The 576,716-nt window shown below is 38.6% G+C and overlaps 20 protein-coding genes across 42 annotated transcripts; 11 read left to right on the top strand and 9 right to left on the bottom strand.

Moving 5' to 3' along the window:
* The first annotated feature begins 2,120 nt into the window (after positions 1 to 2,120).
* Positions 2,121 to 32,151, top strand: PLPPR4 (phospholipid phosphatase related 4). The gene is made up of 7 exons (XM_064719575.1): positions 2,121 to 2,289; positions 14,424 to 14,609; positions 18,830 to 18,959; positions 20,629 to 20,824; positions 23,961 to 24,018; positions 25,288 to 25,461; positions 27,368 to 32,151. The coding sequence occupies exons 1-7, from the start codon at positions 2,212 to 2,214 to the stop codon at positions 28,703 to 28,705; spliced, it is 2,160 nt and encodes a 719-aa protein (XP_064575645.1). The 5' UTR covers positions 2,121 to 2,211; the 3' UTR covers positions 28,706 to 32,151.
* A 68,099-nt stretch (positions 32,152 to 100,250) lies between these two features.
* Positions 100,251 to 124,440, top strand: PALMD (palmdelphin). The gene is made up of 8 exons (XM_064720320.1): positions 100,251 to 100,537; positions 105,710 to 105,790; positions 110,778 to 110,908; positions 116,072 to 116,186; positions 117,071 to 117,104; positions 117,198 to 117,308; positions 118,004 to 119,101; positions 122,835 to 124,440. Exons 1-8 carry the CDS (start codon positions 100,493 to 100,495, stop codon positions 122,876 to 122,878), a joined length of 1,659 nt encoding a protein of 552 aa, XP_064576390.1. The 5' UTR covers positions 100,251 to 100,492; the 3' UTR covers positions 122,879 to 124,440.
* Positions 124,441 to 126,333: 1,893 nt separating this feature from the next.
* FRRS1 (ferric chelate reductase 1) lies at positions 126,334 to 150,309 on the bottom strand. 5 transcript variants are annotated; one of them, XM_064720488.1, is made up of 17 exons: positions 150,154 to 150,309; positions 149,945 to 150,031; positions 137,851 to 138,046; positions 137,491 to 137,627; positions 137,016 to 137,110; positions 136,168 to 136,375; positions 135,164 to 135,343; positions 134,255 to 134,353; positions 133,586 to 133,733; positions 133,065 to 133,181; positions 132,173 to 132,288; positions 131,853 to 131,939; positions 130,919 to 131,016; positions 130,705 to 130,763; positions 129,957 to 130,100; positions 128,808 to 128,869; positions 126,334 to 128,707 (listed from the first exon to the last, which is right to left on the bottom strand). In XM_064720488.1, exons 3-17 carry the CDS (start codon positions 138,044 to 138,046, stop codon positions 128,615 to 128,617), a joined length of 1,839 nt encoding a protein of 612 aa, XP_064576558.1. In that variant the 5' UTR covers positions 149,945 to 150,031; positions 150,154 to 150,309; the 3' UTR covers positions 126,334 to 128,614. The 5 variants fall into 5 exon arrangements, with proteins under 5 accessions (XP_064576558.1, XP_064576555.1, XP_064576557.1 ...); XM_064720485.1 differs by lacking the exons at positions 149,945 to 150,031; positions 150,154 to 150,309 and adding an exon at positions 141,565 to 141,808; XM_064720487.1 differs by lacking the exons at positions 149,945 to 150,031; positions 150,154 to 150,309 and adding an exon at positions 141,565 to 141,802 and having other exon boundaries at positions 136,168 to 136,318.
* A 27-nt stretch (positions 150,310 to 150,336) lies between these two features.
* Positions 150,337 to 185,346, top strand: AGL (amylo-alpha-1, 6-glucosidase, 4-alpha-glucanotransferase). Of its 3 annotated transcripts, none has more exons than XM_064720483.1 (34): positions 150,337 to 150,435; positions 151,684 to 151,824; positions 154,714 to 154,924; positions 155,790 to 155,956; positions 156,398 to 156,601; positions 160,462 to 160,643; positions 160,856 to 160,967; positions 161,260 to 161,380; positions 161,561 to 161,663; positions 161,749 to 161,846; positions 162,424 to 162,563; positions 164,281 to 164,468; positions 166,044 to 166,167; positions 166,722 to 166,885; positions 167,417 to 167,518; positions 167,753 to 167,905; positions 167,986 to 168,136; positions 169,330 to 169,454; positions 169,566 to 169,678; positions 169,792 to 169,926; positions 170,427 to 170,557; positions 171,121 to 171,257; positions 171,500 to 171,633; positions 172,762 to 172,937; positions 174,592 to 174,694; positions 175,910 to 176,135; positions 176,549 to 176,660; positions 177,039 to 177,174; positions 178,361 to 178,473; positions 179,190 to 179,401; positions 179,946 to 180,043; positions 180,591 to 180,678; positions 180,769 to 180,902; positions 182,291 to 185,346. In XM_064720483.1, exons 2-34 carry the CDS (start codon positions 151,743 to 151,745, stop codon positions 182,406 to 182,408), a joined length of 4,593 nt encoding a protein of 1,530 aa, XP_064576553.1. In that variant the 5' UTR covers positions 150,337 to 150,435; positions 151,684 to 151,742; the 3' UTR covers positions 182,409 to 185,346. The 3 variants fall into 3 exon arrangements, with proteins under 3 accessions (XP_064576553.1, XP_064576554.1, XP_064576552.1); XM_064720484.1 differs by lacking the exons at positions 150,337 to 150,435; positions 166,044 to 166,167 and adding exons at positions 151,001 to 151,261; positions 165,560 to 165,683; XM_064720482.1 differs by lacking the exon at positions 150,337 to 150,435 and adding an exon at positions 151,002 to 151,261.
* Positions 185,347 to 234,926: 49,580 nt separating this feature from the next.
* On the top strand, positions 234,927 to 258,757 carry LOC135451270 (keratin, type I cytoskeletal 9-like). Its single transcript, XM_064720317.1, has 40 exons — positions 234,927 to 235,119; positions 235,768 to 235,809; positions 236,015 to 236,056; positions 236,936 to 236,974; positions 237,501 to 237,542; positions 239,870 to 239,911; positions 240,014 to 240,052; positions 240,450 to 240,491; positions 240,591 to 240,629; positions 240,968 to 241,009; positions 241,112 to 241,150; positions 241,542 to 241,583; positions 241,683 to 241,724; positions 241,850 to 241,894; positions 242,363 to 242,404; positions 243,074 to 243,112; positions 244,120 to 244,158; positions 244,834 to 244,872; positions 245,121 to 245,159; positions 245,438 to 245,476; positions 245,739 to 245,777; positions 246,514 to 246,543; positions 247,950 to 247,991; positions 248,387 to 248,425; positions 249,188 to 249,226; positions 249,485 to 249,523; positions 249,889 to 249,927; positions 250,291 to 250,329; positions 250,900 to 250,938; positions 251,436 to 251,474; positions 251,827 to 251,862; positions 252,592 to 252,621; positions 253,593 to 253,628; positions 254,096 to 254,131; positions 255,133 to 255,171; positions 255,590 to 255,628; positions 256,810 to 256,848; positions 257,381 to 257,419; positions 257,660 to 257,689; positions 258,057 to 258,757. Exons 3-40 carry the CDS (start codon positions 236,051 to 236,053, stop codon positions 258,153 to 258,155), a joined length of 1,503 nt encoding a protein of 500 aa, XP_064576387.1. The 5' UTR covers positions 234,927 to 235,119; positions 235,768 to 235,809; positions 236,015 to 236,050; the 3' UTR covers positions 258,156 to 258,757.
* Positions 258,758 to 259,754: 997 nt separating this feature from the next.
* SLC35A3 (solute carrier family 35 member A3) lies at positions 259,755 to 279,251 on the top strand. The gene is made up of 8 exons (XM_064720177.1): positions 259,755 to 259,834; positions 269,651 to 269,855; positions 270,706 to 270,860; positions 270,961 to 271,083; positions 272,207 to 272,378; positions 274,405 to 274,523; positions 275,032 to 275,165; positions 277,259 to 279,251. Exons 2-8 carry the CDS (start codon positions 269,669 to 269,671, stop codon positions 277,347 to 277,349), a joined length of 981 nt encoding a protein of 326 aa, XP_064576247.1. The 5' UTR covers positions 259,755 to 259,834; positions 269,651 to 269,668; the 3' UTR covers positions 277,350 to 279,251.
* A 5,079-nt stretch (positions 279,252 to 284,330) lies between these two features.
* On the top strand, positions 284,331 to 298,758 carry MFSD14A (major facilitator superfamily domain containing 14A). 2 transcript variants are annotated; one of them, XM_064720448.1, is made up of 12 exons: positions 284,331 to 284,350; positions 290,143 to 290,238; positions 291,235 to 291,297; positions 291,863 to 291,990; positions 293,007 to 293,121; positions 294,221 to 294,439; positions 294,732 to 294,845; positions 295,305 to 295,376; positions 295,827 to 295,939; positions 296,077 to 296,174; positions 296,688 to 296,851; positions 297,435 to 298,758. In XM_064720448.1, exons 3-12 carry the CDS (start codon positions 291,271 to 291,273, stop codon positions 297,639 to 297,641), a joined length of 1,257 nt encoding a protein of 418 aa, XP_064576518.1. In that variant the 5' UTR covers positions 284,331 to 284,350; positions 290,143 to 290,238; positions 291,235 to 291,270; the 3' UTR covers positions 297,642 to 298,758. The 2 variants fall into 2 exon arrangements, with proteins under 2 accessions (XP_064576518.1, XP_064576517.1); XM_064720447.1 differs by lacking the exon at positions 284,331 to 284,350 and adding an exon at positions 284,778 to 284,978.
* A 528-nt stretch (positions 298,759 to 299,286) lies between these two features.
* SASS6 (SAS-6 centriolar assembly protein) lies at positions 299,287 to 311,509 on the bottom strand. Of its 2 annotated transcripts, XM_064720451.1 has the most exons (17): positions 311,405 to 311,509; positions 310,386 to 310,446; positions 308,731 to 308,810; positions 307,502 to 307,606; positions 307,036 to 307,207; positions 306,053 to 306,130; positions 304,970 to 305,089; positions 304,690 to 304,881; positions 304,290 to 304,484; positions 303,868 to 303,957; positions 303,596 to 303,775; positions 302,914 to 302,995; positions 302,461 to 302,570; positions 301,526 to 301,648; positions 301,086 to 301,174; positions 300,564 to 300,655; positions 299,287 to 300,474 (listed from the first exon to the last, which is right to left on the bottom strand). In XM_064720451.1, the coding sequence occupies exons 1-17, from the start codon at positions 311,470 to 311,472 to the stop codon at positions 300,386 to 300,388; spliced, it is 1,926 nt and encodes a 641-aa protein (XP_064576521.1). In that variant the 5' UTR covers positions 311,473 to 311,509; the 3' UTR covers positions 299,287 to 300,385. The 2 variants fall into 2 exon arrangements, with proteins under 2 accessions (XP_064576521.1, XP_064576523.1); XM_064720453.1 differs by lacking the exon at positions 310,386 to 310,446 and having other exon boundaries at positions 311,405 to 311,471.
* TRMT13 (tRNA methyltransferase 13 homolog) lies at positions 311,232 to 317,314 on the top strand. 3 transcript variants are annotated; one of them, XR_010441282.1, is made up of 12 exons: positions 311,406 to 311,695; positions 311,994 to 312,040; positions 312,119 to 312,185; positions 312,985 to 313,047; positions 313,183 to 313,252; positions 313,677 to 313,783; positions 314,081 to 314,248; positions 314,537 to 314,609; positions 315,278 to 315,352; positions 316,198 to 316,317; positions 316,467 to 316,612; positions 316,903 to 317,039. XR_010441282.1 is itself a non-coding variant. In XM_064720450.1 (11 exons), exons 1-11 carry the CDS (start codon positions 311,504 to 311,506, stop codon positions 317,096 to 317,098), a joined length of 1,473 nt encoding a protein of 490 aa, XP_064576520.1. In that variant the 5' UTR covers positions 311,232 to 311,503; the 3' UTR covers positions 317,099 to 317,314. The 3 variants fall into 3 exon arrangements, 2 of the variants coding, with proteins under 2 accessions (XP_064576520.1, XP_064576519.1); XM_064720450.1 differs by having other exon boundaries at positions 311,232 to 311,695; positions 316,198 to 316,612; positions 316,903 to 317,314; XM_064720449.1 differs by having other exon boundaries at positions 311,406 to 311,671; positions 316,198 to 316,612; positions 316,903 to 317,314.
* On the bottom strand, positions 317,154 to 325,016 carry LRRC39 (leucine rich repeat containing 39). Its single transcript, XM_064720454.1, has 8 exons — positions 324,749 to 325,016; positions 323,791 to 323,896; positions 322,424 to 322,580; positions 321,731 to 321,867; positions 320,148 to 320,293; positions 319,625 to 319,777; positions 318,451 to 318,590; positions 317,154 to 317,436 (listed from the first exon to the last, which is right to left on the bottom strand). Exons 1-8 carry the CDS (start codon positions 324,871 to 324,873, stop codon positions 317,381 to 317,383), a joined length of 1,020 nt encoding a protein of 339 aa, XP_064576524.1. The 5' UTR covers positions 324,874 to 325,016; the 3' UTR covers positions 317,154 to 317,380.
* A 4,119-nt stretch (positions 325,017 to 329,135) lies between these two features.
* DBT (dihydrolipoamide branched chain transacylase E2) lies at positions 329,136 to 340,089 on the bottom strand. Of its 2 annotated transcripts, none has more exons than XM_064719480.1 (11): positions 336,980 to 337,044; positions 335,921 to 336,044; positions 335,673 to 335,748; positions 334,599 to 334,780; positions 334,133 to 334,260; positions 333,539 to 333,782; positions 332,615 to 332,781; positions 332,071 to 332,148; positions 330,851 to 331,042; positions 330,632 to 330,703; positions 329,136 to 329,774 (listed from the first exon to the last, which is right to left on the bottom strand). In XM_064719480.1, exons 5-11 carry the CDS (start codon positions 334,220 to 334,222, stop codon positions 329,607 to 329,609), a joined length of 1,011 nt encoding a protein of 336 aa, XP_064575550.1. In that variant the 5' UTR covers positions 334,223 to 334,260; positions 334,599 to 334,780; positions 335,673 to 335,748; positions 335,921 to 336,044; positions 336,980 to 337,044; the 3' UTR covers positions 329,136 to 329,606. The 2 variants fall into 2 exon arrangements, with proteins under 2 accessions (XP_064575550.1, XP_064575549.1); XM_064719479.1 differs by lacking the exon at positions 336,980 to 337,044 and adding an exon at positions 339,998 to 340,089 and having other exon boundaries at positions 329,137 to 329,774.
* Positions 340,090 to 340,916: 827 nt separating this feature from the next.
* RTCA (RNA 3'-terminal phosphate cyclase) lies at positions 340,917 to 348,670 on the top strand. The gene is made up of 11 exons (XM_064719481.1): positions 340,917 to 341,143; positions 341,250 to 341,350; positions 342,214 to 342,357; positions 343,119 to 343,242; positions 343,720 to 343,778; positions 344,295 to 344,436; positions 345,548 to 345,672; positions 345,806 to 345,864; positions 346,431 to 346,525; positions 347,631 to 347,735; positions 348,086 to 348,670. Exons 1-11 carry the CDS (start codon positions 341,099 to 341,101, stop codon positions 348,188 to 348,190), a joined length of 1,104 nt encoding a protein of 367 aa, XP_064575551.1. The 5' UTR covers positions 340,917 to 341,098; the 3' UTR covers positions 348,191 to 348,670.
* A 14,044-nt stretch (positions 348,671 to 362,714) lies between these two features.
* Positions 362,715 to 408,959, bottom strand: VCAM1 (vascular cell adhesion molecule 1). Of its 6 annotated transcripts, none has more exons than XM_064719258.1 (10): positions 406,207 to 408,959; positions 382,517 to 382,598; positions 380,824 to 380,914; positions 375,711 to 375,789; positions 374,720 to 374,998; positions 373,727 to 374,044; positions 373,237 to 373,509; positions 372,344 to 372,607; positions 371,668 to 371,931; positions 362,715 to 369,181 (listed from the first exon to the last, which is right to left on the bottom strand). In XM_064719258.1, exons 3-10 carry the CDS (start codon positions 380,851 to 380,853, stop codon positions 369,021 to 369,023), a joined length of 1,668 nt encoding a protein of 555 aa, XP_064575328.1. In that variant the 5' UTR covers positions 380,854 to 380,914; positions 382,517 to 382,598; positions 406,207 to 408,959; the 3' UTR covers positions 362,715 to 369,020. The 6 variants fall into 6 exon arrangements, with proteins under 6 accessions (XP_064575328.1, XP_064575327.1, XP_064575330.1 ...); XM_064719257.1 differs by lacking the exon at positions 406,207 to 408,959 and adding an exon at positions 403,251 to 403,268; XM_064719260.1 differs by having other exon boundaries at positions 375,711 to 376,011; positions 380,824 to 382,598.
* A 224-nt stretch (positions 408,960 to 409,183) lies between these two features.
* GPR88 (G protein-coupled receptor 88) lies at positions 409,184 to 410,798 on the bottom strand. The gene has a single exon (XM_064719263.1). The coding sequence runs from the start codon at positions 410,385 to 410,387 to the stop codon at positions 409,317 to 409,319; it is 1,071 nt and encodes a 356-aa protein (XP_064575333.1). The 5' UTR covers positions 410,388 to 410,798; the 3' UTR covers positions 409,184 to 409,316.
* Positions 410,799 to 413,485: 2,687 nt separating this feature from the next.
* On the bottom strand, positions 413,486 to 462,891 carry CDC14A (cell division cycle 14A). 3 transcript variants are annotated; one of them, XM_064720032.1, is made up of 16 exons: positions 462,174 to 462,885; positions 461,660 to 461,750; positions 452,638 to 452,713; positions 446,036 to 446,128; positions 443,992 to 444,071; positions 437,830 to 437,896; positions 435,649 to 435,711; positions 432,961 to 433,048; positions 431,123 to 431,353; positions 428,876 to 429,014; positions 427,429 to 427,597; positions 426,735 to 426,847; positions 426,106 to 426,153; positions 424,945 to 425,073; positions 423,685 to 424,003; positions 413,486 to 415,282 (listed from the first exon to the last, which is right to left on the bottom strand). In XM_064720032.1, exons 1-16 carry the CDS (start codon positions 462,277 to 462,279, stop codon positions 415,253 to 415,255), a joined length of 1,842 nt encoding a protein of 613 aa, XP_064576102.1. In that variant the 5' UTR covers positions 462,280 to 462,885; the 3' UTR covers positions 413,486 to 415,252. The 3 variants fall into 3 exon arrangements, with proteins under 3 accessions (XP_064576102.1, XP_064576104.1, XP_064576103.1); XM_064720034.1 differs by lacking the exon at positions 423,685 to 424,003 and having other exon boundaries at positions 462,174 to 462,891; XM_064720033.1 differs by lacking the exon at positions 435,649 to 435,711.
* A 2,203-nt stretch (positions 462,892 to 465,094) lies between these two features.
* On the bottom strand, positions 465,095 to 474,178 carry EXTL2 (exostosin like glycosyltransferase 2). 4 transcript variants are annotated; one of them, XR_010441264.1, is made up of 6 exons: positions 473,684 to 474,178; positions 471,983 to 472,051; positions 469,612 to 470,039; positions 468,967 to 469,067; positions 468,216 to 468,286; positions 467,589 to 467,635 (listed from the first exon to the last, which is right to left on the bottom strand). XR_010441264.1 is itself a non-coding variant. In XM_064720345.1 (5 exons), the coding sequence occupies exons 2-5, from the start codon at positions 471,985 to 471,987 to the stop codon at positions 467,144 to 467,146; spliced, it is 996 nt and encodes a 331-aa protein (XP_064576415.1). In that variant the 5' UTR covers positions 471,988 to 472,054; positions 473,684 to 474,178; the 3' UTR covers positions 465,095 to 467,143. The 4 variants fall into 4 exon arrangements, 3 of the variants coding, with proteins under 3 accessions (XP_064576415.1, XP_064576414.1, XP_064576416.1); XM_064720345.1 differs by lacking the exon at positions 468,967 to 469,067 and having other exon boundaries at positions 465,095 to 467,635; positions 471,983 to 472,054; XM_064720344.1 differs by lacking the exon at positions 468,967 to 469,067 and having other exon boundaries at positions 465,095 to 467,635.
* Positions 474,179 to 474,230: 52 nt separating this feature from the next.
* On the top strand, positions 474,231 to 499,293 carry SLC30A7 (solute carrier family 30 member 7). Of its 2 annotated transcripts, none has more exons than XM_064720343.1 (11): positions 474,231 to 474,395; positions 474,567 to 474,668; positions 478,731 to 478,839; positions 480,271 to 480,358; positions 481,181 to 481,307; positions 482,300 to 482,449; positions 483,989 to 484,039; positions 485,860 to 485,995; positions 492,302 to 492,392; positions 493,350 to 493,499; positions 494,304 to 499,293. In XM_064720343.1, the coding sequence occupies exons 1-11, from the start codon at positions 474,341 to 474,343 to the stop codon at positions 494,349 to 494,351; spliced, it is 1,107 nt and encodes a 368-aa protein (XP_064576413.1). In that variant the 5' UTR covers positions 474,231 to 474,340; the 3' UTR covers positions 494,352 to 499,293. The 2 variants fall into 2 exon arrangements, with proteins under 2 accessions (XP_064576413.1, XP_064576412.1); XM_064720342.1 differs by having other exon boundaries at positions 478,726 to 478,839.
* A 751-nt stretch (positions 499,294 to 500,044) lies between these two features.
* On the bottom strand, positions 500,045 to 519,477 carry DPH5 (diphthamide biosynthesis 5). The gene is given in 10 exon segments (XM_064720340.1): positions 500,045 to 500,288; positions 501,157 to 501,260; positions 502,329 to 502,368; positions 503,282 to 503,402; positions 512,713 to 512,821; positions 515,754 to 515,878; positions 519,004 to 519,182; positions 519,185 to 519,261; positions 519,263 to 519,394; positions 519,396 to 519,477. Coding segments are annotated over 10 exon segments (1,179 nt in total). The 5' UTR covers positions 519,464 to 519,477; the 3' UTR covers positions 500,045 to 500,064.
* A 430-nt stretch (positions 519,478 to 519,907) lies between these two features.
* On the top strand, positions 519,908 to 564,114 carry LOC135451287 (uncharacterized oxidoreductase ZK1290.5-like). The gene is made up of 8 exons (XM_064720347.1): positions 519,908 to 520,018; positions 532,424 to 532,672; positions 539,107 to 539,208; positions 551,092 to 551,183; positions 556,243 to 556,425; positions 556,965 to 557,024; positions 559,151 to 559,252; positions 563,911 to 564,114. The coding sequence occupies exons 1-7, from the start codon at positions 519,988 to 519,990 to the stop codon at positions 559,244 to 559,246; spliced, it is 813 nt and encodes a 270-aa protein (XP_064576417.1). The 5' UTR covers positions 519,908 to 519,987; the 3' UTR covers positions 559,247 to 559,252; positions 563,911 to 564,114.
* A 4,033-nt stretch (positions 564,115 to 568,147) lies between these two features.
* On the top strand, positions 568,148 to 572,272 carry S1PR1 (sphingosine-1-phosphate receptor 1). Its single transcript, XM_064720175.1, has 2 exons — positions 568,148 to 568,261; positions 569,468 to 572,272. The coding sequence occupies exon 2, from the start codon at positions 569,600 to 569,602 to the stop codon at positions 570,737 to 570,739; it is 1,140 nt and encodes a 379-aa protein (XP_064576245.1). The 5' UTR covers positions 568,148 to 568,261; positions 569,468 to 569,599; the 3' UTR covers positions 570,740 to 572,272.
* Positions 572,273 to 576,716: the final 4,444 nt, after the last annotated feature.

Below are 576,716 nucleotides of genomic sequence, written 5' to 3'. Positions count from 1 at the left end.
GGACAATGCCCTTGGGCACATGGTGTGACTCTTGGACATGGTCCAGGGCCAGGAGTTGGTCTTGATGATCCTTGTGGGTCCCTTACAACTCAACATGTTCTGTGATTCTGTGGCAAGCTATGTCACTGACAAAAAGCAACCGCTTCAGCTAAATCATATGTAACCCCACTCCTAGCTCTATCAGAATCAAACACAGAGGATGAACACAACTCTTCCTGCCCTTACAGCAGCCACACAGCTTGCATGGTATCCTTCCCATCAGAAACATATTTATAGCGAGTTTGTAGAATAGAGGCTGGCTACTACCTTTGTTTCACTGTACCTATCATAAAAGCACTCTTAGCAGGCCTTTAGGCAGTCCAATGATAAAATATAACTTAGAGGAGGAATTTTTCCAGTTTCTAAAGTTACATCATAATGTGAGCTTGTTCGTTCATTTTACCAGAGAAGAACCTGATCCTCCTGATTCTCCCAGAATAGAGCAATTTTGTGTGAAACAGAAAAAGTACTCTTGAATAATTTTTATTAGAGTATGCTGATTATTTTCAAGCCAGATTAATGATTTCACAAAAATTGAGGCTGATACAGTAAAGGCCATTAAGTGGTATCACTCATTACCCACTCTCCTCAATAATAACATATTTGGCAAGAACAAAATCTTACAACAGCTCCTCAACTCTTGCTGTTTTACTTGGGATAAACCACCAGGAAAGTTAACAAAAAGTGACTACTTCTATTTAAAGGCTAGACTTGTACTGATGGGTATGAACCACTACTGGACATCCCCACAGCACTCTAGTAATTTCCTGGAATTCAGTGCTGATAGACAGGAACAAATCTCCTCTGCTCTCAGATCTTCTGTTCCCAGTAACCCCCCGGCTACCTCCACCACCTAGAGGCCCCTGACCTGCCTTTTACAAGGCTACCAACAATTGCCCTGACTCCTGAGCCAGCAGAAACCCTTTAAATCTTTCCTAACAGGGTTAAGACAAGAATATATGTTGGTATGGCAACGTGTGCTGCAGCTCTGAAAAGTCTTTTTCAATGATTTGGAGTCAGACTACAGATTTGCCTTCCACACCTGCCTGCAGGCATGAAGTACATTTTTGATTTTACCCTCTCATGAAGCTTGTCTACTCAGTGCAGAGCATGGATTGGCATATCCACTCTGGATAAATGGAAAGAGAAGAGCTAGAAAAGGGGCTGATGAGAATCTTCACTTCCATTGCCATAGCAGCCAAAATACTAGCAACCATCTGAACAAAAACAGCAGGTAATTTCCCATTTTCCCTCAAAAGGAGAAAGACAGGAAATAAACAATGACTGCTTGAGTCACACTTCTCTCCTTGTACATTAAAGCTGAACATCATAATGCAGGAATGAGCTTATAGGCACAAGACAACTTTTGCAGACCTTATTAATGTGCTACAAAGAATGTAAATGCTGTCTTTCACAGAGTATTCCTGCAGGCCTTATCCAGGGTACCTCTCACTGACATCAACAGGATCTTGCTGAGAAAAGGCTGCAAACTTTGATCCATAAATAGGATCTTAGCACATTTCACCATGGAAACAATTGCTCGGGTTAATTCTTTTCTCTTCAAGACTGTAGCAGGAACTGCACCAGATACTTGACAGATCAGAGAAATCACATGCCTCAATATTGCACATGGGGTTGAAGAGCTCAGTTTGGCTCAGTCCCAGCCACACTACTCCCCCTGACTGGCACTAAGACTGAGGTGAGCTGTCATTAACGTCTTGATTTCAAAAAGAGTACACCTGCAAGAAAAGAACATTGGTTGTATAGGAATGCTATTCCCCGGAACGTTCTACTGCTCTGTTTCAGAAAAAATATTTCCCAGAAACAAGATAAACGCCGCAGACTCCCCAAGGAGCACACCGAACACCCTGATGCCCTCAGGGATCTCTCGACCCCGTACGTGTGCGCCCAAATCTCCCGCCGCAGCCAGAGCATCCCCGCGGTGCGGGCGCACCGCCCGCGGCTCCCCGCTCCCGCCCGGCCGGCGCGAAGGAGTTAAGCTGCCGGGACCCCCGCCCGCCGAGCCGGCTCCTGACGTCAGCCCCGCGCACGGCGCAGCGCTCGGCACGGCGGCGGTGGAGGCGGTGGAGGAGGAAAGCCGCGGCGGGCGGGCGGCTGCGAGCGGCCGGGGCAGCGCTTGGCCGCGGCGCCGCCGCCCGCAGCCCCGCCAGCATGTCCGCGAAGGAGCGGCAGAAGGGCAAAGTGACCAAGGACAGCGTCACTCTCCTGCCCTGCTTCTACTTCGTGGAGGTGAGTGGCCGCTACGCCGAGCGGGCTGGCCGGGGGCTGGCGGCGGGCGCGGGGAGCGGCGCGGAGCCGATCCGCGGGGAGCGGGCTCGCCTCGGTGCTCTCTCCGCACCGTCTGATGCAAAACCCTTACGTGATTCTTTGTCGCGCCGGAATCAGCATCGAAGCTCCCCATAAGGAGCAGGGATAAATTAATCTCATCTTTCGAGCCTTTTGGAGCAGGAATTATTTCTAAGAATTACTCAGAACATGAAAGGGTTTCTCAAATAAATCGGACTATGTGCACAGGAACCTCTCGGGAGGAAGACATGTTTCAAGAAGGGTTGGCTTCGAGGCAAACGCCGCTTGCATTGCTTTGATAGAATAAAAATCACGTTCATAAGGGAATGCTTAGAAAAATAGAAATGTTCTTAAATTGGTAATCATTGATATATTTTTGCTGACCCCCGAAGTGTATGTTTCCTCTATCAGAGCTAAAAATGTCTGCTTGGAAAACAGAACAAGGTTCTCAGCACATCTTCTAGGGCAAAACCTGCTATGGCTGCTCAGCTGGTAGCAGGTGGAGCTGCAGAGACGCTGGCTGCTTGGTGTGTCACTTGGAGACACTTAGCCTCTGGAAGCTACAGTCACTTAGGTACTTCTGGAAGATCATGAGTAGACACAGTTTAAGCTTAAAGAAACAGTTGTGACGTGGATTAGTTTAATGGCACAGCAGAAAGAGGAAGGTACAAATGTTTTATGGGTTGAGCAAAGTGTTTCATGTGACCCTACTCACGGGGAAGAGAGCCTGAGGCACTTTGAGGTGCCTTTGAGGAAACAGATTGTGAAAATATTGTGAAGAACTTAATGGTAAAATGTGGTGTAAGTTAACTATACCTAGCATACTTGATATATAAAAATATAAACATAGGGTGAAATACAAAATAAAATATATTTTCTCTCAAATACACCTGAAGAGCTTTGGAGGTTCTCTAGAAGGTAGAAGGGGGTTGGGTTCAGACGGAATTTTAGGTAACAGTGGTGTGTTTCTGTTCTGTAAGCACCTGGATACGGTCAGCAGCTAACACTAAGCTGCACCAACTGGAAAGCTTAACAGGGTCTGGTTATATGGACACACCAAGTTCATCCTGTCCATGTGATTAGGCCTGCTCAAGAAGAGCCCTTTGATGGAAGGCACTTGCTGTGCCATATATCTTATATTGGCTTTGCACAGGAGGCAGAGGTCAAGCTTGGAGGGGCCCCTAAGAAAAGGTAATTCTTCACTCTGTGCTCTCTGCTGCTTTGGGAATGCAGACAGGAAGGGAGGTTGCTGTACCTCAGCCTGAGGAGGACTCTAATGCTGGAAATGGTGTAGAGGTCCTGCAAGACACAACAGAACTTGTGCTGTGCTTTGGCCTGCAGCAACATGGGATGAAATGCAGGGCAACACAAAGTGTGTGCTTGCTGCTCTTAAGAGTTGCCTTATGTAATACTGATTGCATGCATATACTTTCTCTAGAAGCTCCCTGCAGCTGTTACAAGGAATAAGGTAAAGGATTCTGTGAGCAGCTCTGCTTACAGCTCCCACATGAGGCAGGCAAGTTCTCCACTCAGGTCTAGACTGTTAGGTCCCTCAGCAAGATTCCAAGATTCATTTAAAAACAGGTAGAGATCTTTTCAACACCCAGTTGCTCTGAGGGAGTCAAAGCCTTCAATTAACAGAAAGGTCTCCTAATGAACCTTTAGGACTCCTATGTTATTCAGTCACAGGAGCAGTCAAGAGCCTGTGTGAGCCCTTCCCCACCAGGAGTAATTTCTAATTACTGAACTGCAGACTTACAGCCCTTCTTGAACTAAAAAGTAAAAGCAACATCAAGAGGAAAAACTGACTGCAATACATCCGAACCTAAATGTTGATTAGGAAACTTTTTTGTGAGTTATCAGCCCTGTCCAATTACATAGCATGAGAATTTGAAACAATTTCCCCCTTTCAGCTGAGGACTCAAATCACTTGGGTGAAAGGGTAACACCAATTCATGTGATTTTTGAAAGGAGCATGTAGCCTGGTTCCCTGTGAACGCCCACTCGGCGTTTGACGCATGCGCACCAATTTTAATCAGACTAACGAGAATGCCTTTCTGAAGCTTTGGAGCACAGCAAATTGCCAGCACTTCAGCAGCATCAGGGAAAGGACATGACTTAAAATCTGCCATTGTGATTGGCTCAAACAGAACCAGATTGAGTTGTACTCCATAAAGAGGGATTTATTCAGTGATCATTTAATTGCAATGAGAAGTTTGCAAGTGTAAGGGATAGAGGAGTCACCCAGTGTGGTTGACAGGCATTACCATGTAATAAGGATTTCCTTTGTAAGCAGGAGGTAAGGTCCTAATGTAATCCAACAACAGCCAACTACTTAGGCCCAAAACTTACCTACTTTAAATAAGGCCTTTCTGAATTTTAAAGCTTTTACTTTAATAAATGGATGGTAAGAAACAGGCTTTCAACCTCTTGTCTTTGAATGCTGTCAATTCTTTTATGGTTTTTTTTTTCTTTTGGCACTCATCCACTTCTGTCTTCCCTCTCCTGTTCATAGAAGACAGTGCCTTCCCACTCTGAATTGCAACAAAAAAACCCCATAGCCCATTAAGTTTCCATCTTCAAACAAGAAAAGTAGGGCTTGCTGACATCCACTTTCCAGCAAGACCTATTTAGGAGGTCTAGGCCCAGGGAAAGCCACATTTTTTATAAAATACATTTCTAAAAATATGCTTGTTTTTTTCCTCTTGAATGCTAAACAAAAGCATAGACTTGGAAAAAAAAAAGATGTTGAGTTGAAAGTTAAATTTTTTTCAACATGGTAGGAAAGGGATATATTCATGTTATACAAGTGAAATATATTTTAAAGACTGAAATGAGTTAAATAATAAATGTAACAACCAATATAATGCAGGTATGCTGAACTTAGAAACAGCAACACGCAAACACAGTTCTGACACTAAGGGGTTTCAACTGTTAAGATCCTTAAGAATGTGTTATGAATGAGTTTAACTCCAGTAAACAAATTTGTTTAGTGGCAGTGACTATCAGGCTTAGATAAAAATACGATTACACAGAATGTAGGCAGGCCAGCTGACCTGGAGAAAAGGAGACTGAGATGAGACCCCAGCTGTCTACAGCTTCCTGACAAGGGAAAAGATGAGGGGCAGGTAACAATCTCTCCTCTCTGGTGACAAGCAACGGGACTCAAGAGAATGACAGGAAATTGTGTCAGGGGAGGTTTAGGTTGGACATTACACCAAGATTCTTCACCCTGAGAGTGGCTGAGCACTGGAACAGCCCCTCAGGGCAGCGGTCACAGCACAAGCCTGACAGAGTTCAAGAAGTATTTGGACAACACATCAAGCACATGGTGTGACTCTAGGGGATGGTCCTGTCCAGGGCGAGGAGCTGGACTGCAGTGGTCCTTGTGTGTCCCTTCCAACTCATATTCTATGAACTGGTGGATAATTCAAACCAGCAGGTGTTTCCAACAAAAGAGTTAAAACATAAAACGAACATGCTCCTCTTAAGATCATTAGAGCTATTCTTCATTTACACAGGAAAGCAAAAGGAGAATCAAGGTAGAGCTTTGAAAGACAGGGAAATGGAAAGAAAATGAAGAGACAGCTTCCAAAAAATGTGGATGGGTCATTCTCTAAAAGCATTAGAGGCAAATAAACATTATGAAGTAAATCTCAACACATTTTCAGTTACATGTTATCAAGTTTCATGATTCATAAAATAAAGCAACTTGATGACTTATCCTAGGTCTTGTAGGAACATTGTAGAGGTTATTTTAAAGGACTGGTAATAGTTCTGCTTAGCAGAACCTCTGATTAGCACACACTCCTGAGAGCTGAATAATTTTAGACTGCCTTATGCACACTTACCTGAAGGGCATGGTAATCATCATCACCATCAGGCAGTTAGGCCTCTTTTATTTCTGATTGTGCTTAAAGCATTTTAGGGTTCTGTAGACTGACTCTTCTATGGGTTATCTGAATTTCATTTGCATAGCTGAGAAAGACAAAGATTTCTTTGAAAATTCATAGTCCCTCTGGCCTAGTGGGAATTACTTTTCATGGTAAAAAGTCTACATACCTCTGGGAGATCTTGAAAATTAGTATTCCTGGAATAAGTTTTGGGTTTCATTAACTGACTTTGTTTTCAGCATATTCAGAGAATACCATTATTGTATTAACTTAGAGAAAAAATATTGATGTCTTGAATTTTAATATCAATCTGAAAAATTTCCAGAGTTACGTAGTTTCTATTCCTGGCAGAGTGGTCACACTTTGGAGTCAGGACAGATAGATTTCTCTCAGTGAAGGGAATAGACTGTCTTTAGTCATGCTCTCCCATTTCAAAAGCTCCTGGTTTAAATCCTGCTCTCATGGAAGTTGCATAAATTTTGCCTTTGACTTCAGTGGTATTACTGCTTCATCCAGTGCCTAATATGTGGAAATGCAAAAGGTCAAGGTGTTGTCAATCTGCATAACTCGATGCATTTATTCTCCAGCTAAATTGTGTTGCTGTAGCACAGCCTTCATCTGCTGGTTGTGTAATTTCCAGGGACTAAAATTGGACATATTTTAGACACTGTCCCTTGTGCAGTAGAATTTTCTTCCTTATGTTGTCTTCTAGACTTTGTGTTATGAATGCATATGGATACATATATCTACATTTTCCAGAGCTCAGCCAGGTCTTAGTTTGGAAACACTTCTTCCAATGGTAGAAGACCACTTATTTTCCTTGTTCCCCAAAGGAGCTGGAATTCTCACCAGCAGAAAGCACAAAGATCTGTTATCATTGTAGAACTGCAGGCTGCAGAACTCAGGAGGTCACGAGACCCCTTGAAATAAGTGCATGAAGGGAATGGCTGCGGTGTCTCTGTAACAGGTGCTTTACTTCCTTTTTTTTTCTAACATACGCTGAGAGAGCTGGGCTTGAAACATCATTTGAAACTCAGTAGCACTTCTTAGTCACATCTGGAATGCTTTTCAGCTGTTCAGCCATGCACAACCCACAATATTTAAATTACAATGACCCACAAGTCATGTATAGGTGTGACTGCAAAAGACAAAAAAAAAATCAGTGGAGTGCAGTGTTTGGAATAAGAGAGAGAATAGGCTGTAGGAATAAATCTTTCTTCCTAAGAATAGGATGTTTGGATCTAATGTAAAAATTAAACTGTAATACTGTGCCTTGGAGACACAGTGTAGTCCTCTCTAGACTGGTTTTCTGTTAAACTTAAAGTAACTGGGGGCTGCACCCAACAAAGATCCCCAGTGGCAGAAGATGAAATTATCCCTTTGTTACTGTCAAAGAAGCATAGTATTTTCCAAACACATCTTTTTCTTTCAAAAGATTCAACCATGTGTGAGAGAAGGAGAAGGAGAAATATACTTAGTTCTCTGCTCATTGAGCTGACCTAGTCATGTGGCTAACTCTCAGAAGAGAGATGTCACATGTGTTTATAAATCCGCATTACAGACCAATATCCCCAAAATATCAGGGAGCTATCCAAGACCTGAGGAGGCTGCTATGCATTCACAACAGCTGTATAATTCACTGGCCAAGTCATCAATGTTGCATTCTCCCTATCACTTCTGTGCTTGTAGAAAAGTTGTACAGCCTAAACAACACCAGTTTTAGCAGGAGATGCCCATAAAAGAGGAATGAAAAGGGAGGTGTCACACTGCTGCCAAGGCTGTCTTTGGGAAACACATGCAAATGCCACAAGGCAGACATCCCTTCTGGTTTTGGCTATGTGCTTGGGTGCTGTCATCTCACTGCAGGGCTTCCATACTGTTGTCTCCTTATCACAAAAGTTCCATGCCTTCTTGGTGTTTCTCGTGGGCAGCTCCTCAGAGCACTGACTCCTTCACAAAGCAGCCAGCTGACTCCAGTTCCCTTCTCAGCCAGCCACCTCACTCTTTATAGCATCTTCTTCTCATTGCTTACAGCTGTGGCCTGTTAGAGTCAGGCCTGTTCCTAATCTTTGATAATTGGCCCAGCTGCAACTCCTTAGGGGTGAGATTACTTGCTACACAATCTTTATTTTCTTATATTCCATCCTCCTACACTTGGCAAGTGTAGAGTTTGAGTCGTTCTCAGTGAAAGAAGGCCTTGCTTCCTTTTCAGTCCAGCAACATCCTCTTGACCTAATACTTCCAGTAGCAAAAAAAGGCCTGAATATGTTAGAAATTAATGGAGATACATTTTTCCAAATTACTACCTCTTCCAAAAATTTATAATTCTACCATCTGTGATCTTCTTTTATAGTTGTTAAAAATCTATTACTGTGAAGCCAAAGTTAATCAAAGCCAGCATATTGTGGAACCTTAACGTGCCCAGGAGCTGAGCTATTACAAACATGGTATCTTGTCTGATGTCCTGTAACTTAAAAGTTTAGTTTGTAGGGAGTTCAGAAGTGGCTAAACAGCACGGGAGGAAGCCACTGGAGAAGGGCACCTACAGGAATAATTTTTTTTTTTTGTATGTAGGGAAATCAGCATGCTTTAGAGAGTGCATTAAATTGTAGCATTGTGTAGGGACTGGCAGCTTTGTCCCTTAGACATGGGGTTTTTGAAGAAACTTCTAGCTGAAATTTGGTGCCTGAAAACAACTGCCTTTTGTTGAAGTACTGCTGTTCTTGATTTACCATAACATTGCAGCAGAAGCATAAATTTTGCAATCAACAGTATGTGTAATATCCTAAATCTCATTGTCTATAGTTATTAATTGATTATAACAATTATTCATTTATTTTAATTATAATTGATGTAATGAAACAATAATAATTAAGATAAGGAGTCATCAATTATGTTTGAAGTCACACTGAAAAGAAATGCATTACTGGTGGTTTTGTGTTTTGAATTTCTGCCTGAAAATTTACTTTAAACACATATCTTTAATAGAATATATACAAATATATAATGTAGAAATTTTGTAAAATATTTATAGACTCCCCAAAAATATTTTTGTTGAAGAATTTTTATTTTGTTTGTTTTTCCCTGTATAATTGCTTCTTCACATATATTTCTTAAAAAAAGATAAAAAGAAAAAAGCACTTTTAGGGTTACTGTGCATTCAGCATGATTGAGATTTCTGAAATAAGTAGAAATTGTATCACTAATATATCAGGTCTGTTTTAGGTCTTACGCATACTGAGACTTTTCTTTCAAGATCTGGTAAAAGATCAGGATAATTTGAAGTTACATGAAGATAGCTGTTGTATTTCCAAAGCTAGTCTGTAATTGGCAGTCACAAAACAATTAAGTTGAATTCTAAAACCAATGCTGGAAATATATATAACTTAATTTTCCAAAATGATAATTATAATAGATTTCAAAGACATCTGGGATTTGAAATTCAACTTTAAGTTGAAATTAAATCAAATAGCATTAAGTCTATGAGAAGAAAGACCTTTATATCATGTATCTGTACACAACTTCCACAAAAATTAGACAGGGGTGAGGCACAGGTAGTTTAGAGAAAAGACTAATTCCTTCTAGCTTTGGGCCAGGAAATTTGCATCCAGAAAAGGGACAAGGAGCAGCAGAAAGTCAAGTTCAGGCAGAAAAGCAAAAAAGCATTTGTACAGATGGAAGCCTTAAATTTCTGAAAAGACAGAATGCCTTCTTTTATAAGCCTGCAACATTTCAGAATTAAGTTTAGAGCATAAAAATAAATCAAAAAATCTCACTTTTCTGTCAAGCCAGTCCCCTGCTCTATAGGCATCCCATGCTTAGTGCTCTCTCTTCAGAGAGTCATGGGTTCTCAAAAATGAGAAAATGACAGAATTTGGCTGATGCCATTTCTTAATAGTGACCTATTCTGGAAGGTGTTCAATCACAGTAATGAGCTCAGTATTCATCCCTGTCAGGATAAGAGAAACCTCTATCCTCTTTCCATTCTCTGCTCCTGTCCATTGTGAATCTTGCAGCAAGGTACCACAGGACAGCAGCCAGGGTGGCTGAAAGCTGCAGGAGTTGGCTGTTAGGAGTTGGCTAAGGAACACCTTGTCTCCTCCAACCCACTACAGCCCTCTTTCTTGTCTCATCCATCTGTTGTGCCTTGTCATTTAGACCATGAATTCCTTGGCACAAGGATCGACATTTATGATAAATTTAATAGAATCTTCCACAATGCACAGCCTTGTCATGGGAACTAAACACAGTTATTAATTAGACCATCCTTCTCTGAAAGACTTGGCTGATATTTTTTTCATGCTGGGAAACCAGGGGCATTCATTTATTATCTCTTTGAGGCAATCCTGTTTATTTACTTGATTGCTTACAAAGATTTCCAATTCCCAGAAAACAAGAGAAACATCAGGAGGCAGTTCCCATACTCAGGAGCCTGTTACTTGCTGTGGAAGCATTGCAGAACAAGCTAAGAATCTGAGAAGTTCCTGTCCATCCAAGTCTAAAAATTATTTACAAGATACAAAATATCCAGACAGTGTATCAAGCATTCCATAATCCTTTCTTTCAACAGCTGGTCTAGTCATACCATCTTTAGTTTGCATCTGGCAGATGTCTTGACTCTCTGAAAGCTACATCCATGCTGCTTCTCTCTTTTCTGCCTACCTTTTATACAGGCAGCATCACCGTGGGATCTGGGTATGAGTTCATGGTAAGAGAGAACCCCCAGACAGTGCAATTTAGCAAAGCACAAGTCACATAACTGCAACCTACAAAACAAGTTCAGACATCTGAGTACGTGACATTCCAAAGCTGAATCCTCACGAAGCCATGAATTTCAAGATGCTATTTTCCTGAAGATAAATAGGGACTTTTTGTTTTGTTAAGTACTGATGAATATGAGAGTAAAATATAAAACTAGCAGCATACAATTTTAGAGAATTTATAGAAGCCAGGGATTGCCAGGTTCTATCCACTCCAATAGGACTTCCATCCTAAACCTTGATCTTCCACTTTTCATTCACACTTCTGTGATCTATCATTGTGGTGGCTGTCCTGTGGCTCTTGGCCAGAAGGAAGATTTGTTACATGCCCCATCAGTTCAGAGAAGTTGTGCTGCTGAATGCTGCTTTGGTTTGTCCTGCACTATGTAATACAGGAAGTTTTCTCTTTACAACATCTCTGGGTATTTGCATCCTTGTTGAACTCTTGGGAACAGAGAACATCTTTTCTGATGCTTGAACTATTCCTCACTCAATACAGTAAAAGCTTTTAAAATATTAATAACGTTAATTATTATTAATAGTAAAGTTCTGGGGTTTAATGAAGGCTTTTAACTTACAGTTTAAGAAAACAGCAAGGAGGCAAAAGACAGAAAACCTCTTTCTAAAAAATAAATAGACTACAAATCAAACTTTTTCAATAGCTATGCTGATTATCCTTGTGACTTTAAGGCTCTTAGCTGAACAGGGTTTGACCATTTGGGTTAAACTTTAAATTTACAGGTCTAAATTAAAAGCTAAACAGGGATCTTTCTCCATTATCCATCCAAGGAAGTAAGAGTATAAAGACTTATTAGTCAGGATTAGTCAAGAATTGACGTTGGGGGTTTTATTATTCTAATTAGGCACAGGAAAATTCCTATTCCATTTTGTAATTAAAACAATACACATTCTACCACCTAATTATATTTGACATTTTCAAGGTGTTGGGCGCCGAAGTCTATAATTACAGAAATGCTGCTGCCTTAAGCAGAACACTCCATAAATATTCATATATTAAATAGTCAGTTATACTGTTTAGAAGACTTTAGAAACATTTGCCTTTTCCTTTTTATAAATGTGAGACTTGTAGAAGACATATTTTATGTCTGTATTTTTAAAAATATGGGAAGAAAAATGTTCTTTGGGATATGACATACTGTATATAGCAAATTGACTACAGACTTAATCATTAGTATTGTAAGCAGTTATGTCAGAGGTTCATAATCCTTTAGAAGTATATATTTTCTTTAGCAGAACAGATAATTACAGTCAGAAATAATACAGGAGTCCTGTACTGAAGTCATAAGACAGTAAAATGCAATTCCTTAAATTCCTTGATTTTTAAATTAATAATAGAGTCACAGCTTACATACAGTAGTTTAAAGAAAAAGTTATTCACTACCTTTTATTTTAGTGTTCCACAATAAAATACCACTTCAAATATTGCCTATTTTTGATAGTTGAATACTGGACTTCTTCCTGTGATAGGCAAGAAGCAGAACTTAATTTAGTGACATTGTCTGTAATTACTCCATGCATATATACATATTTCTGTCAGATTATACAATAGTTATATATTATGTATTCACATCATATGCATTACATATTATGTATGTTATATGCTGTACATAGTATGTATGTATGGTATACTGTGTAAGTGCAAATATGGATGTGGTTGGGTGAGTGCAAATATGGACGTGGTTGGGTTATACATATATATATACACATACATACATATGCACACTATTTACTGAAGCAAACTTCCTAGATGCCTGATCTTATTACTGTAATGCTCACAGCACTTAAGAATGCCAATCCATATTTCTTCCCTTTGTACACAATCACAGCCTCTATACTATGTGATAGTACAAGGCAGCCAAGGTGAACACAGATATAACCAGACAAGCAACATTCTTCCATTCACCACCCTCTTCAGATTTTGCTTGTAAACTTTGAAGACAAAACTCACCCTTTTCAAATCAGAAAATCAAAGATAATCTGTTCTTTTTAAAAAAAAACTCATATTAAAAGATGTTTCGATTAAATTTAGCTGGAACCCTCCTTCTTTAATCACCCAGAATTACATTTTATGCACAAAGAGCCTGAATTTTATAAGCGCAATGCTTAAAAAACTGAAAATTGCATGTTAATGCAAGAAACCATTGTCCCTCTGCCATGTAGAGCAGATTTTATTCATAATTTTCTCCAAATGCATATGGGTCCCATTTTACCTCTGCTTCCATATTGCATTGTAGAATGGGATGAATGACAATGATTTTAAACAATCGGTTGTATTTGTAAATTTGAACTGGGCATTGCAAAAATAATACAATTTAAGTATGTTCAAAATTCTTTTAGGATAATTGCTTTTTCTCCTAATCTCAGGTGCTGTTAACCACAGGTACCTTCATTGCAGTACAGACACCAGAAGGACTCCTTGCATCTCAGTGGCAGAGCAGGAAGTTGTTCTAATATTGCCTTGTTCGTGAAGGACTCTGGAAAACAATAAACAAAAAGTGTTTCTGAGTGTTTACTAAGGAGGATGCAGAGAATAATCACATCCTGCTGGTCACCTCTGAATGCCCATCTGCCAGGGCAGCAAGGCTGTTCTCTTTGTTCACTTATAAACCAACAGCTTTAAAATGCCTTTTTGCTATATCTTCTGTTAAATTACTTCCTTCCACAGACATTTAGTGGTTGATCCTGTGCTTTAAGGAGCTCATGGTGAGCAGTGGTGAATTTGGGCTCCAAGAAGGGCCAACTCTGCTCTTAATAAATTAGTGGAAGTAATTGCAAAGGGTTAGATAACTAAATAGCTAGAGGATAAAAGAATTGTGAACTATAGTCATCAAGGTTCTAAACAGACTGAATCTTGCCAAAGTTAATTGCTTTTTTGGTAGAATTGTGAAATAGATGTGCATTATCACATATTTAGATTCTAGGGAAGGACTGGATACTGGTTTTCATTAACTATTACTTTGAAACTTAATGCAAAGTGGCTTTGATGTGAAGACTGTCATACATGACAGAGAGTTGCTAAAGGACCAAAAAGGGTGATTGATGAACAGCAGAGTGCTGAGGCCCCCACATGGGAGACTGCAGTCCTGATACTTTCCTAAAAAAAAAAAAATTAAATCAAAGTTTTTCTATTAATGATTCATAGATGAAAAGGCTAAATTATATGTGCCAAAGATTGGGCTGGGTGTTTTGACTAGCTTGGTAGACAGCAGGGTTATTGATATCAACTGAACAGTACCATATCTCCCGAGAATTAATTATTTAGAGATAGTGAAAGAGGCATGACAAGGAGCAGTGAGCTATAAACAACAAACATCAAAGAGATTTATTAACAGACTATGTTGTCTTTGCAAAAGCATTGCTATTCCCTTTCCAAATAGTAATTTGTTGCTTTCTTCTCTTCTAGTTGCCCATACTGGCATCTTCTGTTGTTAGCCTCTATTTTCTTGAACTTACTGATGTCTTCAAGCCAGTTCACTCTGGATTTAATTGCTATGACAAGAGTCTGAGTATGCCATACATTGAACCTACACAAGAATCTGTTCCCTTCTTGATGTTGCTTAGTCTGGTTTTTGCTGGACCATCAATTACGGTAAGTTTGAAGTGCTAATGTCACTTAATAAAGATTTTGAACAGAGTTTAAGTTGGCATAAAGAAAATAACTCCTTTGGTTTCAGTTAGGCTGTAGAGTGTCATGCAGGTTAGTCTCCTTAGGATTTTAAATTCATGTTTCATTCTTCTGTAATAACAGGAGATACATTCCTTATAACAGTCCCTGTAGCACTTCATCTACTCTCACTGTCTTGATGGTGGGCTTTAATGTTAAGAAACAGCATCTACAGTTGGATGAAAATTGCTTGAATCATTCTGTTATGCTGTACAAATATTTGAACTTTTACAGACAGGACATCTCCATAATCTCAGATATAGCAAAAATCATAAAAAATGCAAGACTTTTTTTTTTTTTGAATGCAAGCCTTCCACAGCCCTGAACTTGCCACTTTTGTTAGAACTAGCTTTATTCAGAGAGAAGGTATATCAATCTTGTCAGTGAACTCAATTACATTTTCCAAAAAAGCACTGAAACACCTCTAAATTATAAGTTAGTCATTAAGAGCAGGCAAAAGTGGGCTGGTTTAATCATTCACCCAGAGGGAAGAGATGATTTCAACAGAACCGAAATATCCTGTCAGAATGAGCAGCTGGGTCAGTATTTTACATAAAAGAAAAGTAGAAATTGTCTTTATATTTATAAATTCATTTTGTCTGTTTTTAGTAGTTCAGATAGGAGCCTTATTTCTCACGCCACTCCTGTCTGGCAAATGGAGAGACAAATTCACCTTGAGTGGGTGATTCTCTGCACCTAAAGAACAGGATCAACCTTTTGAAAGGATCTCTTCTTCCCCCTGACAGCAATGACTATGCATCTCTGTTAGGCACTTCTCGAAGGCCAGCTGCAAATATAACTCTGCTTCTAGCTCCTCTTAATTTCCTTAACTTCAATCAGTTAATTCTTTTTATTATACTATCCAGTTTACAGCTACAAAATCTATAAAATGTGATGCCTGTATAAAAATTATCAAGTGCTGTTCTCTCTTTGCTTTCCAAAATGTTCTTTCTTTATTTGTCTCTTTTTTTTTTAACTGAACAGTTCTTACTGCATTTGATTTCCGTTGCTTTAGAAACCATTTTTGAAGGATTTTGCACAACCAGCTGGCTAAAAATGGTACATTTAGGAATTGGGAGCTAAGACTCTAAGTGATTCTGGTGCAGATGATTTTTGTACCGAATACTATGATAAAAGCAAAACATTAGTACTGGGGTTTGGCTGGGTATCTTAAGTGTTTCTGCTGAGAACAAACTGGACTTTTCTGAAACACCTATAGAAGAAATGTATCTAGGCTTACTTGGGCCCGAGTAGGTGGGAAAACCTGGCTTTTACTTGAGAGAGTTTCTGCTAAGCCTAGGTAATATCAAACACCTTAAGTCAGGATAAAATATGCCTTTTTAATTATATATTATTTGTTAAGGGCTTTGATTATAATTCAATTCTTTCATCATTGCATGGAATTTTGCAATAGAAAATGTTATTCTTGCTTGAATCGTTCTATCAGCAGTACAGAAAATTAATCAGAAGTATACCATGTGAAGAACTCAAACCCATACTTGAGCATGCCTATGAAAAAGAAAGTTTGATAAAGAAAGTAAATCTCAAAGCTTCGAAGTACAACTGGCTAAAAGCTGCAAGCCTTAGGAAGATGTACTTCTTTTGTGTTGGTGTAAGCATGAATGTGATGCCTGTGTTAGTTAGAGGCTGAGCAGTGACAGTGCAAAATACACAACCTCCTTCAGTTGCACCAAAGGCATTGACTTCTTATTATTTGATACAATTTTGGAATGAAGGAACTAGGAGACATTTCTGTCCAATCCTTTACTTTTCTTTGGAAACATAGGCCAGTAAAGCTCAGTGATTACAATTATGCCATTGTCATATTGTAGAGTTTAGCATTTTGTAAGATAGTTTTCATAAGTATTTAAATTGATTATACACTTTATAAAACCTCTAAAAGATAGAAAAGAAAGCATGAGCTGTGTGAGGAACTGAGGATCTCCAGTAATGTTGCATATCTTGGCCTCTGTCCACACTTCAGGGATTTACTGCAGTATGAGACAGAAGGTCATCAAGACTCAATAAAATACAGGTGTGATTAGCCACATTTTAAATATTATCAAACAGTGTGTATATAAGAAAAAAAAAGGAAAAAAAGTGTGCATGGGGAGCAAGACAAGCAAATTTCAGTGTCAATCCCTCTTTAAAACCTTATATAAATATTAGAATAGGATTTTTTCTATGTTATTTTTGTTGATATAATACTTTTCCCAAGACTGGAGAACATATATAAATCTATTCACTTTAAAGTAAGTTTTTATACAAAAAAAAAAAGATGTAACATTTTGTGACTTCTTTTCCCAAGCCACTATTACACAAGGCTTGTGTTTGGCTTTGGGACTTTGCATTTTTGCAGTTTTCTCTTTGAGCTTTTTTTCTCATTATTAGGAAGTAGAAAATGCATTTTAAAAGGTCTGTTCTGTAGCCCTGAAGGGTTACAGAAAACAACTACCTGTATTTTTGACATATGTCTTACAGCTTGTGACAGAGATGAAATTTTGTGTATGTATTCAAAAACTGCAGGAGACTTCAGTGTGGAACACCTGACCTGGACTTGAAGAAATTACCAAGATAGATATTTTATGTCTGGACCATAGATACACCTGGATTGCAGCATGATTTCAATATGCTTCAAAGAACTCTGAATCTGATCCTCTGATAGATTTTCTCTCTAGTTACCCATTCAGAAATGTTAGGACCAGTTATTTAATCATATCAGTAAAGGTTCACACTCTTATCAGCCACTGACTAAAAACCTGTTTAGAAGTAACAATGTCCTTTCCAACAGATTTGGGAAATCAGTTCTCAAGGAGAGAAATTCACTGCTGGCAGTTTCACTCCTACTGCCCATTCTGCTCTGGGAGGTTTTTCCTCTGGAAATGCCAGCCTCTGAATTTTCCTTGACATGGGCCTTGTTGTTTTTTTGCTCTATCACACGAGCTAATCCATCTGTCTGGTGTTTTCCCTGTACCAGACCATTCCCTAGAACTTGGCTAAAAACTATTATAGTTTTTCTGAGTTTTAAGTTTGGAATACTACTGGTTTCTCTGGGAAGCTTCAGACATAACTTGATCAAATATAGACAGATAATAGTGGCCATAGTTCTCAGCTAATTAGAATTCCTTTACGCTGGTTTTTCTATGTTGTAGGAGAACCTTCACAACTTCGATCTTCCTGGTCAAGAAATTTCAATTTATTAAAACTTAAACTACTAAAGAGTTAGACTAAGCTTTTCCACTTTACCTGCCCTTTCCTAGTGTGGAGGAGTTACTATAGACAAATACCACCAGCAATTACAGCAGATTCAGCATAATTCAGATGCCTTGGCATCTCATTGCATGGATTAGTATTCAATGCAGCTGTGGATAGGCAAAGTGACTCTGCTTTTGCTGGTGAGAGCTGCCTCAATTAATTGCAATATTTCAATCCAACCCTTACTCTGAACTCTGTACAAATCCTGCACAGAATTCAAAATAGTCGCACTACTGAACAAGGAAAACAATAAAATCTGAGGCTGAAAATGTTTAAATGTGTCTGGATTTTCCAGCAAGTGACACCATCTTTTATTTATATTCTTCCTTTTAGAAACTCTTGTTTAGGGTTTTGGTCATAATCTGTTTTGCTTGGTCTGTTGCAAGGGACCATAAGGACAGAACTTTTTCTGCTGCTGTGGATCAGGTTAAAACCCAAGCCAAATTAAACAAATACAGAAGAACAGGCTGTCACATAATTAGAAGCTGCTCAGGATTGCTAGGCCTGTAGCCAAGACTGAATGCTAAAACCACTTCAGGAGCACTAAGATATTGCAGTGGCTCTGAATTATTTTAGAGGTGATATTTTATAATTACTGCTTTTTTATTGTGGAAGCATCTAGTTTCAGCTGTAGATCAAGGCCTGGTTACCACTGAGCACTATATACTGTATGCCATTTGCATTTAATTTCAGGGCCATCTTCTTGTCTGCCCTCATTCAGGCTAAGTTGCATTACTTTATGTTTACATATTGATATAAATCTTTTAAGGTTGAGTGCATGTCAGTGGATGACATTGGTTTTGTTACAGTTATGTTACAGCCTTTTAAATTCAATCAGGATCTTCTGAGTAAGTGCTACATTCAATTTAATGGCTCCTTTGTCATTGCAGATAATGATAGGAGAAGGAATTCTCTACTGTTGCCTGTCCAAAAGAAGAAATGGGATTGGAACAGAGGCCAATATTAATGCAGGAGGATGCAACTTCAATTCTTTTCTTAGAAGAGCTGTCAGATTTGTTGGTGGGTTTCAATTGTTACTCCCAAAAAAGAACTTTCCACATACATTCAGTTTTCACCATGCAGGTTTGCTTCTCTGAAACAGCCTTTCAGAAAAGTGCAGAGCTGTCACTAGCACAGATCTTCTGCTAGAAAACATGGGAAGAAACTCAGACTGCAACAGAGCAGCCCCATACTCAGTAATGCAGCATCTACACTTTCCATTTCCCCTTTCCTCTCCTGTACTACTGTCAGTATTTCTAAAAGAGTAATTTTTTTCCTTCCCTGCCCACCTTGAGCTGGCTGCTTTTTAATTATTTCAGTGTATAGCTTCCCCTGCCTGTCTTCAGTGCATCATAAGGATTCAACCCACCTGTCACAGTATTCAGCATGACAGTGAAAACTTGTCAGAAACTCTCAGTAGGTTTGACATTCTTTTTCTGGAATGTGTATATCTGCCTCTCAAAAAGGGCTAGAATCTGGCAACTTAAATGATGGAGAAACATGTCAAATTCTTTCATTTTACTTTAATTGTCATTTATAAAAACCTCCACTTTGAAAGGCAACTGGACTTTGATCCCCTTCTTACAGTTACTTTCCTCTCCCAATGAGTGGTTAAAGAAAAGGTTTCCTCTGTTTCAGGAATCTTTCACTAGAGAAGGCAGCCTAGGCAAAGACAACCAGCAGAACAGCAGACTGAAAATCTGGTAGAACAACTGTTCCCTGGGTTTTGGTAGTCTGGCAAACAGGGAGGTAGTGGCAAGTGAGGTAGTGCAATCTATGACCAGCAAAGCTTCATAAAAGCAGCAGTGAGGAAGAAAGCAGAGGCTTTGTGGATTACACCATGAGCAAGGAGGACTGTAAACATACCCCACATCCACTTCTCCTGTTTGGTATCACCAAGCAAACAAAGACACATGAATTTCATCCCAAATTCCCACTCTGATTTTGAAGTTTTTTTCATATTTTAATGGCTTTAACATTCTTTCAATTTTAGGATGAAAAGTAAATTTATCTCTATGAATAAAAGTAAGGAATTATAGATAAATCTTTAGGAGAAGAGCAGTTGAAAATGTTCAGTAAAGCAATTACATTACTTCAATTCTCTTGTGAATTATTAATCAGTCTGAAGCATTGATCCCTTCTGAAATAGACTTAAATATTTGGATTAGTGACAAGGACACAATACTCAAGAAACATCAGAGGTGTGAAGGTAGCCAAAGTTATCACCAGCTGGTGATTCTGTTGTAGCAAAAAGAGAACAGGTCTTCAGAGCAATGATCTAATGGGCAGTTGTCCATACTCCTAAAAACCTCTCTTCCAGTGGGAAACTCCAAGGACTGGATAAGGACATATGCTCTCCTCAAATAGTTGGCTACTCTTTAGTCAATTCAGAAAAATTCTTTCCAAACTGAAGCAGCTCCAGTGTAGCACTCTTTGATGAAAAGATGTTGGAGGACATCAGGACATTAAAACAAAATTTTAAGTATCAACAGGAAGGAAACAAGCATAAACAATTCTAATTTTTATATTAAAGAATTCAACTTTGCAATAAGCTTTTGTTCTGCATTTAAATTCTCTCCAAATCCAATAACAAAAGCCATCAGAGCTTTGTTGAATGTAGTTTATACTATTAATCAACCTAATTAATGCATACAATATAATTAACAAGCTCTGTTGATTTCTTTCCTAGGTGTTCATGTATTTGGTCTTTGTGCAACTGCTCTTGTTACTGATATTATACAGCTATCAACAGGATATCAGGCCCCATATTTCCTGACTGTTTGCAAGCCTAACTATACATCCTTAAACGTATCTTGCTCAGAGAATTCATATGTTGTGGAAGATATTTGCTCAGGAGCTGACCTCAATATTATCAACGCTGGAAGGTTGGTTCTATTCTTCAGTGTATACATTTTTAAGTATTCATTTTATTTTCTGTCTCAGTTTCAAGATTTTTTTTCTATCTAGTTAAAGTCTCTGATTTAAAGCTGAATGCATAAATGTCTTTTTAGTGATGTTCAATTTTCTCCATATAGTTATTTGCCTAGCAGTGGGCTTTGGAAGACCTTGTCAGGTTCCAAAGCACATTCATAAGCAGCTGTTCTACCCCCTCAGAGGAGGCACTTTGCTATAAATTTGTCACTCGGTATAGCTTCTACTGCTTTTGAAGCAGTATAAGAACAGAGTAAGTTCCCTGTAACAGGCAGGGGAAGAAGTCTCCCAAATGTTTGGTCTGAGACCTCTGTATAACATACATTACAGCTTGGGTGTTTGGGAGTTGTTGGATAAGTTTGTTTTCTGTTTCTCTAATTATTTTTTTTTATAAACCGCATTGAAAAAATATCTTTTTTTAAAGGAAATACCACAATAGTACAAAGCTGTGTGTTCCCAAACCAATCTTTTCTTGCGTGGTATTTCTAACTGTTTTTTTCTCTCTTTCCCCATAACCATTTGCTGATACTGGGATATTGCCAGTGAAGCCTGATGCTTGCAAGCAGTGTCTTGCAACTGCATGGTGTCCCAGGGAAATCAGGACATGATTACATAGGAGCAGGCAGAAAATTTTTCACAATTACATCTCATTCATTTCATTATCTCAAATATGACGTCTACTGCTTTGAATTGACTGCCTGTAACAACATTCCAAAATCACCAATCACTCCTAAGTTTAAATACCATCACTTCTAAGAAACCGGTGAAATTAGCTGAAACATATTAAGACTAAGCAATCCAGTTTTGGGAGATTCTGTTTCCCTAGAAAAACAACCATGTGTTGATACCTCAAAGTTATTCCCATCATAGAGGATACATTTGGCTATCTCTAATATTCTGGCACCACCCACAATTTCTCCTTAATTCAATTTTATTGCATTTTTTCTTTATTATTTTGTTATTTCCTTATGCCAGTCTCAACTTTACCAGAGCAAGTGCTACTGGTTCTTCAGTAGCACTTGCTACTTCCTTCAGTCACCTATGTAGAAACTGTGGTATAACTTCTACAATTCAGGAGGTTAATTTGACTTCAATAATTTCAGTATGGAAGGAACTTGTTCTGAGTTTGCTAATGGCCTTCATTTTTGATTTGTACTTCCCAAAAACTTTGGCTCCAGAAATTTGCCTCTGGACTGCTGTATGAAAAGCATAGAGAGCAGCACATAATTATCCAGCTGATTACATCAAATCATTTTTCTGCAACATCCCAAAATATCCAATGGTTTCTTTTGTCCATATTTTCCTCTATTATCTTCACAGAGCATTTTCAATCACTTTTGTTCAGCTCTCTAGTGAGGACTCTGTCCTCTGTCATCTCTGATGTTCTGACTCAGTGTGACTCTCTCTCTCTCTCAGTAGGACTCTCATTGTTGTTCCCCCACTACACATCCTCATGCATGAGCATTTAGAGTGATACATTGTCATCCAAGTTCAGGACACGTTTTCTTTGAGACCTTTGTTCACCTTTTCAATACAGAGCCATACAAAAAGGCTACATATTTTTAGCTGGAGTTATTTTAATTTGAGATTAAAAGATAACAAATAGAGGAACAAAAGCAGTGACACCATTAGAGAGTACTGAGAGTGCATTTAGTCTGTTTGCCCTGAAAGCATGTGAATAGAAAAGAGAATAAAGAGAAAATTGACTGTGCCATTGTGACACACCTTATATACTATTAAAATGCCATCAAATTAAGGTTAAGTGCTAGGACAGTTCATAGGACTCAAATATACACATTAGCTCCACAGAGACGCTAAATAGATTTCTATTTCATTAAAGCTTGCAAAGGTAAAGGAGTTGATTAGCTATTATAAACATTTACCTTATTTTTTTTTCATGTCTTTATTCCCCACTCCTCAAACCTGAGCTTGTTCTGCAGGATTACTGTTTGTGAAAGATTTGTTCAGGGAGTTTAAAAATAAAATAAAATGAAGAGAATTTATATCTGTCTTTAGAAATGCAAAAGGAGCCATTCAGATTTCATCTTCGCCAGAGTCATGAATCTGCTGGAGCCATAGGCTCAAATTCAGGTCAGCAGAGTGACATTCACACTGAACTACATGCACATTTTTAACTGCCAATTAATTATGTAGAACAGACAAGGCAAAATGCATAGGAAAGAAATTTAGAAAGCAGACTCTGCTGCTTTGCAGAACAAATGTCTGTCTAAAGTTAAAGAACTGTGTTTCAGTCTCTGCTATTTTAAACTAGCTCACTCAGGAGTTGCTAGGAAATTGACTGTACTGCAGCCCAGTTAGGGTGGCAAGATCCCCATCTGTGAAGCCAAATTATAGCTGAAGTATTTATCCCAAGCTGAGCTTTCTCAGGTGAAAGTTTCTGTTGTGACTACAAGGTAGACATGTTCGTCTTCACCAAGACATGCAGCATGTTACATTACATATCTATACCATTGTAAAGAGAGAAATCTTCACTGTCTCTGACTCATTCCTAGAGCTCAGAGGTCATTGACTTTTTTTAGGGCTTCTGTGATCTAGATGTCCACTGCAGAATAGGAATTACTGAATTCAAACCCAGCTTTTTTCTCTCTCTACTATGTAAAAACCTCCTTCACATTCACATCACTTTTCTTTAGTTGTTTTTAGAGAATTGAAATGGTCCAGTCCACATCATTCAAGTATCCAGGTATTCACTGGGAGCAGAAGGCCCTCAGCAATATCAAGAGCAGACCTGATATTGTCTACTGTCTCAAGAGTTTGGACATGTTTTCATTTATTCTCTTTCTCTAGCCATCAAGAAGGGGCCCAGTAATTCTTAAAATACCCTCCCTGTGCTGTTGTTCTCCATTAGATTCTGTCATGATGTAAAGTGCTGATTTTTTTTTTAATAAACCTATAGACATAGCAAACAAAGATGTAGTTTGCCTCTCTCTGAGAAAAATGTCACCCAATGACAAATGTTACCAATAGATCACATATTGCTTAGGAAGTATAAGATGGCTGTGCTGCTCAGTGGTTTTTTTCAATGAGCATTTGAACTGAGAAGTATAATTTGATGTCCTTCCTTGGCAGAAAATCATTCCCTTCTCAACATGCCACCTTGGCAGCCTTTGCAGCAGTGTACATTTCGGTGAGTAACCAACTCTGTTCAGTTTCATTTATACAAGACAAAAGTCGGAAAGTAATTTGCTGTACATTGTAAAATTATGTGTTGCCTGGATATCTTAGATGGATGGATGGATGGATGGATGCATGGATGTTTTTATCCTACTAATCTGAAAGCAAAATAAAACTACTAATAAAGCTGATTTTATTGTAGCTATTAAAGAATAAGGAAAAGATTCAACTGCTTCATATTCTTTTTTAAGAAGAAAACAAAAGTGTTATGTTAAAGTATGTTTGATGCCTCATATTATTCTCATACAAAAAGCAGTGTTTATCTGTCTCACAGAGTGATACTTTAACTTACCAGTCAAATTAACTGTTATGTATGTTGCCTTTTCTTTGTTGTGCTGCTTTTAAACTTGAGGCATTAAGGGCAATACGTTGATGTGATGTAGTTTGATTTCACCTCCAGAGATTTGCAGCATGGATGAAATGGCACAATCACTCCCAGAGGCCTTCAAGGTGTTACTGCAAAGAAAGTGAATAAAACCCATCAGTCACTAGCAGAGGATTGTGGGACATGCTGCAGCAATCACAGATGATTTTGCACTCCTGAGCAGTAACATTTCTTCAGTATGACCCACAATGTCTGTACTATAGACAATTTACTTGAAGTTTAAAAAGTAATTCCATCACCTACCTTGTGCTGTAAAAGTCAGAGGAAAAGAACAGTAATGACCAATTAATGACATTAGATAATAGTATTCTGCATGTACTGAGAGCTTGTGAGTATTTATTCTGCCCAGAGAAAGGCCAGAATTGGGAATAACACTGATGAACCACCTCCACTTAATTTTTGTAACCTCCCTGATATTATGGCACTCAGTTGAGAAATGGCTCTCTAAAGCATCTGGTGGCAGCTTTTGTTGGAACAGGTTACTGCGTTCATCTGGCACAACATCTGGCTTCTGTATTTCACAAGTGGTGACTCCTTAGTCACATTTATAGAACATTTAGGTGCTGATTGGGAACAGTACTGAGGCATAAAATACTTATCCTAATTGATGTTAATTAGCAACACTGCCTATGTTTCTGAAAATCTATTCCTTGTGATTTCAGATCTTTCTGCAGAAAGTGAGCAAATTTTAACAGGGCTGTAAAGTAAAATTAAATGGATCACTTGTAATACTACTGTGTACTAGTGATCTATATATAAAAGAAACACTGAACATTAGAATCCTCTTAGGTATATTTAAGTTTCTTCAACTGCTTCTTTATTTCTTTCTTTTTCAAGATGTACTTCAATTCTACATTAACGGACTCCTCAAAACTTCTTAAACCACTCTTGGTCTTTGCCTTTATCATCTGTGGAATTATATGTGGCCTGACTCGTATCACCCAGTATAAGAATCATCCAGTTGATGTTTACTGTGGCTTTCTCATAGGAGGAGGAATTGCTCTCTATTTGGTAAATATAATAGTTATGGTTAAGTTTAAAAAAATTAAACTTATAAGGCTGGAATAAGAGTACTGGTTATTTTTATGAAAAATTACCATCATGCTCACATGCCATAAGTATAAATAAAGTCAATTTGTGTTGAAAATTATGAATTAGGGATAAAGACTTTAAAAGCAAACAGGAGAAAGCAAACAAGTATTTCAATGTAAGGTTCCATAACAGTGCATAAAGTGTAATATAATCATCTGGCATTGTATACAGAAATGTTTCTAACTTTATGGGCTTTATTAAATACTTAAAAATACTCATCTCTTCTAATCCACACTTAAAAGCATAACACAAGAAAAATATTTGATTAATTGGTATTTGTTGCTGATCTGAGTTGATATTGACAGTGTCTGCTTTATGATCTCAAAAAATTATTGAATTAGTATGAGCAACTCATCTGAGTGAATTGCTGAATCTGCAGGAAATTAAAGGCAATATTATACACTTGTCATTCTTTGGAGTTCTCAGAGAAACCGTGCAGGGGAAAAAGGATGGTCAAATCAGGTTATTCCTATGCTTTTCCTCTGTACTGTGTCAAAAGAGATGGAGCACCTTGGAAGGAAGCATGTAGGTCACACCTGTCAGTAGGATGCTCATCAAGCACTTGCTTTTGCTTGCTGCCTCAGTATGTCTCCAGCAGCAATTTGCTGCCCTGGCTGCTCAGAGAGCAACACAGGTGCCTGGGAGCAATCAGTAGCTTCTGCTGACACCACTGCTTGAGTGTAGGCAGGCAAACAGAAGAGTCTTAACAGGCAGTGGGAGGGTTTTACCCCCAAGAAGTCAATGATGAATTTTACTATAATACTAAAATAAGTTCATTTCCTGACCCCCTTTTTCCTATGATAACGTAAGCTGACATACCTGCAGATGGTCTGCAGGTCTGCAAAGCTGACCAGGGAAAAATGGCTTTCACAGTGGCAAAAGAAACAGCAGTCAGAATAATAACAGAAACCCCATGAGCTACTAAAGTCAGCCTCTATGATTGCACTGTGAGTAGAAAGGCACTCTGTTGAGAATATTATTTCAAATGATTCTCTGTTGAAGATCTACCTAAATAGAGCTGCTATCCCCAGGTTTGAAATATACAAACATGTATACTTTATTGTGTGAGATCATAGAGCAGAGAGTATGTTTTCCTGGATACCCAGTGCTCAGTAAATCTGCCCTCAAAACTAGGAGGATGGGGAGGAGAAATAATGTGAAACTACAAATAATTCTGAAAGGAATATAAAGAACGAGTAACTCAAGTGATTGAGTCAGATATTTGACCCTCTCACAGAATACCCTCAGTGGAGTCTTTTTAAAATGACAGCACTTTACAATGAGTCTACTGATTAGGAAAATGTTTTAGAAGTAAATCTTATTAAAGTTCTGCACAGCTTGGAAAGCAATTGATTTAAATTTGATAAAATTTTCTATGATGTAGGCATTGTATTACATGGTTATTGTACAGTAAAAATAATCTGCAGATGGCAGAGATCAACTCAAGCTGTAACAAGATTCAGCAAATCAGGGTAAACAGTTGTAAAATAGCTTTGCCTAAGAGACCACAAACATCTATTTTACTATTTTTCTAGCAAAACATTATTTCTGTATCTGTTCCTTGATAAGAAGAAAGCTTGTGGAGGCTAAATCCTTACCTCAACTATACATGTACCTAGAGGTACCAGTCTGAGGATAGAGTCTGGGCTAAGGCTATACTAGTGAGGAAATAAACTAGTAGGCTTACTTGCATACCTGTCAGTTTAGCTGGAGTAATTATGTCACTGAATTCTATTGAAAAGCTAAAGAATGCAATTACAGTACCTTAAAACATGTCCTTTTTAACTTTCTTAACCGACTGTTGATGCTTCTGTCCAAATATCAGGGCATCTATGCTGTGGGGAACTTCTTACCAAGTGACGAGAATGTGTTTCACCCAAATTTTCACAGAGAACCTCTAAGGTCATTGACAGACCTCAGTCAAGATGCCAACAGAATCCTGCCAGGTAAAAATGGCAGCAGCAGCGATGGCATTGTCTCTCACCGTACAGAAAGTATCCTGAATAGAAACCACAGAGATTCAGGCTCTCTGACCAATCTCAAGAGAGCAAATGCTGATGTAGAAATAATAACACCACGAAGCCCAATGGGAAAGGAGAACATGGTTACTTTCAGCAACACTCTGCCAAGAGTCAACACACCATCCTTGGAAGATCCAGCAAGACGCAATGCAACAATACACGCATCAATGGATTCTGCCCGTTCCAAACAGCTGCTGTCCCAGTGGAAGAACAAGAATGAAAGTCGAAAGTTGTCCCTGCAAGTGATAGAGACTGAATCTGGCCAGTCACCACCAAGGGCTATCGAAATGAGGTCAAGCTCAGAACCCTCCAGAGTGGGTGTAAATGGTGATCATCATGGCCCACCTAGCCAATACCTGAAAATCCAACCTGGCAATGTTCCAGGTTGTAACAACTCAGGTCTTACTGGCGGGCCAAGGGTCTCTATTCAGTCCCGTCCTGGCTCATCCCAGCTAGTACACATTCCTGAAGAGACTCAGGAGAACGTGAACACATCACCCAAAACTAGTTCAGCTAGAGCTAAATGGCTGAAAGCTGCTGAGAAGAGTGTTGCATGCAGGAGCAATAGCCAGCCAAGAATCATGCAAGTAATAGCCATGTCTAAGCAGCAAGGAGTGCTTCAGGGCAGTCCAAAGAGTTCAGAGGGAAGCACAGTGACCTGTACAGGAGCCATCAGATACAAAACCTTGACAGACCATGAGCCAAGTAGCATTGTTAGAGTTGAGGCCCATCCAGAAAATAACAGACCTGTAATTCAGATGCCATCAGAAGGTGAAGGAAGTGGGTCTTGGAAATGGAAAGGTCCTGAAAAAGTCACTCTTCGTCAAACATATGAGCTAAATGATCTTAACAGAGACTCTGAGAGCTGTGACTCCTTAAAAGACAGTTATGGGTCAGGTGACAGGAAAAGAAGCAACATAGATAACACTGAGCATCACCATCATGGAATCACTACAATAAGAGTCACTCCAGTGGAGGGAAGTGAGATTGGCTCAGAGACTCTGTCCATTTCTTCTAGCCGGGACTCAACACTTCGAAGAAAAGGTAACATCATTTTAATTCCTGAGAGAGGGAGCAGTCCAGAGAACACCAGAAACATCTTCTATAAAGGCACATCCCCCACACGAGCGTACAAGGACTGACAGGAGACATATCAGCTGGTCCATGCTGCCACAAAGTAAACATGTCTTGACACAGGTTCTGCTCCCTTTATTTTGAGCCGACATTTACCTTTATGTGCCAAATTATTGACCAGCAGCCCTGCATTGCTGATGTGCAATGGGCACGAGCCTGTGAAAAGCATGTGGTGAGGGGAAAAGCACAATGCCAGAACTAATGTGAAACATTTTCATGCAACTCGTTTCTTCAGATTCAAAACATTTATCTGAGGGTGATGATGTCAATTAAAAGAATGGTCTTAAACACAGACACTGTATTTCCTGAATGTGCCAACTTTTTATTTTATATTTGTGTCCAAAATTGACTGACTTTTTCACAGCAAAGGCTGTTATCAGTGGTATATATTCACCTTTGCAGAATTTGCACCAAATCTTTAATACAGAGTGGTGCTGATGATAACTTTACATGTTTTGAAAAATTGCATAATTATTAGACTCTGCAAACATGACATATTGATGTGCAGTTACTTTACAAGTAATATTGCTAATACTATGATGATGCTGGCTGCATTCATTTAGCGTAGGAAATATTTACAGCTTTGTTATAGTGGATCTGTCACATTCAAAGGTTGCAAAGGTTTTGTGTAGTTCTTTAAGATGTCTACTGCAACAAAAAATGTGTGGGTGACTTTCCATTAGAATGGAATTACTATCTATTTTGAATAGTTTTGCTGCTACTGCTCAACTTTTGTTTAAGAACAGGTGCTACTAATGAAGAGGCTGCTTCTTAGTGGGCTAACTTGTAGAATTGTTTTAAATTACATTTTTAAGGGGTCTTATCAAGTACTACAAGTGATTCAGATTTTACATTTTTAAACTTCTTATTCTGTCCTTCAGCAACCCTTCCATTTTTCTATTAGTTTTTAAACAGATAATGCAGGACGCCAATAACTGCAAGATGTGCAAACGTGAAAGGCGAGCCATGAGTAAATAAAAATAGATGGCAACTTTTCCTGACCAGCTTCCAAGGAGACAGGAATTAATATCATAGCTCACACTTAGAAGCAGTCATCCACCTCACTTGCTTAGTATGCCACAAGAACAATCACAAGTTTCACCCCAATCACCATCACACAGGGGATTTGTGCTTCGCTTTAAAGAATGGAATGCCTTGGTATTGCAGAATCACTGAACAAGTGTTGCATTGTGCCACTACTACAGTTCACGTCCCTTGAGACACCCTCCAGAGCCTTCTTAAGCATGGTATTTTTCCTACCACTGCCACTTAAGAATATAAAAGGTCTCTTCACCTGAGAAAACATAAATTATTTTAGTAAATTGAGCTTTGGATATAATGAAAAAACTTGCCTGCTAAAAATCTCCATTGCCAAAAATTGTTGAAAGGATAATCTCTGAAGGGAATAAGCTTGGCATGTCCCAGAATGGGCCTGCTAGAAGAAATGCCTCATTTCATTTGGCTCTGACTTAAACCCTGAAGGAAGCCAGGGGCAATGCTCACCCACTGCAGCTCTTCATTCTCTCCTAATACTACCTGAAAGAGAGCTACTCTCAGACACCTGGCAGCTCCCCTGCTAGCAGGGGAAGGGAATGGCTTAGCAGTCCTCTCACTGAAGAAGATCAGGTCTGTTCTCTGGCTTCGTGAGAGAAGTGTTTTGGTCTAAGGCCTCTTCTCATTTAGGGCATCAGAGAACAAGATACATTCTCTATAGTCAGAACCTGTCTACAGACCCTACCCCACAGAACTCTAAGGAAAAGCCCACCCTACCCCAGGCAAGTAGGAGGGAGAAGGAAGAATCATCCTGTTCAACAAGATAAACAGCACAACACAAACATAGACCAAAAAAAACCAAAAAAAAACCCAACAACATAAAACCAAACAACAAAACAAAAACCCAAAAAAAAGACCTCCAAACCAAAACAAAATCCCAAACCCAACCCCAAACCTAAGTAATTTCACAAGTATGAGGATGGTGTTTGTGAGTCAATGGAAAGCTTTATGTGTACTTCCCAGTTTTACAGGTGCTCCAGGCTTAGCTGAATGCTTGCTGTCAAGCCAACTGTGCCAAGCTATGCTTCCCTCACCTGCCCATCACCCAGTGCTGTGGAAGAGTGTCAGTCCTTAAAGAAATTACCACACTCTTTCTGTTATTGATACAAGATGACCCCATCACACTTAGGATGATTGGGAGAAATTATTCTGCAGGTTGCATGTAAGAAGCTACCCAGTAGGGTTGCAGCATATTGTGTATGTTAAAGGCACTGTATGTTGAAGACACACTTTAAGGCACATCAGCTGGGAAAAATAATCATAGATACCAGGAGAAAAAGAAAAAAAAAAGTAATTTTTTTAGAAATAGGTTCTCAGATGCTAGTATTTACAAGTCAGGATTTGTTTTTTTCTTTTCAAGAGGATGTATCTTTAGTCCTTGGTATTTAATATGAAATTTTGTACAAGATTCCTAGGAATTAAAAACACTTGGACTGTCATGGACAAAACCCTTTGGCTTTAGTTCAGTCTAGGTACAGGGTAAAGGAGGTAGGATTAGCTTTAAAGGAAAGGGTGAGACACAAACACTGTTGGCCTATCAGTGCAGGGAAATAAGATGCAATCATTTGTTAGTTTGTAAGTGCAGGGGGAAAGAACATAAGTAGATGAACCTGGAAATAAAGGAAAATTGAAATGGAGAATAATGGCAATAAAGCAAAGATTAGAAAACGGTCCCTCTGGCAATTTAGCTGTTTTGGAAACAGCAGGATTCCTGGTGGGAGTGTTTGTTCTTTATTCCTTGGTTTTAGTCAGATATATATTGGCATATATGTTGCTTTTATTACTCTAAAACTTACTGCACTATTTCAAGTGCAGTGTGATATTTTTCCTAAAGTTTCCTATTTCTTAAGAAAAGATTTTAAAGCTCTTGTGTAATCATTGAAATTATGTTCTATACATAAATATTGATATATTCTTTTTTACTCAAAGTGCCAAAGGCTACTGTTTTTAATAATGGCTTATCAAATTATATTACGTTAGAGAGCAGAAATGTAATAATATATACATTGGAACTCAGACCTCTGCATGTATATTTGATAAGGAGCCTTTTGTAAAATTACTCTTTGTTTACATTCCACTGGTACCTTAATTTAAAATTAATCAAATAAATCGACAGGTGACATCTTCTTAGTGTTCTGATTTTCTTACTTGCTAACAGGCACGATTTTCTTTGTTAGGCTGTGCTTTACTGAGAAAAGAAAATACTTAAAAATAAAATATGTTTTTAAATGAGAATTCTCTATATAAAGTATTGTGTTTAATAAAATGTTATGCCATGTTTTCAAATGGAAAATAATTTGTAAATTGCTATAAATGTATTTTGTTAAATAAGTACAGATCAATGCTACTGTGTGAGTTTATTGTGCTAACATCATGAAATAAAGATAAAATTCCTCATTGATGCTTGTTTATCTCTGTGGTGAAGCAGAGTCTCACTCCCCCCTAATGAATTAATTACCTTTTCATTAGGTATCTCATGATGTGTAAAAGTGGTCATTAGTGAGAAACCTTGAGGCCTTGCACAGTGGTAAGAATTTATAAAAAACAGTGTCCAAACAATCTTTTCTCTAACCTAAAAACATTTTACAAAAAAAAACTCCAAGTGAATTGGGATCTTCAAGCCATGCGAGGATGTGCCTGCTCAATCAATCTGCAGCACCTGTTGCATTGCTAAGCCCCTAATGCCCCTAAGGCACCTTGCTAGTTTTGGGTTGAGCTGCCAGACATGGTGAGGCCAGCCTTGGATTTGTGAATGAGAACAGGGTAGATGTCAGAGGCAAACCTGAGAGGACAGGCTCTCCTCAGTGGAAGAAGTTAGGATGCAGGAGTCAGCAGGTGGCATACACCCTCAGCTGGCAACAATGAAAGCACACTCTGGCAAGCAGTCTTACCTAGAAGGCAAACAAGGTAGTGTGGTAAGCACACACAAAGACTGTCTGCACGCCTGTCTTGAGACACCCCGAAATAGCAATAGCAGGGCCCAGGTGCCCGGGGTGGAAGACACAGCTGTAGCTGAGACATGCACTGACATTGCTAATGGCCTAATGAAGGACCACAGGGAGTAGCATGCAATGCATGGCAGCACAGCAAACTGACTCTGAGAAGCTTTCCCAAGTGAGCCTGGGCCTTTGTGCAAGTTGAAGATGCTATACAAAAAGGAAGAGTAAGCAGCACTGAAAGAATAAAATCATATTTTTTAAATTTGCATGTGATTTTTATCAAGCAGTTTAGGCAGCTAATTAGTACAATCAGTGCTTTTTTAATTCCTCTTTAGTTATTCTTCAAATAAATGAAGACTGGGACACTGTAACACAATTAACTTCCTGCATATTAAGATACAAAATGTGCCCAGTTTATGAAGTCCTGAGCTCTTGTCATTGAGAAGAGTGAGGGACCAAAGGAACTGGTGAGAGTATATCTTAACCTGTGAAGTGATACAGAAACTACATGGATACTCTATGATATTCAAGATCAAAATTTTTGAAGATTACAACAAGAGTAGCTAATCTAGCACTTGACATGCAGCTAACACAACCAAAATACTTCAGAACCTCTGAAGGAGCATATCACCAGTGAAGCTCACCGAGTGGAGTTTCAGCAAGGCTGGTGAGTTGGACAGCATCATCTGTATGCCATAAAGCCATGTTAGACTGCATAAACAGTCTGTTGTTATAAAGGAAAACATGTAGAGAGACACAGCAAGAGATCTGCTGCCATAGAAACAGAAGTAGCTGCTAGATGTGCTGCATGATTGCTACACTGAGGAAAAACCATGGATCAGCAGTATACCACAGACTGCATCTAACTTGCTTTGTTCAATCAGAATTTAAAACCTGAAACAGATAAATGATGATCAGTTATTTTTTATAACATAATGTAGCTGCAAAGGCTTAGAATAGTTTCTATCAGGACTTAATAACTAATGGAAAACTGGAAATGAAAAACTGAAAAATTAAGGAATAAATATAATTCAGAAGCTTTAATGTGATGTTCATAGTGCTTTGCATTCTCAGAAAAATGAAAAAAGCTATAGCGCCTGATCATTCATTTCTTATCCAGACTTTGCTCCTACAGCAGTTAGAGTGCTTTACTTTGCAGTGTTTGTTCCTATTTGCTAACAAATGAAGCTGAAAGTCCATATTCCTAATCCATCTCTCCTATTCCAGTTCATGATACTTTCTTTTTCATAAGGAATCCAACTGCCAGAACCATCCACTACAAGAGTGCCCATTCCATCTTCTATTACACCCAGTCTTGCTCCAGTCTTGTACAGACTTAACCAGCCTGTTTCACCTACAGTGCAACTGCTTTATGTGGAATCGGTGAACATTTTTAACAAATAAAAATAAGCTGCTGTCTAAATCACTGCAGAAACAGGATTTTAAAGTTTACTTTTAGAAAAATGTATAATGACAACAGGTGAAATGTGTTTCTCTGTAGTCAGTATCTCATTATTCATAATTCTCTTGAAAAGTGAGAATGAATTTCTGTTTTTAAATTATAGCAACATGGAGCTTTGGATTATCCAAAGAGAGTTTAGCACTGATAAACAGCTGATAAATTGAATTCTGAGTCCACCTGATTCTCACTTCTTAAATGGGACTACATAAAACAAGGTAGTTGTATAATAAATTACAGGCAGAGATATAATATCTGCTATGTGTATTACATTTAGGGCACAAGGATGACATTCGGTAGATGCCGTAATCTCCTGCAACTGTATTAATCTTTAGTGAGTGCTGCCAGTTCCTGGTTGAATTGTGATGTTATAATCTAAATAGGAAAAAAAAAATTGTATGTTGGAAATTTATTCAGATTTTCTCTCTTCCATGAGACAAAAATAAAGTGCTCCATTTAAATGCACTCCTACATGGTTTTCACTGCATAATGGTGCTCTGTGGCAGCAGCTTGCACAGTAATGCTGCTTTCTACTAAAAAGTATGAATTGACCTTATGCAAACTGCAGTAATTGTATCCTGCATTAATGAAAAGATCCTTCCTTTTTCCAGAAGAGGAAATTCAATTGAATTGAGGTACTGTGAATCCAGAAATTCAGATATTTGCAATATTTATGTCTCTGGTGCCAATACCATAGAGAAACCTATGAAAGCAGAAGCTTCTGGATATGAATGTCACAGATCTCTCACTTAAGCAATAAAGTGCTTTTATGTCTTTTTAGCATATACTTTCCAAATATGGATTTTTAGAAGTTTCACTGAGCATCTAGTTGATTATGTTGTCCCTACTAAATACAAAATTCAAATCTATGTCCTCTACTACCAAGTGCCTGAAAGAAGTCTTAAGAAAAAAACACTTCCATTCAGGTTGGCCTTGTTTTATTTCCTTGAGAGTTCTTAGTATCTATCAGAGTAATGAGTGCTTACTAAGAAGATGAGACAAAAGGACAGAAGATTTGCATATTGTTTCTTTTCAAACTGGGATGTACATCACCTTAAAAAAATTAAAATGTAGTGGTTCTTGGGATAGTGAAGAGTCAGTTACAATAAACAAGATCCTTTTGTGTTGCCATCTTATTGCAAAGGTTCCATATCTTCTCAGTGATTTCTCATGTGCAGCACCTCACACCACTGACTCCTTCTTCTCAGCACAACCAACAAACTCCAACTCTCCTTTCAACCACCTAACCCACTCTAATGTAGCACTCGTCTTCTTATTGGACACAGCTGCGGCCTGTTAAGGGCAGGCCTGTTCCTAATCTTTGGTGATTAGTACAGCTGCAGCTCCTCAGGTGTGCGATTCCCTTCTGCACTATTTTCTTAAATTCTGTCCCTCCACACTTTAGCTGTCATAATGAATGTAAAAAATTTCTGGAACTCTGTGTGTTAGCTACCATAATCACTCAGTCTTTTCAGCATCTGAAGTCCACTGGAACCAAATCAATCTTGAAGAAATGTAAACTGTCAAGATTAAATAACCTTGTATGTTTCAAAACTAGCAGGAAATCTTCTAGCTGTTGCTACAACTTACAGCTCTGCCCAGATAAGCAATTTTAATGTCAAAATATGGCTTACACATGGACACATTGATAGGCAGATTAAATTAATTTCTAAACAATTTTTTAAAATAGAAAGAAATATTCCCTTGAAATTGCTAGAATTACTTGATAACTGCCAGTAATAAACCCATTGCACTATCTGTATTATGATTGTGTAGAATTCTTGTTGCAGAATGTGGATTCAAATTGGCTGAGTGCAGCCCTGTCTGTCCTTGGTCCAGCATAAGTAGCCTGTGTGAGGCTTTGGGTTTTGAAAATTGTTAGCAGTAAGAGGCTGGGAAATGATAAAGCTGGAGGAGCAGGAGCAGCAGGGTCAGTGATTCACCAGCATGGACAAGAATATGGACAGAATATGAACAAGAGAGGAAGACAATGAGTTATGGTACTGTGTATGCTTCCAATTCCCACACCATCACACTTAGCATTCAAAACAGGAATGTCTTCCAAAACAGATCAAATAATCAGCAATAACAAAGCCATCAAATCAAGCAGTGGCTAATTATTAACGCACACCAACAAACAAAAGCAGCAGCATTTCCGCTCTCTCCTTAGTGTAAAAATTCAAAGCTGTGAAATGAGAAATGTTCTAGCTGGAACCTCACAAATGTCCTAACCCTATTTCTCACCAATCTGTCTTTCCTGCCTATCAAATTCGATTGACTGACAGGCAATTTTTATGAGCCTTTGGACTATGCAAGCTCCAGTAATTCCTTCTTTAAAAAGCCTTTCACTCCTGCTCACTGCAAGAGGTGAAAAAATGTGTCTGTGGGAAGAAAACAAGCAAATTTGGCAGAAAGGAATCCATCAACTGCCATTAGCACTACCCTTAGGTATGGCAGCTGGGATGAGCCAAAGGCCATAACTGGCAACTTTGTCATTGTTTTACCTCATCTCTCAAGAGATACGGACGAGATCTTATTGGCCCAATTAACATCTAAGTCCTGTCAGACTATTTTAGATCAGATTGTCAAGACTGTTTGGACAGATGAAGATACAGAGCTAAAAATACTGAGAATGACACACTTTATTACATGAATTGGCCATTCTTTTAAGGAAGAGAAGGATGATTTCTCTCTCCCCTTTTCCCTAGCAACCATGAAAATTTTGGGTTCTTTTTCATTTCTAGAACAGCCCTGATTTCAGGATTGCCAGAAAATAGAGGCATCTGCTTGCAGCCAAGGCATCTTCTGAATGGCACAGGACATTCAGATAAAGCTTTTTAGACCCTTTGTCTTATTATGGAAATTATTCCAGCTAAAAGAGAATTACAAAGCCTGAAGTATGGGAAGATTTTCATCACTCCATGAAATGTTCATATTATAATCCATCCCTAGCAGAGAACTTGCTTGACAAATACTATAAATGGGAGCCTCTATAAGAGGATATATAATTATTTATCTGCGGATAAATTCTCACAGATCATCTTTCCTATGCAGCTTGAGTAAAAGACATAATCAGGAAGTCCTTGATCTGTTAATGGGCTAATAGCACTCTAAATCCAAACTACCACAAAAAACACTGACAGTTTTAAAATACTATTTTACTTTTTTTTTCTTTTCCAGTGAAGTAGTATCACTGAACTCTATGCATCATATTGATATTGCACTGAGGGTGTTGTAGTTTGTTTGTGTGGTTTTAATAATTTTTCAGTCAATTTATTTTTAGCAGAGTTATTTTCATTCCCACTAAATTCAGTCTAAGTTCTCAAGCAATGCTTTATGTCAAGGTGGTTGCCCAGTGTCTCAGGGTTAAGAGGAATAAACATTAGTTACTTAAATGAGTATACAAAATTTCTTACCAACTGCTACATTTGTTCTTTAAGTCAGAGTCATTTTGTGTCAAAAGGATAAGCAAGTAACACTGAAGGAAAAAGGAAAAAAGAACCCTGAAACCTGCAACTATAATCCCATTATACAATCATTGCTGGAGACTCCAAACCAAGAATGTCAGCCAGTCACATTCCTAACAGAGATTGAAGAAATTTCTAGGCAAGGCACTTGGGTGACTATACAAGTACATGTCATTAAACAGAACCTAGAAGTGGAAACAGATACAATCTCCACAGCTTCTTTACTTCTGTCCAGACAATTTCAGAGAGAGGAGCTGACTAGTGCTGAAGAGGAATGAGAGAAGTATTCCTCCTTTTCAGCCAGACCAATTACTTTATAATCACTGTGCTGCTGAGAGTTTGGGGCCTGCTGTGGTTGTAGATCTGAAAAATCAGAATAACACATCTCTAGTGCAGAAAGGGGTAATGATTTTCAAAAGATTTAAAAATGCATAAATGTCTAACAACCTGCATCCTGAAAATCTTCCATGGAATCCATGGGGGGAGGTAGCTGCAAAGTGATAAAAATTTTAACCATATAAGTTGGTCACATTTTTTTTATATTTATAGACATTTTGTGGAACAGACTAGGGTTTAGAGGCTTTACCATTTTGCCATGAAATGAAAAATATAAAATAAAATTAAAATGAACCCTCCACGACAGATCTCTGAAGCATAATGATGCTAAAAATAAAATGTTACCAAGGAAACTGAATGGAGCTGAAATTAGTGATACGGCCTGATCTAAAGCCACTGAAATAAAATGAGAACAGGACCAAATTACACTGAAGAAAATAAATCAAAAGTAAAACAGTCCTTCAACAGCAAAAGCTTTACTCTGATATTATCTCTGATTAAACCAAAACCAATATAAGACTCCTAGAATGGTTTTTTCAATGGTCTGATTGTCCTCATGCAAGGCTCTGCATGTGTGTGTGTGTGCAAAACAACAACTGAGCACCAGCAGCCTAGAAGGAGTCTGCAGCCTGCACTGCAATGATTCCTTCCTCAGCATAAGAGCTCGTAACTTGAGTCAGCTTTACACAACTAAAACTTCATTTGTTCTACCACGTCAGCAACTCTTCCAACTTATGTTTTTAAACTCTTACAAGAGAAAGTTAAAAGGTGGAAAATTATTCAAGATACATTTCATTAAGAGTCTAGATACTCTAATTTCAGTAGACATACGCATTTGTAAGGAGCATAGAGTCACCTACCACTCCAAACTTCACTATTTCTGAAAATGTTAGCCTACTGCTATAAAATGGCCAAATAGTTATTTTCAGACAGAAGACATTACTTCAGGACTAAATTATTTACAGAGAAGTACAATGACTCCAGACTTGACATCTCCATCCTACATTTGTTAATTTTATCACCAAACCTGAGTTTATTTCCTCACTTCACCCACAATTTCACAGTGGTATTGGTATAATATATCTCTGCCACAATATCCATTCTTACCCAGTGATGGCAGGAAGGCTCCCTGTTTGTATTATTGCTCCTCAACTAAAAAATCTTAATCATTACCTCCTCCTTCAAAAGAGCAAAAGATTAATTCTCACCAAAGCAACTACCTGGCAGCTGAGCATTATTTTATCTAAAATATTATTAATGGGGTTTTTTTCTGAAATGGGACAAGCTCACAAAATAGGTGATAATCAGTGATTTTTAATGGCTATTCATTTTACTCATTTTTGGTTCTTGGTTCAGATTTCAGCTGATCAACATAGGTCCACCACACTACCTTTCTTTCACATGACTTCTGTCCTTTTAGTTATATGCTGAAGCCAAAGAAAGAGTGGCCTTGATGGCAGACACCAAGGTCTGCCATTGTCACAAGGAAAGTTAATATGCCATGTTCACTTCAAGGCATATTAAAAAAGAAAATGCACACCTTTGGTTTTGATGGTTTTTGACATGTAAATGAGTATAGCACTGACACTTCTATGTTTTATTTATAAGACATAAACAGAATTAATCTTGAGAGTTATTCTGAAGCATTTTGTTGAAGTAGGCGGTCTACTATCATGCTGTAGAGCACAGAATAGCAACATTTACCTTAAAAAGTTCACTTGGAATGGCATCAGGACTAAAATAGCAAACCTCTGGCTCGTATGATTCCATTAACAGCTCATTTGTTGCTTCAGTATGAACTGAGTTAATTTCTCTAGTAAAAACTTCTTAGAAGAACAATGGTCAGAGAAGAAGAATTGATTCAAAATACATACATTCCCAGTTGTAGTTTAGAGTTCACATGTTTGCTATCTTTCTTGTTACTCATTCATTATTATTATTTTAGGTATTATTTTATGTATATAATCTGCATTATTTCAAACCTGAGCTCAGTTTAAATGATGTTCAAGCATCTTGCAGACTTTTACTACCCTAAATGCAAGTGCAGCTGCTGAATATGTCAGTGAAGCCAAATGGTAGCAGCTGTCCAGATTCCACTCTGGAATGGTGGCTTATCAGAAAAAGGAGAAAATCCCATGATACCCAGGTTTTATTCTCCAAATGGTTTTTTAAAATCCTACAGTGCAGTATAGTGGCAAAAGAGGGCTTACTGAACCTGATAAAAGCAGATTTCTGGCTGAGATCAAAGCAGAAGTACAGTCAGAGTTGGAGTAGCTTTGCCTCTGCCAAGGAGCTCACCTGATGATGAAAATATCTCTTGTATTTTCACAAAATCTGAGGAAAAAGAGCTGATTTCTAAATCAGACTGGACAGTTTGAGAAGGCATTGGTTTCTCACTGAAAAATGCTTTCTAGGTAGCACTGTAGCAGCAACCTGGCTGGTGGCAGGATAGACAGATGGCTGCACATCCACCTGCAAACTGAAATAATTGTATCGCCAAGGATTTCTGAGTCACAAACAACAGCACAACACAAAAACAGCAAATAAAATGTACCCTCCTACAATTGTACCAACATTTTTTTCTGGATGCTTTGATTGCAATGTAAGCCTGGCAACAAAGCACCCCCAGTGATTGTGATTACCAGCTGGCTCTTACCAGAGACAGACACAACTCAGCATTCCTGTAAATCCAGGACTCACCACCACTCCTCAGCATTCTCAGTCTTGTAACTCAGTAAAACAATGCCTATGAAACTCTTTTCTTTGCCATCAGCTATGGCTGGTACATTCCACACACATCTAATGTATCATATTCAGATTCCCTGACATCCCTCAAGCTCTTTGATAATAATTTAGTTTAAATAATCCTGTGTGCTTGTGTATCTTGTAATCAGGACTGACTGGAGCTTCAAAGAGAAAATAAAAAGTGCTACAAGAATCAGTACTAGAATGGCTTGATGGAGAAAAATATTTCAGGATATGGAAGACCAAGAAGAAATATCAATACAATGATGTAAGAAAAATCTCAATTGCTTGACATTTCATGGTTCAGAGGGCTCTCAAACAACACCTTTGTGGCCTGTTGCAAACTGGGTTTAAGTGCAGCCGTGTTAAAGGACTGTGATTACCTTAACCAGATACTTCAACAAGTATCGTATCTGATTTGAATTCTCACAAAAACATTTACTCTGCAAATTTCTTACATTTTTTATGCAATTTATTATCATCTACAATTTGGTCACGGATAAAACCTTTCTTCTTCAAAGCATACAGCTCTGCTGCTCATCCATTCTTGCTGTTCTCTTCTAAGAAAACTGCAGCTGCCACTATGAATACATTGAGGCTTCATAAAACAGCTGTCCTTAAATGTCTCATCACACCTCTCCATAGACAAGTATGGCATAAAGCCATATTTCTGGTTTTGTTCTTTACATCCATGTCAGTTCCAGATTCACAAATTCCTACAGACATTTTTTGATAAATCTGATGAATCTTGTTACTCTTGCAATAACTTCTACTTCCAAGTGCCATTGCAAGGCACCCAAAAGAGAGAAACTAGGAAAAGTAGCAAAGCAGACATTATATTTCTGCTTGTTTTCCAATGGCTAAAAATGCAGACTCCTTTAGGTTTGCATCAAAACACTAATGTTAGCTTCCCTTTTATATTTCCAGATGAGACCTTGTTTACAGATTCTCCTGCAGAAAGCCTCTAAAAGGCAAGTTGGGAAGCACAAAACACTGAAAGACTGACTTTTATGACTCATTTGAAGCAGCAACACAATGTTAAAAGAAGCTGAGTGCCTGAAAAATTAAGGATTTATAAGAAAATTACTTCAACCAGTTACTGTTTAAAAGGCAAAGAGTGATCAAAGCATAAACTAGATTAAAAGCAAATATAATCTGTGAATTTCTATAATTGCTAACATATAAAACATACATATTGAAGAAACAGAGCAAGTTTTGCTACAAAAACAAAACAAATCTTTCTAAATCTTGTCTAGTATTTCCCTATTAGGGATTTTTTTTCCAAATTTGATAGATTTTACAGGAACCATTCAGTTCTATTAGGAAAACATTAATGTGCCTGAAAATATCAAAGAGAAACTATCCTAATCACAAATTTATAGCACATGTCACTTGTTCCAAACATCCTTCTAAAATAAACCAACTAATAACTTCATTGTTCATGACAATGTTTCAACAAAATTACACTTAATAACAGAGAATAACACAGACTGCACTGTGGGGGAAAGCACGTGACTTCACCATCAGGAGGATGTGGTGCATGCCCACCACAGGCCTTATCCCAACCACAATGTAGGACAACCTACAGATTCAGCTATAACCTTTCTAATGAACATTCCTAATGAAGTAAACCTAGAAACAAGGGGAGGGGACAGAAAAGGAAAATGGGGTTTGGGGGTTACCCACAGATCCTTAAAATTGGATAGAAGGTAGGGAAGGTAATGAACCCAAAATCCTCCAGTCTGCTGCTCAGATCCAGTACTTAGACTGCTAAAAGCAGGAATTTCCAAATGTATTTGCAGCAACCCTGTAGGCCTATATCTTTGTATAAAGAAAAGGAAACAAACAAAACAAACAAACAAAAGAGTTACAAAGAGAACATACAAAGATATGCTGATTTAATGTTCTTACAGAAGTAACCTTCTAGTAACCTTCTACCTTGCTCTATCTGACATAATCACTATTAGCTATTGTCAGTGCAGAATACTGATTTAATGTGGATAACATGTCCTGCACCAATGTTATTTATGAGCTCCTTCTTCCTTTTAATTTTTTGAAGATGTTTCAGAATTGATGGCACATGGAAACAATTTAATGAGACACTTAGAATTTTCATCATAGGTTTGTACCTTAAAGTCACATCTGTCATAGGATTAATTTCTGCTGTTATAACTATAAAACTCAACATTTATCATCTTTTAACTGATCTTATTTATGATTTAAATGGTTTCGAACTGTAATTAGATAACAATAAAAATACTTTATGTGTTTTCACAAGGGATTGATTGAAATCACATTTGCTTTGTCCTCCACATAGCAGAAAAACCAAAGTAAGACATCAGTCACATACAACTGCTGAAAAGGTTTCTGTCCTGGACTTTTTCTTCTCTGTCCATCTATTCCATCTTCATGGCCACCAGGTTCATCCTAACACCTTGATTATGCTGGTAATGCTGATTACACGAGTCAGAACCATAATTTCCAGAACACTGTTTTCAGATTGGTTGTCATTCAAGACAAGGAACCAGCCATGATTTAGACTTCCCACTTCCTAGCAAAATATTCCCACACTATAATGTGAGAATAAAGAATTCTGTCTCTTTGTCTTCAGTATATTACATTTCTTCTAGCTTTCCAACAGTTAATGTCACACTCAATTCACACAAAACTTCAGAAAACACTATTCTAAACACTTTTTTTTTTGCAAAATATTTAATAAATTTTAACTCATGCTGGTCACCTACATTATGTATTACAAAAAACTCCCAAGACAACAATTTTAATATATTGCAGGTGGGGAAGAGATGGGGAGGTTCACCAAAAAATTTTTTTATCATTTTCTTGGGGTAATTTCTTGTGTTCCTCCTTTACAGTTAGAATAATATGTATTCAGTTTAGTTCTAAATAAAACATGCAGTAAGGTGAGATATTTCTTTGGCAGACCAGACGGCTAATTTATGCATGAAATGCAATTTATAAAGCTGTTTAAGCACTCCCAGAAGCTCACATAGATTCCATAAAATGGAATTCTCAACCATGAAGGACAGGCTAGGGCCCACATACAGGTATAAACAGGATACTGTGAAATGATATACAGAGGTAGTCAGGCATAAATCAGAAAATGATTCATAGATAGAATTTTATTCCATCAGTAGTAAAACTCTGAGTAGCTTCAGTTAAAGCAGCATGTCTGGAAAATCAGGACCAGAAGAGTATTGCACATCATTTAGACACATCTCCCTGCTGATTTTTGCCTTGCAAAATGAAAGTGCAGGTCTGATTTCAGCATTTTGAACTGCTGTAGTCTGTTGTCCACTCTCCTTTGTCAGAGCATGAGAGTTAATCACATGTGGTCATTAATCTACAGCATGCCACCTAAAATTAAGAATTTATACAATTGACAAGAAACCATAGTGCCCAAGATGTAGGTGCTGATAACCAACATTCAGCTGTAAGGTGATTTACATTTTAAAAAAATCCAATTATAACTTTCTATGCTCCGTGCATTGCCAAAATGAGGAAGTAATAATAATTACAATACACAGACTCTAAACTGCTATGAAAGTGTTTCTCCTTTTTCCTACACTTTGTACAGGTCCTTTAACTGGCTTTTGTGGCTTTCACAAAAGTCACCGTCACTAACACAGATTTTGTATAAAATTTTCACAAATGACTGCAAAAATTACATGTTAGAAAACCAGATACAAAGTCTGTGGGAACATCAAAACTTTCAGTACTTTGATTTCCTCTCCAAAAATTAGCATTCAAAATTGTGTCCAGTACTTCATGCATGCAGTTATTTAGTACCCTGTCATATGAAACCTGAGCTTTGCTGACAGAGATCTTTAATACCTTCTCTTCAGCCTTCCATGGTAGGAGCTCACTTACAACTGCAGTCTTTCCTGCAAACAATCATCTAAAAGCACAAGGCTGACAGCTCAGTAAGAGTAGGTGCCTGTCAGGCAATGACAGATAGTCATCCATCCATCCATCTATAATGACAGAGCCTAAAATTATTATTTTTTAAAATCATTTGGTGTTGTAAAAATGTCTTACCAAAAAGGAAACATAATTTTAAGAAACCGTTAATGTTTAGAGCCAATTAAAACAGAATTCTTTACAGTACACAACTTTTCTCAAATTCATTTGAAAAGCAAGAACTCCAAGAAAACAGACATTTTCTCTTCTGCTTTTGTGAGCCTGAAATGTGTTTTTCCTTCTCCATAACCACAGGAGTGATCAGACCTAAAGTAATATTTTATGAGGTTGGCCTGTATAAAGAACCTTGATTATTTCCATCAAAGTCACTGTGAAAAGGTGCATGTAATTAACAGCCAAGCTATTCAACATCAGCATTAAGCTACAGTGGTTTTGCTCTGATTCTTTGCCCATAAAAGAACTAAGAGGAGGCCTCCAGCATGAGCCAAAGGGCACAGGATCATCCTTATAAAATAAAAATATTTCTAAACTAAGCAGGTGTGCTGTCTTCAGTCTAGTTGTCACAGACAAAGTATCTGATCCTAAAATATAATTGTGTTGGGGATGTGTAACACTCTCTTTAACACAATGGATGGAGCAACTCCAAAATTCTCTCTGTGAAGGGAATAAAAATTCTGATTGTGATTTTAATAATATTTCTTTTAAGAAGAAGTAGGAGCATTAACAGAATGAATAAGATAAGCCCAGTCTTAGGAGCAAGGTTGAAGAGGAGAGTACTTGGGCACTTAAAAGCCAAAGTTTTAATCTCAGTTCTCTAGGAAAAAAATACTGCCCTAAAGAGCCACCAATCTACCAATGATTTCACTTGCCACTGCTATATTTCAACAGTTTCACCAGCTATATATGTAAAGAATGTTATAAGTAATATAAGTAAAAAATGGAGAGGGCAATTTAGATATATCAGAAAGATGAAAATCCACAACATTTAAGCCAGCTAAAAGTCCTGAAGCCTTATTTTTCATTAACAGATACATCTAATACATACTAGGATCCATAAGCTAATACAGAATGCTGATTTTGATCAGAATAAAAGAAAAACCATTACTATATTTTAGTCTATAATTAAAAATAAAATTTGAGGCTTCTGCAAATACTAGCAAATGCTCTGTGTGCGTGTGTGTGGGTGTGTGTGGGTGTACATTACCCTTGGTGCCTTAAGTCAGGAATAAATGCACATTTAAACTAACCATAAATGGCATTGTAGCAATGACACTCCTATTTCAGTGTACTACCTTGCCTTAAGATGGCCACGACTATACTACATTTCTCTGTGTGGTAGAATGATAATATTCTTTTACATTTCAGGATCATTAATGCTGTTTTAATACTGATACAACTTTGTACCAAAGCTCTGATAACATAGTTAAATATCTGGAAGTGGGCTTCTAAGCTGAGTCTAGTTTCCCAGCAAAGAACACTCTCCACATTTTCAGACCCAGGTTTTTGTCTGCGAGGCCAAAATTGTAAAGCACAAATGCCACACAGACACCCAGCCTCTATTTAAATATCCAGCTTGGATTCATGGTGCAACTAAAGGTATTACATTTTAGCTACCAATTCTCATGAAGCATAATTTAATTTTCAAGAGCACTGGTTGCTTACATCTTCTATTGAATTTTATGAAAGCATTGAATAATACTTAGTTATTTTTTAGATACCTGAATTTGCATTAATTTCAATAATAAAGAACATCAACTAAGAACAACAAAAAAAGGATTATATAGTTGGGAAAGATCAAACAAAGAAAGATTAGAATTATTTTACAAGATTTAAGTATTAAAGCACCTTCCTAGTGCTTAGCAAATGCACAATGATTCTAATTCCCTGCTCAAGGAACCACATAGCCTAAAGTCATGGCAGATTTGCTTTTCACAGTCGGCTGTCCCAACAAGTTCTGATGAATTAAGAAAATCTCTCTGTGCTGTTTCTTAGAAGAAGGTACCTATGGGGCAGCTGTGAGGGTCCAGGGAACTGGGACTGAGAGATTTATGCTAATAAAAACTCACTTTAATCTTTAACACCCTTAAGTGAGGATTTACATGAAATCCTCTCCTTAATGTTCTAATTCTAAGCCAGGAGGAACAATTTCTGATCCATGGTGTCCATGACACAAATTTAATCCACTTGGAGATCAGGATGCATCATACCTACAAAACATTAACCATGCTATGGTGTGAAACAGCAAAACTTTCATTAAATAGCATTCTTTGGCAGAAAATTTGACATCAGTCTGCCTGTCTGAGATCCTTTAAGGTCTTATACTAGTTTAGTCTATTTTGAAGATACCCTATTGAAAGTACAGCCAATGGAGCCTGATGAATTGCTGATCTAGAATAACTTCTGTTATTCCACAAAGACAAAAAAGCACTTCTTGAAGAAATCATCTCCTTGTCACAGCCAATGCAGCATTAGCATGGCATAGTGCCCAAGGGAGCTGTGAGAAATGAGTCTGGAGGAGACTGCCAGAACTCAGCATTGCCACATAAACTGAGCACTGAACCTCAGAAACATAAAAAATTTCTGAAGCAAAACACATTTGGTATATTTGTCGCTTTCTTGTCCTACTTGACACAACCAATCCCCTATAAAATGTTTAAGTGCTCAAGTCAATGCTTAAGCAAGAGTTGGAAGCTTCACTTTTCTTAGAAGTACCATAATTTGAAAACAAGTGATGAAAAAAATCATGACAGCTGATGAACTTTATGAATTAAACTAGCAGAGACTTTAGAGCTGATTTGTGGATGGCCTTCCATAAGTAGGTGAGTTGCAGGCCACAGTATCTAGCATGCAATACACACAAAGAATACATTTATAATTCTGGCTCTTTTGTTTCTACTTGGAAGGATCTAAAAACTAAACTAGCAATTCCAGCAGCTACCTAGAAGAAAACACTGCAGGCAGTATCATGAGAAAAAGGGTTGCCTCATGGTACATGTCAAAGGTCTCCAGGACCCAGTCTGTGCCTCAGATAAGAGATACAGCAGTAGTTCATCTAGCAAATAGCTACAGCAAAAGCCTTGAGGAACTGCTCCTGTACTGCCCAAGCTGCCTGCTGAGTGCAGTCAGCTTGTGAGCATGGGACTGCCACATGGCCCTGCTCTCCTGTGGCCTGCTGACAAGGCCCCCAGGGCTCTCAGTCCGTCGGGGTCTCCTGCTGCAGGATGCTTGCTAATCCATAGAGGTATATCTCACCTTTGGGATCCTATCTCTACCAGATCACCCTACACTTTCTCAGCTGACAGGAAAATGCAAGTTTTTACAGTGGGGAATTCTCAGCCCCCGAGCCCCTGCCTAAAACTTGATAGATGGGAGATTGTCCTTCTCCCTTTGAACAATGTCAGAAGTCTGTGGAGATCCAAGAGCCCAGCCAGAATTCCATTAGGTGACATCCCCTTGTTGCTCAGCCCGTTTGCTGGTGTGTCTGATGAGGTGCACTGATCATGGATGTTGTTGACCTGGAGACACTTCTGGCATTACAACTGAAGCGCCTCAGTAGTTATTTTAGAGGACATTTACTCAGATGAGCAAAATCATGGCATGTAGGGCCACCCCTGCTGTCTGCTGAAGAGAATATTACCTATCATCTGTATATTACTTTGAATATGTCAAGTGGTTTTTCTATTCAGCATAGATACAATCTGTCCAAGACAGTTCAGCACTGTGTCAATGCAAAAGCTTTGACAGAAGTTTTCATAATCATATTTTGGTGACTAAACTGCTGCAAAGATCAATAAAATAGTGGGTCTGCTCAGATTTATGAAATAATTCAAGATACGGTAAAAGTGCTGCATTGTCTCTTTTTTTTTAAATTAAACTGCAGTAAACAAATCTAGTATTGATTGGCTCAGAAATAGATATAAGAGTGAAGTCTGTAGTGCAGGAAGATGAGAAGAGTTTGACTAGATATTTTCAATTAAAAATATGGCATTTTCAGAGCTATAACATTTTGTGACACAGAAACACTAACTGATTTCTTGATTAAGTGGAAAAATATCTATGGGTATCCAAATAGTTTATGCTACTTTTTCAAAACACAGAAAATACTATTTTTGGTTAGAATTTCTTTTTTATGTCTGTACATATAAACTTAGCATATAAAATGAGGATAAGAAATAAATTCAGTATTTCAAAGTCATTTCAATTAGATGTTTCAAGGTCCCTGACTGCATTTTTCCACAATATAAGTTCATTAATGCTTTAAAGGGTCCATATTTCATTATGGGAAAGAAGATATTTAAATAGTGAATATTTATAGGGATAGAAAAAACAATTTCCTGCCCTGTTGCAAAGAAGCAGTTTTTATTAAAAATTGCTTGGCTTTTTTAAACCATATACAAAATTATGCTTTTATTCATTCTAATTAATTAGAGTGAATAAAATAGATAAGAACTCTATCTCCACAATCATGACTTTTGTGACATAAATGTTATATGCAGGGAAGAAAATTGTCGCACAAAATCACTTCATTTCCAGCAAGTAAGTTGCCTGTTGAGTATCTTATACACAAAAAGCCTTTTAAATTGCTTGTCTTTTGTACTTCTGTAAAATGCACAATCACTGGGGAAAAAAAAAAAGCAAGCTGAGAGAGATAATGACAGGCAGCCTTAGTATACAGTAACTGGCAGGAAAATTTCTTTTCCAAGTCCAACATATTTGGCAGGCAGGTCTATGGAACACACATATTAGCTGGCATTTATGTTGGAAATCAGAAGAATGTTCTGGTAACAAGTACAATCTTTTACATTCTGTCAGACTCATATTTATTTTGTTCAGCCCAATCATCCATTTCTCACTTTCTGTTATTATATCCTGAGCCCCAGCTAGAGAGCCAGCTGGTAGACATAGCAACATTAAAGCCAGGTAAAAACACTAATGAAAGAGCTGAAAATGACAACAGCATCCAAAAACATGGAGGTTCATTACTGAAGAAAAAGCATGGCTGAATTTTTAAATCCTTCCTGGTTCATTGACTAGCATGAGAAATATAGATTTTAGAAATAAAAGCCAAATCCCTGCTATACATAGGTTAATACTTAACCAGCCCAAAGTTCTCAGCAGGAATTTTCCCACATGATGGTAATGAGCTCTATTAAAAACTTGGTGGATTAACTACATGATTTTTAATCATGTCATATCTGTCCAAATCCATACAGTAATTTAATTTGTGTCCAACATGATATTTTCTCCCTCCAAATCAAGCCTTTTTTCTCCAAATAATTTTTCTTTGATCTTTTCACCATTTAAAAAAGACTCCCATACTGGAGTCTCCCACCACTGTCTGCACTTGACAGTGTGCCACCCACACAGTTTTGTGCAAGTGTTAAGCCTACAGTATTCATAAGTTCTCTAAACTGTGATTCAGAATATTTTCTACAGCAGATGTTTTTCCTTGCTTCTGCTTTCATATTTAGTAAGATTTAAAAAAAATTAAAAATCAGCATATATTAAAAATAAAGATGATAGAAATATAATTGTCGCCAGCTGAAGACTGGAAGGAAAACCTCAATTCAAGGACATCTAAACAATCAGCATCCAGGTCTAAGCCCATCTGCTAAGAAGTGAGATCATCTTTCAGCCCCCATTTTTACTTCCACTGAAATGATTTAGAGGGTGAGGGCTGTTTGACACACATCTTCTTTGTTTGCATTGCTCCAGTCTTTTGGTGTGTGTATACAATGAGTGAACTTCTGTATACAAATCAAATAATCAAAGATAGCCCAGCTTGTTCTGCGTGTTCAGTTAAACACATGAACATTTGAATTACTAGATGGGGACAGTGGGGCACCTGCTGTGCCCTTGTGTGAAAATAATTTGTTCATCATTTTTAAATGTTGAACTTTAGGGTTTTAGGGTTTTTCCATTGAACTCACAAATATTCAAAGACTATTGCACTTACTGCACACACTTCAGCATTCTTGAGTAAACATGGTCACAGCGCATGTATCACTTTGGTAGGGGAGAAGGTTTTGAGCAAATCAGCCAGATTCTGCTGCAGGGTAAGCTTAAAATCTAAGACTCAAATCCACATTAAAATGTATCACAGTAGGGTGTATATATGTCACTATTTTACTTTCCCACAGTTTCATATCTTCATTTAGTTAACGTTAAGCTATTTACTGAACTCATGCAACAGATACAGAATTTACTAGATAAATTCAAAAACTCATGATATCACACCCAGTGCTGATATAAACAGTTGCAATTCATTAATAACAGATGTAGGAAGTCAGCCACTGGTGTGTGACATAAAATAATTTCTCTCACTCTGCTTTCACTATCACTCTTTATAAACAAAGATATAAAAACTTCAACACTGGCATTAGTGTTATTCCTTATTTGACTGTGTATTTTTTACTGAGGCATAAACAGATCTAGAGAGTTAAAATGTAAATAACTAAAGAACAATCCTGACTTTACTCTACTTGAAATCCTAATTTTAAAGTCACCCTTATATTCAGGTACACCCAATGCGAAGCAGAAACATTAAAACTTCATTGGTTGTGAACACAATACCTCTGTTAGGAGAAGCATTTCACCAACATCCTGTCATGCACACTTCACATCCAGACTGAATGTTAGTGTGAATGGAATTACAAATCCAAGAAAAATAAAAACTTACCTTTTAACTTTTGATTTTGTTTTGGTTCTGTTCAGTTTTGTTTGTTTGTTGTGGTTTGGGGTTTTTCCCTATTTCTTTCTCATTTCTTTCACACACACTCAGGAACTTGGAAGAAAAAAAATTAATGCATGCTTATTCCTACCATAAAATCTGAGTTTATTAAAGCTTGAGATTTAAGAATAAAAAATGCTCAGAGATGTTGCAATGCATGTTGTTCAACGTAAATGCTGTTTCACATCCTATTATGTAACATTCAGGAGAGACACAGGTGAAATAAACAAATGGTGCCTCAAACATCTTCCAGTTCCCTGGCAAACTGGCAGGGCCAGCAAGCAGCTCCTGGAGGAGGCAGAGCCAGGACTTTTACACTGGTGCATAGCAGGAGAGTGTGAGGTGATGGGGATAAACTGAAACAAGGGAGGTTCAGGTTGGTTGTGCAGAGAAGCTTTCCCTCTGTGAAGCCATCAGGTAATAAAGCAGGTACCCCAGGGATTCTGTGCCATCTCCCTCCATGGAAGTTTTCAAGACTGAACAAAGCCCTGAGCAACCTGGTCTGAGCTGATATCTAACCAGGCTTTGAGGTTTGAGTAGATATGCCTGTAACTTAATCATTGCAATAAGATGCTACAATGGCAAGGGCCTTCCTTTGCAGTTGTAAAGATGTGATCAGTTTTCTTCTCCACACACAATTCAGTCTGTTAAGAGAGGCCATTCTCCAACTGTATTTAGCTTTACAATCTCACCTGGAGTTCTGTGTGCAGCTCTGGGTTCCACCATTTCAGGAGGATGTGAAGATGCTCAAATACATCCAGAGGAGGGCAACAAAGGGAAAGGCAGAACGTTCTATGGGAGCAGCAAAGGATTTTGGGTTTGTCTAGTTAGGAGCAAAGGAGGCTGAGGGGTGACCTCATTGCCCTATATGGCTTCCTGAGGAGGGGAAGTGAAGGGGAAGGTGCTGAGCCCTTCTCCTTGGTGTTCAGTGATAGAACACATGGCAATGGTTCCAACTTCACCCAAAGGAATGCTTCCATTTAGCATCACAGCTGGTCACTTTTGCCATCCAGCCCAAATAACTATTTACCAGACATCTATTTGCAGATAGCTCATGGCAAACAGTCCCTAGCACAAGTTCAGAGTGAAGTTTGAGTCATAACAAGAAAAATTAATCATTCTGCTTCAAATACTTCCACATGCAATTACTATTACAGACCTGAGATGAAGGCAGTTATATAATTTATCCAGAATTTCTCTCCCATGCCTTCAGTGACAGACTTAAATAACAGAATCCAAGAGGAACTGATTGCATTTGATTTCAACAGCAAACATGCCCTGTTTTGAGACTGACCAAGTCCATTCATGTCAGGGAGCTGCATAATTATCCTGGAACGGTAACAGAAAATTTAAGCTTTGTGCGCCAATTGGACCACAGGCAACTGACACATCCATGTAACTGCATACCCTGTGGTCTCTTTGGATTACACCAGGTGCTCTTCCTCTCAGACACACCTTTCTGCAAAGACACCTGAATATTTATTTGCCTAGAATTATTCAGAGTGTACACGATAAATCATCTTGCTCATGTGTACAAGCTGCTGAACAGATACTTTAAAATCCTATAGAGACAAAAAAAAAAAAAAGAAAATAATTATGATAGAAACAAGTATTCCTCACAAGTGCAGTAACCAGTAGAAAAATTATAATTTCTTCTCATTCATGCTCATGTGAATTGGCTATGCAAACACAGGAGTAGATATTTATTCAAAATGGTTCTGCACAAGCTGCTGTGAAATAAGCTCTAGAGAAAGAGTAGTGAAGTGCTACATGAAAATCTCATATACAGTATATTTTATGTCTCAGTAGAGATACCACACAGTAATGACTGGCAGAGAACTTCACAGAGCAACAAATCTCTCCTGAATATTTCATCAGGGACGTCCATCTTAGAGTTCTTAACAAATTTGGGACAACTGTGTTAAATTAATTTATAAAGTAATCTCTGTTAGATGTATTTCAGAACACTCACTCTGCCTGCTTGCCTAAATAAAAAATAATTTTTAAAAAGGGCAGCAGTGCACAAAACTAAGTCTAGAAGCATTAATGGGTAGTATTTTGCTTAGCTGATAAGAACATGTCTAGCCATTGGGTGAAAAGAAACTGTTTACCCTACTTTTTTGTACATATTTCAGTTTAGTGAAATATAATAAAGATATTAATCTGATGCAATGGAAAATAAAAGCTAAGAAAGTTGTTTAGACTAGTAAAATTTTCTGAAGTGAGTATAGGTCTCTGTCAGAGTTTGCACTAATCACTGTCAGTCTGGTCTTTTTTACTGCTAAGCTTCAATTAGCACCTCAGAGAGAAAAAAAACCAAACCAAAACCAATTCATTGCAAATTTCTCATCAGAGAAGACTTGCCCTTCTCACTTACTGTGCAGCTAAGCAGTGTACTCATGTTAGCAGGCAATTTCTCTCAGCCCCAACAAAGAGCAGACAATGGCTACTAAACCAAGACACCTGTTTGTGAACCAATTACCAATTAAAAACTACTCCCTAGCAAAGTGTAAGATAAATAAGATGTACTATGGCAAAACATTATCCTGACAATGGAGGTGAAACCATTCAGCTTTACCACAGTATTATTACACGTAAACACAAATACAGTTGCTATACAATTGAAAGAATAGGGATCCCATCAAAATTATAAGTATCTCATAGGGTTAAAATATTGCTTCATTCCTATGAAATGATATTTTAGAGCTCCAGTGAGATATACTCTAGGTTCTGATTGCATATATTCAGAATATTTGTAGACCAAAAAAATAAGCAAGAAATTAGGAAACTACTACTGCAACTATACACACGGGAATTTGAGGGCAAAACACAGACAAAAATAATATTTCTCTATTTCCCTTTAGAAAAGAAAATAAAGGCTTTTTACAGTGCTGGAAAAGGCTATATAACGACCTGCAGCAAAACCAACACTGTTGATTAATGCTCTGTAAAAAAATTATTTTTCAGAAGGCTGTCATTGTCTTAATCCTTCCCTTACCAAAAAGGAGCTTCAACACACAATGAGAAAAAGTAACAAAGGAACATGTCTCAAAGAGTGAAGGAGTCCATCTTGCTCATTGTGGTGAAAAATAAAGACAATTTAAATAGCTATGCAGAAGGATCAGTATGGATCTAAGCAGGCTACTGCATGTCAAGAGGGAGTATTGTGATGCCTAAGTGTGCCCTGCTCAGGCAGCTGATGGTGTATCAGTGCTTTAGCTCACAGCAGTTATTTCCACCAATGTAAAAGTAAGTCTCTGAAAGTTAAGTATTCTACATCTCCATAACACCACCATAGGTAAAAACAAATGATCAGCTGCTGAATTTCTGACCACAACTAGAGAGATAAAGGCTGGCATTCAGTCTGTAACATTATGTCCTAGAAGCAGATACAGATTTACTCTCCTCAGTAGTACAGAATGTGATTCAGTACTCAATCTTCCTTTTGCCATGCAAGTTAGGGAAGGTTCACAACTCCTATTGCTCTCTGCACCCCATCCAAGCCTGTAGGAATGGACCACAATGGATCACAATGCATGGGATTGCTCCTGCATATATAAGGTATTTTTTCCCATACCTACTCCACTGTGGGAATCTGAACACGTTTTACACAGGAAGGGACCATATGGGCTGGGTTTGTTTTGCTCTTTTTTTTTCCCCCAGAGCATCTCCTAGGGACAACAGCTTTGTGCCTACTGCTGTTCAGAAGAGTCCATCCCAACAAGAAAAATGACACCAAGGAAGAATTGTTTACTGTTATATAGAAGAGATTTGAAATTGAGCTGCTTTAATGAAAGCATTTTTAATAAACATCAGCCAAGATATCTAAACCGACAAAAGCACGGCTACAAAATTACTGAATTTAACAACACATTTTCCTGAGATAAAAAGCAATTGGCAGATGCCAGAGGGGGGAAAAAGTGGTGTCACATATTGCAACTTTTTATGACAGATGGTTTCAAATGGATTAATGAGGTGAGTGCTGAATTTCTAGGTTGTGGTTAATATTTAACCTCCAGTCGGCAGAAACTGCTAAGATTTTTACACCTGAGTGGTCAGGTGGCCTACCTAACTGACCTGTTAGAAACACTGTGTGCTAATTTAAAGAGTATCTACCAAATCAAAAGAACGTTAACCAACATTGCAGAGTGGGGAGGGGATTAGAGAGACCTTGTCACAACACTGATATAGAAACCAAACTTTAATCCATTCTTTTCCTTCTGAGGAGCTGAGGAGAGACATACAAACTGCACTGAGCTCATATTATGCTGAGATAGTCAGGAGGAGCATTGCCCCAGGGAGATGATCCTGCCCCACTACTCAGCCCCAGTGAGGCACATCTGGACAGCTGTGACCAGTTCTGGGCTCCTCAGTACAAAACAGACAGGGAGCTCCTGGAGCTCTGCCTGGGTCTGGCAGAGGTTGACAAAGGCAAAAAAGGGACTGGAGCCTTTCACCAGGAAAGGCTGAGGGAGCTGGGGCTGTTCAGGCAGGAAGAGATGACTGAGAGGGGACCTCATCACGACAATGTCTATCAGCAGGGAGGCATCAGAGGATAGACCAGGCTCTGCTCGGTGGTGCAGAGCAGCAGGACAAGAGGCCATGGGCAGGAACTGCTGCACAGGGAGTTCCAGTGAACATGAGGAAGAACTTTTTTACTGTGCAGCTGACCACGCACTGGGACCAAGTGACCAGAGGGGGTGTGGAGTCTCCCTGCCTGGAGACATTCCAGAATTGTGTGACACAGCCCTGTGCCAAGTGCTCTAGGATCAATTGCAGCAGGGAGGTTGGACCACAGGACCCACTGTGTCCCTTCCATTCATACCCATTCTGTGATTCAGCTGCAGTAATAAGTCTCTCACTGCATTTAGGATATCACAGAAGTTACTTGCTTGATATAACCAGCAGACATGGCCTGCTTCAATACCTTCATTATCTCCTGACTTTCCCAGTTCATTTGGCTAAGTTACACTAAAGTGTATCACACTACAGTAGATAGACCCTTCCAGACACTAAAATAAAGTTGAAAAACTGTTTGAAGCACTGCAATCAGGGTTTGGAGCTAAACCAATCTGAATTTGATTCATATCTGTAGAGTGGTTACTTAAACACTTCACTGTGATCACCAATATTCAGTCATTTGTATTTTTATGGAACTACTGGAAACACAGTGTACAACAGTATCTACAGGAGTTCAAAGGTGAATGAGAGCATAGTCAAATGAGAAACAGTAACATTTACAGTGCAAATACTTACCATCCTAAAAAAAAATTTATCCGACATTCTTTTTCACTACCTTCCTCCTGAATTTATTCCTTTCCTGGAATATAGATGAAGTCATTCAGAAGTGACTTACTTGTATATTGAACATCCTTCATTTCTCTAGGAAAATGGAAAAAAACAGTGCCTGGTCACACACTCTTATTCTGTAGCTATTTACAAAGTACCTGTTTCACAGAGAGCCTGGGCATATCCTAATTTTTAAGAGGAAAAGGAATGTTCCATGTTCTCTAATAAATTAGGGAGAAAGAGATGAAGAAACAAATTACTAACTTAATAAAAGAAAAAATACAGCTAATTAGGAGGATAACAAATTTATTTTGGCTTCAAAATTCTTAAAGAGAATACTGCCAAATAATCTGTGACAAAACAAGAGTGATACTCTTAGTTCAAACTGCAGTCCATATATCTGCATACCCTTCTTTAAAAAGTCTTTGTACAAAGCATTAATTTCTACAAAGAGCTGTCATGTAAATTGTTACATAACCTATTTTTGTAAGTCTTTGAGAAGAAAAAACACACATATGTGTAATATACAGAAATACAATATATAAAATGTTCCATATAGGTTTAATATTTTATACAAAATGTATTTTTATGTAAATAAAATGCAGAATATGCTCCTTGATGACTGGTAATAGTCTCATCATTTACCAAATTTGTCTATTGTGCTCTGTTTGAGCATATCCCAGGTAGACATTCAAGAAGTAAAATATTTAGCCAAACTGGAATGCACAGTATTAATCTGAAATGGTACTTAGAATTCTGCTCTAATAAATGTGATGAAGCCCTTAATGACTTCAAGCGATGGGGGGAGGGGGAAGTGAAGAAGAGAGTTTGAAGCCGTTTTCATAATGAAAACCGACAGCTCTTGGTTCCAATTTCACCCCAAACTGCCACAGAGATTAATATTTTTCTCTCAAAGTCACATTTTTATAAGAGATTACATTTTCCTCTGAAAGCAGAAGAGCTCCATTCAAAGACATGCCCATTTGTTGTTGTCAGCTTCTGCCTAACTGGGCTGAAAGCCTACTGTAGCTCTGCGGATCTGTGACCTGCACTTCACTCCCTCCAGGCACTATAAATAATTTCCATGGAAACAGCACTGAAGAAGATATCTGCAAGCCAAGAAGATATCTATAGCCTTTCTGTTGGATTTATGTCTTTTATTTTATCCTCTACATTTTCTGAGTTCAACCAATATTAAATACATTTATTCTATAAAATTTGTTACACATAAAACTGAAGTTATAAAAGAAATGAAAGATAAAGGAGAAAAAAATAAAGGAGATTCCTACTCCACAATATGTATGCATCTCTGGAGTATTTTTATATCCTGTACTTCCCTTTGTCCTAAGGAAATCGTGCATTGCATCCACATTGCACTTTTTTCACAAAAGGAAGCATTCTCCTTAAGTCATAAGGTATGAAGAGGTGTATGGCAATGTCATTAGGTATTTAATGAAGAGTGCTGTAATTCCCACCTGGATGAGGCTGAGAAGTAGTAGATATATGTGAAATCACAGCTGATGGGCTCTGACACAGCCACATCAGACCACAAAGGCAGGAACTGAACACAGTGGAATGCACTGTGTCTTGCCAAGTGCAAATCTGCTCTTTAGGCCTTGATGCCAATTCCTAAACAGTGCGAATCAGCCAGCTTCCAAACCAGGAAAAGCAGTGCTCAACATGGGCACTTAGTAAGGACAATCTGGAAATGTACCAAATTCAGGAAATGTACCAAATATCCTCCAGGTCACGAGGGTCCCTGTGTGTTGGAGGTGTGCAGCACTCCCTCCTTCTCCTGCCGGCCACAGGAACACAAAGGCTTTAGGCCCCCCTTGCAAACTGCACAGCCTGTACTGCTTTCTTTGTCCACTGAAGCTGCAGATGACTAGCCCCAAACTATAAGAGCCTCCTGACTCCGAGGTCAGCTTACAGTTATGAGAAGAAACTCAGAGTTTCTCTCCTTTGACTGAGCCTGTGCAACCTGCCTGTAGCTTAGGGGATGAAGGGAGTCAAAGCATCAAATCAAAACTCCAACACAAGCACCTCAGGAGAAAGAGTAATCCATGTTTTGGCGGTTTTTTTTCTGTATAAAAACAACAGCCATTGACTGCAACAATAAAATTAAATAGTTATTCTTAGCTGTGTTACAGGTATTTTTGGAGTTAGGTTGTCCAGGAAGCCCAAGAAGTCTCCAGAACTTTGGAGACCTCAAAAACCTGAGGCACCTACTTTGAACTCAGTATAGATTATGTTCTGAGAAGTGGGTTGGGCTGGATGCTGAGTCCTACTCAGCCTGCATGACTGTGTGAGTCTGTGTACACTTAAAAGTACAGATTATGAAGCATTCCAGGCTCTGGACTTTTAATTTTTTTTCCTATGGTTCTGAGTTATGAAATGAGAAAATCATCTCAAGGATATATAGAAGAAACATACTCAAAGTATCTGGCAGCTTTGTATTGTAGCAGTGGTCCCCACCAGGGAATAATGAGCATTAACTCCATGATTGCAGAAGGCTGATCAATTGCTTTATTCTTACTACACTATACTATACTGTTAAGAAAAACCCATCACCCTTGCCAGACAGTCATGACACACACGTGGATCCAGCTGGTCAGTGAATCCAAAACACCATCACCAGAGTCCAGTTAAGGAAACACCCTTTGGTAAACAAGCTCCATAGCGCATTCCGCATGTGCAAAACAACAGGTGCAGCAAGGGGAGATAAGAATTGTTTCTCATTTTCTCTGAGCTTTCCCACAGCTTCTCACAGCTTCCCAGGAAAATCCTGGGAGAGAATGACGTCTCTCTACGTTCAGAGGATATGTGATTACCACAGCTTTGGAAGAGAACCGGCAGATGATCGCAAACTTGTCATTGTGACAGAGGTGCTACTTGACTCCTGCACTGCGGTCACTTCCTGTAAAAACTTTCAGCAGTACAACCCACCCGCACCCAAAGCTGTTGTTTAGGCTCTGACAGGGCAGAGCACAGTGCTGAGATTCACAGTTTCAATTCAGAAGTGATAGGTAAGAAATAGCATATATCAGCCTCCAGTTATTTACCCCTCTGAGCATTCAGACCTTCCACATCTGTTTGCATTTATTCTAAGTACCTGATTGACACAGCTGACCTACCTGAATAACTTATCTCTCAAGCCAAATGCAACACTGAAGCATAAAGTTTAAATGAAAAAGAAAAACTCCAGAGATACTCAAGTTGAGTCTTTAATTACATGTCATAAAGAAAATCTCTTTCTCTTAAACAAAGGGGGCACTGCTTTGCTGGTAACTGCTAAAACACATTCCTTGAGCCTTTCCCTCAGCAAAGCTAAGTGTATTGTTAATTGTAAGTTGCTTTTTCACTGCCAAAGCTAGGAGAGATGAAAACTCACTTCCTCTCCACATAGCTGCTGGTGCACCACAATTTGTACCTCTGGTAATATACATGTAAAATCCTGACTGTTGGTAACCCACAGGTACCTGCTACAGTCTCCCCACCTCAGCTGTGGGTGTGGAATGGCCTGGTAACTAGATGACACATTTCTAGTCTCTAGTAATTACACCACAAAATCTTTACTAGATTTTGTGGTGTAATTACTAAAAAGTCTCTCACAACCTTCTTGCTCTGAGATGAGCACTCAAATCATCTGGGATTAGGCTATAATTAATTATGAACAGAATTCATTACAAGCCCTTCCACGTCCATGAACAAACCTAGTTTTTGCATTGGACTTTGCTCCTCATAGCTAAGCACGATGTGGTTGGGCTAAACAGCCCTCACTCAGTGATCCTCCCATCAGAGCACAAGTGGGTCACTGCAATATGGTAGAAAGTAGGCTGCCTTCTGCATTAGTCCTAGACACAAGAAGCACTTACAATGTCAGATTTCCCCTGTAATTGGGCATATGCTAAGCCTCAGGCTCCTCTATGTTGTTTTCACAGCAAACAATATAATGCTACAGCCTTGAATTGCGGAGTCTATCTTCCAATTTTGTTTAAGAAGAATGATAGCTAAAACACTGCAGAGGGGATTAAAAGAACAACTTTTTTACAAGATGTGAAACAAACAGAATTCTTATATAGCTCTACATAGTTCAAAAGTGCTTCAGTAAATATACTATAGGAGTTCTGTTTCTGAGGACACACAGTACCTCAGAAGCAGTGATGTGTATGTTCACTAAAGCAGAAGCCAAGCATTGTTTACATAAACCCCCTTAAAAAAAAAAAATGCAAACCAAAAACCAGAATACTTGCTTTCACTTAGACAGTCACACAGCTGCAGAGCTTGTGCCTTTGCAAAAATTGACGCTGGGGGGGATAAGGAGCGGGGCTGTGGGTTTGTCCCCTTGACACTCGTTAATTTTTGTCTCGTCCTGCCCCCTGGTGGGAGCACAGGCCGCCGGTCTATTGGTTTCACAGACACGTTTCTACAATGCAACCCCACACTATACTGCATTTCTTACACTGCTTTTTGTGGCCAAGAATGTGTGTCAATTAACATAGGAATTATTTAATTGAATACTAACGGAAATAAAACAACATTATTATTTAATAAAATAATTGTTTTATCCAAATAATTAAATAAAATAATTGCTTACTCTAAAACTTAAAAAATCACCTGCACAATATTCACATTGCAATAAATATCATTTCTATTCCAGATAGATATTTAATACTTATAATTAAATGAGAATGGATAGAAAATTTTATACATATATACACATATATTAACACACAGTGCTTATTACTCAGTGCTGTTTTAGTAGGAGCTCAAGATATAGCAACATCTACAGTGTGAAAGTTACTTTACTCAAAGATTACATAAATTCCTTTCTTTTATTTCTAGAACACCTCTGTATACTCTTAAACTCCCTCAGGTAGCCAGGTCACCCACTGGCCTTTCAGGGGTCTCTTGTCCCAAATTCCAGGTTCTACAGAAACTAATGGTTGTAGGCAGCACATTCTGCTCCTGTCTACACCAAGGCTGTAGGGGAGGGGGGAAATCCTTCAGCCCCACTCAGTTCACTGAACTGGCAGTGAAAACAGCAGCACTGCAGTCTCTGAGCTCACCTGAGCCATTGAGGTAACACTGTTTGGCTGGGGCGTGACACTGGAGCCCATTTTACCCCCAGTGCTTCTGGAGCCACCACTGGCATCCTGATAAACCAGATCAGTCTCAGCAGCAGCCAGAACCCTGTCCATCCCACCTTCTGCAGGGACACCTGCCAAAAAACAAAGGGATTTTATACCTTTCCTTGGTTTCCTACTACATAATGTGTGTTCTTGCCTACAGGGAGCAGGAATTACTTTTGAACACGCAAGCTGATAGAAAAGCTCAATCCTGTTTGTACCCAGACAGTACAAATCAGAAGCTACTGTAAAGGCATATAGAAGGACAAAACACCAAAGTAGCAGAAAATATCAGAAACCATAGCAGAGGTTTTATGACTCCCACATGTATTTTGGCCTGGGTTCTCAGCTGGTAGAGCAGCACAATTTCCACTGCCTTCAATAACTGTTTTGCAGCCATGGAGAATCCAGCCATGTGTGACAGCTTAGGGCAAAGGGAGATCAGACATCTTCCTGCAATTACATAACAGTTTGCCTAAGTGGTGAATTTACAAGTTGCAATCAACTGGTCTGCCCTGCAGAGGCGTGTGAAAATGCCTCGGGTTATGTGACACAGGACTACATCATGTCCCTGACTGATCAAAAACCCGGTATGAAATGGTAGGTTGTAGATGAACTGCCAGCTGCAGTTCAGTTAAACCAAAATGTTTGAAGAACAATTTCTTATGACTGCGTATTACCACTGCAAAACCTTTTCTCTACTTAAGCGTCCAACCCAGACTAATTTGTGGTGAAACATTTAGGGACTATATGTCTTGATGAACTCCAAGTACGGGGGTAAAAAGGATTGTGTTTTTAGGGCTGTTTGATGGCTTATCTTAATTATGCTCTCACCACAAAATTAAAATCTAATGAGATCTCAGTTTGGATATGTTCAGTTAAATTGTCAAGGGTACAAGAAAGAGCTGTAAAGTCTAATTAAAGACAAAAAAAAAGAGAACTCTATACATTGAAAAACAGAAAGGATTTTGGTTCATCTCCAATGACTGTAATTGATTTAGTCCCTGACTAAATTATACAATTTATACTTTCAATAATTCAGATGAGGACCTGATTCTGCAATCCCTGTTTATGTCAAACAGCACACACTCAGGTGAATAATGACATTGATTTTAATATTGTTACTGCACACAGGAAATAAGTAGGAAGTTTTGCAAGGTGAGAAAGTAGTTTATTATTTTGTGATACTCTGAACACACTACCATGCTTAAAAGTTTTTTGTTTGGGCCATCTACTCCATAAGTAGTTTGCTCGACATGGTTAGGGAAGAGGCAGATAGTCAAACCCTGCTGACTGACAAACAGCCTGGGAAGCTGGAGCAAGCTTCCCTGAAGCAAGCTAGAGACAGCATAGGTCTGTCTCTCTGCAGAAAGGACCCCTCAGGGCCCAGCTCATGTTAAATTCTGCAGGAGCAGCATGTGGAAATTTTTAAAAACCATTTGCATTTACATTCTCTTAGGCTGGATCAGATCTAACATGCTATACTACACAATGTAAATTGCAAATATTTGTTTTCAGTACAAAAATGGACAAACTGTAGCTAATTAAATATTGCACTGCCTTTGGAAAAGCAAAGAGGATAAGAGGAGGCTGAGGGCTATCTGTACTCAGGCCAGTGAGCAGAAACTGCAATAAGGAAAGCACTTCTAGCGCTGGGCCCTGCTTGGTGATTTCACTGCAGCCTCTGGTCTGTGGCTCAGCTCCCACTCCCTGTAGCCTGACTGGAAATTAATTCACCTTATGGAAAAACTCCTTGCAGAGATTTTGTGGCAATGACTAGTGTGGATGATGACTATCTCGTCAGACTCCCAGTGCCTTAAGAATTATGACCAAAAAGTGAATGACCCGGCTCAACAATGAAATATACTTGTATATTTTCTGTCTCCTAGGCAACCACACCTTTTTTTTTGTTTCGGATTTAAAATACAAACACACATATGAAAAGATTCAGGCAAAAACACACATTATTTCCTTCAGAAGGGCATGTGCTATCCCACGCCTGAGAGATTTTTTTGCCATGGCTTTTAACAAGCAAGTCCTACAAGGAAATTTGCATCACCTCACATCGGAGAGACTTGAGGGAACTTGCTGGCTGCGTTATGGAGCTCCCGTCCAATTCACGGATCTCTGCTCCGGGGTTCGGATCGCCTCCTCCTCCCCTCCTGCCCTGACCCCAGGGGTCGCAGGGCTGCTTTTAAAACTTTTCTCCTCGCTGCTCAGCTCCTTTGCGGCCTTTCCCCTTTTTTAGGGCCCACGAGCGTTCCCCGAGGGCTCGGCGGGCCCGGCTGTGGGCGCTGCGGGCCGGCCCGGCCTCCCCTCAGGGCGGCCGCCCTCAGCGGGGAGCCCACAAACCCGCGGTGCGGACAGCAGAGTACAGCCAGTGCAGCACAGCACACAAAGCACAGACGGCGCAGAACAGCCAGCACAGCACAGTACACACAGCACAGACAATACAGCACAACACCGACCAGCACAGAATAGCACACACAGCACAGCACAGGCCAGCACAGCCAATACAGACAGTACAGCACAGCCCAGCCCAGCCCAGCCCAGCCCAGCGCAGCACCCTGGGCAGTTGCGGGCATCCAGCGGCCTGAAACGCGCACCGCTCAGGAATGACAAAACTTTTCTGGTTTTCCTCGATGATAAGTGCCGGGTTTCCCCACTCACAAAGGGCTTTTTTTTGGGGAGGGGGAATTTTCTGAAATTTCCGTGATCCCTCACAGTTCAACCAAGTTGAAATTGACTTCTCCATAGTGAAGTGAGTCATTGTAATCTTTCACTCACATTAGTAATTACATCCCACCCTGGCTATTTGAGCTGGGCAAAATTACTGTGAGAGAAACATACCAGCAGCTCAAAAGCACTTGCATGAAAGAAATGAATGGAATTTGAGAATTAAAACCACTCCCAGGTGACAGCTGCATTGCCTGTTAGCAACTAAAGTAGCACCAACATTTCCAATCTGGTTCTCCTAAAACAGAATTTTTACCCCAAGAGAAACTGTGAACTCTTGCTTTTTATCTTAATTCAGGATGAAAAAAAAATCTTAAAAGACAAAAAAATTACTTGAATGGTTTCCTGGAAGAAATGTCCATTTTCCAGTTTCCTATCTCTTTGGAGTATTCTCTCTCTGCAAAAGCACTTTTATCCCAGGAGGGAATATTTTAATGGAATACGTTTGATATGCATGTTCATCACCCAAAAGACACAAGCACACATCTTAGCTTCCCCAATGAGCAATGTAATTCTCCTCTCAGATCAGCCAAACAAAAACATATTTCAACAGGGCAGCAAACCAGCTGGACAGTCCTTACATCTGCTTTTCCAGCTCACACTGCTGGAAAAATTCTCACCACTCACTTGAGAAAGTGCAGGCTAGCAGGACAATAAAGGATAAATGAATATTCAAACAGGAGTCTAATCTATTTCTTATCTGTGACCTATTCAAAAATTAAAAAGTAAAAACTTGGAATTAATTGTTGAGGGTACTCAGTATACTAAGAGGGAAAAAAAAAGAGGCAGCCTTGGATCAACTTTTCTTCTAGAAGTTGCTATATAGAGATAAAACCCTCCTTTTGTGTAACTACTTTGTAATCTTACTAGATTTTTAGTATAATTAACACTTAAGGTCTATAAAGGGCCATTAAGTACTCCAATTTTATATTTAGAAACTCACAGAATTTCTTCAAAATCAACAAGCATCCATTTTTTACTTGAAGCTATTAGAAGTTCATCACCCTTCTCCTGATTCCTTTAAGTCATTAACAATTATAACCTACAAAAAATTCACATGAAGCATTATAAACCCACAGCAATATAATTATGAGAGCAGCCTCTTTACTGCAGCAGGATTACAAATAGAAATGCTCCTCTTAACATGGCTGTAGAGTTACAGTCCAGCTTCTTAGTACTCAGGGTTAAAGAACTGGTTAAGGAGTTTTTGCCTGGGTTTTACAGGAGAAATCATGCTTTATAAATCATGTGTGGCATATCCTCTGAGAGCCAAGAACTCTCAGGAAGCCCAGTTTCCTTTTCCTACCATCACCACATATACCATAATTATTGCTTTTATCTTCCCCACCAGTACTGAAAGAAAGTCTCTTCTGCTGCTCTTTTACATTTTTCAGTAGATTTATACAAGATACATTGCATGAAAGTCTGGACTTTCATTAAAGCAAAGTAATGAGATAACTTTTATATTTGCATTCAGTTACAAAAAACAGACCTATTTTTAGGAAGTAGTTTATACTGAATCACAGAATATGCTAAATTGGAAAGGTCCATCAAGTCCAACTCTTCTGTCCTGGGGTAATATCATTCCTTCATTCCTGTGAGTTCTTCAAGAGAAAAAAAATTATTTGTACTATAGTAGTGATTATATCACCCTAAGAATGCCTGACTGTGCTAATAAATACATGAAACAATAAAGTCACTTCCTGCCCCAAAGAGGTACACTTTAGGCCTACATGACAACAGATGGAGAAAACCCTGGAGTATTAATATTGCATGCACCAGAAGGGAATATTCTCACTGTGTGTGGATTAGACTGTGTGCTGCTGCTACTTGTACTCAAAGTCCTTGGTCCAATACCACATCTTGCAGGACTGGAGGTGGAATAAAATTTTCTTTCAGTCTGCAGATTGAGTGTAGCCTCCCACACATTTCATTATACTGCTGTCAAGGTTCATTCTCACTGGCATTGTCATTTTTATCTTGAAAATGTTTTCAGAATGCAAGAGGCTCAATGGAAAGAATCGCTGACACAAGTTTGGCATGCTTTTCTGTAAGCAGTAGAAGAAAACTCTGCCTGCATTGCAGGCATGATAATCAGCATATCCCATGGGTAAGTACTTGTTTCCCTCATCTGAAAGCACCACACAACATAACTGTACCAACAGTCATGACTTACTTTTGTATCAGTGCACCAGTGGTCAGCAGCAGGGAAAAAGAGAACTTAGTAAAATATATAATGTTGTCTTTTAATATGCAATGTCTGGAGTATTTCTGCAGCAAACTACTGACCTGAAAGTCCAGAAGGTTTGTAAGCTGTGCCCTTACAAGCAATTTTCCCTCTCACCAAGTCCCTTTAAAATCTGTAATGCTAGTCTCTACTGAGAACAGAGTTTGGCATACCTCAAACACAATGTAGAGTGTTTTTCATTTTTGAGAAGCTTTGTTTCTTCTTCTTATCTCCAATACATTTGAACTTGCATAGAAAGACTAATCAAACCAAAAGAATACTCTGTCTTCGACTGTGTGTGTGGACCAGATGTGCTTCTGTTGATGTTGCTGAGATTTTTCCCCGTGGATTTGAACTGGAAACATGAAGAGGCCATATGGTAGTAAAGATAATTTACATAGCACCTTTTATCAACAAATATTACAAAGGACCTTGCATATCACCTACTGTACAGGAGAAATTTCACTCAGAACTGAAATACAAATATCTCTGGGGTAAAACCTGGACATACATAAGAGCACACAGTAATGCTATAAAACTATTTTTAATTAGTTGTGAAAAATAAAGTCACAGCAAACTGAAATTGTGAGAGGAGCACAGGTGGACAAGTTCTATTTACAAATCAGTTGCAATCTGCACAGTTTCACCCTATATGTGAAGTAGTAATTTATGAGAAGTAGTTTATTCCTTTTGATAAGTGCAACTCTGATAAAATTATGTTCAAATAGAGTCATTAAAAACAGAGCAGAATACTAAGTGGATAATTTCATTTCAGTTTTTGCAGATATTCACTGTACATATGCACAGTAAATGTGTATACCTCATCTTAATCTCAGTGTCCCAGTAGGTAATGTGACCAAGAAAAGTTATACTAATTTTTGTATTTGTTATAGGTGGCAGTGTGGGAGGCTCTGAACATTCTCCAATGCTGTCATGAATGTCACTACTGAAGCAAGAATAATCAAGAAAAACAATTGTTTCAAAGACAATATAATTTTCTTTCTATCCATGTTGGGGAAGATGAACAGCAGAAGATAGAAAATATGATAGATTGCAATATGCATCAGGGTCATCAAAGAAAACAGTCATAATTTTGAAATGAAACTATGTAAAATTCCATAGTAAGGTTTATTATTTGAAAATGTTACCACATTCCAACTTTACTTTCAGTTTGAACCTTGTTTCAGTCCCAAATCTGTCTAATGTGCTTTAGATATATTCATATTATATTTGTCTGCTGTAAGAGGGCAATTTTAAATGCTGCTCAACAAATCAAATTAATATTAAGTAGACATACAATATAATTTATATTGTGTATTTATAGAGCTCCCAGAACAATTTACAACAAAATCATTTACAGCACCTAAAATGAAATTGGAAACATAGTTTTATGTAAAGAGACTTTTGGAAGAAGAATTTTCAAAGAATCCAGAAAGTTCAGCTTCCAGGCCCTATCTTTTGATTTTCTAAGAACTTCTGCCAATCCACAGTAATCCAGATCTGGCCACACAAAGTCCCAGCAGTCTTAATATCACATTTATCCTCATAACCCAGCCAAAGTGGTCCTTCCTGTCCCAGAAAAAATAAGGACAATGTTACTGATTCTTTGGTAAATGATCAGCAGTTTTTTTTCTGATTCCAGCACTGCAGTGTTTTGTAACCATGAGTGCAATGATTTTCAGTATAGCCATGGAACAACTGCAAAACCCCTATGTATTTAACTAGCTGCTAATTAGGAGTAAAGAGTTTTCTTGAAGCTGTTCAATCTCTTAAAATTGACTGTGCCAAGATCCGTTGTCCAGATATTCCTGTTCACTTCAAAGGAATAACTGCAGAGAGAAACTGTACTGCAGACACACCAGTATTTGAAAATTATAGGTTAGGAAAGACAGCCAAGATTTCATTATAAGAATTGCAGATCTCTGAGGGGAAACAACACAGCCATGTGTGGAAGTTCTGTGTGCTTACCCCTTACATGCAACCATTAGCATTCCTGAAAAATGGGCACTAGCAGTATTATTCCACAATTATGATGCCCATTTTCATGGTCATGCTTTGTTCACCCTCCCGATGGCACTACTTTCAGTCAGAGGTGTGGAATAACATGAATACAGTACGCTCTTATCCCCAGGAGCAATTTTCCTTTTTTTATTTGTATAGTCATGTGCACTAAAAGGATGTGAAAAGGCTATCATTAAACTACCCTTAAATATGTTTAATGGCACCACATGCTTACTCAGAAATTCCTTTCTCCCAAGCCCATTTAAAGCTGAGAGTCTAATTGCAAATGCTGTATTACTGTGTTGATAAATGTACCATATCATTCATTCCTTTTCAGAAAAATTTCATGCAGGCCTTTTTTAATACAATGTTTTAAAGATCAAACTCAGTATATCCATTTAGAAGAGCAATCTGTGTTCTTAGCTGTAGTAAAAGTAGTAATAATAACACTTACTGTACTTTAGATCTTCAAAGCACTGTATGGGTATTAAGCAATTTGTCTCTCTTGGCAAGGATTTTAGTATGCATTGGACAGTAAGTAGCAGCAGGTACCTTGTTTCTTCCTTTTTTTTCTTCATTATTTTCTCCTTCCTGTTTTATTCCCCATAGGCTAGAAGTGTGTCGCTTCTCCATTTATGGGAATTCTAGAAATTCCTTACTAGTGCTACTGAATGGTTTGAATTTGTTTTACCAGCCAGAGCAATCCATCAGACTCCTATTATTTGTAAGATATCTCAGGAACAGAAATGAGAGTCAACTTTCTTTTCCTTTTTTTTTTTTTCCCTTTTTGTTTCCTAGCTCAAATTTTCTTATTTGCAATCACAACTAATAAAACCAGAATAAGCAAGAATCTTGTCTTTTGCAAGTGCTGGAGTAGAAACTCACAATGAGTGCAGTCCCAAGGATGTTATTTTCACAAATACAAGAATAAACATTATTTTTCTTTGTGCTTTTCAAAGTAGCCCAGTGAAACAGGGCCTGACAATCCTCACTTTCCATAGGAGACTACCCTCCTTTCTAGATGGCAGAGGTAAGTGCAAGCAAAAGAGGCAGTTCTGCTCAGAACCAAGGGTCAAAGGTACAGAACGAAGATCTGTAGAGCCAGAGCTCGTCACAGCAGCAGTGAGAGTTTGCCATTCCAGAAATCAGTTGAACTTCAAATCCATTGCACTGCCATTCCACCAGAAGCTGCTACAGTCTCCATTCCTCTTTGCAGCAACTCTTCTTTCTGTAAATGTTCAGCATTGTAAAGTACTCACGTCCTTGAAAATTCTAATTAAATCCCAAGGAGACTGAGGAGCCTGCAGATGTAACAAGCATTAATTCATTTTTCTCTGTTGTCAAAAAAAGCAGTCAATGTTTAAGTGCATTACATCCATTTATCTTCTGGTTATCCAGGAAACCATTTCTATAAGCTTGTGTTGCAAACATTTTCAATAAACATTTTCAATAAACATTAAAATAAAATCACTTGAGCAGTTTGGCTTGTGGAAATTCTCCCAAAATTGAGGATTACCAACAAACAGAGGTGCAATCTCACGTCTAAATTGTATCAACATGGGTGTGAGTCATATTCACAGCAGCTGTGAATGTGCTGAGACTTCATGTTGCTTCACTGTCTCCACTTCCTGTCTCCTAACACTGTGTCCTGGAAGTGCTCTGCCACATGCTGGCTTCCCCAGGACTGCATGGATATTGCTGAGGAAGTAATTCTGAAGAGCTAAAAACCCAGCTCCCTTCTTCCATGACCAGCAGATCTGGAGAAACCAGTCCCTGCCCAGTGATCAACGTGACCTTTGCCAATACCACTAAACAGTGCTCCAGGAATTAGCAGGCTGATATTTTGCCATAGAGACAGCACTTTTCTGTCACACAACAAAAGAAGACATTAGTTTCTTAGATGGCCAAGTCAATCATCTTTGATTCAGATGTTTTTTAAGCTTTTTTATTGAAAAAAATAATATGCACATGGTTTATGTTTCCTATTGTATCTAGAGATATATTCTGAATTCTCCTTTTGAGGCTTCAGTAGCTATAGAAAAACTCCCGATGACAAGAAATTAAGAAAGTGAAGGGTAGGACTTGCTAGAAGAATTTATGCAGCTAAGGACAGAATACAAGACTTCAGGGTCTGAAAGGGTGAAGTAGAGCTGTTTATCTGTCATGCACATAGAAAAGATTTCTGAGCTGATTTATTGCTTAGCTTTTGAAAGATCAACACAGTCACATGGAAAAAAATCACTGTTTTCTTTTCTTCTTTCCAGAACTATAAACCTGTATTTCAAAAGCTATTGTTGAAGTGGAGGATTAGATGAAAAGGTTGATCCCTGACTCAGTTTTCAAGGGCAGGTCTCATGCTAGTTAACCCAGGAATTTCCCGTTTTCTGTTGCATTCTATGCTGCCATCATCTGGCTCTTTTCATAAAATCTGACATTTTTTAAATCTCTGTTATCTCCAGGCCTGAATTTCTCTTTGGGTAAGGATCTTCAATGCTTTTCATGATGATCTCTCAGAGTATGAATTTACTTTTTCTCAAGCAGCAAGCATCTCTCTGCAGCTCCCCTTGCCAGAACATTTACCCAGACTCTGGGCTGGACATGCAGCTCCCTTTGCCTGAGTACTCAGGATGGAGGGAGGATATTAATTTATGTAGCTGTTCATACTCCAGAATACAATTCTGATTCTAAATCTTTTCAATCACCTAGCAGAGATTTCTTGATAACTAGCCAGTTACGTCTAGCCTGCCAGCCGCCAGCATCTTGACTATGCCTTCCTAACTAAGGGAATGCAGACATTTGGTCATGGAAAACACCTCTCCTCCCACAGCAAAGGGTGTTACCAACTCTCCCAGTGATTTACTTAAATATAAACAGGTTGTTTACTCACTCCAAGGCAAATCTTATCTTCTGCCTGATGGGGCAATGATAAAAAGTAACAGAAGCTTTCCAATGGGCTTAGATGGATCCACACTGCTTCCAAGACATCACAACCCTCGCCTCCTTCTCATATGTCTGGCAGCCAAAGTACTGTGGAAGATTCAGAAACACTCATCTGGCTTAACTCTGGATTTCTGATGGCAGGTAAAACTCTGAGGGAACTGTGAAAGCATTGGCACTAATACAGACACAGAGAAGAACAATATATACATTAAACTTTGCTTCATCTTTAGATTGCAGCATACCCCTCTGGGTTCTGAGGAAAGGCTTTTCCTGGAGCATTTCCAGTGCTTGGCTTTTTGTCTACTCTGATCTTCACAGAGCCCTCTGTCTCTGTGCATGCCAGGAAAAGCCTGCCTAGCCAAACATGCTCAGCTGCTTTGTCTTCCTGCTGAAGGGTTCACCTAACCTGCTCTGTGGGTAACCAGGACAGGAGAGCCAGGCTGCCTCTCTGCTGCCCAGCCACACCCCAGCTCCAAGAACAAAACTGAAGGATGCTGCAAAGATTTCTGTCTTACATGGAACAGCAAACAAGCAAGCACTGCACATCCCTCTGTCACAGCACACATCAATCAAGGCAAGCAGTTCTTGACAGGACACTAATCAATCACCACAGGGAGACAGCAGCATGGGGAGACATTCCAATATGTTTTCCTTCATTCTTTTTCCTGAAACAGGAGAGGGAAGTTAAATAAGGCTCTGCTGGAGCTTGTGATGCACATTTTTCAGGTATGGTAATTACTGCCTACAAAGGAGACTTTGAGGCCTATAAATTAGAATGAACAAGTCTTGGGGCAAACCAGAAAAAAAAAAAAAGGGCATATTTACATAGGGACTCTAAGGAGAGGGGAACCTAAAAAGAGAAAAGATGGGAAACTTGGCCCTAGAAACAACAAATATTTCTGCTTCATTTTAATTTTCACATTCAAGTCCTGAGAAAATCTACAGAATGAAAACCAACAATAGTAGACATTTCTTTAATGAACAAAATAGAAACATGCATAATATTTGGATTTGCAGAAGTGACCACTTATTTTGCCTGAGTACCAACTTCAAATGACAGTGTGCTGAAGCTTACAGATTCTGTATTTTCTATTTATTTTTGCAGTGACCGAACAGAAGTGGGACAAAGTAGCTGGACAGCTGCATAAAACCTCCATTCTGAATTCAAATTTGAATTGGACCTCAACCAATACACACAGGTCTTGAGCACCACTACCTGCTTCCCTTAAAAATCTTCACTGCTCTAAATACTGGATTATTTTCTCCTTATGCATCCTGGCTGAACTGGGCTGAAACTTTCAGACCCAGTTGGGAACTGGGAGAAGTGGAACTGCACTCCCAAGGTTTAAAAGAAGTATCAATTCTAATAAAGCAGCACAGAAAGTAAATATGTTCCTCTAAAAGTACTCATGTCAGAACAGTTAAATATTAGAGGCTTGAGGAAACACCTTTTACACAGTTGCTGGTAGAAGAAGTGCAGACAAGCCCTGTATTGGACCTATATAACATTGTATTTATTTCTTACACCACCAGTTTTCATAGCCTTGACCTGTGCAACTGTAGAATAAGAAGAAAATAACAAAGCAAACCACATAGAAATATGTGCCCGATGTTCCTCACTCAGGGATTAAACAAAACAAAGAATATTTCATTTCAACTTGCAAGCAGGCTCTCCATGTTTCTGAAGAGTGCTGATGCCCTGTGATATCTGAGCAAGACAGCATTAGGACTGTACACACTGCATTCCTCCTTGCTGTATTAATAAAACAATAATGAACCCAGTGGTGCAGAAGCAACAGAACATGCTGCTATGAAGGAGACCTCAAAGCCCACTCAGCTGCTTCACTGGTGTGTATTAAAATTAATGAGTTTCTGCTGCAGAAGGAAAGAGATGTCCTTACAGGGGAATGAGTTCTATGATCTTTATATTGTAGCACAACCACTGAGAAGCACAGAAATCTGCACAGCTCAGTCTCAAATAACAAATATCTTTTTACAGAGGAAGGCAAGGACAGGCTGAATACACTTGCTGTGCATATTGAAAGAGGGGATAGGAGAGTTTTTCATTTGCATCTTAAGCACCTTCTCACTAGTAAAAACTGGATCAAGGCTCTCTCCCTCCCCCCCCTCATTTTTATAGCTAAGTGAGAAAAATATTGGCAATATTGAATGCCAGCCAGCAGCTGAGGCTGCTAACTCAGCCATTATCATCACAGTATTTAATAGCTGTCAGTTAAAGAGCCCTGATATTTGTACATGGGAACATATTCCTGGAGGTCAGCACACCTCATTAATATTTCTGTTTATTTCATCCTTCACAGTACTTTTGAGCTTTTAATGCTTTCCAGTTAACAAAGCAAAATTTTGAAGCAACTAGTAGGTTGGTAAATAATACCATTTTAAAAATGTTGTTTCATTAAGACAGCTCAGTTTTATCCCAAATTCTTCAAGGCTTCATTCGACTGCAAAGAGGAGTTATTAACATGCTGCTACAATAGCATCTCTGTGAAACTTATTTCCTGCTTAGGAGCTCCAATGAGAAACAAAAGTAGCCAGCATATTTCATATCTGAAGCATGTCGAGTATTTTGTGAGCTCAGTTCAAGTCACTTGCTTGGACTGAAGTTGTAACTGGAGAGTACTTTAATCAGAGATTATCCTAATTCTATAGAATAATTACCTAAAATCTTAAAGAGGATCATTTTCTTATCACTTCCTTTTGTTAGGTATTTCTAGAGGATACATTGACCTCAGATATATTAATGAGTGCTAGCTTCAAATATAGTTTAAAACAACAAGTGCTGAATCATGATAAAATTTAGAAAACCAGAATCAACTCAAAACTTCTCTGAACTGTACTCTGAGGCATCAGGTACTCCCATTAAATGAGGATATTTGATCTCAATCTATTCAGATTTGAATTTTAATGCACTTTCTAATCTATAGTTCATTGCAATCTGCAGAAAACTGCTACAGAGCAGGAAAAAAGAGGAGGGGAGAAGGTGGGAGGGGGACACAGATAACACACAGGATGGACAGGCCCAAACAAAACCACCACCAAACAAACAAACACAAAATACCCACAACAAAACCAGGCTTGAGGAAGCAACAACAATTAAATTTCCTAATGTGTGGCTATGATTTATACCTAAAATCTTTACATCACTTGTGTAGAGCTTGGTGTTTTCCACAGCATAACCTACATCTCAGTCTGCAAACTTCTTCTGTTCTAATTTAGTCAGCCTATTAACAGTATCATGTAAAGGCAGCATTTTTTTAATCTCATTAAAATCCAGAAATTTGCTACACTGCCCTGCCATTAGGTCCCTGTTAGTCCAGAAACATTCCATTGGGGCTGCATTAGTTCATTACTGAAATAGACTTTTCTTTTAGTCTCACTAGAGTCAAGCTTTACCAAAAACATACTACATCTAGAAACATGTAATATGTTTCCGAAGTTCAGCCTCTATCATTTCTTTTTTGGAGAAGGTTTTTGGAAAGGCAAGAAAGAATATGGAAGGGAAAATCTGTCCCAGAAGACTTCAGAACCAGTTATTTATATGACATAAAGAGAGGATGATCTATTTTGTCACTTGCAAATCTCCCTTTGTGTCTCTTTCCTCTCCCCTACCGTTGTAGATGGGGCAAGCCTGAAGTTGAGCTCCAGAAAGTACCTGGGGAATGCTCTGATTCTGGGCATAATTTGAATTCAACCACAGCTGATTCCAGCTTGTCCAGTTTAAGCAGAGCAGAACCTCAGCACTGAGCAATCTGACACATGTACAGTAAAATCTCACACTGGGCTCTGGCAAAGAATTGATTTCCTTCCTTCTTCCCCCCTAACATGGAGAAGTGCAACTGGGTGTGTGGCCCCGCAAAAGAGTGATTATTGAGAGACATTTCCACAAGGCCAAAGAATCAGAGACCACCTCTGCTGAAAGGAGCCACAAGCAGCCAGAGGCCGTGTCCACATCAGCAAGGACTGGGGGTCACTGGAAACAGAGCTGGGCAATGAGAGGGTGCTGATGACCTGACATGCTACCATGAATATTTCATTAGGGTTTATCTCAAAAAAGAGAAATCTGGTCTCACTAGGGACTGAATTCAGCCAGTGAGCATTGAAAATGCTCTTGGAAAACATTGTCCTTTCAGTTTAATCTGGAAGAGATCCAATAAAGCACCCCAAGACTACTCCATGGTGTGAATCAAAGCACATTTACCAGGGACAAGCAGATTAGCTTCAGAAGCACATTCCTGATCTGAACTAAACTACTAATCTAGATGCACTATAAATTCTTCTGCATGAGATCCTAACAGCACAATATACAGAGGAGAAAATTTATTTTGTACTATGCTCAGACATGCATCAGTGGAAGTGGAATCAGGATGCATCTTCCAAAGTAAAGTGATGCTATGTAAAAGCCAAACAGATACGCAGGCAATTTTTAAAAAATCAAAGATAATGGAAGGAAGCAATTTAAGGTAATTTTATTCCCTTTAAGAGCAAAAATTGCTTTTACATTTCAATCAAATGAGAGCCTCTATGCAACATAAGGCACAGAGCTAAGCACCAAGCAGTGTCTCCTCTAGTGTCTTGGATGTTTCTCTAGTGGCATTCAGGTGACAGAAGAGAAATCAGGAATTTTCACAGGCTTAAGACCTTTGACACTCTCTGCTTTTTTTTTTTCCTTTTTAATGTAATCACACAAAATTAAAGATATTTTGATATGCCTCAATGGAAATAAACTTCTTTTTGTTCAGACAGAAATTAAATATAGTAACAAAACTCCAAAACAATCTATTCTCAGCACCCTGTGAGGGGCTAGAAAACAATAGCAAATGTGTATATTTATCTGGAAATGTTTACAATACACTTAAGAATTTCTTTCTTAATTAAGGAATTTCAGAGTTACTAATGTCAATGGTGATCTGGTGCCAAATGAAACACAATTTTTATCCCCTGCAGTTGCTCAGTTCTTAGGTAATATCTGCAAATCTTTAGAGACTTCAAGTCAAGCTGTGAACTTGAGTTTCAATATCTCAACGTTTTTACCCAATTTTAAGGAAGTCTAAATACGTTCAGCTCTTGACTGATTTAGGTGGCACTACATGAGAACTACATAGAAAAGCTGAAACTTCACACACTTTTCTTCTGCCTCTCAGACCTGGCCAGTAGAACAAAAAATAATGAAGCATAAATCATTAGCTGTCCCGAATGGTTCACTTGTTTTCTTTTCTGGTTAAACTGAACAATAGTGAAAAAGATGATACCATAACAGAGGAGGAAAAGGTGCTCTTTTGCTTTGCAGCAGTTTTGGGTTAAAATTCAACAGCAGCAAGAGTCAAAAGAAAGTAATCAAGAAATTATCATGGCATCTATAACACTGTGCAGCAGTTCTGGGAACAAAAATCACCTCTTCAGACAAACAAAATTCCTGTAGTCCAGCAAATAATATTAATTTTAAGCTACAGACATTACCATATCAAGACAAAGGGCTCAGTATAACATAAAGCCAAAGTGGTCACTGCTTCTTAATGTAGATGTGTGCATAGATTTGATTGTAGAGCACTGACTGCATGATCCTGCTTTATGCACCACATAGATGCAGATAATGCTTTCATAAATAAGATTTTAAGAAATTATCTTATGTGAGTAAATTTTCTTACCAAAGTCTGGCAGGTCCATCTCCACTCCAGTCTTTTTTCAGTATTTGTGTAAGTTCATTACCTTCTCATCCTGGTTTTAATATCATCATTGAGGCATTTTTAACCAAAAAATTGACCAAACCATTCACAGTAGACCAAAATTAAACTTTTGTAATACTTGAACATGGCACACAGTAAGTCTTTATTTAAAATGCACATGCATAAAAATTATATCATTATATCATTCTATAAATTCTCAGCCTTCTCAGCCCTTTTAAAATATGCTGATAGGCTTGTAACAAAAAAAAAAACAAAAACAAAAAAAAAAACCAAAAAAAAAAACCAAAAAAAACCCCACCCAAAAACAAGCAAACAAAAAACCACAACCAATTCCACGTGTGTATTTTTAGAGATCTTCTAAAAAACAATTCCAGAGAGAAATACTCACAAATAAGATGCAGCGGCCGCCAGAGGGAGAGCTGGCCGCGCCAGTGCCCAGGGAGCTCGGCAGCGGCTGCAGCATCACTGCCCGCACCGCGCACAGACAGACAGACAGACGGACACACACACACTCCGTTGACAGCCGGGGATTCCCCCATGCACAGAACTCCTTCTAAAGGAAATGTCTGTACAATCTCAGCATTTGGGTTCCTGTGTAATCTAAAGATGCAAATCTCGACTAAAGGAGTTCATACTCAGCGCAGTTAAAGATTAGTCTCGTAACCTCCTTTAAAATTATTTTCTTACTAGTATTTAAGGTATTTTTCTTATCTTTTCCTGGAGAAAATAAAAAACTAGGGCAATATAGAGAGTAGAATAAAAGGATCTGTAGGAGTTTTACCCGGCCAAGTGAAGAAAGGACGTCTACAAAACCGTATTTTCCGCTTATTTTTGCTCACCTACCCACAAGATGGGAATAAGTAAGTGCAGAAGGAAAGCTAGGAGGTGGTACCATGACAGAGTTCACCAGCCTTCAGTCTCTGCTGGTAGGAGGCCAAACCCTGTGACTAGTGAGTGCCAGAAGTCAGCAGATCTCCCTGTCAGGAGGAGCAGACCTTTCCTGGAGCTGGTGACCTCAGCCAGCAGCAGAAGCTCTGGGAACTGGGGCAGAGCACAGCTGGCACCAGCCACGTCCACGGACCTGGTCACACATTGCCACACAGCTGGCGTTGTGTGCTAACCAAAGCCTGTGCCAACCTACTCTGACTCATATTACAGAACCTACAACAATATCCCAGCTGGCCTTTGAATATTCCCACAAAGCAAAGAGATCCCACATTGCCAAAATGGAAAGAATTAAAAAGACCACACCTTTCTGTTATAGTTCAGAGATTTCCCAGTCCCTGAAACCTCCACAGCAAAGGGGCTATGGCCCCTCACACTTCTGACCTGTTCACCATCTCCCTGCTCCCTTAGCTCTTTGGTCCTGACATATCTGTTTAGAAAAGCAGCTTTTCCAGATTATTCAATTTGTCTCATATACAGCTTGAACAGTTCAAAATGCATATTCCTTTGGCTAAGTCTCCCTAAGATTTGATGGAGATATTCTCTGTTACTGAAGTGTATGTTGAATCTTGCAGAGTCTGAGATACGGCTCAGAGGGCATCCTGCCAAAAAACAGCCATTTTCCCTCTCATTCTTCCCACACAACTAAATGGATTAATCAAGGTGTCGTCAAGATTGATACAGGAACATCCAACAGGTGCCATGAAATTATTGCTTTCAAAGCAATTTTGCATGAAACAAAACATGTATTGATTACATATATCCAATACAGCATTCTCATTGTATCTCTAAAAAAATTCCCTGATCACAGAAGCTCCATTTTAGAATACATTTGCTGTGTTTTTTCCTGAGTACTGTCAAGAAACAATTTCATTTAAAACAGTTTATCATATGAAAGTTTATTTTTTTTTAAAAACCAACCTTTAGCATCTGCCCAGCATTTTTATCTGTTCAGAAATTACAGTAAATCACAGCCTTTACTTCACCTGCTAATTTAGCTAGGATATGTCCAGAACAAAGGGCCACAATAAATGCCAAAGTGAGGGCTACACCCACTTATAAATGACACAGCCCCAGGTCTCTTAGTTAGCAGGTTAAAAATTTACTAGATTTTAACTGACATACAAGACAAGTAGGTCCCTTCAATGACAACTGATTTATCAGAGGAAAAGTCTTTAGCAAGTACTCCTTAGCCCACTGTGGACTTTTCTAAAATATCTGTTTCCATCTGTTTATCTTAGCCCCAAAAAAGAATTTATCTGGACAGATATGGGCATGAAGAAAGCACAATAACATAGCATCAAAAGGATCTATAATCTCAGACTTTGCTGCTTCCAGTCCTCTACCTTGTTGTCAGTTGCAAAGAGGTGGTGATAAATGTGACATCAAAATGCAGTCTCACACTTTGGTTTCTGAACAACAACAAAAAAGGTAAGGTCACTATTTCTTAAAAATCTCATTTCTTAAGAAATGTGTCTATCAAAATCTGTCTTTACATTGTATTTTCATCCTGCTCTTCATTCTGCTTTTCTTATTTACTCAAAAAAACCTAGTTTATACATCTACAGTTATGATGTGGATCTGGAGTATGAGTTGTTGTGCTTTCAGATGTGGGAGGAAAGGAGAGAGAGCTATTCGTATGAATGCACTATAACTTCAATGCATTTGTGCCAGCTCACAATAGATGAGTACCCATTTCAAAGGTAGAGCTACACAAATCTTAAAATATATGTGTGCCTGTGAGTGCAGCTATTCTTGAGAGACAAGAGGAAAATGGTGAGAGAGTATAGAAAGAGAAGATGGAGAAGAAAGAAGATGGTGTTTTTGAAATGTAGGTGGATTTAATTTAATTGTTCTAAACCTGCTTCTGTGACATTAAATAGTGTTAGAGGGTGACTTTCAATACAGAAAAATACAGTGAGCAAATCACTGTGCTGATTTGGTCATCAGCAAAGCAGAAATGCATAGCAATAATTCCAATTTACATAAATACACAGATTCTGTGGTTTGGCCTTAATTTAAATCAGACTTTTTCACTGTCAAAACTAGAATAATTTATTTTAATATGTGAGTCTAGTTAGCCAGTTCTCGTTGTTTAAACATTCTGTATGATCAGGAAAGGCATCAAAATGCACTGCGAGGGGAGCCATCACCAAGTAACAAATATATTTATGTATAACAAATATATATAAACAAATACTTCTTCTGTTTTGCTCTGTGCATATTCTTCAGACCTCAGAGCTATATCCAGCAATGGACTGCATTAAACATCCCCCACACTGATTTTCCTGCTGTCTTGTGTGATGATTCCATTATCAGAAGTCACATTCTCACGAAGATTTTGTCTGACCTAACTTCTCAGTCCCTAACCTCTGTAAATTACAATTCCTGCTCAGCTTTTCTCACTCTCAAAATTGGTTATTTCACCTTTCAAATACTCTAACACCTTAACCTTCTCTTTAAGCTGCTGAAAAAAGGTAATTTTAATCTTCTCCTTCTTGCCTCTCTAAATGATATCCTCAGATTGAAATAAAAGGACAATCTCAATTTTCTCTGTTGTATTTTGCCCCTCTCCTCCCCAGTCCCCAACCTATCTATAGATGCCTGCACAGACAGTTTTTCTTTTGCATGGAGACATTTTCCTTGACCTTTACCTTTCTGTCACACCCTGCTTTAATAGTGATATGCAGAATATTCATTTCAGATTTAAATCTCAGAGAAGAAAATTACCCACAGTGATTTTTGCCTGCTTGTGGTAAATGATAGCCTTGGACATTCATTGTTTTGGATCTGTTTTGGTAGAGATATTTGTCTGTTTTAGGAAAACAAGCAGATTAATTAAGAACTGGTTGAGAAATTACCAAGCTTCTTCCACACTTTCACTATAGCAGTTGGTGTTATTTCATTTAAATCATACACATAGCACAAAATATGGGTTTCTTCCTTTTATGTGTAAAGTTGCAAATCAAATTAGTGTTCCTGTGCAGATTACCTAGGAACGTAGAATCTCAGTTCCACTGTCAAACAACTCTCCATGCAGAAATATTGATGCTTACACCAGGCACCCAAACACACTGTGTGAAAGGACACAAGGAAGGGAAGGGACAATCCAAGCTGATCAACATGGTAGGAATTCTAGGGCACTTGCTGAATTCTGAAATCTACCCTATTTTTATGGTGAAGCTTGCACATGGAATTGGTGTAATGACATTTTCCAGAAACTTCTAAAAAATATTGGCATGAAATTAGTTTAATCTCAGGATACCTATCTCAGTAAGTTCCTGGGAGAGGTATTAAGCAGATGCAGGGTTATCTAGAGAAAAAATTTATTGCCTATGGTTGTAAAAATATCACTTACTATTAAAATTACAGCACATCCAACCTTCAGTACATCCAACCTGTGAATCATGAAATGATTCACAGAGAATGCTGAAATCAAACTCTGGCAACTTTAGTCCAACAAATGGCCATTGATTCCCATAGACTTTTTTTCCTGAGGAAAGGATATATAAAGTTGTCTTGGTATTTGTGTGCTTCTGTTGGCTAAATATCATGATAAATTCCTCTCAGAAATCCATGACCTAGACAAACACAAATGTTTTCCAGATTTTTCAGCAGTACTATAGTGCTATTTTTTTTCCAGTTTGCATCAGAAAAAAATATTTTTAAAAAATTCCTGATGGGACTGTGTCAGAAGTGACAGAACATGGCTCTGCAGAGCAAAAGGCAGAGGGCAAACAGCAGCCCTGTGATTGCCTGGCACTGTCTGTGTCACCTTCAGCCTGGGACTTGCACAAATCAGTCACAACCAGCTCTGCAACTGATAGCAAGGTTTGTGTGCACACAGAGCAGCAGGAGCCTGGATGAGCTCACTCATTTGAGCACTTGGAAGCAGGAAAGAAAAGGCAGAATAGTCTTGCCATGAAAGTCTGAAGGTAAAAGGGATCAGGGGAGGGGAGCAAGGCTGGGTGTTGGGGGAAGTCTGGGCTGACTCAGAGTGGCAGCAGAAACAGCCTGTTCCACTGTGGTCTGCCAGTGCACACAACTTCCAGCGGTGCCACAGAGCTGGACTCAGCAGTGGGGATCATAGCTCAGCACCTTTCCAGCTGCTTCCAGGTGGTGGTTTTGTAACAAAACAGAGTAACTTTGTGAAAGCACTTGAATCAGAGTAAACAGGTACTCACTGAACATGATCAGGACTTAAGAGAGATGCTTCTATTTGTTTAAAGACACTTAAAGTTTTGAAATTCCAGTGGGATTTCACAATCTGCAATGGAAATACAGTGGCAGATTCTCCAGTATTATGCATTTCCATACATACCAAAGGGCAATATGACTCCTAGCAAAGGTGTGGCTATAGGGTGTTTCCTACCTATAGTTTTCTACATGTAGCACCAAACCTTCCCTTATTATAATTTTAGAAAGTATTCCTCTGTTTATGCTAAAGCCAACACACTTCTATTCCTTTTAACTCCTGCACACCTTGTAGCACCTTTGTCCATACTGATTACTAAGGAGGTTCCAAGAGCCAGGTTTCCTGGAGGCTGATGGAGGCAGTGAGGATGAAAGGGAAGCTGCCAGTGAGCAGCACTTACCTATTAGCCATTAGCTAGGGAGACTCCCACTCCAGCTGCTGCCTGAGAGAGATTTCAATGGAAAGATTACCCACATGTGATAAGGAATATTCCCAGCTTGGGAAGGACTCATGCTTAGTAGATGGTAATAATATTATTCTAATATTTAAAGCGTGTCAAGCAGTGCAAACAGGTTAAAATATTTCATTATGGATTCATTGAGGTATAAATTAACTCAGTGGTGCTAGGCTGATAGCTTAATTCTCAAATTCATATGTAATTTTCTACTTTGGATGAGCCAGGCATTGACTGAAATAGTCAACATAGACCTGTAAACAAATAAAATTAGGGAAGAGGAGGTGAATTTTTGCCAGGTTTACTCTATAACCCTGTATTTACTTCCAGTCTACAATATAGTCCCTGAAATGAGCACACCAAAATAATTTTCAGGCAATTAACACATATGAGACAGAATTTGGAGAGATCATTGACAGCCAACTCATGACAGGCCTGCCAATGAATGTTCTTATGAAAAAAACCATAAAGAAGCTACTGGAAGTTCTTTCTCAAAATGTCTGCTGGGGTCCTGACATCAAGTGATGGGTGACTTGTCACACACTATTCCTACAAAGCAACCATTTCTAGCAATCACATAGTCTATATAAATATGGAAATAAACTTGTATGAAACAGGACTTTTTGCTGGCATTTTTATTTGTACTTTTCTGGCAAATGGCACATAAAGCTACAGAAAAGCATGGCTCTCTCTGTAATATACATACATAAGTGGAATTACCATTCAGTGAATAATCCATTCCCATTTCATAATCTGATTTTAACACAGGGAGATCACAATATATTAATATTTAACAATGAAATCTAGTCTGTCTAAATCTTGTTACAGAAAGTTGGAATATTTTTTACGTGTCCATTTACTTATAGCTTCATTGGTGCAATTCTATTTTAAATGTGCAAAATTGCCTTAACTATACAGTTATTCCATACAACCAGTGAATTTGAGAAATAACTCCAGACAGCAGCATTTTCCACCCTGAACAAAATTCTGTGCAACTCTGGCTGCAAATTGCAGAAAAGGCATAAACACTAGTTGTGTTTTTTTGGGAGGCCTGAAAATATTTCCTTGAGAACAAAAAAGGCCAGATTTGTAGGATCCTGAATCCCTGTCAGAAAAATTACACAAGACTTCTCTTAAGTAGGTTACAGACATCTTTGTTACTGTGGTTGCACCCATAATACCTGACCCACTCCCAGTTATAGAACAGGATCAACCAACATCAGGACAAAGGCTCAGTGATCCTTGCACTTTAACAGCTGTACCTGGAGGTGGACAAGTGGCCCTTGAGCCCAGTTCTAAAGTTTGTGCTGATGACTACAATGGAATCTGGGTGTGAATCCATTCACCTTCAATTCCTCTATCTAGAATGTGATAAGACCAAGCCAACAATTCAAGCTATAGTTGTGCTTACACTTAAATGCCTTCTTTTCCTGTTGGCCACATTTCCTTTTTTAAAAGGCCATCCTGTGGGAATAAAGAGCTCAAAAGCAAAATAAAATAAAAAACCTTTTCCATTTCATACTGAGATGTTTAAAGCACTCATCTTCCTTCACATTACCAAACATTTTCCAGCTCACAGATATTTCAAAGATGTATTTGAGGTCTGGGCACAAACAGTGCTTTGTTTCTATATTTATAGTAAGATTTTTGTATGTAAAGATTATAGATGTTTTCCATTTTCAAATAGATGACATTACAACTTGCTTCACTCAGAAGAAAGTTTCCATTAATCTGGAAACAGCCAATGTTGGCAGTGCTAGCTGAGCAAACAGCAAACTGAAAAATACAGCAGATGTTACACGAGAGAGAATAAAGCAGGAAAATCAACAAATATTTATTTCCAAGCCTGGGCTTGTCCATCAGTTAGTTTCACTGTGATGGCCTCCCAGAAGCAAGTACTTGAAGGCAAGTATTTGTCTGCTACATAAACTGGAATGCCAAGTATTCGCAACCTGCTCTAGGTTGCAAGAGATGTGAGTCAGTGCTGTTGAAATCATTATAACATGATGCTAAACTTGGGGTATTGGAGAAAACTACCATGGGGATTATCAGGTACAGAAAAAACAATTGCCCAAGATAAAAAAACATCACAAGGCAGCTAGTGGAAAAAAATCTGAGCATGGGTATTGCTCTTCCTAGTGGGATCACACAAATGTTTATGCAAACAACTTTCACTACTTTTTGTATGAGCTCAAGATATAGATAAAATAAGTCCCTACATTAAGAGTTAGGGGAAAGAAGAGCAAATATTTTTCTCTGCTAGTAACCTTGACTGCAACCTAGGTGAAAGACTGTAAAGACACCAAGCCTACCATGACTTTTTACACACAGCAGAGAGGATGAGGTAAAGGCACAGGAATCAAATAGTAAAAGGAATCCTATGAAATCTTTTGGTCATCAAGAGACCTTTAAATGCAATGGTAGAAACAAAGCATTGTCACAGAAATGGCTTTTACCCTAGCTGACCCATCTCCTCATTTTCCCACAGCATACTGATGGGCCTAGGCATGATTCTTAATTGTTTCATGACATTCTTTTTCATGTTTCACTGAAAACTGAGAAAAGGCAAAACCCTGTCTTTGCAAATGCAGCTTTTGAACTGGCAGCAGCATGACTCATCATGAAAAATGAAAAGCCATGCTAAGCACTGCAGCCATTAGAGAAAGGCTCTGAAAAGGGGATTCTCCTGTGAGACTCAGCACAGTCTTTATACTAAGAAGCTTGGGACTTAGTATAGTTATAACTCCTCTGACTTCAAAGGTACCCAAAGAATCAATTTGGCCCTGTTTGTTTTGGTTATGGCTGACTAGCCAGAAACAAAACCCAAAAGGTTCAGGAAATGCCAAGGTAATCTTATTTCCTTCTCCCTCATACAGAAAGGATAGAGCTCCCAGCTGACTACATAATACCCAGGATGATGTGTGTCTTGACTGTCATTTGTCAATGCTGCTGCTGCTGCTAGAAATCCAAGATTTATGTTCTCAAAAGAGCTTTTTGGCAGAAACTTCCAATTGCACTGCAGGGTAATTCAATATACTGAAGCACATCAATGCAGTTTGCTTTGTGAATTTGCCCCCTGCCCAAATAGTCCTCTACAGACTTAATACTTAGCTGTCAGGCAACAAGCATGAACTTGAATCTGTCCAGACAGATTTTGTAATTATATGTTTTGAACAACAAATGCTTCATTTCTAGGTGCTCTTTACCTCCTCAGCTCTGCATCGAAGGGATTACCATGCCCTGGGATTGCTCAATTGAGTCCAAAGAGAGTCAGCAAATTCCTTACAACAAGATGAGACTTTTTTCTATTAATCCTCATATTTTAAGGCATTGTCTTGCATAGTGAAACATAACTAAACTCTATCAACATGCTACTCTATTGAAGAATTAGAATTCAGAGATGCTTAAACTAGTAATGGATGACTGCTGTTTTGGTATTTACATTGAGATCCATGCAAAACTGAGCATGGAGATGGAGAAAGTACATTCACTCACTAAGTGGCATTTTTGCTTGACGTTCAAGAACATTTTTTCAAAATGAACTCTTTTCCAGATGTTCACAAAGTACATAGAAATTGCCTTCTTGACGTAAGAATTGCATAAAGAAGAGATAAATTTCCATTTACTCAGATCTTTTCAGGGGCTTCCAAGGCTCAATCCAGGTTATTACTCCCAGCATAACTTCAGAACAATTCTCAAAATAAAAGACAATGACAATGCTCCTTACAAAGTCAATGCTAGGGGAGCAAAGATTGTATTTGTATGTGTCTCTACAAAGACACTCACAAGGAACATTGTTTTAGAAAACTACCCCCAGGAGTCTATAAATGCGCCAAAAACTACCTTAAGCATGCCACTGAAAATTGCTTCTAGCTTTCCAGGCAATTTTGAGCACTACAAGAGTAATGTTCCTTTGGTTAATTACCTCAGTGCAGATGAGGTGCTAAACCCTTTGGCTGGCCCCTCCAACAGCCCAAGCTTGCCATGTCCCAGCGGATCCTATAAAGAAATTACATTGCACAGCCAGAACCTTCTTTAATAAATTTGATCTCTACAAATAATTAAACTACTCCCCCCCACCCCAAACCCCAGGAGCAAACTTTATGCTGTACCACAGAGGACTAAAGCTCTTTGAAATATCATGCTGCTTGACAGTCCCCAAAGCTGCTCACAAACAGACCTGATTCTGTGTATTGCTGACAGAAAATTGAAGGTTTCACATGAGTTTAAGGGGACTTTGACTAGATGGAAACTGGTGAACAGACACAGAGGATCAGGCTCTATAAATTGAGGTTTCATAATTTTCAGGTTCCATATATTTAAGTCCCAAACCCATTCAGTTGTTAATAACAATTTCTCCACGCTGCAGGCTGGAAGGATCACAATCAGTCCTTATGAAGTGAGTGCTAGAACCCACATGGCTGACAGAGTAATGGTGCAAAGCACCTGCAGACGCTTCCTTGGCAACATTAGTTCAATCCAGTATAGAAAGCAAAGGGAGCTGCTGGTAGCCTCAGAAATAACCATTATCACATCACTCTTACATTAGACACCATCTCAAGCAGTGTCCTGCTCTCAATGAGTTTCATGTGGTCTGATGATTGTGTCACTATGTTGTTTCCACACAGCTGCTGTGTCACCCCATATTTACCTGTCAGAACACAACACAGCCCTCTTTCACAGGCAGTGAAGATGCCAGGGTCTGACAGAACATGTCTAGGATCTCCCCACCCACCACAGACAGCCCAGCCCTACAAGCCCCAGCAGGTCCATCCCGGGAGGAGCGCCAGTTTCTGCATTTCCTTTTCTCAAAGTGCTTCCTCTGCTGCAGCTGAACAAGTAATACTGGATGTGCTGTTGGTTAACCTGCCCATGCTCTTACTTCTCCTGCAAACAGTGGTTGATAGAAGTTTAGTCTACTACTGTTTTCACTGATGCCCCACCAACTCCTGCTCTATGTCCCTCCTGTAACTCAGTTTCTTTGTCAGAATGAGGTATCAGCTGAGCAAGCCCTGCCTCATTCCCAGTGTGGGAGCTGAACTGCTGATCAAAGAGCTTTCAAGCTTTGTTATTATATACCTGATGAAGGCCAGACAAAAGGCCAAACTATAGATCATGAAACTGCTTCTTCAGCAACTTACTTTCTCATGTATCAGTTAACTTTTTCCTAGCGTTCATCATGATCTCTGAACCTCATTATATCATCCCTGGTTTTTGTGTTGTTGAGGTTCCAATGACAATTAAATATCTTCTAAAAGTTCAAACATGATCTATCTGAATGTGTCCAGAGGTGTAAACATACATCTGTAAGTTAGTGATTGACATGAAATAGTACCACAAATAAAACGAAACCAAATCAAAAGCTAGTAGTGGGCTTCCTGTATGCTTTCATAATTTTTTTCTTTTTCTGGTCTAAAATACACTTTCTGAGGTTAATCCTCCCCTCATCTTGCTCAATGTTAGTACTACACCCCAGAGAAATGTCCTACTACCTATGGCCATTCACTAGAAACATCAGTTTACTCTCATATTTTGTGTGTTTGGGACCATGACAAACTATCCTATGGTCTACCCTTCCCATTAAATTTTGTAACCTCTCAGGCAGTGAAATGTTCTGTATCTACCCCAAACTGGGAGGTATTGTTAGGAATAAACACCATAAACACCCTAAGTTAAGTTATTGCCATGAATAAATACAGACGGCTGAGTTAGAAAAGGAGTTATCTAGTTAGAGCTAAAGTTAAGGGAGTAGGAGGCTAAGTAAATCCAGCTAGTTTTACATCAGCTTTGGTCACAGCAAACATTGAATCATGGTTTTTAAAGTACATTTAATGTTTTCTAACAGCACACTTTGCCTGGTATTGATAAGGTCTCTAACATTATCAGAAATGGTAGCACATAGAAGGCATCACAGATTCAAAGGCAAGACTTTTGTGAAGACCCCTTTCTTAGTTTATGAGCTCACACTGGCACCAGGCCAAATGTTTGTAAAGCCCCCAGTATGACTGGACCAGAGTATGCAACACTGGCGATAAATGCACAGACTGCACTGTCAGTGGCCAAATCTCTGAGCGAAGGAGCAGTAATTTATAGAGATAGACATAAGAAGAATATTTATGGATTTTACTTTCCTAGATACACATTTTAGTAATATGTAGGCCTCATCACCAAACCCAGTGCTGTCATCTGTTAATGCATGACATCAGTCTGCTTGCTCATTTAGAAAGGGCAGCATATGAGATCATAGAGTCATTAGGGTTGGAAAATACCTCTAAGATCAGCTGAACTATAGCCCTCTGTGAAGATAGCCAGCCTGCTACACTCAGTGTCAGCATGCAATGAACTGAGAAGTCAGCCAAGCCATACACAGAGACCTTTTTTGAGAGGGACTAAATCACATGACAGGACCTCCCCCTGGCAAATGGACAGGGCCAGGCTGCTTTTAGCAAGGGCAGCTACTCCTGAAAAAGGATGGTGCTGGCATAAAATGATTAGCATAGGAGACTGTTCAAGGGCAAAGCACATTTGCTAATGATGACTGTAGTGCATTAGCCTGCTGCTGGGTCCATGCCATCTGAAATAATTTGTTAAAAGGTAAAGTTCTGGAGAGCAATAAGGCAGAGAAGCCTATTGCAACTGAAACAAATTAGAACAGACATCCTTTGAAACAGAGGCAGCTTATACTTCATAGTGAGCACTCACTTATGAGTTCCAGGGTTTTCAACAAAAATCAAGCAGATGCTTCCATTCTCTCTTGGTCTGGGCTGGCCTGAATTTTGGTAGCACAGTTTAGGCAGTATTCCATTATTACTATGGCTGGTTGCAATTGTTATTTTGCATGGAAATCTATAAATTAAAAGGCTGTTTAAAGTGATTTTTTCCAACATTTATTTTACCAAATGACCAGCCATCATTTTAGGTACACTCCAAATTCAAACATCATCTAAATGGCTGTGCAAGGAACAGTCCATATTCAACAATGGCACACTTCTCTGTGAGCTAGGAAAGTACCACCCTGTCCATCTGGCAGATGGGAAGCAGGAAATACACACAGAAGCAGGGCTGATTTTCCTGACTTACACAGATTCATTCACAATTCTCCTTGGCTCATGAAAAGACAGCATCTTCATACTCACATTTCTTGATTCATGACACCAAAAAGAATGGCAAATTCAGTCCCTATTTGAAAATCACTGGTTCTGGGTTATAAAAGGTTACTGATTAAAATGTACTAAGTTCCAAAAGGAAGGCTGCAAGCAAGTGGATCCAGCAGCAACTGCCACGTGTCTTGTAAATACATTCTGTAACTGGCACAGCAGGACTGTAGATGATATTATAATACTGACAACCAAAATAACCATCTACCCAGGACAAACAGCAAATTCTGAACTGTTAAAATTTTTAAGAATTGTTTCAGGAAATGTGAGAAGTCAAAAGGAAATAGAAAAAATATCAATAAGAAATCTTTTTAAGTTGTCCTTGATTAAGCCGTTTTTGTATCTTCTAACTAGTCACTTTTCTGAGCATGCTAAGAATGTTCTCAGGTTTAGTGATAGGTTTCATCACTTTTGTCACTGCCCTGGAATTATTGCCCCTCTTAAAAATCTCTTCTACCATGCAATAATTTCACCTTTCAACATCCAATCACTGAATTTTCTTATAATTTTGCCTTTTACTGTCAAATTTCCATCAGTAAGAAACTGTGTTTTCTTGAAGAGCCAATTGACTTTCTATTTAATGAGTTATATTAGTTTTGTAGAACATACTTTCTATTAAATTCTTCTATTATTCTTCTCATAACATTCCAGTCAGATTTCAGCATCCCTCTTGAAATATTTCCAGCAAAAGTGGACAATCTATTCCCCAAAACTGTTGCACTCATCCCTAGCTCAGAGGAACTCTCAAACTCTTTAGAACATTAGCCATTCTCGCTACAGGTTGGCTATCAGAGTTAATATTCATCTGATGATTCAGTATGACTCCTAAACTCTCCTCAGAGTCTTGAGGTGTCAGGGCATGCCTGAATCTGAGGAATTTCATCCTTCCTAAACACACAGCCCTGCTTTTGATAGTATTCTTACACATGTGAGCCTTAACAAAAATACATAAGATTCACTTTCTTACAGCTACAAAACATATATAGAACAGTTTGTTATTTCTGTATTGCAGAGGGCCACAGCAAAGGTCCATTTGCCATGTTCAGACATTATTGTCAGTGAAAAAATATGAAACACTGCTAAGGAAGAGCCTTCATGATGGCAGAAGTGCAAAGGAAAATAGAAATCTTCAGCTAGTCCTACAAAAGGCTTTGTTATTGATACGAGCCTTGTGAACCAGGGTTCAAAACAAAAAAGCCCAAAAGCTTTTTTTTAGCAAATCTAACTCTTGTCATTAAACAGGTTGGAGGCAGAAGACATCAGAGACCCTCTGTAAAGTTCTGAAGTGCTGAAAAACCCAGGCATGCTACTAATTTAGCCTATCATTCCAGAATGCCTGACAGATCTGAAACTTTATTAATCATCCCACATACACATGGAAAGAGAGAGCACCTTGTCCATAAATTATTGTAAACCTTTTTATTGCTCAGGAGGATCCAATTATTTTGAATTATTAAGTTGCAAAATAATTAAATAATCAAAGTTGTACAAACCAAAGCATTAAACTAATTCCTATCCTGCCTTTGTTTCTGAAACTGAGAGTATCTAGATAATAAATTGAAAATTAGAGAGATTAGACATTGTTCTCAGCAGCTAGGAGAGTTCCTGCAGATCAGGCAAAAGTTTGTTGGCTAACAAATCAAATGTTCAGGAGAAATAAGGAAATTAAAGTCAAAACTAGATTTAGAAAATACAACTAAAACTATAATGTAGGAAAATAAATTGTAGGATCTAATTATTTTAGAATTTGTTGACAGGATGCAAATAGCTTTAAAAAGGGGGGGAAATGGAACAGATAAAGAATTCCAAGATGCTATTTCGGCACAGGAGGGTTTGTGTCAGCATCTAGCCCTTTATATAAAATGTTTTTGACAAGCTCTACTACAGGTAGCTTTTACCTCCAAGAATTAGAAAATCACAAGTGAATAAGTACATTCAAGAAAAAGTTAGAGAATTTAAAGTAATCTTCTGCAAGTGAAACAAGAAGAATCAACAGTCAGGATGTTTTTCTGATTGAAATCTCCATGTAACAAGGACACAATCCCAATTGCTTGAGTCATGCTCATGATCCTTCAAAGTCTGACCTATACATCACTTCTTGCATTATTCTTGTTGTTTTTACAACTGGCATTTAAATTTCACTAACTGAAAGACAGTTCTATACTACAAGCATTACATTCAACAAAACCAAAAGGACCAGTATGTAAAAAAACATTTTCAGAACATCTTATGAGCACTTAGAGCTGCTCTGTGGATTTCATAACTGCTTGTTAGGGACAATTAAATGGGGAGATTCAAGCTGTGGTCAGTTTTCTGCAGCCTATCAGTGCAGATGGTGCACACTGGGAGCTGTCCCCTGGACCTTCTTCATCAAATACTGACAGAGGTAGGCAGATTTGCTCAGGGTTTATGGGATTAATACAGGATAGGAGAAAGACTCAGGATTAGGATAATGTCTAGCTGAAGCAGGAGGAGGTGGAAGGGGTTGAGGCTCTCACAAGGTTTTTTGGAAAGCAGGCACTGTCAGAGGTATTGCAGGACCAGCCAGGACCCGAGGTATTGCAGTCAGTTCTGCTGAAGATATCGTAAGAGTAAGGCAATTAAGAAAAAAGGTTGCAGTCAAAGGAATAAAGATTTGGAGGAAGAGTTAATTTGAAGCCCCTAATGGGAGCCACCAAAGAGACCCATTCCACTACCAACATTGCCAATTCTAATGGCTAATTTGCATATGGCAGCACACAGCTGCAGTGTGAGATCAGCTCTGGAAAACCCCATTAGGGCCAGTACAGGACACACACACAGCACTGAAATGGGGATTAAATTTCTAATTCAAACCTCAAGAACAAGTTTCTTAATGTCTTGTAGCTGCATCAGCTGTATGTCTGACAATACAGCTAGATCCATTTGGCAGCAGGCTATTATAATAGTGAAATGAGAAATTACCTGACAAGCCCCTTTTCCAGATTAACACAATGCATCAAACCCTTTTCAAATAGTCATTTCACCTACAGGCTATACACAATGGCATTTCCAAATTTTCAAAGATTTTGTTGAAATAGGTTATTAAAATAGTATTGAACTCCAGCCTTTGCAGGCCATCAGTCTCCAAGTGATTTGGACTGTAAAGACCATAATAGATCTCCAAACCAACTACAGGTCCTACTTGCCAGACTGCAGAGACATTGCAAAGACACTCTTCAGAAATTATATCTAATGAAGCAGTGCCATCACATGCAGGTTAGCTTGGCTCTCCTTAAGTCACTGGGTAAGGAGCCCATTCACATCTCAAGAAGGTATGACTAGAAAATAACTTTATAGTCCCCAAAATATTCTTTCATGCAACCAGATTCTTCTTTGCATTCATGAATGGTAATAAGACCTTTGATCTGATGAAAGTGTTTCAAAGGCCTATTCACCTCCAGGGGGGAAGAAAAGGGAAAAAAGAAAGCTTCCACACATTGTGTTACCTAGTCTGTAAAGGTAAATCTACATTTAACAGCTTATTTTATCTAACAGTTTAGCACTTTCCCTTTCTTCCCACTTGTCCCTCCTCTTCCACTGCTCTTTCCTGCTCCTTTGCATTTTCCAGGAGCCACAGTTTCACCTTCTATCCTCTCTTTACCACATTTTGGCACTCATCAGGCTTCCCTGGGCAATGATCTGACTCATCAGCATAGCAATAACCACCTTTTAGCTTGGTTAGATCTCAGCCAGTTTAGTGAGCAGATTCAGTGAGCAGACAGCCACGGTACCTGTGGGAATATGGTACATAGAGACAGAAGCAGGATGTCTTCCTTCAGCTCCACAGAGCCAGTATATCAATTCAAACTTCTTACAAAATTTCACCGGGAGTAAGTACCAAGCAAAGAGCAGAATATCACTAAGAGGATCCACTACAGATTCAGGTGAAAATAAGGACAATAATACCTTTCTGATTAGAAAATGTAGCTATGAAACAGGTCTGAAATCCTGACAATCAACACAAAACTTCCACAAAAAATAAGGAAACTGTACTTCAACACAGTTTTTGCTCCTAGTTAATAATCACCACTCTAAGATAAAGGGTTAAGTAAATGTACAGTGGCTTGTGAAGCAGCAGTGAAATATTTGGATCTGTTGGAAAAGGAGAGTTGGTGACATAGTGTCACAGGCATCCGGATGACTCCTCGGGCTCAGCTGCTCGCGCTGCCCCGCCTGGCACCCGGCACAGCCGGCGGCAGCTGCCAGAGCCCCGTGTTATTGAGGTGACCTCCCTGGCACTAGCAACGAGCAGGGGACAGCTGACATTAACAGTCTGGGGGACTGACAAGCTGAGAGTTTTTCCTCAGCCACTGCTTCCAAATAACAAACTCCTCAGCAAAAAACAACAGGCCTTCACTGAAGAAACTAGGCCTGGATTTGCAGCACTCATCATCTGACATAAACAATCTTATCATCTCTGCTAACAATAAAGTTTTGCATAATCTTATCATGTTTTTTTTCCATTAATACTTGGAAAGGCTTACGCAAAACAAATTGTATGTGGTATATTTTTTGCCCACCCACAGCGGAGGACACTTAATATCTGGAAGCACAGGAAGGATTGCCAGAGTCTGAAGTCATTGTGTTTTCACAGCAGTTTCAAGCTTTAGATAAATAGCTAAGCATACATGCTTATCATACATGTCAACATGAAGTCTCTCGTGGTCCCTGGACCACTCAGTGAGGTAAGCCTGAGGCCTGCAAGGTGGCTGAGTTCATCTCACTGCTGCCAGAAGTCACATTTCCTACATCTATCTTCTCTTGCTGCTTGTCTCCTGATCAGAATTAGAGTTCTTCTTACTCCCTAGAATTACTGTTCCTGTCATCTCCTATTGAGCCTTTCTGCTCACTGACATAGTGGATACTCACGGATTTGGAGATTTAGGTTTGTTTTCAAGTTTTCTTTTTAATTACTTTCCTGACAGATTAGCAAATATAATTGCTTCAGAGATGAATCAGATGAAGGGAAGTGACAGGAAAATGTGGCTGGAAGTGTGGGAGGAGAAAGCAGTAACTCTTTGCTCTGCTGGGAGCTATCAGATAAGGTTCATCCCATCTTGCAGAAGTCTGAGCTCCAGTGCTACAGGCACAGACTCGTCAGGCAGCTTCTCAAAGGAGCAGCGTGGGAGCTCTGCCCATGCCTCGGGAGAAGGGAGCCAGCTGACGTCACCCAACGGCTGCTCAATGCCTTCACCACCTCCAGTCTTGTCCCTGCCTCTTATACACCCCACCCTCCCCAGCTCCAGCTGCAGAAAGAGCTTTTCTCATCAGGAAATCCTGCTTCAGCTCATCTTCTAGACCAAATTGTCTGTACTTTTAAGGCCTTCACCAGCAGCACTCGGTACTGTGGCACAGGTACACCTGGCACTGTGTTCACAAAAATATGTCTACAAGGCCCTAATTTTGCTCTGCCGTCCTACTGAAGTCTCTGACATCCACACATCACAACTGTCCTCATTGTGCTCTCCTCATAAAATGAGAATCAGAAGCATATGAGATATATTATGGACAGCACAGTTTTTGCAGGATTTGGCCCTGGTTATGAGGTGGTTTGTTTTCACTTAATAAAGCATAACCAAACTATGCAATAACTAAAGATGGTTCTTAGAGCCCTGCTAAAAATTCCCCACACAGTTGGCTGGGTAGGATTTAAAACTCTGCCCTATTCTTAGAAGCGCATATCTGCAGCAGTTGGAAAAAGCTAGGTTGTGAGCAATGTGTTCCACAACATGTGTAAGGCACCCATCCTGAGTATTTCAGATTCTGTGGGTTTGTTTCAGTTTACATTTATAAAACAAAACAAACAAACCCTGAAAAAACTCCTCAAATGACCACAAAACAAACACAGACTTATCACTTACCTGGGCACCTGAACACATTCTATTAAGAGTCTCACATTTGATATCACCTCAGTAATTACACTTAAACTATTCACTGAAGTGGGATTTTTAGGTGAGACACAACAGAGTGCTAAAGGTGCTTTGGAAAATCTCGCACATCCAGAGGTTCATAAAATACGCAAGACTGAGAACAGACAAGTCTGGGAATATAAAAAATGCCACACAAAACATTGTTAACTGATTTAAAAAATAATCAGTATACTTCAACAAAGTTCACTGTGTAATTTTAGAAAAGAGGGGCAGGATGGTCCATATTTAGCACAATAGCACTTTTAGCTGGGTTTAATTGTGTCTTATCAACATAAGATAGACCCCTACCACAGAAGGGACATCTAAGCCTGTGCTGCATTCTAAAACCTCTACATAGCTTTGAAAGATGCCTGAGCAGCAGACGTACCAAAAAATTTAAAAATCAATGTGTTAAAGAAACCTGATGATAATGACAAATAGCTGGGTTTTTAGTTTGAGTTTAAAGAAGTAATATATTTATAGTTATGAATAGCAACAGGAAGGGAGTTGTACCAAGTGAAACATAATAGTCCAAGGCTTTTCCTCCCAGAGATTTAGGGTGTGTATCTACTCAAACAAGTAAATGAGGTAGAATTTAGCTTCATAAAACTGTATAAATCTGAGATATCTGGATATTGTTTTGCTTCAGTGAGAGGACCCAAGAAATTCATTATATTCAAAGACCTGCCTAATAGGGTATTACTTCTCCAAAACTGGCCTTCAAAGCAAAATTTAATCCCTCTGAGAGCTGGCACATGTTTTGTTATAAACTTCCTCTAAGATCCTAAAATTTATAAATGTTTTAATAATTTCAAATGTATAATTTGATGGAGGGATGTGAGCCTTATTTAGATTTTCAAATTTCTCTTGCTTGTTGGTTTATTTTCCACCTGTAAAATGCAAAACTGTGGTTCTATCTGGAGAAGGGTCTCTCTCTCAATCACAGTTGAGGCACACCCGATAACAGACTTCTGTGCCAATTGACAGGATGGCTGCAGTAAACATTTCTATTGAGAGACCTTCAATGAAATTTATCTCCTCCCTATTCCTGCTGTCAGAGCCAAGGCTACATGTAGACAAATTCATAGGGGCAGTACAGTGCTCACTGTAAGAATATAGAATTCATTTTTGTACTGAGTCCAAAACACCGTTTTTGTGTTTCAAACACATTTACCAAAGGCAGCTCATCACAAAGCAAAATTATCAAACTAGTTAAGATAAACAAAATGCGAATTAATGACCTCAGTAACCACTGTTTCCAGCAAGTGTAGGCTATGCTTTCAGCTGATAACAATCTAATCAATTCCACTCACTTCACTAATGAAGTTCCACTCACTTCTTGAAAAGTGAAAGCTTCTTTCTCCTTACCTTTAATGCAATGTTTCTTCTCAGAGGCAATTGTTTGCTAGCACAATAATCTATATGTCACTGTACCTTAGGCTAGTTATGCGTTTCAAAAGAAATCCCAGTACAATGAGCAAGAGTGGAACTGAGGCTGATATTGTATGTAGAATATGGCCAGGGAAAGCCAGTACAGTTCTGAAGACCATTCCAAGACTTAGACATTGCTCCAGAAATGAACAAAAGGACTTGTATTTTCAGCTGTGAAAGTGCTTCTATGGTCCTTCTAGATTTTGGTTCATGATATTGCATTCTTCTAAATTAGCACCCCCTTTTCTGTAAGACTTCATAATGGAACTCTCTCACCTTGTGCTGCAAATTTGCATTATTATTTCTAAATGAGGTACACCGTGCAAAAGGGAAACAAACAAAGAAATAAGTGAAGCCAAAAAAATCCAACCTGTATGACTCATTATATGATACACAAACATTTTCTGCATCACTTGAGGAATGCATTATACCAAAAGAAAAATAAACTTTTTCTTAAAGTTGCAGAATAGGTAGATTGTTTCCTCTGGATATGTTCCTGGCAGACAGGTTCTGAGAAATCTTGTTCCAAGAATCCTGTGGGCTGAAAACACAGCTGTTCAGATTCACTGCTCTAACCTTTACTCCATGGATACTCCTACTGGTAAGGCAGGCTTACCGGGCAGACAAAATGACAGCTGGTCCATTTTTTCTCCTGCACATAAATCCCATTTAGAATAGGATTAAGATAACTGGAAAACAACCTATTGACTGAACAACAAATCCTGCCTAACAAGGGGATATATATGATTCAAACAATTTAAAATATTTAAAGTGGCTTTTAAATACTTTCTTAATAATGGTCACCTGAAAACAGAAGCAACATTCTAGAAACCTTCTTCAGGTTACCTCAATTTACTGGTTTAGATTAGAGAAACACTGGTCAAATACTTTTCCAGTCTATAACTGTATAACATCCACAAGCAGGGTTTTTAAAAACACATAATTTTCAAGCATAAATTTAGGACAATACTTTAGATCATAAAAGTTCTAAGCAATGTAAACCCATTGATTTTAATTTGATCTTGAAATACATATCTAATTCCTCCACCCACAGAGTGTAGATCTCATTTATTTCACAGTACAGATTCTGGCCCAAAACAGGCATCCTTAATTCTGATGTAATCCATTGCTGCTTTAAATATTTTTAAACATTCTGAAGTCTACCTACACACTTAAGATTTAAGATGAACTTCACAGAGGACAAAGGTAAAGTAAGTTGGTTTGGGGTTTTTTCAGTGTTTGGTAAGGCAGGCTATACTAACTTATGAAAGCTTAAACAGAAAACCTCTATTGGCTTCTGCAGCAACAATATTTTCACGAGGCAGTTGAATTTATTCTCTTATCCATAAACCAAACTTATTTCAACTCCCTTGTAATTTGTGTCTTGATACACCTCAATGTACTTGCCTTTGAACTTTGCATTTGCTTTAATGTAATTTTTTAAATTTCAGATGCTGAACAAACAAAGCATATATTAATATTTTAAAAATACATTTTAACTCTTCACTGGAGATTAAAAATGGGGTCTTTGCAAGTTTGAACAAAACCTCAGGGTGGATCAGAGTATAAAGAAAACATTAGTCAATCCTTAATCCCCAGTGCAGAGGGGGGAAATCTGCTCATGTATACAGAGGAGTGATGACATACTAGAAAGGAGGAAATTGAAATTAAATATTGGTTTCTATTGAATTATAAGACTGCAATTTCACCATCAAGTGTTCAATTCGGTAGCATCTTATAATTTGCTAATAATGAGCTTGATTTGCCATTCAGCTTCAGGTCACTGTACCAACATGTAAAATAAAACCTGTCACCAAATCCTGCTGAGTTGAGTAATGTCAGTGAATTAGCAGGAAAAACCCAAACATGCTGACTGACTCTTCTGCTAGTGTCCTTACAAAGACTTGTTATGTGATACTGAAGGTAACAAAGGGATTCCAGATTCACATTACACCTTTATGCTGTTTGATTTGCTTAGAATTCTTTCCACAACTGGATTTTACTAAGGCAGTTCCACTTGTTCTGCAAGTTTCCTAGATTGGTTTTGGACAGCTGACTCTCACTCAGGTAAATGGAAAGGTCAAAATGTGCACCAACCCTAAAGGCACAGAATGCTGTTTTCAGCAGAAATCTACAGCAAGTCAACTGACTGAAAAAAAATCCAGCCTGAGAGCCACCGGCATTTTAGATTCATCTCGGTAACACTGCAGTGATGATCCTGAAATCCTTACTTAGACAAAGCTTCCCCTGAGTCCCAGATAGCTGACCAGTAATTGCACAGATTAACACTTGCATTTAATGAAAGACCTGACTGCTTAAAGTTTATCTTACTTCAGGTTAGCAGCTCTAAAACTCTTCCAGCTATGAATACAGCTTTTCTAAAAATTTAATCTACAAAACTAACTTGAAACAGCTGTCTCAACTCCATGCCATCTACAATGCTAATATTAAAACAGGTTAAAACATACTGGTTAAATAAGATAAATAATTTAAATAATAAACTTTCTTAGTTTAAATAAATTAAGAAGTTTAAAATATCTATTTATCACCAGTAGCATAGAAAAAGAAAGGAAAAATAAATAGGAACATAATAAAAGTTTACTTCAACTGTGGTCCTGTAAGAGTCTGTTTTGGGCATTTAACAGTTAAAGAAGCAGTGGCACGCTAACCGAGCACATTAAAACAAAGAGTTGGCAGCTCCTGAAGGAAAAGAGCTTGTGCTCCACTGTTCCAACTTGTCAGTCAACTCATGCCAGCACTCTCCCTGTCTGCCTCTTCTCCACACCCTCATTACATGTGTCTGTCTGGACTGATCTGCTCATCTGTTCAGGGACTCTTCTGACAAGTCAAAAATTCTGCCTCTTTCTGCTCTGGAATTGGATCAAATCACCTCAGCTTTTTTTTGTTTTTTGTAGCCCCACCAGGAGGTTTTTTGCTTATGGTCTCATTCTCTTTGCCTTCACTACTTGTCTGTTTTTGATTTGTAGAATGGAGGAAGCCGAATTGCTGAAAGAAAGATTCCAGGCCATAACAGTAAGTGCTCATGGTTATAATTCACTATTTAAAAAAAAAAAAGGCTTAGAAGTAATATTAGCAATGAGCTGCTGTGTGTTTGCTGAATAATGATTCAGCTCAGGACAGAAAAGGAAGACTTTGTCTGCTTGAAATTGTCACTTAATAATTCTAGTTTATAGGATATTGCTTTAAGACAGCTAAGTTGACTGTACTGACTTTATTATGGGTTGTATTGCACCTTAAAATTAAACTCAAAGCAGTGAAAGTATGTGTGCAAATCACTACTGGACAGTGTAAAACACACATTACAGAATGTTTGCCTGAAGGTCAGAAGGCAGCTAGAGAATTCCAGAACAAATCAATTTTTACATTTCACAATGTGAGATTACAGATTTTTCATTTGTACTGTGGAATTAAATATAAGTTAGGAATTATTAATGATCTCTCCTAAGTATTGCTGTCTGAAAAGTAAAAAGGGACAAGCTTGGATTAAGCAAATTCCTCCTGTCAGTTTTCAGAGTACAGACTCAGTGAAGTCTATGCTAGAGACATTGGAAAACATTTTCAGTTTCTCTTCTGAAAGGAAATCTGAGTGATGATTTCTAGTGTGCAAAAGGAGCAACTAAACTATTTTTAAAGTAATACAACCTGATGTTATAAAAATTGGCTGAAGCCCAATCCTCCTCTGATTTGATCTCCAACTGAACTTATTCAGTTACAAAAGACTTAAACTGAAACAACAATTTGTCCCTCTGAGATGAAAGGAAACCTCCGGAAGGATCATTCACTCTATTAGTTAATAATAAATAATGGAAACAAAGGCATTTGTCCCACTCCTAACATGGCAGATTAGTTGTGAAACACAACTAGCAGAATAAATGGTGGGCAGAATTAAAGAATACCTTATTGGAATTCAAATAAATGTAAGAAGGCATAACAGGAAATCTATGGGAATCTAACAGGTTGGGTTTTGATTCAGTTGAGTTTTAATTATGGCACTTGATAAGACCCAAGAGGACCATTTACTGTATTTACTTGAGACCTGACAGAAGCGCACAATAAGGTAATTTGAAATGTTTTAGAGGGTTTAGAGTACATTTGTTGGTTTAACTGCAATGTTGCCTGAACCAGGGTCATAACCTGGACTTTGTCTCTAGTGTATGGGCTCAAAAGATAACAACAGCTTTGGCACTCCAGAGAAGTCCAGGCCTCACAATGATTTGTGCTCCCTGGGACGCAGGGGCAGGAATGGGGCAGCACTCTTGGCTGATGAGGAATAATATGAACATACTGAGGCTGGCATCCTCCAGCTGCAGCTTTGCTTCCAAATCAATACTGAAGCAGTTTTCTTTAAAGAAATGGGGGCAGCTTCCAGTGTCTTCCATTAGAAGAAATAGGAAATAATTTTTGGATTCTGCCTATGACTTAATTTATTACACTTGATGTGTAAAGGAACAATGCGCTCGCTGCTTTCATCAATTCAGAGCATGCAGTTGAAACACATGGAGAGTTCCAACTGCAGAAATGAAGTAGCCTGATTAGAGGGAAGCTATCAGCCCTACCAACCTGCAGAAAGAGTTGTCCAGGGAAACAGCCTGCAGTTACAGTAGCAAACTACTCCATGGCTCTGGAGGGGTTGGCTCAAGTACCTGGGAATTTCAAGTGCTACATTCCAGATGTTTGCTGTACAGGATCTAACAGGATAGCAAGGGGCACTCCAGCAGTCAACAACTGCACCTGCACTGAAACTTATTGGTTTCTGTTGTTAAATGCCTGTCTCCTTGACAGCAACACAACCAGTAGGAGTTCTCAAAGCCTTTTGCAAATCTTTTCTCCCTATAGCAAACAAAAAGGAAAACATGATTATTGTTTTTGTTCATGATGTTGCTGTTATTAAATGTTTTGACGCTCCCATGGCTCTGAAAAGGAAACTTTTCCTTTGTTATGTAGCTACCACCTGCTGCTGGTGTATCTAGACTAGAAAAGCAAAAAATAAAATGCCTTCATTTTGTTAGAAAGACTCTCATACCTTAAGATATGAAAACTTTAATACCTGATGCTTAGTGAGTTTTAATGTCTAGAAAATTACAAGAAAATAAAAATACTTTAGTTAAAACATTAGCTGCTCCATGGAATTGACAGTATGTGGCATTTGCCAGGGGACCAAGACCACCATCTTTGGCCCCACTGTAGAACAATGACACAAACTAATGGACTTGGCAGACTAGATATTTCACAAGACACTGCTCTGTGGATGCCATTGCCTTGCTTTCAGACAGATCCAACCTAGAACACAATTCATTTCTGCGCACAAAAGTCAGGAAAGAGTCCCACGTGTCTCAGTAGGAGTGAAAGTTAACGCCAAGTGTTACCTTTCATGGATGCGCAACAGAAAGGAATGGCTGAAGATGCTCTGTCATAAAAAGCAATTCCTGCTCACATTAACAAGAGCATAGTAAGAGAGAACTTTTGGACTTCAAGGACTTCTGCCAGGAACGTGATCATCTGCAGGGGCAGAGCATGAGGTTTAATAGAACCATGACTCCCTTAGCTATCCAGGAATAAACACTTATTCTATTAGATGTACAGTCAAAGCTTCATAAAGCAAGACATGTTGTAAAGACAAGGCATAGCAGAATGCATGGTAGAAAGTGTTCTAACAGGTTTTAAAAGTTATTTTGGCACATAAGGTTCAAAAAGATTCCTCATACTTCCTAGCTTCTGGAATTCAACTAAATTATATAGATATACAGACTAGGTATATAAAAGACAATCTATTTCAGCTGATTCAATCTGAATAACTGTATAACAGACATTTAATACCTACCAGTGAAATGAAAGGATGCGAGAACACCAGAGGATACAAGAAGAAAACTTAGAGAAAAAACATTGGACATAAAAGAATTATGGACCTCTGGAAAAAAAAAAAAAACCAGGCAAAAGTTTCTTTACTGAATAGGTTCCTTACTATACACTTCATTTAAAATACACTAATTTATGCCTTTATACTCAGGTTTCTTTCTGCACAGTAGTTTATGTACAAATACTAATTTCAGACTGCCCAAACTCTTATTGCATCCCCGCTGGTACAAAAAGAATACTCAAATTGACCTAAAATATTTTTTAATAGTATAAACCAAGTAAGAGTTCATTCTCTGGCTAAGAATCTTACCCAGAATTTTAGTAAAGACAAAAGGAATTTTCCTTAAGAATTGTAATAATCTGTAAACACAATATCTTGTCACACTGCTCATCTAATGATGGGTTATTTAAAGGCCATTTATACCATGAGGGTATAGGAATGTTTCCTAAGTAAGGAAAAGTGTGAAAATCAGAGAGCAGATACTTAGTCTTTAAAATCAGGTCTGGCTAAGAAAAATCCAGCATAGCAGCTTTTGGATAAAGGCTCACACAAGGGTCATTGAAGAAAAGTTACATATTGTAGTGATCCTAAATCTGTAAATTGGTTAATTGTATTAAAGAGCATTGGCAAAACACAAAACCACTGCAGAGATAAAAATAGCATATATTTTGAGGAAAGAGCCCCACCTGTTCTGTTTGGAGTATTAAAAAGGCAGACTAACACCATCAAGGAAAAATTGTAAAGGGTCTATAAATAACTGCTATACTTTGCAGGCTGTGAGATCAATGTTGATGTTCACCTGTGAAATCCCAGCACAGTACCAGTAGTGCCTGGCCAGCCTGTATCCTGCCCTTGGTCTCCACAAAGCTTGGTGGCTTCTTCCACTTCCTATCCTATCCTTCAGAAAAGCATCCTCAGAGCCTGTGGCCCCACTGCTAATTTCTCATTTCCAGTAACAGTGAAGTGATTCAGCCAAGCACACCATGGCTCTTCCTGTTTCCAAATCCCAGATCCCAGGGAAATGGTGGAGAACAACTCCCAGCCTTACATCCAGCACTTCCTTACTGACTTTCTCCAGTCCTTACACACAGCTGGTTCCACAGGTGGGCTGAAAGGGCGAGGCTCTTCCTCTGTTTGTGAAGAAGTTAACCCCTTCCTAAACCATACTTGTCTGAAAACAGACTCTGTATTAAACAGCTGCCACCTTTTTAACAAAGCCAGGCTGTTCTAATTGAAAGGAGGGAAGGATTAGCCTCCAGTCAACAAATATTTCTGCACAGAACAGAAGATTCCATTTACTTCCCCAAAATGTATCAAGAAACAAGCACAAGTGTTTCTTGATTGGCATATGGCAAGGTGCCATGCCCAACAACAGAATTTTATAGCACTAAGGATGACCAAGACAATAGCCTATTAATACACCTTATTAAAGTTATTTTCCTTTGGCATGATTTCCTTCCCCCTGGCTGCTGAGGACACAAGGTACTAAATCAGCGTTTGGCCTCACACAGAGGAGCCACAAGGTTACTCCACGTGACAGTGCTATCCAAAAACAGGAGAGGCTCAAGCTTTGCCAGTGTTCAGACAATGTTCACCCATTTCCTTTTTTCTCTAATCTGCAATAAAAAGGATTAAAGTGGCACTAGGATAGACCAGTACAACATGAGGTTTATCCTTCTAAATAGCAGCAGCCACAAAAACAGTCTGAGCACAAGCAAAAATTTTCTTTCTAAATTGCGAAAACAACACATATGAAGTATATTACATTCCTCTTTTCTCATCTTTACCATTATTTGACTAACAAAACAAATTTCTAAGCCTTGTTTATTCCTGTTTATTTCAGCTATTAGCCACAGGATACATAAACTCAGTGCTGGATTCACTGACAGCCCATTTCATCTAATGATGTATCACAGCTGCTCAGTGCAGACCATGCAGACTCTTTCCTCTCCTAAATGATGCGTGGGCTGCCTCAGGAATTTTGGTCAGGACCCATTTTTAGTCTCACTCTGCATGTACAATTTTGTTCAACTGTACTTTCCTCCTGTTTTTTCCCCCTTCCCAAGAGTAACTAATTTTTATCTTGCATCATCCCTCCTCTGTGGCCATTAACACATTTAAGTGTACTTTGGAGAAAGAGCAGTGGAAACCATACCTGTGTAGGATCAAGTGATTGCTGCAAAGAATTATGCACTGCCTAAGCACCACATAAGATTTATAATAAGGCTTTATTTGCATGGATTGATTTCACCCTACTGAACACTCACATAATAATTTTATTAACAAGTAATTTCTCTAAACAAAGTTTTATTGTTCTTAATTTGTAGGACAAAAGAAAACTGCAAGAAGAAATTACACAGAAACGTCTAAAAGTAGAAGAGGAAAAAATGAAACATCAACATTTGAAGGTAAGTAAAGTGTTAGATTTATGTAACTAAAGATAGCCTCAAGTCATACAGCATGAATAAAGGTTGGGGATTTTGGAATGCAAATCTTCATGTATTTAAGTTGTGGTTTTACTGTCAAATTTTCACAGCTTTGTGGAGTCCTGCCAGGACTCCATTTGACTTTAATAAGCATCACTCTTTGAAAAAAATTACACTGGGGAGCTAATGTTACTTGATCACTTACATGGCATAAAATGAGATCATAACCAGGAAAAACTCACAGATGAAAATTAAGCCTCACATTTCAGACTGGGTGTGTTCACTCCCTAATCCCACAACAGCAACCCTACTTGGTACAGGGTGCAGCACAATAATGAGGTCTAACTGCATTTTTTCCTAGAATAAAAACACCATATTTATTTGGCTGCAGGCTTTTGTCAGCTTGTTTAATTATTTTTTAGTAATATAATGCAGTTTCTTTGTATATTCCAAAGAAAAGTATAAATGCTGCAAATTTTGTTCTCAAATATGGCTTGGTAAACTCAGGATTACAAAGTCCAAAGGTTTAAGAAACCTCAAGATCCATCTCTGTAGAGAACTGAAATTGCACTGATTTCTACTCAACACCACTATTCTTAAAATGTTTATAGCAGTTTGGCAGTCCTTGTCATTTAGTTGAGAAAAAAAATCTATGCTTCTAGAAATATGCAAGACTTGGTATTTTACATACTCTTTTCATTATGTGAGCAGATAAACAGTCTCAAGAGAGATATATTGAATCTAACACCAGGAGCGTGGCGTGTCTCCTCCAGCAAATGTGAGAGAAGCATATTTAAAACAGACTCCTCTTCAAAACAGCCACCAGATCCTGAGCTTCCTCCACCCTTTTCTTTTGTGTCAAGCCAAAAAAATGAAAAGCCTTGATAAACCAGTGCACTGGGCCAGGCAAGCCAACACACAGCTATACCCAGGTTTTATTGGAAGCTAGTTACTCCAAGGACAGGCTTGGCCATTTGGGGAACATCCCTTCCAAGTCCTGTAACCTTTGAATAGCACACATGTGACTCCTCCATCATGGTACATGGCTACATCGAGCACTTTTATTCCAAGTTTCCATGTCTATAAATCCAGATGACTGTTCTGCCCTTCTTTACAGAGGGATAAACTGATCTGTTGTAGACAACCAGCTAATCCTCACTACTGCTGTGTGCAGACAGAGCCCTAGGGCAGTTTCCTTACAGACTTAGTACATGTTCATAGCTAAAATTAATAGGTCCAGTGGAGTTTTAAAAGTTAAGAAAGCAAAAACCAAACTTGTATTTATTCTGAAGAAATTTTATGGAGTTTTTAGAGAGGCCAAAACACTCTTGGAAAATACTACTGAAATGGTTTTACTTTGGAAAAGAACAGAGATTGTGATTTCTCTGCCTATTGCATGAGAAATCATACAGAAAAGCTTTTAAATTAAATCAGTCCTCTTGCATATACAAAGCAAAACAAGGATCTGTTGAGCAAGTTATTCACTTGGAAAAAAAGAAAGAATCAAGCATACATTTAAATATATACTTACATACACACGTATGCTGTATAAATACATACATTTCATTAGTTCTTTGGAGCACACAAAATGTAGACTACTTTTTCCAGCTCAGGAATAAGATAGGCACCTAATATCAAACACATTAGTACATGAACAGCTTTTGCTTTATACGCTAGAAGTTTTGTCCCTTAATGAACATCCTTGCTTCAGATTAATTCAGGTATTTCAACAAAGTCAAACAACAAAATGATCCAGTGCATGAATTGCTTTAAAACAGATTTAGACTTCTAAAACATTTAAACACTGCAGTAAATTTTATTAAGGTTCATTTTCCAAGGGATTCAGGCTGATTCCACCCATTTATACACATATCAGTTATGTGTGTGTTGAAATCCAGTGCTCCATGATCTATTAGCACAACTCACACCTGTCCCTTAGGAAACTATTGCAGGTTAGTAAATCTCAGTGGCAGAGATGTTCTTGTTAGATGGATAGCACTATCCTGTTCCTCGTTTTGTCCTTCCTATTTATAACCCTTAGCAACAGGTTTATCAGAAGGTTGTTGGTTTGGTTTGTGGTTGTTTTTATTAGAGTCCTTCTTTGGTTTTTTTTTTTTTTTTTTTTTTGTTTGTTGCTAAAAAGGAAAGTTTTAGCTTCCTTTTTGCAAATAGGAATCCCTGCTCTAGCTTCCCAATTACTTTGTTTGCTGCCCCCAAGTAAATTTTACTAGAAATACACAAGGGGCATAATGACAGATCTCAGTTATTTGGTACAAGTGGAGAAGGAACATGAATTCCCTACATGTGCTCGTCTCTCAAATGAAGTGGAGGGCATGCAAGCAAATACACCTGTGTGGACAGGGCTTCACAGTACTGCCAGGGGTATTGGGGGCTGCTAGTGTGGGTACAGAAGAAATTTTATCCAGCATTTCTAGATGCTCCATCAAATAATCCTTCCTTCTACTTGGAAGGATTTAGAAAGCTAAAACTTTCTCCTTGGAGTCCTTCTCACTGAAGCAGCAAGGGAAAGGACCAGACAATTGTTTGAAAAGTGCAGTCAGTACGGATTTGCATGTACTTTCTAAGAGCTTTCACAGTTTAGTTTATTGATTTTCAGGCTTCTGACGTGCCTGAACTCCATTAGTGCTACCTTGTGGGTGCTTGTCACACATCTCCTTCCAGAGAAAAACCTGTCAGGCCCAAAACAGCTGCTCCTGCACTAGCTTGTGCTGCTGCCTAGATGGAGCAGACCTGAAACCCTCTTTTATTCAAAGGTTGTTTCCAAACTACACAATGTGTCATTCTTTCAAAAACGGCTAATGAAATGAAAAAGATTATATGGCATTTAGTTGGGAGTAGCAGCAAACTGCTCTAGAAACATGTGAAAATAACATTATTGTGTTATGCTTGTATTTAGGGAGTTTGCTCTCTTGGGTCTAACCATATACAGACAGAAACTTTTGTTGATTTTAATGCATGGTATTGGCTTCTGATGTCTACAGTGCCAGCCCCACTCTAAATCTTACAAGGAATTATCAATTTATTTTTGGAGACATAAGTGCTAGAGTAACACTGTTCCAGCCAAGATGAAAACCTCACTTTTCTTGAGGCCCTACTTATCATCAAGATCTAACCAGCTTGATAGAAAGGGAATTAACTGTGTGTCCTCCAGTTTGAGAATACAGTATTTAGTGGTCAATAAGAGTTGTACCAACACCAGGCTACCTACATCTACCAGATAATGTAAAAATATCCTATTAAAATCTGCATTTATTTCATTAGAGCCTAAAAAAAATCTACAAGGAAGTGCTGCAAAGTGATTCTATGGACAGAGTCAAGGCTCAGAACATCAGTTTTGAGCAGCCTGTGTTTACCAAGATTTCCTAGGACCCAGTGTTGAGAGACAGACTACTGTCCTGTGGGCAAAGGCAACTGTAAACATTGCTCTTATATACAAGTAAAAAATTTAAAAGCATCACAGAGTGCCCAGACTTCTCTCAGCAAGCCTGTTTTAGACACATTTTCTATGACATTATATGTCAAGTGGAAAATTACTTTTGACTGCAATAAGGTCCCACATATACATTCCTCTGCCAGTTGGGCCTCAGTAATAACCTCATGGAAAGTGCACAATAAATAGAAAAGTGCAGGAAGCAACAGTTGAAGTGACTCAACACAGGATGCAGGCAGGGATTCCAACAGCCCCTGCAAGAAGCACTGAGGTTACTGCAGCAGAGCTGGGCACACTGCCTCAAGCAGCAGTAGTCAAATTTCAATGTAATCTGTTTATTGCAGGATGTGGATGCAAACTGTATGGGGGGAGAAAAGCAAAAACTTAATATGGAAATCAGCTCAAGGAATCTAAATTATAACAGGGACATTCATGGTTAGTTAAAGACTTTATATGTGAGCTCCTTTTTTGCCTGTTGAAAGAGATTTCTAAAGAGTCCCAACTCCTTCCTCAAGGCAGCAACTGCATTTATACCCCTGAGTTAGACTGAAAGAAGTAAAAAGAGTGCAAGAAAGTTGGCATGGCTTACAAGTTTCAGCCTGCAAATATGAACCTATCTCCAACAACATTTTTTATTTTATCAGGAGTATTTTTGAGAGCTCTGATGAGTTTCAGGTACCACCTTCCCTAGTGTAAAGCAGCTGTAGGAAGCAATCAATGCATACAATGGTATTTTTCCGAATTTGAAAACACAGCTGAGAGTGATACACTTAACCTGTGCACACACAATACACCCATTTGTGAACCACCACCGCACAGAAAACTCCACAGGTACTAACCAGGTCAGGACCTAAATACCTAAGCTCTGGATTGCCCCTGCAACAGCAGCTCTAAATACACAGGTCTGCTGAAACACTAATCACAGCAGCTGCCCATGCTCCACCTTTCCACTGCCTCTCTTACCCCACACAGCTTCACCTGCTGAAATGTGAGTTCACCATCGCAAGGACAAAGATCCTTTTATCTTCCAGGCGTACCATTGCATCACTAACTCCCTAGAGATCTCTTACTCCTATACAATCTTATTTACAGAAACTTCTCATCTTTTATACCTCTTTCTAGAAGCCATGCAATGCCAGGACCCAGAAATTCTGGCTACTGAAATAAAACTGTTGAGCTTCTGACTGGAGCCTTTCACTTGACTCTGTTGTATGTATGTTGTACAACTGGGTCCACCTACCCATATTAATCTGTTATGGATAGCAGCTGACATACTCTACATTTTTGTTGGATGAACTAATAAAATGGGGCATTTTAGCTAAAGACTTTGCTTTTAAGTCAATCTCAAAACACAGAAATTTAGTTTTTCTCTTCCAGCGGCACCCACTGTGGTCAGGTTGCCTTATGCTGGATAGATCACAGTGCTGCAGATCACATCTGTGGCATCAAGACAAATACAGCAAATGGTTAAATAGCTTAACTCTAGCATTCACTTACTTGTCTGTTTTTCCCCATCAGAAAAAGGCCTTGCGAGAAAAATGGCTCTTGGATGGCTTTAGTTCTATGACTCCAAAGGAAGAAGAGGAAATGCAAAAGCAGAATCAGGAGGACCAACAACGGACTCATGAGCTGGAACAAGACATTTTCAGGTAGGGAAGTACCCCTGCCCTTGTGCCTGGGTTAAAATGGTCCCATCCTACACATCCTAGCTTATTTTGTATAAGATGAAAGTATCAACAAGTGTTAAACACATGCAGAGCAAAGCAATTCTTGTCATGTTTTCTAGTCAGAGAGTACAGAATGCAATTTTCCATAGTATAAATTGTAACAAACTGCACAATAACTATATTGCAGAGTATTTGTTTCTCTAATTCCAGATATCCTTTCTATGCTGTATTTGGTAGGTGTAAGCCACAATATATGGGGATTGCTCTAAGACAGCAAATGTTGAATCAGAACTTCAAAATAACAATAAATTTTCAAAGTTCTCCAGTTTCACTAGGTCCTGGCACAGCCTCTAATACCTAACTTTCACCATAACAGCACTTCAGAACAGTACAGGCTCCCTAGCCCCATTACTAGCATTTATCCTCAGTTTTCTATGTGTTTTGTACTGAATTTAGTCCTGGAAACCTGCTCTAGCAAAGGTCTTTTTCTACCTTTCAGTAGAGAAGTTTCTACGAATCTCATCACCTAGTGCTTTCCTATCACACAGGGCCAGCCTTTAACTGCACAGAATCCCATGAAAAACTCTTATTTACCATGGACATGGTTCCAGGTTCTTATTAGCTCCAGTTAGCCCTTCTGAAATACCAAAGAGCTGTGTACACTGTCAGCTCCTTCCCTGGGTCCAGGCATACTGACTGGTACTACCCCTTAGCACCCACAGAAAAGATGAAATGTTCCTCTTCCTTCAGATTCTGGAAAGTTTTTTCATCCTTTTTCAAGGCTTCTTCCTCTATTTCAATTCAATAGCATTTTCCTCTCTAATTTGCTTCCACTGCCCTCCTACACACACCCTTCTGGCAAAGCTGTCACCAAGATTAACTTTCTCTGGTGAACTCCCATCCTCTTCCCTCCTCACTCCATCTCTGACAGACAATAATTCTCTTGGCTGACAGGTAGCAGCCTCATGCTAGTTTGTGCTATAATTACGTTGACTTCTTGCTCAAAAGCACTTTTCTCTACAGAACATCTTGGTACACACCTCTGCAGGGTTCATTGTTGCAGTGCTAGGAGGCAGCCAGCAAGCCCTGAAAGCATCCCAGAGGCTGTCATTTTGAAGGCATGCAAGAGGGGCCCATAAGACACTGTGAGTGCCAGAAAAGAACAGCATCTAGGGCTAGAATGGGCTAAGGAGCAACAAGGAAATGGTGCTGAGCAAGCATTTCCCCATCAGGCCACTGAAAGTTCAGCCCTTCTCTAAGCAGTGAGAGGAAAGATTAGATTCAAAGTCCTGTTTACCATGAGCAAAGCCTGAGCTAAGAACACAGGAAAGTTTATTCACAGGTCTTTTGCTATAAATTAAATTTCCTACACTCCCTAATAGCTGTTTAGCAAGGGCATCAAGAAAAAACATCCACACTGCCTTCTAAATAACATTACATCTTGTTTATACACACCCAGGCCAGTTTCAAACCAGCCAGCAGTGATACAGAAACCTAGGAATAAAGTCCACTAATAAACATAAAATATGCATCATACAGTTCTTGCACAGTGCTTTTGCTACACCACAGTTATCACCAAAGCTAACAAAAGCCTGTCTGACCTTTGACCTGCCCTGTAAATCAAACATTGCTAAACTGATCATGTAGACACATCACACAGTAGAAATAAACTGAGCAGCTCAGTAGAAATCTTTCTTCTGAGCATCTGACTATTAAAACTCACTTGATTTGGAGACATCCAGTTCACTCTGTTGGTTATTCTGTGTGTGTCTGGTCTTCAGTTAAAAAAATTATGAATCACTTTAAAGACTCTTTGATTACCCTTAGACAAATCTTCTTTTTTTCTTTTTGCTGAGAGGACAATTGCAATTGTTGACAGATTATTTACAGTAGTGGCACTGGCCTTGCCATCACCTTCCTAAATGGAATCTCTGTTTTGAAACATTCTTTACCTGAGTGTCAAATTGAGCTGGTGTATGTCTGCTAATCAGTTCATTATTTTTTATAAAAGGGAGAAGTTCCATTCTTTGTGTCAATGACAAAACAGTGAATAGCAAAGCAGCCTGAGCCACCTTGGAGACAAATGGCTGAATGCTTTGGTTACAGACAAAAAAATTGCATTTACACTATCTGTCCCATTTCCCCTCTACATGTTGGAAGCTTCAAGTGAACCAAGGGAGCACATCCCTGGCCAGGGTATGAGCTGAATGAAGAATTAAGAGTCCTGTTTTCTCACTTAATCTTCAGCTAATAACACTCATTCTTGATAGAATTAGTTGCTAAACAACATATTTAAAAATGCAAAACAACTGAGGTCTATTCAATTGCTTGTAATGTGCTGCATGAAAGCAGATGTCAAGGCTATACTAGAGAGCTGCTAAAGCATTTGACTCACCTCAAAACCTGTGAGAGCTTGCTAAACTGCCTTTTCCCCTCAGTCTAGAATTCTTCAGGGTGGTATCTTCCTATCTGCTTTTCATTCTCAAGCCATTTATTTCTTTCCCGGGGTGGCATGGATGCCAACTGCAGCAGCTCAGCTGATGGCCAGCAGCATCCAGGCAATCTCCATAGATCTGAATTCAGCTGCTACTTTGGTAGGGAAACCTTTCAATTAGTGTCTTGATTTCTAAGGTTTCTTCTCTCATCCACACCTCTATACTACTTATTTCTCCCTCTCAAATAATCAGTGCCACTTGAAAAGAGGACAAATATTCAAAGGATAGATTTAATACAGTAGCTGTGTCACACTTCCATTTCTCTCCTAAAAAATGCAGCACTGTACAAAAGGTAGTTTCATATAATTGCTAGAATAGTTGCTAAATCCTTTCAAGACAAATTGGGATATAACTTCATAAAAATGTGATTGACTTAGCTTGTAAACATTGTAAACACACCAGAAAGATCTTGGCCTAACTTTGCAACCCCATGATGTTATAAGGGCTTCAATTTCTTTGAACTACACAAATCACATCTCTTAGAAGTTTTCTTTCCACTAATTCCAGAGTGCACACTCACAGCACACACTGAAATTGAACCATAAAATCTGTTTTTGCAAATATAAGTGCAAAAGAGATATTTAGAGTCCAGATGCAATTCCTATTACATGGTATGAGAATTTCTCTCTAAACCCACTGAAAATTGAATCAGGTCCCTTAATTATCATATAAAGTGAGTGTTGGTATGGCTGAAAGAGCATATATAAACTGTAATTTGTTTCTTGATCACCCAGATAAATACATGGCATTTATAATCTTTGACTTATTTGGGGTTGTGTTTTCTCTTTTTCCCCACTTCCCTTTTTTCAAGTATCTCCAAGATTTTTCCTCCTCTTCTTACACCTGTGTGTCTAGAAGTGTTTAGAGCCAAGACTAAAATAAACCCACAGTATAAGTGAATGATTTTTCAGCTCATTATACTTCTGTGAGTTTTTAATGATTTTCAGATTGAGACTATTGTGATTAACTCTCATCTAAAATTAAACATGTCAATAAAAACAAAACATCAATATATTAAACAAAGACTGTTCCATAAGGAGTGCAAAAATATGGCACATGGTCATTACTTTCTTCTATAGCTGTCCAAAAATATTCATCCCCTTTGTAAATTTTTTTTAAATTTTAGCACTGTAATCAGTACCTTTGATCATGGTTCTAAGGCCATCTTGCAGAACTCAGGTCCAAAGTGTGAGCAGCTTTTAAATACTTTTTTTAACTTTTACTTTCATCCTGAAGGGTTTTTTTTCCTGTATCTGTTCTGAGGTCTGTGATACCTTTGTATATCAAAAAAGAGACGTTGTCACCAACAGATAAAAGTCCATGTAGCACCCTGTTAGTGTAGCTCTACATAGCTGAGTTTAAATAGGGCAAGAGCCATAATGGTAATTCAGATTCCTCAGCCACACAGAAGGAAATCAATAATGCTAATCTGTCAACCTACATCCAGCTTTTCTAGGCTGATTACTTTAAAGGGATGGCAGACTTTGATCATTCGGAGTGACTCTGTAATATTGTGAATCTTAGCACACAGTAAAGAAGTCAAAATACAAAAATTCAACACTTCTTTCCCTTTGGGTTATAGACCAACATTTCTATAACTCTGTCTGTAACTTGGTCTCAGTTGTAACTATTCTGACTGCTCTCAGCAAAAGGTGGTATCAGTTGCAGCTGCCTTTGGTCTATAGTCATTGATTTCCAGCATGGATTAAAAAAAAAAAAAATAGAAGGCATATTTCACTCAAATATGGAAGCTTTGGGAATTTTTTTAAGTCAAAAGATGTTCTTGTAAAAAGAACTATGAGACTAAAGTTATACAGCATTAACCTACAGCATAAGACATTCAGTTCAAGTCCCACTTCAGAGTTAAATCCAGAGTTGGATTCTATATCTTCATGGAGAATTGACTTCCCAACTACTCAGCTAGTAAGGCAAATTCCATTTAAAACCCAACAAATATGCACTTAAGAAGAAAAGAGTAGTCTTGATTAGAAAGAATAAATAGGAAACAGGACACCTGCTTAAGTCACTGCCTTACTCAGAGAAAAAACTGACCAAGATGCTTTACTTTAGCAGTGTGCTTTCTCCCTCTCTGACAGATTCCATTTTTTATCTTGGACTTTTCTGTCTAAAAGTGTATGTCATACAGTAAGAAAATAAAAACTCTGATCGGGAAAAAAGATACTTTGATCATGATCTAGTATGCTGATCAGCTCTAATATGAAAGAAACCATACAGAGACTTACCACAGTAGAAAGGCAGGGAAAGGAGCTGTGACATACAAACATACAGCAAGTGTCAATAGCCCAAAAGAAATTTTTACTTCTGATGCTCAATATTGCTTTCTCATTACAATAAAAGTTTTTAAAATAAAATAGTTAACTCATCAGCCAAGTCCTAACTGGCAAAATATTTCACATTTAAATGTGGAAGTGTTTGCTTGTTGTTGGGTTTGAGTTTTTTTTCTTTTTAAATGAAAATACTATTTCACACCTTTTTCCCAATGTGTGTGAAACCATAAGTTGATCTCATATAAGAGCAAAGTTTGTCAAGGTAAGTAGAACCGTCCCTACTAATGGTCTTATTCCCAATGCATCAACTCCACAGTGTTGCTCTCTGCCTGGTATTAAATCAAATTCAACTGTCGTTGCAGACTGGAGAAGGAAATTGAGGCTCTGGAAAGACAAGAAATGGAAGTCTCAGCTAGGGAAGAAGCAATTTTAAAGAAACTGAAGTCTATTGAGAAAACAACAGAAGACATAATAAAGGTTAGTGCTATATTATTCCAGAAATAGCAATTATTACTCAATCATCATCATCATCTCCAGGGAAAGGGGAACTAGCTGGATCCCATGAGTGGTCATGAGCTTTTGCCTGAAGTGACAACAGTTCAAACATGAGAGGGGTCAAGATGTTACATTGTTTAAGGGCTTCTGTCTCCATCTGCTTATTTATGGGGGTGGGGGAGCAATTCCTATCTTTACTCATCTACAGCACATCTCTAAAAACAGCATTGCCACTGACACCAGCAGCTTTGCATCTCAGCCAGAGACAGAAAACGTACAGACCAGGTACTGAGGCTGGTCTGCTCATGCTCCTTCAGCTGATGTGCCCAGCTAAACTGCATCATGCTCTCCACCAAGTCCCTGACAGAGTTCATTATGTATCTTAATGTTATCAGCCATTAGGCTTTGTCAAAAGGTAATTTTAATATTTTTAAATCATCTTAAACCATCTCAAAAATACAGTGATTAAACTAAACTTCAGTTCTCCAGCTGTTCTTACATACACTCACACATCCTCTGAAGCTACACAGGGAGATCAGTAAAACAGGAAAGCCAAAGTAGGACCTGTAAAAAAACCTTTGATGCCAACGAGGTTGGGCCACAGTGGGAGGCTAGGTCACTGTTTAACACTTCATAGTATTTTTGTCCTTCCCTGTGTGACTTGGAAATCATAGTGGCAAAAGACCACAGAAATTTCACTCTTACTTTCTCTGCTCCAACTGAGCATATTTCACTTTCAGCCACTTCTCTGTATGAAGCTATGCACAACAAAAGGTTAAAACTATCAGGGAAACCAAAGCACTGTCTAGTCAACATCTTTAAAGTAACTATCACATTCATTGTTAATGGTTCTCTTTCCCACCTAGTCTGTGAAGACTGAAAAAGCTGGATTTGAAAAAGGTACGTTTAGCCAAAAGAATATATTTTAAAAGGTTCTTGTAGAACTAAGTTAAAACATATTAATGCTTTGTGGATCTGTGGATCTTTACTCAGAGGCAGCAGACTACATATATGCCAGCATTCCTGACCTTCCCAAGTATTTCAGACCTTCTGCACTGAGAAGCACAGCACATGCTGACATGGATGATGAAGAAAAGAGAAAAGGTACTGCTAATTAGTAACTCCAGAAGGTGTCAACATGTACAAGGGCTTCCTATATATTGAATCTAACACACTTTAAGCAAAGAATAGACATTACAGATATGAGACATTTGTTCTTATTTAAACTGTGTTGCCAGTTAGGTCATCTAAAACTGAAAGGTGAGACAGTGGTGTAAAGTAAGTGCCACTGAGAATAACTCTTTTCACCACTGACACTTCTTTCCAGCACTTCATTCTTCTGCCTAAGTAAGTACAGACTCCCTTCATATCATTCATTTCTCATTTTCTGTCTGCACTTACAGCTGTTGGGTAGCCAGCAGTAGTCAGGCTATTTCCCAACTACTACAAAGCCTTCTAACCCTTCAGAGTGCCCAAGACTCTCTGGCATTGCAGCATGTGGAGCTCTTCAGCTGCTATTGCCCAGCATAACACCAGGGGCCAAGATTAAATCTGAATTTCTCAGTCTATCATGTAATTAAAACTTTCTCAACAGCTGATTCTTCCTCACAGAATGAAAATACTTTTTTCCACAGGATAAAAGGGGATATCCAAAATGAGAATCTAATATATGGGTTGTGTATGTGATAACGTCACATATTTAATAATTCGTTCTGACAGTTTTTCTCTATCACTGTCAGAAGTCCTACATTTCTTGCAGCTACTGCATTACCAGTTTAAGCACTTGTTTCTTTCAACAGCATTGTTTGCCATGGAAATAAAGGTTGAAAAAGACATGAAGACTGGAGAAAACACAGTGTTATCAACAATACCTCTTCCCTCAAAAGAGTTTAAAGAGACAGGAATTAAAGTCTATGATGATGGCAGGAAGTCAGTCTATGCAGTGTCGTCAAATGGGACCACAACACAAAATGGGATGGATGAACTTGCTCCTGTTGAAGTGGAAGACCTGCTACGGCAGGCAACTGAAAAAAATTCTCAGTCTCCCACAGAGTACCATGAACCTGTCTTTGCAAACAAATTCTGCAGGCCAGTAACTCCTCAGAAAGACAAATTAATCCCGGGACCAAAATTAGAAGGCACTGACAAAAGAGAGACAAATGGATTTAGCAATCATCAGACAGCATTCTCCTCCAAAACAGAGCCCTTTATGCAGCAAAATAAAGAGAATGGCCTTGATCTTCCAAAGGTAATACAACCAAAGTCTCCCTCTCCCGTAATTTCTCATACAGAGAAGAAAGTGCACACTAATCCTGACAACAGGATGATTCATAATGAAGAAAGAAATGCTGCACATGAGGAATTAAAACCTTACCAGGATACAAGGGAAAAACATAGTGAGACAAGGTTTTTAAATCCCTGTCATGCTAATGCAGCATCCCCTGCACCTCAGGACGAGGAAGATGTTCGGTACAACGTTGTGCAGGCTGTCCCTTGTTACGTGGATGACTCAGAGCCGGTGACGATGGTGTTCATGGGTTACCAGCGCGTTGACGATGACGACGCAGAAGCAAACCAAGAGCTGTCCCCGTATGATGGGGTCATCCGTGCAGAACTCGTTATCATTGATGACGATGATGAAGATGACAGCAAATCTGAGAAACCAGCCTATCACCCCATAGGCCATTACAGTCAAGTTTATCAGCCACCAAATAGGAAAACCACAGAAGCCCAACAGACAAACCCTATGAGCAGTCTGGGTGCAAGCCTGAACAAGGTACCCCACAAAAATTCCATCTCCCTGCAAGAACAAGAGGAACGCTTAAGCTCACCAACACACCACACTCATCTGCACAGCCAGATGTCTGGAGATGGTACAGAAGATCCCTCACTAACAGGTAACAGAAAAGGAAAATCATGTCATTGCTGCTCACTCATGTAGCAAATTGATATTGCTCTTATCTGCCGGCAACTGTATCCCTTCGAATATTTTTGGATTGTTTCAAACTAATATGCTATTAATATTTTTTTTGCTCTTCTTTGTTAACAAATACCAATCTACATTTTGGATCTGTTGAATTATTTTGTCTTCAGCAATGCACTAGTTACCATATCAAAATTTGGAAAATAAACTATTACAGAAATGCCATTCCTATAACCTTGAAAGATTAAAAGTGGTTCTCTTTTGAGTTCCATTAATGCTACCAAAATTAGCAGAATTAGTTTTAATTTCTTGCAGGTAACTATAGCATTGCTACTTAACAATTCCTCTTCCCTCACTGGCATGTTTTTTCTGCCTGTTTGCATTCCAACTACTTCCTAGACCATCTAACTTACTCCTTAAAAAAGAAAGACTGCTTAATAATCAGCTTTACTTTGTATTTTTAAGGAATCAACATTGCCAACATTGTCTTAGTGTTTATGCAAGTTCTAACATTTTTCCATTAACCCAAGTTAGACATTTTTATAGCTTCTGAAAGATAATGAAAGTTTTCATCACTACACACTGTTAGTTCAGTAATCCACAGAGTTATTTTTGAATGACTTTTATATTCTATAAATACATAAATATATCTATTTCTTACTATAAAGTTTTATTATAAAAATCTGAAAGCAGTAGCAGAATCTTCCAGAAACATAGAAAACTCTTCTTTATGATTATGTTGCACTTTAACACATACAATTAGACTCCATTTAGGTGTACTTACAGAGCAGCAGATTGCAGACTAGTCACATTCCACTTGAAGCAAAGAACACTCTGGTTGAATTACAGGAAGATCAGGGGTCCTGATGCCACATTCTCTCCTCCAGAGAATGTGCAGCAAAAATGTAAATTTGACTCTGGCTAAAGCTGAATTGACAGCCCAGGAATTCTTTAGACTACATGTAAAGCCAGGAAAGAGGATGATCTTTGGATCATGTAAGACCTTTCAAGTATTTTTGCATCAGTAGGCAGTGATTGGGAAGAACTGTTCAGCAAGTAAGGCTCTCAGCTTTTAAGAGTATCAACATCGTGGAGTCATGCACACAAAAGCCAGAAACATTCCAGCAATGCTGCCCATCCTTCCTGATCAATAAGGCCACTACACTTTTCCATTACCTTTGCTTTCCTCAAACCCCCATCCTGCCATCTCTGTACTTCCCTGTGTTCTCCAGCATCAAGAGCTGCCGCCATGAGTTTTTATATCAGCAACTGGAAGCAGAAGTAGTTAGTACAGGTAAAATAAACCACTCCAGAATCTGCTCCAGCCCATTATGTTTTGGGTAAGGTCCCTTAATTCCCACATCACATAAGTATAGGATAACAGAGAAGGGTCACTTATAACTATCCCACCAATAAGAAAGTAGCCAATTGGGAGAAATGGATCCCAGCTAAATTAAATGCAGTTTGGCAATTGCCTCAAAAACTCCCCCAGTCAGCACTGCCTCCAAGTGAGTATCTTCATGCCTAGTAGAATTTGGAGCTAAGCCATACTCTTCTTTAGCCCTCCACTTATTTATTGCCACTCCCTGGGACATTTTTGATCACTGGAAAAAGCCAGGAAGTGACTCAATCTTTCCCAAGCAGACCTGTAATTCTACTGAGACTTCTAAAAGAGAAACAAAACCAGGAAAGCCTCTCAATCTGGAACAATGTAATTATACAGAGCTGTTTCTTAGAGAAATATATTGTTTTCAAAGCAGTCATTGATGCCCACCCTAGCAGGTTCACCCTAAACACCACTAGAGAAAAGAGTGGAGTCTATTTTTAGTAGCTCATCATTAATTAAACTAAAACAACAAACAGTAAAACGAAAAACAAATCCTCTTGGAAACTAAAGTTTTGAGAAGCACTTGCAGCATTTAAACATTAAACAAGCACTGGGGACTCTGAAAGACAATGGAAAACAAAGAAGCATAGGACAGACCAGCATGATGGCCTCTTACATAAGAATTTTTCTTTAGGAAAGAGATGAACCTTCAGAACAAGTTACTGAATCAGTTAGCAATGGCCAAGGACAAGGAGGCAGAGGCATTGTTCCATGTGCCAATCTGTATAGAGACAGATCAGATTAAATTAGGAGATTTTCATGCCCACAATCTTACAAAGATGTAGGACATACCTTTCCACATAGCAGCAATTTTCCTTCTCCAACAAGCTCCCTTCTTGACCTACATCTCAAAGTATGTGCCCTCAGAAAACCAGAGGGCAGAGATACAGAGAAAAGGATGACAACTCTATAATTGGTATACCAGTATTTGCATTATTAGGGCTTATTTTCTTCTTCAAATTTCTGGGAAATTAATTCAAGTGCAAATGTTTTGAAGATGCAATACTCGTTAGGGAAATGAAAAGTCCTTGGGAGGGAACAAAGGCTAGACATAGCGAAATGAATAAGGAAATGCAAAACTACAGCTGAATAAGCAGCAAAACATACTGACAGTGTGGAACAGGCTCTCATGGGACACGAAGGTCCAAGGCTTTTGGCAGCTAGCTAGTCTAGATGAGCTTTTTTTTTCCTACCACTGGAAGCTTTGCAACCTTCAAAAAACACAATGGAGACAGCTCCATTTGCGTGGAAGAAAGTAAAATATGAAAATCCTTTTTAATGAAGATTCACACACACCCTCTGTTCCTGTAATGTATAGAACAAGACAAAAACAGACTATGAGCTAGTAGTGAGGCATCAAACTGACTGTTCTCAAACCATGACCAGAGCCTGAATCCTTCAGAATTCCTCAGCCTGTAAAAAGTACACAGTGTCTTTTGTAAGAGCTAAGGTTAACATCAGTGGCTCTATGATATAAAGTTACACTCAGACGCTTATATGATTTGCATCAACTTCAGCATTCAAAACATAACATGAGCTGGACACTTGCTGACACGTGTAAATCAAGTAAACAGCTGCTTTGACCCCTCGTGTCTCAGCAGAGTGCAGGAATGAGACACTATTTTTGGGAACTCTTCAAACTAGCAGGTCAGAGTAAGGGAGATTATTCAACAATGTGCTGGAGGGAGGCTTTTACATATCAAACAACAGCATTATATTGCTGTTCCAAAAATAACCTTAACATTAAATCATTGGCCTTTTGCTGTCCCTTTCAAACATACCCCATTATACCCAGTAACAGACAATAGCCATACTGATGTTTATACAGGTGCTGTTACTGCATCAGATGAAATCAGGAACATGACTAACTCCCACTCTGACTCACAACACCGGGAAGAAAGGAAAGTTTTCTTTGAGCATCATCGAAAAGGAAAAGGTTTCCAAATAGTTACAGCTCCCACTGAGGAGTTTAGTTTAAACAAAGAGTTTGTTTAATTATTCATGTGTCCTTTTAATCTGTCAGCATTTAGTCAAGGGCAAAACCAACTCTGTGTTAGTGAAGGTAACAGACAAAACAGAAGGTAGCTGTGCTAATTTTTAAATAGCAATTATAGAGTGATTTCTAAATATACTCACTTTATTGCAAAATTACCAGAACTAACACCTTCTACTGATTTCTTTCTATAACACTAAAACAATGCTTATTCTGCTGGATTAACCACCGGAGGTATGTGTATTTTTCATTTTTCTAAATAAGGAGATTTTGCTTCAGAATCAGAAAGAAAGACTTAAAATGCAATGGCTTTGTTTATTTTTGCAGCTCTGAGGATGAGAATGGCAAAGCTGGGGAAAAAAGTCCTTTAACAGCTGTAATGAAATGGAAGTAGAAATTACCCCTCAAAGCAGATAAAGCTAAGAAGACTTTCTTCCACATACTTTTTCTGGATCATAATGCTTGTTTTGCTACTCTGTTTCATGGGCTATTTTGCCCTCTGCATAACGCAATGGACTTTAACAGACTTTCAGATTTGACCAACTGCCACATGCACACACATATCACACACATGGATTTTGTTAAAAGTAGTGGGAAGTTACCTAAGGCCATAAATGCAGTGTATATACAAGTATGAGGACGTGCATACCGGTTTTGACAATCAGAATTATGCTGTTGCTGTATACACAGGGCAGATAAACACCTATCTCCATGGAACTTCATGGGACATGGTTTCACATTAAAGTGTGCCAATCTATCTGATTTTGACTGAAAATGCTGTTCCAGCATTCTTTTTGTAAAAGCATTGGTTAATAAAAAGCAAAATGTGAGAGAGGAACAGGAAGACATGTAAATATAAAACATGCTTTCCTATTATACTACCTTGGATGAAATGTAAAGCATTCCTTTTTAAGTGACAGCAGAACAAACAAAAAATAGTTAAGCCAGCATATTGAAATATTTAGCATCCTTCTAGATCTCCACAGTCCATTCACCCGTCTATGTTACATATGACAGTGTAGCCGTCCCCACAGCCTGCTCTCTTCACCATCCCACAAACATGCTGCCCACCCACAACCTCACAGATCAATCCTGTGCATAATATGAACAGCCTGACCTCCTGAGCATGGTTTCACCTCCCAGCCTGCTGAGAAAGCTCCTTGCATTTCCAAGAAACTGGTTGCCAGACAGGCAGTGCTGTCCATCAAAAAAATCCAACCAAACAAAAAAACAACCCAAACAAACAAACTCCCATCAACAGAAAAAGACTCCAATGGCCACACTGTTTAGGTTTCAGTGGGCTGGGGAGCTAATACCAGGCAAGCCTCCCACCAGAAATGCTGAGTTGCCAGTAGCTTGTTCTGCAGCTGAATACAAAGATCTGTTACAGGTGCAGCCGCTGCTGGGCACAGTTCTCCAGCAAGTTTCAAGGCTCCCACCAAAAAACAGGTTAATTCTTTCCACATGGTAGAGGATGTAAGGGCCCTAAAAACAGGTTCAATCACACCTGGAGAAATCACATCCAAGTCAGATTTTCCAGTACATAGTTCTTGGGGAGAAGTGCCTCATAGCACACTACACCATTATACTCAAATCAGTACAACAGCTTTAATTCACTAGGTCTTAGCCTCAATTTGTAACACTAAACAAATAAAGCTCATTTTGTCTTATTTGGTATAGCTGACTCTAATTATGCACCAGTAAAAAAAACAAAAACACTAATTTTTTGCTGGTCTTCTTTTCAAAGCAGGAAACTGAAGTTACTACCTCATACTGAGGCACGATGGTAGTAATTGACTGATTTGTAGCCTCTAAACTTTTGGTGGCTCCCAGTCTGATGTGGGTAATAATCTCAAAATTTAAGTCTTGTCAGAAATGGTTACCTAGAGAGTGGAATAGTAAATAAGAACAAATAAATTTTATTATAGTACACTTCCTCTATGTCTATCCTCTTGTTTTTTGCTGGTTTATAGTGGGTTTTTTTTCCTTACACTTCTTCTGTCATTTGCTGGTTGTGCAAGCAAAGGCTTCAGCCTCAACTCCTAAGGATACACCAAAAAATGAGAGCAGGTGATTGATAGGAAGCAGTCACAAACAATTTCTGTAACAGAAGCAGATAGCTATGGACACTCATCCTCTGCTCCCCCAACAACCTGTACTATTAAACTTGAATAATACGGAAAAGGGAGCAACTATCATCACAATACTGCTCAAAGTACTTTAAAGGAAACACTAGAAACCTTTGTGCTTCTGGAAAGTAAGAATGTTTATCATCTGATTGCTACAGCCCCAGAGCACTCCTGCATCCTGTATCAACAAGAACAGAAATACAAAGGGGCAAAATATCTTTTCAAATGTCAGTAGAGATGCCATACAAAACTAATTCATCATTAAAGCCAAGTGATTTCTAAGGCCCCACGAGACAAAAGTCTCTCAGAAGCACAGCTGAAGCTGCAGTCCTTATGTGCAGTATCCTTTGTGTGGGATGATTGTCATAAACAGCTGGTTCAGAGTGATGCAGCTTTGTGGTTTACATTATGTGAAGTCGCTTTTGCACAGCACAAGGAAGACCAGCAGAAGCTAGACAGTGGTTGAACTAGGCCAGGTAGGAACTAAACCAGGTGGCTCCAAGCATGTTCTGAAGAATTTGTCCTCTGCCAGTTCTGCTGTACCACTTACTCAGGTATGTGCAAGAGTTTCCTCCTTCACACAAACCCCCTAAAGAAGTCAGAATCAGATTTATGTGAGCAAAGAATTTTTCAGACCTACTAGGACATCATCCCTGTTAATCACCCTTCCATTCACTTGGACTCTTCCTACTTCAGCCTGTACCAAAACCACTGAGGTATTAACTTCTGCATAGAAATGCAGAATACTGCAGTTTTTCCTTGGCAACTGCTGTTCATCTTCTGTTGTCTGGACAAGAATATACCCACATGACAAAAGAAAACCATCCATATCTGCTCAAACAAAAGCTTAATAATAGACAGCCACCAAACACCCATTCCAGAATGTCTATCTGTATGAGATAGTTTGAATTTAAAGACTGGGTTTTTGAAAATTTTTCCAATTAGTTCATCTAGGAATACTTCCTATTTTAGAAAGCCTTTCCACGTCAACCTCTCACGGACAGTTTGCAGCAAGCAAGCAAAGCAGAAGCGCTGTTATTTGAACAAGGGCGCCACGCAGTGTTGGGCACGGATGGAACACAAAGCAGACAAGCTCTCCTCTGCCCTCCCCGGGTAAAGGAAACACATGGCCATCATTACATGGAACGGGACGCCTCCCCATCTTGGGATTTCTGACAAAACAGAACGCAGTGTAGCGCTCAGTGTAAGAAGGAGAAATTAAAGACACCTTCCCTGCTTCGTGCTGCAGCCTGAAATGTCAACTAACTAAAAAGTACTTGAAGCAAAACAAAGTAGCTGTGAACTCCATTACATTTGCAGCAAGTAATTTTTGTTCAAAGCACAGGCAGAGAACATGATTTGTAGCTAAGCCAAGAGCAGATGAGTATTTGAGGTTGCACCTAATAATCAAGACAGTAAACTACTTGTGAGACTATTTACAAATTTCGACCTGTCATCTATTTTCCTGCCAATATCAAACCCTTCTGCAGGGTTTTCAAAGGAGTACAAAAAAAACTTTGGAAGATATTGGAATACAATGACACATTACTTCTAACTAGTTATGCAGGAAAAGGGCAGGAGTGGCAGTGTGAACAGAAATTATGTAAAATAAGCAAGTCTTTCAATCAGTTAAGTTACAATATTGTACATAAGGGTTCCCATAAGAAACTAGACAATACCACAAGCAGTGGGAAAGAAAAAGTTTATCCAGAACAACTGACAATTTTGTCAATTTAAAAGTTGTATTAGATGTGGAACAAGGAAACTTTCTTCTTGAGGAAAAGAAACTCCTTTAAAAAGTGAAAATATTTTAACATTCAATTTCAATAATAGTTTCTCCAGGAAGGATTTACATAGCTGTAATTTATAAAACAACATTTACAAAAAACCAACAACCCATTTTGCTCCTAGGCAAGACTCTTCTAGTTTCCTTTTGACAGCATTTTCACATTACTAAAAGGGACAAGAACTTTTATTGAGATATTTACATTCATGTTTTAAAACCCATGTTCATTGTCACATGTAAATGAAATGACCCTCAGTACAGCTATTATAGAAAAAATCTGGCATTAACCTTAACTTAAAAAGCTGACAATCATGCCTAGGTTGAGTGATTTTTCTTCTATAAATTCACAGTAGATGAAAGAGTCCCACAAAACTTTAGCAGTAGATAAGCCTGAAATTCCCAGGCTTTTTGAGATTAGGGTTCTCTAAAAAATCCTCACACTCACCCAGTTGGCCCCATGGTCCTTGTCCTTCAGCTTGGGTTGTGACTCATTTCTTTGTAGTCCCCCCTTTCCCAGGCTGCACATGACTTTCCTAAGGGAGATGATTCAACTTGAACTCATTGACAGTCAGCTGCTGCTGACAAAGGGATTCATCCCAGCTCCATAAATGCCCTTATGGCTAAATCAGGTATCTGAGCAGCCAAAAAGACCACTGAGTACAAACAAACATGCAGCTTCCTGAGTATGACCTGTCCATGCAGCAGGCTGCACTATGGACTTGGGAAGATGGAGGAAGAGACAGAACCAGAGAGCTTTGGTCACCTGACCCACACCTACAAGTATTTTAGAGCTGGCTCATCTCAACACTTGTAGAGATGTTGCTGTGCAAGTCTATACCAAGTCAGGCCTCACTACTCACTCTTTTATCCAATCTTCCCAACATCTTAACTCCCAGCTAGCTTAGGATGCCTAGATGAAAAACATATCTTGAACTGCTACAAATAAAAATCTATATTTTTCAATAATAAAAATGAAGATGTGTGGGAGCAAATTGTTCAGAGCCACAAAATACAACTGCAAAACATATTAAGGTTTCATTTCCAAAATGCCATTTCAAGAGTATCCTTCCATACCTAGGCAAACCATGAACCAAAAATGTGAAACAATATAGAACCTTTTTAGTCTCAGTACCTAGTTCATATATTTGGGGAAACCTTTTGTTGACTGAAAAACTGCCCTCCAATATTCTTTCAGAAGAGAGTTGCTATAGAATTATTATAGTTCTGTCTTCTAGCTATGCCAGCTCAAAGGACTCTCACTTAACATTAACAGAAGCTGCTTTTCCTGAAATGAACCTAGCTCCCAATTTATGTTTTTCTCAACAGCACAAATACAACTGCAACATTCCAAAGTATTTTCACTTCCATTAAAGCAGGAGTTGCCATAAATCCATCTTATTCACACAGTTAAGTAATTCAGAAGCCTCAAGCAACTAAAGACAGTAAAACAGAAATCCATAAACAGAGCTAGGTTCTTTCTGGTTCTAGTTTTAGATAAATCACTATAGGTTTTAATGCATTTATATTGCAAACACATTTTCTCTTTAAGATTTAGAAGACAGAGCAGCATTTTGAGCAAGGCAAATGGTGGTTTTACTGAGTACTGAAGTTCTCTTAGAGTAGACAGTGCTTTTTGCATTTTACTTTTATCTGTTTAGTTCATTCATCAACCTGCATTTGTGACAATCTTTCACTAAGTTTTGAGGTTTGGTTGGGAGTTTCTTTATGCACAAAACTGTCAAGAGCAAGAAGCTGCCATATCCCATATTAGAACACAGTAAAGGGGACAGGTTAATCCAGACCAGTCATATCTTACCAGCTCCCCCAAGAATATTCACAAAAAGTTTTGGGGAAATGACAACCCAAATAACCCATTTTTGGCACATCTTCTCAGTCTTCTTTTCCCCTACAAGCTTCAATCAAGTTAACTAGTGTGTTTAAAAAAATAGAGATTTCATTCCTTACTCAGGCAAAGGTTCCCATTAAAAGTCCCATCAGAAGACAGCTTTTGTAGGACTGCAGGATTTCTCTCTAGATTTGAATTCCAGATCTCCCTAACACTGAGCATGACATACACATGCTGTTCTTCTTCAATTACATCTTCAGGACCATGTTGAGAAAAAAGTTGCAGTAAAAAGTTGCAGATTTTTCAATTGCACAGTATTTTGTCACAAAATTCTCAAATACTTATTTCATACTTGGTTGATTGCTATCAGGAAGGCAACAAGGAATACTAGATTTCCACAGACATAAATGGTTAACACAATCTGTTTAAACAGACGACCCTGCAAGAAAAGGGGAAGAAAAGTCATAGGACAGTCAGTCTTTATTGGTTTAAACAAAGAACCCCATTTCACAGTAGTTAGTTAGCAAATTGTGACTCACCTCTGCTTCTGCAGATGTGAGTGACTGCAGTATCTGTACTCTGTCATCCTCTATCACTTCAACTGTTCATGGGAAGAAAAACAGAAGTCAAGTCTGCCCTTAAGAGGAAGGGGGGTTTCATTTTTGTACTGCAGAAGTCTTGATTCTGTGACTAAGTCTTACACAGCATCAAATCTGAAAAGGACTTGGGAGTTTCATTTGACATTTCAGGGCCTGTTACTATCACACTCACAGTACAAATGAAAAATTATACTGGTGCTGACATACAAAGCAAATTCTGAACAATGAAGTCGAAAAACATTTTGTCTTTTGCTAGACTGGATAAGCAAAACACTGAGTTTTAAGCTAACACCTCTTCCTTTTGTATTTTAAGATAACTGGATTTCATAAGAAATATTTTCATTAGCCAACATGAGAACGCTCATTGACCAAACATTACAAGTTAATTTCCCTACTTCTAGGAAGTAATTACTGCAGTTAAATTTAAATTCACATCTTTTCTAATCTCTCTGTCCCCACACGCCACCTTAAACAGACTCTTAATTAATCAAACTTCTTCAGTTCTGCAGCTGTCTCATCTCAGCCTTAGACCCAGGTCACTCACATGTGCAGTCACCTCCTCTCTGTGACACCAGCCAGTGAATATAACAATTTCTAATTAATTACTACCCATCTCTTCCCTAGACATATTGGATTCAGGATTTCATATTCCTTCCCCAGTCAATGAATATGCCAAGTAGTCAAGCTTGCTCCTGCAATAACAGCTATTTTTCAACATTTAAATGAAGATTAAATCTGCATCAATTAATCTGGATTTAATATACCCACCTGGGATCAAAATTATGGCAAAAAGTAATAAGAGTCTCAAAATATTTACATATTTGCACACTTTAGCCCTCTATGAACTGTGGTTTGAGAAATGAGAAGCTATTATTTAAAATGGCATGAAACCCACCCACTCTTCTAGAACACTTGTCTTAAAAACTGGTTTTCTTCCATATTCATTTGTCTACAGAAGATACGACACTACTAAAGAGCTACTCCCTTTCAGCTTCTAAGTGAGAGGCCAAAGAACACCTCCTGAAATTCCATCCACACTGGTTTCATTCTCAGCAAGCAAGGAGACAGCAGGAGTTTGCTGGTGTGTACCTTTACGAACGAGACAGTAGCTGTGTATTTCCAGAAGAACATCAGTACCAACATGCCAAGCTACAAAGCCAATCATGGCATAGGTGTCCCATGGGTCTGGCAGGTCAAGTGCTGGCAGATCCATTCCCAAGAACATGGTCACAACTAGTCAGTAAAAACAAGATAGAAAACACAATAACAATGCTGTGCCAGTGTGCTTTAAAAATTCTATCAATGCTTTTTCAATAGATTTCCCATGAATTACCTAAAACTGCTTGGGGAACAATGTTAAAGGAGTTCACACAGCTGAAGGTTGCTGTGAGCTTTTTGTGGGGGGATAGGGGGCTGTTTTGGGCTTTTTTGCTAGTCACCAAAAAAGCTTAAGTGCTTAAGGTTACTGTGGAAGCTCGCCTCTATTACTAGAACTAAACCCAGCTTCAGGATCTGTAAATTCGCATTCAATAACATTGAACTATGCTACTGTAAGAACACTATTCTCACATCTTCCAAGACAAAAAGAAATTATGAAGATAAGAGTAGGTCCTCATTACAGAGGAATTTCAGATTTGTCAGTAATTCCTTTGGTTTTAAAGTCACTTTTTCTCTCATTTGTATCCAATGACCCCTTAAAACTCACCAAAAAGATGGCCAAGAAAAAGGACCTTCAGACATGCCTGGACTGGATGTACATAGATGTTTCAAATGCACAACTGCCCAGCAAAGGGCAAAGCTTCTTTAAATCAGTTAAATGGGAGTTACTTCTACTCACCAGCTAATATTCTAGCTGTTGTACCAGTACTCCAGTGACACCAGTTAAACAGCTGCCTCCTACAAAACAATGAAACACATTTTATTGATTACACCATTGGGGGAAGGGGTCAGAAATCAAATAACATCTTTTACTTTCAAACTGTAAAAGCTTTCCATTTAAAGAAACAATCACATTTAATTCCTGTGGCTGTAATTTAATGAGTCAGCTGTACCTTGGTGCATGACGAGATGGTCTGAAACCTGCCATAAGTGGTTGAAAGATGCTCAAAGCCATCACAGCACAGCCAAGATAAGGATGAAAACCTGCTTGCTAAACAGAGGACATTTTTCTTAAATATCAGATCTATATAAACAGAGAGAAAAGACACCAGAAAGTTGCAAATTGCATTTGTTCTTGTATTAGTAAGTTACAATGGAGCAGCATTGGCAGAGGCAGCAGGACACAATAAGGTGCCCTACAGCCAGATGGAGATTGTTTGCCTTGGCAGCAGACACACTGGTATGTCCACTCCAGGGATTGTCTCACATTTCTGCTACATTGAGAAATTCTACCAGCTGAAGAGCAGACTAACATGACTATAGAAACCACAGTCCAAGCTCTCCAGCCTCAATCCCGTGTCTCCAGGATAGACCTACTTCATAACTCATCCCAGCATGGGTCTTCTCTTTCTAGACTTTCTAACTTCTGATGTAGCCTTGCATCAAACAGAATACAGGTGAGAGCAATAGGTATAAAATCTCTATCAAGCTACTGCTCCAGACTAAGCTTATCACTCACTGTTATGTCTAAGTTCACAAAAACCCTCATTCCCAGCAGGTTTACCATGCTAATGTCAGCCATCACATCCTTACTGCCCTCCCAAGAACATATTCTTTAAGGAAGACCAAAGTAGTACATAAAGAAACTATGAGCAAAGTTATTTAGGAGAAAGAGGGAGGAAGGAAAACACCAAAATTTTTCAGCTGTAGCTTAAAGGAGACAAAATTCCTCTTCTGGGCTGCCAGAATTTGAAATCAGTCTATTTAAGAACAGCCTTCACAGAAAATTGGTTAGAAATAGTCCTAATACTGGCAGTGGACTTCCTCATTCTTTTAGTCCCACCTTTACCTTTCAGTTAATAAACAAGACAAAATGTACACACTTACTTGGCTCCAGCCTCCTCGGTATACAAAAGGCAACACAAAAGAAATGCTTGTAAGCATGACTGTGGTCAACATAAGCATACGATGCACCTAGAACAATACAATATTAAAAGACATTAAGAAGACCTACAGTTAAAAAATATCCTTAATCTCCACGTTAGACTTAACATTTACTAGTAAAGTAAGTGAACTTCTGATTTTTAATTGTTCTACTTCATAAGATTATACCAGGTTTAGTCTATTTCCTGGATGTAGTAGGTTTATAATTCTGCTTGCAATAGTGCTAGAAAATACAGCTGGAGATAGGTGGAGATTTTGCCCACCTGAAACCACAACTCCTTTCCAAATAGGAATGAGTGAGACCAGACAGGTTTGAAGAATCGTGCAACAATAACACCGATACTAACTGTGGTAATCCAAGCAACAAACATTAGCGCTCCTGAAAATAGAAAAAACAAAAACAACCCAACAAGGTAAACAATAGGTAACTTAACTGCACACAAATACAACTTCCAAGTCTATGTAATTGTTTAGTCCATATGCACATGTTTAGAATTTACCAATAATTAAAAACCTATCACCTGGTTCAGGTTACAGCTTTATAGCCTTTAGCTTGCTAGAGAACAGAAACATCCATGCAAAAGAAAAACATACTTTTCCCACACAACACAATAGAGCAGCTCTGGCTACTGCACATTTCCCACATGCTAATACACTTTGCACACACTGATGAGAGAAACCATTCTATCACCAACTCAGACATCAGAGGATGAAAGATGACAGTGCTACAATCTGTGTGACAAAGAATGAGTGGCAGTTCAATCATGGACCTGTACTGAAGTCCAGTAGTGCGGGAGAAAAAAATTCCCATTAACTTCAGTGGCCCTAGACTGCCAGGTGAGTGGTTTCTCATTTCAAATGGAGCTAAACCAAAAATGCAACTACTTGAAACAGAGATAAAGATATAAAGTCTCAGTTTTAAATTTAAGGGAAAAGGCAATGGTGGGTTCATTTTCCTGGGCAAAAAGGATCTTCCGACACTGTTCTTGAAACGAAAAATCAGGAACCATGCTCCGCCACCAGAGTATGAGATCTTGCTAGCCAACAGAACGTACAACGCAAATGCAGAAACACACGAGGGACTAACCCTGCAATATAACCCTCCAGTCTCAGCAGCTCTAGAACTGGGAGACAAAACCAGAAACTGCAGCTTACCGTGAGCCTTGATGAGCCGCGGGGCGCGGGAACCTCCGATATCCTGAGGCAGCCCTGTGACGTTGCACAGTCCATTGGTGACCAGGGGCTGACGGCGATGTTTGTATATGAGTCCACCTGGGCAGGGACAAAGTGATTTATTTCTTGCTAATGAAGCCACTGCACTGGTGTGCCCATTCCTCATCCATGAATTCAAGCCCTGTTGTGACCACTGCACATAATCATACACGCTAACACACAATATGGTAAGAATCTAACATCATCTAAGCCATCCTGCACACTTAATGTGCAAAAGACAACTCACCCAGCTACACAAGATGCAACATATATGAGTAAATTGCAATAACTTCCACAAGGAAGCCCATGATCCAGAGAAGCAGGAAAGGTGATTGAATTAAAGGCCTCAAGCTTGGAAACCTTAGTTCAGACACCAATTCTCATTTAAGTCATATCTTACAGAAGAGTTACTAACTCTTTTGGAGCTGTTAAAAGAAAAGCAACCTTATGTAAGTCAAGTTTACCTTCACTGGCTTCCCCATCTGCCAGAAAGATGTAGTAACTGGTATCCAGATTAAATCTCCCTTTATAAGCAGGGAGACGAATCCCCCTTCTGAAAGAACATTGAAGAAGACCATCTGCAAGCCTCCAGGACACATCTTCAAGGGCATTCTGTAAAACAGGAGATCCTTAAATACCCAGTGTTTTCAGATTGGCTGAGCAATTGGCTTAAAAGTAACCCTGCAAAAGACAAGTGTGTCACTGATATGTAAAGAAAAAATGTAAATTATCCAGGGAAAAGGGATCCTTTCTGAATTGGCGCACAAGAGGTATGTCAGTAAGTCAACACAGCAACTTAGGGTTTGAACTTCTCACCCATTTTTACAGCCTACAACAGTGCTTAACTCAGGACATACCAGTTGCATCTGCAGTTCTAGCAAAGGGACAGACTTTAATAGGGACAAAGTTTCTACAAAGACTAAGCTCCCACCATATGACTAGGTTTACAAATTAAATTTAGACTTCAAAAGTTAACACTTACTAGGAAGTAAGAGCCCAACCAGTATCATCTTAGAGAATTATGGATCCACCTCAGTATTTACACTTGCTGTGCAAAACAAAAGCACAAAGCAGCAGCATACCTTACTCCAAAGCTACACCTGTGAAAGTGTCTGAGCTGTTTTAAAACACACCTCTGAATCCAAGAGAGGATGACTCCGCTCCTTCAGATGGGCAGTGCTCACGTGAACGTGGTGATCCACATTAACACACAGATAGGCATCATCACCACCCTGCAGAGTCAAAAAGAAAAATATCTATAGCCCAATAAAAAAACACCACTGGCAGTCCTCAAAAGGTCTTTGATTTAATATAGGCAGCAAGACCTGACAGATTTCTGTAGTTATCAAGCTGTTATTCCCCATTTTCTAAGCACATCAGTATTATTACTGAGGATCCACACTAAGTCAAAGAGATGACACATAGAAACACGCATTATGATTCACACTCCCATCCCAGAATAACAACCATATTATCAGAAGTTTCTTTATTTAAAATTTATCAAATTGACTAGACAAGACAGAGATGAATGTTGGAGCTATTTAAAAATCCACTCCAGTTACAAGTTTTTTTTTTTTACAGCTGTGCAGGAAAAAAAGGATTGTTAAGAACCAAGTGTTCCTGCACTAGGGAGATAAATGTAAACAGCATCTCCTTAGTGCAACAAGCAGTTTATGTATTATGCATTTGTCAACATTATCATCCCTTCAATTTAACATAAGTCAGAAGTATCTTTCAACATTTTTAAGCTTTTGTATAGGAGTAAAATTCAACGATCAAATGCAGATGGTTTTCTGAACAACTCTGTTTCAGAGAGGTAAGATGTTTTTGATAGGTAGAGATTGATTTAACCAGGAATTTCAGACAGTTATTCAGTCCTGAGCTAAAAGTCAATAGTCACATATAAGAAACAACCTGTGTTTTAGCACTATGGGAGAGTCACACTTTGTGTGACATCTGACAGTATTTCCATTTTCCATATGCATTTCCATTCAAACTTGACAAACATCACAAAAGCAACTATGGAAAAATAAAACACTCACCATCCACTGGTCCTGGGAAAGCGCAAATGCTAAATACCCTTCACTTGGACCACTCATTTCAATAAAAACTGAACTCCCCTCTTGTTGGAAGGATAGAAAAAAACATGAGGCACTCCCAGGATCACAGTTTGTAGGGTTCCTAATGCAGAACTTCGTAATTCCACAACCTGATGCACTAAACTAAATTAAGCAAACAAACAAATTGTGAGCAATGAGTTTCCATTCTCTTCCCCCTTTTTACCCATGGTAGAAAAAGGCATACAAGGAACAACATCATCTGTGTCTACACACCAATCCCTTAATCCATGTCTGCAATTACCCTAGGACTACTAAGTAAAATGATGGTGAATTCCAAGATAAACTTGAGTTGAATTTTCACTTTAAAGACATTACAATATAATAACTTTGAAAAGTCAGCAAGAACTTCAGGAAAAAAAATAACTTCCTCTGGTCTAATATTTAGAGAGGTAGTATCAGCTGTAAGATGAGAAAGAAAATAAGGGTCCTACAGCTTTATGCCTGCTTTTTAAAGTAGAAACTCCACTAATACACATCGAGAAAATACACCAATTGTAAGCCACAGTTATCCTGGATCAAACAGCAATGCTTGCTCAATCCATTCAAGACTCAGCAACAAAAGTCAGTAACATAGATTAACTCAGAAAGGAAAGCTTCTGAGCTTGCAGTTGCTAAATAGGAAGTTATTAGTTAAGAGCAGATTAAGTCTTTTCCCATCTCTCATGAGAAGTATGCATAATACTTTCTGATCATTGATTTCTAAACTTTCTTTAATCTTCTCATGCTGCACACAGGTGAGAACATTTAACCCTGCAAAGTTCAGGGAACTCACATAAAGGTAGCTGTCATGTTCTTAGCCTTAGATATCAAAGTTACTCATCCACCATCTCTGCTTTTCTGTTACTAGGCTGTATCAATGCCATCTTATTAAATTCCATTCATCACAAGCATTAAAGATTGCCTGATTTAGCTTTAGCATTACTTACTGGCTTTGATATGTAGGAAACCGGCTGTGAAGTCGACACAGCCTCTGATGTTGCATGCAAAGGTGGTGTTGGGGACAGCACATCAGGCTGAGAAACAACGGGACCCGGAATTTTCACCCAGAAAATCCTGTATTTCTTCACAACTGTCGCTCTTAAAAAACACAACACACACAGAGTAATTACAGTATATATTTTTAGTTGGCTGTTACTGTAAAAAAGAAAGGAAAATAATCTATAGTTCTCAGAAATTATTTGTAAAAACCTCATCTCTATGGAGATCTCTACCATTTTAGGGATTGAAGTAGGAAAGTACCTTAAATCTTAGAAAAAGAATTTTAAAATATAATACCAATCTTGGACAGAATATAAGAAACTTTCATGCCTAGGGCATAGATTAGAACATCAGAGAAGAGTTGCATTGTTTCCATCCTGTAGTTCAGAAAAACCTAGTAGTGTAACAGGAGGGTATACATATCATTTAGTTAGGTACAGCAAAGAGAAAGATTCTTAAGTGTATATTGCAGGCATGAGAAGTGAGAAGGTAGCCAAAGACTAAAGAAACCAATCCTCAAATCCCCTTATATTCTCCCTAGGAGAAAAAAGGAAAAAACAAAGGAAAGGGGAAAAAAAAAAAAAAAAAAAAAAAGGAAAAAAATCACCTTCAAGCTCCTCCTAAAAAAGTATCTGCATTAACACAGACTGCACCAAGTAAGAGGTGTTGACTTTTCAGGTCATTGGACCCAAACACTTTTCAGTTGCTGGACAATATTTGACAGACAATGGTACAGGTTTACCTTATCTGCATTTTAATATATTTAATTAACATAAACCCATACTGGTTTACTTACAGAAACTGTATGTGTTTTGGAGCAGCTTCAGGAGCAATCCAATAAACTTTTATGTCTTTCTTTTTTGCTTTACTTGTGTGACTGACAGCTGAATTCTGAAAACACACACATATCAAGAATTACACAGTGCATAAACATTTTGTTACTTAACACAGTCAGCAGAGGCTGCAGCTAAATCCTACACAAACACTGCAGCTACACTGCACTACCCCAGTGTAAATGGCTTTCCCCAGTCATGATCAGCTCAGGTGAGGTGTAGCACAGCAACTTACTCATACTAACAAACTTCAAGACTTAAAGAAAGGACTTTCAAACCAGAAGATTCCAGCAATGAGCTACAGGTCCCTGCAGCATTTCATACAGAAATAGTGAGGTCTTTCTTAGTAAGGAAATGCTCCATGTTTGAACAAGAGGATCAAGAGACAGAACAAGCCCCTCAGTGCCCACTAAATAATTGTGAAGCACTGGACTCTACCTTGGTACGACCACATGTCAGCAGCTGAGAACGTCTCCGGTCAGCTAACACAAAAGATCCAACTGCAGGCCTATCCAGGTGCTCTGCATCCCGGGCTTGGATGAAAAATCCTTCAAAATCTGGTCCAGACAGATGAACTAAAGCAAGAAGAAGAATAAGAAAGTTTACTTCCAGAGGAAGAAGGAAGTATTTCAACAATGACTACCAGACACTAATTTTACAAGTACTGAATGATGGTCAATGGATTAGCTAAACAAGATTCAACTGCTTAGATAAATCCAGTACAGAAAACTGAGGAAAGACATACCATAATACAAAGAAACAATAAATTAAACTCTTCAGCTGTAACTGACACGGTACCTTCTATGTTGTCCCCTGGTTTAAATTCAGTCCCATTCACGGTAATGGTGTGCTCAGGTGACAGCTGAGGAGAGCCACTATGACATGGTACCATGCTACTACAGGCTTCTCTTACTTTTCCATTTGGATAGCCAACCACAGATGCATAGAGGCAACCAAACATCCAAACAGCAACAGCAAAACCAGGCAGCTCCATCTGTATAAAATAAAATTTACAGGCAATTAAACACAATAAATATTTACATTACAGGTCACCATTCCTTTTAGGAATCAGTTGAATGGTAGAATACAAAACCACGTTCAAAAAAAGCATTCATGAGAAGACACCACTCCCAACTTCTGAATAACTTCTGCTTCTGATAACTGCCAGACATTGTTAGAATGTTCAGATACCATATTTCAGGCCATCTACAGGCTGTTGATGGATCCCTCCATCTACTGGAGGGATTATTTCACTCCATGCATTTTGACAGCACTTTTTTTTTAAAAAAAAAAAAAGTCTTTTGCCAATCCCTCTCCTGCTCTCTATCAAAAATAAAATTCAAGTTCCTTAGACATCCACACAGGACAGATGGATCTTACAACATGCTTCACAGATATATAAAGGTCAACAGTATTGAGCAACTACACAGCTAGTATCAAACTCATTTTTATTAATCATAGCTTCAAATTTTGCTTCATTACAGACTGCCTGTTGTTTCCACAACCCATGTCTATTTCCTCACAGATGACAAATAATTCCCCAGTAACAAGTTCTTCTTTCTGCAGGGAAACTAAAGTTGCCAAATGCCAGAAATAAAATTTATACGTGCAAGAGTTAGAATTTGGTATGAAGATTTAGATAAAGAAATATGTATGTTTGCTGCAGACAAGCCCAAGATTTCTTCTTTGAACTCTTCCTTTTGGATATTGGACCTCTGGACAATTAGTCAAACCATGGATTTGGCTTGTCATGCTCTCGTCAAGGGAACAGCATCCATGAAAGACAAGGGATAGAAGGACTCCAGATCCTCAAACAGTTATATGAACCCCTAACCTCAGCTTTCATCATGCAATGTTTTGCCCCACCACAATACTGTTTTCATAAAAGCTGTGGCAATTGTTTTGCTGCTCCAGTAGCATACAGGGCTTACAGCTGTACTGTGGTTTACAGAACACCTCAGCCAACAAAAGAAAGCATTTCCACATCCAAAAGGTCAGGAGAACAGAGAGAAACTTTCTTTCAGTCCTTAGGCATAAGAAGTGAGTTATCAGCTCTGGTGGAAAACAGACCAGGCAAGTAGGCCTGCCTTCTGGAAGGGCCATGCCCATTTTGCAACAAGTGATAAAATGTATCAGGTTATGAAGTTTCCTGACAGCATGGATGGACATGAAGATAAGGAACACACAGAGCCATTTCAGACTGAACTCTCGACACCTAAAAAGCAGCCAAATGAAGACAAGGCACATCATTATCTTACACAACAGGAGTCATCAACAAGAACTCTTGCAAAGTTCTCATACATGGAAATCCCCAATTTTCAAGGCAATGATATATTTGTACTCCTCAGCAACTTTACACCACTAAAGAGACGAAAATCAAAGGTAACAGTGTGTTGAACAGTTAGGTTTCAAGAACTAGAAAACCCTAGTGTCTCTCAACACTCCACTCCTCCCAAATATTCAAGATAACATTATGACCATATCTTTAACTTCTAGTTCAAGTATTTCCTTCTAACTGATTTTTTTATACCTAAGTTAAAGATGCCCATAGAAAGCTAAATTAGTACAATTATATGTACCAGAGAAAATTTCAAAACAAGAAGAGATAAGGCTGCATATCACAGAGACAAGAAAAAGAGTAGGGTAGTATTCTGCTTTAAGTAGCAGAGGATGTGGTAGGAATGTAAAGGAAACAAGACACATCCTTGTCAGATTCAACTGACTCAAAAGCTGACAGAAGAAAAAGATTAAGTAGAGATTAATAGAATTCAAAAAAAACCCCCAAAATCTGAAAAAGATTTGGATAAAGAGAGAGCAGTAAGTTACTTCTTCCCGTGCTGAAAACAACTCTACAGACCTGCAGGTAGCCCTGGTAGCCTAATAGTTCATAAGTACATTGCTCACACTCCAACTCAGGATCTCTTCATAGAACTTATCTTCTTTCAGCTGTTTAACTCCATTAGCTGCCTAGTGTGAAATCTAAAACTAACTTCAGAGAGGAGAAAGAGATGAGACAACAGTCAAGGCAAACATACTGCCAACTCAGAGGTACAAAACTACCATTGACAGAAATTTCCCCTGAGCACCACCAGACAAGAGGGCGAACAAAAAAGGAAAGAACCACGTGAAGGAGAATAAGCTATATTAATAAAAGGGGTTTATGACACATTCTTTAGAAATAGACCCCTACAAAGGGAAAGAAGACAGTGTTGCTGTCCAAGAGTCACCCTTCCTCTCAATTCATAAAAAGAGCTTGAGATGTCCTCTTCTTCTTAGTTAAAGGTGGTCATATCAAGACAGCTGGATTGAGCAAGGACAGAAAACATATTCATAATAATTCACTACTTTTAAAATATAAACACACAAACCCCCCCAGGCACGCAAAAAATACACACCTCAGCATTGTGTTCTTTCTAGGAAAGAGAATTTCAAGGGCATAGATGTTTCAAAATTATTTTTTGTAACAGTTTGAGTGTAGGTACTTACCATACAGCCAGTCCTTCTGTTACAGCAACGAAGCCTGAGTAAGACTGCCATTGGCTCGTTACTTGTAGTAAAACAATTTATATGACTTTGTAATATCTTCTATTTGGTTTGCATCTAACTGTATTAACCTTTACCATATCCAGGAAGCTTATCCAAAAAAAGAAGCGCTACACACACAAAAGAAAGTAAGGTTTATAAGAGAATCTTTACTTCAGGTGCATATTTTATACAGCTTCCCCCCAGTTGAGCTGAAATGCACGAAGCCATAATGAGACACTGACCCTGCAGCTTCCTTTGCTCTTTCAGACACTCCCCCAGGCCTCAAAGAGTTTCATACTAAGTAATTACTTCATTATCTTCTGGTGCAGTTAAGGGCAGGCAGGTAGGAGAACCTACAACCAACTTTTGATACCTTCTTCCTCCAAGTATTAGCTGACATAAATTTGCAGCATGATTTTAAAGCTCATTATATATTTACTCCCTATCAACGAGGCACTTTCTTTTAGAAGAAGAATAAACAATTTTTAAAATATGGTAACCTTTTCTTTTTTCCATATATCTCACCAAGAACGAACAGGAGTCAAAGATTTTGCCCTGTTCATTTGTTTGCTTTAATGATTTTACTTGGGCAGCTGCTCTGCGTAGAATCTTCATGGCCCCAACCTTGCAAACTTTTATCTATATGAAGAGCTCAAAGGGAGACTCATCTAAAAACATGTAGTTTGTTATCCCAACAAGTAACTTCAACTACAGCACGAGCACATAAGTCACAGTTACCATAGAGCCGGAGCCTATGCACGTTAAAAAGAAACAAAATACAAAACCAATATTCTCACAACAAGAAGCAAAAAAGATACCAGAGGAACGTGGGTGGCATGGCTTTCAGATAAAACAAGCCATAGCTTACCTTGACTCATTAAGGCACACAAGTTTAGGAGTTCTCTAAAGCAATTCAGAAATCTTGCATAAAAGGCAGCATCTACACAGTGCCCTAAAAACGCCACCAGATTTTACTTTGCTTCATACCTGCTGCAGATGCTCTATTGAGCAAACACACTTTCCAAAAAGCTTGCAGTACCCACTTCGAGCACTCACTGACATCAGTGTAAGCAAAGCACGACTGCAAAGGCTACAGCAGCTCCTCAGCCCCGCACGCCCTTGCCCCAGGGAGCCGCGCTCTCCTCCCCGGCACCGCTGCAGCGGAACAGGGCGAGGGGGGAGCGCGGCCGAGCCCGGCAGCCGCTCCCTCAGCTCCAGCCTCGCCCGCGGCCGCGGCGCTTTTCTGCCGGCGGGGGCGGCCGCGCGCGGGGCCCGGGGCGCGGAGAGCCCGGCCTGGCCCGGGCGGGGCTCGGGGCGGGGCCGCCAACGCTCCGTGAGCCCGCCCCAGGTGCTGAGGGCCCCGGTGCCGCCCCCACAGCCGGGAAGGTGTTAGGGCGTCATCTCATTTCTTTCCAGCTTCCCAACGCCGGCGGTCTGGATGGCCGTCCTGGGTTAACAGCTGGAGTTTTACTGAGAGATCGCCCTTGTCAAAGCTTACAGAGATCATCAGCTGTGCTATCCGTGGAACGAAAGGTGGTCACATCTACAGCCTTGCTAAGTCAGGCCTTTCTTATCAAGAAAGCAAATAAATACTGGCTGTAACCGGGGCTTTGCTGGCTGTAACTGCAATTGCTTACATAGGCTTCTCTGACTTCTGTAGTGTTTAAATCACAGTTCTCAAATGCTCATAAAGTGACCCAAAAAGACAATTACTTAGAAATCCAACAGTAATTTTGCCCTCCCACATCATAGAAATATTGTGTTTGTGTTAAAAAACACCTTTACTGGAGAGCTGTAGTGATTCACTTGCTTACTAGTAGTTCAGAGCAGTTTTAGAGATCCTAGTACTATTAATTTGGTAATATTTTCTAAAAAAATAGTAACTATGTACTAAAATATGACAGACTAGGAAATGCTCTGTTAGTGTTCACTCTTTCCTCAGTTTCCATAAAAGCAGCATTAACCTTTAGAGGTACCCTGTGGTAACATATTAAAAAATATATTTAACATGAAAAACAGTAAGGCATTACTTTGCCTAATCAGAAAAATTATTTGATTGTAACTTGTATTATCTTGCTCATGGGAGTTACTGGGAAGCTGAGATCTCACTCAGTGTTCAGTAACTGAAGAAACATAATGCATATGCAATAGCTTGAAGTGAAAGTGAAATATGTCTATTTCCCCCTAGCTGGGGGAAAAAATAATTCTGTTTCCAACTACATTCATAAAGTTCCCATATATGAAAGAGTTTGATAGAATTGCAGGCCTAAGTACATACATGCTTTATTATGTGCCTGTGTGTTTTTAACTAATACAGGTATATTATTAGTAAGACAAATAATAACATAAATATATTTACAGTAAGGAAACTGGTGACCAGAGGGACCTGTATTCTTGACAATATTTAGGTTCACAGAGTATAGTGGAATTAATATACAAATATTTTAAGATATTATTTTAGGGTCTTGGCTCATTGACAGAATGGGGTATATATGTCTGAAACATTATAGTATATATAAGTATATATGGAAGTAATTTCCTCACTAAGACTCATGAGAAGGGATAAAAATGCAAGCTACAATTCTGTTGGAAATCATAATCAGAGTTTAAGAAGAAAACATCATTTTTATGTGAATAGTAAAGAGGGTAAGGGAGGGAATACTGTTTTGCTTATCATTGCATAGCTACTCTTTAGCTATTGCTAAAGAGCTGCAAAGCAAGAAAACCAAGATAATACCAAGAGAACCAGGCAGAAGAAAAGCCGACTCTGTAACTACTGGGTACAAGTCCCCACACTACTGCATGGGCAATCATCAATCTGTCTGGAAGGGCTCTTTTCAAACACACCAGTCTCCTTTAAAAAATAGTAAAATCAATAGTTCTGCAGCCTTAATGAAAATGTTTCTATAAAAGGGTACTGCTTGCTAATTTGTTAAGTGTCATATCCAGTACAACGTAAACAGAATGCATTAGGGTATATGAACTATGAAAAGTCCACAGCTGCATCTTCTTTGTAAAGTGTACTGCAACTGTTGTTAGTGTTAGTGTTCATAACAATTCTGTATTTATTTCAGAGCAGATGTTCTACCTTAACCAAATGAGATAGAGACATAGAGGGCTGGGGGTGGGTTTGAGCCTTCCTGCAAGCCTGAGAGATAAAGCTGTGTAACCTATTCACCTGTGTCAGAGGATGAGACATCAATGGCAAACGAATGGAACAACATCTAACATGAAAAGAAGCTGATGAGGCTTTTTGCATGGTTTATTATAGGCACCTAAAGAAGTAAGTGAAAGCTTATAATTTTGAAAGCAACAGGAATCTTGTAGAGGAGACTTCATTCCAAGTTAATAAAGAGGAATTTCTCTTGCTTAAGAACCAAGAAAGCAATTAAGTAAATATATATAATTTTGGAAATTAACTATTGTGCAGTCCAGGGTTTATATTGATAGCTATCCTAATTTTTAAGCCCAAAGCTATATGGAAAACAATAAGCCATTGAAGAGAACCCATATTACCATGTGAGTCCTTCTAATCAACTTTCCTCCTAGGTATTAAGCTCACTATTCAGCAAAACTGTGGCATTTTAGATCAGACCTTGTTCAAGTTTCATATATGTGCATTGAGCTCAATGTTACTGACAAGTTATCATCATAAAAGATCACTGGAGTTCAAATCAAGTGATATGCAAAGAAGCTGCATCCCTACCAGATTGTTTTGATTATGGATAACTGGATCAAAGAATTTTTTGTTACTAGCATTTCCTATTTTGAAATATTGAAATATGTTTGAAAAAGTGCATTGGAGTTGGCTAAATACGTGCTGGATACTAGGCTTTCTCTGAAGAGAACAGTCCTGGCACCAATATTTACTCACCTCTCTCTTGTGTAAACTACACATACAAAACCATACATTTCAAGATTTTTCAAGCTTTCAGCATTTTTCAAGCTTTTTGGCATTATTGTCTTAGTTAAAGATTTATTAGGGAATTAATGACAATATTGTTATATTAGATATAAAGAATTCTTCCTACCAAATCAGTTTGTGTATGGTGGGGTTTTTTCCTCCCAAAGAGAGGAGAATGTTGAGTCATTGAAACAATCCTGACCATCTAAAAGGAAATAAATTGTGATAAAGTCATAATGTAGGATGAGATTTTCTTTCTCCATAATTAATAATTTAGTTTCCCTTGAGCTTTGGCGCTGTTTCATACTTACCTCGTTTGCCAACTTACCGTTAATTTACAAATAAGATTAAAGTATTCCCCTTATGTTCAGAGATGTCCTTCTACTGTATGCATTTTTTGATTCTTTACTAATCATATTATTTTTAGAATTTTTCTGTGTCACACATAAAATTTAGACTTGGAACCATATTTAAACGAAAATATTTGTTAACCTAGAGGTAAAAGGCATTTTACAGTTTTCAGTCAATGACTGTAACAAGCCACCTGGTGGCAGTAGCCAATCAGTCAAATAAGATTTGCCAGTTGACTGCACAGAAACCTGCTTTGGTTTTGCATCTTTATTCTGACTCAATAGCTGAAGTCCCTGCCTCACAGCTTTCTACCAAAATATGTATCGACTATGACTTATATAGATTTTTTTAAAAGTACTTCCTCGCTTATCTGACACTAAATATTTTCATTGGTTCCCTGATATCAATTTGAGACAGGTCTGTATGGGTGTTATGAGAAAATTACACACAAACTGTCACCCTTCCAAGAGCCTCCACTTATGCAGTGCCCAACACACATAAATTGATCAAGGACTTCAGTAAAATCATTTCACCCTATTCAAGTGATGTGGGTCAGTGCTTTGTCTAATGCACACTATCAAGTTTTATCTGATGAAAGTACTGCATTATTAACTTGAGTTTTATATATTTGCTGACCATTCCTGTGATGCTTTTTTAAATTATTAATTTCATTATATCAGCAAGATGTGATATGTTTTTATTGTTCTGCTTTACAGGGAGCAAAGAGCTTCTTGGCAAAGGCATTGACCTCTAAGTGCTTCAGTGTAAGGAACTTTAGACCTGATTACAGAATTCATAATGCCAAGCTAAGATTAATTGAAATATTGTACAACATTCTCTCACATAATCAATTTCTTTGCCAGCCAATCTCAATTCCTCCTTTGCCCTCCCCAGCTTTTTTCCTCTGCCCTTTCACTTGGATTAGGAACTAATTTTCCTACCCTTTTTCATCTCATCTCAGAAATCCTTTCTCAGACAGCCCATTTCCATTTCTTCACCTTTTCTCAGCAACTCCTAATTTGACTCCTTCATGGATTTAAAGGCATTCTTTGTTCAGACCCAGCATGTCTGTGGGTTTGCAGTTGCTTTGGGTTCAAGCACAAGCAGTCCTGCTGGAGGGATGGTGCTCAGCACTGTCAGCTGTAGCAACATTCCAGTCAGCACATGTCCAGTGCATCTGTGGGGGAACCATGATGTTTGAGTACTCCCCATGGGAAGGGGGAGTACTTCATCCTGCTCATGTTTAATATCTTTTAAAACAAATGCTTGTGGTAGTCATTCATTTGGTGAAATATTTTCCTTCTGCAATATATCACCCCATGTTAGCCTGTTCAAATTCCCCTGGCTTGAATTCTGCCTGTGCTGAAAGATTACAGAGCAGGACTACAGTTCCCAGCATTAGCTTTCAGATAACTTAATGTAATTATTTCTTTACTTAAAAGTCAGATATCAAATATATAGAACAGAAAAATCAGTTGGTTACCATTTGAACTCAAAGACCTATCTAGGTAAGATTTAAGGATTATTATTTTAATGGACCAGGAAAATTCATTGTATTCTTAGTATAGTTTGATATATTAGGAAAGAACATCATAAAGGAGATGGAGTGTGCAAGAGACACTCTGAATATTTATTTTTGAGGAGAAAGTAGATCTGCTTGAGAAGACAAGCTACAGTTCATTTAGGAATAGATCCACTGAAGTCTTAAATCTCAGCATATCTCACTAGTATTATATGGAACAATTGACAGGAAGACAGAAGTGGTTCAGCACACTGGTATGATAAGTTCTCCTTCTACAACAAAACTTGGCCAGGTATATGTGAATCAATTTTACACTTAACTAAGTTAAATGGTACAAGAATATAATTCAGATAGTTTTATTTGCCAAGTCCCACGTTGTCAGATTATTAATATCAAAATAATGTGATGCTATTAGCCAAAGCACAGTCAAATGTATCTTACGCACTTATGTGAAAAGCTGCCTTTAATGACATTTTATACGGTCCTCTTTAAAGATATTTGCATTGAATTTTCTATTAAAAATTAAACCTGATTAAAAATTAACTTTCCATAGATGTTAGAGCATCGATTGTTTGAGTCCACACAGTAAAAGCATGGCCAAACTGGAACTGAAAACAAACCCAAAATGTTAATCTTTGAAAGGTCAAGCACTTCCCTACATGAAAGGCCAGTAAGGACAAACTAAATAGAGAAGCTAGGACGTGAACCTATCTCATATGATTTCTGACTTAAATAGACATTTTATTCCAGCCCATCATTTATTCACTGCCCACCAGGCTATTGCAATCTGTTTAGCCATTTAGAAGGGACTTTTAAAAAAAAGCTATAGGTGATAACATCAATGTTCTCATGAATGTTTTCACTCAATACTAGATTCCAATACCTAATTATGTTCGAGAACATATCCAAATTTCTGCTGAGCATTTAACTGTCCAAGAAAGCAGTTGTTTTCAGTTACTGTATAGCAAAGATCTTACTCAGAAAAGACTGAAGTTTAATCAAACTGCAGAGATACACTTTTCAAGAAAAGGAACTTTCTTTCAAGTTTGCGTTTCTGGTTGAGAAATCCCCATTAGAAAACAAAAGCTAGACAGGAGACCCAACACCTCTTAAATTTCTTATTGTTGGAACAATAACACAGTGCTAATTCATGAATTTACAGGGCATGAGTGTAGAGCATTGAGAAGAAATGTGCTCACTTTAAATTTTATGAAGTCTCATATTTCCTGTGTGCAGGCCAAAGGAATCTGCTTTTAATTTTAGTTAGATGTTCAGCTAAGTTCTCTCTGTGCTAGTTGGCTTTTATTGCTGTTATTGGGGACTGTTTTTCTGTTACTAAAAATAAAAAACTACTGCCACCATATAAGTACTCCAAGCTCCCACACTGTGTTTTTACCCTTTAAAAGTACTTAGAGTACATTTTACCCTTTAAAACAGGCATAAGCACTATGACACCACTACTAGGATAAGTGCTCTGTAACAACACTGTGCTGTAAAACAGGAGGAAAGAAAAGAGGATCACTAGGAAGGTGTATGTAAAAGGACTGAAGAACTCCAGTATGAGTAGATTTGAAACTGCTGCAAAATTATTTCCTGATGATTAATATTGATACGGTATACACTCTTATTTTGAAGCAACAATTGATCATTTCCCGCTGTGGTATATCATAATCACACACAGAGAAACTGCAAACAAGATAAAATGGCACTGTGAAATCAGCCCTTGGATGCCAGTGTAGTAAATGCTCAGTTGGTGTTGGCTGTGTTCTGGACAAAAGTGCAATGCTCAAAGGTAGCACTTGTGCAGTCATGTTTTGCTGGCTTCCATACAGAGGAAAAACTGCTCAATTGACATGTGCTAAATGAACACAGACCCCAAGTCTGTAAGGGATGGGCCAGCAGAAGAGATGATGGCGCTGGAGAAAGAGCAGACTTCTCTAATCCTATTCCTGATTACACTTCATCAAGAGACCTGCAACATTCATTATCTTTGAAACAGCATTTTTCTTAATATTGAATTGAAAGCCAATGAAATTATACTAAGTGATTATAAATATATAAATTATACCAATTATTAAGTTACTTCACAGTACCTAGGAAACTTTTTTGCTGTACTGAATCAAGTCCTTTATTTACACTTCTGACATCTGGCTTAGCTACATTCACAAATGATGTCAAAATAACTGTCTCATGCTTAGTTTCATAATGATTTTTGTCCAAGACACTAAAACAAATTCTTTTTCATAAACCTGGTTTTATTTCAAAATCTGTCTCAATGCATAGTGTAGAGGAAAGGTGCCAATGCAAACTTAGTATGGGTAGGGTGAGTTTCTGTATGGAGTAAGGAAATCAAAAGAACCACATTTTAAAACTTAGTAACAGGAGAGAAATTGTCTTCAATAATGCCCTTTTAGTTCCTATCTTGCTTTTCACAAAGTATTCAACATGCACTTTAGGGTAACTATTTATGCAAAGGACTTGGCTACATAGGCATTATTTGCTCTCCCTCTCTTAGAGCAGCTCTCTATGGAAGCAGCTCATGAAACTTTAAATCCCAGCCCATTTTCAGTATGTGACAGGACAACAGCAAGCCTAGAAAAGACACTTGTGCAAGGCTCTGTGGCTGACCAGCTGCAGTCACTTCAAGCTACTGAAGCTTGCAGAGGACCCTAGAAAAGAGATGGTCCACATCCCTTTCAGTTACTTCAGTTGGTTTTGTTCCTATGACTTCCATAACTGTTGAAGCTTCCTGTATTTCCCATTCCTATGTTGTATCATCTTTTTTTCTGGGACACATCCAATTCAGAGGAAACAGTCAGCATGCCAGGAGAGCCAGAGTTCTGCTAAGTGCAAGTCTGTCCTGTGTATGAACACAGGCCTGCAAGCTGACTAAAAAATAAGAGGGCTGGAAAAGACAAGGACAATAGAGAGGGAGATAAACATGATTTCACATGTCTATTTCCTACTGGGCAGGAAATAGACATGTCAAATAACTCAGATTGTAAGTATCACATCTGAATCATATCTGAATGACCCTTGATGAGGTGACTCTTAAGGGAACTGCACTCACAGGGGTGCTTTTCCTTTTTGCCCCATTCTGTTTAGGAAACCTAATATATGTCAAGGGCATACAAGTTGACATATTCACCTACACCAACATGAAAACCTTCCTCAACAATACCAGAAAACATTAACTGTAATGAGGAACAAATAGATTTCTTGACATTTTCAGAGGGAAGAGCAAATGAAAGAGAAAATAAAGGAAAAAAGCTACCAAATGTTAAAAAAAACCCTTCAGTTTGAAATGGGTGGAGGTGTTTCCATGAATATCAAGACCTTTGGACTTTCCCTAAATGCACTGTAATTGGCTAAACACCCTTCAGTAAAATACACTTATAAGGGTATGCATGGCATGGCTGGAAGTAAATGGTTAAGCCTAAATTGTTTTGTAGACTCCTTCCAATTTCACAAAATACATATGCCACCTTCAATAACTAAAAAAGAAAAAACAAACTCGGTATAACACAGTGACTGTAAATTGAGAAGCGCTTTTTTAAAAACGTATTTCTAGGTAATAAAAATAGACTGACCTTCCAAAGCTGCAAGGCTGACCTTTACACTGGGGTGCAGTTAATAACTTCGGTCGTGAGAGGCCTGGAGCAATTGTTCCAGGTGTTCTGCAATACAAAGCAGTGGTAGGGGCTGAGTGGTGTCAGCACTTCGGATTACAGTATGCTGCAAAACAAGGCGGCGGGGATCTGTTGTTCTGGTGTGTGGGATCTTTTAAAAACCATACTACCTCTAAGTCAAAGACAGATCCACGGAGTTTGTAGTCTTGTCCACACACTATATATAGCACTTAAACTCTGGCTGACATCATGTTTTTTTCAGCAGCGCAGCCTATCAGGATGGAGCCGGCCGCCCGGCGCCGGGTGCCGGCCCCGAGGCAGCGGGGCGGGAACGCTGAGGGAACTCGGCGGAGCGGCGTTGCAGTCACCGCAAGGAGCGGCTGGGCCCAGAGGCATCAGCCGGGATACTCCGGACAACCTATACAGCCACCTGGCCCTCAGCAGAGCGCCCGGTAAACCGCACAGAGCTCCGGACTCAGGTGGCCGGGCCCCGCAGGGACGCCTCTCGTGCCTGCGCGCACCAGCCGAGCGCAAAGGCGCTGCTGGGGCTGCGGCTGTAGCGGCTGAGAGCAGACAGGAGAACCCCACCGCGCCGTCCGACAGCCCTGCAGGGCCCAAGTTCGCGCAGAGATCAGCCCGCTCGCTGCCGCAACAGCGCGGGGCACGGGGGGAGCCCCTGAGGTAGCCCTGAGGTATCTCTGGGAGAGCCCCGGGGTAACCCTGAGGGAACCCTGGGGTACCCCCTAAGGTGTTCCTGAGGTATCCTCTCCCTTCAGGGCGCGCTTCGCGGGGCCGCCAGCGGAGGGGCGGGACCGGGAGCTAAGGGGCGGGGTCTGCTTGGTGGGGCGGGGCCGAGAGCGGAAGAGGGCCGGGCAGGGCGGGGCCGGGAACGGAGGGGCGGTATCGACAGGGCGGGGCCAAGGCCAGAGGGGCGAGGCCTGACCGGGGCAGAGCGAGAGCGGAGGGGCGGGGTAGCCCCGGCCCGGCCGCCCCGCAGCGGCGTTGGGGCGGGCCTTGGGCTCTCGCGGGAGCTGCGCCGGCGCCGCCCGTCTACGAGCGCGGCCGCCGCGGATCCAATAAACTTTGTTTAAAAAAAAAAAAAGGCAAGAAAAGGGCAGGAAAGGAGCGCTGCCGCCACGGCTACGGGCAAGTGCGTCACTGACCGCCGAACCGGCCCGGGGTGGCCGCTGCGGGCAGCTCCAGCCCCGGCTCCGCTCGGCCTCGGTAGCCGTCGCCCTCCGCGGGAAGCGGCGCCTCCGCCGCTCTGCGGGCCCGCTCGTGAGTATGGTGGAACGGCTGCGGTGGGCAGTGCTCCCCGCGGAGGGCGGCGGGGCAGCCGTGAGGGGCCTGGCGGGGCGCTCCGGCAGCGCCGGGGCGGGCGCGAAGAGTGACAGGTGTCAGGCTTCCCCTTCCCGGGGGCACCCCTGTAGCTCTGGCTGCGGGCCGGGCCGCGCTGTGGGACGGGAGCTGCTCCGGGGTGCTGCCGGCGGCGGTCCCCGGCCGGGGCAGGGCTGGGCTCTACCTGACAGCTCGTCCCGTACCGCCTCCCCTCCGCCCTGCCCTGCAGTGCCGAGTGTCCGCGCTCCCCCGGCACCGGGGAACATGTAAGCGCGGCCGGCGGCGTGAGGCGCTCCTGAGCGGCCGTGTGCTGCCGGGGGTCTCCGCTGACCCGCGGGGTTTTGTCTGTTCCCCCACGGCAGGGCTCGCCTCTCCCTCCCCGCACTGAGAGTCCGGGAGCGCCGGACGGGCGGGCGCAGCCATGGCGGGCGGTAAGGAGACGCGGCTGCTGCACCTCGGCGAGATGGAGAAGCTGGACAAGACCCTCTTCAGGCTGGAGCAGGGTAGGTCGGGGTGCCGGGTCCAGGTGAGAAGGACATGGCCGGGACCTCGTCATCGTCTTTGGATGGTAGTGGAAAGAAGAGCTCATCCTGAAGTGGAGGGGTTTTGGGGGTGTGTGTGGGGTGTTGTTGGTTTAGATTTGGGGGTTGGTTTGTTTTGATTTGTTTTCACTGCAGAGATCTATGAGCTCCGCACACAGTTTAATCTGACTCGTTAAACTCTTGAGAAATGAAGAGCAGATCGGCCAAGAGCCATCAGTCTTCATGGGACTGAAGTGCAAAGCATTTTTTAGACAGGGCTTTTCCTTCTCCTTTTATAGCCTGTACTTCAGTGACCTGAGAAAGTCCTCATAAGTCAAGGTCCTCCAATGTTTATCTTCTTATGCAGCACCCCATGTTTTAATATTGCAGTTTTGAAATCTATCGGTAATACTTGCATTTTGCAAAGTCTGCAGTTTGAGGTAATGTTTCAGAATATAAGCTCTTTAACAACTCCTAAATCTTGTTATCAGATTTGTTACATTATCAGAGCTATGTATCATGCTGCATACTTAAAAGAACTTGATGTTATTTCTTCCTGAGAATGTTTTTAAGCCTATTTCTAAAAAAAGTCCAAAACCAAAAACCATCCACTAATTGGTCTTCCATTGTGCTGCTTAGCAAATTGAGACTATAAAGCTAAAGCCCTTGTCTTTAAAAAATATTTTTAACAGTGCAACAATTTTTAGTGAGAGTTTTTGTGGATTTTTTTATGGTGTGTTACTAATCTAGGAGCATAAAGGAGCAAGATTTTGGTTCTTGAGAATAAAAATTCTCTTCAACTATATTGATTCCAAAATCTTCTAACCGGCCTAATGTGAGGAAATGTCAATAGTGAAGAAGTGCAGAGGTGATCCTAACTTCCATTTTTAACTTATCCCTCAAGTTGTGTAAATTTTCTTGAAAGGAGGGAAGCAGAAATGCATGGCTGTCAAACATTCTAAGTGCCCCTGCTGGTAGCAGTCTCTGAGAGGGCGTAGCTAATTTTGAGCACAGCATTTCTGATGTCAGTGTAACTCTTAGAGGAAACAAGATATCAGTGGTATATATCCCTGTGCTCTAATTTTAGTAATACCTCTAACAAAATGTCAGGCCAGTACTGAAGAGAGTGTACTTAACCTTCCAAAAGTGGTTTTATACCTATATCTATTACATTCGAATGAGCTTCATTTTACCTGACAGACATTCAGATCTGAAAACAGCTCCTTTACCTGGTGGGTTTTGGTGCAGTGATGATTTTGTTAATGAGAGAAACATAAAGCTGGATAACACTTATGTTTAAATGTATTCAGACATTGAACTCTGGTATTAGAGTCCCCATGATTCTATTTAACAAACAAGTAGTGTTTTTCAGCTTAGGGTATTGTAACTTGGTGTCCAGAATTTTTTACACTTTGTGGTTCATTATCTGTGTACTAATAATTTTCCCCTTTTTTGCAAGCACTCAGGTTTCTTTTACTCCCAGTTTTGTAGGCTGCTAGGGCTAGTAGGTGATTTACTGCACTTAACTACGTGACTGCCATGTTCTGTGTAAGAGCTTACATCTGTTTCGTTCACTTGAGTGAGCCCTGTACTTAGCCACTCGTGATGGTGAGCCTCATACCTACTGATGGAAACCTTTCTAAACCCTCCTGACTAAGCAGAATTTTTTATGTCTTACTCAGTAGAGTACATATGCTTTTATGTTCTAATTTTTTAACTTAATTTTTTCTCACTCTCACAAGGATCTTAAGCTTAAACTTAAGCCTTTTTCTATGTGTGTGAGAGACCTGGAGCACACATACAAGATTCCCTTTAGTTTATTGAGCTCTCTCAAAGTTTAATAATTTGTATATTGTAGCTCACACACAAGTATACATAATTCTTCAGTTAAAGCATAAGAAATTTATTTCTTTAGTGAATCCTTAGTGAATAACAAAGGTATTTGAAATATTTTCTGGTTTTAAATGTGTTCCTAATTTTTTTCAGATGTTTTCATGGGTCAGCCTACAATATAGACTTGGTAAACCTAAGTACTTAAAGACTATGTAATCCAAAATCTACATAAAATCGGATGTAGTTTGATGATCATGGTGTTTTGCTGTATTTTATTTTTAAAACTTTATGTAGCAAAGACAAACAAATTGGAAAGAAGATGAATGGTGCCCTGTAAGTAAAGGAAAAAAGATATATGTAAAGTATGCCAAGAACAGTGTTAGAAAGGAAGATAGAGATGATGCAGTTTTGAGTGCTGCAATATAAGGTTTGAACCTATTAAAGAATGTCCAAAGAAGAGCAGTGAAGATGGTGAAGGGCCTTGGGGGGAAACTGTCTGAGGTGTGGCCGAGGTCACTGGGCCTGTTCAGCCTGGAGGAGAGGAGACTGAGGGGAGACCTCATTGCAGTCTTCAACTTCCCTTGTGAGGGGCTGATCTCTGCTCACTGGTGACCAGAGACAGGAGGCAAGGGAATGGCGTGGAGCTGTGCCAGGGGAGGTTTCTGTTGGATGGTAGGAAAAGGTTCTTCACCCCCAAGGTGGTTGGGCACTGGGACAGGCTCTCTAGGGAAGTTGTGACAGCACCAAACCTCTCAAGAGTTCAAGAAGCATTTGGACAACACTCTCAGGCACATGGTGTGATTCCTGGGGAATTCTGAGCAGTGCCTGGAGTTGGACTTGAGTGGTCCTTGTGAGTTGCCTTCCAGCTCAGGATGTTCTATGATTCTGTGCTATAGAAATTTATAATTGTGCTGAAATTCTTAGCAAATATGATGGTGTTATTAAAATAGTAGTAAATTAGGAATTGTAGTAAGAGACTAGAAATATCTAGTTCTCCTGATCAAGTGATTTTACCTTTTGTATTTCTTTTTTCTTGAGGTTTTGAGCTACAATTCCGATTGGGCCCAACTCTTCAGGGCAAGCCCGTTACTGTGTATACAAATTATCCAGCTTCTGGAGAAGTATTCGATCGCCACAAGTTCAGGACACTGTCGTGGCACAATCCCACAGGAAAAGAAGATGACTCTGACAAATACTGCAAGTTGGATCTCCAAATTTCTGGGTCATACCAGTACTATTTTAGTCTTGGGTAAGTGAAATTTGTATACCTGCAGCAAATGCAGTTTGCTCCCTTGGTCTACATCTTCACCTGAAAAACCCCCTTTTTTTCCATGCATTTTTGAAATTGCAGCCAAGGCACCAATTAGAATTCACCAATGAAGGACAGTAACTGGTGGTTATGTAGTACTTTCTGATGCAGAAATATTCTGGAGAATATACAGAACCAAGCTGATGAACTTTCTGTGAACGTTGGAGAAGCAATCTGTTTTTACATGTTGTCAAATTCATCAGCATTCTGAGTATCTCAATGATTACTTTCTTCATTCACTTTGAGGATTGTTTTCTCTCTAGCACAGAGGTTCTGGCATTCTTTACTTGGATCCTTTACTTTGTCTTTTGTTTTAGTGGGACAAGTGCAGAAGAGAATGCCACTGTCTGTAATAATTGTAGTCTGTTATTTTGTGTTTCTGGAAGATGGATGGTTAAATTCTTCCAGGCTTAAGACGTTTAGCTCAGGTACCTTCCTGAGAATGGGGCTCAAAATGTAGATCTACATGTAGTAGATGGGCATTTGTGCTTTCTATGTTTCCATATGCCAAAGGGAGGAACCAGTACCCCATCTCAGGAAATAGCAAAGGTATCTCACTTTTCCAGAGTTTTAACCCTGTATCCCATTTGTATTCATTAAGTCCAGTAGAGAGATGATGCATAAGAGATGAACATTTCAGGGTTTACTATTTCCTTTTTATGTCATGCAGTCCTGTTCCCCCTCTCCCTCCAGCCACTGTAATGGGCTACTGTGTTTCTGAAAACCTATGCTATTTGAATTCTCTCTCTGAAACAGAATGGTACAATGGGTGCTAATTATACCAATGAAAATTATTTTTTCCTAGAAATGAAAAAAGTGGTGGTGGTTACATAGTTGTGGATCCCATTTTGCATGTTGGAGCTGATAATCATGTGCTGCCTTTGGATTGTATTACACTCCAGACATACCTTGCTAAGTGTCTGGGACCGTTTCATGAATGGGAGGACAGGCTGAAAGTGGCAAAAGAAACAGGTAATGCTAATAGACGTATTCAAGGATAGAAGTTTTTTGTTTTATGATCAAAACCCAAAGTTACACAGAAGAGCTTCAGTGTAAAAAATTAATAGATTCTTTGTCAATAATATTTTTTCTACTATATTCAACTTCATTAACAGATTAATTCAGTGAATTGATTAAAATATTGGCACAGGTGCAGAAATTCAGGGGTTTCCTAATATCAGAAACCACTTATTTTACTGTTTCAATTTGAGATAGACCTGGAAGCTTGTAGAACTGACAGGGAGGTTTTTAAAGCTTGTTTACGTAGAATTTCAAGGGTAAGATTCAGATTAATTTACATTGGCTATTCCAAACAGCAGCTCTGAGTACAAAAGTGCAGCTTATTATGCTTCTTTCAATTAGCTTTGGCTGTTTTTTTTTTCCTCATTGAATAAATGGGCTTTTATTTCATAGGTTACAACATGATTCATTTTACGCCACTACAGATGCTTGGACTATCTAGATCATGTTATTCACTGGCTGACCAGTTAGAAGTAAACCCTGAATTTTCAAACCATAATAAAAAGTGCACTTGGAGTGATATAGGAGCACTTGTGGAGAAACTGAAAAATGAATGGAATATGCTTTGCATCACAGATGTAGTCTACAATCATACAGGTATGGTTTTCATGGGTTAGTAACCAGAGATTGGTCTTATATTTTGTTATTTCCCTTTACTTCTCTCTCTTTAACCCATTTTTAGTAGCTGTTTTAAACAATGTAGCTGTCTGTCTTTGAGTCTCTCAAATCCAGGACAACTCCTTGCCATTATAACTGATACGTCTCTGTATCAGGTATAAAAGAATTTAGTATTACTACTGAAAGAGTGAGGAGAGCCCTTCTTAAAAAGAATTAATAAATTGTGTATCTGTGGTTCTATTTCATTATGTCTGGTGTGCTGTTCCCATATATTTGAACAGAGTCTGTGTTATGAATTGTTTGATGAGCGTAAATGGAGTGCTTTCTTGTTAAACAGGCTCTTTTGCTTGTAGCTGCTTAAAAGTAACTGCTCTAATTTGGATCTAACATGCAGACTGGAAACAGAGTTGGGACAAGAAGGTAGGATTAAGTAATGGGGAAAATGTTACAGCTCAGTCTGTGGGGGAAGAAAGAAGAGAGCTTTGTGTCTGGGGCAGGCTTTTTTTTAAGCATAGATATGTCAATACATCAAAGCTGTTACTTTGTTTAATTGCTTGAGGGACTGTGGATTTTCTTCTGTGTGATCTGATGAAATTTGAAATGTAGTGCTTAATAATTTGTGATTTTGTTGATTATTTGGATAATGAGTTTTCTTTGTTTATAATGTAGTTGCTACTGCATACTGTAATCCTAAAGATCATAATTACCATTCTCATACTAGAGACTACAGAAAGGGTTTATGTAGATTGGTATCTTTTGAGGCTCAAAAATGCCTAAAAATAAAACATTTGTGAATTTCAAGCTTTATTTGCTTTAGTTCTTTGGTGTTGACTTTTGCCAAACATTCCTGTCCAGTCAGTCTGGAACACAGTGCTTTCCCTGTCTGTTGGCTGAAAAGTTACTAATTATAGTTGTTGGCTCTGTCTGAGGGAATCAGGCTTTTGAACCTCCTCTCAGTTCTGGATAAAATATTTCTTACGCTTTTCAACTAGATGTTCAGTTTCTCTTAGTGATGCTTGAGATCCTCTCTTTTTTGAGCAGTGTATATTTGCATGCTACTAGGGGGAATTTATTTTGATGGACAGAAGGATCTTAACTACAGTAGTTACACACCAGAATATATTTGAGAAGGAAAATGTCATGTTATTTGGCTGCATTTGTAGAAGGACTTTTTCAGGTTACATTCAGAGTTAAAGTAATCTTCATTGGGATGGATGACTCAACATTTGTACTGTGGTGGAAAAGAAGTGTCTTCTAAGAGGATAGAAATATTCAGATGATTGTGGTTTTTAGATGATTAAGCAAGGTACCCTTGATGACTTTGTTGCCTGTCATGACCCTTCAGCTTACACTGGTTCTATCTGTTGGTAGTTTCTGCTTTCTAGTGGAAACCATTGTATAAAAATGGCACTGCTTCCCCTGTGCCCCTGTGGGAGCCAAGCAGCATCACCTGCAGGATCAGGCATTAAGCTCAGGTGTTTGGTGTGAAGCCCACAGTGTGGGCACAGCAGGGAACAGGGGGAATCAGCTCTGGATGTCTCTGTGAGGCTCTAACAAAAGGCAGCACCAATGGCTCAACTTGAAAAGTGAAGTTGTGCTGATGTAAAATGTCCCTGAGCCTTTGGCATCTTTGCAGGAGTGTCACAGATAAACTTGCAAACCCTCTTTGGTAACTGCATATATTCAAATAAGAAATATATTTACATTTACTTTTCACCAGGAGACAGAAAAAAGACAGTTGGAGTTTTTTTTCTTTTCTGAACTTTCCATGGCTGTAATAAATCATATAAAGTAGTAAAAATAAAGTGAAGTAAATTCTGTATTACTTTTCTTTCACCAGAGGCAAATATTGTACAATTGAAATATAGCACTTGAGTAAATCTTACCTTCAAGTAAAGTTTGTGTTTAATATGTAAAAAATGAGTTAGTTAAGAAAATAATTTTGGATTTTTATAAGAAGAATGTAATGAATTTTAGAAAGTTTTCTGTAATTCCTCATCTTGGGATTTCCATATTCCTATACTTACTTTATTCTATACACATACTCTTTACTATGGTATTTTTTCCTTAGCTGTAGTAAATATCATCACCAGTGATGTTTTGGATAATTTTTCTTCTGCAGTTAGATTTCTCTTATGTTACATTGCAAATCACTGGAACTTAATTTCTGATCAGGAAACATCCTTCTGTTCTGTACCAGAATTAATGGAAGGCCTGTTGACTTTTTTTTAATGCTAACTCTTTAGGTTTAAATTATGTGTTGTCTTTGTAGAATTATTTGTATTTACTTATGAAATTCCTTTACAGTAAATTATAGTTCTTGTTAGAAGAAATAGAACAAGCTGGCTTTGCTTTTTGGAGAAGCAAGTTTTTTTCAGAAGTGGTAAAGGACAAAGAAAAAAAGAGTAGGAGGGAATAATCTGTTTGGCCTGGAACAGCCAAAACTTGATATTGCTTTCCATAACTTTAAAACATGGTGGATTTAGTAGCAGATTGTATTTGAACCACAAGAATTGTAATTTCCACAAAAGGTTTTACGTTACAATAATGAAATTTTGCCATGTCTTGAGATACAAGATGGGTGCTCAGAAGAGCTGTTCACACTATAGGCTGAGGTAGAATTTCTCTTTTTCGCTTTGACATTTTTGTTTTAACTCCTTTGAACTAAGTAAACTTGGAATTTTAAGTGTTATTTGTTCTGCTGTAATTCTGGACACATCAGTGACTCTTCATGTTTTCAATATAATAATTTGTTATATATTTTCCCTTGTGTGAAGTTCTACTTCTGTTTTTCTCAGCTTTTTTGAAAACCTCATTTTTGTTCTTAGGCATTCTGTGAGGTTTTCTTTTTATTTTCAGTTTGAAATATTCATTCAAAAGAATATATGAAATTTCTTTTCATTTAAACAGCATAGCAAAAGAGATGCAAAAATAGAAAGAAATTAACTCTGGGATTTTTCTTCATTATTATGCTTCCAAAATGGAAATTCTGTGCTATGTATATATTTACCTGTACTGCTGCATGCATGCTATCTGTATTAGAATGCTACATACTACACCTGTGTTCCAGTGAAGGCTCCTTACCTTCTCTAAGTTAATTTTTAATGTCCAGCAATCTCCTGGTGCTTGTTGTTGCTGCAGGGGTAGCTTGGCAGAGAGACACAGGCTGTAGTGTTTGGCCTGAATGGGTGTTCCATTTGCATGCACCGGACACTGCACTCATCTTGCTCTGTAGGACTCAGTGATGTTGCTTCCCACAACTCAGCTTCTTTCTCTGGACACCAGTATCACAGCTAATCCTTTCTTAAATGCCCATTTAAATATATTTTGCATTAATTGTTTTTGGGATGTGGGCACTCTTCCTCTCTAGCTGTATGTGCCATCTTGACAGGATGAAGGATATTAAAAAAGAAGCAACTTTATATTATAAGTTTGGGATGTATGTTTGGCTTTCAACGGACAAGAATATCAATATCTTACATTCAGTATTTGATGTATTTCTTGCAACAAAATTTAATTGGGTTTTTTTTTGGTGTTTTAGAATTGGTGATACTATTGCGTATCTTTATATAACTAACAAAAAGTTTTTCTAGAGTCTCTGCAGTTGTATGTTTGACCAAAAAAATCAGTAATAATGGTCAATCAGTAATAACATTTCTGCACAAGATAGGATTTTCTATTGACATGAGAAACTTCCATTTAAATGTGAATGAATGAACTGTATGTGCTATAGTACCTCAGCTTCTCAATGTTAGGATTTTTACAAAATACAACAAAGGGTTCAGCTTAAATATTTACATTTCTGTTTGGTTTTTTTCCCCCTTCCTTTCTTCACTAAGCTACTAACAGTGAATGGCTCAGGATGCATCCAGAATGTGGCTATAACCTTGTAAATTCTCCTCACCTGAAGCCAGCTTGGGTCCTGGACAGAGCTCTGTGGCATTTGACTGGTATGGTGGCTGATGGAAAGTGTATTGCCAAAGGAGTCCCTCCCTTGATTGAAAATGATCAGCACTTGAATGTAAGTGACTGAGAACGAAGTATAAGCTGATGAACTGCATAAATAGCTGAATAAACCTTTAATATTTCTAGAGTTTTATAAATACACAAAAAATGGTGTATGCTTTGCAGGTAGATTTACTGAAATAAGCCCTTATTTCCCCTTTCTTTTAACTTTTCTTTATTATATTAACAAACAACCTTAGTGACTAATGCATTTTTTTATTTTTACAGTGTTTACGTAAAATAATTTATGAAGATATATATCCAAAACTGAAACTATGGGAATTTTTCCAAGTGGATGTTAACAAAGCTGTGCAGCAATTTAAAACCCTTCTAACTCAAGGTAAGGGAAGATCATGTTGCTGAAGCATGTGAATTATGTATTTATAGCTAAAGAGACTGAGATAAGCTTATCAGTTAGACAGAAAACAAGATAATGCTATTGTTTGCTATGTGAGACATCCCCTGTGCTGGTTTAGGCATACAAAAATGTTTTGAGGGCTTGGAAAATCTTTAAAGACCTTCAATACCTTCATCCACCTGCATCTTGGTTATGCTAGAATGATAAAAATTGTGTGTCTGTTAAATGTAATTCCTGTTTTTACTTTGAGTACTCATTTCTGTTTTGTTCTCAGGCAAAATGGGCACTAAATCTGATCCAAATCAACATCTTCAAATACTTCAGGACCCTGATTATAGACGGCTTGGCTGTACTGTAGATATGAACATAGCACTGGCAACATTTGTACCACACAGGTACCGTATTACTGATGGCAAGTTAAAATCTAAGTGAAGCTAAACTTACAAAGCCAAAAAAAGACATTCTTTTGAGACATGAGGAAAAATTAGTTTTTGATTCCTTTGAGTAATCTATGCTGTATGTTTTTAAAATATTTTTTCTCTAATTGTTCTCTGCTTTTTATGTCCTCCGATAAGCAATGGACCAGCTGCAATAGAAGAATGTTGTAACTGGTTTCGCAAGAGGATTGAGGAACTTAATGCTGAGCAATACAGACAAACTTGTCACCATCAAGAACAGGTGTTGAAATTGTTTTAATGCTGAATTGTTTAAAATTGCAAATAAATGAAGGCATTTCAATAATGCATCATTTGATTACTTCCAGGCTGTCAATTGCCTTGTGGGGACTGTGGTTTATGAACGAATCGCTTGTAATGGTCCTAAGCTGGGACCTATCAGTAGAAAAAATCCCTTGGTTACCAGGTATATACATGTTTTCTTGTTTGTTTGGAAACTATTAGAATCTGTACAGGGAAAGCAAGTTCCAAGTTCAATAAAAGTATACATTTATATGTAGAAATATAGGTTTGCTTTGACATGGACAAATGCCACTTATCAAAATTGACAGGGTTTTTTTAAACAACAGCAATAGCTATTTCAGAAACAAATGTGATCAGAAAGCATGAGACAATACTCAGAGGACATCAAAACCTTACATAGTGCAAATTGCTGTTGTAGGTGGAAGAGGAGTGGAGCTAGGAAAGTTTACACCTTTCATGTTTTATGTGCTTGATGCCATTCATATCTGAAGAGCTACGGCTTTACTCTTACATTACCAGCTGACACCAAGATAGTGGCAACATCTGTTCTTGCTCCTTCAAAGCTTCCTTCAAAGTAGAAAATTCTCCATCATTTATGCAAGTTGCTCTCTTTTTTATCTGTATTATGAACAAGCCACTTCATAGCAGATACTTTAATTTCAAAGACAATGAATTGCAGCTTAGGTTACCGTACCTAATTTCTTTTTGATTTCTCTTTTAATTGCCTGTCTGTTCCATAGGTATTTTACATATCCATTCAAAGAGCTGACTGTGGAGGAAGAAGAAGCTATGATACATCAGCCAGATAAAGCTTGTTATTTCATGGCTCATAATGGCTGGGTTATGGGAGATGATCCTCTTAGAAACTTTGCAGAACCAGGTTTGTAAAAGAAATCTGAATTCTTACAAACCATTTGATACTCTAGCCAATGCAATAAGGATTTTATTTAATCTGTCTGTTTTCCAGATGTATTCCTATGAAGCTGCAGAATAGCAGATACTAAGCTTATAGCACTTTAATTTCCCATTCAGCATACAGATGAACTATAAGAACTGGAATTTGAGGTACAGTTTTACAAGATTTGAGAGGGAAATTACCAGCTTTCTGCCACTGAAATGGGGATGTCCTGCCTCCCCACTTTTGTCATTGTCTTTGTTGCTTACTTTGTACTTTGTTCCAACACCAGTGCTTGTTGGCATTTCTATGAGACAATGACAGTGTGGCTGAAAAACTAATGCAATGAAAAGGTGAATAGTGTTTTACTGCATTAGTGAGCAAAAACTGGATCCTTGAAAAGTCCACTGAGTGGCAGTCAGGCAGTCAAGAGATGACCCAGTAAATCCAAATTAAGTATGCAGATTACTTGTGAAGGTAAAATAGGGCATGAAATCACCATGCACTAAAATATTGCATTCTAACTCCTCTGGGGACAGTGTTGATATCCAATAAATGCAAAACAAAATTGTGTTTAAAGAAGCCATTCACTTGGTAAACTAAATGAAACAAAGGCCAGTTTAATTGTAATTAAAAAACATCTGAAAGTTTGAGTTTGCTTTACAATCTAATCTTATGATCTCCAGAGTGGTCTGCAGTTAGCAAACATCTAATTCCTGCAAAGTAATCTACACCCCTTTCACTAAATTTTATTTACTTTTATTCTTCTCGAGGATTGAGATAGTATGTGTTTCAAAGTGGTTTTGTTTAGTTGCCTTCAGATTATTGCCCTTTCTTCTAGAGAGATTTTTGTGGTTTTTTTCGTCTCAGTCGCTGGCTTTAGTTAACATCAGTAATTTCCATTACTGAGGTTTCTCTTGTAACTCAGCTACAGGGTTGTCAGTGCTTTATATTTGTGTTATGCCTTTGTTTTATGCCACACATTAATTCAACTTAGAACACAATGTGAAAATGTGGTACACAAAGGCACCATAAAGGAATTGCAAAAGAAATGCAGCCAGTTCTCTAAATGATCCTTTGAAAAAATCACAGTGTACATCCAAAGAAGCACCGTTTTTCTCTCTGGCTGGCTGTGCTGCTGTTAGTGAAGAAAAGGGTTGGCTGTGCTTACGTGAATGTTTCGGGAATTTGTGGTAATTTACAGTTCCTTTTTTTTTTTTGCTTACTGGCTTTGGAAGTTCATCAGAGTCTGCTGTTAATAGAAGATAAAATTGTAAATTGTTACTGTGACAGATTATGATAACATAATGAGATTCCTTTTTGAATTTTACCAGTGTGAAAAACAAAACTACTCATTTTGCTTGTTTGTTTGATGATTTTTTCTTTTTATGAAGTGCAGGTTTTTATACTATTTTGAAGAATTAAAAGGAACTTTATTTCAATATGAAGAATTGTTGCAGTATCACTATAGAAGCTAAATGTTCCCATGGAAGAGTGTGAAATTTTACATAAGTGTAGTGTATATAGATTTTTGAATTGATATGATTTATTGTTAGAATTTTTACTGTTCATTAGTGTTTTTCTGTTCTTCAGCAGTAGAAAATGCCACATTTTCATTTTGGTGCACATTCTATACTCTTTCTCTCTCTCTCTCTGTATATATATACATATACACACTAAAGTGAATTGATTTCCTTTACAGGTTCAAATGTGTACTTGAGAAGAGAGCTCATTTGCTGGGGAGACAGTGTGAAACTGCGTTATGGTAATAAACCTGAAGACTGCCCATACCTCTGGGCACATATGAAAAAATACACTGAAATCACTGCCAAGTATTTCCATGGTGTTCGTCTGGACAACTGTCACTCAACACCTATTCACGTAGCTGAGGTACGCAAAATGAAACGTTTGTTAGACGGCAGCTCCTGTCAGGGAAATAGATCCTGCAGATCTCACAGCAGCAGTGCAGGACTTAGGTGGCACAGTTTAATTGGGAATGAATCTTCCTCATTGCATGAAATCCAAGTTTCTTGTCTGCTGATGTTCAGAAATGGTTTCAGCTACCTTAAACAGTAGAGTGGTATAGTTTTATATAGTTTGTATCCTCTCTACTTTAGCTGAAATACTGTGGATGTGGATGGGCCTGGCTAGCTTTTCCCTCACTGAGCTGTGGATGTAGTGCAATGACTGCCAGTATTCAGTATGTTAGTTTGAGCTGGAGTCATTGCCAAGACTTGATTGAAAGTCTGGCTGGTTTTTTAGTTTGTTTTTTTTTTCCCCCTATATGTTTTGCTATTGCTAAATTAAACAAGAAGTGGTTCACTTCACAGAAGTTAAAAGCTGGTAATGAACTCCTGCAACAAGTTTCATCTGGCAGGTGTATTGCTGAGACTAGTGCTTCTTGTTCCCAGGGAGCCGACTGCATCCCACAGTTGTACTTGCCTAGTAAATTAGCTTTAAATAGGTTTGGAGTAGTGCATCTTGTTAGTGCTTAGTGTTAACTTTGTAACAGAGCTCACCTAAACCTATGAAGAGCTCTCTAAAACAAGTTGATTTGTCCATACAACTTGTAAGTAGCTCCTAAATGCAGCCTTTTCAAAACTTCTGCCATTCTTTTGTTTAGTGTTACTATTTTTGGAATGGTAACTACAAAGGCTTAGACTGAAGTGCTGCTCAGATTTCTTTGTTCAGTAAATGTCTCTTTTATCTAACCTTTGCTCTTGTATTTTGAGCTAAGATTTTGTTTTAGAACAAAGTAGTAGTTAGCTTAAAGTCTACGGAAAATTTCTTAGAATTACTCAATCCATAAGTAATATCTGTAAAATATAACCAGGGTTTTCTGAAACTTTCATGTTATCAACATTTTTAGTGCGCTGCATATATTGAATGATCATTTATGTTCTGTTAACATTCATGTTAATGCTTGTGTGTACATAGCTGACCATGGATGTCTTGCATTAAAAATGTATTGTGATCTATAGGAGATGCTAGCAACAGCCAGATCAGTCAGACCTAATCTTTATGTGATAGCTGAACTCTTCACGGGCAGTGAGTACATTGACAATGTTTTTGTCAACCGCCTGGGAATTACCAGCCTGATTAGAGGTACAATAAGCAGTTGAAAATTATGTAGGATTGTCATGTATGGTTTGGAGTTTTAAATGTGAAACTAACATTGGTATGCTTTTTTATTTTTCTTACATATTCATGTTCTTTGCTTATGCAATTACCTTTTCTTCATGTTCTGTTTAACTTCTCCTGTGTTGTATGCTAATTCTTGGTTTTGCTTATGTTTGTGTGTCCTCTTCTGTGTAACAACTTGTTTTGTTCCTTAATTTTGGCTTTCTGTTTATCTTTGCTGCATGGCATTTTCCTATTGTCCAATCCCTGCCTAGCTTTGAAACTTGTCCTTTTTTGTATCTACCTTTCCCCTTTCTGTGGCTTTTTTGGCTGTGCTTTTTGCAGTACATGCTGGACACAGCTAGAAAATTGCGAGCCGATTTGTATGTAGTGGCTGAACTGTTCACAGGAAGTGAGGAGCTGGACAATATCTTTGTGAATAGGCTGGGCATTACCTCCTTAATAAGAGGTAGGCTTGCTGCGTGTGTGGTCTCTTTCCAACAAGAGATTATAGATGACATGCTTTTTCAAGAAAAAGTTTTCTACTGGATTATGTGCTTTAAATTTCCGTATTGTGACTTTTGATAATTGGCAGGAAATAAAGTACTAGCCATAAAATAAGAGAGGACCTCCTTTGTTAGTTTACAGAAGGTTAAATATTTCATTCTTGATCTAGTGAAGGAAAAAGGAGTTGTAGCACAGTTCTGCTATGTAAGTCCTGCATCATGTCTGATTTTTGTTGCATGAGTTTTTTTAAGCCTGTGAGAAGTAGTTTGTTTTGATCTCTGCTTTTTTATCCTTTTTTTTTCCGATTAGCTTTTTCTTCCTTAATCTGTTATAGTAAATTGAATATCCCAAGGCTGTGTTTCCACACTGAGAATATAGCTATATGTGTTTGATTTTTTTTTTCTAATGATTGAACACACCAAAATAACAATTTCTAAATGGCACATTAACATCTTTGTGAGTGCTGTGTGTGTGGTAGTTATTGTTATGCAAACACTTAGGTGTTGTGTTCTGTAGAGGCCATGACTGCCTACAATAGCCACGAGGAGGGGAGGTTGGTCTATCGCTTTGGAGGTGAGCCTGTCGGATCTTTCGTTCAGCCACGTTTGAGGCCTTTGATGCCAGCCATTGCTCATGCACTGTTTATGGATATTACACATGATAATGAATGTCCAATTCAGGTGAGCACATAAACAACAAGAACAACAAAAATTACCTATAATATTCTCGGGAATATTATAGGTATGAACTGTGGGAGGGCTTGATCTAATCCTGATATCCTGAACAATATTTTGAACAGATGCAGTTCAGCTCAAGCTTTCATGCAGAGAAAAAAATTTTGTAGCAATACCTTCTGACATTCAAGACTTTGTCTTTCAAGGGAGGAGTATATAAAGTTCCTAAATAAACTGGTTTGAGTCTTTCATCCAGCTGCTGTAAGCAGCTTACTGACCTGTTCTCCTGAGCTTGTTTACAGGCAGGAATGAGAGCAGGTGGTGGGCAGGGAGTGATTATTTTGAGGATTTTTCTAAGTTGCTTTTCTTAGTTAATTTGTAGAAATTTTGTCCAATAATTTGTATCATAATTGAGGAAATGATGACCATGGGATTAGCATTTCCTTTGTTAGATTGAGTGCATCTTCTGTATGTTGAATTGGGAGGATTGAATTTTCTTGGTTTCACTATTCATTACCTATATATTTTTTGATGTAGCACCGATCTGCTTATGATGCTCTTCCTAGTGCAATGATTGTTTCCATGGCATGCTGTGCTACAGGAAGTACCAAAGGCTATGATGAACTAGTACCACACCAGGTATGTGTCTCCAGTTCAACTCCTAAACTACCTTTAAAAATACCTTTTATTCTCATCCGAGAACACATATTTTAATGTTGTTTGGAATTCCAAGTAGTTTGCTGACTTGCATTATTTCAGATTGTCCAGCTTCATATGAAATTCGAATTTTTTTCTACAGGTCAGACCTCAAGGTGTGGTTATTTCCCAGAGTAGTTCATATTTGCTTAAATTTGTTTTTTTTTTTTTTTACAGATCTCTGTAGTATCTGAAGAGAGGTTTTATTCAAAATGGAGTTCAGCAGCACATCTGAACTCTGGTGAAGTTAATTTCCAAACAGGAATTCTAGCAGGAAGGCTGGCCATAAACAGGCTGCATCAGGAGCTGGGGTCTAAAGGCTTTAATCAGGCAAGAAATGAGGGTGACACTGCGATTTCTTCATATGTGTGCTCTGAGTGAGCACAGTTGCAATGTTATGTCTTTTCTAGGTGTATGTGGATCAAGTTGATGAAGATATAGTTGCAGTGACAAGACACTGCCCTAACACACACCAGTCTGTTGTGGCTGTGTGTCGAACTGCCTTCAGGGATCCTAAAACTTGTTTCTACAGTAAAGAAGTACCTGAAATGTGTATCCCAGGTAAACAAACTTCTTTCCAAAAGCTGTTGTCATGTACAGAAGTTTCAAGTTATTTATGCATTTTAACTTCAAGCACATGCTCATGAAATCCATATGAGAACTTTCAGGATATAACACTCCTTTTCTATGTACTAACGTGTATGTCCCAAAAGTGGTTTAAGAACCAATAATAGACTTGCAATGCTTAGGGTTTTCAGAAACATTCATATTGAGTATAATCCTGCTGCAAGTTCCCCGTGGAGGGAGGGGGTTATGGTCTTGTTTGTGAACTAGTAATAGTTCACAGTAATTGTACAGAGTTGGGGGAATTATTGTTTATTCTGTTATACAGGGAAAAAAAGGTTAAAATTTTATCCTATTCGTTGATTCTATTGTTGTTCAGCTTTCAAATATATATAGCGGTTTGGTACCTTGAAAATACATCTTGATAAATCTCTGTATTGAATAAGTTAATGTGAAGACAAAATGTATGCATTACATATATAAATACATAGTATATTTATGCAGTACGTAATTAGTTATGCAGAGTATTTACTGTACGTAAAAGTAGCAAAGTATAATGTATACTCTGCATAATTAATTATGCAGAATATTTACTGTATGTAAAAGTAGCAAAGTATAAACACCTTCTATGCATTACCTGGAAATGTTTCTGAAGAGAAGCTTTCCAAACTGGCTTTTCAAATGTACTTAGTTCTTTGAGTGCATTTGTGTGCTTGTTTTAAAATCAGTCACATTATATTTTAAGTTATTTACAAGACTTGCATACCTTATGTCTGTGAATTACTTAAAAGAGACAGAAAATTAGAATTTCTGTATTAATAATAAATTGTTACCGCTTAAAGATAAACCATTTGTAGCTGCAGTTTGGAAAGCAGTGTGGCATAGTCTCCTGAAAGACAATAGGAAAATTAAGAAAGCTGATGACCAGTAAAAGACATCTGATTTTATGATTAATTTATTATAAAATGACAAAAATTGCCATTTTAAATACAGTACAGCATATGAGTGTGTAAAGAATATTTATAGGTATTTAAAATACTTGCAATATGTTTCTGTTCTTCTGCTGTGCAACAGACTTGTCTATTGAATATTTGGTTTTTTCATTTTAGCTTTTGTTTCATAATTTCAAAAGAATCACTTTTTTAATTTCAAATATCTTAAGAGCTGCAATATGGTTTAACTTTTTCTAGGAAAAATAGATGAAGTAGTACTTGAGGCAAGGACCATTGAGAGAAGTGCTAGTCCTTACAAAAAAGATCTACATTTTATAAATGGATTGCCTAATTTCACAATGGAACTCAGGGAGCATATCCAGGTAATTAGCCTCCTTCACCCATGTTCTGATACAATATTTTTTAATTTGTCATATTTTATATTAGAAAAAAAGACAGTGGATTTCAGTTGCAAATTTATTTTCTTTTTTAAGATAAAAGACAGTAAAATCATAAAGCAAGCTGGAACTGCTATAAAAGGGCCAAATGAATTCGTTCAAGAAATAGAATTTGAAAGATTGACCCCAGGAAGTGTAATAGTATTCAGGTATGTTACTATCGTTGCCATATGGCTGTGTGGGTTTGAAAAGTATGATAGGAGACTGGAGAATAGTTCTTCCATGTGCTGTTCTTCTACAAGATGTGCATTTTTATTTACAGAGTTAGTCTGGACCCAAAGGCACAAGAGGCTGTGGGGATACTCCGCAATCATTTGATCCAGTTCAGCTCTCACTTTAAATCTGGAAGTCTTCCTGATGATCACTCAGCACCAATATTAAAAACACCATTTTCTTCGTAAGTACTCTTTAAGCTTCTGACTTAGAACCGCGAGAGCTCCTGGAGGAGCTGAGAGTATTGTGTACAATTGCTGAGGGTTGTTGAGTTTTGGTGGTGGTGATACAGATGGAGTTTGAATTGTCAGAGTGCAATGAAAACTATGAGAGATCTTCTTATATGTGTAATAGTAAGTGGAGTTAATACTGAAAAACTTCCCAGTTTGTGTAATTGCTGCCTAAAGTAGACTTTAACATGGTCTGCTTCTCAGTGTTAGGGTGTGATTGTTTGGGTGTGATTTTGAACATAATACTGTGTTTCTAAATAAACACTGAAACATCTGAGAGCATGTTGAAAACCTGAAAAATTAGGCTCCTAATTTCCAAGATGAAAGTATTTAGAGAACTGTATATATTTTAGTATTTTAATTTAAGTCTGAAATGAGAATTGTTTGTGAAATCCTTTCTGTCTTTCCTTACTGATGTTATTTTGGGTTTTATTCTCTTGCCTTGTATTTTCAGAATTGCTTCTAAACTAACTTTGGCTGAACTAAATCAAGTGCTGTATAGATGTGAGGCAGAAGAACAGGAAGATGGTGGAGGCTGTTACAATATACCAAACTGGTCACCCCTAAAGTATGCAGGCCTCCAAGGTAATAGTTTCAGCATTATTTTTTCTGTCAAGTAAAAAAAGTAAATGAGAACTGCTCCATTTCAATCACATCACACAATAATGCTGTCGTGTTGCTGTTGCCATGGTTTGCTATAAAAAGTAGTTTTTTTCTGCTTGACCTTGCTACTAATTGGTGTTGTACCCAGGAAATCTCATACTAGAACAAAACCCCTCTCTCAATGCTTTGAAACTGAACACTGCAGCCCAGGACGTGTTTTAACACCAGTGCCTTGACTTTTAAAGTAAAAGAAAAATACACTTCCAGTGAAAAGTTGCATTAATCTAACCCGAGGTGTTACTAGATTACTGAGGAGTGTCTGTCATTTATCAAGCATACAAATTCCCTCATGCTAGTTATTTGCAATGATGTTCATAAATTTCTAGGATTTATGCTGAGGAAACTAGAATTGGATTGTAGCTTGTTATGCAGATGGAGAGAAGCCATCCAGTTAAAGCATCTGTTGCTATGTACCTTTTGCTCCTGCATTGTAACTGCTGTTTGTGATAATGTCTTTTAATACAGAGTTGGGTTTGTGTCTTCAGGGTTAATGTCAGTGATGGCAGACATTAGACCAAAGAATGATTTGGGTCATCCATTCTGTGATAATTTAAGATCTGGAGACTGGATGATTGATTATGTCAGTAATCGTCTGATTTCACGTGCTGGAGCCTGTGCAGAAGTGAGTAAAAATACTTATTTGGTAACTTCAGGGTTTCAGATTGCTAGTTAGTTTCATTTCCAGTTACTGATAATTTTTTTTTTTTAATTCAGACTGTCTATAACATATTTCCTAACTCTGAGAAAGTTTGGAGCAGTAGGGTACAGCACAGCTGGGGTATAATATTGTAACAATATGAATCCTGAAGGCACTGGCTTTTGAACTTTGATGGATCAAGTTCTAATTCTGTTGTATTTTACTAGGTGGGTAAATGGCTGAAGGCCATGTTTGTGTACCTAAAGAGAATTCCACGTTACCTCATCCCGTGTTACTTTGATGCCATATTAGTGGGAGCATACACAACGCTTCTGGATGTGGCATGGCATCAGATGTCAAGGTATGCTTGGCCTGTTTGTCAAAGCTGTAAAGGCATCTGGATACATCATAACTTTTTAAATTTTATCTGCTGGAGAATGCAATTTGAATATTTTCATAGTCCTCTAGTGTAGGAGGGAAAAATAGGTAGAGAATTATCAAATCCATCTTCTAACAGTGGTGGTTTGGAAGACTTGAGTGTTCAGACATCTCCAGGATTTTAATTGATAACTACTGTTGAGATTGCACAGTAGGAGGAGGACACCCTAAGCTGGCATCTTTTATGCCTGGCTTTGGAAGCTTTTTTTTGGCTACAATTTTAGTACCAATGCAATAATTTCTTAAAGTTCAGGTAACTAAGAAAATACCAGATTGTATTTGATGCCTTCTTCAACACTACTTCATTATTACTCCCCATTATCTGAGCACTCTGCTTACTTTTTGAAATAACTTCAGAGTCTGCTTCCGGTTTTTTTTGCAAAGGGAAGGGAGACTCATTTCATGGAGGCTTCATTGTAGCTATGACTGTACTGAACAAGTCAATACTGTTTGATATGTTTTGTAGAAACAGGGATGTTAAAATGAGAATAGAATCTGGTATGGCTGTGCAATCATGGAACGTAATGCATTTTCTGAAAAAATGCTTGGAGATCAGCTAGTCAGGAATGGAGATCAACTATTTCAGGGAATGCCTTAACAGTTTTTTTTTATTTGCACTTTGTGTAGATATATGTAAAAATATGAACTTTAAAAATACTGACTAGTTTTGACAAACTTTTGTTCATAGTAAAATATTTTTTATCATATTTTTGAAATCTTAGGTGTGTGTATAGGCATTAACTAAACCAAAACAACTTCTTGTTCTGAACTGTTTTGTAGAAGTACATGTTATTAACACTTCCATGGCAGTAATCCATTAAGATTTGATTCTTAACATTGGGCACCCATTTTAGGAAAACATGTGATTTACAAATTAAATCTTAGATAAAAAATCAGTTAATGCAAAATGCTAGTATTAGTTCATTGCTAGTTTTTTTAATTTCTTACATGTAATGCTTGTCATAGCCTTCTGTAAATAAAAAAGGGTACATTTTATAGACTGCTGTTGTTGAATGCAAAGTTATTTTAATTTAATTCTGTTGAATTACAGCTTTGTGCAGAATGGATCAACATTTGTTAAACACCTTTCCTTGGGTTCCATTCAGTTATGTGGGATAGGAAAATACCCTTGTCTGCCAGATCTGTCTCCTTCCTTACATGATGTTCCCTATAGGCTGAATGAGATTACAAATCAGAAAGAACAATGTTGTGTTTCCTTGGCAGCTGGTAAGTGAGAACAACAGTTTTCCAAAACAGTTAAATTGCTTTTAGCAACTATATTAAAATCTTCTGCATCATATTTGAGAGCCATATGTCAGAAACTGTGTATAAAATGTAGCAATTTCACTCGCTTTACTTGTGTTTAAGGTAAAGATTTGCTCATGTTAAAGGTATGGAAGTTTTCTCTAGTAGTACTCTTGGGGGTTGGGAAGGAGAGCTTTATATATCAATGCTTTGTTTAGAGACTTTTCTTGCTGTATTTGTTGTTACCATATACAGAGATCTAAAAAAATATTGTTTTCCTTTCCAGAAGACTTGCTTCTGGAAGTATAGTATGAGATGAGTATATTTATCATAAGGGGTTTTAGTCTGTCTTTTATAAATGTGAATTTAAAACGTGGATTGTAATGGAGAAACAACAGTGAATTTATGGTTACACATTCTCAGAACCATTAGCAGACCAGAAGAACTCCTGATCTAAAACTGTCTCCAAAAGGAAAGAGTGTAAAAGCAGTCAGCAAGTAGTATTTATACCTCCAAATGTTCTGCCAGCATCTGGCAGTCTTCCTATGGGCATTTGCCTATGTCCAAAGTATTATCTTCTCTGGCTTAGAATGAGTTTATTTTGGTTCTGAGTTGGCTCATTCCTTTTCTGAAGCCATGGAAACTTTTAAGCATCCACAGATGCAGTGGCATCTCTCTTAGTGGAGTGCTTTTCTTCCTTTTGCCATCACTCTTGTGTAGCTTTATTGCTTTTAGTTTCTGGATTTTAATAACATTCCATCTGCCTGCTTCAGTGTTACCTAGAAGCACAGAGGCACAGTGTTCCCTTAAACTGGTCATAAAGATTAATTATACTGAAGGGTTTGGTTTTAAATATTCCTTTCACATACTCACTGGTAGATGTGCCTGAGATTTTTAAATTGTACACAGATTGTCATTCTCAAGTGCTGCTGCCATGTACTATAAATTTGCAGAGATGTGGAGGCCATATTTGAGAATTAGCAAATTCTTTGTTAAAGTGACCAAGCATGCACAAGAGACTTCTGGTTTGCAACTTTGCCATTGGAGTTTCTGTTTAATAGATCACAAAAGGAAACAAATGGCAGAAAAGACAAGTATGCATGTCACAGTTGGAATTATTCTGCCTTATCAGTTAGGATCATTCCTAAAGCTGCATGTTATAATGTCTGCAGTAGAATATAGATCTCTAAGCTGCTGGAAGAGAGTAGCAGGATGTCTTCCACAGTGTCTGAGAACAGTCTCATCCCTTCATGCTGCTGAGATGCCACAACTCTAATGCATAAACTCTTTCCAACAAAATGTTCCAAACATAATTCTGATTTTTTTTGTTGGTTTTCTTTCTGTTTCTTTTAATTAAATTTTGGTTAAGTTGCCAGGTGATTTAATAAAAATTAAAATGTTACTGTTAGTGGTATGAGAAGTGCTTTTGTGTGATCTTGAAATTCTAGAAGACATTAATCTAGAATAGGATGTATTTATCAAGAACTCAGTCTGAGGAGATTGTTTATTTGAAACATCTTAATCTAGGAGAAAGATATGAGGATTATTTTTTTTTACTTCTGGTTATTTTATACATGTGTGCTTGGAGATTTCTGCTATATCACTTCATTAGATGAATAATGATGTTTCTTTTCAGGTTTACCTCACTTTTCTTCTGGAATTTTTCGTTCCTGGGGAAGGGATACTTTTATTGCACTAAGAGGGCTACTGTTAGTTACTGGGCGCTATCTAGAAGCAAGGTAAGAGTGGCCTAGCCTTGGTTCTTGTTGGCTTTGTAGGCACTTAGAAAAAAAGCAATGCTCTCAAAACCTGAGCTGATGCACAAGATGTTTGAACCAGTTGATGGCAGTATAAAACTTTAATGGCCCTAGACATATTTGGGAGCTTCTTGTAAGTGGGATTAAAAATACTACTCAAATAGTCTTTTACCTTCTTAGCACTGATATAAAGCTGATGTTCTGTAGTTTTAACTCCAGCAGTGCTACTGTTTGTCATTGAACAAAGTGATTGTTTCACTAGTACTTGCATCATGTTGCTGAGCAATAATTTCAGAATTCTTTACATAAAAATTTATAGTAGCAAAAGAAAATACTGTTCTAAACAGAAAGGTGTGAATGCAGGTCTGTCTTGATTTTTTTGTAAGTGCTAGTTCTGGTCTGTTGATACTAGATATCAACTAATTGTGTTGTTGCAATCTGGTAGCTATAAATATTTAACCTGACAAATGAGCCATAGATATGCCAGATGAATTTGGTATTTTGATTAATATTAATTTGAGTGGAGTTTGGCACATAATAGAAACATAAAAATCAGTTGGTGTAAATCAGCATGTATTTATGCTGCTGTACATTTGGCCAACTGTTAGCTTTCTCATGCAGAGAGATCTGCAGTCAACTAGGATATTTATTTTGCCTTTTAAAGCTAGTTGGAATCCGTGTTTTCTGCAAGGTATGTGCAACGGTTCTCAATGAAACTTCTCATAACCTCAGTTGCTGTCACCTCTCTGTATTTTAATAGGAATTTCCCATCTACTCCTGCCCTCCGTCCCCATTCCACCCCACCCATCAGAATGGATACCAGGGTAATCATAAACAAGGTCAATAAAAACCTTCCCTGTGACCTCAGTGGGATTTGGATTTAGGATCTATATCACTACCTATTAAAAAGCAAATTATCTTTTCCATATGAATAGATGATGTATATTTTGTACAAACTGACTTAAATGTATTCATGTTGAGGAATTTGTTAGGGAATGGGTGGTTTTTTGTTGTAAAAGAAGTTCATGCTAAATTGAGTAATTTGTAGCTTTCAACAGCAAACTTTTGGAATCTGTCTTTAAGACGCTGTTTGTCTTCTTGCTATTATCGTAACCCTGTATGCTTTGTACTTGATGCTTGGTCTAACAATGGCCTTGAAGGCAACTTTGTCAAGACTGTGATTCTCTTTTGTTCTAGAAACATCATTTTAGCATTTGCTGGGACTTTAAGACATGGTCTCATTCCCAATCTGCTCGGTGGGGGGACACATGCCAGATACAACTGTCGTGATGCTGTGTGGTGGTGGCTTCAGTGCATCCAGGAGTACTGTAAAATTGTTCCCAATGGATTAGACATTCTCAGGTGTCCTGTTTCTAGGATGTACCCAAGGGATGACTCTTCTCCTCAGCCTGCAGGCACTGTGGTAAAAAATTCTTCTAATTGAACTATTTAACAAAACTATAGTGTTTTAATGAAAGGATGTAATTTTTTTCTAGCTACAGGAACCTGTTGCTATCTGTTGTTTATGGTGAAATTTGATTGTAGCACAAGAATTCCACATTTTGGGCACTTCTTGTATCACCTGATTAGACCAAGTGCAAGGAGGAAAAACAATTCCATCAGCTTCTAAATCTTTTTGTTGTTTTTTGTCTTGAAAAATGTTTATATGAAAAGTTGTATGCAATGTTATTGGCATTGCCAAGAATGCTACTTGAAAAATGTTTGATGGTGTGGGAGTTGTTTTGGAATATTATATAAACTAGAGGTTTAAGAAATGCTTTCTACTAATTTTTCATCTTGCTTTTCACATGTCATCCAAACATGTAATGAATCTAGGATCAGCCACTTTATGAAGTAATACAGGAGGCAATGCAACGACACATGGAAGGCATAAATTTCCGAGAAAGGAATGCTGGTCCTCAGATTGACCAAAAAATGAGAGATGAAGGTAACATACACAGAACACTTGCTGTGCAAAACAGAAGTTGATGAGTATATTTTGTATTTCCTTTTCCTCTTATTTTCTCTTTCTATTGAGCATTTTTAAAATATACATTTATTGTAACTAAAAGTGTATTGCTTTATATATATATGTAATATTCTTGAAGTGCCTAAATAATAGCTTATTGTTAGCAACTGGTCATATGTTATGGTGCAAGTTACCTTTAAAATTTCACTTAAAGTACAGTTACCTTTAGAAACCTACCTCAGATCTCTTGTTGGAAGGTCTTCATGTTCATTAGGAAGTTGGGTGAGGGGTGCTGGTATTTGGGGTTTTGTTTTCCCTAAAAAAATGAACCTAACACCTGATATTCTTTCTTGCCAGGTTTTAATGTAACTGCAGGCATTGACCATGAAACTGGCTTTGTCTTTGGAGGGAACCGCTTCAATTGTGGCACTTGGATGGATAAAATGGGAGAGAGCGACAAGGCTCGCAACACAGGAATTCCCGCTACTCCGAGGTATGAAAGCCGGGCTTGAGGAGGGGTTTTTTAAATTCTTTTTTTACCTTAAATTCTTCTGCAGAACCTATGAGTTCTGTTGACACATCTGAGAGGTTATCTCTCAAATGTTCTAAATGTTTCCACCTACTAAAATCATTATGGAATTTTTTTCTTTATGCTGATTTGAAGTCAGAAGCTGTGTTCTTGGGCAGGTGAAGCCCATGGCTTCTGTCACAGTCTTAGCTCCATGCCAAGAGTTGACTTCTGAATTCTGGTAGTAAAATGTAATTTAGGAAATAGTGTATACTTGCTGTACTAGCAGGACTTTGTTATTCAAACTTCCCATTTGAGTTATATATTGATAATTGTGTTGTTTGAATACTTCTATGTTTGAATTCAAAAATATTTACAGCATCTACATTTTAAGAGTTGAGATTAAACATTTTGACATAGGCTGTTTATTACGTGCTAGCAAAATGCTGCAGGCATCCTTGCTTGAATTTAGTACAATATCAGTTTCAAATAAATTGCCATCCATGGGTAAGAATTAAGGAAAATGTTATCTTGCTTGCCAAGTCAAGCATTTTAATTGGTAACCAAGAGTGGTTGAAGTACTTTCCAAAAGAGGCTGAGTTGGAGATATGAGAGAGAAAATTCCATCAAGTACACAGTAAAGCTGATTGTGATACAATATGAAATATTTGCATATACTGATTACATGAATATTACCTGAAAAAAGAAGCAAGTCCAAGAAGCGCATTTAGTGCTAATTTTAATCCCTCACTTTTGACATGAGTAGTCTCTTATGGCAGAACTATTACCTAAGTTACAGAAGTGTGTGTGCTGTTGACTAGCTTTGTATTGAACACAGTTTGAACATCAGAGGACCACATTTGGGGTTGATTCTTTTTTTATGTTCTTAATCACTGGTATAAAATTATCTTCCATTTGGGCTAATTACCTGGGTATGATCATATCACTTTAAATAAGCCTGTTGGACACAAAAAGATGATTTGCTATGCAGATTACAATCAAGTTAATTCCCTGACTGAGAAGTAGAGGAATAGAAGGAAAATAAGAAAAAATAAGAAAAAAGATATTGTCTAAATAAGAGACTTATGAATGTAATTGTTCCAGTTACTCATTGAACTTTAATAGCCTTCTTAAAGTAAATAATGAGGGGTATTTATCATTATTATTTTAGAGATGGCTCTGCTGTGGAAATGGTTGGCCTGTGCAAGTCGGCTGTTCGCTGGTTGATGGATTTATCTGGGAAAAACATATTTCCATTTCGTGGAGTCACTGTAAAAAGACATGGTAAAAACAGACACATCTCATAATTTTATTAATGGGGTATAAAATAACTAAAACAATGAAATAGTGGCCATATAACCTCAGAAGAAGGTTTAGGGGTAAAAGGGCAAAACTTGAGAAAGTATCTTGTATGATCAAAATAATTTTGTTAGTATAAAAATTTATTAGAAGTTTATATTGTCTTCTCAATATTTCACACAGTTTGTTCTGTGGATTACAAAGGAATTTCAGAGTCTGAATACCTTTTCTCAAAATGGGTGTAAGTGGTAAGGTTTTTGTGTATTGTGATGATTGCATCATTCAGTACAAGAATGCAAATTAAAATGATGCAGGACACTTTATTTTAGCTCTCTGTCCCTCCCGCAGTGTTCATAACATAGAAAGCCCCTTGCTGGGAATATTTACATAAATATCATAGCAAGTCCCTTATCTTTTGGAGGGAGTACTCTTCTAATCACAAAGTTCCTTCAACCTTAGCCAGCCCAAGTGAATATGTGCTCTGTGGAGACTCTGATGTTGCATTAGTCTCACTAGAAATTTCAGTGAGTTGTTGCTCCTGTGATCTGTACAATTGGCCTAAATGTAGGGAATCACAAACTGAGAGAGGTGCTCTTGGTCTGCTCCTGTTATATTAAGTGTCAGGAATTCAAGAAGCGTACTTCTGCTGTTGTCACTGTGGCTGATTGCAGAAAATTAAAACCATCTAAAATATCTTGCAGGAAAAGAGGAGATCATCACATATGATGAGTGGGACAGGAAAATTCAAGGACACTTTGAAAAGCTGTTCTTTGTCTCTGAGAATCCAGCAGATCCTAATGAAAAACACCCAGATCTTGTACACAAACGTGGAATTTATAAGGACAGCTATGGAGCTTCGAGTCCATGGTGTGATTACCAACTCAGGCCAAATTTTCCAATAGCAATGGTTGTGGTAAGTGTGGGGGAGTGGGAGGAGGGCTTTGCACTTAAATGCTAGCTTAGTTCAGTTATAAAGAGAATTTTAAGGTCTGTCTGCATGGCATTCTATCAGGAACATACATTGCTTGGAATAACTTTTTGAAAGCAGCTTTTTTTTTCCATGCTTTTAATATTCGTTCCTCTTGGACTATATCCTAAAAATATATCGAGACTGGACTTGCCAATTTGCTGTGTTCACTGTGTTCAGAATATCTTTCATGGCTAGGTCTGGGAGGCTGCTTTTCCCATCAAGTTGGCTAAAAAGGAAGGAGTCTTTATCTTCATTGGATTTGTAAAGAGCTTCAGTAATGATATTTGTCAAGGGTTTATAAAATAAAATCAAAATTTAAAAAATAACTGGATACCTTCTGTGTTCCTGCTTACTCTGACTTTCAGGTTCCAGAAGTTGATTCAGTAATGCAAAACTCAAGCTCTTTGTTGTCTTCTGCATTTGTATACACAGCCTTATGTATGTATATGCACAGACATTATTCATTAAATCTTTATTATTTTATTAGGCCCCTGAGTTGTTTACTCCTGAGAGAGCTTGGAAAGCTCTGCAGATAGCAGAGGAGAAGCTTCTTGGTCCATTAGGCATGAAAACCTTAGACCCAGAGTAAGTACAGTAGAGATAAGCCCAAGTGGTAATTCCTAAAGATGATAAACAGAACAGTAGGAATTATTTGATGTAGGGCAGGGGTGGTGGTGATGGTGTGAAATCTTCATTTATACCAATGAAATAAGGCTGCAGGAAGTACTTCCAGAACAATTCTTTTGAAGTCCGTGTAATTGATTTCTTTATGTAGGCAGTGGCTGGGTGGTTTTGCATGGCTCACAGTAAGCAAGTCAAATTTGGTATCATACCAAAAATGTTGAATTTGCATTTTGGGACATAGAGTGTTTGATACAGTGTACAGCACTGCAGCTTGAGTAAAAGGATGGAATTATGACTCTTAAGTCCTTTCAAGATGTTGACCATTTTCCTACAAATTTAAGCTTTATTTGCAATTTCACTGTCATGTAAAGTACATAACTTATTGGAGACTCCCTAACTTAACCATCAATAAATATAAATGACAAGTGTTTTGGTTAATTTCTGTTCTCATTTTCTGTGTATCATTTTTAATTAAGACTTTGTTTGCATAATACTTTTTTTTTTGCAGTGATATGGTGTACTGTGGAGTCTATGATAATGCTCTTGACAATGACAACTACAATGTAGCCAGAGGGTTTAATTATCACCAAGGACCTGTAAGAACTACTTCCTTCAATTTTAGAGAAAGTGTAGTCATTTTTTCAAACCAACTGCTTTGATAATCATCTCTTTCTTTCTTTGTTTAGGAATGGCTGTGGCCAATTGGATATTTTCTTCGTGCCAAACTGTATTTCTCTAGGTTGATTGGTCCAGAGATATATGCAAAAACTGTAGTCATGATTAAGAATGTTCTTTCTCGCCACTATGTTCATCTTGAAAGGTAAGGTAACAACAAACACAGATACAAAATATTCAAAATACCAAGCTAGTGGTATCCACCATCCAAATGCATTTAACAGTACAGATCTACTGTATAAAGAGGATCTCTTTCCTAGATAGGAAGTTGACTAATATATGCAATTGCAGGTCTCAAGTCAGATTTCAAATACAGGTGAGATCTAGTGCCTTTCACAGGTTGCAGAATTCTTAGTACTTACCCATGTGAAGACTGGGTGAAATAAATCATACACAAAAATTAGCATCTTATTTCATACAAGAAGTCAGTTTCAGAAAAAATGTCAGTGAGTTATTTTTGAAAAAAATCAAAGTATTTAAAAACAAACTTTGTAGAACATAATAGTTGAAGGGCAAGAAGTGGCAGATTAAAATTGCAGCAGATAAAATTATGCAAAATATTGTTAGATTTTTTGTGTTCTAAGTGAGAAAATTAAGATTCTGAAGCTGTCATACTAATAACCTTGGTTTTCTAAAGAGACAGAGGAACTTACATTTTGTATTTTCCCTCAAACCAAATGCACACACTGTTTTTCCTCTTTTGCTGTCTATTTTAATTAATAAGGATTTGAGACAAACTAAACTAAACAAAACACCTTCCCCTTGATATATCTTCCATATAATCTGTCCTGCAGCACATGAAACATCTATTTATTTGTGCCCAAAAGAGTACTTCAGGATTCATGACAAAAGAGTTTGTCTGACCACTCAAGGAAGAAAAAAGGATTTGTGAAGCAATATTTTGCTTTATGTAGTGTCTTGACCAAGTCTCTTGTTTGGTAGTATCAGAAATAACTTGCAGTTTGGTAACACTCTTTGCTTTTTCTGTCTTATTAAAATAGCGTACTTTTTTTTTAATACTCTGTTTTGATACTTTGTTTCTGTACAGAATAATTAATGTAGCAACAGGATTTATTTTTGTAAGCGTGCTAGTTTGTTGGAGGGGTTTTTTTCCTAAGGAGGAAAAGAAGGTTTATGTAATCATGCTGTCTTCCAGCCCTTGTCACTTTTTAGCAGGATAGTCAATTTAAAGTATAGTTTGAATGCCATTGTTATTTCATCTTCCAAATGCAAAACTACCAGAATGAGAAGCAGGGGCAGCACACCAGTTGTGTAAGTTCAGCTATTATTAGTAGCAGAGAGTCTGCTTTGAAGAACAGACGCTTCCACTACACTTAACAACTGCAGGTGAAAAAAGTGTTAGGTCTCAATTATTAAAGGCTATACTATGCTTGTAGGAGAGCAGACCTTTAGTCAAGCTTTTCAGTTTCCTACTGAGCTTATCTTCCAAAAGACTTTAAAATGAAATGTTCTTTATTTTTTTTTTTAATCTATAATCTAACAACAGTACTCATTTCTGTTTTCTTTTATCAGATCATCCTGGAAAGGACTTCCAGAACTAACCAATGAGAATGGGCAGTATTGTCCTTTTAGCTGTGAAACTCAGGCCTGGTCAATTGGTGTTATCCTTGAAATCCTTTATGACTTGTAAAAGTTTATTTTGATTGATTTGGTGAAACTTCTGTGGTCTTATTATTGGGCATAAATGAACACTTGGCTTACACTGCAAGGGAAATTAACTGTTTTGCACAATCACTTGTGTCCTGACTTTCAGAGATGCTAAATGCCAGCAGCTTCTGTGCCCTATAACTGTGTGGGGCTTAGATGTTTTGAAAATCAGGGCATGACAATAAAATAAAACTGCAGTGCACACTCGATGCAGCAACTTTTAGTAAGGAGCAATTTTAAGAAAATGCCAAACTTAATTTTAAGTAGCTTTGGTTTTTTAGCCTTTTCAAAACAAAATCTTAATGTAACAAAGTAAATTTTCTCCTTCCTGAGCTAAAAATAAGTTGCACAGCTCTTATGTTTTTTTTCTTCGTCTCTTAAAGAGTAAATGGATGTTTTTGCAAATGCATGCTTAAGGGGGAGTAGATTAACCTCTAGCTTTCTAAGTTTGGTATGCTTCTTGCTCTAGCACCATGCATTAATGAAGGCATAATATGTTATCTCTCCATTGAACTGTATAATGGGGATGTTTCTGTATGTGTTCAATTGAACACTCCACTAAGCAACCACCGAAATCAAATGTATGAATACTGTAATAAATCAACTTTTGAAGTTACATATAAAATTTTGAAAACTTTACTTTGAGAGTTAACTCAAGCAATAACGAGGTAACATCCAATGTTAATCTGTCTTTAGATTTATTTAAATACCATGAGCCATATAGCAAACCTGTTTTTTCATTTATATCTGGCTTTCACCATGGCTAATTCAAAAGAAGTATGCATACAATGCACAGCCTATATGTTAGGGAAGGCCAAAGTGCTTGACTGCTTATTAAATTAATTTATTGAAGAGATAGGGTCACCTGAGCCCTTCTTTCTTGGGAAAATCCTAGCTCTGTTAATCAGGTAGAAATGCTTAACACAATGGAAAGACATAGTAACCTACTATCAGAAAGGAGAATATGAGGCTTCTGGGCCTTCTGAAATTGCACCAATAACAATAAGCATACTGTGTGGTGTCCTTTGGGAGCAGTCCAGTCAACATGATGCTAAACATGTTTCTTCATATTTGGATGCCTGCATGTCCTTATTAAGTTCAGGGTTCACAAACTGAGAGGAGAGCAGTTGGTAATTCTCAAACTCTTCATAAATTTTTTTCATCTTAGTGCAATAAACAGGCGGAGTGAGATTGACAACACCTCCCACACCACAAGGCAGAAAAGCAAAAGCACTATTTCTGAATGTTAGACAACATATGCTGAAAAAATAAATACAGGATGTAATTATAATGCACTAAAACACAGATCAAGGTTTTATCATGTCTGTACTTAAAAGTTTCTGTATTCTGTCTAAAGTACAGTGCACATGCTGTCTTGTTCAGGGAGATGTATTTCAGGTAGATACTGTAAGGGCAAGTTAACCGGTTCAAGAGATGAATTGTAGCAAGTGGCTATACTCATATACTGTTTGTTTGAAAGGTTAATAAGGATTTTAACTCCCTTGCTCAAGTGTTCAGTCCTTAGAAGTTAGGAATGGTTAACGTCTGTATTATACCTGAACTTTTGAGCTGCAGTACATGGGTTGGGAATTTTTTATTTTCTCAACATAATGCATAAGAAATGTCATTTGATCAAAAATGTTACTGAAATGTCAGCTACAGATTATTTTTTTAATGTGCAAGAGGCATAGAAAGTATTTTTCATACTGCACTGAACTTTCCAAAATTCTTGATAATTATATTGAGGTTTCTGTCCTACTGTTTCACTAGCTTTACTGTTTTCCTGGATTCTTATTTCTTGTGTGTTATATCAAGGTATGTTTTATGGCTCCTGTGGCTTGGAAAGCAGGAACAAAATGGCAGAAAATAATTTGTTCTTACTTCATGAAAACATTTTAAAATTGGAAGTAAAGCTTAAGAGCTATAACTGTTGAAGATTTCCACCAGGTGTCAAAATTATAGTCATTGGCAATAACACTCTTTAAGTGTTGGGAAAAAAAACATGAGTAATTTTTCATCAAAACCTTCCTATGCTATGTACAGATTGCTTTCCAGTTTTGCAACCTGCACTGCTGATAGAGACTGCATATTTGTCACTGCTAGGGTTTTTTCCTAATTTAATAGTAAAATTTTAAAGATAAATCACCACTGTGTACGCAAAAATACATATGTTATGAAACTTCTAAACATGCCCATTTATAATGTTGCTTCTGCACTGATTAGTTGAGCATAGTTTTAGTGACAAATATTTTAAATAGGGAAAAAATATGTATTGGTTGACTTTGCTGTTAAGTAGCAACAAAAGTAAGATTTAAGGTTATTAACTTTCTTGGGGGGGTGGTGGTTTATTGGTTTTGGGGTTTTTCTTTTTTTTTCCCTCAAAAAGCTACTCAACACTTTGTCAAGCCAGACAGTTTAAAAATGAAGATGGAAGAAAACAATGTTAACTCTTAACATAAAATGAGCTGATATCCATATCGATCAAGTCATTATCCCCTAAAAATAGCTGACTTATATTGACTGATCCTGAGCTGTATCATTATCATTTATTGTTTACACTCAAGGACTTGCAGTAATGCAAGGTTATGATCGGTAAAATGGAATTAAACTAAATAACTCAGTAAGAACTGTGCATCCATTGTGTTCCAGTTGGTGCTTCTTGATCTATGTTATATTAAAAATTGGTTTTCCTCCCAATTGAAATAATTTAACTGTTACCAATGCTCACACAGTTAATAGCTCTTGATTTATTCAAAGATGATTAACTTGAGAATTCAAGTAAACTAATGTATCATTCTCACACTGCATGTTGTAATGTAAAATGGAAACATGAGCTTTACATGTCTGTCTATCACAGCAACCACTGATTTTAGAAAATGTCATTATTCATTTCTGAAATGCACAAAATAAAATTCTTTAATTCAGAGTTAACCTTTTCTTGTGATTTTTTTTTAAAAAGGTCAAACTTTGCAGTTGATGTTGCTTGTTCACTTCTTGCAGTTTACCCTCAATGGAGAGATTGTTAACTCCTCAAGGTGAATGTTAAAATGTGCTAACAACACTTATTACAAAAATATCAGCTTATTAGGAAAAAAGCATAAACCTGAGATTCTTATGTTGGTGTCAGTATCAGCTGCCCCATCTGAGTTGGAGGGTTTTGGGTTAGCAGAACTTCTGCTATTAATGTTTATATCATTTCAGTTACAGTATTGCAATTTCACTAAGACAACAGTCTTGATTAACTGATTTACAGATACCCAGGTGACACAGTGATTAACTTTTGGAGTAAAACTCCTGTCACTATGGAGAAGGCATTTTTACTTCTCAGCTCTGCTTTGTAAAATCAAAGTCTCACAGCACAGGTGCCTGGTATACTGAATATGTTTTGCAGTGTCCCTATTTCATTCCATGCTTTATAAAATAGGATTTTTTCTAATTCTCTACTCAAGCATTTTCTTTAGGAATTACTTTATTATTCTATTGCATAAACTTTTAATAAGTATTCTTTTGAAAAAAGGGTAAAGAAATGTAAAAATGACAAGTCGCTGAAGTGTTGGGGGGCGTTGGTAAGGTCAGAGCTGCCGCCTCAGCCCTCATGGCAGCTCAGTCGGGGAACAGATGGATGAAATGTTTCTGGTGGCTGAAAGGTTTCTCTTGAAAGCTGCTCTGGAGCTTGCGGATGGCAACTGGGGAAGAGGACACTGGAGCTCTGCCCGCGTTACTGTGGGAGGTGAGGCAGGGCCCCTCAAGAGCCCGCTGATCTCGCCACCGAGAGGGGCTTCTCCCTGCCGGGCCCGCGGGCACACGGCCCCAGCCCGGCCGGGCCCTCAGCGGCGGGACAGGCGGGACGGGGCCTCGGGAGGGCTCTGCCCGCACCGCGGGCTGCGGCGGCTCAGCCGCGCTCTCCTCGGGAAAAGTGGCGAAACCTGTCCCAGCTGACAGCTTGTTTTGCTTTTTGAGTGTACCTGGAAACAGTTCCAAGGTAAGTGTACTTGCCCGTGAGCATCATGGGGTTTGTGCAAACTTGGGAGCTTGTACACCTGTTGTTTAGTGTAGCATACAAGGGAGGGATCAGCTGTATTCACATTCTGCTGGATTTGCCTGTGTATTTGGTATTTCTCAGAAGTTACTGACTAAATTAAAACAGAGGCTTCCTAGTTCTGAATTTTGCATCAAAGTGCATGTGACCAAGTGGACCAATGGCCGTTTTTAATGTGGAGTGTTGATCTCAGAGTGGCTGAACGAGGCACTAAGTTGACTGTTAATTGTTTTAGTCATGGCTGTTTTCTGCAGGGTCTGATTCTGAAGTAGAATTAATGTGTGGTGGTAGAAAACCTGAGAATAATATCGAAAGCCGACTGTGGCTAGTTGGGTGGCAGTCTGAGCCATCTGTGCTGTTCCGGGCTCTTGTGCAGAAATCTGTAAGCACAGACCCGTTGGCCTGTGACACGTTTGTCTCATTGTGTACTACCTCCTTGAGCCTGCTTCTTTCAGAAATCTTCATCTCTGCCATGTTGACATTGCTATTCTGTTTGCTATTCTGTTTGCAACCTTTCGGCCACAAGCAGCTGTTCAGCCCATGAATAATAATGTCAGCATATTACACAAAGTTCAGTATCACTGACTATATTTGACAAATAATTAATAAACTTGTTCAATTCACATAAGTTTATGCAGTCTGTGAGATCCATGAGCACTTCCCTTCCCTTTGTGTGCCTCAGCAATATCTCAGTACAACTTCAGACAGAGAGACTATGCTTCATATAGTGCCTTTTGCAATGAGGATGAAAACTGGCCATGAAAGAAGCGAATAATGCTGCAGCCTGGCAAGGGTCTTAAGTTGGATGATGTGGACTCCAGATAATAAAGGAGGTAAGCTTTTCTGGAGTTCTGTATTTCTGAGTTCAGACTGGTAAATAAATAGGAGCTTAATTTTGTGTAGTGGTGAGAAACATAAGATGACATCTTCTAATCAGTTCTGAAGGAAGATACTTGCAGTCACATGATTTACAGACTTATAAGTACAATTATTTTAAAACATGATGCTGTAGAGTAGGATTAAATTATAATAGTGGGAGTCTTTTTAAGGGAATTTTTAGTCACAACCACATAATTTGAGAAAGCTGAAAGATTAATTCTTGCAAGTGACATGTCAAGGAGAAGGTCTCCACAAAATGCACACTCTGTTCTTTTGTGGGATACATTTAGGGGCTGTTTTCAAAATTTCTTTGTAATTGGTCTTATGGGCATTGTCTATAAGGGTCCTAGGTGCAGCCTAGACTTGGAGAGGGGTACCTGTTTTAACAGTGTGCCATGAGAAATGGGTTCCAAATGCAGGAGTGAGGCTCCCAGCTGCTCGTGTAACACCCTGAAGAGCACCAAATAATGAGGCCATAGTGTCTTAGAGCAGTCGTTGGAGGGCAATAGTGGGTTAAGGGTTGCCAAGATGTGTTGCAGTATTATACCTAAGAGAACTTGGGGTAGGACTTTGAGGTTAGCTAGTGTGTGAATTTTGTGGATATGAATGACTGATTAAAGTGTCAGGGATGACATGTTAGAAGGGGTCTTACTTGAATGTCTGGTAATCCAGGGACTGGCAGGGTGGGCTGGAGGTGAACACCTCAGTAGAAAGCTGGGGATGACGGGGTAAGAATAGCGCATCTCTATTATAGACAGAAATGAACATTTCCAGCCTGGCAGCAGAGGGTGGCGCCAGCGGGCCCCTGTGGCCCTGCTGGGCCGGGCCATCCAGCCCCCGCTCCCTTCAGGGCTCTGCACTCCTGCTCAGACACACTCGCTGTGCCGGCCCTTAACGGCTCAATCTCCTTTCCTTCAAAATCATAATAAAATATAAACATTTTTAAATGTTTAGAAAATGTTTCATTAATATATCCTCATGTGGGAAAAGTGGGAAAGTAATGCATCTTTGATGGTTTAGTGACAGCTTGACTTTTTAAAGGGATAGCTGGAACTCATTAATATTTCAGTATTAAAAGATCCAGTAATCTATTTCTCTGTGTTATTGCAAAGTTCAAGAATCTATTTATCTCCTAAAAATGGGCAATGCTAGGATATGAAACAAAGGTGTATGTTAAGCATTTATTTATTATTTGCATCATAGTTCATTTAATGCTTCTGTAATTGCTGGCATTTTTTTTCTGTTTCCTTAAATGCTTTGTTTATGCACTAAAAATTTTAATGTGAAAACTGAAAATAATTCTGCCTGGACAATCTTTCACTATAACTGTGGGTATCTTAAGTATGTTGTTACATGGATATTTTTTAGTGGCAGTCGTTGTGTGTTTAACGGGCTGCATTTTCTAGCAGTTATTCCACTTGAAGCCAGATGGGAACGCCCACATGTTCAAGATAATTTTGTAATTTGTAAAGCCTGTAATCAGGCCTACTGGGACAGCTGTTCAAGAGCTGGTTTTGTTTTCTTGTAATGGCTGTCTGGCCAGTACTGCTGGAGGTCTCCCTGCAGGCCTCTGCAGGGCCATATTCATGTGTTTGGAGCAGTTAGGTTACTGCAGAGCTTTTCCAAGGCCTCCAGGCACCATTTGGTTAAATTTAAGCACCAGATGCTGCTTTCACCTGGTTCAGAGTAAATTTAGAAGAATTTAATTTCTATGCATTGAATAATTGTAGGTTTGTTTTTGCATAATTTTGTCTTTAGACAGTTTATACACCTTTGCAAACAGCAGTTAAAAGCATAAGGTGCTATCAGGTGTAGCAATGCAATACAGTTGTTTATTCCAGGGTAGGGAGTCTGTACTGTGCTGGGGTTCATTGTCACAACAGGTTCCTTACAGCAGTTTCCCCCTCATGCAGGTAGGTACCTTTGCTGGAGTCTAACAGAACATACTCTGAATTCTGCTGTAGTCCCAAAAATCTGATAAAATTTCGTACTTTGGATTTATCAAATTGCTGAGGACATTCTCTTCAGGAATGTTAAAAGCAAATAAAACCTACTTGAGGATCAAGGGGCAGGGAGTGATAGTGGTAGCAGCAGACAGGTGTTCCTCTGGTTATTTCCATCGTGTTTTCAAATAAGACCTTATAAAAATTCCTTAGAAGCATTAGGATTTGGAAATTTGTACCTGTGTTATTAGAAAGTCTTGTTTTGTCTGTGCTGGAGGATTGAGCAGAGAAGTCTGAAAGTTATAATATTTATAATAAAAAGTCAATGTTTATTAGTTTAGTAACAGAGATAAGAACTCTTCAGTTGGGTAATTAAGCATTTCTTCCAAATTTCAGCAGATACTTTTTGTTGGTTATGAAGTCACTGTTCTAAACTGGATATTGATGTTAAATGTCATCTTGCTTCCCATCTGTCTCCCTGGTTTCATTTAACATAAAAGGCTCCATGTAATTGTGGGGAGTGGGTGTTTCTGTGTCCTGCCATCCAAACTATAAAGCACCTCAACATTTCTTTAGAGAGAGAGCTGCAGTATAGCTCTTTCAAAAAGCATCTCTTGGAGGGCAGAACCCCAGTGTTTGAATTTTAACTTAATGTTTGACTGTCTGAAGAGCAACCTTACTGCTTGGTGGTCAGTGAATCCTTCAGGAAGGTCAGAGATGGGTGATGGTTGAGGGTGGGTTATGACAGAAAGGGAGAGGGACTTCAAAGGGAAGAGCCAAGAGAGACAAGGAGGATGTTTCCTCACCTGGGGAGTGTTTCAAAAGGAGGAAGCAGGAGAGAGAGGAAGTTCTGATTTCTGGTGTGTCTGCATGCTGTAGTACAGCAGAAACAATGGAGAGGGGGAAGCTGCAGTTTACCTCAGTCTGGGCCCCCTGGCTCCTCTGTACGTGTTTCAGGGGAGCAGGCAGCACAGCCACGGGGCTCTACTGCTGTCACACCAAAATGCAACACTGCCCTGACCAGGAGCTCTGACACTGAAGGGAAGAGCAGCTTCAGGAGCTAGTTGTAACCACAGATGAATTTCCAAACTTAATTCAATTATCACCTGGTTTTCACTTCTGAGCACTAGAAACTTTAGAAATATTGAAATTTCATGGGAAGGAGAACTCCTGTAGAGGCTGAAGAAACGTTTTTCACTTGGCTGAAGTGAAAAATTGGCATTATTTTGTCAGCCCTATTTCCACCTCTTCAGCCAGTTCACTATGGTGTCTTAAAGCAGACTTCTTTTATCTATCTTTCACCCTTCTTCAGCATAGCTAAAATGCTACTGTGAATTTCACCCAGAAGTCATCAAAATCCCTGGAAGTGTAAGTACTACATCAGACTCAAAGGTTTTATGTGCTTGAATGTAACATTTTAAAGTCTTTTGATGTCATATACAGAAGGTAACTCAGAATAATAATTGCTATAATAGTATATTTTGTCTCATAAATTTAATTCTCAGCGTACTCTATTTAATTTGCTATAATTATATACTCAGTGTGCTGCTAATAAATACACTCTTTCAACATGTATCTGTTTGATGTATTTATATTTTCAAACATGGGGTAGGCACTACATCTTTAGCATTTTTCACTATGAATGCTTTGTTAAATACCATGTTATATTTCTTTTCAGGAAACTGACATGAGGATGCTTTGAAATAGGATGGTAAGTAGTTGTGACAGAGATTAGTACACAGCACTCACACTTGTATGTTTCCAGTGGTAAAAATTTAAGGATTGCTCTGAATTAACTGGAGCAGTATGTAGGTGTCTCTGTGCCCTTATCCTGCCTTCTTGGAAAATTGTGATTGCTGCACTCTGAGAACTTTTGGTGGACACACTTCTTTTTGGGAAGTTTTTATCTTTGTTTCTTGCTTGCTCATTTTCACTGCCCCTCACAATTAATAACTACTTTCTGCTGAAAATAAGAATGCTGGTAACCCAAATCCTACTTAGCTGAACCTGTCTTCTAAGCTAAGAACCATTGATTTTGCTGCCACTGTTGCATGTGATTTCTAAATGCTGCTTCCATTGCTGAGGGTACTATTAAAAAAATCCTCCTGTTGCTAACACATGGATGAGGAGTGACTGAAAATGGTCATAATTTTAGACAGCAGCAAGTCCAGCAGAGCACAGACATTTAAACCCAGGAAGTCCAGAATTAGTTTTGCACCTGTACAGTGTTAATTCTGCCTGCTTAGGTCACTCCCACTGTGCCCCAGTAACACTGATGTTCTATCTGAGCACAGCTCTTCTCAGGAGCTGCTTCTGTCTGCCCTGTTGTCTGGATCCACCTGTATGTGCTTGATCTGTAATCCCACTGTACATTTGCCAGGGATTATACAGCACTTCACACCATGCCAAATCTCACCATGCTGTGCAGCAGATCTGCCGTGCCTTTAAATTGCACTACCTGTGCAATTTAAAAATAAATACTAATCTCCTACCATTTACAGTTCCTTTGTTCTCAGATCTGTCATATCACAGGTTTAGCCTTCAGGAAACCTCACAGCCTATGCTGATGTCTGACCTAGCTGTACACAACAGCCTTCTGGGCTCTGCTTCAAGCATGGTCTGCAGATTGAGTGCTGAAATGTGTCACAAAAGTATCCAGAACATCATCATATGGTTTCATACAATGGAACAGCTAAATATACAATATCTTTAGAGATGTTATTCACCATGCCATGTTCTGCAGAAAATTACATGGCATATAGGAACTAATTCATGAAAGTTGTGTCTATATATTACTTCTAAGCAGGTTGATTTTTTAAAAAAAATCCGTAATTTGTATCTTTAGATGTGTAGACCACAGGTTTATCTACTACTCTAAAAAACCACATTTCTATTACAGTTACTGGAAGCCACACACTCCTTTGTTTTACTTCCACATCAATAGAGAAAGCATAGGAAATATTTTTTAAAATTACCTAAAAAACCCCTCTTGTTTCTGTGAAGCTTATGTATTTGAAGTTGAAAGTATCTAGCTCCACTGCTAAATAATGTGGACTAACTATCTATGAGATGTATGCTCTTCCTCAGGTACTTCTGACTTGACGTGGGTTTCCATTTTCTTTTTACCCTTTTCCTATGCTGTTTTGCAGCACTTTCTTCATTCTCAGTTGTCTTACTTTGCTTGAAGTAATGTTGGGAACTAGTTCAAGCACCTTTGTGGTGTGGGTGTTTAACCCTTCCACAGCAGAGCTGCAAAGGCACATTTGTGCCTCAGCAGTGCCCATGGCACTGTGACTGTGGCTGTAGCACCTGGGATAATGTATTTTCTTGAATGGCTGTGGAAATTCTCCCTCAGTGCTTCGTGAATCACTACAGAGTGATGAATCACTGCAAAGTGGTCCTTAGACAACTGACCTTGAGTTGACTCTCCCAAATATTTTCACTTACTAAACCTAATTAAAAGATGCATTAAGGATATTTATATTGCTGTGTCTCTATAATTACAGTTGCTATAAGGATGCTATTCTTTTGTGAAAGGGTGATAAGATGTTAATAAATAGCCTGTCTTTCATACTGCGGATAGCATCATACTAAGCTTGAAGGTCTTAATAATAATGGATTATAGTAAATTAATACTTCTCCAAAAGGAAGATTATGTATCATAATTGTATTCAAATGTATCACAAAAGAATAATGCATTCTGTAAGGAATTTATTTAGTAGTAGATGGAACATCAGATTGCAGGAACCCAAGAAAACTTACTCGTCAGTCCTCATGAGCAGAAGTCCCCTGATTGTAGTGATCTGATGGCCCCAGGAAGTCAGGGCAGTAGATTCTTAGTGCAGAGCAGAAAGTAGAGGACTAACAATTTAATCAGTGGGACATGTTACACAGTACCTGGTTACCCTGGCCCTCTGTATGCCCAGTCACTACAGGTCTAGCCCAGCAGGGAGCGGATCTGTACCCACCACAGCCTTGATGGTCAGCAGCTTCTCTGTGGAACTATCCTAACAAAAAAATCCCACTGAAGACCAGGAGTGCCCTAGACCTACACTCCATAGGAACATAAAACATTAGATCAGAAATGTCATGGAGCTCAGTTTCTGGTTTTGCCCAAGTTATTTTGTATCTCACGAGTATACCAGGCTTTCACGTTTCATATATTCCCTGTTTTGTATTGTGAGCTTAACGTCTAGTGCATCTTGCCCTTCTGGTAGAAAGCTCAGTGGCTCTGACTGTTCCCTCCGTGAGAGTCACCTCCTTCTCCTCCCTGACCTCTGGCTAAATGGAGGAGTGGATTGCTAACAGAGGAATGTTACACTTCCAATTTGCCAGGTAGGCGGTAATTGCTGCGTTCCAAAGAGGTTACCACAGCAACCCCCTCAGAGATACACGCAGGGCACTCTGCTTGCAGAGTTTGTTAACGTTATAAATCATGCTTAGTGTATACTTGGTATACTTTAACTTAGCTATTTCAACTCCAAGGAAAACACAAATAAATAGCTATCTGTTTTCTCAGGTGACCAGCTTCTCACATTAGTTTTCCCTACCAGTCCTAATAGAAAGTAATTATTATGATCTCAGCCATTTCCTTTTCCTCACCTTCCTATTTTCCATTACACAACTATAATTATTATTGATTATACCTAATTAGGATTCATTGTGCTTCAAAGATTTAATACTTGGTCTTTGCCTCTAAAAGGTGATAATCTTACATTTAGGCTTAACATCTTGAGTAACGCAAGAGACAAGGGGAAAAATCAAATGCAAGGACAAGAGCGACCACTTCAAAAACACATGATCTTTTCCTTAGTTAATGAGCTAGTTATCTGTAATTTAGTAAAGTGTAAGTTCAAAGCATTTTCTTCACTAGTATATGGAAGGGAATAGTACTAGTGTGAAGCTTATTTATTTATTTCAGAAAAATGTGCTGTCTTGAGGGCAGCAGTATTTGTCTGTATAGCACACGTGCACTTTACTGGTCTTTTAAATTGCTTGGCTTGTTTACACACCAGGGACTCCCTTTTTCCATTGCACAAAAAGGTACCCAATGAGTCATGTTCCCTGTAAATAGGCATTTTTAGATGCCCATCCCTCACCTGTTTGCAGCACTTTGTGTTAATTCAGTTAATTTCTGCATTTTCTTCTATATTCCTGTCTTTGTGTGCACTTTATATCCAGGGTTATGTGACACTGAAACAATGACAGGATTTCTTAAGTTGCATTCCCATTGTCCTCCAAAACAAAATCTCCTCTTCAAAATACTAGGACTTGTGTGTATTCTCATGTTATTACTTTGTCTGGGAAGTCACATGCCATTGTTAACTTTGTTAACATTTTGCCTTATCTTGAAAAAAGGAGACTAAAGAACCTGATTCTTGACCACTCAAGAAAAAAAAGAGATTTCGTAGTCTAGTTAAAATTATGGCCTATAGGAATGAGATTTTTTTGGCTTGGTCTATAGGAGTGAAAATTTTGGCCTGGTAAATCAAGCCTCAGGAGTGAAAGCCTTGCCAGAAGAGTATGAAGGTTTACAAATTGAGTTTGCCAATAGGAATTTGGTAGAAGCCACAGCTCACACAGGAAGACCATGTTCTGTCGGATGGAAGAGTCATTGATGTTGTAGGAAATGCTTTAGGAATGAATAAATCTATAGCTCAAAAAGCCTCTGTAGACATGCTTGGTCTTCAGCCTCCAGATCCATTGTCTCTTATTCTGCTAACTATAGTGAGCAGTGTTTGTGGGCTAGAGCTACTTGCACTACTAAAGCATGTATTACATTAGTTGCTCTGAGTCTTTGTCTGCTGCAAATTCTATTACTGTACTTCTATTAATACTATCTCTTGCCATGCAATAGGAATCCCAAACAGAAGCCAGGTTCTTTTGTTTTGAGGGTGAATTTGTGGGGATTATGTTGGGAAGCATTGTTAAATTCTATCCCAGTCAAACAATTGCAGAACAGTGAGTAGAGAAGTGCCTGAAAATGTAGATCTTCTAAATATACTGCACTTCTAATTAAGTATTTCAGATATGATCCTAGGAATGTTTACTATTCTGAAATAAAAGGGAGACATTGTTCCACCTGCTAGGAACTATTTCTAGAAAGTGAGTTTTTCTTGTAGCAGATTTCAAATTCACCATGAAAAAATGTTATAAATACTGAACAAAAATTGTTACCTGACTATTCCATTTGAAAGGGAAAACTCTGTGCAACACAGGTGACATGAGAATACATCCTGTGGTGACTTCTCACTGCTATGAAGAGTGAAAGGAAGGGCTTGGGAAACAGGGAATACCTCTGGAACTATCTAGACTCTGATTGACTGACAAGTCCTCAGTGCCAAGATGCATGTCCTAGTTCTGGTACACCTAGAGGAGACCTGGAAATACTTAATAACAATCAACTCTTTCTATTGAGAAAGGCCACAGTAAAACAGTTTCTTACTGGGCTTCTCTTGGGCCTTCCAAGTATCAATCAGAAAATTAATATATTTGTATTAAGGCTTTCTCTGGAAGCCCCAAGAAGGTGTTCTTGTGTGGATTATGATGCCATAAGCAAACAAAACCCTTGTATCACTAAGCTTACTAAATCTTCTTGCAAACATTTTTTTATTTGTCTAATAAGTGTATTTTTATTTTTACAAATTTAAAGAGTCAAAATGATGAAAATGATAATTCATTATCAAATGAAATTAATTAGTCAGTCTAGTAGAAATTTAATCCAATAGATTAAATTCCATGCAGCATCTCCATGTTACTCACCCACTCTGTCTCATCAGTAGCTGCTGCAAAGAAACACAAGTCTTTCACTAAGTGTCTTTCACTAAATCTTTATGCTCAAGTCACGAAAGTAAGGTATTTTAGATGAATGAGTGAAGCAACTTCCAGACTCTAAAATATTTTAACAGTCATTTGCACTTAGACAAAATGTAAAAATAGATTGCCAGCAGGAATTTATTTAACTTACACATAGAAGAGTCCTTCTTGATACCATATGACAGCTATCTCTCAATAGAAGAGTGGGAACAGCTAGTGAGAGATGCTGACTTGGCATAATTAAGGACCTGGTGGATCAGGCAGAACTTGGCACAGTATAGTTATTGCCAAGGCTAGATGCACTAGAATGACCTCTGCAAAGTACCTTAAAAAGGGGGGGGAATAAGATGGATTTTGTGAAATTCATGAATACAAGTGCCTCGGGAGGGATGTGAAATGAACTCCTGGTCTGAGTTATAGCATATACATAGGTGCAGACTGACCTTGCTTAGAATCAGGAAGGCTGCCTGAGATGGAGCTGCCCTAACAGTCATCTCTGGATTACAGTTTGCATTCTCAGATTCTGTCTTGGATCATTAAAATCTCCTCACTGAATTTTTGTTAGAAGTAATAGTTGGCAGTGACACATTTGTTTGGTTTGTTGGACAAAGTTTTCAGAATATTTTTGCTCAGTCTTTGGTATTCAGACTTTTAATCTACAGTCAAATTTACAAAACACATTTCCTACACCCAGTCCAAGGTAGGGAGACTAGGCCATAAGAGAGACTTTTTCAATTTTAGGTAAGTTCTTCACCTTTAGGAAGTTCTCAGGTAGGAGTGAAAAGGAGTGTCCTTTTGTGTGATCACATTCATGTTTTTCTACTTCAATCATCAATAGGTTTTTACTAAATTCTTATTTAATTGAGCTAAAGTTAAGATACTGATGCATTTAGGAGTAGATTAAGTACATCTTTACCAATCTCCTCAATTTACAAGGCTAAATATTCTACTGGTTGATTTTTATATTTTTTAGCCAACAACAAAGCTAGCATAAGTAGTTTATCAGAAGTAACCAGGTAACAATGACAGTATTTTTTCCAAAATCTGTAATGTGGGAGCAAATCTTTTCTGTCTCTCAAGAACTAATCTGTTGTAATTGTTATATGTTTCTTTATTTTTTTCTAAAAAGTCATTATTATTTTGGTGAGAATCAAATGGTTCTCCGAGAAAGGAGGCCATAATAAAAGCATTTTCGTCAGTTATTCTTTTTTCTGTGGTTCTAATTGCTGCATCTTTGTGACAAGATTTGCATTTTGTAGAAAAGATCACTTAAATGGTCATCTTTGAAAGATGTTAAGTCAGAGTTTTTAGTCTTAAACATAGTTATTTTCATAAGCCAAACATAACTTTCTTGCTGAAGATACAGATTAAAATTTTAGTTCCTGAATAGCCATTTTATACATCAGTTTTGAAAACATATCAAGTTAATGTTAGTATATAATTTGTTGCATAATAATCTGTTGGATAGTCTAGAAGTAGCTCACAAGGTGAAGATAGAAGGAAATTATTAACAATCAGCTATAGTAAATTGAGCTGTGCCACACAGTGCTCATGCCTAATATGTGCAAGTAGTTCACATCCAATAAAGGGCTCTTGTTCCAAGACATTGAGAAATCTTTGTTTATATAAATTAGCTAATTGAGCCACCTAAACAAGTTTTTTTCTTCTGATGCTTGAAAAAAAAGATGAATAAATGGAGAAAAAACACTTACTGTTATTTTCAGTTACCAACTTGACCATTTTCAGATATTGGTATGCAGCAGACTTCTCATATGTTATCATTAAAGAATAAGCCTACCATGAGCAGTGTCACTGCTCAGTGCCACCTGCCTCTTCCTGACCCATTCATGTTCTTCCTTATCATTTTCTGAAAGTACATTTTCTCTTATTCTACTACTATCAAGTGTTTCATCTATCAAGAATTTTAATCTTCTTTTGGAACTGCAAAACTGGCTTGGATATAAAGTAAAAGATGGAGTTCTGATGCAATGCCACCTAATCAAGTCCTGAAATAATTATCACAGGACTGATTTCAGTGCAGTAAGCTATCTGCAGAAATGATAATAGGTGTTGCTCAAGCCTGGCACACCTAACTTGGTGTTTCCCAAGCCATGTAAATAAATAGTCTTCCTTGGGTATCCACACCTCTCCTGTCACACCATTTCTGAGCAAAGAAGGGTCCTTCATCTAGATTAGCAAATAGATTGAAGCAGACACCCTCCTATTTTCATAACACTAAGTATAATTTTGATATGCTTGCAAATGGAGAGTATAATTATCATTATCCTCAGGTACTATAAGTGACATTACTGTTACTGGTTCCCAAGCTTCATTTTTAGGAAGCTGTTTTCATTCAATATCACAAAAAAAGCCACTTTAAACTTCAACTGGGATAATGATACATTTTCTCTAACATTAAATTCAACCTTTCATTATTAAATACTTTTATTAATAAACACTTTTGTTAGGAAAAATAGTGTAAGAAATAGCTGATTCTGTGTTTATTAATTTGCCTCTAGTCTTTCCCATACACTGAACATGCTCTACAGACAGTTTTAGCCTTGTAAATGAAAATTACATTACATGAGTGTATATCAGCATATACATGCATATAGTATATGCTATGCTTTTAATTTTCATTCTTCATTAGCACTTCAGTTTTGTATGATCCACTGGATTTCTGCATGTCAAGTAAAAAATTTTTCAAAAATTCAAAAATTTGTCATTATAAACTACAAAATAATAATAAGTCATACTTGATCAAGTAGAAAGAATATCAGATTACTAAGGTGTGTTTTGAACCTCCGAGTCAAGACTTATGTGTCATCTAGAACTCTGGAATGCAGCAAATCATTTGCTTTACAGACTGTTGATGAACTTGAAAATAGTTTATGGCTTAGAATTATCATGAGTTTAGTGTGAGATTCTGCAGCACAAAGCCAGGAAAGAGCAGATATCCTTAGGGTGCTGCAAGATCTGCTCCAAAAATTAATTGTAGGGTAAGTCTAATGAAACTGTTGAAAACAGGATGTGATGAAATATGAAGCACTCCTTTGGCTCCCTCACAAAACCCTCCCTCCTCTTTCTATATTCTCTCTCAAAATAAATAGCTGTGGCTGAGTTGAAATCAGAATTAGAATAAGATATATAAGATCTAAATAAGATCTATATAAGATCTAAATAATAAATAAGATATATAAGATATAAAATGAATCTTATTCGTTTTTATATACTAATGCTGCAATTTCCATTTTATTTTTTGAGTTTCTGTGGTTGTTAAGTACTGGAGACTGAGCCATAAATTGAAGCAATTTTCAGTGATCTCACTTTTTCTTTTACCTTTTATCCTGATTTTGGAGCTTATCACAGTTAACCACCATGTGTGTTTGTTTAGACAGAAATTCAGGACCTTATTGGACCCCTACTTCTGTAGGACAGTGTGGATTAACCTTCTCCTATATTGCAGGAATAAACTCATGGTTGCACTTTTCCAAACTTCACCGTAGTGAAAAGAGTCTGGTATGGTAATGCTGCAGCCTTTGTTTTTCAGTCTTGTATTGCAAAAATTAAAGAAAAAATTTCACAAGGTTTCTGATATACAAGAGGTTGGTCAAAAGGGACTGACTAAAATGAACACACCTAGATGTTTGTGTCTTGAAGGCATTGAATTTCCTGTTCTAGCAAGTCAAAACACTGCTCTAATTTGTTGTTATTCACATTTTTAGAATACATGAGCAGTTCTAATAAGTTGTTATTTAATGATGTAAAATGTCTCTCTTGACTGCTTACAGGAATTTCAGTTTTTCATTTCCACAGGGGCATTGCAGATCATCAGCAGCAGCTTGGCTGACATCCTAAGCCATGGGAATCATTGGATTTTGGTCCAACCCCAGTGTTGGTGTGAGGGAGTTCTACAGCAGCAGTCTCCCCTTTAGCTAGAAAAGCCAAAGCACTGAGAATGCAGGATTGCAAATTCAACCATACTAGGGGAGTGGAAAAATAGTAAGTCTTGTTCTCAGTACTTAAAATGCTGACAATATTTTCCTTTTTGAGGGGGGCAAAAGCCTATCCATTGCATGTCCCAAAATGAATTTGCCCAGAATTTATGTTAATATTTTCTCCTCTCCACATCATTTGCATTCAGCTGCCACAGCATACTGAGATGTGTGTCCAAGGAGATTGTGTTTCCACAATGAGGGAATTGGAATCAAGGTTACCATTAACCAAGAAGCCAGAAAAATTTGTGATGTGTCTCCACTAGTGACACTATTAATTCATAATAAATTAAGGGCTATCCCATTTCTCTGGGACTCCCGGTCAGTGTCAGCCTTTGAACTTTGTGTTGAACCTTTCCAACAAAGTGTCCCTCTACAATTAAACATCACTTAAAATTTTCCAGAATATAAATTATAAATGTATAAAATTTCAGGTACCTTGCAGCTAAGCACCTAGACATTAAAATTTGAGGTTTATTATATACATGAATAATGAAGGGTGAATTTCTCTACTCTGTACTTACTAACACCATATATTAAAAGCATGAATTATAATGGAAGTTAATTTTTATGCTCTGAAATCATTAACTTCCTGTTGTTGCCCATTAAACATTTAATACTGAGATAGGAAAAAAGGTCAGATTTGTTTCAGAGGCTAGCTAGGGCAACTGATCATTCTTTTGGTCATCTCTGCCTTGCTGTTGTAACTCTGCATGGGGATTTATGTGGGGAGAAAATTGAAAACTTTTGACTTTCAAAGACCTCTAATTGCTCTTACAAAAAGCTGAAGGGGAAAGAGCTGCATATGAAGGTAATTTCTGGTAGTGTTCTCAGTCCTTTACAGATACCTTAGGGTCACTCAAACCTGAAGCTTTGCCAGTGTTAAGGTGGAAAATGCATACTGCGTGCAACTCTTACTTTGGGAACTCAGTCCAGTCCAGTCAAATATTTGACTTTGCTGGCTCCTTTTCTCCCCTTTTTCTTTTCTCATTTCAATGTTTATATGTTTCTGCCTTTTAGCAAGGCACGAGAGTTTGTCTAATTTAAGAGCTCTGCAGTCTTGGTATGGTAGTTTCTGTAGCTGTGTGGTATGGTATGTCCTTTATAATTTCACACAGTTTGAATTAGATGGAAAGATAATCACCTGGGGAGTTTGAGAATGAGCTGGCTGGGCTCAATACACAGTATTATATCTTTCTCCACTCATCTAGCCACACAGATTTCAAGAGCAAGATTTAGGGGAAAAATAAGTAAACTGTAAATTCTTCCTTCAATGTTTTAAATGCCTACCGCCATTTTCTTGTATTTTTTTAAATTCCTAATTGGTATGAAATTTACATACACCTTCTTCCTAACGCTTTTTTTGAAGAGTGGTTTACTTCTGCTGTTTTTTACATATCAGCTGTATGGTAGCTTGTCCCTGTACAATCCTTCTGTGAGCATTTCATTAGAAGAAATAGGCCAAATTTTAATACTCTCGACCTTGCCCATTCCAGTTCATCCACTCCCAGCTGTACATCTGCTAATGCCTACCTTAGTCATGCCAAGCTCACATTTTTCTCCACTGAGTGTTAGGTCCTGCTGGCAGACACTGCTTCTCAGTTAAAAGTAGGGCTCATTCTCAGCTATAAATCTCTGTGTTGTTCTAAGCAAGGGTAGACCTGTCCAGACTTGTCAGCGAGATCATCTCAGACAGCGTAGTTACTGCATTCCTTTTGCTGAAAGCAAATGTTTGGAACTTAGATGCCCTGATGTAATTTTAAAACTAGAGATACTAGAGTATAAACACATGCTAGAGAAGTCTCAGCTTTAGTAGACGATCAGTTTTAGGTATAGGATAGGTCTTGCCCCAGTTCATCTGGTTTTTGGCTATCTGCAAAACAGGTGAATATTATTGTTTTAAAATTTAGAATAAATTAAACTGAAAGTTTTCAGAGGTTTAATGCTGTCTCCTGTAGCATATCTTCTATAATTTGACTTGCAAGAGTCTGCATTGGGCACCTTAGTAGAAATTAGTATTGAGGTTTTTCTTGTAGCAAAGGGTTTACTGAACACAACCCCTTCCACCCAACAAAACCAGGTGGAAAAGAGTTAGAGAAGTGAAGCAGTCTGTTTGGGTATTCCTGCATCTAATTTCTAATCTTAACTTAAGAGTTTGTAATTTGTCATTGATTCAAAGTACTGATACTAACAGCATTAGCATTATTCACACACTACCAAGCAGAAATATTCACTTTCAATATGTTCTACATGTTCCTATGCCAACTCATTTATGATTGAGTTTTTGAAATTTGCTGTAGTAGATGATAATTTTTTCTTCCTTTTGGGATATTGACTAATTAGATCATGTGTGTTTCCTAATATACTAGGTGCAGAATGAATGTTTTAAGCTGCTCACTCAATGTAAGAGCTCTGGACACATATATATCATTAATTAGCCTTCTGTTTTGCTTGTATTGATGTGAATCAACTCACTTGGTGATTGAACTGAAAAGTGCAACTAGCTACAAATCTATTTAAATTACACCTTTTGGCCCTACTCAGAATTATTCGCTTTCCAATGATACAGTAGTTCAGTAGGCCCCAGTGTGGTGTTGTGGAATGTCCTGATCTTTAAGATATGACACCATGAAATGTGACAGGTATGAGACGATCCTTGTTCAGCTCTGTTGCTGTGGACAGATTTCAGTAGACCATTGCAAAATAAATGTGCTGAAATCCTAAATGCTAGTTGCCTTGTGTTTGACCAAGTATGTGAACATCAGAATTGTTCCAAGATCTCATATTTCTTTCTGAACTGTGGCTCTCCTACACACAGATAATGTTTCCTAGAGAAAATTCAGTTTGATTTGAATGGACTAGTGCTACAGTTTGTAGTGCCACTATGATTGGACTTTATTTCTGCTATGATTGTAATACACACCTGTAATCCTGTGAATGCCATCCTTTACCTTTGAGAATATCTTCTGTATACAATGATACAAGAATAGCTGTCTTTGTCCTCACATACTAGGTTCTCAATTGTACAATGCTTCCACTCTTCCTGAGTATTTAGTAACACTTATTTGGTGAAAGGGAATACTTAAGTTTCTTTTTCAAGTAAAAAGATGGCTTATTATTTCCTGTACTCAAGGATCTTGCTGTGGATATTGGCTATTTACAAACAGTGTATATAAACAGATATATTTCCTTCAGGCAATGTTTTAATTTGAAGGGGGAAACAACACATGGTCACTGACGTTTTACCAACATTAAAACGCCACATTGAATTTAGGTGACCAGCATAAACCCTTATCACAATTGAAATGAGGATTGCTGTGGTGGAAGCAGAAGCATTAGTTTCAAGTTGTTGCCCAAAAATAGTTACCAATCATTTTGTCAGCATGAATTGTTTGAGGTTGTAGGAGATAGTCTCACATTTTTCATGGCCAAAAACAATTTAGAGGCATATTTGATATTCCATCATCTTCTCAGGAATATAAACCTAAAAAAAACCAAATCCCAGCAAATATAGACAGGAAGAGGAGAGATGAAGCGACACCGGGGAGAGGTGAAGCCTTGGGAAATTAAAACTGCTGAGTGTGTGTAACATTAGATACCTACACCCACAGGGGTGCTCCAAAAAGGGTATGTGGGGCTTTTTAGAGATCCTCCACAGAGCATTCCCATCTAAGAGTGTGTGAAGGCCAGACACATTAGTTCAAGTCCCCTTGATTTCTAGAATATCAGAGGGAAAATCAACAAAGAATCAATTTATGTGCTACTGTCTATGACTGACCTGTCAAATGGTGGGTTGTACTAATCCATAGCAAATTTTAAAGCCCATAGGCATTTTTATAAATCTTTTGTAGTTTGATGTTTGCAATTAGATTCTAACAGTACAGAAAGGATCTTTATTTTCTAAAGACAAGTGTCGCTTTCCATAGACTTACAGATCATTAAAAATTTGTCTTGATTTTGGGGTCCAGACAGTATGCACAGATACCACAAATGAAGGAAAACACAAATTTCTCACTAAGTGACTCACTTGCTTGGCTAATCTTGTCTGTGTAATGCAGAATTGTGATATTGTTACAAAGGGACTCTCCTATAACCTTCCCAGCAAACATCATCACGCTATTACTGTTTACTCTGACAGCAGCTTCTTTCCATCCAAGAAGCTCAGCAAATTTCACAACCATTAAGCCTCCCAATGAAATAGTTAAATGTCATTATCTCATTTTCTAGATGAGGCATATAGAAATTAATGACTTGTTAGAGTCATACAGGAAATTTGTGACAGAGCAAGAAAGAGATGGCAACTCCTCCAGCTCTCATGCCTTTTTTTTTATTTTCAAAATTATTCCTTTATTCTTCAAATAAAAGGCACTCCTGGTTTTGGAATAGCATTATAAATGAATGAACTGAAAGACTCAGTTATTGAATAAGTAAAAGAAAAGTACCAAGAGCAGTTCTGCTATTTTTCTAGCAATGCAATGGAACAACTATGCTATTATTGGCATAGGATTGCTTTTAATTAGAAGCACACTAGAATGCAAGAATCCTAGATCTCAATTTGAAAAAGGTGAGAGAGGGGAAGGAGGACCTCAGTGGTTTGATATAGCACTAGAAACCTGGTATGAACAGCACAGAAGAAATGGTTCTGTTTGATCTGCTATCATGCCTCGAATGTGCTGATTCATCCCTGGGCTTCTTGATTCGGCTCTGGCTGAATCTCAGCATTTCTATTTAAACTGAGCAAAAGCACTATTTACTGTATGGGTCACACAATGTATGGGTGAGGTTCATTTAAATTTGTCACACCTAAAGAAATCCCCATTAAGTCCACTAACTGTTCTAATACACAAACAAAAGGAAATAAGATGTGAAATTCCTCACATTATTGCTTACACATAAAATACATCAGAGATTTTGTTTGGAAAGCTACTGTAGAAGTGAAACACTTTAGGATGTGTGTTTAATTTTTTAGGTTATTCTTGCTATTTTTTACTAGATACTTATACATTCCCATCTATAGTGTAATACTGTCTATACAGGAGGTATTATGCTATCTGTATGTGTGTATATATATATATAGATATATCCACATTGTATGGCATGAATTTATGAAACTTTGAGCTGATTTATATTGCATAGGAAAGGATGGTGGAGGGTTTTAAATGCAGTAGTAGAAATGGGAAAGTTTGTCCTGAGAGAAATATGTATGAATCTTTGAAAATAATTACTGCATGTATTTATTGTATCGATAATACAGCCCACCTACTTAGGTTTAAATTAGAGTCCCTTAGGAGGAATTTCTGGCAGAGGTGAAAATAAAATACAATCTTGTAGATAATCAAGAGCCCTAATGAAAAAGTAAGAAAGCCGGGGATCATGCTCAGCCTGACTCTGACCTGGGCTGATGAATTTTCTTCTTCCAGTCAAGATTAGGGTGGAAGATGATACTTATGAAACCTTAAAGATGCTGGCCTATGCAGAGAAAGGGGTTGAGTGAACTTTTTAGGGAGTGTCACTGAGTGCTGACAAGGACTGACGCATACCCTGAGTGGCAGCAGACTTTCTATATGACCTTGGCCGAGTCACTTAATCCCTCTGTGCCTTGGTTTCCTCATCTGCAGAATGGGGTGTCAACAGCAATACTTCCCTGCCTCACAGGGAGCTGTTTGTGAGGTGTGTTCAGAGACAAACAGGAAGAATGCAGTGGAAGTGTTACTATTTGTTACTGGAAACCTGAACAATATCAAATGCCTTGTTGGTCATGTCCTGGAAAATACATTATTAACTGGCTTTTTCTTGGGAGTTGGATATTATTGGAAACCACATGAGCCCATCATACCTTCCCTCTTCACCCTGCATCCTTTCTGCTCTCCAGTAGTTGTGCACAAGTAGTGCACAACTCTTCCCATAAAAAGTATGCTTCTTTCTAGGATGACAGGTTTTTGGCTTCTGTAAATGATGAAACTGGGACTACCCAAATCTACAGTCACATTCTCGTACCTAAGAACAACCTGTATAGATTGACACAAAGATAAGTAGTCTACTTAACCTTTAGTCACACTTTTGAAGGAGTTAATAGCAATTGTTTAAAGTTGATTTTGAATTCCAAAGGAGTGTTCACTAGTAAGGACATCTCCCTCTTGGCCTGAGAGATTGAAAGAAACTCTTAGAAGCTGCAGCTCTATGTATATAAATAACAGATCCATGGCCTTTTTGAACACACAGTGGTGCAGGTCTCATGGTTATCTGTTACAGACATGCAATAATCTCCCAAATTAGTCAAAATTCAGTTAGCCTAAGCAGCCAACATCTTTCAATGACTGGGTGTACACCAGCAAAGGGAGTTTATACAATCCAGTTTTGTATCCTATATCTATGCTGCTTTTGACCCAGTACTGTTGGACTGGCAGAAGCTCTAGAGCTGAGCTTCATGTCTGAATCCCAGCTGCTCACTCATGAGTGGACCATACAGGCATAGATGTGCACTGCCTTAACCCCACTGTGCAGAATTCTTTAGGCCACAGGGACTTAGAAATAGCCTGTAAACATATTTCAGTGGTACTTGAAGTGTTCTGGATCTATAAATACAAATTACAGTCAAAGAATTTTTTAGTAATACCAGTAGGCAATGCGTGTAAGAGAGACCATTTATCTTCTCCATGACTGGGAAAACAGGGAATTTTCATTTTTAGTATTATGGCTCCAGTTTTCTCATGGACTGCATATCTTGGTAGCAGGATCCCTCTAGTATCATTTCTTCCATTCCATTCACATGTTTAGGTTTACTTAAATCTGAATGTAGAGTCTGGTAAATCACTAACAAATGGTAGTCACTGTGGCTTATATGAAGTGTTGCATATGTTTGCAGCCACACCCAGGCACTCACCTTAAAAGCACAGAGGGACAATAGCACTTGTTAGCTTGCACAATGCATGAGATAACGTGATGCAATGTTCATCATGTCATTGCTCTTGTATGTGCTGTTCATGTCAGGTGTTAATCCTGAGCAGCACGTAAGTGCATGGCACCCATCAGCCCTGCACAGTCTTGTTCACCCTCATCTCTGCTGGGGCACAAAAGGTTTGGTAGAAGTAATCCATCTGATCACTCCCTTTCTACTCTTATGTCAAGTCAAGGCAAAACTGTTTTTTGCTCTCTAATTCTCATGTAAGGCTTCCAGTGACTTCATCTATCTAGGACTTTGAGGGTGTGAACCATTTTGTTATTTATAGAATTACTTCTTTTTTACACAGATGTTGGCAGGGTTTAAATCAGACAGGAAAAGTGCTAACATGATTGAAGACAAGAAATTAAAGACAACATTTTTTAGTATGTAGGAAAGGATGATTCTCATATCTTTTTTTCACTAGAAAAATGTGTTTTTCTGAATTTTTAGAGAGTTGAATGTTTATCAAGAAGACATTTAACATATTTCCTTGGGAGAGCAAAATATACTATGTAAATTTTATTTGGTTTTACAATTTTAAACTTTTTTTTTCAGAAGAAAACACCATATTTATATCTAGAGTTATTTTGAGCAATATGTAATATTACTGTATGATATGTTGGTGTCTTTTCAAGATGGGAATCTATTTATTGAGCATAGGAAGCAAAATGTTCCTTTATAAATAAAAAGTGTAGCAATATTTTAAGTCCTTGGAAACAGGATGTAAATATTGACATGCTAGTATAAGGCAGGAGACATGCTGGCTCTGAAGGAAGACTGAATAAATGTATCTTTGCATTTAATCATTATTTACATAGCTGTTAAGAATCCTTACCACTAAATTTAGACTAGAATGTTTTTGAAAATAACTCCTGTTGAGTACTCTAGAGTTATACACAAAAAGTGTACAATTGTAACATCCTCTTATCAAACTAATACTGTAAACTGAGAAAGCTGCTTTAATTCGGAGATGAAATGTAGAATATTACAGAAATTTCTCAAATTGTGAAAATAGATGTCAGGAGAACACATTTCATTTCTGTCATTTGTAGGGATTATTCTTGACCTTCCCTGTTTAAGCAAGGAGGAAACAAAGAAAAGGACAGGGAGAGCTTGAGAAGACACCTGGCACTTAAGAGGAGTCAAGGATGTTCAGAAATAGTTGTGATTTTTTCAGAACTATGAAGAATAGTGCTTGGAAGAAATGGAGCTTCTTTCCCTCCCTTTCCATTCACTTTTCCATAGGGTCAGTTTGGAGTACTTACAAAAGACACAGATTGTTATAAACTCAGCTCTTCATATCTGTAAGAGCACTTGTTATGTACATTTTCTCTGAAATCATTTTGGAGCAGCTACTGTTACAACATTCATTGTGTCCAGCACATGTGAGGCATCTGAGCAAAGAGTTTGCAAATTCTCCTGCCCAGGCCAAGACTCAGGAGTGGATCTATTGCCTGTGGGAAACATCAAAGCGGTTTGAGAAGGATACCAGACCCTGATGAAAATAACATAATCTATTTTACCATGTTATTTATGTATGTATGTTGGCTTTAGCTGAAGGTTTTTGGGCTTTCTAAGATTTCCAGCTGCAACATAAATGGCCAGATTAAAAATAATCTTTGGCTCAGTTGGTGCAGCGAGCAAGCAGAAAGCTGTTGAGTGATGAAAGTGGTTGGAGGTCCTGATGTCAGTGAGGAAGAAGGAAGTGGGCTGCTTACTCTGATATGTTTTAAACAGCTTTTAGTAGAAACAAGGTAGTACTGGAAAGGGTTTGCAGTCCTTTATTCAAGAAGACAGTCTTTTGCTTATATGAGTAGCTGGCTTCCCCTGCGTCCACCATGTACCCTTTAAAATTTTCACCCGCTGCCTAGGAGATATCCCCTTCCTTCCAGTGTTCTGGGCTCTGGCCTCTCTGCCATGCTCCCTGGCTTCCTCCTAAAATGAATTGGCCAACTGTTGGTGGGACAAATTGAACATGATTATTTGAAAGAAAGACCAGCTAACTCCGTAAGGCCTGCATACAATCAGAGATCTAAAAAAAGAGGCTAATATTCCCACGGGAATTTGCATTGAAGGCATTCCAAGCACCAGGGAATTCCATGGGCACACGGTGTAGTGTTGCTCTGCACAGGAGTTTCAGTACATAGCAAACTTTGTAATCATGGTTTCACTAGAGTCGGGAGTTTACCACTTGTTCAACTAGTATTTAAATTATGATCTCAAAATTTTCCTTTCCCATGTGTAGACCTGAAAAAGACTTTATTTTTTAAAGTGGCATTTCAGAGTACAGGTAAATTAATACATAATCAGTCTCCTCTGTTTGATTCAGTGGGAATACTGTCCCTTTGAAATAAACTTCCAGCAGAGTGTTGTGTAAGAGGGACGCAAGTTTACAACTCTCACATTGTAAACTAATGGTCTGAGTCTTTACCAGCTTATTCATAGTAGTATTTTATTAGTGCTACAGCCAACAAAAGCATATTGCTTGTGTTATCTATGCTTCTTTATAACCATATTACCAAGATTACAGCAATTCATTGCCTGACATTTATCTATCTGACTGTCAAATCAAATATTCATGGAGTGCTCACTGCTGCTCAAAGTAGCCTGGAGAGACAGTTCTAATCCCTCTGGTAACCTCTCAGTGTCTTCTAACTGGTTGTGAAGGAGGTCTTGCATTATGCATTTGCAAGATCCCATCTCTTTGGTTATGTGTTTCTGGTGTGAGCACTTGTCATTCCTTTAGTGTGTAATTTATTTGATGGTGTTACTGGTATGCTATTGCATTTGTGGTGTGCAGCATGATTTTGTATTGCTATTTATAACATTGGTATTAATGGTAAGTTTGGTGGTATAGTAAGAGAAGAAAGATTATGATCTCCTTCCCAATGGATACCAGCAGATAGGAAATAAGGCATTTCATAATGGAACAATATAAATAAAATGCTACTCATTAAAGGCAATTAACTGAAAGAGAATACAGTTAGTTAAATGCACTGAATCTTAAAAATAGTTAATTTTCTTAAAATGCTGTGAGCATTTTGATTTCAAATACATTTTAAATGAACAAATATTAAGGAACTGAAGAAGGCTCTTATGAACAGTCTTTGTGTTAAAGGATTTCCATTAAGCAAAGACTCATAGATTCACAGAATTCTATGGCTAAATAGGAATGTCTGTCGTGTTGCTAAGGTCCTTGAAAATGTCCAGAGGAAGCCAACAAAGGGCTGAAAGTAATGTCCTGCTAGGAGCACCAAAGAATTTTGGGCTTGTCTAATTTGGAGAAAGGGAGGCTGAGGGGTGACCTCACTGACCTCCACAATTTCCTGAGAAGGGGAAGTGGAGAGGGAGGTGCTGATGTCTCCCTGGTGTCCAGTATAGAACGTGTGGGAATGGTTCAAAGCTGCTCTGGGGGAGGTTCAGAGTGGACATCAGGAAGCATTTCTTTACTGAGAGGTTGGTCATGCACTGTAACAGGTTTCCTAGGGAGGTGGTCAAAGCCCCAGGCCCATCAGTATTTCAGAGGCATTTGGACAGGCATGAATTAGACAAATTAGATCCCATCCAACTGAAAATATTCTATTCTATTTTATGTCATTCACCTTTTGGACTTCTCCCAGTCTCTGGTAGAGACCTTGTGAAAATCTTCTGAAGAGTAAGAAAAATGTTAGTTTTGAGTGCAGGTCAGTTGCAATAACTTCAGGTTCTTCCCACAAGGTGCATGAGGAGAAACAACCTAATTAACTCTTTGCTCTGAGAAAATGCTTGGAAGTATGACAATCATTAGGACTTTCCAAGTCTTTTCCAACTGTGAGAAGGGAGTAGAAAATAAAACAGCAGCAGCAGAATACTCTGTGGTAGCAGATTAATAAGACTAATATAGAATCTTTTACTGGAATTGTTATGAAATATTAGTAAGGGGTTTTTGTATAGCATAATTCTTTTGATTTTAGTTGACATACTGGTTTAGGCTACCAGCCTTCAGAAGCCCTGCCAGTGCCAGATGCCTCGATAAAGGTCAGAGGGGCGTGACTCACCTGTGAGGAGGGTGTTGTCACCGCCAGCTCTGGGCAGGACAGTCCCACCTGTGGTGTCCCAATTTCCAGGTAGGATGCACAGCCAGCCCTGATTGGCCGCGCTGGCTCCCACCTCGGCACGGATTGGCCGAGCCCTCCTCCTCCTCTGTCTCATCTTCCTGGGCACCGGCACTGCCCGGCTGCAGCTCCTCCACACTGACCACAGAGCCACCGGAGGATGCCCACGCATCAGCACTTGGTCGATAAGGTGTGTTGCTGGGGATGTGGTGGACAGGGTGCACACTAACTGGTGATGCTTATTCTCAAGGGCTAAAGAATTGTGTCTGTGGCTCATCAGGAGCATCTAGGAGAAGGAGAAAGATACTCATAAAAAATGGGAATAGAAAGGGGTATACAGGAGCTAGTCTTAAACTGTTGGCAGGATGGACTTGCAAGGACTGTGTTTTACAAATTATGGAGAGGTATTTATCATATTCGTTAAATGCTCTATATTTAAAAGCTTTTTAAACAGCTTTTGTCTCTATTTAGAAGTTTGCCCAAGGCTTTGGAGGAGCAAACCACCAAAGTGACTCTTCCCAAGTCAAGTAGACTTTGCATGCAGTAGCTAACTAGCAGGGATTTAATTGTTGGCCTGAAGACATATTAGAATAAATATGGAATAGGATTCTTAAGGTAGCAGCTCAGGTGTTGAAAAGGTGAGGGCCACATAGACTCATAGGGAGAAAGGTTTGAATCTGTGATGAAAAAATAATTATAATTTTTCCATCAGATGAAAGAGCTGAGGATATAGTTAATTTTTCATCATTATATCCAATTAGAAGTTTGCAGATAACATTTATTTGCCAGAATTCTCTATGCTTCTCTTTTATAAATATTTAATTTTTGGTTTTTTACATGTTGCACAGAGAAAATGTAAAATATGTAATGCAAGGTAACATGATTGCATGGATTATAAATTGGAACTCAGAGCTCATAGAAGTTTTCTGCCTCAAGTCTGGACTTGGAGTTTTTTAAGATGCTAATATCTCTCTTTCTCATCTAAAAGCTAGTTCCAAAAGATGACATGATGAGACTCTTAGAATACCTCTTGAACTATTAAATCAGAGAGCTGATGCAAAGAGAAGGCATCTCAGCCACGTTTCAACTTGTTGTACTTGTATTTCTGGCTCTTTTCTAGCAAGAAAAAGAGGAAATATTTCAAACTGGCTTTCTTTCATGGCCAAGTGCAGTTCCAGACAATTTTCCAATCCTAGCTAAACTAGGACTTTGCGCTTTGAAATGGAACATCTAATTAGAAATGGACTTTTTTTTTTTCCATCTCTCCATGAGTCAGACAGAGATTTCAACAACACATAGGCTGGTTCATATTAAATCACTGTTTACCACATCTGTTGATATAATAGCACCCACATGCTGTATTTAAAACTTAATTAGAGGTGGGCCACGTCAAAATCGTCACAAGAGATTGGATAACCGCACCCAGTGTGCTGATACCAAAACATGATGCTCACAGGATCCCATTAGAGTGACACTTTGATGAGGCTTTGGAGAGGTGCAGCCTTCACCTGCTTTAAAGACGTGATAACTTGCATCTATCACTTTCCTGGTTGGTGCTCTGAGTAGTTGTGACACCTTGCAAACCTTCATCATCCTACTTGGAAAGCTTTCAGCATTTCACAGTCACCTGTTTTATTATTTGTTGACTCAGTGGCTTTTAAAAAAGTTGTTGAAGTTCGGAGTTAAGTACATGAATGTTCAGAGTTGTGTATTTTTCCCCTGCTTCCAGATGCTTCTGTTACTTATTTCATTACACATACAAAACCAAATGATCTTACACAGTTCTGCATGAATTATGATACACGGGTAGATGGTACAAATTGAACATATCTCTTACATTGTGTTTGAAATGCTTTAAAAAATCTCAAGTAAATATCTCAGTTCTTTCTGTTGCTGTCTGTTGTGTCACATGAGGCAATCCTGCAGCAGACAGCATGTAAAATAGCATTATTAAAGACTTCTGGAGATTGAACAGCTGTATCAGCAATATTGTAGCTGGAAGAGTGAGTTGTTCATAGGGTGTAATGGCATTTTAAGTATGTAGTGCTTATTATTCAGTGCCAGTTGAATATTTAGATTTTGAACATGGGCTGAAAAATCTGGTATTAAACACCTGAGAATACTTTTGGAAAATGTTTCCTTTCTTTCTTGTAAATAGTTTACCATCATTGCAAATGAACTATAAAGAAAATACATTTTTTCTTCCTGGACAGTCCTGGAAAATTGGACTTCAGTCTTGTCTCTTAGTTATTTTTTGTGAATTTCTGTACTGGTTATAGTTTCTTTACTGATTATAGTAATTCTTTACTAATAGGAAGCATGCAGTAGTTTTTTAGTATTTTTAAAATGTTTAGAAGTTCCAGAGGACTTTGCAGAAATCTTTTGTTAAGTCCTTCAGGAAACAAATATTTGAAAATCTTTAAGAGTACTCCAGGGCATTTAACTAGATTTCTTGACTGTCACTTGAAAGTGAGAGTAGGGAAAGCAGTCAAAGAAGAGCATGCTGATCATGTTATATCTACAGTTTGAGAGAGCAAGGATTCCCTCTGAGATCTTGCATAGCCAAGGAGCTGAGCTAAATCTGCCAGTGCAACAAGGAGGAACTTTGCTTGAAGGACTTTTCTAGTTCAAAGGTGTAATGCAGCAGACATGACTGTTAATGGATTGCTGACCTGAAAATTTAAACTCCCTTTAATAATTCTGTATTTTTAAATTATTATATTTGTGTCTCTTATTGCACTTTTCTGCCAGTGTATATAAGTATTTTATTGTTATTTTTTTTCTTCAAAATACATGAATGCAAAGAAAGAGCAGCTTTCTAGGCTTGCTTTGTTTCTTGTCCTGGAGAAAAGCTGATATTTGCCAATTAGGCAACTACTTAAAAAGTAACTATGATCTGAATTGTCTTTTCGTTCCACAGATGAGGAGACACTCCTGCTTTGTTTTTTTGTTCTGTGGGATATTTTTGCCTGGAATCCTTGGTTTTCCACAGACAAATACTTCAATTGATTGTGATTCTCTGTTGCCAAACTATGAAGTTGAACCACAGACATCTGCCCCGCCATATATTATTGCTGTATCTTTTGATAACTTTGAGCCAGGAAATGAAGTCCAAGGTAAACAATCTGAATGATATAAAATCTTTGTCCATGACTTCCAGAATTACCAATCTTCATAAAAATCCCCCCATTTCTCTCTCAGTTTAGATAATTTATTCTTTAACTTCAATCTTGTTCATATATACCTGAGATACTATATTTTATGTTTTATGTCTATATGGACATACTTGTATAGCTGAACATGCATTCTTTCTTTTTTCTTTATCTAATAAATATATCTTAACTTTATGCTGTAATTTTTGTGGCAAAATTAAAATTGAGTGGGACAGCTAGCCAAACTGGACTAATAATTAGTTGCTTGTTAACTTTGTATTTGATTATTTGCTGTTGAATCAGGCCTCTGCAATACAAAGGGATCCTACTCATTAGTTCTTCACACACTGTCATCCTACAGGAAAATAGACATTCAGGACGCAGTATGGCACTACTTAAGAGTGATACATTTTGAGTCACCCTTCTAAGAGCTGCATCCCAGATTTTATCACATTGCAGGAGGTGGAGCTATTGTGGCTTAAACCCTCTTTTTGTTTTCCTAATCCCAAATTGCTCTCTGGATGGAGCACCTTCACAGCAGGGCCACTGCTCTTTTGGTAGAGCAGAATTCCTTTTGAAATTGTCAGTAAATCATTAATTCCATGTTACTTTACAGAGAAGCACCTTTCCAAATTTTTTCCTTTACCTTTATTCTCATTCCCCTTACAATTAAGAAAGGTGTTTTAAATTGTACAGGGCTTAAAGTGATTTTTGCACTGTGCAGAATTCTGCACAATGCAATCTTGTGCCTTGGAGTGAAGCAAATTGCATGGTAAACGTTTAGGCAGTTTTGGTGGTATATGAAATTTACATTTCTCAAAATGCCTCTTTTCACAGTAACTCTAGAAGCACTTGGAGATGCTGGGTTTAAAGGATTTAATCTACAAGCTCGAGAAATAGATGGAGATGTTCCTGTTGGTACTTTTAAAATTACAGATCCAAACACTAAAGGCTTGGAGTGCCATAACATGACGGTATGTGTGTGGTCTTTGGAATACTTACTGGAGCTTGCATTTCTTTAAAATAATAGAAGTAAGGATCATTTTTATACAGCAAAGCTATTTCTTCAGTAGAGTTTAAAAGGTTAGGTTTTCTCAAGAACTTCATCTATCCTTTATATGTGATATGAACCTAATATAGAAATTCACTGGCTCCCTGTAGCAGGGCATCAGTGTTACTTATTGTAGTAGAGACAGTTTCTGTAATAATATAGCTAAAAATCACTCTTACATCTTATATAATTATATGTATTTCTTTTTAATTGCAGAATTCAGCAGTGAGTAATGCCAATTCAGATGTGAAACAGAAGGTTACAACAACATGGGTTGCTCCACATGATATTAGAGGAGAGCTTCAATTTATGTAAATAGTTGTTTTTCTTTTTTTTTTCTTTGCCTTGAAATTTTCCTTCTGTATTGAGATAGACCTGTGATGCTGTTTGAGATATCCTTGTCCAACTTATTTTTTTTCATAGTTTGCCATAACTTCACACTATGTTCATTAAATTATTTCCATTTCAAAATATAGTTGTAATAGTTAATATCCAAAAGATCTTAATAACTGTAAATAATTCCAGTAAGCATAATGTAATTAATGGATCTTCAAGTAGCCATTTTTTACATTTTGAATTCTTTAATTACAACAGCAACAAAATATGAATGTAACTCCTTCCCTGAAAAAATGAAATTCAGACCTATTCAGTGATACCTTTCTTCATTTTGAACAGTGGTAGTATAGTCATTTGATGTAAATTCTTCTAATATAAATTTTAAAATAAATGTATGACCTATGAACTAACTTCTGAAAACATGAGAAGACATATTTAGCCTACTTTTAATGCTTCATTTCTTGTAGATGTGAACCTTGTGAAAACATCACCTACTCTAACAAATGCATGCTTGAAGTATATTGGAAAATACCTAAACATTCAATAGTTTGTATTGTTTGAAGTGCAGATTTATGATAGGGCCACCTTTGCCTCGCTTCATTAAAACTTGAGGAATACCAAGAGCAGGCAAAAGAATACAAAGCCACAGTTGCTTCCACTCATTATTGCCATGAGAATCAGTTCACCACCATAGATGCAGATTGTCAGAGTGTGTGGGACAATTCCTATGGACATTTGAGCCAACGCTCCTCACTGGTGTCAGAGCTTCTTCAAACAGTGTCTATCCCTCTTCTGCTTGTTCTCGGCATCTGTTTGAGTTATCTTCAAAGTAATAATTATGCTGGATGATAATACAAGCCACTAGAAGGAAAAGTATTCTGTGAAACTTGCACTGTATGCACTTAAAACCAGGACACAGCGGATATTCTTGGCTGGGGGAAAAGGGGGACAAGAGTTTATTAGTATTTTATAATTAAATACACTGATAGAAAATAAATTATTTTGTTTCCTCTAGTGCAACTGTTGTTCAAAATCTAGAGAACTTTTGGGTTGGAATTCAAAGCAAAACTCTCACACCTACGCTTTCTGAGTCAGTTAATGCAACAGGAAAAAGCAAAAGGAAGGTATGTTTTAGTGTATCTGAATGATAGAAATTAATACAGTAATTAAAGTATCTTTGGCTTGATACAAGATATACACTTGTTGTCATTTAGTCCTTAACTAAGGCAAAACCGTTAGATGTTTTCAAAAATTTTCTTTTAACTGCCTAATCCTCTTATAAAAATGATGAAAAAATACAGTTAATACTCTTTTTCTCTACAGAAATGAGGAAAGTAATTATCTATCAAAACAATCCATGTCTTAAAGCAAAAAAGAAAAAAAGAAAATGGAATTGGTTATAGAACTGTACTGTACTTCTGATGTACAGTGCTGTTCTTAACTGCTGCCTCAGCCCCTGGGAGCTGTAACTGTAGCATCTTCTTGAAAGGAGTTGGTAACATTTTTTTTGCCAAGAATTATGCTTCCTTGAAACATATTAAACATTGGCAGCTCAAGTAAAGTCTCCTCAAATCTACTGTATTGGACTGCAGCAGCAGTGATTTGTGTGAACTTGTGATGTAACCAAGAGTGAACACCTGTCTTAAATCTCTCACTTCACCAAATGTATTATCTGTTTCCTACAATAAACGGCTTTTTTTTTCCCCAGTGAATAATTTGGTAATGCTTCCTCTTTTGTTTTTTTCCCCACAGCTTATGATAGAATTAGAATGTAACAAGGTAAGAGCAAGTTTTCTTCAATTTCCCATCTTCCAAATACCTCAGTTTTAGAGTTCTTCTTCTAGTCCAGTTGTTTCATGCTTGTAGCATGAAGATTCTATTGTACCATTCAAATTACTTTCCTAGCAAGATGTCATTTATGCTTTCATTTTTTTATTCGGTTTTGAATGTATTTTTATTTTGAATTAGTTAACATCAGTTTGCAAATGAGATTGTTAAAATGTGTAATATACTGTCAGCAATTAAAAACTTGATTTCTTCACTCAGACCATCAATGTGAATTTGGTTGATTTCCTGTTTAAAATAATTTGATATCTTTACACCAGTCAATAAACAGTAACTGGAACCTGTATTCTCTTGCAGCGTGGAGGGACTTACTCAACAGGCCGATGCATCATGGTAAATATTCCTTCTCCAAAGACATTGGCACGCTACTAACTGCCCAAGATCTCAAGGCCTAGTCAAAAGTTACTTCTAGACATGTCTTTATCCCCCTTGTAACTCAATTTAATTTTCTTTTTGTTAGTTTATCTTTTTTGATTAAAAATCCAAAAATGTATAAAGACCTGTCAGCCTTGTTACCATCTCCTTCTGCAGATTCTCTCTGCTAATCTGTAGTAGCTCTATAATAGAAGTTTTCTTTTTTCTCTTTTCACTTTTTATTCTTAGTGTGTTCTTGCTCTTCAAGATCATTATTTACTTGCCTTCTGCAAATCATGATCTAGATATAAAATATAGCTATTTGATTTTTTTTCCTTTGAAAACTTTCACTGGCAGCTCAGTGAAGAAGCCTCTTTTCCTTCTTTGCTTTTTTACAGCAAATATGTTAATAATTACATAGTCATGTTAGTAAAAAGCTTTCATCTGCTTTTTAATGATTGTGCTGGTGTAGATCTCCTCAATGATGGACATCAAGTGTGCAAGGTCAAATAAAAAGGATGCAAGCAGCAGAATTATGTTATTTATAACAGCTGGATTGGCACAGTGTTGATTATTTGTCTTGAAAGAGCTTTGAAATAATTTTATTAGTATCGGTGGAATGAAGTAATAGAAAAAATCCTGAAAATCACTTTTTTAAAATAATTTTTCAGCAAGATAGTAAATACCAGTCTGGTTTCTTTTCAGGTTGGACCTTCCAGTTCCTCTCAGAGCAGCTATTCAGGCAGTCAGGTATGAGTCCCAAATTCCAGCATTTGTGTGTTTTCCTTCAGTAACCTTGAATGACTAAAATTCTATAACATTTACTGTGCTGAAATATCTTCTTTGCTAGTTAGCCCAGAATGGCAGAGGTGTCTATCCAGCAAACAGTGTGTTTGTACCTGGGCTAAGTTCACTGCCTCCACTCTCTTTTACTCAATGGGTTGCTCCAGTTTAATGTCTGTATTGCTTTTAGTACTGGACTGTATTTGCAGTTGAACATTTGGGGCTATCACTGTCTAGTTAGCCTTTTAAAACTTCTGGGGTATGCATGTCTGCATTGTCACCACTTTCACTTCATTCATCACAGCAATGTATGCTTGGTTTTTAGTTGATTATCTCCCCTACCATTAATATGAATTAATATGAGTTTCTCTTCAACTCTTAGATACTTTCTGGTGAATCTCCAGTTTTTTGAATATCAAGGACATATTTCTTACTATTTTCTAGTGGTTATATAAATTAGTGAATTATTTGGTAATATTCCATTTCTTCAATGTTTACTGCTTGTAATGAATTACCATATACAGAGAAATACGAATTAGTTTGACACATATGCTAAAACCTGGTTTTCTTCCTTTTATTTTTTAATATCTAATACATATTCTTTTGTAAGAGTTGAGTTTCTCATCTTGTCATATAACTACTTGAAGTTATTTTTTTTTTAGTAATATTTTAAATGACCAGTGACATAGCTGATGAAACTTATATGAAATACAGATGATGTCTCACACTATACTAAAATCATTATATAGGCAGAGCCAGTGAACTGGTAACCTCATTACTTGTTTATCCCTTGCTTGCATATACTCATTGTCAGCTGCACTGCTTTTCATGCCATAAATAGCATGGCATTGGGCTTTTTCTCTCTTGCCCCTTCGACCCTTTGAGTTTTTTATATGGAAATGATTGACTTCTGGTTTTATTTCAGGGTGGAGTAGTCTACACAATAAGCAAGAGTGGATGTGGCCCTGTAAGCACTATTTTTTCATTTTCTTTTTGTCCCCAGCACAACTATATTCATAGAAACTCCCAGCTTTCAATGACATTATTTAAATAATATTCATATGGGAGTCTCTGCTACAAATAGAAAATACTGATGAAAAATAACTGGTTTATTTTTTGTTTTAGGGAGGTGCTGCTGGTGCATATGGCATACATGCCTGCAGAGATGTAAGCTGATTATATATGTTTTTGCTGACTGTTTCCTACTGTGCTTCTTAACTCATCTCCTTACTGAAAATTGCATTTGATTCTGTTCTCTAGAGCTACTGAATTCTTCCTAAATATGTTCAGGATAATACTGTTAACTTGAGGTATTATTCTGAAATTAAATCCCAAAATTAAAAGATTTTACACTGCCAGTTCAAAGCCTAATAATTTATGTTTTAAGGTGTATGTGTACACGTAGTTGATACACAATATTACCTAGTAGAAACTCTTAATTTGCTTCCCTACTAAAATGTCAGAATTCTTACTGTGTAATGCTTTTTATCAGGTAAAATTATTTTCTTTGGATATTTTGTAATATTATTAAGGGTTCTTTACAGTCTTTGCATATTAATTCTTTAACTAGTTTCTATTGTCTATCTCATTTATTTCTTTTTCACATGAAAACTAATTAATAATTAGCAAATTATTGTGTAAATAAATACCTGATTTATATTTTTATTTCAGAGTGCATCCAGCAGTGGTATTAGTTATGGCCAGGTAACTGTATTTTCCAATATGTTTTTAGCTTCCTAAGGTATTCAAAAACTAAGCAGTTATGCCCAAATTTACCAAGCAATAATTAGATTTGTGGAAGGGGATAAAGGAAAAACTCTCTTCAAATGATTTAGTAATGATCATACCTGGAAATAACTTAATCAGATGAATGACATAGTTGGTGTTTGTTGCTGTATCCTTACTTCTATTTTCCACCAAAATCAATTATATTTATTCTATAAATGGACACCAGTTACTTTTACTATGCTTTCCCAAAAGTCAGTGCTTTGTTTGATGGTTACTAAGAATTAAAAGGTTTGGGCTTTTTTTTGTTTTGGGTTAGTGTTTTGGACGAAAGTGTAAGAGCTTAATATCAGTTTTTTCCTACTGATAGATATTTTTTTCCCTACAAACAAACTTCCAATTTGATGAAACATTTGCAGCGTTTATACAGTACTTACTCTGTAAAATTAGCAAAATAATTGAACTTTTTCAAAACATTTTCAAGTAGTTGATTTATTGCAGCTGTTAATTTATTAACTGCCAATACATTAATTTTCTTCTGATTTTACTTTTTTTGGTACTTCACAACTATCATATTAGTATGATATTCTTGTGGAAAATAGTGCTGTAGTTAATTTGCTATACATTTAAGTAACAAATGAATTCTGTATTTTTTACAGTCTGTCCCTTCAAGCAGTTCAGATTCCAGTAAGAAGGTAAGCACTCCTGTTCAAAGAGAAAAATTCTTCGTTATAACTTGGCATGGCTTCTGTTATTTCAGTCAAGAGTTTTCAAGGCTTTAATCCAGATTGATTCATATATTTGGTTTGGTTCTTAAGGCTGAGAGAGCTTCTGATGAGAGAACGTTAACACAGCAGAAGATACAATTATTGCATTAGGCTATTTCAGGGTTTTTTGAATGAACTCAGTATCAAGATTTTTTTTTATTTTACAGCATAATACTGAATAGAGACAAAATAAATTGATGTTCTAGTTTGGGGTGGAAAGTTGAGGATCAAAAAAGGGCCCACAGTACAGGCAAGTAGATATGGTAGTACAGGGCAGGAAATCCTGCTTCTGCCTCTACACCTGTGTCATTATGGGGTTTGGGGCAAATTGTTTATCTGCTTATACTCTTGTGTAAACTATGTATAAATGGTTTGAAGAGTAATTCTTTTTTTTTTAAATCAATTTTTTTTTAAACGTCATTTTATGAAAGGGACCTTTCATAGCATTATTATCAGAGTTTGTAAATTTACACATTTTAGTATTCTTCATTTTTCTGACATATTTAGCAATATATAAATAATCTTGATGGTAAGTAAATAGCTTCCTCTGGTTTCTCTATAGGTAGTGGTCGTTGCCAACAGCAACCCTTTCCCACCTGTGGTAAGCTGTTTTTCTCTACACACTTTCCCTACAAATAACTTTGACCCAAAAACTTTCAAATATCATATTTTTAATTTTAAGAAATATTCCTGGAGACAATTTTTGGCATGCAGGATTTACCCTATGTGTATAGCTATCTTCAGGGAAGATGTGTTACAAGATAGGTACAAACCTCATGGTTCTGTGATTGCTGTTAATACTTGCAGGGACAATGGATTAGCTGCAGACACCAGGTCTCTCCATCTATGCAGTCTCTGTGTTCCCACATAGTTTTGATTTTGTGTTTCTATTGCAAACTTTCTTCTGTAAGTTTACTTCCATTCTCACTTTTAAATTATTACATTTCCACTCTGCTTACTTGGAACTAAAAGTAAGTTTAGCCTTCAGGTGCTTGAAATGAATTTTTATAATGTAGTATTTTATATATGTTGAATTTCTAATAGAACATGTTGTTCTAACTTGAATAAATGTTAAGATGCATTTATTCATGCCATCCTTTTTATATCATTCTTTCACATTCACATGTATTGCATCTGAAATATAAGGGCCCCTTTTCCCTTTCTCTGCTGCAATATTCTGTTTGGGCAAGCCCTTGTGCAAAATAATGAAAGATTTTTCTGTTTCTTTGCAGCGTCACACCTTCCCTCAGGTAAGAATACTTTTTCTTTTGATTCCTATAGGATCATTATAGTTCTTATGGGATCAAACCAGTTGTCTCAGGATGGTGTGTGCTACTCTCTCACATTTGTCCCTCATGCCTCAGAATTCAGCAAAAAATGCCTGGATGAAGAAGATCTGTATGTGTTGATGTATGTGCAGTGACAGTGAGACAGATTGGAGGGGTGATGATGTCTCAGCTTCCCTCCCCACATTTGGAAACCCCAAGCTGACTGCTAGTGCAGAAAGGTGGAGCTCATAACCTGTGCTCTGCCGCTCTCCACAGAAGATGTAAGAGTAGAAAATTACTTAGTAGGGTCAGTCTGCCTCCCCAAACCTTGAGAATTGAGAATAAACTAGCTTAATGCAAGGTGTTTAGAACTGGTACACAGTAGATCACACATACAACCTTTCCCTTTATTCTCACAAACTAAATACTTCAAATTAATATTATCTGTTTAAGTGTATTGCATTAAACAAAACAATTAAATGTGCTTTATTATGTTTCTTTGTTTCTGGATTTTTTTTCAGAGTTTGGGAAGCTCTGCTACAAGGATCATAGTTCAGGTAGACTTTTTTTCTCAATTACACTTGAATTTTTAATGAAGATTTGCCTTAGTAAACTAAGTAATAATTCCTCTCTTAGGGAACACATAAGTGTGGGTAACTTAGAGATATCTTAGATGTCCACAAACTACAGTGGTGGGTTAGGGCATTTCTGTGACTACAGCAAGAGGGATATCTTAGCTGGTTGGTGAATAAAGACTATTGCAGCTGTTTTCTACACATAAAAATTTTAAAACCTCTGTACGCAAATTCCATTGTGCTCTCAAAATTGGCAAAATTTGACCGTCTCAATCCGCTCAGGAAGGAGGATGGAATTCCAGAACTAAAGCTTGAGTGTTACTCGGTATAAAATCAAATATAAATTGCAACCTGCACAGTTCTGTTTTTATTTAAACAGTCCGTTTTTTAATGGAAACACCCAGCTCAGAATTACATTTTTAAAATCCTGCTGTTAATGCCCAGGTGAACTGTTGTGTTTGTAATGTTGTTTCTTGATAACCAGGCACTTGGAAAATTGATTGCAGTTTAATCTCACTACGAGCATGATTATAAAGTGTTATGAATATCATTCAGACATATTTTTCTGTGTTCTTTTTCATTTTAGCATCCATCCCTTTGTTAATGCCTAGTCAGTCCATTAGATGCCAGTCCATCAGACTATAGCAACTAATTCTCACTTTCATTGAAAGATCAGTAGCAGGCTACCCCAGATGAAATTTGTCTTTCCAAAACCATTGCTTTCAAAATGTACATTATTTTCTTCCATGACTTGTGGTGAATGCTGGCAAAGAAAGGAATATGATTTCCTTGTTATTTTATTTCTGACTTTAAATGTACAGTATTTTGATTACACAGGCTAACTCTTTTCAAAGTGTAAATATAAACAGTATTTTATTCCTCTCATAATGTACATATTTTCTGGGAATCAAAATATTTTGTGCAGTAGTTTTTCCTTATGTTAAATTGTAACTGTGGATTTTTCAATTTTTGTTTAGGCAGAGCCTTTGTCAAAAATTTGTTGTGCTTATTAATGAAAAGAAATCAGTCATAATGTGAATACAAATAGATATGGGTTTAAGGCAATTTGTGAGGTTCATTTGAAAGGCAGAATTATTAAAACTCACTTCAAATACTTCAAAGATGTATTATATAATTAATTTGCATTAAGAAAATCATATCAAGATATATAGATACTTTTAACATTTTATTTGTGTCGGATTTTTATATACCTTTTCTAGCACATGGAGATGGCATAAAGTAAGAAAAAGTGTAATGAACTCTTTGTAGCCTTCAAACTAGTAGGTATAATGACAGAGTTGCTTCTTGAAATGGCTTCATGCATAAGCAATTCCTCTTAAAAATAAATAACCTTTTTTTTGTTCCTATGTAGAGTGGACAAAAACAGCATACCAGCAGCAGTACTTATATCCAGGTAAGTAAACTTAAAAAGTTTTATAAACATTCCTATAGACTTCACTAAAACAACTTACGAATAAATTATTTTCTGCATTTAAAAATGGATTTCACAGGCACAGGTATTTCTATTTCCCAGGCTTTTGTTCATGAAAATGCCATCTGATATTGGTATTCAAATGATTTGGGTTTTGATGCTCACAAATGCATTTCCATGTGTGATGGGTTGGCATGAAATGAGTGTATTCCACTCAGAGCATAAGGGTCAACACCCTGAGAGGAAGCGATTCTAGGCTCATTACCACCAGCTCCATACTGATAGATTCAGAGCCCATGCATATTAGACCTCAAATTCCAAAAGTTGTAAAGGGTAGTTGCTGAGCTTTATAAAGAATGATGAAAAATCATAATCGTGGAACTATGTGTAATGCCTTCCAGCATTGCTTAAAGCCATGAAGATAAAGCTGCTTGTGTGGAAAAAAAAGAAAAGTGAGGGAATTCTAGAAAATACTCACACAATGGCATCATAAATTATTGCAAACTAAAACTTGAGAGTATTCTTTGTATGAACTCAAGTATAAAGGCTCTTTAGGTCTTACTTGTCTTGGGGGCTGGGGGTAGGAGGGATGCAAAAGTCCATCAATATTCTCTGTAGCACTACATGCAACCAGAAAACTGTTTCAAAAGGGTGGCTATGGGATTTAGGGATTAGGGCCACAGGAAGGCCACTACTCAACATCAAGAGTATTTAATATGCACAAGGTTGGCAGTCATGGCTTCTGATGAGAATAGGACAATCTATTTCAGGGCTGTTAGCATACTGTTCTGTCTCCTTTGTGCTTTTTGAGAAATCTCCACAGAGCTTCATTTCTATAAACATCATGCTCTTTAAAAAAGGCTCCTTGTCCAAGTGGTAATTATCTTCTCTTTATTTGAAGGGCTCCCAAGGCAGCCAGTCCTATGGCCAGGTGAGACATTGTTGCTGAAATGTGTTGAGCTTTTCTGTGGGAGCCGCTCTCGTTTTTTTTACCTTACTGATGTTTTTGAGTGGTCCATGAGTTTAGTTTGTACCACTGAAATACCATGAAGGAAAAAATAACATAATACAGAAGAACTTTAAGGGGAAACAGACTTTTCTGTTGCTGCCGTAGTAAGACAAAATAACTTTGTTAATAAATGACTTCTTACCTTCCTTACAGGGCTACAGACCCCAAGGTGGCAGTTCCTATGGCCTGGTAAGCATCAGTCAGAATAGAGCATGTCAGAAATGGCACTATGAAGGCGCTTAGCAAACCCTCAGAATTTGAACTGCAAAGGACACTTACTCTGAATGTGTCGATTCTCACTCAACATCTATGCAAGTCCTACTCATTGATCTGGAATCCCAGTGTGTGAAATCATCACACTCAGCATCCTCAGGAGAGCCAGGAGATGCCTGGCTCTGCACTCTGCCCTGCATGGCTTTAAGATGTAGCTGCTTGCTGTTGCTAATGCAGGCTGGACCCCTTACTGAAAGGGAAGTAACCAAATGGTTTCCTTGTCTTAGGGTGGACCAAGTTTCTCAGGCGGCAGCAGCTCCTATGGCCAGGTAAGCAAACTGGCTGCTCTGTAGAAAGTTCTTCACTGGTCTCTCTGTGACTGGCATGACTGGAAGACCTTTGAGAGTGATGTTTCCCTTGGCAGTCTGTGGGCCAATTTGGGCCACAGCTTCTGCAGAGAATAAGACAATGTGCTGCACAGATGCACAGCTGTTAGCACACTGCTCTGTGTCCTCTGGCACAGAAGAACCTTTTAGGGAATCCCACATGCATGCTTATTGCCATAGATATCATGCTGTAGAAAGAAGCCTCTTTGCCAAGGTGGTAATTATCTTCTCTTTATTTAAAGGGTTCCCAAGGCAGCCCGTCCTATGGCCAGGTGAGACTTTGTTGCTGAAGTGTGTTGAGCTTTTCTGTAGGAGCCTGTCCTGCAGCCATGGGCTTTGGGACACGGGTGGCTTTTTCCTTCAGGGTGTTTCTGAGTGGTTCTTGACCTTGGTTTGTGCCACTGAAATACCATGAGGGGCAAAGTAACATAGTAGAGAGCAACCTTTAATGGAAATGGGCTTTTCCCTCTGGTATTCTGTGATTCTGCTTCTGCTGTGCTGGGACTACACTTAACACAGCTCTTTTTACAACTGACTCTTTGCCTTTCTTACAGGGTTTTCAGCCTCAAGGTGGCAGCTCCTATGGACAGGTAAATGTTAGTTGGAATAGAACATTTGAGAAAGTGAAGTGCCATTGCCCTGAAAAATTAACAAATTTTAAAATATTCTTTCTTCAATTCACATTGAATTCTTAACCAATGCATCTCTGAATCTATTTTAAATGTTTTATTTTTAACATGACTGTAGTGTTTCTCGTAGACATACAGCAATCCTAGATTTCTGCTGCTATCTTATCTTTTCCACAGGTGTGGAACTTTATAAATTTATGGTAGAAATAGTCTATTTGATGATGTTCTCATTGCAATTGACAGAATAATACAAATTTATTGTCAGTTCTTTGCTGCTTGCTTTGCTGTCAGCAGAGAAGTAGCGTTGAGAAATTAAAGAACCTTGGGTCAGATTCTCAGATGAATTAAGAATTTATCTTGAAGCCTGCAACTAATGAATGTTGACCTCCCTTCACAGTTTTTATGTACAATAAAGCAGCCCTAAGATAGCTATGAGTTTTGTCAGGATCTCTATGTCAGACAGCAAAAATAAACAGCATACTTCAAATACTTTTTGGTAATTCCTGTCTTCATAACCCTGCCAGGCAGCAGTGGCACAGGTCTGCAGGTACATGAAACAACTGCACTTTTTTGAGATTATATTAAAGGCAGATTGCAACAGCAAATTATAACCACAGTAATTTTATATTAATGAGATTTTTTTTTAAAATACAGTCATCCCTGGTTAATTCATTTGACCTGCTACTTTGAATTGCATTGTTTGGTTTCCATTTTATGAAGCTATATTTTTTCTAAGATCGTCTTAATTTTTTAAAATTACTTTTCACCTTAATTTTCTCTCAGCTGAAGGGAATTATGCAATTGGGGCCAATGGAAAATACAAATATATGAAACCAATATTCACCTAGTATTCAGCATTAGCCATCCAAGCCCAGTGTCTGAAAAAAAGAAGGAAAAGTAAACATAATAAGAAAATGTTTTGTCCCTTCCCGAAAAATTCTCCTAAGATCAGAGTACTGTCTGAGACAGATGTAAACCTACTCTATGATTGTCATTCAATAAACACAGTGTGATCACCTATTTCTCCTGAATAAGAAATATCAAAATAAGTCTAGTTAATCAGTACAGTATGTACATTCTCTTATTCTGTTTTCTTACCCTAAAAATAGACATTAGAGAGACAACTGCTTCACAAATAGAGTAACTGTGAATCAATCATTAATTTCCCACAGGGTTACCAGCCTCAAGGTGGCAGTTCCTATGGCCAGGTAAGCATCAGTCAGTCACCAATCAGAATACAGCACTTCACAATTGGCACTATAAAGGCACTTAGCAAACCCTCAGAATTTGAACTGCAAAGGACACTTACTCTGAATGTGTCGAGTCTCACTCAACATCTATGCAAGTGCAACTCATTGATCTGAATCCCAGTGTGTGAAATCATCACACTCAGCATCCTCAGGAGGGCCAGGAGATGCCTGGCTCTGCACTCTGCCCTGCATGGCTTTAGGATGTAGTTTCTTGCTGTTGCTAATGCAGGCTGGACCCCTTACTGAAAGGGAAGTAACCAAATGGTTTCCTTGTCTTAGGGTGGACCAAGTTTCTCAGGCGGCAGCAGCTCCTATGGCCAGGTAAGCAAACTGGCTGCTCTGTAGAAAGTTCTTCACTGGTCTCTCTGTGACTGGCATGACTGGAAGACCTTTGAGAGTGATGTTTCCCTTGGCAGTCTGTGGGCCAATTTGGGCCACAGCTTCTGCAGAGAATAAGACAATGTGCTGCACAGATGCACAGCTGTTAGCACACTGCTCTGTGTCCTCTGGCACAGAAGAACCTTTTAGGGAATCCCACATGCATTCTTATTGCCATAGATATCATGCTGTAGAAAGAAGCCTCTTTGCCAAGGTGGTAATTATCTTCTCTTTAAATAAAGGGTTCCCAAGGCAGCCCGTCCTATGGCCAGGTGAGATCTTTTGCTGGAGTGTGTTGAGCTTTTCTGTAGGAGCCTGTCCTGTAAATAGGCTTTGGGACATGGGTGTTTTTTTCCTTCAGGGTGTTTCTGAGTGTCCCTTGAATTTGGTTTGTGCCACTGAAATACCATGAGGGGCAAAGTAACATAGTAGAGAGCAACCTTTAATGGAAATTGGCTTTTCCCTCTGGTATTCTGTGATTCTGCTTCTGCTGTGCTGGAACTACACTTACACAGCTCTTTTTACAACTGACTCTGTCTCTTTCTGACAGGGCTCTCAGTCTCAAGGTGGCAGCTCCTATGGGCAGGTAAGCATCACTCAGTCATTAGTCATTATTCAGCATCTATGTGATGCTCCCATATATGTATTGAGAATCCAGTGGTTTCTAACTTGAAACAATGTAGTATCTCTATAGAATTAAGTCCTGTGAACTGTTTTTCACATGGGCTTTGGCAACAATTGGCTCACTGAAGCTGCACTTTTCCCTGTAGAAAGGAGTGTGTTCAGCTCTCAGCTTTCTGATGCACTTTGTTATTCAACATTCTTTTTATTTTACCAAATAACTTAGAGTTGGATATAGCTGGTCTTCTGCTTTTGAAGCAGTCTGGCAGCTAAAGTCCTTGAAAATTTCTATCTGTGTTTGAAATGAGAAGAGAGAATGCAAATATTTGGATCATGAGTGCTCTTTTTCTTTTCCCCAGCAGGGTGGATCTGCAGCTTATTTTGGCAGCAGTGGTTGTGGACAAGTAAGACTTTTTCTCCAAACTATTTGAAAACTAGACCCAGCTTTCTTTGCAATACTGACATGTTTTTAATATTTTTTATAATTTTTGTAGTTTGAAATCTATTGTTTTCATTGTTGCATGAACTTGACTATCACAGAAGTCAAGAAAGGCTGATATTGATGGGCATTGTAACCAATATGAAGTGGCTGCTTCCTTTCAGAGTTACACAGGGAAAACAAATAAGTGATTAATCTGTCTACTCATTGAATATATAAAGTCTTTGCTTGGGAATTTTTGGATGTTGCTCCATTTATTTTCTATAAAAAAGAACAGGAATAGACAGTGGCTCAAATGGAGTAATAATTACATTAGTAGCTTTCATCCTGGTTTCATTTTAACTTGTCTATATCTACAATGGTGTAAAAACAATATATTCAGTGATGAGATCCCAGGGGAAAGGATCATGGATGAGGCCAATAGTAAATCTACATTTAAATAAATATATTGAGCAAAGCAACCAGAATGAGAGATAATCATAGATACAGACATTTTAAGCAGTATTTAGCAGAAATACTAGGATTAATGTAAGTTAAGCATGAATGGAAATGCCTCTGGAAGCATCATAAGGAGCAGTACAACAAGGACACTGTTACCAGCAATGGAAGTGATAAACACTGCAGAATATGTTATTTCCACTAAGCTGTGTCACAGGTTGACTTATCAAGAAAAGACCTGTACTGTAATAATGGGAGGGTGACAACCAGGGTAGAACCTTTTCTGTGTACTGTTCCTCATACTCTTATCACAAAATATACTCAAAACAGTCAAAGGATGGCTCTGAGCAGAAACCTTGCCTAAAATCCATGGTGGTGAATCTAGCAAGAGATTGATGGCCACATTTAGATAGATGGTCACCCAACAGTAACAGTTACTTCCAAAAAATCCCCACCCAGTTCTTCTTTACCAATCAAGAGGAGATCAAAGGATTATCCCAATCAAGGAATGATACAGAGAGACATCAATTACCACCCTACTGCTTTCCATGTAGCTCAAAAGTTTTCCTTTGATCATCTGTTTGAAAGTGTCTTGATGCTTATATGGGGGTATGAGAGTGACAGAAGATAAAGCCACACACTTAAAAGGTTAAGTAAAACTAAACTCGCCCTCTGTAAAGTTATATGTTGAATTTTGTTACACTAATTCTCACATAGGAAATTGTAAGGAAATTAATTACTTTGAAAGAAAAATGGCATTTACTTTTTTGTCTGGTTGGTTTTTGACAGGGTTCCTCCTATGATAGCAATCCCTGCCACCAGGTAAATGGGCTTTCTTTTCTTATTTTAAGATGCATCCGAAATTAGTTTTGCCACTAACTCAATTAGTACCAAATTCAGATTCATATTGCACAAATCCACGTTATCTTACAAATTTTGAGATTAGAACTCACTGTCTTCCTATACACAGGAATATCACAAGATATTTGGAGCCTTTTATGCCCCTTTTTCCTAGCATTATATTTTGAAATGTCTAATTAAATAGGACATTAAGGCCAGATTCTGGAATTACGAAGTCTGCTTCAGTTACTTAATTGGCATGACTTAAATCAGGGCTGGAGCTCACCAGCCTCTCTTTTCCTATCAAAAGCCAGAAAATATTTTAGGACTTCACCTGAAGTCCCTGAAAAAAAGATTGTGCAGTGAGCTATAGATGTGTATATGTTGCAAGTTCAAGTGTTGGAGCTCTACAAAACACTAGCCTAAGAGATGTCACCTATGTTTAAAGAACTCATCCCTGTGATGCTAAAAATTAGGCAGAAAATGGCACAGATTATTTCCTTTTTATTCACAATATTTCTTTTGATTCTTACTGAGTTGTCACAAGAAATAGAAAAATTGGATAGATTGCTTCAACAATCTATCTGTGTTTTAGCAATATATATAAATATATACTATTCTTGTAAATATGCAAACAACATAGATGTTGATACAATGTATTATTATTATGTGGTACAGTATATACAATGCATTGTGTGTAATAAATTATTATAACTTGATAGAATTATATATTTAATAGGTATATATTTTATAATAGCTTTTTTTAAGAGGACCTATTTCTTTTTAAGACTTAAGAAAATGGTTAAATTTTGTTCTGAAATCTTCTAGAATATTGAAAGATGATACTTTTAATTTCATTTTTCTCTGACTGTTCTGAATGAAGCCTCAGTCTCATTTTAGTGAATAGCAAATATCCCAGTCACTTAAATAATTCAGTATTTCACTGTTCTTATTATGCACTTTTGACACTAATACTTCTACAAAAGTCTCTCCTGATTTCACTGGAAGGAGTTACAGTCCTCTTCTAAAGAGGGCACATTGAAACATACTGAGTGTTTTATTGAAAACCTTTTCCTCAAGGCCACTGTATCTCACAGGTCACAGCTTCCTGTATAATACTGCTACTGGGAGAATTTGTATAAATTGATTCCATTTGTATAAATTAGGTTTCCTGTAGGAGAAAAAAAAAAGATATATTCTGTAGAAACTGTTCAGAATGGAGCTCATCTGTGCACTAGACATTACTTAAAGCTACATGTTTGAGGTTCCTTGATTTATGTCTCATCTAGTATTTACCATTGCATTACTGGCAATCTATGCTTGTTACATTAGAAATTATATCCATATTGCATATCTCCCTCTGCTTCTTACTCTTCCTAAGCAAGTATCATAGCTTTCATCAAAAATATTCCATGGTCAAACAGTGAGTTCTAAAGCCATTTTGTCTGCTTTACAGGGTGGATCACAGGGTGGATCACAGGGTGGTCAGGTAGGTAGATCTTTATTTTCCATTGGTAAAAACATTTAAAGCAATTCTAATCCACAGTACAGTTTTCTTACACATGGGGATATAGACTCTTGCAGAGTCTCTCCATGTCCAGTCTGTAACTCATTCTCTGCAAACATACTTCTTATCAGCCCTGAAATTCCACTTACATAAAATTGGAAGTTAAATAGAATTTCCATAGAACTCAGCAACATAGGACAGCTGTATTCAGCTCTCCAGCATTATGACTCCTGCTGTTTTGTTTTCGCAGGGTGATTCGTACTATGGTGGTAGCCAAGTAAGTATTGCCTCCCACCAAGGTGTTATGATGGTTTTAACTTCTATGATGACTGATCAATATCTGATGGGCAATATGGTGATGGAAATGATGTAAATTCTAATTATTTTGTTGTTGGTTTTTTTTTAGCAGAGTGGATCATCATCCTCCCAAAATTATGGTGACAACCAGGTAGGCAGACCTTGATTTTCTCCTGGTAAGAATTTTTAGAATGTTTGATAATTTATCCAAATATCTTGAAAATTGTATTTGTTCAAAGGAATTCTAGGCAATTGTTTATTCCAGCTTTACAGCCTCTGAACCAAATCACAGTTTCTTCTGGAGTTTATATTTGTTTGTTTTATAGGATGGATCCTACTCACAAAACTATGGTGGTGGCCAAGTAAGTAATACTCTATTTCACTACTTATACATCACTTCATATAAACTTTAACCTCTGCTCAAAATCAGGTTTTCTGTATTGTAGCTTTCTCCAATTTTGATTGAGTTTTTTGTTTGTTTTAAAGGGTGGATCATCCTCAGACACCTATTATGATAATCAAGTAAGTAGTTCTTTCTCCTAGTTACATAATATTATAGTCCCTACATCAACTAAAAGATCTAATAAAACATAATTGTTTCAGTGATTTCTGTGATTTGGATTTGTTTTATTGGGTTTTTTTCTTTACTGAGGAATGGAATATTTTCTGTCAGCCACTATTGCAGCTATGTGTTTGGCTCCTTTTCTTTGTCCAAAGATCCTAATTTAATTTAACTCAGCTTCTTCCTTGCATGAGCATCTCTTCTGTTGTGTAGAGTAAACATGAAAGTGTATTTGTAGCAATTCATTTTTGTGAGGAAATAACTGGTATCTGATGTTCTTCTAGGAGTCACAAGATTCCTCATATGATAGTAATCCCAACGCCTGTGATGATGTGAGTATGCTTTCTCTAACATATTTTCATCACAACATTTTTCATGTAGATGAGAAAATATTGCTCTGCTAGATGCAGTCTTTGGAGCAGAATGATCCAGAAAGAATGCTGTTTCCACACTAACAGCTGTTTCAGCAACTGCCTCTTCTCTTGCTGAAAATTGTCACTATATGTTCACAGATGCAGATAATGCTTTTAAATGCATTTAACTGGATGAAACGAAATATGAAAAAAAAATAAATTTAATGTCTTTGCAGAAACAGATATTTTTCTCAAAATCTAAGGGTACATTTTACATTAATTTAAAAAAAAACCTGCAAGAAAATCTTTAAACACATACAATGAATGCAAGAAGAAGGGACAGATATTCCACTGCTTTTCATGTTACATTTGTACCGTACTAAGGTTGTTATTACAGTGTTTTTCCGACTGCAATGGTAGAATTTCAAACTAATTTAGACAAAGCTGTGGAGAATGGGAGCAAAAGTTATTTTTGTTATGTCTGTATGCAATATCAGAAACAATTTATTTTCTTTAAGCTTGCTTTATTTAAATAATTCTTTTAAAAATGAAATAATGTATTCTTTTCCAGAATGACACTACCTACAGTGCCAATAGTCAGGTAAGTACTTTGTTTGTTCTATAGTGTTCAAATCCTAATGATTAATGACAATGTTAGTAACTAAACACTTCTATATTAGACCTGTGCACCTTTATTATATGATTGCTTTATACTACCCTTCAAAAAGTTAATTATTTTCTCTGTACTCAAGGCTGCTGAACAATTATTTCAAATGACACAATACTTCTAAGAATATATACTAATATATTTTCTTCATAATATGTCCATTTTGGCTGGGTAATTTGGGCATTAATCACCTGTGTACATGAGGCATGTCAAGCTTTTCTCACTTACTCAGATTTAATGTCACTTACGTGCTGCTGTTGTAAAGTAACATTTTTGCCTGGTATTACCCAGTATTACTCTCTCTGTCAAGACTTTCCCTCTGTCCTACAAACAGAAACAGTGATTACCATGAATAGATTGTGACCAAGCAAATGCAGTGTTGTGTAAATAATTTATGTGTAAACAAATTACATTTTCTCTACACGTTTCTGTTCCCAGAAAAGCTGTTTCCATCCGTCACAGCCTCTTTTTATTTTACTGCCATCTAGAGTAACCTTCTGTCATCAGCTACTTGCCTCTTCAGTTCTCAGCCATTCACTATTCTGCTTCATTGTTTTCCCTGTTTTTCCTCTTGAATTCATTGCATTAGGTTCAATTAAAAATGTTCTGAAAAAAAAATCCTTCATCAGCCCTGTTTAGCAGCCTCCTCACTTCCTCCTTAGTACATGAAGTATGTTAGTATTCCCTTGGTTATCTCTATCCAGTCTGTATGGCTGGACTGCTTTGTAAAAGAGTTGGCATCTAAAGCCTTTCACAAAGAAGGATGGGGAATGCTAAAAAGTAAAAAACAAGAGAGAGAGAAAGGATCCTTATACAAATTGTGTACTAAACTAGAGTGGTTCAGCTGAGGGATGAGGGAGACTCCCCCAAGCAGGAACTTCTGTTGAAAGAGATAAACTGAAAACAGACAAAGAATATGCTTTTAAAGAATCTTACTGCTAATAAAACAAAATCTCTGGACATCTTCCTTTTCCAAATATCACCCTAACAAGTAGCAGATTTTAGTTAAAGTATTTAGTGTAGACAACTACAGCTATAAAGTGCTAACAGTCTTGTGGCTCCTTTGCAGCGTTCTGGTTGTGCAAAGAAGAAAGTTGTTGTTGCCCGAGTAAGTAACACTTTTCTTCTTTTACTTTTTGCCTGCTTGTAGGATTTTAGACCTAACTATACCTAACCTGTCTTAAATATACCTAATTTTTCCCTAATCATGTTTATAGTAGTCAATATCTTCCTGCATGAGGGAAAAGGAAAATAAAATTACTTGGGTATTTGTTCTTTGGATGAATCTCTTTAAAGAAAGTATATATATGAGAAAAAAAAAAAAAAAGAAAAAGACATAAAAATCATGCTTTGAAGTATAGCCTAGCTCAAATTCCTGTTCTTCATTAAGCACATACAGATTTGGTCCTAGCTAAAGTTAAAATTAAATGAGTATCATACAAACAAAGGACAGCTAACATTTTAGCTGAAGAAAGATAGAATAATAAGTAAGGAACAGTAAAATTTCCTATTTTATGATGCTCATAATAGGATATACAGATATATCTGTACTGTATATTTGCAAGCCAGACTCAGTAGGAGCCTTATAAAAATTGTAAGCAAATAGTCTTTTATTTTATAATAATGCATTCCTACTCAATGCACACAGTAACGGGTCTAGTGCTCTAATAAATAAATAATATGGAAAGAAAAAAATACCTATCAGTGATCACAGAATTTTCATCTCCTCATTGTAAATGTTATTATTCTTTTACAGGACACATCACATGTTCTAAGCAGAAGAGCCTATGATGTACAGGTAAACCATTCCTGTCCCTTTTTTTGAACAACTGCTGGTAGTAGTAAGCTTCTAGCTCCTTGTGTATTACCTACAAAAAAAGAGAAAGATCTAATGTCCACAAAAAACAACTAATTCTCTTTAGGGTTAGGTCTTTCTTCCCAAATAGAACTATGTCTTTTATTTTATTACCCTTACAGATATGAGTATTTTTTTTCCTTCACAGAATGCCTCTTCTCCTTCAAACGGCAGCCACTCTGACATGCAGGTAATAATGTACTGTCAACTGCATAATATCAAGGGGACTTCTGATAAACTATAGATCATTTTGAAAGTTAGGTTCCAGTAATTTTTTTTGAAGGATGCTATTTTGATTTGACAGCATTTCCCTATAATGTTGTAATTTTGTACAGTTGTAAATAATGATATTAGACTCAGAAAATACAGTTTCTTCTGTTCCTTCACCCCACTAACCAGGTAAGAATTGCAGGTGTTTCTTTACATAACATTTTGTAAAATTACTCTGAAAAGAACAAACTACTTATTTTCAGATTCTTATTTTAGAAACATCCTTGCATTCTTCATTGCAATGGTCATACATATAATTGTTTCATTTTGCATTTGGTAAGAAGGTACATTTTAGGGATTGCGTACTTCTGTTACAAAATTAGGTCCAACTTTCATGTTCTGTAGGATATACAGAATATATGCTGTAGCAGTGCTTATATTAGAGAATTATGTGAAATTTAACTGATCCAGAGTGGCACCTTGTTCTGTTTTTCTTAATATCTTGGATTGCTACCCATCCTAGGGGTTTGAAATCCTGCTACACCAGCATTATGTAGATTTAACAGTAGCATAGTCCTCTGTCTCAGAGAGTTTGGAGTTTAAATCAGCATTGCAGACAATCTCTGAGCTCTGGAAGGTAAGAGTTTTCTTAATTAGTTTCCCTAATGCCCATTTCCTGTGAATTTTATCAAGTTGCTTAATTAGGTTTCATTCTAATTTATATTTTTACAAAAATCCAACAGGTTATGTTAATTGGTGCAGGAAGTAATAGAGTTTATAATAGTGTTTCTCACTACATAGTTTTGTACTTTAGATTCTAATAGAATGCTTTAATAAAATATAATTGTTTTTTTCACAGGGCGGATCATTTATTGCAACCAGTGGATCAAGTAATCAGGTCAGGATTTTCCTTATTTTTAACTGGTCTTCTTCAGATAGATTCCTATTAATTAAACTAATTAAATTCAGAAATCAGACTTTAAGTCGTTTTACATGGAAGATTGGTGATGATATGCATTAATTTGTAAATGAAGTGGCCCTATTCATATTAAATTTATCAGAAATGGCTCTCTGAAATCACTTTTTAGCACTGTTTCAACATAACACGTATTTTACTGATGATAGCATAATGGGATTCTCCTCAATATCTTATACTTCTCTCTTGCTGAGGCATCTGTCATTGGGACATCCCACTGGGAGATGCATTATCAGCCTGACTTCCAAAGCAAATGTTAACAGTACACATCTGTGCTGTCCCCTCATTTGTTCTAGGTACAGAAGTCATACCTTCTTTATAGTCTCACAGACTTTCTTCCCCTAAACAGTTTTTGCAACTGAAATAAGATTTTATTTTAAATTTTCACAAAGCAATAATTGGGGTTTTTTTTGTTTTGTTTTTTTGTTGTTTTTTTTTTAATTTGTAGGGTGGTTGCATTTGTCCTGATGGAAGCAGTGGTCATAGACCGGTAATTATATTTCTGAGTTTATACTTCCTTCTACATAATGGAGTGCTTTTAATCACTCACCTGTAAATATGGCCAGTTGGTTAACACTAAATATTAATGGTGATTTCCTTAATATGAGTAGAACCATATACAATTAAATGAAAGAATAAGTTCCACTTAACTTCATAATTACCATTTGACCACTAATTTTCTGTAACTGTTCTTGGTGATCCACATGCTCTGTCACTTAACTATTATGTGCCAATTATTCATTGTGTTCAAAAACCAGTCAATATACTTTGCAGTAACCACAGTTCTTAGTTGTATCCAGCTTAGCTTCCTTGTATTTCTCACTGGTGCAATAAAATGCTGTGAATAAAAATATCAAAATTTGATACGTATTTCAAGATATAATCTCTTAAATTAACATTTAAACTGTTCTTTCCTATAAAGAGAATAATTGAAATTTCAATGTCAGCTGCACTGGATAAACTTTTCTCTTAAGCAATGCCTCTGGTCCAGGAAAAAGGCCAAGGAATGTGTTTATGTGGACATTATAGACTAGCTCTACCAGGCTCCTGGCTTTTAAAGTCACCTTGGATTTTAAAGTAACTTGTCTTCTATCAGGATATGTATTCCTGAATCTTTTATTGAAGCTGTATTTGCATAAACTCATTTGAATGGTATAGAGTTTTCTATTTCAACAAGAAGCATTTTGTTAATTATTCTTTCTGTAAAAAACTCCCACACTATTTAAACAAACTAATTGCATAAAGAAATTACTGCTTTCTGAACTTATTAACTTAAAATACAGCAACAGCAATTTTGGTCAGATGCAATACCACCCCTTTCATCTAATTGAGGCTAAGCAGTAATTGTGGTTTACATGCTTTAAAATATAAACTAGTCCATTAAAATAAATAATAATGAAACTTCATTGAGGAAAAAATCTTTTTATTTGTTGCATGACTGTACAAAAATCCATTTATAAGGAAGGTGGAGACCTTTATGCAAGATTTTTTCATTCTAATAAACATTTTTCTTTGCATGCTTTAATTATTGCAAAAAAAAAAAAGTTTTTAACAGAAATCCAGCACAGCTTGGTTGAGGAGAGTGTATTTAGTTGCTATCAACTAAAGGAAATTTTCAACCTGAAGAAAATAAGACATCAAAATAGGACAGATTAGAAAACCAGTTCTCAATGCAGTTGTGTCAACTTTGATGCACAAGAGACTTATTTTCCAATTTGCAATCGTATCAGCTGATCAAATTAATTTATGATAAATTATGTAGCAGTAGATTTGATCTTTGCTTTCATGGTCTTATCTTCATTTTCTGTCCAGGGCCCTCTACACATGGCAGCTCACAGTAGCACGTAAACAGATTGGCCAGGACAGGTTACATTCTAATAACAGTTAAAAAGCAAGCTCTGGGTAGATGTATATGTACACATAAACTACCACTCCTAAATCTTACAGAAAAGAGAGAGTGATCTACTTCCTAGGGCAGTGCTCACAGCACCAAGCCTGACAGAGTTCAAGAAGCATCTGGCACATGGTGTGACTCTTGGGGCTGGTCCTGTGCAGGACCAGCAGATTAACCTCAAAATTCTCTTGGGTCCCTTTCAACTCAGTTTATTCTGATTCCTTGAGAAATTCTTGCAAAAATCCTTCTTCTAGATTTAAAGGCTGCAAGTTACCAAACAGTCTCTTTAAACCTGGAGAATATTATAAATTAAGAGTCAGAGCTACACATGTTTAAACCATCTTGTTTCAAAGGAAAAATGTATGTGGATCCCCAAATTCCTCTCACTGCAATTATTTTGCTTTTTCTCCAAGCTTTATTTAAAAACAAGATCTTAGTCTACAAATAGTCTCAGAGGAAGCAGTCTAACCATAGAATAATGCTTCCCCTATTTTTATAGAAGGGGGAAATGGCAGTTATAGTGAATGTCAGGAACTGGTAAATAGTCTTCCCCTTTAAGTGATGAGCTGAAAAACATGCTCTCCTAAATACTCTTTACACTTTGAAAGTCCAGTATTCTGGCAGTTTTTAAAAAGGCCATCAAGGTAATGATCATCTATAAAAACACGGAGTCTGCAAGGTATGACATAGGATCCTGAGATTAGAAAAGGAAAACTAAATGTTAGTAGTACTTTCAAATGTTTTAACCTGAACAGGAAATTACAGAACCTGCTACAGATGTCCTTATCTATAAAAAAAGTACAAACCAGCATTCTGTTTTAGTCGTTGCTGTAAAGTTTTATTTGAAAGAATAGAAATTCACAGTAGAGTCACATGTAAATGTCTGTTTGCAAGCAAATAGCTAGTCTGTGTTTCCATTTCAGGGAGCCCCAGGTTCTTCATACAGCACATATTCTGGTAACCAGGTAAACATTCAGATAAAATGCCCTATTCAGAAACTCCACCTAAAACCTTCCCTGAAGAAGTAGCCAGATATAAACCAGTAACCCATTCTGTCTTCTGCACAGGGAGGGCCTTACTACTACCCTGGAGGATCCTATGGACAGGTAGTAGCTCTTCCTCCCTCACCAAGATAATGCAGACTCCCATCCTCCCGGACCCTCACTCCCAGTATTGTGGGTGCTATGACATATTAAATTTCAGACCTGACTGTTATCCCTTAGAGCAGAAAAATTAAATCAACCCTGATGTATCCTGGTGGTGTGAAGCTTGACAGAACAGTATAGAATGGTCTCCGCAGTTTCTTTGCAGAATTCAAATTTCACCAGGCCAAGAAAATTGCTCCCTGAAAATTTCTTCCACTTTAAAAACAATGGTCTTGAGTTTTACTTAGGCACATAAAACTTAGCTTAAAATTGAGAGAAAGGGTAAAGTGAGAACCAGGTGTGCAGGTATTTAAACTGTCATCTTCAAGAAAATAACTGGTCTGTGTTTTCCTTTCAGGGTGGCCCAAGTTCTTCCCATGGTTCTTACTCTGGTAACCAGGTAAATATTCTGGTCACTGTGCCTGCTCAGGAGCAGCCTAAAAGTATTCTTTGAGAGAACATTTAACTACAAAGCAGTAAATTTCTGTTTTCTCTGCAGGGAGAGCCTTCCTACTATTCTGGTGGATCTTATGGAGAGGTAGGTGCTCTTTCTTCTTTATAAAGATTACAGACTTTTATCTTCATTCCTATATTTTCAATATAGTGGCTGCTGTGAAATATAACACCCAAGAGTTGACTCTATCACAACACCTAATAATTCTATCAGCTGTCTGTATGTTACAACAAGCAATCTGTCAGAGAAAAAGACTAAATTGTGCTTCCAGCTTCCATGGAATGATCTTTCATCTAACTAAAAAATTAGTGATAAGAAGTTCCTTCTTGTTCAAGAGTACGACCCTGGATTAAGATTTAGATCCATTGGTATTTACACCATCCTGTTTGCAAGCAAATAGCTAGTCTGTGTTTTCATTTCAGGGAGCCCCAGGTTCTTCATACAGCACATATTCTGGTAACCAGGTAAACATTCAGATAAAATGCCCTATTCAGAAACTCCACCTAAAACCTTCCCTGAAGAAGTAGCCAGATATAAACCAGTAACCCATTCTGTCTTCTGCACAGGGAGGGCCTTACTACTACCCTGGAGGATCCTATGGACAGGTAGTAGCTCTTCCTCCCTCACCAAGATAATGCAGACTCCCATCCTCCCGGTTCCTTCACTCCCAGTACTGTGGGTGCTATGACATATTAAATTTCAGACCTGACTGTTATCCCTTAGAGCAGAAAAATTAAATCAACCCTGATGTATCCTGGTGGTGTGAAGCTTGACAGAACAGTATAGAATGGTCTCCGCAGTTTCTTTGCAGAATTCAAATTTCAGCAAGTTTTACTGCCTGAAAATTTCTTCCACTTTAAAAACAATGGTCTTGAGTTTTACTTAGGCACATAAAACTTAGCTTAAAATTGAGAGAAAGGGTAAAGTGAGAACCAGGTGTGCAGGTATTTAAACTGTCATCTTCAAGAAAATAACTGGTCTGTGTTTTCCTTTCAGGGTGGCCCAAGTTCTTCCCATGGTTCTTACTCTGGTAACCAGGTAAATATTCTGGTCACTGTGCCTGCTCAGGAGCAGCCTAAAAGTATTCTTTGAGAGAACATTTAACTACAAAGCAGTAAATTTCTGTTTTCTCTGCAGGGAGGGCATTCCTACTATGGACCTGGTGGATCTTACGGACAGGTAGGTGCTCTTTCTTCTTTGCAGAAATAACAGACTTTTATTTTCTGCCTGTTCTGTCCTCGAAAGATGGAAAGTACTTTCTTGGGAGAATCAAAGTAATCAGCTTTTAAAAATTTTCTTTGCAGGGAGGGACTTCTTCTTATGATGGCAGCAGTGAATCCTATGGTCAGGTAAATAATCTTTTTTTCCACTTTGTGTAAATGTTGCTGAGGGCCAATACCCTGGGTGAAGTAAATATACAGCTACATCTGTATTTCAGCTCTCACTATACTAATGAAAGTGATCTTTTATTTGAGGAATGAGTGAATTGTATGTACTTTTACCTAAGTAGCCTGAAAGTTTATAGGGCAGTAAAAGCTGGGGTGCCTCCAACCTTTATGGGTTATTCTTTTCAACAATGCTAGCTTTGAGTTACCTGCAAGATGGAGGTCTGTTTAAAAGTGGAATTAGAATTTGGGTTTAAAAACATGTAACATTAGTATTGTACAGGCACATAACTCAGTTGCTTAACAGTTCTGATAAGCAAGTAAATAATTATATTTTTTAATCTGCGAGAAGATCCCTACAGCAAGGAGAGAGGAAAAAAAAAAAGGCAGCACCTGTTTGCAATATGAAAATTATTTATGTTTTCTGAACAGGGTGGATCTTCTGTATATAGTGGTTCTGAGGCTTACGGCCAGGTAAATGTTATTTGTCTCCTACATCAAAAGTTTAAACTTGCTGTGTTGGTTTTTATGTGTACTGGGTTCTATGCTTCAGTTATTTTTAAGTGACCATGACCATGAAAATGCCATTTTAACTTTTTTTTTCTCTTTACCTTTGTAGCAACTCAAAATGTTTCCATAATTCAGAATGTTTCCAAAATTCAAAAAATTATAAAAAAATCATAAGAGAACATGATGCACTATACATGCTGTTTTTCACTGTGACTAGCCCTGTGACTATTCAGTGCTTTAACAACTTTATTGCTCATATGTTAGCTCATTCAAAAGGAAAATAATTCATGCATTTACTTGACATACCTTACTTATGCAGAAGCTGTTGAAAGTTTAAATAACGGGATTTTTTAATATTAAGAATGATAATTTTGCAATTTAACTTCATTGAAAAGTTTCTCCCTTATAAAAATGCATGTTTACAAGGAGGGCTTTTTCCCAGCCTCTTCTGCTTAAGCCTCTTTTCAGGTAAAGTTAAATATTTTTTCTTTTCTTGCACATTCCCTAGTTTAGGTAAAATTTGAGTTTCTAAGCACTTAGCTAGTTTTATTCTTCTATTTTGTATACCCCACAATTAAGAACATGTAAGAGAATTTCTTACATGAAAATAAATGTTTTTCCATTATTTTACAGGATTCACCTGCCATGGGAGCCAGTGAAACTGAAGATAGTGTAAGCATTTCTTCTCAAAAATATCAATATCTTCATTCACTACCTTCTAAAGTATCTAGGTGCTTACACAGACCTTTACCTTATCTGATGTCACGTGATTGTGCTATACATGATAAGAACTTCACAAATTAAAATTGCAGTTACAACAGTTCCAACTTCTACCAATCAAACATTTTTTTAATTTGCTGTTAGAAGTAGCAGTTACAAAGAAAGCTCTTTTTATTTCACGATTTCTATCAAAATTCAATATTTTTATATGACTACTTCTCTTTCCATCCCAAATTAGCACTACATTTTGTTTGTTTTTCCAATGCCAGACACATGATTCAAGTTCCTTCAACTACATATTGCATAGGAATGGTCTGTTTTCATGTAGTGTGGTGACAACTGCCTGCTTTTCTTTAAAAGATGCATTTTCTACTGACTAAAGTATATATTCTATTAACTCTGCTAAAGCCTGTTATAAGACTTCACAATTTTTAAGTCTTTTCCAGGGTCCTGGTTAGTAGGAAATTGCTCTCTGCAAATAATTACAAATTCAGCTGTGCACTTTAGTCACAAGTATACTGTGTCAATAGTTTCAATGCAGTTTCTGAACCAAATCTTCTTATGGATATTCAAGAAAGCTAAAATATGATACTACAGAGGGTCCAAGAAGCCCTCTGAAAAAAAACTAAAGTGTAACAACAGATGTGTACCACATTTTGGTCTTTGAAAAATCAAGACAGCTTTGCAAATGCTGATGTTTTCCCCTGCGACATTCTGGAGGACATAAAATAGATTGAGATGTGACCTCATTCCTTTATTTCACTATAACAGGATTCAGCTTTCAAAAGAAAGAAATGCCATTCTCCAGAAATGAGCTGAGAAAGAATTTGCAGACTGCTTGTCCTACAGCCTACATCTTCAACCTTCCCACAAGCAGTACCTCCCTTTGCTTCCCCCCCTTGCTTGGAAAGAAGCAGTAATATTTTCCATGGCAGTAACCAGATTCTGGTCTTTTTTAGGATTCCTCCTCAGCATCTGGTGGCCGCCAGAGTGAACGGGTAAGCGATCCCTCCTTTATGTAGTGCCAGGTGCCAGCCCAGTGCCAAACCTAAACTACATCTCCTGTGGAAAGCCTGAGGCAGTTCCAGTGTGGGACAGAAGCCCTCAAGCCCATCAGGAATGAGGATATGGTTAAAGAGTTTAAGTACTGCTAGAAATCCCAGCTGATGCTGAGGTGTGCTCCTGAATCTCAAGCTCACATCACAAATGTGATAGCACAATTTACTTGTTCAGGTCCTTGTACTTTTTAAATAATTGTTTGACTGCAAAGAGCTTCAATACCACGATTTTTCCAGCACTTATTCTAAATGCAACCCTTTGCTTGTTGTGCTGTATGACTTACTTTGAAGGCTTCCATTTTCCTATCATTTTTATATGGCACATAATGTATTTATTCTAATGACACAGACTGAGAAATTATTTTGTTGGAGATTTAACTCTTTCAACTGTTGTATCCTAAAGATATCTTCCACCAAAAGAACAATTATCAATAATCATGAAAGGCTCTTTTATATATAAAGACCGTAGATTTTTTTTATTTTTCTTGAATAATCCATGACAGAAAATTAAGGCATGTGGAGAAGAAAGGAGGAGTGTTTTTCTTCCACTCTGATCTTTCCAGTTTTTGGGGTTTGGTTTTTCGATGTAATTTCATTTTAAATACATTTTTCCAGGATTTTTATTCCCCAGGAGGCAGCCAGTCAGGTGGACATGTAAGCATCTATTTTATTTATTATTTGCAGTTCTCTTTCAAAATGGCTGTACTATTTAAAAATTATCCCAATGAGTAAATGACACCAAACCATTAATTTCCTAGAAATTCTCATGACATCTGGCATCATGTCTTGTGAAATCAAATTGAAAACTGTTTGAATAAAAAAATTAAAAATTGTGTGCGTAGAACAGTCTTGTTCTCCATAAGTCATTTCAAACAAAAATAAATTTGGTCTTCTTTTTGCAGGGGTCATCTTCTCAAAGTGGCAGCTACTCCAGTGGACAGGTAAATACTAAATCTTTGTATTTCTGACCTGAAGTATTAATCAAACAAAAGTTTGAGGCCTCATATTGTATTACAGCAATTTTTAATCTGTGAATGAAAAAGACTTGTTCATACTTCCTTACATAGCTCTATATAAAATTCCAAATGCAAGTAGAGTAATCAAAATACAATTACTGTATTAACTGATGTTTTAACATCAGGAAAAATGAAAGTAATAAATATTTGGCATTACTTCATATATTTTAAATATAAAGCAAGTGATTTTTTATTTTTTTCAGGACTCATACTCATCTGGAAGCAGCCAGTATGGTGGGCAGGTGGGAAATTTTTCTTCTTCACTGTTATTGTGAGGGGTTTTCCCCCAATGTACATATTTCAAGAAAATATTACCAGATTAGCAATACCTAAGTTTCCAGACTACTCTGTGGTTTATTTTATCCTCATTGATCTTTCTATAGATAAAATTATGCTCTCAACTAATATCAACTTTTGAAACAGTTAAAAGTGTAAAAGACATTACTTTGTATTTAAATGCACGGGTCACAGAAAAATCTTTAAACAAGAATGTAATGTTTTCAGGGTTCATCCTCCTCAGGAGGCAGCCAGTCTGGTGGACAGGTACGAACTTCTTTCTCCACAGTCTTCAGCCAGGCTTGTGTCAGGGACTCTAATTTATTTCTCTCATCTTTCCTTTACAAGAACTGTTTTCCTTCACCAGGAAAACAGAACTGTCCTTCTTGCCCAAAGCCTCAGCAACACATAGTTTTCTTTTGCTTTTTGTTATTTGGACATCCAGCAAGCCAGAGCATCCAGCAGTAATTGTTTGGCACATGCATGCCAGCTTCTGTACCTGCTTTAGTACTAAAGTTCATGCATATTGAAAGTGTAGAGTGAGACACCGAATGGTGAACTCCTGGCCACTTCTCAGTTAGTTTTATCTGAGTACAAATCACCTGTTTTCTGTATCATCTGTAACATGAAACTGCTGCATGTACTCCAGGCGCTCTGGCCTGTTAAGAAAAAAAAATTGCTTTCTATGGTACTACTCAGAATTTTGTATTCATCCTTTTGCTGAGTATTACTTTAAGGTAAAAAGTATTATATTATTTTTATGGTAAAAATTGTAGGTAAGAAAATTTGAAGATAAAAAAATGAGCATTTTGTTGCCCCATCAGAGCAATAAGTGCAGGAACAGTTGCATAGGATGAAACAGACTCAGTGCTAGAAGCTGGGCAGTTAAAATGTGGCTTTATGGTTTGCGTGCCTGGGGTGGTAGAAGTAATTTGAGTTGTAGCTAGGACCCATTTCATTCCTGTGCTCTTGACATCTCAAACACTTTCTGCATTCTTTACAGGGTGGATGTGATTGTTCTGGGACAAATTCTGTAAGTGCTACTTGTTCATTATACATTTTCTTTTACTAAACTATTTAACTGAAAAAATAGGTGAGATCCTATTTATTTCCAACTTAATTATTTTAATGTACTCCAAAATTTACATTAATTGTTCCTTTGGTGAGTTAGATGGTTCTGATATGGTAGGAGTTATTTCTTACCATGCCAAGTTTCAGTGTTACAGAATCATTGAATCATTTAGGTTGGAGAATGCCTCAGGTCCAACCAGTAACGCAGCACTGCCAAGGTCACCGCTTAGCCATGTCTCTAGGTGCCCCATGTACAGGTCTTTTCAATACCTCTGGGGCTGGTGACTCAGCTTCCCCAGCAACCTCTCCAGTACTTGATAATCCTTTCTGCCAAGATATTGTTTCCTAAAATCCAATGTGAGCCTCCCCTGGGGCAGCCAGAGGCCATTTCCTCTGGTTCTATTGCTTGTAGCTTGAAAGAAGGGACCAGCCCCCACCTGGCTACAACCTCCTTTCAGGGAGTCATAGAGAGCAATAAGGACCCACCCGAGCCTCCTTTTGTCCAGGCTAAACAACCCCAGCACCTTCAGCTGCTCCTCACAAAGCTTGTGCTCCAGACCCTTCCCCAGCCCCTTTCCCATTTTTGGACACAATCCCACACCTCAAGGCCCTTCTTTGAGAGGCCCAAAAGTGAGCAAGGATTCAAAGTGGCAGCTTCATCAGTGCCCAATCAGTGTAGGGGGACAATCCCTTCCTTAGGGCTGCTTGCTGGCCACATTATTTCTAATAAAAGCCAGGAAGCTCCAAAGCTGGCAGTGAGCTGCATCTCTGAGCAGTGATGTCAGTTGCTATACAGTATTTACAAAGATGTGTATCTCTTCTCAAAAAGCCAAAAAAAATTGCATTAAATAGCAGAATTAATTGACAAAAGACCTATCATGAAACCTAAAATAATATCCAGTCTATAAAATGGCCAATAGTAAAAATTTGTATCAAAAATCAATCTTTACAAAATTTAATACATAAACAAAACAAAAAATGGAGCGACTTCTCATTTGTGTCCATATTAAATTACTTAAGGACTATGAAATAAGGTAATCCCTGTTTTCAAAGCAATTAATATGTGGACAATCAACATGTAGCATGTAAAGGACATTTCTGCACCTTGGAAATACTCTTATTTCCTAGGCAATGAATTATAGGTAGATACAATATGATACTTCATGATTTATGGTCTTCTGGACCAAAAAAGGGCTATTTTATCTATTGGCAAATTGATAAAGTAAGTGAAGTATAAGTGTAACTGATTTCAGGCTGTGATATTCTTCCTTTGAAATGCCATGAAACAGACATTCTAAGGTTTTGTTTCATTTATAGTTTATGACCAAAGACAAAGGCTAATTTTTCTTTTCTTGTTTTCCTTTATAGGGTGGATCCCCTACTTTAGTCAGAAGTGATTCCTCTGCAAATGTAAGAAATGTTCATCAGCTTTTAAGTTTGTTCTCTGTTTGCTTTATCAATATAATGGCTAGAGATGATAAAAAGAGACAGTGCCTAATAGGAGTCATACACTTGTGAAAATAACTTACTCCGGTTACAATTAAAAATACACACAGGACATTCTTTTTAATTTTAACTAAAAAATGCACACAGAACTTTCATGCAGTGCTCCCAGTTTCCCTTTCCATTTGAAATAGTTTTCACTCAAAGAGAAATCTTACAATGAAAAATGTTGTTACAAACACAGGTAGATAACAGTGCAAATATTTACTTTGGGAGTCAATTCTATTGGCTTCCTTGGAATTATATAAAAAAATCCCCCAAGGATATGGATTTATGTGATTTTACTGCTCTTTTTTCCCCAGGGCACATCTTCTTTTGGAGGCAGCCACTACAACAGCCAGGTAAGCATTCATTCCAAAAAGAATTATTTACCACTGCTGAAAATGATTGTTAATTCATTCAGTTAAATTCAATTTTTATATAGGAACTGGGTAAAAAGAACAGAAGCCCAGCAAGTGAAATTCATCATTGAGTTAGATATGTCCTAAAAATTATAACAATGGATTTTTTAGCCAAGAGTGCCCTGACTTAGTGAAACTTGCAAAATGAAGCTTTGAAAAAAAACCCAAACAAACCAAAAAACAACCAAACAAGTGTGGGGAAAGAATGAATCAAACTGCATCATTTTGAATTCCTATTTGATCTAATTCCATTATGAAGAAAAAAAAATCCAATCTCCCCTCTTTAAAGAGACCTTTTGTTGTATGAGGTTTCAGCAAATTTTCTTAGTTTGGTTTTCAGAGTCCTGTTGGTAGGTAATATTTTACTGCTAGCTCTGGACCAGCATTCAGCTTTCCAAATTAAAAAACTTCATTCTCCAGAAGTGAGCAGAGAAAGAACAGGAAAGAATTTTACTTTTACCTTCCCAACCTGTCACACAAACAAAGCACTACGTCTTTGCCTTCTACCCTTGCTAAGGATCTCAGGTATTTTCCCAAATTAGCTTGCTCAGCTGAAATCCTAGTTATTAAAGCATTCTGAAAGCCCTGCTCACCTGTCTTCCCTCTCACCTTGCTCTCTTGCTCCTGTTGTCCTGGCAGAGTCATGTTTTTATTTAAGGAAATCCTACTGCAGGTAATTCACTCAGCTGGTATTCTTTACAGGATTCATATTCCTCTGGAGCTAACCAGTATGGAGGACATGTAAGTTCTTACTTTTAATATTTTATATTATATTTTTAAATAAATAGTTGACTCACATTAAGGACCTCATTTTAATATATCAAGAAAATTGGCAGTGGTCTATACTCTGTGGTAATATTGTGAATTCAAGGAAGACAAAAAACCAGAGTTTATTTTGGGATAATTACACACAAACACTCTAACAAAATATAGGTGCCTTTGCCACTTCTTTCCATGAATTAGATATTCAGAAATAACTAATTATCAATTTTTTTCCAGGAGTCATCTTCTTATGGAGGCAGCCAGTATGGTGGACAAGTAAGCATTTTAATAGTCCCCATTTTTGTAGTTTATTTACTGTCCACCTGACTGACTCTATCTTAGCTTTAATTTAATCCAAAATCTCTTCAGTAAATCTTTCTCTGTAGTGTTCTGATGCTACTGTAATTAAACAAAACAAGTTCAGATGAAGATCATTATCTGAGACTAAGAAAAAATAGAATGTGAAATACTTGGCTGACTCAATTGACTCTTGAAATTTGCAGGACTAGATATCATGTCTCTCTGAAATAAATCAGCACTTTATGAAGCTAACCATAATCTTTAAAGCCTCATGAAATGATTCTATGCATTTATGAAGCAGGTGTAAAAAGTTTCAGTTTCCATTTTTTGTTTATTTTCAGGGTTCACGTTCCCCAGGAGGCAGCCAATATGGTGGACAGGTAAATATTCTTCCCTTGTAGCATCTACTACTTTATCAAAGAGATTTGGCAGTTTTCTGAGTACAAGAATATTTTAAGGAGATTGGGGTTTGGTTTGGGGGGTTCCGTCCATTTTTTGTCTAATTTGTTGCTAAGTATATAATGGTTATAAATGTATGGGGTCCCAAGCCACAGCAGAGTTTTTAAGATGGAATTTCTGATGCACCATGGTAAATGCAGATGAGCCTCAGCCATTTTGGCAAGTGTGGTTCAGTCCACTGACAGTTCTGGAGGGAAGGAAACTGAGTACTCCTTCACATGGAGCGTGGTTTAAAGGAGTTCAATGATATGGATATAGAGATTATTCAATTCTTTTTTGTTCAGGGTTCACCTTCTTCAGGAGGCAGCCAGTATGGAGGACAGGTGAGAATCTCTTCTCATTCTACACCAAAACTTGGTACTTTTATATTGATTGAAAAAATACTTTTTGAAAAAATCTGTTTATCTGATAAAAGATAGGTATCTAAAGATATACGCTTTGAAGCAATACAAAACCTGTGGGGATCTGCTGCCTCTGTTATCTTAAATGCAGTTCTGGCCTTGTTCTACCCTCCAACCTGCCCTGTTGCTGTCAAGGTTTCTTATCTCTAACAGTAAGGAAGCAGATTCCTCCCTCCTCTACCTCATTTCCTTCAGAAAAATGCAGTATCAGAGTTGATATCTGAAAAGCAGTATGGTTAAAAATGGGAAGAGGGGAGAAGGTGAGGACTTACTAAGACTCCTCATGCCCCTGTGAAATGAAAGATGACAGATAGAGTTCCTGGTGCTGCCTGGAGGTATAGCCTCTAATATGGAGTGACACTCAAAGCAATAGGCTGAGTGTTTATCTTCCTGACATTTTTCATTGTGCAACAGAGAAAAAAAATAGTGCTTCTTTAAAAAGCTCTTAAAAAAGCTTTTTGATTTGAGAAATAATTGGCACCTTTGCTACAGGGTCCATCTTTCTCAGGTGGCAGACCTTATGGAGGACAGGTGAGAATTATTTTTCTGTTTATGGGCTGTTTTCTCCATTGTTTGCCTTTTCTTTTTCTTTTCCTTTTTCTTTTCTTTTTCTTTTCCTTTTCTTTTTCTTTTTTTTCTTTTTTTTTTTTTTTTTTTTTTTTTTTGTGAAAATCAGAATATTTTTTAAAGGAGTGTCTTACAGCAAAACAGTGTTTAGGCAGAATAGCTGAATACCTGACTCTGCTGTGTCAGGCCACATAAGCAAGGTATGGAAGGCTACTGTGAGCACACAGTCCAGGGCAGCAGCACTACCAACACCTGCCTGAAGCTGACTTTGATTCAAACTTCATTGTTCTGTTTAAACAGCAGCCACTGTAAAGGCTCTCAGTGGATTTCAGTATGGTTACAAAGTACATGTTCATGTCTCTGTTGCACTTAAATCCAAGGAAGACAAAAATGTCATTTTCTGTGACAGGTCATGAGCTAAAGAATGTGCAACAAGTACAAATGCTTTTTCATTTCTTTAGGGTATAGCTTCTTCAGGAAGCAGCCAGTATAGTGGACAGGTAAAACCTCTACTTTCATGGTACTTGCAGTTTGGGTACACAGCTCATCAGGAAAACAGACTGGTATTTTTTGCAGAAAAGGAACATTCTGAGATAGAATAGCTTTAAGCCAGACTGTAGGTGGATTTGCTAAATATGAGTTTGGAATATCAGATCACATTAAGACCAAATGACACAGGGGCCTGTGACACGGGAAATGTCACAGCATGGAAATGTTTCTTCAACATATCATGGTTTAAGATAATTTTTTGTGTTATGTTTAAATGGAAGCAATTTGAAATTCTGAGAACCACAGAGAAGTGAGAATGTTACTCAGTAACACACAAGTAATTAAGTTACTCATTTCTTCCAGGGCTTTTCTTCAGGGGTCAGGCAGTCTGGTGGACAGGTATGTTTTCTTTCTCTGTATGGTTCTGCTAGTGTCATATACTCCCAAATTGCTTTGTGTAATTTGTCTTCACAAAAACTGTTTCCAGTCACACATTTAATCCAGATTGCGTGTGGAAAGTGAGACAATGAATAGTGGACTCCTGGCCACCTCTGAGTTTTACCAGTGTAGAAGTTACCTAATAGGCCTCCACTGAAAGTCATCCAAAGAGCACTGCATGTATCTGTAAGATCACAGAGTATACAGAATTGGAAGGATCCATCAGGATCAGCCAGTCCAACTCCTGGCCCTATGCAGGACACCCCAAGAATGACACCATGTCCCTGAGAGCATTGTCCAAACACTTCTTGAATTCTGACAGGCCTGGTGCTGTGATCACTTCCCTGGGGAAATTCTAATTGCTCTGGTATCCTCAAGGAAAAATAAAACATAAGCAGTATTACTATTCAGAATGTTTTACTTATCCTTTTGTGAGTAGGTTTTTACTGTAAATTTTAAATGAGAAGTTAGAAGATTCTATTTTAAAATTCGATTAGTAAGTGCACAGCTAGCCTAAAAGGGCAGGGAAGATATAAAAAACCTTCCTTTTTAAATGGAGCTTGATAAGTTGATGAGTAGTGTTTCATAATCCATTTTCTTAGAGTAGCAGAATATGAGTTTGATTTACTAATTCAGAGGCCTATTCCAATCATAGACCCAGGAAAGTAAGTTTGGTTGTGTTTTGTACAGGGTGGGTGTGTGTGCCCCGGTGGAGGTTCAGTAAGTATTTTTTGTCTTTATATATTATTCATAGTATGTACTCATACTGGAAAATTCCCAAGGAGCTACACTTATTGAAATAATTCTGTCTGTCAAGTTCTATGTATGATGAAATCTTTTTCCACATTATGCTAAAATGAGAAATTAATTTTGAACCTGCTAAAGGCAAAAATAATAAGTGATTTGGAACCACAGCATTGTATTCAAAATGAGCTACTCAGTTTGTAAGAGAGGCCTGGGACTTTTCTAAGAATCTGTTTCACAAATATCTCATAGTGTACCTGTTGGCTTTTGGACTTTGCTCTTATGATAGTTATTAACAATATGATTGAACTAGTGAAACTTAGATTAAAATCTTGGCTTCAAATGCTTTCAGAATGGGGTAGAGAAACACATTTGAGAAAATTAAAGCTATTTCCATTTTTCTGTCTAACTCGTATATTTCCTATTTCTTTGTAAATTCCTGGAAAAAAAGCCAAAAAAACCCAAAAATATAAAAAACATCCCCTAATCCCCACTCCCCCCATTCTGCTGAGATCAAGTTAATTTACTTCTGAAGGAGGCTCAGTTACCTGGGTTTTTTTCAGTGCAGTCAAAAATTTCTTGGATCACTACTTCTCTTTATTGGTCTATGTAATGAAGCAAAATGACATGCCCAAGTATATAACCCATGGTATATATGCCAGTTCTGAGAATCAAAAGTGTTGAAAACACTCTAATATAAATTAGAGTTTATATAAATTAGAGTTTATATATATAAATAGAAATTATATAATAATAATACTCACTTATATACATGTTATATATATATATACATATATTCCTTGACATATAAATCAAGACGAATCAGAATAATAGTAAGCAGTGTAAATGACTTGATCACTGCAATAGGTCAGTTTGTTCTCTTGGATTTCCTCTGTGTGACACTGAAATTATCACAGAGTAAACATTGCTGTTTCTATTGAATGCAGGGCTCTTTCTCAGGAACCAACTACCATGGTGGACAGGTAGGCAGTTTGTCTCTAGCATTTACACAGACTAGTTCCTCAGGAATAAACATGGCTCGGTTTTCACATGTGCCAGCAGCCATTAAATATTGAGCTCAGTTTAGTCACAGAGATAGGTAAAATAATTCCAGAGAGTGCAGGGGCTTTTATTCAATCACAGTTGACATTTCAATTATATCCTTCTATATACAAGAGCCAAGGTTTTACTTTGTAGTTATAGAAGCTTTCTTACCTTAAAAAATTACTGAAGAATCATTCATAGGGTTCATCTCACTGCATAAATCAACAATATGATGTGTGCATAATTAGTCATTTGCCATTGCATTAGTAACTGTGTAAAATTCTGCCAGTTAATCAGTGTCATGAGTATTGTTTATATTATATTAGGTCCAGGATCTTTTTTTGCCATTTAAAAATTTGTTGCTATTAAAAAAATTGTTTATAAAAAAATTGCATTCTTTTTATAGGGTTCATATCCTGGAAGTAATCAGTATGGTGGACAGGCAAGCAAATTTTCTTTGTTTTCAAGATCTTACTTCTATTTGCAATTTATCAGCTGAAAAAATATGCAGTACATATACTGCCAGGTTTTTAGGGTCATTTTACTCCTAATAAATATTTGAAAACAGGGACTGTCAGTAGCTGGAGTATACTCAAAATAGAGTAGCACGAACAAATTTCCATGCAAAGAAATTCCATAGATCATAATTTTAGTTGTTTTACCTCAGAATGCCTCTTGGAAAATTTGGTACAGAATAAGCCAATAGATACTGCTTAAAAAATATAAATTCAGGTGTGTTGCACACAATAACACTACTTTCCTCTTCAGATCACTTCAAGACTCTTCCCATTAAGCATGTACCTTATGCAGACTGTTTGCCACTGATTCAGAAATGTTACTAGTGCAAATAGCTGACAAGTTAAATGCATGACCAACTCAAAAGATGGAGCCTATTTTCATTAGTATTACTGTGTTTGCAATGTCTCACTCTACCATGGTAAAAAAAATTAATTGTTTTTTTTTCCAATGGCAAGCATTGGTGTTCAGTATCACTCTATTAAAAAGATAATCTCACGTAGAATGGAGAGGATTCTTAACACTGCAAATAATTTTTCCCCTCAAACTACCTAATTGGTAATATTAACAATGTTTCTACAATAATACACATGGTGCTCTCTAAACATGCCTGACATAATAGAAAATCACAAATAAAAGTCTATTTTTTTTTCTCTTCAATAGAGCCATATGTAAGACACTTTTGATCCATTTATTTGTGGAACAGAACAGTCTCAGCAGGTGTTTTGTGACTGTTTGCCCAATTTTTTACTTTCAGTTGTTGAAGAACTTCGAGGCATTAGATCAGATTAGATTGTATCTTTTTAGATTAATATACTTTCCAGATTATGACTGAGATCTCCTGTAAGAAGTCCTGTGATATTTCACTTTGCACAGAATAATAAAAAGTAACCGCTGTTAATTTTCTTCACCTTTTTTTTTTAATAGGGATCTTATCCCTCACGAGGCAGCCAGTATGGTGGGCAGGTGAGTATTCTCTTTCCATCCCATCACTTCAAACTCTTTCCTAACACACTTTATAGATTGGGTCAGTTACTTGATGCTAACTGATACTTTAATTTGGCCATTTTATTAAGTTTAAACAGTGGAGGTAATATGGATTGAAGTTGTTTCAGTAAGGTGAATAAAAGATTTGGTTACAATGAGTTACTGTTCTGTGTAAAATATTCCTTGAACATACTATAGTTGCCAGGCTGTATTTTATAACACTGCTTTCTTGATTCTTGTGGTATGTAGTACAGAGTGCCAATTTTAAGCATCCCATTTATGATTTTTGTTCAAAGAACACCCAAATAAGCTTGTCCTAAGTACTACAGAAATTGTCTCAAGACAGCGATAGATGATTTTACATTCAATTAATACAAGTTTGATGTACTTGTTACAGGGCTCATATCCTTCTGGAGGCAAACAACATGGTAAACCAGTAAGTTCAAAGCATTCAAATTTACCTTTCTCTTTTCTTATACACCTGCTGAAAAAAAAGGTATCAAGTTAGTTATAGACTAGACAGAGAATTACTTTAATATGCAAAGAGTGGCACATGATTTACTTATCTGGGATACTCTCAACAAATGCAAACACAATATTTATTTTCACACAGTTTTGAGACAGCACTTTACTGTGTAGCTGAACTAGTAATCACAGAAGGAAACCACTGGATTTATGTGTGTGTGTGTGTGTAAGGAACTTCTGAACAGCTATTTCTGTTTAAATTCATAATAATAATACACTTTGTGCTCAGAGCTCAGTTTTCCATTGATTTTGTATGCATTTATCTTAAGTATTTCTGTTGTGCTTTGAAGAAAACACTTTCTCTTTTCAAAGGAAATAATAGTTGCCATTTAACTATGCATATTTTCAACTTCTACCATTTCAGACTACTCTTTTTACTGTGTAATTTGAACCTCACTCTTGCCATTCAATGGCAGTTCATACAAATGTTTTAGCTTATCTCTTATAGAAAGGATGTATTTGTTATTAAAAAGTGATCATAAATATTACATTTTCTAATACATGAATCCTAAAGGGGAGACATTTTCAGTATGTATTTGATGGCATTTCTTAAAGACCTAATGATTGTAAAATTTCCTGTTGGCAATGCCATTCAAATAAGCAGAGCCACTTCATGAAAAAACTGAATAAGATGCTTTCAGAACATCTAATTTTTCTGTACCTACTTTTATTTTCAATTACCTTTCTTATTAGAGTTTTGTTTAAGTAGGGGCTATATAGTAAAGGCCTCCTATAATTTGACTTTTTTTTGTTGGTGCTGTCTTTTTTTTACCCAAAATGTAACCATAGACTGATACCATGAGAATTATGGTTTAATTGGACCTTATTATTTTTTCTATTCCATATATTAAACACAACTATAAACCAGTTCTTTTTTTTTGAGAATTTTGCATAAAATTTTCCAATACAACATTTGAAAGAACACACATCACAGAAAATGTGAAATATATGTATTTCAGATAAGGTTTTGCCTGAGATTTTTGGATGACTGGATACAAAACAGTGTTCATTCTTCTCTGGTCTTTAATTACAGATAGCAAGACTATTTAAGCACAAATAGAATTAGAGGCAAAAACAGGTATCTTTTTTCAGGGTTCCTCTTCCTCAGGAGGCAGTCAACAAGGAAAGCCAGTAAGGATATTCTTCTTTCAGTATTCTGCAACCAAATTAGAAATGGGGATATTGGGTTTTAAGATAGGTAACAATGAGGGTAAAATTTTAAATTATATTACAATAGTAAATATATGAGAAAAATTATCAATGAAAATTGGAATATTTTGCTCAAGCTTGAACCTTAGGGTGAGGCAGCATTTATTCCTCCCACAGCAAAGTTTTTTACTCATAGGAACATGGTTGGGTCATTCTGATAAGAATGATGCATTTATATAGCAGGGTAATTGTTTCAGTTTGCAACTCTGTAGTTTAGACACATTGCTTTGACCCATTCCTCTGAAACTCTTCCTGCAATAAAAAGGACATAGCTGTGCTTATTTGAGACCATTCAATTCAAATAGGGGGGGAAAGTGCAGTGAAAATGGTAAAACCAAAATCACTATCAGACCCTCTTATGTCCAGGGCATTTTCAAGACTGCTGTGTGCTCTTTGGACACGGCCCACTGCAGCCTTGTAGGACAAAATTAAATGGTTCATAATTATTTCACAGGGTGGCTCTGGCTCAGGAAGCACTTACTCTGGGAAACCGGTAAGAATACTTTCATTTTCTTTTCTCAGTAAACAAAGAGCCTGGGTGGTGTGTAGAGAAATTTTGGGATGACTTGGTCTGAAGAGAACATTCTCTGTTAATATTAGTTTTACCTTCCTCTAGAACAACTTAAAACCACCCTGTGGGTTAAGCTATTAAAATCTTGTTGATCACAGGAAAAAACTGTGTTAGAAACCATTGGCTGGGAACATCCCTATAAATTTGTTTGTTTGTTTTCAGCAATCACCCTACTCAGGCGGCAGTCAAGTGGTAAGAACTTTTCCTCTGTAGTTTCTACTGGTCTCTTCCTATAAATGTCACAGAAAACTGAAAGCTGTCAAATTTCCTACATCTGAATAAATGTTGGAGAACATATGTGCAACATAATAAATTAAATAGTCTTAAAAAATGAAGAAAAGTGGGACCACATAGGTGCTTTATGCTTTTGACCCTATCACTGAAAAATATGTGTTGATAGAAATGTGGCACATGATCTTTTGACATCAGAAGTGTCTATGTAATAGACAGGGCTAATAGAAAAAGGTTTTTCTAAAAATGTCCATGCTTTTATAATAGCAATAAAGAGAACTATTTAGGAATGAGTTTATCAAATTTCTCTCTTTTTTTTTTTTAATAGAGCTCTGCTGGGAAACACTCAACTCCCCAACTCCTGATGTTATTCAGTGTTTTGAGTGCCTTTGCTCTCTCTGCTGCTGTATCAAAATGGTCTATATGAACTTCTGTGGTGTTACTTGACATCCTAAACACTGATTATAATCTGTATTATTAATTACTTAATGTATAAAAAAATGCCATTAAGTCAAATTGGCAGATGCTACTTGGCTGTTATGTTGCATGTCTAGCTGGTATGTCATGTCCCTCATTAGTTTACCTCTGGTTTTAGTCATTAGTAGTTCTCATTAGTTGTGTCAGTGTTTTAGGCATCATTTTAAGAGAGCATATGGTACCCTACCTATAAGATATGTTTTTATTTCCAATAGGGAATGCAATGAACACCTACATGAAATGATTGGTGTAACAAATGAATACTTAGGGAAATATTTGGTTATTAGCCAAAGTGGACAAGGTGAAATAAATTGTTGTATATGCAAACTGAGCACTGTGCCTGGTAATCATGGCATCAGGTAAGGCTAATGTATACTTCTTAAGCAGTTCTCCATGGGACAGAAGAAAAGATACTGAAGTAGTATCAGAGTATTGGTTTTAGTATTTTGTAATCAAATGTAAATTCCAAAGCAAAAAAAAAACAAAAAAACTTCACAGGACTGAATTTTTTTGGGTTAATAAAGTTTATTCATTAGAAAAATGAAACAGATCAAAGACATCATGAACTCCATTCAAACCAACTGCAAATACCTAGAGTTCTGTAAAGAAGCGTATGAGGCATATGTACTCCAGATCAGGCTGACGAACTAAAATCTGCTGAAAAATAAAGCCTTTTTCCTTGAAGGAGTAGAGAAATAATTAAATTCATAAACCTAATACCATCTTGGCTCCCTTTCTCAAGTATTTAGTTTAACCTGTGGTACCTTGTGTATCTGAAAAGTTAATTTCGTGAGTGCATCTACAAGCAGGTCCATCAGTGTGCTTGCTGAAACACCAGGGCCCTTTTTTCGAATTCAGTTCCTCACCCTGCAGCAAACTCTTCTGGAGCTCTCAGAGCCACCTTCTGTTTGGTGTTAACGAAGCGCATTCACCTAAAGCATACTTCTAATGAATGTGTTATCTATTGAACATGTGCCTGCTATTAAAATGACCATTGTTAGTAGTGTGCTTTTCTGTCACGGTTTACAGTTGTAATTGGTGGGAGAGGTTTCGATCCGAGTTCTCCTACCAGCTTCGGCGGGGCCAGGATTTCACCCTGTTGGATGTGCAGCACTACCCTTTGCCAGCCATCGGTAAATCAACCTGCAATTGAAGCACAAAGTTATGCCTGTTTACAATCTTGAAAATTCGGTGGACAATTTGTTTCTTGGACAACACAGTAATGTTCTGTTTGAGAGGCCCGTACCATAATTCGAACCAGCCCTACCATTCTCTAATAAATTTGTGATGGGTTTCATACAAAACGCTGGTGTCAGTGGCTGCCGAAGCGTCCCGCTCACGGTTGGGGCGGATCCCGGCCCGTGCCGCTGCCCTCTGGGGACCGCGGGCTCCGGGAGCCGCCCGTGCCCCGCTCCGCTGCCCTCACACGGCCGGGCCCCGGCCCCGCGCCCGCCCGGCCGCTGCCGGCTCTCGCTGCAGCCGCGGCCCTGGGAACCGTAGCGGGCGGGGCTCGGCTGCAGCCGGAGCCTTTGCGGGACGGGACCGCCGCTCCCGGAAGCACCGGGAGCCGGAGCGAGCCGAGCTGGGCCGGCGGTGAGCGGCGAGCGGGGCCGCCGGGCGGGCGCGCAGGTGGGAGCGGAGCCCGGCCGGGCCGACCCCGCGGAGCGGTGCGGGGCTGGGCGTGAGGGGGAGCCTGAGGGAGCCCGGGGGGGGGAAACCTTTGGGGTTAGTGGATGGGGCGGGGAGCAGGGCTGGGGAGGGAAAGCGTGGGATTGAAGGGACCCCGAGAGAAATGGCTGGAAATGGAGCGGTTTGGGCAAGAGGGGGGAGAGGGTGATGTTGAAGTTGCTGTGGGGAAGCGGCTGTGTGTGAAGTTGGGAAGGGGCAGGGTCTGCCCAGAGCTGTGTCAGTGCTGCTGAGGTTGTGACTGCCTGGCTGGTGCTCTGCTGAGGAGATGCTCACTATGCGTGATGTGGTGCTGCATGTAAAGTTCACAGAAACGCACATTTTACAAGTACTTGCATGGTTATCATTATTTTATACCAAGTTTTTGAAATGAGAAACGCTCTAAAGGTTCAACACTTATGGATTAAGCAAAACTCAGAGGATAGAGAGATAACAAATGTAATAATGCATTTTATGGAATAAACTGAAAGATAAAAGATAAATATCAGAAGGTACCCAAAGTTGTTTCGTTTTATTAAATACTATAAACTGTGTTTTAAACCTGAGGAAGGAAGACTTGGATTCCAGATAAAATATTTTAAGGTAATGATTGGGTGAAGAAGACTGACATAGCTTTGAGCAGCTATAACACAAGAGGATTGTGTTATTTGGGACATAAAGAAGGTATGCAACAAACCTTTCTAAATCTGAGTGAGCACCACAGTGGGAAGTTTTATTTTTCATTGGGTCTCTACACAGGAGAATTGGTATCTAAGACAACCTTTGCTTTTTAAAGACCTCATGTGCAGAATGACAAAGTGGGCCTTGGAATTAACATTAGGTGATGGACTGCTTTTCTTGAAATCTGTGGGGTTACTTCTTTCCATAGGCACTGCACTTGACTTACCAGTGTGTTCACTGAGTTGAGCTACAGGCTGCAGGGTGAGTTTGAGGGAGGTGACAGTTGTGGAGAAAGAGATTTACAATAATCTCTCCCTTTGGAAACTGTAGTTCATTATTCTCTTGTACATTGTTAGGCATTGTGAGAAGCTGTGGTTGAAAATCACAGTTCTGAGCTATAAGTATCCGTTGGTTTGGGATGCATGATGTTCTGGTTGGTAGAAGTAATATGTGTAGCAAAAATACTGGTTTGGGGCAAGACTGTTTCTACTAAGTATAAATTTGCTTTCTTTAGAGCAGTGTATTGTTAGGAGTAACTCTGCCTCCAACAATCCCGCAGGCTGCCTACACAGCCTAATTACTTATTCAGGTGACACTATTGTTTGCAACAAGGAGTAAAAGGCAGGGATCATCTGTGCCAATTACCTGTGGAATTCAAGTCGCATGTCCCCTTAAACCAGTTCTGGATTTGGTAGTGTTCAGAGAGCACAACACATACTTATCTTTGGGACAGGCTTGCTAGACAGTTATTTCTCCCAGACTGTTCTTGAACCGCTTGCTACCTGGGCTTATTCTTCACTGGTTACTTCAGTTCCCCCCGTATTGAAGCTCCTGTGCAGGCTGTGTGCCTTTGCTGGAGCTCAGGAGGCTGCACAGCTGGATCACATCAATGGAGGGTGTCTCAGGAGGGGAGGAGAGATTCTTAACATCTCTACTTCTCAGGATCTGGCATGATAATGTCAGATGGTTAGGAGTTAGGAGTTCAGGATTTTGCCACTAGATTTCTGAATCTTGTCTTACATTTATATCTTTTCAGTGCAGTTCAGTTTTCTCATTTTATTTGTGATCACTAGCATGCTGCAATGCCTACAGATTGATTTTCCCTGGAGGATCTAGTTTGTGTTATTCTACTCCAAGTAGGTCACCTTGACTGAGGTATTTGACACACTGTGTTGCCTTGAGCACCCAGACTTGATTTGTAATTCATAAATAGCAGAAGTGTAAGCTGCAGCTGAACCCCAGCTAGATTCAATGTTCTGTCTTTCAGCACCTTTAATCAAGCTCCTTCACTGGCTTGATACATCTGCAGGAGCTGCATTCCAGCAGTCCCTTGGTTCATGGCATTGCACTCCTGTGTGCTTGAGGAGAGGTGGGCGTCTGAACTGAAACTGAGACCTGAATGGCTCCTTGCTTGCAGAGGCTGAATGTGGCTGCTGGGATCTATCTGTGCTGTGATCTATATAATGAGCACAGTGTATGTACTGTGTGAAAACGCGATGCAGTTCAGGCAGCTTGTATCAAATTTCTGTGCTGGCAGGCAGAGTTTGGCTTAATGACTGTTATGTCAATATAAAACTATTACACTACTGGGCAGAGTTGAAGTCTTCATCTTATAAAAAAATGCTGGTGTTAACATTTAGCTTAATGAGGGCCTGAATTTCCAGAATGCAGAATATTTATACTCAATATGTGATTTGTATAATATTCATCAAACCAAATTTTCATCAGCCAAAAAAATATAATCTCTGGATTCTTAGGTCTGGTGTTAAGGATAAGGGTGATGGGATTAAAGAGCACTTAGCCACAGATCCCACATTTTAAGATTCACAATGCTTTACTCCTCCTGCCTGATACATAGATTAGAATACTATTTTTTTTCCCCCACAAAAGAAACAAACAAATGGAAAACCTTTGGGAGCTCATAAAACAACTCACCCAAGTTCCCTTTCTGCTCAGTTTTCTGTCATGTAAGAAAACCTTGCCTGAGTCCCAGGGAATTAATAGCTTTCTCTGAATTGAAACTTTAGTTAATAGTTAATATGGAATTGCATTCCCTTTGTTAAACTTGGCAGTGATGGAATTTCCTGGTTGAGTGATATATATGGCCAGTAAATTACTGATACATCCTCCACTATCTTTGGTAGAAGCCAAGGTTTTGGAGCAAAGTTGAGAAGGAATCATTGGTTGATCTTTAACAGTTACCATTTAATGTGTAACTGCTCTGAACCTGGGTGTGCTTGGTTTTCAAAACCATCTGCATGGTTTTAAAATGGCCAAAAGTTGTGGTTTGACCCCAACTGGCAGCTAAGCACCACACAGACACTTGCTCACTGCCCCTGGTGGGATGGGGCAGACAGTCAGGAAGGTAAAAGCCAGAAAACCTGTGAGCTGAGACATAGGCAGTTTAGTAGGTAAAGCAAAAGCTGCACATACAAGCAAAGCAAACCAAAGAATTCTTTTACCACATTCCATGGGAAAGCAGGTGTTCAGCCATCTCCAGGGAAGCAGGGCTCCAGCATGTGGAGCAGTGACATGGGAAGACAAACAGCATGTTCTGAACCTCGTCCCTCCTTTCTTCTCCCAGCTTTATGTACTGAGCATGACTCCATATGGTCTGGGGTATGTCCCTGTGGTCTCTTGAGGTCAGCTTTCCTGGCTGTGCTCCTCCCAACTTCTTGTGCATTCCCAGCCTCCTAACTGGTGGGCTGGGAGGCAGAAAAGTGTAATTCCTGCTCCACAACAGTGAAAACGTCCCTGTGTTGTCAGCACTTTTCAGCACAAATCCCAAACACATCTCCCTGCCAGCTACTGTGAAGAAAGTGAACTCTACCCCAGCCAGTGCCAGCACACGAGATACGCTTGTGCCTAGGGAGCAAGGTGACGTTGCAGGAGCAAGGTCCTGCAGTGATCTACTGTGCTCTGCTTGATCACCTTGTGATCAAAAATACCATTTGAATGCAGTTCTGTTTTCACTTCTTTTCAGTAAAGATTTTTTTTAAATGTAAATTGAGAAATTGGAAATATTGCCTGAAGGAAACTTTCATATGAAAAAAAACCTTTGTTCCTCAGTTTCTGCTTGAAGAGTGAGGAACAGACTTTGCTAGAGGATTTGCTTTTTACCACACTTCTGAAGAATTGTACAGACTCCAAGAGAAGCACAGTTTTGTTTTTTTTCATAGTGTACTTAGTGCACTTTATGTCTCCAGCAAGAAAAATGAGTAATAAACTGGAAAACAAAAGAAAGAGTAAGGTAAGTTTTAAAATGATAAAGCTATTTGCAGTGATTTAGTGCAAAGTGCCAGGTATTTGGGGAGGAACAGCTGACAATTTTAGATAGCTTATGGGAGGGAACAAATAAGAAACTTGTTCACAGTATGAGGAAAATGGAAAACATAGTAGTGACATTTTAAAGTGAGGTATACAAAATATTTAGGACATGCATTACTATAATTACAGTGACATGACAGATTTCATCTTGTGGTGGTGAGGGGAGAAAGAAATGTATTGTCAAATTTTAGCAGTCCAAATATGACAGTTAGATTTACAGACACACAAATAATTTACTTAGAATGCAGTTCAGCAGCACTTAACTAGATTTGGAGAGGTCTGTGCAGCCTGTGTACCATGTGGAATATTTGTCAAAAAATCACAGAATGGTTTGGGTTGGAAGAGAACTTTAAGGTCATCTGTTTTTGACTCCCTGCCCTGAGCAGGGACACCTTCCATGGACCATGTGGCTCAAAGCCCATCCAACCTGGCCTTGAACACTTATGGAGTAATGGAGTTTCTCCAGTTTCTCCAGTTCTCTGGGCAGCCTGTTCCTGAATTAGCCCAGCCCACACCCAGGCCATTGCTCTTGGCCTTACTGCATTTCATGAGGTTCCTTTCTTCCATTTATTTCTATACTTAAAGTATATGTTGTATTTTACACCACTTCTGATAAATACAAAGCTATATTCACTAAAAAAAAAAAGAATATTTGTGGAATAGAACTTTCTCTGAGGAATGTAGTTGTGTTGCAGAAAATGACATGTTACTTGTGTGTTATCCAGCACAGGGAAGAGGGCAATGCGTGTAGAAAGTAAGTAAAGCATAAAAAGAAGTTTTATAAAGATAGTTTTTTCAGGTTCTGTGAGTTCTCTCTTGCTCCACCTTCCAGTTGGGCTTCTCCTTTGTTGACAGCTTATTGTATTTGTACAGGTGTGGCGTCAGCACTAGGTTCATATTTCACTGGAGAAATATGAGAACACCATCCTGTTTCTTTACTCTCTTATCCTAACTTGAAAGCAAACGCTCCGGAAGTGTGTCCATACATGTACCACTGGAATGACACAGAGGCAGATTCAATCAGTGTTTATTTTCCAGCAGAACCCATATGGAGAATTTGGTGTAGTAGCACAGAAAATTTAAACTTTGCCTTTGGCAGTTTTGAGAGGCTGGTTGTCTCCTTCTGTGTTGGGCTTTGCATTTTAACTGATACACAAATGCCTTTTGTTGGTTGTGCAATGTTAAACTGATTAGTCATAAAACGGAATAAGACCTAAGAAAAATAACTCCTGTAACTTGGCTTTTTTACTCTAAAAAACTGTCTGCAGTAAAAACATTTCACAGCTAGGCTGGAAGGAATTTAATTCATGTAATGACATCACTGTGGAGATTTGGAGCATTATACTAGTTAGTTTATTTTTCTTTTTTTAAATTAAACTTTACTCGTGATGGGGTATGGAGGAGTAAAGAAATAGTTGCCAATAGAGGTTATTTTTGTCAAATTTTTTGGTGAATTTAACTTACTCTTTTGTTGTGAGACTTGCTGGAATTTACTGTTAATTTTTTTCTTGACTTTCATCTACTTCTTCAGATAATGTTGGGTGCTTGGAGTTTTTCCTGTAAGTTTCTCTGATACTCCCTGTAATTCTGAGTCCTACAAAGTTAAGAATAGAATCAGTTCATAGACTAATCCTTAATTTTGCACAGGATTTTGCAACAGTAGATACTTTTACAACTGAAAACTTCAGGAGTTTATACCATCAGATCTTTAAAAGACAAAATCTTAAGGTTAAGAAAAGTCCCATAATCTTACTGCTCTGTAGTAAACACTGATTAGTATCAAGGAGTCTTGGTGTGCTGTTCATTAAGTCAAATTGATTAGGGCCTAATTTCATCTGCAAATATTAGAATTTACCGGTATTTGAGTAGGGAAAGTGTAGGGATGAACTAAAAATAAAATGTAAAATATTAAGTTTTAGCCTGGGTTGGAGGTATTACAAAGGGAGATGAAAATCTGTAAGTCAGAAATGTATTCAGTTTTGAATTATTATTATGAGCTGGAAATATGTGATTTTCCTCTTCAAAAAATCTGCTTCTTTTGAAGAGTTATTCTTCAGACTTTGGCCAGTATGGTACTTTGAGCTGAAAGTATTGCTTCCTGTATAGATTGCTTTGCTTTGGTTTGTGTTCTGAGAACCTTTCCAGCATCCTTCTCCTTTTTACTTTCAAGGAGAACAACTCTTCACATAGAATCCAAATTTTATGCAGCTGTGGGTACTGAATCCCAATGTTGCATGGCTGTAAATGCCACCCTGGCTCCCTGTGTACTGGCTCCTGTGTGGGCTGCCTTCCTTGTGGGGGCAGGGTGTGTCCCTGGCACCCCTGAGGAATGACGCAGAGGGAACTGATGTTTTTACCACAGACTAACAGAGGAGAAGGTACCGAGCCCAGTCCCTGAGATGAGTTGTTTAGTTAGTTAGTATTATGGTCAGGGAAGTGCAGGTCCTTAGCACACCCCAGGGTAAGGTACAGTTCAGAAGACAGAGTTCATGTTTGCTCAGTCTTTGAATGAGCAGACCTAAATCTGAGTTTTTAAACAGTTTTATCCTGCAGAGTACCGAGCAGTGCATCCAGACCCCAGTGAGAAACCTGAGCTGTAACTCTGTATAGGAAATGCAGTGGGAACTTTGATGTAATTGTTGGTTTAAGACAGTCCAGGTGTGGGCTGTTACTGAAGGCAAAAGTTCATTTGTTCTGTGACTGCACAGGCTGCTGCTGTGAGGGTAGCAGGAGCTCATGGCTACAAATGAGCTCTTACACCTCTGATAGTCACCTGTAAATCTAAAGGTGCTATGAGACTGCAGTTGAAGACAGCCCAGCTCTTTAAAGTTCAATGTCTTGCTCCTTTTGTGGATTGTTCACAGTTTGCAGGAGAGGTCTGTGAGCTAATAAGCTTCTCTTTTTAAAGAGAAGGGACCAGGAGAGCTGGTGAGGTGTTCTGTGTGCTTAGGAGTGATTATATTATTGGCATGTGTACGTTTCAGAACTCTAGTTCCTGCTCGGTGAACAGCTTGTAAGTACAGCATGAAACTTCACACACTTGCTGTCTACAAGCCTGTCTTGTTCACCACTGACAGGACAACTTTTTAAAAGTACCCTTATTTCAGTTATCTCATGCTGGACACTTCGGTTCCCTTCTATGTGCACTTTTGGAACTCTGAGATGCATTACTGATTTCCTTGCATTAGCAGGAAATATTTCCTGCTACTGGTGCCTTTTTGAGATTCATTGGGGAAAGTTTCCTTTTTCTATCATGACCTCCAAGGAAGAGAAGACAGAAGTTAAATACAATGATGTGGTATGGATTCTTATGGCTTTGTTTATGGGCTTATCAAAGTGTTGTGCTTGTGCTTCTTGGTGTATTTTCATGCTGAATGCTCTGCTACTTGCTCACTAGCATACTTGTGATTTACTTTTAAAATTACATTTTAAGCTGCTTCATAAATAGGTGGTTGTATTTTACAAAGAAATTAATGTGAACATTAAATTTAATATTACTGTCTGTTTTGAAGGTTACAGAATTGATATCTGATGATTTTTAACATTTGTAAACCCCTTTGTCATTTCACAGGCTGACAGAATGCAGAAATTTGGGATTGAGTCAGGAGGGATATGTGTGTTTAGGAGCATTTTGAAAACTAAAAACAAACAAACAAAACCAACCAAAAACAAGTTTAAAAACCTACAGTTTAAAGTTCTAAGGACTTATCTGTATGTGTGCTTTCATGAAATTTTTGTCTTAACAATACATTGCTCTATTTCCAGTTTTTCAAGTCTGAATACTAAAAAATGAGGTAGATGGGAACAGTGAAAGAAATTGTTTGTTCAAGTTGGCTCACATAAATGTCAGTTTTCTCTAGTATCATAGGCAAGCCTTTTAGTGACATTCAATTCTGTATCTTCTCTCAGTAGGTTTTTTTCTTTACCTTCTTTTCCCTCTGTCTGTGTTGCTGGTACTTCTCCAGAAACCATGGTCTCTGAATGTGCATGTCACTCCTGCATCGCTTTGCAGGAACTGTTCTTTTTCTTCTCCTTGTTCTCAGCTGTAGCAAATTTACACATCAGGGTGGTTGTTCTTCAACTAACAGATCATCTCAGTTTTGTTGTTTAGGATGCATAATTCCACAGTTAACACCCTCATGTAATGGATTATTTCACCAGAACCAGTGGAAAACAGCAAATCTTGAGTATTGTCTGCAGCTTTCTTCTCCTTCATAGTTTATATTTCTGCTGGATTCATACTGCTCCAGTGCAGTTGCATCTTTAGTATTTGTTTCTTCAGAAGTTAAATGAGATTATAGTTCATGTAAAAGTATCTCTTATTAAGATTCCTTAATGAAACCTTGTATGTTTCTTCCTTTGTTTCAGCATCCTGGCATCTTTTTCCTCCTTATTTGCCAGTATGCTTTTACAAATATTTTTAGAAAGGCATGATTTTTTAAGACGAATAATTTTATTGCATAGGATACACATGTGTACTTCATATCTTTGTGGCTGTTGATAATTCACTCCTGTTTGCAGGTTACTGCAATGTTTTTTAAGTGTCAGTGTTGTACAGGTAATTTAACTTTGAATATTTGACTGGAAAAAATCTATAAATGCTTAGAGACAAGGTAAGGACAAATCAGAAATATTTGAAGAGTTTAGCTCTCCAAATGTCTACAAAACCAGCAATGAAATGCATCTTGAGCTAGAGAAATGCAGTTAGCAAGAAACTGCTTCAGTTCTAGCCATAAATATTTAGAGGTAGCAGCACTTCCTTGAACAGTGGACAAAGCTGTGTGGTTAATGAGTCAGAGGTTGTGTGCCTGCAGGTGTAAAACACGAGGACAGCTCTGCCCTATGCACCCAGCAGCTGGGCTGCGTCTTGACTTCGGAAATTGAGAACCACATGCATTATCTTGGCTTGTTACTCTTCTTTTGCTTGTAAACATAGTTGTAAACATCTAGTTATTGATTTGATTTCATTTGACATTATTAAAAATGGCTCTGTTTTTGAGCAAGTGGGCCATGAAGGGAGTAGAAGATAATCTTTCATAGAAAGCATTAGTTTCTGTGTGTGAAAGTTCTTTATATGAAGCATAGCAAAAATCATGTGATAGTCTGAGTAGCAGCAAGCTTTTTTTAAATCACCTTGCCATATATTGTGGTTGCAAAATGAAAAATACTGTCTCTGTTAGTCTTCTGCAATAAGTTATTCCTTTAAACTGGTGACACATTGCAAAGAAAACTGCATCAACATGGTGAAAGTTCCTGGTAGAGATGAGGATGGTACAGCTATACCTACATGAAGTTTGTGGTAGTCAGTGCAGCCTGAGAAAGCAGTTACAGTCACCCAGTCATCTATATTCAATGAATTTTTTTCTGGGCAGGATGATCAGCAGGACAGGTTTAGTGCTGCCTCCCCTAAAGCTTCTCCATCCCATGTCTTCCTCTCCAACTCTGCTTTCCCACAACTCTCCCTTCACTGCCAGGCATACCTCTCATTCTCATTTAAAGCAGCCCAACCCTCACCCTTCTTTTGCAGGCCCGGTGCCACCTGGCAAGGCAGAGGCTGCAACCTGACAGCCTTGGGAGAGCTGGAAGAGTGGGAAAATCTCTTCAGTCTGGGAACAGCTCCCTGCAGCAGGAGCACTGGGCATTCTGCTGTACCCCAGCAGAAAACACCTTCACCCTGAACATACCTTCTGAGCCTTCACCTACATAAACAAACCAGTGATTCCCAATATCTGCAATATTACCTTTGGGTTTGTTTCTTTTTTTCTGTTTCAGAAAGGAAAAGGTCAAGAAATGTCTGCCAATTTAAAGTACCTTTCCTTGGGCATCCTGGTTTTTCAGACCACAAGTTTAGTGCTGACCATGCGCTATTCTCGGACGCTGAAAGAAGAAGGACCACGTTACTTATCCTCTACTGCAGTAGTTATTGCTGAACTTCTGAAGATTTTGGCCTGTGTTCTATTAGTCTACAAAGACAGCAGTATGTGTCAAATTTTGCACCAAGTAATTTTCCTAATCAATATGCTGTATTGTAGTGGCAACTGCAAAGCAGCCATGTGAGTACAGGCATACAACAAAGCATTTCCCTTCTCCTTTTGTAAGAAATAGTCTTGGAAAGACAATAATCATACTGAATATTTACTTGAGAGAATGGATACTGAGGAGGGCAGGAATGAATTTTAAGTTAACATCTCAAAGTTTGTGTTTTCTCAGGCATTTTAAGAAATCTGTATGTAGAAGTAGGAAAAAATGAAAAGCTTTAAGTGTGTCCAAAGGATGAATGATAATTTAGAAACCAGTGATAAACAGCAGATGCAGAAGGGAAGAAGCAATTTCATTGTTACAGGAAGAGTCATAGTTTAAAGCTAAAACAAAAAAAACTATATTCACATTTACTCTAGTTTTTATTTTGTATATTTAAAACTGAATTTATCTGGTTTCTGTTTGATTTTCAGCAGCTTAAAAATGTCATTGCCTATTCATAAATATTGATGACTCTGTAGGATTCAAAATGTGCACTTTTTCGGTGGTACTCTGATATATTATCTTAAGTTATTGATACAATTTCAATAAGTTTAACTCAAAGTATTTTGAATAATTGTTTTCATTCTGATATTCCAGGCTGCAGGAAGACACTTGCAGCCATATTTCCATAAGGAAGTATACAAAGCCTGTGAAAGTGAAACAAACATAGATGGTGTTTTCAGGTCTTGGTGTAGTGATAGCTATAAAAAGGGGCAACAGTTTAAGAACAGAACATTGCTGTTTCTCTTTTTTCCACTCCTTTCCTTTTAGTGAATGTCTATTTCTTTTACTGTTTCTTTGGGTAGAATGCAATTTACGGACTCTGAACAGAGTGCTACGTGATGAAATCCTTAACAAACCCATGGAAACCCTTAAACTTGCTATTCCTTCAGGAATTTACACTCTTCAGAACAACTTGCTATATGTAGCATTGTCAAACCTAGATGCAGCCACATACCAGGTATTGCATATTTGGAATTCTCTGTAAGTTTAAAAAAAAGAAGAAACAAAAAACCCCATGAATTGTGGCATAGTAGCAGTAACTGTTCTGGTTCTTCTAGGTTACATATCAACTGAAAATTCTCACCACAGCATTGTTTTCTGTGTCCATGTTGAGCAAGAAACTGGGTGTATACCAGTGGCTGTCACTAGTAATATTGATGACAGGAGTGGCATTTGTGCAGGTAAATATTTGCAAGGGATTTGTGGGGTTTTAATGTGTTTATTCAAGAAGCATGGATTTCTATACTGATTATCCAGCTTTCTGATTCTACCAGCTGCACACGAGCCCCAGAGTATAGTCAGGAGCTGCGAATCACAGCTGGCCAGGTCTGGAGGACACCAGAAGTGGTTCAAAGGCAGAAGATAACACCTCTTTTGCAACCCAGTGCTCTACTGTAGAATGTGACAGGGCCTCTGGAGCAACCTGCAAGTAATAATGATAGCAATTTTGTTAGCATGTTTCTTCAGGCATTAGGAATTCAGAGATCTTCTCTGGCAGTACAGGCTGTGTTCACTTTGTCATATGGATTCAGCATGGCAAATTTACTTTGGACTAATTTAAAAAACCTAAATTGGCCCCAGTTCTCAATATATTGTGCAGGTATCAGAGTTGATAGTTTTCAGAGGGCAGGATCATAGGATAAGAGACTATTCTAGGAATTTTTAGCAGATTTTAGTATACCTGGAAATCTTTTATTTTAAAATTTAAGAATTTGGAAAAAGATACAGTGATTAAATTCAATTATGAAAAATGAGAACAAAATACTCTGACAGTATTTAACAGACTCCTCAGAAAGTTTTTGTCCGTGGCATTGCATTTTATTCAGTCAGCCTTAGACACATTGCAAGATTTAACTGGTCTGCACAATCACCAAAGAGGGGCACATGAAAAACACAATTCATCCTACCTTAAAGACAATTGGTGTAAGTAGTTTCCAAACTGTGCTTATATTTGTAAGGTAAACAACTGTTGGGTGGCATGAGTTGGTGGCAGAGAATGACCATGATAAGTCATACTGGGATTCAAAAACAGTTCTTGCTTCTAAAATATAAATCCTGCAGCTGTTTAAATTGATGAGTATTCTTCCAGTTCAGGCACAATTTTACTTCTTACAAATACATAGGAAAATAATTACAGCTTTGCAGTCCTTTAAAAGTATTTATAGTGCAAAATACAAATTTTTTCAAGTATGTGATTGTCTGTATTTAGTAACTGTTACTCTTGGTGGAAAACAGATTTGCATTTTGTAGATACTCATGACTTGGTTTCATCAGTGAGTTTTATGTAATTGTTTTTACATCCAGTGGCCTTCAGACTCTCAAGCAACACCTGCTAAGGAGCACTCAGCAGGATCACAGTTTGTAGGCCTGATTGCAGTTCTCATAGCGTGCTTTTCTAGTGGATTTGCCGGAGTTTATTTTGAGAAAATTTTAAAAGAAACTAAGCAGTCTGTGTGGATCAGAAACATTCAGCTTGGTAAGTTTAATTTTAATCATCTGTTAGAGATACTGCATTCTGAAGCATTAAGACAATTGTGCAAAATAAATGTATAAATAAAAAATACCACCAACATTTTAGTATGCTTCATATAAAATATTTTAAACCAAAATTCAAACTCTGCTAGAGGGAATTAATAGCCATTTCTTTCTGATTTCAGTCTAGTTCTTGATTGCTTTGTTAATAGAGTAACTGTACATTTGTGCAGAAACTGTTAATTGAAATTTTTTTTACTATTTTTTAGGGAATGTAGGAAGATTAAAACAAAATACATTTCCAAGTCAGTGTTTTGAGATGTTTTAAAATTAATGTATTTTTTTCTCTCAAGCCTGGGTAGGCAGCTTTTTGTATTAAAAGTGCAAGCTATAAAATCTGCTTTGTTTCTGAACAAAGTAGAGCTAATTATTTACTGTTATTTCAGTACCAAAGGTCATTTTCTTTTGTGTGCATAATCATTGAGGAGAGGCATATGGAAAATACCAGTTCATCTTAGCTATTTGTACAGCTGTACCTACAGTGCACCTATCAGCGTGCATCACATTACATTCACATCACCTATATTAACATACATTAACCACTCTAGTCTTCACCTACATTTTGTAGGCAAAATCTAGTTATGGCACATTTGAATGAGTGCACTGAGCAGAATTTGACCTTCCCAGTGCCTTAGGATGGACTAGGGATCAAATCCACAGTGTAAAGTTAAGTCATGAGATGATGTGGTGGATCAGAGCTGTGTGGAGAGTGGTAGAAGGTAGCACAGTACTATAAGAACAGGAGATGGTGTGGCTTCTTTTGTAATTAGTTAGTTGGTCAATAAGCCATCTTTTTTCCCTTTATTTTCTTACTCCTGTATTTATAAATGGTTTCAGTTAAAAAAGCAGAAGTTAATTTTGAATACATTAAAGCATTTTTACGTGACCATAAGTGTTAGCCAGACATTCATAAGCAAGAGCTCTGAAGTAGAGCTTTTCTTAAAACACAAGCAAAAAACCTGCATGTCCATCCAACCAGGTTTTCATTTTCATATCCATAGAGAATTATTAAAACTGTAGAAAATAATGGGAAAATAAATTAGAATTGTTTTAAAAATCAGTTTTTAATGCACACCAATACTATAATAAGGATGTATGAATAGGTTATTGTATTTCTGTATCTTAACAGATTAATTGGAAATGACAAGTAAATGGTTTAATCTGAATGATAACTACGTTTTTAGTTTTGCCTACAAAAAGAATTATTTCTTGTCAAACAGAAGGTGTTATTTTGTTCAAAACAATTCTGGCTTTTTCAGGTGCTGAGAAATATGATGAAAATCACCTTTTCACAGAGAAGGAATAGAAAAAAGTGTTGCCCCTTTCATGCTCAGGACTATAGCAGACATAATCACAGAGTAGCTGCTGACGTGCTCGAGGAATTAGGAAAAGCTTCCCTTTTGATAGAAGAACAATGGACTCCCAAATCAAAAACTCCACAGTCTCACCTCAGATTCAGCTTTTGACATTATGTCTCTACTAGTAAAAATTCATGGTGTTTGAGACTGGCTCAGGAGAATCCCATTTCAAAGATCCTTGTCTGAATTGGCAAACTGCTAATTGCTGCTCCTGCTGTGCCAGAGACCTTCTATTCCACTGAGTGTTTTCCCTGTTTTTCTCTCCAGGTTATACAGGGTGACTTCAGCCTTCAGTCATTACTAGTTTCAGGAAAACTGAAATTGCATTTAAGTGAATTTTGCTATATGCCGTAAACAAAAATCTCTCCATTCCAGTAGAAAGCAATGGAAGATAAGTATATAAGGATATCTTTATCTGAAACAATCAAAACTTGTTTCAGATGTGGAGAATAGCTTTTAAAAGAGAACAGCAAGCTGATTGCATTTGGATGTGATGGTATTGCAAGTGACGGTCCAATTTTAAAATCAGAAATGCATGAGCAGCCTTTAAGGACAAGGAACCTGTTTGCATGTTTTTCACCTGTAGCTTTTTAACCAATCTTGTACTTTCAGGGTTTTTTGGTAGCATATTTGGACTGATGGGTGTTTACATTTATGATGGAGAACAACTGTCAAAGAATGGATTTTTTCAAGGATACAATAAACTTACTTGGGTGGTGGTTGTTCTGCAGGTGAGACCTCGTGTTCCATGTTTCTGTGAAGGCACTCAGGGATTTACTCTTTTATAAATAACTGGGGAAACTAATGGGTGTCCTTGAAGGTGCTGAGAATTCTACACTTGAAAGTCTGATTTATCATTATTATCATACTCTGAATGAACATCTGGAAAGTATGTAGCAAGTGTGTGATTAATTATTGTGCAAATTAAAAGCATGTAAGCATTATTTATTTTGTGATGTTTAAATTTATCTCTCTATATGCCCTTCCTCATGTGACTAAAAATGTACAGTACAAGCATTTCCACTTATTTAATGGTGGTAATGTGATCAACAATTTCTTTAATGGGGAAAGAACTACTCCTCCAATATTTATTGTCAACTGTACATATTCCTAATATAAAATAAATGTATTGCTCCTCAACACAGACAACAGCTTTTCCTAAAGTAGGTGCATGGTGTCAAAACAGATGCTCTCAGTCAAATTATCAGTTTGTGAATCCAAACCTTGCTGTTTTTCCAGGCACTTGGAGGGTTGGTGATTGCTGCTGTTATAAAATATGCTGACAACATTTTAAAGGGATTTGCAACTTCTCTCTCCATTATACTGTCAACATTGATCTCCTATTTCTGGCTGCAAGATTTTGTCCCTACAAGGTAAGAATTATTTTCCATAATTACTAGAAAAAAAATAGTTGAAAACATACTGCTTACCAGATATAACTGCGAAAATAAATAAAAGACAAATCCCATCCAAGCCGCACTTCGGAATGTCTTGCACATCAAGGTTTAGCCTCATCCCGTAGCTAACAGTGAGTTTCTCAGGCGGGTGAGCAGCCGCTGCCTCGGGGTCCCGCGAGCTGGCTCGGGGGCTGCGCTCCCGGCGGCTGCTGCCGCTGCCCGGGGCCGCTCTTCGGGCCGGGCGCGCCCCCTGCGGGCACCGCGCCCCTGGCCCGGGCTGCGGCTGCTCCGTGTCCCGCGCTGCGGGCCCGGGACCGGGGGCTGCGGCTGCTCCGTGTCCCGCGCTGCGGGCCCGGCACAGGGGCGTCGCCTCTGTGCTGCCTTTCATCGCCCGCAGCACAGGCTCTAACACAGGTGACTGCAGTCACGCACCCATGGAAGTGACGCTGCAGCACTTGAGTTGCCCAAGGGCACCCAGAAGCCCAAAGGCAAAGCCGTTTCTAAAGGCAGTGCCGCATTTTGTAGTGAGAACAGCCAAGAAAGAAAAAGAAGTCCTTGCTCCATTCTTCTAGGCCCTGTACAGTGTCCTGATGCTTTGGGGATCAGACACTGGTGGCTCTGTGTGCCACAGGCTTTGTACATGGGTAGGTTGAGAACACTGCTTGTCTTGGCAGTGCATGTTCCTATATGGAGTGTAGAATTAATAATCCCACTTCCAGGTGTAGGAATAGGATTTTACTTATGACTGACCAACACTCCTTGCATATGTTACATGTACTCATAACACAAGAATATTTTGAATAATATTTATGACTTTTGTATCTGGTACAAAGAAACATCTTTTTATCTAAAAATATATATTTGCAATAGTGTGGTCTCTTTTATTCTTACCCATTCTGTGATTCTGTATTATCAGGACTTAAGCATTCAGAAAAGGAAATTGAATAGCTGTTTAGTCTTAAAAAGTGGGGGACATTGAACTTAAATTATAAGTAGATTATACTTGTCCCATTAAAACAAATGTAGAAAGTGCTTTAAGAATTTCTGTCAAATGGAAAATTAATAAGTAACTTAACAGCTTCTGCAAACATGTTGAAAATTAAATACAGCCAAGTAGCAGTAGGTAGAACGTGAGGCGATCCCATTTGATAAAACTTGACTAACTTGAGTTAATCAAACTTAATCTTTAGTACCTTGCTTATGCTAACAATGCATTTGAACTGAAACTGTGCAATTGTTTCTGTCACATCAACAGTTTTGATAGGGGTAATCGATGTAAAGTACTTAAATACTTGAATGTAATGCAAGGGGCCATGTCTCAAAACAGGTTAAATGTATTCTCTGAAGGATTATCATATCATATGCCACAGTTTTTTTAGCATTTGCTTCAGAAGATGAAATTGTTGGTGATGTCATGTCTGTGCGGAGATTCTTTTCTAAAATATGTACTGATTGTCTGCTGACTTCTGTTATTTGGTATCAGACTTTAACTATCAAAAAAACTTGAAAGGTCAAAATGTCACAATAGAAAAGATGCCTTTATTGTGTTTTCATAAGACAGATCTTTCTGTATCTGACAAAAATTAGATTATACTGACTTGCAAACTGGTTCTTGGGCAGCAGTAATTTATTTCGACATAAGCTTTGGACTTCAAAGCAAACACAGCTCCAACAACATGATGTATGTAGTATAAGAATGGGTGGGTAACCACAGAAACTGCTTTTCTTCAGCCCCTGATTCCATTTTGCATAAATCTTAAGGTAAAAGTTTAAGGGAAAAAGGATTGATCTGATTGCTTTTGGAAATTCCATGAAAGTGTAGTTTTAATTTTCAGAATATGTTAGTATAATGATACATGAATTTGTAGTTACAAGTTTCTTACCTCAAAAGCTTTGTACATCCCTTTAAAAGAAATGCATACAAATTATTTTGCTCTTTATCAATTGGACAAATATAATTTATCTTTCTGTTTTCCTCATGGAAAAATGTTCTTTCTTTTGATTGTATTGCATAAATAAATTTGCATCAACTAAAACAAACTTTTTTTTTTCATCCCTGTTCTATTCAGTGTCTTTTTCCTCGGAGCCATCCTTGTAATAGCAGCTACTTTTCTATATGGTTATGATCCCAAACCTGCAGGAAATCCCATTAAGGCATAGCAGACTTCCTCATCAGCCTGCTTCTCGAGATCATGCACTGGGGGCCTTGCTAGCACTGGCGTGTGGGAAGTGTCACTGCGCACTGCCAGGGAAGGATGACTGCCCTGCATCTATTGAAGAAATGCTGAAGTAGTTCTGAACAGCCAGAGGGGTTACAGGTGGAGGGTGATGCTGTCTGCAACTGATGGGGGGGGAAATGTCAGGGGAATGCCCAGTGCAACTTGCTAATAAAAACTTGAAAGAACCAAAAGTTTCCAAGAAACTACAATTAGGAATGTTTACACCTTTGACTGAGATTGCATCACAAGAATTACTGTATTGACTGCTGCAGAAATATGTCCTATGCACTCTTTGAAAGAGCACACGACAACATTGTCAGATTGTATGTTTTTGCTATTCAATTCTATTTAATCTTAGTAAATATGTTTTTAACTGTTTGTCTATTTACGTGAAATGAGCAGAAAGTCATAGTTCTAAAGTGATGGTTCTAATTAGGTACTCCTTATTAAAACTGAAAATTGAAGTATGATTGAAAGACACTTTCACAATATCAAATATTTTTATATTTTTAGAAGGCTGATTTAATAACAGAAATCTGTTATTAAATGATAGTATTTTAATTCTGTTGCTTCTATAAAACTGTTGTAGGAATGTTAACATTCTCACTGAAATACAAAGGGAGGAATACTCCAGCCTTCATCAGCCTGTAGTGTTGGAGCAGGTGGAATAACTCTGGGAACACAGGCTGGAGGTTACTGTGCTAACCTGGGAGCAGCAGTAGGGATGTGATGGCTGCTTGCTCAGATGTGATGTTCATTCTTTTTTTTTTTTACTGATTATAAATCAACTTTTTGGTAGAATCTTAAAAGTAGTTTTTGTGCTTTAAATTGCCTCTGAAGATTTTTTTTAAACCATGATTTCAAAAGACAAAGAGCTCATAATAAGCATTTTAAAGGCATTATCATTGTCTGTAACAGCTCCATCTGGAGATATTATGGTATGGCATCTGTATACTGTACTGTACTTTATTACAGAGGTGTTTTTTTAAACAAGTGTTGTTTACTCATGATCTCTTCCAGGCTTTTTTTGTATATTTCTATGTAATGGTTTAATTGGAGTTTTGGTGGGGTTTTTTAAATTATTATTATTTTGTTCTGAGAGTCCTTGAGCCAACAGACTAAAATGGGTTCTCTGGACCTATTTGTTCTAATAGTGGAATTACTGTAATAGGAAATATAATTAAAAAGCAATTAATTGTGCAATAGGTAAATATAAAAGCATGCTGTTATTCTGTTTAAAGCAAAAAAAAAAAAGTCACAAAGAAACCTTGCTGCAATTAGATTAATCAGACTGTTATGAACACTTGAAGTATCTGCATATAGTCAGAAACACTAAAAAAATCTGCAACTAATAAACAAAAAAAACCTGTCGTAAAAATCATTGGTTTTCAGGTTCACAATGGATGTTAATGTCGAGTGACTCATGTGACACCTGTGATGGTGCATTTATATAAAAGCATTTTGGGAGTCCCTTACCAGTAGAATGGCAAGTGGTAAAAATGTCTTTATTCCTTTCTTCCCTGCCACCACTCCCTCCATTCTCTTTCTCACATCTGTCTTGTACTAAAGAAAATGTGTAATAGAAAGGTGTTTTAAAATGTTTACCGAAGTACCTCATCTGATTGACCAGGAGATTCTGTAGGAGTGCTCTGAGATGTCTTAGTGAAGTATTGTAAATGGGAAAGGAAGAATTCCACTGATGTCAATCAAGTAAAAATGGTTTCTTTCTTCTGTTGGCAATTACATGTTTTATCAACATTTTGTTTGTTTGTCTTATCAGAGCAAGACATTAAAGAAATATCAGAGCTCTGCCTAGAGCTTGTTAAGCTTTGTGAACTTTGAATCTGTCCCAGCATGTTGTAATTGCAGTAGCTTTGCTACTTGGCAATCAAAGCTGTCTGAATGGGCATTCTGTGTTAATATTAAATCTTTTACACATAACATTCAATGTGGCACAATCTTTGAAAAGTCACATTTAGCCGTGTCCCCCTGCAGTGCACCCTGAGGTGAGGTGTGTGCATAGAGCAGCAGCTCACGGCACTGCCAAGCACAGAGTGGGACCTGCACAGCTCTGAAATGAGGTGGGAGGTGTTGGTGCCAATCTCTCAGCTGGAGTTCGGCCCTACACAGGAATACTTTTGATTTCGTGAATCACAGTAGTGGGAGTGTTCAAGTGATATAATTGGTAACTTTCTTTAAAAAAGTCTCCAAAAAACATAAAAAGCAGGTTGAGAACACTTTAAAGCTGGTTGTACTGGAAGGGACCAAAAAAGCCAAACAATTACCACGTGGCTGGAGCTCTGTGACATGTAGTCTGGTTTTAATATTTCTGGTACAGCTGTCAATATTTGCCAGGATGTTTTAAGGAAGGACCAGGCATATGTCCTGGTCTTTCCTTTTCCCTCTTTGCTTTGGAATAGAATGCCATGCAGCTTTGGAAAACTGCCTGCTGTACTAAGGAACAGTAGCTCCTTTCTGTAAAGGAGCAGTCGCTCCTGCCTGTAAATCAGTGACTTCCATGCTTTCACTTGGCAGCCCAATTCTGTTTTCCAGCAGAAGGATAGATCTCACAGACTTGTTGCTGAAAAGTGATTTTGCATTTTTAGCTGTGTTTCCTCACAGAGAGGAAAGGCTCTTCTCTGAGGTGTGACTCTGGGCAAGGGGAGGCAGCACTTGCTTTGTGAGAACAGAAAGGATTTCAGGAGGGCTTACTGATTTCTGTGACCTTTGCATTGGGGAGCATGTGCACATTTTCTCACTGAGATACTTCTGTATTTGAATTTTTGGTTTTTTTAAGTAGCTTTAAGTCTATAACTCATTAACTAACCAAAGAGGAGTAGCTAGCACAGAGTTTTGGGAGGTAGTGGATAATGTACTTTGAGTTTGCCCTAAAAGCAAATGGTGTAGGAGTCTAACTTCCCACAAATAAACTTGTCTTTCTGAACTATTTCTGACTTTTAGAAAATGGTTTTGTTAGTTTAGTTGTATATTTAGGAGGCTAACCTATACTTAGCAGAATTTTGTTTAAATATTTATAAAGTTATAGAAGTTATAGCTAGCTATTTATTTGCAATAACTTGAATTATGTGATTTTTCTTTCTGGACTTATATATTGGGTGTACTAGTATTTATTGAATACTTGGATATTTGGTAGTTTTATTTGAGAATCTCTGGAATACATGGTAAATGATCAGATAACAATAAACTTAGGACTATCTTCAAAGCAAAAGATATCAGTTCAGTGGTGAAAAAAAATGGAGTGTAATAAAGTAAGATAAACTTGTCTTTCAATATTGTATTTCTAAGCAATCCACAAGTGCCCAAAAATGTATTCTCAAAGAATTCAGATAATTTTCAAAGAGTTCAGGTAATTGTATAGTTTTATTCAACTTCATTATTTTAGATAAACTTTAAGAAAACCTCCCTTTCTATTTGTTTCAGTAAAGGGTAGATTAATGTTCTAGATTAAACTTCTATAGTGTAACACCTTTGGTTATTTACTACAATGTTTTAGTAACTATTACGTTATTTTTCCTCAAAAAGCCAAAACAATCTCATTTTGCTTGTGTTTCATGTGCATACAGGCCTCTCACAGGCTCTTAGTAGTACATAATTCTTTTGTATGTGTTTTTAACTTATTTTTGTGGCTGTAATTCAAAATACTGTAATAGACTTTGTTAATTTTTTTTAATTGATAAATGAAACATTGCATTTCTTCTGGTTTTTGTTGTCAGTAACTTTCATATTTGAATGTATTTCCTGACCAGCCCTGCATGTTCTGTTGTATTTAAGCAATTGTCATTTCCAAATTTGAATTTGTTGCTCGTTTCCTCCTGGTGACAATGTTTCTTGCTGGATATTATGTTGAGGAGGATTATGCATTCCTTTCATATCTGAAATCTATGTTTGTGAGAATGAGTTATTAAAAACCAGTAAAAGGGGTTTTTTTGTATATTAGAAAGGTAACAGTTATGTATAAGATGGTATTATACCATATATGTGTAATGTGTCATTACCTCAGATGGTGCATTACTGTGAGAAAGTCCAAATATTGTTTCCTTGCCTTTGTTTTAATTGTTCTTTTCATTTTTAATGCTGATTAATTTCCAGAGGAAGAGAGTCCTGTTCTTTCCAGGTAAGCTCATTGTATGTTTTTAGGTATCTAGAATTAAGACATTCTATAAAGAAAAATTTGGGGCAAAATGCAACAAAATATGTGGAATTGATTAGATCATATCTTCTGCTTCAGTTACTGTCCAAAGTTCTGTTCACTTGAATTCTTAGCTTTTTATAAGTATTTCTCAGCTGAATTTCTGACTCTTTCTAGAAGAAAAAATAGTGTCCTGACTTGCCATTCAGTGCTTGTTCCTGCTCTTGAATGTCTGCTGCACATTTGCATCCAAGAGTAGACATGGCACATTAACTTGTCTGCAACCTCCCATCATCATTCTGACTGTAATTAGAAATACTAATTTCATTAGTGATTTATAGCTCAGTAAGAATTGCTTATATGCTAAGCATATGTTTATTTTTGCTGCCATGATTTTTTTAGATTTTTTTTAAACTTTGGTCTTGTTGTCAATATATGAGCCCAAATATAGTGTTCAAACATTGTAGCAAAAATTTTAAGGTAGTCTTAGTTTTTTACATGTTGATATTCGTGTGTGATTACACTGAATACAGTTCTAAAGTATGGTGTTTCCAGGCAATTTGGAAAAGGTTATTTTTTTTGGTCTAACACTGCTGAGCACTGGAATGCATCTTACAGGACCTAACACAGTCCTTCTTTTAATCCATATTAAGATAAAATACTGTATTTTTTTTCTTCTATATGAGTAGATAATGCCACTATAGTAATAAAGTTGTTGAAATTAAGCATTGGCTTTATTAGGAATATGATTAAAAACTGTTGGAGAGCTTTGTTAAAAGAAGAGGCTTGCCTTATGCACGTGCTTCTTTTTGACCATTGTGTCGTGATTTCTTGCAGTGTTCTTGTGATGCTCTTCTGGTCTGAAACCCCAGATGTGCCCTGATCCAGGGGTGGTAGGGAGCACCTGAGTACCAAGTTACAGTGTGGGGTGTGGCTGTAAAACACTGTAACACTGTAAGAGCCATGAATAGCTGTAATTTACAACATACCAAAGACCTGAACAGAGTTCACAAGCAGTAGATGATGGATAACGTTTCTCTGCCCGTTCTGCAGATTCATATAATAAAACTGGGTCGTTTCACAAGCAGTTTTCAGGACACTTCATTTCTATCAGTTTCTTTTGTCAATTTTGCCCTGCTCTCAATGTTAACATGCAACACGATTTAAATTGAAAGTTTTATGCTATTAGGTAACAAATTAATGATTCCTTATCTAGGGACATTGTTCTTCAAGCTTGGTGTAAAGGCACTCCCTGAGGAATCTTACCTGAAACTAGTGAAACCATCATCTGCCTGTGCCTTGGAATACCCCTAGGGAGGTAAGTACTCTGTCCTTTTTCATCCCTCTTCCAAAATGATGGTAATGACTTCTGCAGCTAGCAGGTAGTAGTATTTACTTAGTAGAGAGGGTTGAACACTGTCAGTGTTTAGACATTACAGACAGTTTGTGTTTCTCTTACTCAGGAGTCTGTGTTAATAATGTTAAATATGAAGGTTAATGTTATGTTAATATATAAGTTAAATAATATTAGAGCAGATTATGTCGGGACTTGTGTAGGTGAGTGGAGTTTAATATTTGAAGATATGTAGCTGGCTGAATTTCATGACAGCAACAGCAAATATATTCTACATTCTCATTATTTGAGTTTATTTACATTCTCATTATTTGAATCATCTGCTCTGTCTACATGAACAAACTTGATACTTAAATGCATTTTGACATCAATAACAGGTGTTGGTCTAATATGAAGGTGTGGATAGAAAGCCATCTTGTCAGCCTAGTTACCAAATTACTTTGCTGATGTTGTAGTTGTGTTGGCTTTTGAGGTGAATCCCTTACATGTCACCTCCGTGTCTGTGTGTGACTTTCCCAACAAAATCTAACAGCCCTCTGAGGAATGGACTTGAAACTATGCCAGCATCTTCACACCCCTCTCCTCTTGGAGAAGTGGGACAGAATTGTCAAATACTTCATGTGACACCCTGATACAGTAACAAATGACTGATAATAGCAAACATCCCAGACCGGCTGGACACACTCTTGGTTTCGTGAGCTGGAGTCAGCTTGTCTTTGTCTAGGTCCACTGGTCTGAGTAGGGCTGTGCATCGGTGAGTTCTAAATTCCTTAAAAGGTGCATTATGATGAGATAAGGGGTGCTTAAGGCTAAGGGTTTAACCTAAGCCCGCACGATCCTAAGTGGTGAGTGATTGACATCCGTTTGCTAACGCGGTGGGAGCTGTGGTGCCAGTCTGTACCTCAGGGATAAGTTCCACTGTTGGTAGGGACAAAAAGCTGTTCCTGCGCAGCTGAGGTTTTGGGGGAAACAGGGATGTCACAGGAGCTGGGGAGATGGAGATAAGCAGCAAGAGGAGTGAAAGATGGAGGAGTAAGAGCACAGAGAAAAGACTAATACATGGATACAGCCTTGGAGACTTGTGTCTGTATCATGAATGTAATGATATAGCATGGACAGTTGTAGCTCCTTAGTGATGCCAGTCATCAGCAGCGGATGAATTTATAAGCCACAGAAAACCCAATAATGCCAGCAACATGTTTCTAAAAGATTCTCTCCACTAATGGGCACGCTGCTATGGGGAAGCTGATCCTGTTATCTCGTTACTTGCAGGCGCTGTGGTGAAGCAGAACCTGGGACGACCTGCCCTTTTGAAGGTGTTAGAGCTTTCATAAGCTAAGTTTAAAGCTTGATAGTAAGAAAGAAGAGTATCTGTCTCCAAGCTGGATCATTATTGTGGATGATCTCTGTTTGTGTACTCTGGCTCTAGAACTGTCAGGTATATCCCGTACTAACTGCCTTCCTTTGGTCCTTTTTCCCGGGCGCCTCAGCAGCTCCAGGAGGGAAGAAGCGGGGCCGGGTGTTTCGATTCGGGTGGGACGGGTGATGCTGGAGAGGACCGGATGAGAACCTGAGGTTCCCGCGGGCCCGCGCTCGGTGCTTTAGCCCGTGGTGCTGTCAGTCTGGGGTGCCGAGTGGCGGAGGCTGTGGGGGCCGCCCAGCGGCGCCGCTGCCCGGCTCGGCCCGCACTTCCCGGCACTGCTCTCCCGGCTCAGCCCGCCCTTCCCGCCGGTGGCGCCGCTGTCCCGCCTCGGCCCGCACTTCCCAGGGCGGGGGGGGCGCCCCGCACACGTGACCGGCGCTCGGCCAATGGCGCGATCGCGTGATGCGCAGCGCCGGCTGCGCGCGCGGTGGGGCTGCGCAAGATGGCGGCGGGCGCGTGAGGGGTGGCGGCGGCCGCGCCGGAGGGACGGAGGGAGCCGAGGCCCGAAGGGAGCCGGGAGGGGCCGCTGGTGCCGCCCCCGGGGTGCGATGGTAAAATGACCCAGGCGGGGAAGAAGAAGAAGCGCGCCGTGAACCGCAGCATCATGCTGGCCAAGAAGATCATCATTAAAGACGGCGGGACGGTGAGGCCGGGGGCGCGGGGCGGCCCGGGGGACGGCTGGCGGCGGCCCCGGGCTGCGTGGCGGTGCGGGGCAGGGCCCGGTCCGGCGGGGGTCGGTGGGCCCGCGGGCCTCGGGCGGCGGCGCCCGTGTCGATGGCGGTGCCCTCACGGCCGCCGCAGCCCCGATGGCCGCGCTCGGCAGCCCGGGCCGGTGTCCGCGGGGCGGCTGCCCCAGAACACCTGTGAGCGCGTCGGGCCGCTTTGCTCCGCCCGTAAGCGCAGTTCGTGCCTCGTGTGGGCCGGGTTTGGGGTCTGGGAGCGACTGCGGCCTCAGGCGCCGGGCCCGGGGCACGGCGGGTCGTTAGGGCCGGCCGAGGTGAGCGGGGCATGGCCGAGCCCACCCGCGCCGAGCGCGGCTCCCCTGAGCGGCGGGGGCGGCTGCGGGGCAGGAGCGCTGTGCCCGCGGTGCCCCTGGCAGGCAGAACCGAGAGCGGGACTGACACCAGCGCCTGAGCGGTTCCGCAAAGGGCGCCTGGGAGAGAGGCTTTGTGGTTCTTACCACTGGTTTGCTTCCTCCTAAATACATAAATTCGAAGAAGAAAGGAAGTTGTTAAGTGTTTTGGCTGCTGGAGCTTGGAGTTGGTTTGGGTGTGTTTTCTGGGCTTTTTTGTTTGTGGTTTTTTTTTGTATTGATGGGTGCCATTACTTCCAATATATCATTGCCCCTGGATTTTTTTCCACTTTGTAACACTTTGTAGCTTCGATGTTCTAAATACAGTGGCTTTAGTTCAAATAAAGAGATGTCTTGATGGACTAAATTGCTGATGCCCCTTCAGTTTGTCTTTTTGGAACAATAATGGAGAAGAGAAAAGTGTGAGAGTCGAAGTGGCCAACTGGCTGGATTACTGAAGTGTTAGGAAGCAAAATTAATTCTGGTATTGGTTGTTGGTGTTTTCGTGGATGTGTTTCTGCTGTTTTTAAAGGTAGAAATGTATGCGATTACCTTGTACAGATGTTAAATGCAAGTATTTTAGGTTGAGTAGTACAAGCAGAGTAAATGTCACTCAGTGGACATGGTGCTCCATAATTTCTCTGGGAATATCATTGATTAAGATACAGTGTGGTTCCAAACCTCCCTAACCGCTCAACTTTAACTTTTTGCCCAGAGAGGAGAAAGTATGTTACAGTTAACTGCATTCCGTGATACTTTCAGTACATCATTCAGTGCCTGCAGTTTCAAAAGCTGAGTGCCAACTCCCATGCGTTCTGTATTAATCTAATTTTTGGAAATCACGTAAAAATGAGCCATAAACATTACATGAAGGTATGTAGATTGTTGTTGGGCAACAAAAACTTCCACTTGTGGTACTTTCTGCCTTCACATAAATGTTTGGGAAAATATTTGTCTTAAATACATATTTTTAAGTTATGAAGTTTGATATAAGAGTGTTCTTTATAGCGACAGCAGAAACTTAGTGCATGGAATTTTTAAATATTTGCTGGAATGTTAAGCTGGACTTCAGTGTCCTCAGCTGCTTCATTTGTTACCCAGTGTGGTGTGTGACATTGTGGGAAACATCTACCTGGAAATGGCCCCCGTGTCTTCAGTGTTTCCCACTGGCAGACCAGTCATTAATCAAGCATCTTGGTGCAAACTTTGCAGCCTGATGGGTTTGTTTTGGAACTGTTTGACATCAGACCAGATTGTGTGAGCCAGAATGGGTAATGTACAGCTGGTTAATGAGGCAGTGGCACAGGCAGAAAGAGTTTCTGATTGGAAACCAAAAAAAACCCCAAACAAGCAGAAAGGAAAACCCAGCCATTGTTGCTGCAAAGCCTCTCTTCCCGCTGCAGTTTCTGCTGGGTCTCCGTGACAAAGAGTGGGTGGTGCAGGAGCTTGGGTTGCTGCTTGCTGGTATTTTTGTGTTTTTCTATTTGCAGCTTTAGTAGCTGTGTCACAGAAAGAATGTGTAATGGTGTGTTGTACTCAAGTGTGTGTTGTCAGATTTCACCAAAGGAGAGGCAGTAACGCCAGTGATGTGGTTTCATGGAATCACAAATGGTTTGGGTTGGAAGAGACTTTAAGGATCGTCTATTTCCAACCCCCATGGGCAAGGACACCTCCCATGGACCAGGCTGCTCAAAATCCCACCTGGCCTGCCACTGAGCACTTCCAGGGGTGGGGCAGCCACAGCTTCTGTTTCAACACTTCTTTTTCCCCAACAATTTTAATTTTTCCTTCCTTTATGTATGCATCTTGTGTACAATGATGCATTTGTGAAGCAGTCATGAAATGAACTAGAGGTTAGGGCTTCACTCGGTACATTTTTCCTTTCCAGCAGAGGAGCTGCTGTAAGCTGTATTGTGTGTAAGCTGTGGTCTGACACACAGTACCTTTGTTGCTTTTATGGTTATTCTGTTGTTGTCAGATGTGTGTTCTTGGGCTTGCCTGGCATGTACACTTTTTATCAGTGGCATGAGTGACAGTACAAAGTGTTTGATTGAAGGTATCTCCTCTCTGACCAGAGGAAGAGGCATTCTTGGGGCCCTGTTTGTGCAGCAGGGTTAGCCAGGCACAGATGTGCTCTGCTCTGGCTGCAGGTGACACAGGAGGGTTGCTGTTACTGTGATGGGAACATCTCAGTTCCAGCTGGTTCTCACAAGGGCTCTGCATCTTTTCTTTCCAGTCTGGGGCCTTCTGCTTCAGTTGCACTTGTGCCATTGCACTGCACTGTGCTGGCCCGTTAGCAGAGCACAGGGGGAGCTTTGTGGGCTCCAGCAGGGCTGGGCACCCGGCACCTGCACTGCCCTGTGGGCTCTGAGAGCCTCGGGCTGCCACTGACACCCTGGGGACTGAGTGCTTGCAGTGGGTCAGTGCTCTGCACTGGAACTGCTTATCCTCCCCGTGCTCTCTCCCCTCAGAAGCGCCCCTGCTGCTGATAGTTGCCACCACCTTTAAAAATGAATATAGAGGTGAGGATCGAAGTGTGACTAAATGACTTCTTTTGTAATAGATAGAACAAATAACAGTACCTGAGGTAAGTGAGCACCAGCAACAGGAAAGCAGGGAAGTTGCACCATAGTGATCTAAGTGTCACTCGTGCTTGTTACTGTCAGCATGTTGGGCAGCTCTGTGGGATTGCTCCCAGCTGGGTGCCGTGGCAGGGGCAGCAGTGAGCCAGCTGAGGCTCTAAGGGCAGCAGCAGCAGCGCCTCCCCTGTGCAGAGCAGCCCCTGCCTTTTGCCGCTCTTTGCCTTGGTGCCGGTGCTCTCGGAGCTGGGCACAGGTGGAGTCACTGGTGTTTGCCGGGAATGGGGTGCCCTGACCCCCACGCTGGGAGGGCTGGGACGGTTTGGGACACCTCCCTCACTGTCTGCCAGGCCTGGGGGGTCACCAGCCAGCAGTGTGACAGGATCTATCAGAGTGAACCTGATTTCATGAGACTGAGTCAAACAGCTAACGTTGATATTGCAGTTTTTGAAGAGCTGGATGAATTTTTAACCCAAAGCTAAAATAAGGATTGTGGGTGGAAAGGGAAAGGAATTGTGGGAAGAGAGGATAATTATAGCCATTCTCTGTACCTACAAAGACTGTTAATTTACATCCTTGGGAGAGTGGGCAGAAAAAACAGCAGAAATATCAGTATGGTGTATCTGTATTTACTGAAGAGGCCTTGGGAAAGAAGAATAGCACAGTGCTGAGCTGCTTTTGTATTTCACCTTTTACAGACTGTTATGGTTACTTTTGAAAATTATCTTATTGATTAATTAAAAATTATCTTATTTAGTAATAGGAGTCAGTAGACAGTGAGGTTCTCTGTATTTATTTCCTACATTTGTTCAGTAAGATTTTTTTTTCTATGTTGGAAATATTGGAAGTATTACCTAACTGCAACTTAAAATTGTGTAGTATTTGAGGCTGGAAGGCACCTCCAGCATCACTAATCCAACGCCCCAGTCTCCTACCCAGACAGGGTCAGCTGGAGCAGTTTGCTCAGGGCTGTGTCTGGTGGCGTTTGGAGGGTGGCAGCTCCACACTTCACTGATTAGCCTTTTTTAGGAAGGGTTGCTTTTCTGAGGTTCAAGTATAATTTCTTGTATTTCAGTATGTGCCTGCAGTCCTGTCACTGACACTTCTGAGAAGACTCTGGTTCTTGTGTTTACTGCTCCGTGAGCTGCTTACACACAGGGATTGATAAAATCCCAGTGAGCCTTCTTGGGAGGCAGCTGAGGTCCTTAGCCTGTGTGTGTGCTCTGTGTAAATGCCAGGTGTGATCACATCAGGGCCACTCTGTTAGTAACTCACCTTTGCACAAAAGCAGCAAAGCAGATATTTAGGCAGTGCTTCCAGGTTGAAAGAACATGTATGAAATTTCTGAGGAGTTATTCATGCTGCTTTCATATGAGAATAATTAGTGAACCCTATCCTTAATTTGCAAATGTTGGACTGTGGCATGTTGTTTGACAGCATTTACAGAGTCTACGAGATGAGCAGGTTTTCCCACCCATTCTCTTTTTGTTCTCTTCAAAAGCTGCTTCTGATTCTACCTAATCACTGAGAATTTCAAGTTTCTTTTGTCAAATCTTTTATCTGCATCTCTTCCTGCATTTGAAGCACACTGTAACTGATAGGCCTGCACTCAGTATTTGGGAAGTGATCAGTGCTGTTCCTCAGATTTGCTTCTGGTGTTGATGATTTTCGTTTCTCTCCTGGTTTAGAGCTGTGTTTTGGATGGAGCAGTGGTGCCTTTCAGTAACAGAAGAGCTGTTTGATAGGCTGGGTAGTGAGACTTGGGATAGCTGAGTGGGAGCACTGAAACTGGATTCCATGAGGCTTTGTGTCCATGTGTACACTTAAGCACTTTTAAGGAAAACTAACCAGGTGTCTGAAGAAGAGTCTCTTTTCCTTGTAACATCCTTGTGTTCCTGAACTGGCAGTGTAAGTGGTTTCTATTTTTGAGATGACACTGAAGGATTCTGCAGAGTAAGAGTAGGACACTTCAGGCCATTAGCATCAAAGGGTTAAAAAAAAGAGGCTGATTCCATACCAGATAGTTGGGTAACTATTCCCAAGTTTTGAATCCTGTTTCATTGTTAATTGTTCTGTTTATAGTGTTCAAATGAATTTCTCATGACTCTTAATAGATGATCAGATGTTTTAATCACCTGTCTTTTCTCTTATCACAGCCTCAAGGAATAGGTTCACCCAGTGTCTACCATGCTGTCATCGTGATCTTCTTGGAGTTTTTTGCCTGGGGACTCCTGACAGCTCCCACTTTAGTGGTAGGTGATCCTTAGGAGCTTTTTCTCACTGTTTGGGAGGTGGGACAATTACTGCAAAGGCACTGAGCATCTTCTAAATTGCATGAAATGAAAATTACATATCACTGAGCTGCTCTGTAGTGCAAGTAAAAAGTTCTGTATTTTTAGATGGTATCAGAAATTTCATTTATTTCATTATAGCAGAGTAATGGTGTAGCACAGCTATTTACATGCAAGTCTGCTAACACTCAAGCTTACATGTAAATAGTTTCTGATTGAAACCAGTAAGGTGGTAATGAAATTATCTTTCCTCTCAAGAAACCATAAAATATTGGCATATTACAAATGTAAGGACAAAAATGTACTTGAAATGTGGTAACCAGTTACACCAGTCTGTTACATCAGTCAGAGCATCCCCATGATTAGTGAAACAGCCATACCAATGTGTTTGTGTCAAGGTGCTTTCTCATCTAGTTGGTTGCTTTTAATTTGGATTTCATTTGTGAGTGATACATGATGACAGATTGAAAGGAGTGAAGGCTTAAAAATCTCCCAAGCCAACTCCACTTTAAGAGCAGTCTTGGTGCTGCTCTGAACGCTGATGTTGCCCATCAGCAGTGCCTGGGGTATGAACTGCACATCTAAACACAAACTGAGACAGCTGCATTTCTGGATTCTACTCACCAAACTGAGAGCCACTTCAGGATGGGGACATCTCTCCCCTGTTTCTCCCCAGTCCTCAACAGATGACACAGTAGCATTTGGAGAATCTGCTCAGAGATAATTTTCTAGGTTCTCTGTGTTTATTTATATTTCAGGCACTGAAATCTCAAAATGCCTTCCATGCAAATTAAAAACTAGTCACATTATTTGTGGTTTGCCCTTTTTTCTTCTATTTTTCCTCTGTATTCTATGAAAAATAAAAAAAAACTGCTGTGCATCATAAAGTTGGATATATCATGAGCAATATTTGTAGTTCATATTGTGTAAATGACTGTATTCATATTTCCTCTCCAGGTTTTGCATGAAACCTTCCCAAAACATACATTTCTAATGAATGGTCTAATTCAAGGAGTAAAGGTAAGTTGACAGAAGTTAATCACAAGTACAATTTAAAGTGAATGGTGGGAGGAATGTAGAAATAAATGCCAACTGAGAGAAACAGTCAAGAGGTTTTTCAATATGGCTTTCACAGCATGAATAAAATGGGAATAAATTACTGCTGAAAGTGCAAATGTGCCTCTTTTTACTTTTAGTAAGGTATTGCTTGGTCTGTATCTACTGTTTGGGTTCAGCAAATAAAAAGGTGGTTCCTTAATCCCAAATGATGCATGTGGTGCTGAAAGTGGGTAATTTTTCACTTGGAGTTTGTTGCTCCAGTAGACTATAAAGCACAGTTCACGAAACTGCTTGTATGACTGGATCATCTGCATTTTGAATTTTGTGTAGCTCTGAGATGACAGATCTCAAGTTTTATGTGGTCAGCCGTGGGATAGAAGATCAGCGAGGCCACCTTGCCTCTGGTGCATTGCACTGTAGCCATTGGCTTGAATGGAACCAGAGCCCAGGCTGCTCTCAGGCTGTGCTGTGCTCTGCTACCCCAAGTGTGAGCTCTCTTTCTGACTTCAGTGTTTTGTTCCATCAGGGCTTGCTGTCGTTCCTCAGTGCCCCACTCATAGGTGCCCTGTCTGATGTGTGGGGACGGAAGTCCTTCTTGCTGCTAACAGTATTTTTCACCTGTGCACCAATACCACTCATGAAGATCAGCCCGTGGTTAGTAAATTGTTTCATGCCAGATTGGCTGTTGTTTTTCAAGGTTGCTATCAATGCTTGTGTGTGTAGCATTGTGATAAAATGTTCTTTTGTGCTTCATGGAAGGTTGAGGCTTTTGTATTATGTCAGTGCAAAGCTTGGGAGTACAGTCAACCTGAAGCAGCTGCCATAAGGCCAAAGGCCTTGGTCAGAATTTCAGTAGCTGCTGATTTGGGTCTGTGTGCTGTAAGCCCTATGCCAGCACATCTGCCAGAGCTGCAGAGCACTGTCCAGTGAACTGTGTGGGTCTGGATGGTGGCCGCAGTTCTCACTCAGCTGCCAGCCAATCAAAACCTTACCCAATGTGGGTGCATGAGGTTACCATTTGTAAGGTACAGTGTTGCAGCACTTTTACACTTTTGTTTCTCAAGTTCTAAAATCGATCAGCTTCATGCTGTGTGCGCCCTGCTGACCTGGAGCTGGCTGGAGCAGTGCCCAGGTAGGGCAGGAGTCAGAGCCCTGGGCTTGCTCCTGAGCCGTGCTTTGCTGAGGGTGGAGCCTGCACTGACACAGGCACCCAGGCACCTCCATCAGCCTTTCCCCTTTGCTCTCTGTCACACAGGCTGCTCATCCCCCTTCAGAAGGAGTTTGTTTTCTAAGGTTTCCAATGCCAAGTGCTAGTGTCTACAGCATACAGATATGGCTAATGTGGAGGCCTTTCAATGACCAAGTTCTCAAAATACTGAGGTTTTTAATTTGCTTTGTGTCCTAGACCAGTTAAGTTTATTAGCTGAGCACCTTGTTTCTCAGTAGTACTTAATCATAGCAGCTTTTTGTAGATGTTACAAAATCGTGCTGCTTGTACTTGGTGCACGTGTTACACAATTCTGTCAAGAGACAGTGACATTGGCTTTATCCAAGATTATCTCAGTAAATTGTCAAGATAGGTTGGACAAGGTGATTTACTGTTTAACTGCACTTGGATTGAATAGACTGTTTGTTTCTGTTTAGTTCTAATTTTTTTATCATGTTCTTAGGTGGTACTTCGCTGTAATCTCTGTGTCTGGAGTTTTTGCAGTGACATTTTCTGTAGTTTTTGCATATGTAGCAGACATAACCCAAGAACATGAGAGGAGCATGGCCTATGGTTTGGTATGTATTGTTTGGGCTCTTTTCCTATGATATTCAGTAGTAAGCCCTTCAGTTTGTAATGCTTTTTGAAGCTGTGGCTTTGTTTCTTCTGTGGCAAGTTGATTTTAATTTGGAGTCAGTTTTTCCTGTTTAACTGTTCCTGTCATCCAGTCTCTATCTCTTGAATATTCTGCTTCTAAATGAAACAAAATGTGGCCTTGTCAAAAACTGTCATGCCTGTTTTAAGGGCTATCAGCCTTAATAGTGTAATTTGAGGAGCTTTAGTTCTTTTTTTATTGTTGCCCACTCTGCTACTACTCTGTCATTGTTTCAGAAGTCTCACCTTTTGTTCTGGAACTGCCATTGTGTGATACTGGACTGCCTCTGCCTGTGTCTCCCCTTCTGAGCTGCAGTTCAGAACAAACATAGCCGAGTTACTTGTCTGGTTGAAGTTCTTACAACTCTGTTATCTCTGTTTCTCTCTTCCTGACAACCTGCCGGGTCCCAGTCCCTTGACAGCCTCATGTTATTATGGATTAGCAAAATCCTTTGTTGTGTTTACGTTACAGAATCCATTACCATTCAGCAGGAAAAGCTGAAAGCAATGGATATAGAATGAAATAGTTTCTTGGTGCCTATACACATCAGGGATTGAGATATGTTGAGAAAGTTCTTTCAGTTTTTAAGTTAATATCTTTCACAAGGCCAGCTGATTAACTGACAACTACTGAGTTGGATTAACCAGCATATTACATTTAATATACACGTTATACATGTGCTTGTTTTTCTAATGGACATTGCCTATTTCACTAATATGAAGATTAAATACAGCTCATTGCTTCCCAGAGGTATCAGCAGAATCTACAGTTAATTAAACCTAATGATGTCAGTACATGCAAGAGTGCTGTGAGCCTCACATTGCTGTCCAGTTATCAGAAAATCTTTCTTTAAAAATTGTGATTGTCTAAAATGCACAGCTGCTCCCACATAGGCATAGGGAAAAGGTTACTTTTAATCACTGTGTGATTCTAATGGTTAGGCTTCTGACAAGGAGGAAATGTGGGTAATAACACTACTGACTTGTCTCACAGCAAATCTTACCAGCTGTTATTTATTTCAGGTTTCAGCAACTTTTGCAGCAAGTCTGGTCACCAGCCCTGCTATCGGTGCCTACCTTGGCCGAGCGTACGGCGACAGCCTGGTGGTGGTGCTGGCTACAGCAATCGCCCTGCTGGACATCTGCTTCATCCTGGTGGCTGTGCCGGAATCGCTGCCAGAGAAGATGAGGCCAGCGTCCTGGGGAGCGCCCATTTCATGGGAACAGGCTGACCCCTTTGCAGTAAGCTGCTTCAGTTGGGGAGATTTTGTTATTTGTAGATACTGAGCTTTGGACACAGGCAAGAGACTGAATTTACAATAGCTCAGGCTTGCAACAAAAAGCCTTCAATTCCTTCAAGCTTGACCTTGCTTCACTGGTGATCCTTTTGCTGACAATCTTGCCAAACATACAGAGAGTTCTTTGGTGATGCTGCATAACAACTTCATTAATTGTCAGGCTTTTCAGAGCCCAGCTAGGGATGCTTTCTGGAAATAAAGGTGGAATGTTTAGTAATTCTTTTTTCTTGCCGTAGTCCCTGAAGAAAGTCGGCCAGGACTCCATTGTGCTGCTAATCTGCATAACAGTCTTTCTTTCCTACCTCCCAGAGGCAGGCCAATATTCCAGCTTCTTCCTATACCTCAGACAGGTAATGTAACATTTTGGTATGAATTCGAACAAAAGTAAATTTACAAGACTTAAGAAAGTTTTCAGTATTACTGAACTAGTATGGAAGATAAAGATAACTTATGTAATTTAGAAGCTCCCAGCAACTGGTAAGTTCCGTTGTTGTTCTGTTTTTTTCTTTTAGACATGCAAAAAGAGAGGAAAGTGATTAATGAGTTATAAAACAATTTCGTGTATTTTGTAATTATTTGCATTTTTCTTGGACTATGAGATTCAATATGTTAAACTGGTGTTATTTTTTGAGGGAACAATTTGTTTTCTATTTATGCCCCTTTATTTTTATTTATTTGTTTGATGTAATGGAAAAGACAAGGAACTGAATAATACTGGTCTTCTGCATTGTGTGTTCCCTCACTGGGGCTTGTGACATCATGATACATGGTTTATGGTTAATAATCAAATTGCCTTTTTTTTAATATAGATAATGGGATTTTCATCTGAAAGTGTTGCAGCATTTATAGCAGTTCTTGGGATTCTTTCTATTATTGCACAGGTGAGTTATTGCTCTGTGTGGCATTGACTTGGCAAGCTGAAAAGAAGGAAGCACTGTGAATGGAGAACACTGTGGTTCCTTCCATAAATGTAACTCAGCTTTTCTGTGTGTTTTTTTCTAGATCTCTAGAAATTGGTTAAGACTCTAACTTAGATGAAAACACTTGACAACAAGTGTTTGGTTCATTAAGGAAAAACTAAATCTTTTGTGCATCAAAGAGGGATGATGGTTTAATCATGTAACTTGCTAAATGCTGCCTTTTTTTTTTTTTTGGTAGAGGCAAATACTGCTTTTGAAGAACACTACTTTAATATCTCTGCATGTATTTGACTTTGAGAATAAAATGTTTTCAGGTGTTGTTTTTTTTTATTCATTAACTCATCAGCTTACTTGTATTTAACCTTTAAGAATGTTATATTTGTGACATTTTACTTTTGCCCTCTCTGTTAGACAATAGTGTTGAGTTTGCTGATGCGGTCCATTGGAAATAAGAACACCATCCTGCTGGGCCTGGGCTTCCAAATACTGCAGCTGGCCTGGTACGGCTTCGGGTCAGAGCCATGGTATGCACACTTGCCTTTGCTTGGACTGATTGGGGTTGGTGTGCACTGCATCCCCTCTGCAGGGGCGCGGGTGCAGGAGAGGCAGCACTGGCAGGGCAGAGCTCAGCCAGAGCAGTGAGTGCAGCCGTGTTTTGCAGGATGATGTGGGCAGCGGGCGCTGTGGCTGCCATGTCCAGCATCACTTTCCCAGCGGTCAGCGCCCTGGTCTCACGAACTGCTGATGCCGACCAGCAGGGTAGGTTTGCTCCTGCTTCTTGGAATTCTAGCTGAGGAATACTGTGCAGACAGACATAATGGGGGCTGGCCTTAGTGCTCATCAGCCAGGCTGAGTCTTGGCAGGGCAGCCCAGATACCTGAGCTTAGGGCACCACATTAAATCCAAGCTGCTTGGAAGGTGCACTGTGTGTGTACCACGTACTTCTGCTGCAGAGGGAAAACTCAACAAAGCCTTACAGTTGCAAAACATTCAGCAAACTCAGTGCACTCTTCTTCACTGTTGCATGCAGTGCTCTCTCCTGTGTGAGACAGCGTGCATATCCTGGCCTCTGAACCAGCTTGGCATGGCAGGCACTGCCACTCGAATATATGATAATGACAGGCTCTTTGTGCCCCTTGTTAACTGCTACCCGTAGTGCAACACCATTTAGAGCTTTCCTGCTTGCATTAGTTTCAAGTCAATTAAGGCATTAGAAATAATTATATATGTATAACTACAGATAGAGGAGAACATGTATTTTACTTTTTCCAGGTGTTGTTCAAGGGATGATTACAGGAATCCGAGGTCTGTGTAACGGTTTGGGACCAGCGCTTTATGGATTTATATTCTATATATTTCACGTTGAATTGAATGAACTGCCCATGCCCGAATCATCGTCAGGGGGTAGCGTGGTTACACAATACCATTTACAACAGGTAAGTTTCTTTTGTACTTACTGCTTCCAAAAGAAGAAGTCCGGAAGGGCTCCTGTGCTCATCAGTTCTCCAGTTTGATGCTGTGGTACATTTTCTTAGGCTGACTGTAAATGGAGGGTGTAGAAGGAGGTTCCTGAGTCCCTCTAGGGGAGGGCTGCTTAGCTGATCTGTTTAATTGCATGCACCAGTTTAGTGTAATTTTCAAATAGCTACAGCTGACAGTCATAGACAACTGTGACCCTTGTGAGGAAAATACCTTGAGGGAAGGATGGACAGATAGCAGTGGTGAATGTTTCTGGTTTTTGTTGTCCTTCTGCTGGGGTTATTTTTTTTTTTTAATTGAGTTTTTGGGGAAACTCAGCAGGAAGAACTTGCACTAGAAAAGGAAGTTGGCAAGCATTAGTAAGAATCATGTGCTCCCTTGTCCTAAATCTTAGGATGTAATGTTCTTTCACATTCCTTCTCAAAGCCTGCACTGTATTCACTGCTGTGTCAGGCAACAGGGCTTGAAAGTGGGTAATTAGCACTTGTAGGCTGTTAAGGTGCCTGGAAAGGCTTGTTAACACTTGGTTGTTGTTTTCAGAACTCCATAATTCCTGGACCCCCATTCTTATTTGGAGCGTGCTCTGTGCTGTTGGCACTACTTGTTGCCTTGTTTATTCCTGAACATACCAACCTAAATGTAAGATCCAGCAACTGGAAGAAACACTGTGGCAGCCACGGCCATCCCCACAGCCCACAAGCTCCTGGTGAAGCTAAAGAACCATTACTGCAAGATACAAATGTATGACAAAAATCCAGGAAGACCGTTTGGACTCTTCTTTCATCAGCAGTCTGGGATACACATTCCAACTCCATCAAAATGTAATTTCTTAAGGTAATCTTAAGAAGCATCTCTCTGCATGAAATCTGTAGGAACTGAAACAGGAGCTTTCTCCAAAGATGTTGCCATGAACTAAAATCTTACTTGCTTTTATAAACAAACTGTTACATACTTGTCTCTTGCCATGAAATACTGTTACTGCTAAACTTTCCATTCTTAGTTCAGAGACAAACAATAGTCAAGGCATGAGCATGTGTCCTTCTGTTTCCTTACGGTGGTGAGCTTTAATTCTAGTCATGCTACGTCTCAATGAGACAGACTGGCATCCATGTGGACCCATTCGTTTTAATGTTGTAAAATCTTGGGTCAGCTGATTCAAAGCCTTAATGTAAATGTACTTCAGTAGGGAGGTGAATTGGTATCATTTCTTTTAAAAGTCACATGGCAGGTTTTTTTTAAGTTTGTACTAATATAAAAATCACATGAGCACGCTTGCTGAACAGTAAAAGTTATTTTTATGTAAGTGCATTTACTCTTTCTATTTTTGAAGAAACGGTCGTATCAAACACTTGTTGAAATACAAAGTGGGTGTTTTGGGCCTACAGCTTTTAATACTGGCTCCAAAGCTCTGCTTTCCTCTGTACCGTTTATTGAACCACTCTATTTCTGATGTTTGCGTAATCATCAAGGACCTCAAAACTTGAATACACAGACTGAACTCTATAAGCTGATAGCCTTGAATCTGTCATGTGCTATATAGTGGCCTTTGAGGACTGTCACAAGAACCCTTTTGCATTACAGAGCTAAAGTTTTAGTCCTAAATTTTCAGGACCCTTAGTACAGAAGAGAGCTTTATACAATTACTGATGTGAATTTCTCTAAAAGTGTATATTTTTGTGTCCAGTTGTATTATTTAAGTGTTCCTTTGTATAAATTTGTGTATAAAGTATTGTATAGGTTTAAAATGTTTTCATCTTGTGGTTATTGCTTAATGCTTTTTTACCTTTGAACATTCACCATGGTTGACCAAGAGCAGGAAAAAAAATGTAAATATACTGTTAATAAAGTTGAATATTTTAATGAATTTTTAAATAATGTGAATGTCTCTTCAAACCTTAAGTGAAGTTCAGTAGTTGCATGTGTGTTGTACTTCAGCAGGTGCAAAAAGTCATCTGGAGTAGTGATGCAGCCTGGAGCTGTCTGTATTAGCCAAAGCAGCCCTGAGCACGGTGGAAGGGTCCCTGCTGGATAACAGCACAGCTGCCTGCAGCTGCTCCTTGTGTCCTGGGGAGCCAGAGGCCCAGGAGCAGCACAGATCCAAGGAAGCATCAGTGACTCAGAGCCAGCCTGGCCAGGGCTCCCTTTGGATTGCAGTGGCCTGGGAGGGGCTGCCACTCCTGTGCCAGCAGCTCCCCTGGATGGACACAGGCTCAGGCACCGAGGGCTGCAGGAGAGAGGAGCTCTGCGGGCTGGGCCTGGGGAGCAATGAGTACATGGAAAACTGCAGGAAAAGGTAAATAAAATAGAGCTGTTCTGGTGCTTACCTCAGCTGGGAATCCCAGTACCGTGGAAATGCTGTTAGTACTACTCTGAAACAGTCACTAATCAGAGCTTTTGATAAAAACCATTTAATATTTCCATTAAAATGTACATATGACAAAACCAGACACTATACATTAACACGGTTCTAATTTATAAACAAATGTACACATTTCACACAGCAAAACAAACCACTGAAATGTACAATCCTCTGGGTGCACCTGAGTAACGAAGGTAAAAGGAATGAAGTATCTTTACCAAAAGGAATGGGCATTGTAAGGGTACTCTGCCTGGCATAGGTCCATGCATGCTCCCTCTGCAGGGGACACCAAGTCCCAAGGGTTATCCCAGCATCTGAACCCAGACAGCAGAACAAGCTACAGAGATGTAAGAGTATCTAAAATTTCTGTATAGTCTTACAAGTTGTTAAAAGTATGATTTATAAAAATTAAATAACTTTAAGATGTTGATACTTGTCAACAGTTAACTATTCGGCTACTTCACCTTTTGTTTTATGCATGGTGGCCTGTGGAATGTAATACTGAGAGATTAACAGAAAAGTTAGGGGAACCAAGACTGAGAATTTTAAGTTTTAATTTTCTACCTTCAGTGAAATAATTTAGATTTTATAGTATGAGATTATTTGTAAGTCTGTATGCAATTCAAATAAGCTGGTTCCACAATTAAGCAAGTTTTTAAAACTAAATTTTTGGGGAAGATTAGTGAGGCAGTCATGCCCCCATATGAGCTTGACCATTACTAAAATGGACAGCATAGCACAGTTCTGTGCTCCATTCTCTGAAAGGAGTCAAGAAATAGAAATTCAGGTCATTGTTCTCACTCAGGGAATGTACATTGCACCTGTTTTTTATAAAAAAGAGCACTTTGGTGAATTTTTAGGAGGATTTACAGGGTCAACAATATACGATGAAAATTCTGCACAGCCCTGGTGAGGTCAGTGTTGTTCCCACTAAGGCTCCTTAAGGCTTTATCTTCCTCTCCTCAGGCTCAAGCACCCTGAAGCATCATCCAAGTCAGTCAAGATCCCTTCCTCAAAGAAAACTGGCTCATAAAATTATGTCAGTTCACGCTGATACTTTTACTAACACACTATTGCAGGACATTTAAAAATCCCCCAATGGTTAAGAGAACTCTTACTGTAAGAACCCTGTCTATGATCCAGGAAAATAGGCCGAGGCAGGTGTCCCAGCAGCTCTGGGCGATGGCTGTGCTTTGGCTGGCAAGTAGGGCCTCAGGTACTCTGCAGAACAGCACAGGACACTGCATTGAACCATGGCTGTCACTGCCCTCCAGGCACATCTCAAACACCACCTTCTGTTCCCAACTTACCCGAGTTAAGCGTGTTCTGACTGAGCCCTCGTAAAGGAATGCTGTCATCTTTCTTCTTTAAATACTTTGAGTCCAGGCCCAGCTGCTCACCACTAGAAATAGAAAGGCAAATTAAAATTTAAGGCAAGTGCAGTTTGTCATCAGTGCATTATAACAAGGGCAGCTACAGACTTGGTCAGGAAAACCTCCACTAGAAGTGCAACTACTGCGTTTCATCACCCACTGAGTAGGTTAAGAACAGCCTAGAACTAATGTTTTTCAGTGACCAAGCACCTGATGGCTTAGATCTGTCAGCAGGAGCAACACTGAACTGCTGTTCCTTGGGCCCCACTCCTGCAAGCACAGCTCTTCCTTTGCTTTCAACAAACCAACACAAAATTGGTGAGCATGGTAATGAAGAAAGGTCGGTCACAGAACCAGGCTAATACTAGAACCTTTAGTCAGCTCCAAACACAGCAAGCTGACAAAGGGTTTTATAAACTGAAATAACAAAAATACTAAAGAGCAGTAGCTGACACTCACTTCTCCTTGTTTGCTGCATGGCCAGCTGCAGGCACTGTGTGAGCATCCGAACACCGAGTGGCTTTCAAAAGCTGTGAGTTCAACTGCACCTGCAGAGACAAAGAGCTGCAGGTTAAGAGCTACTCCAGATCTGAGTTCCCTCTCCCAAGGGCATTCACAGAGCCAAATTCCCAGAGATTCCTGTTTCTACACCTCACTGGCCCTGCTGTGCAGCAAAGCCTGTGAGAAACAGCCTAAAGACAAGCATCAGCTATGAATAACAGGCAAAATGCTCAAGGCAGAGAGCCTAAGAGTAAATACAGTAAACAGCACTTTGAGAAATAGTCAAGATGTTGTGCTTTGATATCTCATACAATTTAAATAAAATTTTATATTAAATAAATAATAAATAAATACAATTTAATACATTCTTAAGCAAACAAAAAAGTTGAAGTGCCTACCTTTGATACTGGACATTGGGAATTTCCATTTTTGCTGTGTATCGGTTCCAGAAAGTTCTGGAAGGCATAGAGAGGCGAAATGGGATGACTGAGTCCTGAGCTCTGAAAGGATGGTCGGTCAGGCTGTAAAACAAATAGAAACTCATCCATAAATGAGAAACATAATTTTACAAGTAATTGTAGAGATTAAAAATTCCAAAATTAACAACTAACTGCCATTACAAAGCCAACACTTATGTGAGTCTTCTGATGGGAAGAAAACATCATTTTTCCAAGCTTCACACACTTAAGGAAAACCTAACTAAAAAAGTTAGATGTGGTAAGCACTCTCAGCTAGTAATAAGCTACACACCCTGTCATTGAAAGCAATTAATGTATCCAGCTACAAACCCAGTCCTCTCGGTATGAACAAGCAGCTCATCAATTCCTGTTGTCACTGTGACAGCAGAGCTCTGCACAACACAGGCTGAGAAGCAGCAAGTCACACTGTTCAGCAATGACTGCAGGCTGCATTCCTTAGCCCCTGACTGTGCTGTTTCTAAAAATCATTAGTTAGAGTATTGAAATAGTACACTCTGGGTTTTAACCTTTACAAAGAGAATTAGTAAGTTAACCTCTCAACACAGAAAAGCCTTTTCTTTTTTTTGCCTTCACTCTGCACTTCATCTTTTCCAAACTAATTCTGTTATTGCCTTGTGTATTTTGTGTAAACAAGAGCTTAGGAGATTCTCACCTACAAGGCCCAGGGCATCAAGAAGCACCCAACAGAGCTCTAGATTATCAAAAAACAAACAAACACACAAAGCCAAACCTCACCCACCCAAAACCATAAGGCCAGAAGAAGATGAAAGCACTTTATTTTTCCTCTTTGAAGGCCCTGCATTTTAGCAACTGACACCCACCTCAGCAGCCTGTTATTTACAGCTCTGCCTTACCATGCTGAGAGGTGAAACAGCAGCCCTCCCACCAGCATGGGCACTGGCAGGGCTGTCCAGCTTCTTTGCCATCTGAACTTCACTCAGCTGTCTGTTCAGCCACGTGATAACTGCAAAGAGGAAGAAAAAGCTCAAGTCCATTTGCTCCATTTACAAGCTGAAATGGCCCCTAGGCCTGGGTGGTTTTCCTCCCTAGTACCAAGCACAGCCATTTGATGAAGGTCCCTCTCCCCTCCAGGCCTCAGAGCCCGTGCCCCACAGCCCCAGGCATCAGCCCCAAGGGAATCCCTACGAGCAGCTCTTGGCTATTGCACAGCCAGAGGCTTGTTTTCCACACATGACAATCATGGCAGCTCTTCACAAAAACCCCCAAAACTGCTCCTATCAATTTCAGTACCAGTGAGATCACTGGGTCATGTTTACAGAGGGAGAAATCAAGCTGTACAAACCTACCATTTTCATTGGTTTTCAGCAACTGTTTACTTTCTTCGAGTTTTTGTATTGTATTTTCCAGCTGCTCTTGTAGCTTGCAAACCTGTAATTGCCATAATAATTGTAACACTATCAGGAGTGTTATAGTACTACTGTTATACTACTAGCTACAAACAACAACAAAAAAAGCATTTATGAAGTTATTCTGAAATTAAAGAAGTTTGAACTCGTCACAAAAGCAACATGGTAATTCTTTTAAAGGAAGCCCTACTTTCAGCTAGGATTTTGACAAGGTGACAGACAGAATCCTTTTTTACCTTTATTTTTCAGTGAGTAAATAGTGCAAGGAGTCTAAACAGGGGAATGTCCTGTTTAATGGAAGAAAAAGGTTCACTCTGTCCTTGTTCTTATTCCCTTCACCAGCTTACACATCAATGTGCCTCCTAAAGGGTGCTGATTCATCCATTACATTGCTTTGTTCTCTTCACATACTTTTGGTTGCCTTCCATATAAATGGATGGCTTTTACAAATCAGGTTAACATTAAAAATTCTGAAAGTTGCTGACACATTTAAATAAATATGTTAATAAGCAAAAGAGTATATTGCATTGCATGGAAAGATTTCAGACCTTATTTCTGTAACCAAGTCAAACCCCAGAGTCCATACAACAGCATTCCCAGCACAAGGGTGACCCATCAGTACCTCCTGCTCCTTCACGCGGAGGGACTGTCCCATCTCCTGCGATTCCCTCTGCTCCTTCTGAAGTTTCTCTTCTTTTTCTGCCAATAGTTTTTCTTGCTGAATTGTTACTGTATTTTTCAATTTTAATTTGCTCATTAGAGTTTTCAAATCTCCTTGTAATTTCTTGATAATTTCATTAGCCTATTAAAAAAAACCCAAGCCATGTATTACAAAAAGAAACACCTAAGAATAAGGGAGATGTTGCACAAGGGAAGTGCCATGTTCAAACAAACCTTAAGGAGCTCAGCTGACAGAGATTTAATTGTTGTCTCGAGTTTTTCAATATGCCTGTGTTTTTCCTCTGTACTCTCTTCCAGGATCACCTTGAAAAGAATGTTACAAAATATAATAAGGCTGTGATCTGCATTGTTTATGATTTCATATAGATTTAATTGTTCATAATTCTTTGAGTACTGTCCTTACAAGGAACCAGCCAGTGCTTTTCAGTCAAATCTTACAGGATCTGGATTACCCAAAATCCCATAAACTATTACTCTAGTACCACAGGATTAAATTTGAACCCAGTATACTTTTGATGCTATAAATTAGGATCTGAACTACGTTTGAGAGCTGACTGGCTGTATTCATAAGAACTGGTCAGCAGCTATTCTATGGAAAGCACAATTAGGAAGGTTAAACAAATTAATGAAGAAACCTTTTGCTCCTGTGTTGCATCTAGGACTTCTTTTGTTCTGGTGACAAGCTGATCTTTGTCTTTGATCTCTTGTTCCAAGACAGCAACTCGTGTCTGCAGCTGATTAATGAGTTTCTCTTTTTCATGACATTCAGCATCCAGAGTTGTGTTCTCCCGGCGCAGGGACAGCACCTCCTGCTTCGCTCTTTGACATTCCTAAATGTTGGGAAGGAAGTGAATTTTATTCTTCAAGAAAACCTGTAACAGTAATTTAAACAGACATATTTAAATAGTAAGCATAATATGGAATAAAGAGGAAATAAATGAAGTTAATATGCTGTATTCCCTATGACGTGCCCAGGCCGGCACTGTTAATGCTCTAGCAGCAGTAAGTTTAATTTTGGATATTGGGAAGCCGTACATCTTCTAATCCAGAAAGTTTTGCTTTCAGTTCTCTGACTGTGGAGTCTCCTTTGTATCTCCTCTCTGTTAGGTCTTTATTGATGACCTCGAGTTCTGAGAGCCTGTTCTGCAACTGCTGAATACTTTTCTGATGCAAATTTTCCAATTCCTTTTTCTGCTGTTCATGCTGTTGTTGGTACTGAGTTTGTGCCTGTGAGAGGCAAAGAAAAGAAGCAGTTACTCGATGACTCTGACTATTCCCACACAAGAACCTTGTTCATTCTTTCCAGCTGTTGTACCTGGAGAGCTCTTTCCTTCTCACTTGTCAGCTCCTGGGAGTGTTTGTTGCTCAGAGCTGTAGTGTAGGATGTCCATTCATTTTTCAGTTTCTCAAGTTCCCGGCTCTTCTCTGACAAGCTCTGTTTCAGTTTGACAAAGCACATAAAGTTTAAAAATGTAAGCATTTCAGCCAATACTGACTGTTTACTGTTACTTACTAAAAGGACATGGAATTATTTAAAAAAAAAGTCTAAATTTCAGCACCAGATGCTGAAATATGTTAATTTTGTAACCAGGAAAAGTAAGGCACTGAGGAGCTGAAGAGCACTGTTCTAACACTTAAATAATCTTAATTTCCAATTGCATTTTTTCCCAACCACTATTGAAGAGTGAAAAAACAGCCTGCTGATGCCCTCTATCCTTGTAACACAGAGCAGTCAGGGGTTAAAACAGGGGGAAAAAAAACCTAAGTTCTTCAGTGGCATCTTTTCCTTTTTTTATTTGTAAATCTGCATCCCAATTCAGCAAATACATTCCAGAAACTCAAACTGAAGCTGCAGACATGAGGCAAAGAAATATTCCATTCAAAAAATAATTCTTAACAGTTTTAATGGAATTGTTCTGTTTCATTATGGTCAAAAAAGTCACCTTGATAAGTGCAGAATCTGTCCCAAATCATTCTCCTAAATACAGAATTACTATGCTGACTGCAAAAACCAAAATGGAGTAATTAAAGTCCAAGACTTCCAACTTATTTACTGCAGTTTCATAACTTTCCAAATAAAACAATTTCCAATGATTCATGGAATATATGAAATATATTTATCTTCACATGACCATGTATTTAGTATTCAATTTGCGTGTGCACACACAGACCTCTGCACAAAATAAAATTCTGCTTGAGTAGTGCAAGAGCTCAATTTAATGGTTAATTCAGCTGCAGGCTTTCCACTCTCTAGAAAAGCTCCAGTAGACTGTTCTCTTCACTCAGCCTCAAATCAATTCTCTTGGCTAGGTAGTGGCTAACCAACCAGCCAACAAAAAGGGACATTTTCCAGAAATCAAAAAAGCTGCAACACACAAAAGTTAAACATTTATGTTACCTGTTGAGTGTAGCTCAGTTGCCTGGTAAGATCCTCTTCAGTTCTCCTAAGCTTTTCTTCCAACATCATTTTATCCTCCTATGAACAAATTGACATCAAGTCAAATCCTGAGCTCCCAAAGCAGAAGGAGCATTTAGCTCCCACTCACTCAGCACAGCCTGCCTAAGCACCAGATACTCACTGTATTTGTGAAAAGAGCACCTTGTTAATTGTCATACTGAATAAGATATAATTAGTAAATTCAAAAGAAAAGGTATCAGCCCACAATGTAAAAACCCCAAATTAAATTCTTACCAAATTTCAACCAGGAAATAGTATCTTATTTACAAGATATGTTTACAAAGGATTTACCCAAACAAGAGATCAGCTGAAATGCTGTAAATCTATGTTATTAAATTGGCTTATTAAGTGCCTGGAAACATGACAGCACAACAGGAGAGACAAATCCCAGGCTATGAAACTGAAACAGACAACAGTCAAACGATGAGACCTTTAATTTCCCACCAACTCAAACCTAGCATGCTACCAAACTGCATCAACATGCCAATTTCATTGGCTTTTTAGAGCTGTTAGTCCTTGGCAGCCCAGCAAGGCTCACAATTCCAGCAGCCTGTGCTCTCCCACAGCCAAGAGCAGAACAGAGCCTGAAGGCTGCAGTGGGTGCTGCAGCTGCTCTGCCACCAGCACAGGCAGTGAGCAGGGCACTGCAGCAGCTGCACTGGGTGTACAGCACCTCCCTCCTGGGCTCCAAATGGCACTGCCTGCCTGCAAATGCATTTTCACTGCAGGGGATGGCAATGAAACAATTCAGATTTTACAGCATGCACCCAAGTAGCTGCATGCAATTACATATTTGGGCTAAAAGGAAAAAGAAACCAGAGCACACAACTTGGTACATACTTCTGAATGACTCAGAATGAAAAAAATGCTTAAGTACACACAGCATTGAGGCTTAGTGCAGTTACAATAACCTTTCATTTTACCTTAAGGCATTTCAAACAGTTGGCTAAAAACTTCTTTATTTCTGCATCAGTTCCTGGCAGGAATTTTAGAGAGAGATGGGTAAGGTGTTTGAAAGGGTTGGTCTCCACTACATTTAGAGAGACAGGTGTGTGATCTAGAGCAGGTGCTGAAGAAACTAACTGCAGCAAAAACCTAGGGAAAAAACAAGATAATCAAATGTTTAGCATTTTTTTTCCCTGAAACTACCTGTAGATCCTAATCTATTTCCCAATAAAATACACTTTATATGTGCAGTAAAAGGCTGTCCAGTTTTTGCTCAAGAAAGAATTCTCCTCCAAAGACTCAGGTTTTGCCACATCCACCAAGACATTCAGGTCAGGGCAGGTCAGATTATCCTTTTCTACTGACTCAGTCTGAGTGACTGAGAGGTGTTTTAAGAACTCAGCAGGTGCACACAGAGTAACGTGGCACACACTTGTGACCTACCTTGGGATATCTTTGTTCTGCTCCTGAATGCATTGCTGAAGCAGATCTATAAATTTCTGTGGGAAAGCAGAGAAGTCCACCAAGAGACCTTGCTGGGATTTCAAACTACAGAACAGACAGGAAAAAAATGTTAATGATACAGAGAACTGTAATTTATTTCCTATATTTTGTTCACAACATTATACAGAACCAGTTCTGATCATTAAAGTTTACTAGCATGTCTTTTTCAACCAGAAGTGTGTGCACATATCACAAAATCACAGAAGTGCTCAGGCTGGAAGGGACCACAGTGGGTCAGCTGGTCCGACCTCCCTGCCTGAACAGGGGCATCCTGGAGCACATCTTGGATAACAATGCCCAGAGGACACTTCTGGCCACAAGGGCTCTTGCAAGGGGCTGCACTAATTAAAAACCAGAAGCTGCTGTGGAGAACAAACGTGTTCCTTTGAGCAGGCATCACCCCCACGGCACAGTGTGGAGCAGGGATGGGACAGGCACAGGGAACAAGCACAGCACAAGGAGGGAGCCTCAGCCATTCCCTCGATCCCCCCTCCTGCACAGACACAGCAAACCCACACAGACACCCCCAGTGCACGCACAGAGCTGTGCCCCCTGCACACACTGCCTTGCTTTTGCCTTTGGACCCACACTGATCACACCTCCTTCTGAAAACAACACCAAAGCCACCCCCCCACCAAAACCCCTAACAAACAAAAAGAACCACACCAAAAAAACCACAACAAAACAAAGCGGAAATAAAATAAATAAATACCCAAAGAAAACTGAACTGTTCATCTGTTCGTGCCTGGAATCCAAATTTGATGATTTGCTCAAATTCTGAGCAAGTAAATGAGACCCAACAGTACAATTCTGCAAGAAACTCCTAAGATACAGGCACAGGTCTGTAAAACCATGTCCATGCAAACAGACTTTCTTCTTGTAATCATTTCCTGAACTAGTTCACACACAACAGTCTGTAAGCAGCAGTCAGGATAAACAGAAGATACCAGCAGCACTCCTCTGTGTAACCTGAGCTGGTCACCCCCTGAACCTGGCTGTTGCACCCACAGCTCAGAGAACAATACTGGCAAAACACTGACAAAACTCCACAAATGAAAACTGCCAAAACCTGAACTCTGACACAGACCACTCTAAGCTAAAAAATATTCCCTTTTTCTTTTATGCCTTTCAGAAATGTTTCACAGAGAAAGTACTGTCATTCCACTTACCTTTGAAAATCTTCCTCTGATATGACAAGGTTATAAAGGAAAAAAGGATCAGTATCATCAGTCAATCGAACAGCTAAGTCCTGGAAAGATGTACATTTAAATAAGATTAAAATACTATAAATATTTTAAACCAGCACTGCAAACAGTATTGAATGCTTTTCATTGTTTAGTAAAAAATACAAGAGAATTGTAGCAACTGATTCAGAACATGTAAAACATTACCCTTTAACACAACTTCAAATGTTACAGCAGGAAAACAAGGAAAACTCTTTCATAAAACAAAACCAAGTCAAAACCATAAACTTTGAGCAGCAAAGGTTTTGAAATTCATTATGTATCCATAATTTTTCAGAGAAAAAGCTATTTGCTCCTTTTTCCCCTCATGAAATAAGTGCAGCACTAGCAGTCCACGGTCATGCTTTACTAATACATCCCTCCCATAACTGGAAGCCTTTCAGAGCACTCTGCTCCTGAAGTTTATGGAACCACCAGCTGCTTTTATACACTGGAATACAGAGCTCTGCAGATTGGATACAGCTGAATCCAGGGATCCCATAGGGCAAACTGCAGGATTATGCTGCTTAGCTTTGAAACAGACACTCATTTGTTCTCTGGAGCCTCCACAGTGTTTTGGAAAAGCTGCCCTCTCCAGAAGCCTTAAGGCTGGAACTGCAGGGATGGGGTTATTCAGTTTTGGGCTCAGGCAGCTGCTCCCTGGAACAAGGCTCGCCCCTGGGGCAGGGATATTCCCCAGCAGAGGTACAAAAGTAAAGCAGAAACCTGTCAGCTGCTCCAACACAATGAACTGTGACACAGCACTGTACACACAGAACTGAAACTTTATTCAGTAATTCAGGTGCCAGAAACACCAACAACTCTCAGGTGGAGATGCATAAACAAACGGAGGGATTTACACACACAGACAGCTAAAATCAGTGCTACCCAAGCCAGCTGGGGGGATTGATGGCTGGGATAAAATGCCTGCTCAGGCTGATGCCCCATTCGCTGATTAGCACTGGAAGTTCCCCTTTACACTAAGCACTCCCTGACGGACTCCACTGCATTCCCAGTTCCCAGCCTGCAGCTCAGCACACCCCTCTAACTGAGCTGCTTCTGCTCAGAGGGAAGCACCACCATCACTGCACAATCTGACCAAAACCTGCTCTGCTCCTGAACAAACTCATCTCTACCCAACAACACCATAACCAACCTTAACATCATGCTGGGGGGTGAACACTTTAGTGACAAACCAGACATACAACAGAAGAGATGACAAAGTCCCCAGTAGTGGTCTCATTGTGATTTTCCCTCAGAAAGGTTTTTTTTTTTTAATCCCAATTTAGAACCTTGAACCAAAGGTACTCCTAAACTCTAACTCATGTTCCCTTGAGCATCTCTAAACACTTTCAATATGCAAGCTTGCTAAGACCCATCAACAGCCAAACTTAAACAGAGGGCTATAAAAGGCTGGGGGAATGGCAGGAAAGGGTGGAAAAACACAATACCAACTAAGTTGCTCAAAAAATTGTATAAAAAATAAAGTAAGGTCAACCGGCAAACACTAAAATTCCACTTTGATTTTCCTTTTTCTACTTCCATAAAATGAAATTCAGATAATACCTAATGAATGACAGAAATATGATTAATTTACAAACCTTTTTATGAACAGGATTAGAAATTGACAGTAGTTCAATATTCACTCGAACATTTAATCTCCTGTGTACAAAAATATGAAACTCAGTAATAAATCAAGAAAACATTCTCCAAATAATATGTGTTCACAGCTGCATTAAAGGAATCAATGACATCTCAAAAATAAAAATTTTGGCAGAAACATTAAGTTTCCACTGATGCCTACACTTAAAACATATGAGTTTCAGTCACTGCAGCTCCTCAGTCAGAGCTGGGTTTTTTGCTGCTTGCAACAGACTTTAAATAGCAAGGCAGAAGTTTTGAAACTTTGTCCAGAAACTAGAACTTTTGTAAAAGCCTGTTGAAATTTATTAACGATTGCTCAAATTAATAATTTATACAGTGCTATCTTGTCTTCAATGATTTCTTATCGAGTACTAAGTCACCTATATCACCACGCACACCACAGACATCAGTCTTTCCGTGCCTTCTCACACTGCCCAGCCCCAGCAGGACCCACAGTGCCGAAATTCATCCTATTTTGAAGGGACGCTTCACATACAGAATATCGGGGCTTTCCCGGGCACCACCGCCTCGCACAGGTGGCTCAAGCCGCGGCTCCCTGGGCCGCGGGGCGCGGAGGAGGAGCGGCGCCTCAGGAGGCCGCGGAGCGCCGGGCCAGCGGCGGGTACGGCGGGGGAGCGGCGGGAGGGCCCGCGGGAGACGCCAACGGCCCCGGCCCTCGGGTCGCCTCAGCCCCGGGCACAGCGGCGCTTCCACCGAGCCACTGCGAGCGAGCTCCGCTGCCGGCTTCCCGCCGGCTTCACTCCCTTGGCGAGGCGCCCACGGTGACTGCCCGGCCCTCGCCGGCTGCCCCAGGCATCGCCAGACCAGTCCCTCCCTCACCCCGCGGGTGCCCGCAGCAACCCTAAAGCGCAGCACCCGCCCAGCGGCGCTGAGAGCAGGCAGGAGGAAAGCGCCTGTGGCTCGCAGCCCCTCTGAGGAGCACAAAGAAGCTCCTGCACAGCCGGCCCGCACTCACCGCTCCTCGCAGCCGCAGCCCCGCACTCGCACCGACACCGCCCGGTCGAAGATCCGCTCCGCCGCCATCTTGCTCCCGCCCGCGGGGAGGGGCCTCAAGATGGCGGCGCAGGGGCCGCCGGGAGTGGTGATGGCGATGGCGATGGCGGCGCCCGAGCCGCAGCCGGAGCCGGGGCGCTGTGCTCACTTCGTGCTGAGGAAGAAACGCTTCTGCCGGATGATCCCCGCGCCCGGCAGGCGCTTCTGCGGGGAGCACGGGCACGAGGAGGTGCAGGGACCCCTCTCGGGCCGGGTGGGTGGGTGGGTGGGCGGGCTCGGGGTGGCCCCGCTGTCTTGGCACGGCTGGAGAGGCAGCGCCTGTGCTTCCCTCGAGCCTCGGTGTGCCGGGCACTCGCCCCAGCCCAGCACTTGCATTAGGGGTTTATTCGTTTAGGATCCAGTCAAATATTAAGTTCTCGTCTCCGTTTCTCTGTACCGGTTAACTCATTTATTCTAAATAGATGTTTTATGAAGCTGATGCCCCTCAACAGCTTCTTTAAAACGCAACACTGAATGCATGCTGAAGTGTTTTCTAAAACTTTTCTAACTAGGAACAAAATGACAGAAAAAGAATTCCGTGCCCTCTTGATCCAAAACAGTGAGTATATGTAAATGCTTTTCCCGTTCTTTGTCAGTATTCACATGATACTTACTTTTCTCTCCATTTTGCTTTTAGCACTGTATATGAAGACCAACTACAAAAGCATTTAAAAAAATGCAACTCAAGAGAGAAGCCAAAGCCTGTAAGTGCAGTGTGATTTCAGCACTTCCTCTCGGATTTAAGACCTTAAACATTACAGTCCTGCAGAGAAATGTCTGTGCTGACAGCAGCTGTGAGCTGCAGGGCAGCAGGTCTAGCAAAGCACTGCTGTGAGGCAGGATGGAAGCTCTATAAGCACTTGCTGGAATGCATCTCACGTTCCAGTCCCCTCATATTCTCTGCCCTTCTCACTGTAATTTCGTACACTTTTTCAGTTCCTGGTTACAAATAAAAATGTTGAATTCATTTTTCTCAGAAACACGTGCAGGGAGGAGGCTCTTCCAATGCCATTCATTTCAGAGGCTGGGGGAGAGGCTGTCCTGGGCAAGCAGAACCTGCAGAGAAGCTCTGGGTGTCCCAGCCAGCTGCCCACTGCAGCCAGGCTGGCAGGGAGCCACCGAGAGCTTGGCTGACAGCTGCTGAGGGGAGCAACAGCACATGTGTTTAAAATGCTCTTTCAAGAAAGCAGAGGATGGCTTCTTTATTGCCTGCCTTGCTGCCTTATTAGAATTGCACCTTTATATTTCCTGGGAAACCTGAAAATGGTCTCTAGAATCTGTCTAGTAAGCCCTGACTGCTTAACTCTTATGAGCATGTTTAGTCTTGTAAAACTGTGTCAGAAGAGTAATTTCTGACTGGGATTCAGGATCAGACTATAGGAAGGAAAATTACTTGGAAAATCTTTGCAGTGGATTCCTATTGCTACATACCTTACCATAAGAACACTGAAGAATTTAGCTATTTGCTTCCTGGTAATTAACTGAATGAATTTTTTTTTTAAGGTCTACTTTGTTCAAGATATTAATGCTGGTTTAAAAGATATCTCAGAAATACCAGAAAAACAAGTGAGTACATTATTTGGTTTTAGGTTCAGTCCTTACATTGCATGTTGCAATTTATGACTTTCACAAGTCATAAATTTTACAAAGATACAGAAAATTTCAAAGGTCTCATTGGTGTCACTTTCTTTCCTTAAAAAGGTTCCTCTATCTTCTCTATCTATTGAAGAGCTGCAGAATTTAATTACCAGGTTGAAAAAAGCAAGTAATGGTGAGCTTAATACTAAATATAAGTTGTTTTAAATTGAATTGAATAAATATTTCATTGTTATTTTTGTTGTTAGATACCTGTAAAAATATGAGATAGCTGTCATAAAACACATCTGAAACAATTATCAGGCAGACCTCCAATAGCTAAATTTTACTCCAAAAAGTAAACTAGATTAAAAGAATGATAAAACTCCAATCTGTGTTCCCTTCCTTTTGTTTTTCTTTTTTTTTTTTCTCACTCAGATGTCACTACAGATAACAATACAGCTCTGTTTAAACATATGATGGTAGCTTTACACTCCCAGCAGACTGTTTTGTTAGTGCCACAAACTGAGCTCTTGTCACAATTGTAATAATGTGGGAAACAAACTGGGAACCCTTGGAAACTCAAAAGCTGTACCTAAAAGTTTTGCATTTGCCTCCAGGCCTGGAACTCCATCTTAAGGAACAAATACTGTCCCACCAGGCTTTACAAGAAGCCTTAAGTGACCCAAAAAATGGGGAATCTGCTTTCAAACACCTGAAACAACAGGTTTGTTCTGATTTACTAATGACTATAGAGAAGTTTGGACATGGAATTGTGCTGCTGTAAATTTGAGAGACTGGGTGCATAAATCCAGTTGCTTCCCACAAAGGAAATCTGATACAGTAAAACAGAAGATATAATCCCTTTCCTCTGTACACACATCATCTTTTCCCTAATCCCTTACTGAAAGCAAGGCTTAAAAAAGTCTTCTGCTGTTTGGTGAAGAATAATTTTTCTATAAGGCATTACAAAACACAGGGTATATATTTTCTTGGTTCACAAATAATCTTTTGATGTTTGTAGGCTTCTATTTTAGGTAACATGGAAAGACTGCATTTACTTGGTCCAGGAAGGTGTTTTGTTGAGTTTGGAGCTGGGAGAGGAAAGCTGTCTCATTGGGTTGATATTGCCTTAGAGAACGTTGAAAGTGTTCAGTTTTTGCTTGTGGAAAGGGCAACCACAAGATTCAAGGTAAGAGGATATTGTTCCATTAGTGAAGTATAATTTTTAAACCATTGCCATTGAAGCTGTTAGTATTCATTTTTTTATCCTCAGTGCATTTAAATTTTACAAGTTATACATTCCATACTTCACCAATATAAAATTTATTAGAAAAAAATCCTGACGTTTAATGTTGGAAATTCAAATGTTGACTTGACAAGAAAAAAGTCTGACTTTTTTTAAAGTTCATTAGTACCTGGAGCAAAATTATAGTTATTAGTGGCCAGCCCTATGCAATCTCTTGTTCTCTTTAAACAGGTGGATGGAAAACACAAAAGGAGAGATTCTATATTTGAGAGGCTTCAAGTAGACATTCAGCACTTATGTTTAAGTAAGTTCCTTCTTGGCCTGTGTCATTCTGAAGTAGAGGATTATTTTTAAATTTTGAATTGGGGTTCCAGTCAGTTTGTGTGTAACATGCTTAAGTGTTGGTTCTGAAGATTATTCTCAGTGGTTGCTTGGACATGTTGATGCTGTATGTATGCATACATGTATATACACCCAGGCATGTGTGAATATACATAGATACACATATACATATATTTTAAATGGAGCTTTAAAGTTTTCTACTTTTTATACACACATAGGGCATCATTATATGTGAGAAAGTACCAAAGCAAATACATTTCAAAGGTTTTTTAGCACTTGCAGAACTAAACATGTTGCATTGTTTGTTTTATGTGTAGAATTAAGCAAGTGATGCACCATCAATGCTACAGAATTTGTGGGAGCACCTTCAAAAAAAAAAGAAGATGCATTAATGTCATATTAACCTTTCATAGGCAGTAGAGAAAGGCTGAAATGGTTAAATGTGCTTCCCAGCCACTGCATCCTACTCTTTTAATTTGTCTTAACAAAATGTGCCAATTAATGTATTTTTAGTAGTGGCAAACATTGATTTCTAAGTGTGCTGAAATTATGTTATTCAGAAAAACCAGAGGTGCTGGAGTAGTTGTGGATTGGATGGAGGTTTGTTGGTTGTTTTTGTTTTCCCTCCAGATAAGGTCCCTATTTTGGAGAAGAAAAAACTACCAGTGGTAGGAATTGGGAAGCATTTGTGTGGTGCTGCAACAGGTATGAATTACAGATGTGTGAACTGCAGAAAGTCAGGATGCACTGTCAGGACACACTCTGAATACACTGATCTTCCAAACTGTCCTTTTAAGCTGTTCTTGCCCTCTAAACCTTTTCTGGTGAACACAGTAATTATATTCTAAATATTTCTTGACTCCAGTGGAATAGTAAAAGGATACTTTAGGGAGAAGTGGAGTCCTTCTTGGCTTTAATAGACTAGAACAGCAAACTGTGTGGTGGCATGGGTCATGTATTTGAGATTACTTTTTTAGCACAGTTGCCTCTTCTTTAAAACAATTTTCTTTCTAAAATATTATTGCCAGTCTGAATGCCAAAACACAAATAAGATTGTGTTTCTCTCCTGATAACTTTAACCTAATACAGTTTTACTAATGTTATATGGCTGCTATATAGAGAAAGACATCTCAAATACGACACCTTTATAGGTAGTGTGACAAAGGTGACACAGTTAAACATTTAAGAAGTACATGTGCATATTTAATAGACTGTGTCCTAGATATCAAACTTTTAGAGCAAATACTCATGTGTTTTACTGGGAGGAGATTCTCCTACAATATGCCAATTTTTTAACCAAACTATTTTAAATTTGCTTTTGCAGAACAAATATTTCAGAGGCTAAGCTCTTAGAAGCTCCAGAGAAACAACATTTAGGGTTTTCATGGTTTTTAGTTATTATTGAACTTGCTTTTTGGCTTAGTTTGTGATGTGTAATTTTATTTTTCTTTGTGAGAAACACATTCCCAACCATGATACAGCCTGTATAAATAATGCCATGGTACTTATGGATATTTTTTGTTGGGGGGGATATATTTGTTCATTCCCAGATCTTGCTTTGAGATGCTTGGTAGAAAGTTACACCACTTGCTGTGATGGAAAAGATGAAGAGCCTGCACCAAAACGCTGCAGGGCTGCTCAGACAGAGGTGGCTCCTCACAAATCAGCTGGTAATGAAAGCACCACAGAAGACCATAAGCCTGTAGCTGGAATTGTTATTGCTCTGTGTTGCCATCACAAGTGTGACTGGACACATTATGTAGGCAGAGAGTTCTTTAAATCAGTAGGACTGGGACCAGTAGAATTCCATTATTTTCAGAGAATGAGCAGTTGGGCCACTTGTGGCATGCAAGAAACCACAGGCAAAGCTTCTACAAGTGAAGACAGTGAAGATCAAACTAATGACACAGAAGAACACGAGCACACACTCAGCAGTACAGCAAGTGGTTCTGATACTTTACAAGGGTATGTACATTTTTTTCCTAGCAAATGGACTCCAGCAGAAAAGCTATGTATAGTGGCACATTAAATTGTTTTGTTTCCTCAAAAGGACTAATTTTGCAGAAACATTTCATTACTAAACTAATAGACATATTTTACTTTAAAAACATTTTCATGGACATACATTTCAAAATATTTCAACAGTCATGCTTACCTGACTGAAATGAACTTGCAATGATTTCAGTAGTTTTTCTAAGCTTAACTATGAATGTTAATTACCAAAACTATTTCCTTCCCTCCTTTATGTGGAACAGGACACTGAGTGTTGAGGAGAGGAAGGAGCTGGGCTGCCTCTGCAAGCGGCTGATTGATCACGGGCGGATTGAGTATCTACAACAGCAAGGGTACAAGGCTGCACTGCAGTATTACACAGAGGCTGCTGTGTCCTTGGAGAATGTCCTGTTGACAGCTGTCCCAAATCCTTCTGTGATACCAGAGCCAACTATATGACAGAAGATAGATTTGGAATTGGTAGGGAAAAAAAACAAACCCTATAAAACTCATCTGGGATTTTATAAAAACTATTTCATTTCTTACAAAAAGAAACCTTTATCATTTTTCCCGTACCCAAGAAAAGGTCTTATATTTTCCAGTTTTACTGGGAATTACAAATATTCAAACCAGTTCTCATCAATGGAAAAATAAAATCCCTAAGAATATTTGAAACCTGTTGTAGCCTCTTTGCTGTGATGAAGTGTACTTGATATTTTCTTCCATTCACAGTTACATTCCTTATTCATTAGGATTCATGACAGGAGGAGAACCAGAGGTACAACTTTCCACATTTCCTAAAAGAAAATAGATTAAAATAAGTTGACATACTTTATTCTCACTTTGAAGTTCAGAATAGCTTTGTATTTCCTCTTAAAATATTTAAGTAGGCCTAGGTACTTTGATCAGCCTGTGCTGCTAGAGAATCTATTCAGAAAGAAAACTTATGTCTAAAGTGTCATCTTGGGATATTTTTGCTAATTTGATAATTCATTCATGAAATATTGATAAGAAAAAAAGCTGGCTTAGTGTTCTAAATCAAGAGCATTACATTCATTTTTTTAAGCCTTGACAAAGCACAGAATGAAGATCAGAGAGATCATTTTATATCTGCAGTGAAGTGCTTGCTGCAAGTAACAGCTGCCAACTGAGTATCTGTTCCAAAGGGCTTATTTGGGTCTCTTACTGCAGCATAAAGCTGTTACCCCAGAGACAATGAACAGAAAATTTCTGTCATGTTTTTGAAATGGGATGAAACTGGGGGTGTTTGTTTAAGTGACTGTATTTTGTGTCAGGGAAAGCAAGTTGTGAGAAACATCTGTTTATCAGGTGTTGATAGTTCATTGCTAAAAGATGTACCTTGGGAACATAGACATTTCTCCCTTAATCTTCCTCTGGAAGTACCATCTGGACAACATCCAAAAATGGGAAAAGTTGAACTTCATGAATTAAAGGATGTTAGAAGACCTCCACTATGTAAACTGATTAAATTGCAGATATGAAAGTCATCAGCTTCTCTTTATCCATGGTGTAGGTAACTCAGGCACATTTATTACAGTGCTCCATGGTTCCAGTATGTTCCTACCAGAACCTGTGCTCTGTGTTGGAGACCTACAGTCCCAATTCCTGTTAAAAGTGTCCCTGGCCTCAGTAAAAGCCTGTTTACAGATTTTTTTTTTTTAAATATTACTCATTTATTAAGAAGGTTATTCATGTTTCATTTTTATACGTATCCTAGATTTTATTTATCCAGTTTCTCCCTCTCTTCCTCACTGTGCTGTGGAGAGATCAGAATTAATAAAAAGCCATACCTGTTTTTTTGAGTGATTCCTGGATATACATGTGCATGAAGTCAATGCCAAACATTTCCTGTTGCTGCTCCTCGTCTGTGTTCTCACATGGAGGGAGTGTTACCTCCAGCTCCAGTGGGTTGTCTCTGAAGTTGACAAATCTAGGAATTCACCAGAAAAGGTTAATCTTGCAGTAAGTTTTTTCCAGAGAAAATAATTCTTTTGAAACTGAATTAAGATTTCTCAAACACTATTTTAAGCAAAAGGAAATTAAGTTCTTGTTATACTAAAATCACCACTCTATCATTAGTATTAGGTATTATAACTTTATACTGCTTTATAACAGTAACTGATTGTGGTGGGAAAAAACATTGTGGTCTTCATTATTTTGTCTTCAGTTTCTGACCCCACTGTCAGGTGTATTGAGCTTCCACAAACAGGTGAGTGAATGAGAACAGTGCAAGTGCTCCTCCCAGCTTTGCAAGGCAGAAGCCAGTCCTGTCTTTCTTTATTCCTGTTCCATCCTTGGGCCTATGCTTGTATATATTTAGTTAAGGAGCTTCTTCCAAAAGAGCTGAGGACAGGAATTGTCTTCCTGAGTTAGGCATGGTTTATGCAGACCAGCATTCTTTCTCTAAAGCAGCCAGCATCCAGTAATCCAAATGAGAATGCTAACAACAGGAAAGTTTCTGTCACAGTACACTAAGGAGTAGCTCAAATTCTACCTATTAAGAATTTACATTATTTTTTTATTTTTTCATGTCAAGTACATGAGAGTTTCATCTATGTCCTTAATAAATTTTGTTTAATTCTGAATGCTTGAATTCTCAATGGCAAGTTCTACTTTTTGTCATTTTAATGCCTGCCACATTTTTCCACAAGCTCTTGCTTTTATAGAGTGATATCAAAGGGCAATTATAGTGGGAGGGCTACGAAATGAGAAAATTTATTATAGTCTACCTTCCATATGAGACTGTAACTATCATAATTTACATCTTTAAGTTTCACTATACAGAGCTGACTTCACCAGATCCTTAATTGTGAATCTGTGTAATTATGCTGATTTATTGCATCCATCTGTACAACTGTGAAATGCCTTTTCCTCTCCCTTAGTATCTGTTATCTACAACTCAAGGGGGACTTTAAAAAGTATTTTCTAGTTATTTTCATGTATATTACTGGTGCTTTTTCTTACCTCAGATTTGTCATGTCCTTCATACAAGCTGGAATATCCTTAAGTTTGTTGTTGCTAAGAACAAGAGTACTAAGATTTTTCATATTAGCAATGGTTTCTGGCAAAGAGTTTATTTCATTCCTTTGGAGCCATAAGGTGTGGAGGTTTTCCATTCTGAAAAATAGGCATTTGTGCAATAAATCAAGATTCATAGAATTATTCCTCTCAGTCATTACTATAAAGTTAATTTTTCAGCCACATAAAGGACTCATAGTGCAACAAGTCTCAAAGGAAACCCCACATGCAAGATAATCACCTCTGTTCAAAAATGTAATTAACAATACATATTTAACCTTATAGTTGATACTGAATTTATTGTTAATTGAATGAATTTTTCCAGCTTATCCAAACAGCACATTAGGGCTGATAAAATGTTGACTTTGGAGTGAGGTTAACATAAAAATTATCTTTAGAAGTAGTGTTTATTAATTAGAATTTCAGTACAGTGGAATTGAGACTAAGATGAGCTTTGAGCTGTATTTACCTGTCAATTGCATCAGGAAGCTCCTGGAGTTTGTTTCCCCCCATATCTAACCATTCTAGATTTGGCATGTTGAGGAGAGCTGAAGGGATGGCAGTAAACTGATTCATGCACAAATCTATGTGTGACAGCTTCTTTAAATCACTGAGCTGAAAAGAAGGGGAGATTTAATGCAACTTTGTGTAGCTGCTGCAGCAGTACAGCAGTAATCTACTGTAATCTAAGTGTTAAGAAACACTACAACACATTTTGAAGCTTGTAAACACAGAATGGTTTTGAGTTCCAATAGCTGATAGTACCTGACAATAACAGTTTTGCCTGGAAGGTAGATAGGTTGGGAACTGATAAGGCAGCAGAACTTTATTTCCCACCCAGTAGTGAGTGCCATAACTGCTGACTACAATGCAGATATGCCCCAAGCCTCAAGAAAAAGAATGTTAAAGACAGCCCTGTCCTTAGAATTTCATACTCAATGCAATAGGCCATTTTTTGTTAGTCAAATATTTAGATTTTTATGTATCGAATTGCATGGACTGTGTTTTAGAATGAACCATGACACCTTCCATGCTGTGAAGTCTACTACATTCTAAAAATGCAGTCTAGTATCACAGCACCCAAGTCCTTTGGTGAATGATGCCTTCAGATGTTTTTGCAATGTTCAAGTGGTACAAAGATGTTTTCTAGCAGATCTGGTGCAATTTCCTGAACACTGAATGCCACTCAAGTGTTCATAACCAAAGCTTCCCAGTGCTCACCTCACTGCAGTCTCTGTCAGACAGAACTATGAATTTTCTACATTACACCCTGCAATCTGTATCCACATAGATTTTGTAAATTCTGGATTTTGGTTAATAGTGGATATTTCCATTAGAAGATTCTGTGCTATTGCTATTTGGACTCACTCAATTTTGCAAGGCACTGATTGCTGTCAACTATTGCCATGACTGGTTTTTTAAAATAAACTAAAACAAGTAAATATGGTTACATACTTGTCATCCCTATCTAAGAGACTGATAGTTACAGATGCAGTTCTCTCACATTTTGGTCTGTTCAAATTAAAGTTCAATAGTAGGTGAGTAGTTGTTTTCATTCTCTCATAATTGTTTTCAACATTTGAGAACAACAATTGTTCACCTTTGCACAGGCAGTTGTATAAATCACACAACCCCTTTTCAGATCTGTTCTGGTAAAGATGCTTACAGCTGTCTCCTGGCATGTGCTATGAATTTGTACTCTCAACCATAAAAGAGAACTTCTCTGTGCTAAGGCATCAGATTCTTAGTGGGGTAAATCAGTGATGATATCCAGCCTAAACAAATTGATATGGAGTGTGTCACTGCCCTCTGTGCACTGCCAAGTCATTTATCTGGCCAAAATAAAGACTGGCTCCTTCAGCTACTCAGGTGTGTGTATGTGCTCCTCATGTGGCTTCAGTTTGACCTGTCATGGAAAGGTTGTTCACATCAGTGTGGAGTACTGTGAAATCACAGCTTCACAGCAAATCTGAAAACAGAAATGCAACACGTAATGATAATGGCTTTGGATAAATTCAAAATATGCATCAAAACTAAACAGTCTGTCAAAACCTGAGGAGGAAGATCACAGATACTTCTGTTGACAGCCAGTTCCAATCTTTCCAGACTGATGCAGTTACTTATTTCCTTGGGAACGGATTTTATTCTGTTGTAACTGAGAAGCAGCTCTTGGAGGCTGGTCAGCTGGCCTGCAGAGAGCACAAATGAGAAATGTTAATCTTTATTCTATTTGAAGCACTATTATTTGTTTTGCTTTATCCTTTTACTGTTATAAAAATGCTCTGTTTTCTCACGAAACAAAACAAACAAAAAAAAATCACCAAACTGCAAATAGCAGCACCTCAGGACTCTTTAGTACAGGACTGCAATGTAGTAGAGTGCTTCAAGAAAAAACCCAAAACCAAAAAATTGTGACTAGGCTACTCCTGCCATGGACTCAGAGCATGCAGTCTGTTTTTCAGTATCACTTTGCTGCATTCTGATGTCTAGTCCCTGCTGTGCAAACAGGTCCTTTTTTTTGCCATGGGGAGCTTTCATGGTGATATGTCTCTTCCATCCGGCCCCATCTTTAGCTTATAGGGAATTTATGGTTTGGAGATCTCTATCTCACTGTCAGATTTAAATAATCTGTTTTCTTACTACCCAATAGGATTATTCGACAAGCAAAGGGCACAAAAATGGTACATTTGTGTGAGACCAATTTTCTTAGAAAAGCAGCTTAAAATAAAAGAAAGCACAGCTCACCAATTTCTTTAGGTACACTTTCAATTGAGTTCCGGGATAGATCCAGAACAACAAGGCTGCGAAATCTTCCAATAAACTGAGGAATTTTCTGCAAACTAGTTCTGTGAAGCTGCCATTCCTGGAGATGGATTAGTTTCAATAAGCACGAAGGTAATGTCTACAGCAAGAAATACAAACCAGAAGAAAGTCAGCTTAGAATACAGGCTGAGGCAGAAGTTTTATTTTAACAGGAAAGGCACTAACAGCCTTTCTTGTTTTTTAAGCTATACTGTAACATTGAGGTTACAAAATGAATCCTGATAACTAAAATAAGCTAGAAATAGCAAGCATAACTGATATGATTTTACTATCATACATATTAGGAAAAGGTTTACATTTTATAAAGGTTTACATCAATATATTAGGAAAGGCTTCTTCCCCCAGGGGATGGTTGGGCACTGGAGCAGGCTCTCCAGGGCAGTGGTCATAGCACCAAACCTGACAGAGTTCAAGAAGGGTCTGGACAATGCTCTCAGGCACTGGGTATGACTCTTGGAGATGGTGCTGTGCAAAGCCAAGAGTTCAGCATATTCCTTGATTCCATGATCCTGAAGTGAACACCAGTGTGGGTTGTCATTCTGATCATAGATGGAACCTGCCCTCTTTTGGCTCCCAGGATTTACATACCTGCACTACTGTCATTGACAAGTTTCAGGCTTCAGGCTTGTTTTTGTTTGTTTCTTTTTTTTTTTTTTTAATCAATATAACTGAAGATGAAACTGCTCTAAATAGATTTTTGCACAGAAGGCTGGGTCTGTCTGTCATGTTCTCACTGGCTTCCACACAAACTAATTCTCATGACTTTCTAGGAGCTGGTCAGTGCATTTCTGCATGCCTCAGAGCACTGACAGCCTTCACTCTGCCAGCATTAGCGGCAGATTAGCTCTGCACATGAGAAATAACAGTAATAGTGTTCTGGGAATCTACTGGCCCATTTTTACTCTTAGAAAGAGAAAACAAACAATAAGAAATATTGTAATGCACCCAAACACAGAGAGTTTTCATCTTGATACCTTTCAGTAGTTCTGGTGTGTGAATGTTAGATGAGAATTTACATAATGAAAATCATACTCTGCAGTGAAAATAATTTCTAATGTAGAAAAGTCTTATGGGCTTTGTTTTTGCAGAGTAATGCTTAACATTCAGGACTAAAAACCACCCAGCTTGCTTTTACACTCACAACAGTGTGTCCCAATTGACTGTTAGCAAAGCACAGTGAGCAGTTAATAGAACACAAATAGTACCACTGTAAGTGTAAAGTTGTAAATAGTAGTTTTCTAATACATGAGTCATTCAACACAAGCAGCATTCATTCCTATCAACCCTACCTTCCATTCTTCCTCCTCTATCCTTAAAATTGCTCTTCCACCTTCATTAATAACTTTTTCTTTGAGCTTTGCCAAAGCAGCTCTCTCCTCCCAGACAAGCAGTAGCCTACAAGGGAAAAAAGATCTGCCAGTGGTGCCACAATGAATACAGACAATAATTATATACTATATCCTATCTATTTTCTGGAAAAATACACAAGCACCTTATTGTCAAATAGCATTAATTTTATCTGAATGTTAATATACTATCAGTTGGAGAGAAGAAAAACCCTTAATGTTTGGCTGAGGCAATTTATAGGAATTCTATTTTACAGTTCTTTAAATCTACATTCAGGAGGAGGACTTCTAATTCACTTTCAACATGTTGCAGCAGGACCACAGAATATAAAGTCATGTGGAATTATGTTCTGAAGCACATTTTGAAGCAGACTCCTAAAATGAAAGCCTTCCAGTCCACCACATATAAGTGCAAGAAAATTGGTCAATCAACTTCTTTCAGCTTGATTTCCAAGGGTATCTTCACAAGAGTTATGACAAGGTCATTCTCTGTCTTTCTGCTTGTATTCTCCATGGGTAACTTTTGAATTTGTTGTTCCACTTCAAACACATCTGATAAATTAGGACTACCAGAAACAGTGTCCTAAATCTCATAAAATTGTTGGCCAAACAGAAGACCAAGCAACCCTTCTAATACCTCAGTGGAGAAGAAAGCATAACACATCTTCACTGGTTAGAATAATTACAGAGCAGAGGATTTTAGTATCTGAGTCCAGGGAATTTAATCTACAGACTAATATTTTTATCACAGACACTAGATAAATTCTAATCACTGGGAATCCTGTTGGAGTAACAACTAAGGAATTAGAGTCTGCATGAGTTTGAAGAAACCCATTACAGTCTCCTGAAATGTAACATACGGTCTAGCTTTTCATATACTTAAGAGTTACAATTTACCTACCTCCCTGCAGACCTCTGCCTGAACTCCTTTTCTCTCTGTAATTCTTCGTTTATCTTGTGTATTCTCACTTCCCAGAGTGTCTTCACAGCAGAGAATGTTCCCAGGCAAACTGCAGTTTCAGCCATGATCCTCTACATGTTCAGATTTGCTTGCAGGAATCTGACTGAATTTCAGGCTCAATGCACCACTTCAGGTATGGGTTACCAGATGGGGACAGTGACATGAAAACTAAAATACTGTAATACCCACTTCTTTATGTTATCAAATGAGTTAATATAAAGAACTGACAGGATTTTATCAACTGCTTTCTATGTATAAAAATAGATAATTGCACCTAGTTACATTTTATTAAAATAAGAAATGGTATTTTCGGAATCTCTGCATTCCTATTCAGTGAACAACTGCTTCTCTCATTCCTTCAATGGAAGGCTAAGTGTTGACCATAATTATTAAATGCAGATTTGAGCATTCATTCCCATGCCAGGAAGACATTAAACTGTTACCTGCAATCTAAGGCAGTTCAATTGTGATAGCTGCATCTGACACCTACCTGATATAGATATTTGTCACTAAAGGAATTTTGCACTTCACAGAAACTGAAGTGTTCCTGGAAATTAATTAGTATTCTTTATTTGCATTCATTTTCTTCATAGCTTAACTCAGTACAGTGCATTTTATAGTTAGTAATGTATTACCTTTACGAAAATGCATTTAAATCCTTCTGATTTCTCTTTGAATGTTTGTGTATCCCCACTGAGTGTAAGAATTCCCACTTAAAATGAAACTCGGTCTAAAGTTCTGAAATGACGTATCCTTTAGTGAGATAATTAATATATATTGTCCTGAAGAGCAGCAAAATAGGATATTCACTCACCCTAATCACTGCATCCCTCTAAAACCCATTCTTATTGCCATTACTGGAGCTAAGATGCTGATATTCAGACAAGCTTGCAGGGCTAAACTTCATGCCAGCAGCAGTGTACTCTGAACACTGATGATCTGAACCCTCACTTTCTAACTTTTTACTGATACTTGTAGTGGCAAGTAAGAGAAATGTCCTATATATGTTTTTGTGCTCAAATTGGCAATCATTCTATTTTATGTTTACATGTCCTTTGCTAACATATTTACTTGTAAAGTCTGAAATTAGGTTAAAATGTGTAAGCAAATAAAATGTAAAATGTCAGGATTGCTTCCTGTTATAAAGACAGCACAAAATCAAATTATAAAGCTTGAATACAGAAGAACCTGGTCTAATGCACGAATATTTATGATTCTTATGTGTTCTCTTTTTGTTAAGGAAAAATGGCAGGATTTGACAAGTGACACAAAAGGCAACCCCAGCACGGCAGTGCAGTCTGCCCTTTGGGTTCCTACAGAGGGACTGGATTTTTTCCTGTAAAGAGAGGACTTTTTTTCCCTTCCCCACATAAATGTGATCACATTTACTAGTTTGAAGGATTAGCTTCTCTTTCAGTGATCAGAGTAACTACCCTTCCCAGTCCCCATCCCAACATGCACAGAAATGCTATGTATGCATGAAGTTTTTGCTCCAGGCAGTGGTAACAATTCAAATTGCCTGATTTTTTCAAGATTAAATTTCTATTGAGATCAAGTGATAAACTAATATATCATTTCTTGTTGTTTAAAGACATTTTTTGAACTACAAGACCTTTTAGATAGAAAACTAGAAATCTTTTCATATAATTGTGCAGAAAAGAGACATTTATTAATAGTTGTACTACCAAACCCAGTAACCTACTATACAGTCAAATCAATACTATTTCTAGTAAAGCTTACTCTGGGCAATTCTCTTTTGCATATCATTCAACAAATACTCTCTTACTGCCTAAATTAGAACCATGAAATATCAAAGGACCTAAGTATATGACTATTTTCAGGATGATTTCATCATGTAACAGGATTCCATCAAAAAGGTCTTGTTCTTAGACCTTATCATTCATCAAGAAAATAAAAACCATAATAATCTTGCCATCACAGTCAACAATTCAGAAGTGAATTCCCAAGTGTGGCTGTAAAACAACTGCAAATTCACTCCCAAATAATCAGATCTCCCAACAACTTCACCTCCAGGCATCAGAAAGAGTTTAACAACAACTCACCTTAATTATTTGGTGTTTTCAAGGATTTTCTGTGACTCATTGCTTTCTGGACAAGAGCAGAGACAAATTATGAATCTTGTCTGCATTACCAAAGCCATTTAAAACTCTCACTCAGACTCCAATGCAATGTCAGTCTAGTTCTAATTTTAACCTATGCTGAGAATAGAAGGCATCACATGAGGCATTTTGCAACCCCCCCAAGCATTTACCACTGTTGAAGCCTTCCCAGTTTGCTGAGTGTGATTGGGCTGCCCTAAACTGGACTCCCATTAACAGAAATTGTGAACAAAGGAAAACAAAGGAACGTTCTTATGCTATACAATAAGTTTGTTTTGAATTAAAAATTACAATTAGAAGCAAAAAAGGCCAGTATTGAATTAAAAATGACTGCTTTCTTTAGTAATGTTTCTCTGCAAGGTAACTGAGCTTCAAAGAGCTATTAAACAGTAACATTAACTAAACAGATGAGAAAAGGTATTACATCACTAAGTATTTTACTCATTACTTTTCCCAGTGCTGAAGAATTCTCTTGCTGAAGAATTTTACTGCAAATTTTCAAAGTCCAGACAGAAAAGTAATCTTTACCAGGATGTGCAGAGGGGTTATTACTCATCCCTTTTCATGGTTCCAATCATGAAAAATATTTAACATTCTATTTCTTCAAATAGCCCTTGGAGAAGATAAAAGGAGAACAAGTCTGTCAGAATCTTTTACTTCAATCAAATGGGAAGAGAGACAACAATGACTACGAGGTCACTATTTGAGGCAGAAGCCATAAAACTGGATACTTCTAACTAATTGAGCTGGAGTATAAAATGTGAAGATCAAATTTTAAAAGTATCATTAATTTGGCTATAACTCTATCATACAGAACTTTATAACAAAAAACCCCAACCCTCTCCAGCCCACAAACAACTAAATACTTGAATACCATTACCTACTTAAAAAGACACTAAGTACTTTAGCTTTCAATCTCCTCCTTGTGTAAAATTATTCTGTCTTTAGTAATTCAAAGTAATTTCATTGCTTTCTTTCATACACTTCTATTTCCTCAATTTATTTTCTCAGTGATTAAGCCTTCACACTAAGCCCTTACCACAACAATATACTTGTAGAAAAGTAGACATTAAGCTGTGTTCTTCTGGTAGCCTTGAGTACAGTATGTTCTTTAAGGCAAGAAGAAAGAGTTTGAGTCACCCATACAGGATTGCCTGCATAAAATTCACAAATTAAAACAATATTTCGTGGATTTACATTTTTTATTAGGAATAAATAAATCTGATAAAAATGAAATGGGTGATAAGCATGATATAACAGTCAAACTTTGCAAGAAATGACCTTTATATAAAAGACCCTTATAGCACAATAGAAATATTAATAGCACCTAACATGGACGTGCCACACTCCATACATTACCAGCTTTTCTCTTATTCAGTCTCAGCATCATGGATAGCAGGGACTCTACCTCTGGTAGCCTGTCTCACATCTTCACAGCTAAATGCAATAGACAACTTTGGTCTATAACTTTGAAGAATGCTCCTGTTTTTGATATCTAAAAAAAGGAGAAAATGTCCGTTTTGTGCGTTACAAATTCATTTTTAAGGCTATGTAACTATCTTTTCTTGTGTCTGTGTGAAACTTATGTGTTTAGAAGGTATTTATATCCAACAGTTTTCTTCATATCTCCCATTAAATCAGCAGTGCAATCTTCATGACCTGTTTATTTTACCTTAAAGCCACGTTTTCTGTTCTAAAGTCATTAACTTGAACCTATTCATTATGTGCCTCGTGTCTGAGTTTAAGAAGAAGTCCTTATATCTCACAGTATTTTTTAATATCCATTCTTTGTTGAATCTGAGTAATCTATCAGATTCTGGTATCTGAATATCAATAACAGAATGCAAGATCATGATCAGCTACTGTCAGGCTTACCTAATGAGAGAATAATAAAACAAGATCCTTCTTTTTTTATTTTGTTTTCTCTTTCTCATTTCATTTTAACAGACAGATGCTTTCTATAAGAATCAAAAATAACTGGAAAGCAATAAGGGCTGAAACTACTTTCAGCCTTTAAAAATATAGGATATTTTAGAGTATTAAGGCCTTGATAGTTATAAATCAGTGTTGTCAGTAAGCAATTGAATAAATATGGCCTCTTCATTTACAGTTTGATAAAGAGTACCTGTGCAAGTAATTGCCAGAAAAATTAGTAAAAGATTTAAGAGGTTAACTCAATTAAACAACAAAAAGCTCTCTGGACATCTTACAGCAGAAGCATTAAAGGCATTTTATTTGTATATGATTTTTGCATAATCCCTTTTAGGAATTCAGATATTATTTGTTAAAATAAATTTATGTGTCCAAAATAGAAGAACTATGAGTACTCCCCTCCAAAATTTCCCTTCAGATTATAAATACTGCAGGTGTAGAGCAGTGGCACTCAGTCACACCAGCCTGACAATCATTATTATAAAAGGCAAAATAAAGACATTCCACCACCATGTTCAGAAATTGTGACCTACTCAGTTTGACAGTCTGCTGTAGATGAAATTACAGCAATACAAAATGAAAGAAGCAACAACTAATTGAGACTGATATCAGCTGTTGAGAACTTTCAACCACATAACATTTTTATATAACGCACGTAGCAAAGGGCACATGTTAGCAGAGACAGCCTGTGTAACTATTCAGTCTAATCCACAGAGTCTAAAGGCATATTTTAGCCATGGTTTCCTTTATTTAAGGTCCAGCAGCATTGAAGTAGGGTTCTCCAAGTAAGATTTCCACAAGTTAGAAAACCGGGCCATGGTAGCTCCATCAATGATGCGGTGATCAGCTGACCAACTCACATTCATTATTTGTGCTTTAACTACTTCACCTTTGCTATTAAACCGAGGAAGAACCTAAAAATCAGAGGAAGGACAAAACCAGAATTATTAAATTAAATACTTTCATTAGCAAATCTGCTTTTCCTTGGTTTCGCTAATTTGTTGCCCTAAATTACAACATTTTGCTGAATTAGACAGACAGCCTTAGCACCATGCTAAAAACCAAGACCTTTCCATCACTCTTTGTGCTGTGGATTAGAATATATTGCAAGCCTGCATAATAAACAGTCATAGCCTTTTTCCATCGTCATGGAAATACTGAGGTAGCAAAAGCTTTTCCTGACTCCAAAGTCTCTTCCTGAATAGTTTATTGCACTGTTAGTTCTCAAAGTGGCAGTTTCCTTAAAGCACCTCCAAAAAAATGCTCAGAGGAAGAACATAGAAGTAATTTCAGTTAATACTAATTTAATTTCCAGCACTAAACTCCAATGTCTGTATTAAGGAATTAAAGCCTGAGATTCAGAAAATATAAAACTGCCTTCACATCCAAAATTCTGTATGGATTCAGCTACCTGGCTTATGAAATTGAACTTCATTTTCAGAATACTTCTCAAATTTTCCCTGGGCTGATAGCAAAACTGCTATTGCCAGGTTGCAAAACTTGCAAAACTGTATTTATATTGTTTCTTGCTAATCCAAAGGCTAAACAAAGATGTAAGAGAAATACGAGAGGATTCTGGAAAATAAATATGAATCTTTGGTGTAAGAGACTTCTAATTAAACATTTGGTGTGTGCATAGTCATTTAAAAACACCACAAACTTTTCAGTCATGAGCTATGTGTTTTCTCTGCAACAAAGACAGGCTCCATGTTCCATTTTCATTAAGATGACTTTAGCTAACACTCTCACCACTGAGACAAAGTGAATATACCTGTATCTTTCCAAGTGCTCCAATAGCTACTTCAGGAGGTAGTATCACTGGTTTGGCATAAGTGCCACCAATCTAGAAAAGAAAAAGATGGGGGTATTATTTAACAGCTTTTTTTAAGCAGATTGCCTCTTGAATTAATTGCTACAGATTTTGTTCTTAGCATATTTAACTTCAGTAAAGCTGCATTTCTGAAGCAGCTCTCATTTTCCCCATACTTACTGTGCCAATATTTGAAAGGGTGAATGTTCCCCCAGTGAGGTCACTTGTTCCCAGCTGGCCTGCAGAGCCCAAGGACTGGAGGCGATTTAATTCCACAGCAATGTCAAACACACTGCAGACCTGAACATTTTTCACGTTTGGGACAATTAAACCTTGCTCTGTGTCCATTGCAACTCCAATGTTGTGTGAAGCCTGCAGCAAGTGCCATTAACCAGACATTAATATATAAGCTGTCAACATAAAATGTATTTTAGGTAAAAAAACCACTTCAATCACATTTTCCTTATCTATCCTTTGAACCTGGAAAGTGTTGTAGTTAGGAAGCAACTCCTGCATACAACTTTGAGGGGAGAAAAGGATGTAATTTTGTTTTAATTAGCCTCACATCTGCAAACTGTAAATTGATGTTGACAATTCCAAACTCAGAGAACAAAGTCCTGGAATCAACTTCACACTGAAAACATTGCACTTTAGGATGGTCATATGTGCAACAAAACTTAAATAGCATATTTTAAAGAGAACACTAAAATTGAAAAGAAGAAAAAAAGAAATTTGGTGTGTTCATAGTCATCTAAAAACTTTTCATAAACTTTTCAATCATGAGCTATGTAGTTTCTCTGCAACAAAGGGAGACTCCATGTTCCATTTCCATTACAGATGACCTTAGCTAACTCTCTTCTCATGTTTTGGAAGGAACATAAGGATGCTGAGAGATATTTATAAAACAGCCCCAAAAAAGTTTGTACTGCAAGGTGCAAGTACACATCACTTAAGAAAATAGATACTTGCTTCCCAGAAGTCTCAATCCAGCAGCTTGTATAAAATATGTAACTTTTATCAAGACTGTACTTTAATATATAAGGGTTGAGTGTTGGAACAGTTGAACTACCATGCACAAAAAAACCCCCAAATTGTTGTATTATATTTAAAATGTTCTTATTTTAAAAGCTTGACCCATATTCAGGTGAAAAATAGGAAATTAATATATTAATATGCATTTTTGAGGCAAGTCTGAATAACAAAATGACTCTTACCTAACAAACTACTGAAATAAGGCCAACGATAAATCAAATTTAGATCTCAGAATCTGAACACACAAATTATTTTCCTGCACAACACCATAATTTTGGTTCTTGTGATTAGCTCAGACATTCTGAAAGGCCCCTGTTAGACATTACTTTTCACTTTCTGCTTACAACATTTATCCATAGTTTACAAACCTTATATGTGACATTTTGACAGTTCTCATCCAGAGAAGCATTAAGAATGGGATACTGCAGCAATCCCAGAGAGGCTGCCTGTTAAATATAACAAAAGAAAACAAAATTGATTTTTATAGTTTATAAGCAGAGAGCTCCATGGAAAAGAAGTAATGGTAGGAGAAAATGTAGATTAATAACAATATGGAATAAGTGTTTTGGTAGCAAAGAACAATGATGCCTTTCACATGAGGTCAAAAAATACTGACAATTTCAAAAAATTGTTTTGTGTGATTCAAACACCTGGTGATGCTTATCTCTATATTAAATTATGCTGAAGGCACTCTATCCTTTGCCATTACTATTTCAAAAAACTTCAATGACACCACATAACTCTAGCTGCAATTCCAACTGTAAATTGATAAGTGGCTCACTATACAAAAAAACCAGTTTTCCTGTGATCTGCCATAACTCAGATGATAGATACATCTACAACAATCATTGAACAGATGTTGGCAAAACCTGTGTATAAGTACTCCATGGAGGGCTCTGCTGCAGGCCTCACCTTTATGAAGAAAGGCATAAAGGAAAGCTTAACTCCACGCATTTCAGCTACAGGCTTCAGCTCTTCTCGCAGCTGAACAAGCTGAGTCAAATCAACCTCATCAGAATAACCAAAGTGGGGGATCTTCAGGGCTGCACTCATAGTCTTTACCATGGCCTTTTGAAAACCTGGAAAATATTCATTGTCTTCTTAAACAAAAAAAATGAGCTTCTGTGAAGTTATGGTGAAATTTCATCTGTTTCCATTAACCAAATTACACAACTTACAAAAACCAAACCAAAGCCAAAGCATAACCAAAGAAGAACAGCATAAAGAGCACTTACTGAGTTATTGAGTTCATAGAACACAATTTTGATGATTGTAATATTTCAGATTATATTACTGCATCTCTCTCCTATGTATGTATAAATTTGAAATCATAATATGATATTCTGGATTATGCTTTCCAGCCTCTCCAAATAAACACTGCTTGAAAGGCAAGCAAAAATTTTTAATCTTCCCCTTTTAATGTGATTTTTTGTTACCTTAGTGTCTTTTATGACACTGTTCTCCAGAACAGGTGTGAATGCCACTCACATAATACTGCAGTATGCTTTTACTAAGCACTGATAATCACTTAAATTTACTGCACAAATTGCATAATGATTCCTAGCATGACAAATCCATGTTTAGAATTCCTACCTGTTTCAACATACACTTGAAGAATGAGCAAGTACAACTTGCAGCCCAACTCCATCCAAACAAAACATGAACAAATATTTAATAAAATAATTTCAGCAGAGATGCTTCTTACAGAGAATGTTTTCCTGAATGCTCACTTGCATAACAACCACATGAAACACACTCCCATCAAAAGGAATCAGCTACTCACAGAGCAACAGGTCTACCATGACCATGGCCCCAAGACTGTATTCCATGATTTACCTGTTACAGGTTCAGTTTTATCTTTTCCTGCAAATGCAATGGGTCTGGAAACAGGCACAGGGATTTTGCGGGCTTTGTCCTTTGGAGCAGCCGGCACAGCCTCTGCTCCCCGCTGAGGTGGCACAATCTCAGCCTTCGGCGATGGAGGCAAAATAGCTCCTGTTTGTTTGGCCAAGTAGTTGAGTATATCTTCTTTAAGGATTCTGTTATCCTTTCCTGTCCCAACAACTTCACTCAATTTAATCTGAAAAGTACATAACAAGCAGTGATACTTTAGTTTTACAGCAACATAAAAATACCTTATATTGTGAGCTATGGTTAAAAATTATTCCCATTTCTGATCCAACATATTTGCAGTCTTCTGTTCCTTTCTGTGGTTTATTGGGTATTCAACAAAGTTCAAATCATCCAAAAGTCCCACTAGGTATTTGACTGCATAGTTCAAGCACAATCCTCTTCATTTCTACAACAATTTTCACACTGTTAAATGTATTTGAAAACAAGTGTTTCCTCTAGATCAGTACTCTTCTAGTCAGTCAAACTGCCATGTAAAAGCTGGGCAAAATGCAGCAGGACCTTATTCAGCAAACCTACATTGTTCTCCATGGCCAGGCGACGAACTGCAGGGGTTGCTAATGTTTTGTGACCTTTTATCTCTTGGTGAGTGTGCTCTTCATGAGACATAGGAGGTGTTTCAACAACATCTTCTTCCGAGGCAACACCTGCAAACAAAAAGCAAAAATTAATTTTACTACATTGTAAGCATTTGTTAAATTCCAAACTCAACCATTCTGTGACAGCTGAGGTTTTTACAATTTACTTTGAGTTAATGTGGATGGGAACACAGCTTGCTAAAGGCTGCTGCTTAAGCTAAATATTCAAGAGGAAATGGCTAGGAGATTTTAAACTTTAATAAATATCCCAAATTACTCAAAATTCTTGACTTTATAAAGGGAAAAAAATCTTTGAAGATTTTCAGGAGGTAAAAGTAATCTTCTCTGCCACTGTTTTATGACAACAAACATAAAATATTCATGAGAAAAAGAATGGCTTACAATACCTTTTGAAGCATCAATTTCAATGTCCACCAGTGGTTTTCCAACAAAAGCAGTATCATCTATGCTGTAATGGAGTTTTCTGATGATGCCATCGTAACGACTGGTGATAGTAACAGAGGCTTTGTCACTCTGCACCTCACAGATGCTGTCAAACTGAGACACACTGTCACCTTCCTTTACGTACCTGGGAGCAAAGACAGGCTACTGGGAAACACAGGCAGTGTAAAAAGCTGTTCTGTGCATTCCTTTGGTAAGTTCAATAACATACATCCTACAACATGGAAGTGCATTCCAGATGAGAAAACAAATTCTACATACTGGATATGTTTGCTACGTGCATTTTGTCTGACTGTCACAGAACTCTTTGTTGGGTGAAATGACAAAATGATTATGAATATCATTACACACATAGTACATTTACTTTAGTAAAGCAGAGTTTTCCTGTCAGATTATAAGGCATCTAAAAATAAGAATGAGCCCAGTTTAATCTGAATGCAAGGAAATTGTTGGTTCCAACTTGTCAATATACAATCAGTTTCAGAAAGGAAATGGATAGTAGGGAGCACTGTCTTCATGCAAAGAGAGGCATTTGTACAAAGAACAAGGCCTTTCAACACTGCCTCCCTTCACTTTCACTTTGATTTTGTTTAATCCATTTATCACTGGCTTTTTGCAAACAATTTAGAAGTTCAAGTCTTTTACTAAAAGCAATAGAGAAGGGGTACAGGATAAAGTTATGTTAATTCTTTAGATTAACCATTTGTTTCTAAAGCTAAGTCTAAGTAAACACAACAAAAGACAGGCCACCTGAACACAAAAAACATCAATCACTGAAGGAAAAGCCTACATACAGGTGCATCCCTTTCCTTCCAGTTTTTCCACTCACAAATATATGAGACTGAAAACAAACAAAATAAAAAGCTCAGTATGTACAAGGTTCTAAAATGTGCAAAATGAAAACTGAAAAACTTCAGTAATAACCAAAAAATATTCTCACTTAAGTCATTGATCACACAGCTAAAGCTGCTAAACTATCTGCCGATTTCTTAGTGTATTTTCAGGAAAGCAGAGCTTACCATTCTTTTACAGTCACCTCTGTAATTCCTTCTCCAATGTCAGAAAGCTTAAACTGGACAATTTGGCCACACGAAACTTGAAACAGAGAAGAAGAAAATACAGCATGTTTAATATTAAATACAAGCTACCAGACAGAAAAATCTGAATGCATCAGAAATAATCCACATACCAGCCATATGCAAACCTCTAACATAACACTCATAAAACAGCAAAATAAAAGAAATTATTTTATTATGAAAAAGATTACCAGCAGATGTTCTGAATAACCGCTGTTGATGACTAAACTTGAAGGCAGATTTGTCAAACACGCACACATATTTTGATTTTATAAAGCGAATGCTGCTGCACGATCTAACGCGATGAATGCAAACCTGGGGAGAAAATCTCAAGGGTTAATACAGTGGAGGTAGAGCCCATTTAATATTCCCCATCTAACAGTCAGACTAAAATAGTTTCATTCTAGTCTATGGAAGAGAAGTTCTTATGGAACACAATTACACTGAATACATTCTTGAACATACAGTAAGCTTTACATTAGCAAAAGCTTCGCCAGGTTTTAGCTTCTTTCACTAACACAACACACGGGGAGATCAAACCACAGTGACATAACAATTAACAAAAATCATAACAGCATTTGGTGAGTGATTCATTGGCATTGTTTCTCTCAGGAATTAGCTTAATCAGGACAGGCACACAAAAAGCACACACACTATCAACCACAGCAGACAGCTGAAATACTCCTATCCAGGATGAATGCTGGAAGGTTTCCCTAGACTGCACAGAAAACCAGCATATTTGTCCCATCAGAGGTTAATCAGAAGTACTAATCAGAAAGGAAATTCACACCACAGGGCCCAGAGAGTTGCCCTTTCATTTTTGTTCCTATATAGGAGGCAATCATCTTCAAGTAAACATCATCTTAAATCAGCTTCAAGGATATTTTGTAAGAACTGGCCATGAGATGGTTTTCTTTTATGGTTATAATTATAACCAGAAATCAACTTTAAAGAATTTTCTGAAAGATTCTTCAGACAAAACTTTATGTTTTAAAGTCTCTTCTAATCAGTCATGATTGTGATCAAGCAAAGTTGGTAGTGCTTGCATTGACATAAACAGGTATTTTATTAAGCTCAACACAAGTTAGTTCAGACACATTCTCATCCAGTAAAATTTATTAAATTTCATGTAATTTTGGTGTTATGTGGTCTTAAGAGCTCTGTATAATTTATAAAAATAACAATTTCTCTGTAGATTCTATCTCTAACTAATTTAGAGATATGAAAAAAATTCAGGTGCTACAATGTACCTCAAGTAGCTCAAAACTGTAAAATTTTAAATTATCTTCTTAGAGGAGCCAGAAAACAACATACCTGCATGGGAAAGTTCATTTTAACTTCTTGTTTAAAAAATCCTTTCAGTAATGACAGAGCATATGAAACTTCTTGTTTCCCTCCCCACACCCCAAACTGTTAAACTATTTGCTATCAGTTTTCAGAGTTTAAAAAGTACATTATTCAGCAGGCCATACAATTCTGAACTGACAATGTACTCATTTTCTGTATTATTTAACCCAGCACTGCAAGTCATATTTAATATTCTCTTTCTTTAAAGAACAAACATTTATACAGCACAGTCTATCATGATGGACACAACAAAGTTCTGTCATTTGTGTTACCTTTCAGTTGCCTGTCACTAAGATGGTATCTACTGATCTAGAATGAGTATTTTTCTAATTCCTATAACAAGCAAATAGAAAATCTTTTCATTAGTCCTCCAAACAATTTTCCATATTCAACAATCAGGTAACACGGCAATTTCAAGCTATGAAAAATCATACTCTAGGAATACATTTTAAATTCATGCTAAATTACAAAACTGGTATACAATGTACATCTTCACAATCCTCTTTTTCTGCTGTCTTTAATTCTGAGTTTCTTCCCACTTGAAAATTACATGTTTACATAAAAAGTTTACCAAAAATATTGTTCAACTAGATATTTTTGTCACAAACTTGCAAAAACTCTCTTTTCTCTTTACATGACCCTAAATGAAAAACATTCAGTATTTACCTGTGAAGATGATCACAAGGAGCACATCAAATCTCTGAACTATTTCTAAATGTGAAGTTTCACAATGATTCCCATGTGATTTTTAACCTTTGGTTACCAATGCAGGTAGAGAATTAGTAATGTCACTCCCAAAAAAGAGACTGGTGTTGTTATTGATGAGTCACCATGCTGTTTCATATTATATCTGTAGGAAAAATTCAAAACTACTGCATTTTTAAAACTGAAATCTTTCTGCTTTTCAGTTTTGCACATTCTCTACCAAAAAATTGCTGTGCTAGTATGTTAAAGTAATAACACAGGACACAATCTCTTCATAGAGCAGTGTTCCTTACAAATAAGGAAAAAATGAAAATCCATAAAACAAAGAGACTGTGCTTACAATTTCAGCATTTAATCACCATAATACTGGTGTAATGCCAAGCAAGGAAATAAAAATGGCACATAAAAGACAAAATTAGCTCTAATATCCATAGCATACCATCTATACAGCTTGATGTCTGGAAAAATCTATCTGTTAACCCCAAAGACAACTGCTAGTACTAAGCTTGTTAACGTGGCTCCTATTACACTGAACAGCAACCTAAAGCAACAGTGCCACAGCACGGTAACACCTTCCCTGTGCAAGCCTGGGATGTGCAGTGACTCTGGCAAAAAGGAGCTGAGGGCCCCTGAGTCCTCACTGGGACTGAGGCAGCCAAGGGGGCAGCTGAGGGCACTCACGGGAGCTGCTTTGCCTCTCAGGCTCAGCTTTGCTTGTTTCCTTAAAAACAAGCCAACTCCAGCTGTCTAAGTTACCACTGATCCTGAAAATGTATGCTGGCCTCAGACCAAAACAGTTTTAAGCAGCCTGCAGAGAACTGATTACCTGATGGAGTAACACTAAATTTCCAAGTCAAATTGAACAGTTCATGCTCACAGGCAATGACTTTGCATTAAAGGATATTGCCCTGCTGAACTTTCTTGACTTCTGTCCCACTGAGTCATTTTAGAACATTTCCTCACATTGGATGTGTTTTGCATACATATTCTCCATTTCCAAGTATATAGTTACCTATATACTAAAGCAACATCCCTGGTAATGTGTTTTAATCAGATATCATCCCTCATCCAAATACCTGGCACATGTCCCAGTGTCCAGGTAATTGCCATTTCCCTACCACTCCACACAAAGGCTCCCTGGCTCAGATTCAAAATGTGCTTGCAGGAAACACACACTATAAACCAGCCAGTTCTATAGTTCAGCATGCACACAGATAAGATGAGTGTTTTCATCTTATCAGAAGAAAGATAAGATTAAGAGTAGAAGGTTAGAAATACCACTTAAAAGAAAGTGCTATTTTTAATGCTCTTAATTAGTAAAATTATTTATAGATAAGTTATAAGTTTCTAGCTGAAAACCAAATTACAAAAGTATCACTTAAAAATTCCTCATCATAATACTTTAACATTACAAAATGAATTATTAAGAGAAAAAACATACTAGAAACTGGAATGGATCCTAATTTTGTTTCTAAATTTCAAAAATTTCTCTGACATCCCACAAAATAGGGATGACATAATCAGAAACCAACGCTCTTCACAATAGCAAGACTGATACAAGAAGACAGAAGAAAGCATGAACTAAGTCTACGTTCACGAAATTGTAAGTACGTCAAAAAGGCAACCAAGTAGATTCACTCCTTGTGGTAAGGTATCTCAACTACTTTTCAACTATCAAAGCTCCTGTGATTCAAAGAAACACGTTTCCCTTTTTTGTTCGTGTATCCACACCGTCTCCGTGCAGATGCGGTATGCAAAGGGAGCTGATGCGCGGGCGGAGAAGCGGTGGTGGCAGAGCAAGGCATAGGCAAAGCAATAATGGGATGACTTAGAAGTGACAGAAGAGGAGGATGTCACTGTCTTATTACAGAAAGGCACACGTTTCTTTCCCAGGGAGCATGGGCAAGGGCAGCGCGGGGGCAGAGGGTGCCAGCTCTGGGGGTCCCCGTGCAGCGCGGGGGGCGGCCCCAGGCACTGCCGGGGTCCCGTCACCTGCGCGGAGCAGCGGGAGCGCACAGCGGGGAGGGAGCAGAGGCGCTGCCCGGCCCCGGACGCCACCGAGGCAGCAGCTCCGCGAGCGCGCCGTGTTTGCAGAGGCGCGGTGCGCGCCGTGCGCCCGCCGGACGGCAGGAACGGGGCTCGGGGATGCCGCGAGTTATCTCTCCTCCTCGGCCGGCCGGGAGCGCCGCAGCCCGCGGGGTCCCCGCTCCCCTTACCAGGCGCCCCGCGGCTCGGCAGCTGCTCCTCAGCGCGGTCACGGCCGCCATCTTACCCCGGGCGGAACGGCCCCGCACACACCCCCGGCACAGCCAACCGGCGACGGCCGCGCCTCGACAGCCAACCAGCAGCGGTGGGGCCCGGCCCGCACACGCCCACGGGAGGGACCGCGAGAGGGTTCGCGTGCGGGCCAGAGCCCCGGGTGGCCGTGCACGGCGTGCGGCTTCCCCGGGCCGCGGTAGCGGAAACAGCAGCGTGAAAAGCCTGGCCATTCCCTGTACACGTGTAATAAAGTCCCGAGTGAGCCTGCCAGAACAACACGCCCGTGTCTGTGGTTCTGCGTGCTGGGTGATTGTAACCAGGTGGGGATCGACCTCTTCTCCCAGGTGACGAGCGACAGGGCATAGTCTTAAAATGCGGCAGGGGAGGTTTACGTTGAACATTAGGAAAAATCTCTTCACAGAAAGGGTGATTAGACATTGGAACGGGCTGCCCAGGAAGGAGGTGGAGATACCAACCCCAGAAGAGTTTAAGGAAAAGACTGGACGTGAAACTTAGTGCCACGATCTGACTAACATGGTGGTATTCGTTTATAGGCTGGACTTGATAATCTCAGAGGTCTTTTACAACCTAATTCATTCTGTGATTCTGAGGAAAAGTAGCGTGTAACGAGGAGAGCAACAGTCCGGCTGCTCTCCTCCGGCGGCAGCGCTGTACCCATGGCTCTTATCTCCCAGGAGCCGCGATTGTCACCGCTCCGGCCCTCAGGACAAAGGAGAGGCATTGCCTCCAGCGGGACGCGGTCAGTACCGCGGGGACAATGGAGCTAGTCCCAGCCCCCGCCGGAGCGCCGGGCCCTCCGGCTGCTCCTCCCCGCGGCGGAGCCGCCCCGACCAACCCGCGCCGGGCGGGCAGGGAGGCGCCTCCGCTCTGCGCCTGCCCGGCACCGCCGCCCGCCCCGGTACTGCAGCATCCCGGGCGCGCCGCCGCCGTCAAACACTCTCAGCCCGGGGCTGCTTCGCCGAGGGCTCGCCGTGTTTAGGGCCCCGCCGGGATCCCATCGGCGCGGCCTCTGCGAGGGACACCGCTCCTCGCCAGCCATGGACGGGGACAGGGTGGAGATAGACGGCGGGATCATGGAGGGGGTGAGCGCCAGCGGGCCGCGGCTTACCTGGCCCCGGGCAGCGGTACGGGCCGGCCGGGTGTGCGGGAAGCGCCGTAGCGCCTGACGAGCGCCATTTCTCCGTGCAGGGCGGGCAGATCCTGCGGGTGTCCACGGCGCTGAGCTGCCTGCTGGGGCTGCCGCTGCGGGTGCGCCGGATCCGCGCCGGGCGCAGCCAGCCCGGCCTCAGGTGAGACCCTCTCCGGGCGGTCCCGGGGCGCGCAGCCGGTCACTTACGGCGTGTGGGGCCCTCCCGGGCTGGGGCGCGGCCACGCAAGGCCTCGGCTGCTCTCGTCTGAAACGTTTGCGTTTCCATTGCTTTAAAAGAACCTTTTTGCTAGAAAATCCTGTCTGTGGCTCTCAAGGAGTGAGGGAGAACGCTGCGGCATGAAGCGGGCTCGGTTCTCTTGCCGGTGCCCTCAGCTCGGTCCCGCCCGGGCCGCAGGCGGGGCAGGTGAGGGCGCGGCCCGGGGAATGGTTCCACAGGTGCTGAGCGGACCACGCTTTGAAACGGGGAACACACTGATGTAATGCTGAGCAAAACACAGCTCGCCGAGCCTACAGTGCTAAGAATAGATAGGGCATATCCTAGTGCTGATACAGTTAGCATATTTCCAGTGTTAAAAACAGTTGGTGTATTTCCTATTTAGATTACCCAAACAAATGCAAACAAGCACAAGGCAAGTACATAGCAAGCCTGTTAACTGTCTTGTAGCCCTGCAGCTGGTTCTGGCTCAGCCAGTATTGCCATCATTATCCCACTGCGTTTCTGTCCAAGCATTTATCACATTAGGACAAGTGGCTGCTCTTGCATCTCATCTGTATGTCTTGGGCCCATGCTAGTGGAAAAGATCCAGAATCCTGCATATCCCAGTATGGCCTGAATGCCACTCTTTTGCTCCTGAGAACTCAGAAGTACTGCAGTAACCAGAGTGAATTTCTGATCCAAAATTTGCAGTTGTAGTTTTTTTAGTGTGTTTAGTGGCTGCTTTAATGTAACATAAGCACGTGGTCTACTTGTATGTGTCTTTAACTGTGCATTGTCACTCTAAGACCTCAGCATCTGTCAGGATTGGAGATGATTCGAGATTTGTGTGATGGGAAGCTGAATGGTGGAGAAATTGGCTCAACAGAAATAACCTTCACTCCTGGGAAGATCAAAGGTGGAACCCACATAGCAGATACAAAAACAGCAGGGTATGTCTTTGTACACTAGCTTCTGATAACTTTAAAATTGTCACAATAGATGGGGTGGGGGAAAAAAGAACATTTATGCTTTGGTAATGACCCCAGGATATGTGCTGCCTGAGCCAGATTTATGTGAGCAAAGAACCTGTAGTATAGGTAGGATATGCAGGAAGTACATGTGAAGTTTAAAAGTATGATTGGTATAAAAGCTGAATGCTTGGTTCATGTCATGGAAAAAGCAGCTTTAAAACTTCAGGTGTAATTTCCTCACGTTAATGTGCTACATACCAGACCAAATGCATTAAATTAAATGAGTATCTCACATCCATGAGGTCTGAAATAATCACCATATAATAAGGTAAATTTTGACATTTTACTTATGCTCATAAGTAGCACAGTATGTCATATTGCTCTTTTGGAAATGGGACCTATTCCATCCATGTATTACAATGTTAGTGCTGCCTAAGCCTTTTCTGCTACCTAAACCCAGTTTTATGATCACATCACTATACTAAGGAAAATATGTAACTTTATTTCAAATAGAACTACTAAAGATGCAATTAATGTGAAATGAAAACTTTCATATTTAGGCTTGGTAAGGACATGAAGTTTTAAAGTAGTATCTTTTAAGACTGATAAGTTTATAGATAATTTTAAAAATAAAATGCAAAAGTAAATGTTCTAGTAAAATGTTCCTTGGTGTATAATGATTCTCTGGAATTGTGTGGGTTATGAGGTGTAACATTTGAGTATGTTATAATTGCTTTCAGGAGTGTGTGCCTACTGATGCAGGTAGCAATGCCCTGTGTGCTGTTTGCTGCTTCCCCATCAGAGCTGCATTTAAAAGGTGGGACTAATGCGGAGATGGCTCCTCAGATAGACTACACAGTCATGGTAGGGAGAAATTCCTTTGCCTTGGTGCATCTTCCCTGAGTGTGTGTGCAATGTCACTGCTGTTCCTCTGTTGCTCTTACTGCAAGTCTATTTGTGATTATGGAATTAGGCATGGAACATAGCACTGGTAGTGTACTGGCTGTAGAGAGCAACCAGTGTTTCATGGAATTTCCTGAAATGGCAAATAGTCTCTTTGGTTTCAATTACTACAGAAAATTTCACTCAAAATGTATTCTTTTTTCTAGAAGTGCTGTGAATTACTCTTATTTTTCCATAAGAAAATCCTTTTACACAAAGTGACATTGAAAATGAAGTATGAGGAATGTAAAATAAGCTATATGGATGAGACTAGCTTTTTTTTTTGATAATGCAACTGAAATTTTTGTGTTGAGCTTTTTTCTTTTCTTTTAAGATTGTATAACATAGTGGGAAATTAGCAATGCAAAATAAATTCACTCTTATATGTTTCATTTTCAGGTTTTCAAGCCAATAATCGAAAAGTTCAATTTCACATTTAATTGTGACATAAAGAGGAGGTGAGTTGTGGAGCAGTGCAGCAGAGCTGGGCCTTACTGAACCCATGTGTGAGCAGAGGCACACAAGGGGCCCTCAATCAAACTGAGGGGTGAATTTATAATACATGAACTAATCTGCATTAGCTGCCCCTGTGTGTACTGTCACCACATGATGAATGGGATAGGGTTCTTGGCTGTCTTTTCTTTTCATTGCTGAGTCTACAGCTGCTGTGTAATGTTGCCTGTTGGCTCCCCTGAGGGGAGCACATGCTGAGCAGGCAGTGCGTTACTGAGCTTTTTCCAAGGAGCAGTTGGGTTGGTGTTAGGAAGTTAATAAGGTGTGCATTACAGAGGATTACTGTTAGAGAGCCTAATTCCATTATAAGGGTTTCTAAGGCACACATCAAGAAAATTGGCATGTACAGTAACAGGGAACATAAAAATGTATAGTGAAATATATGAAGAGCCTCCTGGCCCTTTTCTTGGTTTCCCTGTGATCATTGCATTTAATTATGTCCAATTACTGTTTCTAAATAGGGGCTACTATCCTCAAGGAGGTGGTGAAGTTGTAGTCCAGATGTCTCCAGTCAAAGAGCTGAGCCCAATAAACTTAACAGAACGTGGCACAGTGACAAAGATTTATGGAAGGGCATTTGTTGCTGGAGCACTGCCTATCAAAGTAAGTGCTTATCATGGCTCTGGTGGCATCCAACTTTATATAGCTATATAAAATTGCATGCAATCTGCTCAACATTCCTCTGCTCTCCTGCCTTTTGCAGTCTTACACAAGCTAAGCAACCTTATTAAATGGTTTCAATTATTCAGGCTGCAGAATGTTATATTGGACATACCTAAAATTCATTCATTGCACAGCAGTGTGAAGCTAAAACAGGAAATGAGAGCAGTATCCTCATCCTTCATAGGACTATTCAAAAATCTTTGGCATATATTGAGGGGTGTCTTATGATTTATGTATTCTTCATGTGCATTATTTTAAATCTGAAATTAGGGCCCGTGTTCATAAATTATGAGCACTGTAATAGGTGGAGGCCAGTCTACAATAAGTTTTTCAACCATTGCTAAGGGTATTAGAACAAGTTAAGGGTAGGTTTAGCCAAAAATAAAAAGAGATAAATTTGCTCCTTTATATCTCCTCTTTTCTATTCTTCCTGTCCTGAGTGCTGGGATCTCCTTGAGGTTCCATCTCACACACAGGCTAGGAATTAATAGAGGAAGGAAGAGAAGCTGAGTTGCTTTTTGAAAAGCTATGGACTGCTGGTTTTGGTCTTAAAATCTCCAAACCTGTGAATACAGCTGTGATTAGATCACAGAAATGGGAAAAGCTCCGTATGTCCCCATTTGCTTGCAATGTAAAATTGTTATTTTGTGTGTTCTCTCATACAGAGTATGTTCTGTATGTAATAATTGTGGGGTGGGGTTTTTGCACTTGGTTTTGGGGTGAGTTATTTTTAGAATTGAAAGTTTTGCGAGAAGACTAAAATACATGTTTTTTCTCTATGACTGAAGAAATGTTCATTAATTTCTATTGATATTGATTTCTACATACATTTCTATAACTGTCATTTTTATAGGATCTAATATGGTAGAAAAACTTTCAGAAGAAAATCATGTTCAGATCCTGCTTATAAGGGTGTATAACAATCCTTTGTTTTTCTAGTTAATAAAGTAGCTCCTTTATTCAGGGATTAACTGTAATAGTTGAATTTATGAGGAAAAAGCATTGCTATATTACATAATTGAATTACTGGATTTATATCTTGTCTTGTTAGCTGGCAAAAGACATGTCAGCAGCAGCAGTGAGGTGCCTCAGAAGAGAAATCAGAGACCTCTACATTAACATTCAGCCTGTCAGAGAACCTGATGATCAAGCTGTTGGGACTGGAAGTGGAATAATGTAAGATGAGTCCAAGCTTACTATTGTTATCTCTAATCTTGTTGGTTAATTAGCTAGGACCTGATTACATATCTGATAAATAAACTGTAATATGAGTGATTTTGATTTTAATTATTTTTGATTTTGTGCTTAGTATTGTTGCAGAGACCTCAACAGGTTGTTTGTTAGCTGGGTCATCACTTGGCAAGAGAGGTAAGAATTCCATGAATTCGTTAAGAATTAACTTAATATACCAATAACAAATTAGGAATCTGAAGTATCACCTGTTTAAAAATCTGATGCTCTGAATGTTTCATTATTAAATATATGCTGTTAGAAATAAAGGACAACCGAAATGAGCAGATTTAAAACACAGTAAATGGAAATTTACAAAAATTACAGAACTGTTAAATTTACCTTGTATCAAAATGGAGAATCACTGGAAATATTTCTGAACTTTAGGTGCATAGACTTTGTTTTAACATTTGAAGTTTTTGCTCAAGAGTGAATCTATATTAAAATGAATGGAAGTGATCTTGGTTTTAAATTATTTGAATCAAATGTTTTTCTGACTAAATGAAGCTAATTTCTTTCCAGTGCTTAGGAAGTATAAACTATATATTCGCATAAGATGGGAAGGATTTTGTTTTAAGCAGAAATTTAAGGCAAGAGCAATAGTTTTAAAGAAAAAAGATCTAAAGAGTTGACAATTTCTTGGGTTGTTTTTCTTTTTTTGTACTTTTAAATAGTGATTTTCAGCTTTCTGATTTCTCTCTTAGGAAAGAATGCTGACAAAGTTGGCATTGAAGCAGCAGAGATGCTGCTTCAGAATCTTAAACATGGTGGAACTGTGGATGATTCTCTGCAAGACCAAGTAAGGTTCCTACATGTGTTTACATGAGGCTGAAGTAGCAAGAACATGCATGCACTATTTGAAAACATTATAGATCTGAATAGGGAAGGAACAAAATATTAGTTAGTACTCTCAGAGATGTGTAGTCACAAGATCACTAGGATTAGCAAATTACATACAGTTTGTAGGAACCACAAATGCTTTTAGCATTGTACCAACACCCTCAAATTTTGCCTTTCTGTGACCCTCAGTAAGTATGGAAGACAGAGGCAGGAACTTGCTTCTATTTGGCATTTCATGCAGTGCAGTGATAATAGCTCCCTCCTTACATACACAGAATGATACTCAGGGAAGGTACTAGGGAATATCTAGAACATGCTCCCAATTATCTTACTCCCCTAATTTCATTTGAGAATGAAGGCCCTCCACTGCCTTATCTTAGCCTGATAAGAATCTTGGGCTGGTTTAGCTAGGATGATGCTAGCTCTTAGCTGTAAACACCTGGGCACACATGAATATTATGTAGTATAATAAATGTTTGGGTCTTGGACTCAGCCTACTTTTTTCAAAGCATGCAAGTACCTGTTGATGGGAACAAGCCACAGCCAGAGTCACTGTGTATGGGAACTGCACAGAGTTAATCACACCTGGCAGTATTCTTGTCATGGTGATGGTTTTAAGTCAAATCAAAGTGTTTTGGGTGTCTCTCTGGTGAATATGTGATCAGGAAGTGTTAGAATTGAAGGTACTTCTTCCTGAGATTCTCTCCATATAAGTAAACTACTAATCTGGAGTTTGATGTGGCTTGGGGAAATTTTGGGGCAATACAGTGGGGGAGAGCAAAGTTAATTGTAATAACAGGGATTCAGGGCCAGGAATTCAGTAATAGGAATTCAGGGGCTACTGTGGAAAAATACCCCTTCTGTAATAGGTATTACAGTAGCAATCTCCAAACTTCTGGAGCCATGGATTACTCTTCAAACTCAGCTTCATGAACTTTTATCAAACTAAGAAGAGAAAATTTTTATATTTACAGAAATTTTGCTTGTTTTAGTTGGGGTTTTTTAATCAATAAATTCCTTGAATCTGAAGAATGCCTTAATAATTACCTTTCCCTCCATTCCAGCTGATCATTTTTATGGCATTAGCAAAAGGAGTGTCTAAAGTGAAAAGTGGACCAATTACACTGCATACTCAAACAGCTATACACTTTGCAGAGCAGCTAACAAAGGTGAGTCCAAACATTCAGGAAGTTTTACCTTTCATTTTCTTCCAGTAGCTTGGCAGTGTACAGTTCATCAGGCAGTGTGAGCTGAACTTGATCGTGGAGGAGAAGCATTAATAAAACAATTGCTATAGTATTTACCTGGGAGTTTTCCTGTACAAAGTGAGCCTACTCTAGAGTTAAAGGCTTTTAGAATGGTTAGATACTTTTACCACATTTATATAAATGTTTTAAGAATTGAATCTATCAAAGCTGTAATATACATAAACACGTGGCAATACAATTATTTGACATCAGATACTCAATACTGTGTATGTGATAACTTAATCAGTGATGCATTTCTAATCCTCTTCTAGGCCAAGTTTACTGTGACAAAGTCAGAAGAGGAAGACCCTGGTAATGATACCTACATCATTGAGTGCCAAGGAATGGGGATGATAAACTCAAACTTAAAATGCTAAAAAAAAAAAGGCAGCAAGCTGCCAAAAGCAGCATTCAACATACCTCAGTGATGTATTGCACTACACTTCATTGGATGTATGATCTGCCTGAAGAGGAGGAGCCTTCTGTCACATCTGAGTGATTTAACTTGAAGGTTGATGTCAAGTTTTTCCTTGGTATGATGAAAATCTGTCATGTGAAAATGAAAACTTTACTTTGTTTTTTTTACTATTAGCAGCAAAATGAGTAGCAAGAGGACAACAAATAGCATATACTGTATATATGCAAGAGCTTCAACTGGAGGCTTTGAACTTTACCTAAGTAGAAAATAACTATAGAAAATAACTATTTTAGTTCAGTATTTCTTTCACTTTTAAAAACTGCAAGTTCTGTTCTCTGGAAACCTTTATGTTATGAGGTACATGGAATTAAATGCACCATCAAATCTGTATTGCTGTTCTTCCTTAGCCATTTGCTAAATAATAAAGCAGTAGCACCCTATAACAGGCTGATATTTACATTTGCTGGTATCTGAGCAGGTTGTGCTTGGGAAAGGTGGATACAAAATAAATTTTCAGAAGCATAGTTTCTTTTTCTCCCTGTGGAAAGAAGACTCAATGCATAAGATACTCTTTGAAATCTTTTTTTTCATCTATTTTATGATAGATGCTCAGGCAAGCTAAATCAATATACCACATTACAGCCCAGACACCAAGAATTGACTCCATGATATGATTTTGTTTTCTAGCTGCAGTTGCCCTTGTCACTTAGCATAATAACTGAGACTACATTTTCACTGAGGTGATGTTCTTTTTGAAGGGAGTACTTAATTTCTTCTGAGATTAGGGTGCTGTTGAACACACATACAGACACAGTACCCATGTGTGTGGACATGGAGCACTGTAAATGCATACAAATTGTGTAGGCATATAAAATCCAGGTGTGTTATCCCCTATCTGGGCATTAAGTAAAGAAGAGCTTCTACCAGGCTGGTGTTGAGGTGTTGATCATGCTACAAAAACTTTCTCTGAAGTAGAAGGGAGGTGAAATGAGAAATAGGACACAATTGGTTTTGCATATGAAGACCCCAATCAAGGAGTTGGAATCACTTAACCAAAACTGTATAAATGCACTCTGGAAGCTTGAACTGATTTTCAAGTTTCCCAGCCCATCCTGCAGCCATTAGTTCTAAGATTTTTTTTCCTCAGTTGTGACTCTTGAATCTAACTGCTGAAGATGCAACTTGAGGTATTGTTTGCTGTACTAATTAAGATAATTGCTTACTTAATGCATTACTGTACATTTCTAATACCAGGAAAATCCCTTGCTAATATCCAAAAAAGTTCACCAACTATCTACTTAACAATATCTTTCTTCTTAGGGTTTTCCCTGTAGTGCAAAGGAATGCTTTTAATTTCCAACTAATTATTTTTCTGTAGTACTGGCAGTAGTCTGAAGGGGGCAATAGTCACCTGCTGAAGTAGTTTTGGGACACAGACTCGACATCCTTTGTAGAACACTTGAGTTACTCAGCCATGCTGTTAATGATTATCTGTGTTCCCTTTTTTGAAGAATTCTGAATGTATTAAAAAAAAAAAACTTGAAATACCAAAGAAGTTGCTGTCTGTGCTTAAGAAAACAAGCTCTTAAAACCAAATTTGAATGGATCTTTACCCATTTTCATTATTCAAAAGATTAATATACTTGACTTGGTTTTTGAATGTACAGATTTTGCTATCAATGAAAGTTTTAAAAAATATTTTTTTAAAATCACTAAATAAAACAAAATTCAGTTGAACAAAAAAATCGCATTGAAAAACTGAAGTGCAGTTTTTGTCTTCCAGACATAGAAAAACATGTAAATGCTCAGGCAGCACATCTAACAAAAATTAACAAACCCAGGTTACCAGTGATGCCTTGAGGGGATACCTAGAACAAAGGCTAGACAGAAATAAAGGAATAAAGTATTTTTTAAAAAGGCTTTCAAAAGATACACCTTGGGCAGTACAAGAGCCTGGCTGTGGCTCCACCCAAGATGGACTCTGGGTCATGAGTTTTCACACTTTTCTAAGTTTTGGTCCATTTCCAAAACTTATAAACTTATTTGGGTTAATTGTCCAATTACAGCTCCAGGTTATGAAGTCCCATCCTCCCAGACAGCTCTCCTCAACTCGCCGTGGTTTGCACTTTTTGGGCCTGAAGCTGCAACAGGATTGTTTTGTCTAACTAAACTGTGAGAGAACTTGCTGATACTTTATATGAAGTTCAGAGTCATATACTAGTGCAGTACAGAATCTGGAGAATATGAAAGCTAAATATGAAAGTGTGTTCCACAGAGCAGCTGCCATTCCTACCTAGCAGTCCTTGCTTGCCTGGTCAAGCGCCCAGCCCTTGCTCCTTGTGCCCCGACCTTGGGGCCAGCAGTGGGCAGGGGAGAGGCTGCAGAGCTGCCCTTCTGTGCTTGCCTTGTCATTGGGAGGGCTGTCCCCTAGTGCCACCCCTGCTGGGCTTCCTGCACTGGAGGAAGCTGGAGCTGCTTTGACAAGGATTTACATGCAACCTTTTTCTCCTTGGGATTGGAAAAGCTTTAGATGGGAGTCATCCACAACAGGTTTTACTCCTCAGTGGGATTAAATTCTCCAAATAATTGTTACCCCCTGCTACACACACACATATAACACACATATACACACATACAGAATCCTATTACCCAGGCCCTGGGTAATTCACATCCTGTCACTTCATGGTAACCTCTTACCAGGAAATGTTTATTGTAATTCCTCTTCTTTTTCTACATATCATAATTACTCTTCATTACATGTATACTTAAACAAATTTTAACTGAAATGATAAAAACCATAAAATGGATTTGGGATTAATGCTATCATTCATGTTCTGTCAGGTTGCTACCTTCTCTTTTCAATGGAGTTCTGCACCATAAAACTTAAATCCTCTGGGCTTACATTTACTTTCAATTCACTTGATTTTAAATCTACAAGTCAAAACACGAGCTGCAGACCTTGTTACTTCACACTCCTACATTGCACATGTTGTATGCATTTGAGCTTAAATTTTAGACCATAAATAATTCTTTAAATTAATGCAGTGTGTGCAAATTAGTTGTTGGTAGTTAGTGGTGTAACTTTTTTTTTTTAAGCACCCTGTCCTCTTTGAATATTAACTGATATTTACAGGGCATTACTGGAAGCTTTTTAACTTTCATTTTTATCCATTTGCAATCACAAATCTTTTAACTATAAGGTTGGATTAAGTCACTGGTGAGAATGTATTAACCTTTTGTTCAGGAAGAGATGAGACATTGCTTGCACCTGCTCCACAAATATGCACTGGGTTTTCTTATGTTAATCAGGCACATTTGAATCTTATATAAAAACTTCAGTGTGGGTGTACAGATACAACTAAGATGCTTACATTTAGTACTGCTCAAACAAGTAGTGGCAATGACTCAGAAGTTCTATGTACCAAGGAAATGGGATAAATCCTCTCCAACTGTGTGTCTCTGGTGCACTTGCATGAAAGAGGATTGTGTTTGGATGAATGCAGTGATCAGAGTCACTGCACTCAGGTATGTGGGGACTGGAGCTGCAAGACAAATAAAATGGGCATTATATGCAGCCAGTTAGAAAACTTTCTCCAGGAATACTGCACTCTGGTTCTGTCTGAACTCTGTTCCTCTCAAAAAGGATATTTTTGAACCTTTTCTCCTTTCATGCCCCTAGATTGTCTGGTGACTGTTCCTCTTCTGAGCCCGGGTGTTTCATTCTGGTCACTGACATGTTAGTGACACATTCACTATTTTCTAGCCCATCTTGGGACAACTGCATCCAGTTTTGGGCCCCTCCATCCAAGGAGAACACCACTGGTGAAGCTGATCTGGGGCTGGAGCTCTGTGAGGAGGGACTGAGGGAAGGGGAGGGAATGGGCTCAGAGCTACCAGCAAATGTCCAGTGCCTGCACAGGGTGAGGGAGGACATGGAGTCAGGCCCATGGAGCATGGCAGAGGGTGAGAAACAGAAATGAGAGATGCTCAGGCTGGCCAGAGCCCTGACTGACCCCCCTTGAGCTCAGGGCTCACCCTGCATTGTGCAGCAGTTTTCACCAGAGCCCACCTGTGATCCTTTCCCACCTCATCCTATGAGCCTGAAATCCCTATCCAGCAAGTAATGGTTATCCCAACATAGTGTGGAAGAATTCTCTAAGATATTCCAGCACAGGTTATCTAGAAGTGACGATGCTGAAATCAACCAGAGGTTAAATAAAACACTTCACTAAACAAAGGTGCATATAGGAAAAAAATTGTCAACATAAATTCTTTAAAATGGAAACAATTAAGAAATTTTAGAATTAGAGCTACATCTTTAATTCAAAAGAAGTGACTGCAAACACAGACATCAAATCTGTTGGTGATCAGAGAGAATAGGAAGTAATATCAATATCTAAATAATCAAGTAAAATAGGTCAGCTGAAAAGTGCTTCCCTAATATTTGACTGCAAAAAGGTCAGTAAAGGCAGGTAAAACAAGTGAGAACACAGTCCTGTGTAAACTTGGGCAGAATCAGATTTTTTCTTTTAATCCCAGATTTTCTATTGCCTTGAAGGCCAAAGTTGAAGGCTTAGGAAACCTACTGATAAGTGCACTTAAAAGCTAAAAGCTCTTGTGGAGTGTGCATATGGAGAATGTCCCAGTGCAAGCTGTGTGACTTTGAATTTTTGTCCCACCCAACTGTCTTTCCTCTGCCCAGGAGGCTTTCTGTGCAATGCTTTCCAAATCCAAAGTATTTGGGATCCCATAATGATAGGACATCTGCTAGAACAAGAAACTCTTATTAGAAAATCACACTTTCAAATAATAACTGAATCTTTTTCTTCACATGAAACTTTTTTAGGATTAAATTTTAGACTTTTTATGTCACAGCATACAAGTTTTCAAAGATCCATTACAAGAAAAAATATCAATTCAGAAAACATCTAATGTTATTTTTCTTTTTCTCCTTCCAGAGATATTTTTCTATCTACTTTAGACTTGCATTACCAAATAAATGATTCCTATATAAAAAGACAATTTGTTACAGGGTTTAATGATTTTTTTTCATATGGAAACCACTGCATAAACAGAATTTTACATGCATTGCACTTTTCTAGTTTATACAAAGCCAACTGACTTGAAGTTTATCCAACTCCTGTAATCCAGAAATGCTCTAGTAGATCATATGTTTTCTCAGCTATTAATCTTTGTGGCATCAGAACAAACTCTGTTGTTTGAACAGGCTTCTGTTACTTCTTTGTTATATTAGTACTGCATTCCATTAAAAAAACTGATGAATAAAGCATTCACTTTTGAACAGAATGGGTCTTACAGAAAATGCCTGTGAAGACTAAGACAAATTCCAATATACTGTGTTTTAGAAACAGCAGTCATGGCTTCTTGGTAATATAATAGCAAATATTTGCTTTTAATATGATGAAACCATGACTGGGAATTTACATTTTTTAAAATGAAGATGGAACTTGGGCTATTGACACAAATTAAAATGGTTATTAGATTATATCATTTGGAAAGAAAGGAAGGAAGAGTAAGCAGTGAGTCTAAACATGATTTCCATAACTTTTGTTCTACCATCATCTCCCCCAAATTCTCCATAGACAACTATGATTTTGAATTCTGCTTTGCTGAAATGGCTTGCTAAGAAATACTTTACAGCAAATGCTTTATGTTCACTCAATATCCCTTTCAGCTATGAAAATTTACCAATTATATTGCTTTTTACAAAAATTAGTCCCTTCTTCCCCTGCTCTGTTTCTCAAGATTCCTCAGGTTTTTCTTTTCTCCCTGATCAAAGATAAGTTAAAAGTTAGGTTCTCTACCAGCACCTCTATTCTAAGCTGCAAGCACAAAGAAAGAGTCTCAATTCACAGAATATCCAAGTAAGTCAAAGCAGTTGCTCTGAAGTAGCACTGGAAAGCACCGACCCTGACTGAACAGGGAATATCAACAAGTGCTGACAAATCTTAGATAGCTACAGAGGGCTCGTCATCAGAAATGAGGATAAGCACATGGCCCCCTTATGTTTAAGTGATTTGGTGGTGCTGTATAAATATCTCTTATCAGAACAGGATTGCTAGCATTCTCTGCTATGTGGGAGAGTTCATTTTCATAATCAAATTATCAGATGTAAAACTATAAAGAAAGATTCTTTAAACTAAGCTGAACTGTATGAACTCAAAATAGGATTTAAAAATTAATTACATTTCGTAAAGACCGGCAAATCTTGGGCCTTCTATCTATTGAAAGCTTTCATCTTTTTATCCCCACATATTCCCCACATCATAGCTCTGGGCTTTGAACTTCAGCTCCTCAGTTTTACCAGTGATCTTGCTACACACTGTTGAGTTCTCAGCTGGAACAATATTACCTTTGCTGGTGTTTTTTTCCTCTTTCCATTGCATAATATAGAGGTCTCTGCTCTCAAAAGCATTTGAAAATACTTCTTAATTCTGGTTTTTTTTTTTCTTTATCTCTTTTTCAGTTCTAAAATGGAATTATTTCATAAAACAACTACCAAAAATCCATCTAAGCCGCTCATTTTGTTGAAGGGAATGGAAAATATCTATGCAGCCATCTCATGGAAACATTTAAATGTACTGATTTCTTTCAACTTATTAGTTACAACTGGAAAAATATTTTCAAACTTGATGGACTTCTGGAGAAAAACAGTTAACTGGTTTAGAAATCTATATCTATCAATAGGACAGAGCCTGCTGCCAGGTAAAGTTTAGAATATTTACATACCTGTATGAAGTCTTGATTCCAGAAGTGGCTCTTTGTATTCCCACTGAAGTTTACAATTGTTGCAGTGTGCTCAGCTCCTCTGAAATTGAGGATACATTTAACTTTTCTTGTCTTTTTTTTCATCAGTTGTAAAACCTGCATAGATAAAGACAGCTTTAACTAGTAAAAATGAAATAGACTATTTAGAGTGGGTTAAGATAATATGTAATATACTAAACTAAAATACTTTCTATATTAACCCTTAGTGCTTGCAGTGAGAAATTAATGTAATAGAATTAGTGATAGCCACCTTCACAGAGGAAAAGGTCAGTGTGATGGTGAACTAACTTCCTTTTAACACAGTTTGGTCAGTCAGCAAAAAAGAGTTTTTAAACTGTGCTGTTAGATAGATTTGTTTGCTTCCGTCTCATAGGATGGTGACCTCCAGGACAAGATTTATGTCCTCTGACTGCAGGCCAGATTCCTGTATCCTGTTTATTATTTAATATGTGCTCTGTAAAATAAGCACAATTCAAATGCTTTGCCATTCAGTCAAGAGTCAAGCCCAAACCTATATTTGGGCAGAAAGTAGGTGTTTTATCCAATGATTATTTAATGATCCTGAAACAGAACCAATGAAACTTTCATATGAACACTGCAGTCATCCTGGTTATCCTGCAGGAGAAAAGGAGAGGCTCTGTCCCACAGCAAATTGGACAGCAGTGATTGCTGCACTTAGGAAAGGTAGTTAAATCTGTTCTGGTAGAGGAAGAATTTAACATGAGGGTATTTTACTTCCTGGGAGATGCTTTAATGCACATATTGTGGAAGAAGGAAACCCTACCACCTCTTGTTCTGACTGTTATTGACTACTGTGGTGTTCTGCTCAAAAGGCTGCTGGTCCCCCACAATACAAGACCACAAATGAAAGGAATTATATTCCTGCAGGGTGAGCTGAGGTTTGAACTTGCCCACATACCACTTGGGCTCAGTAGCAACCAAGGGTTTGGATGGTTCCCTGCTCCACTACTCATGGGCTGCACAGTGAGCCTGGGAGCACAAACCAAGGCTCCCACTGCCCAGGAAATTGTGCCACCACAATCTAACATTTTTTACTTAAAGCTTCTTCTCCCACATGTGAGGGCATGAAATTCAAGTTTCCAGTAAATCATAGGCAAGCTATTTCCAAGATCCACTACTTCCCTAGATGTGTAATACGGGTAAGAGAAATAAGGACAAAATTCAGCAGAAGAAAACAAGAAAACCTCAGCAAAAAGCGCACAAGTTTCCATAGGATCTCATGACATATTACAAAATTTCTGACACCTAGCAGGTTTAAATTACTCTATTTATCTAAGCTTCTCTTTCTTTCTTTCTTTCATTCATCCGTTATCCGTTGTATTATGTGAGCCTGTGAAGAAGTGAGCAATGCCCATTTCCTGCACTGCAGGCTATCAGTGTCTCCATCTTGCAGACTCAGTTGCAGCTGAGCCAAGTGCTTATGACAAATAGAATCACATTTTTTAATTGTCTTTTTTACTTCTTTTTTTTTTATTTCCCTTTCTGCTTCTATTTTTATTTTCCATGTTCTGCTTTCAAGTTCACTTCTTTCCTGTTTTATGCATATTTCTCACCTTCTCTCCAGCTTTCCATTTCCCTCATTTCTCTTTCCCTCCTTCCTCTCACATTCATATCTATTTAGAGAAGCATTACAATATTAAAATATTGTTAAACTACAGAATTAGAATCACAGTCTGGCTCCAGCTAACCTTGGTCCTTGTGAAACCACTTTACTTCCTGAGAACCACAATTGGAGGTGCAGAAAACATCCAAGGACGTGTCTGTGGAAGCCCCTCCTACAGTGTAAATGAGCAGAGGCTCAGTTCCCGTAAATGCAGCACCAGCCTCTGCCTGCAGAGACAGCTGCAGAAATGGCAGTTCATGACATCTTATGAAATAGAAGGAATGCTGGATTATGGGATTCACGTTTTTTCTGCATAAATAGAAGAGAGACACATCCTCCTACAGAGCTGGGTTGGGGTTTTCTGCATCAGACAATTTGTTATTTAAACCACATGAAACTGAGGCAATTTAAGCTCGTGCATGTAGTGTTGTAGCCTATGTTTATGGTCAAGTTCCTGGGGCCAGCTGCACCCACAGAGCCTAGAGGGATAGACTTTCATGGGAACCAGGCTATCCCCATGGCTGAGTCACTCCTCCTGGCAAGTTCTTGGCTCAAAGCTTAGACAAAGTGAGATTTAATGTGTAGGCAGCATGAATTATCTGGGAGTTCTGGCTCAAGGAAGCTATGAAGTAAAGTCAGTCAAATACCATTCTAGCAAAAATGGATCCCCATTGTATACATGGACATTTTTGAGGGCTTGCAATCACCTTTTAGTCCTTAGCAAAATAAGTTACTGCCCATAGACAGCAGACATTTTTGAAAGAAGGGTGTTTATCTTTTAGTACTCCTTGTTTAAGTGGCAGAATATTCTTCAGAGTATGACTAAGACTGCATCTAAACTGCTGGGAAGCTGGGATGGAAATTTCGCAAAATTACTTGCATGAGATTCCTGAGGTTTCCCAACTTCATCCAGGAAAAGAACAAGACTGATTTTTCTCACATAAATGCAAGACTGACCTTCAGTTAAACCAAGATACGCAATAGTCACAAAAAGCCCAGAAATATGAGATTAAAGAAAATGTGTTCAAATTTCAGAATAGTCTCTTTCACAGCATTTTACTTCTGTGTATGCTTTATCTAGCCTGCACTAAAATTACCATCATGTGAGGAAGAGCACTCTTCTTCCTCAGCAGAAGTAACAAACAGAGCAAAACCTACCCTGGCATAGCTTTACAACTGCATGCAGATAGAGACATTATTTCCCCCTTTAATCTTAGAAGCAAAGAGTAGTAGTGTTTGTGGTGATGACAAACTCCCAAATTTAGGTCAGGGGATGAAATAGCTGCAAGGATGGCTGGTAGATCACACTGCAGTTATGCTCCTCTAAAAAGGAACTGCTGCTGGTTGCCATGAATGCTACACACATACATATATATATATATGTTACACATATATGTGTGTAAAGCAGCTGACTCTAGGCTATCATGGAAATTTATTTCCTAAGCAATTTCTTTATGACAAGAGAGTAGGAATACAAACAGCAACTATTTGCAGATTTATGTGCTCAACTCATGGATTTTGACATAAAGTTTTGGGGGTTTTGGCATTTTTTATTGTTGAGCAAGAGAGTGATAATACAAGAGAACAGGAACAAAATGTGTTCTTAACCAACTTGCTGTTTCAAAACAATGCTGGGAAGATGCTGACATACCAGTATGTATCATTTGTACAGCAAAACTGCTGAGAGCAACTCAGAGCACCCATTCACCTACAGCACTGTATGTGCTCCCTGGGTTCCTTGGCAAGAGGTCCTGGTTCCAGTCTGCAGCTTTCTCCAGGGGCAGAGGACACTGAACCCCCATGATGGATTGGTTCACAAGCCCTGGGTTTGTGCTGGTGTCCTCTTGTTTCACCCAGCTGGGCTCTTGGTTAATAGAGTTGATGAGGTGGAAGCCACTGAAGAGGTGTTACACCAATAACACAGGGAAGCACTGGAGTTCATGGGATGAGACTGAAATAGTCACAAAACTTCAGTCTAGAACAGATGCACAAGTGAGAATTTTCAAACAGGAAAGGAGCAGAAGAGGTGCTTTCTGTAACTAATACTGAACAAGAAGTGAAAATTTCTCTTTTACTCAATGCTTATTTATTAAAACCAGAATATTTTACCTTGCCTTACAGCAAAGCTTCTTGGAACTTTCCATGATGAGCAAATCTATGTTTTCATGGGCTTTTGATGATATTGGTGATTTATGCATGGCTGATCCTAAATTGCCATTTGCAACAAGCTGGAAAAGGATATGGCTGCAAAGCACTGCAGGGCAATTGTAGGAGAGATATAGTCCATCATCACATGCTCCTTTGTAGGGCTGAATTCTGTATCCTGTGTGATCTGATGGTCTCATTAACCTTTAGTACAGGTCTTTGCACTTAAAAGAATGTTAAGGCAATCTTAAACTCTTTCTGGGGATACTGATTTACCTGCATATGCTTTTCAATCAAGGATACTGTAAGGGAAGTCCTAAATGTGGTTATCAAATACACTCCTCTGGGAAATGGAAAATATTTTTCAGTCAACTTACTTGGAAAATCCAGGTCAGGCTTTGTAAATACCAAAGACTTCCAGAGACCAGCCAACTGCTTTCCACTTCCTTTCCACAGGAAATTTTTGCTGACATGTTGAACAATGACTATTTAGATGAAGTTATTAATAAACAGGCAATTAAAAATTACTGTTCTAGGTGCAGTAAAAGTCTCTGCTGAGTGTGCTTCTATGGTTAAAAAAAATCAGCTAGCAGGAGTCACAGACACTTTCAACTGATGCAAGAGCAGAAGAGATGGCTCTGTCTTCATCATGATAGTCACCACCTCTGCCTTGGCTGCACCAACCTAACTAAACACAAGGTGATATAGCAATTGGATCAATTCAGGATCTGATCCAATCAAAACTGACCCAAAAGAACAGAAAAAAGGGAGGGCTGGATGAGAAATTAGTTTTCTGTAAGGAGTAGACCCTTTTTTTGGCTTACTATGGGTGATTGGGAGTGGAAACTATGGATATCAGCCAGACCATGTCAGCTTAAGACAACAATATCCCCAAAATATTGCAATGTGAGGACTGAGATGCAGAATAATCCAAGAAATATTATAGCTCCTTTAAGGTAAGTAAATGATGAAGCTTCCTTTGGAATAGAAAGTATCACACTGACATGTGTTTATGAAAGGTGACACTGCACTAGAGGTTTTAGAAAGCATGACCGATTATTCAGAAACAAGAGGACAAAAAGGAGAAGCATTTTAAACCTATCAAAGGAAATACCCTTCACAAAGTGTCTTATTAAACTGTGCAACTCTTTTCCACAGGAAGTAATTGGGAGAGCACTTAAAAAGGAGTCATGAAATGACTGGACTTCTAGACTTATGACTATGCCATGTTTTGGAAGACAGACTGAGTCCTATGCCTGCATTTAGGCAATATGTATCAGGTGAAAAAAAACCTCACCTTAATACTACAGAAGCAGCTGGTCCTAAATCTGTCTTCAGGGATTTTTCTTACATCCTCCTGTGAAACTTTGGTTGCTGCTTATTGCTTATTATCAGTATCTGCTTGAATAGCTTTCATCTGACCTTATATGGGAATTATATTGCTCCTTATCAAAAAACAATGGTATCTCATGGAATCCTCTGTCATGCATAGTTACAGAAAAATTTAGGCAGCGATGATCACAGGAGATCATCAAGTCCAGTGTTTCACTGAAAGCAGGGCAAACTTTACAGTTAGATTACACTGATCATGGTCTTTTTCACCTGAATTGTAAAAACCCCCAAGGGCAGAGGTCCTACAGGTGCTGAGGTCCTGCTTTGGCTGCTCAACCACCCTCAGCATGCATTTGTTGCTCACATACAACTGGAACTTCCCTTGTCACATGTTTTGGCCATATCCCCTTGTCTTTTTACCATTCACCTCTGAGAAGGAACTGGCTCTGTGTTCTCCCTAATCTCTGATGACTGCAGGGATATTGAAAAGTATCTTCTATCAGTCCAGAAACACACTTCTCGCTTCTAAGATGCATTTTTTTACCTAGCATCAGTACTTAGACATATCTGCATCTTAAAAACTTCAAACTGCAAAACAGATTAAATGGCACAGAAAAGTAGGACTGCATTTACCACAAAATTTCTCATACTTTGTCTTTTAAACTTGTCATGAGTGTATTTTTTGAAAAAGTCTTGCTTTAACTCAGTCTATTTGTGACCTCTTGAATGTTTGGAAATCAAATTATCAAGAATTAGGTTGGCCAAGCAGATTAAATAAAATTTAAGATACTTCTTTGTACAATTTGTGTTTGGGCCATAATCTCAGGGTGACCTAGAAGGTGCACTGCACTACATTCCTTTAGACTGCAGACTTCTGTCTCTTTCCATCCCCAGGATGGCTCTTTTAAGACACTCAAAAAACAGGCTTTCAAGATGTCTGTTCTTGACAGTTCAACTGCAGGAAAGATAACTGAAAAGAGGTATTCATCTTTTAAGTACAGGCAAGGATGTTAATCTGGTGGTTCAGAACTGACAGTTTTTCTTTTCAAGTGTCACAGACTTGAGCTCTGATTACACACTCTTCAGAGGCTCCAACAAAAGAATCTCTTGTTTCATCTGTGCTTCATGCTATTGGCCTATTGTTTCACATATTCATTTTGATAAATCGTACAAAATGCTACCTTGAAATTAAATTTTTGTCATTAACAGTGGAAACAATACTTATGTAAACAATCTTTTACAAAATTCTAGAAGTTTTTAAAAATGTTCTACCAATTCAGTAAGATTGCACATATTTCTTACCTGTTTTAGTCTTTACCATGTTTTATTATTACTCTTGTTTAAATAAGAGTAGGACAATTAACAATGCATCAGCAATTCATTAATACTCTCTGGTCCAGATTTCTACATACCGAAAACATTAGTCTCTCCTCTAATCTCAGTAACCCACCTCAAATTTTTTCCCAGAGTTTTTGTGGAAAGGATTGGAAAGGCTTTCATTTTGTTTGCAAAGAACTAAAGCAGGTGTGGTGGCTGGTCTTGCTCCTGCTAGTCCTGAACATAGCTGTCACAGCCATCCCCTGCTCCGTTGCATTTGAATATTGAATATCTAAGTAAGAGTTCTTCAAATATGAAATTAATTGATTACTCACCTGTACCATGTTAAATACAGTAATTGGCAATATAAATTGTATGCAGAATTACCTCTTAATAGGTCTTGAACATTCAGCTCTCCAGCTAGGTTGCGGGATCCCTGCCAAATCCCTCTCTCCTGCTGTTGACAGCTTGTGGCAATGCTGTGCAGAGTTCTTCACACTACATTCTCTGGTGTTCCAGACATTATCTAGAAATCTAGATAGCTCAGTGTTGAAAGATGGCTCAAGCCTTCTCTCACTTTCTTCCATTTTGAAAAGAGCACAAACTAAAACAGTGTAAGGCAGAAATTTCAAAAGCTCCCAAACATACCACCATAAGATCTCAAACTCAGCAAAGCAGTGCTTCTTCTCTTGAAAACAAAGATGTTGTGCATGCTATGGATTTACATAATTTCAAGCGACAAAAACCAACCCCCTTGCAAGTTGCTAAGTGCAGTGAAGAAACCTCTGACTCAGGAAACTCCTGAGCTTCAAAGGAGCTGGAGGCTGGGAGTGCATTTAGAGAGCATATTACCATGCTTGTTGATTTTACAGCATTTTTAGGCATTCCATTTTACCTGCTGCTAGTTAAAAGCCTCAGCTTGACATACTGTGGTCATTCTCATGCCTCTGCATCATAATGAACATCATTTCCCTTTCACTGAGTCTTTCTACAATTATCTTGTTACCATCTTAATTTGGTCTCATTCAAAAATTATGTATATGCTTCCATAAAAGACTGCAGAAACCTTGTGGGTGATTCAGCAGTAATCTCACACAGAATTTATCTGCTCTTCCCTATTAAATCAAGCCCAAGGCTGAACAGGTGCCTTGATCATAACTCACATCTACCCACCTGTCTCTCATTTTTGCAGCAAGAGGACTCTGCTAATTAAAAAGTACAACAACTTTTATAAAGTAGATTTTCATGTTTGAAGAAGAGAATATTGGAGGTTTACAGCTTCTCATTTTATTGAATTAACAGTGAGCTAGAGACAGGGAGGAAAACAGGAATAATCACACATTTAGTCTACAGGTAAAGTGCAATCTTCAACTGCTTGCTACCACAGACACTACTAAACAGAAAACAGAGGGTAGAATTAAGTCCTGATGAAAAGTTTATACATACAAAAAAAAAAGGGATATTTCAGTACATTTGTGTTTTGAACACAGAATTTTAGCCTAGCATATTACCTTTAGATGTGGAAATACAGTCTCCTGCATTCTTTTAATTTCTTTATCTGCTTCTACAGATATACCACTCTTTCAGCTGTCAGACGAAGCAAGCAGAGCCTGATTCTGCCATGTTCCTGCTCTTTACTTCCCTTCAGGCAACTTGGGAAAAGTGACTAATGCCAACATTGTCACAATTTCCCAAAAGAGATAATCTTTAATCAATACAAACAAAATCTTGCTATCTGCTCCATCCCTGCTCTGTTATCAGCACCAAGACAATTGTGATTATGAACTAGAACAAAAGCCTCAACAACAGTGTGGTGCTGGAACTTCATTTTCTTTGTAAGGAGGAAATTTTCTTTCCTTTTTACCAGAGCTTATCTACAAAATCTAAATTAGCTCACTAAAATATTTATTTCTGCATGGTTTTGAGATATGAGTGCCTAAATGATTATTCAACAGTGAAGAGTCATGCTTTCTTATCTCACTCAACTATTTTGATGCTTGGATATAAATGAAGGGACAGAATATCCAATTTTAATTGAACAGGAAATCAACAGAAAAATGGCAGGTATATTTTCAAAGTCATTTTGAAAACTGAATGCAATTGTGTTTTAACACTATTTTATATGTGTTCCTGATATTGAAACAAGCAAATGAATGCACCATTTGTGGTAATATTTTGTTGCTTGAGCACATTAGTTGAAAGCCAAGTAAATATCACAGCCCCATGCTCTGAAGTTCTCTAACTGCATGTTAGCAGTGTGCCAAAGGGTCAAGTGCTGTTTGCTGCCCTGTACACCAAGTGCCTGGAAATGTAAAAATCTAGTGTAATCCACCAGGTCTGACTAGCAAAGAGGCTCTGTGGCTCAACTGGTAACAGTGTCTCAAAGTTACATCACTGTAAAACTGATAGTCTCCATCACTGGAAATCTCCAATAAATATGAAAGAACAACATGAAGTATAACAGTTGGAAGTATGTGGGAGTGTTCAAGACATGACATCTGTGTTGGAACATCATATGCCACCATTTCTTTCAGCTGCTGAGAGCAGATGTCCCATATCTGCCTCTCATTCAAAAGGAAAGGAAAAATATTTAAGAGAAAAAACCAGCAGCCTTAGGACAGAACATTTTAGTTTTTGCAATCACACACAGCAAAGAGGATTACAGTGAAATGATCTTACTTTGACTTTCTTCATATGCTCCTGTCTCTTTTAACACATGGATATAGCATTTATTACTGCAATTAAAAAATAAGTAATTATTGTCCTCCTTTGAGTCACATAAGCACCAAGTCCCAGACCCCCCCATCACATCTATTTATAAAATATAATTTTTTGTTTTGAAAAAATATAAATCTTCAGATTTATATGTCCCAGATTTAAATCTTCAGATTTAAATGTCCCAATTCCTTTGCATTGCAAAAAGTAATAGGTGCCCTCAAAGGGTAAATTTTCAACCTGTCAAAAAAATGTTTCTCTTGTTTCATTTGCAATGAACCTTAAACATAGCAGAACCACTGAGAGGAACCAAGGACCTCATAAACAAGGGGAACTTCCCAGCCCTGCATCTCGCAGTCACATGTTTGGCCGTTCTGTGCACTTCAGCAGCACCAGAAGGACTCCTCAGGAGAGAATGGCAGAGGGACAGGCAGGAGATCCCCTGCTTTTGTACCTGGCAGGTACCCAGGTACTTGGAACAAAACACTGCTATGCTGAGATGCCTGGCAGCTAACAGCAAAGCACATTACTCTTTTCACAAGAATTTCCATATTTCTGGTAACATAACTTGCACCACTTTGGTGGCAAGATATGTAGCATGTGGATCCCAAAAGATTGCGAGGCTTAAAAACTGTTGAGCTTCAGAACAGACAAGGGAACATGAAAGTGAGTTCCCCTGATATAACCACTCCTCTCACTTCTTTCTTAAATGTGAAGTGGCCTTCAAACTGAGTATAATGTCAAAAATTCTGTCAGGTTTTGATTGCTAAACTGCATGGTCTAGGTAAAATTCAGACTGGTTGGTTTGACAAAGTTTTTTTGTCTCATGTTAAAAGATATGTGTAGTGCTGGAAGGGATTTAGAAAAAACTACAAGGATTATTTACTGCTGTAGAAAAGACCTGATAAATGTAGGCTTCCAACAGTCCTCTGTGTTTATTTTATCAAAGAAATAAGAGATTGATTACAGCATGCAATGATCATTTGGGTAGAACTGTGCAAAAGGACAGAAAAATTGGATTAGGAAGTAGGCCATGTATATATCACAGGCAGGGCACCCCTGATAACCAAGGACATTCGCAAACTCTCTGTGAGGCATTTACACATCAGATCCCTTACAGGGCAACACGTCTCCTTAAAGAAGTTATGTGGTCCAGCACAGCAGCAAGTCCATGGAGCTGAATGGCCTGCCCTGTTCATAGATACCAGATCATCACTTGGCCTTAAATAAATATCCTGATCAGCCTGCTAGTCCCTGAAAACAGGAGGAGCCTACCCCTTCAAATACAAGCCACCAGTGTTATCTCCAGCCTATAACAGCACCTCTCTCATGGGATATTAACTGTCCCCCTCAGTATACTTTAAAAATTATTTGAAAGCATTCTTGGAGACATTTAAAATATGTATCTTTTCCTCTTTGAGCCTTTCATGAAAGAATATATCCTGAACTGACTTCAGGGAGTGAGAATTTGCAATCACTCTTTAAAATCCAGACTCATACAAGTATTGCCCAGTGGTATTTTTGGGCTAAACTCCTGAAGAGGAAAAGACAAAGCTATGCTTGAGCAAAGATCAGACAGGGGAAAAATGCAAATCTATAACTTGTGAAGTGACTTTATAGAGAAAACCTGAGAGGATCTGTCAGCTCTTTGCTTTACAGACCACTTTCTTGATCATAAAGGCAGGCCCTGTGACAGGGATTCTTACCTAGACCTCCAGCCCTAGTCTTGCTGGGCTGGAGCTGCTGTTCATGGCTTTTTGCCAGGGCAGAGGCTCTGCAAGTCGCTTGATGAGAAACTGTGTAAGGAGAAGCAATATTCCTTCTGTAGTTTTAAATAAAAAGAGAAGTTATTTGACTGTGAACTTTAAACCTTCATAAGACAAGCTTGTACTGATAGCATTAAGTTCCCTGGAAAACACCGAGACAGCAGGACAGGAAATCCCCTGGCAAGACCCTTCTTTGTGATTTCACTGCTAGGAACTCACTGCCAACACAAGAGCAACCTCTCCTAAAATGGACACTAGAAATTCTTTCTATTCACTTAACGTTTCTGGGAGGAAAGCTGGCCCTGTTGAAATCCAGGGGCAACTTCTATTGACTTAAGTCACTTAGTACCTCAATTTTACCACAATTGAGGTCCTGAGAGGGCAGACAAGCCACGAGGACATATCTGTATCAGAAATACTGACAAAACCAACAGCTGAAAGAATACTGGAAACTAGAGGAGGAATTTCCAGTAAAGACTACTCAAGCACTAAAGCACTGTTGCAAGATGGCTCCAATTTCTCTCCCACCCATCTTTCATCTTTTCAGTTCACAGGAGGGGGAAAAACAGCACAGGAACTTTTATGCCCCTTCTGCAAGGTCTGGCCCAAGGCTGCTCAGAGTAGGAGTAAGAAGGCAAGGCATACCTTGGTGGGTCTCACCAGTAACCCACCCACCCCAGGATCCTACAGCAGTGAAAGACACTATTTCAGGATGTCATACACTGGCCCCTTTCTCTGGTATGTATCCTTAGGATTGCCCAGCATCAATGGCCACTGAATAAGGGGCGTTGTACAGTACATTTCTGTCCACTCTCTTTTGGGTTTTTTATGGGCCTTTAGCCCATTATTTTTTCCATTCTGCTTTTGAACCAATTGATACTGTTATCCCCCTGACCCTTCTGCAGCAGCTTCCAGTAGATTGACATTCACCCTGGGAAAAAATACTGTTCTATTATTTTTGTTGAAACACTTTCTCCTTAGCGTGCATATCCTGTAGTTCCGGAATTGCATGATTTAGCAAATAGTTTTGCATCTGTTGTTTGCTATCAACTGCTTTCACAATTTGGAAAACATCAATCAGAACGCCTCCTCCTTCAGCATTCTCTCTCCAAACTGGAAAGTCCCAGGCATTTTTATTTGCCCTGTTTTCCAGTCCTTCTTCTCTCTCTCTTTCCTAGCTATCCTTCCTGCAATACAGACACCAGAACCTCACTGATTAGGCAAAATGTGTGTGTACCAAAGTTTTGCACAGAGGAAAAAAATCATGCTTTCTGGTTTATTCACAAGACAGCACTGAGACAGGCCTGACATTATTCTGAATAAATATGCCTGGCACCACCTCCAAGAAATTTATGTCATGGGCCTGTCAAAGCTCTCCTCCTCCTCTGTCTTCAATCTTTTCTTCACCCTCCCACTGCATGCTCACATTCCTCCAAGCCAAGTCCACACTGCTCTCCCATTTTTCTGCTACACCCCCACTTTCCAAGCCTCCCTTTCCAATCTAGGTAGACATCCTGCATGAACTGATTTTCTGTGCACAAAACACTGCTGAACACACTATGAAAAAACATGGGAGATGTGCACCACTGCCACATGCCCGAGCCAGCACCCACATTTGCATTGCTGTTGGCAGCAGTTGTCACCATGTGTATAATGTAGACATATTCTTTTCACTTATCTCTGCTTGAGCTTCTTGTGTGCAAGTTTGGAGGGGCCAGGTCCCCAGACCTTCCTTGCCTAGCACAGTGGATCAGGCCATAGTGCATCAGGATGCATTTCAACATCTCAGCCACAGAGCCTGCACCTCCCACAGCTTTGCCTTTGGTGCTGAACATCAGCACCCAGATCAGTCAAAGCAGCACTGCTAGTCAGGAGAAGGGAGGTAAGGAGGAATACTATCAAATTCCACCTCTCCTTCCCTCCATCTTTGCCTCTGCACTGGAAGTTCACTATTTTCACAGCCATTTTGCCCGCTCTGGAAAGTGTGTGGTGAAAGAGGCGCCAACCAGAGTGAAGCATGCAGACAGTTCTCTGTTAAAAGGGAAATTGTCAAGCATGTGGTTTAGATTTTCACAGTGAGGAGCTTGGGAAGGGCATTTCTTCAGGCAACAACTCACCCACCATTGCTGAGGTGCACAGATTTTGCCTGTGCCCCTTCCTATGCCTCGAGGCTTCCGGCCTTGTTTGTCTTTCCCATGACATCCACAACTGCTGCTGCCAGGGACAATTTCCTTCCACAGTAATGTGTGTTCTGGCATAATCTTAAACAAGCATCACTAGGGGGATTTAGTCAAAGAAATCTACTGGTAGTTTTATTTTGCAGTGGAAATCTGTTAAGCATATTTACAATGCCCTTATATTTTACAAGAAAGGTCTGATTTGGCTCATCACAAAATAACGGAATTCTGACATTGACTGAGAATGATTAAAGCCAGCAAGAAAACCTTAGCAGTGCTAGAACTTACAGGATTATAACCCCAGACATTTTTTGAATAATATTTAAAATAAAATGTTTTGCAAATGAACCTCAAAGGCTTAAATTAGTTTAAATTTGTTAGAAATGCATAGCCCAGTGATTGTGTAACTTCATTGAAGGTATAGAGTTTACGGCAATATCAGTGAAAAGAGAATATTATCCAAACATTACCACAACCAGACAAATTATATTAAAAAACATTCATGCTGCAGAGTAATACAAAATAAAAATCACCTGATCAGCTCAAGCAATATTGATTTATATCTTTGAATTAACAAAATTTCTCTGTACAGTTGCAATAAGACTTCAGTTTTACAAACTGATATTTAGTTGAACATATTTATAACACAAATTATACACTATGTACAAACCTAGTTCTTCACAGAACCCTTTTTTCAGAATGCTTCAACACAGAAATGATTTACCAATTTCTAGGTCAGGATTCTAGCTCTTCCTTTAATTTAAATACCAAAACACTTATGAGAACATGAAAATAAGCCCATTTGCTATCACATGGTGCTGTTCTTAAGTCACTTGTGTGTTACCATATGTTACAGAAGAGTAGAACCAGTCACAGCAATAAATAAAAGTGCTTATTATCAACTAAACACTTATATTCACATAATCAAACTTTCAACCTGAGTGCTTTTACAAGACTGTAGGATCCATTGATCTTTGCTTGTCTTGACACGTAGATCAAAATGGCAGCTGCAGGAACTGCTACTGCTGCTACAGATGAGAATGCAATAATGAATGGGATCATCTGATCTGGTTCTTCCAATCTTGCTGAAAATGGAGACAAAAGGAGAAAAAAAGTGTAAATATTGTTTGAAACAGATACATGTGCATCACTGTAAAAGCAGTCTTACTAATGACTTTCATTTGTAACATATTTCTGTTTTCATGCACAAAGCATACTTTCTGAGTTTTCCTTAAAGTTTTTTTTTTTCTTTCTTCATATTACATACTTTAATTCCTAGCCACTATCTTGGTCTTGAATTTGCTATGCAAGTTCAAACCTATCTGATATCATCTATAATGAAGAATATCATGAAATTCACAAAGAACATAAGAGGAATACCACATGGAAACATTTGGGTACATTTCAACCTCCTGAAATTTATTCTTCAAGGGGAAGAGCATGTTTTAAAAGCTCAATATTTAGATTTTCTGTGAAACACAGTCTTCTCTGGATTAGTCTCATTGTCCAAGCATGTGGACAGAAATGCAGCCAGGAATCACCTTTTTGTGGCCCTATCCTTAAAGCTACCACACCAACTCAACTAAGCAAGACAATGACAGCCACAGGAGGTTAAAATACAGCTTATTCTGACCAGGCTGTTTGGTGTGATTTTGGGTGAGGGTTTTTTTTCAGGTTAACCACAGTACTGCCATGCAAGGATCAGCTATGAACTAGTTGTGCTCACCTTGATACAAATTTCACTAAAACATACAAAAAAAAATAGGTTTAAGGCAATAGACCCAGCTACCTACAACAGCTATCTCAATCTCTGTAATGTTGTTCCAACCTTTCTGAAAATATGGAGGAGTACATGCTTGTATAATTTTTGATGACACTGCAGAGTATAAAGTTTCCATTCACTGATGGCAGAATAATTTCTCCTGATGGGCTTTTTATCAGGACTGTCTCTGAGGGTATATGTGCTACATGTAACAGTGATATTTTCTACTTTTTTAACATTTTCTGATGGAAATACTAACACATTAATATTTTGGAGAGGAACTGAAAAGAAATTCAAGGTAGGATTTAGCAACAAACAGAAGCAGAACTGGTGAGGCATCAGCAGCTTTTACGTGCAAAATACAAGTCCAGTTAATGGGGCCACTGTAGTAGTTGAGCCCATAGCTTTAGACACTGCTCTGTCACCAGCTGTCCTTCCCCACTGAAGCCAACAGCAGCTGGCAAAAAGAACATTTTATCAACAGACAGAGTATGTTGCATAACTTTGACATTATATGGAGCCTCTTCTTCTCTTATTTCAAATCCAATGTTTATTTGTTTGAGTTCATGAAAGGGCACAGACCAACAAACCCAGAGGCTGATGCCCTCTTTCAACAGAAGAGAAACAGAAAAGGCAAAGGAAGGAGTCCTAGAACTGTATTTTTTTTTTTTTTCACAAGGTTCTGCAATTTTATATCCTGTTTTCAAAAGATGAAGTGGAAATACAAAAAAAATTTGAAGCAGCAATTATTTTATGCATCTGCTATTTTGGCAGAAGTTTTCATTAGCATTAAGACCCCATCACTTATGACGAGAACCTGTGCAACTCATGTCAGATTTTTTAAAGACAATTCATTCTTAATGAAACTGAAGATGTCACTCTGTGTAAAACAAATCCTAGTATGAACTCTGCACAGCAGTTATATTAACTAACCTTTGACACAAGTACTATGTGCTGAGACTGCTCCCGCAGTTCATTAACTGTATGTATGTGTATTTTCCTGCATCCCTTAGCTGAGCCTTGTCTGTGGTATATTTGCTATCTACTGTTTCAAGGGTTGTGAACCCATCACCAACTTTCTTTTACAGACTAGTCCTAAGAGATGTAACATCTGCAGATGTGCAAGGAATAGTAACACTTTGTCCTTGTTTCGCTTTGCTTGAAGGAGAAATCAAAAGCGTATTTTTTCGTGCAGCTATAAAAATAGTAAAGAACAGGGAAGAGAGCTGAATTGGTGGCAGAAGTGATCCCTAAGCAAGACACTGTTGCTATGCAATAGGCAGAAGCAGCAGAGCTAAAGCAGAGAAGTCTGATTATTATTGAAAATGAAACTTCGCTATCATTCCAGCTAAGTTGAGGAATCAGCATTTCTTGTAGCTTAAATGCAGCCTGTAAGAGCAGGAAACAGAGCTGAAGCTTAGGGAAGAAGCAAAGAGCTGGGATACAGTGCTTCCATAGAGCAGCTTCAGCATGTAGTCTCCTTGAGTCTTTCTTATGCAAAAATCCACTGATAGGCCTGCTTGGAAGGATATTTCCTTCCAGGCACTGCATATCCTCTTTACTTCATGCTTACACTTGGCAGTTGGGAGGACTGATGGATGCCCCACCGACTTAAGAACTTTTCATAATCTATCTGTATTAAGGCAGACTTCACACTTCATTGTTTAAAGCTTCCTAAATCACTTTGTGATATTAGGACCACCTTTTAACTCCACTGACATCAAAGACACAATTACCTCATTCTTCAAGAAGATCTGGACCTAAAATACATGAACCAAAAAAACTAGTTTTCCATCTTGTTCTACAAACCTTGAACATATAATTCCACAGCTTTTTCTTCCTTGCCATATTGATTATAAGCTTCACATTCATAAAGCCCCAGATCTTGACTTTTCAAGTTCTGTATAGTTATAGTTGCATTTTTAGAAATTTTCTCAAACTCCCCGGTGGCCTTCTTTTTCTTCCAGGAGATCACAGGAGCTGGATTACCAGAACTAGTACATTTCATTGTCACAGTTTCCCCTTCTTTAAGAGCAGCAGGGAAAACAGTGATCACTGTATTCTTTGGTCCATCTGAAAGGAAGAGGCCTACAGTTAATCATCACTGGATTATTTAGAGATGGATCCAACATGTCCTATTGGACACTAGACTGTCACCCTCCCAAAGCTAATTTCTTTTTCATTCCCAAAACAAAAGTAAAGCACATGGTATCAAGAGTTTCTGTACAAATTCTCCATAGCCCAGACATTCTAACCAAATACCTCTAACCATGTAGATCAGTTTCTCACTCATTCAGATCTCTACTAAAGACTGTCATCACATTAAAGATTTCATGACTTTGTTTTGTTCATCAGCACTGCTCCTTTCTCAGGGAAAAGCAGAGGAATGTGATGATTCTTTGCTCTCTCTTCATTTAATTTGATGATTATATTTATCACTGAAGAACTATTTTTAAATGACTGGGAAAACTTTACACATACTTACATTTCACATTAAGTGTGATTTCACTTTTACTGTTCCCATACTTATTTTCTGCTACACATTCATAGTCTCCTCCATTTTGGAACATCACAGATGGAAGAAAAATACTTCTGGCACTAGAAGTCCCTATGTCTGCATTGTCAGATTTTCTCCTTAGAATTATCTTGGGAGGAGGGTTGCTTTCAGCAGAACATTGTATGGAGACATTTTGCCCTTCCTGAACTGTTGTAGAAGGTTCAATGGAGAGTTTTGTAATGACTGGAGCACCTGCATGACAAAAGAAAAAGCTGTTAGAGTAATGCAAATGTTCTAAAGATGGAGAAGGTTTTAAGAAAGCATGAATTGCTTGCTCATGAATCTGTTTATTTTGGTTTTGACCCCAGACTCAATCTAAGACTTTTAGCTCTATCAAAACAGTAGCAATCAATCAATCAATCAATCAATCACAAAATATTACAACAATATTATTAAGTCCAAAACAGTTTTACCATTAAATGCCTATTAAATTTAATGCTAATGACTAAAACTACTAGTTCAAAGAAGGAGACTGTGATGTCCCTGTGAAACTGGTATGCACATTACATTTCACAGAAATAACAGTGTGTGTGTCCCCACCACTTTCTCAGACTCTTTTGCGACTTACAGTGTTGCATTGTGGGAAATGTACTGAACTGTGCATGCACAACAGCAGTACTGAGAGAATTAGCTGAAAATGAAATATAGAAAGAAAAACTACAGCACATGAGAACCAGCCTTAAATTGAAACTGAGTCCTGAATATGTAAAAAGGAAAGCCCCATATTTCCCTAATTTTCAGTGTTTCAGCATCCTCCAAGCTAACAGAGATCAGCCAGTTAGGTACTGGATAATACAAGTGAAACTCAAACAGACTTGTACCTTGTATAACAATGTTCACAGTTGCTTCCTCTGTTTTATTAGTTACCAGATTAATTGCTTCACAGATGTACCGTCCTGAATCATTGAAATGGACACGGGAAATAGAAAGAACATTGTTTTTTATCACATGTTGAATGCTTTCTTCAGCCAAATATTTACTCCAAACTATTTGTGCTGGTGGGTTACTCTGAGTCACACAAGTGAGGTTCAGAGAGTCTCCTGCCATTGGTGAGTTGCTTGGAGATGCAGTAATGACAGTATTTTGTGGACCAACTGTAAGAAAACAAAAGGAAGACAAGATCAGTGGTAAATGAAGAATGATATGCACATCTCTAACACTAGCTTTTCTAGAGACACACGTCACAGAATACCAAGAAAAAAAAAATGTATCCCAGTAGCACAGTGGGATCATTTTTCCAGAATTAGTAAGATGTTTTACTTGCACCTTTGAAAGCTGAACTAGCCAAAGCCCTTGTACAAAAATACTTACAATTTACATTAAGTTTCTGAGAAGATGTTCTTTCTTTGGGTTCAAAATCCATATCAGCAATTGGTAACCTGGCCACACAGGTAATCTCTTTCCCAGCATCTTCAGCCATGGGATGAAATGTATATGTCACAGTTTTGGTCTCTGTATTTGTGCTGTCATCGTACAAAAAATATTCCTCATGAAGAACCTGTCCATCTTTCTTTAGGAGAACTTCCAGGTGATGAGAAGGATATACATCAGGAATTTTACAGATGACAGGGGCTGGTTCTCCAGCAACTAAGGATGGGCTGATGTCAATGATAGGATCACTGGGGAAAGCTAAAAGAACAAAATCAATTTTTTTAGACTAGCAGAGAAGAACAGTAGGGTCAACATAAGAGCAAGATCCAGACACCAAATATCTTGATTTTAGAGGTGCTCAGAACATGACATTCTATCAACATTATTACGAGACATAACTTGATCTGAAGACCTACAGGTCCCTTATCAGCAGTACATATACTAACAGGAAGTTTTTTTGTACAATTGTTGAAACATGATCACAAAAGATTAGTAAGATTCAGCATGGCACCTAGGCAGTGATACAGCTGCTTAACTATAGGCATTGAGAGCAATCCATGCACTAGTGCGATCCTGTTTTCTGTGCTGGTAGGTTTGGACATCTGAATTATTCTCCTGCAAACTACAAAGGCATTGATTTTTATTTTCCCAGCTCTAGGAATGCATTCAAGCAGTGCACATTTGGCTTTTAAGAATTGCCAGAAACAAGACTAAATAATATTAGTACATACAATCTTCAATGCAGAAAGCAGAAAAGAGCTAAGAAAGTGTCCTGAACAGACATATAAAGGAATCTCAGAAGGAAGTATATGTTGAGCTATAACACTCATTATCCTAGAATTAAAAGTTAACTGGTAACCACAATATCTAAAACAATTATTGAGTTTTCTATCAAAATGTACTATTTAAAGAGAATTTTACATTTTTACTTACAGTAAAGTTCAACTTTGACACTCTTCTCCTTTTTCCCTCTCTCACCACATATGACAGTACAAAGATAAGAATGAGAATTCACAACACCAACTGGATTCATAGTCAATGTAGAATATGTCCTGTGGTTGCTGACTTTTCCTCCAAGGGGGCTGTCCATCTGGGTTCTCCAGGAAAAACTTGGTGATGCACAGCCAGTGGTATTGCATGTGAGTATGAGTGTGCCTCCAATCTGTGCCACAATTCTCTCAGCAGGTATAATTTCCATTTCAAAAGCTTTAACTGCAAAAGGGAAAACATACATCAATTCAGCAGCTTTCTCAGCTTTTATTTTCCTATTTCTTCTCAAGTTCTACTGTGAAATGAGGTCTTTATGCTTCTTTACTTTATGGTTGTGTGGAAGTTAAACTAATAAAGCTCATACAGTGGTTTACATATTCAAAACACCCCATAAACATTGCTATTTTTGTCAAAGACAATAAAGACTCAGATGACTGACAGTTCTCATGTATAAAATGGCACCAACCAAATTTAAATAAATGCATTGGCACAACTTATCTTTTTTGTCAGGTGGATCTGATTCTAAAACTTTGTAACAATTGAGGGGAGAGGTAGCAGGTAGATAGCAAAGACAACAGCAGAAACACTTTCAACAGGACATTTAGTACCAAACTTGCTTGCTACTGTCAGGAATGACAATAAAAAGTCAAGCATCCAGCAATGTACTGCAGTTGTCTCCTAGACTATCTTTTAGCAAACTCAATAGGAAAACGACTGAGTCATTGCAGAGCACAGAAAAGCTCAAAGTAAATGTCAAAAAAGCTTCCTGACATTTTGACAGGACTACTTAATTGACAGTTGTATTCACTGAAATGAAAAGGTAACTGGAGAAAAGAGAAATAAAGATCAAACAGCAAATTTTAGGTCACTTTACACTTAACAAAGTTTAAAAAAATGAAACCAGCACCACCAACCCTCACCTTCCCCAACTTACCAGTCCTTAACACGCACAAAATTAATAGCACAGCTTGGCTTGCTCTTCCCATCTCCTTTAACATTTGCAATTGCTGTTGCTGGATAAAGAAAGTAAATTCAAAAGTTTGCTTTCTGTTTTCTGTGAAGAAGCACAGTGAGATCTTGCTGCTCTGCAACGGTTTGTTACAAGAGTTCCAGCTGGCTCTTTATAAAGGCTCTCTCTCCTTGGGGCAGAGTGGGAAATCCCTGGACGGGAAAATCCAGAGCAGGGAGGAAGAGAACCAGTCGGGCGGTGTCCATTGGCTCAGCGCCCTCTGCTGCTTTTGTGGCAGCCCAGGAAAATAAATAGCAAAGCTTGTAAATACAGTGCCTACTACATTTGGAAAAATCTGTTTCAGATCTGATCTTGCAAACGACAGACAAAATGAAAGAATGTGCGTAAGTCAAAGTAATTGAATGCAACTATATCTCAGATAAAAAGCTATTCAAATTTGTTTTTAATGAAAATATTTTTGTGGGATTGAGTTTTCAGAACAGTTCTAACAATGCTCAGCTCTGTAAACAACATTACATGACTCGGTATTTCCCTTGAAAACTGTGCTACCAGTTTCAAAGGTGTTGTTACTTATGTTCCTAAGTATTTTTGATCTCTAAAACTAAAGAAATACATCAGATAGCAGAAGTCTGGAGATCTGACTTAATCAGCTTGAATCAGGCTTATACTCTTCAAACTAATGGAATTAATTAATATACCCAATGCCACTTTGCAGTGGATATACAAATCCAGTTTGGAATATTTCTGAGGACAACACTTACTGACTAATATGGCAGCAATGTTAGGAAAAAAAGTAAAATAATACTTTCGGTGTTTAATTTTCAGTTGGAAATGCTGTGAATGCAAAGAATGGATAAAGGTTACTAAATCTCAGTTGTTTATTTATTCAACTGCTTAAGTAATTGAGGTACTACAGAGGGATCTGGACAGGCTGGATAAATTGGCTGAGGCCAATTGGATGAGGTTCAATACAGTGAAGAGCCAGGTCCTGCTCTGAGCTCGCAACAACCCCAAACAGCACTACAGGCTTGGGATGAGAGGCTGGAAAGCTGCCCAGGGCAGAAGGACCTGGGGGTGCTGGTTGGCAGCAGCTGAACATGAGCCAGGTGTGCCCAGGGGCATCCCGGCCTCCATCAGGAGCAGTGTGGCAGCAGGAGCAGGGCAGGGATTGTGCCCCTGTACTGGGCACTGGTGAGGGCACAGCTGCAGAGCCGTGCCCAGCCGTGGGCCCATCACCTCAGGGGGGACACTGAGGGGCTGGGGCCAGCCTGGAGAGGGGCAGCAGGGCTGGGGAAGGGGCTGGAGCACAGGACTGAGGAGGAGCAGCTGAGGCAGCTGGGAATAATAATTATAATAACAATAACAATAACAACAAATGAAAAATCCACTCCAAGACAATCCAAGAATTACCCAGAAGGCAATAAAACAGGGAAATCTGAAGCATCTGGAAATGCCTAACCAAAAATCACTAAAACTAAAATTCAATGAAATTGCTACAGTGGATTATACCATAATATTTTATTTTTATTATCACCATCTTTTTTTTTTTTTTGTTAGAGGAGGACAAGGAGGAGGAGGATGAGGAGAAGGCAGAGAAGGAGGTGGAGAAGGAGGAGGAAGAATAAAACACTCCTAAGTGTCACAAAATGCAAGCAGTGTACTGTTCTAGAAGTACTACTATCAAATCCAAAAATCCAATAGCTATCCAGGATAGAAAATAACACTTCTACACAGTGTGATTTTACTGCAGAGAAAGGGGTCTTGTTGGAGAGTGCACTCTCTCTGTTAAGCTGCAAATAATTACTTTAAAATCATAGTCAGAGAAAAGCAAGAAATGAAACTGCTCTGCTTGGACTGCTTAAATAATCATCAGAAGCTAAGCTGAAAGAGAAAGGGCAATATTTCCTTGTTTCTGGGAAATCAGTTTCTAGACGGAAAAAAAAAAAATTAAACATAGGAGAACATAGCTGCATACTGGAAAGATCTTAATCAAGTCCTTCATCAGATAACATGAAATAGGAAATAACTCTGTTCCTGGATTCAGTAAATTAAACTGTACAGCTGCCATTAACTTTACTGGAGCTGGATCCTTACCACAGGGACTACTATCCTGAGTATTCAAATTCAACTCAGTTTAGGTAAGAGCAGAGTTAGCCAACAAATATTACTAGAGGAACTACAAATCTGCCAAAATTTTAAAAAGTTTTAAAAAACTTTCTCTTTACACAACTTCAAATGTAAACCTTCTATGTATATGTACATTACTGTTGCTCCTACTACCCTCAGCATCAACATCAAAATAGGAAGATGGGCACCAAGTAGGGTTATTTTCAGAACTCTCTTCTTCTGGCTGTAAACAAACAGAGATTAGCTGACAACTTTTAGCACTTGACCTTGAGAGTTCAGATAATCTAGTTTTTTATTCAAACAGCACAGAGGAGGATGCTGGGGGTAAAACAGAGGATGCATCCACAGTGAGATAAGTATTATAGTACCAATTGGAAGAAATCTCAACACATGCAGAGTGCAATGGGGACTGGAATGAAACAAGAATTACAAGAATATTACTAAAGGCAAAAAAGATTAAAAGAATTAAGCACTGGGATGCAACTACATGTTTTTCAATACATCTAGTAATCAAAACAGACTTCTAAGGCTCTGAGGGACAAACTAAAATAAACAATTATGTGTTGCAAAACAGTTTGGAAACACTGAACACAATTTTTGGCCCGGCATAAGAAAACACAAGTGTCCTTCAGGAAAATAAAATTCACATCAGATTTATCTGGAATTTAAGAAAAGAAACAATTTCAGAACTGTGCTAATCATTTCCTTTAACTCCTACTTCTGCAATTCTATTAAATACCTATATGATACATTTATTAGCTTCCTCTGAGCAAAAGAGATAACAAGTTCTTGAAATCTTAATGAATTATTTTAACAAAATGCACATTATCCAACAGGTTAGTTATCCAATGTTTATACAGCTCTTCCAGCATTTTTTCCTCCTGTCTTATGGAAGCTATTAGGGGAAAACTGAAAAGCCAACCTTTTGCAGAATCTGAACTCTTAAAACTTTCACCAGTGCTTTTGTGATTTATGGACAAGGACCTATGGTGAAGAGAGAGAGAAATTTCCTCTGTCCTTTTGACAGAGGAAATTTAATAATAAAGAAGGTAGAAGGAAACTCATCTGACCTGACATTCTGGTGAAAGGATGCAGCAAAGTCTGACTCAACAGTTCTTTAGCCCCATATCAAAGAGGTGTTACAGCAACTCCATACTTAGGTCCCCTGTTCAAACTGCAGCCCTCACACATCTCAGGAAATATTCTTGGGATGTGCCCTGGGGGTCTGAGTAAAGAAAACCTCAGAGTTTCAGATGCTTTACAGAAGCAGCTGGGATGAAAAGCTTCCACCCCACGCACAGAGTGTCTGATACCTCTGCAGGATGATTGTGCCTGAAGAAAAAGAGCCAGAGGACTGTGCTGTAACTCAAATGAGAACTAACCTCAGAGACCAAACTCACATCAGCAAAGAAGGAATGCCCTCCAGGCATCACATGCAAGGCAGTACCTTTAATATGGTCATATCTTGATAAAGTAACTGAAAAAACATGAAGCTGGAGGACATGTATGAAGACTGCTGATTACATGGCTAATAGAGCAGGAAATGATCTGCCAGTCTCAACATTTTCAGTTCTCAGCAACTTCAATAGCCTGCTCTATGGGTTACACACTGTCTCCTTCCTCAGCACCCGGACTTTTGGTTCCCAAAGCTGCCCCAAACTTTGCTTCTCCTGACTCTCTCCACCTGCTTTCTCAATACCTGACAATAATACAATCTCTGTATAGCCCCAAGAGGGGGAGGAGAGCATCACTGACTCCCTATAATTTTCATCTCCGGATGGGAAGGATGAGATCTACATGCATATCTATTTAAAGGGTTGTGTCTGTTTCAGGAATTGTAACTTTGTACCTAACTACAAAAAGAACACCAACGCATTACCCTGTAACCCACATCACACCTCACAATTGTACTCCACATCTAACTTGTCATCTACTGCAAGAAGAAAAAGAAAATCTTAAGAAAGTTTTATTATCTGCTTCTTTCCCTTTTCTGGAATTTCTTAAATACCATATATAAAAATAAATGCATCTACTTCCTCCATTATCTTTCTCAGGCACCAGCTTCTCAGTTAGGACACTTCCTGTCTGGTTAGTCTGAAGGCAACTAGAATCCACAAAGGTGCCAAATAAAATAATACAGAAGAGTGATAAGATGCATAGACTACAGATTAGCTAATTTCTTATTTTCTTCTATTCAGAGGCATTGTCCACTTCACAGAAAGAACAAAAATTTCATCTAATAAGTCCCTATTTTTTATCCTAGTCTTCTGTTACTGGAAAAAAATACATGCTTTGGAAATTCCAAACTTTATTTCTAAAAAACTGAAAGTATGCTTTTAGTGGTGCTGGATCTAAAAATGAAACTGTTGGATAGTGTTGAAATCCACATACTTTAAGTGCCAAATGCTGTAATCCAAGCCAAACTTCATTAGTTTGGATAGCTGTGCTCCTGTTGTCTTCACAGTGGCATAGTTAAAAATAAGTTTCCCTTCTGAAATATTACCTAGGCTATAACAAGAATTAAATTCAAATATGACCCTTGGAGTATTCAAAATCTCTTTGGGAATTCTGAAGTAAGACTTCAGATTCACTTTTATTTTGATCTGAATATAGCAAGGCATATAAAAATAATTTGTTCTCACTGGAGAAAACTACAAAAAAAAAACCCCCGACAAAACTCATTCAAAATGGACAGAGTGAAAAAATAGAGTGGGCTTTGGGTCAACATGCAGATGATAGCCAGAACTTAGGATATGGCAAGGTAAAGTCAGATGAAAACATTTAAGAAGGAATATGAGCAAGTTACTTAATTCCCCCAACATTCCACAGGAAATTCTAACACCATTAAATCTTGTTGTGTACTTTATTAAGGCCAGTGTTTCATAAGATGAGAAGAATTTTTTCAAGACAGTGATGGAGAACTTTTTGACCAAGCCTTCTTCTTACTCACCAGCAGCAGCTCTGCAACACCCTTGTTCATGAGTCACTTCCCTGTCTGTCACATCCTTCCTGCTCTTCAGTCATGAGGTACATGCATGTCCCTATGGACCAAGAAAGAAAAGGGGGAATAATGACAGCAAGATCTATAACAGACCATTCCACCTGCAAGAAATGCAGAACTTGGATTCTCCTACACAGGCTACTGAAAAGTGCACTGCTAATAATGGATTATCCTTCAACTTATCTTCCAGAATATATTCTTTTTTATTCTCTTACAATGGTTCATATTCTGAAGTACTGTGCTTGGCTGGGTATTTTTGCTGCCTTGTGTTATAGAAATGTTATCTTTGTTGTCCCACAGTGGACTGGCTCACTAACAGGTAGAAATACTACACAGATGTCAGAAAGTAATTAAATTACTTAACTTTGCAGAATTCAAGATTCATAATTTTTAAATCTTCCATATTAGTAAGAATTACAGAGATTTCTCAGTTTATTTTATTGGTTTTTTTTTAAAGATACACAGAAATTAAATCTCTTTTTTACCTAGATTTTGTTACCCTCCCCTCTCTGGAAATGGACTGAAAGTCCTGAAGAAACTGACCTTCCAAATAGAAGCAACTGGGAATGAATCAATTTTTACTTCTGTCAAGCCAAAATGACAAGTATTCAAGAGAAAGGATTTTGCAGTAGCAAAATATGTATGTTTGTGTGTCTGTACACACACTGATAAATCAAATAATGCTTGAAACCAGCTGCAACTCTATTAAGGGACTGGCACCCTGCTTTTGTCTCTGGAATGTGCTCTACCCTAAATAAAAAACATGCTGTTTTGTCACTTGGACTATTTCTCTCTCTCCTTTCTTTCCCCCAGACAGTTAGGTATCATCTTAACTGCTTTGTTAACACTTCCACAAAAGGAATATAGCAAAGTAGGAGTGGCTAAGTGATAAAAACCATAAGCAGCTGAATTTTTCTTGACAGACAAGGGTAAGAAAGATGAGAGTTAATGGAATTTATTTCCCCTTCCCAGACAATTACTTGGCTAGGCATCAAAGCCCCAGCCCTTGTAGTCTGATATAGACAACTGAGCAAGAATGACTTTCATAGTTGTGTCACCTTTTATCACAGACCATGTTACACTCTAGTGATAAGACAGGCAACTTGAGAAATGTGTCACATGTTTGAAATTGCTCTCAGGCAGGATGAAACTCTGTACTGAATTAGTATGAGAAAAACCTGACTTCCAACATTCTGATACCTCTTAGCCAAGGATCTCTCCTGAAATTTCCCAAGAACTGCATGTGAATGTCAAATAATAAGTAACAGATGGTTTAATGACCCTCTTGGTTGAAAAACTTTTGCATTGTTTGACTTAATTTCTTACTATAGTTAGCTCCACACCATGAGGAATGGCTATTGGCAGCCCTCTTTCAACAGCTCAGCTCCAGGCAAACTTACAAAGTTCACTTGCAGCTGAATGAAATAACCATTGACTAAGTGAGATGACCATGCACCTACGGCCAGGGCTTTCACTTAGATACTGGGACATCCTAATGGGAAAGGGAACAATTCTGTGCAAGCCACAGTTTACACCAGATAAAGAAGACATAAATGTTTCATAAGCAGTCTTGAATCCTTTTGTGGATCAAAGATCAACCAGTTAAGTTCTCATAGGCTCATGAGCCTGAGATGAATCTTACCTCAGGAGTGCCTTTCAGTACCCAGGACATCAGCAGCATGGTGACTTGGATCTGCAACACCATCAGGCTCCAGGCACAGGAACTTCCCGAGATGTATGAGGGTGAATTCATTAAGATTTTGAGCAAATCATCCTGCACCGAGTCTCCAAGATTATTTGAATGAATGTAATACAAACATCTCACACTAAAAAGAAATGCATTCTAGGAATTCTCTATTATTGATGTAAAGTGTTTGATATAAACCCATCAGCCTATAAGTGATTTATTATTACATTCTATAATACTGATTCACCTGCTATGGCACTAAGATCCAGCTGCTGACTTTTGCTTTTCTTGCACTCTTGGGTGTCTTGTGCCATGACTATTGAATTTTTGTGGCATGAAGAGATTTTCTTCTACCTCTAAGGTCAGCATATGGATCCTAATGTGCTGTTACATAGCAAATATAGTCTATCAACAATTTAGGATCTCACATAATTTAAGAAAAATTGTTCCAATTTATCCCACATATTGTATTTATTAATGGGAATATTTATTTTAAATTTATTTTTCTAATTCATTAATTGGAAAATTAATAAATAAAAATTATATTTAAAGGTTACTACAAGATTTGCACATTTAACTTAAAGGCGGACAAATTTTCAGGTCAAGTCTATAGTACAGAATGATTACAAGAATGAAGAGAAATTTATCACAAGATTGAAAAGTAAGCAGTGTATGTGTTCAAAACTCCATATCTACCCAGGAATAAAGCAATTACTAAATTAATCTGTACTCTTTACTAGTTCCTAGTAGCTCACCATATTCCCTTTTTAATAAAAGAAACAACTGTTTTCTAATTTTTAAGGGATTATACAGTCGATAAATGCTACTAATGTACTCTAAAGCTGCAGATGGTTATAAAGATAAATAAATGAGAAGATGAAAATCCTGCACAACATTCCTTGTGAAGTTAGTTTTGGGTCTGTGAATCACCTGTAAACTTACCTTGACCTTTTATTTTCTTACTCTTTCTAACAAAATCTAATGTTTCAATTAACGCATTTCATATCATGGCACTAAGCCATTTTCATAAGGATTTCTATAATGTGCCATTTAAGATTCAGTTTATCCTTCCAAGGCTGTTTTAGACAGAAAATTAAAGCAAAAACTCAGACAACCACATTAGTGTTTTGACTGGCAAACACAATTACCTATGGGACTTGAGTACTAATAGCACTTTTCTGGCACATAGTTGTAAAGCAAACCATTGTGAATAACTGGAAATCCTGTCAGGATCTAATTAGAAGAAATAGGGCAAAAAAACAAGTGAGAAGTTGTCTGTGACTTCTTGGTAATCTCATGATTATGGAGTGACATCACTTGCAACAATTTCATGGTAACTCCTTAAAGTCACTGAGGTTAAACACAGTGCAAGCCTAACTTGAAACGTGCTTGGAACTTCAGGTTCACCTTGGCTGTAATTGCTGGCTGTGTCTCAAAGCAAGGCCTCTGAATCATGATTCAGAGAGCTCTCTGGAGCTCATGGAATGTCAAGGGCCTGCAGGGAAAGTGAGTGTGGTCTGGATTGTCACAACTGGCTTTACAACACCCAGAAGTGTTCAGTAACAGTGAGAGCAGCTTGATGCTTCCCATATGAACATGCAGGAACTACCCAGGAGCTCAAGGCAGCTTTCAAATCTCGCTGTTAAAGAGAAATGAAATCTGCCATTCCTGCCAGTTTAACAGTGCTTTACACAGAGATAAATTTCATAGGTTCTTCTTTGAGAAACTTACTAGTCAAGGTATGAATGAATGCCAGACTCTGTCACAAATACATTTGAAAATTTCCAGGGCCCACATAATAGGAGGCTATTTGAAAGAGTGTTAAAACAATTTCTTTTAAATATCATAAGTTCTTTCTATGCTAAAACTTAAAATCTTTCTCCAAAAAAACAGGAATCACTTACAATTGCTCCACAAAACACAATAAATAATGTAAAAAGATAAAAGAACAAAGACTGGAAAAAATGGTAAATGGGAAGTAGGTATTGAGGAAAATTCTGAAAACATTATTGAATAGTCTTGCTTCATTATCTCATATATTTCAGGAAAAATTTTTTCTTATGAAGTAGCTCAAACGAAAGGAAAAATGGTGCTAGCACACAGAGTTAAGATAAAAATATTATAAACAATATTCCTATTCCCTTATTATTATTTCCACATATTACAAAACACATTGCATGTTTTGCATTGGAGGTTATACTTACTAACTTCTTTTGCCAAAAGGAAACTTTTTCATAATTAAGTGCTGCTGCTGTTTCTCCCTCACATTTAGAACTACTTGTTTATTATCTTTTCCAGCATATATTAAAAGAAACACAACTGTACACCAAAGCATTTGACAGGTCTGCTTTTGCAGGGGAAAGACTGTTTTTCTATTTAACTCAATATTCCTCTAAACCTTGGTAAGAATAATGGAAAGTAGTCCAGAAGCTGCCTAGTACCTGAGATCTAACTCCTATTCCCCCATTTCCAGTCTTTTGGGACTGAAATCCTGTTTAGATATGCTCATGAGTGTCGTTGTTACAAGGAGATAGAGATGGACAGAATGTACCTACAGTGGATGAGTCAGAATTTTTTCAAGCCAGAATCCCATCCCTGACACAGGCCAAAAAGCAGATTAAAAGATAACATCTTGAGAATGGTAGAAGCACAAGTGATATAGTTGCTTACACATTGACTCAGAGAGAAATGGTCTGCATTGAGTCCGTGGTTTTGGGAACATAATTCAAGAAAAAACCTATGAGCAAATGAAATTTGAGAAATATCTAAGAGATTTGGAAATACAAGTTTACAGATGTATTTCTAAAGCTTGCAGCCTTTTAAAACTTATCCTAAACAGAATAGAAAAATAGAAATTAATAGTATTAACTAACACTATTGCAATTAGAACAAGGAATCACCTGCTCTGTTCTGCCACTCTTAAACCAGCTCTGCTGCTTTACTTTCCTCTTGCACTACTGCAAAACTTTTTTCTCCTGCAACTTTAAAATAATCTCTGCCTTTTTCGAATCTAGAATGTCACTAAACTTTATCAACTGAGCTCTTCTTAGCATCCCAGCATTGCACAGGGCCTCTGTCAAAGTTTTGAGCTGTCCCACAGCTGTTGCTGCCTGCCAGTGCACTGCTCTGAGGCTGTCTCAGCCCTGCTAGCACAGTTTGCCTGTGTCACCATCTGCTGACTTTGCACAAGTGTCACAGAGCTGCCTGTTGGCACCCACCTGTGAACATAAGATTCTCCCAAATTAACCACATCACCTCTTACTTAGGTTTGCATTCTGGCTTAGTCTAAAGCCCAAGGGACTCAAACAGAGATTCTTCAAGATACACTTTCAGACTTTGCATTGTCCTCTTCAGCTGTGTAATGACTTACCAAATGATTTTTTTAACCCACATTTACTAACACTGCAAACTGGAATGACTGAAAGGCTAGGGAGCTGCTCTGCTTCTTTGCAAGCCCAGATTGGTATAACTGAAGTCACAAGGAACATGATAATTTATAGAGCTCCTGCTATGCTGGGCTGCTCAGGCAAGGGCTCAAGTGCGAAACATGGATGTAGTTCAGAAGGCTGTCTTTGCCACAGCACAAAAATTTGCAAATTTTATCACAAGAATACATATCTTTACTTGAAGAGTGGAAGTTGGCTTTATACAACAGCTTGAAAATCATGTCAAAACTGATCTCAAAATGCAAAGTTGTTTCAAATGAAATATATTAAATAGTAAATCTCTAATACATATAATCAAAATCACTTTTCATTCTGTGCTGTCTCTCCTCTTGGGAGGAAGTTGGCATTTTTCATTGCAGCAGCATCTATTATCTCTCTTTAAACATTTCCCAATTTTAGCAGAGAAGACTCCACCTTCTCCCAATACACAATAAACAAAACTTTTCTAAGGCTTCAGCCCTTTTCAAAATCCCAAAGTTGCACATGGGATAAAGAAAGAAACAGGATGTTAAAGTAAATTGCACAAAAATAGGAAGAAGGTTGTTTATGAAATGGCAGCCAGAGTCCTGACATATACAGTATTCTCCCTGTTTTTTCCTTTGCCATAAGTTTTCTGACCCCTATGTTTTTTTGTTTTGGTTTGGTTTTTTCTGGCTGATTTATTCATCAGCTTTTTCTATCACTATGGCAAAGGCAAATATCCTCTGGAAGGAAGACATTTTCCCTCCTCCACGCTTCCTCCGGTACACAGAAGAAAGAACATCGATTTATTATCCTGCCAAAGTTGGCCACCTGGACAGACACCCATCATTCTCAGAACAGAAATGCAAGAATGCTAGAATGCGCTCTGGAACAGATAATTTCCCACATTTGCCTTTACTGTAGGTCCAATGTCTAACTTACAGCAATAGTCAACAGCAGTGGCTTCAGCAGAAGATGAAGGATGCTCATAACTGGCAAAGTTCACTGCACAGTTCTTTAAATATTGTCCTTATTTGCTGAGATTATGTCTCCTTATTTGAGGTATGACTTCCTTCTTTAGCTTGTCTCACTTTACTGCAATTATTCCTTCAACAGCAAAAACCCACAAAATTGTTTTAAAAGTCAAAACCCATTCAGAATGAACAATGCATACAAACACTGGTAAATACTGGTGCATATAAATTTGTCTAATTTGAACATTTTATCTCTGAAGACAGGAAGAAACTTCCCAAAAGTTTCCCACCTACAAATTATCATGTAATCAGATCATATCAGTTTCAGGAATCACAACACACTTAAATCAAGGAAATACAAAACATTAACAGGAAATGAGAAGAATTCTCTCTTATTAAATCACAGTTGTTGCTATTCTTTGGATTAAAAAACTAATCTTCCTCATTTCATCCATGCTGTGATATTTATAACATTCGAACAGCCTATATTTAGTCTGTGACCTTTACATTTGACCTTTAATTTCTAAAGTTATAGAAAGGCAGATAAAAAGACATTTTTTTAAAAAAAGGAGTTTAAGGTTTATTTAGTGATTTATATATATACTGCAGATTAGTCATGAAAATATCTTCTGTATGCTACCTTTATTAAAGGTACATGAACACGAATTTGTTTTCTGGTGCCACAAAAATGCTGTATCTGCATCTATTTTGTCAGGATTAAGACTCATTTTAACAATGAATTCTCCTATTCTCCACACAACAGGGAATTTATAGCTTAAATCATGTCAGATATATTTAAATCTCAGTTAATTTAAAAATGTTTTTCTCAATTTGCGGGTGAATGCCAATATCACCAAGTTGTCTGCATGCATAAAAGCAGAGGCCAAGGATTACTCTTTCTGATGGAAACTGTCATTTGACTTGTTTAATAAGCTCAAAGGAAATGGAAAACACTGTGAATGGACCACACAGGAAAGTTTAAGACTTATCTGTAGTAGCAAAAGGAGAGAAGACTTAAATGTATTAGCAAAATGCCTCTGTATTCCAAGTTCTATTGGACTCCTTCTAGGCAACTCAAATGTTGAACCAATGTATCTATATGCTGAATTACATCAATCTTCAAAAGTACTGTATTCCCCACAGGGCACATAAAATCCATATACAAGCAATTAGGAAAGTCATTCTCAATTTCAGTCTCTTTAAAAAATGGTTGAAAGATATTTTAAATTGAAAACCAATAAATATTCACCCATCTCTTCTTTTGATTTTAATGTAACTGTCATGTGTGCTCTCCAATAGAACACAGAATTCATCTCCCTGAGGCAGGTACTCAATTGCTTTTAGTACCCTGGCTGACTTCTATTTCTTATCATATTATTATAGTTGGGGTCTTTTAGTTTATATTCTAGTCATATTTTGAAAAATGTCTATCACCATTGTCATGTAGTAAAGAATCAGAGATAATAATAATAATAATAATAATAATAATAATAATAATAATAATAACAATAATTTGGGGGGGAAATCAAGGCAGTTGAGAGGCAGGAAAATTTTTATGTTTCTCTATGGAGAAATAAGTGACCAGAATTATTTGACCACATAAACATCCATGAGTCTTTCCTAATGAGTGCCCTGTAAATTGTACCACTAATGAGGTATTGAAAGTTCATAATTTGCAATAACTTCAGAAAATTATTGGCAAAGATTAGCACTAGCCATTGAATTTTGATTCTTTTGGACCATTTCAATGAGCCTTGTCCTCCATTGGAAGGACTTCAAAATTATGAATGACTGCCGAGAAAAGCAGCCTTTGCTAGGAAGAAACAATACAATGCAATTGGTCAGTGGAAGTTCCCCGCTGAATTTTTTTACCTGCAGCCTTTTATGGAGCAAAGGGAGGGAGGGCCTTCCATCTGAAATGATAAACCCCAGCTATGTTACAGAAACCTGTGGTTACAGAAACACTGGCATTCACACAATTAAGTTAAAGAACATTAGGTGCTTCTAAGATAAGCAGTATCCACCCTGAAATGGTTTCCTGTTTTTTAAAACCAAGCTACTGATGCTAAATGCTAAAAGATTTGCTTTAATGCAGCTCATCTCATTACTGCCCTTACATCCTGTTTGTAAATCTGTCACTGAAATTAAGCTTTCATCCAGCTGTGAAGCCTGTCCAAACTGACCAGTGCTACATGCCAAACTAGAACCTGGTGTCAACTTTCTTGAGATAAGAGCCTGTCTTCTCATTTTCACTGTGGGACACCTCATGTGTCTGAGATCCTACTGGAATAATTAAAAGCCTTAAAAGTACACACAAAAAAAGGAAAACTGAACCACTGAACTAAACTCATCTTCTAGTTTGTGAAGAATTTGTTCATACAGCTATAGGGTTAGTTATAGACTTTAAAAACACTCATTCAAACCATAAAGATACATTTACAGAAACACAGCTTCACAGGATAAAAGCAATTAGTCACGGATCAAATACTGTTAATAAAATGGAAGTGCTTTGTACTTCCAAACTTGTTCTAGTGAAGATGACTATTGATCAAAACACTTTCTTAGAAACTCCCACATCAATAGCTATATGTAGAAACAAAAAAAAATTACATAGTCAAATCTGTATTGACATCATTTGATTAAACAAAATCCTTCTCAGGGTCCCTTCCAAGGCATATCTCTGTTCTAGCCCATTTTCTCTCTTGGATAAAAAGAGACTGAATTAAGAAATTCATTTCTTAAGTCATTCAGACTTAATTCTAAGAAACCTGGAGAACAGGTGTTTAGGAAGTGCTGCCCTTCCAGGTCATGCCAAAAATCTTAGAAGACTTTCAAATTACCTCAGATTTTTTTATCTTGTAAAATATGAATTCTCTAAATAAAGATGTAAAATAAGAATTTCTCAAGAATCTCTTAATTTGTTTAGCATATTGTTTTTCCTTGACATCTCAAGCAATAGTTTTCAAAGTCCAGGCTGCAACAGCATGAAATCCACTTAAATCTGCACTCCTGCATTACTGCACTGATCTGATTTTCAGACTTTCATGAAACCTCCACATTCCTTAAAAAAAAAAAAAAAATTTAAAAAAATTGATCAGAAAATACAAAGCCTCACCAGTCTTCACTCATTATCCTTACAGTTCAGGAGATAAAGCACATCGATGGGAATTACTGTATTTTTCCTATAAATGCTTTTTGGTTTTGAGATAACTTCTGGAAATTTAGATTATTTTGAAATTGTCTACACTCTTAACTCCACTTGATTGAGTAAATTTTCTGTACTACCAACATCCTTAAAAATCACTGCAGAATCATGTCCTAGATAAAATCTGAAAATACTTGATGTCCCTTTTGATATTTTTAATTTTTTTTCAATCTGTTAAGCTTTGAATCATGATCATTTACTACACACATTAATGCCTGTGTACATCCATATTTTACAAATGCAGCAGAAAATGTGTTTTACAGTTCTTGTTCATTAAACCATAATGGAGTTTAAAACTATTTCACCAGTATTTTAGCAAATCTCATGAAAAACAGACTAGTCACAGCAAAGTCCCCAGTAGGTGTCATGGTATAAATGCTACCTTTACAAAATAATTTTTAATATCTTGCATCCAAAAACATATAATTGACAGGCCTTATTTTAAGAATTTCCTTAAAACACTCACAACTCTGTGAATTTTTACTTTTAATTCTTTTTTTTACCAAAAACTTCAGTTATTTCTAAATGGAATTATTATCCAAGTATGGTGCATATACCATACACATCCCCCATGAATCCTTCAGAGCAAATAAACCCCAGTCTCAGCTCTTGCTTGCACATGCCCAGGATAGTCCTAAATGCACCTGCATTGCAGCTGGGCTGCTGCAGCTGCACTCCAATGGTCTCTGGCAGTGTGACATGCTATAAAGGAATTTTTGCAATGAGATATTTTATTTAAAATTGCTATTGAGGTTGCAAATCCACATTCTATAAAATGGGAAAGAAGATAATTGAAGTTTGTATGTTCCCACATATGTTTTTCTCCCCCAGGAAACCTTCTATTTCTATATTAGAAGAGATTAATGGATTGTGGTAACAAGTGAGGGGTTGGACTATAAAGCAGACTCTTTGTTCCTGCACTTTGTCTCATTTAGCCACAATTAAAGTTACTGAACATGTCATTTGCCTAATTAAACTAGTAAGGAATGTTCATTACTCTGAAAATTTAGGTGCTTAACTTAGGCAGTCTAAGTTAATAGAGTTGAAGTGCTCCAGAGAAGTGGGTAGAAAACATCAATAAATTAATCAGTGGCAGTTGTCTGTCATGTTTTGGTGATCTACATCAAGCATGTTGGCCTAGGTACAATATAAACACACACATTGATTTCAGTACACCTATTATATTCTGAATAAGCTGCAAGGGAAGAGAAGGTTTTTAAATCCTGTTGCTAATAGGAATTGCTGTAATATCCTCATGATTATGAGGAAATGCTTTGAGATTACAGACTAAAAAAAGAAGACATAATAACAGGGCTACAGAAAAAAAACAGCTTTAGGCCATATCCAGCTCCTAATTTTTTTTACATGAGAACTAACACTCATTTTGTCCCATTTCCTACATCCATAACCACTTCTACAAGGCAGACCTAGATCCTCACAGCAATTTCCCTTGACAGTAGTTCCCTTTTTTGCTATATTAAGTGAACCTAAATTCCAGACAGCTCAAGGGAAATGACACCCCCGAGCAGAGACTGTGACTGGAACAGCACCTGGGGAGTCCTTTGGCTACACAAAGAAAGCACTTATTTTTTAGAAATGGGCCTGATAAAGAACTCTTCTGTTACAGACCATCTTATAAACCAATAAATCTGAGATTAATGAAGATTGGATGAGGAGGGGCTCACAGATAACAGCCCAGCACCTGTGGAGAACCCAGCAGTGCCTGCTGTGAGCCCCTCCACAGCACAGGCTCCTCTGGGCTCCATCAGATGGACTATGGAGAGAAAAACCTCGTGCAGAATTTAGATTTAACTGTGATTCCTAGCTGTGGGGGATTTGATGTGATGTAACACTTGTAGTATGGAGTTACGACAGGGAAAAAGTACTGAAATTTGGCCTGTTTAATATCAGATAACTTTATATTTTTTACCATAAAAGGATTACCATAAATACACAAAAGTACATGTTCTGGAGGTTTCAAAAGCTTCAGAATATTCAAAGGTTAGATTTCATCTTGGAGATATTTTCCAACCTTAATGATTCTGTGACTACTATTATCTCCATTTTCAAACTCAGATGAACCTAGGGTATGAGGAAAACTTTACTCACATTAGACCATTCTGCAACTTACTCACATTAGACTATGTCTGCAACTAGTTGTGGTACCAGTTTTTGCCAGCTACTCATCCCATGAAGAACAGGTTGTGTTATATAAAGATAAAAATAAGAGCTTGCCTTTTAACATGTTTACAACATATACAATTTTATGTACAATAATTTCCTTTTGTTCTTCTCCTTTTTGGATAATCTGATGTTGTGCAAATGCCTTCCAAGTATGGCAGTGGTCTCCACTAATGCAGTGGAGAACAGGAAGTCACAGTATAAACAAACATGTAAAAACCCTGTACCTTATGAGAAGACAGCTACAAAGAGAAAAGCACCCTTGGGAAGCTCCTTCACTGCCAAGAAATTTTGCAGTACTGCAAATGCCCCACATTACTTTGGTGAGGTCAAAACTGGAGAAGCCCAGCTGTGCAAACACTGAAACAATTTACATGCTACTGTTTGAAAAGAATGTGCACAATGCTCTAGCTCTCCAGACACGCAAAATTGTTCTCAGACTCTAAGTAACCTGAAATATTTTCTCCCTCACTATCACATATCTATACTTCCTTCTTGGCTATTAAGGGCCCAGCATCCTCTGGTTCTCCGCAACTGTTGGGCAATTTTGTCCATGCAAACAACGATAACCTAGAACGATGAAGACAGTGTGCTGAATAAGGTAACTCGTTCTGACATTCTGTCTTTACAAATATGTAAAATATGAAACACTGATTATTCTCCCATGATGGAACAATTACAAGTGCTAGCATTTAAAGTCACAGCAGGTATGTAAAATTTCTGAACCTTTCTTGCAGTATCATCTCTTAAGTACCTGCGCTCTCCTCTTTCAACTTCTTTACAGCTATCAGTAAATTAGGAGGTTTTTTGAAATTCTTCTTTCTGGTAATTGGTTTTTCATCTTATTTTCAGTAGTTCAGTTTGAATATCTTTCTTCTTAATTATGAAATCACCTGCACCTTTATATACTAGTTTCAGCACACCCACTTTTCCTTTGCATATTTATTTTGTCTTCCCAGTCAGTCAGAGGGTAACTTTAAAACTGCTTTTATTTTCTATAAAGACTTTCTTCTACACTGACAGGTCTCACATTTCCTATCACCATAATTGCTCTTGGGACTTTTTCCAGTCCTCTCAAAATCACATGATAAATGTTCTCACTTCCTTTCCAATATGCCTTTCCAAAAGTCAGTTTCTTACACCTTGAATTACAGCCAATCTCCCATTCAGTATGCTGAACGCCTCTCTTATGCCTTGACAAATATTTCCTCACCAGCATCTGGAAAAAGTTAGCAGATCACTCAGTGACTACATTTTCACAAGCCATTAATGCTTCCAGGCACTGCTGAGCGTAGTCTGCAGTTGCCCTGATAATTAAAACTAGCAGAACTGTAAGATATTTTATAGCAGGCATATTTGCAGGCATGTCCTATGGCTTCCAGTAGCAGCTAAATTCTCAAACTCCTTGCTTCCAAATATTTTGGTATTGTGTGCTCACACTATTGTTCTTTTCCCACCTAGTTCCTGCTGCGTCACTCAGTGACTTCATCTGTACAAAATCAGTACAATTAATTAGGATTTCCTACTATTCTTTCTTTCAGTTATCTGTTGGAATGCCCCCACCTACTTAGTACTCAGAAAAAATCTTCTGATATATCGAAACTGAAACCTATTCCAGGAGAATAAAGGAAAAGAAAAAAATGGACAAAATGTAGTATTTGTGAAATGAAACAAAACAAGAAAGTTCAGTGCAGGCTCTCAGAACATCACACAATCTCAAAACTGGAAAAAAAACCCCTACATGTTACTTCACAGGTATGTATTTCTGGTTATTAGTTGTGCAAAATACTGAAATATATACATAACATCAGTAAAGGGTATTAGTTCCAGTTAACTATGTAATGGAAGCCTCATATATGCTTAAATGTTTTGCTAAAAGAATCCTTACTGTCATTAAATAAGAATGAAGTTATAAAAAAATCCAAGAAACCATCCTTGCAGTTGGCAGATCATTCAGCAATGAACCCAGAGGCTCACAGGTTTTGTGTAAAAGATCTCTAACAAACTTCTACTACAGCAATCACATCTGTTCAGCAATCACATCTGAACATGTTTTGCTCATATGTACTCGAGCAGATACTGTTTCATGAAGGTCTGTGGAAATACCCTTGTAAAAAGGAGGGAATGGAAATCCCCTTCACATCCATTATTACTTCAAAATATTTTGTATAAAATTAATATCATAGTCATGGATGGAGTTCAATGCTTATGAATATGGAAAAATCTTCTTGCATTCTGGATATTTTGGGAGGATCTGTAGGGGCCCTTATGGTTCCAGAACTTCCTGCTATTCTGGAAACTATTCTTTCTCAGCAAAAACTTAATCTCTGATAGATATTAGTCCTTTCTTTCTTTAACTTATGCTGGAATAACTCTTGTATTTCACTAGACTAGAACTGAAGGAAAAAGGAAAGGAATGTATGTGGTCAAATTAACTCCTGCTTCAAGCAAATGCTGCAGCCAGAGCAGGCACAGAGCGGCGAGGCTCTTTCCTCTGGCTTGTTACACTGGTTATGAACGTTCTCATCTTCTTCTTCTTCGTCCTCTCCTGTGCTGGAGTGTGACCACATTTCTCTTCACAGAGAAAAGCAAGGCACGACTTCCCAGGAATATTTTTGAGATCACATTCTCTGATCCTCAGAGAAAGGAAAAACAATTCTTATCTCATTTGCTGTGCCTGTATTGTGCCAAAGCAGAATGCAATATGGAGATTGTTTACCCAAAGTGATGGTGTTTTGTTTCCTTGGCCTGTGTGTGTCTGTTGGGACTGTTGGCTGACAGTCATGAGATTCTGTGCAGCTCGGTGCAGTTGAGTGCTTGGCAAATTCAGTTTAGATGTAATGTAATATAGTGTTATATAGTATAGAATAATATAGTATAATAAAGGAATTAATTAGCCTTCTGATAAGATGGAGTCCTCCTCTTCATTCCTCTCCTTTGTTGGGAGCAAAAATATCTACTATACTGGAGCAAGTGGCTTTTAGACATTACTGCTGATAACAAAAACACTGCAGCTTTGAACTTCAGTACTGGTGAAACCTTACACTCAGAGAGAAAGCAGAGAGAAAAAAAGCAAAAAAAGGGTGAGGGGCAAGTGGGAATCTCTGTCCTCACCCCACCCCCTGGGTTCCAGAGGGAAGGCTGCAGCTCGTGGGTGAGGAACTTTGGGGAAGCTGCATTCAGTCCCTGGGCGGGCAGGCAGACAGGGCCACCCCACATAAACTATCACAGCAATATCAACAGTTGCAACAGGAGATGAGAAGGAGGATGTGTGTCTTTCCACAGGCTGACTCTCAGCTGCAAATGCAGTCGCAGGTTTGGGTCTGAATCCCAAACTGAGGCAAGCAGAAAAATGGTCTTTCAGGCTCAGCTCTCACTCTGTGCTGCAGCTGCCCTCCTCAGCAGGCAGCCTGATCCACTGTGTACCTGAACCAGGGCAGCTGACTCTGGGTGTCTCTGAACACTGAGCCAGCACTGGGAATTTCTCCTGTGATTTGCAATGGAATACAGCAGCATATATTTACAGATGATTGAAATAAACATAATTAATTTGGGACCTTCCAAGGATGTTAAACACATTAATTTACCAGAAACTAATTTTTATGGCAGAAGAGTGATTTTCAAGTGACTATTGCAGTATAAACGTATTCATAATAATCATCTGAAAATTCTAATCTGCTCTTCAAATCAGTACACTGTAAAATGCCATGTCAATGAAGAGCCTATACAACATCCCATTAGAGTGCTGTATATTTCTAATGCACTCCTGGTATTTCCAAGAAATTATCTTTATTGTAATAAATAATTGTTGATTTATTCAGAGCAATTAACAACTTCAAGAAATGTTAATGCTTTCATGTACTGTCTGTCTTCTGCTAGAAGACTCAAAAAGCTCTAGGCCTATTTCAAAAACCCTGCTTGGACTTTGTGTGAACAGTCATCAGCCAAAACTTAACTCTCCTGGTACTTTTAGTATTTTATAAACAAATGGCCCTTAAAATACACTGTTTTGATGAGCTATCTTGTGAATAAATTCGTACAAGGATAGTGAAAATAAGCAGTTTCAATTTGTGATAAGCAGCTTAAAAATATTAATGTTTAGAACATTTTTTAAAACAAATTCACAGATTCAAAGTACATTAAATTTATCAACTCATGCTATCTTCAGTTAACCTATGACACTAAATCCAAAACCAGTCATGCTGGATTTCTTGCTGAGTGTGCCTATTTAGTGGCTGTTGCTGCAATCCAAAATTAGTACTTTATTTAGTATCAGCACTTTCTTGAAAACAAATACAAAGTTGACAGTTATTTTTAAGAATGTGCTGTATCACACATTTAGAAAACACAAATAATGCCAGCAAACATGAAGGAGATGTACCTTATAGAAAGTCACAGGAAACAGAAATCTCACAGAACAAAAAGATCTTCCTATCACCAATAACTAGAATTTGGACCTGCTATTGTTTATTTAAAACATAGGGAACACTCTGCTTCCTGTCACTATAGATGTATTTTGCTCCATATACAACATGACCCTTGACTTATAATAGACATCAGAGAACTCCTTGGCTTCCATTCAGTTTAGCCACTATAGACTGAACCTGCAGAAGGTTCAGCCAACATCCACACTACTTTAAAAGGATCTGACACATCATCAGAAAAAACAAAATATGAGTTTCCTTGAATTCTAGGAGGAAAGCACTTGAATGGCAAAAAGCACAAAAAAAAGAAAAGGACAGAAACATTGCCAGGTCAGACAGTCCTGCTCCTTGTTGCTGAAGCAGCACAAAGCAAAACTCCAGCTGTACAAGTACTGTATCAGCCCTCCTGTATTTCTCAGGATTTTTGAAGGTTGAAACCTGCAGTCAGTTCTCCAAAGTCCAGAACCAAGTGGCAAACTGCATGGTACAGTCCCCACTAAGGAAAAAATGTGTGATTCCTAAAGACATTATAAATTAAGGCCAGTTTTTAATGCAGCAGCAGAAATCTATGGTTAACTAAGGACAAGGCTCATGATCTGCCACGTCTGAATACAAGCTGGAGGAATGGTAGCACTCACTGGATGGTGTTCCCCTGCCTGGGTAATTACAGCACCTCTGTTTTCAATGCAAATGGGCAGAGCAGCAAGAAGGGGTTGTCTCTAAAAGGTATTAAGAGAAATAGGAATTTTTCACATGTTGCTGATAGAAGGGAAAGACTTGGTTATAATTTCCTCTGAATTCTATTCCTAAATCCCACCTCTTTACCACTTTGTTAATGGAGGCCCTTAATGTTTTCCATCTCTTGGGAAGCATCATTTTCCCATTTAAACTTCAAATACATCCTTCCAGTATACTGGTACTAACTACAGGAGTTAAAAAGGACTCTGGAATCACCAAATACACAATAAAGCAGGAGTTGGAAAGTTCAGTGTAGCTTGAAATGGGAGGAAGATGTAAAAAAAATTGCTGTGAAATGAATTTCTTTTTTTTCCCCTTATTTTTAAACAGATTGCCATGTTAGAAGTAACTGGTTTTTTGCTGTTAGCTAAGCTAAAGGACATTTGTTTTGCCACTAGAGGTTGTTCTAATAGCCTTCTACTGGGTTCTTCAAATTTGCAATCCCACTTCCCAAATTAATAAGCACCTACCTCTCTGCACACTTTCTACAAACTTTTCAACTTCCTCCACTGTGCCTTCTGTCCACAGATGATTCCTTCTCTTCTAGTCTCTCCTGAAGCTTCTTCAATAAACTTCCTGTTTTCCTGACAGTGTTGACTATGTCCATTATCACATTTTCACTTCCAAGGAGGCGTCTTGTTCTCCCATTCCTTCCGATCCCATTTTCTCCTCTTTGTTCCAACTTTGCTCTGTTTGTTTTCCTGCTTGTTCCTTAACACTGTCCTTGTAGGCCTGCAGTTCTATGAATTTGCTTTCACATGCTGTCTTGCAAATTTGTGAGCATTAAAATTCTGGAATTACATTAAGCTTTTAAAGTCATCTTGCTCATGCTTTTTTTGCTGGATTTGCAGAAGTTCTGCAAGATTTTCCTAGCAACTACTAACCTTGAAGCTTTCCTAGCATTTCCAAATTATTTTCATGCTCATCTATACCTCTTCCTGTCACATTAATAATATACTGAACTCTGTAGGAACAATATGGTATTTTTTTGCTACCTTCTGCCATGATAAAATCCTACTAAATCAGTTATTTTTTGCATCTCTTCGTGACAGATGCACATTTGTGTAATCTGTACAGCACTACCTCACCTCAACTATTGAACTCCTCTAAAAAAAAGGACTATTTCTTTAGCAAAGATTTTGGTTCAAATATAGCCTGCTGCAGCGCAGACCCCTTCCCTGCATAAGCAAGATACAAACGAAAAGGCCTAGAGGCTGGCTTTACTACAAATGCAAAGTTGCTTCTCTGACAGGGTTCTATTTACTTTAAATGTTGAGATTTTAAAGTAATTACAAATTAAGACCTCCCCAGACTTCCAAAGCTCCCAGATGTTTTTGTTCATTTGTTTTGTGTTTTAACAACTTTGACATTCTCTTAAGCAATTCTTTAGCTTAAACTGTCTGTTTGCGCAGACTTCCAGAGCTTCCAGATGTTTTTGTTTATTTGTTTTGTGTTTTAATAACTTTGACATTTATCTAAGGAGTTCTTAAGCTTAAACTGCATATTTGTGCTCTTAAATAGTAATTACTGGTTAGGTAAAGGCTTTAGTTTGCCTTGCAGTTTTAATAAAAACTACATTAATATATTCTTGTCTGATTTCCATTCCAAATGGATGAATTACATATATTTGTTAAGCAAAAAATAGTAAAAAATAGAGATTATAGAAACTGACATATTATAATGAAAATAAATGCATATAAAGACAACTTAATGAGTGTCTTACAATAACTACCCCAGATATTTGCTTGAATGAAATGTATACTTCGGCAGTGTAAGCCCCTTTAACTCTACCCTTAAAGTCATTAAAGGAAGGTTTAATGAGTGCTTCAGGGTGGATTATTTTTCCCCTCTAGATTGCTGGACCAAATCAGAGGAGTGTATTGATTTTCTCTAATTGCACACACATGGTACATAGCTTATCTACTTCCATAAACAATAATGTATATAAACAGAAATATCTGAGCATATGTTTAAAAATCACAAATATGTTTAAGTTATGTTAAGGCAATGATGCATAAACTATTTCTCACAGTTTTATCTGTGTAGGCAATCTTAAAGCCATTTTACATCTGCTTTCTTTTTCATGTTTATATGCTTAAGTCCGTTTGTGTTATAAAACACAAAAGGTAAGTAATTGTATAAGCCTGTTCTCTCCCAAATTCCACTCTAAAAATTCTGACCCTGTTTTTGCTGATATTTATTGAATTCCAGAGGCTTTCTAGACCAGCTAACCCACACAGCTTCACCCTGCTCACCAGCAGCACATGATCCCTTTGGACCATAGTGCCATCTAGCTTCTCTTTTCCTGACCTCAGTAATTCCATGTGTGGAACTCAGCTGAGTGATGAAGCAAAAGAAGGGCCAGGGAGAAATCATTAATAGAATTGTCAAGTTAGTTTGTTGTTTATCTAGACATACAGCTGAATTATGGGAGCCTGACAATAAACCCCTCTTTGATAATACAAAAATGAGACAAAAGCATGTATTTTCCTTTGGAATAGGTCTTATTGCTTCCCTTCAAAATGGGAAAATCAAGATCCTTACTGATGGTCTAGGCAAGCTACCAATGCCTTTGGAAAAGCTCTGGCACCATACCAATACTAACACACACCTCACAGGACAGCAAAGGCAATGTGGCTAAATCCTTCACATTGCTGAAGGCATTTGTTTCCTACAGAAAAATCTCTGCTTTCAAAGGAGCAAAATTGGAAGAGACTTGGAACATTCCTTGAGATGCCTAGAAAGAAAAAAGGCTGTAAAAAGTATCTTTGCCTTCACATGACGTGGTAGGAGGGTAATGACTTCCTTGCATACACATGGAATCTGAGATCCACTCAAAGATGCCCGGGTTCCATTTGCCTCTACAATATATGCAGGACCTAACTCTATGCAAGCATCAAACAAATCCAGTTCCTTTAATGAGAGTATAACTTCAGAACAAGAGCTGCAATGGTAGAACAGAAAAAGTCTCTTGCAGGTCTGGGTCTGACTCATATCCTTGGCAGTTTCTGTTGGGCTACACAAGAGCCAATCTAGTTTGCTGAATCTTTCTTTCTAATTCACAGCTGTGCTTGTTACTATGAGGAGGGATGGATATTTCCTGCTGTGTCCCATGAGCATGGTCTGCTCCTCCAGGGGCACCATTACATGAACTTCTTACTATTGGAAAGCCAAGTGTTTAATGCTGTTAATGCCTAAGGGGAAAACAGCTGAATCTTCAAACAATAATTTCAGAATGAACGTCAAGATAAAGATTTTCCATTAAATCCTAGTAATCAACCAAACTTCTTAAATGATCAGGGTATATTAAGGCCTTAATCCCTAAATAATTAACAAATTAATTGAGATTCCATTGGTCTTATTCCTTTCTGCATAAACCACCCTAAGTCTGTGAAGAGATGAGGATAAATGAGTTACTGAGTGTAAAAGTGGCATAAATGTGCAGTTCTTAGAGAGATGCAGGAGCTGGGGCCTTTTGCAATGGCCTTGTATGAGGGAGAACAGCTCAGATCGTTGGCTGGCCCCTGTAAAAGAGCAGCTGGAGCTCAGCTGCCTCCTTGTTCCCAAAGAGCTGTCAGACACAGCTGCCTGCACTGGGACAGCTTCCACCAGCACCACACACCCTTGGTTAACAGCTACAGACAACCTTGGCACCCCTGAATGTTTTTATGGATATTCTTGCCAAAAGCCTGTCCATAGACTATCTGAATAAAACTATTCCTACAACAGGTACCTATGCCAGCCCAAGAATGGCTGGTACAAAACCAGCTTTATACACTTCTGTTTGGAACCAAATATTGATGTAAAAATATTACCAAATATTTATATGACAGCAGTTCACCAACTTAGTTCCCAAAATCAATTAATTGAAAACAGTATTTCAATATAATACTGTGTAAGTGATGAAAATAAGAAATAAAAGAACACTTCAGTATTTCTATAGGTATCTCATTTACAGATATAAACTTGTATGGGCCATTCAACCCTGATTAAGCTGATCATAATTGATTTCAGGTTACAGATAAGAAAAACATATAATCAACTATTTTATTCATTAGGTTAACATAATATTTATAGTGTTAGATGGCACTAAATGAGATAATGGCTACAATACTCTTAGTTTTACATGTAATGGGCTTTTATTCTGAGTTATTTGCTGCACAGGTTGCATTCACATAGATTCCTCAATATGCTTTTCCTAGAACCTTTTTTACATTTGGGTAGAGATTGTTTATACATTTGTATACTTATGAGACATTACTTTTTCTTTATAATTAAATGAAAATTGTCTCTGAAATCTAAAAGAAAATAGGCAAACTAAATTAATAAAATTTGCATAAGCTACCAGATAATGACTTAATTTTTTTTTTCTCAGAGTTGTGCCCTACATTCTACAGAAATCAGACCTATTTTATCCTCTGGGAAGCCACACTCTCTCTGCCACCCACAACCTTGTGGAGTCTTGTAAACATGTGTCTCCCAGGAGTCCTGATCTCCAGATCAGCTTCTGGGCATTGGGGCTCACCAGCTCCTGACATGCCAGGGACCTTGGGAGGAGCAGCCAGGACCCCTGGGACACCACATGCTCTGCTGCAAAAGGGTATGGGCTCATCTACCACTCTGACACGTGCTGCCAAACAAAGATTATTTCTCTGAGCAATAACTACATTTTAAAAATATTCCTAAATTCCCAAACTCAGCCAAAGGGATGCTCGTCAAGGGATATGAAGCTCTGACAAGTTTTGTCTATCTCAAATAAAATGAAGCCATAGTTCAAAAGGCTGCATATTTTGTGATTAAATACACATGTATGTACATGTATGTACATAATTCTTGCATGTTGATAACGTAGTAACAAAATATCTTCCTCTCAACAGTCTCAAAATGTATTTGTGTTTGGGCTGATACCAAGCATGGGACACTATCATCTCAAGGATTTTTTTAGCATAGTATGACTACATTGCAGAAGGGACTATAATTATAATCTTGACATTACCATAACGACCGTGGTTGCTATCAGGTGACAGGTATTATATAGATAATCAGTAGACAGCAATATTTAATGATGCATGAGATAAAAGAAAATTAATTCATGCCTTTAATTCAGTTCAGAGCCATCATTTGTTAAATCTGCATGTGACTGTCCTAATCCTATTCATATGTACATAATAGTTACATTAAACAACAAAGACCCAAGCAAGATATCTGCTGTGAAATTCAGAGAGCTTATATTTACTCTTTCTATACAATGAATATCTTTTTTACGTTTCTATTTATCTCTATTTTTAACACAATACAGTTCTACTGCCTTGATTTAATTAGCATACAAAAAAAAAAAAAAGCTAGTAGCCACTAGCTACCAGTGAAAGGTATAAAAATGTCTTTATTGAAATCAGATGGAAGCAGTAGTGAGGCTGGCTATTTTTTCCCCCTGTTGCAACCTACCAACTCTTTCATTTCATCTGTCCTAGAGAAATAATGCCACAAACTGAGAGAAACTAATCTAGAGTAAGGGGAGATGCTCTGTTGAATGAAAGAGGGACAATTATGCTCACTGGAGGAGTGAATATGACTGAACATTTCAAATCCTGCAAGATTTTATCACTACCTTTATAAAACAGGATTAATTGAAAGAGATATTTTTGTGGAAAAGGACACTCCTGAAATGAAGCTTTTCATTTGTGTAGATGGCCATGTATGAAATGCAACAGAAGACACAGGAGGAATAATCAAACATAGATATGAAGCAGCACTACTCACATATCTTCACAATATTTCTGGTTACTAACTCTGTTCAAACCTTGGTGCTTCTGTCTCCACAGCGACAACACTGCTACAGCCATCTCACTGAACCTTGGAATGGAAGATGCAAAGTTTATAGAGAATCACAAGAACAGTGATTAATGAAATTACATCAAACTCAGTGTCAGAGGCTCCAGGCTGAGAAGAAACTGGATATCTCAGCACTGTGGTGCACAGAGGTAAGGGAGACAAAGGGGTCAGAAGCAAACATAGAGGATATGGAATACACATGAAGCAAAGTTTGCAATGTTTTATAAAACAGACTATTTTTCAATTCATCATCTTTGTCTCTCAAGCTCTCCCTTTCACAGTTTTCTCTGTTGCTAATGCTCACTTCGTTGCTTTGTGACTAACATTACACCTCCATCACATCATCAGCTTCAGAACAGATCAGGAGGGATGCAGCTCTTGCCTGAAGCATAGCTGGGTTTTTAATTCTGCCCTCAGACTGCCCCACAGCAGGTGAAGACAGCCTGAACCCAAGGCATCTTTGGTCTTAAGTGAAGCTTTTCAATAACAGCAGCTCTGTTCTTGTTCTGTGTGCCCTGGCTCTTGAGCCATCAGAGCTGATTCTGTCCAGTAAGGATGAGATTTATTTTTCCTTCCTTTGTGTTTCTCTGGTAATTAATACTAATTACACTTTTCATCGGCTTTCAATTCTAGAGCAGCAGGAAAACCTTGGAAGCAGGAGTGAATCTCACAGTACAGAAAAAAGAGACATTTAAAGGATGCTGAAAAATTTTGGCAGAGGCACATTTTTATTATTCATTATTTCAACCCATTGTCTTACAAGAGGAAAAGTTCAGCATGGTGAAGTCTAAGGTGCTACACAGCTCCCTTGATTGGCTTGAGCTCCCCTTCCAACTGGCAGTTTGCTTTCCCTCTGAACAACTCAAAAGCTTGGCTCTACACTGATGACAAGCCTGATGCATGGGGTTGCAGGTTCGACATCCTGCAGTTTTCTCTGAACTCCAAACAGCTAACCTTCCTGGAGTGGTTATTTTGCCTCTTCAGAGACCCAAAGCTTCAGGCAAGAAAGCAGTCACAAATGTGTTTTCTCGGGATTGTTTCCAGTTCTTTATTTTCAGGAATATCCATGCAGACTGGGTGTAGGGCAGACTGCACAGGGACCTTTACCATATTGAACTCCTTGACAACAAACAGGCAAGGTGACCCACGCTCCTCAAGCAGAGCTATTTGTCTGTAAAGTCGTGTTTTCCACACCAGAAGAGATCAATAGATCACCATGTATGGTAACAGATTGGTTTGAATATCTGCATAAATGTGCTTGTTCTGTAATGGCACTTTTAAGTTACTATGATTGAACTCTTCAGCCAAAAAGATTTCTTCTCCAGCCTTCAAACTATTTTTAAAATTTTCTTTCACATTATCATTTTTTTACACAACCTTATTCAAATGCAAATATCTGTAAATATAGACAAAAAAATTTGTCCACTGCTCTGCACAGTAAAAGCCCAACTTCAATACCTACTCACTCTAAATAGAAATTCAAGTATGTGGGATTTGTCCATCACTTCTTTAAATTCAGTTTACAACTGTCTCCCAAAACTTACCCAGCTCAAGGAGTTGTGCCCTGATCAGCAGAATCAAGAACTTTTCCCTTAGTGAAGAAAATTACAGAAGATACTGAAGAAAGGGGAAGAGAAGGAAAGAAAATAGACTATTACCCTGGTAAAATGATGACAGTGCATGGGAAGGATTGACATAAAAGAGCAAAAAAAAGTAGCTTTCTTAGAAGTTAAACAGTCACGAGAAAAGCTATTTTCGCTGCCATTTGAGAAAGGGACTTCTGAATTTAAAGAATATTGCAATAATCTAGTTATGTGATTTAAGATTAAATAGAAAGCTAAAGTATATGTTGTCACTTTTTTCTTTAATGAAATGCTACACTTAAATGTCTTCATTTGAAAATAATCTGTATGTGGGTTTTTTTAAAAATAGCATCTACTTGGTAGTTAGGAAAAAAAGGTTCACAATGTGCTTATGGCTGACTGAATCTGGAGGTTAGCTAAGATGTTATCTCCTGTCAGCGCTTGTCAGTCCAGCACTGCTGTTGAATGCAGTCTCCACAAGACTGCTGATGCAACTCATACCTTTTTTGATTTCAGAGTTTAAAGAAAATTTGCTGGTGTATGGAACGCTTTGTTAAAGGAAGAAATTGAAAATACAAGTGCATGTTTTTATTTATTAAGAAAAGCATAGAATTGCATTTCCTCACGTACAAAGAATCAAAGAATCTGAGATGTTACTTTTATCATAATCCCAGGCCTCTTCTGGCTTTCAGATTTTTTCTGTGTTGTTTCTCAGGATCAAACTGTTAGTGCCCCTGTCCTGCCTTCTTCATCTCCCCTTGTCACAATTCCCCAGCTTCACATTGCTGCCTGTATTTGTCACACACCTATTTTGGAGGCAGTGATTGCCCAGTTTTGGTGGACACTCATATTGCTGTAGGTACCTAATGCCACAAAGCAGCTCTAGGACTTTTTATAACTATTTTGAATTAAGGGCGACTTCAAAAGATTGAATCCAAACTCTAACTTCAGGAACACCCACTGCAAGCTATTTTCACAAATAACCCATGCCTCAGGGTGTTGTTTAGAAGCATCACAATTTTACTTTCAAAAAGTGAGTCCCACATGAATTTCTACACGGGCAATTCACAAACTGAGTGGCAGATTTATTTGGGCCAAAATACACCAAATGGCACTTGTCAAGCACATAGTGCAACTGGCCACAATTCATCCAGGCTGTTACTACTGCTACCTGCTCTTGTTTCCAGAAGCCCTGAGAAAAGAGCAAAGGAACAGGCAACTATTGCACGTGTACATCGTGGCTGATCTGCACTACTGTAACTCTACTGCATCATAAATTCAATGCTTTAATGAGCTCTCACCTCCCATCTAAAGCACATGAAGGCAGCTAATACGAGTCAATGCCAGCCAGTCTAGGAAGGGCAGCTTCAGGCCATGCTCACACAACTTGGCACAACACCAGAGGAAAGGAGCAAATCAGTTCAAGCAAACCTCATTTGAATTGCTGACAGGATTTTCCATCATCTTCATTTACACCTCTTGAAAGAGTGTTTGGCTGAGACATTTTAAAGGACATATCCCTTGTGTCTGTAAATCTGTTGTTTGAGCATGACAGAAATTCACGTTGAAGAAAAGTCACCATTAAACTAGCAGAGGACATATAAATCTGTAAATTAAAGCATAGAATGACAGAAAGTGAGAATGAAATCCATTTCCTTAACCAAGAAGCAGTGCCACAGAACCAGGAGAACTTGAGCCAAGCCGAGCTTCCATTGCAATTTACCACGGAGTATTTACAAGGTGGAAATACAAAGATTATGGCTGTAGAACAAGGCATACAGGACTTTTCAGAGCAGAGAAAACTGATCTTGAGACAAATACTCTTTCTTAATTACTTTAAATTCATTTTTTTCTGCGCAATGTTATTTAGGTCACCTGAGTATATTAAAACAGTCAAATATTTACAGTCAGATGTAATTACATCAAACTTTCCAAGGGATTTCCAGGTGTTTCTGGAATTGATGCATAGCATAAGGATAGCTGTCTAAGAGTTTTGTACATCATAGCATTTTTATACATGTTTGCATTTTAAAGGTGGTCTATATAAAATACAGGCATTTCAGATTTAACTTGCATGCTATCTCACAAGGGAAGAAGCCCAGAAGTTCCAGTTATCTGATGGTTTGGACATTGAATTTGGAAAAATGTTATTGCTTTCATTCCAGACTAATGTGTTCCATAGCCAAAAACAGGTGAGAGGCATTGTCTAATTGTTTTATCTTAGAGTTTGATTTTTTTTTTTTTTTGCTTATGGGCCCAGAAATGAGCTTTACCAAGTGTCTCGAGTTCCTTTAGCCATGGTGGGAGATGCAATATGCATTCTTCTGTGGGTTCCAGCCTAAGGATTATTTTGTAATTGAACAGGGTCTTACCCTCGGGTGGCCCTTGGTTGGACTTTATTTTGGAAGTGCACCAGCACATTTTCCAGGATTGGGATAGATGAAGTCGAAGCAGTTTTCCTTCTCCGTTTGCTCCACAAAGACAGCTAAAGCAGAGCCACTGTGATTAGGATGAGATATTACAACAAGGATATAGGGGCTCCTTCACTCTCCAAGATATGTGCACAGTGTTAATAAAATCAATCTTGCATATCTTATATGTTCAATATTTCCTTGCTGGCCCTCTGCATCTTTCTGGTGCCATCACTCAGAGGAACACTGTCTCCAATATGAAAGAAGAAGCTTTCTGTAAAACTCAGACTCAAGGAAACTTGTTTTACTTTCCCACAGGTACTTGAAAGTGGCTAAAGCTGTTTTCGAGATGTTCCTACATTTTCTGGATGTCAATTAAAGAAAAAAAGAATCCTTTTGAGGTCTTCATTCTTTGTGTTTTTCAAATCCTGATCTTAACAAGTATCTCTTCTGTGATTATGGAGATTTTTTATGCCAGGAAACAAAATATTGGTATGGGACTTTTAGATACATCACTGTATCACAGATACCTAACAAGTCTTAGTCTTGGGGAAAAAATTACATTATTCCCTTCTCTTAAAGCATTTTCTGTGAAAACTCAGCAGGTAAAGCAAGCTAAGTGTGCGGGCCATTATAAAATATGGCCAAAAGGCCTTTTATATTATTACCTATCATGTGTCTTTTCCTTGTTATTATCCCATCATTAAACTACCCTCATGAGAGCTCCAAGTTTGTGTCACCCAATGCAACAAACTCTTGTGACAAACTTTTGTACGTTCCCAGGGGTCCATTCTTCTCGAGACAGCACAGCTTAGGTGATACTGCTTGTGGATGCCCACGGATTCAGAACACAACTACCTTCTTGGAGACGCTGTGCCAGAAGGCAAACACAGCACTAAGTATCATCACCATGAGAACAGCAGCAACTGCCTTGGAAAAGAGGAAGGAGGAAGTCAAGCAACAGAGAAGGAAACAGAAGGATTTTAAGAGCATTCCTGGGAGGAATGGGGCTGCAGCACTCACCACCACAGCTTTGGTGTGAGGAGCTGTCTCCTTTCCAAATGCCACACAGAATCTGTTATTTTGTATCTGGCAGAGGCTGTGAAATCATACTTCTGCAGTAATATATTTAAGAGAAATACAACAAACTGGTAACTGAACAGGTGACAAGGTTAGATGGGCAACACCAGCCTTCATATTGCATTGTATTTTATCGAGTGCCCATGGGCAGAGACCTTTGCTAAAACAGGCCTTAAAAAGCTTTCAAAACAAAATATCCAAACCAGATCACCACAAAGGTGCGTATGTTTTTGTTTTTAACAGTTTCCACAGACAGCATCATCCTGGAGTTTGCCAGAGAAAGCTGAAGGGGGGTCTTGCATGGAGCACAGATATCAGGTATGCTGGGGAAAGGAAGCAGCTCCCGGTGTCTGTGCGTGCGTGTGTAATGAGACACCTGCCAGTCCTTCACAAACGAACCTTGTGTTCAGGGAGCTCACTTCAAAGAACTACTTTAAATGCTGAAAGAATTACATCGATTTTATAAAAACAAACTTGCATATGTCTCAGAAAGAGCTGTCTAGGTGCCTGTCTCATACTGAAATCTTTAGAGCATAACAACAGTTACGTGCGTTGCCATATTTACCGGTTATCCCAGATTCCTAAATCCAGTGCTTTGGTTGGAGTCCTGGCCGGCTCCTGGGGGCGGACAGCTCCGTGCGGGAGCGGGGCTGAGGGGGCGGCCGGGAGATCCCGCCCCAGTGTCCGTCCCGGTGCCTCGGGGAGGCACCCGCCGCTGCCGGGCCGTGCGGTGGAAGGGGGAGCGGGCAAGAAGTGTGTGGGGTCACAAAGGAGCAACAGGAGGGGAGGAAGCGCTACCGGGGGCCGGGCGGCTCGGCTGCCCGACGGGCGGTGCCGCCGGCGGGGGTGGCGGAGCGGCCTGAGGGGCCGCGCCCGTTCCCACGCGCGCGGCCCCGGGCTCCCGGCGCTGTCCCGGGCCCTCAGCGCGGCGCGGCCGCGGCGCTGGCGCTGCTCCCCGTGCCCCGGCGCCGCGGCAGCTGCGGGCAGGGCGGGGCACCGGCGGGGCCCGCGGCGGCGGCCGAGGGGCGCGGGGCGGCGGCCGGGCCCTCGCCGCGGGGCAGGACGGAGCGGGCCGCCCGGCGGAACTCCTCGCTGCGCCACGTGTAGAGCAGCGGGTTGAGGGCCGAGAGCGAGCAGAGCAGCAGCCAGCTGGCGGCCTGCAGCGCCGGCGGCGCCGGGCGCAGGAAGAAGCCCAGGAGGCTCACCCAGACCAGGGGCTGGGTGCCCAGCAGGAACACGCAGCAGAGCAGCAGGACGGAGACGCTGCTGAGGCGGCGCTGGGCGCGGCGAGGCGGCGGCGGCGCGGCGGGGAAGGGCAGCTGGTGCAGCAGGTGGAAGTTGAGGACGCTGACCCGCTTGGCGCTGCCCCGCACCCGCCGCACGATGCCGAGGTAGCAGTGGAGCAGCAGCGCGGTCTGGCCCAGCACGGCCAGGGCGAGGAGCAGGGCGGTGTAGCGAGAGCTGCCGTCCGACTGGGCTGAGCCCAGGGTCCAGAGCCCGGGCAGCAGCGGGACCGGGAGCAGGGCGAGGGCCCAGGAGAGCCCGATCATGCAGCCCGTGTGTCTCCGCTGGTAGAGGGCCTGGTACACGCTGGGCAGCTTGGTGATGAGCACGTACCTGTTGAAAGCCACCAGCAGGTGCGAGGCCAGGGAGACGGTGAGGCCGAGGCCCAGGAGCCCCCCTCGGAGTAGCCGGTACTCCGCCGAGCGAAGGGAGGAGGAATTGGGGGGCAGCAGCCCCAGCACAGCCTCCTGGGGCATCCACAGGGCGCACACGCTCAGATCTGCCGCGCAGCCGTTCACGATGAAGGCATTGCTGGTTGTCTGCAGCTTCTTGAAGGAGAAGACTAAATAGATGACCATCACATTGGATAAAGTCCCTGAGATAGCTAAGACTGCGTAGAGCAGCGACAGAAAGATGCGGGTCCCGGAGGAGTCCTCCCAGAGCAGCAGCAGAGGCGAGCTAGCACTCCAGGAAGAGGCGTTGGGCATCTCGCTGAATGCAGCTCAGTTTTGACTTCGCCCTGTAAATCCCATCCTTGTCTGGGTCAGAAGTTCTGCTGCAGGAGTCACCGAGCACACGGGAGACTGTGCAGCTGAAGGACTCTAAGGCAGGTTTCAGTCATACAAGCTGTAAGGTCCAGAAAATGCTGTTTCCAATAAGGATCCAAAAACCAGCAGTGTCCAAGGCAGGTAGGCAGCAAGAGTGTCCACAGATTGTAGCTGGTGAAGGTGGGTCCATAGGGAGGCAAATGGCTGTTGGCAGACCAGAGCACGACTGAGGTTTCCGTAGCTGTGAAAACAGCAAAAGCAGCAGCACCTTGCAATCGGCAGCAGAAACGGCAGCAACTGATACAAAGCTTTGCAGTTTCTCCTGTGCCACAGTACGTACACTGTATATCATTCCAGGAAGATTCAGCCCTTCCACTCTTCATGAATTATTCAGCAGATTTTCAACTTGTTAAATCAAGAAGAAAAAAAAAAAAGCCAAACCCTATCATGCTCCAGAAATACTCCAACTACACAGTCTGACTCTTTTCTCTCTGCCTTACCAGTCTTCTGGGTCTAACCCATTTACACAACTTTCATTTGAAGCAAGGTTTTAAACCAGTATCAGTCACTCCTGTCTGAAATACAGTCCATAAACTGTAGAATTTTTTCTGCTTGATACTCACTTTTTAACAGATTTTTTTCTGATCTTTTTTTGGTTAAGAGTAAGCTCAGTATGCTTCTGCAATTTTAGTTAATTTTAGAACTGGTCTATAATAACAATATGCTTTCCAAATGAAATCTTTCTAACACAATAAATAGACCAATCCTTGTAAGACAGTACTTATTTGAGGAAGCTGGTTCTCAATCTATCTGAACATTTTACATCTCTTCATAAACCTCAGCCTCTCAACCCACAGGAAAGCCTGCATTGCCACCCTGCCAGAGGTGAACACTGGTGTTGGTGAGCACACAGATAACACAGGATCTGTGTAATATGTGAAATGGGCTCGCTCGAAAATTAGTTCCTGGAGAGGTGAATAACAGCTCCTTAATAACAGGTGGACTAAAAACTGATTGAAGAGTAGGCATTAACAGTCCATTCCCAGATGGAGAATAATGCATGGGATTCTCCCAGGAACTCTACCCTGCTTCACTCAAACAGAGACAGAATAGTAACTGTCCTTAACCTGGACAAGACTTAATAAGAAACTCAGTAAGAGAACTCAGATTTGCTTTTAAAAGCTTTCCAGATATGGAATGCTGGTTAATTTTGTGATGAGCTTAAGAAAAAAACTGCTTTTGCAGGTAGGTTAGGTATAGGCTACAGTAGCAAGCAATCACAGCTGGTAAGGTACTATCTGTACCAGAGACCTTCATAAGGCATTTTTAGACATTGTTTAACTCCTGAAGCTAATAGCAATACCAAAAGAATGTATTAGGAGGTAATTATAGTTGCAATGTACATTTTTTCAAGTTAAAAAAGTTAAATTGTGTGGGTTAATGGATGTTGCAATACAGCATATCTTTTATTTGATAAAAAAGGCTCATGTTAACAATTGACAGAAATATTGATCTAAAGGTGGATTCGTTACAAACATGAATATCTATGTTCACTTTTAATTAATTAGATGGCTCATGTGCTTAAGGTTAAAGACATGCCTCAGTGATTTACTTGATCAGGCCCTTAATTACCATATTTTTTGCCTGCTGCACTTTACAGTGTAGATCTAATCAAGTGTCAAACCTTTTGAGGCCTTTCATTGTTTAGTTGTCAGTAAAGAACAGTTATTATAGAAACTAAAATCCTCCTCTTTCTGCAGTACTGTAATTGAAAAATAGTCTCTGAATTTGTAACAAGAAATACCTCCCTAACTGAAAAGCTTCATAAAGCATACTTTAAAAAGAGATTATGATTAACTGTTTCATAAGATGTTAGCCACAGAATATTATGCCCTGTAGAGACCTTTAGATTTATTTGATCCATTCATTCAGGTTTTGAGAGATCTTGTGCACTACAACTTGTTCTCCCAGAACCAGATATATTCATATTTGAAGGAACAGAAATGGTAAAGTTCAAGGACAAGTGAACATAGGATATAAAATAAATTTCAGGCTATTTCTTAAAAGCTACAAGGTTCTAAAAGGCCTTCCTGACCTTTTATTGTTTCAAATTTTTTTGTTGTTGTTAAGAAGTTGATTGTTGCAGAATACTGATTTATTTATGAATAAAAAAAAGTTGTACATAAGCTGGTGTTTATGTATTTCATCTAATAAATCAATTAAAGTCTAGAAAAAGACCAAAGGAGAGGTTGATTCCTATGTACTAGAAACCTTTTAATTAGCTGTTCTTCCTGTATATTATTTACTTTGCACATCCAAATCACCATCCATTATTCATCCATATGCAGTTGCAGAAGCCTTTTGTTGTTTTTTTTAGATCAGACTGTCACCAGAATTTGGGCAACTTGGAAAGCATCCACTTTATTCTGAGCTTTCCCATTCCTTTAGAGTGGCTGTGTAAGTTACACACTGTCCACAGCTACTGCAAGAGAGGCTGACAGGCTAATAAATAATAAATAATCATGCAATGCAACAAATTTGCTGAAAATCAGCAACAGAGTTAAACAAATGTTAGAACCATTTGTGATTAGTTTTAAATTGAAGGAAGGCCAAAAAGCTAAAGAAAGCTAAATTGTTTAGATTCTTATGGACAAAGAACCTCCTGTTGGTGAGACTAAGAGACCTGTTGCATATGCAAAAAAGTCAAGGCATATTACACCTGTAACAAGGGGCCTCAGCCAGAAAGGACTCCTCAGTTCAGACACAGCTTTGAAATCAGTGTATTTTGAAATATAATGCCATCATCATAATATCAACATGTTGATCAAATACCTGGCATTATACAAAGCATAAACATAACCAAGAAAGTTTAGAGAGATTGTTAAAAGAGATATCTGTCTTGCTAATGGCCTTTTGCAATGTTATCCTACTTTTAAGTACATTACATGGCTTACAGGAAAGAAGGTGACTTTGAAAAGTTATCTTCAATTAGAGATCAAATCATCAAAGATTTAGGAAAAAACCAAGAAACAAGGAAGCTGGCTTATGCAGGCATTTTATTATCAATTAGCTGTATATATATATATTATATATCTACATTTCAAAATTAATCAGTATTTTATTAAGGAAAACTATTTATAACAAAGTAAATGAGAAAATTCTTTATGAGAGGTAGAATTACCTGATTAATCTAGAATTCATATACAATATATTGTATATATATACACACACATGCTACTTTGTGTGTATATGTTACATATACACAGTTGCAAAAATGTACAGTATTGCATGTTAAATTTATTCAGTGATTTTGATTTTTACAGCTGCTCTTGGTATTGCTTTTGAACAATTTCAGTACAACTTTCCACAGCAATTTGTGATCTCATCTGTTAAAAACTGATGTAGCACTTAACTTCATTTGTAAAGCAAACGCAGGGTATTCACATGTCTTCAGGAACAAAGACTGACAACTCAACTAAGTTTTATTTTTAAGTTTCTACTGCTATTGGAAAAACAAACAGGTAACAAATCTGTTTTGCTTTTGTCTTGTACATGAGGGGAAAATAAAATCCTCACAGTTGCTTAAATTCTTTTCCTTACCACGCACTTGTGAGTTCTGAAAATTTTACACATGATCTTTAGTACCTCCCTGTGACACCATTTCATCCTAAGCCTCATTCCTAATCACAGCTGACCTGACTGTTCCACAGAGTAAACAGCATCTTCACTATGACAAAAACCTTCCATCAAAGGAGGCTACCTCAGCCACATGCTTAACAACAAATGTATAGGTTTACAAAGCATCCAATTGCTAGATAAGAATTGAATGTATGACCAACATTATACTGTGTGCTGCTAAGGAAATTGTACACATACTGCCAAATACAGGTTAAAATCATGTAAGTATGCAGTGCTACCTGATTCATTGTACATTTTTACCAACTTCAGTTTGGTCTGCCTTCATTTTTGCAGCATATATTGCATAGCAAAAGTTAACACTCCACATTGAAAACAAAACATAAATCCTTTAAGAAATTGAAAGAGCATTAATTGTACAATTCAGTCATCACATAAATTACTTCTGTGTTGCAGTAGAAGATGTAATTACATCACATATCAACAAATATTTTCCCTTTATTTTTCTTTCATTGTGTTTCCTTAAGAAACATTAGCAGCCAGAAGTGGAAAGCACACTATGTATCAAGTGCTTTTACTTGATATTGTAATAACAAATCTCTCACTAGTTAGACTTCCATCCAATTATCAGAAGACCAATTAGTAAAAAAGTAAATTACATTAGGTTCTAAGAAATAATGATGGACCCATAAAACAAGAAAAATCTCTTGTTCATAGAAAAAATTATATCTTTGATAAACATGTACAAATTCTTTAAAATACACAATTTTGTAGCAAAGTAGACCCTAAATTAAAATATATTCTAGTTTTTACATAATTTTTATATATAGTTTACCAAAATATTCTTTTAATACATATTTTAACACTGTACACAAGTTAATAAATGTCTTAATGAAACTCATTAGAAATATATTCAAGCTGTCTCAACATAAAAAATTTAAATTTGTATATAACATGGGTAGTAATTTCCATAAATCCAACTTCAGTGCATTTGCAGTAGTCATTAACACTACATTTCTGCCCGTTAAGAAGTCTCCTCTTGGTGTTAAGGAATTAATACATCTTGTATTGAAGGTTCCTCCTTTTAATGAGCAGCTGCTTCAGTTCTCTTCCATCATGAAGGACATTGATTTGAAGAGCTCAGCAGGTTTCACCAAAGCAGCAAGGCCTTAGTACTGAACATACCCAGACTGAAGGGACTGTGCAGAGAAGAAAAACTGATTAAAACTTACTGGAGAGGTTTTATTTACATATATAAAACATATATTATTCACTTAAGGAGTGGAGGAAGGACAGAAAGGAGGAAAATAAATGAACAGAGTTGGGGGAGAAGACCTGAATCTCTACATAGGTAAACACGAATAAAATAAAAGAAATTAAAAGCTGAGTAAAGTCCATCAACTTTGCTATATCTACACTTACTTTTCCAAACCAGTTTCTTGAGAATCTTAACAAAAGTGTTACAAGTCCTTTAAAATATCACCGCTACTGTAGTTGAATTGTTTCCATTTATCCTGAATGAGAATCCAACTGCTACTGTAAAATTCAGCTTACTTTAGATGTTGATTCAGACAATGACACAGGAAACACATGATGTAGCTCATTACTGAGGAAAAAAGCTACATCAGTAATTACACAGATGCATAAGTTTATGTATCACTACCAAAACCAGGTGAAAATGAAGCACTGCAAATGGTTCATCCGGATTAGTAAGACGTCAGTATAATTAAGACAAAATCATAACCTGCTCTACTGTATTTATTTACATTTCTGTTTCTACTGAAGTCTAAAGTTTTATTAAAAATTTAATCAGCTTAGACAGTATCCAGTTATTTTATTAGCTCCTATACAGATGTGTTTTAGAAGTCATTCTGATGAATATAAGCCTTGTACAGTGACGAGCTGTCCCAGATTAGTATGGTTATAAATAAAACCCCCAAATATATTTTAAAACAGCATCAGTTCTTCAGCATTAGAGAGAATTACTGGAGACCAACATGACTCCTAAGACAGACTAGACCCTCACAGTCTTCCCTTCCATTTTCCTACTATTCCTAACTAGCCATTACAGAAAATGCTCTTTGGCAACCATAATGAAACCCATTAGTGCAAGTGCATAATACATTTCTATATAGCTTTATAGCTCTAACTAATATCATACAACTACTTTCTCCCTATATTTTAAGTCTCAGTGTATATTTTCAAAGTCGTCTTTTAAGTGCATTTTCACATCTTGAAGATTTGAGACCATCTGGATATTCTTTCCTAGGCAGAAAAGTGCTGTCAGCATATAGATTTGAATATCACTGACTTAAGGTCTGGTTTTAGTAAGAGCAAGGCAGAAGGAATAGCCCTTCATTAATGAGCACTTGAAACTTCTCTCTTAATGATCCTCAAAGGCTTCTCATTTTCAGAAGTGCATTTTAACATCTGGAAAGATTGTTACACTTAATTAGTGCAGTATTTTATTAAATGGATCCATCAAAACAGAATCCCAAGTAAAGCTGATTAACAAACATTTTTAAAAGGCATGAAGTGTGGTTATATACTCTCATATGTTGTACAGTAAGAATTACTTTAAGCTTGGACAGATGAAAGATGACCAGAAATCACTTTACACTCTTCAAACCAGCAAGTGTCAGTTACAAAGAACTGAGAGCACCAGCCCCTCACTCAGCAGACAGCAGTAACCAGCAATTCCACATCATGATTTCAATGAAAGAAGCAAACCATAAATTAAAGATTCTGAAGTTTAAACTGCAATTCTTAACATTGTTAGCCATCCTAGTTACAAAAAAAAAAGGGGAAAAACTATCAAGAAAACACATTTAAACCCCCCAAATATCCAGCAGCAGATATTGTGTGGAAAGAGGATAGCATGTTTTGGTAATTTTCGTTACAGAGGGGTAGGCACAGTTCATTTACTTTCAAATGGAGATACATGTTTTTCAGTGTTCCCACCCCCATCATAACTCTACTTCACATCCCTATGATTTCTTCCTAATGGCTCAAAATCTTTTCTGAATACAGGGAAATAATTAAAGAGCATTTTTCTTCAGATTAATCTATGTGACTTCACATAAATTTCTATCACTAAAAACATGGTAATACCTGTAACAACTGAGCTATTGTAAAGTATACATACTCACATTTGAGATTGAAAAATTTAAATATAGCAGGAGAGGCTTGTTGTTTTGATTTTTTTTTGCATTTTTAGAAAAGTCATTTGTGTTCAAATCTCTTCACATGTCTAAAGAGATTGACTGTAAAGCTTCAAAGCCTGTAATTGTGGGTTTTTTTCTCGTTTTTCTTTTAAATCTTTTGAGGAGTTTTCTATTTTAAAATTTACATTTGCCATGACTCAAAGTATGGCCTATGCTTCTGAAAGTTTCATTAAAAAACAAACAAACAAACAAACAAAAAAACCCCAGTCCATTTTTACAAGTAATTTGCTGGATTTAATAAAATCTTATCTGAAATTGAGTTAAAAATAGAAGGGAAAAAACCCCAAAGCAAGTTGACTGCTGGATTGCCAAGACAAAAGTATGAAATCAGTTGATGGAGAAGAAATCTCCATGTGTATTCCTACACTGGTCCCATGCCATGTCAAGCTTGCTGTTTTATACCCAAGTAACAGACATTTAAACAAAGAACTAAGAATTAGATGGTTTCACTACAGTTAAGCATATCTAATGAAGTTTATGCTGAATTAACTGGTTAGATTACTTTCATTTTTCTTCAAAAGGAGGCACAGAAAGCTTCCTGGGAGAGAAAATCAGCACCAAATCCACTGAGGCACTAGAACTGTATTTGCTGATACAGCATTGTAGGACCAAGGCAGCCTGAATTTGAACTCTGTTTCAGGACAGAGTAACCCCACAGCATTTAGGCCTGTTTGTTAGCACTGGAACATGCCCTCTTCCCCAGATAACTGCAAATATGTAACTTAAATTTTTGGAATTGAGCATCAACTCTCCCAAAACACTGCTGCAATAGGAGTGCTGCTGCAGGCAAGAACCACTTGTGAATACACAACAGCCACTAAACCAACTCAGGATGCATTAGGGAAAATGTACACATGCATGTGAAATCTGTGGGTCTGCTCAATTTACACATCTGCAAGGTGCACTAGTGCTTGGTTTTTGCAAAGCCTGTCCTATCGACATTAATGGTAAGTTCTTATTAAGACAAAACATGTTACAGGTAAAAATGATGTATATGAATTTTAAAACACTGCCAACACGTCTCAATTTTTTGGCAATGTTTCCATCTTGCCAGTTTCCATGACAGCTATAGAAGCAAAAGGTGACTCATCTTAAGACTACCCAGTTACAGATTCTCCAATAAAAGTACATTTTAAAGAGTGATATTTGGATTTAGAATTATTTTAAGAACAAAGCAAAAATCTTATAGCAGTACCTTAAGAGTGATTATAGTTGAAGAGAGTAATTCTGAAAATGTTAATGTGAGACAGTGTTTAATCAAAACACACACTTTGTAAAATAAAATATTTATTCTATTTACTGGAACATCAAGTTTTCTCTTTTTTTTTCTTTTTGATCAAGCTTTTCTTCTAGTTCATCAACATAAACACAATGAAGTGGATTATAAGCTTGCACTGATGAAGGACAACACCATTAGAGAAAAATACATGTCAGACAACAATAGTTACAGTCATGCTTATTTTTTATTCTTTCTTTTTGTTAAGTGGAATGTGGAACAGCAGTATTAATGCTGTTTCATTGCAAAACACTGCAAAAAAAGATCAGTGAATAACCTTCTCTCCATACTGCAGGAAAAACTCACTAAGGAGTTCAGTGAACATAAACTAGAACTGGAAAATTGCTGTGCTAGCCATCCCAAAATGCTCCTGAACCACTGGTGTTAACAAAGACAGATAAGGAAGAGTGATAAGGTGATTTGCTAAAATAAAAGCACTGCATGATTACAGCTGGTTAGCTTAGATATCTAACTCAGGGAAGGGAGATTTTGGCAATTAAGAGAAAGGGAATTAATCATTCAAGAGTCCTTTGATGAGCTAATGAATAAACAAAGCACCAGGACATGTAACAGACTTCTGTCAGGTACATCACCTGATGTGCTCCAATTAGAAAGAACACAAACACTGCAACAAGCCCAGGCTGGGCTGTCACGACTTCAAGTAATTTCAGCATCTAAAGCAGTGAAGTGGAAATGATGAAAAAGAATTCTGTTTTTCAAAGAATTCTGCCAGAACTGGTAGCTTGATACTGCTCCATATTTTGCTGATGAGCTTCAGACCACTGGTAAGTGCCACCAAAAGCAAAACAGCTGCATGTCAGGGGCTGAAGTGGTAAGGAAAAACCAATCTTCCTTCATGGGTTAATTGGTCCCAGAAGAGGAGGGGAGGGGAAGGAGAAAAAAAAACCCCAACCAACCAACTAAAAAGAAAAAAAGATGATGCTTTTCCAGAGTTCCACATGAAAAAAAAAAATCCCTCCAGGAATGCAGGACATGAGACTCAAAATAAACAGAAGTCACTATCATCAATAGTAACAACTCTTTTTCTTTCCCCCCTCCCCCTGAGCTCCCAGTGCATTACAGTCAAAGAAAATAAAAGAAGTTATGTTGTTATAAGCAAGATAGCACTGCATAGCAGCTGTCTGGACCAGAATGATTTAAAAAAAAGCCTAAAGAATTTGAACACTTTCCAAAAGGATTTTTGAGCTGACTTAGCTTATCAAAAGAAAATCAATTTGAGATGAGTAGCATGAGATAACCCCACAACAAGAAAATAAGACAACAAAGGGCTATAACACTGACATAATAGATACAGAAAGTTCCAGGTTAAAAGTGAAATAGTTTTAAGCATGACTGTTCAATCAGTGGGACTAAGCCTTCAGAAAAATTATGTTGCCCTCAAAATAAACCATCTGTATATTTGCCAGTGAGCTGCTCACTACCAGACAGAAAGCATTCAGAGATAAAATGATTGAAAAACCTACTCTTGTCTTAAACCTCAGGACATCACAGTGACTGCACTCAGTCAATTGTGCAGAAAATGGGGAACAATTTAGTGCACTCCTCTGTGACACAGAGATGCACAGGGCTACAGGGTACATTTAGAAGCAAATGCATTAATCAGAAAATGTGTTTTCATATCTGAAACATATTCCAAACAGTAAAATTTTTTAGCCATTATATTGAAAGAACATTACTTCACAGGTAAATCAGAAACTTGCACTTTGCTATGTAGACTCTGCATGGCATGGCTTTCTAGGAAATGCTGTTTTTCATATCACAGCATATAATATATAAAATAGAGTATTTTAATAGTAGTAAATATTTTAGAATATTTAAAATAGAGTATCATCACTCTTCAGAGAAGACTGGAGATAGAACCTTGTTTAAAGATCTTGCTGCATTTGACTGTGTATAACCTCTACTTCTCAAGAGCAATATCAAGCCAAGAATTATTCACAGGTTATATTCTTTATATCCCTTATAGCCTTCCATGCATTATTAAGTCATTAAGATAGGTAGGAAGAAAATTAAAGAAGTTCTTATAAACAGGGGAGTAGTGCATTTTAGAAAGGTTTTTCTTTAAAAATGCTTTCCATTCAACCTAAAACTTTACACTATGCCTAAGATATTTCATTTAAATTAATGCTTTAAGTCAATTAACAGTTCTACTGCAAAGAGACAACAATTAATTTCCTTCTTCATTGCAATGCACAGAGCTGTAAGCACCTCTCTGCTGTAAACAGAGCTATTTCACCTGTTCATGAATTGCTCCTTTCTTCTACCTTAAACTACACAGTAACCAACATTCCTTGTTTTCCCCTCTTTTCCTAAGTCATCCTTTTCTAATAAAGAAGGCATGCTACAATTCTGGAAGTTACATTGTAAACCACCCCCTCTCCCCACATAGATTTGGGGAATTTTTGTGTCAAAGCCAACTACCTTGCACCTCGAGGGTTTGAGAGATGAAGGAGAACCACAGCACTATCCTACAATTTTGTAACTACCTAGACAAAAAAGAAACCTGAAGTGTCACCAAAACTTAATTTCCTTTTCTGTGCTTATGGAACAAACCCACTAGCGTGGCTTTCACTGTAAAAAATCATTTGTAGCATTAAGTTACAGCAACTACCTCTCCAAAGGAGATGACAGTTCTCAGCTTTTAAGATGTTATATTTACATCAACCTTTCAAGCTGCCTGAGGAAAACAGGCTTGCTGTTTTTGTAATGCTTTGCATTGTCATTTGGTACCCTTGTAAATTCTGGCCTGTTGTGAATGATGTCAGCTTATTTTCATGACTAAGTCATATTAGAGTTACAAGGAGTTTCTTCCCCTGAGGATGCTGCATGTAAGTTTACATGCATATGCCTTATGCATAATATGTAGTTGTTAGTAAAATATGAAAAAAAGCCCTCTAAAAATGCTGCTGGCAGCATAAAATTCACAAAATGAACAACTGAAAAGAATGGGAATGGACTGACTCTTCAAAGAATTATTGTTCAATACATTAAATATGAGACAGTATTGAAAGTGAGACATTAAAAAAAATAAAATCAGCCAATTTACCACTTATTATTCAGATGAGTGATTGCTCTCACCCACTGGTGGTATACTGACTTTTAGTTCCAGCATACTCAATAGGAACAGAGGACTGAACTGAGGACTGAATTTTTGTAAGCATATTGGACTGAAGACTGGGAACATCTAAAATGGACGAGTTTGCAGACCAAACAGAATGCATGAACAAATGAAAGACTCATCAATGTATCTCAAACAAAAATTCCTTCCTGGCTTGATATATAGCTTTTCACCTCTCTCTTCACCTCTGTGCCTGAAGAAATTAAACCAAATTAGTTAAACAAGAACAGTCCTCTTGTTCTAGAACTTGTTTCAGCATAGAAAACTGTTACAGCTTCTATATCTCACTTGAAAAATCTCAATTATATATAGTTTATTACAGCCCCATGTAGCAGACAAAAAGAGAGTCAAATTAAAGAGGTGAAGATGTGGCAACATTCAAGAACTCCCCTGCAAAAAGTTACTGCTGCTGTTTACAGTAAAGTTTAAACTCAATTTTAAACTCACTGCAGAACAATGATTCTAAGATCATGGAACATCAGCATTTATTTCCAGATAAACTGTAGTGGAGAAGAAGCTAAATTTTTTTTTAAACAAGGAGTCTGAAAGCATCAAGTATTCTGAAGAGCTGCTTTAGTCAAGCAGATTCTACCACAGTAGGAAGAAGTCACTGAGTTAGAGAATACAGAATCACGTTCCCTCAACTAACTTCAATGTTCTGTTTATAGAGATTACATTTCAGTCACACATGCAATTTAATTCCACAATGGAATAATGAGATTTTATTTCCTATTGTCATCTATCCTCAGAAATAGCAATTCATACTCCCAAGCTACAGAGATGTGGCTTCTGAACTGTGAGTGGTGCCACAACCGAGCTGCTAACAAGAGGGTAGGTCCTCCACTTCTGCAGGAAGAAAAGAACACAGCCCATGAATGACCTTTGGCAGGACATCCTAGGTACATGCAATGAATGTTATTAGCTGTTTTCAGACAGACTCACCACACCCAAAACCACTAGCAGATCTAACACCAGAACTTTCTTTATATGAAACAATTTATCAGTGCTAAGGCAACAGAAGCGCGATGCGCAATACTCTGAAGTTAATTTTACACAAAGCCAATTTTATTTCCACATAGTAAAAAAAAATAAAAATTCTAAGTGTCAGAACTAGTCGAGAGAGGCTGACAGGCTCCCTTTATCATAGGCAAAATCTATTAAAAACAGTGTACTATTTTTATAATTAGTAGGCTATCAAATCCTTGGAAATCCAGTATTTTAAATTGGTTTTAAATTTATAGTAGTAGATATGATTATTTTTCCCTAGAATAGATGAAGCTGTTTCTGATTTCATAACTGAAGATTCTCTAGTCTCTCTTCTCTACATTTTGTATAGAAACTTTCAAGTTGCATTAGTTTATCTATATATCCTCTTTATACAGACTCTTGTACACAGAAAAAGAGCACAAAATAAGCCCAAGGCAGTGAAGTTGTTGAGGAATGAAAGCTTCAATATAAGACCATCAGAAATATCGTCCTTATAATACTTTCCACATTTGGTGTTAGAAAAGGAGTAGGTTTCAAGTCAAGAGCACTAATTGCTCAAATAAGCTCTATCTTTAATGATATTCTACTTTCTGTTTACCAAGGTACATACAAAGGCTTCTTAAAATCTGTTACTGCACAAAGATGAAGACACATAATTAACTTATAGACTTTGCTATGGATAATTTGAAATAAAATCTAAAGGGTAAGAAGGTGCATAAAAAAAGTTATCAGAAAAGATGTAAAGTTCAGGCACAATCTATGTTCATGAAGCTTCCATGTAACAGGTGCTTAGAAGAGATGGGAAAAAAGCAGCTGAAATGATAGGTAACAGACAAAGGTGCTGTTCAGAAACATTAGAGGAAGCTGGAGAATTTTGCTGAGTTAAGATTTTTTTTTGCAACAGTTTTGCTCACAGAAGCAAGGAAGAAAAGCATCAGTGAGCTGCCTGAAAGTGCTGTTGTGACAGTGACTTACAGGAATGGCCTCTGGCATGGTGCTGGAGGGGCTGTAAGGCCCATAAAGGTAGGCTGGTGCATACTCATCTGTCACGGCGCTGTGCAAACTGCTTGTGCTGCTCAGATTGTTGCCACTACTGCTGCTGCTGTTGTATAAGTTGTTGTTCAGTTCATGGTTTTTTCTGTGTGGCAGCTGCAAGCTGCCATTCAGGTGACTGGAGATATGGCTTACAGTAAAACCTGTCCTAGAGGACGATGATGTCTCATTGCTCTCATCAGCATCTGAAGCAGCATACAGGTTCCCTAGAGAACTGGCTAGTCTGGAGTTTATGGAAACGCTGAATGGAAAACACATGCAGGGAAAAATATTCACAAGGTATGTAGAGATAAATACAAAAATGTAACAGACAATTCAGAAGACATTAGGTGAATAACACACACCATTCTGAAATAATCTGTGTTTGCACACAGGTTCATTTCTAGCTCCTAAGTAACAAAAAACAGAATTCTTTGTAAGGACTTTCCAAGTTTTGCTTATTCAAGTACTACACCATGGCCAGCTTTCCCCTCTGTCAAACCACACATGCATGCAGGAGATGGTGTTAAAAGGTTTAGGCAGTGTCTGATTTACACTGAAGTAGTTTGTGTACATGGAACAGTTTAAGAACTCCTGCTCTGTTTCTTGCTATCAGTTTCGTGATACAAGCCTTCAAGTAACCAAGGAGTAATATGACAAAATTTGAGACTAGAAATAGGGTGTCCTGAAATATCTCAAGCTGGTTACTCTGTTCAGGCAAATAATTGTGCACATATTTATTAAAAATGCATCAATTATTCTGAGCGTCATTTAATATATATATAATAACTTAGGACAACAGTTATAATGGAGCTAAATAGTAATAAATCAAGGGTTCATAACAAAATTAATTACCACTCCATATGCTGAGAGTAATAGTATATAGACTGGTGGGAATATCTACAAAACATCTGTAAACTGAGATAAGTGAAAGAAACCTTGACAACCCATTTGAACAAGACAGTACTGTTTCTGATGGCACAATCTGCATAAAACTCAGATCACTAGGACCGATTTTGGTTTTTGCTTGTTTTTTTAAATCTGTAGGCAACTAAAGTTTGGCTAGTGGAACAGCAAATCACTGTAAGTAAATTTAAGTCTTATAGCCAAGAACAGCAAGCACTTCATGGGCTGCAGATGTGCTGACAACCACTGTAGGATACTGCAAGCATTTGTACCAAAATGAGAAGAAGAAAAAAAAACCTTTTAAGGGTAGCGCCTGAGGACGCGGCAATTCTGCTTATTCTGTCTGCAGATGGGGAACTGAGTGCCATCATTCTGGAGGCCTTCAGAGTAGACATGGATCCTTCTGTGCCACCTGAAGTACTCAGTCTAAAAGGAGTGCAGAGTTCCATGAGAAGCTAGATTTTATAATTAAAATATACATCTCCAACACATGTAATCTATCAGTACATAGACTGGTATTTTAAAAAGTGTGAATTCTCAGTCTCAGAACTCAACAGCAAAAACTCAAGTTTGCCTGCTTAAACGTATTTTTTTAAAAAAACTTTTCAGATATCCACTCCAAGTATTTCTCCTGCTGCACCTTATTAAAAAGTTACAAGCTACTTTTCACTTTGATAATTTATGAAGGCCAAGTGTCAATTTTTATAGATTTATTGTAAGTTTTATAATAAATTTTAGAACTCTAAATGTAAACTTCATTAAGAGTACTTTTGGAGCTTATACAGCAAGTATGAGTAGAAAAACCCAAAACTGTAGCTTTCATGAGGTCAGCATCATTTCCAAATGAAAATTTCCACAGAGTTGCCAAGAACATGCAGCTCTTTCTAGGGTGGGATTCTTAATGACAAAATCCTTCATGTGTTGATAATGACCAGTATGTATGTTACACTGGACTACTCAAATTGTTACTATTACAGCTGTCCACGTTAATTAATTAATTTAAAAAAATAATTTTCTCGAGCCCTAGATCAGGGGATACAACAATCAGACCTTAAAGGATGAAAAAACTTGGGTACAGATCTCCAACTACAAGCACAGAAGGAAAATGACATTGAGCAGCTTTAATTACACACCAAGAAATGCTAGCCATCTGGAAAATTTCCAGTGCTAGCCATCTGGAAAAATCCAACTCAAAAATTCAGGTCACAAAACTGAAAATAATGTGCTCTTTTCAGTAGTAATGTTTGATAATGACAGAAATTTTATCTTACATATTGTATTTTAGATTCACTGGGGTAAAGCATGCAGTTTGCAGGTGTTTAAAAAGGTTTGTTACCTGCCTGTGCTCAGAAGTTTGAAATAGTGATCACATCAATTGATTAGCAATGATCCAAAACACCGAAAATTAAGACCTAGTCAAGTGATATAAGTTTAGAACTAGAATTTTAAAGTCAGTACCTGAAGGGTTGTGATATTGACCAGGTGTTCAGTTTCATGTCTTGCAGCCTAAAGAAACAAAAGCAGCAATCTTTATTTGAGGATAAAAAACCTTTCCCCTCTGCCAAATCATATCTGTGTGTCTCAGGTTGGCTTAAAATATAAAAATAAGACTTAGACTTATTGACAATCAGTGTTTTAATTTACAGTAAAAGAACAGAAAGTTACTCCAGGCTTAATTTCAAAGTTCACATTTTTATTGGTTCTGAAAAATTCTAAATTTCTATAAGGAGTACAGAAAAGTAATTAAAGAAAGATGACCAAGTTTGATTAAGAATATTTTCTTCAAGTCATAAGTTCTAAAATACTAGATATAAATTTTAAAGTTTTTAAGTATTTTTTACATTATCTTTTACTGCTACACAGTAAGAAGGCATCCCTAAACAGGAAGGCAGAGGGCAAAAAAGAAGAGTAGAGAAAGATTAACAAACCAAATCTGCAACTAATAGATTCATACCTGGAGAAGTTTCCACCACAGAAGGTGGTACAGGTAGTACCACTGCCTTAAACAAGATCATGTACTTGCCACAGGGATCTGATAGCATGGACAGAATTTAAAACTGCAAATGACCTCAGACTGGCATAATTACCTGAGAGCTCCAGTTGTAGCAGAAGAAGGGTGTCTACGACTTTTTAAGGCATTCAGCTTATCGCCCTGTGTCATCCCCTTCTCAGCATCCACATCCTTGTCTTCAGAATCATTCTGCCAAACAAAAGCATGCAAGCAAGGGAATCTATCAAATCCTAGGAGCAGCACAGTTTGAAAGCACTGAGTGTCTCCCTTGACAAAGATCAGAACCCAGAGGGCTGCTCTAGTGTCTCCTGCACACATGGCACTGCCCTTTGCATAGTGCTGGTACATGAAGTGTGCCTCTGTACAAACACACTCACATTTCTGCACAACCTGACCTCAAAGTTCACGATGCTCAAGCCTAATGCCAGCGTTTATTTACTTCAAGAATCTCCTGGACATTTATGCACACCTGCATTGTTATTAGTTAAAAACCTGGAATAAGCAGATTTTTGGTTTCCAGGAGGAAAGCTGACTTTTTGTTTTCTTTCATGCTCAAGAAAACAACTGAAAATCCTGAGACAATGACTTGAAATAATGGAAACTTTTGGAAGCTTAAAAAATTACCTGTAACAGTTTTAAATATTACTTGATCTTTTTTATTAAGTGGAGATTTGTTCTAATTATGTCCTAAAAATATTTAGAAATTATTTATAGCTAGTTGTTAAAAGCTCAGCTTCAGTCTATTTGAAATTTTTCCTAAGGACACTTACCTCCTTGAATTGATTCAAGTCTGGTGCTTTGTTCTTGTTCAGGTTGTCAGTGATGGAAATGTCATTTAAGCCAGAAAGAACTCTGTTAATGTTTCCATTGATGACTCCTCCTCCCTGTTTCTGCTTTGATCGGATGAGCTCTCCCTCCCTCCATAACATTTCTTGCTTCCTTCAGGACACAAAACCAAAGCCATTCACATCAGCACATTTGCAAACATAGAAAAAACCATATGAATACACGCCATGCTTACAGACTGCCAACATTTGAATCTTCTGCACATCATCATCTGGAAACAAATTTACATGTCTAGCACAAAAAAAACTTAAACTCTCAAAGCTTAAAAAAAAAAAAAGCAAACAACCCTCCAGAATCACCATATTAGGCTGTAGTCATAACAGTACTAAAACTTCATTTTCTCAAATCCTTCTGAGGAAAGGGGTTAACTAAACAGGAATTTGCAATCATATTTTAAAGCTCTTAAAACACAACTTAAAAAATAATATAAACCAATGTTTTTATATACATCATGTGTGGCATAACTGATGATACAGAACTTTGCAACTTTACTAGTGGGAGTTTTCTGGATACAGATATTGTGCAGTGAAACTACAGCTGACCTGAGCACTGCAAGTGGATGTAGTCATGTAAAGTTCACCAGGACTCTATATAAACTTTTAGAAACTGAAAGAATATATACTTCACACAGGTGATAAAAATAATAACAATTTCTTTGCTACAATGTGCATGGGCAGAGCAGATTTTTGATGAGGCTGCTTTATTCCTCAATAAGGAAGTTTGCTGGGTAGGTACCAGTCCTGCTAGTTCCATCCAAGAACTGAGACCCTATCACATACTATTGAAACAACATTAAATTCCTACACTGAACAAAGGAGAAAATAGTGAGGAAGTACATCAGAATACACTTCCACTGGAAACCTTTGTTTGGAAACAAAATATTATGGCAAACCTTCAGAGCTAATAGTTCTGAGCCAACTGCCTAAACTTGCTCAATAATAAATGCAAAAGGTAAGCACTTCAGATGGTATAAAAAGTATTTAAAGACTATTCTTTCAATGATAATATTTAATAAATCCTATTTGTTGATTTCATCTTTTGTCCACATCTGTCCACTTCCAACACAATTGACTAACTCCTAAATTCCCCAGAAGAGAAACATTCAGTCTTGAGGCCCTGTGTCCCTCTAAGGGGACAAAATGCACAGAACGCCACAGAAGCTGACTGCTTCTGAGTAGCTCACATTTCAATCCCCTATTAATTAACCTTAAATCTTTTGAACAGGCAATAACTTACAAGTGTCAGTAGACAAATTAGATTGTAAAAACAGTGCAAGATGGACAGGGATGGAGAGGAGCAAAGAAGGTACATATATATATATATATGTATATATATTTTTATATATATTTATATATTTATATTTATACATACTCTTCCAAGAAGTTTTGCTGGGGTCCTATAATAGAGCCTGGGCGACATATTCTTATCCAAGCAATGGCTTCACCATGTCTGAACTTGTAGTGCTTCATGATGTAACAGGCAATCAGTGTTCCTGTTCTCCCCAGGCCAGCTGCAGAAACACAAGAATCAACAGCCACATATGAAGGGATGAGCATTCCAGAATGATCAAATAAAAGTATGAGATGTAAGAAAACTTCCATGCAATGTCATTCACTGTATCAGTATCTGAAAAAATAATTTCTGAGTCAGTGTCCCATTTATCACATAATTCAATTTCAATGCTCTGTGGATATGGAGACAAATCTTTCATACTTTGGAAAAGTTAAGGTTTAAAAGAACACATAACAGCAATCACTCGTGGCACTTGAAAAATTCTACTCCAAACTTTGTTTAAAAAAGGCCAATATTTTTTAAAAAGCTGTGATCAAGCTGGATATCAACTTCATATTTATGATACCAGTAAGAAACCATAATCAAAGCATCTCTGAGAGGCCAGCACAAGTACCTAAAACCCACGGTGCAAATATGTCACATCTCAACAGAGAGCAACTCAGTGGGTTTTTCTTTTTGCATCAGTTTTGTTGTGAAACCAGCACATAAAACTGTTCACTGCTATCTGTATAAACAGCAATGACTGTTGACCAGTGTATAATTTCAGATATCAATAGCTTAAAAAAATTTTACCCATTGCCCAAAAAATCCCAAACTAATCCTGTTTTTAAGGGGACAACAGAGAGACAGAGAAATTAGCTTTTACTATCAGTAAAATCTCAAACTAGAGAGTGAGAATTAATCTCTTTCTATCTCTGTGTGTCAAGCACTAGTAAAGTGTTTCCCCATCTAAACCTTATTTCCCACAAATACAGGATTTGCAATTTACAGTCTCACAATAGCCTGCTATTGTTTATGCACCAACAACAGTCCAAATGAAAACTCCCCAAGCAGCCAAACATCTCTGCTGACAACTCCATACACAACTACAAGCTCTTTACATTTAACCACTAACTGATGTTTTTGAAAGTGAACATGATTTAGGTAGGATGAAGGGTAGATGTTCACACCTAGTGAGTCCATAATTGTAGCTTGGAAGTGAAGCTCTGAAGACTCATTTAAAAGGCAAAGCATTGGTTTAATTTCTTTCCTCCAACATTCTGCTAATGTACAAACTTCCCATTACAATCCTTTTCAATTAGCTGTTCTCTCTCATCTGAGACAAGCGGTTTCTAGAGTAATAGCTGTGCTCAGAACATCTCTGCAATATAACTCTGCCTGAGTTAGGCCTGAGTTAACTGTTGATTTAACACCAGTGGATTATTTAGGGTGGTGTATAAAAACAAAAAGAACAAGATTGTTGATTTGCTTACTAAATGGTCAGACAAAAGACCAAAAATACTTCAATGCAGAAAGCACATATCTAACTCACTGCCAAGTACGTTATATTCCTTTAGCAGCTAAGGCTGGAGAATAACTTACTAACAACCTCCTGCTAATCAATGGTTTATACTCTTATTTAGCCAATTAGGGGATTCCCAGCTTATCAATGCCAGAACTTCTGGGTTTTAGCAACAGTAACAACTTGTTGGAAAATAAACCTGTTTATTTTTGATATGCATATTTATTGTTCATGGGAAAATTATGAATAGTACTATTCTTGCTTCTGATCAGGCAAGACATTTGTCTCCACAATGTCCTTACACAACTCTAAACATAAATCAAGCTGAACCCTTAAAAGCCTTTGTTAATCTCTCTTGACTAAGCATGTTTTGTGCATTTTCTGGCTGGTTTGCTGAATTAGGCTTGTTTGAAATGCTGGCATCACAATAACTCACATCAACTTGAAATGTGGAATTCATACACCACAGAAAAATGTAGAACAGTCAAAAACACAAAGAAAACCTTTTAGTGTCTTGCATTTCCTAGCCAATTATCATAATGCTGTGAAAGCATAATGCAAAAAAAGAAACCTGCATCAACTAAATCTCAAGTTTTCAAGTCATATTAAAAAAACCCCCACAGAACAATGAACAACAGATTGTCAGTTCCTGCAAATAACAGCGTAGGATGTAAGGACCACATATACACAGGAAAAATATTTGGCACCATAAAGCATTATTACTCTCACAATCTGAATGTGTTCTTAAATGCTGTATTTCTGAGATACACTCTATGGATTCATACTTATTTTAACTTCAGTCAGAAATGAACAGGTGCACATACCTTTACAATGAACAGCAATGGCACCATCAGCATTTTCACAGATGTTCAGGAACCTCTGGACTATACTGTCACTTGGTGTGCTGCCATCAATGAAGAACAGATCGTAATGCTCAAAACCAGCATCAGTAAAGCGTTTTGCCTCATAGATCTTTTTGTTTAGTCTTATGACTGTTGTGATGTTATGCTTCTTGAAATAAGGAAAGTAGGCTTCAGGCGCATGAAGAGGATAACCTATTAAAAAAAAAAAAAATCAAGCCACAGTAATTTAATGTCCAGGGTTCATGAAGTTCAAAATCCCACTAAACAAAACAGCCCCTGAAAACTTCTTGAATAATAAACACACTAATACTAAAAATGCTTTAATATTTTATTCAGAATAGACATGTTAGGTGATAAAAAATTGTCCAAAAATGCTCATTAAGACCACTTTTATTATAAAAAAGTGTTAAGAGGCAAAAAGTCAAAACAAAATCTATGTGAAACACTGTATTGTCTCACATTAAGCCCTCATTCTTCTCTGCAAGGGGATTTATACATAAATCTGGGGACATGTATGAATTCAGCATTTCAGAACAGCTGTTTATCTAGAGTCAAGCTGCAGATCAAAGAATAAAAGCATGCTTGAAGAGGAAACACTGCTTTTATGGAAAATAGTTTGTTCTTTTATATTATGGACAAGAGAAACAGTCAAAGGATAAACTGCAGTACCAAAAATATTCCTGTCCTACTGGGAAGTTAGAAAGCTTTATTGCCTTGATTCTCAGTTAAGAGACAAAAGTATCCTCTGGATGAAGATGGGGGGACAGGGAGGGAAGTCTATGACCAACCACAAAACAGCTGCTCAGGACAGGTCATAAAAGCATTAGTAAGTGCAATGCAAATCACAAGATAATTAGAAAAATATAGCTTTGTAATGTGTACTTGCAGTCACCTGGGAGAGGACTATTTCTAGTTTCATAACTGGATTTTAAGTGCATTAATTTAAGAATTTTCAGTTATATATGTTAAAAATAAAACACAGGTTTTCCAAATTCCATGGAACAATTTAGGTAAATTTAGAAAAGAATTCTGCAAGAAAGGGCTGCAACAATGATTAGGGAAGAAATCCAAACCAACCAAAATATTTTCTTTCTGGATTTTGTTGAAATTTTCAGTGGTTGCTTTTTAACTGGCAGGATTTCAGTCACAAAAGAAACATGAGGGAGCAGAAGAAGGGGATGGGGAGGGCAGGTAGGTATTCAGAAAATATTCTACATAAACAACAGGATATGGCACAAATAATATAGTCAAATTCAGAAAAAAACCTGATGATTTTCCAAGCGACTGATTTTCCTTTTAGCTGGACCAAATCTCTACTTTTCCTGTCAGTCAAGTTTTTCATTTGTTTTTATTCCACTAGAATCACATTCCCCAGGTTGTTCACATTACCCCAAGTATCTTCAGTAGGAAAGGCAAGCTTCTTCTAACAGTCTTTCCTGGTCTGTGTCATAAAACCCTTAACGGCCTTCTGTGTTTAATGCAACTCCCCTTTGGCTCTGCACACTTACTGTGTCAGGGGCCAGCTGCCAGGAGGACAGTGAGTGACCTGAGTCTCTCAGGCACTTTGGCACAGCATGCAAAGTTACTGACTGTTAGAACAATTGAAATTCTTCTGGCAAAGAAGAATTCCAAAACTTTTTGAATTAAATTCTATGAGCATATATACAATGCTCACTGGATGATTATTTCTGAAGATTAAAACTGATCTATAATCCTATATTGCCTTCTGCTCTTTTGCTATGATGGTTTTACATGCTGGAAAAATAAGATCAGAGCACAGCATTAAACATACACCATACCATTTTCAAGTTTGCTTTTCGGGTGTGGTCCACTAAAAGCCAAAAATTTTCCTGGAATAATCCAGTTGAAGTCACCATTTTCCACTCGCTACAAAAATTTCAGAAGAGAAAAACATTTTAATATCGTATATTCAAGGTAAAAAACAATTACTCAAGATTTTATTTTAGTCTTTACTGTGTTCTTGTGGCATTAAAATGAAACACTTCAAATGTAATTAGCTAGCTTAACTATATGGGACAAATTAAACTGCTCCTCAGATCTTAATAAAATGGAATGTAAACAAAACTTGCTTAAGTTTTCCAATAAAAGCAGAAAGATCCTTTATGTAAGATATTTCCCCTTGAGAGGGTTCAGTGTTTCAGGACACCTATTAATAATACTGACAAACACCACCATTCTTCTATGTTTTAATCAAAAATTATGGAAACGTGTTTCCTTGTGAGGCACTAGCTAAAAAACCACTTCACAGAAAACAAATTAAAAACCAATTAGCCTTCAAAACAATTACCCTTTCCCTGTAGAAACTGAAATTTACATATTGGCATAAGCTCTGATGAGCCAGTAATAACAGAAGAAAAGTGTAAATTAAATAAAGACAGCAGATTTTAATAAACTTTCAAACTATGACATTTTGAATTTCTTGCTCACTTTTAAATGAAAACCTAAAAAGGCTCTTGAAATTCTGTCACTGCTGAAAATGAAAGCTTCTTTGGAAATACGTAACATCAACTGCAGCTCCAAACTGCCTTCTTTTCTTTCTTTAATTGAAGACTGCTCATTCCTTGCTTGGCAATGCAGTTATTCTCAGCATGACTTTTAAGGACATGGCACTCGGTTCAGCTGCATTATTAAGCTTGTGTTTTTAGCTCTCAGCTCATCAGAACATCCTAATGAGTGAAAGGTTCTGATAATGGACATCACTGTAATCAATTCAGCAACTGTTTGCTTAGCTGAGCCCATTAGGCTTGCTCCCAATGTCCCTAACAATGGAAACTCCTGGAAATTGCCCAGGTTGCATAAGGACTAGGGAACCAACCTCAGTGCCAAGGCAGGACCCCTGCCCCCCACTGGTATCACAGACCGACACCTCAGCCCTGCAGCACCCCTACTCCCTTTAGGGGAGAAGTCCTGTTCAGTAAGCTAAAAATATTTTTGTACTTGTATCACCAGTTTTATTTGTGGATTAAGTTCCTTATAGTTACAGGAGTCATGGCAAATAATTTCAATTTTTATCAATATGAACTACAGGTATCTCTGTAAATGTGTGTATGTATATGCTTGACAGTACATGCAAACACCATTATTACTAAAAAACCCAATCAGTATTTACTTCCAGTCCAACAAAAGGGGAATTAGCTGCCTTGATAAGATAGTAAGATGAAAGAACTATAAACAAGAAAATTTCCTTTTAGCCTGCTCCATTTAAGTTGTATGCAACTTTTGTCTACAAAACCACATACTTGAAGACCTAACATAGCAAAAATCTGGAACATTTAAAGTTTTCGAAATATAGCACAGGACATAAGTAAACATAAAACTGACCATGATGTGTGAAAAAAAAAATGAAGACAGAGCAAAAAATGGACAAAAAATTAAAGATGATTCCAAATTCTTACTTCTTAAACCCAGCAAACAGCAACTATAAACATCATTCACATGTATGTACTTTGCACATGCTAAAGTAATGCTAAGCCTTAAACAAGATAATGGGATAGCTTTATTCAATTATTTTATGACTTTTTCAAGCAGACTAACACCTACTATACATAGAGAATTCCCAACTACCTTTTGTTTTTAGAACAAGTTTTTCTTTTTGTACATGGAGTAAGCAAAAAGAAGCAATTTTATATTTTAAAATTTAGATTATGTTCTTTATTTTGGTAATTCTGCAAGGGCTATACCAATTTTTGAACCTAATCATTATGGAACATTGCAGGATACAGAAATCCTTCTACAAATGCTTTCAAGTTTAGTGAAATAGGCAGATCTGTGTTACAGACTGCCTACTGCAGACATCAACAGCATGGCATATTTTAAAGCTTCTCTAAAGCAATGTAGCTTGAGATAACTTTTTACTACCAGCAGATAAAGGTGTGCATGTTACAAAGTCCTAGAAGTATCTAGAGCCAACCAGAGTACCTATATCTAGGTTGTAGCAAAGTTGGCAGAACAGTGAAATACATCTGTTAGCTTTCTGGGACTTCATATGGGAAATATTTTGGATCTATTTCCTTTACTAGAATTTCACAAAATGCATCCTTACCAAAAAACCCTCAAAATCTGCCTCATCTATATGGCTATAAAAAAAAAAAAATCTGTAATATATTTGGGACTAACAGGAATGGAAGAAGGAGCTAACAAGTGTTGAAAGAAAACATTCTGTGGGTCAGCTGAGAAACCTTGGATTGTGTCCTGGGAGAAGGCTGGGAAAGCATGAGAGAGGTCCCAGAGGTCAGAAAGGCTACAAGAAAACAGTCGATTTATGATGTGATGCACTGAAATTGCAAGGACAGTAATCCTGTGTGTTCTTCAAAAAGAGCATACAGGTTTCCATGTACATACCTTCATATGAACACTGGGTTTTACTCAAATTCAAGTATGCTTTCAGTATGTTTTAAGTTGGGGATACTGAATACTCTTCTTTTAGGTAACTCAAACACATTCAATGCATTATTAAATGTACAAACCTCATAGTGTTCATATTCATCCACATCAAATGTCTTAAAGTCAAAAAATCCATTCTGCAAGGCCTAAAAGGCAACAAGGTGTCAGTTTACACTGAAATACAATATATAATTTCACTTTACAGTACTTTTTTGAGCAAAACTAAATCCCTAAATGTTTGTGGTTGTGGCTTATTGAAGCTTTTACATTAAGACAACATGACATTTTGCACGGATTAACAACACAGACAACAAAACTCCAACAATGTCACTGAAACATGTCAGACTCATTATTCCCCTCCAAAGACATGAGGATGGGACACGAGGCTGTTGCATATCACTTAAATTGTAACATTGATTCTACACACCCCACCTTGTGGGGATCTTTCTGTAAGGCAGATGACAAGTTAAAAAGCAATTCCCTTTTTGTCATACACTCATTTAATGATTCCTATGCCAAATGTATTTTCATGCAGTTGGACATAACAAAACATTGAACACTGAGAGTTTATTGATTTTCTGCACTTAGTATGATACTCTAGTTTTACCACTATAATACCTAGGCAAAATGGCATATACAGAATGCAGTGCCATGTATACTATGTATTTTATTATTTGTTTTAATACACATTTCACAGGAACAATGAAGTCCACTAGCCTACATTAGACAGTATTATTACAGGAAAGAAGTTTTGTATTCAGTTATTTTTATTATTATTAATTATGCCACTTTTGTGCTAAAGATTTGCATATTGAAAACAATTATTTGACTATGAAATGCATAGCCAATATTTATTCCAAATTTGTAAAAGACATTTCTGCAGCATATATTTATACCGAACCAAATGCATTTTGAAAACCAGATATCGCACAAGCTTCTGGAATTAAGGTGTGATAAGAACACATCACAGATCTGTCATTTAAAACCAATAATCAGACTGCCATTGTTTGCTACATACAAATCATCTTTTTAGGACAAATGAAAAATAGCTTTGATATAGACAAGATAGGCTCAGTGACTGGATCTGTCATGAAACCTAAGATACTGAGAGGTTGTCTGAACTGGAAAAGCTGATTTTGAAGAATGTATTTCATTGAAGCACGGCTGGCTGGCTGCACTCCACAACTTGCAGGCCCCCTGAATTACAGGTATATGACATACATACAAACACCAATTTTTTCCAGGTAAACTAAGACTACTTTCAATTAAGGCATATGTTTTCTGCCCAAAGTGTTTTTACCTCTGTAGGTGAACTAGACAAAAATTAAATAATAAATTTTATGAGAACAAAGGAGGAAAAACTGATTCTCACCGTCCTTTTGATGTATTAGCTGCAGATAAATTACAGTGATTGCACTGACTACTTCAGATCTTCAGATCTGTAGAATGCCTCACAAATTACAGTCTTGCTGGTAACTGACAGCTCCTTTCCCACCCCCACAGAACTAAAAATATTAAGCTTGATCTCTCTTTTTCCAATTTTTAAAAACCACTTGTTTTGCCACTTTTAAGAATTACAAGTGGTCTGTAAAGTATCTGTACAGTCCTGTTCCTATAGCCTTGCTCCCTTCATCAAGGACAATGAGAAATGATAAACAAAATTTAAAAAGGCCCCAAGCTAAGAACTGATGTAAATTTTTTTTACGAGAACAGTACTGGAGCTTAATAGCTCAGGACTACTTAAAGTGACACATCACACCACTAGTAAGAACACATTAGTTTTCACTGGTTTTAAAAAACTTTCAAAAGATCAGTGCCAAACACTGAACCGTGTGTTTTGGGCAAAGCAGGGGCCAAGTACATGCAAAACCTGTTCTGATTAAATCACAGATTGAAGATACCTCGGTATCTGTTTCACTGACCTCATCAGCCTGTCACTCCCTCTCACCAGAGGTTATAAATGATCTATCAGCAGACCCAGCACAGGGTCTTGCATGAAGAGCTGTCCCCAGCCAGGCCTGGTGCATTTTCATGTTCCACTTCACCAGGTGAAGTTCAAGAAGCTGTCAAGGCCAGGCCAGGCAGGCAAAGTGCAGCCTTGCCCACCATCAGTACCCAAACACACTCCTCAGTAACTTAGGTTTCATCACTACTCATTCACAAATGTGCTCTGAAACCAGCTTTTATACTCTATTTAAACAGTAATTTTCTTCATGTTTTAAAAATCAATTTAAAACCTTTTTGCTAAGAAAAAATGTTATTACCTTATTTACTCCCTGTAAACAGTCCAAGATGGTAAGATTGTATGTGCTGCTCCCAAATGAAGCATCCCTATAGATTTAATACAAATGAATTTAATATACACAGAATTATTTTAAGAACTAGGGCAAAGGCAGAACACAACAGAATACATTCAAGATATGCAATACCCTTGGAGAACTCTAAATTAAAGTCTAAAGACATTTTTTGAGAAGCTTGTTCAGACTGAAGTACTCCCCTACCCAAGATGTAGCTCAGACTAAATGCAGTTAAATATTACAAGCTACTTTGGGTGCATATTTTACATCAGGTAACTACATGCACTTTACAAAATTATTTATGCTACCCTGGAACAGGAAGGTTTGCATCCCCTCTGGATTGTGTAAAGATAGTAGCAAATAAAGCACTGTTTGCTTAAACTAATATTCAAGTCTTAATTAAGCTACACTAACAGGGGCAGGCAAATAAGATTAATAGCTTGGAACTAATTTACAGGCTTCCATTTTGATGCCCAATTACAGATGTGATTAAAAGTTATCCTGATATAATTAAAATTACTTGACCTCAGTATACCACAGAAAAATTACAACTTGTCTGTAAAAGATGAAGTAAGACTCACCATCAAACATGCACCACCAAACAAAAGTATTGTGGAAAAATGAAAATGTACTTTTTGAAGTTTGCTTCAGACCACTTTGATTTTAACAAAACTCTGCCTGAGCAGATAATTTCCTTATCGTTAAGGAAAAAAAAATATTTTACAGCTTTTCTCTTTGCTATCTTATACAGAGTCCTAAGAACTGCAATTTATCAGAATAGTAAAATTTTAGGTTCAGACAGATACATACTTAATCTATAATTGATTCAAAATTTAAATCTTTCATTGAAAACTTTGGTTTTTTATAAAACTTGCTATAAGTAGTATGAAGTTTTTGATATGCTCCTTCAATCTCAAGTACTTTAAGAGTAGAAAATTCTCTCCTATTCTTTAACAGCAGAGTAAGTTTAGCAGTTTTGAGCAAGCAGTGTTCATAGAAAATGATTTTAGGAAAATTAAAAGCTGTTATTTTGCTAGTGTCATATTGCAGGCAGGCCAATCTAAAAATGCTTTCCAATTATTAGATTATTAAAACACACTTAACTATAATGTTTTGGAATGGGAACTTTGAAGTGCGCCATACCCAATTCCAACAGAGAAATTTTAAAAATGAGAGGCCATAAAGTATTTTCATTATATTGAATAAGAAGAACATACCAAAACTTGATAAATGAATTTTACAGACAATAAATTTTTGACAGATAATGGATTAACATTATTATTTTGAATATCACATGATAACAGATCATTTTAGCACAAAATTCTTTTAGCAAACAAAAAAGTCTTGCAAGCAAAAAAATTAAGGGCTCTGATGGGAACACATACATAGCTGCACCAGTTTTCTGGAGGGGCTGACGGAAATAAAATCAACAAATGCAAACCACAAAATTAAACATTTAGAGAAACATGAATAGAAGATATGTTGTAGAGGACAAGTTCTATTTTGTATGTTGCTTTGTTGTAAAAAGAATATAACTCTTATTTTATCTGTATGTATATAATTACTTCTTTGACTGATAAGGCATCTGATAGTGCAGTACATGAAAACTATGCTGGGGGAAAAAGCCCACATAATCCCTAATCCACTAATAAGAAGCACGGCAAAGGAGGGCGGGCGGATGGTGAAGCTGACCTAGATGTACAATTCCAGGTGCTCAGTATCCTCAGCTGCAGTGCCCACAGCAGCTGCTGGCAGGCCTGCACACTGGCAGCTGCCATGGACTGCCCCCAGCACCCGTGTCTCAAATGCCTCACTGCTCCCGATGGGCACCATTAAAGCAGGTGCTGATCACGTTTCATTACAGCATCCTTGGAGTCTTTTAGGGCCAAATGAATGGCCACCTCACTTTTCAAACAGTGACAGAACTCTATTCATTTTCAAAATGAGAAACAATGTGAGTATTTCTAGATGCAGATTCAGTATGAATCTGAGCTGGCATTACAGAGCTGTGCATCCCACATCCGATTTCACAGTTGTAGCTGACCTCAATACTGCATAATGCTTTCCCTTTCACCAAACCTCTAAACACTGTCAATAACAAAACAATTTGCTTCCCCAGCACTTGCCAATAAAGAAACAAACCCCAGAAGCTATGAAATAAAATCTATCTCAGAAATTAATGTCATTATTTAGAGACTGAACATAATAGTATTAAATATATTTGTTTTTTCATCAATGCAAAGTATTTTGAGGTAAAAATCTGAAACTCTGCTCCTTAGCAGGCAACTGGTATTCATGACAATTTTAAGTGGTGTTAGCACTGTTTTTTAAATGGAAGTGAGAAGATACAGTATAAGATCTTCCAGAGACTAGAGCGTCACCAAGTGACAGTGAATCAGCCAAAAATAAGACAAAAGTGTCTCAAAGACAGTAGTGCCTTACCCTGCCAAGTTATCTTTAGTTTTTCTATTATAAAAACAAAACAAATTTCCATGAATTTTGTAAGAAGAGCAATCTGATTTTTTCCACCCCTGCCCTGAAGTGTATTTGCTGAGGCAGTCTTTAAATGAAATACCAGCTGAAGACCTAAGCCGATTAGGGCTTTTTGAGGTCACTCAGCTACATGAAAGTAGATCAGTTTCTCAGTGCTCCCTTCATGTAAACCTACCTCAGTACTCCACAAAGAATCTGACAATGCTGCAGCTTCTCCCTATTCAAAGTTGTCTTTTTTTTTTCCAAATAGAGGACACTTCAGGTATCAAATTAACAAACTTGTTAAACAGTCCAGTTGTAACACTTAACTGATCATTGCTCACTGACAAACTCAAACTATTCAAACAGACATGACCTATACCACAGAAGTTATATAACATCAGAGTTCCAGGCTGCAAGAATAAATTCAAGTCAGTAAATACTGAACAGCAATGATTAGTATCTCCAAATTACTTCCTTTATAGACTTTAGAACATGAGCAAAGAGGTAAGACATCTGGGTTATGTTTTGAGCAAGAGTTATTTTAGTTCTTTTCAGGACACTAAAGGTGTGCAAAGTGCAAACTTGCTCTCAGCACCACCTTGTTTCTGCCAAGCAGACACTGCCTAAGGCTCCTGCCTCCAGCACAGGTTCAATGGCTCGAGCCTCTGTACTGTGCCCTATCTTGCAACAGAGGTGCTCCAAATGTCTTGGAATGGGGGGCAGGGGGAAATGTCCCAAAGGCTTTGAAACACCAGAGAGGATGATTAAATGATTTCTTTCCCATCCCCAACTAATCTAGATTGTCCCATTGCAGACCCCCATCAGATCTGCCTGCCCTTCTCCCAGCACCAGCAACTCTTGAGATCCTTGTATATACCAAGCTCCACCTGTGAACTCCATGCCCAAATAGCCCCTCCCTGTCAGACTTCCCATTTCTCATCTAGCTTCTTATCTTATCAGAATCCTTCATTTTATTTCCTCCCTCCTCTTTGTCTCCCCTCCAGTACAGATTACACACCCATCTTCCCCGGCAGGACAAAGTACACTGCAGGTAACAGGATCTGTTTAGGTTCTAATCCAGAGACAAGAGCTGACACAGTGCAAAGCAGATCCAAAAGAAACATAAGTGCCTGCCAGCCCCACACCATGCAAGAAAGAATGCTCAAGAAATCAGGATGTTTAATCATTCTAGCAAAAGCTCCCAACACTATATTCCTTCTAGAGACAGCAAAGCTCAAGAAGAATGTATCCCTCTAACATTGCCAAAGCTTTGCCTTAAAAAACCCAAACAGAACAAGAAAAGCCCAAACACATACCAGATCCCACCCACACCAGACAAAACCCACCACAAAAACCCCATAACTGTCAAAAGCTTTAGCTTTAGACAATAATTTCTCTCACAGCAACCTAGGGCTTGAAACACTTGGAAAAAGACTGCAAAGAAGTTATGTTGCAGAATATTCTACTCCATAAATTTATTTCTGTTTTCTCCTGAAGCTGACAAATGGAATTAAACAATTAATCTTTTGTAATCATTTTGCCAACCCAGACAGCAAAACCTGAGTAGTCCCTTTGCTGGACTTTGCCTTCTTCAATGTTTTTGGGTACTATACTCTTCTCAGGGAAAAACAAAAAAGCTCTTTTGAATATAATATAAAATTATCTCCAGAAAATCTTGCTCTGTCTTCTGTTTTTTTGATCCCTCCTTTGATGATTATAGAGTAGCTAACTATTCTGAAATAAAATTTCATTAATTTAAATTCACAAGGATTGCCTATGAATAATCAATTTACACTTAACAGGAAATTGTTTTGTGTCATTAAATTTGTTACTGTGGTTCCAATCAGCCTCACAAGAAACCAGAGACAATTAATTTCATTAGTCCTTACCGGTCAAGCAGAAACAGCATTTTCTTATCATTGCTGCTACTATCAGTATCACTATTATAAGGAATTAGTTGCAAGGCAAGAATCTAGAGCCTTTGATTGGAGCAAACAGGGTCCTGGAGACTGTTCTGCAAACACACTACTCCTCCCAAGTTTTCTGTCTTATCATTTTGGTACCTAACAAGTAAGTTTCTTCACTCTGTCAAAACCTCTCTTCTACACACCTGAATTTTCACCTTGGCAGGGGTGAGAAAAACCTAAAGACAAATCAATTTACTATAATTCCAAACTGTAAATTTCTTTAGTTGGTCAACAAGATGCAGCTATTCAGCCACGGGGCCTGATGAGAAGTATCCATCCTCAGGGTCCTGAGGGAACTGGCTGGTGCTGTAAAGCCACTCTCCATGATATTTGAATAGTCATGGCAGACAGGCCAAGTCCCCAGCGAGTGGAAAAAGGGAAACACCACTGCTATTTTTAAACAGGGTAGAAAGGGAGAGCCAGAGAGCTGCAGGCTGCTGAGCACCACCTCTGTGCCTGGGAAGATCATGAAGCAGATCCTCATGGAAGCAATGCTAAGGCACATCCAAGACATTGGTTAATGTAGATCATGACCCCTGTATCTTATACAGAACTTGGAGACATTAAAAAACACTGACATGTTTAAAATAACTGATTTTTTATGCATTTATGCAAGCATCTTTTATGATTAGCTGAAAAAAAATATGGATACCAGTAGCTCAGTAAACTTCTTGGGTTCTGGAGAGCTATCATTTGATCAGATCAGTGCATAAATTCTCTGTCAATAAAAGCTATCACTGATTTAATACCTTTTCTTTAAATGTAGCTGATGGTTTAAGATTTCATAGTCAAACTGGTCTTGACATAAAAAAGAAAATCTTCCACCCCAGCAGTTCATACTGCATCTGGCTTCTGTGCAAAGTCTGAGAAGAGACAACCTGATCTTCCTTTGCTGAGTGGCTGAAGAATCAGAGGAATTTGATATAGACAAGGTAGGTCTACATTTACAAATGCATTGGCTGACAGCGAACACTACTTGCAAAATGCTGATTCCCCTAAAAGAGAGGATATTGACCTTCTTGCAGTTCTATTCTATTGCCAGTGTTTGCATAAGAATACCATGAGCTATTTTCAATCAAAGAGCATAAGGGTATTTCATAGTCCACACCATGAAATATATTTGGATGTCTCTCTATTAGATAGGCATGACAGCTAAAAAAACTTAGATTCAAGCCTCAGTGTGACCTTAGTTTTTGTCAATCTGTCTTTAAACTCTGTGCTATCTATGATTCACTGAAAACATTCTGTAACCCTAATATCAGTACCTGTGCTGTAAAATAGAGAAAATATAACAGCATAAAACCCCCTTCAATCCTGTAAGTCTCACTAAGGTAGGGACTAGGTAATTTCAAATATTTGAATTAATCCCAAATAGTAAAACAATGCATTATGAAGAAAATGTTTAAGTGCTAAATCACAAACATGCTAAGAAGTATTTTCAAAATCTGACAGTTTGCTAGACTGAGTCTTACTTAAGACTTGGATCAATCTAAATTATTTATTATTCCCACAAACAGCAAATAATTACACGAAATGTAAAAATTTTTTTTTTTCTGGAGGTCGTGGAGTAATTTTCATTCAATACCTGTATCAGACATGAAACACCCTTTTGGGAGGCAATCTAAACCTCATAATTTTTAGCAAATTTTAAAACATAGAAGTAGCCCCATTTCTTGTGTTCACGTACCTATATGGAAGATATGGTGGATTAGATCCTGATACAAGCGTCCTGTAAGCTTCTTCTGGTGTTTTCTTCAAGTATATAACCTAAAAGGGATGGAGGAAGAGAGGGGGAAAAAATAAATCAGCTCTGAGCCTAAAAAGTCTTTAACCTGACAGGAACTTCCTCCAGCACACTAAACTCATAAGAATGCCTGTTATCCTCCTTCATGATCAATTCCTGTGACATATACAGATCAGAAAAGACATGCCTACACAGAGAAAAGATTCAGCTATCAACAGAAATCAACAAAACCTTTGTTTTGTGTCAATTCCATACTTTAAAAAAAGAAAATTGGAAATAAAAGTCACATACTGCTGCAACTGAGAGACTTTAGGGTGGCATGACTTACTGTAAAATAACTTACATTTAAAGCCTAAAGTCTTGCTTGTAGACAAAATATCCTTAGAGGGTAGTTCAGAGAACTTCAGGAAAAAAGTGAGTTTCATTTTATCATGGAATTAGGGGCAAATTTGTACCACATGTTCTCCCAATACAGCAGATTTTATTTGACAGAAGTTCTGGCCCTCCAAAGCTGTGTCTGCTCAAAGACATTCCCACATGACACTTTGAACATAATACTGGTCATGTCTGTCTACACAGCTCATAAAGGCTCATAATAAAGAAACCAGGAGGAAGCAGCAAAAAGATATTAAGAACACAAAAGGAAAGAGGAGAGGAAAAGAACCACTGAACAAGCTCCTGAAAAAAATCAAAAGGATCTTGGATATCAAGAGCAATGCAATAATTGAAGGAGGAAGGATAATTAAATGAAGAGGAAAATACTACAGTATGTCTTCAGCACCTAAAAAGTAATGAATTCCATTAAGACAAATCAAGAAGATATTTTCTGACTCATCTGTACCAATGAAAACTCAGCAACCAAAACTTAGCTTCATTTTTAATTTAATATGATGACTCTTCAGAGTGCTTTCCTTCTGCAACATGCACAAATAAAAAAGACCCCTAACAACACAAAAATCCCAGTGTGAATAGTTTGGACAAGCTGAAGCTTTTTTTGATATGTAAAAAGCAATGTAAAAGTTTAAAAAATTACTTAATAGATATTAACCATTCTCTTGGAGCAGTTTTTTTTTACAAGGGACAAGGTTTTCTTCCCTTTCCCCACTGTCACTACTGTAACTCACTATGTGGCACTGCTACTTGTAAAATCCAGATTCAATAAGTACTGAACTTATTTTTCTCTGAGACTTTCCTTTTTATGTTCTCAGCCTTCTGAGTGATGATGTGGCTGAAATTCCTCACAGTTATGCCATTACATAGGCACATGACCTGTAGCAATACTGGCCACATGTACCTGCTGTCAGGAAAACTCATGTCATATTTCCTAAAAAGCTTACAGAACTAAAAGGAAATCAGTATTTTCCAAGTCCACCTTAACACTTATCCACAGTATTTCAAATGCAATTTGGATTTGTGTTTTTCCCACCTGCACCTGCCATTTACAAAATTGGAAGTATATAGAACAGATCCCCTCTAGAGCTGCTTAGATTACCAGCAAACAAACCTTTCATGTTTCAGCTAGGGCTGAGATGTCTAAATTAAATTTTTTAATTAGGATAAAACACTCCTGCAAGGAAATAACTGGACATGCCATAGTAGTTTACTATTACCTGTCTCTGGTTTAGTAACTTTAAGAAGGCTGTGGGAAAATCTTTTCTCCTTCCCAGTCTGAATCTCACTACTGACATGAGAAGCAATTCATCCTAACATGGTCAATTAGAGGTAAGCAATTTGGATTTTCAACATTCAAGAAAATGGTCGTGGAGAAACATAGAGGGGATCTGCAAGAGCCATTCCCTATGTAATAAAATAAATGGAGTTAAGAGGTGATGACCAGGTTTCTCTAAAACTCATCCAGAGTTTTCAAAGACAGTTTAGAGACAAATGAAATGCCCACCTCCCTAAAGGAGCACCCCTTGAGAAGCCACTTTACACATGGAAGTCTCTTCAGGAAGGTTAAAGTATCCACGTGATCAAAAATACTTACAGCATATGAACCTATTAAAAACGCTGCATTCGCTCGCTTCCGCTGGTCAAAGCTGGTGTAGTACACAATCTTCTTCCTTGAGAGGCTGAAATACTGGTTAAAAGAAAATAAACAGAACAGCATATTTACTAAGAATATACTTTAAGAATACTTTAGCAAAATCACTTTTCCAAAATTGCAAAACATGTTAGAGAAAGTTCTTGTCAAGAGGTTCTTAAAATTGAAGGAGCAAAAATTACTGATACTCTGAAGAATCTTCTTATATCACAGATAAATAAGGATGCAGGGAAATAGCCACTGTTTCTGGGCAGATCTCTAGGTTAACTGTACAAAAATATGTTATAAATATAAAAACAGTTTAAATATTTGAAACACTCGCTTATGAACACTGATTAAAGACATTGAAATTTTCAAACTAAAACATCATCCTGTATGTTAAACCTCTTTAGCACATAAAACTGTGGAGAACACAGAAGAAAAAGTCAAGCAATCAACCTTACAGTCATTTTATAAGTCAAACACTTCCATCTATACTTTATAATGGGTGACGGACATATTCAGAAACCTCCAACAGCAAGAATTTACTTAAAAAGGTAAAACAAAAGAAAAAGAATGTATAAGAGAAAAGCCTGAAGAAAAGGCTAGGCAAAGGCAAAACTAGTAACACTCACAATTCTGTTTCTTTATGAAGAAAAGAAGCCTGTGTCAGAACCCTGTGGACAAACCTCCCATTGAAAACAAAATCAACAAGCACCAGAAAAGCACAATAATGACAAGCTGCAGCAAAACTGTTTAAAGCCAGGGAGAGACAATATTGTCACTTAAAATTGGCAAGTTGAACAATTTACTGCATTAGTAATTTGTAAAATTTCATGAATTGCCACACTTCCATTATACTCAGCTACACCCCTTGTTTTTGCAGATCGATTTTTACAGTACTCCTACAGTTTTGAGGAAGTCATCAACAGATATACTAGATTCTGTTTCTAATTATTTGAAGCATTTTTGTATTTTAACAATTTGAATGTTTATAAAATGCCCTAATACCGGTGCTGTTGTTACCCAACTTCAGGTTTTTAAATCTTGACACTGCTGACACTTGGGAAGGGGAGCTAAGGTAACTGCTGCAGAAGAGGGTTTCATTTTTAGTGCCAACTGTATTTCACCTCCAGAAACCTGTCCATGATGAGTCTTCAAGACTTAGCACAAAAATCTCATCTCAAAAACTTATTGCAAATTTTAGAATATTTAGTTTTAACCACAGAATCAAATTTTCCAAAAAAACCAAATATTTCATCACAGGAGAAAGCTGATGCAGAGGCACCACAGTGAGTTTGTTACTCCCAACCCCACTGAAACTCACAGATCTAACTGCACCTTCCAGTCTGCTCTTACAAGGCACAGCTGCCAGAGGTGGAAGGAGTGAGAGCTAATGCCAGTGAGTGTAAATAGGACCAACTCCTGACATAGCTGCTTGCTGTTGATTGGAAGAGGCTGTATCTTAAGGCCAACAGCAACATCTCTCAGTGTATATGCAAACATATGAAGCACAAGTCGTTACTTAATTAGTGAAGCATTCAATTTTTATTAAAACTTGACAAAATGAATCCCAGTACTTTAAGATTCCTCCTTTCTTCCCCCTCCTCAATTTTTTAATTTTAGTGTTCTCTAACTGCAATTCCACCCATGATGTGTAGGTGGGATAAGATTACAGTAGTTATGCAACAGTGACAGAACTTCAATTATAACTTATTGACTACTACTTATTTTAAAGCAAAGTTCTTTGCAGCAGTTTACAGTACACCTAAAACACTATTTAAACTGCAAAGCTAGCTAGTGAGAAGTAAGTTCCATGTAGTAAGACCGTATTTCTTGTTTTATTTTATAGAATGGATTTTTTAATCATACGGGTATCTAAAGTCATTCCAATTTTGAGGCACTTTTCTACCCAAAGTAGCCATAATCTGAAGTTTCCAGAATATTTAGATTAAAACAATGGATCAGTTTTATTGCATCATTTTCAATATGTAAGGGTTTAATCCTTGTCATAGGAAATATTTCAATGTGTTTTGAATCCTAACCAAAGCTTTAAAACAAAATTGAAAACTGTTGTTAATGCCTTACAGCATAGCAAGCAGCACAGCAGCACAATTTAAGTCTTCAGAAGCCTATAAAACAAATGGCTTTTTATTTGCACACTAGTTACAGAAAAGTAAGTTTTACAGTAGGTGTTTGCTGAAGCATCGATGCAATGCATCTGTTAACATTAATGTGCAATTTGTCAAATCAGTGCACTTTCATCAACAAATCTAAGCTGTATCATCTATTAAAAAAAAAAAACAAAAAGCAAACCAACTGATTTTCTGATCGTATTTAATAAGCCACATCTACCCCTCTGGCCAGGTTCAATGATGAGCTTTCACAACAGCTCTGGGAGGAGGTTCCTGTTTTTACAGCTCCAGAGCTCCACCTGAATGGATGGGGGCTCCAGTCCCCTTAGGCACAGCACGCCTCTGAAGAACCAGCAATGTTTCAACAAGGACTTCTTCAATACAGCTCAGCTATGGAACAACTATAGCTGCAGATAACATAGTTGCCAATAACATTTTCTTGTTTCCCCAGCAAAACTAAGGTGCACACACTATGAAGCACTAAAAATATTCTTTACCGGTGAGAAAATTTTATCAGTTCCACACATCATTCAAAGATAAATTTTAACAGCATAACATAACAGTGTCTATCAAGATACATCCCAGAGGAACAAACTGAAAGACAATCTTGTGAATTAAAGGCAGAGGTTTACACAGAAAGTGTAGCAGTTTTTGCTTTAGGTAACAAAACTAATTCATAAGGGTTACAGATTATTTACTTTCACCGTAGGATTACATTTTTTCTTTTTTAAAAGTTCCCCGTAGATCTCAAGAGAGATTTACTCGCAGAGAATTGATGACAGGATTAGAAAGTGTTGTGGTGGACAATCACCAGATAGCTGTGTAAAATCAACATACTATTTGACAGTATTTTATATAATGGATAAGGTTAACACAGTTGCACTGCTCAAGCAAGAAATTACTTCAATGTGTTTAATAAGCCTAGATCTATGCAAATTCTACTTTTATATATATACACAGGTGTACATATGTACTTGTAAATAGACATGAATATAAGATTGGTAAATTTAATACAAAACAATTCATTTAAACATATGCATGCAACCCTGCCTCAAAATCTAGGCTGTCCTACATGAGATGCTTTGCAATTACTATAGTTCCCTGTGTATGCCCAGCAGTTTATTTATAGTAAAACAAAAAAAAAAGCCAAATCCCTCTATGATCCAGTAGCAATACAGCTACCATACAAAAAGTAACCCCATAGTTTATAAGCCTGCCAGTACCTTTCCTCTCCTGCCTTTGATCTTCAATACTTGTATCATTTATATCAGCAACACTCCCTGATTATTTCTGCTCCTTAGTTTACTGAGAATGTGCAAGGCTATGCACAGATAAAACACAAGAGTTTTTTAAAAGCAGTCTTCATGAAATCAGACTTACTTAAAACAAGAAAAAAAAAATCATTCATAAATGAAGCCCAGTTCCTTGGTTAAGGGCTTTCTGCCCTGAACAGAATTCTAATACCAAGTAGGAAGACAGCACAGGCAAGTTCTTCCCTGCTGCTGACTTGAATAGTGAATATCATATTCACAGCAATCAACAGTTGAAAAATTACGAACACAACAAGGTCAAAAAAGTTTTCCTGTAAGGCACAGACAAGACTGCCTCAAATTTTCTCAGCAAATGGATATCTGAATAAATTCTTTATCTCTTCAGGACAGAGGTATTTACTGTTTAAAAAAAAAAAATCAGTCAGCACAAAGTTGCAACAGTTTACTTTAAAACGTTGATCTGCCATTAGCACATTTCAAACCAATATCCTTCCTCACTAGTCCCCCACAAAAGGAGAGGGGAAAGCAGAATACTGCCTCATGTTGAACTTCTCTTGCAAAAGAGAAAGAGATATAGCTGAAAGATTTGAAAGGGAAGCTTGTGGAGCTTTCCAGCTTTAATGAGATCTTATACTTTTATTTCTCCTGTTCCTATCCATAGAAGTTTTAAAATTAAAGAAGCCTAAGTGTTAAATTTGAGACACCACATCCATATCAAGCCCTGCATGTTTGCAAATAATTTCTTTTTGTGTCATACTTGGAAGACTCTTTTCTTAAGAAAAGTACACTAAGTGCTTACCCAACCAAGCACACCAAATCATCTGAGCTTAAGCACTAGGATTGTTTCAGGATCCCAAAAGTGTTGCAGTATGGTAATAGCAACCATGCCATGACAATCTGCAGACTCTTTCACTTCCTATGATTCTACAGTCACAGGGCACCCTTCAGGCAATGGTGTGCAAGCAGCAGCCTCCCAACAGGGCACTCTCTCTGTCCTTAGTCCAATCTGCACTTCCCATCACTGAAACCCTCATCCCAGGCTGCTCACGCATCACCTGGTGCCACATGAGAACTGCCATACTTTGGCTGCTGTAGGGCAGGTAAGTCACAGGTCACAAACTTGTGAACCCCCTAGTTGAGGCCCCAGAACCCCTCTTGAGGACATGTGTGAAGGACAAACACAAGAAGATGAGGAATACAGACAGAGACTAATCCTTGCCTGGGGAAGCTGAGCAGCAGCCACTGCAGCTAGGCCTGCAGCCCCCAGGAGCTGCACTCCTCTGAGGCATGCAAACACACAGCCTACTCACCCACTGCAGATGGTATCTCAATTAGGAGAGTGTGGCACAAATCTAAACTGCTAGAGCAGCAAGGCTAACATTAGCAGTACTGCTGTGCCCCAGGGGTGGTGCCAATCAGCCAGACTGGAGTCCATTCATGTGTAAGTTTTTATACCACTCTGGCAGTACTCCAAGCTTTAGCTGTTTGATTCCAGGTATTACTTTCAAGTGGCTGCACTATCAGGTTACCTTTCTCTCTTAGGCACTAGGAGTTTAATTTAACCTATTTAGAATTAGCCTCTGGCAAGCCAGAAACAACAAACTGCACTTCCTCCCAGTGCAGACCTCTCTTTTCTGGTCTTGAGATATTTATTAGTTTCTTACTTATTTTCTGGGTGAAACTCCTGTACCTAGGTTCAAGATTGAAGGCATACAGTAATATATGAGATTGTATAACAGTCCCAAACTGATCAGAGTCACAACCTGAATCTGGAAAAGACAGAACTGATCTCTCTAGCTCCCAAGAGCACAGTGGAGTTAGAATAGTAATTTGATTACTGGTTCTTCTCTGGAGTAACTGCTTCACAGAGCAAGCACACTCCAGTTTTTAATAACACAAATATAAGGTTACAAACAGCAGAATTAAGTAGGAATCTGTTTTTTCACCTGAGTAAGAACCATTGGTCATGTGTTTGAATGGGGCAGTGGCACTGCAAAATGGGATGATAAGGTATTTATAAGGTGCTGGTGTTATCAAATGGCAAATCAAACATTTCCCCAATATGAGCACAGGCATTCAAAATTACAAACAGTAGAGATTAACTTCTTATAAGTATCTTTTTAAAGTAAGAAGCAATGGAAATTTTCACTAGAAGCACTTATTTTTTCAAGAAATTTGCAGCAGCTCTGCAAGCCCTTCAGTTTGCAGAACCTCCACTTAAGAAATTCCTGGAATTCAGCATGCCCCTGAAAGCAGCAGGTAGCATGAATCAACTTAACTAAAGGTTTCATTTGTGACTCTAGAAAAAAATGTCATTTTCAATAAAGGACCCTCTTAACAGTGGCCAAAGCAATCACATCTGCTGTCCCATTTCCTTCTGTCAGTAACAGGCCTAATCCTTTATATGATAAAAGATTTAAAATCTGTAACATTTAGTGAAGGGTCTCCTCCTTACTTGCCCACAAGTTACATTAATCAGCATTTTGCAATTAAAACATCTGTTTCATTTCTTGCAGTTGACAGATTTTCTATACATGCTGCAAATCAGTTCATCACAAGTATTTGGAGAAAGTGAAGTCTGCAGCTGTACAGCTCAGAGGGTCTGACTGGGATGGAGCTGGGATTTAGGCACAGAAGCCAGTGTGATGCTGTGATATAGATTTGTCACCAAAACTGTGTTGATAGCACACCCACGTTTTGTCTGCTGCTCTCACAGTCCCAAGGCCTTCTTTTTCTCACTCTGCCCTGGCCCTTTTTCCACTGAGACTTAGTTTAAACAGCGGGATTTCAGGACCCATGTTTTGTTCCTTGAGTACCTGTTTTTTCAGTTATTCAGGCCAGCACACACACTTCATTAGCTGCAAACCCTAATTTGTGGTGACACAATTAGGAGCTTTTGTTATTATTGTCTTAAAAGTGTTGAGGTTATGCAAAAAGATGAACACAGCCTTCAGCCACCTGCCCCACCTCCTAAGCCAAAATGAGGGCATATTATTTTCTTTCAGTCTTCAGAGGGAAAAAACCTAAAAACAAAATATCCTTAAAGCTTAGCAATAACCACCTAGCTAGTGAGCACCTAACGACCACTTTCAAATTGAAATAAAATTACCCAGTTTGAAAATACAAAAATACAGGAACATTGTTTTTAAACTAAGCTTACCTTTAATTTCTTATTTAGTTTACAGCAGTATCTGTATAACATTGCCAAATTTAATGGTCCAAAATCTCCATAGAAACTGGAAAAAAACCACAAAACAGTATTATTAATACATAAGAGCTAAGCAAATTTCAACATGTTGTTGATAAATAAAGCTGAAAATCAAGGATACTGAGTAGCCAATACACATGGAACAACAGATGAGTCTTTTATTGATTAATTTAAAAGGACAATAGTAACAATTAATTTAAACAAATTAGGAGTGCTTCATGTTTTTAGTTCTTATGACATCACTGATCTCCTCCTCCCCACATTCTCTCAAACAACAAAGCCAAGGCCAGTGCAAAAAGAGACAATCATATTAGTTTGATTACTCTCTAGGACAAGGAGCCTTCCTGCCACACCAATGCTATTGCAGTATCATCTGCTTCACAATATCAAGTAACAACACAAGGGTTGGTTAAGGTTCAGTTCAGCACAAAACATTATGATGTAATTACAGAAGCTAATTAGCTGGGAAAAAGACCAAGCTGTCCAACTTAATTTTTAGGCAGGACAAAAGTTAACTAAACCAAGAGAAAACTGCAGCCCCAGGAAAGCAGGGTTTAACTTCACAATTCAGCATCTTCTCTAAGATAAGTCTGCCAAATAAGGTCAACAGTTATTTTTAAAACAAAACCCTCTGTACAGTTTTTCATAGAGATGAAATAAAAATGTTCTAAGGACAAGTATGAGTTAAGACAAACAAGAAGTTAAAACTGGAGCTCTAACAACACTAGAGTGAATGGAGATACCAGGAAAGTCATATAGAAGGCTTCCTAGTGTCTCCTCCCATACAGCTGCACTAACACATGAATCAAACACCCCCACCATCCTATCTTACTCCATCAACTTTAGAGCATTCTTTCACTTAAATATAAGATGGAGGAGTAAAACTTATGATATTAAATTATTTTCAAAAAAATCTTGTTAAGGTATTGTGGAAAAATATGGAATTGGATAGTTACTGTAACACAGAATACTTTAAAAAATTGAGAGCAAAGTATCTGAAAGCTACAACTGAATACACAGTTCATCTAAAGAACTGGAGAAGTACAGCCATGCTTTATAAGATTTATCACAATTCATTTGCTAGAAGTGCATCAATATGAAGTAATATATCCACTTCTACTTTTCCACATGATTAAATTTGAACAGCAGTGTAGAAAAAGTACATGAAAATCAATTTAGAAATTTATCCACAAGACAAAGTACTATTTTGGTGGGTATAAGGACAAAATACATTTGAGTCTGTCCAGGAAGTAATTGTCTCTCTGCAAAATGAAGCCATTCAGGTTCTCTCAGCCCCAAAATTAAAGATGTCACAATCTTTGACTATTTCTCCATCACTGATTACCATCAAGAGTCCTGTGCTTCTCTAAACACAGTGGAGAAGGGGGTAGAAGCACCTTTGTTTAAGACACTGGTACTATCTCTGCTTGTCTATGCTGCAGAAACAAAATATTTCTCGGAATACAAACACAATGAAAGGAAAGGCACTTTCAGTCCCTGCTGCATCAGCATTACCACCCATACACAAAACCACTGACAATTCCCAAGTTATTTCCCTACCACCATAGAGGCAGTATAAACCAGCTCTTGCCTTTGCTGATAAAACATTGTGGATGAAATGTGAGGCAGACAGCTAAAATAATGCATGTAACATAACCTTTCTCCATTTTATACCTCTAAATTGAAGTTAATGATCCTTTCTTTGATGGGGCTAAGTCAAACAAGTGCTTTACAAATCTTCAAATCAAAAGAGTTCTTTGGAAGATAATACAAGGCTCTGTACTGAAGTCAATGAACTCTGATCTACAGAATCTTTCTTCAATTTACATCTCTAGGCCTAAATACAGTTTCTGACATGTTTAAGCAGAAGGATTTAATCCTATGCACCCTCATTACTTTTTCTACAAAAGGACATTTCTGTACTTGAATTAGTGACACTTGATCCTTGCTCACCCAAAGGATTTTCATCTCAAGACCAGAATTTTAAGTAAATGTAAGTGGAACATGGGAAATGGGCAGGGTATAGAGAATGGGGATGAAATGACACACCAGTCACCAGCTGAATAAAGAATTTCATTTGGCAAAAACTGAAGATCAACATAAGAAAAGGCAAATAGTCACCGATAACTATTCATCCAATATTATTTTACTTCCATCTCTTTTACATGTAGATGTTATAACAAAGCATTGAAAAACAGTAAAAGAAATTGGAATGTCTCTGAAGCTTAAGGTAGTTAAGAGAAACAGTTACTTACAACAGAGGTGGAAACCAGAGGAGCAGAAGGCAGGTATGGTATTAATTACATTTAATTATATTTTGTTTTAATCAAGTACCTAGATGATATCTTAAGTTATTCCCCCCCCCATCCCATTGGGACTTGTTATCCTAATGCTTCTCAACCTAAATAGTGAAACCCCAGAATATCCTAGCTGAACATTTAAATACTCTACTTCAAAAATACTATCATGATGTCACCTGGAAGCAGTAGCAGAAGTTTCTGGTATCTGTTTTCTCCTTAAACTCTTTGAACCATTTCTTCCTACCTGTAATTTGTTGCAGTATTATATCTGAGGTATTTGCTGTACTGTATCATAGGAATGGTCATCCCCCAAGAAAGCCCATTGCTCTACTCTGTCACACAAACAGCTACTGTAAATTCTTCCAGGGAATTTAATGGTGAAGGAAATGCAGCCCACAAGTCGTTTCCAACTGCAGTTCCATGGGATGCCACAGGAAGGTGCCAGGAGTCAGTTCAAGCCTGAACCAGCACTTCTGAAAGCAAACACCACTTTTTGCTAAGCATTTGAATATCTCTGACCCTTGTGCTGGAGAAAAATGCTAAACAGATTTCCCATCCTCAATGATTAGATGGTGCCATTCACTGAAGGAACATTCTAGCCCAGCAGATTTTTAACTGAACTGATAACCTCCACAGACTCACAGAGTATGCTGAGGTGCCTTGCTGTGGTGTTGCTCTCTGGCCTCCCATTCCCCAGGCTGCCCCTATATCCAGGGCTGTCCCATTCCAGGTGCAGAATCTGGCACCTGCCCGTGCTGGATTTCATACAGTTGGTGATTGTCCATCCCCCTAATTTGCTGAGGTCCATATTAACCTCCATCAATCTATCAGGCCAGGATATCATCTTTCAAAAACAAAATGCATTACTTATACTTGACTCCAGATGCCTGATACCTTTTTCCTACAGAGCAGTACTTTTATACTGCAACTCACTTCCAATCATGGCATGATGTTTCTTGTTTGCCACTTTATTCAGACATTGGTTTAGTAACTTGAAAACAGAGGCATCATTTAAAAACTGCAATAATTTTCTAGAGTACATATCCCAGAACTGGAGCACAAAGAAAAAGTATACTCATTAAAGCATGAATTTTGCCTTCTTGAAGACTTACAATCATATAAAGCCACTTTCCTGTCAAAACAGGAGTCCCCCCAAGCCTGCAATTACTTAAGTCAAAAGATAAAACCCAAGAACCTGGTGAAATAAAAATACAGCTTCCTAACTGCAAAACTTGGGTAATTTTTCAGCATTTTACAAATGTCCAGCTTTTATTAAAATTAAGAGACTATTTCTCTTATTGTGATTCAGTCTTCTCTTGCTCCTCCCTCCCTCTTTCCTACACAGGAACATTCAGCTTATGACCCTCCAAGGGCCCTACTGCATCTGTTGTGAGCCTGGCCATTTAACAGCACAGGCCCAGGTGCTGCAGAAGTGGCCACCTGACTGTTCAGCTACTCCCTTCAAATCACAAACTGAACACTTCTCACATGCAAACTCTCTGCATGAGAGGATCAGCCTCTACATTCATTACAACCTAACTGCTGCCTGGGAAATCTCACCTATTCAGGCTTTTTTCTCCAACTCCAGTTTCCTGAAGTGTATTTCTCCTCCCCACTTCTCAAGCACATGAAAAAAGGTGAGCACTGTTTTTGTCCTCTCATCCACTGGTTCCAGTAACACGTGGATTGTTAGGAGCTTCCTTAATTGGGCCAAGACAAAATTCCTAATGCTTAATGCTGCTTAGGGATTGTGTGCTTCTGAACAGACCAAGGGTGATACAGCAAAAATAACCCTGGAAATAGCTGAAGGCAGGAACAGTGCAGAGGCCCTGGATTATGCAAAAACCCCCAGATATTAAGTGCTTTTCATCTTGGAAGTTCCAAATCTTCCTCAAGATCCTGATTCTTCAAAATCCAACAACTCACAGATCTAAGTAATAGATAATTAAAATAATTATTCCAGATACACGATTTTTTAATCCAGCGCTCCTTGATATCAAAAACAAATTAACAATGAAGAGGTTGTCCCATAAAAAAGTTGCCCTGTAGAACTTCAGGGTCATATCAGAAGCCGAGTCCCTTTGGAAAAAAAAGTCCTCTTGGCAGAGGCCAGGAAGTACATAAGGGATTTCCTAGACAAGCTACATTCCCATCCAACATAAAACTGGAGCTCAGAAAGTTGCTGTTTTATTCTGGTACCCTTTTACTGCAAACAAAAGAAAAACCTCCTCAGTACTACCAGCAAATGCTTTTATCTTATACTTAAGAAAAAACAAAGACAGATATGGTAAAGTAATGTATAAAATTAAGCTGGGAAATTTCCTTGTTTTAATTTTGAACTTAATCTTGCTAAGTTTTCTTGGTCATCGAATAGCCAAGGTCAAATTTTCAAAATTACTGATGTGAATGGCTTTCTGTGTGAAGTGACAGCTCTGATTATTGTAACAAGGCTAAGTTTTTCTTTCTCCTTTCCAATGATTTAAGCCACAGAAACATGGAGAAGTTCAGGTTTCCTATGCAAGTACTGTTACTGGTGAGCCACAAAAAAGCAGCACTTAAGCAAAGCCAAAGCAGATAGGCTAACTCTTACTCTTGTCACAGGAAACACAAACTGTTTCTTTGCACATACACAAGCAGCAGAAGAAACAGTACTCAGCTAATATTGCTGTAGCCAAGCACTTGAGAGTCCTGCTCTATTGCTACATAACTGAAGTAGCTCTCATGAGGACTGCTGTGAAATGGGCAAGCAACATCCCATACCCTGAAAGAATGTTTCAGTGTAAAGCATGATTTACAGGGACTATCATATTTACTACTTCTGTTGCTGCTTACACCATGTCAGAGATTAGAGCTGCAAAAGCTGTTTATACAAGAGAGCCAAAGGCAGAACAAATGACTGAATAAAACCATTATGATTTATGAAGGCCATTATAAATCATCAGTATGAGATTCCTGTTTCACAGTATTTAAATTCTGACTTTGTTTGAGAAAACTATTCAGAAATAAAAAGGACATTAAAAGTTGCTTTGATAAAACTATGTGAAAGCCAAGTTAACCAGTCAAGTGTAGTATTCTCAACCCAGATCTGTTTACTGGAAGGTGAAACGTGAAAGATGCTATTCTTAGAGAATAAAAAGCTTCTTACCAGTGCCTAACTCATTAACTGAGGTCTTGCCAAGGCAAGGTTTGTCTATTTGCCAAATGACAATCTTCATCAAGATGGATTGTTTCTCATTAACTCTGTTTTTCTGAAGCAATAGTTACCTGTATTACACTATCCTGAAAGACTGTGTTCCCTTATAAGAAGTAGTGCAGACTTTATCAGGAAAAAGCTCAGAAAGTTTCAGAAAGATTGAGAAACTCTTACAGAAACAGAACCATCAAAGAAGGTATTTCAGAATTGTATCATTCCATTCAGGTTTCCTCTTAATTGAGACATTTGTATATAATTTCTCTGGCATAATAGGTTCAAGGTTAAATTGCAGCACATTTAACTAAAATAGTGACAGTTCTAGTAGCAAGTTCCTAGTCTGCTAGCATTTAAGATAGGCTTAAATGGTTTTAAGAACATCTTTATTATCTTTTTAGTGTGAATGTTTAAGTTAGACAGTATTATCAAGTCATTAGAACAGTTGAAAACTTCAAGTGAGAACTGAAGTCTAAAGCGCTCAAGATTACATAACCCCACTTTGTGTATAATGTAGTGATAAATCATGTGACAAGGTACAGGAGCAAGCCAACCCCAAACTTCCCAAACCATCAGATCTAGCACTACAGCTCTTTGTTTAATAAGTGGGGTATAGTAATAACATAAAAATTACTTCCTTATGTCTCTTCAAGAGCAGGGGAAAAAAAGGAACCAAGATAGTGAGTTTTTAAGTACTATGTGATCCAGTAACAGGCTCTCTGTAATCAGGCAACTCCAACCCTACATATTCATGAGGTTTTCAGATCAGATACTGCTTCAGCAAAGCAAACTGACACCTCTGTAAAGTCAGCCAAATAAAATTCTCTAACAAGCTAACAGAATAAGAGCCCAAAGAAAAGCAATTTAAACAGAGAGAGAGCTGAAAGAAAAGCAGTTTACTTCCAAGTACAATGAAGTATCTTTATCTTGTCATTACAATGATGCATCTAAGCAAAGTTAAATCAATAAACAATTGTATTAATGTAATTACTTACACACCTCACAGGTGCTGAGGATTTCATGCCTGAGCAGACATCTCCTATCCCCCTCCTGAGAACTTTCTGAACAAGTCATTTGATTGAAAAGGATAAGTGGCTGTGGAATTCTGACCACAAGAACCACCCAAGGAGGCCATTTCCATGAAGATTCTGCAAACCACTGTTCTGAGCTACAGCATTTCGAAACTCACTTCCAAATATTTACTTTGCTATCATGCAACAAATACTTCTAATCACTTTCTCACAAAGAAGACTGCCTTTCTGAGGAAGTGAGGAGACCATCTGATCTGTTGTATTAAAGTTACACTCCACTACCACTTGCAGACAAGCCCTGTCAGGCCCTCTACATTGTGTGCAGCCTGGGAAACACAAGGGACTGATGTCAAGCTTGTTGATAACATGAGGGAAGCTACAGTAAAAGTAGCACCTCCCCAAGAACTGAGCCTTGCATTCTATTCCTCAACTTACCTCTAGCCCTCCAGATTCAGAAAGACATTAAAAATATACATAACATGGTAACCCTACCAACACTTGCTTTTACTTCCCTGAGAGCACATAAATCTCCTTAGATATGAGAGGGCAAAAAAAGAAAAAAATTAAGATCAGGCAACACCAAATATTGCAGACACTGATAGGTATGGGTGCTGCAATACAAATACCAGGGAAAAGTTTGGCAATGATATGTAAAAGATTATTACACAATTCCTTGGTACCACCTGGTAACTGTCACTTATTTTCATATCACATTTCAGCATTTTATGAGCACAAAAGGGAGAATATCTTTATGGTATCAGATATAGGACAACAACTTGAAAATGGGCCAAACAGATTAGGAACCATCAATTCAGAACATACACCAGGAGTTATGTGTTCAAAGTCTTTAGTTGTGCCCCAGTAGATAAAGGAAACTTTGCTTCCCTCCATTACCCAGTAATTATATCTGGTGTCAGGTTACACCTTCATAGGTCGTTAACACTGACTTAAGGAATATACCTACAGAATTTCCTTTACATATTAAAGAAAATTACTTTCTCCTCCACACCTTCTCAAATTTCTCAGTACTTTTTTTTTTTTTAAATATGACACTGTCCTTACACTAATGCCTCAGTTACAGGCCTTGGTTAGTACAGCCATCTGTAACTAACAGTACAGAACTAATCCCCCTTCTTACCCACAAGATCAAATGCCACCCAAGAGTCCTTCACACTTCCTAAAAGCACATTAAGAAATAAAACATAATACTGAAGTCTGGAAGAGATACAAGTTTCCCTTCCTAATGCAAATGTAACACTTTCATACCACACAAATTGCTCAGGACCTTCCCCAGTTGAGTTCTGCTTTCAATATTAGGTCAACCTTCCCTTGGGATACTCCAAAGGTCCCTTTCAATCAAAATTCCTTAATGATCATTAAAGAACTTACTCCCAGCCCAAGCAGTCCATTACAAAAGTCAGTTTTCAGAATAAACCATTGGGAACTCCAGTAGAAGACACACAGCTTAAAGATAAGAAAACGTCCAGAAAAGATACCCTGAAACAACAAGCTGTGCAAAGAAAATAAGCTAAAAACCAAGGAATATTGGTTTACATCTTCACAGAAGCAGTGCTGGCCACTGGAGAAAGGAGGGAACAATGGCTGATGCTCACAACTGCTTCAAATCATTTGGAAAGCAAGTTATGCTTAAAATAGGAACACACTTTTTGTTTCACTTCTGCTGCAGCCAAGTCCGTGTCAAGCAGGTAGGGATATATCATCACACAGGAAACAGTTGGTCTGGAAATGCAGTCCAAAGCACCAACTTTTCAGCCACAGCACAGAGTGATTACTTTATTTGTTTGGTGTTTTTTGTGTCCTTAAGTAGTATTCAAAACTATAATCAGTTTTATTTTTTACCTTCTATATGAAGTCAGTGTCTTACAAACATGAACTTTTTACTACACAGAAAATATTTTTTCTGCTGTTCTAAAGATGCAAAAGGCATCAAACGTGCTATCTCAAAATCCTCTAACAAAACCAGAGTTATAAAAGAAGTTGCAGATGCTCCTCAAGAGCACATCTAAACATTGCATTCTTATGGTTCTGTAAACTTCATACTCTCTATACAGGAAACTACAGGAAATATAAAACAAACTACTGTTTATCTATTCCTGCCAAATAAGTCTTCTACTTAAGACACCATTCAATAAAGTGTGATTAGTCCAAATAGATCTGCATGTTTTAAACAAATCTTACAAGGCTCAGATATCCTTCTTTGAGCTCAGCCACGACTTAAGCCCTTTAACTGGCCTTGCAATTGTTTTCATGGGTCTTTTTTTAAGCATCACCTTGTTAAACTAGCTTGAGCTAATAAATAAATACATTTGGACTAAATTCATTCTCATATTCTATGCAAGTAACCCAACGGGGCAAAAATATTCTATAGAATACATCAAAGTGTGTTGGGGACACTCTCAGGTGATCACTTTGAATATGCAAACCACAACACTTACTTTTCATAGACTAGTTCCTCATCGGTACAGAAGTAGTGGGTATTTACGGTACTTTTCGGTTTAGTGCGTAAAGTAGCGAAGTACAGCCGATCTGAAAGACAGATTAGAGGCTCAGCGTCGGTCAGCGAAGGCAGCCGGCCGCCGCCTCGGGGCACGCCTGTCACCGAGGGGCGGAAGAGGCTCCGCCGCTCCTTTTTCTGCTGCGTGAGCGGCGGCGGGAGCGCCCGGAGCGCTCTGCCCGCGGGCCCTGCCCTGCCGGGAGCCCCTGGGCAGCGGCTCCGGCCCCGCGAGCAGCGCGCAGCAACAGGTGCCGGCCCCGCGCCTCGCCCGGAGCGCGGGGAAAGCGGCGCCGGGGCGGGCAGCCCGCGAAACCCGCCGGGCAAAGGGGCCGGGGCCGAGCCGGGCAGGCAGCAAAGCCGGGGGAGGGCGGTAGAGAAGCCAGAGAGTTTCCTCGCAGGGGGAGGCTCCGGGACCCCGCGGGCAGGGGATGGAACGGCTCCCGCCCCGCTCTCACCTTTCACGAACTCCGAGGCTCCCAACAGCACTTCGGAGGCGGCTGCTGCCGGCTCCATCTTAAAGAGGGCCCGGAATAGCGAGGCGCGGGGCGGCTCCGAGCTCATGGCGCTCCGGAGCAGCGCCGGCGGGGCCGGGGCGCGCTCGGAGGGACGCGACCCACCGGCCAGAGGGGCCGCCCGCGAGGGCCCAGGGTGGTGCTGCGAACGCAGCGGCCGCAGCCCGCATAGGAGCGGGAGCGGAGCCGAGAAGAGCCCCGGGACACGACGGGCAAGCGCCCGCAGAGACTCCAGCTCCACCCCGCCCCCAGCCAGGAGACGCCCCCGGATAAAGCAGCAGCGGGCGGTTACCAGGCGACCGGCGGCGCTCTGGCAACCGCGTTACGGAGCCTTTGTGTCGCCCGGCCCAGGGCTGACGCTGCGAGTGACCGGCCCCCCGCGCTCCCCCCGCTCCCCGGCCCGGCAGCGCTTCTGCTCCGGCAGGCAGCGGCCCTGAGCCCGGCACCGCCCCGCCCTCCGCCCCGCCTAACCAGGCAGCGCCGCCGCGCCCCGCTGCGCTGGGGCTGCTTTTCCCCGCCCGGGGGCGGCCCGTGGCAGAGCGCCCCACGGGCACCGGGCGGGTGTCGCGTACAGCTTGGAGCGGGGCTGAGCCGGAGCGCTGCCTCAGCAGCGCGGGCGGGCTCCGGACAGGGCCAGACGGAGCGGCGGGGCCGCCTCAAGCGCGGAGGAGCCGGCGGAGCGCCCATGGCGCTACCTGGGACACCCTTTGTCGTGACAGACAGGTCGGTTGACCAATCAGAGGCCGCTCTGTTACTCCTACAGCCAATGAGCTGGCGGCGCCCCGGGGAGCGCCCCGCCCCAGGCCCCCCGCAGTCGCCGCTTCCCGCCCGGGCGGTGCCGGGAGCCGCTTGCGGGCCGCGGGAGAGGCCGCGCACGCCTGAGGCGCGGAGCTCTCCTGAGGCGCTGGTTCGAGCTCTGCGCGCGTTCTTCCGCCTCTCCCCTTTAGAAGGAATTGTAGGTGCCAAACAGGGCAGACTGTCCGTCTCAGTTTTACAACTAAAGCAAAGGTTGCAACGAAGAGGTTCCTCGAGGAGATAAAAAAGGGGGTTAAAAAAAAGTCACTCTTCCCGCGAACAAGCAAAAAAAATCCACTCCTTTAAAAGATGTTGTAATAAAAGCCAAATGCAGCCCTGAGGTTCACATTTGTATCACCGGCTTTCCCTAACACTATAAATAACCTACTGTAACCACCAGTGCATACAGTTAATCCTGGTGTGTCTGCTAATGATGCTAAACATGAGTGTGAAACGCTTCTGACTCCTCAGGTTTTAATCTAGTGTCATAAGCACTGGATAATCTTTAAAGCTTTACAAATAAGGTGAAGGACTACCGAAGACACTGCAGCTTTGGTTTTGCTTAATTTTTGTGCACTGCTTTTTTTCAACTTTTTTGGAAAAGCTCCAAAACTAATGCGCTACATTTCACCCTGTTTGTGCCCGATTCTGAAACCCGAGAAAAGCTCATTTTCAGTTGTAAGTACTATTCCGTACAAGATGTTCACAAGAATGAGACTGCAGTCTTATGTAGCAGCAAATTAAATAAAAGGTTGTTGGAGGGTTGTACCTTTTCATGGAAACGAGTGTTTATTTTTCTTTTGATTGTTCTTTACAACTTTCACTTGTGTGTAACTTAACAAATCAAGTATTTCACTAGTGTTTTTTTATTTACAAGCAATTTTCTGAGGGCTACTGTATCCTGTGTAAGAGACGAGGTATTAAGGTATATTGTCCAGAACTGCAATTTTTTAATGCCCATTTTACTCAGACTTTCACTACAGTTCAATGTAACACATTTCTAAGTCAGTGCTGTACTCTGCTTAAGAGGAGTTTGAATGAGCATACTTGAAATAACTTTAGCAACACTCTTGGGCAACAGAAGGAAAGATAGAGCAGTCTACAGCCTACTATCCAGTGTCCAGAATCTATAGAAACAGTTTGTGATAAAGCCTCAGATATGTAAACCCATCCAGCTAAACTGGTGAATCTAGGAGGTAAATACTACTAGATGCTGAAGCCCAGCTGTCACATTCTTGTATAATGCTTATATGTCTTCTGCAAAGTGAAATTTTCATTGTAGAAAAGTTCTCATTTGTGGCTATTAGTATGATTATTTAATGAATTTCACTTTGTAAAATGCTAGCTTTAAGAATATTTTAAACTAGTACAACTTAGTTATTGTAATTAATACTATGTACTCATTTTAACATTTGAGATCAAATATCAAGGCTGCAGTGACATCTTGTGGCATTTTTTTGTAAAGAAGCAATTTTTTGTGCATTTTAGCACTATATCCTTTTTTATCACAGATGTTTAAAAAATATATTTTAGATACCATGTTTAAAATCCTGTGTTGCATTAACTGTAATTTCATCAGAACATTCAGAGGTGGTGATGATTCTGTTTAGACTCCAAAATACTACCAAATGACACAGATAACCTCTCAAAGAAATAATCACATACATATTATTTTGTTTAAAGTATAACTTTTTGGTAATGTATCTTCAGTAAAGAATCCTAAGACATTTTTGTAACTACCAAGGCATAAAAAATCCTCTTTTAAAAAATAAGCAAATAACCCCTTTTGGTTCCAAAGTAAAGTGAATTATGGCTGGAGCTTAAGTCCTAGCTTTATATTTTCTTTGCTAAGAGTTTATTATTAAGGCTGTTGGTTACTTTATGCCTTTTCTTCCTTCATAAGTAGGCCTTACCTAAATTAAATGAATGTATGTGCCAACAAGTACACATTTAAAAAAAAAAAAAAAGAAATCTTGGTGCTTCTCCTGAGTATGCAAACTGTGAGCTTACTTTAGACATCTTAACACTAAGAATTTTGGTCAATAATCTGAGAATAAACACATCACAAGTCTGATTTCTGTATTTTATTTTACAATGGAGCAAATTAAATGGAACATTATCATTAAAAGCTTGTTCTATTAATTCTTTCACTGATACAGAAGAAATCAAAACAACTCACTTGCTCCAACAAAGAGCCCAATACTAAGGTTTGGCTGAGTTGACAGTTCATTTCACATTTCAAAAATAAGGTTAATGACTGTGAGTCTTCACAACTCTAGCTGATACTGCACAGAACAGAAATAATGGAAATTTGCATTTCTGGAAAGATCATAGACCTGTTTGTATACTACTTAGCACTACAACACAATAATTAAAAACTACTTTTCACTATTACAACAAAATTAAGCAGACTTTACATTGCCATGTTAAGATTCTGCCTTTTAAATTTTACAAAAGTACTAGGAAGACTTCACTGAACAGAAATCAAATCCTTTAATACTGATAGAACAAGGCAAAAGATTCCTTCATTCCCCCAAAGACTCACACCCTGCTGTAAAGAACTTGTCATATTTTCACTGTTTTTTCAGCTAACTTATTACAAAACACGATAGAATTATATACCATTTGTGCAGATGCTATTTGTGTACCAGGTATTAGCTGTGACTGGTTGCCCACAGCTACCTTTGAACTGATTCGAAGAATCAATTAAAAGCTGATGCAGATGAAACCAAATCTGCTTTGGATGCCAAATCTGATTCTGTGACCCAGGAAAATCACTGTTTTTATTCTCTCCTCCATACACACAAAAAAAGAAAAAATCCCAATCCTCCTCCAACTTCATTGGAAAAGGTTTGCCCTATGGCAATTGAAGGTTTCCAGAATTACAGAGTCCCAATTCAACAAAAGCCATTAACAGCAGCTCTGTTTCTTTCCAGAAATAATGTCAGGGCATTCAGAGACTGATAATAGTCCATTCCTGTCAAATATCACTGTACCTTAAAGTACTTTTTTTCATAATGCGTTACCCCTGTATTGTACATTTTAACTCTGTTGTCATAGCCACCAAAAACAGAGGAAAAAGGGAACTAAAAAGTAAATACTCATTGAAAGAGTAGCTAAAAAACCAGTAGACCTGTAAAATTACAAAATGTACACTGTAATAAATGTTGAACACCCTGCTCTTACTAGGAACTGTAAATAAGAAAATTTTTAATAATTGAGGATTTTCCTGGGTGCATGTTTGTAACAACATATATGCAAAATATAAAAATAAAACTAAGTACTAAGGGAATATTAATAAGTAACATTCCATCCTCTTCTTCTGGCTGCGTATATAAGTTTCATATTTCATGTATTCATGTTTCTTATATTTCCAACCTCTAGGATTTACCTTTCAGCTGCTTGCAATGTTTCAGCAACTCCAGGCAAATCAATAATAGAAAAAAATGCCACATCAGAGATCATTTTCCATTAACTGAGCAGGAGCAGATATTGTAGGCAATGGTTTAAGGACTATCTGAGATTAAGGTGAGGTACTCTTCTGGCTTTCATAGCAGCTTCAAGAACATCTCAGAACACCGAGCAGCTTATATACAAACTTCAGGAGGGTTTGTACAGGAGGCCAGAAGCCTGGCCAGCAGTTCACTGTAGCTCTTCTACAGCTTCACTGAAACTGGGTAGGAGCAGCTGAGGAGTGGGAAGGCAAGGAAGCATCTCAAAATATAACTGTCACAAATATGCCTAGACCTCATTTCACTGGATAGGTATATTTAAGGGAAAAAAAAATCCAAATGTTAAGATCTGAAGAATAGGAGTGCATTTTTGTCTGCTTGTTTCTGAAGAACTGACCTCATTCATTAGAGTAGCTTTTCAGGTTTTAAGGAAAGAGGATGATTTTATCACAGCTAAGCATGATTATATATTCTTTAATTTTTCTCAAAACTTATCTTTGTGAATTAGTTAGAAAGGAAAGAAAATACATAAAAAGCTTACTGGAGACAAAATCAGAGGCTACAAAGAGGGATGGCCAAGATGCAGTAATTACACCTTCTTCTCTCCTTGTACTCAGTATAATTCACTGAGTATTGTTTAACATTTAACACCTTAAATTCATTGGCTTACATCTTATTTTTGTGATTGGCATAATTAGGAAAACCAAACTGAGAAATCATGATATTAGAATATTTTAAGGGCATGCCATCATAAATATTAACGAGTTTATTTACACAGTAGGATCTCTGTAACAAATGCTCTGCTCGGTGCCACATTCCAGAATAGCCACTGTTAGTGTCCTTTTCTAAATTTCTTATGTCAACAGGCTTCACAAACACTCCTGAAGGCTTTCCAGTATGCTTGGCTACCAGAAAATTCATGGCAATATCATCACAGTTTTGAGTTTCATCTATTAAGGCGTGAACTGCTTCTGGCTGCTGCTGAAAGTCTTCCAAATAGCCACTGTGAAAAAATGCTGCACCGATGAGCACCATGGAGTACTGATCTCCATTGCCAAAGCCAGGGTTCTGCAGCTCAAAGCTGCCGTAACTGTAGACGCCTGAAGGAGTGGAAATGTGCTTTCTAGGAACAAATCCCACTATATGCTCTGGAAATTGCTGAAAGAGAAAAAGAAATTCAACACATTTCACAGTGTGGGGTTCACTTAAGTGCGTTCGTAAGAGAGATTTATGGATTTTTTAAATGAAAGGAGGACAACATTATTGCCAGGAAAGAATTAAATTGTTGGCATATGGTCCCTTTGATCTGCATAAATGTTGCAATTAAATACAGTTCCACAAAACTGATAGTCTGCCTCATTCCACATCACATAGTGCCAACAAAACATCTACCCACAATTGGCAGCTGTGTATTTGGCACAGAAATTAACTCTACAGCCAATTTCTCGTGTTTTGCAAAACAAAACACACAGAGTACTATGCATTTAAATAAAGTCAGCAGTTAGCAACTTCATGGTTTTGTAAAATGAGAGTTAAAATTTTAAAGTTACAGATACTACTAAAAACCAAATTTTAGAAACTTTGCAATTTCTATTCTACACTTCAAACTTCCTAAAACTTCCTAACTCTCAAGCTAGAAAAACAATGGTAAAACAGTATGATACAGTATTGCTCCAACTAAAACCATTAATCTCAAGTGCAGCTCAAAAATACTGCCTGCCAAGATGCAAAACATTACCTGCCAAACAGAAAAGGCAAAAGCAAGGTCATGAGCACTGACTAGTGTGTCATCATCCATCATTAAAACAGCTGAAGGAGGAAAATGAGAGAAAAACATTTAGTTGATCAAAAGATTAAACACATGAGCACAGTATGCAGCACAACATTTGACAAATGAAATATAAAATTTCTACAACTATTACGCTGTATTGCAATTCCTTGAAAGTAGGTTGGTGAAACATAATTAGATTTCAAAGCTGAAGCAAGGTTACAGCTTTGTGGCAACTGGAAGCAAACCTAAGTTCTAGATTATTTGCCAGGCTGTTACAAAACTCAGCAACCTTTGACCATCCGTAGTACAGCTGGAGAAATACATGTTAGAAAACTTGGGAGTGTTAGGCAAAGCAACTTAAAATTCTACTAATCTTGTGTAAAGATACAAGTAGAATAGAGTTAGATACTTTTCTGTAGCATATACACTACATAAGCAAGTTAAATTGCCCAGGCAACATTCAGTATTATTAACTACAGAAGGAAGACTCTTTGACTTAAGTTTCAGACAAAAGACTACCAGGAAGTGGAAAAAGAAGGATATTCCTAGATCTGAACATCTGAACTGCAGATGCATTAAAACTTTTAAAGTTTGCAGTTAGCACAGATCTTACTACAGTAAGTAAAACACTTGGGAAGTTGAAGTTTCTAATGTCTTCCTAGAAATCATGTGTTTGGACTAGCAGGCATGATAGGAAGGGGGCAATAAATACAATTACCTTTACTAATCATGAGTAAGGTCAGGTCTGTAATGCAACATATTGGGTTTTTTTCCACTTGAAACAAACTGGATTTATTGTTGTACACGTCCTAGAAAGAGCTTAGGAAGAATATTTAGATGAATACCCAGGAGACTGGAGAAGGTACTCTTAAATAAAAGGGTGTGCCATTTGAGATAGAAAGCCAGACAGCTGGGGAGGGAAGTTTCTCAGAAGAGCAGAACATGCTTGAGAATTTAGTCTTAAGAGGAATGGACTAAATCAAGTCTTTACCAGATTACTTAAGTCCAGATTAGTGCAGACACTCAACAAATAACATGCATTTTGAATTTCAGTTTATGGCTCAGAAGGAAGAGCAGCTGAACTACCTATGTCTGCCTCACAAAGGAAATGGAGAACTGTTGCAAAAGACCTTGAAATGCATTTGATATTCTTGTTTTCTTTCCTTTACTCTTCACTGACAGCCTGGTGGTGGTGTGCATCTGATGTCATAACACAGGGTTCTTCTATACTACCCACATTCTATGAAGTGGTCCACAAGATCCATTGATTTATTACACACTATAACAAAACCACCTCTCTATTAGCATTCAGATTTCAAGCATGGAAATAATATTAATAATAGTGATATGAACTGCTGATTACCTTTTGTTTCCAGGTCAGGGAAATTCTGCAGTCTGTTTCTCATACGATTTACAGTTTGAACTTTAAAGACAACAGGGACAGGATGAGGCCCCAAGGAATTCCACATTTCCTCTGGTGTCTTCTCACCAATGTTGTTCCACACCACAATTACTTTATGTAGGTGGGGGATTGCTTGATAATGATTTAAAAGCTTTAGCAGTAAGTCAGTTCTATTGTATGTCTGCATAATAAGAGTGAATGAATCCAGGGCAGACTGAGTCTGGGTTTTGGGTTCCCTTCTCGAGTTGGGCAATTTGTCATCTTTGATAGTGGGAAGCAAAGCTGTTAAAGCACCTGCCACAAGGAGCAGGACGATGATCACCACAGAGGTGAAGCGCAGCAGGCGGATTCCCATAACTCTTCCTGGAAGCTTACACAAGTGAAACCACCTTGAAAACAACGAACAGGAAAGGAAGTCATTAAACCCATGTACAGTTTTCTCTCTTGATCAAAACTCCCAAAATATTAAGTATATTTTCATTTAAATAAGTAAACAAGGAGAACTTTAGCTCTTTGGCAAATTACTTTCAGCTGTCAAGACAGGTGTTTCTGGTACCCAGTTTCTGTGTTTACTTGCTTTCCACTCTTCTTGGTTAAGTTTGAATTTCATTGTTTTGTGAAATAAATCTAGAGTAGCTCTTTAGAGTGTTCATTATTTCTTATTTTCCTAGTACTAAATTTTTGATTGAACATTTACATACCTCACCAAGTCTATCCAGCTGAAAGTAGAAAGCAAATTGGTACAGAGATTCAATTTTCAGCACTGTAGGAGCTCTACCTTAACTGGGAAGCAAAAAGGAGAGAGGTGCCTTCTCAAAAGCTCTGACAGGAAGGAGGAAATAAAATGCTCACTTTTTCTGTTGCTCAAGCACCACACAGAAGGAACAATTTTTATAACTGATTTGCTGGACATTTTATCAATAGTTTGTATACCTGTTTGGTAATGGTAATCAGTACAGAAAATGTGATGCTGATCACACTAAGGTTATATAACACACAGGTGGAGCAAAAAAACATGCCAGATGGAGTAATACAGGAATGAACAACCTCAGCAACAGCTGAACTGATACATCTAGAACTTGTGAGAAAATAGCAATGCCAGATGCAAGGTGTTACCTATCAGCTAACTGTGAGTGTAGATTTAGTTTAAGGCAGAGGTTTCTGGATCATTGCGATCTTAGAACTAAACAGAAGCTCTTAAAAAGCAGCTTCTAGAAAGACAGCCCCTCAAATGTTCTTCACACAGTGATAGGATATCCTGCGTTGGAAGGGACTCATGAGGATCATTGAAGTCCAGCTCCTGGCTCTGCACAGGAAAGGCCCCAAAATTCCACCATGTGCCTGAAGGCATTGTCCAAACACATCAGGCTTGGTGCTGGGATGATTTCCCTGGGGAGCCTGTTCCAGTGCCCAACCACCCTCTGGCTAAGATAGCTAGATATTTCCTACTACCCAGCCTAAATCCCCTGCCACAGCTTCATGCCATTCCCTCAAGTCCTGTCACTGGTCACCAGAGCCATGAGATCAGTGCTTTGCCACTCCACTTCCCCTAGTTCAGAAGCTGTAGGCAGCTGGGAGCCCTCACAGACCCTCCTTCTCCAGGCTGAACAGAGCAAGGGACCTCAGCCACTCCTCAGACCGTTTCCCCTCAAGGCCCTTCACCATCTTTGTAGCTCTTCTTTCGACACTCTCTAACAGCTTTATATCCTTCTTATATTGTGTTCTTATAAAACTGCACAGAACAACCATGAGGTGAGGCTGCATCAGCGCACAGCAGGACAATCCCTCCCTTCCTGGCTGGCTGTGCTGTCCCTGGTGCCCCAGGACAGGGATGTCCCTCCTGGCTGCCAGGGCACTGCTGGCTCATGTCCAACTTGCCACTGACCGGGACTCCCATGTCCCTTTCCATGGCACTGCTCTCCAGCCTCTTGTTCCCCAGTCTGTCTGTCCAGGTGCAGAGTTTGGCACTTGTCTTTGTTGCGCTTCAAACAGTTTTCCTTTTCTCCTTCTTTACTTGCAAGATTAGTGCAAACTGAATAGAAGATGAGCATTCTAAGCTTGCTACTAACTCATCTATACATGTTATTTTAATACCATTACTCATGTATGGATATTATTCATGTTACTCTGTGAGTAATTTCTAGGTTTCCAGCAGGGAATTCTGATCAAATTCAGTGATCCTGGGCAGCCAAACAAGTACAATTTTTGAGAGAGTATCTGTGTGTATCTATTTCTTTCCACAGAATTTTGAATCGTTTCTTTCCAAAGTGGAAATAACCTGCTTGAAAATATGAATGTAAATTATTTTAGTCTAAAACACCTCACAACTTACCTCATTGTTGCCACGTAGGATTGTTTTCCCAGCTTGTTTTTACAGGGCAGATGTTTGTGATCTTCGAATCTGCTGGAAATTAAAGGGACTCTATAACTGGAGATTAACAGTTATCCACATGCTACTCAGCATTCTTTTACAAGCAAAAGGTCCTCCAATTATTGACTGATAGATGCATTCATGGCAATTATCCCATTCCTTTTCCTAATGCTCAGTTGAATAATTATCTCTGCCTTTCAAAGAACATTCCTGAAAGAAGTCATTACACCAGATGGTTAAAAAGAAAAGAACAGTCTGTTTCTCTGCTTGTAAAATTGCTGCTCTGTGCCACTGCAATGTCTGTGTGTTTCACTCCTAAGTTCAGCTGTGGAGACAGACACAAGTAGGTCTGCAGAACCTGACAGGTGTTCCTGTGCTCACCAGGCACCACTAAAAATATTTGGCTACCACAGCCAGGCAAATAAAATTTTATCTCAATAATATTTTATTTTCTGGGTCATCCCCTTCACATTCTCACTAAGATTACCAGTTGTATCAGAGGTTTAAGACACAGCATTTTGGTCTTCCCATGAGGTTTGACAGCTTGGAAAATATGAGTGCAAGGACATAAAAGAAGGATATACAGGACTCAGGACAGCAATATAGGAAAGCTGTGCTCCTAGGTTATTGGAGAGATTTTTCTTCTTTTAAAAATCACCAAACAACCAAAGAATCATTAATTTTAATTTAAGAATGGTACTATGAAAACTTAGAGCACAAGAATTTGTTGAATAATTGAACCTCTGTGAAATTCCATAAGAGTAATTTGTTTGGACTATATAAATTAGCTTCCTAAAACTATAGATTTGTTATTTGTGTGTACACCAATCTGAATATGTCCACATATACAGGTCTCCCCAAATCTGAGATCAAATCTTACTATTACTTTGTGACAAGAGGTCACTGAAACTACTTCCAGAAGCCAACTGCTTGTTCTGGTTGCTTCATTTTATAGGGAACAAACAATCATGCCTGACTTCTAAAAATTATTAGCAGCAGTGGCAACACAGCATTTACGAGGCCCACTACATTCCCATCAAATGTGCTTTTGAAGAAGTGAACCTCAGATCTTCTTTCAGCAGTTTGCAACCTAGTTGCAACACTTACCAGTGTATTGTAATGATTAATTAAACTTTAAAAGCATACTTAAAATGATAATATAAATACTGCTTGCTGTTTATGAGACTTTGCTTGCCATACTTTCTAGTGCTTACAATAGGTGTAGTGATAGGCAATGATGATATTACTATATATTCTCAAAATAAAGGTCTATTTAGGTGTTTTAAAATTAGCATCACGGCACTTTCCAACAAGCAAATGCAGATAAGTTTTGCCAATTAAGTTATGAAATTTCAATGCCAGATTGATGTCTTTTTAAAAATCATACAATACCACCTAAAGAGAAGACAAAATTGACGAAAATAAAATCCCTACATCAACGACCACTATTTTAATCCTCGTTCCAAGAAGAACAGTTCTCGAACGGGGTCCCCTCACTTGGCGGGCAACACCTCTTGACAGCACCCCGCAGCCAGGCAGCAGCACCGCCCGGCACCGCGCAGCAAGGCACAGCACGGCACGGCACGGCACGGCACCGCACGGCACAGCACCGCCCGGCACCGCACGCCCCGCTCGTCGCCCCTCGCCCACAGCTTCGCTCACGTTCCGCAGGCGCCGCTATCGCCGCTTCCTCCAGCCGGGCTGTGCTTCCCAGGGGTCACCGGCAGCACGGCAGGGCAGGGCAGGGCAGGGCAGGGCGGAGGAGGCACCGGCCCAGCCCCGCCGCTCAGCCCCGCACAAGCCGCTCCGGTGACTCAGGGGCGGCCGTGCGGGACCGCGGCAGCGCTACGGCGGCGCCGCCGTGCCCGCTTCCTGCGGTGCGTCCCCGCGCTTCCTCCCGGCAGGCTTCGGGTTGTAGTCCAGGGTCCTGAGCGGGCGGAGCGTCCCGGCGGCTCTGGCTGTCATACGGCGAGCGCGCTGCTCCGCCGCCCCCGCCCCGTGCCGAGCACTGCCACAACAGCTGCACCGGGAGCAGCCGGCATCGCAAGCGGGACGCGGAAGCGGAGGAACGTTCACGTTTGGGGCGTGCTGTGTTTCATTAGCGGGCGCCGCAGCCCCGAGCCCGGGCAGCCCCCGCAGCCCCGGCCCGGCCCCCGGCGCGCCCCCTCAGCCCCGGTGCCCGGCGGCGCAGGCGCGGTGGCGGCCGGAAGCGGCGTGTGGGCCGGCCGGGCAACGCTCCCGCCCCGCCTGCCCGTCCAGCCGGCCCGGCGCGCCGCGGCCCCGCCGCCGGAAAGATGCTGCCCCTCTCCATCAAAGACGATGAGTACAAGCCGCCCAGGCTCAACCTGCTCAGGAAGGTGTCGGGCTGGTTCAGGTGAGTAGCCCAGAGCCGGCCAGGCCGAGCGCTGCCGGCGCCGCGGCCAAGTCCCCGTGGAGGGGCTCTGCTGGCTGGTGCCGAGGCGCCCGGGCCGCCCGGCGAGCGGCTCCGGCCTCCTGGCGCTGTTGCGGCGGGCGGCCGGTGACCCGCGGTGTGCTCCGTGCGCAGGTCTATCCTGGCGGACAAGACTTCCCGCAACCTCTTCTCCTTCCTCTGCCTCAACCTCTCCTTCGCCTTCGTGGAGCTGCTCTACGGCATCTGGAGTAACAGGTAACCGGGGCGGGGGCGCGGCGGGGCGAGCGCGGCTGCAGCGCGCAGGAAGCGGCGCCTCCCGCCCGGCCAGTGCCACGTCTGCTCTCGCCGGGCCCGGCCTCCTGGCCCGCCGTCCGGAGGGGCCGCTCCGCAGAGCCTCGGGCGCCGCTGGAGAGCTTCCCCCGACCGGGACCGCTCCCGTGGGCAGCGACCGGCGCCCCGTCCCCCCTGCCGGGTCCCGGCGACACGGGGGAGGTGCTGTGCGGAGGAATGGTGTTTGGAGTTGCTGTTATGCTCGGTGCTTCCTTCGCTCAGGAGGAAGCTTGGCCTTGGCCCGATTTACGGGACTCGGGGGCTGTAGCTGCTGTTGTCACAGAGATCCTCTTTGGGGAATGTGGCTTCATCTGTAGGTGGATACCTGGATATCTCTGCCTCAAACATCTTTGTCTCGAGGGAGAAGCAGGATTTGACACATCCTTGTATAGCTCAGTGGTACTTTACATAGCACAAAAATTCACAAGAGTGAAAAAAATGGAAGAGACTTGATTAAACTGCTGCTGAAAAATCTGTAGCGAAATACAAGAAATGCAGAATAACTTCAGTACTGGTGTGCAGTACAAAGGTAGAGAACAGGCAGTGGTGGTAGTATTGCTGTCATGCTTCATTGGTGATAGAGTAGTGGTTTTATGATGGTATTTCTGTTAATAGTTCAGTTCAGAATGAACTGGCATGGAAATGTCAAGCAGTGTCCTCCTTGCCAAAAGCTGTAATATGAACAAAAATTACTGGAACTCTTAAAAGTCCTGATTGAATGCAGTGGTGTGGATTTGGAAATGGTTGCATCCTAATATTTGCAAAGTTGTTCTGAATCTCTCAAATGACACTCTAAAATCCTCAACTTTGATTACAGTAATTGCTACTGTGGCACCAGAGAGCATGCAGCGCTGTCATGGGCACAGTCTATCCTTGGCAGCACCCAGACCATTTTCAATGTGTTTGGTTTTGGCTTTGATGTTGATTCACTTTGCAGTTGTTTGAGGATTATTGAGTGCATAGTCTGTCCATTTGAGTATGGATTTTTTTTCTAATAGCTCAGCAGATGTAAATATTTTTCTTAGGTGCTCTGATATAAAGAGCTTTTTGTTCATGTGACTTTGTTCTGATGTCTGTCTTTTAAACATAGCATTTTGTTTTGGTAGTGTGACCTTGAAAAGTCCTGTGTATGAGGTAACTAAACTGAGAAACTTTAATGACACTCACAGAACTTTGTCACTGAAGAATATGGTGTACTGGAATTCAGAAGACACTTATTTTTGTTCGTACTTTAGATTAAGAATTAAGATTTACTGCATAGCCATTAAATTATTATTTTTTTAAGAATCTAAATGATTGTTTTTATTTCAAGTCACTAGTTTTGGGTATCTCTAAGTCCAGATTTTGGCCTAGAGCAAAACAGGGTCTTAGCAAGTACTTCTTTAGTAGAGAGGGGTAGCAGGGAATATGGTGAGGAATGTCTTCAGTCAAAGCAGACAGGTCATGCCTTGGAAAAGTGAACACATAACAAGCAAACAAGGAGCCCTATAAGGGAGAACCATTTTGTCATTTTGAAGACAGTGCCATTGCTCCTCACATGAGAAATTCTCCTGAGCTTCTTTTTGCCAAATAGATTGTTTTCTGAACTCAGAAAAGAGTGTTGTCCAAATGCTTCTTGATCTCTGTCAGGCTTGGTGATGTGACTGCTTCCCTGGGGAGCCTGTTCCAGTGCTCAGCCCATTCTGGTGAAACACCTTTTCCTAGTGTCTAATCTAAACCTCCCCCCAGTCAGCTCCATGCCGCGCCCTGGAGTTCTCTCACTGGTCAGTCACGAGTTTGCTGGCTGAGAGCTTGTTTGCTTGTTTAAGGATGAAATTTGCTACATGTGCACATTTGTTTAATTTGATGTTAAACTAAATCAGCTGTGGAAGTGACTTTTTTTTGACACCGTGTGTTTGAGTACAGGGTTTCTACTAGTTTATATTCTGGATGGTGTGTGTGGTTCTACAGGAGTTCTTGCATCCATCCCGTGTTGCTGGTGCTTCACTGTATTGGTGGTCATTGACTGGATCATTTGATCACTTCAGTAATCACTTTGCACCCATTTTTTCTAAGGTCTTATTACTTTGCAGGTCACTTTAAAAAAGTCTCAGCTGAAGTGAGATTGGTCTCTTACCAGGTTTCCTGCCATTTGTGCAGCTCAGTGACTTGTAGCTGTACCTATGATACAGAGCTGGTTATGCTGTGAGGTGAATGGCATTGCAGATGCAATCTGCTGACCCCTGTTGACAAATCCACGTGTCTCTGGCCACCTGGAATTGTTAGCTTAGGTCTTGAAAGCAGCACAGCTGTATTGGTGTTGCACTTAAGGTAAGCCTTGCCTTAGTGAGATTTGCAGGTGTGAGCACAGTGCCATGGTAACTTGCTGCATTATTTCTGGTTCTATAACTTACATGGCATTTTGTTACAGTAGCAGTCCTTATACAATTCTCTTTCCCAGAATGTTCTATAAAAAAAAAAAGAACAAAAAAACCACCAAAACCCAATCACCTCAGAAAACAGCTCTCACTGCTTAGCAATGCTTATTCCTTCCATTTCACAATCAGTACAACTTAGGGTTACTGTCACTAATTACCTTCTGCCTGAATACTTGCTGTACTTTGTGGTGGGTTTTTTTCCTCACTGCATCTTCCTAAGAGCTCAGAACCAAGTCTAAAATGAGCTGTTTCCATAAAGATTTTGCTTGATTTTGGGGAGGAGGAGGATGTCACCAAAACTGTTCAAGAATTCGATGGCAAATTCCATTTTGCTGCTTCATAGGCATCCAGCCTATAGGTCTCGTTTTAAAGTTTGTTCAGAACAGCTTCACCTCTCCTGCTTTGGTGACTACAGCACCTGAGGACAATATACCATGCCATCATCCCTCTGCCTTAAATGTTACAGTTGTGTGTATGTATAACTCTATATGTGTCCATAAAGTATATATATAAATATATAGAGCAAGACACTTGGTCTTTCCTCTGCTTCAAACCCTCTTGTTGAGTGTTTCATCTAAAACACTTAATCTTAATCTTGTAATTGTTTTCAGTAAGGCTGAAATAGTTTAGCTTTGTTATGTGAAGTGTTTGAAACTTCATGTTTGACTTCAATGTCTGTGTCTATCCTTTAGAACTTGTTAAACCAGTAATTGCTTCTTGTGCTTCAGTTTCCAAGAACTGAGTTGTACATGTAATTATTCCTAGATAACCAGAGAACTGGGAAAGTGGAACTTTTGGGATTGTTGATTAACAATTGCTCAACAGTACCTCTCTATCAAATGTCTTTTTAAATATGAAGCATTGTTTTTGGTTTCAATGCACGCAGTTGCCTGCAGACTTAGAGAACCTGTTCATGAGTACTTGGATACATTTTGGCAGTGCTTGTGTGTGGTGTTAACCCCAGTTTACCTATAGCCTACCAGCTGATACAAGTTCTACTGACTGGCTAACTCATGAACTAATTTAAGTAGCTTTGAACCTCTTAGCATGCTGGTTCACTTTAACTGTATTTCTCAATCAAGGTTGACAAACAGTTGTGCATTGGTCTTTGAAATAAGACATTTTAAGATGTGGTCTCTCACCCTCTAATTCTTTTAGCCTCTAGATCTGAGAGGTGGGTACCTCCTACTCAATGCCTTGCCACTGCTAAGGCAAAGATTTAAAGTTGAATTATGTTGATGAGAGATGTGGCTGTGGGTACATCTACTCCAGGGATTTTGGTTTGTGTCTGTGGAAACACCTTTCACTATCACCAAAATCATAGCTAGGAGGATTTTTTTGCCAAGCACTTTTCCACAGTGCCTTCTCTAAAGCTGACAGAAGCAGTTTTGGCATCATATTTGTGTGATGAAGCATGGATTTCTCCTCTGTGCCAGCAAAACCATGCCTGAAGCTTAGAAACACAGCATATTCTGCTAGTGTGTAAAAGATTAATGTCTGTAGGGTTGTTTCATACTCAACATGTAGCATATGGAACATAACCCTTTTTTCCTGTTCTCTTTCAGTTTAGGTCTGATATCAGATTCTTTTCATATGTTTTTTGACTGTACTGCTCTCTTGGCTGGATTAGCAGCTTCAGTTATTTCAAAATGGAGGTCAAATGATGCTTTCTCATATGGGTAAGAAACTTCAGGCTGTTACCTTAATGTATTATAGTAAATGCTTAGGCAGTTATTTTTCACTTACAAACAAAAGCTTTTTGCTGAACATGGAAAAACTATGTTGAAAGTGAGGGTTTTTTTAAGGTGAGCTATGTAAACATCTGAGTTAATAGAAATAATAAAAATATGAAGGCATTGCTTTTGGGGAGAAGGTTTATCACTTCCAAGGTCTCTCTGATCATACTAAAGGAAACAAGTTAGAGAGCAGAAAGTTGCCCTGCATTGCCATGTATGAATGACACCAGTGAAGAGCAAGCAGCCACATCCTGGGTTTGTCCTCACAGTGCAGTGAGGAGCATTACAGGCATTCCCAGGCTGCTGGTGCCCCACTCCTCCTTTGGAACAGAAAGCCACAACTGAAAGGAGCCAAGTCTCAGATGCTGCATTGCAGATTATAAGCCATGACTCTTGGAAGCAGCAGGATTTGGGAGCTGTGACTGCCATTTACACAGATCCTCAAGGCTGAGGTGTGTCATCCCACACTGCCCTTGGTGGATTTATCTGCTGCAGCTGGCCTTTAGCAGGCACTGAACATGGCAGCTGTGCCCTATAAAACAATACTGGTGGTACCATATTATTAATTGGTAATACTGATTAACAGCAAATTACTTCTAACATGGGCATTCCCTATAGCATTATTGGCCTGTCAGCATTTAGCTTCAGCTGCCTTGCTTAAGTGTGACTTATATAGTTTGAAACTTAAAGCACAGTTTAATTTAGGTGGAAGCTCCAGTGTGCATAGAAATCAATTTAGAGACTCATACCATGGACTAATTGCAGTGAAAGCACGTTCTGTATTAATTACTGCTGAGCATTTTAACAGCTGGTGTTCCCTTTATCAGAGGACAGCCACACTTTATTAAGCCTCATGTTTGCTACATTGAAATTACTTATTATTCTAATCTGGCAGTTTGTTAATGTCAAAATTTGATGTTTGAAATAATTAATTTCCACTTAAAACTTTTACTGAAAATCCACCTTCTAGAGGGGAAGCAAATTAATACATGTCTGTTTGATTTTGAACATAATTTAACACCAGAAAACTGTGATTAGGTTTCATGTGCTTATCTTAGATTGTGGCTTCTAAATTACATTTATATCATAACTTTGAGTAGACACAATCTTAAATGGAAAGATTTTGACATACTGAAAGATTTCTTTCATCTAGATCAGAGAATGGCCAATCTGGATCAGGCAGTTTCTGTCAAAGCACAGCATGGTCAGTTTTATATACTAATCTGTAATTTATATGCCATCTTCCATTTAGCAAATTTGTGTAATCTAACTGTTTGAGAACTAGAAGATTGCACTCCAATCTCTTAAGTTCTAATTCTCAGCATTTAAATGAAAGTGGTAATATCTGCTATTACTTTTTCTTGTCTCTTGCAGTTATGTTCGAGCAGAAGTACTTGCTGGTTTTGTAAATGGCTTATTCCTCATCTTTACAGCATTCTTCATTTTTTCTGAAGGTGTTGAGGTATGGGATGAAATCAAATACACTATTACATTCTATATTTAATATGGATGAATATTTCTGGTTTTAATAGGAATAAATTATTGAAATTAATGAATTGAAAATTTAAATTATGTTCCTAGTTGGTTAGAAATCTGATTTGAACAGAGAATAGGGCCATCTGAAATTGCTGTTTAATGACAGAGAAACTCAGCTTTTTCAGTTTCTGTACTAGCCTCTTAAATGGTGTATTTTATTTATGTAAAGATTCTATGAGGTGGAGCCTGTCTTTTTTTTATATTAGGTCTATAATGTCTCATTGAGAAAAATATTCCAGGGGAAGTAGGGTAAAAAAGAATTTAAAAAAATCAATCTAGATTTGAGAATTTCTAAAAAATGTCATAATTTGTTCTGAATCTTCAATTCATTCCCCTTGTTGCCTCACCTCTCTAAGGAGAAAGGAAGAAATGGCATTCTAGACTCTTAGAAGTCTTATAGGTGACTGAAGCCATCTACATACTGCAACAAACCTGAATGTATTTGGATGGTGTTGAGCCACATCCCACAGCATAACCACATCTAATGATAGAACTGAGCTAGACTCTCAGAATATGCTACTGTCCTTCACAGCTTTAGTAATAGAAATTTATTTTCAGACACTGAGAGTTGGTCTGTGTATCATCCCAAAAACTGGAAGTCCTGAGTAATTTTAAGTTATGTCTATGTATATGTTATGTATGAGAATGCTCCTGTACCTAAGTAATTTTGTGGTGCCTTTTAATAATGTAAAGGGATTGTAAAACTCTACATTTGCTTTTTGGTTTGTTATATGTTTTTTTTTTTTAGAGAGCCCTTGAGCCTCCCGATGTGCATCATGAGAGACTTCTTCCTGTTTCTATACTAGGATTCATTGTAAATCTGATAGGAATATTTGTTTTTCAGCATGGAGGTCATGGGCATTCACACAGCTCTGGTAGGATGTAACTTCAGTACTGTTTCCTTTCTTGGCAGCCTCTGTTCCAGGGCCTTCTTATGCCCCAGTGAGAGCCCCAGTATTACATCTGATGTCTTAATGGCAATCCTAGCCAAGTGTGTGTGTGCCCTATTGCTGTGTTGACTTTGGTGTTTTATTACCAGCCCTGGCATGCCACTGTTGTACTTCTCATGTTAATATCCATTAACTGGGACACCTAGGAGTCCAGAAACTGCTTTCTGGAGTTCATGCACTCTCCTACACTTCATTGAAAGAGATTTGCTGAGCATCTTTTTGGATAAATTTAAGCTGGACTTCTGCAAGGTTCTAGCTAGAAAATTTAGAAACAGTATTTGAACCAAATTTTAAGCATGAGATGATTCTGCTTCAGATGTTTCTCAACTTAGTGTCTTTTGAATTGAAATGCAGAATTGATTTGCCTAAATACACATGATAAATACACTGAAGTTTTTTTTCTGCAAAGCCTGTGGGCCTCTCTTTGAGCTTAACATTTAAACTTACAAAGACTGATTGAACATTTGAACTTACATAGACTGCTTAAAGACCAAAGACCATAGTCTTTGGTCCTCAAGCAGTAATCTAAACTTGAATTTTTAATCTGCAAATGACAACCAATTTCTGCTTTCTTAAAACAACTGTTTTTAAAGTGCTTATATCTAATGAATTGTACATTTTTCAAATTGTACTAGAAGTCTAGCACAACCAGTCTCAGAATAAAAGCACTTGACTTCTCAAACCTGGTATATTTTATGTATCTATATATATATATATTTTATGTATCTATATGATATGTCTGCACAGCAGAGCCATTGATGACAAGCACCTTGTGTAAGTTTCTTATTTAAAGCCATACCTTTAGATTCATCTTTTAGATGAATAGGTTTTGAGTACCTAAGAAACAAGCATAAGAGTACTTTTACTCATCATTTATGTATTCATAAATGCACTCTGATGGTGATATTTGTTTATAGGACATGAGCACAGCCATTCTCTGTTTAATGGTGGTCTCAGCCATGGGCACAGTCACAGAGATCATGGACAGAGCCATGAACATAAACATTCCCATGGACACACTCATGGTCATGGCCATGGACACTCTCATGGTCAGGATTATTGTCATGGTAAGTACTGAGTCACTCTGACTCAAGCTGAATCTGCAATTCATAACTTACTGGAAAATAAAAGGAGTGTGCTGTCAGCCTGTTGTGATCATACATGGAAGTAGCTTCATTAAATGTCTTCATTAAATGCTCTGCCACCATCATGTTTTGTGACTCATTTTGTGTTTCACTTGCAGTAATTTCAACATTAGTTTTTACAGATTTTGCTTTACCTCTGGTTTTTGAGTGTGTGCTGTAATGTTGTGTGTTGGCAAAAGATGGAACAGCTGTATGCTATTACAATAGAGGGAAATTAGTTATCAGGTGCCCTGTTTCAGTTTTTTCATTAAAATCAATTGACAAAGTTGAGCTGGTTTGCTACTGTTCTCCATTTGTATAGTTTTACAGCACAAGGTATTAGAAAAAATGAACCAGTGAACTTGTGGTTTGTTAGTTGTACTTGGTTTGTGATCTCAAATAAGACTTTCCCCATTTTGTATAGTTGTAATCTGTTTTAAGATGGTTATAGAAAAGATACTTGTTATGTTAGCTGTGCTGAAATCTTTTCTATGAAGGCAAACAATCTGAGAAGACATTCATGTTAAATATGGTCAGTAGCCTTCACTATGGGAGAAGAGCTTGTGTGGGTAGCACCTGTTTGAAACAATGCAAATGAAAGCCTTGTAATGCAGGGTTGCCAGTCCTTCCTGCCTAAGCAATAAAATTAGATGTGACGTGACTCAAAATGTGCACATTCAGAGCAAGGAATAGTGTGGGAACTGGCAGACAGGAGGTGACAAAGAGTAAAAATATTTACTTGTCTCTTCCTTGCTATTCCTAGAAAATTGGCATTTGTCTTCCAGTAGGTCTCCTGGAATTTGGTTGGAAAGCAGGAGCTCCCTGCTTCTGCCTCTTCCTTGCCTTCCACGTGGCCCCACCCTTGCAGAGCAGTGAATGTAGCTGTCTTGTGCAGTTTGATATTCAAATCAGCTGTTGTGTAAATTCTTGTATATCTTCACTAGAAGCCTTTTCTTATCCTTTAACAAGTTTTTCTTAAAATATCTTTCAGATTAATGCTACTGAGGCATTAATCTGCTTGGATGAGAAGATTTTTTGTTTACTTGTTCCTTCTCCAAGTCTTATCTTTGTTTTTTTACATTAGGTATAAATGCTTGCTTAAGTGAAGTATTTCTGGTTAGCAAATTCATTTGAACCTGCTCTTCTCACTTCAGTTTAGGGCTTGTGTTCTTAAGGGGTCTTATTTTGCTATATACTAGGAAGGTCTTACCTCTCCATTTGTTTTAATTAAGAATAAATGTAGGTAATTAATTTTTGTATATACCTATGTAGAAATCCATTGTGTAAAGGAATATTGTATTTTAAAAAATGCATATTAAGACTTTTAACTTAATTGCTGCATTAAAAAACAATAGCTTGAATAAAAGCTGGTCATTGGGAGCAGCCTGTCTGTCCAAGACATTTCTGAAAGGGAGAGTGTAACAGAAGGGCCACTAGAGAGAGCCTTTGTCTTGGTTAATGTGTCAATAATTGCCTCCACAGATGACCATTCCCTCGAAGTAATGGCTGGATCCAGCAAACAGATTTTACAAGGTATGATGAGAATAAGTATGATGTTTTATTGGTTTTATCACAGTCTGCCTGCCTGGGTCTGTCACACCTCTGTTTTAGAGGGTTCTTCTGGATAGATGCCATTTAATGAAGTCCCATTTCCCCTGTAAGCAGCTCTGCTGTATCCTCTGCATGACTAGGTGTTGAGACATTGACAGAAGTGTAAATGTGATGCACTGTCAACACAGTTTAAAAGAGACATCTCAAAAGCTGGGATTCAGCTTCTGTTATTGATGCTGAAAAGCTAGGAAAGAGTGGTTAAAAGCAGAAACCTAAGGAGCCTAATTGTAATATATGTTCTGTAACATGAAGATGCAGATTGATGTAGTTGTTAAAGAGTACCTGAGCTTAAAACTTGCATTTCATCAAACTCTTAGAGTTGATTTAGAGCAGATGGTAATGCATCTAAGTTTCTTGAAGTAGTATTGGACTTCCTGATCTCTTGAGCATTAGTTATGGACAATTTAGGTGTTGATTTTGAGCTTTGGTTGGCTGTTTGTTAGTTTTACTTAGCTTTTTTTTTAATGTTCAGAAGTTAAAGGGAGACAATTGTTAGATGTAGGATGTAGTAATTATTTGGCATACCCAAATGTCTGTAGGGTTTTCTCTTATTGGATGATCTTCTGGCTTGTTTGTAGTCCTTGAGAAGGAGCATTTACAAGTTCTTCCAGAATTTACAGTACACTGTATTATGTATACTCAGTATTTCAGTTGAAGATATTTCAAAGTCAGTCTTTTCGTGAAACACTCATTTTAACTGAAGCACATTAAAAAGACCTGATTTTATTCAATACTGAGGGAAAAGCCCCACCAAGTAATGCAAAGACTGTCACTATCAACACAGTCACTCACAAGCAATCACATTCCACCAGCAGATCAGTGCCTAGGGAAGTCTGAGCAGCAGAAAGACAACACTAGTGTCATTGGGGAGCATGGTGTTGGATGGTTTGAAATGTCCCTCTGGTGCCTTTGGATCAGCTGCCTGGCTGTGTGCCCCCCAGCATCCTGCCCACCCCTGCCTTCCTGATGTAGGATCATGAGAAACAGAAGGCCCTGGTGCAGGCTGCTGGGGAGAAACCAGCTCTGTCCCAGCCAGAGCCAGTACAAATGGAGAAATCCCCAAAGAGCTGGTTTGTAGTGGTGTGTTGTTCTTGGAAGAGGGGATTACCTGTCTGGAGAATTGCATTCAAAAAGCGGTTTCTGAATGACTTCCAGTCACTGCCAGCAGAGAGCTCCAAAGGCTAAACTTTGACTAGCTGCAAAGTATATGTTTGTACTAGAAGGAAGTCTTACTCTTCAGAATAAGAGTAAGGCTTCTCATGTCTGCAATATTGTTTGATTTTCAAAACTATTTGTCTTGGGTTTCTTTGCCAAATAACTTCTAGAAGGTGTTGTCAATTAAATGTTAGCACATGTCAAAGCTTTGCAGAACTGTTTCTGTTAAGCCTGTCCATCTTATACAGACCTCACTACTGCAGGCATCAGGGAACAGGAGTTTCTGTACTATAATAAGGGTGAATGAAGAAAGTCTAGCTGCAGCTGTTAATCACTGTTCAAGTTAATAGCCTTGCTGTGAAATGCCCAATACTGCTAAGTGCATAACAGAATGTAAATTCTTCAAATGGCCCATATTCTACAAATACATTAAAATCTTTGAGTGTTTGACCCAAAACTGACCACAAATTTAAAAAGCATAGATCATATTATGTAGTTCTTGAGACACTTTCTTGTAAAACATCTCTGAAATGCTCCATTAGCTTTAAGAACAGCAAGTTGTAATGGTATCACTTGGTCTCTTGCAGGTGTATTTCTGCACATTGTGGCAGACACGCTGGGAAGTATTGGTGTAATCATCTCTGCTATACTGATGCAGAACTATGGGCTAATGATAGCAGATCCTATTTGTTCAATGCTGATAGCACTACTTATAGGTGTAAGGTAAGTGTTGCTATCACTGGTATTTGGTAGGATTTTTGGTGCTAGTTACAGCAGAAATTGCAGCTCAGAAGGAAAAGGGGTTTTGTTATGCTAATGCCTTACAACATTTGCTTTTCTTCCAAGAGTGGTGTGTTACCTCTGTTCTGTACAGCCATTCTGGTGAGCTCTTACATGAGCTATCTTTCTTTTCCTTTTTCTACAGCTACAACTTTCCCTCTTAAATCTGCTTATTTTGTCCTTTTTGCATAATACAAAAATGTCTTTCAGGTTCAAGCTGTAGAAAGCTTCATCTCTGTATTTAGTACATGCTTATATAAACCAATGTACTCCAGTAAATGGAGCAGAATGGTTTCAGGGCAGCAGAGTTGAGACTGCTGGCACAGAATGTGCCCTTGTCCTTCACAAATAAAGCTGTTAGGTTTTAGTTTTCTTTTCTTATATCGACAAGAACTGTCTTTTATTTTGCATTTGCACTCTGAGATATCCTTATTTCTTTTAAGATCTGATGGAAATGCTTCACGGACTTCTGGATTTCACAGTTGTTTCTTACCAAGTTCACTGTGACTGTGAAGCTGTTTGGATTAGACTGGTCAAGCAAATATTTCATTGAGTGATGTTATGAGGCTTTTTTGGCAGCACTTTCAATGGTGCCATAGGGCAGTGTGCCACAACTCCAGTTACAACCTAATAACTCATCTTTGTCTGTTCAGCAGTGGTGAGTGTCATCTGATGAAGTGCAGCTACTTCTGCTCATACCATGTATGGCATGTTTATGGCTTGTGCATGGCAGCATTCACAGGATTATTGATGTGAATCTCCCTGCTAGTCAAAGTAGGGCAGCAGGCTTCAGACACAACGCCCACAGAAATGTTTCTGCTAGAAATCACTGTTACATCACCACTTTAATTTGAACTTCAGAGATTTTGACTTCAACACACTGTAATTTCATAAATGACAAATTATTACAAACTACTTCTAGTACTGAAATCTCAAAAAAATGGGAAAGAAAATGTGCAAGTTTCCAAGGGGGAAGAAACTACTGCTGAGGTAGAGGTAATAGCTGAGTAAAAGGTTTCCATACACTTTGTATTTTAAGTGTCCAGCTTTGTGTACAGCAGAAAATACCATATGAATGACAATTCAATTTTTTTCTTCCATTCATACAGTAGTTAAAATTATCCTGAATTCCATAATAGAGGTGTCATAATAATACTGTTTATAGGTTTTCTAGCACAGATAGAAGGAACATTTGAGACCCATGTTCTGTGCTGAAAATGCTGGAAAAGTTCACTATTTGATGTGTCTTTTGATCTTAGGCCAGACTTCAGCCTGTAACATTATTTTGTTGGTCTACAGTGTTATAAATGATCAGTGGAATAATTCTGCTATCAGTGCAGTGAGCTGTAGCATAGTTGATAGAAGCAAGCCTGCATTTCTTGCCATCTGACACATCCTGGCACATCAGTGGAGCAAATGCTAATTGCAGGGTTGGGTGGTTTTATGTTGGTATTTTATTTGTTTTCTAAGCAGTCCAACAGACTGAACTATTGATGGTTTTGCTTGAAATGCACTTTAGGATCATAAATAAGATTACTGGCAGTTTCAGATGGCTGTTGAGAACCTGAGTCTCTTTTTGTGATGTTTGATTTTAGTAATCTTCATTGACAGTTCTGGACATAAAACCACTGTTAATTTTGCCTTATTCTTCACTATGCTGTGTTTGAAGTGTCCTTTAAGAATTAGTGCAAAAGGGTTTTCAGATTTTCCCATAAGGTGCTCTAGGGTGACATTCTCTGCCTAACTCCTCATGAGTTAGCTCAGAACATTCTGACTGCACAGTGAAAATCCTGTGTGGGATCTGAATTTTCCTGGATGCAAGCACTAATACCTGATGATTCTTTTTTCGATTACTCTGTACTATCTCATGCAAGTAAAGCATAAATGGGGACATGCTTAAAATAGTCAAATCTGTTCTACCAGCATTTTAATTTTTTTTAACAAAAGCTTGACTATTTCATTGTAGTTTAGGCTGACACACTTCAAGTTTTTTCCAAAGTGTTGTCCACATAATTATATGTGCCTTGAATCAATAAACAATTTTCCAAGTCTCTGAACTGCTTTTAATATTTCAAACTAAATACTCATTTAGTTTTAACATTAGTGTTCTAAGCCTTATTCTGAAATGTTGAAGCAATTTCAGTCAGCTATGTGAAACTAGTCGCCACGCAAAAGCCACAACTCTGGTATAAATCAAGTTTGTCCTAAACCACTATTAGACCCACATGTTTCTAGAAAGGCACAGTAGACTAAATCTGATACTAGATTGCACAGAGCATGCAGACTGCATATTAAGTGGTCAAAGAAATGAGGCAATTTACTTCAGTCCTTTAGTGAACTTGTTTCCATGGGTTACATTATTTTTTGCATAAAATCTTGAGCTGTTTGAACATGATATAATATGAAAGAGCTTTGGGGGGGGTGTGCCAGTAACATTTAAGTCCCTTCATGTTTGGGGCATAGCAGTATAAAAAAAAAATTACTTTTTTTAAATGAAGTGCTGCATTCCTTAAGATTCAGAAGGGATTTTCTATAGCAAAACTCCTCCAAACTAGCATGTTTGTTGTTGATGTTATTTTAAGCCATTATTGCTAAATGTCAAGCACTACCTTTATTTACAGGGTAATGGTACCTGCCAGCCTTGCTTGAGAATCAAGGAACTACATTGTTATGAGAATAAAGAATTCAAAATCTGTAAAGCAAATGTTAAACCTGTGGCCCTTGTCTTGAGCAAAGCTTGCAGTCTGATTAGAATTGCCATTGCCTAATAAAAAATATTCATTCAAGTTCTGAAACAGGCCAACAGTCTTCACACTGCAGATATGGATGGTGGCTGGAAAAAACCCCAGAATTTGGAAAAGTGGCTGTAGATTTCAAGCTGTAGTACTTGAAGAACCTAGCTGGTCTTGATCCTTAGCAATGTTTGTGTACCTTCCACAAAACCTGTCACAAATACACAAACCCCCAATTTTCTGTAGTGCTGAGAGCACTGACTGGATTTCCTGCTGTGCTCTGAGTGCAGTGTCTGGCTAAGGGGTTCTTTACCTGCAGTTGTTTTCAGCTTTGCAGTCCAAGGTCGTGCCAGTGCTGGGGTCTTGCTGGCTGTGCCTGCAGAAACAGTGCCATAAACAGGATGGCACAGAATGGGCATGAGTGTAATCTGAATGGGATGCAGGTTAAATAAGAGTCTGATGCTTTCACTCTTAATTTCTAATCAATCCATGTGTAGTGGTGGCAGGCTGTATTTATCAGATTCATGTCAATAGTTAGTTCCTTTTGATTTATGTGAACACCTTTCACTTCTGTAACAGGGTATGTGCAAATGTGATGTGCTGTAACAATAGCTACCTTTGCTTTTCTGGCTTTTGTAGAGGATATGTTTTTATTCCAAATCTTGCTGTGGGTTAGTTCTTCTTTCAAATTTTAGTGTCTTGTAAAAAAGTGTGATATTTTACGTTTAAGGCTTGGTAATCAGAAAGCCATGGAATTATGTCTGCTTTAATAGCAAAGCTTAATGACTGCTAATGCATGAGAATTCCTTCCACTTGGTGAGAATTCAGCATTCCTTGTTATCCTCTGTAGTCTTGTAGATTAAAGCAAACATGGGGGGAAGCAGCACTGTAATAGTTGTTGTGAAGGCAGCCACTTTTTTTTTTTTTCAGTAATAACTAAGCCAAAGAAAAGAGAAATCTTGGTCAAAATCTCTAACTGTATTTTCAGCCAGCTTGGTTTTGTCATCTTCCCTTATGTTGTCTCCAGTCACATGAAGTGGAACTGATATTTCTAGGCCCTCCTAGTGATTAATACTGGTTTTAGTTAATGTTTGAGAAAAGAACATACTCTGTGGAATTTTGGTTTTTAAATTAAAGGTTTTTACTTCAGTAGTATGCATGAAACAATGGAAAACATCAGGCATCATAAAATTTGATTCTGTTGTTTGTTGTGTTAGTTGGGCTTACAGTAAGATACCATGTGAGCTAGCACCCTTTGGATGCAGAGGGGCACCCACAGGCTGCCTGTGCTCTGAACAGCATTTGAGAGGGCCTGGCACATCACTGCAGCTGGTTTGTGGCTTTTCAGCTTTGCAAAAGATAAACTTTGCATCTGAACACTGGCTCTAAGATATTAGGAAGAAGGTGTGACGTGGGATATGCCTTAACTTTCAACAACAGTATCAAGCCATCCTGATTTACTCTATTCTTTGGACTTTTAAGATGTTCTTGTTTCATAGCCTCTTCAGATCTTCTTTACGATTAATTTCTCTTCCATCAGATAATGTACATCAGTTTTATTAGTATAAATAATTTGTACATATTGGACATATTTGTTATGTTATTGGACATTTCTTTCATGGCTATTCTCACACTTAGTGGTATGTTTCAATTAAAAGGTAGACTACTACATTCTCTATTCCTTTAGTTGTTTCCCTGTGAAAAAATATTGAGTCTGTATGTGTGTGGTTTTTGAAACTTTGGATGCCTATGCTAGACAGGCCTTGTTAAATGTATGGGAATGGAATAGTGTTCACTTGCATTCACTTTGCATCCTGAACTTGTGTATTGGTCTTTCAAGGTTTTTATTAAGAAACAAACCTGCATTTTAAATAGGGAGTTAAACTGAAATCAATTCTTCAGTGGAGTGTGTTGGCAGCTCCAGCTCCCTTTGATGTAATGCTTGTGACATGGACATTATTTAGTGAGATGGGTCCATTAATAAGAGAACCCTTTTCCCCTAAACTTCTGTAATCCACTGTAGAATGTGACACTCCAATTAAGCTTCCTTTAGACAGATTGACAGTTATTGCATTGCTAAATCTTTGTCTTGGTGACAGGTCTAGTTTAGGCAACTCCTGCTTGCCCCTAATTGCTTCTTCCTATTTCTGAGGCGACGCCTTGGTGGCAGTGCAAACGTGGGAGGCCATGTGCTGGAGGGCACCAGCAGTGAATTTGGCTGGAACAGCCTCTGTGCCTGCAAGGTTTCATTTCAGGGTGGAGTTTTTGCAGGGGTTCATTAGACAGGAGTCACGCAGCCTCGCGCTCCCTCCCACCCTGGCCAGGGCTTAGCCAGGCAGGGAGCTGAGCAGTCCCTCAGCCAGCACTGCCCCACGTTCAAATGGAAACACTTAAAAAAGTGATTAGGTCGTCTGTTCACATCTGCAAATACACAGCTGGTCTGTGCCATGCATTCCATGTCACTTCATGAGATTTTAAACAAAGGTTCTGCAGTGTCCTTTAACAACTGCTCCAGTTAATCTCTTACAAATGTTTCAGGTGTGCTTTTAATGCCATAACTGCATGTACTGCAGCTGTGATGCCAGTGCTGAACTCTGAAATGAAGCTTACAGTTTCTGCAATATATAATCACTTTCAGAATGTTAGGTGACTTGCATGCTCTTGAAATTAAATTGCTCTTTAAACTCTACTGTTGGGCTATAGATATTTGTCATCCACTTGAAAATTTTAGAATTCTCTACTGAACCAGACATGATGCACTACTCCTAAACAAAGAAAATCACCATGCTGAATACTTAGTAAGAGTATAAGCTATTAGTGGTAGCTTCAGGGCATAGGCTTACTGCTCTCCTGGTTTTATTAAAAAACAAAAAGTAATAATAATAAAAAAGGGTATTAAATGTCTTCTTAGTTTGCTGATTAAAGACCATTTGGCCAGGAGGGAACCTCTAATTGCTTCCAAATGTTTAACCCTTGAGCTTGGATGAGACCCTACACTTAGTTCACTTCAAGAATATGCCAAGTTGTTGGTTCCTGACAAAATAACTCTGTTGTAGCTGGACTGTTCCACACTAATTTTGTTTTATGATTACCCCATTATTATCTTAGTTCATAAGAAAAATATGCCTTAAACCAAACACAAAAGCAAACCCAATTTCAGTTGAGTATTTTTATGGTTGCTTGTGAATGATTTGCCATTTAAGTTGGTTTTGAGCTATACAGCTGCTTTGTTGTATAACTTCGAAGATTTCATCTCAAGTCCCGTGCTTAAACAATTAATCTTTTGTGACTGACCACCAGTTGACTCTGGAGACCATGGGGGAGAAATAATCTTGCCTTTGATAGGACACCATAGCAATTTTGTCAATCCTTTTATTTCCTGTACTGGGTTTTCATGGCAACTTCCCAGCTTCTGATGGAAGAGCTAGAGAAAAATTTCTCAGCATCAAGGAATCTTAGGTTTCTCCTTGCACCTTTGGAAAAGGTAATAATAGCTAATTTCCTTTTTTCTTTCTAGTATTGTTCCACTTTTAAAAGAGTCCATTGGGATTTTGATGCAGCGAACTCCTCCTTCCCTGGAAAATGCCCTGCCTCAGTGCTACCAGAGGGTGAGCTCTTAAGCTGGTTTTGCTCTGACTGATCAAGCTGCTGACTGACTGAGCCTCAGCTGTGTGTATGAGGACATTTTATGATGTTTTTCCAGTAAAAGGAATGATTTTATGATGTTTTGCCAGTCAAAGGTACCCTAGAATACACAAATGGAGGTACCAGTTTAATTAATAGTTTCCCAGAGTCCTAAATTGCATGTAGCTTCACCTCAGTTTGAGTTTTAAAAATTTCCTAGGTTAGTTCAGAAAAACAGATCCTGAAGCTATTCCTCCCAAAGTACTTTGTGCTTATACATAACATTGGAAGTGTATTTATAAGAATACAAACATTACTCTGGATTTGACCTGTTCTCCTACTTAACTTTTCTATTAGCATGCCATGAAGTGCCTTTGCAAAGTTAATACAAAGCACTTGAAGGAGTGCTGCCTTTCCTCAGGAGTTAAAGGCTGTAATCATCACATGGAGGGTTTGCTGAAAGTGGACCAAGGAAAAACAAAGGGATTGGAAGGACCCATCTAAGCCCTCACAAAATTGTAAATGATATATGAATGTATTTCTGCTAGAGTTAGAATCTCACAAATTGTTTCATGGCAAAATTTGCACATTTGCAAAAAGGGCAGTTTTAACTGGATGCCATCTCAAATCCAGTTACTGACTTTTCTCTCATGAGCACCTCCATTTTCAGAAATGGTTTCAGTAAAGTATTTGTAGAATGTAAATGCAGCAGGGTACAAAATCACAACACATACAGAAAATCACGACACAGACACAAATCCATATTTCAACTTCCTTACAATAACTGAGATAGTAATAAAAAATTTTGGTAAAACATGACAAAATGCACAGTGAACTTGAAGTAAAAGAATGCATTGGCTTTTATAATACTTCCTATAAAAAACCATAGTACCGGAAATATTTTCTGAAATACACTTTCTGAAATTTGCCTCTTGTTTTAGGTGCAGCAGTTGCAAGGAGTGTACAGTTTACATGATCCACATTTCTGGACCCTCTGTACTGATGTTTACATAGGGACTTTGAAGTTACTAGTAGCTCCTGATGCTGATGGGAGGTGGATTCTAAGCCAGACTCACAATATTTTTACTCAGGTATGTCTTATCAGTGGAAGTCACATCTCCAAGTGTGAATAGCTTGATGTGACATTGTAATTCTTATCAAGAAAGGTTAAATATTTCTGAGTTTGGTATCTGTTTTGAACAGCCTTCCTGCTCCAGCTGAATAGAACAATTTCAAAATACTCAGCTGTGTAGATGGAATTAGTGTACCTCTCTGCATTAGTTTTTCATACCACTTTATGGAAATGACAGATATAATTGTCTCAGGTGTATCAAATGGGGTTGATCTATATTGACCTATAAGGAACTAAGAAAACAGACGAGGCTTCTCTCAGGATAGAGTTTCTCACCACAGAGAGACAGACCTACTCACAGGCTTTTCACTGCATTGGCAGCTTGCACATGTGATGGCTTTCTGGATAGGTTCAAAATGTAGAACTGGTTTGAACAACCAGTACCACATTGTGCTCTTGTGCTTAGCTCCATTTTAACTGACAGTTCTTCAAGCAGTTTGCTTTTCAGGAAGTTAAACTGGCACAAAAGAAAGTAAGAATTGCTTTTGTGCAGCTTCATATGTGGCAGTTATTTAGGATGAATCAGAAGAGGTAATGCAGCAAAGCTAATGCTAATACATCATTATGTGTGTGCACTTGACTGTGGGAAGAACTCTTTACTCATCTGGTGTTCTCTGAGTGATGTGCTAAATGTGGAGATGAATTACAGAAAAATAAGTTGCTTAGGTTTTTTGCTAGGTCACTTACTGATGTGGGCTGATGTTCAGGAGCAGAAACTGCTTTGGCTTTACAGCGTTTTTAACTCTCCTTCCCTTTTCCACAGGCAGGAGTGAGGCAGCTTTACATACAGATTGATGTTGCAGCCATGTAGTCAGTTTCTGGAATGGTGCTGTTGGACCAAAGCTTTCCATACTGTACTGGTGTAGCAACACTTGTTGAGACAGAGCCTGCCTCCACCACGTCTGGAATTGACTGAAGAGATTTCTGCCCTTGGGCTACGGAGGAAGTTTACTTCTAAGGAGTAAATATTGAATGAATGTTATGGACTTTGGGTCTTGTTTTTTTTGGGGCCCCTAAACTTGTAAGTTTTTGAGGGTTTTTTTACTTAAGATTGTGGTACTGGAAACCCTGTCATGTCTTCAGTAAAGCTGCTGAAACCACTGCTCGTTCCCATCAAACCAGTGTTATCGGCAATTGGAAACTTGTTTTGTAGACAATGTCACAATGGCTGACATGCTTCAATATAACTGCATGTTTGTACAATTGTTTGTACTTTGCAAACTTAATGAACCAAACCATATTGGGTTTTCAAAGTGCCTTTTATATCAGGAGAGCTATTTGCCAGCATAAATATGGAGCATCAAAGGGTTTTACTACTTTTACAAATAATCTTGTATGCAGTCTGATTATTTACTAGTGATGTATGTGGGGGGGTTGTGTACTTACATAACTGTAGATGTAGACTTCCATTATATTTGCATCTTACCAGACAGAAAAATTCTAAATGTAAAAGACAAAGCTGTTGTGAAGAGACTTGCTTCTGAGACAAGCTGGGTATTTTGTTGCACGTCTTGTGAAAATTATTTTAGGCCAAATATTAGATTTAACTCCAATTCTTAGTCTCTTCATACTGTTGAGAGTAATGAGACATTATACGATGTTGCTCATGTTCAGTCACTTAAACAATGGGCAGTTGAAGGAAGATGCTGGTGATGGAAGCAATGCTTGAAGTTTTTTATTTTCCAAATAATGTGGTGGAAAAAATCTAAATCTTGAAATTGTGGAAGCTTAAGTCTCCTTGATTTTGATAGGTTGTTATAATTTTATTAAAGTGATGAAGTTCAAATTTTGCCTTTCCAAATATTGAAAATAGTTGTTTCTGGCAGTTACACCCAAAATGGAAATAAGGACCACTTTTCATGCTGTTTTAGCTTATGCTTTTCCCAGGCTGACACATCTTACATCTTTGACTATTTTACTGCAGCCTTGTATATGTTTTCATAGGGGAGAAAATTCTCAGTGCAGTAAGGGTTATTAGATTGGGTTTTTCTTTCCAAGATTGGGTTTTTCTTTCTTCTTCTGTCATATATTTTCTAGCATTTGAATCATTTTACTCAGATATGAGTGTCACTTCGAAAAGCAATCTGCTATGTTTGGTATTACAGATGATAGTTCCACTGTGCTGTAGTAGTTCACTTTGTAATGGAAGACTTTTTAAGAGGACATTTTACACACAGAACATGGTGAAGTAAAAAGCAATACAGGCATTTTTCTGAGAAATCATAGCTGCCACTGATTGGTATGGATTTTATGTTTATTTTGGTACCTGTCAGAGGTAATACTAAAATCAAGGCCCTGAGAAGTTTGCAATGTCTGTGTAGTAAGTGCTAGGCACTATGAAATTACTGAAGATTGATTTGCAGAAATGGTTTGTTTGCCACTGATCCTGTTGAATCCATCACAGATATGAAGAGTTGCTTGCATTCATTCTGTTGTTCCTGTATAGCACCTGATTTCTTTTTATGTGAAAACACGCTTGCCAAATTTGATGGTGGTTCCTGAATTTTCCAGTTGAGATATGGAAACATGAATGTAGATTTTGTGCAGATCTTGGGGCTGTACTCTTGTGCTTAGAACTGGAAACTGGGTGTAAAAAAGTGGCAGTACAAAGCCACCTATAATACTGGTTTTAATCTTTGCTGTCTCTTTCAGTCTTCAGATCCCTCCATTGCCACTTCTGATCCTGTTTGCTCTCCCTGGGGACACAGGCACAGAGTGCCCTCCCAGCAGGCTGCACATTCCACAGCTCTTCCCTGGCCTCCTGCCTGGCACTCCCTGTCAGGCTCTCTCCCTGTCCCACCTGGCAGTGCCAGGCCCAGAGTTCCTGAGTGGAAGATGGAAGTTACACAGCACAGGGTAGGGTGCAGGAATCTGTTGAGCAGATTGGAGCACTGCAGTTTAAGATGCTCTGTGCATGTATGTTCACAGAGAAGGTGATGAAAATCCAGCTGTGATTATAGGGTGGAGGTACTGTTTTGTAGTGAGGTGCATACAGACTGCTGCTTGCTGGCTGCCAGCAGGACTTGCTTGTTTTTTAAGAGTTACTATTACTGCTATTTGAGGCTAGAGAAGATCAACTGATATCACTTTAAAGGCAAGCACCAGACAAATTCATTGCAACTGTGTCATGATTCGAGAGCAGGCTTCGGTTTAAGTCACCTTTGCACCAGCATGTTTCAGGTCTGACTGTTCCTGGACTTGTTGAAATGCTGCAGTGCTGCCCAAGTTGCTGAGCTTGGCCATCATCTTAGCTTCTTAATGAAAAGACAACTGCTACTATTTGTTTCCAAGTGAGAACCTGGCAGAGTGGCTGTTTGTTTGATGGTGGTGATGGTGTTCTCTTAAATGTACATCTACCAAATTTTTAATATGGGAAATGGAGTGAAAAAGCCTATGAGCCTGTTACAATTACACAACGATTTTAATAACTTTTGATAACTGTTTCTGCTTATTATGATTTAGCTGATTGTTGGAAGCATATGTTAAAGTCTATGAGTTTTCTAGCCAAGCAAGATAGCACTTCATTATGTTTAAACATTTATGGTAAGAAATATTATCATTTGTTTGTCAAATGTAATTGGGGATAGTGTAGAGAAGTCAGATTCAAAACAAACTTTAGCCATTTTAGGCTTTCTGAAAAAGGATAAGCATCACAAAATTCTACAAACACAGTGTATGACATATTCAGTCAGTACCTGCAGTCACATGTAGTATGTCAGTAAACAAGGGACATCAGATATTTTTTCCACCTAAGGGGATACTTGCTCAGGTTTTAGAAGAGTACAAACCATGCAGTTAAAAGCAAAAGTGCAGCTTTCCTTACCCTGAGAGCCAAAGCACCATTATTTGTGTTTTGCTAATTACTTAACACTGGTTGCTTATGTAACACTTTGCTATTGACACTTTATTGGAGATGGAAGGCAGGATTTAAACAAAGACTTGTGTGAATGACTGGCATCCAGAGATGGGTGAATGGCTGCAGATTATATGCTAAAACTCAGCTTCCTCCACTTCTGAATGAAGTTTTCAAAGTGTGGTTTTCTCATGTTTTCACGCAGCTGATATTTACTGTGGGGTTACTGGTCTGTCTTTGTTGGGTTATTTTTTTCTGTGACTGAAACCAGTAACTTAAAACCTTATTGTTCCAAAGACCAAGCTTGCAAACTGCATGATTTTTACCACATCTACAGCAAAATAAGAAGATAAAACGAATGTTGCAGAGTGTCTGTATTAAAATGCCTCAATGTTTTTTGGCATAAGTAACAGTGAAAGAAAACCCCTCATATTGAATATGCACAGTAAGGACTGGTCCTTTACAGGCTAATCTGGTAAGTATACAGCTCTGGATAGATTGGCTCCTTTCATCAGGAGGGCTCCTGCAGAGAGCTGAGTTACTCGTGTGATTTGCTAATAAGCTAGGATGGAAAGCAAATAAATGACTTTGCTTTTTATGCAATAATTCCTACTACAGCAAAAGTTCAGTTGCATCATTAGTAGAAACTGCGGACACTATTTTTACACAAAAATTGAAGCTGCTACTACAAATAAAACAGACCTTAGTGACTTACCATTCTTATTTTACTTTTTTTTTTAAGATGTAAAGGTGGGTTTAAAGGTGAAGGAAAATTAATGGTTTCTCTTTTTAACTGTTGTAAGTGAACCTGTTCTGGGAACGTAAACAAGATACAAGAGGAGAGAATCTGCTGCTGAATTGCCCTTTTCCATCTTCTGCATGTAGTGTGTGTAAAGTCCATGGCTTTTCTTTCACAGTGCACTTGTACAGTGCAGATTTTTAGTTTCATTCTTTTATAAAATGCAAACTTTTGTCTTTCTTCATGGCACAAAGTCTTTAAATAACAATTCAGAGCAAGAATTTTAGTTAATAATTAAACCCTATCCTGTTTTCTCCAGCAGCCATTAGATTGCTATCATTCTTGATTATCCCACTCCTTTAAGCAGGATTTTTTTTTTTTAATAATCTCTCTGATCCTCAATACTGACTCAGTAGCTAATTCCTCCTTTACACTTCTGTGAAAATTCTTATCTGCAGGTTGCTGAGGCTCCCTTTTGGATTTGTCCCCCACTCAGGCTTTGTTCAATGCCCATCCCTGTGGGCACTTCCTTGGCCAGACACTGCTATAATGTGAAGCGATGCCAGCCGTGCTGGGCCTGGCATGCAAAGACTGAGTCTTGCTGTGTGCAAATACTGCTCAACCTACTTGTCTGTTGAGTGAGCCACAAAAGGTTCCTGCCTGTGTGGTAATTTGGCTGAAATGATGTGTAAAAAGAGCTGGGTATTTCACTTCCCATGTGCATTGGAGCCTCTCACATGTATGCTGGGATCTTGTACAAGAGTTAAGTGAATCACTACAGTATCTTGGCTGAAGTGTGAAATAATGTGAATGAAGCAATTGCCAAAATCATTCCTGGTAGCATACAGCATATTGCTTGCCTTTACCTTTCAATTACAGGAATTACTCTTAGCAGTGAGCTTCAGTTCAATAGCAAAGTGTGTCAAAGTACCTGTGAAGAAATCTGGCAGGTAACACAAGGCAGCTCACTAAAATTCTGAAGACAATGTCTGATTTTGTTCTGGAATGCTAATGTTAGTAGCTTAGCCACGGCTTGTCCCAAGTGCAATATTAAGAAATTTTTAATGTAATCTTTTCTACTTGAATACAGTCTATATAAAATGTTAAATATCCTATATTGCTGAAAAGATATGGGATCAAATTTCTTTCCAATAAATCTTCAGTTTAAAAAAAAGTATGCATACAGGTCTGCTTTGTTTCCATTGTATTGTGAAGTATAGTTGAAATAGCAACCACCATCATCTACAAGCTGATTTTAAAGAGAACTCTTGCAGTCTATTTGCTGAAACTTGGCTTGAGGTTCATTGTGGTAGCTGCAGTTGAGTCTAGCCCTTCATAAATACTAGCATTAACATATGAAGAAATCCAGTTCTATTTTTAGTTGCAGCTTCTGAACCATGAAATTCTGTGCAGCTTCTTCCCCTCTTTCACCAGCTGTCCAAAGGGAAAGTTCTTGGTTTTCTTTGGTTTAGAGCATTCTCACCTGCCCTAAAATTATGTATTCACTCTCCCAAGGCAAAGATGAACACAGACCTAACAGGTTTTGCACACTAATGTTTTCTATTGGTAAGAGAACTCCTAAGTTTCTGCGAAGTTGAAAGGCAAAATTTAACATCTAATGCACTTAAAACAATGTATGCACAACAGCAAGTGATGCCACACAGATACCTGGTACTCTTCTTATCCCAGTCAGCAGCCCAAGACTGGAGTGGATGTCAGTGATCGGAAGCAAAGGTGTCTGGAGGTGTCTGCAGGGTAGGAGCTGATACCAGCTGGTGCAGTTTGCAGCCTCAGGTAAAAGCAGGTCCATGTTCCTGCAGCATTGCCCTCTGAGTCTAACTACAGTTAGACAAGTCTTAAATAGTGACAGCAATATCTTTATGCTGTTATGCAATTAAAGATGGAATGAAAATGTAAATGCCTCATTTTTATTTAAGCAGTCCTTTGACATGCATTATTTTCAAAACTGGAACTATCTACAGAGAACAGTTTAAGCATTTCCAATTCCAGAGGATGCATAGTGCCTGTAACAATTAAGGAATGTAGTGGAGCACCCAATTCCACAGTGGACATCTGCTGCAGAGTGCCTGAAGCAATCTTCTCATCTAGAGCACCAACACGAGCAAGGCCAACACAAATTGTGTTTTCAGTAATTTCTGTAAGAAAGAAGATGAAATGTTTCATTTATTGACTAATGGTCCTATCATAAGGGAAAAAATACTCAAAATGCTTAAACCTTAACACTGCTTTCTTAAACCTCCAATTATTAAAATATTGGAGTGGCCTAGAAAGAAACTTGCTATTCAAAGAAAATACAACTTAAGGATGTTGATAAGGAAGAATTCATTCAGGAATTGTGTTCACTTTGAGGAACCTGCTGCTTCTGATTCATTCTATGTAAAGGATAAAATTAAGGGATTTTCATTTTAACAGTACTGAAGGAATAAACTTTTTAAATGAGGAGTAGACCTAGACGAACTTGTTAGAAAAAATTCTGTGACACAATTGTATCATCTTTATGAGCTGCTGTGCTTTTACCCTTGGTCTCAATAAACATTTCACAGTTTGCTCCTGACCAGTGTTAAGAATTCAAGGTGAAAATGACAGTTCTGCATCTTTGGGTTAACCTAGATTCCTGCTGGTGTTCACACAGAGCAGAGTGTGACCAGTCTAAGTAAAACAGAGCTGAGATTTTTTTAAAGCTTGACTGATCTAAAATGCTCAGAATCCTTTTGCCTCCTGCAAGTCTAATGGCTCAAAGAGCTCACAGTTCCACATGGATAGAAGCAGTGCAGGGTTTCCAGACTGAGGCTTTGACTGTAGCTCCAGGAGCCACCAGTGCAGCTTCACTGCTGCTCACTGAACTGTGCTGGGCTAAATCCATCTCGTGACTGGGATTTAGGGCAGCCCAAATCCACTGCAGAGCAGAATTCTGGGAGTCAGGGGAGGGGAGTGGAGTTCAGAGGCTCATCAAGACGTGTGACTGGAGAGGGGTGGTAGCAGACAGATGCAGTCCAATCATACCTGGCTTTTCTCCTTGGAGCCTTCTGTTTTGAATAATGGCAAGAAGCTGTTCTGCAGCCTGATTCACACTCATGTAACGTGGTGGCTCATAAATCTTTCTTCCTCTGCAGGGAAGGAAAAGCAGAGAAATTTTACATATAACCCATTTTGTTATCCCCAGCAATCTTACAGCTTATTTCAAGAGACCTCTAGACCAGCAGGTTGAATTTAAACAGGCCCAGGCTCTCAGGCTGGGTCTTTTAGACAAAAGTGGAATTTTTAAAGAATACAGAAATCTGTTGTGCTCTCACCACACCTGTGAAACAGCTGGGCTCCAGCTGCCAGATCATTTAGATCCTAAAAGCAAATTCAACTGCTAGAAGCAAGATGCTGGTTTTGCAGCTACTCTTGAAGGATGCATTAGACTTAAATCCAAGGGCATACAACTGTTTTTCTGTTAAATGCCCTGTAGACAGATGATTACAGACTAGAAATATATTCTTAAATGAAATGCTGCTTTCTTTGCCAACTGCGGATTCAGTCAAACAGATTTTATTTTGAAACTCCAGAATAAACAAACCTCAATGATACTGTGAGACTTCACAAATGTTAATTTAGACCAGTTACAGCATGTGTATAGAGGAGCCATTTATATTCACCACTGTGAAAACATACAGATTGCAGAGATGAGTAAGATGTGGCAAAAGCTTTTTGAACACAGTTAAATGAGCTTAAGAGCATTTTCTGTATATTGCTTATTTAACTCTTTAAGAAGGGTGTTATGTATTCTGCACTCTGCACTGTTCCAGCCAGTGTATAAAGAATAAAATCAGAACACTGTTTCAGATATTAATCTGTTTCAGGAGATGGCAGAACAGTAGAGAAATAACACTTCATTCACCAAGAGGAAAGCCTATCTGTGTCTGACTTAGTGCTTCTCACAGGAACAGTTACAAAAAAGATCATGTTCTGCTGCAACTCCATTCACTTACTGTAAACAAAGCCAGGCCCTATTGCAAGGAACAAAAGAGTTTCACTCCTGGTAAGAAAGGACAGTGGCCACCAAGAAGCACAAGAGAAGAAGGCAGGTAAGTTCAGTATTAGATTATGGGCACAGAACCTTTGTTCCTTGTAAAAAAAAACCTTTGTAGGGGCACTGTATGTTTCTATGGATTTTCAAAATGGTGACTCACTTCATGAGATTCTCCAGAGACTGCTCCTTCACTTTAATATCTGTAGAACAAAACACATTAAAACACAGCTTTTCTACAAGCTTCCCACTTAGTCTTCTATGTAGGTGAAGCTTTAACAATGTTTTAGCTATTCTTAATATTGTAATATTATTATATTTAGCTATTAGAATATGGATCACACTGTACTGTTTCATCTGTTAGTTAAGCTCAAAGCCTGTGACTTTATGCATGTGATTTTACCCAACAATAGGGCAAATTTCACAGATTTCAGAGCAACACAGCCAAATAAAAATCCTGGTAAATATTCAAATAGGCATATTTACCATAAGATAGTTAAATACTAGCACATTTGAGCACGCCAGTTCATTTGGACTACTCTTAAATTATGAGCACTTTATGTCACAGAATGCAAAGCAGTCTGACTGCTCGACAGTGGTTACATCACTGCCATGCAGGAACCTGACTTTCATTAGCACTTCCTTCCTGTCCCAATCAAAATTTAGAACAAGATTCTCTTATGGGAAAATAAAAGGATTTGGGCAAAACTGAAATAGAGAAGGGGTCAGGTAGGTAAGACTCTGCACAGCTGCCAGTTTTATGAAACAGATTGACCATAATCTTTCCAAGAGGAATCTTACTGTTACCTGTACTCAAACACCCTTCTTCCCCCACCTACAGAAAGCTGGATACACTTTTAACCTCAAATAAGTATTCCTTGTTACATAATCAACTTCTAAACCAAAGTGACCCAAATGAAAGGGGTTAAAATGCAAAACCCCAAGATTGTAAGTGCCCAGTTTACCACATTGCTTCTACATCCATGAAGTCACTTTCAGTTCAGAAGTTCATCAGCACTAACCTTTTTAATGCCACATTTGCTTATCTGGTGATCTAGTCAGTTGGGTAAACACTCAATAGACAAACTAAAAGGCAGGAGAGTGGCTGCTGCTCACCAAGTAAGCACAGGGTGTGCATTCCGTTCCGCCTGTTCTTCTCAATCTTGTCAAAGAAGCTCTCTGGTTTCCATGTATCTGTCCAGAACACTATGGAAACGGTTTCTCCAAAATTGTACAACTGTACAACAGAGCAAATGCAGTAACACACATGAGCAATAAGAAAAAATAAGAGCATTCAATAATGTTAAAGGCCAAGTAATGAACTACCTATAAAGTTTTTGCTCCATTCACCTTTCCAATGCATAATTAGTAACTTTCTATTTCTACTTTCTATTGTTACTCAACTCTGAAGTCCTTTTAAAGGCAAAAGCTTTGTAAGATTAGCACCAAAATCATTATTTGTTACTTCTTACTTTGGCTAAGGGTTTTTTATTTCTTACTTTGGTTAAGGTTCGACAGCTTGGAATAATGCTATAATTTAATGTTTTGATTCTATTGATTTAAATGGCATTTTGCTGCAGATGGAAGCTCTAGCAGGCAAAAGAAGTTACAGTCTAAGGAGATAGTGGATATGAAGATCTGAAGACAGATTGTGCACGAAGCAGAGAGGTACAACATTGTCTATGCACATATGGAAAGAATATTGCTGGCAGATCCTATGTCAAGCATATTCACTGATTCTATTCTCAGCCTTAACACATTTATTACTGGAAGTAAGTCCCTCATCTTGCTGAGACATTTGAAGCCACAGTCTTGCCAATTATCTCTGGTGATGCAAAAGGGAAAGTCATATGTAACTTAAGGCAGTATCTGGCTTGGAAGTAGGTTTTGCCCTGAAATAGGGGAATACCAAGCATCAGTTTTGGTCTATTTAGCTCTGGACTGGGGCCACCCCAGATGGATTTTACAGCTTGCCAATATTCTGTCTGCTCAAGCCCACCAGGGAAACAACAGCTACATGAACTACCCTTCTCACTTTCTCTGTACTCCTGGAAGGAAAAGCTGCTTTTCCAAGCCCATGAAAGGAGACAAAGGCACTGTGTGTGCTTTGGCAGAGGACCCTGTATAGAAGCAGCTCTGGCAGCCCTGTGCCATGTGGGGATTCCCCTATACATACTTCTGTTGCTGTGGCATTCGCCTGTGGCTTTAACTCCTTTGTGCTGGTAGAGCAGAACTTGAATCACAACAGAAACATGTTTATTTTCAAAAGCTCAAATTTTAACCATTCATGCTGATAAAATTTATTCAAAGATTCCTGGAAGATAACTGAAAACATTTCCTCTTTTAAGTATTTCATTCTAGCACGAGCACAAGAACATACTGGGTACATTTCACAACCTAAAGGTTCTTCCAGTAAATACAGGTTTAACCAAATAAGTTGCTCCTGATGTAACCTTCCTGATATTAACTATTTCAAGGCTGTGTTCTAGAAAATAAAAAGAAAAATCAAAGTATGCTTTGCCTATTTTTTCATGTGGCTGCCTAGAACTCATTCCCATTTTGTACCAAATCTATAGAAAAACTATTAGAAAAGAAGTTTCTCCTTCTCCATGTCACTGTTAGAGCATCTGGGAGCAAGATACCTTTAATCTCCCTGGTAGCATTCCTGCAAACTTCCAGAAGTGCTGCAATGTCTGATACCAACCTAAGAGCTCCCCATCAGCACCTGAAACCACTACAGCCACTTCTCCAAAGCAGCAGTCCTTGTTCAGGACAGAAAGGGGCCTCAATTAACCTTAAATCTTTCTTACCTTGGCCCTTTGGCATTTTGATAAACCAAGGAAAAAAACTTCCAGCTCTGCCCTTTAGGAAATGAAAGGCTATGCAGAAATGGGAAAAATGTTAATATCTGTGAGGTATTTTGTTGGGAACCAGAACTCCTAAACCACTCTGCCACATGTTAAGAATGAGCTGGACTTTCAACTTTATACCATACATTGCTAATTCTGATTGTTATCATTCTCTTTTCCATTACTCATTACAAAGATCCTCTTTGCCAACAAGAAGTTAAGCAAGTTATCCTTTTCCCTGCCAATCATTCACTAATCTGTCCTTTGTTTACAGGGTTTTGCATAATTAATAGTGAAGCCTGGATGTCAAAAAAGAGTAAAATATTTTTGTCAGAAACTGCCTGTCTATTCTGTAGAAATACCTTCAGAACACCTTCATGAAGAATTGATACTACAGACAACTGTACTTAGTCTCAAAAAATACACCTGTTTTCTCAGCACCTGGAAAGCACAGAAGTAGTTTCTACACCAATAAAATAGAGTAGGATATATTTTATTGACCTCCTGGAAATGCTTTTGCAGTTTATGCCCCTCTACTAACTAAACTTGTGAAGAACAGATATCCTAGGATTAATGTGCACAGATTCTTACTTTAAATTACAGAGGGAGGAATACTTCTTTGGAAAGTCCCTGGTACACCATCAATCTGAATGCTGAGGAACTGAAGTAGTAAGTGGGATACCTCTATTGTGCTTGAATACTTATAACCAATTACCTTACAAACACTTCTACAGACACAAACTAATATTTTTTTCTCATCCAGTATTTGATCTCTGCAGATGTGTGACATTTAAGAAAACATAGGAACTGCTCTTCACCAGGGCAAGCCTGCATTAAGAAGAACATAACTGTATCAGAACTTACACTTTAAATGCTATCCCTCCTCATGCAGAATTCAATTTGTTCCTAATTTAATTTCCTCTGCTGTGCTCTAATTTCCACCTTTTGAACTTGTGAATGAAGTATCTGACTTTCAAGAAAAGCCTTGCAGCAGAGAAACCAGTAAATGCCAAAAATGGCACTACTATCCTAAGGATTCAGGAGTTACAGAAGACAGCAGGTCCACTAAAGACAAAACCAACTGAAATTAAAATCCATTCTTTCCACCAACCAAAAAGGGCTGCAGAGGGTCCCAAAATTCCAGGATCATGCTTCTAATTGAAATAGAGCTGTCTGACATGTTTGTTAACCAAGGAGTGTTACAACACAACTAAGGATTACTGCCATGCTTTGAGACTGTTCAGGAGTTCAGTAAGATGATGAGCTGTGTGTATTTGCAGAGACCAGGGATTGGCTGTACAGCTCTAAAGGGAGGCAGCAGCAAATGAAATTTCACAGCCAACTTGTGTGTGCTGCACTCTATATGAAGCATGAGGGCTTTAGGAGTGGGCAATGTGTGCTTTGTACAAGCCCCAACATCTCAGGCATCACACTTGCACTGTGAGCAGATTTGTTAATGTGCCTACATTCTGCTCAGGCACAAAAGTGCCAGAATTTCAAAGGGGCACAGTGAAATGGTTGGACAGATATTTCATGTTTTCAGCTTGGAAACTAAAGTTCTTACCTTCTTCTCAATGCTCAAAAACATCACAGAAAAGTTTCAAAAGGTCCTTTTGAAAGACCTCAGTCTTTGGAAATACCCCTTTCTCCGCACCCTCCCCCAAGTAGAGACTGGCTTAAGCAAAACTCTGTGCATCAAATTTTGCAATACAATAGCTCAGGTCAGCAAAGGAAGCCAGCACTCCACTGTGAGGCAATGCCCTGCTGCTAGAGTTTTCTCACAAAACACTGCAGAAAGCTCTTCAACTCCCAGTTACATCACTTCAGGACAAGATATAAATTCCTATTTTATTTACACACATGATATGAAAGAATGATTGAAAACTTTTGGTGCTTGTTTTCTGTTAGTATTTTAATCTTTCTATTAATGCTATTTCTTATTTTACTTCTTGTTTATACAAGCAGAATTGATTGCAAATTGAGAGGCCAGAATGAACTGTGAGAGAAAGTACCATGATCTCACCTTGGAAAGTCTTCATGCAAGTGGAATTTCAATGAAACTGCTGAGCCACTTTGTTAAAGACCAGTCTGATATCAAATACCTGAACCTGTCCTGATCCATTGTCCTCACTTGAAATCATGGTGTGGTCAAGCACCACAAAAATTTAGGGCATAAAAGACAGAACAAGCTGAGACTAAATAGGGAAATTAAAAAAGGAAGATCCACCATCCCCTCTAGAAAGTACTAAAGCAAGCAGGATAGAAGATGCAAAATAATAGTAAAGGTCAGTTGGCCAACAGCTGCAGAGAAACCAAGAAGTAAACATTTCAAAACACAGACATCTATTTTTACAGCATCTTTCCCAGAATTATTGCTGTATCAGCTTCAATGGTGACACAGCAATTTTTCACTTATGAACCTATCTCCTTTCCTAACATTTCAAACAGCTTGAGAACTAGTCACAGGTCTGATTCTTCCCAAAAAAAGGAGTTATTACATTCTTCAGACCTGCCACCATACACAACCAAATACCTGAGACCTCCTAGGTCAGAAATGCTACAGAGCCATGTTCTGGTCCCAGGTCACACTGCAGATAGTTCTCACAGCACAGGAATTATGTGAATGATGGAAATTCAGACTCTTCTCAGCCTCATTACAACCCGCTGGTGGGAACTAAGAGGCTTTTTCTCCTAAGACTATTCCTCTTGGAATAGTGGATTTGGAGACTGCAGAGCACCTTGCATTATCCCAGGTTACTTCCTGATAGATCCCAATGAGCACACCCAGAAAAGCTAAGATACATTTTCTTTTTCTTTGTCATAGGGGTTCTGACACGATGCTATGCAATGTTCATCCTCAAAGATAAGGAACCTGAGTCAGGTTTTTCTCTTTATTCTCCCTAACCTGTTAACAACCCTCCTGACCACATACATCAAATTAAAGGGCTCCTGCTGCTCTCTGTATTATATATTGTTGCTTGATAGCAGCTTAAGAAGTTGTGTGATTGTCAACAAAGAGATAGTAGAATCACTCAATCTTTGTTTTTGCTTGGAATTGGTCACATGAAACAACCACAAGTTCTAGCCCTTTACACTACCTTATTTAGTATCACAGACCTTTAGCAACTTTAAATGCCTCTCATGAGAGCCTTCACATGAAACTGAAAAGTTTTACCATTCACCTAGATGTGGCTTTGACTCCTTTTTGTACTGCAAGCTGAGAGATCGCCCTAGCTGTCCCAAAAACTTCCAGTTCCCTTAGTACATGCCAGAGAGAAAGGAACTGGGAAGAAAACACACTTGGCTGAGGGAAACTCACTCCATATAATTGCAATCTTCAGAAGGCAGCTGAGACAAATCACATAAAATCTGTTGAAGGGACAAGCACATTTTGTTTTGGCTGCCTCTTGGATCTGCTTAGGAAATAGCCACTCCATAAGAAGAACAAAATTCAGCTATCAAAATACTGAGAAAGCAAACTTGCATAGGAGAGGATTTGCTCCCCAAGGTAATGCCACCTTATCTTTAAAAACCTTCTAAGATTCTTGCTGTCAAAAGCAATGTTTCCTTCCTGCCCTGAAGGTGACTTGGGTTACTAATATGAAATGAAGATATCTAAAAGAAAAAAAAAAACAAACCAAACCTGATTAAATAGATGTTTCTGGGTCATGTTTGCTGGTGACAAATAGCACTAAATTGGACAGCAATTGTGAGTAATGAAATAGTGTGACTAGCACTGACTTAACCTTTAATTGGCTTGAGAAATAAATGCCAACTTCTTAAAGGCTCAGAAACTGTTAGTAACTGAAAAAACAGAAATAGAAAACAGTTAACAGTCAGTAATTTTGTGTACAGTCCCTCCTATTAGAGCAGAGTGTTTTTGAAGATTAGGGCACACAGAGAGAGTGGGACTCAGAGGCTCCACTCCTGCAGCTACTACAGGGTTTCTATTTGACTATGAGCACAGTAATTAACGATAGCATCCTTCAGCTTCTTCATCTTTAAGTAGTATTTTTCAACTTGACACTGGAAATGTACTCACCTGTTCAGCAAAAACTCAAAAATAACACAGTAAGCATTGCTTTTGCATTTAAGTGACCAGCTGCTAGCAAAAAGGCTATTTTCTATTTTATAACTGTAATTGTCTTACAAGAATTAAGAGGACTGCAAACATAAAACCCAAGATGCGTCACTAAAAGAAACAAGGGCACACGCAGATGTTTGTTCTGAAGCTATTCAGCTGGAAAGTGGGTACATCTCAAAAGAAAGGCAGCTCTTTGCTGCTACATGTTTTTTTCCTAGCTACCCAACCAAATGCTTCAAAATGAGCAGCACCATTCAGAAATGAGCGTCTCATTTTAGCCTTTTATCTCATCCTGTGACTTGCCTCCAGCTTTGCCCTTCAGTTCTCAGTCCTCTTTCTTTATGTCAGTGCCATGATCTCAAGCCATTTCAAGTTGCATCATTCCTTCACATGCACCACAGGTCAGCGTGATGCAGAATCTTCCAGATGTGTTTGACCACCAGCAGTTCTACCCCAAGGACACATTAGCAGCACTGGGTCAGAGAGAATTCTGTCCTGAGAGCACCAGTCTGGCCAGTGACTTTCTCAAACCAACCCAGATGTCATGCATATTAGAAATGAAGGAGAAATACGCAAATTAGAGATCCTCATTTTCCTGCCTCTTTATTCTAGGGCTAAAAGCCTTAGCAATCAGCCCTATTCTGAAAAACTGAGAGTGGGCACAGGTACAGCCTGTGCTTCCCTGGCAGTGTCTGCAGATACCCAAGTGCCTGACTGTCCTCACTGGTGCTTCATCCCCACCACAACAGGAGTCCGAGTGGCAAACACACCCACGTGCCAGACTCCAGACAAGGGAGGTGAACCTGCAGAGAACATGCTAAGAGGCACTGACATAGGAGCACATTTCTTGGCTTCCATCCCATAACTGTATTCTTTTGTTTTAAGGGAAAACAGCTTCTTCAGCCTTGGAAAGAAAAAAATCTGTTACAGTGAAGCACAGCAAAAACAGTGTAAAAGAGAGAGGCACAGCAAATCACAGTGCCTTATGCACAGTCAAGACTACCACTTTGCTAAGTTATATTATCCCAGCACAGTTTATCAGACTGTGAGAGCTTCCAAGAAGTTGAATTTTCAAAATTAAAACCCCACTCCTTTTTTCAGTATTCCAAAACAGTTTCACTAATTCTGTTAAATGATGAGATAAAAAAAAAGTATTTGAAAATAGATATGCAGCCCTCTTTATTATTTGGCAAGAACTACAACTATGGGATGAAGGTAACAAACCATCACTGATGCTGTACCAACTTTACTAAATCACTGTACAGGAAAATTGCACAGTACCAGAATGTTGTTGGCTGCACAGAAATATTGCTCTGATGACCAAAGATGTTCTTTTGTGACCAGACTGTGCTGTGGCTGCATTTCACTGACAGCCTAATCAGCAGTTACAGCTCGCTACGCACATGGCTCTCTGAACGGCGTATAAAGGTGTTTCCTGTTTTTCTCTACTAAGAAAGAGAGAGGGCTTGTATGACAATCAGATTAAAACAAGAAAAAAAGCAAAGCTTTTCTGTGGTGAAGCAAAAGAGGAATCCCTCCCATTGACAGGAACTTTACAATTGGAGACACAATAACTCCAAAATTAAATTGATGGCAGGAGACAGCCATGGAACGTAAAGGCTTTTGAAAGAAATGATAAACTTCCAACACAACTCTAGTTAATCAAAGGCTGCTTTTTTGTCAGATACACCTCACTTGCTGTTTATGCCAGTAAGGAGAAATCAAGACTTAAATGTACAACTGGTTATATTCAGCCTGGTAATGCAATCACTATTTCCTAAAATGCCTTATATGACAACAGGAGTGTGGACTTAGGAGAAGGCAGCCCCTCCCAAGGCAGAATGGAAAAGGGGACTAATGCCAGAGTGAATAACATCACATTTCCTTTATGGTCTGCTCCCTTCAGCAAGGGATAAGGGAATAGCAATCTAATCTCCAAAACTCTGCATATGTGAATAATCTTATGGACTGTTTATAGTCTACTCACATTAGGTTTCTGGCCCTTTTTTTCAATTAACCTAAAAGCTACATACTGCTCCTTCCTATGCCTGGCTGAACTGTGGAGGAAGCAAACTTTCAGAAAACTTAAAAATCTCTTTGGGCCTTGCATCTTCCTTCCTAATGAATTTAAGAGAACAGTAAAAAAGAGAGCAAGTAGTAGAAACTACTTGTCAACAACCTGACAGCAGCAGCAAACTTTGCAGCACCATCAAGCCAAAAGGGGAAGGGTGAGCCCCAGCCGCAACTCTTGTTTTACCCATCCTGTGCAGTCATGCGACAGCTGCTATTTGTCTGCTGGGTTTTTAGAAGCCCATCTAGAAGCCCATGGGTACCAAGAAGCCCATTTCCTTTCTAAAAGATAATTTTGCCCAAGTCTTGCAGCAATAGGCAGGCATCACTATGAAGGTGCTCACAAGAGAATTATAAAGAGTGTGAATGCTATGCAGCATTCCCTTTAGCATTAGCTAACGGGACAGGTGTCACTGCATTGGTTTTGAGCCAGGTCCGACAGGGTGCTCAGATTTCTAATCAAAACCAAAGATAATACCCAAACTCATTGACACAGATTTTCTGCTGTTGGCCAGCATTACTATTTGAATGGAGTTTGGAGTATTGGAGTAATTTGAATGTACCAAAGTGTTTGCTGAAATTAAAATAAATTGTGTTCTTTTTTGTACTTCTAGGAAGGAATTCCTCCTTCAGCAATGGAAAGCTATTGCTCAAACCCCCAACTTGTCTGTAGTACACTTACACTCCTGTGCTTGCTTTTGGCTTTTATAAAGTGGGAACTTGGTTTTGGGGTCCCATACACAGGGAACCATTCTGAACCTTGAGAGGGCAGGTTCTATGTTAAAGTGATGAATGAAAAGAAGAGAGCGAAGCTTCATCTAATTTATATGTGATTAGTTATGATTTATACACTACCACAATATCTTTCATGAAGTAAACGTAGTAATGGACCTATATATGTGTAAAAGGAAGTATTTTCTTGGGGAACACTAGACCTTTTCTACTTTAGCCATTCAAGATGCACAACAACTGTCATTTGTTTTACTAGTCCTTGGCTAAGCAAATCCCTCCTCCCTCATCAGATTGGCAGAAAGTGGAGACAGATCAAATTTTTTAAGAGAAAGAGTGCATGATATTCAAGATTTTGGAATTATGATCTGAGTTGGACATATGTGCAGGCTTGTGCATGTATTTCTTATATGACAAGATCAGCATAGTTGTCTACAGGATAACAACCTTATTTAAGAATAAACTTATCAGGTATTACCTGATTTTACCATCAGTAGTAAAAGGAAGCCAACATGAACAAAGCTTCATCTGTAAAATAACTTTAAATACCAAAGGCTCCTGGGGCAGAAGGAAGTTAGAAAGCAGAAAAGAATAAATGTGTTACTATTCATTTTCATATGAGTTCATCAAAAAGGGCTTTTGCTGACATGTGGCATGCTAAAAGGAAGTGCTAAAAAATTCTAAGATTATGTGTACAGTTGTTACAGATCTTCAAAGTTGGGATTGCAACATGCACTGCCACAGCAGTAGAGGAGCTCACCAATTCTCAGCTTAGCAGTTGTGAAACAACATGTATGCATACACAAAAATATTACCTGTAAACCACAGCAGCCCACTGCATTCATTATTGAAGCATTGTGAATGACCTTGTAAGGAATCCCCAATTTTACTGCACGTAGCACTAAATCACTGTGTGTTGTGGCCCTGTGGTAAGAAAAGGAAGGAATTAAACATTGGAAACATGGTGTCACCAAGTGTTACTATCACTATAGTTTGTTTTGGAATAAAATTAAAGCCTTCACAACAAGGACAATACAGAGGTGGGAAAATGGCAACAATATCCCAGTGGTTACAGGAAAATAAAAACTCCTGTAAGGATTCCATGTCATCTTCCCCAACTGAAATGCCAGGCATCCTCAGTATGGTACAGCCCTTTGCAGCTTTCTGGCATCATTAGAACTGTAACACTGTTACAATGTCACTTTATAAAGTAGCCTTGGCAAGTACTTGAAAAGGGAAGTTCAATGTATCCTTTGTCTTCTGCAGGTGTCTGTTGAACATGCATTGAACTGTGAAGGTCAACTCTGTTTGGCACAAACTTCCACAAAACTCCAGGATTTCATTACTGGCTGCACAGCCAGGCCCTCTCCCATCTGCACCAGCGAGTGCCAGGAAAGCCCCACGCTCACACAAGAACTCTGAACAGACAGAGGTGAACTGCATGTTTACTTAGAAGAAACATCCTTAGACTGAATCAATTTTTCTAACAGTTAATCCAGATTACTCAAATTAACAATGCCTAAATCTGAGTGATAAAGCTTATTCTGAAAGAGTTAAGAATATTTTAGTTTCAAACAGAGTTAAATTTAGCTCCAGGTCTAAGGCTCAATAAACACATTGCAGTGATTGACTGCTGCAAGAATCACTGGGTTTGCAATTAAGCAGTTGAGATTTGAGCCTTTTTAAAATGGTCAGTACATACAGATTAAGCAAATCTTTGAACTACAACAATGTTTACGTATGTATTTTGCTTGTACATATGGATGTGAAAACTGAAAATGCATCTACCCCTTGCCTAAATTTGTCAGACCTGATCAATGACCTTAGACATCTCATTCCCAAGATAAGACCACACACTTTTGTGTAGCCATTCCAAAGAAGGAATGAAAGAAATAACATATGGCCATCAAAACAATAAACTAGGAAAATTGCTTTCACCCTGGCCTTGTTCAGTTACCCTAACAGAATTCCCCTGGTTCTAGCCTGATAATTTCAGTGCTGTGTGTCTGACCAGCACCCAGTCAGCAGATCAGGTGCTTCAGACTGGAACACAAATGTGGCAGCAGCTGGCAAAGCTGTAAAGATCAATATTTTTAAAAAGAAATCAATTTCAGCAGAAGAAAAAAAATGAGGAATGTGAATTTGGGAAATCTGACACCCTTATACAAACAGGCTCCCAGACCTAGGAGAAGGCAGCAAAGTGATCTGAACCAATACTTTAGTTACTATACAAACATTGCTCCTGACTTCCAGAAGCAAAGGGGACTTAAGAATGTCTGCTCTAAGAGAAGAGGAGACTGGTTTCACAGCCTTGTGTTATTCCCTGCACATACAAAGGACAAGGAGCACTGGAGGATTTTGTGGTTATGCTAATACTGACCAAGGCATCAGCTGGCTTTTTTCACTGACATTTGCTCCAGACAGTATTTTTTTCTCCCAACAGATCTCTCTATAATGACTGTAGCTAAAGGCAGAAGTGCCCTTATGGGCACTCAGCTAACACCAGGAAAAGTTTCATGGAGTCATCCCTCTACAGGCAAAACTACAGCAGTATTTTCTGTCACTGACACAGAGGTTAAGTTTTATGGGTAGTAATAATATGGATGTTAACGCCAGCCTGGAGTGGTGGACTTTCCATTGTCCTTCTAAGAGCTAAGAACATAAACACTTAGAGAGAAGCAAGTCATTCAAAAAAAGGGTGGTTTTTAACAATAACATAGTATGGTAACCAGAACTGAAGTATTTTGACATTGAAACTTATGATAACTGAGGCAGATCAGAATACTGCTTACAAGTAGCAGCTACATTTCAATCCATGGAGCTTGTTTTTTCCATCTTGTGTATTTGTACCAGTCACTGGCTCAGAGCACAAGGGTACAGGTAACATGGCTCTACACTCTGCACAAATCAAGTTTGAATGTAAACATGGACTGCAAGTGTAATCAATATTTCTGAAATACAGAGTCATCTGCCCACAATTATTTTAATATAATATTCTCTTGCCAATTGCCTTCAACCTGTATTTACATAAATTATCAGCTTTTGACAAATGTGTGCATTGCTCCTTTTTCCATAAACTCCATTTTTTCAATCACAAATAAGGTTCTCAGATTTCATTTTTCTTGTGCCCCTTAACATTGTGGTATAAATCTTGCATCACCAGCTGGAGATGAAAAGCTCTTCTGCATGGCTTGACATTATAGATTGATGATGCCTGACCAAAGAGACAGAAGGAGATCCTTCTGGTCATAGAAAAAGCCTATACTTTCCAGCAGGAATAAAAGTGGAAACAAAAGGCCTAATAAACCAACAGGAGAATACATTTATAATGGCATACATGATTTTAAGAACTAGCATATATTAAAGCAGATTATACAATCAATAATCTGTATTGATTCTAAAATAATATAAAAACTGCAGTTTATAAGTGCAAACAGCAACTAAAAGAATATTCCCCCAAAACAGCACATTTCTTATTTTTTTGATAACAAAAAATTTCTTCTGTTAGCAAACAAATCATGAGGCAAAGCATTTGTTATAAAAGGTAGCACAGAGAATAAAATGATAATGAATGACATTATAAGTATCTGCTGAAGGAAAGATTCATACATTCTGGAGGATCCACATTCTAATCTATAATGGACACCTGGGCAAGGAAACTCCAAAGCAAGACAAAGTGTAGACAACTGTATGTATATTTTTAATATGTCTGTAAAGTAAGGACTGTACAGACATAAAAAGTGTTTCTGGTCTGAAAATCAGTTCCCTCAAAAATAACAACAGTTACAGAGTTGGATTCTTCCTACTGAGAAAAAAAGAGTGATGAAGCTATAATTAAAATGTTGCTCTGTCTTACCCAAAAGGATCACCAACCACAAGAAATGCGACATCACAAACATCAGCTTCTTTTAAAAGGCTATCTGCTTCTTGTTCCACCATTTCTCGGTCAGCCAAAATCAATTCTTTTCCATAAAACTCTTCCTAGAAATTGAAATTAATAATAAACATCAAAATAAGACACTTAGGAACGTTTTTGTGTGTCTCTGGGTGCTCACTCAGGAACACAGCCAATGAACACTGGAATAGGTAAGTTCATTATTCTCCCCAGCAGCCTGCCCCATGTGTTGGAGAACCTCACCTCTGCTTGCAAGGAGCTTTGCACAGAGCAGCTCCTGAGCTGACAAAAATCAGTGAATGTGAACTTTATCCTGACACTGACTTGGAGTTCTGTGCTTTCTGTGTCAGTTGAGCAGCTGCACCTGAAGCAGCTCAGACCCACCTGCACTGAGGGTACCTGGGTGCACTCCAGGCAGAGTTCATTTCAGTTGCTGCTGTGAGGCACCCCCTCTCCCAGGCTGAGCCTAGCTCTTGGGCTACTTACAATACTGGCACCCAACCAGGCACAAACACCACACTAGCTACACCACAACCTGTTCTCTCAGATTTTTCCTCAGTACGTTTTAGCAAACCACATCTAAGGAATGACTTCATATTTGTCCTTCATCTTGAGTTCTCTTTAAGAAGTGCTTTACCAGGTATACAGGTAAACATGTATTTGATCCTGTCCTTAAGTTTTCTTCAGCAGCTCAGTAATCATTGTGTCTCTTTGTACATTTTAAATGCCTTTATTTGCAGAATCAACTTCACACATGTAAATGAAACTTCAGTTAGTTCTAGAACATGTTTTCTGATCATACTGAAAACATCTGCCATGTTGTGTCACCATGCATTTTACATGCTCTTTACATGATTAATATTTTTTTCCAGGGCAAAGACCAAGAAAGGTGGTTTTGTTCTAAGTAGTAGTCAGAAAATTTGTGTGGTATTACGAATAATAACAATAAATGGATAAAACCATTGAAGTCAGTTATCACCCAGAAAGGTTTTCCTCTGACTTCTGTTACTTCTTTGCCCACACAGAACACTGAACTGACGACAGAACTGTAATACCTGTACGGAAGTGGAGTAATGCTTCCATAAAAAAATCCATCCCATAGTGACAGTAAAAGGCATGGGACCTCTGCTACCAGGCAACATGCCCTTCCCTGAATATGAGTTCCTGCCCATTTTTGAGTTTTCCTAACTGTATAAAATCAGCATATTATTTTCCTTGTGAAAAAGACTGCAACCTGTACAGATTCAACAGAGAGGGGACCAAATAAATGTGTAAGCAAACCTTGCATCTGTGATTGTGAACCATTGACAGTCACCCTGGAGTAATGCTGAGATCTGCACTGAACCAACTGCAGCAAAGTTTGACACCCCACTGGTTTTCATCAGCCCAGATGCACATCAGGACAAGGGAAGCCTGGCTGTAAAGCAGAGCCCCATAACAGCATAGATCCCTTCCAAGGGCTGCCACTGCACCAGCCTGGCTTGGGCCCAGCACTGTGAGCAAATGCACGCTCCAGAACAGATGGGGTGCAGCCCCAGGAACACACCTTTCAGTCTGCCTTCATCCAAGGGAATCTATTTGCATGCTTTGAGACTGCTCCACAATGCTAATCAAAGCATGCTAAGTAGAGAATAGATAAACAGTAAAATGTAGACTCACTGGGAGGTCACTGGGTCCAAACAGTTCTTTCACCAAACTCAGGGCCAATTTGGATGGTCAACATCAAATAACTTTTACTATACATTTTAGGCCATTCCAATAACAAGCAAGTCTTGTCATTTGAATTTTATGACCTGATTTTAATATCATCAACAGAGAAGGATTTCTGGGAAGTCTCTGCAGGAAAAGATCCGCTCTTTACTTCTTGAGAGTTTTCCTCTAACTTTTCATGTGCTTAGGAGAGAATGACCACCAGATTAGTAAATAGACTATTCAGCATTGTCACTTGTATGTAAACCAGGCTGTATAAACACTTGGTTATTAACTTCTATATTCCCTCTTAGGTGTTTTAGGTAAGACAACATTTTCACTTTGTTTTTATTGATCTTTTTATCTCATCTTTGGCATTTCAAGGTCTGCAAAAGACTTAAAACAGTAAGAAATATATGACAAGAAAACCCAAAATAATCACATCAAAAACTGTCAGCATTTTCCTATTATTCAGTGTTTGATTTTCAGATGGATAGGAATCCATTAATTTTTCTACTGATAGCAAATGCTCATTTTGAAAAGTAAAAATCTCCAAGTAATCCTTTCCATTTAGCAGTTTTCCAACTATCAAACAACCACAAAGAACATTTTGTTTTGAACGGAATGACTTCAATTTAGACTGCTTCAGTGTACTGAAAAGAAACATAAGCTACAGAGCATATCTTCATACAGCACATAAACCAGAGATGCTCCAAATATTCTAGCCTACCTTGTACATAGCGACCATGTAATGCTGATTACAAGCTATAGGTCTCACATGCTCTGTGTATCTGCAGCTCTGCACACAGGTACATTATGGCCATACAGCACCAAGGCCCACACAGCATCAGCTTATTCAGAGGCAAGGTCTCTGGCCTGTGGGCAGCTATGCTATTTTATGCTATTATTTCTGCATTAAACTTCATCTTTCTATGACCATCTGTGACCTCCTCAGAGTTACAATTTGCACATTTTTACTACTCTTGTCTTCCACGAGGTGTGTTTACTAACAAAAACTTAATCTCCACGTTGTCCAACATCTCTGACTGAACTGTGCCTGTTCTGGGAATCCCTGCATGGTGAGGCAGCTTGGCCCACGTGGAAATGTGACATAATGAAATTGCTATTCCCAGCAGGCATGCTATAACACCTCAGGCTGATACAGAGGCGCAGGGCTTCAAAACATGTGCTTTTCTGGTATGACTTTTGGATGGGGTTCTTTTATTGCTGTTTTTAAACAGATTAGACACTTTCTAACCAAGTCCTCCAGTATCTCAGGGTTTGCACATATTGGTAGGCTTTGAGATGAAAACTAGTGCCAACAGTTGTAGGAACATTTTATTTTTGCTGCAGTCTTCTTGCTAAATAGCAAAACAATTTCTCCTAGAGAACACGGTATGTGAAGGTCCCGTACATGAATCTCCCGAGAGCGGGCACCGCTCATTTCTCCTCCGGACCCACCAGCCCCAGCACGCCCCGGCCCGCTGGCACCAGAGGCCTCGGGCCCTGTGGCCGGACCTACCAGCGCCTCCTTGCCCACGGTGAGCACGGACGTGTAGGCCTCCAGGTACACCCTGCGGCAGCGCCGCACGGCCTCCAGCCCCTTCACCGTGATGTCCTCGGCATCGCCCAGGCCCAGCCCCACCAGGTACAGCATGCTCGGGGAGCGCCCGGCCAACACCCGCCTCACCAGGGAAACCAAGCGGCCTCAGCCGGGGCGCCGCACGCCCCACCGCCCGCCGGGACCAGGGCCCAGGCCCGGGGACAGCCTGGCTCTCGACTGCTCGTTTCCCGGCTCCCGGCCGCTCGTTTCCCGGCTCTCAGCTCTCCGTTCCCGGGCTCCTCCCGCCCGGCTCCCGGCTGCCCGCGGCGCCGTTGGGGTGCAGAGGCCGCCGGGAGTTGTAGTCCCAGGTTATGGCAGCGGCTGGCAAGCCCGGTGCGGGCGGTGTCCCCGCAGTGCCGGTCGCCAGCGGCCACAGCATCCCGGTGCTGGGGCTCGGTAAGTGGCGGCGGGCCCGCCCAGAGCCCGCCTCCCTGCCAGAGGCGTTGTGAGAGGGCGGGGGTCACCCCGGGGCCCGGCCTGGCCGGCTCGGCAGGTTCGGCGCTGCCCTTGGCCCGCAACCGGACTCGCCTCAGGGCGGCCCGGACCGGAGCCTCCTGCCGAGCTGCCCGCGCTGAGCCGGGCGGGCCCGGTGTCCCTCCGAGAGCCCCGGTGCCCCTCCGAGAGAGAGCCCTCGTGCAATGGGGTGAAGCTTCGTGCCCTGCCACATGCCAGCAGCTCGGCGTGCTGGGCAGCGCTGAGCTCGCAGCGCCGCTCCCCTCCAGCTGCCCCGCGGCCATGTGCCGTGTTCGGGTGGCTCGGGTGTGTCTTCTTCAGAGTTCTGTTTAGAGCAGATTCTCATGATAGAATGAACCTTACCGCACCTGTTGAACTGAGATCCTGTGCAGGAATCTCAGCGTCTGTGAGGCACAAGGGAATGGTGGTTGATGATAATGATGAATATTTATGCAGCTGTCTCTTACACAGTCACTGCACAGTAAGCAAAATGGCTTATGTTGATCAAAAATTACTAGGGTTTTTTTTTCTGTTTTTTGTGGATTATTTTAACCTGTAACACTTACTGCCAATTTACTTTTCTTGGAGATTACATTTTCTTGGAGATGATTTTATAAAATTAAGGAAAAAATAATGTAAATAGTCTTTTTTAGAGAATAGACTTGATTGTCTTATAGCTATTGTTTCAGTATATGCTGAACTGTGCTTCGGACTTGTCTACAGAACCACCTTTTTATTGGTGTAAGAAACATTTCTTGGGTTATGGGTAGAATATACTGACTAGAAAGCAGACATGCAGAAAGACTCCTTTGTACTCTGCACCCAATAGCTGTTCCCTGTCGTTTTGCTGTACTGGAAAGTTCTGAGTAGTTTATTGTTATGCCTGAACTCATACCACAGTAAATGGACAGTGGCATACAAGAAAATCAAGTTTGAAATTTTCTGGCCCAGTAACTTCTGCCACGTTTGGCTTTCCAGGAGCTTCTCTTGACTTTCAAGGAACTTCTCTTGACTTAGAGTGGTAGTGGTGTCATGAGCAGGATTTGGTTCTTTGATTTCACTTACTTGTCTTGCTAGAGTAACACTTTACATACTGCTTTATACAGACTGCAGATCTTTGAGGATTGTGTAATAGATAGGAACCAGTCAAGTCATTTTAAGAAATCCTTGATATACACTGCAAAATGCTGTGAATTTAAGAAGAGAAGGGAGGGAAAAAAAAGGTGAAGACTTGCCATGCTTGCATTTGTGGTCAAGCTATAAATACCAGAACATGCAGCCCAACACAATGGGGTCTTTATGGTAGCTGTTCTCACTTAACTTCTCTTTTCCACATTAATTGCTTGTTTTTGTTACAGTCTTACTGCATTAACCTATATTGCAATGCAAAAAAAATTACTCGGATATGAAGTAGAGGCAAACTTTCTTAAATGAGAATATATTTTCTGCAGGGCCATTTTCTGCAGGATTTGAGATTTGTTTACCATTTTTTATCCCTCTAAACCTGCTCACCTGATTGCTCTCTGGTGCCTCAAGGACAACTTTAATAGATACAGATGTTGCATCTGTTGCTAGATAATCTTTCTAAAAGCTTTAGAGGGATAAATAAAAGAGATAAATATGCATAAAGATGGTTTCAACTGTCCAGTTGTGTCACCTGGAAGGCAGGTCGGATAGCTTTGCAAGTTACTTTGAGGTGATGAATCCCCTTTTGTAGTGTCTGAGAGCTGAATTAGGAGATGGGTAATGTGTTTCTTGTCCAGAACATATGAGCCAAGAGAGTGCCACCACACCCTGGAATAGCATTCTGTCAAAATTATCTCTTCTTCCTCTTCAGGCTTCAGTTACCAAAAGGTATTTCTGATGGTGGTGTTTTGATATGGTTTCATCTTTTTAATGGGTTTCTGTGCCATAGCTTATTTATCATTTGTATAGAGGTTAGTAAGTTGGTCATGTTTGATGCAAAAGGGAAGATGTGGGGAAGGAGGTGACGTCTTTGATTAGGTTACCATTCACTTTCTGGGGCTTTGTGCTCTTCTATAAACTGTTCTTAGTGAGAAGGATCTATTTCCATTAAAATCTCTAGTGAGAAAGACGAATTTTAACACCAGAGAAGGCCATAGAGTGTGCAAAATTTGTGTTCAGTCTGAAGGGTTACTTGGAATAGTGTGCCAAATTGTGTCCATCCAAAGTTTCCTATCTACTTAGATGCAAATTCTTAATGTCTTGTATCTGGCAAGAAGACCAGTGTACTAGCCATGGTAAAACAAGCTGACTTGCCTGAGACACCAAGCAATTATATTCTAAGGCAGCTCCTTTATGTTAGAAATATGTTGTATGGCTAAAGTTTTAATTAACAGATTAAAATAATCTGCAGCTTGTTTATTGTATGATTATGAAAACTGCTGGTGACTTTGTGTTTCAGATGGTTTGGGGCTAGCTGCTGTGTTAGCCAACATTCACGTGCAGAGGGTTAAGCCTGTGTATGGTCAATTTTCATTACAAAGGCTGCTTTCTACTGGAGTAGGCTTAAGTCTAAAATGAATTGGCATTTTGGCCCTAATACTTGTCTCAAGGGTAAATCTGTGCCCCAGAGAGCACATTACCTCACAGTGGCTGTAGATTGCATTAGGAAAAGGATACATGCACTATCTTGCTCATAAGATTAGTGTTTTAGAATTGCATGGCAAATAACTGATACAAAACCTGACCCTGTTTAGAAGTTACAGATGTAGTTACACTTTTCCATAGGAGCTACATGTGTCTGAGAATCTGTTGGTGAGACTTTGTACTATGGTAGAAAATTATATTCTTATAGTTTCTTAACTACAGAATACTTTGTGCTTTCCTAAAAAAATTACCACTTGTCAAAATGGCATACTCAGTATCATCCTTATCAGATTTTGGAAGGAAAATGCATAATTTGAACTGTTCATGCTTACTTCTGCTCAGTAGGAAACTTTTACCTAGACTGTTGTCACTTCCCCTTTTTTAAGTCTGAGGAGTGAAATGCCACTCTCTATAGCATTTGATTACAATTCAGTAGCACAAGGGCTTTTCTTCCTGTATCTGAAATATTAGGACCTTTGTCAAGGTCCTGTGAAAATGGTTTACATCTCTTCAGGATTGTTTTGGTACTTTCTATTGAAACTCTGTTGATCCCCTTTATATGGTAGTTACCTTCCCATACACAGAGGTTTCTGTGTTTTTCTTTGTTAATTTGTGTTTGTTGTTTTGTTTGGGTTTTTTTTAGGGATGATAATAATTAAATTCTGGTGGCTTGGTCAAGTAGCCAGTGATTTCTTGAAAAAATGGGCTGGTGATACCAAAAGTACATGGAATCTCTTTGTTGTTTCCTATGTAATCCTTGGGGCAGCTAGAATTAACAATAACTTGATGAGATAAAAAAGTCTCTAATGATACCCTCTTATTAAAGAATAAAATTAATTGCATATTTGTTTGGGAAGGGACATCAGGACACACAATTACTAAACAAAATAATCAAGTCCTTATACTCATTGTGCCTTACTGAGGTCATACAGAATGAGTATTTTATCAGTAGTAATAATGTTCTTTAAAGAAGGTCATTGAAGACTGCCCAGCATCATTGTTGTAGGTGCTGTAGCTGGGAAAGCAGTCAGGTACTGCTCTGAGCAGCTTCTGCTCAAACAGCCAAAGCCTGCAGGAAATTAATACACACACAGTCCTTCCAGACTCAAGGGAAACCGTTAAAATATCTGTGTCCTCATTTCAGAGTCTTTCATAGATAATGTTCCTGATACTCTGCTGTACCCTCGTCTAAGTAAATAAATTGTAAAAGTAAGTTTTGACTGATTTTTGCTGATTGCATTAAGACATTGCATCATTTGCATTGCAACCACTCAGGACTTCTTGTGTTGTTCCCAGTTCTTTTCACAACAAATAGACCTCCTGGCAAAAAGCACAGAATCAGATTGCTCCACTTTCCTTGCATCAGGTTGTATTGGGATTTTTTCATCAAAATGCTACATAAATTTAAATCTTAATGCTGAATGGAAGTATTTTAACATTCCATTATGTATTAGTAAACCAGTTACCTACTTAATTATTATCCTAGAGTTGTTTATTCTCATTCTTGAGCTTAGCTGTGGTCAAAAAAGACCCAGTCCTGCTGGACTGGAATAAAATGAGATTTTGCTTTTCAATTCAATGGCAGTAAGAGTCAAGCCTTCAATTTTTCATTTTCTACTGTTACTGCCTTTTTTTAATTAATGGCTCCTGTTTCTTCATGGCTTTAGTTCTTAAGGAAATTTATGGAACAGTGGCCCTGATACCAAGACCTATGGCACTCCCTGCTATTAATCTTATCCTGTAATAAGAATTGGCTGTTTATTTCTTCCCTTTTTTTTTTATGTCTCAGCCATTTTTTTTATTCTCTTGAGGCTCTGCTTCACACCCATGGTTACCAAGTTGCCTTAATAGCCTCTTGTGATGATCAAAATGCCACCTCTATAAATCTTTGTGTCTCAGTTCATCCACTGTTTCGGTGGATCTGACCTTGAGAAGTTGTACTTGATCTTTGAGGGCCTGCAGATATTTCATTTCTCTCCTGTGTGGGCTGTGGCTGTCCCAGGCAGCTGGTGCTTGTAGGCAGTGGCACAGAGCAGAGTCCTCGCCCAGCCTGGCTGAGCCCCGTGAGCTCCTGCCCTCCTTGTTTTCTTCCAGCTTCACCTCCTTCCATCCTGGTGCTATTTTGCTCCTTAAAAAGGACTGAATACTATACAAGTCTTGTTTTTAAGGGCTACTAATAAATGCATCTGGGGCAAAATGCTGGAGCAGCTTTTGCTTTCATGAGAGTCTACACAGTACAGAAATATTCTCCTTTTTTTTCTGAGGGAAGTGCTGCTTTGTCTCTGCTCTCTTGTACACCTACAAATCTATGAGGTCAGCTTTTTTATGTTTGCTAGGGATTTTACCTTATATTACGGGATATGAACTGTGATTTAATAGCAGAAAAATAGCTTCCTTTGTTACACTGGATTCTTTTGGTAATCACTGTACTGCTGATGTGATACATGTGAATTTTAGATAGCCTTCACTAAGTTTAAGTAATAAATCAATTTAGGTTTCTACCACTGTTTAACAATTAAAACTTCTACCAGTGTAAGCAGAGGCACTTCATGTGTATGCTTTTAACTTTTCTTTGCCATTAAGAGTTTTATATGTTACCATCTAATTGCCCAAGAGAAGAACAAATGATTTGTAAGCAGTTCGAAATTAAGAGAGAAGCAAGCTCCAGTATATATCATTTTTGTATTTCAGTGCACTTCTTTAGTGTAAAAAAAAAAACAAACCAGACTTTGAGAGGAGGGGAAAAGAAAGCTAAGCTTGATCTTTCAACCTTCATCCAGCAGATTTTAGTCATCATACTTTGCCAGAGCTTGCTAGCAGAGTTTTGGCAGCAGTGGATGGTGATGTCACATGCTGCTGTAACCTGAATTGCAGTAGTTCCTCATGCCACCAGATGAGAAGGGAGGTACTAATTCCTGAACTCTCTTCTAATGTTTATGCAAAGTACAGCACAGAGAGCAATACAAAATCCTTGTTAAAGGGGAAGGAGGGAGAGAAAGGGGAAAGCTCTCTTTGTGCCTTTGCAGCAGTTTCATAACTCGAAGGTCTGTTTGTCATTCTTAGTGCCTCAGTGGAGGTGCTTTGCATTCTAATGTGTACAGTCCTAAAGCTGAATATGCAGTGTGACAGGAGGGGCTAGAGGAGATGTTCTTTGTCTCAGAAACTTTTAGAAAATGCATTTTAAATTCTTAAGATGATGTGGGGAAAAAGAAGCATTTAATCAGAAGTGCTGTTTATTGCTCAGTTTAGTTTGCACTGAGGGGAGCTGGGTTGTTGCTGTCCTTGGAGCTCACGAGCACAATTAGTTACCAGTGGGACACGTGGTGAACCTCCAGGAGGAGGATCTGTCATCATTCATAATTGCCCTTTGCAAGTAAAGAGCACTGCTATGATGTCAGAAATCACCCATCAGCTTGAATTAGGATGTCTCAGTGGTAATTATTGTACATAGCTTTTCATTGTGTAAAGCGATGAGTCACTACAAATCACAGTTCTCTTTATAATTTTTCCTATAATATTATCTTTACAGTATTTTAAGTGGCTTTGTATTATTGGTCCCACATTCAACTGCATCTTAAATTTGCTGTCCCTCTACATAATTGGATGCTGGCTATGTGTTATCATAAATTATTTATATAATTTATTTTTAAGTCAACCTTTCGCAGCAGAAATGATTTTGATAGTGTTCTAATTAAGTACAAAATATGGGCTTAGTTTTTTTTTGATAATTCTTTTTTGTGAAAGTTTTATAGAGGTGAAAAAATTTGTCATGGGTTTGTCTCATTTGTAGTATTTTTCTCATTGTAAAGTATCTCCAAATATCTAATTTTAATTAATTAATGTCATCCTTATCAGATAGAGTAGTCTAAGGACATGTTTTAGAAAGGAAGGAAAATAATATTTTTGTTCAGTCTGTTTATTTGCTGCACATAGTAAATATCCTTATAGTTATGAAGTTAAAGGTTCTATCAAGGTATGGTAATTATTGAAAATAGTTTCAATTGAGTTAAGAAGGGAATAGAATGAAAATAATTTAAAACTGGTTCACACCAGCAATTCTTCGTGCACTATTAACTGCTAAGATCTAGTCACAAAACATTATTCTGAGGAGAAAAGGTTTAGTGAACCCTAGAAATTGGATTTGATTTATGCCAGAAAATCTGCCTTTTCACTGCTTGAGATTTCTATGGAAGGAAGCCACAGTCTTTTACCAAATGGTTTCTAAGGTAACATCTTATAGCAGAGCATCTGAAACCAATTTGGTTGTTAATGAGGAGTAGTTCTCACGGTGGTGGGAAAGTGTGGAGTGAAAGAAAGGCTTTAAGATTTGGCAGTCTGTCTGTAAAGGCATTTAAATAAATGTGTGCTGCTGCTCTGCTTATGAAATTTTTACATGACTTACGCATTCATAATTGCCTTCCAAATGTACAGGTCTCCTTCCAGATTTTATTGATAGATTCTGCATGATTAAAATATTTGACTACTACAGATGAATAATTTAAATAGCTGGCACTTTTCCAGTGGAAATTTCTTTACTATTGCTGAAAGAAAAATTTGCATTTTTGGGGTGATAGTTATTTCTGCTGCCAGAAATCCATCAGTGAATTGGTGCCATATCAGAGCAATGGCATCCCACTGATATCAGAGGCCACTTGCAGTCTTCCTGGGATTGCTGTGAGACACATTCTGAGGAGTTACTCTTGCACCTACTCTCTGTCTAGGGTTCTGAGGACATAAATGGTGGGTCAGTGAACAGAAATTGTAGTAATTTTTCAGTAGATGATCTGAATGTCCTCTACAGTCAGAGCCTCTTTGGGATGGAGGCAATAGAGTGCTTCTGTCAACAATGGCTCGGTGCCATTTCTTCCTTCCTCTCAGGAAGAGAGAAAACCAGCAATTCTGGCTTCTCTTTCCCTGGATACATAATAAACATGTAATGGCTCTCTCCTACCCTCTTGCCTTGAGGCAAGGCTGTATTCCTGCATTTTGTTTCATTGCCTGTGTAGACTTGCCTGAGTAGAACTGCAGAGTTTTAAATCATGCCTGCTTACTTTTTCTGCTCATGTTACTGAATTCTGTTAGTGTGTTCTGAGTTGCACAGGGGAAAACCAGTCCTCTGTTAAGCAATGGATCATATTTAGCAGACAAACAAGCAAGCAAAAGAATAAGAACGAAAGCATTACCTGAGTAAAACTTACATACTAAAAGACTTAAATAATTAATAATCCAAATAACTTTTGCAGAGTCAAGAGAAACTTGCCTCAAATAACTGAGTTTTAGATAAACCTGTGTGCTGCTTTTGTTCTGACCAATTATAAACCATTGATTATATAATGGGAGTCTGCTCAGTGTCTTTCAATTATTGTTGATGGTGTCCTACCAGTTTTTCCAGAAGCCCATTGTCTTCATAGGCTCCATTCCCTCAGGAGTAGCTGCCCTATTTTCTATCCGCATTGGGTGCCAGTCTTGTACTCTGAATAAAATATCCAAGTTATTTTGTAAAAGTAATTGTTATTAAATTTGGATCTCTTACCTTGAAATAGTCTCTAGTTGCCTCATGAAAATTGTAGAGTGCAGTAACTTCATAGCAAGGTTGACTTTGGTTTCACCTGGTGCAGAAGGAAGCCTCTCTAGAAATCTAGAGAGAGGATGCTTGAATATTTTGTCATCACTTGCTGCATAGGATTTTTAGAGTAACTGACACTGTTAAGAAAAAACTATGCCAAATAGTTTATTATGGCAAGTTTACTTGGGTTCTAGTGCTGAGGTAGTAGAAAGTTAATGTGACATTATTGGCTTGTCTGAGAGCAGCTGTAGGGATGGTATTGGGAAATATAACAGAAAGAAGGCTAGGACACAACTGTGCTTTTGTTTTTATTTTTTTAATTTGAATAAAATAATTGATTAAATCACATTATTTAACTGCTGCTGCTAAAGGGAGAACTTGTTTTGCTCCATCTCTTGCACAAAATTTAGTGGGTTTTCCTCTCTGAGGAATTATGAGGAATGATTCAGGTTCATGAATAATTCTGAAACTGTACTCTCTTTTTTGGCCATTTAACAGTCTGAGTCAGCTTGTCAGAGGATCATATGAATACAAAATCAGAAGGAGGATATAAGACAGACAGCAAGGACAACAGTAAGGATTGTCTGTCTTTGGGACTTTCCATAGAAGAGGCGTGTGGTTTTGTGAATGCCTGAGCAGTTAACCTGGAAACGTGTTATATGTTCATTTGCATTATGTATGGCCATTTCATGCTTTATCATCACATTTTCTCATAAGGTAATTAGGAAATCAAACTGTATGAACACCAAAAAATTCACTATATTCATAAGATGTGTTATATTGATGTAATATTGAAATAGTAGAACTAAAACTAACAGCATCAGGTGTTACAAGCCTGGTATGGTATAAAATACCATAGATATGTGATGGGTGTCTACAAGTTGAGAAGAGAATGTTTGAGCTTTTGCTTTTGAGAGTTTTTAGGTGATTAATTTGAGGTAAAAAATCAACAAGGAATGGTATTTTTACAGATGTTTTCTTTGTCAACTCTAAATTTAGTACTGATGTCAGAAGATCATTAGTCTCTGATATGATCTCTAAATATTCTGGCTGGGGTTTCACCAGCAGGAACTTTCCTAATGTTATTCCACTGAATTCAAGTAGCCAAAATTATTCATATCACTGGACATTTTTATATGTTCAAATGAATAATTGTTTCACATTTCACAAAAAACATGACACTGTGCCACAAAGGGAGGGAGAAAGCAGGGGGAGAAAGCAGATCCTTGTTCTGTTTTGAAAAACTGTTGGTGCTTTGGATCTCTCTCTGTAGTTCTACAGCTTTGTGAGGCAGAACAGAAAGTTAATGAGGCTGAGAGCTGAGATTGTGCATAAATCTGGGAGGGGGGATAGCGGGTGGTTTGTTACTTGTTTTACATATTTGGTGGGGTCAGGGGTGGAGATGTTGCTGATTTTCTGGTTTTGAGGGCTTGGGGTGGTGTTGCTGATTGGAGTGTTGAGGCTTTTTTTCCCTGTAACAACTGCATTGTGAGCAGGAGTCTGCCTTTCTAATAATCTTTGTATCATTTTATGAGTTGTCAGAGCATTTTCTCACTGCAGTTTTGATGGCAATGTTCTTCTGGGAAAGCAATGAGTAACTGTGACAAAATAACATTGTAACCAGTTAAGCTTGCTTTCCATGGATTTGTGTCCTCTGACCTATCCATATTTTCACTGCAGTATCCTTGTCCCTTAAAACCACCAGTTTTTCACAAAATCTGTAGAAATGTAATTGTCTTGCATGTTTTGCAATCTGTCAAATTTGGCTTAGTTCAGTCAGTGAGGTAATAGGGCTATTTCCCTAGGAAAGAAGTTAAAATATTAGCTAAAAATTGGAAGCTTTTCCAAACTTACTGGTATTTGACATAGTTTCTTGAAAGGAGCTCCTATTTCTTATCAGCAAATTCTAGGGAACAAATGTATTAAATAATTTTAGAAAATGGAAGAGATGGAAAGTGTGTAGGTTCGTACTAGTTTTAAATGCATGATTGGATTCTGTCTTTTGATATATATGTACAGTGTGAATTACATCTCTATGAGCAAAGGGGAATCCCAAACATGTGAGAATGTTAATGTGTTCAAAGAGCATTGTTTAATTGTCACTGCAATGAGAATTCCTAACGGAAAAAGAATTAGAAAGTTCAGTCCCTTCACTTCCGTTATCCTTCTGAATCTAGGACTTGTAACTTCTTTAAACATGTGTGTAAACACAGGAAAACTGTGGTTTCTAAAGTCTAGAAGTGTTCTATTAGTAATATAATTAACTTATCCACCTATTGTTCATGATTAAGTTGGCTTGCAAAGTGGTAATATTAAGTAATTGTTGATTTCTTTTTGATTACTGTGTAGTGCACCAGGACTGTTGTAGTTCATTTTTAGGCATAGAAATTGAGATAATTTCCTCCAGATTGATCTTGCTGTCTTTATTTCTTGTGTAACTTGTGTAACAAGTATGCATGCCATCACTGAATGGGGAACAATAACAAAATTTGTCTGATTTTTGTTTTCTTAGCCACTCTCTCTCTTTAACTTAAAGGGTTAAATTAAAAAAAAAAAAAAAAAGTTGTTTGTCCTAAATGTTCTTACTGAAATCCATTATGCATGAAAAGAGTCTGAGTCCATTTGCAAGACCTCTAAATGAACTCCATTCATTCTGTGCTTAGAAATGTCCATTCAGCCAGAAACAGACACAATAGTTACAACCTCATTTATTTTGCACCAGTACCGGCATATTAAAAGTGAAGAGTTTGTTGTGAAGAAATATAGTAATTTTTCTGTGCTGGTTATATAATTTTGTAATAAAATCCCTTTAGTATTTCAATATTGTAAAATTGCATATATATTCTTTGCCCATAAGTATAATGTAGTAGCATTGCAGTCATCTAAAATTCTTAAACATTCATGAGGATTTTGAAGTAGCTATTTTGAAAACCAACTTGTCTTAGCTGAATGTAGCCTGACTTAGCTTATTTTGATGTAAAACAAGTTGTAAAGACATTTATTTCTAGTTGGCTCAGAAATTAAGCCAATTAATAATCATAATTAGTGGCTATGAAAAAAAAAAGATAAAAATATTTAAAGTTTTGTCTTTTAGAACATTGAAACTTTGTTTATGTTTGGAAAGTAAATTATTTATGAATGCATGTCAAAATCATAGGAATGGAGTATTATAGTTTCATCAAATCCATGAAGTCAAGAGTTTTGTTCTTGACTCCACATTTTGTTGGCCTCAAATATTAAGTGGAAATTGTTCTTTTGTGTCTAGCAGCATGTCATGCTCCTGATGTGTATGGGTGGGAGATCAGGCCATGTTATATCTTAGTTTAAATGACTTTGGGCGTTCAGCAAGACTCACTGGCTTTCCTTCTAAGATCAGGAATGAGCCAAAATGGTAAGCATTTAGGAAAACCTGGTTCACCTTCCATGCAAGTTGGGCTTTTCTAAGTCCTCCTGGTTGCTGCTGGTTGTTAAAGTGTGTGAGAAGGTCCTGCAGCCTCCCCTGGGCGTTGCTGGGCTCGGGGGCTTTGTGCAGGAGCACCAGCGGTGCTGTCAGTGGTGGCCCCTTCCTGCCAGCCTGGCTGGCCAGCCAGGGCCACTTCCATAGTGTGCAGGGAGTGTTTGGGGTGGAAGGGGAAGGGTAAGGGCAGGTACAGATTGCACTTTAAATAATACTTTAACCTGGAGTCCTTTATTGATTTTTTTAGATTCAGCAGTGTCTGAAGCCCTGCTGCTGTTCAGGACTGTGCAGGGCCGTGTCTCCAGTCGGTGATGGAGCTGTTTTGTGCTGCCTGTTGTTTACAGCATGAGGGCCTTTAAGTACTAATCATCAGCTTGGAAGGAGGTGACTTGAACTGACTGAGCATTTCCTCCAGCAAACTGTAGAAAATACTGTTTGTGGGAAGTGTGTGGACTGAGGGTGAATGGGTGAGGGGCTCATGGCAGGAAAAGCAACTAACAGGAAAGGGTAAGTAGAAACATCATCCTCCTTGCTCTCAACCAGTTCTTTATCTGAAGTCCTCCTGGTGGTTGCTTTTCCTGCTGAGTCTCCTCCTCCTTCCGTCCCCTTGACATGCAAAATACAGATCCAGTGAATCCCCACACAATGACAGTAACAGGATTTTGTTGCTGAAACTCCCTGCATGCCCATTCTGTAACTCTTTTGTAGGATTCCATTGTTTTGGTTACTGCTGAATGTGACATTATGTGACTGGCACCTGCACTGTGGCCCAGCCTGGGATTGTACAATGCAATAATGATTTCAAGCTACCAGGAGTTCAACAGAGTAAAGGTTTCAGGATATGCTTTTTGAGAAGTAAATGGTATTGAAAGTTGTTCAGGTTTTTGAGTTTTTAAAAATACTCTAATTTGTAACTGTTATGCTTCTGTATGAAAATTAAAAGACATATACTAATTTCCCATAAAATATGTGTTTTCTCCTTGATGATTTTCAGCCTAGCTCCTTGAATCACTTTTTTACAGTTAAATGCTGTTGATATTTGATTTTGATGGAGTTGCTTCTGATCAGCACCAACTTCTACTTCATGTATTTTCCAAGCCTAAAGATCAGTCGGTTCCCATTTCTTTACTATGAGGAAATGAAAATTAAATAAGAAGCTTTTGTGACAATATTAAAAAAAAATTGAAAACAATGATAAAATATGCCCCTCATAATTCACTGCTGACAATTCACTTCTGCTTTTGTGTGTTTAGGTACTTCCCACCGGGGTGGCTATTGCCATGGCGCGGTGGTCCATGCCCTGCAGCAATGTGGCGTTCGTCACATTGACACAGCAAAGAGGTATGGCTGTGAACACCTCCTCCAGAGGGCCATCAGAGACAGTGGTGTGAAGAGAGAGGACCTCTGGATAACCACCAAGCTGTGGCACAGTGATTATGGCTATGACAACACAAAAAAGGCCTGCTTGGAGTCATGTGAAAGACTCGGTGTGGAATATCTTGGTATGAATCTTTACACATAGCTCATTTGTTGTGCTTTCCATGGGAGTACTTGCAAAGATGGATGAATTCTGAAAAAAATTTGTATGGTACAGATGGGTCACAGAAACCAAATTCTGCCTTTATTTACACATTTGCAGGTTTCTTGTTCTGTTTGTTCTCTAGGAAGTTCACATGTGTACAATTACGAGTACAGAGCTTTTTCTTGTTGCAAATGTTTTGTAAAGGTATTTTTTATTATTAAATTACTTGAGGAAAAACTACATCAGTTTTTTATATTTTGCTAAAATCATCCAAAACCTATGAAACAAGGATTCATAAAACTTTACAATAATATATTGGCAACAGGGTGACAAAGATGCCTGGTTTCTTCTGCGATCTGTTTTCTTTTTCTCAAGGAATGGGGGTCCTTTCTAAAACTTACTTTGTAGGCCTTTTAACTTTTTAAAATTCTGAATACTGCCTTTAGTTTGGTCTGTTTGATGGAATATTTTTTGGAGAATATGTTAGAAGTATCTAAAAGAATTTAGAAAACTAAAATTAAAGCTTAACTAACACTGCATTTGTAAATTTACCCTGATCATAACCTGCTTGTTGCCAAGATGTGATATTGTTACTCCCTTACTAGACGGGCAGAGTTGCAGTAATGATGCCAATTAGTTCTTTGCAACAGGTCATAGGAGAGGAGGCACCGGTGAATAAACATGATATTTGCATATTTTAGCAATAAACAGACTTCAATGAGGAAGTGAATTTTGCTGAATTAATAATGTATAATATTAATGGCAGCTGTGTGCTGTACTCACTGCCCTTTTTTACTTGTGTACTTTACAAGGTGAACAGAGAAAAACCTGTATCTGTTAAAGGCTGAGATACATGCACATCTTTGGCTCCATTCCTTCTGGAAATGTATCTCTTAACTTCTCCACAGGTACAAAATAATACAAAATGAATGAAAAGTCCTTTTTGTTTTTCCTGTGCAAATGCAAGTCACTGCAATGAGACTTTAATAAAAAAAGTTTTGAGCCCCGACTTTCTCCTTTAAACTGAGAAATAACATTATTCCTCCTCTCTGTTTTCTGCTTGTTACATTTTGTTTGCTTTCTTTTTTCTTCTGCTTGCTCTGGCACTGGTGCTGAATGTTGATGAGAGGAAAACTTGACTCACTTCCAAGAAGTCATTTGCAGTGATTCCTTCTAGTACTGTAAGTTGCTCTTTTTATCTCAGGTAGTAGATTAGAGTAGATGCTCACACAAATACTGAGTTTCTCCTAAGAAGAAGTGTTTAAAAGAAGAAAAAGAATATCTGAGAGCAAGAAATGTGCTAATGCTGTCACTATGTGAGTGAATCCTTGGGATAGCATAAACAGAACTTGTTTGTCAGATGTGTTAAGAGCTGAAACTTCTTCTGCACATATTACTGAGAGCAATTTAGGACTGTTACAGCTGCCTGCACAATTAGTCTCCATACTAGATTTTTCCTCATTTGTTATATTTTTGTTTTGGTTTTTTAATACTCTCAGCTATCTTCCCTCCTTCTTCACCTTTCTTCAACTGATGTGGAGATGTCTCAAAAATTCATACAGCTGTTCCTGAACCACTTAGTCTGCCATGGTGACCTAAATCATATTTATATGATCAGAATAAATCTGAATTCCCTGATTCCATTCCATAGTATTAACCAAATATGTGGGGGTTCACATGTTCTATAAAAATACATAGTTTATAAAGAAAACTGAAAGATCCTGAATAATATATCTGGGATGTTAGATCTTTATGTTGGATGGAAAGTTAGTAATTCAGAAATGCAAAAAGAAAAAGCTAGAGGAGCTCTGGCAGCTAAATGCACAGCTAAGATCTTTGTTTATGTTCATTTGCTGGAGGGTCCTTAGGAGTTACCCAGTCCATCCATAAACACTGAATTAGAAACCTGACAAATAATCTAACAGGAATTAATAAGTCTTTGCATTATCAGTATATGGAATGTGAGATGTTGAAAGCAGTCATGGCTTTTTAAGAGAAAATGTAAAATACTCCATATAAAATACTTGTTATGAAGCCTTTTCAATGAACAATTTTCAGACAAGTGGTACTAGGAGAGCAGTGTTCCAGGACTTTTTTTTGAGCTGGAAGATTATATATCCATGACATGATGGAAATTTGTATTATTTGTGGGCAGTGGTTGTAACAGATACTCTCCTCCTTGCATTTTCTAAATGTGATCCTCAACTAGCAGCAACAGTAAACCAATATGGAATGGCAGCAGATTTTACAGGTTTGGCAGTAGCAGAATACATTCCTTGGGATTTAGATCCAACCTCTAAAGTAACTTCTTGAATGCTGCTTTGTGGGTTACCAAATTCATAAACAATTTTATTTTCCTTTTGACTGTCCCGAGTTTGTCCCATTCAGGCAAGTCTGGCCTATCACAAATCCTCAACTGGAGCTGGACAAATGTTCTATCAGCAGCTTCACTGTAATAGATGAACCACATGAAATTAGTGAATTGTCATAATTCAGACTCTGTATTGCTTCAAAACACTTTGTAGATTGTTTCACGTTGATCCTTGTTCAATAGAAGGAAACACAAAACAAAACAAAAAGGATTGAGTGAGAAAGAAAAATACATCATATCAATATTAAGTGACTGTTGAGAAAAGCAAGGAAATATGATTCCCAGCATTAAGACAGCTGGGAAACATTGCAGAATATATTTTTGCTTTTAGGCTTGATAGAAGGCCAGGCTTGTTTTTAATACTACTAGGTTGTTTTAGTCAAATCTAACTTTTTAAAAAAATACTGTATGAGGGATTTTGCATAAAAATGCAAACTTTTATTTCCACAAAAACATGTTGGCTTTTAAACAAGTGAAATGGCCAGTTAAGAGGAAGTGTGTTGATTGTAGATGCTGTAACCATTAAGAGGCAATAAGCCATTATATTTTAAGTGTCAGTGTGAAAGCCGCTCAGGTGTTAGTTTTAGTTTTCCTACACCACCATGCATTGACATTTAATGACCTTCAGGCCTCTGCTCATTGCTGCACCATCACAGCCTGACTGTGTGCAAAGGATGTCTTAAAAAGCTCTTAAATATGAAACCAGATTGTGAATGTTTGGAGGTTTTTCCCCTTCTTTCTCAGTTGCATCCTGATACTCTGAATCAAGATGGATTTTTTGATTTAAGATAATTTTTTAAAAATACATTGTTGGAAGGCATCTCAAGATATTGATTCGTTTTTCCCATGCTACAAGGTACAGCCTCATGTTCTCAATAAAAATGTTCTTAAAAACCTCCAGTGATAAAGTTATATATTTCTTGATTACTAGAACTTTAAGCTATTTCAATCAATGATTTAAAGCTAATTTCTTGCCTCCCATAGGAATTTAAGAGTGTTTGTGTTCTCATAGTACCCCAAGAGGGAAAATATTTTAAGCAAAAGAAAATGTGTGTGTGGGTGTAGGGTGTGAATGCGTGTACAAATAAAGATGAAATCACAGAGCTTGGTTTGTGAGGTGATTGTTGTTTTTATTGGCCTGCAGATATGCTGGAAAGTTTTCTAACAGCTGCAGTAGAAGTAAGGTCCTGGCTGTGCTGGGGTGCTTCCCACATGACTGGCAGAAGGACTGTTCTACTCTTTGTCTGAGCTAAGGCACCTTTGCCCCACACCTTTCAGGAGCACTTCTTGCAGTCAGGAAGACTGTACTTGGTGATCCAGTAGATGGTAGATCCAGTAGATTCTTTCTAGCTCTAAATGCCAATATTTTAGAATTTGAAGTAATTTTTATTTCAATGAAAAAGCCTAAATTGAAAGAAACATAATGCAAAGATATGGTCATGGTGTACCTGGTAAGAAAACCTTTCTAAAACAAAGGACAAACAGCCAATCTTGTTTGCATCAGAGGCCTCAGACACTACTACAGAGAAGGGGGATATGTTGCATTTTTTTTGGATGTCTGAGGCCTGAGATCTTTCAGTTATCAAATCTCTTAGAAGTCTTTCTTTGGAGAATGTTTCAGTTTCCTGAGCAGAGTACAATGCATCTGTGTCTGTGGAAATCCATGATGTAACTATTTCTGTGAGCATTTCCACACTGTGGTGTCTAACTGAACAGTCAGACTTTTGGAGAAGTAACTGGCGGTGAAATTCTGCTGAAGTTTGATTATTTTTGCTAAATGACATTTTTTTGCATAGCTAGCAGTTCTTATTAGTCTGGTTTGGAGAACATAGCAAGCAGCAATTAAAAATACACAATTCTTCCATTTTTCTGGGAGGTAGGCATCAGATCTCAGTAACTTACACCTACTTATATATGGGACTTGCTTTACATAAGCAAAAAAGTTTCAATACAAACATGTCAGTCTCTATGCAGTAAGTAGCCCCAGTAGCATGTATAATTTTGGATGAAAATGAGCACTTGATATTATCAATTCCTAATGCTAATCCTTTGTGTTTATGTCTGATATAAATCAGTGGAAATTTTATTGGCAACAGAATGTGAGTAGTGCTGAGTTTTGCATGTAACCTCACCAAATGCTTTATTCAATATCCCAGTACTACTTTTCAGTTAAAATTGATATTTATTCCAATACCATGTATTGGTATTTACTTTTAACAAATACAACTTTTTTTTCTCAGAGAAATTAGTAAAGAAGTAATTATTGATAGATTGGTGATCAGTAAGACTGTATGTGGAATTGGAAGTGGATTTTATGGATGAAAGAGCAAAGAACAAGCAACTTTCCCCTTTTTTGGGATACAAAATCAGACACTACAGATGATTATATATGAGTGATTATTGGCTTGTCTAAGCTATTGTATTTTAAAAGTCTAAGAGTTTATAATTGTATTTAAATGGATATCAGGAAGCGCAAATGTAGCTTGTGGATTTTGTGACACAGCCAAAATAATATTTTCCTTGCTACATCTGTAATATGTTTTACTGTACATAATTCTGTACTGTTCTGATTAGATTTTTAAGGTAAGTAAAGCCCTTACTTGTTGCAATGATGTGCCAAAATTGGAGCTGGTGTATTATAACAAATTTCATGGCGCATTTTCATCTTAAATCAAGGTTGAATTTTTACTTTTAGAGGGGGAAGACTAATATATCAGCCCACTGATACAGTAATTATTAGTGTAGCCCTTAATTTGGGAATAAAAGGGTTTTTTCCCCTTTTCTTTCATGATTCCCAAAGCAGAGGATCTGTATTTTCACAAAGAAGTACTATAAATGAATGGATTAGTGTATCCAAAGAAAAAAATACTCTTCTCATTGAAAACAAGTCAGGTATTTTTATTTCTTAACTCTATTTGAACTGCCAGAAAAGGAATATTATGAAGCACACAGAAAATGGTACACATCTCAGCCATCTAGTTATTTTCTTTTCCTGTTTTTCATCAGACTAATATATGCAGCAAAGGCCAAAACCTGTTTGACTGGGATACCTGCAGTTACCTGTTTAATCTGCAGTTGGAATTTGAATAGAAATGTAATTGTTTTCCAAGTATCTCTCCATTTCTCCTTCAGAATGTCTAGCAGTGTCTACAAACTTGTAAAGGAGTTATAGATCTGTAGTTTTTTAAATTTAAGTCTGATTTAGAACTGAGTCCAGTAGATGTACATTTCTCAATGTTCTTCCCTTGCAGGAAGACAGCACACAAAGAGAAAGGACCAGTGCTGGAGGGGCAGCACTGATCCCTTCTCTCTGGTAACCAGTGACCCAGGGGTGGCATGGAGCAGTGTCAGGGGAGGTTTAGGTTGGTTAGGAAAAGGTTCTATGATTTAAAGATAATCTCATCAGCAGTAAAGCTTAATTGTGTTTGAAATTGTGCGAACATTCCAAAAAATGGAATAAGGCATAATTTTGTTCCCTTAAAATATTATTTATTAATTTTAAAAAAATTACAAAGGCTGATGTGAAATTTAGACAAAAAGTCTGCATAAAGAATGTGCTATATTTTCCAATTTAAAAGTGGAAGTATTCTTTAGAAAGGAAAAAAACAGACCCACTGCTGAGGTTGTATAAAATATCTGCAGAACTGCCAAATATATTTATCTTCCGTGAAATGGAAGACTTGCAGCACTTAATAAGCAGTAGTCCACTCATCGTTCCAGTGACCAAAATCCTTTTGATTTAAACAGGGCTTGTTATGTGTGGAAGGTTTATTAAGTGCATATGTGACCATGAAATTCTGATTACAGTGACCTAAGCATGTGGAACATGTGCAAGTTCTGCTACCCTTAGCTGTGAATGTGATGTTACAGAATTCATTTATTACAACTAACTGGCTACATCCAGTAATGATCACTGAGCAGTGATTGGAACTATTATCATGATAATGTGTTAGGGGCCACTGGAGGGAAAATGCTGTCTCATGTGGTTTGATTATTTATTTTTGGACACTATAATAAGCAGTCTGGTTCTGTTTCTTTTTTAGATCTTTATTTGATTCACTGGCCTGATGCACAGGTTCCAGGTAAAAGCAATCGAGAGGTCCGAGCTGAAACCTGGAGAGCCATGGAAGAGCTCTATGAGAAAGGTGATCTAATAACAAAGCTACCTCAGAAAAAGGAATTATAGTGTGCTTTGGGATTGGGAAACTCATAGTGAGAGACATTCAGGAACTTAATTTGAACTGGATGTTCATATTTCGATGGAATTTGGGTGTGTAAGTTTCAAAAATCTCTTTGAAAATTGCAGCATTAGCAGTTTGGTCCTGCTTGTAAATAATATGTTGTCAGATTCTGTCCATGAGATTAATAATGGTTGCATACTTTCTTGAGAAAATACACTGATTCATTGAAATCCACCACAGAACACCATTGAACAATGCAGAATGCCTTTGTAATAACCTCCTTTTAAGTATAAATCATGCAAAGTTTTGTCTCCTTTAGGTTTTTTTTTTGTGACTGTATGATGTCATTTTCCAATTTATCATATGTTGTGGTATTTTATAACTGCATTTTGAAAGTTAACAAAATAAAATGTCTAGGTGAGAAACAAATACTCAACTGCAGATTCTTTGGTACAAACTTTTTGGAAGAATTTTCAAAGAATGGAGCTACTCTTTCAGGTTGGGATAATTCACTTTGATTTTCAGTGCACAGCAAACTTCAGTTTATGATCATAGTTACAGGAAGAGTAGACTGTAGATTTAAGAGGAGGATTTTGCTCCTGAAGTATGCAGAATCATTAGAAATTATGTGAGAGAAGATCCTGTCATGCCATTCTTGGGCCATGTGGAGCACCCTGTTTACAGCTTCAGAGAAGTTCCACAGGTGGGGAGAAGACTTTCGGATGAAGTAATCTATCCACTGACCCAGAGCTGCTGAAATAGTGATTGCAGCAGGGGAGTTGTACAAAGGCAATTTCAGGCTGTGTGCCACTACCACCTTTACCAGAGCCTCTTACACTTCAGTCCTTCCTTTAATTTGCTGTGCTTCTGCAAACACAGAAGTAAATGATCTTTGATATATCTTTTGTTCTTTTTATATTGAGCATAAGGGAAGTTGCTAAAAGTGTTTTCTGCCATGTAAGACATTACAACATTCAGTTTTTAAAGTGCTTCTCTGACCTAGTATTTCAGAGCATGAATAGCACTTACATCCAAAGATGGATAATTCCACAATGCATTTCATCTTTTCCACTGGGAAGTTTTTTTCTGATGAGTATTTAAGCTACTGCATGCCATTTGTGCCTAGATATGCCATCCTAATTTGCTGCAAACAGGTTGTATTTTCCACATTCTATTATTATTCCTATCCTATGGGATTTATTCTGCTTTCGCATGCATCTTTGTGATCTCTTCTGTTTTACAGGATCGTCCTTTGTCTGTATCTTCCTAATGGAAAAGACTATGAGCAATTCAGTGGTCTTTTAATAAAAGTCACTGGAAATACTATTGCTCTTTTCACAAACAGAGGGGAAAATTGCTTTTTGTCTTTGTCCCTATGCATGATACCTCTTTAAAGGTATCTCATGCTAGATTGTTTTCCCCTGTGGTTGCATTTCTTCAATGTTTTTTTCAATTTCCATGTTGCTACTTTCAGTCTTTTTCTGAATTTAAGCATTCTGTGGACTCATGAATCATTTAGCTGAGGATAAATTTTCCAGCTCTGGTTGTTGAAATTACCTCAGATCATTTACAGGGGAAGGAAAATGTAATGGTCTGGTTGAGTCAAGTGCCTTAGAACCTCAACTTCCACACTTTTGCTTTAGGGGATACAGACTCTGGATGTCCTGACCATAACTATGTGTTCCTGAAATGACACGCAGATGTTAACCACTCTGGAGTTGGAAATGCAATGATTCCTGAGCAAAAAGTTAAATAATTTGTTTGCATGGTTAACCACTAGATTTTCCACTGAAGATTAAACACTTGCTGCATATCTTTGTGACTTGCTATGTGTTATGTGAGCAACATGGTTTGAATTGAATGTAGGATTTGGTCAAAATCCTTACTGGAGGAAAAGAATAAAATCTTCATTGATTAGGGGAAGAAATTGAATGTTCTATGAACAAGGGAGTTCTTTGTCTTTCTGACATTAGTTCAGGTAGTCATTGGTTTGTGTTTGGAATTCTGTTACTTTTTTATTTTTTGAAATGTTTATTCTGGAAAAAAATATAAACTAAATGCTTCACATTCAAAGGTTGACATTTTAAACAAATAATTTTCTTCTGCAGTCAATTCACAAAGGTAATATTGAAATTATTCAACTATGAAGTGGGTTTAGTAGCTAGCTGTGTCCATCATGAAGAGCATCTGAAAGTGGAGAGGCAATATCCACTGTCCTCTGTAGAAAACAAATTGGTGTTGTGGAACTGTCTGCAAGGGTCGTGCAAGATGGTTAAAAGTTGTCTGTATTGACTTAAGTCTTTGATCTGGCTGAAGTTACCAAGAATTTGTTTCATCATTTCTCTGTATTCACAGGTGGTTTGAATTCAGGTATTTGTAAATCTCATTCTTCAGTTTAAATCCAGGTTAGTATTTATTCTGCAAAATTCCACCTACCTGGGACAGGAAACATTATTTTTAAGTAATGTAAATTATTAATTATCTATTATTATTATTATCATCAATTGAACTAGAAGGAAAGTAAATAAACTGTTAGTACTCCAGACTGTAAAAGTCTGTAATGGAGATTTTTTTTTAAATATTATATTAACTTTTAGATAGCTCACATTGGTCAAAAGTTGACACAACCAAAATACCAACTCCATCTATATTCATAGCTCTGAGAGAATTTTTTTAAAGTTATGTCTACAAAGATTCATTCAGGTTCATCTGAGAGCCCACACAGAGCTGCTGGGACAGACACAGGGCTGCTGTAACACAATTTTCAGGGCTCTGGCCTCAAGTGTCTTCCCTTCCTGAGGAGAGACAGAGCTTCTGGGTCTGTGCCCAGTCTAGGTCAGTGTGCACTAATTTAAAAGACCCTGTCCCTAAGTAATATAAACTTTGTGCAACAAATTTCAAAAAATCTTAATATTTTTCAGAATTATTAAAATAAATATTTTAGGAAGCAGAAAATTTGCATCAAGAATTAAAAAAAACTCATACTATATTGAGTCTAATTTTCCTAAACTCCCAAGTTTTTCATAAACTCTGGCTGTAGAGGATTTATTGTTGCAGGTTTATTGCCATTTGAAGGCAGCAGGTGCCAGTGAACTTGGTGTGGAATTGGTAGATGTGCTTTCATTGAGATGTGTGGGCATCCTTGTTTACTGTTTCCTAATCCATAGCTGCTTAGTAATGCTTCTTATATGTACTGCTAATGCAGGTTTAGAGTTGAGCTGTAACATAGAATATTATCATAAACAGAAAGTAGTAGTTTCAAGTGATGAGAGAGATCCTCTGCTATCACTGAATAATCCCCTCTCTGGTTTACCACTGGTTTTCTATTTCATCAAAAGGGATTTGAGGCTAGCATTTTGTGAAGGACTCTTTTGTCCTGATATGATGTGAAGTGGAATTATGAACAATTTAAAATGAGAATCTGAGTAGTGTTTGTTGGGGATCTGGTTTCCCTCTCCAGTTGATTGCTCACCATACTGAAGCTTTGGGCTGCAGTGCTTGGATCCAACGTGCTTTGGAAACTGAAGGGAATGTGCTTACTGCCCCAAGGCTGGAGTCTCAGCAACACTTAAAAGAAGGTTTCATGTTCTAGCACTGTTCCCTGTGCTTGAATCCCCTGTTCAGCTGCCTCAGGCGACTGAGCAGCTATCTCAAGATCACACTTCAGGTTAAAAACAATTTCCCAGAATCCTGAGGGATATGAGAGCATGCCCAAAAATACTGCTAGGAATTCTAAAGCCATTGTTGTCTTTTACTGTAACAGTATGACATACTACATTAATTATCTGTGTTAAAATAACACACCCTGGAAGTTATACCTTCTTCAGTTGTTTTAATCCCTCTGAATTGCATCAGGACCATGGTCCTGTGTCTTTCTTGTTTGCCCTTGAGCTAGAGAGTCTTTGGCTAAATATGTTCATCTTTTCTCCTGGCTAAATCCTTCAGTAGTTTCTTAGAGTCTATTAAATGTTCTACTAGCATCTTTCCCTCTTTAACTTGAAATTTGTATGTTTATACCCTCTGTCTTCTCTTTGCTACAAAGGCAAGATTATACTTTTAGTTTGTTTTGTATTATTCCTATTGTGTAGACAGAGCCAAGTCATTAAAGTTGCTGGTTTTCATTAATATCTTTCCAGGGAAAAATGTTGTAGAGTTCTGGTCAGCAAAGGCAAATAGATATTTATGGTGGTATCCAAACCTATGGCAGTTGTATCATTCCATACCATGAATCAAGCAGACAAATTTTATATATATTTCCCCAAATCATACAGAAAGTATTAGAATGCATCCTTCTAATAGTGATGAATTAAAACATTGCTTTATTCATGAGACTTTCGTGTGCTGATGAAGAAAGAATTCAGTTCAGAGATTTCTGTTTTGTCTTACAGTCTGTGTCTTCCATGTCTTCAGACCTGGGATTTGCATGCACTTAGGCCTGACCTTGCTTCCAGAGGGAATTGTGCCAACTCTTACAGTAGTTCTGTAGCTTGGGGATCAGAATTCTGCACCTGGTCTTGGTATTCAGCCCCAGTGATCAGAAGATTTTTTTAATGAACAGCCTTCTGAGGAGCTTCTACTGATAAGCCATTGCAACTTCCTGATGTTGAGTTAAGAACAAATGAATGGCAAAGGAGAATTATTTTCTATTCTGGTTTTAGAATTTTAGTAGGTACCTGAAAGTATAAAATAAAGGATTTGGAATGGAATTTAGGATAGTGTTTACTTACACTAAAAACTGCTATTAAAAATTCCTATGTGACTTCTGGTAGACCAAACTGATAGCTCTCTATTCATGGCAGAAAAGATCTTGTTGCTAAACTGATTTCTACTAGCTCAGGAAAACACAGTTGTAATAATTAATTTATTTAAATGCTGTTAATTTTTTTTTTATTGTTGTCTTCTTTGACTTGTTAATCTGCTGCAGTTTGATTGGAGCTGTTTCACAGGAGCCAGATGACTCAGGTTGCAGTCAGATTGAGGAAGACTCTGTCTGTGCTGCAGTGCTGAGAGGCAGAGAATTCTAGACCCGTGTCTTTGTTCAATAGCCTGCATTTGTGTTTTCCTTTAAATAGTTATGGGATAAACACTACTGAGGGAAAAGGGAGGGAAAAAATTCTAAAACTTGGTCAGTGAGACATTTGTCCATAATAACTGGTTATTTTTGTTGTAACAGCTGAAATCAACTAGAGTACTTGTAATATCAAGGCTATGGTTTAAATTTTTGTGGTCTCAAAATTGTCCTTTTGTGGAATTATCTTCTCCAGTAGCTCAGAACAGAAGCCAAGCTGCCTGCAGAATCCATTCCAAGATACATACATTGAGTCATATATTCCCTTGACAGCTGCAACATTCCCGTGTAGGCATTTGTTGGCTGGCTGATGAAAGCAGGATGGCAAACTGCTCTGACATGGGCAATAGTCACTGCATGTGCTCACTGGTAATTGGGCTGTTCCTAGCAAAGTGACCCTTTCCATAGGCAGTGTCTCTGATGACCTTGATTTTGGCATTGTGGCCAGCCATCATCCCAGCAAGCTTTTCCTACGCACATGCGATCATGACTCGTCCCTCTGTCTAAAAATGCTGGGAAGAATGAGGGCTCCCAGCCAGGCCTTTTGCCTGAAATTGGCAAGAGTAGTACTGGGGTGGTTGTTGTGGGTTCAGATCCCACTAGAACTCACTGCCATTTTACTAAAATGGATTGCTTATCTTTTTAATGTTTAGCAGTGCAGCTTCTGCTGACATGAAATATTCTTACTTGCATCAGAAATTCCTTGATGTGTCTTACCATATTTTTTGTTATGATTATGTGTGTGATTTGAAGAGAGTCTTATAAAGTAAAAGAAATTGTTTGGCCCAGTAATTAAAGCCATGTAACTTCATTCTTGGAAAAAAGTTGGTTTTTTTTAATTCCAAGTGAGAAGATATCTAGTCAACCTTAATATTCTTACCATCTTCATTGCTGGGTGTAGACCAGTTCAGTCATCATATTTTCTTCCTCCATTTTGTATCTGTTCATAAAAGTAGGAGGGAAAAAAGTTCAGTGAATGGCACAAATTTCTAGCACATCCTTTGCTGGGTGACATACTCTGATATAAATTGTGTGACAAACACCTGACAATTCAAACTGTTGTGTTACAGCTCCACAAAACATTTGCCCCAAGTGTGTTTATGGTAGAAGTCATATGTGAATGTGTGTTCAGAAGTTGCACCGAAGCTTTAACAAGCAAAAGCAACTGACTTGCCTAGAAATGGTTCTTTTTCACGTTGATAATATTCTGTCTGCAAGAATCTCTTGTGAGTTGTTTTTGTGAGCATAGTTCAGAAGTGTGTTTTCATGGGGAGATGGTGAGGATTTGGGTTTTGCACCACACCCTTTTCATCAGATAAGACAGCAATAAAGACACAGAAAAAAAATGTTACACATATTTATGTTAAACATCATAAGAAACCTTCAAGAAACCTTCATCATTTTAGTATCTCATTTAAAAATAAGAAATTACCATAGAAAAAGTTCTTTTGGTGCAGATGGGAAAGTGAGAATGAATCTAAACTTGCATTAACATCCTTTTTGTCAAAGCTGTAAATAAGCAAGCTCAGCAAAAAGATTTAAAGCAAAAGTTGTGTTCCCATACAGATGTGCCAAGAGGTCCCAGTGTGAATACAAGAACTCTTGTGAAGAAGGCAATGTTGAAATATCTTTCAAAGGAAAGTCCTTGTCAGATAAATTATGCCTTTTCCACAATATACATTATTTTTTTCTCAATAAATAATGTACATTGTGGAAAAGGCATAATTTATCTGTTTTGCATATGTTGAAGAAAAACCTTAGATTTTTCACTATTTTAAATCAGTGTTGATTTATTAACATCAGTTCGGTTGCTGCTATTCATAGCACTTGGGAATCATTATCCTCTCAGATACAGAAGTCCAAAAAGTATTCCAGTTCAAGAAACCATGCCATCATATTTATAGGGGCAACAAACTATGTAGAATATATATACACATCCTAATATATCTTACCTCTGTTTGTCTGTAATACCTTCAAAGAGCTACTTTTAGGGGTACATATTCTATTCTATTACATATCCAGTTTTGTAATAGCTGAGTTGCTGATAATTTTGATCACATTTTCAAGTCACAGTGTGTGGTAGCATTATTGAATAAGGTATGGTGGGATTGATTTTGTCCCATGCAGTGGATTGGGTTTTTTTAATCTGGTCTGGTTTGTAATGTCAACTATAAGGATAAAAATATGTCAGCATAACTAAAATAACATTGCATTGAAGTAGTTAGAATGAGCGGTCATGGTCAGAGACAATGTGCATTAAGCCAGTACTATGCTGTATTTTGCTGTTTAGTTAGTCATTTAACAGTTGTGGAAACTGCCTGCTTGTAATGAGTTTTCAGTCATGAAGTTAACAATTGGACTTCTATTCATGCCCGCCCTCCTGTTGTCCTCATGGTTTATCATGGTTCACAGGGGAGGTGTAGCAGGAGTGATGGTCACAGAACTGCAGACAAGCACCTGTACTGTGGCAGTGAACAGGCTAAAAAGAAATCCTTTGGAGGAGGAAGTACAATTTCTGTGTTTGTAGTTTACCACAGTCTTCCTGTGTGTCTCAGAGAGGGGCACATAGCCTTCTGGTGTCTGTGTGCTTTAGCCTGTGCTGTGGAAACACGTGTTCTTTCACAGATTTAGAAGTTAATTCCTCATTGATTCTAAGAGTAGTCTGCTTTATTTATCAAGGCTTTGGCTTTCAGTCTGCATGTGGGCCACTCTAAGCCTACAGCTTTGATTTAGCAAGTTATGCTGAAATGAAATCTTGTAGGTTTCTATGAGTAGAGCAATTTACACCCAGCATACATATCAGAGAGAATGTGGACCTTTCCAACCTGTGCAACCTTCCTTAATAAAGATACAGTGACTGCAGTTGACCTCTTGTGAAAAGTAGATCCATTTGTGTTTTTATTCTGTGGCCTGAATAGAAGATATAACAGAATGGGCACTGTTCACTCGACGTGGGAATTCTCCCTTGCTCTGACTCATGTAGAGCAGCAGGGAGGGGGAGGAAAATGGGCTCCACAAACCTGGTATCCAGTTTTGTAATTTACAAAATCTTTTTGATCTGAACTTTGTACATTTAATATTCCGGAGGGTATTCAGAAGTTTGATAAAAGTCTGTAGTAGTGCTGGAGAAAGATAAGGCTCACTATTGTACTAAAACAGGGTTGTGGTGCCAAGACAGTATATTTATGTTTTTCTGTTGCAAGACTAACAGTGCCCATCAAACTTTGTATAATTTGGTATTATGCAGAGTAAAGATAAAAATACCCAGTCATTCTCTGAGTTGCAATACAAAATACTTTAGGCTTAATACTCAACTATATTGCAAACCAGTCCATTACCATGATATAGTGCTTCACAGTAGCTGGGAGAAATACAGTTTGGTGAAATTACCCATGTGATAGGGGCCAGGATTTTTTGTGGAGAATAAAAAAAATCCTTACTTTTTTCCCCATTATAATCAACTGTTATTTTGCCCATATGTTTTCTTATATGTCTTGCAGAGTTTTATGATAGGCTTTCAAAGCTGGATGAAATTTTCTGTTCCAGCATTGTGGTCAGTCAGTTTTTAGCATGCATAAAGGAACCAGTGTTCCTACGTTTTTCTTTGAGCCTGTGAAGTCAGAGTCGCAAGGAATAGAACAAAGCCTCAGAAGATATAACAGGAGCTTTTGGGAGCTAATGGGGAATTGCAAACTCTTTGTTTATTGCACCTGGCACTTTCTCAAAACCTGCCTTGTAGGGGCCAGACCAATCATTTCCTCAAGCAGATATGGAGGATGCTTTCTCTCCCTGAGCCAAAGCTCTGTAAGTTTGTAAATAAGATAGTTAAAATATATATTTTAAGAGTACTTTCTAGAGGGATTGTAATTAATATATTTTAAACTTTTATCTCAGGAAACCTGAACTTCAGGACTAGTTAAAACAGTTAAGCTAAAAAGAAGTATGGACTTCAAAACCACCTGCAATCACAACAGCTATGACAACATGTATTTTGCCTGAATTGTCTGAAAAAAAGTTTTAAAGCATTCTGAACAGGCAGTAAATTGGGGGGGAAAAAGAAAAAGCCTGCCCCATTTTCAAGAGCATTCTGGTGTTTTTGAGACCCATGGCAGGAGCTCTGGGGAGCTTACCTCTGTTGGTGCCCCAGGAGAGGGGAAATATAAGGAAATGTGTCCCCTGCATCTCCCAGGTTGTTTCAAGGCAATGAGTCAGGACCATTTTTCACAAGTTTCTCAATATGCATATTTTTAATTTCTGTTGTTGATATAATTCCATGGATCTTGTTTGATAGACATAGTCACAAGGGTCAATCTGTCAGATAAGACCCAGGAGCTAACCAGACCTTCTGTTCCTTATCCATCTTTTCTTAAATCTTCATTCTTCTGAATTAATCCAGAAGATGTAAATAGGGAAATAATTCTGTATAATTCTCTCCTTACAGGCAGTCTTTCTGATATTTGGACAATGCACAGCAAAATTAACTGTTAATTTTTCATCAGGCAAACAGAAGCAGTTCTCTAGAGTAGAATCCATTGACTGATTGTTCAAATTTAAGCTCTGTTTCCCAGTGTTTTGAATTCATGTTTCCATCATGCATTGAAATAAGATTTTTTAATACAGTTAGACTGAGCAATTCTTTAATTAATATTTATAATTTATATTTTAATTTAATGCAAAAGTCAAAACACTTGAACTGTCATATAGTAAACTGTAACTAACACCAAAGCAATGGAGTTGACATGAAGGGTTCTAACTTCATCCAAACAAGTTTGTGTATTTAATGAAAGGGAAATGTTTTAAGTGTATTCCCTTAGAAAAATTTCCCTTAAGAAAATACTAGTTTTATAAAAACATTGAAATTCTAATTATTTCTGTGTTTTCTGGGAGAGTATTTACTTTCTTAGCAGTTTTGAATTCAGCTTTCTCTGTGGGACATCACTCTGAGCACATGAATGCTATAATACTGATTTTAGTAGGAATGACTCAGATGACTTTTAATGCAAAACATAAATGACCTGAAATTTCTTGATGAGAAATCTAACACAATGGAGCAGACTACAAAGTCGCCTGTGAGAAATATGCTAGAAGCAAAAAATCTTCAAGTATACTGTAGGGGAAAAAATGGAAGCTTTTTGTGGAAATGTACTATTTCATGTCTGTGACTTAATTTTGTTTTATTTCAACCTGAAATGAAAGCTTTATTCTTCAAGGGCAATAATGGCATGTTTTTGTAACTCCTTAGCTTTCAACAATAGTGTATAATATTTTGGTTCACCATTGTGTTAAAACTGTGTTTTTCTGACTGCTGTGGCATAATGATTTATTAGTGTTGACACTCGAGGGTTGTTTGTCAAAAGCTCAGCTTTTGCTCCTTCTGGCAGATTACATACAAATTATGTAAATCACTATAGTGCTGGTTTTTAACCTAATTATGTTATACATCTTGAACAATGGTAATTTCTATAAGGGAAAGACATCTGGAATTTTAGTTGTTAATATATTTTTTCTTCTTTTGGTATTCCACAAAAGAAGCACATCAAAAAGCGATAGTATGCGTGCAGGTTTTTTTCCTACAGTTTATACTTCAGTTTATGCTGCTAAAATAATGTGAAAGCTGATCTAATTTTTTTAGGACTTCAACAATCTGTTTATACAAATTAGCAGTAAGCTGTAACTTCACTTACAGAATTTCACAGAGGACTAGAAAAATGTAATTTCTTTTTTCTTATATAGATACACACATCTATGCATTTTATACAATTGGTCTACTCAAATAACTACTGGATTAACAACAGTGATCAGACTTCTGTGTTCACACAGAGACAGACTTTCCATCTGTAGCACTGCAAACTGAAATACAGCTCAAGTCAATGCAGACAGAATTCACTTACTGAGGAAATTAGCCTGAGCCATGGTCCACAGAATGTACAGCCTAAGGAGCTCCCTCCTAGCCCAGCCCCAGCTGCCTTCCTTGCCAGCTGGGCTTAGCAAAGCAGAAGGATCAAACTATCCCAGACAGGTCAGGGCTGAGGAGTGGTGGCAGGCCAGGACTGGGAGTTGGCTTTTATCATATCTGAGGTTTGAAGGAAGACATCTGATTTCTGGCCTGTCAGCTCTTAATTTGTTCACTGCATGCACACTTGTGGTTTGTTTAAAAAGTAACCTTCACATCACCTAGGTCCCATTTGACTTCGTTTGCTTGTCAACAGGAGCTGAGAAATCCAGCTACATTTTTAACCTTCATGGTTCTTGCTAGGCACTGCTTATTAACTTGAAGATTTTACACGGAGTTTTACGTAACTTCTTGTAATGATCTAACAGAAAATAGGCAGTGTGACATGGTTCATTTGGGCTGCATGTCCTTGGGTTGTATTGCTCACACCTTATTAGTCTTCAGCAAATGTTCCACTTTCCTTTAGTTTTGGCAAGCTGCTTGGAACACCATTTCCTTCTTTTCATTCTGGTGGAGTCCAATTGTTCTTTGCTTATACTACATTAGCCTTTCCCAGAATTTAGCCTGGAGTTTTTATACACCGGGGAGTTTCCAGTGTGTTTAGATTATAAAATGATTTCCTAATGTGACTGTGAAAGAACCACATTTTCAGATAACACTGTCAAACTAGATTTCAGTGCCATTTTTCTGTGTTCCTTTGCGGTATTTTGCTCTACAGAAATGATGTAAAAAATAATTTTGTTCTCCTGAAAGTGTTATTTTTCAAATCATCCACCCAAGTAGTTAGGATTGTCCTAAATTTTTTTCTTGTTCTGTTTTTCTTTAGGTTTATGTAAATCAATTGGCGTAAGCAATTTTCTTATCAGCCATCTTGAGCAACTAAAGGAGGACTGTGTGATTACTCCACATGTTAATCAGGTGAGTGGATACATGTATTTAAAGTATCTGGGTTTGAATTTTCACTTTGGTTTTTTTGGTTAGCAACCTCCTCCCCACTCCTATGTATGAAAGGCTACACCCAAGTATTGCTTTAGTCATCCAATTTCTTTTTTCATTTCTATTTGCGTATTGAAAACCATTCCGGAAGATGACCCGAAGGGTAGGGAAGTTCTTCCTCAAATTTCCCCACCCAGTTTCTCTCCCAGGCTACTTGTTTGTGTCTGGGTACACAGACAAACAAATGGTCCCTGTGACAGTTTTTTGGTGATAAAACCGTTTAGAAGTAAAATTCCAGAATCGCAGAACATTTAGCATCTTCAGAGCAAACCAGTTTTTGGAAAGCCTCTGTTTGAATACTTTTGTGTTCCTGTAAGCAACACTGAGTCAGTTAATTACATCTCCATGTAAGGATGCCCTTCCCTTGCTCCCCCCTCATTTCCTAGTTCACATGAATTCAGTGAGCTCCTGCTTTAGGCAGGTGCTGTGACAGCCCTGCAGAATGTTTTTGCTGCCCTAGGCAGATCTAGGATGGCCACCTACGTACCGGCAGGCTGCCAGGACACTCGACAAATGTTCCCTTGTTGCAGGTTCTGCCTACAGCTGTGCTGGAAGTTCATGCTCCCATTGCTTCCACCTCCTGCAGATAGTGTGTGTGTGTGCTGACATGGATGTGGGAACTGCAATGGATGGAGTGCAGGCACAGGCTTTCCCCTTTGTACAGGTGGTCAGGATTTCTGACAGCTGTTTATGGTTTAATGTCATTAACAGCTATAAAAGTGTTGCCAGAGTGTGACTGTCAGAACCAAACAACTCTGATTTTAGCTGTCCACTATACTAAAGGTTACTGAAGGGCAATTAATTAATTTTAAATAAGCCTAAACCCATATACAATATTTAAATCCAGTTATTCAAAATAAACCATGGAAATATATGTTAAGGTGGGCAGGTTGATGACTGTTTAGTAATTGGTGAATTTACCAAGGTTCAAGAATAACACATCTACAAAGACTTACTAGAGTTTGGCATGAATTGTAACTGCCTGTTAAATAATAGTAGCTTTTCAGTTTTCTACTAAATCACTTCAAGGAAAAAATAGTGATTTTGTTTTGAAATTTCCTCTTACTCACAGTGTCAAATGTTACCAGTCTTACTTTTTCAATAGTGTTCATGGCCACAAGCTGTTTCTTGGTGCTATTTGCTTTTTCTGAGGCTAAAAAGAGGATACAAAAAGTTGAGGTGGTGGTGATATTGAGGGGTGGGAGAGGGCCCCTGCTGGTAATTTCTTTGAGATGCTACACAGCAGTTGTGAATTGAAAACAAAAACCAACAGTGAATTACCCATACCATTGCCAAGTGCTCCACCTAAAACAGTTTTGTTATAGCATTAATTCATATTTTTAGAGTTAAAGGAGTTTTATAAAGCATACTTCAGCTTATCCTCAAAAAAGTATGTATTCTGTTTCTTGCTTGATCTTGGAGAGTTAATGAGTCTGATGGTAAGATTACTTAAGTACCATCAAATAAATAATGAATTTCTAAATTCAAAATGGAAATGCTGTACTGAGTTCTTATTTTACTGTTCACAATTTATAACACAGTTTTTCCACTATATTTATGAATAAAATAGTGTGCTGTTTCAATGGGCTTACTAAATATAAAACATTTGCAAACAGTCATTGGATACAAAGTCTAAATATTGAAGAAACAAGTGGAGGAAAAATATGTCCCTTTTAGAGTTAAGAGTGTTACAATTACAACAGTCCCCTTATGATGTTAAAATTGAAAGTTGGGGTTTTTTTCTGTGAAAGGGAGAAAGTAGGAAGGCAGGAGAAATAAGCAATACTTCTGTTTTACTAACCAAGTTTCAAGTACTGCCTTTCTTCTCAGTTCCTGGGAAAAAAACAGTATTGTCTTTTAAAGAAGCAGACAAGGCCTGTCTTTTCAAGAATATAGTATTGCTGAGTTATTTATTAATAAGTAAGCACCTTTTAAAATTTCAATATACTGTTAAAAGTACTTGTAAACACTGTAAAATGATGGTACTTTATTCTAGCATCATATAGAGTGAAACTTACAACCTAGTTCCAGGTTTGTGTGCCAGAGTTTTGTAATTGACTTGGCAGTAGCAAGTTTGGATTTAGGCTCAAAGAAATCTTTGAAATCTCTCTAAAGGTTCATTGCCCTGTTACTCAGGGGGAAAATAAATATTTTATAAGTACTTAACAAATATATATGTTTCATTTACTAATGTGATGCACTGAACCCAAATATAAGCTGTTCCTCTGTGAATTCCATTTAGGAATTCAGTAGAGGAATTCAATAGAATTCAATATTTTTCCAGTCCTGGAGAAGTGTGAATTACTGTGTAGTGACCTCAGAGAGATTTACTTACATTGTTGATATTGCACTAATATTGAGCTCTACTGTGTAAATTTGTACAAGGTAGAAATGCATATAAGACATTAGAAAACAACACCTTTGTACAGAAACTCAAACTGTTCTTCTATACAGAAAGTACTCATAGGCTTGTATTTCAGTTTCATAAAGAGAAAAAATTGTAAGACAGCATTGCCATTGAGAAAATTACTGAATTCCAGATGTGCAGAAACTTTATCATGTGTAAAGGACTGCAGCAGGGTGGAAGGAGGTAAGGCCTCTGTGCATCATCTGAGGTCTGACTTTCTAGGGCCATGTGTAAGGGTTGTTATTAGGCTCAGCTTTTCCCCATTTGCTATGACTGTTGTAAAAAAACCAGTGCTTTGGTTGGAGGTCCCCTGTGGCTGGGCATGCAGCAGCTGTGAAGTTCTGTAATGTGAGCTGCAAACTGTTCTGTTAACCAGATGCCAGTTTTTACATGCCAGTCAATCAGGGTAGGGTGCCAGAAAAGATCAAGATCTTCCTCTGCCATTATGTGACAGACGGCCCTTGCCTGAAAACGTCTGATGACAAAAATAGCAAGGGTGGGGCAAGACAGGAAGCAAGAATTGTTATTTTGAGGGGAAGGATATGTTGATCACTCACCTTATGCCTCTTGTAGCTCAGGATCCTCGTACCTTGCAGATGCTGCTAAAACCTTCCAGAGTGTTTTAATTAAAAGAAATAAAAATTCCAAGATGCTTATTTTATTTGATGCATTTGATTATTTTAGTAATATATTTAAGAAGAAAAATACGTGCTTCTACTAACACAAAACTGCATGTACCAAAATGTCAAAAATACAATTCACAAAATTTGGGAGCCTCTGGATTCAGTGAAAGGCACAAAGTATGATCTTTTCAGGGGGGAAGTAGTTGTTGCTATGTATTCTGCTTGTGAAGCTTTCAGGTGATACCTCAGCATACTGCTCTTGATTTAAACATTCCTGCTGTAACCTGAAACTGTGCTGCCTGGAGTCTTATTAGACCAGCAGGTAAATTCTACTTGCAGTTTAATTAGTAATAAATGCTGAATAAGTCACATGATGCCATAGAGGCACTGCAGATGTTTCATTTGGTCCTAAATACATAATTTTTTATTTAATATTTTTGAACTGCGTTATTTGCTATACTTACTATAAAGAACATCTGCTAGAATTGCTTATTACTCTTTTACTAATCCAGTAAAACACCTGGCTTGCTCTTTCACTTCTCCCCTCATAGTTCTGCATAGATACAATGAGAATATTTCATATCCAGCTCAGGTGCAAACAAGGGAATAACTGTATGACCTAAGCACTGCTCTTACACATACAAACATGAAATACAAAGGGTACTCAGAGGTCAAGAAACATCAAAGGTAGAAGACATGGATGTCTGCTGCTTGAACCTTGTTCCCGAGTCCACCTAGTAATTTAGATCATAGCAGCTTTAGGCTGACTCAGCCCAGCCTTCCAGGGGCACAGTTTTTTCTTAGCTCACGTTGAATGACTGCCAGCCTATTGTTCCTGGCTATTGTTGTCTGAAAAGACAACATGTACTAAAGATGAGAAACAGGAAATGTTCATTTGTCCTCTTTATGGCAGAAGAAATTTTCCAGATTCCACGTATTGAGGTGATTGCTCAGAAGAGTATTTTTCTTCAAAATGCGTAAGAGCTCAGTCCCTGGAACAATGCTGATGACCAGTCACAAAAATGCATCACATGATTTTGTATTTTGTTAAAGCAAACACTACCCACTTTCATCTAAATGCAGAGTAATGTGTGCTTCTTACAATGAATAGACTGTGAAATACTTATTTAAATAACTTATTAAGGAATGTCACAGAGTTTCATTTCTGGTTTTAGCTACATGCCAGAATATGTCTCTCCTCTGAGATGATTACTATCCAATAACTTCTTTTTCCTTTTGCTCCCAACAACTGTGTCTTTGTAGCTTGTTACTTTTCCTCTTTTAACTGGTTCTTGGCAATTTGTGATCTTCCTTCCTACAAAGGGTCTCCTTCACACCTCAGTTCCACAGTGTGATTGCTTCCCTGCACAAGCTGATGGTGACACCACACAGAACACAGGATTTGCCATGTGCAGTCCATGCCAACAGGCTTTGCTTCCAAGGTCAGGTCCTCACCCTAAGCAAATTGTTCTGGTTGGTCGCTTGCAAACCCAGCCCCTGCGCAGCCTCCTCCCCTTGCCTGGGCAGCTCAAAGATCACTAGAAAGAATTCATTAGTAAAGAAGCAGGAAAGGACATAGATTTGGGGAAGAGAAAGTAGTCTCAAAGTACCAGTAAAGGTGACTTGATGCTGACTTCCACTGTTCATTTGTATATATTTCTTAACAGTAGAGCAATAGTGAAAGTCCAGCTGCAGGTCAGGCAGACAACTGCGCCTTGTTTCTGAGGGAAACAAAATGCAGTTAACTTTTTGTGCCAATTATTGGTAAAATATGTGATTAATACCATTCATGTATCTTCTAAAACTAATACCTTATGCCTACTTCCCAGAAACAGTGACTTTACTCATGTTCTATTTTTAAAACAAGAGAGAAATTATTTTCATTTTTATTGATGTTTTCCACAAAATGTGTTTTCAGGGTTTTTACTGAGTTTATTTCTGTTTATCTAAGGTTGAATACCACCCTTTCCAAAGACCTCAGGAGCTGGTTGATTATTGTAGGAGCAGAAATATTGTTTTTGAAGGCTACTGTCCTTTAGCCAAAGGTGAAGCACTCACCCATCCTACTGTCATTCAGCTGGCAAAGAAGTATGGCAGAACTCCAGCACAGATTTGCATACGCTGGAGCATACAGGTAATGAAGGGTGGTAATAAAAATGTGTCTCCTTTCTCAGGAAAAAAATGCAAATTGTTTGGGGTTTGTGCATCAAACCAGAATTTATTTATACCAGAAGATATTTCTGCTTTCAGTATGTTGTTATTGTGTAAACTGGTGGCTGTAGTGGAAGTTTAGAATGTAGTACACAAATCATGCCAGTATTTCAAATATTAATTATTATAAATAATTTGGTTGTAGAGAATAAGAGCCTCCACTAAGAAATGTTTCCAAAGTCGATGTTACAAGCAGTATTCCTCATCATTCCATTCCTGTCACTGAATATAAAGTACTAAGCAGTGAAATAATGTATTAAGTTGATATAAACCATGTTGTGTGTTGGAAATCAACACAGTGTATGTAACTGCAGCTGCAAATGACATGGAAAAATGTCAGTGTCCCCCAGAAAATGAAATTAGAACCTCAGAAGGTGTGAGGAATTCATTGTAATGGCTTGAAGATAGATAATTTTCTTAAAATCTGCAAATTTTATTGATGAGAAGCATAATTCTTTACAGAATGGGATTGTCACTATTCCAAAGTCAACAAAGGCAGAACGGATAGAGGAAAACTGCAAGGTAAGATTTGGTTATGCACTCAAGCCTGGCTAACATCCAAGTAAGAGTTCTTAATATTTTGGGTTCCCTTCCCATTTTCCTTACCAGTTTCATACTGGGGTAACTCATTCAAAATTGGCAAATGGATATTGTGAAATGACCACAATGTAAGAAAAAAACTGTAACTCACAAATATCAGAAAATACCTGGAGAGCTAATTACTGTGAATAAAGAAATTTGCAGTTGATTTTTGTAATTAATAGTTCTAGTTATTACCTGTCTGATTGTAGAACATCCTAATCTGGCTATGGTTACATTCTTTTTGGCACATAGGTCAAATGGAAGGAGTTTGGATGCTATGCATAACAGTCTATGAAAGCTTTAAAACTCACCTGGGGATAGCTCCAACATAAAGACCTTCCAAGGAAATCACAGTCCACCTGCCCTGACTCTTCTCCTACCTTCTCCTTCTACTCAATGTGCAGAAAAGGTCCCAGCATGAAGGGACTGGACAAAGTAAAGTGGAAATGAATGAGAATTGGCAGTCTGATTCCTCTCTCGCACCTTTTCTAAATTTTCTTTTCATACCAAATAGTTTTAATTCATTACTTGGGTCTCTATTTCTCTAATCTGAAAGTGTTCTTTATTTAGGGTAGGCAAAACCACAACTTCTTTCCAAAAATATCATAGGGGTATGAACTGGCAAATCTGGAAGAAACTTTGCAAGAAGACAGGAATCTTCCATCTGCTGTTTTTATCCTTCTGTGTGTGTGTGTGGAGGTGTGAATCAATATACATGAGAATTTCTGCAGGTGGCCATGCCTGTTTATACAGCTCCTGCCTTGGCTGTTTATTCTGACATTCACACCGCCTTCTGTGGTACAAGCACAGCTGCTTGTGGTGCTGTATTGGGAACCAGATCAGAGAACAAAACCAGTTTGAAAATCCTTCCTTATACTTTTATTTTCCCCAATAATATTTGAAATCCAGATTAATTTCATTTTTTACAGAGTTTACTCAATGGCACCCCCAATTCATTTCACACAACTCAGGGAATGTGTTACAATCCAAACTTAAAACACTTAAGGGGGAGAAAGGAAAGAACTGGCACAGTCTTTGTGTGTTGTTTATCACACCTCCCTTCTTTTTCTTTCCCTCATGAGTCTGTGTTGGCCTGAGTCTCTACCACTTCTGGTCAAGTTGGTCCTCATTAAACCCTCAGTATATAAAACATAGGGTTTCTAGTTCCGGGACTGGTCCCTGGCTTAAGCTTAAAAGGCTTGAAAGAGCAATGAGATTTGACTACAAGGATCATTCCAGAACAGTGGTTGCTGGATAATGCAGGATGGGAGGAGCTCATTTGGCTACAGTTCAGGTTCCACAGAATCTTTTTATTTAGCACAGAAGAGCTATGACAAAGAGAACAGAAGCAACTGCCTGATGATAATGTCTCAATAGGACACCTTCTAAGAAAGCACTGACACCATCGTTCACATTGCAGGTGTGGCCACAGGAGAAGGCAGTGGCTGGAAGAACTTGTGTTTGAAGACAGGTGAATGCTTTCCAGTTTGAGTTAGTACTGAGGCACTGTGGCACTTTTTCTGTATTTAGCTGATTTGTGCGAATTTTGTCAAAGTAGAGTCATAGAAAAGACAGACACAGCCTTTGGCTTGTTAGCTTTGTGAATGTCCTGATACCTTGTAAAAATTCTCTTTGTCTAAAGTTCTGAGAAAGAGAACTGTAACACTCTAAACTGAGCATTGGGATGTAAGTGAAATACTGAGCTCATTCTCCCAAAGAGATTGCTGTCAGGATATTCCTATACCTACCTCTGGAGTGACAACAGAGTGCTGTCAAAACCAGCTTTGATATTACCCTTGTCTTGGATCGTTGCCTGAGGCCAGAGTGCTGCAAAACCATCTTAACACAAATAAACATGAGTCACTAAAGGAGCAAAGGACCCAATGGAGCCTGTCAGCTTGATGGAGTATTTTTCTATGACAAAATATAAGAATTTTCTGAAGGAAGAATATATAAAAATTGGGCCTCACATGAAAGTGAATCTTGATCAGTTAAATACTAGAATATATCTGAGGTTGTTGATTCTGTCTGTGCTCATGATGTTAACTGTATATGCATTCCCACAGGTGTTTGATTTTACAATAACAGAAGATGATGTTGAAATTCTGAATGGAATGCATGATGGGAGACATGTTTCCTGGGATCCAAGTTTTATTGTGTGAATCAAGGTTTGAGCTTTTCTTTGCTTTCTCAGGAGTCAGAGAGTCACACCATGTAATTTTAACTCAGAGAAGGTTGCAGTAAGAATCTACTCAAGATAGTGATGTCTGCCGATAATGATCACTGATTTGAAATCCTTAACATTGGCAACAGACAAAAGATATTTTTGAGGGTAACACTTTTGTACAACCCTCAAAGAGATTTTATATCTCCATCTGAAATACTGTTCCTCAGTCCATTGAAGTCCATGCAAAGGCTCCTATTTATACCACAGACCCCTTTATATATTAAAGACCATCAGGCTGTTTAATTCAAATGAGGAGATACTCCTTGAAAAATATAGGGCAAAAGTGCTACCTGTTATTGTGCCATATAGGTGTTGGGTATGAAATAATTTTTCCAGTATTTTATTAGAGAGATACAATATATGAAGAAGAAAAAAGTGGATGAAAAAAAGTTAATGTCATTATCATGACAGTATTTCTGTTGTATAATATCCTGCAAATCTCCATGAAGAAAATAATTTCATTGTAATACACAATATCTGAGAATGATCAAAAAAGTTTTATGCATATCACAGCATTACTGTGGCATTGACTCAGAGAGTTCTATGCATATTAGTTACTAGCCTAACTAGTAACTTTGGTAGATAAACCAAAGCAGTAATCTTTCCAGCCAAGTTCAGGTACAAATAAACTATTTGCAAGGCTGAAAGATGAGCAGCAAGCTCCACGAGCCAAAAATACATCTTTATTATTACTTACTGGAAATTGCGGTGAGGTTTTGGTAGCTTTTTGTGAGAATAAGTTTAGATTTCATTTTGGGTTTGTTCAGGAAATCCCATTAAGAGACCATACTGTTCCTCAGATTTTCTTATAAAATAGGTATCTCTACAGAGAGGTGAATATTGATAAATGTAGCTCACAGATCTGTTTTGAGAAATATGCCTGCAGAATCTATTGGCTTAGTATTCAACTTGTAGTCTCATTGGCTTGATATTTTAGGAGTTCCTGTGTCTAGAAAGGTATGGAAAATCTGATTATGATTTATATTGTGTGTGGACTTCCTGAGGCAGTTTTCCCAGTGCTGTTCTGCTTTAGTCATATTGTGAAACAAAGCTCCTTAGCTTTTTATCAAGAAGTGGCTTACAGCAATCACATATTCTAGCCTGCATTGTTTGTCCTCAAAGTGTAGAGCTTCTATACAGCTTGGCTAAAATCCAGACAAATTTACCTTTTAGATAACAGCTCCTCAGAGTTATTGTCTAGCTTTTTCTGGTAAACTTATCCACAAAAAATTGTCTAGATTTGCCTCTAGAATAATTTCTATGAAAAACAAGATATTGTAGGAAATGCTGCTCACCAATGCCTGCAGAGTGTGGTGTTCTGAGAAATATACACAATTTCCAGAGCAAGGCTATTTTCTAGTTTCAAGCCTGGCCCGCAGTCTGAGGAGCTCCAGTACCTGGGAATTATCTTTTAGATAACAAAATTATCTTTTAGATAACAAATTTATCTTTCAGACAAATTTATCTTTTAGATAACAACTCCTCAGAATTATTGTCTAGTTTTTTTTTCTGGTAAACTTGTCCACAAAAATTTGTCTAGATTTGCCTCTAGAATAATTTCTATGAAAAACAAGATATTTTTTATGAAATGCTGCTCACTATTACCTGCACAGTGTGGTGTTCTGAGAAATATACACGATTTCCAGAGCAAGGTTATTTTCTAGTTTCAAGTCTGGGGGGGCTCCAGTACCCGGGAATGCCACTTTTGGTGTCTAAGAACTGCTCTGTGCCTGGCTCAGCTGTATGATGAGGGTTCAATAGTTCCAAGCAGTAAAGCTCATTTATAAAACAAATGTAATTTTTAGGCATTATTTTAGCTTTTACATGAAACTGTGGCAATGATTTAGTGAAAGTTGGAGAGATTGTCCAAAAATAAACCCTTCTACCAGTGGCTCTCAGCTAATACTGCTTTTGAAAAGAACAATGCCTTAGCAGTATGAAAAAAATTTGTGCTGTTGAGGGACTCCTTCCTTCACAGTGTATCTGAATTAGTGAAACAAGGACTAGAAGTGAGTCATGTGCCTGATATTTCCTAAATAAGGCTTTTGGCAGTGATGACTTTCTAAGAATTTACAAAACACAGGTTGGAGTTTCACCTCTAGTTCTCTCTAAAGAAACAGACATTACATCAACATACTGCTTCAAACATAAATGGTGTGTCAAAGGAACCAAATCTTTATGTTGGCTAGCAAATTCTAGCTCTGGTGTGACCAGAACAGTGTCAGCTAGGACTACATGGCTAGAGCTCCATGTTCATTACAACACTGGGTTTTTGCACTTGATTCTGACTGATCACCTCCCTGTTCTGAGCTAATTGGAATTAAACCAGATTTTCTTGCCAATGCCCCACATAGGTGACCTTAGGCTAGTGTGAGAATGGCTGTGAGTTCAGTAATATATTTCAGTGTTCTTTCTGTCAAAGAGATTTTACAATGTTTTTGATGTCTGCACCTGCTTTTGCAAGGAAGGCAAGCCAGGATTTTCTCAGGCTAGATCATGCTATCTTAAACAGTTCAGTGAGTAATGAGAGGAATAATCAGGAACAGTATTACTAAAAAAGCATTCTTCTTAAGCTGTGGCAGGTTACAGTTTCAATCTGATACTTTTCTAACTACATTCAGGGCAAATTGTTGTTTCAGGCCTTTTTTCTTTGGTGGGTTTTTTCTCATTATTTTGTAATCTTTCCTAGAATTTTCACTGCTGCCAATTAGTGCCTTTAGAACTACAGAAGAATTTCATTTTAGCTATGTACTAAGTGAGGTGTAATCTGAGAGGACTCAAGGTTTTAAGTGCTGGGACTCAGCTCACCAAGCTATCTTTCTCCCGGGTGTGATGAGCAGTTTTGCACATTATGCCTCACTAATAGCCATTGTTTTCTGTTAGAAGCTATAATTGCCCAAGAGACTGAAACCCTGTTATCTCCTGTGGCCTTGGGATAGATCACTGAAGCCCCTTCCTTTGACTGTGGTAATCACAAGTTTTACATCATGTAAATTTAGAATCATTGAGCAAGTCCTCTTTTACTTTTGGTGAGGTTGCAGAAGGAAAGACAGACTTAGTGGATTCATATTTTGTGCCCCTATCTACAACTACATTGGGGTTACTCTGGCAGTAATAATTTTCTTTTTAAGCAAAGGCTGCTGAAGAGTAAGTCCACACCACCTCATCTAAATGAGCCTTTCTAAAGTACTCCCAACATTGGTCAAAGAAATGAGACAACTAATGAGGAATTAACAAGTGAACACTAATGAGATTTAGGAATAGCAAGCAGGGAGGAGTAATTTATGGTAAGAGACATAGAAGACCAGAAGGGTATAAAAGTGGTGGACATACAAACCCAGAAAGTTTATTTCTGTTTTTTATTTCTTCTTTGGTCAGTTAGCCTGGAGGTGCTCATTTTGTAAGATTTTGTTTTGTTTTAAACTCAGAATTTATCCCTCAAGTGAATTCTTGGAATTATATGCAAATTCTTCCCCAGGGTTGAAATTCTTCCTCTTGTTCTTATTTCTGTAAAACAAACTTCCCCTAGAGAGAAAATCTGTTCACCTTTCTACAGTGACCCTTTTCAGGATGCATCAATGCATCCATTTCATCTTTGTAACCCATCACCTTGCCAACAGGATCAGGGAATACACCAGAAAACTGAAGGCACTTTTTCTTCCCTATCATTATGTCATTTATGGCAGTGACTGATTGGGACACTCCTTTTCAGTTGAGATAAACCATTACTTAAAATAAGATGCAATTTATCAGTGCTATCTACCTAAATGCAGTCAGCTGCCTCTGCAAGAGCTCTGTGACTCCTAATGGAAGGAAACTCTTGAAACAAATAAGGAAAAGAAAAATATAAACTAAAAGTCAGTGGAAAGGGTGAGGCCATTTTCTGTGCAGCCAAGTTGCTTCCTGCCTGACTCTGAGTAGCTCCCTCTCCTATTTTTCTTGTTTATTTTTGGTTTTCATCTCTTATATTACTGGAGATGAAGGCACCTGAGAATGTTTCCTAGGAAAATAATGTAAACGAGTTTTTAAAGTGAATATTCAAGATTTATTTTTTTTTAAATCAGACTGCAGAAGTGTTTCTATCACACCTGTCCCCCCAACATGACTTCCAAGTCATTATTTTCTGAGTAGCCAATGTAGAAAATTAACTGCAATAGTGGTAAGTTCACAAATCTACTAGATCAAGCCAACTGCATAATATTCACACCTCTGTGGTTAATCCATGCTTTTGAAAATGGGGATAAAGGTGGTGTGGGTCTTGCAGCTGCTGATTGAATCCAAGGCAGTTAACAATGATATCCAGGCAAACTATTGCATGCCAATTTCTTAACTTCTTCAATTCTTTCCCTTCAGACTTGAGCTTTTCCTAATAATATGTTCAGCTTAGCGGACTAAAAATAAAGTGCAGATTGTCACAAAAATGAATATATTAAAGTTTTTACAGTTGCCTTTTTAAACAAAAAAGCCATTTAATTAATATTATTTATCAATGTCAAGAACTTAAAACCAGACCATCTAAGTTTAGAATACTAATACTGAAAAAGTATATGTGCTTTAATCTTTGCAATGTTCTAATGAATTTTTTTCCCCCCTAACCAGGTTTTTGATTCTAATCTGAGGAAAGAAGAAATGAAATTTTTGAACACTGAATAACAACAGAAAATTAATTTATCTAATGGATTCCCTGTGGAAAGAATAATTTAAAACCAGATTGTTCTAAACTGGAAAAGCAATGTAACTGGAACATTGATTAATTTTAAACTGAACAATAAATCTGAATTGTTCTCTTAGGTACTCAGTATACTCAAGAATCAGTATAAATGGTTTGTAGTTACTCTTATGTAACAAATGAATAAAATAATTTAATTTAGTCTTTGTAGCTTTCTTACAGATACAGAAATACTTTCAGTGTCTTCTCTGCTCTCTTAGAACTTTCTGGTATAGTCTCCCAGTATGGGTTGAGTTATCTCACAATATTACAATTTTTTTCTGCCTGCATGTACTTCATTTAAGGTGTCATTTGAACCCATTTGAACACATTAATTAGGCATATTATTTTCCTTACAGATTTTGAAAAGTATCAATTACTTGAAGGCACGTAACAGCATGCTACAATGCATGTAAATCTTGATGAGTGATTCAAAATACTTGTTCAGGGATTGCAGCAGAATAATGAATTTGACTTTTTTATTTCTTCTAGTCATGAGAATTTTGGGGGATTCTGCAGGCCATTCTTGGTATTTTCTTGGTGACCAATCTTGCACTCTGGTACTGTTTCACAGATTTTCTTTCATGACCCAGCACTTCATAGAGGAATGACTCCCTTTGTGACTAAGTTGCATCAGGATGAATAAAAGTAGTTTTTGCTTATATGGACAAAGACTTTTGAAAAATGCAGAAGAATGACGTGTTGGAGAAAAATCCTTTGCTAATCTCTCTCACAGGAATTGTCACTATCTTTTCAAGATGGATAGTGTTCAGACACTCCTCTGATGCAATTGTGAGTTGTCCAGCTGCACTGGGAGAGTTTGGTCTGGTGCTGTCAGAGGCCACCAGTCTTTTGATATGCAGGCATTGGGTGGACCCCAGCTTACAGCTTCTTTTCTGACAAGATCAAAGCATTTTCCTGCAAGGAAATTGCTCTGTGACTAGCCAGGTTTCTGCAATCCCTACCACACTAAGCTGTCACTGGAAGTTCCACAAGAACTTTGGCTGCCACACAGTATTAGTTTGTTGTTCATGACATTCCCTAAAATGGGAGTTTCTGCTCATCCTGAAAGCTACGTAAGAGCATTTACATACTCAGATCCCAGTGAAAAATGTGTCTGTCTCTTGATGCTAGTAGACATGGTGCAGAACATTTTTTTTAACCAGTTTAGCCAGGTGAGGCATCTGTTTTGTGTCAGTTTGGTGTCCTGATATGTGCAGCCTTCCTGCTGGCATTTGACAGAGACCTGCATTCTGGTTATTTCTGAAATGCATGAGTAACACTGTGTTGTTCTTTCTCCTTTTTCTGACCATAGGCAATTCCAGAGTTCTCAAAGGAGCCATGTATACACTGGATTTCTGTAGTAGGAGTGCAAGCTTCCTTATCAGTGAACGAGGCAGTTGGAGAGGTACTGAGAAAGAGTTCTCATTCTGTTGGTGGCTTGTTCTCTGGGTGAGGCTGGAGGGTAACCCTGGTGTAAACCCCCTTGCTAAATACTTGCCAGCTACTACAGTTTTGGTAGAGTTGGCTGGACCAGCCTGAGTCCCGTGTTTGTGTTTTAGCCCTTGTAAGCAGGTTAGAACCTGTGCAGTTGACCCATGTAAACCTATCTTCTCTGAGGCTTTAGACAGCCTTCAGTGCAAATCCAGCTGATCTGGCTCCATTTGCCTGTGAAGAATGAAGCTATATTTCAGTTTCCTCACTGCCAAAACGTCAAGAAGGCTGTAAATGCGTGTGGTTGTCTAAGTTTAATGAAGCTTTTTGTGATACAAGTGTCCAGCTTTCAGAATGGGACTGAAATTGCCTGCATATTTTGCCCAGTGCTGCACCTGGATTGGGGCAACTCCTTGAGGCTGAGAGAAGCAGAGGTGAAGGACTTGGGGGTGCTGGTGGATAAGAGGCTGGACATGACCCTGCAATGCAGCCCAGAAAGCCAATTGTACCCTAGGCGGCACCATAAGGAGTGTGAGCAACAGCTCAAGGAAGGGGATTCTGCCCCTCTGCCCTGCTCTGGCCAGACCCTACTTGCAGTGCTGCGTCCAGCTCTGGGATTCTCAGCACAGGAAAGACATGGACCAAACATGGTCAGAGCAGGTCCAGGGGAAAGATGCAAATAATGATCTCTTATGGAGAATCTCTTACGAGGAAAGGCTGAGCTGGCTTTGTTCAGTCTGGAGAAAAGAAGGCTCTGGGATTACTTTCTTGTGGTGCTTAAGTCTATAAAGGAGGCCCTACAAGAAACCTGGAAAGGGACTTTTTACAAGAGCATGTAGTGTCAGGCCGAGAGAGTGGCTTCAAACTGAAAGAGTGTGGGCTTAATTTCAATATTGATAAGAATGTCTGCTGTGAGGGTGGTGAGGCCCTGGAACAGGTTGCCCAAAGAAAGGGTGGATGTGCCCATCCCTGGAAGTGTTCAAGGCTAGGTTGGATGGGGCTTTGAGCATCCTGGCTTAGTGAAAGGTTGATCTTTAATGGACCTTAAAGATCACCCAGTTCCTATTCCTGCCCATGGCAATGGAATAGGAACTGGGTGATCTTTAAGGTCCATTCCAACCCAAACCATTCTATGGTTCTGTGATTCTACACAGCCTCTGACAATTTGCTGGGTGTCACATCTCTGAGCTGGTATCCTCTCAGCTGGTAACCAATAGCCTGGACATCAAAGCCTGCACATCTGACTAATGAAACCGTGAATCATTCTGTCCTTTAATTAAAGCATGTTCCTTTAATATGTTCCTCTTACTTAAAATTATGTGAGAATTATTTCCTAGAAGAAAATGCCTAATGAATGCACTTTTATTTAGTATTTTCTATGTATTAGATAAATAAGGGGGAAAGCTTGAAATATCCTGGGGTATGTTGGGCAGTTGCAGGGGATACAGATGTCAACCTCAAGCATGATTTATCTCATGTGCCTTTTCTGACAGTTGTGACTTAACGGCTGCATTTTTCTCCAGGCTCTCAGGAGGATAAATATCTTTTTAAGTTTCTAGCTTTGTGGTAGAAGAGTAAATGTCTGTTTGCCACTGTAATTTATCTGAGTCATTCTGGGAGAGGTGGAGCAATTGAAGCGTGACTATTAGCATAAATAAGGGGACCCTCTTCCTGAGGGTAGAATACTTGTGCTGTCTTTTCCCCATAACAACTGCTACAGCTAATTGATGGGCAAAGTGCTTTAAACTGGAAGACTCAATATATTGTGCTTTGGCCTACTGTGATATTCTTTTACATTTCAATTTGGAGTTAACAAGAGCAGAGCAAGGAAGGAAGAGGAATATTTCTGCAGCAAGTACAACAGTAGAATACACCAGAGCTGGCATTTCACATACACCAAAAGTGGTTTTTCTTTTAAAAAGAATATACAATATATTCTTTTAAAAGAGTGTTAAGTAGTTGCCCTTGCCAATTTTGTTTCTGAAAAAATGCATAAAAAATCTTTTCTTTGTACTTTCAAACAGTTGTTTTACAACATCCTCTAAACAGAGTTTTGGGGTTTGGGGTTTTTAGTTTTTGGGTTGGGGTTTTTTGATTTTGTTTGTTTGTTTGTTTGTTTGGGGTTTTTTCATGTGGAAACACCAACACCGATTCCGGGGGGAGCCGCTGGTGAGTCACCTGCAGGCCAGGAGTGCGGGTGGCAGCCACCGGGCCTGCCACGGCAAAAACACACCTTGGTTGTAGTGAGAACATGGAAGAGCTTCTTCCAGGTGTTTCCTTAAACACGACTTACACAGTCCTGGAAGAGAAGAGGGAGAGCTGAGGATACGGGATGCTGCCTTTGGCCATGGCCGTTCTGGGCCTACTCGGAGGGCAAGAAGCCGGGCGGGCGCGAAGCTGCCCCCGGCGCCCCGCCAGGCGCAGGAGCGTGCTCGGAGCCGGCCGGGCCGTGCCAGCACCTCCTTCCCCGGAATGCCGGGCGCGCCCGGTGCCGGGAGGCGGCAGCTCCCAGGTCAGGGACGGCTGGAGCCCTCCCTGCATCCCCCGGCCGGCAGGGCGAGGGGATCCCGCGGGGGACTTCTTCGCGCCCGCGCCTTCGTGTGCCAGCCAGGAGCCAGCGCCCGCGGCTGCTCACGCCCCGGCGGGCGGGACGGGGCAGGGCCGGGCTGGGAGGAGGGATCGGAAGGGCTGGGCAACAGCTGCAGAAATATTAAAACCACCGAACCCCCCAGCCCGCCCACCGGAGTTGCTCCGCGGGCACGCAAGATGTGCGGGGCCGGTGTGGGCTCCGCGCCGCGCTTGAGCGAGGTAAGGCTCGGGGAGCCGCGCACTCCCCGCACCGCGCGGACGCCCCCGGCCCCAGCGCTGCGGTCCCCGCTCGGCGCGACCCCCGGGGCCACGAAACAAAACAGGAGAGGTGGGGAAGAGGCCACCTGGACACCGGCTGCGTGCCGCGGGCAGCGGAGGCGGTGCGGGCCGGGAGCCACGCGTGCTGGGGACCGGAGCGGGGCCGGAGCGGCGCGGGCTGAGCCCCGGAGCCGTGCGGGACAGGAGCGGTGGGAGTTTTATGTCCGGGAGCGATGCGGACTGGAGCCCGGGAATGGTGCGGGGAGCCGAACCCACTGCTTTGCCCTGCTTGGGCTGTAGTTTAGCAAATCTTCTTGTTCTTCTTTCCTTGCGTGATATTATGTGTTTAATTCTTTTTAAATGTCCACTACGAAACCTTTATGTGTAAAGAGGGTTTCCTCTGTATGCGTATTCCTTAATTAGGCCAATTTCAAAAGCTTGCCATACGAGTTATTTAAATGCAAGGGTTTTTTTTGACATTCTTTGTTTCAGACCGATGGAATGGGCTTGCTCTCCAGCTTAATTCCATATTTTTCTTGTTTTTCTAAACTTTTTACTGCTGTGGGCTTTGTAAAGTATATTCTTACTTGTATTTAGCAAGGGCACTCCTTACCTGTTTACAGCTTTGAGATGATCTGTTGTTTATATTTACATCAGTGCATTTACCACTGTTTGAGATGGCATCAGTAAATTGCATAACTACCCCCTTCCAAAGTGTATTCAGACTTTATTAATGGAGAAGAATACGGGTCTTCTGTCAAGTAATTTCTGTACAGACTTTCATACATTTACAGTTAAATCTAATCAAGCAAGCCCTTTCTCTTTTTTAATCTCTGCTATTGCATTTCCCACTGAAGAAAAAACACTAGAACTTAGTGCTGGGGAGCTTTGAGATCTTTTGTGTTGGAAGTAATAGAGTCCTTGCTGACTCCAACTTGTTCAGTTCTGCATGACAGAACTTTTTTTGTCTTATTAGCTTTACCTACTGAATATGCCTAACCACCTTTTAAACATATTTTACCAGCTGAATGAAACTGATTCATGTGTGAATACATTTATGACTCTGATGCACAGTTAAAAGGGCAGATTATTTTAAACCCTTTAGCATTTGCTACACTATTTGTCTTCCTTTCTTTTAAGTGTGGGTTTTGTGCCTCTTGTTCTCAGGGCTGCAGTTTGTGAGGCCGTGCAGCAGTGCCGGGCAGGCTGTGGGGCCAAGGAGCTGCGGGGCAGCCACCGGGTTTGCGGTCGGCGTCACCATCCGGTGGCCGCTGGGGGAGCAGTCCCCAGCCAGGCACCATGAACTCCGGCACCACTGCCCCGCAGAAGGTCACCAGCAACCCCACCAACACTGATGTCAACTATGTCATCAAAGAGCATTATAATTACACGGGAAAGCTAAATGAGAGTGTGGACACTGGAATTAAAGTGACGTCGGTGGTTTTTATCATCATTTGCTGCTTTATAATCTTAGAGAACATTTTTGTCTTGCTTACCATCTGGAAAACCAAGAAGTTTCACAGACCCATGTACTATTTCATTGGGAACTTAGCTCTTTCAGACTTGCTGGCTGGTGTGGCTTACACTGCCAACCTCCTGCTATCTGGACACAAAACCTACAGCCTGACCCCCAACCAGTGGTTTGTAAGAGAAGGCAGCATGTTTGTTGCCTTGTCAGCTTCTGTGTTCAGCTTGTTGGCCATTGCCATTGAGAGATACATCACCATGCTGAAAATGAAACTCCACAATGGCAGCAACAGCTTCCGCTCCTTCTTGCTGATCAGTGCGTGCTGGGTCATCTCCGCCATCCTCGGGGGGCTCCCGATCATGGGCTGGAACTGCAAGACCCTCTTGTACAACTGCTCCACCGTGCTGCCTCTCTACCACAAGCACTATATTCTCTTTTGCACAACCGTTTTCACTGGCCTTTTGTTGTCTATTGTGGTCCTCTACTGTAGGATCTACTCCATGGTGAGGACTAGGAGCCGCAGGCTGACATTTCGGAAAAACATTACCAAAGCTACCAGGAGCTCAGAAAAGTCACTAGCCTTGCTAAAGACAGTGATCATAGTCCTGAGTGTCTTCATTGCCTGCTGGGCTCCTCTGTTCATCCTCCTTTTACTGGATGTGGGGTGCAAAGTGAAGACCTGCCCAATCCTCTATAAAGCAGAGTATTTCTTAGTACTGGCCGTGCTCAATTCAGCCACGAACCCCATCATCTACACCTTGACAAACAAGGAGATGCGGAGGGCTTTCATCAAGATTTTGTGCTGCTGCACATGTCCCCCAGCAGATTCTGGGACCAAATTCAAACGGCCAATCATTGGGGGCATGGAGTTCAGCCGGAGTAAGTCTGACAACTCCTCACACCCACAGAAGGAGGACGGTGACCATCCTGAAACCATCATGTCTTCGGGCAATGTTACCTCATCTTCTTAGGAGTAACCATGGGGGTGTATTTCAGAGTCTTCCTCTGAAATCAGGGAGCTGGGACGCCTCCTGCTCACAGCAGCAGCGTTGGGCTGAGTGAGCAAGTAGCATTAGTTCTAACGAGGCAAACGGTGCACTTGCGAGGCTGGAGTTCAAGAAATGGGACACACTGTTCTGGCTTGAAAATCTTTTTCCCTGGAGCATGTTTTGTCTTTGCGCTGAGGCAGCTCAGGATTGTCAGGCGCATTCATATCCTGAAATCTCCTTAGTAACTCTGAAAGACTGATGCCTTGGTGAAATGATGCCTGGTGTGTGTGAGAGAAAGAGAGAGGGGGAGGAGGGAAAGGGAGAATGAATCTTTTTTTTTTTCCCCTGTGAGAAGAATGTGAAGTTTTTTCTCTTCACAGCAAACCACTGACACAAAGATCTTTCTGTACTGAATTTAGTGGTGGCTCTGGTACCGTTGGTAAGAAGTGTGTTTGTTTAGGACATAACATGGAAGGAGATCACACAAATGTAACTTAGACCACATACAACCATAATTGGCATCATTTTGCAGAGCTTTTAGTTAAGTCATAAGGGTTTGTTTGCAGAGTCCAAAGCTCTTGGGGTTTTACTTAATAAGATCATAGCTGTGAATTTTTGCTGTCAGTCTGTATTACGTTTGAAGACCACAAGTTAGATTCTGCAGTTACTTTCGCCTGTACAATTCCATTGGCTGCGTCAGACTTAATGGAGTAGCTCAGAGGGGCATTTGGCCCCATATTTTGATTGCCTTTTTATTCTATAGCATTAAACTGCATTATCATGAAAAATGCAAGAAAGAACTAAATATCATTTCTCTTCAAGATGACTTGAACGTCTACAAAATAGTAAAAAATACTATTGACAACAGTGGGATTTTTGCCTAAGTAAGAAGAGCTAAAAACTGAAGGGGTATTTCAGTGTCAGTTTCACAGTCTTTCCAAAAGTAAGGATCAGTTGGAAAATCAGAAAAGAGTACGTCGGGTTTCAGAAAAAATAAAAAGAAAGTTGAAGTGAAATGACTATAGATAAATGCACTTCCATAACAAAATGCAATACATTTTGGCACATTTTATTAATGTTTATAATTTCAGCAAAGATGTCTGTATTTTATCATGGAAGAAGTACCTGTTATTAAATTGAATGTATTTGTTTTACAGCATCATTTTTACTTCTCTATTTTTCTAACCTGTGCTAATGGGGTTGAATGTGTATAATGTAAATAAGATACAGGAGTCTTCATGCGCCTAGAGTGTTACTATAACAAATGTGGTATATCTGGGATAGCTGAAAGCAATTGACTTATCTACAGTCATCAGCAACTCCTAGGACTGGTATTTTGTAAAGAAAATGTATTGCCTTTGTAGTAAAATTTCCAGTGCAATTAAACTGTTGGGGTTTTTTTTCTGGTTTAAAAAATAGTATTTAAAATGTTTCTGACTTTTATTGTTCAATTTGCACATAGCTTTATTGACTTCTAAACATTAATAAACTGATTTTTTAAATGAGTCTATTTCAGATTACTAGCAGTTTTGTACTGTTGTGGTGGTTTCATGGTTTCATGCCATGTGTGGTTTCCACAGAAGTTGGTAAAAGAATTCCTCGATTTTAGTACATGCTGGGATTAAGTCCATTCTGTAGGGACATAACGTGTAATGTCACAGGATTATGTAAAATACAAAACTAATTTTAAACTATAACTTTCTTGTCAGCATGTGCTGTATGGCTGAAATGCCACTAGAAGAATCTCTACAAGAGCAGTTCTCCTGAGACAGCCTATGAAGTACAAACAGAAGAAAAACCAGACGGTTGCTAGTTTTACCATGACTGCCTAGAGTAGAAAAGTGAAGTAATTCACTTGTATCACCAATATAATCCATAAGTTCAATTCTCAGCCTATTGCAAACGTCAAGGAAGTTTATGAAACACAGGATGGTGGCTCAGCTGCGTGAGCGCTGCAGCTCTGTTGGGTCTGCCAGCGAAGGCCGTGGCAGTGTCGCTGAACAGATACTGCCTTACTTCTCCCAAAGGTTTGACTTCCATTTCCTTTCCAGTGGCCATTCCCTCTCAGAATTACTTTTAAGTTCCATGGAGCCCGTACCGGATGCAGTTGGAGAGTGAAGATAAACCTCACCTTCTCGTACTGTATGTCATCGCTGCGCAGGGCTGACTGTGGGAAATGAGAGCCTACTCACCGAGGAAGGCTCTGGGTCATAACCTCACTTCCTGAAGGAAATTCCAAAAATGCCCTGAAGACAAAAGAGTGGAAGCAGGCTGGAATTTCTCTCCATCTGTCTGCCTGTATGGAAGGAATGATTTCATGTGTGCTCACTTCCTAGCCTTTTAAATAGTGACCTGAGCAGGGCTGAAAAAAGCGTCAAATCTGTATTTGTGCACAAGATAAAATGTCTCTTGGCTCAGGCCTTCATTTGGGCAGGGATGGTTTACCCTGGCTGCTGACAGTCATGAGGGAAAGCACTGCTTTGTCCCAGGGATAAAGTCACTTCTGTGCAGAGCAACGAAAATGTATAAACCATGGAAGCCCAAGTTAAACCCTTGTGCTACCAGTAAGTAAATAAATGCAATGTACAGGGATGAGGCAATGCACAGGGACATCTGAATTTGTAGGGGTGTTTTTATCTGAGGGACTGGGACCCTTCTGCTCCTGAAGCCTTGCAGGCATTAATGTTGTTTGTCCCACACATCTGAGATCCTGTGACAAGGGCTGAGTTGTGTCATCACAGCACGGTGCCACTGACCCCTTGTGACTACCACCCCATTTCTGTACTAGGAACTGATAGCCACAGGTGAGTCATTTCCCTTCCCTTCCTGGTGTTTCTGTATCCCTTGCTTATCTCATCTAAGCACTGTGTGCCTTTGTGGAAAATGACAGTTTCCCCTGTGGAGGTGCCTGTGTGATGGGAGCCCAGTTCTGGGAGGGAACTCAAAGCCCTACGTAATGCATGCAGTAAAAGGTGCACACCCTAGAGTGTGGCACTGGGCCATGGGAAGCATTTCCTACACTCCTGGTCATGGTGACTGAAATCTGCTTCCTCCACAGACACTTCACATGCAAGTAGACAAGATTTGCTCAGGCAATAATAGCTGTAATAAAATAACAGTATTAATACCAGTAAGGTGAAAAAAATGAAAAAGCCATTTTGTCCTGCAGCTCCTCAGCCATGGCCATGCATTCCCATACACCAGCAGGTTATGCCAGAGCTACCACTCAGTTTTGAGGCTGCAGTGTAGAAAGCACCCTTCTGAGCCCTGGGCTGCCTTCTGTGTGCCTGGAAAGGGCATGCAGCTTTGTCCTGGTGACGGCCATGTGACAAACAGGCAGAGAAAATGAACTCAGAACTGAAAAGGTGCATTATACCCAACGTCTACGTGAAATACAATAGCCTGAATTATTCAGAGCAACCTGGTCCTTTGATGTTTATTCTTTTTCCTTGCTGTTCTTCCAGTGCAAGGAATAGAACAGGGATAGAAAATTATCATAAAATCTGTCTGTGACTTCCCTGGCAACTCCCTGCCCAGGTATTCTGTGTGAGAGCCAGGTATAGCAGGCTGCATATTGAGCAAGAGAGGAGCTGCAGCTGGAATGCCTCATGGACCACTCAGCTGGAACTAACCTTGGGCTTCCTGTACACCACAGGCTGCCAGGACTAAAATAGGGAACAGAAATGTGTAAAAATACTGTTATCCATCCTTATTTTATCCTGTCGTCTAAGAATTGCCCAACTGTAACATTCCTTAATTCCTAATCTGGCCCAGAAGATCTCAATACTGATTGCATTTTGTATGGGATGAGGCATTATCAGATGATGTAAAAAGGGTCAAACTGGCAAAGCATTCAAAACCATGGGTACGCAAACTAGAGCTATGTAACCTGCTCAGCTCTGAAACGCTGGAAATTCCCCAGGCTTCTGAAGTTTGCCAGAAAACATCTATTGTATTTCAATAATTCCCCATATGTTTAGTTGTTTTTTTTTCTTTTGAAAAGGAGATTAATTCAATAGAACAAAAGTGTCAAGATTTAGGAAGCAAACAAAGAAATCCTAAACAAAATCCACATAATTTAAGTTCCTGTAATTTCACACTTTTCTAATCAAATCTTTCTATTTACAGATTGAAAGAGTTTGCTCATTAGCTATCATCTGATTTATTGTTATAGAACCTTATTTCATTTTACACAGTTAACAAGAATTGCATAGGGTCACAAAATCTCCCTTCAACTATTACTCTATGCAGAGGATTTTCTATGGTAATTAACAGTCATTGAATCCACTCTGCACACATAAGCTATAAGAGCATGTGGCACAGTAACTTGTACAAGTTTTGTGATTAAATAAGAATTTAGACAAACCTGGAAGCCAATCAGCCAGTATAAATTACAGTATTATCCAAAAGACTGGGTGTGTTTGGGGGGTTTTGTTGGTTTGGTTGGTTGGTTGGTTTGGTTTGGTGTGAGTTTTTTTGTAAGTTTGGAATGTAATTAGTGTACACTTAGGTGATCCACTGAAGAGAATGACGATGTTAAGGACCATATCCCCTGCAGCACCAAGATGACTCAATGCTTGTGTGTCAGGGTTTGAAGCATTGTACCAGGGCAGCAGAGCAGATATTTGTGCATGTACAATACAACATTGTATGGGAGCTCCCCAAGCCCTCGGTGCTGCCCGGGCCCTTCCTCTGCTGAGCAGCCCCGCTCGGCAGCTGAGCGGGAAGTGTTTCCTTGCACTTGGAGCTTCCGTGCTACCTCCACAGGACAAAAAGGCAGGAAATCCCTCAGCCACACCCAGGAATGCTCCAGCTTGGAAAAGTCCTAATAAAGCAGAGCTCACAAAGCTCTGTCAACCCTCTGTGAACCTTCCACCGAGCCTGGGGCAGCAACCACATCATGCAAACCTGGTACAAAGGGCAATATTTATTTTGAGCTTTTGGGAATGATCGCTTGGACAAGACCCATTTTTAAGTGCATGGTACATAAAAACAGCCTGTCAGAAATGTGTGTGACCCAAACCTATAAAATATTAAGATGCATCCGTAGCAATTGCAGTGTTTATTCCGAATCACTCTACTCAGCTAAAAGTGGGATTAAAATACCAAATGCACAGTTCTGAAAACAAATGGACATTTGGAAAACACAGGCTAGAGGGAAATCACCAAATAAATACTGGGTTAAAATAATCTGCTGGGCTTTGTGAAATCATGGATGAAAACTGTTTCACTACCTGGGGAAAATCTGGTGTGAACCACAGCTGACAGTTGACATTTACAGGTCCCGACCTGAGCTGTCTGCTAAAGGTAGCTTTGCTCTCAAACACAGAAACACTTGGCATAAGCCAAGACTTCTTGACTTAGCAGGATAGTGGTGTAAATTGCTGGAATACTGTCTCAGACAAATTCTTGCCCACACTGAGCAGCCAGAGCTGAATAATGTGAAGGTGAGGGTGTGAATTACTTTAAGCAACAAAAATAGAATTTATATGGTGACACAGCATGTGCAATAACAATTTTCATTATGTAAAAAATTGTATTTGGCACAAGATTGTGATTGAGAGTATATGGAAGAACAGGTTTTAGGCATAATTTTGGATTGCTGGGGGAGGGAGTTGGACTACACCATGATATTTTCCACTTGAAATGAAGGAATCCTCTGTGGTAATGCAGACACAAAGCTGATGATTTTGAGAATTTTCACTTGTGAACTCTATCCTTAGATCTGTAATTCTTTCCTGAGCAGCTCTGGGCAAGGTTTCATGAACCCTCCCACAGAGAGATATGTCTAATAAACACACAGGGATGTTTACAAGTGAATACTTTGAATTTTGTGGTACTATTCAAAGAGCTGATATCTGTGTCATTATGAATAAGGAGGAGAGTCTGCCAGCTCGATTATTACCCAGCTACTTGCAGTATTTCTTTGTGCTTTGATGAGCTGGATGCTGCTCTATCA

This window comes from Zonotrichia leucophrys, chromosome 8, assembly GCF_028769735.1.
Source record: "Zonotrichia leucophrys gambelii isolate GWCS_2022_RI chromosome 8, RI_Zleu_2.0, whole genome shotgun sequence".
Lineage (NCBI taxonomy): Eukaryota > Metazoa > Chordata > Aves > Passeriformes > Passerellidae > Zonotrichia > Zonotrichia leucophrys.
Note: the sequence above shows the minus strand (reverse complement) of the source record. Positions and strands in the feature narration are given on the sequence as shown.

What these genes read in the sequence shown, in the direction of transcription:
- EXTL2 (XM_064720345.1), bottom strand. An exon ending in CCCTGACCTGGAAACAAAAG is followed by an intron (nt 468,287 to 469,611) that starts GTAATCAGCAGT and finishes TTCCTCCTTCAG; the next exon opens with CTGTTTTAATGATGGATGAT. An exon ending in TTGCCTTTTCTGTTTGGCAG is followed by an intron (nt 467,636 to 468,215) that starts GTAATGTTTTGC and finishes TTTCTCTTTCAG; the next exon opens with CAATTTCCAGAGCATATAGT.
- PLPPR4 (XM_064719575.1), top strand. Translation starts at nt 2,212, where the DNA reads ATGTCCGCGAAGGAGCGGCAGAAGGGCAAAGTGACCAAGGACAGCGTC. An exon ending in AATATTATCAACGCTGGAAG is followed by an intron (nt 20,825 to 23,960) that starts GTTGGTTCTATT and finishes CTTCCTTGGCAG; the next exon opens with AAAATCATTCCCTTCTCAAC. An exon ending in TTGCAGCAGTGTACATTTCG is followed by an intron (nt 24,019 to 25,287) that starts GTGAGTAACCAA and finishes TTCTTTTTCAAG; the next exon opens with ATGTACTTCAATTCTACATT.
- SASS6 (XM_064720451.1), bottom strand. Translation starts at nt 311,472, where the DNA reads ATGGCGGCGGAGCGGATCTTCGACCGGGCGGTGTCGGTGCGAGTGCGG. An exon ending in ATGCAACACAGGAGCAAAAG is followed by an intron (nt 303,958 to 304,289) that starts GTTTCTTCATTA and finishes ATTCTTTTCAAG; the next exon opens with GTGATCCTGGAAGAGAGTAC. An exon ending in CTGTTTCACCTCTCAGCATG is followed by an intron (nt 301,649 to 302,460) that starts GTAAGGCAGAGC and finishes TTTGTTTTACAG; the next exon opens with CCTGACCGACCATCCTTTCA.
- MFSD14A (XM_064720447.1), top strand. Translation starts at nt 284,892, where the DNA reads ATGACCCAGGCGGGGAAGAAGAAGAAGCGCGCCGTGAACCGCAGCATC. An exon ending in AACAGGCTGACCCCTTTGCA is followed by an intron (nt 294,440 to 294,731) that starts GTAAGCTGCTTC and finishes TTCTTGCCGTAG; the next exon opens with TCCCTGAAGAAAGTCGGCCA. An exon ending in CACAATACCATTTACAACAG is followed by an intron (nt 296,852 to 297,434) that starts GTAAGTTTCTTT and finishes TGTTGTTTTCAG; the next exon opens with AACTCCATAATTCCTGGACC.
- RTCA (XM_064719481.1), top strand. Translation starts at nt 341,099, where the DNA reads ATGGACGGGGACAGGGTGGAGATAGACGGCGGGATCATGGAGGGG. An exon ending in GCAGATACAAAAACAGCAGG is followed by an intron (nt 342,358 to 343,118) that starts GTATGTCTTTGT and finishes AATTGCTTTCAG; the next exon opens with GAGTGTGTGCCTACTGATGC. An exon ending in GTCATCACTTGGCAAGAGAG is followed by an intron (nt 345,865 to 346,430) that starts GTAAGAATTCCA and finishes TTTCTCTCTTAG; the next exon opens with GAAAGAATGCTGACAAAGTT.
- LOC135451270 (XM_064720317.1), top strand. An exon ending in GCAGCCAGTATGGTGGACAA is followed by an intron (nt 249,524 to 249,888) that starts GTAAGCATTTTA and finishes GTTTATTTTCAG; the next exon opens with GGTTCACGTTCCCCAGGAGG. An exon ending in GCACTTACTCTGGGAAACCG is followed by an intron (nt 257,420 to 257,659) that starts GTAAGAATACTT and finishes GTTTGTTTTCAG; the next exon opens with CAATCACCCTACTCAGGCGG.
- LRRC39 (XM_064720454.1), bottom strand. Translation starts at nt 324,873, where the DNA reads ATGGCTGAAACTGCAGTTTGCCTGGGAACATTCTCTGCTGTGAAGACA. An exon ending in TCTGTGATCTTCCTCCTCAG is followed by an intron (nt 320,294 to 321,730) that starts GTTTTGACAGAC and finishes CCTTCTTTTCAG; the next exon opens with CTCAGTGATTTAAAGAAGCT. An exon ending in CTTCCTGATGCAATTGACAG is followed by an intron (nt 319,778 to 320,147) that starts GTAAATACAGCT and finishes CCTATTTTTCAG; the next exon opens with AATGGAAAACCTCCACACCT.
- S1PR1 (XM_064720175.1), top strand. Translation starts at nt 569,600, where the DNA reads ATGAACTCCGGCACCACTGCCCCGCAGAAGGTCACCAGCAACCCCACC.
- LOC135451287 (XM_064720347.1), top strand. Translation starts at nt 519,988, where the DNA reads ATGCAGCTGTCTCTTACACAGTCACTGCACA. An exon ending in GGAAGAGCTCTATGAGAAAG is followed by an intron (nt 539,209 to 551,091) that starts GTGATCTAATAA and finishes GTTTTTCTTTAG; the next exon opens with GTTTATGTAAATCAATTGGC. An exon ending in GCATACGCTGGAGCATACAG is followed by an intron (nt 556,426 to 556,964) that starts GTAATGAAGGGT and finishes AATTCTTTACAG; the next exon opens with AATGGGATTGTCACTATTCC.
- DBT (XM_064719479.1), bottom strand. Translation starts at nt 340,048, where the DNA reads ATGGCGGCCGTGACCGCGCTGAGGAGCAGCTGCCGAGCCGCGGGGCGC. An exon ending in TTATGCCTTTCTTCATAAAG is followed by an intron (nt 332,149 to 332,614) that starts GTGAGGCCTGCA and finishes TATATTTAACAG; the next exon opens with GCAGCCTCTCTGGGATTGCT. An exon ending in GTCAAAATGTCACATATAAG is followed by an intron (nt 331,043 to 332,070) that starts GTTTGTAAACTA and finishes CACTTGCTGCAG; the next exon opens with GCTTCACACAACATTGGAGT.
- SLC30A7 (XM_064720342.1), top strand. Translation starts at nt 474,316, where the DNA reads ATGCTGCCCCTCTCCATCAAAGACGATGAGTACAAGCCGCCCAGGCTC. An exon ending in TGGGCATTCACACAGCTCTG is followed by an intron (nt 481,308 to 482,299) that starts GTAGGATGTAAC and finishes ATTTGTTTATAG; the next exon opens with GACATGAGCACAGCCATTCT. An exon ending in CTCACAATATTTTTACTCAG is followed by an intron (nt 493,500 to 494,303) that starts GTATGTCTTATC and finishes CCTTTTCCACAG; the next exon opens with GCAGGAGTGAGGCAGCTTTA.
- SLC35A3 (XM_064720177.1), top strand. Translation starts at nt 269,669, where the DNA reads ATGTCTGCCAATTTAAAGTACCTTTCCTTGGGCATCCTGGTTTTTCAG. An exon ending in CAGGAGTGGCATTTGTGCAG is followed by an intron (nt 271,084 to 272,206) that starts GTAAATATTTGC and finishes TTTTACATCCAG; the next exon opens with TGGCCTTCAGACTCTCAAGC. An exon ending in GGGTGGTGGTTGTTCTGCAG is followed by an intron (nt 274,524 to 275,031) that starts GTGAGACCTCGT and finishes CTGTTTTTCCAG; the next exon opens with GCACTTGGAGGGTTGGTGAT.
- CDC14A (XM_064720032.1), bottom strand. Translation starts at nt 462,279, where the DNA reads ATGAGCTCGGAGCCGCCCCGCGCCTCGCTATTCCGGGCCCTCTTTAAG. An exon ending in CCACCATATCTTCCATATAG is followed by an intron (nt 437,897 to 443,991) that starts GTACGTGAACAC and finishes TTAAATCTATAG; the next exon opens with GGATGCTTCATTTGGGAGCA. An exon ending in GAAAAGCAAACTTGAAAATG is followed by an intron (nt 431,354 to 432,960) that starts GTATGGTGTATG and finishes TTTTTTTAATAG; the next exon opens with GTTATCCTCTTCATGCGCCT.
- PALMD (XM_064720320.1), top strand. Translation starts at nt 100,493, where the DNA reads ATGGAGGAAGCCGAATTGCTGAAAGAAAGATTCCAGGCCATAACA. An exon ending in TGATGAAGAAAAGAGAAAAG is followed by an intron (nt 117,309 to 118,003) that starts GTACTGCTAATT and finishes TTCTTTCAACAG; the next exon opens with CATTGTTTGCCATGGAAATA. An exon ending in AGAAGATCCCTCACTAACAG is followed by an intron (nt 119,102 to 122,834) that starts GTAACAGAAAAG and finishes TTATTTTTGCAG; the next exon opens with CTCTGAGGATGAGAATGGCA.
- VCAM1 (XM_064719258.1), bottom strand. Translation starts at nt 380,853, where the DNA reads ATGAACAAGGGTGTTGCAGAGCTGCTGCTG. An exon ending in TCAGAAACTTAATGTAAATT is followed by an intron (nt 373,510 to 373,726) that starts GTAAGTATTTTT and finishes GTTTTCTTACAG; the next exon opens with TTGGTCCACAAAATACTGTC. An exon ending in AATCACACTTAATGTGAAAT is followed by an intron (nt 371,932 to 372,343) that starts GTAAGTATGTGT and finishes TCTTCCTTTCAG; the next exon opens with ATGGACCAAAGAATACAGTG.
- GPR88 (XM_064719263.1), bottom strand. Translation starts at nt 410,387, where the DNA reads ATGCCCAACGCCTCTTCCTGGAGTGCTAGCTCGCCTCTGCTGCTGCTC.
- FRRS1 (XM_064720485.1), bottom strand. Translation starts at nt 141,639, where the DNA reads ATGTCAGTGAGTGCTCGAAGTGGGTACTGCAAGCTTTTTGGAAAGTGT. An exon ending in TGACATGTGGTCGTACCAAG is followed by an intron (nt 137,111 to 137,490) that starts GTAGAGTCCAGT and finishes GTGTGTTTTCAG; the next exon opens with AATTCAGCTGTCAGTCACAC. An exon ending in TTTCCTACATATCAAAGCCA is followed by an intron (nt 135,344 to 136,167) that starts GTAAGTAATGCT and finishes TGCTTAATTTAG; the next exon opens with TTTAGTGCATCAGGTTGTGG.
- AGL (XM_064720483.1), top strand. Translation starts at nt 151,743, where the DNA reads ATGGCGGGCGGTAAGGAGACGCGGCTGCTGCACCTCGGCGAGATGGAG. An exon ending in CATTACCTCCTTAATAAGAG is followed by an intron (nt 166,168 to 166,721) that starts GTAGGCTTGCTG and finishes TGTGTTCTGTAG; the next exon opens with AGGCCATGACTGCCTACAAT. An exon ending in TTAAAAACACCATTTTCTTC is followed by an intron (nt 169,927 to 170,426) that starts GTAAGTACTCTT and finishes TTGTATTTTCAG; the next exon opens with AATTGCTTCTAAACTAACTT.
- TRMT13 (XM_064720450.1), top strand. Translation starts at nt 311,504, where the DNA reads ATGGCGGCGCAGGGGCCGCCGGGAGTGGTGATGGCGATGGCGATGGCG. An exon ending in CAAGAGAGAAGCCAAAGCCT is followed by an intron (nt 312,186 to 312,984) that starts GTAAGTGCAGTG and finishes TTTTTTTTTAAG; the next exon opens with GTCTACTTTGTTCAAGATAT. An exon ending in CATTCAGCACTTATGTTTAA is followed by an intron (nt 314,610 to 315,277) that starts GTAAGTTCCTTC and finishes TTTTCCCTCCAG; the next exon opens with ATAAGGTCCCTATTTTGGAG.